Source organism: Poeciliopsis prolifica, unplaced genomic scaffold, assembly GCF_027474105.1.
Source record: "Poeciliopsis prolifica strain line A6 unplaced genomic scaffold, Auburn_PproV2 SCAFFOLD022, whole genome shotgun sequence".
NCBI classification, from domain to species: domain Eukaryota; kingdom Metazoa; phylum Chordata; class Actinopteri; order Cyprinodontiformes; family Poeciliidae; genus Poeciliopsis; species Poeciliopsis prolifica.
Window position 1 is genome coordinate 2,183,420 of NW_026562397.1, and position 511,581 is coordinate 2,695,000.

General features: G+C 40.2%; 3 protein-coding genes across 11 annotated transcripts in view; 2 read left to right on the forward strand and 1 right to left on the reverse strand.

Annotated features, from left to right (window-relative positions):
* The first annotated feature begins 2,142 nt into the window (after positions 1-2,142).
* Positions 2,143-13,901, forward strand: LOC129369781 (protein sel-1 homolog 3). Its single transcript, XM_055045401.1, is given in 22 exon segments — positions 2,143-2,279; positions 2,367-2,841; positions 3,391-3,517; positions 3,617-3,738; positions 4,524-4,746; positions 4,828-4,957; positions 5,296-5,431; positions 5,527-5,658; positions 5,766-5,971; positions 6,070-6,249; positions 9,063-9,182; positions 9,489-9,629; positions 9,720-9,782; positions 9,911-10,084; positions 10,174-10,301; positions 11,114-11,197; positions 11,276-11,366; positions 11,440-11,527; positions 11,604-11,713; positions 11,811-11,938; positions 12,013-12,118; positions 12,280-13,901. Coding segments are annotated over 22 exon segments (3,111 nt in total). The 5' UTR covers positions 2,143-2,225; the 3' UTR covers positions 12,373-13,901.
* A 39,538-nt stretch (positions 13,902-53,439) lies between these two features.
* Positions 53,440-402,706, forward strand: robo2 (roundabout, axon guidance receptor, homolog 2 (Drosophila)). Of its 6 annotated transcripts, XM_055045286.1 has the most exons (31): positions 184,045-184,770; positions 200,213-200,539; positions 317,083-317,240; positions 318,177-318,297; positions 318,798-318,936; positions 328,583-328,719; positions 331,360-331,371; positions 337,039-337,163; positions 339,177-339,348; positions 342,473-342,678; positions 344,317-344,398; positions 345,102-345,267; positions 346,021-346,187; positions 347,234-347,355; positions 350,112-350,343; positions 354,767-354,891; positions 354,977-355,148; positions 356,072-356,260; positions 357,076-357,102; positions 361,172-361,214; positions 367,502-367,629; positions 369,186-369,458; positions 371,338-371,463; positions 381,578-381,737; positions 383,168-383,431; positions 384,838-385,052; positions 392,830-393,012; positions 393,473-393,631; positions 394,354-394,620; positions 397,278-397,460; positions 398,718-402,706. In XM_055045286.1, coding segments are annotated over exons 1-31 (4,737 nt in total). In that variant the 5' UTR covers positions 184,045-184,715; the 3' UTR covers positions 398,720-402,706. The 6 variants fall into 6 exon arrangements, with proteins under 6 accessions (XP_054901262.1, XP_054901263.1, XP_054901266.1 ...); XM_055045287.1 differs by lacking the exons at positions 184,045-184,770; positions 392,830-393,012 and adding an exon at positions 53,440-53,911; XM_055045288.1 differs by lacking the exons at positions 184,045-184,770; positions 357,076-357,102; positions 392,830-393,012 and adding an exon at positions 53,440-53,911.
* Positions 402,707-434,886: 32,180 nt separating this feature from the next.
* robo1 (roundabout, axon guidance receptor, homolog 1 (Drosophila)) overlaps positions 434,887-511,581 on the reverse strand; it is a 300,678-nt gene continuing 223,983 nt past the window's right edge. For 3 of the 4 annotated variants that reach the window (XM_055045468.1, XM_055045467.1, XM_055045469.1), the window contains 27 exons: positions 495,244-495,401; positions 488,544-488,664; positions 487,211-487,349; positions 486,978-487,105; positions 480,134-480,258; positions 479,311-479,482; positions 475,196-475,401; positions 471,812-471,893; positions 471,550-471,718; positions 471,299-471,465; positions 470,557-470,678; positions 467,806-468,031; positions 466,964-467,085; positions 464,851-465,022; positions 460,596-460,796; positions 458,016-458,042; positions 454,749-454,791; positions 451,990-452,144; positions 447,426-447,809; positions 446,785-446,901; positions 444,278-444,422; positions 442,913-443,140; positions 441,144-441,640; positions 440,894-441,055; positions 437,057-437,326; positions 436,790-436,977; positions 434,887-436,165 (listed from right to left, as the gene is read on the reverse strand). In XM_055045468.1, the coding sequence (XP_054901443.1) occupies positions 436,151-436,165; positions 436,790-436,977; positions 437,057-437,326; positions 440,894-441,055; positions 441,144-441,640; positions 442,913-443,140; positions 444,278-444,422; positions 446,785-446,901; positions 447,426-447,809; positions 451,990-452,144; positions 454,749-454,791; positions 458,016-458,042; positions 460,596-460,796; positions 464,851-465,022; positions 466,964-467,085; positions 467,806-468,031; positions 470,557-470,678; positions 471,299-471,465; positions 471,550-471,718; positions 471,812-471,893; positions 475,196-475,401; positions 479,311-479,482; positions 480,134-480,258; positions 486,978-487,105; positions 487,211-487,349; positions 488,544-488,664; positions 495,244-495,401 (4,541 nt within the window). In that variant the 3' untranslated portion in view covers positions 434,887-436,150. The remainder of the gene's footprint in view (positions 436,166-436,789; positions 436,978-437,056; positions 437,327-440,893; positions 441,056-441,143; positions 441,641-442,912; positions 443,141-444,277; positions 444,423-446,784; positions 446,902-447,425; positions 447,810-451,989; positions 452,145-454,748; positions 454,792-458,015; positions 458,043-460,595; positions 460,797-464,850; positions 465,023-466,963; positions 467,086-467,805; positions 468,032-470,556; positions 470,679-471,298; positions 471,466-471,549; positions 471,719-471,811; positions 471,894-475,195; positions 475,402-479,310; positions 479,483-480,133; positions 480,259-486,977; positions 487,106-487,210; positions 487,350-488,543; positions 488,665-495,243; positions 495,402-511,581) is intronic. The other variant, XM_055045470.1, reaches the window with a different exon arrangement.

Sequence of the window (511,581 nt, forward strand, 5' to 3'; positions counted from 1 at the left end):
GAGATGGATTTTGGGTTTTCATCAGCTATGATACATAGTCATTAAATACCCCCCAAAAAACAATTGAAGATCCAGTTGAAATACAGCAGTGCGTGGATGAATTTTCTGGACTGATTTGCCTCTGCTGTGTAACAGACGAATGAAGGTGATTAGATCAGATCTCACATTTTTGATAAGTTCTGTTACAAAGGCAAAACTTTTAACTAATTCTGCTCTTTTCTGTCTTACTGGTCCCCCTTTTTTCCACTTTAGTTCAATGTAACAAGAAAGTAAGTAGTAATAGTTGTTGGTAAGGGCTACCGTTACAAGGATATATATTTGCTTAGCTGAAGAAAAAAAAAAGTTACATTTAAGATGACTTTTTATTAAAAAAAAACTACAAGGCAAATTGTGTAAAAGTGCCAAATCTCTGATTTCGTCAGAGGCCTTCGTATTTGTGTTGTGTTCGATCCCTTCAGCCCCTTTTACCCAGAATCCAGAGCTCGTCGATGTGCGGCGTGCCCGCACGTCGCGAGTTTAGATGCTGAATGTCCCAGGGTATCGTTACTGTAACAGTACCACAGGTACAACATGTTTACATTTGTTACAGATGAGTTCAATTCTCAGATTATTTACAAGACAGAATGTTGTGCCAGTTTTTAATGCAAGTCGCTTGGTTTTAAGCACAGAGCTATGCATCAGTAGTTGTAGTTGATTTCTGACTTAGTGAGGGCGCCGGGCATTTTTAGGGCGCTCCTCTTAAATGATCAACCAAAAAGTGCTGCAGAAGACAGTTGGTCTCTCCCCGCCTCGGCATCATAATGTAACCAGTGGTTTGGATGCAGAAGACATGTTTCAATTACTTATTTAAGAGACCAGATTAAAAACATTCTAACTGGTACTTCTTAGTGTCTTTTCTACCTTTCTCCTTTTTGTTCTGTTTATTTTTATTTTGGGTTTTTTTTTCTCTGCACGATGGCTGTAAATTGAAAATGCCCTCTGAGTGCGCGCAGGTGCGTGTCCAGGTGTCTGTCTCCTCCCAGTATATTGCACTGTAATGTTGATGCATGTCAACTACCATAACAAAACCTATATTGGGTTAAAAGAATGGATCAGCTTCAACTCTAACTTTGCTACCCACTTTTCTTCTCATTTTTGAGCTTATATTTATGAATACATCCAGTATATTTGTACAGAGAAAAATAATAATTTTGCATCTGTGGTGGTCTAGACTTTGATGGCACTCTTGCATGATAGCAATAAACTATTTTGAATGAAAATAAACTGGGTTTTACTCGTTTGTAATCTGAACTCAGATTTTTTTTTTTCCATTTTTCTTTAGAAATAAACAACTTAAAAACCATTGTAAACAGCCTAATGTGTTGAAGGCAGACTGTCTTTTTAAAGAGACAGAGGCCACTTTCAAGGTGTCAAATTGTGAAGTCAACTTTCTTTTAGGTTATATTTGATAATTTCAAGGTGTATATATCAGACAAACATATACATACACCTTCAGTATTTTTTAGACCTTATGCCTAAAAAATACCATCACTCCTTTAATTAGGAATTACCGTTTCAACTTGTAGAAAACTTGAGCAAATTACATTTCAAACATGCAGTCACTTATAAAAATCATATATTATGTTTGTCATGTTTACAGGCAAATTATTTTTTTTCACACAATGCACAACAACAAACGGAAAGGGATTGTAATAATAAACAAAACCAACACATGACAAGAAAAAGCAGATGCCATAGTGAAGTATGTTGACAACCAAAATAGAAATGAACAAATAAACGGATTGTGGCGCAGAGGTTGAAACAACTGGATTCATTTGATCAGATATTAAAAGCAAGAAACCAATCCAAGTCTTTCCAGGAGATATGAATGAAACATCTGTCTGGATCCAGATCAGTTATCAGGTCTTGACTTGTAAAATATTTCAAATGTAATTTGCTTCCAGTTCACAAGCGCTGGTCCGTCATGTAAAAGGCTTGTAGCTGTAAACTAAATGTGGAAACATGTAAGGGGTGTGAATACTTTTGTAGGCTCTGTGGAGAAGCTTTAGCTGCATCTTGTTCAGAAACAAATCCTCCCCACTCACCCACACTGTTCAGGTAGTAATTGGGTGGAACTGTGTGCTGTTAAATATTTACCTGTGTTTCAGAGCAGCCAATGTGGAACAGGATTAGATCCGGCTCTGTAGTTTCTCTGCAGCAGAAGGTTACTGCCGGCGCTGTCAAACATGGCCATTCATTCACTGCACAAATGCATCTGCCAGTTTTTCCTCGGCCTGCAGGTAGGAGCATGTTTATCTCAAGCATCTCTCTCTTCTCCCCTTTTGTCAGGTGTATAACTGTGTGTGTGTGTGTGTGTCTTTCTTCAGATTGTTTGCGGTCTGGACCAGGTGAAGCTCCTGAATCCTCCAGAGGAAGCTCTCCCTGACCATCTCCTGAGCGTTTTCTACTCTTGTGATGGGGCAGCTACCGTACAGCTGGACTGTGTCGTGTCATTTGAAACTGGCTCAGTCTCCACAGTCCGTATCAGACGGTGGAGTTGTGACCCCGGTGACCCTGTAATAAAGACCGTGAAGCTGAATCTGCCAGACTGGTTGGTTTACCAAGCAGACGGAATCGTTCCGGAGTCCCACAGGGTGCTGAGTTGTTTTCTCCGAGCCTGTGTCAGATACAGTGGTTCTGATGATACTAAACGGTCCAAGGGTTCTCAGGATGTGGCGTTCTTGCTGCCCAAGCCCTTCTTCAGTCGCCCTATCAAGCAGCATCGTCTCTGCACTGCGTGGAGTAAACAGATGTTACAATTAACTCAACAGTTTTTACAGAAAAAGTGTCCTTTAGAGCAAGGTAAGGGTGGACCAGTGAAACTATATTGGATGTTAGCGTTTTTATTCAAAGGGGAGTATTTATGTGGCATTTTATAGCACTATCATAGTCATATATAACAAACATGACCATGTTTGTAATAAGCAGCAAAAGAAATTGACTTCACAATGTAACACTTTTGAAATTGGGCCTCTGTCTCTTTAAGAAACTCCTGCTCTTTCTGACTGGAAGTCATCACAACATGGCTCCTCATGTTGTTTACAACCGCTATTAGGACTGTTGGACTTAGAAGTAGTTTGCATGATGAACCCAGCAGACATGCAGCGCCACCAAGTGTTAGCTAATTGCTACTGCTGCTAGTCTAGAGGAGCTGAGTGAGAAAGGGTTTCTCCGTGAGGTGGGAGGTTGGCGTCACATTCTCAAACATGCATAAAAGAATCAAAGCAGTACTCCATCCATGCTTCTGATGAGGAGATAACATAATGTAAAGCTGAATTAATAATAATCAAATTAATATTGTTGCATATAAAAACAAATTTTTGTCCAACTCGAACTCCTTGTTACCCTTAGAAACCGTCCATCTTCTGTCTGCGATCTATGCTTCAACTGGAGAAAGTTTTGGGATAACAAAGACCCTGGACCCGTACAGGAACCAGCTGCTGGAGCACTTCCGCATCAAAGCCGTCCCTTTTCCTTGGTATGACACTTTCATTTGCCACCCAGTTAAGTACGGAAATGTTACTATGGTTACCTTTGCACTGATCACTGTATTGTTTTTTTATTGTTTTTTTCCTAGGTGTGAACTCTCTCTGTGGGTATTTGTTAGCAAGTATTGCAAGCACAGATTTTGCGGATTGTTTCATCACATTGATTCCCATAACAATTATGCCACACCGGCACTTCTCCTAACAAAATCAGGTATCAAGAACTTTTCTACATTCTCATATTTTCTCAAAAAGCTACAATTTGATGTTGAAAGAGAGGCATCGTTACTGATACCACACCCTTCCTCATGAACATGTTTCAAATCACCATTTAAAGCTTTTCAGGAGAATTTGTGTTGAAAAGCTTAAAACAGGTTTTATGCTAAAATATCTACATGTCTCCAATTAAAGGACATTCCCTTCATGACAATATCTTCAAAAATTCAGTTTTTATGCCAAATCATTCATTCCAATTTTATTGATTGGAATGAATTCACCATGCTCCCTTGAACTCTGAAATCTAATCTTACTATCATAATTCTTATATTTTGATTAAATCTGGAATTTTTGTTGCTATTTCCCAGGGATTGTTGATTCTGATTGATTTTTGGTTGATGGGAACAAAATTATTTTTTTCCACCTTGTCTCATATAGTTTTCTTTTTTAAGTCTTGCCGCTTCCCTCAAAGTATTTTGAATTATTCACTTTAATCAGAATTTTAAACAAATAATGGTTATGGTTCTAGTTTGGAACCATTTACACCCAATAAATGTACTGATAAAACCTTCCAATAATTCATATTTATCATCTGTAAACACTTTTCATTTTTCTTAGTTTTTAGTCCAGCTCTTTTGATTGAAAATTTGAAATGTGTTTGGAATATTTTGCTCGAAATTCAACACATAAAGATCTTTTATTACTAGTCTCTGTGAAAGGAAGCTCCAGGTAGATGAATAAAGACAGTTTTAATTGAAGTAATTTGAAGCAGCATTCTGACAGGCCGGCTGCACATCCAGATAAGTGGAGCGTCTGAGGAATCCTCTGCGTTTCTCTCCTCGTTCACCGTGCCTTTAAACAAGTGGTGCCAACTCACTGTGACCTGATTCTTCAATATTTGCATAAGGATAACAATGGCACTAAGGCTGCCATTGTCTCTATAGGTCACCGTTTCCTTGGTGTTTATGGACAACGAGGAAAGAATGGTTAAATCTTCAGAGTACTTGTAGGTCTACTTTATAATTTAATGACAAATTTATTATGTGATTTTGCTCATATTTAACATTTTATTTTTTTTAATACACAGGTTGAGTCATTCTGCCATGTTGGATGACACAGAGGGGTATTTTGTGATTGGTGGAGGGAAATTCATCCGAGGCCTGGAGGGTTATTTTGGACCAGTGGTGTTCTACCGCAACAAAGTTCCTCACAGCCTGGTAGTTACGCTCTTACAAATTCATCTCATAAACAAAATGTTTCTTACATGTTTGTTAAAAGTGTTGTGATAGTATAATATGAGTCAGAGGATCTGTGAAAAAAATCAAGCTCTTCCTCTTCGGTCAGAAACAACCAATCAGATTCAAGAGGAGGAGGGTCTTAGTGCTGTCAATCAAGCTCATGACTGAAAGCGCTACACAGAATTACATAATTACACTTGCTGACATGATTCAATGATACAAGTTAACTTTTCAGTTATATTGTCATACAGTAGCTTTAACTTAACAGTGAATATTTTAAATCTAAGCTCTTTCCCCTCATTTTTCTACATCCAAAGTCTGCAGTAGCTGCTCCAGATGTTCTAAAAAACATAAACCTGACTGGATGGCTGCAGAGCTGCCAGGAATTTCTTTTTGACATCACCGTCAAGATCAGTGGTTTCACCATCCAAGCCAAACACCAGAGAAAAAGTGGTAATGTGTCTTTCTGGCCACCAGATGGAGGTAAAATCTCAGTGGAAGAAAACCTGTGAAGTCACCAAACCATTAACTGATTTTGGCCCTTTCAGGGACTTGTTTGGCAGTTTTCCATGACCGGATGGGAAGGGATCCTTCAAACCCCCAATGTGAGCTTTGGGAGGAGGCAGCAGCTCACAGAAAACTGGCCACAAAACTAGCCAAGTTACTGGTTTTTAAACAAGGTAGTAAATGAACTACATAATGCAAATTTCTCTGACTAGACAGCTTGAGAGCTGTGATGATCTCTTGATTCAGTGATTGATAGTGATGGGCTGTCTAACACCTGCAGGTGGAACGGCAGTCAGCCCATCTGCTGTGGGAAGAGCTCTGTACTCCTTCTCTGTTCAGAAGATGAGTCAAATGGGCAGCAGTGCAGCGGTCAGCAAAGTCTTACCTCTGCTGCTCCAAGCTGGCTGCCTTGCTGATAACCACGCTCTGCACATGTCATCTGTGCTCTACAGCTCTGGTCTGGGAGTCCCCAAAAACCCCACTAAGGTGTTTTATTCATTTTTTTTCTATTCTAGCAGAGGTTGTTGCTCTCTACCTGGGGTCAACATGTTCAGTTTAGTCCCATGTTTTTGTGTTGGTCACAGGCCTGGCTGCTTGCCCTGCTGGCTGCACAGAGGGACCATCGGCTGGCGCTTCTCCATCTCGGTCATGTCCATCAGCGGGGGCTGCATGGTCTGCCCAAAGACCCAGATCTGGCTTATGCCTATTATGCAAATATTGCAAAACAGACGACTTTAGACCGTCATAATCCCACACCACAGCAGGTAACGGATGTGTTGGATGTTGGAAAGTAGAAACTGTTCATCTCTGTTCTTCTAGACTGTGCAGTGGTGTCTGAAGTCGGCTCTCAAGGGCCGATATCCTGCATGTTTTAGTTCTAACGCAACTGGATCAAATAATGGCTCATTAGGAGGCCTAGGAAGAACATCAACATGTTGAAAAGCTTGCTACTACCACCAGGGAGGGAACTAAAACATGCAGGATCCCAGCCCTCGAGGACCAACTTTGGGCACCACTTATATATTACAAAAGTTTTTAGATTAAACTAGAAAATTCCTGAAGAAATTTAACCGTGGCCTGCCAAAGTGTGCCCTTCGGTTTGGACCCAGGGTTCTGATACTAAAAATTAGCATCAAAGCTCAGCTTGGCAAAAAAATTACAAAGTATCATGTGGAGAATCACAAGAATGTTCACTAACATGGACTTGCACCATTCAGGATGCTAAAAGTAGTGTATAAGCCAAAATTAGTCAAAATGCTAATGTTCGCGTGAATATTGTCAGTAGCATATGGCGCATCACTAGCATATTGTCTGTAATTAACTTACTCCATTCAGTATACTAAACATGGCTAATAAGTAAAAGAAATAGCTTAATACCTTATTTAAAGTAAAAGGTTGGGCACGCAGCGGTACGAGCCACATCCGGCAGACGGAATAATAATAAATAATCTATAACTAGGTGTTTAAGTCTAATTTTATCCAATTTTATTATTTGTCCCTCTTATCTTGGCAGATGTATGCCCATAAAAAATATAAAGATCTGTAAATGTAAATGTTTTAAATTCTCTTAGCAGTTAGCACTGCAGTTAGCATTTTCCAGTCTGTGTGCAAGTAGATTTCCATTCCAATATTTGCTCCTTTACCATTTGAATGATCTCTGTTTACTGTGCTGTCAGCAGTTCTGGCTTCTGGCTCACCTGTGAGCCGTCAATCTTCAACATGTTGCCAATTCAAAGCCCAGGATTGGTCACCTCCTCCAGGTCTTATTCATTGTTTTTAGCTGCACAGTCCGGATCATTCTCCTCTATCTACATCATTAGTTCTACTGTGTGGCATTTTTCAAACAGCAGGTTGAATTGACATGATCAATTCCAATGGTCTCAATGACATCAGTAGTTATGACATCACTGTGATACCACAAAGGAATCTCTCTCTTGATTGTAGCACACAGTCAGTGTTTTCTCAGACCTGTTCCACAGTTCTATCACGAAAGATCACTCTTCAGAGCACGCTTGAATTTAATCGAAACTAGCAGGATATCGATTCCAGATATTACACGCCTTTCAGAGAAGCAAGAACTTACCAGAATATAGACATGAAGCAACAAATGATTACTTATGAACACGAAGCTTTTCTGGCTGTGCTTTTATGGATTGGGATGATGGAGCTCAACATCCAAGTCGACTACGACGCTGTCCTTTGTTTTGAAGATGACGATGACAGCCCCATTGAGCCAGAAGATGAAGCAACAGAGATCAAGGGGGAACCAAGTCCTTCCGGCGACTTGGAAAGTCCAAAATTATTGGAAGTCAAGCAGGAAACAACTGATGAGTATTCTCATCCCTTGTCCTACAAGAAAGGTTGTAGTGAAGAGACTAGCCAACACATCAATGATCTCGCTAGCCAGGTAGACAATCTGAAAAAAAGAACTGCAGAGTAAAACTTTTGATTTCAATGAGAAAAGAGAGCAAAGGACTGCATGTCAGACTGAAGTCATATCCCAGCTGGAAGAGATTCAAAAACTGCAAAAAAAATAAGATATGATATTCTGTATCATATCTTATTTATCAGGGGGAAACTGACAGATAAGATACTGAATTTCATATTTGTTGGGCAACCCGCCCCTTTCTAATGCCACTCTGGGCAACTGCCCCTATACAAGATCACCAGTGAAATGAAGACTGAGTTAAATGTTCCTTGCTGAATTGTTTGAGCTCTGACTGGACAGTGCTAAGCCCCTCCTCCTGGCTCTCGTTGATTGTTTCTGACCAGTGGTGTATCCCTGCAGAGCAGCATAGGGACCACCAGGGGGAGCTCAATATTTTTGTCTGTTTTTTTTTTTTTTCCTCACCTTCACATTATCTGTCTTATTATATTGTCAAGCCATTGTGGAAGGGGTGGCAACTCCAGGCCTCGAGGGCCGGTCTCCTGAACTTTTAGACATATCTCTACTTCAACACATCTGAGTCAAATAATGAGGTCATTAGCAGGACTCTGGAGAACTTGACTGCATTGAGGAGGTGATTCAGCTATTGGATTCAAGTGTGTTGGACCAGGGAGACATCCAAGAGTTGCAGGACACCGGCCCTCGAGGACCAGGAGCGCCCACCCCTGCCATAGTGGCATTGAATTATATTCAAGGGGTATCAGGGCAAAAGGAATTGAATGTCACACTTTTTAGTTTTGTACTTGTAAAGTATTTTTAAAAGAGCAGATAATTTTTTTCTAGAATGAAGTTTGCCATTCTATTGTGGCTGAAAGCATGGAGAAGTCCAAGTGGCGTCAACACTTTGCAGAGTTCTGGTCTCATTTTTCTGAAATGTGAGCTGAAGCAGAAGGTGCTTCTAAAAATGTCATTTCACTGAGGGATCAGCATCCAGTTTAAAGTCATCAATATGATTTCTGCACTCCATGCTCTGTAATATAGGAGAGATTACTGTTTGATAAAGAGGGTGTTTGGAACAGTTCTTCATGTTTAATTCATAACCCCAGCGCAGCGTTTTGTGGAAGAAACTGTTGAAAAGAAAATCAAAGTGTTTCACCTTAACATGTCTTCTGCTTTTCATTTCCTTTTGAGACGTTTGTGGAGGCTGTATATCTGAACGACGACGAGGCTTTGAACCGTCAGACCAATGAGGACCATCACATCTTTCAGTGGCTGAAGCTTCAGGCCCGCAGAGGGGCAGCTGACGCAGAGGTACACGGCTTCATCTGGCCCTGTTCTTTTAGGCATCAGAGGGAGTTAATTTGGATTTTTGTGAGGATTTAAGTGATCTGTGAGGCTTTGATCTTGAGATCAGGGGTGGACTGTGCCCACCACCATCTGTTGCACCAGATTCCTCACTTTCTTCTTTCTGCTGCTGAATCTTTTATTCATCGAGCTGCATGTGTGAGATTTCTGTCATGCTTCAGAAATAACCTAAAGTTACACCAGGGCTGTTGTAGGTAGAAAGAAATGCAGCCGGTGGAGTTGAACATTTAAAAAGTAACTGTTGTCCTGCAGCAAGCTCTTGCCCGGATGCTCTTCTGGGGTCAGCAAGGATTGTCTCCAAACATTCAAGAAGCTGTGAAGCATTACAGAAGAGGAGCTGTTCAGCTGGAGGACCCAGTGTCTATGTATGACTATGCAATAGTACTACTGCTGGTAAGATTTAAATCCATTTTCATTAAAATGCTGGCTTTTTTCGTTTTAAAGTATAGTGATCTTCTTATAGCAGATGGTTTTTCTTTGTAGGGTCAAGGAGTTGAGAAGGATGTTCCAAAAGGTGTCACATTCCTCAAGAAAGCAATGGAGCAGGTTTTACATAATTATGTTTTAATCACCCATTTCTAATGCCAATGTAGTGATTAACATGTTAACTTCGTTGCTAGAAATCTATTCAGTGTTCACACTCACCATGTTTTATTTTACAATGCTTCCTTCAGGGTTTTGTTCCTGCAGTCAACGCCCTGGCCTGGTACTATGAGCAGTTTGAGAAGGATTACCAGCAGGCTGTGGCTCTGTGGGAAAAGGCTGATCTCCTCGGTTCTCCAGACGCCCCATTGAACCTCGGCATCTTGTACTCACAGGGCCTGTATCCAGGAAAACCTGCAGACCAGGTTCGCAAACGTGCAAAGGCATACATTCCTTGTACTCTAGTATAAAAGCTTCAGATTGTTCAGCGGGGAATAATTTGTGTGTCCATCAGCATGTGGCGTACAAGTACTACCTGAAGTCTGCAGAACGAGGACACTTGCGCGCAGCAGTTTTCCTAGCTGATGTCTGGGCCACGGGGATTCCTGGATACGTCGAGAGACGTCCATCAGATGCCGTTTCGTGAGCTACTTCCGCTTTTTTTAATCACACTTTCATGCACACCTCGACTGAAACCTTCATATACAAAGCACCATGAACATAACAACTAATAGATTTGGACATTTAAGCATCATAAAAATTCTCAAAACTTCCCGGGTGGGAGAGATTCTTCTACATCCAAAAACAACCAATCAGATCCAGGAGGAGGGTCTTAGCACTGTCAATCACTCCTGTGTAAGTGCTGCTCAAAGTTCCAATGGTAGAAAACAACCTACCAAAAACTGTTTATCCACCATCACGTATGCTAACTAGCTTCAGCAGTCATGACAGGAACAGATAGCTTCCTGTTACGCTGACTGTAGCATAACATGGAGCGATGCAAAGGGTGTGAGAAGCACATACATGAGGTGATTGACAGCACTAAGACCTTCTTCCTGGCTGTGACTTGTAGTTTGTAACCGGGAGCAGTGTATTACTGCGGGTGGCAGTAGAGCCACAGGGAGAAAGCTCTGTTTTTGTTACGACAGCCTGTAAAAAACATGTTGTTTACTGCTGCTTGAATATTGATTTTGATACATAAACTACTAATTTATGTTAACATTTCTAACAAATGAACAGTTGAAATGCAGTATTAAAAATTGACCTGCAATCTATCGGAACGATTAGATTGGATTTTTTTTTTTTTTTTGAGACACATTGTTATAAATCGGGGCTTTATGAATAAACTCAATTAAATTGAATCATTGAAAGCCCAAATGTCTTGCCAGCGATAACAGTATGTAAACCTCTGACCTCACTGTTCATGTTTGGACATGTTCTCCGTCAACCTGCAGCTGGGTGAAGTGGACAGCTGAGCAGAACGGCTACTTGGGCAGCGTCCTACGCAAAGCGCTGGACTCCTACCTGAAGAGCAACATGTACGTTCTCCTCTTGTCAAACTCCATACGACAGCAAACGTGTAGTCAAACCAAAGTGACACTTTGTTTATCAAACAGGTTCATATCGTTGGTGTTTTATATCATGGCAGCTGAATCGGGGTATTCTCCTGCACAGTTCAATGTGGCCTACCTTTGTGACCAAAATGCGGTGAGTTGTGTCTCTTATGTGTGTAATGTAGATTTTAAAATCGAGTGACGATCGAAGGCGTTTTCTGTTCTAGGCTAGTTTCCTGGATCCCGCTTATGCTACACGCTGCATGTGGCGATATTACAATCTCACAATCCAGAGTCAGAAACCAGAGTCTTATGGTGCGTCACCACCTTTATGTTCAATGGTTTCTAGGCCATTTTCTGTCACTGACCTGCATTCCTGTTCCTCCTCCAGCCTTCATAAGGATGGGTGACCTGTTGTATGAAGGGTCAGACAGCAGGGAGAAGGACTTCTCCTCTGCTGCACACATGTATTCACTGGCGGCTTTAAGGAACAACCCACAGGTTTTGTTTTTGATTGTTGATTTTTTTTCTTTTTCTCTTTGTTACAATTAAAGTTGTGAATATTTCTGTTTAAGTTGTACGTTTAATCTCTTTTAAGGGTTGGTACAACCTTGGCTTGCTTGCTGAGGACGGCTACAGGCTGCCGCTTCCCGTACTGATTGAGCTGGGCCTGTCTGAGCTGTACCTGGCAGACAAGAATTTGCTTCTCAGTACATTGTACAAAAGGTTAGCAAAGGCTAATAAACATCTATTTGTCGTGTTTAAGTTATTATGAAAGTGCATTATTTTTCTCCTTTCAGATGCAGAGACTCAGACAACGCAGATTCCTACTTACCCTGCAGCCTTGCTCTGCTCAAAGTGTTTCTGCCATCTTTTGGAAAGCGCCACATTGCTGCAGTCGTTGAGGTTTGTTTAATCTTCTAACGTCATGAAACTCAATCCGTTTACAGCAAGCTACCGAGCTGCGTTTTAAAATGAAAATATCAAACGCAGAAGTACATTTGAAGACTGATTTGGTTAATTGTAACTGTACGTATTGATTATGTAGATGCTATTTATTTTTCCAGGTCTCCATTGCTGTGGCTGTGGTTGCGACTCCAACGTTGTTTGTGATCGTCCTCGGCGTGTTGAGGAGACGAACAAATAATCAAGAGTCTTGACCCAAACCTGACAGAATGCACAAAAAGCAAATGATTTATTTAGTGTTCAAATGCAGATTATCCCAGGGTCATCAGGAATTTGATGTCTTTTAGATTATTTTATTTTATGCAGTTCACATCAAACAGCAGCTCTGGGAAGTTTTCTGACATCCTGCAAAGAAATTCAAGCAGAAACTTTCCAGAAACTCACAAGTTCAATGGATGCAAGAATCGTGCAGGTGACATCAAAGAAGGGCTCCTATGTTAACATGTAACTCTGTCTGTTAAAAGCTGTTTCAATCATAAACATTTTGATCTTAGTATATGTGACCATTTAATGCTGCACATTTAAAAAATGACCATTTGCAGTTCTTTATAATTCATGACATGTTAAGAAAATCTGCTGTGCATATCATTTGGAACAGAGCATTTTGAGTTTTTTAGCTTTTTAGTTTCATGGGGCGCTTTGTTCAGTAAAATTTGATGTATACTGTAATAGTTCATGAATTGAAAATGATACTGACCATCATTTGCATTGACCTTTTAAGAAAACTTGAGAAAATATAATAATTTGGAACATGGTGTACATAGATTAGTACGGCGAAAGCATATTTTGTGAAACTACAAGTCCTGTATTGAATATAAATTATATTTGTCATTGCCAGACCATCTGGGGGTCAAAGGTCATCCTCTAAACATAGTGTACGAGGGCTTACAAAATCACTATGAGACTAAATAATCTGCAGACAAATCCAGCTGCCTGTTATTTCAGACACTCCAAGCATTAAGACATGGTAAGTGAATTTTCATGAGTGCAGACAGAGAGTCTGCATAGCACAGCATTTCATGCAAATAAAAAGCATTTTGTAGCACTTCTGTACATTCAGCTCCTCATACAGAACCCATACATGTAGGCCTTATAAATATTTCAATTTCTTTTTATTTTAAATGTTCCTAAAACAAACTAAAATAGCTTTCTGGCTTCATAGCTAATTTCTAAATGTGCTGTTGACATGATGGATTCTAACATTTACGGGACATCAGAGAGATTGTCATGCCATCAAACATTAAAAAATGCAATGTTGCTCTGTAGCAGCAAGACAATATACCTGAACTGATATGCTGCAGTAGCGGCTCATCAGGCGCTATGCAAGGACGTTTCCATGGCGTTTCTAATTGCAGGAAGTCGGTTTTATTTCTTTGCTCGATAATGAAGCGGTGCCAAGCAGATAATCTCTCTTGTGTTGAGATGTGAATTTAAATAAGAGCATAAACATGTTGGATTATTGATTTTCCTCTCTATCTTGGGTGCTGATGGGGTTGAAGGATAGCACTTAGTAAACTGTCACAATGACGAATTAAAGTGGCAGAATGAAGCTTTGCCCATATTGAACATCAGCTGCTGTAAAAAGACACGACTGCATGAGGGCGCATTTTTCAATCCAAGGACGGATAATTAGCTTCCAGCTTTGTTTCAGTATTTAGTGAATGTGTAGGGCTAAATACTAGCAAAATGAAGAACGGCGACCCCAAACATGCAGCCAATGGACTGGCCCGGTCCTCAAAGTCCAGACCTAATCGCTGATCTGCAGAAAGCTTACAGTTTTGTAAAATATTGAAGCACTCAAACAGAAAAATAAATAAATAAATACAATAAGGTCTGACTTTATAAAACTTTCCACACAGAAAATGAATCAGCTGCCTTGTGATCCAGTACACAAGATATGCATCAAAGTGTCAGAATGAGCAGATTTAATTCCTGCATCCTGGTGAGGCAAGGCCACCATGCCCTCTGCTGTCTGCGCTCTCTGCTGACTCCCATCCCTCCCTGTGACGGCCGTTATTTATAGCATGGCAGGAGCTGCAACACTAACAAGTGACAAGAGCTAAAATATCCACAACACAGTTTCAGGAGCCAAGTTTCAGGAGCGGTGAGGGGCAACAGCAAGGTCAACGCGTGGGAACGGTCATCAGTGTTTCCACATCTTCTGAGATAAGCGTGTTCTGGTTCATGGGCTTCAGGTTTAAATGTGCGCAAAACCTGCAAACACTTAAACAATCAGATTGAAATTCTGTTAACAGTTCTTATATTTATCCAAGAGAGAGAATATTAAATCAACCGACATGTAAGAAATGTGACTTCTAACTCCGATTCTTCCATGAGTGTCTCAGCTGAGTCTCTGGATAACGCTCCTCTGTCAGTGGAGGTGGACGCTCACATCCCCACTGTTTCCATTTTCAGATGATGAACTGAATGGTGCGTCAGAAAATATTCAGATTTGGGGGAGAATGTTTTAAAAGGGCTGCTTCAAGCCGCTCCAGGAATTGGTTTTGTTCTTTGAGTTCTGAGCAACGACGTTGCTGTTACACTGGCTGCCATTTCCACTCACCATATTAATGCGAAGCTTGACGTCACCAAAATGTATTTACTAAATGGAAACACAGCAATTAAAAAAAAAAAATGTTTTTCTGACAAAAATTGAAACTTTTTTTTTTTTTTTTTTTTACTTCACACCATATGTGGGATCAACAGCTGGCTGTTGTCACTGGTGGAAACTACGAAGAAGGAGGCAGGAAGTGGCAGGAGGAGGATTTATTGTGTGAACTAACTCACTGTCATTTTAATTGAACCTCTTATTTAGTGGAAACGCCACAATTGTGATGTTGCGTTTTTTCAACATTAGTGGAAAAATAGTGTTATCTATAGACCGTTAGCAACGATCTGGCTCAAATCTGTTTGAATGACAAACATCAGAAGGTAAATTGTTGCCTTCAATGGACTTAATTTCAGGGTGTCGGAGTGGAGGGGAGTAAGAGAATTTGGGGATTTCCACTTGTAACGAAGACTCCTTTGTACTTGGCATTTTCATTCCCTCTCCATGGTCAAATAAATTCCCATTAAAAGCTGCAGTTTTACTTTGATTAAATGTGAAAAAAAACAAAAACAAAACTAATCTATTAATTGACAACAACTTGATGCCAATGAAACATTTCCATGCAGAACTGTATTCCAGGGGACGCGGCGCCTGCAGCCACGATGTCTTCAGGGAATGAAGAACAAGATCAGACTTTTGTAGGGACTCGCACCGTGACGACTATTTAAACATGTCTCACCGAGAGCATTTACTGGCTCAATGTAGCTCCTCTTTACGCTGATTCTGATCCCAGTCGATTAAAGAATCCATGCAGAAAATTGTACAGGTGTTGCAATTAGAAGCTGTCGTCCTCTGCCATCTTGAAATAAATTGATCTACAGTTTTAATGACATATTAGAGTTAGTGAGAGCACGCTGGTGAAAATGGAGGAGCTATTACCCAGCAGACGTGAGTGAGGCTGTGCCACGTGTTTGACCGGAGCTTAATCAGGTCAAAAATACTCAGGCAACATTAATCATAAGAGTAATTCACCTGAAGAAAACACAAGACGGGGTCTTTTTTAGAGTATGAGCTATTTATTTCATTTGATATTTCTCTGTTTAATCTTAGGGCTTTTGAGCTCATCGTCTTATTTTAAGAATTATGTCATTTTTAAAGGAAAATGTCTCTGCTAAGCAAACTGTCCTGCTTGCTTTCCACTTTAGCCGAGTGCTTGCTTTCCACTTTAGCCGAGTGGTTTGTGGAAACCTTTGCAAATGTTTCCCATGTGGGGAAAATGAGCTCATCTTCCTGCTGCATTCATTCCTAATTGCTCTGGTTTAGAGCGCCGTCAAACTGTCCAAACCGGGGGAAATCTGCTGTTTGTTGCTCTTGTGCAATTGCATAAAACTGCCATGTAACCCTTAATTCTTTTGTTTATGGGTAAATCTGCCAAGTGACAATCTCTGATTGAACGATCAGTGTGAATGATAAGCGAGTCATTTCTTCATCCCGAGTCTCGGTCCAGCTCATTGCAATGAGCCAAAGAACAACTCTGCCTTATCAGCAGCCGTGGAGGCGGCCAGGCCTCTCACAGATAGATTTTTTTATTATTATTATTTTATTACCAAGAATAAATGGACATTGAATCTGTAAGTAACGCTGCAACCTCACAGCAACCACAGCAATAAGTTGAGTGTGGAAACGTAGGCTTTGAAAGCCAAGTTGATTCTTTAAGGTTTAATGTTTTACATTAAAACTATTAAAAAAATAAAATAAAAAAAAAGCTGGGAGAAGCAGAATATCAGGGCATTGACAGAGACGCGTCAGATTTATCTTCTGCAGTTTTTGTCATATGTTTTAGATGCAGTGTCTTGCAAAAATGTTTCTTCATATCTCCTGAATTTTTTACACCCATTTTCTGCTTACAAGCATTTTATCAAGATCTTAAGCCAAAACAAGCCAGCGCCGATTGTCGAGCGGACGGTGCATGATGTATGGTTTTTAAATTGGTTTGCAAGGAAACATCTGCGAAGTGTCGTGTGCATTTGGCCCCTCACATAAAAACCTTCAGCTCATGTAGCGTAAATAAGCGAAAGGTGGAGTAGAAGATAAGCAATGATTTTATCCACTGTGCTAATATGTTGTAGAAAAACTTGGGACTGAAAACCTCTTTGAGGTGAATATTTAATTTTGTTGTTGTATTTTTCACTTTTTGCATTTCATGACCTTGATTGAAAAGCTTACTAGAAGACAAAAACCTGCTTGAAGTGGCGTTTAATAAATCTTCCCAATATGACAACATGCTATTTATTTTATAAATACACTCATGCTGACTCATAAGAACCTGTCCTACTGTCCTGTTACACTAGATGGCAGTATTGCATTGTTTGGGATGAATAGTTGACATTTTCTAATCAAGGTGGATCCCTTTATTCTCGAATTTACTTTTAGGATTCATTGAAAATACAATAATATAGCTTAGCAATTACAATTCTTTATTTTTTGAGAACCACTTTCATTAATATGCTTTTCAAGTATATTTGTTTTGTCACATTTTAGATAAAGATATAAAACACAAGTGCAAGTACAATAAATATCCTTCATTTACTGTCAATAATTCTATTTCTTACTTTTCTGCATGTATGTAATTCTGCATGTGGGTCAAGAGGTCAGAGTCTCACTCAATACAGCCTCAGTTGCAGGTGTTGGGCTGCCACACCTGTTGGTGATCAGCTGATTACTTGCTGGAACTATAAGGAGCTGATAATAATCGATCAGATGTTGCTGTCGCTGTACAACAACCCATGAAGCAAAGCAGGTCGTCACGCTTTTACTTTGAAAACTGACGGGCAAAACGAAGCTGTGTCCAATCTGTTGGGATACGACCAAAAAATAATAATATTGCGTCGAAGTGCAATATTTCTTGCCACTCATCTCAGAGAGTGAACTTGTCATTTCATAGAGATTAACTACAGAGCAAAAATATTTTATGATTTCATTTTGTGGCAGTTTTATGATGATGGTTCACTCTGTCTCAGAGTAAACTTCTCAGCAGGAAACAGAAATCACACCAAACTGCTTTGCGTACACTGATAAGTTTAGTACTAAGAACACACTAACGTGTATCGTGACTGCTCCGCCGGATGAAAAACACCCAACTAAACCTCCTGGCATCCATTCGGGTTTGTGGGAAACGAAGGAATTTGTCACAATAAATGTACGATCGGAACGCTTCATTATGAAACCTCAACTGTCCAGGAATGGTTTGTGGACGCGTTCTGTGCTGCTCACACAATACCCACAGTTTGCCGAGGATAAGGGAGCCTTCAGCCGCCTCAGTTTTCTACTGTCCAAAATTCACCTTGTACTAAACATCTCTCTTCTCCAGACACCACAGAACCGTGAGACCAGAACCCACTGGCACTGTACATATTTTGTATTTATTCTCAATAGATCCATTAGTTACTTTTCATTCTGCGTCCTGCATGTAATTCTGCATGTGGGTCAAGATGATACCTGACAACATGGCAGTTCAGGATTGTGCCAAATGTCAAGTAGTATATACCATTCCAGTCTTGTTTTTAGAGCAGTATGATTTCAATGTACAAGCACAACACATGTTCAATTTATTATTATTATTTTTTTATGTGTAAATGATTTTAAAGCAGCAATATCTGCAGTATAACAACAAAACTCTTTTTTTACAACATTTTCTTTGTTTTTCCAGACCAATACACTTGCAGTGGCTTCCTTTTTTAATGAAAGTGGGGAGCACCAAGTCATCTAAGATTCATTAGCTCAAACAAGGCTGATGTAGTCAACTGAAAAAAGCCCACAACACAGCAGGCCGCAGCTCCATTACAGCACAAATGACATCAGAAAACTATCTCATGAAGAAAAAAAAAACATTTAGGGAGTTCATTTAGGATGCCTGGTTGCACTTGCTTTTCCTTTTTTGATAACCTTAATGTTCACAAACCGGGAGACACGGCGCAGCAAAGGGGGTTATTGTGACAGAGCCAGTTTGTATTGGAAGACTGCGACTTTTCTGCATTTGGTTGCCAACGTGTAAGGTCATGAAGTATTTCAGTCGGCCATAAAATCCACCGCCCTGTTCGGAGCAGTCTCAGCGGACTCCATCGCAGTCACACCCGCTGACTCCTCACACGTAGCGAGGCCCATTAAGTCCAGCTACCCGGTTTTATGTTTTCCGCTAGCTGTCCTCATTTTATGACAAAAAATGCTTTGATGGTGTTATGTATTTTGGAAGGAAAAAGGAGGACATGTTTTGTATCTGGATGCTGTTAGCGGAGAGGGACGAGAGAGCTACAAACAAAAATGAAACGGAGCAAATCTCGTTAAATTAGCTCCAAAACTCCACAGGAAGACTGAAGAGAGAGGGACAAGTAAATACATCTTTGCTCTGAAATCAAATCAACCAGTTTAAAACTGGAGGATTTTCTGTGTGATTAAATCTCCACGGTGTCGTTTTTCTTTCAACAAATCTTGTAAAGGGAGATCCACACAGTTCCTTTTTTGATTCTCGGACAAAAACAAAGAAAACCGTCACTTATTAGTGAGCTATCAACTTTAGTACATTTAAGAAGATTATAAAAGAGAAGAGTCTGGTTTATCGCATAAGGTTTCTGTATTTTGTTTGTGTTTACATGGCTGCTCTGTAGTGATTGGTGGTTTGGGGACTGATTTCTGGGTTTGGACAAAATGGGACTGGTGCCGATTAGAACCAGTTAAAAACAAAAAACGTCTTTCACTAAAGTTTTGTGTAGCCTGTTTGATTCTTGTATCTCTTGTGATGTTATAAACACAAGGCACAGATAGTGATGATTTTTCCTCTGTATATTTGAACATGTTTGTATTTTGTAAAGATCTATACATCATGACCCAAATGTCCTTATCGTCTGTGTCCATTTGTTAGTACAAGAAAATGTTACAGCGTTCAATAGGCCTGTCACAGGAACACATTTTGCTGAACAATAAATTGTTCCAAAAACAACCATTTTTAAGTAATGTAATGGTAATGGCAAAATAATAATACAAGAACATATTCTAAAAGATCAGTAAACTAAATTGTAATGAACATTAGTACTGGAACTGAAAGACATTTTAAATATCCAAAATAAAAAAACAAAATTATTTTTGAAGTTTTGAAACAAAATTCTCCTTGAAAAAAAGGACTAGTTGAGACCAAGGCAGCAAACTGAAGACTTTTATCATTCAAGTTTTGGTAGAAAGAGAAAAAAAGAGATAAACAATAAATCATGTCAATGGTTTACTGAGTTTGTTTCAATGTACCATTTACCATTTAAATTATAATTGATTTATTGATTAATGTGAAAAGTCTATTGATAGTGTGTGTGATAGTATATTTGGGGCCTGCCCATAGCAATGCATACATGCATTACCATAGCAACGGAACACAGCAGGGCAGAGCAGCTGATTAGGACTACAAAAACACATCACTGTAGTTCTGACTATAGCAGAACTCTGAGGAATGAGCTGGACTGATTTTGACCAACCATTGTTACACACAGGATTAGTGTGTCAATTTTAAATTAAACTTAGTGAAAATTACAAAATAAAAACCTTAACATGCCTCTCTGGCCATTGGCGGTGCAATAATATTAACTTGCATTATATTTTCTCTCAGGTTATACATTAGCACAACATTAGCACAAACGTTAGCATGGTTCAAGTCCATGTTTGTTATTTTATTGTTAAGCTTAGCATTCATACTAATGTTTAGCATCAGAACGCTGGGTCCAAACCGAAGGCCACACTTTGACCGGCCCCAGTTAAATTTCGTCAGGAATTTTCTGTGCTTTCCCGTTTAGAAAAGTCATACAACAGTCACTATTTAGCTACTGTAGAGAGTATGATAGTGTCAGACACACTGTCAATTTTTGTCACTTTTTCTAGCACAAAAAGAACAAATTCCAGAAATTTAATTGTAATATTTCACGAGGGAAGTTTATGCTTTTAAACTTAGGTGATCAGGCACCAATGTTACAATCTGAGACAAGTCCAAAATATAGTTATTGCCCAGTTGAGCATTTTTTCACTAGTTTCATATTTCATGAGTGGTTTTATGGAGCCAATTTAAACTGCATTCTAATAAATGCAGTCCCTCAATTTTGTTTGACCCATTTCAGGACGTGAAACATGATTACCAATCTCACGCTCTTCTTAAAGCAGCTTGTCTAGTTATTGTACTGTGTAGTAATTTGCAGTATAACTTTTAAAACACTGTGCTGTTTGTGTTTCCATCGACTTTCAGTGATTTCATCAATGTTTTCAACAGTTTCACAATGACAATGGCATCTGTTTACCTTGAAATCCTACGTTGGTATTATTTCTATGAAAATATGATAGAAATTTGTAGTGCACGTCAGCACAAAGGCACATTTCTGTAAAATACCAACGTAATGGATTGTTAAGCCAAAGTCATAGTTTCTAATAAGAGGTCATTCTCACAGTCAACAAGAAGAAAACAGAAACAAACACCAACACCTGTGACCGTGACTTCACTCTACCTGCCTTCAGGGTGGAAGTGAACTCTGCACAAAGCAGGTCTAGTGCACTTTGTCATCCTATGCAGTGACCCCTGTAATCTTGGTGTTGTTTACTGGACCTTTACTTAATGCTCTAACTCTGATCATGGAGCCGCAATAGTTCAAGAATAAAATATATCGATGCATTCCAGGGCAAAGACATCGAAGAAAAAGATTCATTCAATATCTGCTGTCCCCTTTGAGGAATGAACTCCATGCTTTTTCATTTATTCTATACTGGTGAAGACAGACACATCACTGATTCAGCATCAATAAGAAGGCATATATGTCTAATGTTGATATTGATTTTACCAAATGCAGCATTTGATACAGTTGATAAAACATACTGATTGAAAATTGGTTGCATTTTCTGGTGTTTTGCAGGAGTGACTCAGGTCTTCAAGGTCCCAATCTCAATCCACTCTGAGTTTTCTCAAATTTAACACAGGAAAATTGGAAGTCACTGTCGTGGCCCCAAAAATACAAAGCTAAGCAGCACTCAGCAAAACTCAATGAGGTTAAAAACTACAGAGGATGAGAGAAACTCCTGGCCTTCATGGACTGAGAACTCATTCTCACTTCCATATTTTTCATCTGATTTACTTACAACCACCAACCCTGACAAGATCAAATATCTTGTGAAAAAAAGCAAAACCCAGACAGAATAGAAAATATGTACATTTAGTTGGTTACATTAAATGCTCTAATGTGTTTAATGATCTCTGTAAAAAGTCAGTAATGCAGCTGCAGCTCATGGACCAAAACCAGAAACATGAACCAGGCCTCAAACCTATTATCAGAACCTCACCATCATTCCTCTATGTTTGCAAATGGATAGATTTAAAAAATATATATATATTGGAAATGATCTCTATGTCTTTTGGGAAGTAAAACATTTGAGACCTTCTTGTCACAGAGGAAGGTCAAAGTATCCAACTTTTTGTAAAGTTGTGGGGAGAGGCGTGGCAGTGGCACTCGGCTTCTGCTTTGGTGGCGACTCCTGCGCTGTTTCTCAAAGTGACATCTCTGGGAGGGACCTTTCGCCATATGCATCACGGTCTCATCAAGTGTTGCAGTCTGCTCAGATTAATGGGGCTGAGAGCTGATTATGCAGAGCTGTACATCATGTCTGTCTGCTGCCTGCTGCTCCCTCAGCCTGTCAATGATCCACTCTGCTGTGTTCTCTCCTCCAACAGAATAAAGACGGGGGCACCACTGCTTTATTCACACTATTTATTTCAGTAGCTGAACAGTTTTTTTTTTCATTTACCTTTTGCTGAAACAGAGGTTAAGTCAAACAGTGCTCTGTTCATCTTGAAAGTCGTCTGTATCGCCTTTTTTAGAATAGTTAGATCATAAACCAACCTTTAAAATGTTTCACCTGTTTCACAACTCTTGAAGCAAATGTCCCCACAGACAGCAATATGTACAACCGACCATTTAGTAGAACAAAATAGAAGATATGCTCATTTTGGAATCCAATGTAAGTAAATAACAGATAATTTGGTTCGAGAATTTAACAAGTTCATTTTGATTAAATAATTAATAGCAACTAATATAAAAAAAATCTGACGCACAACCAACATCTGCAAACAACAGAGATAAGTTTTTAAAAAAAACAAAAACAAACTCTGCACGGTGTGTCTATTGATTCAATAATTTAGCAGAAAAAAGGAGTTTTGATTTGAGAATGAAGGTTATTTTATATATGGTTCTGATTGAAATATGATTGATTGTGATTAATTGCTGACTCTGCAATTAATTCAATATTTTTTTAATGGAGTCCTACTATTACATAAAATGAAACAAACATAATGAAAAACTAAACATTTATTAAATAAAAAGGGAGAAATTTGAATGACACAGCCTTGTTTGTTATATTTTTCTTTGATTTGATGCTGCCTTTATCTCAAGAATTTAGTACTATGTAATAAAAACATTTATAACTAATATTTAAATTCCAGAGGCATTAACAGTGGAGAAATTAGTTGTAGGTTCAGCAACTGTGAGAGATGAACTCATCTTCCCCAAAACATCATTTAACATTTTCCTTTGCTCAAGAGCAGCTAATAGATTATATCTGTCACCATGGTTATATTCAGCCTAGGAATGACCAAAGAAAGCATGACATGTCTGAACATGACATGTCTGGATGTAAAGAAAAAAAAACTCAATCTGGTTGGAAAGTGCTTCAGGAGAGACTGATGGAGGTGTTTGGAGCAGGACATGTAGAGATAAGCTCCCTGTGAACATCACGGAAAATTTCTGCTACTTCTATAAGCACAAGCTGCACTTCAACCAAAAGGTTCAGGACTCCAACCAGATAGATGCCTGATGACATTCTGCTCTGCTCTGCTCTGGTTCACAGCTGCAACAACTTTAGCGAAATATAACCTTTAGATGTGCCAGAATCCCAATTTGTTTCCTTTTATTTAATCTCTTCTTCATAGATGCAACATGGTGGAACTGTTTGCTTTTACCATGGGATTGACTGTGCAAGTGTTCAAATTTCAAACAAAATCTGTATTTTCCCCAGTGCTCTTGATTTTGTTACGTTTCTTGCTCAGAGCTTTCCAAGATATTAAACAAAAAAGGGAGATATGTACAGTTGTCAGTATTAACCAATAAACTGACACCTGTTAGTCTGCAGAGCCTTGGTTGATGTTTGTTGTGTCATTATAGAAGATTAACTCTGGCTAAGTGTTGATAGACATGTGTAAGATATGTTGCTATGTCAACATATTGATATAAAAATGAAACGTTAAAGTGCTGGAACCAAGTACTTAGAGCTAAAACTCTAAATGTGAACTTTGACTGACAATTATTTCATATCTAAAATATGGACAAGAAAAATGCATTTTGTATAGTTGCACCGATCTGAAACTTTGAGCCGATATTGATATCTGATCTTACATATTTCAGATTATACATACTTCAATTCCCTTTTGACACCTTGGAAGAAAAAGCAAAAAGAGCACACTGCTGACTTCAGGATTGCTTCTCTGCTTTTGTTAAACTTTTACTGCGTCATTATCACTGTCGCATGACCAAACAAATCCCACATGACCACAAACACATGGCAACAAGATGGAAGCAAATATATTAACTATAACAAACACTGACATATTTAAATGGGATTTCTTATGTTAGGCTAATATAAAGAACAGTATTGTTGCAAAACATATGTAAGAAACAAATTTACATATTAGACCATTTTAAACTTTTTTTCCTTTTTCATAGAAAGCTGTCTGAAAAGTGTGGTGTGTTTATGTCATCCACTCCTTTTACTCTTTTACTTTAAAAAAAGAAATCCATCAGAACCAGTTACTTTCACAAGATGCTTAATAAGCTGCAGGGCTCAGATGAGAATCTGTTGCCAGGGCAACTGTTACTCATGCACTCCATGTGACTTCTATGAAATTGTTGAGAGGAAGGAAAAGCAGATTTATGTGTAGAACCATTCATACACAGAGCAATGCAGTGTGCTTTACAGAAAGAACAAAGGGGGAAAAAAAACATCATCTGATGCATCAAAATGAGAAAATTCACATCACATAAAAAGCATAACTATAGACATAATCACATCAAAGAAACTTCAAGATACATAGAAATGTCACAATTTGAGCAAGTAAAAAGCTAAAATAATAATAAAGTGATCTTTGACCTTTGAGTAAACTGCTGTAAAGCATGAAGAATCTCGCAGAACACAATACAGCTCACACAACAAAATGTAAGGATGACACAAATTTGACCCTGCAGCAAATGGCATGGATGCAGATGAACATATTTTAAGAGGAGATCTTCCTAAGTAGAAAGTACGATGCAATAAAGTTCAGTACAATATCATGTTTCCTTTCATCTTCTTTCTTAGCCATGTTTTTTTTTTTTTTTTTTTTTACTTTGATTTTCATATTATTGAAGTTGGGCCACAAACTTCCAGCAACTTTTCACTCAGCAGTCTTTGGCTAAAGACAGCAGGGATTTTAGAGGAAAGCTCTTGTCTTTGTGGCTGATATTATACTAAAAAAAAAAAAAAAAACATTTTGTAAACCAGCAAAATAGAAAACATTCAACCAGAAAAGTTGTTCACCTGCGTTATGTTAAATCAAGGAAAACAGGGAATGTTTTCAGGATCTAAAATAGTAGGGTTTGTTTTGGAAATATGTATAAAAAATTCTACGAAAATTATTTAGCATTTTTCATTTGAAAAATATGTGGCCTGAGTGATCTTTCCACTTGGTGATTCTGGTTCATGTTTCAGAAAGTTTAGACACCAAGACAAGGGACATAACAAACATTTTCCATTCAGTCTAACAGAGCTGGAGCTTTCTGAAAAGAAGTATTATCAGTTATTAAATATGCAAAGCTTAGAAAGACCTCCATCACCATTCTTCATTGTGTCAGGATGACACATGGAGTTTCATTGAGTTGCAGGAATTTGTATGACCTCTATGACATACAGAAATAACTTCTCGTTTGGCCAGTAGGGGGAGCCCTGCACACTCGATTTCTGCCCCAGCCCAGCATCACTTCATGCATCTTTTCACCCAGATACCCAGATATCCCTTCTACAGCCTTTGCTTTACCCTCCACCTTAAAAGGTCACCCTGTGTTTTTTCATTGCTTTCGTTTGTGAGTTGTGGTTGTTTGTCAGAACACGAACAACAAGGATTAGTTGCTTCTTTCAGGAGTCAGAGAAAATACCATATACATCCATGTATGTTTTCCTGCTGAACACCAGTTGTCAGTGGAATTGCCCCCCCGTCTCCCTCTTCACCGTCACTCACGTCGTCCTCGTCTCCTGGTTTTCACTCAGTCACGTCTCCCTCCCTCGTGGCTCACTTTGTGCGCCACCCCCGCCTTACACCCCGGCTTTGCTCGTGCAGCTTCATCCCCGGGGTGAAGAGCTGAGTCCTATAATTACCCAAGTGTCTGTGAAATGAATCATTGGGTGGCTGATTGAACTGCATGATGGAAAACATTCATTGTGAGCAGTTCAACAGCGAGTTCTTCGCCCTCTGCCGATGACCGGCTTTTTCTTTTTCCTGCCGTCTCACCGCGAGGAGAGACTGGGTGTGGTCTGTGACCTCTGACTCCCACAGTGTAGAACTACTTTCTGTTCTCATGAATAAAAGCCAAACGACATTTTGATTGCTACTTTATAACACTGTGAAATTGTGAATGAAATATGAATTTAGCTAAGTAGGTGGATGACCCACATAATGAGCTGAATGTGCTTCGTAACGCGAATTTCATTTGGAACTGGGAAGCCACGTCTTACAGATCTGTTCGGATGCTGAGTTATAATCCAGAGATGCTGTATGCTCTGAGAACAGCGTAGTGAGTATTTCAGAATTTTGCATTTCCACATTTTTATTCAGGGAATTCTAGGAAACTGGAGAAAATCCTACAATATGTAGAATTTATACAAATAGCAAAATTCTTTATTTAGGCTTTATTTGGGAGCACGTGACAAATAAAACGTGTGTGATGTTTTGTTTTCTCTTTGGTGATTTTGTTTGTCTTCATTTTCTGTTTTTATGCAAATGTATTGATTCACATTAAACCTCTGATTAGATTCGCAGTTTGGCCTTCCCTCCACTTTATGCTGTTCTGTTCTCTCTCTTTGTGGGATTTATTTGTGAATCAATACACAGTGATGAAAAGCTTCAAACCAGGTAGGAAATAGCAGGTATTCACATATTGTGCCACTGAGTCAGAACAAACTTGCAGAGCTTCCAACGTCACAAGCATGACCAGGAAATCTGACTGTTGATGTGGAGGATGTTGCATCATAATCTCGTATTTTTTTCCTCTGATGGAGGTGAAGGGTTTTTTCACACCTTGGTTACATTTGTTACATTTTCAGCCGCTACGGTTGGTTTTCTCACTGCACTGTGAGACAAACCAAACCATTTGAAAAACATATTTCCCTCTTTCGCCTGTGGCGGCGCTACAACAACAGCCACTGAAGGCAACGAGGGGAAAACCTCTGAAGAGACACCAAGCAACTCAATGTCCTTCTTTGCAAAATGTAAACAAAAATGAATGTCAGACGTTAGCAGCTGTAGGATTTCTCCAGCTAGCACGAGAGTCGCAGTTTTGTTTTGTTTGTATTTACCCACAATGCCCTGTGCTGTAGTTCATTTCCTGTTTTTGGAGCATTCTCCAGTCCATTCGGCATTTACATATGCATTCGAACAGCACCAGAGTTCACTTTGACCTCAGTGTAACCAGGCTAGAACAGAATAGAAACAGCCTTTATTGTCCCTCAATGGGGAAATTAGCAGAGCAAACTATGGAAAATACAAACTGGCCCAGTATAATTCTGCCTAAAATTTCAGAAATTTTGAGAATAATGTCTGAAATTTTCCAGGAAAAACATTTGAGTTCCAAATGTTGAACATTTTTGACTTTTGAAACTCAGGAATGCTTTGAGATTATTGCGATTAATCTCAAAATGTCTGAGTTTTTTCCTAACAAATGTTTAACTTTTCAAACTCAAATTTCCAAGCTTGAGATATTTTTGGTGGAAATGTATTCCTTTCTTAAAATTTTATCTACATTGGCACTGTTGTAGAAACAGCGACTACACGCAAAACTACCCTGATACCACCATCATATTCAGCTGCTCGTGTTGCAGCAGCATCAAAATGGATCCCTCCATGTTTTAAATGCCCTTCCATCACCTTTCTCCACATCTTCACATATGCCTGCACTGTTGCAAATGGGACCAAGACACACAATTGAAAGATGTGAGCGAGACACCAATATTCTTAATTATTACCATCATTAATAGGTGCAAGTTTTGTCTTTGAGATGTTCCTCCTTCAAACAAGGAAATGATATGAAGAATAACTGAAAAGACCACTGAGACAAAAGAGTGTTCACTTATGCCAAGTGACTTGCTATCAGCAAATGTTTCCTCAATGTGATCATTTGCTCCAACTCTTCAGGGGCCGCTCGCTCTGCACTTTCAGAGCTGATCAGTCTGAAGTTCCACAGTGATTTCTCCTGAGAGACGAGTGACATGGCTGTTTACACGATTGACTGCTTAAGTTTCTGGGAACCTTGTCACCTTCAGATGTAATAACACCTCCATCATTCTAGTCACCCGAGACGCCCGCAAGGTAACGCACAGATGGGAAGTCTTTCAAAGTGACCCTTAAGTTGCAGCCTGATAGTTTCTCTTAATTCCTTTGCTTCAAGTCTGTCTGTCTGTCTGTCAGTCTGTCTGTCTGTCTGTCTGTCTGTCTGTCTGTCTGTCTGTCTGTCTGTCTGTCTGTCTGTCTGTCTGTCTGTCTGTCTGTCTCTACACATCGCTGTCTTTGACATAATATGCAATCCATTAAACCTCTGCAAGCACTTTGAAATGGACTGTGGATAATGTCATAAAAACTGCAACCAACAAAGCATTATCTTCAAAATGTAACTACATTTTTGGTACGTGTTTTGGGGAAGGTCTGCTATTTCTGCTAGTGCAGATTATTGTCCTCTTTTGAGCTCAAACACAAGTTAAAGTTACAAAATCAGTTATAACTTGAACTCATAAAGGCTTTTCCTAGTTAAACGTATCACTTTTGATGACACTACGAGTCACATTCACCTCTTGACGACACAAATATTCTCACGTCCATATGCTCATGCACAGATTGTCATTTCGGTGTCGGTGTGTTGCCCAGTGATGTGTCAGTGAAAGAGCAAAAACATTTGCTGACTGAAGGACCTCGGACCAGAACCAGATGGAGGTACTCTTCCAAACCTGAAAGAGGATCTATGACGCAAACTCTTTGTACTTCCGTTTGGGTCTTTACTGCTTCCATTAACATTACAACCACTAAAAAAAAAAATGTATACCCAAATGTTTTTACTAAATATCGTTTGGTATCTGGTATCAAGCGGAGCTCTGCTCACTTCACTATTTGAAGACAAGCATGTTTGATCCGCTGGTTTTATCGCTGCATGCCCTTTACAATGGCTTCTGGAACTGAGAAGTGTTTCGTTGTGGACTGCAGTGAAGATGGATCCAATCAAATTCTCCTGGTCATGGGGGTCTGTGGGGGGTAGTGTTGCATAGCAACAGAACTCTGGCTCATTCTGAAACGAGCTCAAAATAGGTAGAGCTGAGCAGGTGAAAGATCAAAAATAATTTTAAAATCATGTAATAGGCATGCTTTGGATTCTTCTAAAGGAAGCATAACGGTTCACCTTTAAGTACATCAGATTGGACAAGGGAGGAATTTCACTCCATATTGTTGAGAATTCATTCATTAAACAGATTTTCTTAAGACATGGACCGACATTGTAAAACGTCTGATTGTTTTTCAACGCATCTATTATTTGAGTCCTTCAAAACAGCTGGCATTGAATATAAGAAGTGCTTTCACTTTTTTTTTTTATTATGACTACAGCATGTTATCTCTTGATAAAAGAAAACAGTTTAGTTTTGGTTCAGCTCCTGGTCACCACATCCTTAACTGCATCCATGAAACGTTCCTGCCCTGCTTTTCTAAGGTCAGCAGCACAGCAGGTCACACTTTTGTTGTTTCTGCAAGTGGAATTTCTGTCACATAATGTGTCTCTGCCCCCATTTAACCAAGGCAGATTATATATATTCATATTTATGAACGTCTATGTATAATTTCTCCCGTAAACCAGGTCACATTAGTATAAAGCCTTGATACTTTTTATGATATAAAGCTAAATAAATGTACTCTTGAGCTTTATGCCATGTCATAACGTTGATTCTTTCATGCTTGTTTGAGAAGTCCTTTAATCTCCTATGGCAACCATTCAAAAAGTAAAAGCGAGCAATTAGCAAAAATGTTGTGTCTTAAAGACGGACGCCCAATTTCAAGGTGTCACATAATAAAATGAATTCTCTGTTCACGTATGTTTGACACATAGAGCATTTTAATAGCTGATGGTAACATAGATTGTGCTATAAAATGGAACTATATCCCTGGAAAAGGCATCAGAACCACCCATTACAGGAGCCAATCTTCATTTGCGTCTATTCAGACCAACACAGAGTTGCTAACTGATTTATAAAAAAACTTTGCAGAAGTGGCTTAACGTGTGTATGTACCCCACCATGTCATTTCTCTATTTTTTTTCATTGAATACATATTTTTGTGCTCCGTTTTGTCATCTACTGTTGTAGACAGCGACTTGTCCAGTGCGAATCACCCTCCTCTCATGGAGTCCATCCCTGCAGCAACACTGAACCCAATTAGGCTCGTGTATGAAATGGATGAATGTTTTATTTATTTATACAGAGCTTATTCGCGTTTTTGGATGATTCCAGCTGGATAGATTCATCCTGTGGATGAATTCATTTTTTGAGTATGGCATCATGTACTTCAAATACAGGAATTCTTTGACTGAGTGAGATTTTTTTATGCCTATTGCATCAAGAGAAACTTACTTAAAGGCACTTTGAAGATGCAAGTCTGCAATATGACTGTTTACTTGAGTCATATTTGTGCTCTGCAGTTGAGCCAAAACTCAGCACTTCAAGCCTTGGTTTTCTCTCTCAGGCCTCTTTGTGCCCAGTGTTTTGATGCAGACTCTGTGCTCACAGAGACGAAGGGAGATGGAGGGACAAACAGTGTGTGACAACAGCTCTTCTCCCCGACTGGCATTAGACATGGGACTTTATACTGAGGAGAGGATGAGTACTGTTGCAAAGTCAATAGGACAGAGGGGGAAAGAGGCTGCATGGCCATGATTGTTTAATTAGAGTTTACTTCATGCAGTGCCAAACCAAGTGCAAACAAACAGAATAAAACTAAAAAAAAGAAAAAAGAAGAAGAAAAAAAGGGATTGACAAAACAGATTTTTCTTGGCTGGGAGTCATTGCCACAGACTGTGATGGCCTCATGAGATTCTGGTAAGTTGCAGATAGTGTTAGTGGAGAGGCTTAGCTTTAGTTCAGAGCCAAGGTTTCCTTTACAAAACAATTAAAATCGGAATACACAGTTTTACTGTTTGTTCATTCATGCTGTGTGACACTCAACATTTCCACCACTGTGCTTTTCCAAACTTCAGAAATGTGACTCTCAACTGTCACTTTAAAAATGCAGAAATTAGGTCACGCAAGTCCAGCTTATTTCACTTTGTTCTTATACTGACTTAGAAATGTCATGGTTGGCTGTTTGTTTTTGTTTTTTTTTTAACCCACATGCAGAAATGTTCAGACACAAAAGCAAAGGTTTATTGCAATTTCTTTTTTCTTTCTTTTTTTAGATCAAGTTTTTGAGCAAGATGAATCTTACAGTTGGCTAGAATGTTAGTCGGCTTTACTTTGCAGTTGTTGCTGGGCTGTCTGGATGTGATCTGGGGGTCCGGGGTGGACATGGTTGCATTGGTTTGAGAATCCAGTGGTGCAGAGAATGCTGGCACTGAGGACGGACAGGGGAATGCAATCGGTGAGAACCACAGAGGAGGCTTGGAGGTGCTCATTTGTGGAAGGGATTATTTCAGATAAGCTCATTTATTCTTGTTCTCTTGTTGTTGTGATTTTTGAGATGAATGTTTCTGAGACGATGTGAGGTAGCGCAGTCAAATGGTCAAACAGATGAGTGGTGCTGCCCCACCACATGTTAGGGTGGTGAACAGATTGCTCGTAGGGTTTGGTTTGTCTCAAGCAGAGCAGTGTGAAAGCATACTGCACCAGGTGAAAACGCTACAAATGTTGCAACTTTAGTCTCCAATCCAACCGAATCTATGGAACTATCTGTGGCTGTGAAAACACCCAGAATCTCCTCTTCCAGTGACGGCTGCTCTGTTTTCTTTATTTCCTCAAGCTGAAATAATGGGCTCCAGAACAGTCTACTACAAGACTGGGATGAGTGTATTAATCCCAATCTGACAAGTTCTAGGTTTAAACTGCAGCATGTTTTACTTTTCATTTGCAACAAAAATAAAAGCATGACTCTAAAAACTTATCAACAGTTTAGTGGCAAAGAAAGCGGTGAGTAATTCCTCACATTGTCTTGCAGTGTACCTTAAGACGACTAAATGGAAATAAATTCCTAATGGTATTGAAGGATTGACAGCACTTGTCTTTGACATCTGTTTGCTGTTACTTTGGGCAAACCAGTGCATTTATATACAGCCACTTGCTGACAGCTGTAGTGGCTCACTAGCAGCCTGAGAGAGATTATGACTGTGCAGTTGATATACCCGACTACTGTCACAGCTGCCACCTCCACCCACACGCATCTCAACACAATTTCATTCAGCCAAGCGGAAGCAGAAGATGAATGATTGGTCTTTCAAAATATTGAAGTCCTTCTGGTTTCCTTTACATTCCTGGGCTTTCTACTTTTTCCCCATGTGCAGAAAAATTACTTTGTTTTTCATCAGACAAGACGTTGAGTGGAAACACGTTTAACATCTGCTCTCATTTTAATTACGCCTTTTGTCTCTGTTGACTGTCTCTGTGTACAAGGACCATATATTACATTTTTCATATGGATTCCACTCTGAAACAAACAAAAGATATTGTTCTCTCCCCTCCCACGACCCCCAACGTCTAATATATTGTTTCTTGAATATAAGTGCTTATGAGGTCCGATAAAATCTGAGATGTCACGCGGAGGGTAATATCTCTGCTGTAGCCATCGCTTGACTAGCCAGGTTCTGAGATTGGGCCGGAATGCCTGTAAGGATAAGCCTCAGCAGGCAGTTTCAGCGTGACAGCGTGAGAGAATTGGTGCAGATTTATTGAATTTTCAATGGGAAAACAGAGAGAAAAAAATGAAACTAATAAACACTATGGGGTATTTTCTTATGAGTCCGTGTTTATGACTTTTTGCCTTTTCAATAAGAACAGAGTGCTTTGGCTTTGTATTTTTCTTGAGGCTACGTTGTAATTATGAACCCCCATCACTTTGCTAAGAAGGGCCTGAGAGAGGGAGCCAGTTACGCTGCATCCCAAAATGACATGGAGAGCGCTTTCATTCTTCTGTCATGCTGACAAAGGTATATTTAGTCCATGTTTTCATTTCCTTTTCTTCGGCGCTGTGATTTACATATAAACTCAAACTCCTTTGTACTTGGAATCATCAAAAGAAAGTGAATTTTGGAGTCATTTAAACAGAAGATAAATATAGTTATAGATTATACTAGAATGTTTGTTTTATTTTCTCAGATTTTTTTTAAAAATTTCTTTCTTTCTTCTTTTATGTTTTTAAAAGGGTAGTTATTATGTAAAATGTACTTTCTGGAGCTTTACATCATGTTGCAATGTTATTTACTCTTCAAAAACATACCTGAGGCTCATATTTTTGAGGCATTGCCTTCGTTCTTTCATGCATGATTGAGAAATCCCTGAATCTGCATGGCAACCATTTAGCTGTGCAAAATGCCTGGGTGGACCTAGCACCGCCTTTCAGGTGCAGCTCCTCCTCTGAGCTGAACGTTCCAGGCCTCCAAGCTTCTGCCTCTCAGAGCAGCGTCCCTGCGACTCCCCCAGGCAGCTCCTTCAGACTAGCCAGGAGCTAGTGTCCACTTGGCTGCTACTTGAAACAAAAGATCCCCAAATCATTGAGCTGGAATTTAAAACGAATGGATTCATTTTGCTTTCTGCTGCATGTAGAATGCATCTGTTTCACAAAAGCAATAGACCTCTTTTAGTGAATGTGTGAGATGTTGAGTGAAGGCTTCACTGAAGACAACTGTTGTACATTGCTTTCATGCTTTTGATTGTTTATACTTTTAGAAAACCGGCAATGTAAAAAAAAAAAAAAATGTTTCCACCAGAAACATAAATGCTAAGAACAGTTTTTGTCCTTTCATGATGATTCACATTTCTTGTCCCCTATAATGTGAATTAGCAAAACTTTGAAGAGAATACCAGTCTTTTCAACACTGTGCCTTTTCATTAAGACGACCATAATAATTCAAAATATGATGAGGAGCACCAGACTTTTAGGTGGTCGCAATGGCAATAAATCTCATATAGAAAGAAGAGTCTTAAATAATGATGTTAATCTGATACATTCTGCTCTCTTCTCTTGAGGAAATGATTAAACTTCTGTGATTGACACAAACCTTTTTGTCTGGAGGCTGAAATGAGCAATGGCTCATATTTTTGTTAGCCTGATATGAAGGCATTAATTCTCTCCTGCAAAGCTGACAGAACAAGGCTCCTAGAGGCGAGTTAATACAAAATTATCACATTTTCACATACAATCAATATCGGTCAGTGACAGTGGTCCCCCATTTTTCATCACGCCAGTTGTCTGGAGAGAATGATATGTGGCTCTTTCCTGGTAAAGGACCCTCTCAACGACTTGGAGATGGAAATGGCATTTTTAACAAGCAGCCTGGGAAGCTATTGATTACAGAGCTATTTCCTCAGCTGCAGTTTCCAGGCCCTGAAAGCCGTTCCTTCCCCACACGCCTGTTGATTTGCAACACAGAAAGCAGGAATATAAAATTTGTGTTTGCTTTAACTATTTGAGATTTTTTTTTTTTTGATAAAGTTTTGCGCTTTGTGAATTTAGATCTTTGTAATTTGGACACTTTTGAAATGTACAAGTACATCTTTTTATTATTACTTCAGCTACATGTTTGAAACCCAGCAGTCCACTTTACTTGCATCCACATAAAAAAATGATGCACCCCTCTTTTTGTTTTATTCTGGTGATAAAACATTGATATATTTAAAACAAAACAATTGTAGATTGTAATATCCGTGAAACATTTTTGAATTGTTCTCAAAATTTCACATTATCATCAACATAGCTATCATCAATTAACTTTGATAATTAAACGGGTGAAATAATTTGAGATGTCGGAATATTAGTGTCAACTTTTCCGAAACTGCAATGAATCCCATCATTTTATAGAACTGTAGCTAATAATATAGGCTTGTCACATGAAAAATATAGTATTCATTAAGTCATTCTCTAGAATTAAATACAATTGTCATTTTACAGTATAGACCTTTAGCTCATCTAGGTTAAATTGTAGTTTAATTAAATTGAGAAACTGTGTTTTGAAACAACAAAACAGTACATGACATCAAAAAGAGGCAGAGAGAGGAAACTATGTATTTACATTCAGGGAAGGAAGCTAAGATGGCAGCTGAATTAGTCTCTGATAGCGCCTTGCAAGCGTTTTGCAGCCAAGTCGCCGGTGGCTTCTCTAGAGGAATTGCATACAGCCATAGTTTTACAATCTATTGACTTGTTAACTTGTATATTATGCTATAACTTCATGTTTTTTTTATTTGCACTGTAAAAAGTGTCTCATGGATATCTGGGATCTGATCCGGCAACTTGAAACAATTAAGTGGGTAAATTTTCTGAAATTTACCCACTTATATAAAAGCAGAAGTTTATAAACTCTATAAAATAGACGCATGCAGTTTTTCATGCTGTTTGACATGAAATCAGAATAAACCGTCTGTTTTACGTCAAGTAGGATTACCAACATTGTTTCTGTTTGGTAAACACAGAAATGAGAGCGATTTATTTCAAAGCCAGCTTTTATTACGTTCTTCACTAACTGCACTGTGCCTTTAAGCAATCTGGGACATTTTATGTCATGTCTTTGGAGGCTTTTGATAGGTTTATTGATTACATAAAATACACAGTGATACAAATCTTGATTTTTCAGGTATGTCTAAAAATAAACTTGTATGTGAGGTCAAATGGGTTCTAACACTGATAATGAACAATGGTTCAAATATAAAGGAAATCTAGTAAGTTTAGTTTTTTTCAAACTAAGGTAGTTCTTTAGAGTAAAGGTTCATATACTTTTAAATTGCTCCCTTCAGACCTAAAGGTTTAGTCCATTTTGTGCCAGCTGTAGGTTTTGGTCTCTTTAGACGTGTCAGACACATCGCTGTGTGTCGGGTAGTTTCTTGAGGATGGACTCGTGAACATTGATTGCCAGGTTGCAAGAGGCTTTCGTTAGCTTAGCGGTCACTTCATGAGCCTTTGTAACCTTGGCCAATAATCTCCAACTTGTTCACCAACTGCTAATTGATCCACTTTTGATGTTTGACCTCTCATAAGATTTCATTTTTTCTTCCATCAGGATCATGTTTTGGTTTTTGTCTTTATTCTTCAAACGAAAAGTTTGTTTGGGAAATAAATAAATAGGGTGCCCTCACCCTTAATGGGAACAGTTTGTTATCATTTTAGTTTAAATTTAGCTTTGAATTTCGTCTATGAACTCAAATAATTAATTAATATTCAGTTTGTGATCATTTTATATGTGATTGTTTTTTATCTAAAATAACAATTCTAAATATTTGAAGAGTTTTGGGACTGAAAAAGATGCTTCTTCAAGTGTAAGCTGGAAGGAAGTGGCTTTTCTCATAAATCTGTTCGGAAATTTCTCCCTTTAGCAGCATATCTGCGATATGACACCCTTCTCTTATTGCTCCCACGGCATGTTTATAATCTTAGTTTGTGATCAACTTCAGTCTACATCTCCACCACAGTGCGGATGCAGGACTAGAAAGGCTGGATGTCCTGAGGCGGTCCAGTGAACAGGATCAGGTGCCAGTCAAGGCTGGCAGCACATCAAATTGAACTCAAAGAAAAAGGGCAGGCTTTGTTTGTTCAACCTAACTTAGCTATCCTAAAATTGAATATGTATATTATTTAAAGGGGCGGTATTATGTATTTGGTGACATTTTACAGCACAATCAACTGTTACTTTCAGTTGTTATAAAACACACAAAAACAAACATGAACATAAAAAAACTTTATTTGATGCCTCTATCTCTTCAAGAAGCTCTTTCTCTTTCAGACATTCAGTCAGTCATCACAATGTTTGTCACTATGCCATCACCAATCACCCTCAGGAACATTGGACTTAGTATGATGAGCTGAGCAGATCAGCACTTCCGCCAGGTGTGTAATTGGAGCAGAGTAATACCCAGCTTTAAATACTAATATCAATGTCCAAAGTCTGTCATAAAGGAAGTAGTGTTGATTAGTAAAATGACAATGTTAAGACTAGATTTTGGATGTGGTGGTAGTTACAGAGAGTTATTTTTAGGTGAAGCTTATGGGTTAACACACCTGGTCTCACCAGAGATGCCTGAGCTCTATGAATCGACAGATGGTAGTTCAGGTATTGTGTATGTCGTGCAGAAAGGCTCAACATGGTGTAAATTACAAAAGATGTATTTGTATGTTTTAATTGTGCAGCATTATCTAAGGAAAATGACAAATCTTTCTATAAATTTTTCAATATTTTCATTATTTTCCTTCAACAGTGGATGTTGACAGAATATCAAATGGACAAGTATGACAGTTATTCTCTGTAGCCACCAGAATTAGGTATTATGATGTTTGCCTTTTAAAAAAGAAAATCTTGAATCACTCATCTGAATTATTTGCTGCCTTTAAAAACCCTACATTCTGATGCTGTTTAACTTTAGTGTGTGTCTGAATTCATTGTTTTTCCCAAACAGGTTTGATATCAAATGTTAGATCTGCATTTATAGCACATAGATATTTGAGTAAACAAGTAACCAAAGAAAATAGAAAGAATGATCTTGCCTAATATTGCTCATGAGTTGCCTAATCACTTCCCTACTGTCTCTTTTTCCCCAAACTGTGACTTCCTGACCAAGAGGGCAGAGCTCCCAGCTGGTGCCTTAAAACAACCAATTAATATTATTTTACAGCATTGTTCTGAGTGAGATAGCCTTCATTAGCAGCCCAGTTAGCTTTCATAACTTGAGCTTTTACTTTAGCAATCATAGTCTTGAGTAATTAGTGCTTTTTATTAGTCAGGGAGAAATAATATATGCCCTCTTGTGATGTCTTTTTATTTTTGTTTATAAATTTCCCCCTTTTAAATTTTTTACATTACAAAAAAACAAAGATAAGGAAACACAAAATGCAGTGTTTGAATGAAGGTGTGTAATGTGAAAGGGAAAATAAAAATCTAACCTTCAAAGTGATTGTCCCCAAATTACCTTAATCTTCTTTATTTATCTGTATTGAGTGGAGGATAGAAAAAGCCCTTCTGTCCTCCACTCAGTGCTTGTATTAATTGAACCCGTTTGAGCTTCCTGTATGAAAGACACCTGGCTACACACTCAATCAGATTCCAACTTTTCTACCAAGGAAAATACTAAGCACCTGCCTGTGGACAAAATTGTAGACCTGCACAAGACTTGGATGGACCACAGGCAAACAGTTTGGGGATAAGACAACTGTAAAACTGGGGCTGTATGGAACATCTCATGAGAAAGATAAGGCATACACCCAGAACTATATCAGAGGACTGATCTGAAGAGAGCTGAGGCCTCTCAAAGGTCTCAAAGGTTACCATTAATAACGCGATGCACCGTCATGAACAAGCTCCTGCAGTGTACGAGGTCCCCTGCTCCCAACAGCGCATGGACAGGCCCCTCTCAACTTGGCCAGTGGCCATCTGGATGATCCAGAGAAGCATAGCAGAAGGTCATCAGGTCAGATGAGATGAAAATATAACTTTTTGGATTAAATGCCACTCTTTGGAAGAATGTGAACAATCCCAAGAACATCATCCCAGCCATGAAGCATTGGAGTTGCTTCCACAAAGGGAATAGTACAAGTCCACCATGTTGGGGAAAGTATGGATGGCAGCATGACAACCTATCCTCAGTACAGCATTAACAATAGATTGTGGCTGAGTTTTTCATCTTGACAATGACCCAAAGCAGCCAGGCCAACTAAAGGGTGACTCCGAAAGAAGCACTTCAAGGTGCTGGAGCAGCCGAGACCGTATCCAAACCTGAACCCAACAAAGTCTTTGACAGGAGCTGAAACTCTGTGCTGCATTAACGTACAAAGGCACTCTTGGCTTCAACTTCACAAAGTTTTCTGCGTATGCTTCAAAAAACCACACAGTATCAGCCATGTGATCGGTCGAGTTTATTTATGTTGACAAGCAATTAAACATGTGAACCTAATAAAGTGACTGAGTGTAATTAGCAGAAGAAAAATGTTTTATACAGCACTCACCCCATATTGAGATGTCCTTTCAAGATAAAAGACATGACAGGAAATTAATCTGCGCTAATTAACACTCTGTCAAAACCGGCTAAAGATTTTATCCAGGCTTTGGAAATCAGAATGAGATGTTTACATGTACATAAATACTATTATGATCACTCCTAACCTTGAATGGAAACATCTCAGAAAGGAGGTGGAACTTCTGGATTTTCTCATTGATTATACATGTGCATGCAGTTTATTGTGATGGCTGCTGAATGAAGGATTGTTCGCTGGAGAGTGTTTTCTGTGTGGGTGCCTTGTTATGGAGGTGATTGTTAATAATGCTGTCAGGTATTCTTCCCCTATTTATGTGTTTTTATAAAAGTTCATCCAGTTTCAGGTTTTTAAAGTCACTCATTTGGAGTGGCATAGCTCACCCAGTGCTCTTGCCTAGAAATAGATCCTGTGCAGACTCACCTCGCCATGTGAGACGATAATCACCTTGTCCTTGTGTCATCTGTTGTCATTACACGTTGATCATTAAAGCTGCTTAGCATGGGGCCGAGCCGCAGCTGTAGACATGTGGCTGTGTGTCGGGATCTTCCAGCCTTTTCTCCTGTTTGACATAAAAGCTCTGTTGGTGCCAGATGAGCTCTCTCTGAAAGCTTGATGTAGGCCGGTCAATCCTCACGGGTTCACCTGTCAACCAGTGTTTCTTGTTGCCTTCCAAAGCAACACTGACACTTCCTCTGTCCCTTTCCTCCACTACTCTGCTGTCAGTTTTTTCTGTCCTTCACATCCTTTACTGACTCACTGACTCCTATCACCAGGATGGGGTTAATGATGTGGCTTCCCGGCTGGGTCACGTCTTTCCACCAGGTTCCTGAACGCTACTTATGGGCCTTTCTGTGATGCATACTTCTATAAAAATGCATTTTAAAAATGTTTTTTTTTACTGTTAGCATTAGCAACTACTGCTTGTTTTGAATTTTGCAGCAAACGTTTAATGGAGAGCCTGATTCTTTTTTTCAATAGACTGCAAGGATTATTCCATTAGCCTGGATTTAGTTTGGTTTTTCTGGACCATTGGAGAATTTTATCGCAGCCAAGACTTAAAGGTTTCTAAATGACTTCACACAATGCCACCATGATTAATCAGCCTCCTATTTTTCCAGCTTGCTTTGATTAATTGCTACTCTGCAGAGTTTATATGTGACTAAACAACACACGGACATACCATTTATCATCAAAATCTAATGTAGGTGTGAAAGTTCAAACAGAAACAGCAAAAGGGTAATTAATGAGACCACTCCTATATATATATATATATATATATATATATATATATATATATATATATATATATATATATATATATATATATATATATATATATATATATGACACTGTTCTGACAAATCCATCTGTGTTGCATTGCGGTTCTTTAAATGCCAAATTGAGGTTTGAACTGAATGACGGTATTAGTCAGCAAATACTGTAGGCCTGCTTAAAAACATACACACACGCACACAAACTCTTTAGTTATTTCCAATTATTCTAGACAACTTCATTAATCTTGTTAAGCAGAGCATTATGCATTTTTTTTTTTATGTTTTTCACATCCTTGAATTAAAGCATATTTTTGTGAAGGTAGGCTATAGTTGTGAATTAGAAGTGAGATGACTGGTCATCAAATAATTCTACCCAGAGTTCTAAACCTGCTTTATTACCCTGTTCTAGGCTCATATTCGATTTCCCAGCTAAGGCTCAGTGTTAATGCTAATGGATAGCTGCTGCATCAGTTTAGACACTAAAGGTGATTGCGAGTCCAAAGCGGACTTGTCTGGTGTGAAAACCCATCTCCAGATGGACCAATGAAAGATTTAAAGTGGAAGTGCTGTAAATGTGAAGATGGACGTCCACACCCAGCCATTTGGCTGGGAATTGTAGAGAGGTAAGCACTGAGGTCCTGTCCATTTGGAAGACTGACAGCGTGATCATGGCCCTCTTAATCACATCCTGCTGTCTCATTAATCAAAGCAAGCACTATTGTTAAATGTTATGCCCCTGTCCATCAATGCATTAGCACATTTACGTTAATAATTTGGCTAACCTTCAAGAGAAGCTAATTCAATTAAGAGTTTTTAGTTTATCCACTGTGTGTGTGTTTTTTTTTTCTTAATCTATTTGATTTTTCTTTTTTTTTTGCAACAAATGGAAGAGTCTTTATCAGGGAGGAGATTCCAGAGAATGGGATGTGATAATGCATTTTTTTATGTGTCCATTTTAGACATTTAGAAAATGAGTAATTAATTCCTCCAGATAACTTTGGAGTTTAAGGTAAGAAAATATGTCGCATTTCACTAGATTTGTGTTTTTTTTTAACTAGATAAAAAAATATATATATTTTCAAAAAGATTGTTGAAAAGTGTTGTTATAGTTCACTTAAGAAACCATTTTGCTGAAATTCTAATCTGACTTTCACTTATAAAAACGGAGATTTGTTCTATTTGTCCATTCCCTGTTAAAAGTATTAGTGGAAATTACCAAAGATTGATTTTGAAAATCAATCTTCACTAATTACAAAGCAGTTTGACAGGAGACTTTGAGTAAATATTGACTGTAACTCTTCACCTGGGCACTTTGGTTGCTGCTTCTTTGCTCTCATGTACTTTGACATAATGCACTGACATTATGCTGCTAGGGAAAGACATACAATAGGTTTCCTTCAGCCAGAGCTGACAGCTTCCTACAGCGAAGCGAGGTGAAGCCGGGGACAAACAAACCTCACAGATTCTGTGGCGTCAATCGAGTCCCACCCAGATATGGCCAGACGACATGTTGTTTATCGATTTAGCCTCGGATCGTCACAGCAAACCATGCTGATAAACTGGTTAGTTTCACGTTTGATGTTCCAAATAAAATGTAATCATTCAGATTTTTGTTTTGTGATATTATAAAGGACCCAATCCGTATGTTACTTGCAGTACACAGCTTGTCTTGTCACTATGTTGGAAGTAATGTTTATGAAATTACACACTGCCTTAATAATCACTCTGTTTAATGGTTGACTTGCCATTAAACAAAGGAATTTCAGTTTCCACTTCAGATAGGAGATTGAGTTTAATGCACTGTGGTGAACTTTCTTTAGGAACAGTGTTTTCAATTTAAATTCATCTAAATATGTGCAAAACTTTAATATTCCTCTAATGTAGAAAAAAACACAGTTCTGAAATTCCGTTATTCCCATCAAATAAGAATCAATTAAAATCAGATCAATAAGTCATGAAGAGACATGCTACGCCGTCATCTTCCAACTACTTCCTGTCTTCATCATCACCTTTGTGGTTTCCATCAGTGGCAACATCTGGTTGCTGATCATGTGGCTCGTGTTGTGCAATGACTGGAGTTATTGTGATACCAGGAAACCCGTTTTATCCAAGCGCCAAAACCTTTCATCAAAAAAGATTTACTGAAATCAGCAGGCTTCCATTAAGCAAGTTTTTCAAAATGACAAATTGCACAATTATATGGTCAGTGGAACAGCAGCTATTCACAGAAACTTGTTTAAATATAGAATTCAAAAGAGTAAGTGAAAGAACAATGGGCCTCCAATGCATAGAGTTTAAGTTGAACTGACTTTCTGCAACCTTCAAGTTGGATGCATAAATGCTGCCCAAGTGTCAGTCTTGTCAGGACAGCCTGAGCGGTGGACGAGACGTGTCATAAAATGTGTTTTGAGGTCCCCTGGTTGAGTGGCTGCCATTCTTCCCCATCCACACGCAGATTTATGCTCAACATCTCTCCCAAGAGCAAAAGCCCAGCCGACTGATCCAGTGGTTTATTTGTCTGTATCTCTCTCTCTCTCTCTCTCTCTCTCTCTCTCTCTCTGTAGCGGGAAAGACCCAGGTGGGGTCAATGTGGTGCTGAACCTTGAATTCCCCTCTGAACATCACCATAGGTCAGTAGTTTGACCTTTCTGTCTTATCGAAGGTGTCAGAATAGAAATTAGGAGCCTCCCACTGTCACACAAGAACTAAGCCAAGATCATAAATTTGCTCGTCTGCTACAACACCAAGACTGCATTTTAATGTTTTTTAAGTAATTTTATCAGTCATTTTTTCTCTTTGGAAGTACCACAATCCCAGAATTAAAATTGTACACACACCCAACATTAAATTAGAGATTTTTGTTTATTTATTCATTGGGGAAAAAAGTCTTCCCCATGGAAATAACAGTTTTTAGCAAAAATTACTGATACTGCAATTAAAACAAATGTGAATGAACCTCAGCATTACCATAGTGGTCCACCCAAACCTCTGTGCAGTAATTAGAAATCTGTCCATGTGTGTTGACCATTTGAGGAATATTTGGAAGAACAAATTTAAGTTTTATTATTATTATTATTATTATTATTATTATTATTATTATTATTATTATTATTATTATGTTTTTTTATCTTAATTGCAAAATGTGTTTTGTACACGTTTGGATCAGGTACTGCTTTGAGGATGGTGGTGCTTTGGCAAATTGACTTCTTTTGTAGTCTTTATGCTTTAGTAAATGACTAAATTTACACGTATATCAATAATCGATTAATCACAATTAATCCGATTACTTGTCTCAGCCCTAAAACAAACTAAAAATCTCACTGTTCAGCTATGCAGATGAGTCAGTCTGAACTGGTGTCTCTGTAGTAAAAGCTGATGATGTTTGATCCTTTAACCAGGGGTTGCTACCTTTCTGGTGTGTGCTGTTCGTTCTCCCCTGCTGAGTTAATGGGTCAACAATAGGTGCATTCTCTACACGTCCCTCTATATGACACCATTTTGTTGCCGCTGACACAAAACAATCCTGTTTTTAGATCAGAACAAATGAGTTGGAGGATTAAAAAAAAAAAAAAACTCATTATGGAAACTCATCATGAAAACACCTGATTCTGTAAGAATACATTTCTCTCCTGCCGCTTCTAAATAGTCAAAATTTAAAGTGGATAAATGGGGCATCATTTGGCTGATTGCACTCAGCGAACTGATGAAATCGTGGGCCGGGCTGCAAGCGGCCGTGTGAAGACTCAGCGGGCACCGCCAATAAGGCCTGATGGGGCTCAAGTCAACCTGGAAGTGTCTGGGAGATGATGTGATTGTTGCTGATGATGTGGGGTAATGGATGAGTAGAGCTTTCAGTCTAGCAGCAGTCTGCCCTGGTTGCCTGCCTGTAGTGGAGAGAGATTTCATTTTGTAAACACCTCCAGAAAGTTATTCTGAAAGCACCGGGGCTCTTTTCATTCATCTGACTAAATAACACCCCTCCGAAGAAGGTGTGTGAGTGTGTATGTTTATAATGAGAGCTTCCTTTGCTGATCCCAGACCACCTTTTGGCATTTGTGCCGCAGTTATTTTGTGTTTGATAATAAATAACTGCGTCGGAGTTAGTTTATATTCTTAGTGCAAACGAGCTCCTGGACTGCGTGCAGCTGATGATCGATTGTGCGCTCCCCTGATAGTTTGCAAATATACAGTATTTAAATGAATGAGACTGTGCAACAGCCTGAAGCAAAACTCTAAGGTAATGATTTATGTCTAGTGGCACTTCAGCTTCAGTACAGCCCATTTCTCACCTTTCTGTAACATTACCTAATGGTGTTTGTTTTTACTTGCTGCACCTGTATAGATCAGGTAGCATGAGTAGGACTGCAGCGTGATCACATACAGCACAATTTCAGGATCTGCTCAGTTGTTGTCGAATGTTTAACGTCAACTAAGTCGAGAAATATTTAGACAAATTTCTTACCTGTGATGCGTGTGATTTAAAATGCCAGATAAAAAATAAAATGGCACAGGGATTGCTTGTATACAATTTAAGCTTTCTGTGTAGGTGTGTATTTGTTGTCACAATTATTTTGTGTCACTCTGCCTTCAGCTGAAAAGTCTTTTAACTTTATAAACTGTTACGTTTCAATAAAAATGACGCCATACTTGCATCTGTCCGTTTTATTATGTTATGTTTCAAAAACTTTCCTCTGCTCTCTGCTTTATTATTTGCTGAAGAATCGGTAAAACGTCACCTCAGCTGTCTCCAGCCTCCGCAACGGCATCCCGCTTCTAGCAGTGTGCAAAATTTCTGTGGTGAACAAATAAATGATTACAAACTAATTCTGCTGCACTGTCAGAAAGCAGAAATGCTGTGCCGACTGCAACAGAGGGCAGAATGGGAATTTAATAAGTGTTCAGAGTGAAACAGGCCTGGGGGAGGAGAGAAGATTTGCCTTCAGGATGGAACCTGTGTATTTATGGGAGAATGAGATGAAGAGTGAGTCATGCTGGTGCTCTGAAGAGTTGGTGACCTTTAGTAGTAAATGGTGATAATAAGTGAACAAGGTCAACACGAACAGAAGGACTATTGCTTCTGTTCGCTAAATAAATTGTATTAAGAAAATCATAAAATTGTTGAAGATAATTGTCTTTACTCTTTTAAAGGGGCAGTATTATATGTTTCCAGACACAAAGTGCCATTTTATATCATAATAAACTGTTACCTTCTGTGTATATCAAATATGACTTAAAAGAAATTTGACTTTGATATTCAACACCTTGAAATCGGCCCTCTGTCTCTTTAAGAAGCACCCGCTCGTTCTGAAACTCCGCCTTCAGAAAGTCGTCACACCTTTGCTCCACTATTAACTCTTTCAAGTTTTTACCAATGTGGCACTGAGAAAAGGCTTGTATCACAATCTCAGAAGATTCACAGTTCCACCAGGTGTTTGCTAATTGCAACAGGCTAGTTTGAAGGAGTTGAATGGGGGGAGTCGGGGAGGGTGCTGCGTCCGAAGGTGGCGCGATTTCCACATAGGCGTTTTGCACAACTGAATGGAGATTAAAGGATTTCCCAAACACTACAGGTCTGTTTTCGATTAGAGAATAACATTATAACATGATGTAACGGAAAAAAAATATTGATTTTACATAATGCTTACCCCTTCGAAGAGATAACAAACTTATTGAAAATGAAATCAATAACCATTAAAACCTTTTGTGCATCTCTCAAGGACATTTCCTAATTATTCTAATTAATCTGTCATACAAAGCATCAGAAATGCCTTTTTGCATTGCAGTTTATTGACTGCCTGAGCACTCTGGTTTCAAATCCAGCAGCAGCAAGAGATCAATGGTATTCTTCAGCTTGGAGGCCTGCGTGTGGTGATTGCATCTTGGTGGTAGCTCTTTGTCTGCCTCGCTAACAGAGGAAAGAGGCGTCAGTGTTTTAACGTTTGATTTATGTTATTGATCCAGGAAGTTTAAATGTGTGAAACAAATACACTGCACTTAAAGTCGTCAGACACAGAGACCCCCAGTGATCTGGGGGTCTCTGTGTCTTACCCACAGAGACACACTTACCCACCGTCCACCTTGCCCAAAACTGGAACACGACCCCCGACCGGTTCTAATTTTGGACACAAACACTGTTAAGTGTCTGTATGTCTTCCTGCTAAAAGTGAGTTTTGCTTTCCAGTTTTGTCACATACATTTCATTATGACACATTTCTGCAAAGTAAATTTGATTAATTGTCCAGTATGTCCACATATTTGTTAGGGAAGATTTTATGACTCCATACAGTCATCTGAGTTTCCTCAGAAAAATCTTTTGCACATTAAACTGATTCATTGTTTATTACAGAATTTCTCCTGTTTTTGCATTAAGATGACAATCTCTGTGTTGAAGCTGGATCTTGAAGTGCTCTGAGATTTTTTGTGAATTACATTTGTTTTTATAAAGAATTTTGTTTCTAACATTTTCACTAAGCAGTGTTTAAAACTGCATTTCATATTTCATGTTATTTTCTTGTGATTTCAGTGGTAAACAGACACTGAAATCAGTTGAGGAATATGAACATTTCACTATGCCAGTTTAAGTCCTAAAGATCCTAATTATTTTTCAACACTTGTTTGAGCCACAGTTCCACATCAGCACCAGTCAAACCCTGTGGATGGTCAGTGTTGGACACCCTGCATTTAGATCCTGTCCCTCAGTTTTAGATTTAATTTATTTTCTCCCTAATTGTGTTTAGGTTGAAGGTTTTTCCAGACATTTCTGCAAAATCCACATTGAGAAAGTACCTTATCTTGTATACTATTTGGTGTTTAAAAAAAAATCCAGTGGAAATGCTGGTCTTTGTGTCGTTCACATTTATTTTATGACTATTTTCGGCCTTCGAGTGTCCACAGTCAGAGTTTGCCCTGAAATCAGGTGACTGAGATGTTTAGAACCTGGGAAAAAGTTTTTTCTAAAAGCCTGCATTTTAATTCCATGTCTTATATCTTTCTCTTTCTTTTTTTTTATATTAAGGATGGCTACGATATTTATGTAGATGGTGAGCAACACATCACCTTGTAAAACACGTGAAAGCATAACGTTATCAGCTCTCTGCTTTCACTCACAAATTACCCCATAAATAAAGGCAACCTTATGCAGTAGAGTACTTTAAGAGTTAGAGACTGTTTATCTGTGTCAGCAGAGTATTTCACTGATTTACCACCATATATTTAAAGATCTACTGAATGATGCTGAAAAGTCCAATTAAAACACATTTGGCCTCTCTGGTTGTTTCTTCAGAGACAACAATATGAAAAAATAAATCAAATAAAATTATTAGCAAATAAATAACCTTTTGAATGTTTACCTTGTTGATAATTTGACATGAGGTGATAAAAGTTCAACAAATTTTCATCAAGGGGAGAGTTAGAGGTCCAGGGATAGTTCATCTACAGTTTTATAATTGTTATCCTTGTCTTGTTGCTTCTTTGCACTATTCTTCTTCTTCTTCTTATTATTATTATTATTATTTTTATTGTTCAGTGTTTATTGTAGGATTTATGTCCATTATATGGAGTAGAATCCCAAAACTGGTTTGAGTTGTGCATTTGGAAGTATTTTGGTTCTTTCTTTGAGAAAGGGAGGAATAAACAGTCCTAACACATGGTAGCAGTGTTGTTTTGTCAAAGTGGTGCAGATTGGCTGCAGGCTTTATCCATGCCGCCACCTGAATACTGTATAAGCTCCACGCTTTTTTTTTTTTTCTTTTTTAGTGCCAGCTTTTTAGTTTGCAATGCTCTATTAGACAAAATGTCCATCTGCCAATATATTTAAAAATGAATCTGTGCAGGTTATTAACATGCCCTTGGCAAAAAGGGTCTGGTTCTGTAGGGGCAAGCATCTCCATAAATCGCAGCAGAGGCAGTTTTATTACAGGTTGTAAATAGAAGCTGCTGCCATATTTTAAGACAGCCATCACTAACTCATTCTGATTCTTATTACTTCTCTGTTCTTTGACTCGTGGGGCCATTCACAGACACATTCTGTGCACAAGTTTATGTGTTATAAAGGATTGATTGTAAAGGAGTGTATTCTTGGTGTAATTGCGCCTTCAGCTTCCGCCACACTTCTGACTTCAATCCCAGTTTTTATGTAAATTGCAACAAGCCCAGCCTATTGCTGAATGGTGACATGTAGAATTCAAATATAGATTTCTGCTGCAGGAATTGATTGAATTGCTGTACTGCTCACCATTTTATTATCTGCAGCCTTCACTATATATTCTATTCGATTACAAAACGGTTTGTCAATATGTACTTTGAATGGACCAGAAATTAGTGTTTTTTTCCCCCATTGAATTTGACGTGCTTCTAAATTAAATAGGGGGTGATGGAAGTTATCATCCATCTATATTCAAAGTTAAAGAGGCAGTATTATGTTAAACCAACTTTTCTGAGCTTTACGTCATGTTTTGATGTCATCCCCTCATCAAACCTGGAGTATTTTTTTTGATTCTTTTATGCATGTGAGAAATTCTTTGAGAATCCAACCAGTCAACTGTTTTATAAAGCCTGGTAACATCTAGTGCCACCTTTCATTTCAGACTGCTTTGGACCTCTGAAGCCTTCTGGCTTCTGCATTACTGAGCATCTTTCCTCCACTCAGCTCCTCCAGACTAGCCAACACCAATTAGCAAACACCTGGTTAATCTGCACACCTGCTGAGCCCATTATAGGAGCTACTTCTCGGTACAATGCTGGTAAAAATGGAGTTAAAGGGTTAACATAGGAATCACCATGTTGTGATGACTTCAGAAAGGAGTTTTTAAAGAGACAGAAGCCCAATTTTAAGGCATTAAATAACAGTATTTTTTTTTTAAATATGCAGCATTTTTAGAATACATAATACTTCCCCTTCAACACAAACTCAATAGTAGTTGGTTTGCCCTTGCATTTCTGTCTTACTGTTCAGTCATCTGCTCTGCTAGTGCTGCTCATTCGTACATTAAAAACATCTTTACTGATCGTTTCCACAAGTTTCCTCGTCCCCCCTGCTCCAGCTTGTTTACTTATTTGAATTGGCTGACAAAGCCCATAATCAGCTTATGATCTTAAACATTCGCTTGCCAGCAGCCATACTGCGAGAACTGCTCCATTCATCTGTGATGCTTTTCTGACTATAATCCCTTTGTGAAAAATTAAACCAAAACGGAATGTCTGGAATGAATCTTTATATATAGGAGCAGAACTGTTGTCACTTCATGTTTTCATTACATTCAGAGGTCTAGCTCTGCCGACTTTTTAACGTTCAAGAAAAATGACATTATCCGGGGTGCAGATGGGTTCTGCGGCTGATTATTTGATTATTTTTCCTTTGAATCTGATGAATTATAATTAGACGGTTGATCATTCCCCAGAGGGTTCGCCGTGAGAAATAATCATTTCACGACTGCACAACAGTCAAGAGAAGAAGAAGAAAAAAAACAACTGTAATATTCATCCAAACTGCACCCTTGTTCTGTGGCGGGACACACATGGGCGGAGTGAAAAGGGGATGGATGGTTGGATTAGGAATGCCGGCAGCGAGTAGATTATCCAGTATCTGGGCAGGCAGATGCGCAGAGGAGAAAATGACTACACAAAGAGCCAGATCTCCATCAGGGGATCAATTCATGGTGCTCGGTCTGTCACTTCCTGTGAAAAAGCAAATTTCATGGTCTGTTTTCAAGCGGCTGTCAGCCCCGTCAAGAATACGTTTTTTTCTTCTTCTTCTTCTTCTTCTTCCTCCGTCTGCCTCGTTCCCGGTGCCGCTTCCTGTCGAGCCGTCGGGTGCCGCGGTCTCTGCTGCGGCGCGCGCGCTTCGTGCGCCTTCAGATGCTCTGCGGCGAGGCGTGCAATCGAACGTGCGCACACGCAGTCACGCTCCAGACGAGCCGACCACATGCATGCACTAACCTATATTTGCTGAGTGTGTTGAATGCTGGTGTGTAAATTTTTTAAGAGGTTTAGGCAGCCAGAGCTGTTGGCTGAGTTTCTCCGCCCGGGGCCTCTCGCCTGGCTTCCACATTTCGCCCAGTGGAGATTCATCCTTATCGCCGTCCTGCACCCCCTCTCTGCTGAAGCTGGGCTCCTGTCCTGCTTGACCACATTTATCCAGGGGGCTCTTGTCTGGGGGTGATAAGCTGACAGACTTACCAGTATGGATGCAGGGGTTCCCTCTCGCACCCTCATGTTTCTCAGCTCTGTCATTCTTCCCTCCTGCAAAAGTAGCAGGCAGCTTTAGTCCAATCCATCTATTTGTACATTTTTCCTCCCTCTTCCAGCTGTGCTACAGTATTAACCTACTGTATATAACTTTTATTGAAAGGAGAAAAAAAGTTTTTTACATATTAAAAATGTTGCATGGAGGATGATTGACAGCGCTAAGACCCACCCACCGCCTCTGATTGGTTGTTTCCAGTTAGCACTGGGAGAAGGGAGAGGAGCTAGATTTTTTATTTTTCACATTAAATTATTTTATATAAATGCTACTGCAACCTTAAATCAGAAAGTGAAAAGAATAAATAACTTTAGCTTAAGAAGCCCGTTTGGATTTGGGCAAATCCAGGTGTTGTCACATTTTACAGGAGCTAATTTTACACACGAGGCAGGAGGAGCTGTAGTCTGTACCTTTTGTTTGCTGCCGGTGCTATTTTTGAGTTTCTAAAGTTTTCCGGACTTTTTTTGTTTTTTTACTTCTAAATTTACCTCTTTGTGAATTATGAGCTGTCAGATAAAAGCGATCACTATTAGCAGTTGGATTATTTTGTATACAACCTTACTCTTTAGTAAAGCATTAAACTCATGGATTGTTAAAGTTTCTATCACAAATAATTGCAAACAGAAAACAAACAAACAAAAAACGGTTTACTCTCTACCTCTTTGCCTGTTTGTCATTGGGAATGTACATGTCTTGCAGAAAACCCAGATCTCTTTCCTCTGATGGAGGAAGCTTAATTATAGCATCCTGGTGTTGCAGGTTCCCATAAAGTGAAGGCAAGATGGTGTGAAGGAATAGAAACGGGTAGGTGGTAAATGAGCAAACGCTGTGTGGCTTCAGAATATTAATTTGAATTGTGCATAAAACATTATGAACTTTGTTGTAGGTTGCCACAGAAGCTGTAATTAGGATATAAAAGCCACAGCTTGTGTATAACACTGAATACATTCACTGCTTATGAAAGAAATGGCCTGTGAATGTGGGAGGACAAACACCTTGGAGCTTTAAGAAATCTGAATAAAATCTTGATAAACATTGTTCTTAGAAAATTCTGTACTCCAAAACACACACACACACATGCACACACACAAACCTCCACACCCCACACATGGTTAGTTGTTAACAATGACAATGCCAACGTCTATTTTTTTGTTACATCACATTAGTATTTAAATAAATATTTGTCTCCTGTAGTGTTTGTGACAAATGCACTGAGTGTGCGAAGACATTTGCTTATCCTAAAGATCTTTGATGCACGTTTTTTTCTGTTCTTACTGAACAAAGATGCAGTCATAGTTGGACAGTTATTGTGCAGAGGAACATTGATCAGACATTTGTGACTCTTGTTCATGTTCAAAATGTTCCAAATTTTCTATAAAATCAATCAGAAGGGAAATTAACATATTTTAAGGACAGCAGCTATAAAGCAAAAATAAAATTATAAATTGAATTTTTTAAAATATCTCGTCTGTAGTAGATAGCTCCTTTATCGACTTCAGGCGTAAACCCACATCTTTTAGTCCGAACCAGCCCACTAGTTTGAGAAGGAGGAAGTCCAAACTCATACCTGAACACTGCCATGCTGGACGTAGAAAGCAGCGTGCCACTATTTATTTTGGATGTGATTGGCAAAGTAGTGTGTAAACATTGGCTCTCAATACGTATCCAGAGGAAACGTGTGTCATGTTTCTCTGGATACGTATGACGGGTAATAAAATTGTTTGTGTTTTGAAGTTTTCGTTTAGAATTGTTCAAGTCTGTTATGGACTCGTCAGAAGAGCAGTGAGGTTCAAACTTTTGGCACCGACGATGATTTGGATCTGGATTTATGCTAAATGAAGACAGGAAGAGCTGTGGATTAAGCAGAGCACACATATGGAGGCCTCAGTACTCTACGCGGCGGTCGCAGGTCCGAATCCCGGCCTGGCGACCTTTGCTGCATGTCCTTCCTCCCTGTCAATTAACTATCAAATAAAGACCACTAGAGCCCAAAAAACTCTTTAAAACAACAAAGACAGGAAGAAAGTCATTCACTGCATAGAAGTGATTCATAACTTCATGACTTTTTAAGGGAAACTCATTTCAAATATCTGGAACTACTTCTTTAAAGATGATTATCTCATTGACCTTGTCCTCACAAATTGAAAGGTTCATATTTTCTCTGAGTTGTTGCTAAGAGCTCAGTTGAGGAAGAAGCAGCGATTCAGTTTGCTGTTCAGTTCTCCAGATCTTTTCTCTTCTGCTCCTGTTGTGATCCTGAGTACCAAACAGTCACACTGCATATTTCCTCATAATGAGGATTATCTCTACAAACATCCGGCTTCTCCTTTAGTTTCCAGGTACTCATTGTATTTTCTTGCCTGTGCGCTAATCTGCGCTCTGACAGCCACACACACTTATAGAAATCTCTTCCTGACGTGCAGCATGTGGATTCACTCCCACATCATGTCTATTCCACATTGTGCAGTTGTAAGCAAAAAAAAAAAAAAAAACCCTAAAGCGCAGAGGAATACTTTCCCAGTGAAATCCAGAGTGAGGAGGACAGGATGTAATTCAGCATCAGCCTCAGCAGCATCAGCATCAGTCGTGGTGGCAGCAGTGAGCGTGAGAGAGACGGAGGAAGGGGAGTGTGAGAGTGTGTGAGCGAGCCTGTGTGGGAGCGAGTTCCTATGCACTGTACCGAGCAAAGCGGAGGCTCTGCTGTCGTGCGGCAAGCTGTGTGTTCCCGTCTGATTCCCGCGCGCTCCGGTCAGAAAGGAGCCAGGGTGGAGATGCGGCTTCGCTCAGACCTCCAGCATCACTGAGAGACCCAGCCGGGACATCGCAAGGCTTCAGCATGCTCGGGATGGAAACCCACTGCTGACACCAGTGTGACTGATGATGACAGCCCACGCGTGGACTACCATGCGCCACAGCCGCACTGCTCTGGGAGGAAACATAGCCATGTGAAAGTGACTTGGCCGCCAGGAACTCTTGGACATGCATTCCAGGGCGAAGTCTGGATTTCTTTTTGTGTTTAAACTTGTGCTTTTTCTCTTGGTGCTGTCTGGATGCCCTGAACTGTCCTGCCAAGCGAGGACTAAAGGCAGATGGAATAAGGGAGGTAAGTGATGATAGACAACTCAGATCTTTTTTCTTTTTTTTTCAGTTTTTATTAGGTGGATTGATTCTGTCTGGAAGCTATTGAAAATATTCCTGTCTGTGGCCAGTTCTGTTTGGTAACTGCTCTGGCGCTGAGCTGCACTCATCAAAGACGAACCTCTGCTTTGAAACACTCAGGTTAATGCAACCAGGAGACGCATCAAAATGTCTGGACTTTTTGCATTCGGAGCTGCGCTTTTATGATTTACTTTGATGGTTGGTGGTGTTCAAAGTAAGTTTGCAGGAAGAAGTGATTAGTGGTCAGATCACTGACAGGTCAACTTTCAGATTCAGTCGTTGAATCTGCCAAGTTTTCATCTTGTTTTAGTGTGGGTGCTACATTCTTTATGCTTCAAGGAATCTGTAGCGATCTGCTGAAACATCTATTTCCTGCGTGGGAGTCTTTATTTTTCTATTAAGATCTCATTTATCTGTTCTCCTTGGACTGGTTGGTCTGCTGAAAATGCCACCAGTGTCTGAGAACTGTGATTTTTTATTTATTTATTTTTTCTTTAGGGGGGGTTTAAAGACTCAAAGGTGTAAATAATTCATCTCAACCCCTCCGTGGGAGCGGTCCTCACGCCTTTCTTGTAGCATTTAATCCCCTTTGTCGGATTAAAAGAACCTCTAATCTTCGTGCTCGCGTTCATCGAGAAGGCTGAGAAGGCTGAGAGATGCTCTCTGCACCCTATTGGCATTGTTAGTCCTCAAGGCTAAGACTCAGTGGGACGTGAGGGTCTTCAAAGAGCCAGTGCCACTATCGTGATCCATTTAATGATTACTTGCCACTTGTGCTTTCATTCTGCCTCACCCTACTTCTGATTTGCATTTCTTCAAATGCAACTCCTGCAGGGTTTGTCACAAGCGTGCATCATCTGCACATGAAAGTTTTGATGAGGGTCAGCGTTGCATCTTAACCTCGGTGGAAACAACAAAATGAAGGAAAGAATCCCGAAGTTTTACTTGTGTGTCTTTTGCAAAAATGATCTGCATTCTTGGTGCAAATTTTGAGTTTACGATTTGCTAAGAGCCGTTTCAATGCTGATGCTTTTGGTAGAAATATGACTTTGCAATCCGAACCAAGGGTAAAACCAGATTCATTATAAAGTCAGTGGCCTCTGGTGAAATGGAGTGCAGTGACCTTGCTCCAAGTAATTAAGCCATGAACCCTTTCCGTATTGGACCAAATATTCTAACATGTTGAGAATGATCTTTACTCAGACTTCTGTGACACAAACGGATCATATTTTCTGTACTTTTCCTACATTAATCAAATTATCCATTGAGACTAGGTTGCACAAGAAATAAGTGCATATCTGTGCCTTTAAATCCCCTGGATGTAGAACTACTAGATAAAAATATGAACTGTGCTCTTTAACAAGAGGTTTCCCTGTATAAAAGAAATATCTGATGTCAGAAATGTGGCCAAGCGTTACTGTAATCACCAATTCAATGTCTTCTAAACGTCAAACATTCCCACTGGGGATGTGTAATGTTGAGGAACAAATTTGGATTAGCTTCTCCACAAAAACTCAAGCAAACATTCAAACAGCTTTCAGATGCTTAATGATTTAATCCTAGGGTTGTCCCAAACAGATACTGATCCAAGTCATTCAAAAATAACCATGAGCTGAAGACACTGCTTAGACAGTGAATGAAATCAGAGATCTACATGTTCTTGAATACTTTGAAAACTTATAGTGATATGAATTTCCTTAGAAACTTTTAAAGCTGCTTTTAATAACTGAGCATACTATGCTGTTAAATTAACTTGACTTAGGAAGCCAGGCAGATTTATCACTTGTTTGCAAACTTACATCTGCCTTGAAAAGTAAAAACTCTTTATAAGAAGAAAAAAATGATTGATAAAATCACTTTAAAACACAGTACATCAGGCATGTTATCATGTTTTCTCTCTATTTTAATATGACTTATTGATGATCACATTTGAAAACTGTTACAATAAGGTTTCAGTTAATCATGTGTGGATGAAACGTACCAGAAAAGGTTTTCATCCTGCTGCTGAAATGTTTTGCTTCTATTGCATGTAAAACAACTTACTGAAAAGTGTTCATTTCTCCGACACCAGAGACCTCAGAGCAGGTTGCACGACTGCAGCTGAAACAGTGTTTCTCTCTGTCAATATCACTGTAAAGTAGCAAACATGGTAAGGACAGCTCTTCCTGTGACCCACCTTTTGTCCTATCTTGCTGTGGTGTCCTTGACGAAATCCAACTCCTGCAGATGTTTAGTGTAAGGATTCAAAATTCAGCATGGACAGTTTGTTTCATATTGCCATTGGGTTACACATTTCTCTTTTCCTTTAACGACTGAACACGTTCTAAATGCGTCACATTTAGAAGGCAAGTCCCTCAACTACTTTGGCGTGTTGTCCAGGAACGTCCACTATCAAGCAAATTCCTGTTTGTTCGCGTTCACTTTCCAGCAGAGACTTGGAATTCACAGGCAGCCAGATAACACACACAGCAGAGATGGAAGTGAGCCTAGCAGTGGGGGGCGAAATTCAATTGGATGCATTTCGATCGCACCTAACTACAATAAATGGTAATGTGAAGACAGTACCAGGTGGAGAGAAGCCTGGCTGTGTTAACACAAAGCCATGAAGACAAATGATTCGCAGAACGACCCAGAATTCCAGAAGAGAGGACCGCTTTTGTAGTGTTCTCAAAAACTGATTTACTAAACAGGGTCCTGCTGAGGCAGTCAGCGAAAGAGTAATTGTAAAAAGAAGGCAGCAATACCTATTACACATAAAACACTTCCACTCCTCTGTCGCCGAACGCTTAGGGAAGCGCACTGTTCAGGATGGAAATCGGTGGGTAGGTATCAAATTTTTAGACTGGGAGAGAATTAATATCATCACTTCCCACTCACACGGGATTATTATGGAGGCTACTGCAGCTCAAATTGCTTCCTCTACCACTCTGTATGCTTGTATTCCATAAAAGTATAATTACTGGTCAGAGCTGCCCAGAGCATTAGAAACAGAAAACAAGCATCTGGAAATGTTCCTCAACAGCAGCAGCTTCACAGCACTGCACTGAGGTACAGGATCCTTTCAGAGGGAATTTAGAAGCATTAATCATTTGTCAGCGTTTTCAAAGTCCAAGCTATCTCTTTTTAAACTCGGCTTGTCATAAATAATTTCACGGAACGTATTCTGCCTCGTCAACTTCGTCTCCTTGTAAACTCGACTTCAAATGATGCTGCATTCGCTGTACTACGCAATAGCAAATTATCATTTAAAAAAAAAATCTTTTTACATGAAAATTTTGTATTTTTCAATTATTTTTATCACATTTATAATATGCAGTTCTTTGCTTGAGTTTGTATCGCTAAAGAAAACCAGCAGACTCACAGAGAGGTCCAGGGGTTGGAATGTCTAGAATGAAGACATCGTGACACCAGTGATCCTGGTGTCAGAACCATCTGGCTGTCAGTTCCACTGCTTAGTGTTTGCATGTGAGGTATGATGCTAAAGAACCTGAGCCAGATGGATCATTACCATCTTTCCATGGGTGAACTGCATGTGAGCGAAATGTGAGTATCTGAGAATAAATCTTATTTTTATAACACTTTACTTTGGGGTACTTTGCTCTTGGTGTGTTTGAGATGCTCTGATCAAAACAGAGAATTATCTCTTCACTGGTGGAGGTTCAGTGTGGTAGCACGACCAACCAACTGCATAGACTGAAGGAAATGACGTTTTGCATCTTACTATGCTCTTGAAATTAGTGACCTCTCTAATTTGCAGCAAATTTGGAGTATTCAGTGTGGAGGCTGAACCTGGAGCTCCAGTTGCGTTTCTGAACGTTTGCAGCCAGCCCAGCAGGCGGCGTGGCGCATCTTGACGCAGCGTTCTGCAAAAACGAGTTTGAGTGAGAGCTGGCACACAAAATCCACGCTGAGTTACAAAAATTCAGAGATGCAAGTGGAAATCTCCCCAACTGCTGTCAGTGTTTTTATTGAACTGATCACTGATGTTGTCACAGAGTTTGAGGACTTGAGCCTTTGCTGGTTTTCTCTCGTTCTCCTCGGCGTCCTCGGTAACACAAAACATCTCGCTGCTTCTTTTAAATAGCATTATAAATATATTTTGCATTTGAACTGCAGCCTGAAGAACTAACAACATCCCACTGCCACATCGCAGGCGGCCTACATCAGCCTGTTTGGAGGTGGATCACCAAGTGGGAATCCTCTCTGCTGGGAGTTCAACCTGATCTTTATTTTTATCTTTTTTCTACAGCATGTTTTATTCATTTGTCTCAGAAACAAGATTCGATGCATGTAGCAATTGTCCTCCCACAAATTTGAATAAATTAGACTTGTTTGATTGGTGCCACTCAGGTTTTGAGTGTCATTTTGTCGTTTCGTTGGGTAGCATGGTCGTTTTTTTTTTTTTTTTATGAAGTCACACAAATTCTTGCATGTCACACATTGTGGGTTAACTAAAGTTACTTCTAAACAAGATTTGAATGCTCAATTCTTTGCAAAAGTACTAAAAAGTTTACAACTGTTGATGTTAAGGAGCAGACAGGAGGAGTTTTAGAACAGGGTGAGGATGATGCCAGGAGGAGAGAGGAGGCGTGGCAGAGTGCAGGACAGATTGGCATCATGTCTTTCATTAGTGCTACATCAGCCTCTAGACATCAGAGGATTGTGGTCTGAGCCTCGGCTTTTTGACGTCTGAAAACCGTCTATAAATGATCCATTTCCCTTCAAACATATTCTTTCTCCTGACAGATCTGCAAATGAATTTTATCCAAAGTGAGTCTTCTGCAAGCTCACTCTCCTGATGGTAGATTTTTATTCATGCCCACAAATGAGTACATGACAAAAAATCAGTAAAATCTACCTATTTGATCACAGATATTGAACACTGGATGACACTGATTTGCCAGGTTTATCACAAAAAATCTGACAAATTTCAATTTCTCCAAAAGTATTTGAGAAAATGAATCATTTTTCAATGTTTTCAGGAGTTAAAAAGCCTGGGCTTTGAGTACTTTGCTCTGCTCTCAAGAGCAGGATAATCTGTAATTTATTATATTATTATTTGAAATTTCATCTTTAAATAGTAGTTTCACTTGTTAAAAAGAAATTATTACTATAATTTTCTGTTTTAAAATTATGGGCTGGTTGGAAATATATATATATGGCCTAATATTATATTAGCATGAAGAATGTCAGTAAATAACACGTGCAATATATTTGCCAACAATTAGTGCGCTCCAAACATAATTCATTATGAATATTGCACACACTGATGCACACTGAATATTGCACACATGATGATATATTCGCCATATAGAGTCAATCCCTAATAAATAAATGGTAACTGTAAACTAAATGTGGAAACTATGTTTAGGTGTCCCATTACAAGGTTATTAGTTGCCCTATTTTATCAGCCCTTATAAATTTTGTTGCAGACTTGCTGCAGGATTTCTCAAACATGCACGAAAGAATCGAGGCAACTCTCCAGGTATGTTGTTGATGAGGAAACAACATAACATGAAGTAAAGCTCAAAAAAGTCAATTTTGCATAATACTGCTCCTTTACGTCTCTGGGTTCCTCTGTTCAGTCAGTGACCCTTGGCGGAAGTGGAGAACAGCTGAGGGGATAGAAAAACACAAACTGGGGGAAATTCCAGCGAGAGCCAGAGAGAACAATTAAACTCGTGTCATTACTTTCGCAATTAATGTGAGTTGACTTGCGTCTTGGGGCAGAAAACACAGTTGGGGCTGTCGCAGAGCACGAGGAACATCAGTCACCATTTGTTCCTGTGACACTTTGCAGAGTCGTTGACATTTAGTGACTCGGTTTGATTTCGCTGTTGAGAACATTGTTTTCAGAACCCCATGTTGTATAAATGTAGGCCAAGAATTCTTTATTCATATTTTTTTTTTGTTACATTTTATGATCAACACAGAGGAAGAACATTTGTAATGACTGAGGTCTCCTTCTTATAATTACTCAATCAGTACAACAGGGGACAGAAAGGCAGAAACGGCCATATTCCCATGTTCCATTAATTAGATCATTAGACCACTGCGAGTTGAGAAGAGTCATTTCCTCAGATGTGTTTGACATATTAGCGTCTACACTAAATAAATAAATACAGTTGGCATGAGCTGAAATATGTGGGCGAGATTAGACATACAGATATTATAGGACTGAGTCAACTGTAGGTAATCGTTCCAATAAAAATGGAATAATTTCAGATCCTATTTGAGCAAAAATGATGGATGATTCAGGACAAACAGTAAATGTACTGATGCACTCAGTAATGGCAACTTTGTATAATTTCAAGCTTTTGCTGTAAAAGTTTTGTCCACTTTTTTAAATTAATTGTCATTAATACTAATGGTTGACTGCGAATACGCCTCTCACTTTTCAGATTTTTATTTAAGAAATATAAAAACATTTTCATTTTACTTAAGTTAAGCAGAGTTTAATTTGGCATATATTAATTACGCCAGATTTTTGAATTTTTACAAAATTTGTAAAAACTCAAATGGAATATAGTTTAAGTCTACACTGCACAGAGAAAGGCCACCTGGTCAGCTATTTGATCATGCTGTGCCTTTTTTCTTTCTACCCGGGAGGGAAGGTTATATCTATGTAGCGTTTGACACAATCATACTGATTTTTATTAAAATAATCAGTGTTAACCAAGTTTCTTTAGATTGATGTAGTTAAATATGTAAATTACTTCCTAATTTATCATTATTTTAAAAGAAAAGGAAGTAAAAATCCATGATTAGTCTGGGCAAAGATTCGATATTTTGGAAAATTACACACCATGACAATGATTAGGTTGTTGGGTTGAGAGCCACTGCTGGTTGCTGCACTCTTCCCCCCCCCCAAATCAAATCAACTCACTTTTCATTCCCATCACAGTTTAATTGCCCCATCACCATCACATGGCTTTTAATGGAGCCGATTTCTAATTGCAGAAGAAATGACACTTTATAATAACAGTTTTTTAAATCGGGCAATTCCCAAACAGCAAATGTGACAACCTCAGCTAGATGGATAGAGATCTGATTATTTTACAACTGCAATCTCATTCGCTATTTTATTTATTTATTTTTTGGCCTCTGCTGATGCACAGGACCTGCTGGCTCACATATGAAGATGGTCTGTGTGTAATAATGCATGCATGGCTGCTTGCCTTGCGTGGAGTATCTTTCCTTCTCGCTCGTCTCTCTCATTTGCTCAGACAAGATGGTTGCTGTTGTAACGGCCGTGATGGCGTTAACGTTTTTTTTTTCTATCTGGCAATTTAAAGTGAAACATTAGCAATGTCGTCTGTGAGAGATTATCTATGGAACTTCCTTGACTCCGATTCGCTCGAAAGTCGTTTCCTTGGACGTCGCAGTTTATAACAGACTCACAGCAGAGTCTCTGCCTGAAGGAACTGCTCTCGTTGCCAGGAAGATGTTGCTGTCATGGTCAAACACAGGAAGCTTTCACAAAGTGTGGCAGTAGATGAAGCTACACCTCGCCGAGCTCTTTCAACTTCTCTGTGACTCTCTACCTCGCTCGAGCTCACTCTCTCTCCATATACCTTCTTACCTCTCTTTGCTCTCTCCAATGAAACTTTAAAGAGATAAGAAGCTTTTTTCTATTTCAGGGTCACCATTAGCCTGAATAATGCATTTACAAGGCAAGAGAAGTTTGGGTTCTGTGGAGGATAGAAGCACAGCCTTCAATTAAATTATACATCATTATCACAGCTGGCAAGTCTGGTGCGACGGTACCCTCTCCATACTCCTCTAAATGTTCCATGTTTCTGTCTTGTCCAATATTGTGTGTCAAGCAACAGTCTCTTCCTGTGCCAGAGAGGAGCTGGAGAGGACATTCCACCGCCTGAGCTGGATCGAGGTGTGTGTTAAAATTTGGAACATTTCAATCCTGGGACATGCATATTAATGGACTATGTTGTGAATGTTACATTCTCCAAATCTAAGAACGTAACATGGCATTCACATTTGAACGCCATTCTTCAAAAAGCCTTAAAATAAGTGGACCTTTTATTGCAGTAACAAAATATTACACTGTATTTCTTTTTGAAATCATGCAATTTTAAGAACATTTATTAAAGCTGCTGTAGGTGACATTTATAAATAATGTAATTGTACAATAACACGATGCAGATACTCCACCTGCTCCCTGAGGTTGTGTTGTCATCTGCAGAAATACACCAATCAGAGTGAGGAGGTGTGTCTTAGTGCTGTCGTTCACCTCGTGCGTTCTTCTCACAGCGCTCCCCTTCCTCTTCCCCACTAGAGCTGGTTCTGCACGATGACGGAGCCTCCTGTGAATGCTAAGGCTAGTTCGCTTCGTCACAGCGATGTGACTGCAGATAAACAGTTTCCCTGTAAATCTAAGTTGTTTTCCTTTTGTTAGCACATTAGCACAAATGAGCATGATTGACAGTGCAAGTCTCTCCTCTTGCCTTTGATTGGTTGATTTTGACTGGGAGCTGTATATTTCTACATTGTGTCCTCACACTTTAAGGAGATGAATTTATGTTTTCTTTTTCTCCAGTGACAAAAACCACTGACTATAACACCAATAAACACATATAAACTGTAAAATTAAAAGATTGGACTTAAAATATGAACATTTCACCTGCTGTGGCTTAAACAGTCTCATTACTTCCTTCTGGTCTGTGGGATTTGATTTGCACACCTGCTTTTGTGTTTTCAAAAGCAGGTTTTAGAAGAAATATTCAGTTAGCTTGACTACTGCTTTTAACACAACGGTACTGAAGACACGTAAACTCACTTATATGACATTATATCAAATGTTTAACCTCTAGCATATCTGCACAAATAACTGCTTGGTTTAAAGGACAGCAGTATAAAAGATAAATTATAGAATCTTTGTTAAAAGTATTGCACACAACATAAATACAGAAGTTTATTTGAGCAATTTCCCAGTTTATAATTACAACAAGGCTTCCTCCAGGCAGAATTTAGAGGTTGCAGGTGTAGCTTCATTTTTTGAGTTTTTCCTACCAGATGCTGCATGTAGAGGCTGCAAGAAGCTTTCGCTTTGTGTGAAGAATGTCAGGGCAGCATTTCTGTGGAGGAGCAGCTTTTTACTGTCGGATTAAATTGTCCAACAAAGCTGTCCCCTCTTCTTAAACCAGGATGTGTGTGACGCAGACCCCCTCTGCTGCCTTCGCATGTCACAATAGGTTCAAGTTGCCACTTACTACATATTCTCTTTTTACTTAGTTTATTTTAAATACAGACAGAAATACCAGCTGGTGACAGGAAGTAGGGGATTTTTAACTCGATCGGCTCTTCAGTTGAGCAGAAAATGTCCTTGCTTTTTATCCAATCCTTTTTTGTTGTTCTAGTTGCTTTTTTCTTCTTTGTTGAAGTTGTGACTGCAGGAGGAAGATATAAGGTTGGTTTTTTTCAACATGCTGAGTTGTGTAAAAATTCAATTTAGGAGACGCTCAGAGATATGAGAATCTATTTAAAAGGAAAGGAAAGAGTATGCAGTATCTCAAGACATGACTGCTGTTCATTCATGCAGCGAGGAAAAAGGTAAGACTTAGTAGGGAGGCTGACCTTGTTGTGTTAATCATGCTAATTGTTCATGCAAGATGCTGAAGAAAGTTGAAAACATGAACTATGTCATTTATGTCTTTGCTTTAAAATGTTAAAATCCTGCTTTACAGTGCCTGATGTGATGTCATTATGTTTATCATATAAAATTGACTAGAAAGGGGGGGAACAAAGTCAGCTTAAATGATATGCAGTCCTACATTGTTGTTCTTCAGGAGGAATTGCAGTCATTGAAAATTGTCTGCAAAACTCTGGTCAATGCAGCACAGTGATGTTCCTCCATTATGCCGTTTGAACTCCTTCTTTGGAGCACTGGGCTTAGAAGTAGCTCTTATGATGAGCTCAGCAGACTCTCAATTCCACCAGGTGTTTGCTAATTGCTGCTGCTAGTCTGGAGGAACTGAGTGGGAAAGGTGTGCTCTGTGAGGCCCAAGCTTGGCTGGTTCCTGTAGCTCTGTGGCTGAACTCAGTTGGAACAAGTGCTGAGGCTCCCCTGAATGGTTTCCATAGGCGATTCAAGGCTTCCTCAGACATGCGTGAAGCAATCAAAGCAATGCTCCAGGTATGTTTTTGATGAGGAAATAATATAAAATGATATAAAGCTTAAAAAATAAATTTTATGAAATATCCCCACTTTAAGGAAATTGACTTTCTAAATTGGTATTTTTTTCAGTTGGCCTAAAAAACTGTAGTTGTGTTGAGAGTAAATGCGAGTTCAGTCCAGTGCTTTAGTTTGTCCACCAACTCCACCAGAGGTCATTCTGGTAAAGATATTATGTTGTCCTGTAATATATCAAACAACTTGAGGAATCTGTTACAGGACTAAACTCTGTCTACACTTTAGAAAATCATTTTAGAAACGGTCATGTGTATTATATCCTTTTCTTATTGATTTAAATTTTACATTAAGAGTAACTGGCATTATGCTTAAACTGATGGGGAATGAAAGACTGGTTACATTAATAATCACCATTGCATATATATTCCTACATTAGGATAAATCTTTTATTTATATTGTAAACAGCAAATTGCCATTACAGTTACTAGCTTTACTTTATATTCGGCTGCTTCTGGCTCTTTAAAGTGTAAGAAGATGTTAAAAATTATAATTGTCAGACTAAATCTGCTGTCCTTCTTGAACAAGAGCTCAGAGCTGCAGTTAAGATGGGGCGTTCCCCAGTGTGTTATTACTTGCCCTATATTAGTGCTGCATTATTAACGTTATCCTGAGCCCACTAGTTAATTAACCCCAAAGACCTTAATTTACCGTTGAATAATGCATAACAATGGATTAACTTCCTGTTCCTCGTTATTAAGATCGATTGATTAAAATCACAGCTGCCTTATCGGTCAAGTTTGAATATGAAAGTATTATCAGTGACTTACCATTATTGAGGTACCCCTCAAAGTGAACTTCAGGTTACGGCGACCCATTTCCAGTCGTGCTGACAGAGCAGACGCATGAAGTCATTTTTGAAACTTACCAAAGTCAGTGAGGTGTGTAATGGACAGTTCCAGAATTGTTCAAATAATTTGATGCTCTGATAAACTTTCTCACGGCAAGTTCTTGTTAAGATATAAATTAGAGTGAAAGAACTTTTCCAAATCAAACCAAGCTAAGTGAGAATCATTCAAACCCATTCTACTGTAATCTCTGTCCTGGTGCCAAGTGTGATTTATACTACTGCACAGAAGCAAACTCTAAATACTATCCTCTTTTACCTTGATGTCATTAAATACCACAGTGACCCCAACTGACTTCAGAGGAGATTGTAGCAAAAATCTTGTCACAAAGGATTCATTCACACCATTATTGTGTAGTTCACTTTTGTTGAATTCCAGTTCATTTGACTAGAAAGTCTGATTCAAAAATAGTGAACACTGGTTCACCCAAAACCTGGGTCTCGGTTCCGATGCACATGTGAACGCCAAGTGGACTGGAGACTACTCCAAACACAGAAAGCGGACGTTTGCGTAGGGCATTCTGGGTAAATGCAAACAAATGCGCGAGTCTTGTGCTGGCACAAGACAAAAAAATAAATCCTCCAACTGCTGAAATCTGACTCCACTGCGGTTTTGTTTACATTTTGTGCAGAAGGAAGCTGTGCTCTGTGGGTTTGTCATTTTCTTCAGAGGTTCTCAGTTTAGCGCCAGGCGGTAGAGGAAAAGGTTTTCCAACAGCGCAGTGTGGAAGAGAAGTGAAAATGTAACAGACGTTGCAATTTGTCCCCAATTGAAGACACCCTTAGGCAGATTTTTACAAATTCAGCAGAACATTAGAAACATAAAAGACCTGCTTTTTAAATTGCAGACAAAGGTGGTTCTACAAAGTGTATACAAGTGGACCTGATACAAATACAAGCCACACTTTCCAGATCTCTATTTGACAGGCAGTGTGGTATTTTGCACATGTGCCCTTTTCTGTTGCATTAGTGTTTGCTGTCCAATTTATCATTTTCCATTTACCAGGCATAAAAAAAAATCTAAATATGTAATGCACCTGCCGTTTAAATGTAGTTCTACAATTATGAAAAAGCAGCCCCTGATCTCTCCCCCCAGATCCTCTGCCGAGGTTTCCGAGCACGATTTGCTGCCAAGACCAAAACAAGTCATCTAATGCTGACCCAAAGACAACGGGCGTAAGGCGCCGTAACCGGCAGGAAATTGTTTTACCCGTCACTTTCATTTTTGCTGGAGCTGATAATATGTATGAAATAAGAAAAATCTGTCTCTGCGCCAGCTCCAATCTGTGTTTTCATTTGTGTCATAAATGCTCCCGGAGAGGGGCTGCCACCTTTAAGTTCTCGCCGAAATGGACAGTCATGATGAGGCGGTGGAGAGGTGTGAATAAAAGGTCATGTGTGCTTTGAAAGATGAGACGAAGGGTGTGCACACAGAGACTGGATTAAGAGTTTAATGACTGGTAAATTGTGGTGTTACGTCCAAGGTGACCCCTGTGGAGAGGTGATCATGCCAAAGCTAGATGAAGAGGGGAAGGTAATCCTTTTTTTCCTCATTTTCAGATAGCTGTCACCAGTGCAAGGCTTTGTCATCAAAGCCCGAGGCATGTAATTACACTTTTATTGGCTTTAGAGAGACTGCATCACTCATTTAAAGAATAATCTTACTCAGAGTAGGTAGATCACACCTGCATGAGAGCCTCATGTTCTGACTTTCTGCAGTTTATAGGCTTTGTGCTATTGATTCGATCCATTGTCAATAGTGCGCATGAATGCTGTCAAAAGGTAACTTTTCCTCTCCTCCTCAGTAAGATGTTTTGGGAGCCAGAGAAGCGGCGCTGAAAAGAGCGTGACAGCGGCAGCAACATGCGAGTGTCTGGGTCTACTGCCAACCAGCCTTGACACCATTAGCTGTGGTGACACATTAAGGTTCAGTTTGCCTTGTAATTTGTTTTGTCTGTCAATTTGATGGATGTCTTGTTTGCCAGCACTTCCTCACACATTGGAAAATGGTGGCTCGAGGACATTGTTAAACGAACTTCAGAAAGAGAGGCAGGAGGCATTTGTTTTCTTCAAACAGGGTTTTTTTTTTTTTTGCGTTACTGGCCGTGTGTAACATCGTCCTCGCTCCTAACCAAGCCGGACTTTAGATAATTAAAGGTGAAAAGCTCATTTGAGGACAAAGGAAGTGGAGTTTCGGAGGCGTGCGTGTGCTAGAAATGAAGTACATTATTTTCTTCCTTTGACCAATAAGAAACTAAAACGTCGTCCTGTGTTTTGTTGTAACTTATGTTAGTTCAGTTGATGTGTCTTTAATTTGACAGTAATGCTGCTTCCTTTGTTTACACTACTGACTGAAAATCATGCAGTAACCAATACTGGTCACCATTTTCACATATTTGTCACATTGAAACCTGAACTTTAAGATATTTAATTTTATTGGTTGGATTCAATTAAAACATTGAATTAATTGCAGAATCTGTACTTAATAAAAACCTATATCAACAAAATGGGCAACATGTTGCCCATTTAAATATAAATTAAATATGATTAAATATAAATATAATTTTTAAATATAAATATAATTAAATATAATTTTTTCTACAATAGTGAATACACAAATTTACCTGGCATTTAGGTTATTCAACAATCAGATTAATGCAAAGTGATTTTATACTCTGTCTGTGCTGCTGCTGCTGTTGCTGCTACATGTTTAGCATCAAGATGCTAGTTTAGGCTTAAATAGCTTCATTGATTTAGCTTCACTCCTTTTAGCACAGTTTAAACACAACAATTGTCTTTTTCAGATTATTTTGAGTAAAGATTAAGCCTTTGTGGGTGAAGAGAAGTAGTCGTCATCCATCGCTGTTTGATTGCAGTCCCCAGGAATGTAGCTTCCGTTTTTCAGATTGTTGTAAAGTTGCTATCATCTTTCCTTTTCCTTCTACTTCAAAACTACTTTGTGTTCACCAAATGCACAACCCCCCCAAAACTGTACCTTGAAGTTGTAGCATGAAAATACTTAAAAGTTAAATGGTCTTAATGCTTTCTGCAGAGCGGAGTTTGTTCAGAAAGGACCTACAACAGTGTGACAAAAGACTGGCTGCAGCAGCTTTTGACCAGCTGACGGGTCAGGGACGTGGCTGTACACAACTACTGGACGTCTAAGTGCACCAGCACTCATCCCCAGCTGTAGAGTGGCAAAGCCATCAGAGCTTCTACTGGGCCCACTCAGATGTGGAAACATTTCTGTTACACCTCCAGCTCAGCCTAATGAGGCAACTCACCATTACCTACAATGTCTGTAATGTCACCACAGAGGCTGTGAATGAACAGAAGTACCATCTGCACTTTATTTGGTGCTCAAGCTTGAGCTTTTCTTCGCAGAGATGTAACAATAGGAGGAAAATCTGTTGCCCCTGGCAAACCTGAGTCCCAACAGGTTAAACAGTACCAATGTCTAAATGTTCAGCTTCCTGGGTGTTTTATTCACACGTTACCTTCTGAATTTGAACATTCTGATGACATTGTTTCAAGTTTTAGGTTAAAAAAATTCAGTCACAACACTAGATAACTATGAACAAACACCATCTCCTACAGATGTGATCCAAAAGGATTTTCACTACAAATTTGGAATAATGTCTCACTTTTGTAACTGTACAATTTAAAATTAAATGCATCTTTTTGAGGTTTTAAATACGCATATCTTTGTAACAACCTTCAATTTGGGTCATTCCATTCGGTCCATTTCTATAGCGCCAATTCACAACAGATGTCATTTCAAAGCACTTTAGAAAAAATCATTTCAAGTCAGTCATAAACGCGTTCCCACTAACCCAACTTATCAAACACAGCAAACAAAATGGGCAACATGTTCACACTTATTTATTTCATCCCATAACATCAATTTCATACCTATAAAACTATTTTTCAACCACATACTCAACTGTAGTACATCTATGATTAAGTGTTACAGCCAATTTAGATTACATTTTCATCAAAAATCTCTGAAAGTTTTAGATTAATTTAAAATATTTTCAAGTGAAAATCTTGGAAATTTCTGAGTTCCAAAAAAAGCTCAAATTCTCAAATTTCCAAGCTTTTTTTTTGACCCTCCTTTTTTCTATCTACAATTCCCCTAATATCATTTTATACATGTCAGCTTATTTTTCCAGGCAGTTAAGTATTTTTGATCAATTATGGGGATAAATACTTATTAAAAAGTACAAAATTTCCATAAAATTTAATAAACTGAAATTTCCTTCCTGGTGGTAGACCTTACATTATACTCCATTTTTGTTGTTCTGGCTCCCTTTTTATATCCACTGGCTTATAAAATATGATGATGATATATATCTCCTAAAAGGCCTCCAGTTCATAGCTGATATTTATTTGAGTCACATAACCTAATTTCCTCACATTAGATGGAATAGATTACAGAAAATTACATTAAATTATTGGTCGTCAAGGCAGGTGTGCGACCTGCAAAGGACCCAAAAAAGACTGGTGTGAAACAATCAAAAACAAATAGCTAAATTACCTACAATTCTTCCCTGTTTTTAGAATGATTTTGTACTTTTCTTTTTTTCTAAAAACAGTGCAGTCGGCATTAAAGGCTCTTCTAGGTTCATTTTCAGCTTCTTTGTCAAATTCTTGAGTCTGCAGATAAACCTTGGACTTGATTAGGAAGAACAAATTTGAACTTAATAATCTTGCGCTGAGAAACAAGCAGGTAAATTGAAATTCGACAATGTCTAGCCTAAAATTCATGAATTAAAAATCTGCACATTGTTAGTATAGATCTGTTAGGCTCTACAGTCTATTGATAGTTAAAGTATTATGTAATGAAGCCAAGGCATCAATTCAAACTGGAAGACTCTTCAGCCACACCTGCATCATCCAATCACGTCCGTCCGCCGCCTCCCTGTTGGCATCGGACCAGTCCCGTCACAGCCAATCACCAATCAAGCTTCCATTAAGAAGGACCTTCGTTCATGGCATCATCCACTTTCCAGCTGGTCTCAACCTTCTCCACCTCCATTCTCCTGACTCATTCACGCTTCCATCTTTTCTCCAACCCGGGCCCCGAGGAGGAAAACATCTCAAATCGCCATCAAAAATGCTCATCCAAGCTTATTGCAATTCACAATGTCTTCTGCTGGAGTCCGAGCGCCAAAGAACTTTAATTCATTTGTGTCAATGAAACATTTTATTTGCTGTTTTTCTCCTTGTGAGGCTGTGCAGGCTGAATTGTTAGCATACTTTCCTCATTTTGATCTCCACGCCATCACTCGTCTGTGCTTTGTGCTGCACTTGCCTACCAAGATGGCGGTTCAGTGGCATGGATCACATCCGGTTCAGACATGTGGAAACTATGTATACTCACACGTTGCCTCACAGGATTTTATGTCTAACACCATTATGAAAAAACAATCTGAAATTTGGTGTGGATTTGGGTCTAAATTGGAAGAACTGGGCATTTATCCCAGCGTATTCTTCTACATTTAGAACATGAAACAAGTCACGTAAAATCAAAAACACGTTTACAGAACGGAAAGTGAAAGGAAATATCAGTCTATTTTCATCTCCTCTCTTAGCGACAGCAAGCATGTTGACGGCATCAGTAAACGGGCTACAAAGGAATGAGATCATTTGAGATTCTCACCCATTCGGCTCACAGATGTAGTAAATGCAAATGACTCGGTGGAACACAGTCAGGTGGCCACCTCGAGTGCATGCTATTATTAGACGGAGGAAGGGAACAGTGTGTGGTGGGAATCGGGGGTTCTGTTTTTGATCTGACAGCTCCGGTTGGTTTGTGTGAGAACAGAGACAACAGAAGTGAGTTTACTCAGCCTGAGGACTTTATTGAAGTCATTAACCTCTTCGTGTCGCTGCTGTTCACTCATTTCCTGGAGGTTTTGTTTGCTACAGAACACCCTGCAGTCTGAGGGAATGTGTGAAGAGCAGAATGAGACAGAAACAAACATATCGGTCTCAAAACCTTGGATTCTCTACCATTTTTTTCCCCCCAAAGATTGAAAGCAGCTGAATCTTTTCGCCGCTATAATCCATGGAGCAGGGGGATGAAATCTTATTTAGAGATCAGCACCAGCGCATCACAGCCATGATACTAACAACATGCAACTCGGCAAGCTCTTTTTAAGAGCCTTACAGCCTTCAGATGAGGCAGTCAGCAGACAGACTTCTCGACTCGCTTTCTTTTTTTTAATTTTTTATTCTCCAATAAAACCAGAACAGCTGGTGCTGGTTTCCTGTCTGAAAAGCATCAACGGCTATTACAAATTTGAAAATGCGACGTATGTTTTCTTGATTGTAGCCAAAATATGTGAAGTGCAGAGTGTTGGGGGTAAATTGAAAGACAAAAGCTTGGTGAATGAGCTTCGCCTCTGTTTGTTTCCTTTTTGGTCCTTTTCATTCCAAAGCCGAGCTTGTCTCTAAACGATATGCAAATTCAAAAGAAGAATGACTGTCTGGCTCCCTGAGAAGCTCAGATCTGCCGGTTCAGCTCTAAACAGGGCTATTTTTTATTTATTTTTTCTTAAATTAAACTCTCACATTCTTCTGATCATGTTTGTTAGCTTCCAAGCCATTATATTTAACTGAATCAAAGCATTTATATTTCTCTGCTCTGTCAGTGATGGTCTGAATAGCTTTTTATCCATTCACCCAAAAACATTATTTTAAAGATTTAGTTTCATTATCTGACAGAACTGACATTTTGGGCAAAGAAAGAATTTTTACATGAAGGTTTGTGCAGCAATGCAGATGGTACAATATTAAAAAAGTGTATATTTATGTTTAAAAAAAAAAGCATTTCAGCAAACATATCATAACTGGACATTTATTTTAAAAATGCATTGATGTTCAAAGCCATTTCTGTTTCGGTTTATTTATCAGTTAATATTCATCATGTGAACAAATCAGGACACTAATTCAGGTATTTGAAAAGAAATGCCCATATATTGATATATTGGTGTGGTTAAAGACATTTTCATTTAAAGGTGAAATCTAAACATTAGCATTGTTTAACTCAAATCAAGTTGTATTTGAAGCTATTATGTAGTTATATTCTGTGATTTGGCCACCAAACAAGTAGTTTGAGGTGATATTTTAAACATGATCTCACTGATGGTGATTTGACATTAATCCTACATTCTGTGACATTTATGTTACTAGCTGTATAAGACAACTCAAATATGATTGTAGGTTTCAATAATAGAACAAATACTTGCTGTTTGCATTTCAACTTGTCGTTCTATTTGTGTGAGTACTTTTTGTTCATTTCATGGCATGAAAGGATCCTGATTATGCAGCTGTGAGTGGAGCAGCAGTAATGATCCAGTTGAAACTGGAAGCTCTTTTCTGGCTGCCAGGACGGCACCTTTATTAACTTCAGCATCATTTTGTTTAAGGATTGTGAGTTCATGTGCTCAAATGTATTGATAGCCCTTGATCATTTTGTCACGGTACGACTTCACGTTTAGGTGCATGCAGCGTCTGTGATGGACCAATATCAGGCTATAATCATTGAATGATTTGAGGACATTGATTTTTAAAATTCCTCATGACAAGCTACCTGCCTTGAGGCTTTGCTAAAATGTCCCTGGCATGATTTAAAAAGATGAACTACTGTTCTGTCATTCTGTGTACACACACGCTTTTAATAATAAATATTTATTTGCTATAAATTCAACGGCGTTGCATAGTGGGGCAGTTTTTGTCTGTGGTAATTGTTTGTGATGTAATGAGGGTAAGTCCAAATGTAAACAACTACGACTGAGACAGATGAGTGATTTCAGTGAAGATTTGAAAGATGCCTCTACAGTTTTGGAGGAAGAAGTTAGATGAGGTGACGAAGAAGAGGGAGCTGGTCCTATCCATCCATTCGTTCATCCATTTTCATACACTCTTATCTCTAGTTAGGCTGTGAGGGTTGCTGGTGTTGCCAGTGGTCAATGGGCCAGAGGTGGGGTCACCCTGAACAGATTGCCAGTCCAACACAGAGACAAAGAGGACAAACAGCCATGCACACACACACACACACACACCAGTCATGTATTTTTTATTTTTTTTGGAAGCTGGAGAACCCAGAGAGGGCTCACGCAGAATCAAATCAAACAGATTTTCTTCCTGCAAGGCAATAAATAAAGCTACAATCTGCTCCACTGTGCAGATCGAGCTGGTTCTAATGAAACTTTATTTCTTTAGCCACATAGTTCAGGTAGCAATGAAGACTCCAGTTTTTCTGGGGAGGAAGGGCATGATTGTGAAATAAAAATGGTAAATAGACTGAACTTACATAGCACTTTTCCAGTCATTTTGACCACTCAAAGCGCTTTACGCTAGAGTCACATTCACCCATATTCATAAACCAATACGCAGACCGGTAGGCAATTTGGGGTTAAGTGCCTTGCCCATACGCACATTGACACATGGCAGGAGGAAGCTGGAATCAAACCTACAACCTTCTGATTGCAAGACAACTCTGCCACACAGCCAGTCACCCAGCGTTGGAGCTGTCACTTCCAAATCACTGAATGGTAATAAGCAGATCTATGAATTTAACAGTTATTCATCTTTAATTTTGCTTTAATACTGATAATCCAGATTTAAGGTAACATAAATGTTCTACAGGTGGCGTTCAGTAACCAGCCTCCTATGTTCAGGTCTTGAGTATTTTCTAATACTAATAACTGTATGGTATTTTATAACATCAAGTCGACTTAATACAAAATTGTACATCTTTATAACTTTTTAACTCTTTTCTAAGTTACCAATTTATTTTTCCGGTTTAAAAATGTATTTTTTTTTTTTTTGTAATGTATGAAATTCATAGGTGGGGCCTGCCATAGAAATGTCTGGCAGGTAACTATGTAGAATCCTGTGAGAGGAGATATTACTTTTGTTGGCATTTCGAGTAACTGTGGGGACATAATTAACAACAAATGAGCCAAATTCAAGTCAAAACAAAAGACTAACTGACAAAACAGACAGAATTTTGTCTCTAACTCTGAGCTGCTCTTTAGAACTACAATGATGGCAAAATGTCAAAATACAAACATGGTGGAACAACTGATATAAACTCATTGCATCTCTGAATAGCGCTGCTTGTTATATCTTACATGCATATCATATAGTGGTGGCAAAAGGAACAAAAATCTAGTGTGCTCTGGACTTAAGATGGCGTAAATGCACACATATTCATGACATACTTTGATTAAATTCATAAATTTCAGTACCAAAAAGTTTGCTTACCAGGCGAGTCTCTCTAACCTGAGAATGTGAATCTGAACTGGGCTGATTCTGTGTCTTCAAATCATTTTAACAATTCATAACTTATAACTTCTAAGTCTGAAACAGGAAGAGGTTTGAAAAAACAGTCTGTGTGCTACATTTGATGCATCAAAGAGTGATGTCATCACTGCTGATGTCATTGTTACCATTGAAGCCGAACATTCTAATGATGCATTCACATCAAACACATTTTGAGCGTCAGGCGATTCTGGTTTATATTCAAAGTCTATGTGGAGTGTTGGATGCGCTCGATGTGTCAAACATTCCAACAGCCCAGGGATTCCCCGCAGAGCTTCATTTTTTGGCTCAGCTCTCTCTTCACCACGACGGACCGGTACAGCGTCCACTTCACGGCAGACGCTGCGCTAATAGCTCTGCTTCGTTTCGTTCAATCCTCAAGATCCCAGACACTCTCCTCCACTTGGGGCAGGACCTGGACTTGGAGAAGGCAAGACACGCAGCTGGACCTAGTCCTGGAGAAGGCAAGACACGCCGCTGGACCTAGTCCTGGAGAAGGCACGACACGCCCCTGGACCTGGAGAAGGCACGACACGCCCCTGGACCTGGAGAAGGCACGACACGCCCCTGGACCTGGAGAAGGCACGACACGCCCCTGGACCTGGAGAAGGCACGACACGCCCCTGGACCTGGAGAAGGCACGAAACGCCCCTGGACCTGGACCTGGAGAAGGCACGAAACGCCCCTGGACCTGGAGAAGGCACGACACGCCCCTGGACCTGGACCTGGAGAAGGCACGAAACGCCCCTGGACCTGGAGAAGGCACGACACGCCCCTGGACCTGGACCTGGAGAAGGCACGACACGCCCCTGGACCTGGACCTGGAGAAGGCACAAAACGCCCCTGGACCTGGAGAAGGCAGGACACAGCCCTTGACCTGGACCTGGAGAAGGCACGACACGCCCCTGGACCTGGAGAAGGCAGGACACGGCCCTTGACCTGGAGAAGGCACAACACGCCCCTGGACCTGGAGAAGGCACGAAACACCCCTGGACCTGGAGAAGGCACGACACGCCCCTGGACCTGGACCTGGAGAAGGCACGAAACGCCCCTGGACCTGGAGAAGGCACGACACGCCCCTGGACCTGGACCTGGAGAAGGCACGAAACGCCCCTGGACCTGGAGAAGGCACGACACGCCCCTGGACCTGGACCTGGAGAAGGCAGGACACAGCCCTTGACCTGGACCTGGAGAAGGCACGACACGCCCTGGACCTGGAGAAGGCACGACACGCCCCTGGACCTGGACCTGGAGAAGGCAGGACACGGCCCTTGACCTGGAAAAGGCACAACACGCCCCTGGACCTGGAGAAGGCACGAAACACCCCTGGACCTGGAGAAGGCACGACACGCCCCTGGACCTGGACCTGGAGAAGGCACGACACGCCCCTGGACCTGGAGAAGGCACGACACGCCCCTGGACCTGGACCTGGAAAAGGCACGAAACGCCCTGGACCTGGAGAAGGCACGACACGCCCCTGGACCTGGACCTGGAGAAGGCAGGACACAGCCCTTGACCTGGACCTGGAGAAGGCACGACACGCCCCTGGACCTGGAGAAGGCAGGACACGGCCCTTGACCTGGACCTGGAGAAGGCACGACACGCCCCTGGACCTGGACCTGGAGAAGGCAAGACACAGCCCTTGACCTGGACCTGGAGAAGGCACGACACGCCCCTGGACCTGGAGAAGGCAGGACACGGCCCTGGACCTGGACCTGGAGAAGGCACGAAACGCCCCTGGACCTGGACCTGGAGAAGGCACAACACGCCCCTGGACCTGGAGAAGGCAAGACACACCCCTGGACCTGGACCTGGAGAAGGCACGAAACGCCCCTGGACCTGGACCTGGAGAAGGCAGGACACAGCCCTTGACCTGGACCTGGAGAAGGCACAACACACCCCTGGACCTGGACCTGGAGAAGGCACGACACGCCCCTGGACCTGGAGAAGGCACGACACGCCCCTGGACCTGGAGAAGGCACGACACGCCCCTGGACCTGGAGAAGGCACAACACGCCCCTGGACCTGGAGAAGGCACAACACACCCCTGGACCTGGACCTGGAGAAGGCACGACACGCCCTGGACCTGGAGAAGGCACGACACGCCCCTGGACCTGGAGAAGGCAGGACACGGCCCTTGACCTGGACCTGGAGAAGGCACGACACGCCCCTGGACCTGGAGAAGGCACGACACGCCCTGGACCTGGACCTGGAGAAGGCACGACACGCCCCTGGACCTGGAGAAGGCACGACACGCCCCTGGACCTTGACCTGGAGAAGGCACGAAACGCCCCTGGACCTGGACCTGGAGAAGGCACAACACGCCCCTGGACCTGGAGAAGGCAAGACACACCCCTGGACCTGGACCTGGAGAAGGCACGAAACGCCCCTGGACCTGGACCTGGAGAAGGCAGGACACAGCCCTTGACCTGGACCTGGAGAAGGCACAACACACCCCTGGACCTGGACCTGGAGAAGGCACAACACGCCCCTGGACCTGGAGAAGGCACGACACGCCCTGGACCTGGAGAAGGCACGACACGCCCCTGGACCTGGAGAAGGCACAACACACCCCTGGACCTGGACCTGGAGAAGGCACAACACGCCCCTGGACCTGGAGAAGGCACGACACGCCCCTGGACCTGGAGAAGGCACAACACGCCCCTGGACCTGGAGAAGGCACGACACGCCCCTGGACCTGGACCTGGAGGAGACACTCTTCATGATTTTTCTGGCTCATCACTAAGGCCTCGGACTTGGAGGCACTGATCCTCACCCTGGCCGCTTCACACTTGACTGCAAACTGCTCCAGGGAGAGCAGCAGATCACGTCCATCAGGACTGATTGATTTGAGAAATCAATCAGTTTCTCAAGTTGTTTGAGTTCTACTTTAACATCTAGACTCTGCAACATCGGAACAGTTAAGACAGACTTACAGTTAATCAGTTAAAACTGATATAAACTTTTATATCAGTTTTAGTGTTAGTACAACTGTTGAACTAACCCAACAAATCTGTCCCAACAGTTGAACTACTGAGTTATCAGGTAGTTGAACCAATGCTGTAAACAGTTTAGTTTGAGAACTCAAACTGTGACTCATATGACCCCACAATCTGTTTTGGATCCAAGGGGAGCAAACAACTCCAAACAACTCCAAAACCCAGTCAATGTAGTTTATTACAAGGGAGTCACTTTAAAACCGTCCTCTTGTCTCCATAAAATCCAGGGTTCAATAATTGCCCTTCAATAAAAGTCATCAGTTAGAAGCCACAGGTTGGTCTCTGCTTACGATGCCGTTTCTGATCGACAGTCCAGAGGAAAAACAACAAACCCAAAACAATCTAAACATGCAAATCACGACAAGAAGTGGAAGTAACAAAGAAAAACACAATCACATTTTCCTCTGTACATCTTGGCTCTGAGACATCCATCCTTTGTTTTCAACTGATTGTCCAGTTCTGAGTAACTGTGTGAGCTTTTCTCTGTCACATCGGAGCAGTTAAAGACGGACTTGCAGTTAATCAGCAGCCACCAGTTTTAGAGCCTCTTCAGCAAATCTGTTCCCAACAGCTGAACCACTGAGTTATCAGTTGGTTTGAACTAATGCTGTAACAGTTCAGCTCTCAAACCGAACTGCTACAGCATTATTATCAAGCCTGTAACAACCACCACAAGAAACGACGTGATATATCCGTAACTGCCGTACACAGCTTTTTCCTGCAGACTGTTCTCAAGCCTTTAAAGGCCTTCTCATTTGTTCCTGCAGCAGCTCGATCATCTTGGTGCTGACGTGTTCATCCTTTGTTTTCAGCAGGTTCTTTAGCTGCGAGCTGCTGTGTGTCTTCTTCTGCTTGACGAGAACTTTGCTGCACATGCTGCTCCGCTTCTTTGACGTTGTTGCAAATTCTTTGGCATTGTGAGACCTTCTGCCATCCTGTCGACCATCTTGTGGATGAGGGCAGTTTCCTCTTAGCCGAGCTGCTCCAAGCTTTCAAAGCCCCTCAGTCGATCAGCAGCCTGAGCTCCAGGTTTGCTGCCAACAGCTTCAGCTTTTTCCCTTCCAGTACCTTCTCCATCGGGTCAGGAACATCGGAACAATTAAAAAATATTCATTTTATGTTCATCTTCTCGCTACAAGTCTGCACGACACGATTCCAGTGTGAGAACTCTTTGAACTTGTGTTTGCTTGTGAGGAGTCACTGAAGGAGACAGCGACTCAAAACCTATCAAAGCCTTTGTGACGCTGTCATTCAGTGACATCATGTCAGTGACATCATGTCAGTGACATCATAGGGCATAAAACGCCTTGTCAAGTCTTCCGTTTTTGGCTGGGAGATTATTAGTAGTAATTCTTTTGAACATGAGTTATGTGTTTGTTTGTTGTTGCTTTTGACCAATAAGATACACAGAATTTCTGATTGTGAGATGATAAATAGTATTATCTCAGGTTTGGGCCCTTTTATCATAAATAAGGTATTATCTATTTCTCTTACTTGTTAGCCATGTTTAGTATATTGAATGGAGTAAGTCAATTACACACAGCATGCTAGTGGTGGTCCACATGCTGCTGACAGTATTCACGCTAAAATGAACATATTTGTCAAATTAGCATAAAATTACTAACATGGTTCAAGTCCATGTTACTCACATTTTTTTTGCTAAGCTTAGCATTGATGCTAATTTTTAGAATGCTGGGTCCAAACCGACAATCACACTTTGGCAGGACCCGGTTAAATTTCTTCAGGAATTTTCTAGTTTTAACATATATAATCATATATAATCCAGCACTTACATGTTCACCTTAACATAAGGTTTACATGGGAATGTGGCAAGAAAGCAAAATTGAAAACTGACATTCTTGTAGTTTTTTCCGCTTAGTGACAGAAGATTGACTCAGGAGAGGATGGTTTTCCAAGCCTTGTCACATCCGAATGATGTGCTGCCTTTTCTATCTTGCACCCAACATCAAACTCCTGATCCCAATCAGGGCTTCTTCTTCTTCTTTTTTTATCTCTCTGTGCTCTGAAAGCACTCTACTCTCCAGCGTCATCCCAGCTGCTCCAGCGCTGCTCCTCAGATTAGAAAACTCGCCAGATCTCGCCTTTATCTACCATTGTTCCATACCAAACAAAATTGGCTCCGGAGGAGAGTGGGAAGGAAAATCGCTAGCCGACGAGACAGCCCGGCTTTATCTTAATCAGCTGCAGATATTAAAAAGTTACACAGAACGGTTCTTTTCCCCTCCTGCTTTCCTCTGACTCAGGCCATTAGGGTTAACTCTGCAAAGGAGTGGGATGCAGCAGAGATTTGTCTCAAAGTGTTCCGACTTGAAAAACAAGGCTACAAGGACAATTTGGAATTTAATACAACTGGTAGAACATGGTGGGATAAGCATGAAAAGAATCAATATGATGCTTAACAACAGTTGCTGCTACGGTTCTGGTGTCAAGGGTTCCTGGGGGATGCCTACTGCGTTATGAGTTTCGTTTTGTTATTATATCATGTCAATTTCAAAACTTGGAAAGTTATCTTTGTGCTTCCTTTCTCTGCAGCATGTGTGGGTGGACAAGACTTTGTGCTTAGATGTGTCTGAAAGAAGCACATCGCATAACAGACTCACACTGTGAAGCAGACAGGGCAAACAATGGGTTTTACATGACACATGTTTGGCAGTGAAGAAAACGTGTGTCTTTGCTGTTTTACATGACGTTTAATACTCTCTTTTGGACTCTGGTGGATCTGAACGCAAACGTTTCCTCTTGTGTTATTGAACGGCTGTGTGTGAGCGCATGCACATGCACATGCGCATGCACATGCAAACGTTCTGCTGAACAAATGACAGAAGCTAAATGGGAACAACCTTGACGGTGTGCGTCTCACAATGGAGATGAACAAATCCACCCACGAATGGAGAAATCTCAAACATGCTTCTTGAGGTGACTGTACAACAAACGTCAGTGAGTTTGTTTTTAAAGCAAAAAAATATATTTGTGTATCTTCACAAGATACACAAATCTGATGCCCTTTGGTTTAGTTGTTGAAAAGAAGCTGCATCCTGTCAGACAAGGTTTTGGTTTATCTGACTGGATATTTACCTATAAACTGGTTTATGTCCTGGCTAGGTCTGAAACGATTAATCGGTTTAATCATAATTAATCGAATATTGAAATAATCGCCAACTTGTTTAGTAATCATGAGTTGTCAACGAGGGCGTACGGATTCAGAAAAGGCCATTTGCTGAAAAAAAACGTCACACTCAGCAATAGTTGAGGCAAAATTGTACCAAAAGTATCAACATTTCACATTAAATATTAAAATGCTCTTTATAAGTTGTAAATTCTCTAAAAATAAACTGTAGTCGACTCCTACTTAGCAGCTTTTGCTCTCAAATTATTAATTGGTGAATCCAGAAAACTATGCTTTTTGTTTTTGTTTGTTTTATCTGCAGATGGATATTTTGCTACAAATCTAGAAAGATTTTCCATTTTAGACAGTAAAATATGATTTAGAAAAGGAATTGAATAATTTTATCATTATTTTATTTAATGTATTTCTAAAAATATAAATAAGGCAGAAGTGGTTGAATAAAATACATTTTAAAAAATCTGCAGATGGTGCCTTTTTTAAAATGGGATTAATCATAACCAGTTACTAAAATAGTCATTCGGTGTTGCCCTACTCCCCGCGCAGACACTGTGGAAGTTTGGACCGTTCCAGAACCCCGACGTTCGTTCACTTTATTCATTATAAAACCAGCTTATGTGTGTATTTAGAAGAGCTGTAGTGGTAGACTACGTATTGTCAACAAATACAGCTTTGTTTCATTTCTGAACACACATTTGTTTCTAAGTGCACAATGGAATTTTCTGCAGTGAAACTTTAATAAAATAAACAAACTCCCAACTATTATTAAGCTCAGCAATGTGGAAATATTAAGGTTTCTCATTTAGAAAGAAACATGGACTGAACTGAAGCTTGCTGTTGGCATAAGCACTGTTCTACCAGGAGTAGCTCTTATTTTTGAAAGTGAACCTTGAAAACAACATACTTTTTCTATCATAAAATTTCTTGTATAACCGGGTCATGTCTATGCTTTGCCATAGATTCTTTGTTTGTTTTACACCCGGGGTTTCAGAGGGCCATTCAACCACATATTATGTTCTGATCTCAACCACTTTATTGTAGATATATTTACATGCTTAGAGCTGATTCCTAAATCAGCTCTAAACATGTAAGCATGTTGAAAGAATATCTTTGTATTTTACTTCATAGTATGCAGTACGACACACACCTCTCTACTAAGAACAGTTGAAAACGGCATCAATGGACAGCATGGAGAAGCATTGTTGTGATGACCGTGTTGAAGGGGGGAGTGTCGGAAAAGTTGGAGCTTCTTAAAGAAACAGAGGCCAATTTCAAGGCGTCCCATGTGGCTTAGTTTAAAGACAGATTATATTTTTTTTATGACATCTGAAGGTAACAATTACTTGATTGCACGAAGTGCCTGGAAAAGACACAGCGCTACCTCTTTAATCCTTAAATTTGTACGTACAAGTGATATTTCTTTCCTACATTTTGACACAAACACGTTGACATTTGAGAAGGAACTGCTTGCATTAAAAAGCAGCTTCTGTCTTCTGGAGCTGAAATAACCACTGTCTCTTTGGCCGATAAATAGAAAAATGGACTTCAGACATGACAGTGAAGGCCAGAGGTCATGAACAGAACCAAGTCCCTCATCAGACATTTGATGGAAACCATAAGACAGTGACAGATTCTGTTTGACCTTGACCCAGGTTGACATGGCGGCAGCGAACCAGTCAGAAGCCTCGGCCGACCTCACTCTTCTCTTCAGTTCTTTGTCAATAACAAACAGCCTTCGCCGCGTCCCATCGACTCATCCCTCATATCTCTGTTCTCTGCAGCCCCTTCACTTCAAACCTCCCGTTTGGCCTAATTTTCCCAAGAGCTGCATGTATTAATCAAGCCTAAGGCCTGATTGACAGGAGTTATCGCTGGTGGATCAGTTCAGCTCTGCCTATCTGGCCCTTCCCGTCAGACATGGAGACTATCTGAGCTTCCGCTATCTCTTGCGCCTGCAGCCAGTGTCTGCCACGAGGAAGGGCTGCTGCCGCGTTTGTGGCTCCCTTTCTTATCTCTTTCATTTTTAAACATCCCTCAAAGAGCCCATAGCAGTTCTTGGCTAATTGCTGGAGGATAATAAATTGTACGCCCCTGCTGCCCCCCAGCAACACTTCTGCTCTGTTAATGTCCACTGCTTGTACTTAACTCACAGTCATGTTGTTTGTTGCCACCTTTCTAGATCACCTGCTTTTGTGTTTTTGAGCTACCCACCAAAACAAATCAGAGAAATGGAATTTTTTTTTACCACGCCTCCTTAGACTACGTGGGGGCGCTAGAAATTTGGGGCACTGTGTCAGACTGTGTAGTTCCTCATTTGAAGATACTGGTCTCTCTCATTGCCCTAATTTAAAGGATTACCATCTTTTTTTATTATGAGCCGGTTATGTTAAACCAGATTTACAGTATTTAAACAGATGGCATACGAGGGTGTCAGTTTAGCATGAAAGGATTAGGCTCATTTCGCCATTTGGGTCTCTTTTAAAAAGCATCCGAATATTAAAACATGAGCGCATTAGGCAAGAGGCTTTCATGCAGCCTTGCTGAGTGCAAAACTGAGGGGTGGTAATTGCTTGGGATACACCCTTGGTCCTAATAATGTAAGAGTTAATTACTCTTTGAAAAAAAAGAAATGTTGCCTTTGGGCAACTTCTGCTCTTGACTTCAGCGTTTCCTCTAAGCCTTATCTAGATTCCAATAGTTTTTAATGGCTTTGCTTTAGCAGTTGTAAGCTTTACTGATATTAAGCAACATTGCCCTGTCGAGGCTTATCTACAGCAAGATGTTCTCTTTGATTGCTGTTTTAAAAGAAGCAATCATCATTTTGAAGCAAGTGTGACAGTTTTGACTATTAACTTGCATTTTAACCAGATACTTCAAACAGAAACTGTGGAATGTGCCGGGATGAACCCAAGCATAATTACTCCAGCTGCTCAATGTCTTATTTTAGCAATGTTTGGGGACAGCATAAGTTTCTGATAGAATTTTTTTAGTTCAGTTCAAAAAGTATATTTCTATCAAAAAGCCATCACACAAAAATATATTTTTGTCCTGGATTGTAGCTGTTGAATTCATTGTGATAAACTTTACTAGTGTCTTTACTGGACCGAAAAGGAAAAAGCAGACAGAAGATCCAAAGTCATCTTTTAAATATGTATATTTATATAAACATTTTAATGCATGTATCACATAATGCAGATTAACCAAATCTATTTTGACCTAAAAGTCTCTCTCAGGTGGAGGGTTACCTAGTTGACAGAACCCAGGCTCAACACAGAGGGAGCCAAGAACGACAGCCAAAGGTGAAAGTTTTCCACAACAGCAGATGGCAACAAAATTTAAATTTAAATATGTGCCTAATCTGATTACATTTTTTAATCGATTGACAGCCCCACTTTTCATATAGAAGCACATTTAGTAATTCAGCTCAAAACCAAGTTCAGGAAATCGGATGGCAGAGTGGAGCGGCACACAATCCCAGCTGCTGGAAGTCCACTGTAAAGTTTCTAAATGCCATTAAATCTGAAGTCAGTGCAACCAATTCCAGAGCGCCACATTCTTCAGACAAGCCGAAGGCCACGATTAGAGCGACAGGCTAATTGCCTCCATGCTGCACTGAACCAATGCGATGACTCATGAAAACAAAGCCCCGACCAAGTATTACGTGTTCATGCTATTCAATATGTGGACATAACTTTAATTAGGCTGGCGTTTTCTGTGTTAAAGATTCTTTCTCACTAGTGTATCATACATTTGAAATTTCTATGAAACTGGGTTTGTGTTTGATCAGGTGAAAATCATAATGAAGAAAAATTGATAGCTGCAACTAGAAATATTTCATCCAGTGGGGAATAAATATTAGTAGGACTTTTACTTTTTTAAGTAATTTATTGATATAAAATGATTTCATGAAGATGGCTGGATATTGTTTTGCAGATTCGTTTGATTATTTAATCAAATTTCTCTATTGTCAGCTGGGAACCTTGTCTTGTTCAAATCTTATGTCATTGGTCCAAAAATCAACAATATCTAGATTTATTTGAGTTTGAAACAATGTTTAGAGATCACTGAAAAGAAAACCCTGCTCTGGAGAGTAACTCTGCTAGAAACATTGATTATCACAATAATTATACGCTTGAAGCGTAAATTGTCAAAGCTCTAAATACTTCATCGAATCTGCTATTTGGGCAACAGAGTTCAGATCCAAATATTTGGGTCGCTTACCAAATAAGGACTCTTGTATGGATGTGATTTTTCTGATGCCGCTCCACAAACATGGATGTCATTATTCCCTGAATGAATCTTTGTTTTTATACTCCTTCCAGCACATTTTGTTGCTAACAAAGCAGGTCTTTAACAAGCTGAAAACTATTTGACCGATATTTAGCTGGCTAGATACACACATACAGACACACACAAAATAATTTAACAAAGAGGGTGAGGCATGCATTAACCCACTGATTATTAAAGCAAACAACAGTAATGGCCATGCATTAAGAGCCTTGTTTATTCAACCCCTGTTTTATTGACTCACCCATGTTGTGACCTCCAGCAACCACATTATGTGCATTTTGATTGCAGCTGTAACCTCCATTTTAATATTGGTAAACATGCAAAGACCATTTTAATATGGAGGCATGTTTTGTTGATTGTATTTTTCTTTTGCGTCTGATCATTAATATCTATTTCGATCATCATCAACCTTTTGTCAAAGTAATTGCATCTTGCGTACGTTTGTCACTTACTGAACTAAAGGCTCATACATGCGCAATATTGCCTTGCAAAAGTATTCATTAAACTCTTCACATCTTGTAACAATTTTCATTTTAAACCCATTGAAGTTAAAGTGGAATTTTGTGTGTTAGACCAACAAGGTCTATCACACCAATTTTGCTAATAAATTGTCCACAGAAACTATAAAAAATTTTGGTTTTGAGAACAATTTCAAGTATGACGATAATAGCATAATGACACAAGAACACATTGCACTACAATTCTAATGAAAATTTAGTACTGGAACTGGAAGACATTTTAAAAATCAAATATTTAAAATTTCTTCCAGATCCAATGTTTGCAAACAGAAACAAAAACAAATCTTTTTTAGGGAAAAAGCTAATGCTAATGGGGGACAGTGAATTGCTAATGTTTAACCTGAGAGAAAAAGATAGCAAAGGCTAATATTAACTACCCTGAGATAAATATATAGGCTTTTATTTTGAAATTTCCAGTAAGCTTTATTTTAAATGGCTACACTCATCCTATGAGTAACAGTGGTTGGGTTGAATCAGTTATATAATGGAAGAAACGTGCCAGAGATTAAAGATGTGTCAAAGGTTTCTTGCTCTTCCAAAGTTACAGCCGACAAGAACATTCTTCAACAGCTGGAGTACTTCAAGAGGGAGGCTGAAAAATACGCCTCCCGCAACAAAGGTCTGGTAGAAGTGATGGTTGAAGAATACAGAGTGAGACTTAAATATGAGGAGCAGCTCAAAAGTCACTCTGAGCAAGCTTCCAAATTCAAAGCACAGGAGGAAACATTGAAATCTCTGCAGGGTCAGATTTCAGACCTGAAGGTGAAGCTGAAACTTGCTCTGGAAAACAACCATCCTAGAGTCTCCACCCAACCAGAGGCCCCCCTGCAAACAGTGACTCTACTCTGAGTCCTTCCCGGATGACCGAGCTTCTCACCCTATTTCTAAGGGAGAGCCCAGCCACCCTACGGAGAAAACCCATTTCGGCGGCTTGTATCCGAGATCTCGTTCTTTTGGTCACGACCCAAAGCTCATGACCATAGATGAGGGTAGGAATGTAGATCGACCGGTAAATCGAGAGCTTCGCTTTTTGAGCTCTCTGTTCACCACGACGGACCGTTACAGCACCCGCTTCATGGCAGATGCTGCTCCAATTCATCTGTCAATCTCCTGCTCCCTTCTTCCCTCATTTGTGAATAAGATACGAGATACTTGAACTCCTCCACTTGAGGCAGGACACCCTCCCTGACCCGGAGAAGGCACTCTACCCTTTTCCAGCTCAAGACCACGGTCTCGGATTTGGAGGCACTAATCCTCATCCCAGCCACTTCACACTCGGCTGCGAACCGTTCCAGCGAGAGCTGCAGATCATGTCCTGATGAAGCCAATAGGACCACATCATCCGCAAAAAGCAGAGATGGAATCCTGACGCCACCAAAACGGATCCCCTCAACACCTTGACTGCGCCTAGAAATTGTGTCCATAAAAGTAATGAACAGCATCTGTGACAAAGGGCAGCCCTGGCAGAGTGCAACCCTCACTGGTAACGAGCCCGACTCATTGCCGGCAATGCGGACCAGACTCTGACAGCGGTCATACAGGGACCTGACAGCCCGTATCAAAGGGCTTGGTACCCCATACTCCCGGAGAACCCCCCACAGGGGACCCAGAGGGACACGGTCGAACGCCTTCTCCAAGTCCACAAAACACATGTGGACCGGTTGGGCAAACTTCCATGCACCCTCCAGGACCCTGCTGAGGGTGTAGAGCTGGTCCAGTGTTCCATGGCCAGGACAAAAACCACACTGCTCTTCCTTAATTTGAGATTCAACTATCTGATGGTCTCTTCTCTCCAGGACCCCCAAATAGACCTTTGCCAGGGAGACTTAAGAGTGTGACACCCCCTATTATCAAAGCACACCCTCTGGTCCCCCTTTTTGAAGAGGGGGACCACCACCCCAGTCTGCCAATCCAGGGGAACTGCCCCGGATGTCCATGCAACATTGCAAAGTTTTGTCAACCAACACAACCCTACAACATCCAGAGCCTTAAGAAACTCCAGGCAAATCTCATCTACCCCCCGGGGCCCTGCCACCGAGGAGCTCACATGTCTTACTTTATTTATCATGTGATTATTTTATTTATTGCGACAGGCCTGTAACCAAGTCAAACTAATACATAACCTTGAATTGAAAGGAAAATTATACACGCTGTTCACCATTTTAAAAAATGGAGACCATGATTTGCGTAGGCTGATAAACTTGTGATGCTGTTCTATGACCTTGCTCTCCTCTAAGCACATCCACAACCTTATCCCTGGTGTGATGCTTCATTTCTATGCTACTTTTTCTTCACTTTTACTGTGAAGAAAGAGTCAACAAGAAATTTACTGAGGTTAATTTATCTTTGAATGGACTCTAGTCGCTAACTAGCTGTGAAGGTAATTGATTTTATAATACTATATTTACAGTCATACAGACATCCAGGCCCCTGTTGAATTATTATTTTTCTACTATAACAAAGTAAAATGGGATTTAAGTAATCTAATGCTACTAACCAGGAAGTCGTAGTTTAATCAATCAATCAAATTTTATTTGTATAGCACATTTCAGCAAGGCATTTCAAAGTGCTTTACATCATAAACACAAGAACACAAAATCATGCAACATATAATAGACAATACATTGTTACATATTACATTTCAAAAACAGTTCTAAACAGGTGTGTTTTTAGTTGAGATTTAAAAGAAGTCAGGGTTTCCACTGTTTTACAGTTGTCTGGAAGTTTGTTCCAAAGTTTTGGTGCATAGATGCTGAAAGCTGCTTCTCCTCTCTTGGTTCTGGTTCTGGGGATGCAAAGCAGTCCAGAACCAGAAGACCTGAGAGGTCTGGAAGGTTGATACAACAACAGCAGATCTTTGATGTATTGTGGTGCTAAACCGTTCAGTGATTTATAAACTAACAACAGTATTTTAAAATCTATTCTTTGAGCTACAGGGAGCCAGTGGAGAGACTTTAAAGCTGGTGTTATGTCTCTATCTTCCTGGTTTTAGTGAGAACGCGAGCAGCAGCATTCTGGAACAGTTGCAGCTGTTTGATTGATTTGTTGGACAGGCCTGTGAAGACGCTGTTACAATAATCAATGCGACTAAAAATAAACGCATGAATGAGTTTCTCTAGATCTGGCTGAGACATTAGTCCTCTAATCCTGGAGATGTTCTTCAGGTGATAGAAGGCTGACTTTGTAATTGTCTTTATGTGGCTCTGGAGGTTCAAGTCCGAGTCCATCACTACTCCCAGGTTTCGGGCCTGATTGCTAGTTTTTAGTTGTAATAACTGAAGCTGTGCGTTGACTTTAGATCGTTCCTCTTTAGGTCCAAAAATAATGACTTCAGTTTTGTTTTTGTTCAGCTGGAGAAAGTTTTGGTACATCCACAAATTTATCTGTTCTAAACATTTATTCAGTGATTGGATGGGTTCAGAGTCACCTGGTGACATCGTAATGTAGAGCTGTGTGTCATCCGCATAGTTGTGGTAGCTAATATTATTTCCTGTTATAACCTGAGCTAGTGGGAGAATATAAATATTAAATAAGAGGGGTCCTAAGATTGAACCTTGGCGTACCCCACATGTGACCTTTGACCTCTTTGATAAGAAGTTTTCAATTGAAACAAAGAAATCCCTGTTCTTTATGTAAGATTCAAACCAGTCGAGCACCGAACCGGAGAGTCCGACCCAACTTTCAAGTCGATTCAATAATATGTCATGGTCGACAGTGTCAAAAGCTGCACTGAGGTCCAACAGAACCAGCACTGTGGTTCTGCCACAGTCCGTATTTATATGGATATCATTGAATACTTTTACGAGGGCAGTCTCCGTGCTGTGGTGAGCACGAAAACCAGACTGGAAAGTGTCAAAGCAGTTGGTCATCATGAGGAAACTATTTAATTGTTTACACACAGTTTTTTCAATAACTTTGCTGATGAATGGGAGGTTTGAGATTGGCCTGTAATTCTGCAGTAATGATTTGTCCAGACTGTTCTTTTTAGCAGAGGTTTGATGACTGCTGTTTTCAAGGCCTGGGGAAAAACACCTGATGTAAGCGATGAGTTTACGATTTGGATCAGATCAGTAGCAATAACAGGCAGGACTTTCTTAAAGAAATGTGTGGGAAGGACATCCAGACAGCAGGAGCTTGAACTTAATTGACTTATAATTTCTTCTAGGGTTTTATAATTAAGTAGTTGAAAGTGGGTCATTTTTTCTGTATTTGTTTTGTTTTGGTACAGCAATGGTTCTGGCTTTGGAGTTGATGTGCAGATTAATCCTCTGATTTTTTGGATTTTCTCTGAAAAGAAATCAGAAAACTTGTTGCAGGCAGCATTAGATTGGAGTTCAGGTGGTAACGTCACAGGAGGGTTTGTGAGCCTGTCAACTGTTGCAAATAAAGTTCGAGCATTGTTGATGTTTTTGTTTATGACATCTGCAAAGAAAGCCTCCCTTGCATGTTTTAGTGTTGAGTGATAGTTACGTAGTCTTTCTTTATAGATGTCATTATGAACGTGAAGTTGAGTTTTACGCCACATTTGTTCTGCTCTGCGACAGAGTTGTCTTGCAGAACAAACTGTTTGTGCTTTTCTCCATGGAGATTTCTTCCTACCAGACACAACCTTTACTTTAATTGGAGCAATGGAATCAATGATATATGAAACTTTAGACTGAAAATCATCTAACAACTGATCTACATCATTACAGCTTAAGGGTGAGGAGGAAGAGTAGATTTGATTAAATGTTTCTGCTGTGTTTTCTGTGAAAGAACGTTTTGTGACAGTAGCTGTTTGTCCAAGTGGGTCAAAGAATAAAGAACCTTCAAAGATAACAGCGAAGTGATCCGACAGGGCGACATCAGTTACAGAGACATTGGAAATATCCACACCCTTACTGATAACCAGGTCCAGTGTGTTTAACACGGCTTTATGCAGTTTCTGCACCCAGAGTGTCCTGCCCAAAATCAACTGAGCTAAAAGCTGATGCAGGAGAAGCAAATTTAAAAAGAAAAAAGTTTTAAAAGTGGAGGAATAACATCCATTTTTCAGTCAGATATACTTACTTATCCCAGGCCATCTAATGGCACCAATTTGTTTATGAATATTGAATTTGTTGTTTTGTGTTGTACACCAGGCCCATATCTGACTGGGGATAAGATCATTCCAGAGTAGGAGTGTAACATTCATATTGACACTGACAGTGATAGCTGAGATGTAGCCTTTAATGCTAACTTAAGTTCATTTGGATTTGCCAACAACATCTGCAGACATAGAAACTATTGTTGTCATAATCTGAACCTTTGGTCCTGAGTGTAGACAAATAGCAGAACTTATTTATTAATTTATTAATATTACTAATAAAATATTACTAATTTATTTTACATTCTGTGTAGTAAAACAGACAGTCTTATATTATTCTTTGCATACTAGTATGCTGATGACTGAAACCATACATAAAAACCTAAAACTAAACATTTGTAAGCTTGCGTAAACCTCTTTGATGTATTTTTTTCCCACATATTAAATCTGTATTTCTATTTATAGATATCTAACATGTGACACAATGGGATGTGTTTGTAAGATCCTCAAACTTAGTGTTCTCAAAAGAACAAAACAAAAAAAACTACATTTTTAATCATTACATTGTGCAGATTTGTCTCCTCCCATTACTTTCCAGCCGTCCCCCAAAATGGTAATCAAACGAGAAATACGTCAGAAGGCGCAGAAATAAAAGGGCTTAATTATGCATTCTTCATGCATTAATGTTTCATGATTTGGGAATCAACATTCTTAATTATTCAAAACTCCAAAATGTATGAAAAGTCAAATGTGAAAAAGGCAGAATAGAACACAATGTGCCTACACTGGATGGTGTGTAGTGAGGTCTCCTTCTACACGTTTGACATGGTCAAAATCTTAAATGTTTAACAAAGAGGGTGAGGATTGGATTAACCCACTGATAACGAATCAAACATCCTCCTGGTAGGTAGGAGGATGTTTGATTTAATTATTTAAAAAAAAAAAAAAACACTATATTGGCCTACATGTGTATTAGGAGATCGTTGACCTGTGACTGGTCCATGATGGAAAACCTTTGGCTAGCATTCGATGCCAGGACTTTCTTGTTGCAACGCAGCAGCACTAACCACCGTTCCACAGCGCGGTAGAAACCTTGTATAGAGAAGTTGTTTCAAACTATTTCATCTTTTAGTTTTTATTATGTCACCGGGAAGCGTACTTTCAGATTCACTGAATATTTTTCTCGCCAGGTGAAATCAGACCTTTTTTCTACACTATTTACATCTCGAGGGCCTCAGCTGTTGAGAAATGATTGCTTCCTGGTGGCGTGGACAGTGTTGAAGTTTTAAACTTTAGCAAGTCCCTAAAATTCACCTCTTTTTTTGGAGCTAAATTTTTCTTTTTGTAGCCTTTCAAAGACAATATATTTTAATCACATTTTAAATAGTAGCTAAACATAAAAACAAACAATCCCAAATAGTTAGGAATGCTGATTTCTTTTGTTCCATTATTAGCAGCTCCTGTCTAAAAATTACTCAATTTGCCTCAGTATGTAAAGATATTAATGTAAAGGTGCTATGTTTGATGATCCTTTGTAGTTGCACAGAATGTGGAAAAAAATATACATATATAAATATATGTATGACCTGCACCAGTGAAATCTGCAGCCTGACAGTGCCTCTGTGAACCATTACCCTGGAGAAAGTTGTTACTGTGGTTGGAGGTCACCCAAGCAGGTCTGCTGGGAGGGCCCAGCATGTTTTCTGGTGACTGCTGCTTCCGCTCACGGTCACCAAAACAAAGACCGAGGCTGGAGCCAGCACTTGGCCTTTCTCGCTCTCTCTTTCCTCCTGTCCCTTGAAGTCTCTTGCAAACACATGCCCTGCATTGCGTGTGCATGCACTCCTGACTGCGGATGGGAAGCAGCCGAGGTTCCAACCACCAGGGTCCTGGCTTGTCATCTGACGAAGCTTAACAATAGCAGAGAGCAGATGCCGAGGTTCCTGGGCCAAACAGATGGATGGTCCAACTTGCTTTGGATAAAGATCACCTCCCTAACCCATAAAGGCATCTTGGGGTTTTGGCTGTCAGGGTGTTATGTTTTTAGATAAATTAGCACAGCGAGGGGTAAAACAATGGGCTTTGGAAAACTACAGGAGCAGCTTGCAGGAAAGCAGGCATAAAAGAGAAACTCACTCATGGGCCAGAGTCATAGCAGGTCTGATCTCCCAGCCAAGCATGGGCGGCCAGAAGGAAGGACTGGCATCTCTGTAAGAGCAACTGAAATATTAAAGCACTTATGATCCTACAGGTTAACCTGATAGGACCTCTAGATATAGAAGTCCAGATCTGTCTTTCTTTGACTCCTGTGTCTTCTTAAATGTTGGCTTCTGACTCATTTTGTTCTTCGTCTGTTCTCCTTTGCAAGACTTAAACTTCGGCTCTAAAGACTGGAGAATAGACTAGACGGAAGGTCCTGGACATGAATGTAATTAACAATCTATCTCAGGTAATCAGTACTGGAAGAGAGCCAGTAAATGTAAAACATTTAAATAAATGATTAATAGTGTGCATCATTCATTAACTAAGGACATTAGCGCACCACAGGTTTTTAATGGTGCATGTCAGTTTGTTTGTATTAGCTGAAGCTTCCTAATATTAAAAATACTAATTAATCTCCGGCTCTTTCTCTGTAGCTCCAGCGTTAAATCTCTCCATTAAATGTGTTCCTACAAAGACACTTGCAGGTATTCAAAACAAAAACTTGTTGTGTTAACAAAGTATTGACTCTACTAATTTTGAAAACACAAGTTCAAAATTGCGCCGTTTCCTTTAAGCAAGAAATGCAATTAAAATCCCTCATGAAAAAGTCTGTACATGAAATAAGTCATCAAAAAAAAAAAAAAAAATGGCAGCGACTGACGTAAACACTTAAGATATATTTGTATTTCAGCGCTCATCAGACATCAGAGGAACGTGCTTGACGCATTGGCACAACAAGCACCTTACATTTGAGAGCCATATACAAATTTTGTTTTTTATTGAGAAAGTCTGTTTTTGTCATTTTATTCTATGGTCAAAGGAGAGGCAGCTTATGATGGCTCCCTCTTCAAAAAAAAAATTGTTTGATTCAATCAGAAGTTTAATAATAATAATGTTAATTGACTTGACCCGATTTTCCTTGAACAGAAATGTCTATTTACTTCATCCATTTTCATGATAATTCATGGTAGTCACCTCTGTGTGTTGAATTAAAGGGTGAAAAACTTCAAATCTATTAAGTTTAAAAAAAAAAATTAGTCATTTTTTTTACTTAAAAAATGACTAATATCTGAGAAAAAAACTTTATATCACAAGATCAATCAAAGACAGCCCTAATAATGCCAATATGGCTACTTGCCTATATTGTCAAGTAGCTGTAACTTGAGGAGGGGGGTGCTGGCTGTCTGACCTCTGGCTTTGCTGAGCTTCTCTGAGAGCCTTGCAGTCGGAGCGTAGGGTGGGGTAGGTGGCATAATGGCCCTTAGTAGGGTGGGAGTAGGTGCTTAGCCAGGGTAATTTAAGAGCCGGACATACGGATGGAATTGGGGCCGGAAAAAAAAGACTCTGCAGGGCAGCAGCGATTAGACAGAAGGGCTCTCATAAATGCAGCCATGAAATCTGCTACCATGACAGGAGAGGCGGGTGAAGAGGGGGAGCCCACCTCATGACTTCAACAAAGCAGCTACATTTGCAAAGGGCTGACTGTGGAGGTGAGGGACTCCATAATCCAACAGTTCATCTGAAGACAGCTGATTTTGCTAGTTGCTAAAAAGCAACTAGAACATCAGGTTGACATGCTTAGTGAAAACATCCTTGTGTTAGCAATATAATATATACTTAGAGAAAGGAGTACAATAAAGAAAACAACCATCACCCAAATACTGTACAGTATTAGCACAGCATCAGGTTCTGTACACACAATATTATGACATTTAAACAAAAAAAGTCACCAAGCTGTTAATCTGCAGTGCAATTAAATATTACGGTAGGAATGTACTATTTCATGTTTTGATTCTGATTTTCAGGGTCACCATTCGATTCAAAATGACGATAATAATTTTTGTTTTAATATATGGGTGCGCAAAGGATCCCCATGATCTGCTCCAATCTGCTTATCAAGGCACAATGACAAATGGAGACACTCACGCGTTATTCACATTTTTCACAATTTTACATATTAATCCTTGGGTGAATGGAATGACTTGTATCTGCTGTTTAGTTTCTATGGAGACAGTCTCCTCTGTCGACAGATGCTTTTAGCAGTTTCACAATTTTTGTAGTTATTCAGTGAATAATCATAAAAACTTGTACATAATTCCTTACCACGTTGGATGAATTTATAATGTAGATACAAAAACCCGGTAATGAAAGCGGACTGGTTGAAGAGAAATGCCAGCTTTGCTGTTCGGAATGTTTTTGGCATAAAAAAGGCCACAAACTTCTGACCAATGACCCAACAGAGCTCTGTAAAATGTACGGACGTGTGGCACATGTTGGTTGGTACAGCTGTACGTTGCGTATTTGTCGACTTCCTGAAGTTCTTCATCTTCATCTTGCGAAGCTCATGTCAAGCTCAGTCTTTCCAGCCATGAATGAGTCCAAATGTTTGTCTTCACTGAAGACAAAGCTGGTTGAATCTCTCCATTTCATTCATGTAGTGTCCTTCTTGTGTTGTTTTCTTCACATGCATACGTTCCAGTATTGTTTCTGTGGCAACGTCAGATCATCCCACCTGGTTATAAAATGGAGGTCGACAGACAGCTGGCTTGTCTTATTTTTTAAAATCAACTTTGGGGCATTTTAAATCAATTTTGAATCGTCGTAAATGAGAATTAGGATTTCTGGCAGAATTAGGATTTTTTATTAGGTGAAATTGAATCTCTTTTTTTTGTTTGTTTGGTTTGAATAAACCTTCATCAGTCTGTGTATTGATAAGGCAGAGAAACAGGGAATGCTTCCAAATGTAAGGCAGGCGATTGGAAGCGATACTGACCCATTAACCTCAGCGATGAACACATGCACCTCTCATGCCCCTGTGACTCTTATTCATTTGAAGGTGAAACACAAATGGAAGGCTACAAATAGCACTCGGCACCAGCATGCCGCTCTTCTATGTTTGGACATTAAGCGTAATGAAAGCCACACGTCTCCTGTCTGGACGGTTTGGAAATGATGCAGCTCAAATGAACCTGTCTCGCAGTTAAATGTTTTCACATGTCACACTCCATTATGGAGGTGCTGATGTGAGCTGCTCCAGGTGAGCGGCAGGGGATGAGGCCTGGCAGTGTGGGAGGGGGTCTGTGCCCCTCGACGTGGAGGGGGTGGACGGGTTGAGAGGGAATGGGAATGGGGCACAGCTCATTGGGAACATCAGCCTGTTACTGGGAAGACGGGGAGGATGACTCATTAGGTATGGATCTCTGCATGTCTTACACTGAGCAGCATGTGAAGGTAGCGGAAACATGGCTGAACTGGGGCTGCATTTATTAAACACTATAACAGTGGAAGGCGGTGGGCTTTCTGTGGAGCAAGGACCACACCTTCACAAGCCTATGATATTCAGGAAAAATATAGCCTTGCAAAAATGTTTTAATATAAAAATATTTTGCGCGTTTTTTATACCTCCAGTTGGCTCTATGCTGCTTCTGAAGCTGCTCAAATGTTTCAAAATAAAAACACGCAGAGAGTTTTTCTGGGAATAACTTAATGTTTGTTGGTGTCCGGAAAATGACCCATTTCAAAAACCTTTGGAATGTAACGTCACAAATCAGCAGCGCGCCACCCGTAACCCAGCAACCCAGCTCCAGCACATTTGGTCAGCTGGTTTTATCGACGTGAGCCCTGCTAGAAAACACAAGTGCTTTGTTGTTGACTTACCATCCAGAAAGCAGCTGTTGCATTTGCACAGTCAGCCCTTTGCAAATGTAGGAAATACTGATTATTTTTTCAGAATCAGTATTTCCATGAGTGAATGTTCATATTAATTATCATAGATGATTATAATTATCTGGCCCGAACACAGCATGCTAAAGTTGTAAACATAATTTATCGAAGGCTCTAGGAATTTAGAGAATTGAGGTCCTGGACTCATCCAGTGAATCACCACAACTTTACAGAACCTGTGTTTTAGCAGCACTTCATTATGCCCAAAGGGTGTTCAACCTCTTCCTCCTGCTATGCTGCCCCCTTGTGGCCCAGGCGACTTTCTGGCAGCTTCCATTTTCTTGCTACATAGTTGTTCTTGTTTAGCTCGTGTTAAAATATTTAAGGTGAAAAATGCATACAAAACTTTAAGAGCTGAATTTTGGTGAGTTAATGCCTTTACTCCGAGTATCTTCTACCTTCCATGTCACATTTAGAAACTATTTTATGGCATCAGAGTCCAAGAAAATACAGTAAAATGTTAGTGTATCAATATTTTTGGAAGGCACTGTCTGCTGGTCATCACAGGACGCCAGAATGTGATCTTGATTTTCTGAGAACATCCATATTACAAACCATGTGATGAATTTGAATAATAAATGGAGGAAAAGTCTTAGACCATCCACATTGTGACTATTGAAGCAAGTGAGCCTTGATGGAGATTGAAGGAGACTGAAAACCTTTATCATACTAATGATGGATATTAGCCATACTCTCCTGGCTTCAACGACATTGACAATTTTACACTTGACATTAATTGCCAATCTCGAGCGCTAGAAATCTTTTTTAACCTCAAGAGTGTCGCCGTGTGAGGCTGACTTAAGAGTGGAGGAGGCTTGTAATGAATGTGTACAGGAGTCAGCCAAAACTTTCCTATTTGCAAGGTTGAAATGTCAATAAAAGCCTTGTGTGATGGCATTTATTCGTACAACACACACACACACACACACACACATCTCCACTGCGCATAGAATATGAAGGCAGACAAGACATTAGCAATGAAGTCACATTTAGTTGGTCGAACCACTGTCTAAATGATTACTCAACATCAGATACATGCTGAACTATGTTTAAAAACCACAAAGCGAATGGGGGGGTTGTTTGCTCTTGAGTGTTCCTTCTTTTCTTTGCCTCAACTAATTAGATGCTTGAGGATACATCTGATTAAACAACATGCCACTCTGACAATTAAATGTCAAGAGCAATTACTGTGAGTGGAGTGACCCATCCTTATGCTACAGTATGTAACCCATTCTCTTGTATCTCCCCATCGCCCTTCTCGCTCCCCTTGTCATCTTTCGGTCTCCATATTCGCCTTCATAAATGCAATATATAATAAAACGATGTCAGGCAAAGGATCTTATTAAAGATGTACACTGTTAGTTTTGCTCAAAAATGTTTTGTGGTCCAAACAGAATCAGTCTTTTTGACCTCTTTGACTCATCACGTGTACAAACCTCACGTTTGATTTTAATTGCGTCTCTTATTTAATGGAAACACCAGAATTGCAAAATTACTTTTTTAACATTATTCGTACACAGACAGTTTTGTGCACATTTGTATTGGAAACAGCTAAAAGCAAAAAGTTTACATTAACTGTAGGTTAGTCTTGTTGCTATTTATTTAAGTTGGCCTAAAAATAAAATTTCAACATTTCAGCAAGAAGGCTAAAAACTTTTAGTTGGAATAATACTTTATTCCAACCACTCCTGTGTGCACAGGTGTGGTTTGTTTGAGATCTATTTCTATTTCCAAAATAGAAAACTAGGATCTCACTATATGTATACCACCTGCATTAATAGGCTGCACCTTGGATAAGTTATTTTGTGTTTTGCTGATGGTTCCATGTTCCAAACAGAGGTGTCCCAGTTTTAAACAGACTTCTCAGCTTAGGTAAAAACAAAATTCCCTGCGGGGCAAAACTCCCACTCTCTCACACCAAAGTGAACAACTAAACATGAAGTCCCTCTGCAAGTTGCCTTGAGACTTGGAAGCTTGCTGCAACAACGTGGTGCTGCTCTTGTCTCTCAGCTTCAAGTGATTTATGTGTGTGTTTGTCTGTTGTTTTCTTCTCCAACTTTGTTTTTAGGGCATTTCTGTCCTGTCTCTCCTCGCAGCAGTTTGCTGCTTTAGCAGCACAAGCACCCGGAACGCGTTCGAGTTTTCTGCCGGAAGGGATTTTTATTTTATTTGACTTTTTTTGATTGAGTGATTCATTTGATCCCATGTTGAGTGTTTTTAAGGAAACTGTTCCTGCTGGCTCCTGTGGGGTGACCGTTCCTTTCATCCATTCCACACATAATCTCTTTGGGCTCTTTTATATCGTCCCCCACGCCACGGCGCCGCTGTGATTTGTCAACCGTTTTGAGTTTTACCCAAAACCCGCGTGGGCCGTGCTGAGTGTTCATCCCCATATCTCTGGGAGAGGGCGTTTTCCCCAAACTAATCCTGATTTACTCCTCCATAGAGTCCGTCTGGATCCCCCCCAGTCCCCTCTCCCTCACACAGTTTTCACACGTTCGTCAGTTTCCACTGGTAAAGATTCTGAATCAGGTGGGAGTGTGTCCAATAGCATTAACCCACAGCGGAGCTCGAATCATAGATTGGAGTCATGGAGGGACTGTGAGTTGCGGCGGGTGGGAAGCGGGAGGCGGTTGCCTTGGAAAGGTGGACGGCCGAGTGGGGCGGAGGAATAATGCAGCCAACGGGGGTTTGAAATCCGAGAATCTCGAATCGTCTGTTGTTCAGCTGGCGCTTTGGGTCTTTTTTCTTCTCACGTGAGAAGAAAAAAGAAAGGAGAGCATGTGAGACTTCAGAGCTTGCAGATCTGCTAATTTGTCATCCCGGTTCCCTGTGAAACCAGGCACAGATATGGAGGAATAACCTCAATTGTGGTCACAGTTGCACGAACCTTTCTCAGTAATATGCCTCGTGTATAAACATTTTTACAACTTTTCATCCCTTTTCAGCTCTGTATTAGACAGTGATGTGTGGTGAGGTTCATGACTGGTGAGGCAGTGATCCAAAAGCCCCACATCCCCCTTGGATCAGGTGTTCAAATCCAAATCTCAATATAGAAACTTATGTTTCATTTTTTTTCCTCAATTGATTGAAGCTTTTAATTATTTTATTTCTATATGTAATTAATATTTTTTGAGATTTTTATTTCTCGTCTGTTGTCTATGGGGTTTAACACTGCCCCCTAACGGTGAGTTATGGTACTTTTTGCCTGTTTTAATGTATAAATTCAGCAATTTTGACCATAAAAATGTCGAAATAACCAATACACAAGAACAAATCTACAGATGAGTCAAGTGGAATATTAATTTTCTCTCATTAGCATTAATTGAAACAGAGAAACAGACAAAATACATAGTCAGCAAACAAAATATTGCGAATGATCAAGTGCAGAGGAAATACTCATTAGCAATATTGTCTGAATGCAGTTACTTGGGGACCTAACAGACAGGCACCTTACCAAGGTCTCTAAGAGCTCAGTGATAAGCCCAGTGGTAAATGATTGCTTGTGACAGGAAAGTGCCATCAAAAATCCTGGAAGGCATATAGATTATTATATTTTCTGCGTAACCAGAATTACTTATATTAGTGAGGCACACAAACATAGTTTTTAATCCAGAATCAGCATGTCCTAATGAGTAAATACTGTCTGTTGTGCTGCTCAAGGTTTGACCCAAAAGTTATTTTATGAATATGGACAGAAGAAGCCACTTAAATCTGAAGTAAACTTAAAAAAACTGCAAGGATACAGAAACACAGATTTCTTTTGAATTGAGCCTCATAACCTCCATGATAAGGGTTGTCTTTAATAACTGCAACATTGATTAATTCTAGTCTTCATTCCAATATCTTATGGTTTTTGATGGTGGCATTGGAGAACACGTACTGTTTGTTGTGTGCGTCATCATGAGCTGAAATGTGCGACTGAAAAAGTTCCTGTCTACCCTTTGCTGCAGCAGTTCCAGTCTGTGTGCTTGGATGGATTTGTTGTGACCACAGTTCTGTGAAAGCGTTCACTGAAGGCAAACTCAGTGCTGGCTATAAAAATCCTGGATGATTTTGCTTTTCAGATTATCTGGAAAGAGTTTGTCCACATGCTAATTTTTACAACAGGAATTAGCATGTGGAACCCAATTTAGTGGGAGTAACAAGTCTATGCAGTGCAATGCATACAACATATTGCGTACCCGTGATTCGGTTATCATTGAATTAAGAATAAATCAGGAGCTCTTCCGTTCAAAAAAAAACTTCACTGTTGAGGTTTTTGTTAGCAGGCACGCTAACTAGAAAGCCTTCTCTCAGGAGCTGTGCGTGGGCAAGAATGTTGTTTGAAGTCTCATTTGAATATTTACCTGAAGGTGTTGAGCTGAATATGGATGAATAATGAGGTTTCCTTCTGCAAAGCAGCATGGAACCGAATCAAATGCCACTTACTGTCCTCTCCCGACAGCTTGAGTTACTCCAGGGATTGCTGCTAAATTTATTTGTCAAATTATATTTTCTCTACTCTTTAGTTGTTTTACTTTATTATTCGATCACTTTCTATTAAAGCAGAACACGGTAAATTGAATGTATTCGAGATCAAATGTCAAATGTGATCATGATCACAGCTTTATACATTTAGTTTTGGTTTATTATTCTCAGAGTGATGTCTGGAGGTGTAAAAAAAAAAAAATCACAAAAAACTAACAACAAAAAAGATGCCGCATCCAATAAATCTAATTTGCCAAAGAGACTTTATACTAAATGCAACAAAGAGTTGAGAATAAACTGTTATTTTAGGAAGGTGTTATAAACTTGTTATAAACCTTATTTGTGGTGAATTAGGTGAATGATAAATGTCTAAAATGTCACTTGAAGTCTTGTAGGTAGTCATGTTGCATTTGAAACTAATGGTGGCTTATCAAGTAAATCCATCATAATAATTAATGGGTTTAAATGAACTGAACTTGATCATTTCCACTCAGGATCCATTCTGATTATGGTTTCGGTTGTGTGTGGCTTTTATTTCTGTTTTTAATCTTCCAGTTCCAGTATTGGCTGTTCTTCACAAAATGTGCTGGTATTTGGCAGGTAGAACTTCCACTGTTATGAAATTATCAATATATTACTTGAAAATGGACTCAAAACAAAAAATATTATCGCAATTATCACTGGGACAACTTATCGTCCAGCAAAATAACTTCACAGACTTATTTATCAAGTCAAATGATATATTGTCATTTTCTGATCTAAGCCACGCTAATGGATAAATTAGTGAGTAAAATAATTCCAAGAGGCAGCAGAGTTGGTTTCCTCACATCGCCGGTCCTGAGGAGGACTTCCTGAACCTGTCTCCTTCACTGCCACTGGAATTAGGACGGCCATCTAGCAGCCAGTTATTTACCCTACACACAGCTGATTATTATGCAAATTCATTCAATTACAAAAGTGGAGGAAGAGTGGTCTTCTGAAGATGAGGAATTGCAGATAATTAGCACAGAGGCATTTTGTTTGAACCGAGCCACTTCGACTTGGGACGCTCTGCAGAGGTCGGGTGATAAACAAGCAAAGAAACGCGCAGGGAGGCCGTGGGGGGGGGGACTCCAAAATTTATTCGTCCAAACCCACACAGAGATAAGCAGGATCAATAACCAGCTGATTTCGTTGCTAAATGCTAACGCCTGGAGAATGAGCCACCTTCTGGTCTGCCGTCTCCTGGTTCAGCCTCCGTCTGACCCGCCCCGGCTGTGGCAGCAGGGCTCATCTCTGTCTTTGGGTGTCTGCCTGCTCTTTGTTTGCTATAGGTATCATTGTTTCCATTCCATTTCACAGCAATCGGCCTTGGTGAGGCAAAAGTGCTTTTCTATCCTAGAGCTGCGTCTTTGTCATGTCAAGGCCTCCAGCTTGAGCTTCAGATATTTTATAAGACTAAAAAAGTGTGTTTGTGTGTGTGTGTCTCAGAGAACCTTTCATGTTTTTTCTTATATATATATATATATTTATATATACTTTATCTGCAGCATGTACCAATGTTATTGCAGTTTAACTCCACAGTGCATGACTCTTTAATGTGTGCATAGAGTGTGAGTGAACGTGTCTATGAAGCCCATCAGCATGCTGAGGATGCTGATGGATCTATTTTCGGCTAAAGGATTCTCTGTCAAAAGAAATTGCATTAGTGTGACAACAGACATAAAAGGCTGGTTGAAAGCTCTGTCGCTAGAATAAAGAATCTTTTATCTAATCCAGGCCGGCAATTTTTTTTTTTTGGTTTTACAAACTGAATGCAAAGACCTCTGTCATGCTCTGTTATTTTTTCAAACCTGACAAAACAAAATTCTTTGGAGGGCTAGTTTAATTCCTTCTTTCCTTGGTTTGTCCTCCCTTTTTGAATTTTCCAACACCTTGGCTGACTTCTCATTTCTGGAATTGGCCATAGTTCCAGTTTTAGATTTAATTGTTTACTGACATCAAGACTAGAACAACGATAATCACACAACTTTTAAGTACGTTTAAAGCACGCAGGTAGACTCAAACAGATGCTGTGGCAAGGTGATCCATCAAACTGCACCATCATTCTCTCCATGGATACTTTTATCACCAGGCTAATTTGTCTTCCTCTGCAACTCAAACAATATGAATTCTCACACATTCCGCTTCACGCCGCTCCCCTTTATCTCCCTCAGCACAACTTAGTGCAGCAATTAGAGTGCTGCGGAGGTTGTAGCTTCCCATTAGCTCTCGCCAGCTCGGGGTAGTCGCCACAATCACATTCTCTAACCTGTGCTCTGTTGTGACAGATACAGAGTCAGCAGACAGGCAACAGTCCCCCTCCCCTCCACGCTGCCGCTCTGTTGCTACCTTTCATAACACATTCTGCAGGTGCTCTTGTTACATTCTTTCTGGTGTACTACTCTCATCGATCTTCCGGATCTCACGGGCTCTCGGGGTTGATAAAGTAATCAGCACTACTGTAGCGTTAAGTAGGTAAACATTTCCATTCCCTGCTGCGCTTCCTTTGTGCTGTTGCCTACACCTTATATTGTTTTTTTTTTAGCTCCATATCTCTCTGTTCACTTCTTTTTTCTTGCTTATGTCCCCTTCCTCCCCCTCATCCACTCAGTCTTTGCATGTGGGTTTCAGAACGGGCAGAACCACCAGATGAAAAAGTGGAATGGAGTCGAGAGAAGAGAGCCAATTTCCTCATCTCTCTGGTGGAGATCAGCAGAGGCTCATTGAAACGTATGCTTTGTGTTAAGCAGTCTGCCAAACGACAGAAAACGGTTGGGGAATTCCTAATTACCTTTTTATTACCCCGTGTGTAAAATGGCTGCCCCCATTATAAAGCTCGAGACAACGTTCATTATTACGTTACCCCAGACGACACTGAGACAGGTGCATCCAACATGAATTACACTCACTGTCTTTGTGAAAACGCCTTTTTTTTTTCTTGGTCGTGAGTGATTAGTTATTGTGTAAGGTCATTCTCAGAGATCGTAGATGAAATAAATTCCTTTTGTTTATTGTTGTAAACACATCACTTTTTTTGCCAATTAAGTATATGCAAAACAACAACAAAAAAAAAACAGATTTGCATTCAAGTCTAGGTTGTCCACAGGATGACAAGTTGGAGTAAAATACTGCAGTTTTTTCAGTGCAGGTTTTTGTTTATTACATCCTCACTGCCTTTTGTTATAGTGTGAAACATAAATTTGGACTCCAGCTGGTGATTAGCCTTTTTAATTAACCTGAACACATTGTCACACCGTGGCCGCAAGTGACAACAGCCCCATTTATCTCGTCTTACTAGCTCAAAAGCTTTATCAAAACATAAGCAAAAGTATTTTTGTAGAGTAGTATAACAAGCTGATATTAATCAGTTAATTAGCTGAAATAGTTAACGGGAAAACCAAATGCCTAAACAGCCGTGATGGGTGGACACTCCTTTAACTGCCATGTCATAATTTTCTGCATTTTTTGTAACTAGAAATATTTTCAAACAGCTGAATTTGTCTGTGCTGCAAAGTAAGGAGGGATTCTAGCCGCCATCTTTCAGCCAGCTGGGCAGCAGCATGCAGCAGCAGACAAGAAAATGACCGTGTTCCATTACTTCATGCTAAAAGCTTGAACTTTTTTCCGGAATCTCATTTGGTCTTTAGACCAGAGAACGGGTAAGTCAAAATAACTTCATGCTGGTAACCACCCATGCCTACACGAATCTCCTTTCAGTGGAACCAGAGGTTCTGTTACGCCCGGGTTCTGTGGTAAACACAGACCCATTAACCGCCAGTAGGGACCATCCTGTCCTCTTTTTTCCAAGATTATGTGCTGTTTGAGCTTTCAACTCGCATTGCTCTGATCGCAGATTCAAAAGGTAATAGCGTATAATCATTGGTGGATTTAACCCAGGGCCAAACTCTGTTCCCAACCAGACACATTCAGTGATTTAAGGACAATAAAAACAAAGTTTTTGCTCTCTAGTCTCACCTCATTACTGTTCACTGTAGGCAGCTCAGTGACTATTGATATATTAAAAAAACAACATGACAAACTGGGCAATGTTTTCTCGTGTAATTTGAGACGTTGACTTTTAACATTCATATTCCTTTTTTCTACTTCCTGTGTCACACATCATCTACTATGCCAACTAGATGACATCATCTATGACTTTTAAGGCAGCTAATGGCTAATTTCCATCCTGAGAAGTTGGCAACAGTGTTACACCCATCACATTCTGTTGATCAGTACATTACTCAGCTTAGCAGGATGCTGAATGATGATGCACCTCTGTTATATGAGAACCCACAGACTGAACAACTACAGTTACACAGTGAATCACTCATTCCACAATCCCATAGCAGACCTTACAGCTCATAGTAGTTTCAGGTTTTGATTGCTTCAGGGTTGTTAGACGGATCAATTTCAATCCCCTCATTCTGTGTCAGAACCTCAGTTGATTGAGACTTAATAAACACAATAAGATCACAGAACAGAAAGATCTGGAAGAGGTTAAGCGGAGTAAATTGATTCGTACTTGATGTCTGGGATTTGAGTCTCTAACATTTTTTATTTGGTGTAAAAAATAAAGTGTCCCAGGAAGCCACAAATGGCAGCTCTGGCAGTTAAGCTAATATCTATGACAGTGTTTTTGTGATTTATCAGCTAGTGAGATTGACGGACCTTTTGCTGAAAATCTGTTCATGTTGGCCTTGGCTTCACAATAATGACCCATGGATGTCTCTGAGAGTGAGCGCTGTAACAAATGACTTCTGCTCATTTTAGAACAAAGTAAAAACTTTCTTCTGAGAACATATTCTCTCATGTCACAAACACACTTGACACTCCCTAAAATATAAACAAATCAAGTTGATTTACTAGCATGATTGCCACACAAATAAAACACACTGAAAGTTCAGCACATACTCCATAACAAGCACGATGTGTTTCTTATGACCTTTGACTGGTTGTCATGATAAAAACTGTAGCACACACAGTGCTTTACCACAGCTAAAAATGTATAGAATACAGAGAAAATCAGAGTTATCAACTTATATCACTACTAGTGGTTGGTACGAAAATATTTAGCCAAATCCCAGTGGTTGTATAATACGTTGTTGAACCAGATTATGTGACGTCATTACCAGAACAAACCAGTTGCAACATCATAACTAATCATTACAAAACCTAGTATGTTTGTTTAGAAAAAACAAATAATAGCAGTGAGATTTCTTCAGAAATTCAACATTCTACTGCTGTAGTCTTTGGAAAATAGAATATGGAACAACTACAAACATACCAAGACATGATAAACTGACAGGTCAGGCAAGCAGAGCATCAATCAGAGCTATATCCATATGTCCATCAGAACTCTGAGGAACCTGCAGAGATGCATATCTAATATGGGATCATTTTTAACACTATTATTAGTCATGCACTAATAGGCTAATGTGGCGTTAATGAAATAGTGGCAAGAAGAAAGATAATTAAAAGATGGCTGCACACTATCAATGCTGCAGAAGATTCTGTGGTCAGATGAGACTGAAATAGAACTGACTGGGTTAACATCAGGTGTTATCTATGACAAAAGTTTGACTTCAAACTTCAGCAGGGTGACAAAATAATAACAATAGCTATCGCAATAGACATGTGATCAGTATCAATAGAAAGTATGTCTGATAGAAAGTTGATAATTTCACTGAACTCCGATCCATGAGCAGCATCATGGGGGATGTAGGCAGAGGAAAGGTCAGTCTAACCAGACGCATGAAAACGACTGGTGGAGAAGAAACAGGACAAGACCATCAAACCTGGTCATATCCATTTGGATTATGGGAAATGAAGGACTTTGTCACAAGAAACGACGGCGACTGGTAAGCTTCACTATGACATCTCAACTGTTTGGGGACAATCTTCACATTTCACAGAACACATGCAGCACACCTGAGTATGATGATGAAGTTTCATATTTTGACACCAAAAAATAACGTTTGGGGGGGAGTGAAAAGGAGAACATGAAGCTCAAGAGGGAATTGTGAACAGGAGAGGAAAGGTCACATCACCAGTTTGGCAGAGTTTAACACTAAAACCTAATCAATTATCAATATCAGCTGATATGAAATGCTTACATCTTGACATTTTTCTCAGCCTAACTTTAAACCATACTGAACAAACTATCCCACTGTAAAGCATGGCGGTGGCACTATCATGCTGAAAAAAGGCTGTTCTTCAGTAGGAACAGGGAAGTTGATCTTAAAAGCTTTTACAAAACCAAAAAGAAAAACTGCCAGTGTTACGAAATCGTCAGCATCCCATCGTCTGCTTTTGAAGTCCTTGGAAGTATCAGTTCTCCCTTGTCACATTGCAACACGTTGGAATGATGCAATTTTGTCCTGATGTTTGCATTGATGAAGAAGAAACGTACAAACAGTCAACATTTGATCTAATATGTTCACTAACGTGAACAAGCTCTCGTTGACGGCGCCATGCAGTGCAGATGCCAGCGAGGAGCCGGGTTTATTCGGGTTCTAAATGAGGATGGGACAGAACAAATGGGTGGTTTGGCCATAGTATTTCTGTCATCTCAACACAACGGAAAAACAACAACACTGCAGGCTCGTGAATAGACTCCGTTATTAACCCCATAAATCACCCACCCGCTGATGGATGCCATATACGAGACGATTCATCAGATTTTCTCCCTATCTTTTTCTCATTTGCAGTCACGCTCACATGTGTGCATCGGCATGCACATACACCAAAACATAAGCATGAAAAATGTGAATAGTTGGAACTCTTCTGCTCTGTAGCATGGCATGCTATATTTCATCAATGTTTGATTTTTTTCCTTTCCATTATTCTGCTTAAAGCAGAAGATTTCTTTTCTACCAGTTCAGTCACATCCGTACTAGTCCTACCTGGTGTTAGACAAGGCATTTGCCACGTGGCAACAGAGGGCTACTAGGAGTAAAGATAATCTCTCTGTGAATAATCTTGGTGGTTCTCATGCCTCCTGTTGGTGGGGGGAGTAAAAAAAATATAAAAATCGAGGGTTGATGAGATTACCGGTAATGAAGAGAAATGGACTGAGGCAGAGCAGATGAAAGTAGGAGGGAGTTTTAACTCCATGACCAGAAACTTTGTGATAGTGATTTAAGAGGTCAGAGAAGGAAGATAAAGGCTTGTGCATTATTAATGCTGAATGGATCTAAGTGGATGTGACTTGAAGTTTCTGCTGGTTCTAGCTGAAAACCGAGAATATTTATCAAAGTGTGTTATCACAACACTGCAAAGTAATACGTTTTTTTTGTCCAGGGCCTGCCTTTACTGTGAAAAATAGCAGAAAATGCTGTCTGTTTTTGCTGAGGTTCTCTATTGTCTATGATAAAAGTTGAGATTAAAGCATCCCAATGAATTAGTATTCTAGGGTTTTAATGTAGCCGGGAGGAGAGTGGTTTTCATTTCTCGCTGGCTTCAGAAACAGCATTTCCTCTGCTGTTTCTGAAAGCGCAGAACGTTTAAACGCAGGTGAGCAAAGTTTGCCGAGCAGACGGGTGAGATGGATAACAGTGTCATCGGAGCGCAGTCGGGTCCATGTGCATGTAGATTGGTCCAGTGACTGTGTGTGCGTCTCTGTGTACTGTACATATTTGTACACGCGGGTTTGCGTGAGAGATTGTGTGTAAGCTGGAGGTTCGCTGTCGCCCCCAGTGCAGATTGATGGCTTTTAGACAGGTAATTTATGACCTCTCAGTGGCAGGCAGTGAGAAGGGTGATGTGTGACTTTCCCTGCAGATAAACAAGCATTGCTCTGTGGTCCACATCCCCTCACCTCTACATGGATTTAGCCCTAGATTTTTATTACATACAGTATTTTGTCTCATCAAACAGCTCTGAGCTTTTATCGTCCTCTTTTCGTTCCCATGTATTGTTCTTCTCAAATAATCTGTTTCAATCATGACTGAGACTCTTTTGGATAATTGCAGAAAAATAACAATTTCTCTATATAGTGGCGCAGTGGAAATACTGATGGCCACAAAGGCGACACACAGAAGTGACTACAGTGATCACAACTGAGTGCTAGTTGTGTGAAACTTTTTTTTTTCTTGAGTTAAATTACAAGTTTCTTATGGACAATGGCAGATTGAGGAGAACGATCAATATAGTTTCTATGTCCTCCATTGTTGTTTGTGTCATGTACGGAGGACGTTGCTCTACTTTTCAGACGTCACTGCATGATGAACCCCCCCCACTAGAACTGATACTCAATTGTAAGAGAAAACCACCTGAATTTTGTGAACCAACTTGGGCTCTACTTGACTTCCATGTTGAAAAGGGATGTTGGATAACAATGAATCTGCCGTCAAGTCTAAACAGAAAAAAATGTTCAAAACAGCGTAACCATCCCACAGTAGACCAGACGGCAGGATTCAGGGCTGCGGACTTTGATAAATTGATACCTTACATCTGTGGCGACGTCTAATTTCTGATTCACTTGTCAATTGGTGTTTGATAAAAATTGTGATTAATCAAGATTAAAAAGAAAGTATTTAATTATTATTTTTTTCTGTAGGCTGTTGGGACCTTATGATTTGAAGTATTAACATTGTTTAAAACCAGAGGGTTTGTTCACAGTTGTAAGGATTCTAGATCAGTTGTTCACCTCTTGCTCAAAATACGCAACACCAAATAAGGTTCACAAAATGTTTGTGCAAATACGTAGGTAGACATTTCATTGCTTCTTTGACATTGTAACACTCTTAAAAATAGATAGGAAATGGTCCAATCAAATCAACACCGACGCTTTTGAAAACATAGTTCTGATTAAAATCTTAACTGCACTCGTGAAAAGAATTTATTTTGTTTCCCCCAAAATATTTTTCTTTTATTAGTGACCTTGGTATCATGTGGTTTATAATCCAGATGTATCACCATCCTGTTATTTTCTTACAGCTACATTGCTTGTACATTACAGCACTTGTGCTTCACATTATCTAAGGTATTTAAATCAATAAGCACTTCAGTGCCAAAAAGTTAACCACACTTTAACATTTTTTTTCCTATAACTCCCTATGAGCGTACACAGTGTCACGTTTTTAATACAGCATAGACCCTCCTAACCTTTTCCTTTTGCTTTACCCCTCCCTTGGTGGGAAGCTTGGAGCTTTGACATGCCAGTCATCATTTACAGTAATATAGTGTAAAATCGATCTCACAGAGAACCCCGCTGGAACAGTAAATTTGGGAGGGGGCTACAGATTAATTTCAAGGTCCTTTTGGCGAAACATATGGTCTATCTGAAACGGGCTGAACACATGAAGGAGTAATATTGCATTGTGATTCATCATGTGGCTGTTGTCTCCACTCCCCTTATGTCTGCGACACACATTTATTGAGGGGACAAGACAGAAATAAACATCAAATGGTGGCCTGGCTCAATCAATCCCTTTGTTCGTTCAAATAATTCTGCCCTGGAGAGCAGCGCCGAGGCAAACTACGCAAAAGCGGGGAGTCGCCAAGCAGAGAGGCAAGAAAGATTTGTGAGCAGACCCTGACTGATGGATATGGAAGTTATTACGCTACAGGGAATATGTGTCATTTGTTGCCAGGTGCTTGTCTCTTGTTTCTTTTATGGCAGTGACTCCTTTGCAGATGCATGAGCAGACAGCATTCAGAGATTGTGGATATATACAAAGAATCACTAGATTTAACCCTGGGTTAAAGAAAAAAAAAAAGAAAAGTCAAGCTGCCTTCAGTGCAGAAAGGACACAGCACAGGTCCAGGCTAATTTTGAAGGTTTCCTAGAGGACATTTTATGTACTTGACATGACAGAAGTCCAAAGCTGCCTGAAGTCTATCAGGCCTTAAACAAGTTCTGGAGTTTCACTCTGCTGGGAGACCTGACAAGAAAGGGTTTCATTCTCCTAATCTGAATAATATAGATTTACTACCAGCACTTAAAGGGGTAGTATTATGCATTTTCCAGGCACATAGTGCCATTTTATAGCACAATCAAGTAACTGTTACCTTCAGTTGTCGTAAAAATGCTACATAAATCAAACATGAATTTGCCACAAGAGATTACACAATTCCTCAAACATGCATGAAAGAATAGAAGCAACACTTTAATGTCTATATATAACATTATGTAGAGATAAAAAAGTGGATTTAAAACTTTTTTTGCTCATTTCAGAAACCAGCACTTCCTTCCCCTTCACACAACTGATTGACTTTGTGTCGATCTATCGCACGGAATGCAAATAAAACGCATTAAGGTTTGCTACAATTTGAGAAACCGTGAAAAAGTTTGACTATAAAACTCTTTCATGTTCCAGGCGCCGTACAGTCCCACTAACTTCAAACTTTTTTTTCTCCCCTTGCCGTGCCGAGCTGAGCCGAGCTGAGCTATTCTGTCCTCCTCTTTTTCATAACACCACTTTCTTCCGGGGCTAAACAATAACAGAAGGGAGGAACTTTAATAAGCCTCCATCTTAGCCCTGTGCAGCTCTGGGGCTTGTGGCTACAGTAACTGTGTATATTTATTATTGATGGCTAGCACCTTGGCCCTGTGTTTGCAGCGAAGGAATGGAACAAGAGAGAAACCAGGTCATCTTCTGCACTGTGGAGAAAGTGCCAGAGGCCCTGCTGACTCACCCAACCAGCATTATTGCATTATTATTGCATTTCTTTCATTACTGCTATCACCCGGCTTTTCAATACCTCTGCCAGGGAGTCACAGTTCCCTCTGTGTTCACTGTGAGGCCTAATGGAGAGCCACTCCTCACTACTACGCATACCATTAAATACACACTAATAGTCACACTTCTTTTCCACTTTCTCCTACCCTACTGATGTTCTCTCCCCTCTTAAGTTATTTTTCCTCAAATTTGATGATGAGCAGTAACTATTTGACTTGGAAACACACCAATTCTTTGTACTGCTGTTGCTTCAAAGCATAATTTGCTGATTAAAAAGGATCGTCATTCTACAAATGTTTATACTACATGTTGCTCTGGGGTACTACCTCAGCCTGGGGAAAGATTATTCTCCTTTTACTGCCTGTTTCTAAATATTCGCTTGTGCCAGGAGGTGCAATTTCAAAGGATGGGAGTTTGTTTCTTTGCAAAGTTTTATAAGGTCAATAACATTGTAAACAACTGTAATATTTCATTTTATGTTTCAATGACCCCATGTGTGCCGTTCTGTGTTTTAGGGATGAGCATAACCCTGAGCTGCCACAGTGTCTCTTTGTCTCTCTTCATACATGAGAACCAAACATGTCTGCACTCTTTGAATGTTAGTTTTCTTGTCTGTATGTTCATATATAGACATGTCAGCATGTATGTCCTAAGTTTTATTAATATCTCTCATATTCCATTGATTTTAACACCAACATGATTTTCAGATGTTCATTGTATCAAATTTGTTGCGCTAATGTGTCTCCAGACATCACTAAATTCAGACAGTGATGTCGGCAGCAGTAAGAAATTGTGTCAGTCTTCAGCAGATTTCATGAGAACATCAGTGGCGTGTTAGGCGCCGTTTCTCGTCAAGGTTAACTTTTAGTGATCAGGGTACACTGTGCTGCTGCTGCCATGGAAATGAAACCAAAAAACTGCAGTGACAACTTGTGATGAGCAACAGGAGACGCTGGCCTGATTCATGTTGCTGCGTTGGGAAAGAAAAAGGTCATCTTGGATTTTCATTGAATTTCATAAAAAGATTTTATGGCATCACCATTAAAATTATCTTAAGTGATTAAGATTTTATTTTATTATTTCTTTCATGCTATTTGCATCAATATAAAATTTTTTGTCGCTGTCTATGTCCAATATAAACATTGCTGGTAGGGACAATAACTAAGTTGAATATATTATAAAAATGTCACTATCCTTTTGACTCCTGGAAAAGCCTAGCACACCGGTGACTTCACCAATGCTTCTCTGATTCAGTTAAAATCCCCACAATCCTTTGCTGCATCAAGGTGGAACATCACCGAAGACCAAACGACAAACTTCCTCCAGTTCCCCTCCAAAAGCAAGAAGCTATAAATTGATATTGGTTGTTAATATCAGCCTAGTCTTATTTATCAGACCAATATGTTTAAAAAAATAGCACTATTGGCTGATACATATGCTAGTACCGATATATTGTGCATCCCTAGTGGTATTACATGTTGGTGAAACAGGAAGTGTAAAATGAATGAATTATTTCAGTGGTTATATCATCTGGATTATTGCAGCAACACTTCCAATGATTGAGGTGATTAACTGATTGCTTTCACTTTAACCAAATCATTTTGGTTAAAGTATTCCACGTCCCGTTCAACTCAGCCATCAGACTGAACTGCTTTGATTATCCACCATACAGAAAAACATCTCAAGATTCAGTTGATCTCGTTTCTGAATGTTTTGCGTCGAGCTGCGGGTGGAGAACACTTTGTGGTTGAAGCTATTCCCCAGTTGATGCACTATCTTCCTCAGCATGTCATTCCCCTGACAGGGCCTTGAATGCAGCATGGATAATCCTTGGAGGAGAGGGCTAATGCCCCGAGATCACCCCCAGGAGAACCCCCCTCCATCTCCCCTGTATCCCAAACGCCGATCTCCGTTTTGTCCCTAGCGCCATCCGTAGCAACACAATAATTAATGAGCTCAACCGTCCTATCGCAGAGGAAGCTTCCCTCCCAAAACCTCAATTGTCCCTAGCATGGGATGATAATTTGACTTACGTGGTGCTAATTTCATATAAGTTAAAAGGCAATTAGGAAAATGTGTCTTTTTGACGGGCGGAGGGATTAAGGCTAAGCTGCAACGCCGTGACTCTTCACTGGCTCCAGGCTTATACCGGGTACGCTCGCCGGCGCTCGGCAACATCATTATCGGTCATCACATTAATAACCCCATATTTCACATCTTCATTCGATGTGCTACATTTAATTAAAGTGCGAGGTTGTGTGACAAATTAGTGCCTAATTGCAAAGCACCTTTTGAGCAGTCTCTTTGCCCTCCACCAGCTGTGGTCGGTTACGAAGTTAGAGAAGCTGCTTCTTGTGCTTCTGAACACACTGCTCATGTTGTTAACTTTACACCATTACAATGTACCTTGTTCTTCTAAACCTGGGTCAAAACGCAGAAACAAAGGGAAAATATAGTCTGTCGTGTTCATAAGCTTGCAACTTGAAATTCACTTTGAAGACTGAATAATTCTTTTCAGACACCTTGTAGTATGTACAGAACACAAGACAATTACAAGGATATTTTGTTGTTTTGCCAAGTTTTTCTTTAAAATCAACCTGGAGATCTGGATCATAATTAAAATGTATAAATTGACGAGAGCCGAAAACCAAACTAAAGGATTTCAAAGGGAAAATAAAACAGTGAAACAAAAAGTAACTAAAAGACTAAACAGTAAAACAGTGAATGCATTCTTTTAAAAATGTGTTTAAAATGTATTAAAAATCCAGCCGTCTTCAGAAGCAGAGCGGCTTCTGAGGAACCAAAGGATTTTATGGTCAATTCTGATATTTTATATCCAACTTTGTTAAAGGGAGAAACCCAGGAAGGTTAAATCAAATTGTTCTCTCCCTTCATGAACAGCTAACTTTGCCAGTGTCTGAGTGCAACTCTACACTGTCTGGGAGGAAAATACAGCCTCATCTTACAACAATGTCAGTTTTTAGGGCCAGTCATAACTTATTTCAAAACTTTCTGGATTTTAAAACAGGATCGTGGACTGTCATAAAACTCTCTGCTTAATCCCACCTGAGATAAACTTTTACACTTGCCGTCAGGTCTTTTACAAAACAAACTAGACAAGCAAGGTTGTTGAGTCTGTTTTGAAATACAGAGTTTTCTTTTGGGGATGTGGAAATCAGGATGGTGGAGTGGCTCTCTGAGCCCAGTTCTGGATGGGATTGATAATCCGTGACAGATGCTGGAAGAACACGCAGTCTAGATCAGTTGGAATGATTGCCATGGAAAACGGGATCACATATCAGCTGCTGTGCTTCCATTGACCTTAAAATCACCTTAAAATTGGAATTACTAAACTTACTTGGAAATGAGCCTATTTAGAAAAAAAAAGTTTTTTCCTAAAGCTTTTGTGCGTGGAGCAAGAGGTTTGTCGGCTGTATTGGAAGTAATGTATTTCAATGGGAATTTTTTTTTGCATCATAACATCGTAATGTGACAGACAATCGGATGTTACTGCTGTCAGAAATGCTGAAGACAACAGAAGGAGTGTCACGTTCTTTTAATGACATAGTGTGGACAAACTCATTCACATGATTTTAACTGCATTTCTTGTTTAACGGAAACACTCATTGTAAAATTGTGTTTGTTCGACATTGGTAGAATATCAATAAAGTTTTGCAGACATTATGTAATGGAAATGCAGCCACTATAGCCCATACTTTTCACCAATGAATTTCAGTTTTTGCATTATAATTCTATTTTCTCCTTACAATTCAGCACACCAATAAAATATACTGATTGTTGTTGTTTCTGTTTTTTGCCTTTGTTTTCTTGCCTGTAACGGTACCATTTAAAATGTAAAGAGCTGAGGGAGTTATTATGTAAAATCAACTTTTCTGAGCTTTATATCAGACCATAATGTTATTCCCATCAAAAACAAACCTGGAAGCTGATTCCTTAATCCATGTTTGAGGGATTTTTGAATCTCGTGTGGCAGCCATTCAGAGTGCTGAACTCATCATAGGAACTACTTTCAAGTCCAACGCTGCTAAGAATGGTTGTAAATGACATCATGGAAGAGATTTGTTGTGACGATTGAATTCACAATGTCAGAAGGAGTAGAATCTTTTTAGAGACAGAGGACCAATTTTGAGGCGTCAAATTACTTTTAAGCTTTGTCAGACATATACAGCAGGTTTATATGTTTCAGGCTATGGGCCTGGAATATACATATTGCTGCCCCTTTACATAGATAAGTGGATTTAAACATCTTCAACTCCAGATTATACCCCTATTTACTCAACATAAAAATGCTAATAATCTACACAGGTAATGAGAGCGTGGATAAGATTTATGAATACCCCAGAAAGGCATTATTATTTACTTTCTTTTTTTTTTTTTTTTTTTTTTGGTAGTTTGGAATTGCAGCTAATCTTGTATTTACTTCACCTCAGTCTATTTTAGGAGACATTCAAACGTAGAGGGTTCCTCTTCATCAGCATTCCCTGTATAGGTGATTATTGTACATTTTACGGGGAGGTGGTGTTAATGACTTTACACACACTGTTTGAAAAGCCAATTTTAACTCAGACAATAACCTTGCAGGATATTGAAATCTGATGTACGCTCATGGGAGTTCTATTAGTTCTACGTCTTCCAGTTCACCTGCTGCTTTGTTTATATCCAGTGTTATGTATGTATGCTCTGCTCTAATGAAGAACTAAAATTAATTTTGTTCAGGAGCCGCAGATAAACTAAGGCCCCGTTACCAACAGCTCTATTTGATGTCTTACTTTGTAACAAATTAAGACGTTGTGTTTGCATTGAACTTGTCTATGTTATGGTTTATTGGTTTCAAGTACAAGCTGTACATCATATGTACTTCAGTTTCTGCTCCCTTTCCTACATCAGTGTCTGAGCTGTTGGCTCTGCCGTGTCTCATATTTCTCTTTAAATACTTCATGGATTTTTGTGTCCAGTGAAAGCAGGGTAATTGTCATCAAACGATTTGTAAATCTCTTTGTTAGCCTCTGTCTGAGCTAAATGCGAAATGCTAAATTGTGAGAAAATAAAATATTTATTTAATCCACATAGTATTATTATCCATCTACAATAAGCTGCTGCTCTGCTAGCTGTTGCACACTAGCAGTATGTGGCTCAAATAAACTACTTTTTGTACAGTGAATATTGTGAACTCTATCAAAAATTTTGAATTGGATAACATGAAATAATAATCTTTTTGGAAACATCCATTTTCTAACCTGTAATTAACGTCGCTGTTGACAACCCGTACCAACATCTCTTAACCCCACTGCCTCACACTCACACAAACTTGTACACCATTTCTGGGAACTGGGATTACAAACTGTGTCCCAGTGCATCCATATTTCAAAGTTATATCTCTGGTGTCACTCTCCATCTCGTCTGCGGAAGCAGCACAGAAAACCCGGCTCTTGTTTGACTATGTTTACGTTGCTGACCCAGTTACCGGGTTCTCTCTGCGCTGTCGACGGGGTGGGGCAGGAAGTCTCAGTCATTTGTTTCAATTTAGTTTTTCATAATGAAAAAAACAACAACACACACGCCAAAGGTGCACGTAAACATACTTCCACTTGTATGCAAATCGATCCAAACCCCTCGGCTCTGCATCCACTTGACCCCTGAACCCGTCCTCCGGCTTCACGTGGGATCCTCGTAACAGATGACTAAATGTGTGCATCGCGTTTTGCCTTACAATAGAAATATGCACGGCTCCGCAGTTTCCCGAGACGTGACGGAGTGGCTGTTTTGTTCCGACACAAATGAGCTCATGATGGATGGATAATTGAAGATCCGAGCCAGGCCACAAAAGGAAGGTTAGATAACCAGGAGAACACAGAGGCATGTTGAATGAGTTTAGTGTTTCATTTAAAATCCAAGCTATTCAATAATGCAGAGGGACCTCTGAAAGCTCAGCTGAGTGTTCATAGAGGATGTGAAGCGTGTTGGCGGAGCCGGAGCTGCAGCTTGTTCGCAGCGGTGTTTGCGGTGGGCTCCGGAGCCGCTACGCGAGAAGATGGGTGTGTGTGTTAATGCATGTTGTAATGATGCAAAACACTAATCTTATATCTGTCTGTGTTTATCCTTTCTGGCAGTTTTTGTTGCGCTTCAAGTGTATTTGGAGAGATTAACTTTTAGCTCTTCCAAAACTGCTCCTCAATTAGCATATGAAGTTATTTAAGCAGAAAGGATGGATTTAAGAGCCGTCAGGTTTTAGGCTCTTATTTTCTTGGAGTGTAAGTATGCTTTAACGATATCACCTCTATGTAAAACAATATGCATAGATTCTTTTAGAGGTGTTTACTATTCTTCTAGAATTATGTGATTACTGTAGTCAGAATTACATTAAATTACAGATTTAACACTTTCCATATCTGTAGATATGTTCATGACAACATGTTACATAAAAATGTTCTGTTCTGCTGTTTCGTCCTTCTTGTTGTTTGCTCCATAATTATTTTTCTGTCTGAATGTTTATAACAGTCAGGTTTTCCCTTCTGGAAATGTAGAACCTCAAAGTCTACAATAGACTCTTTGACCACTTTTCTATAACACAAGGCGTTCATAACACTTATTGTGTTTTGAAGTTTCATCAACAGTAACAGGGTGGAGGGGCGTTTGTTTCACTTTTCCAATGCATATAGATTAAAAGTTAAAATAATGTTTCACGATCAGATCATTGTAGTCTGGTTAAAAAAAAAGACAAAACAGCCCCTTGTTCTATGCTTTGCTTCACACAATGTGTCTGGAACTCGTGGCAATTGAGAGACAATTGCTCAATAGAGGCGTGGAGGATTTAAATTTGACCCAATTGTTAATGTTTATTCTGGTGGATGCAACAGTTCAACACTATGAAGCTTACCAGAAATTATCTGTACTGTAGACGACTGTTCCCCCTGCGAACAGAGAAGTGCCGAGTCGAATGAGGCGACTGCTGATGTTAATTCAGTATTTGGAAGTGTGGCCAACTGAACGGCTTCATTCACTTCCTCTGCTGCTGTTCTTCAGACTACTGGCTGCCTGAGGTTCTGAAACGGTGCAGAGAAAAAAAACATTTTCTCAGCTGAATGCATTACATAAAATGTAATAACATTATCTTTCTTTATAAATGAATGCTACAGGTTTAGATCTATGGTCTGTGGTACAATTCAACCATTTATAGGGGCCCCTGAATGGCCCCTACTAGCAGCTACTGAGTTTTCTTTGCCTTGATATCTCAGTCTTACAATTATAGATCTCAGAGGTGCTAACATCAAAACGTTATGTAGAGTTAACCCCTTTGATCTTTTTTTTTTTTATCTATAAATCAATCTGCAGCCAAGATGTTCTAGAGGCTAAACATATATCATTAGGGCTTAATTTGTAAAATATCATCAAATTTGCTTATTTCATAAATTCATAACCAGAGACCTTCTCTCCTCTGGTCTGTTTAACAGCTACAGTCTCAGATCAACTCAGCCCTCCAGGACTGTCAGCAGAAACAGCAACTTTATACCTGTTGGGGAAAATATACTACATTTGCTTTGCATTGTCCTGGCATGATGTATGATATCATGCCATGAAATAGTATGAGCCAATTAGATTCTTCATTAATATGGGTTGTTGCTATGTTGTGTGGTGTTTTAAGGTCTTGTCCAATGTGCCGTTTTTTAACTTTGAGCCCCTGCCCCTCAAAGGTCTCTGTACGGCCCTGGTTTTATTCTCAATTTGTATCATGAGACAAAGGCGTCTGGAGGGTCCATACATTAGTATTTAGTTTATTCTAATTTTTTTTTTCTGTTTTAATCTGATGATTTATAGACTTAAGTACATCATTAGAATGAATGATGATAAAGTAACATGGTAGATGGAACAAAGCCACTTCTACAAATGCTGGGTAGGAGATTTTATCAACATGTTAATCGAAAGTCGACTGGCTTGATGTTAGATTCCCTGAGCAGTTTTTAGCTAAAAGCCTGTGATAAGAAAACAATCACTTACTCTTCTGCTCTGACTCATATTGGAGTCAGCATTGTCTGGATATCTAGATGTGTGTGTCTCTTTAAGTTGAGGTGGATGTTCAGGGGTGTTCACAACCTCTTTAATGTAGCTGTGGCAGCTTTCTCCTGTGAAGCCTCTCACTGAGTGTTTGGACATGCTGTAGATGGTTGGGCCCACCGAGTAATGAGCCATGGCACCACTTGTGAATAAGTGCTGCCTGTACTCAGTCTAGGCATTCTGCTTCATGCAGCCACAGCCCCCTACACACGCACACACACCCCACACACACACACACACACACGCACACACACACGCACGCACACGCCCACACGCACACACCCCCCCCCCCCCACACACGCACACACACGCCCCACACACACACACACCCCACCCACACACACACACGCATTTGTGCATCTATTTGTTTTCTTGTATAGACTTTTTTTGCTTCTGTTCCCAGCAGGTGACTGCTTGTGTGAAGGAACTGTACATTTATAAGTAGCTGTGCATTAGCATTTATATTTGTCAAACAGTACAGCATAGATCTTGACCTTGGTTTCTTCATAATCTAGCTGTTTGTGACTTCGCCTTTGTTGGTAAACTGATGTTTTCACAAACCACAGCCGATGTCTTCTCAGTCTGTAGAACATATAACACACACGACTCATTCTCTACAGACACATATGCAATGGAGGATAATGACTCCAGTGATATGTGAGACATTTTTCTGGCTCCTGTTGATTTCTGGTTATTTTTCATGATGTTCTCTGACTGAAACTAACCTAGATGTTGTTATATCTGTTCACTTTTAGCTTTGTTGGATGCCAAAATGACAAACTGCCACTCTGGAGCAGATGTTGACCTTGGTGAAATATTTTTCGTAGACATGTATCAATGCCATATTAATACCTGTATCCGTCTCCATTTTGAAAACATTTCTAGATTTGAGCCACATTATAATTACATATAATTTATTTACAGTATGTTTTATGTACAATTCCTAATTACGCTTTCTGAATCATTTGAGAGAAGGTTTGTTGAGGTTTATTTATTACTCAACCTATTGTTGTCAGTTTCTTTATTTATTTTTAAATTGGTTATTATACTCATAATTGCGCTGATTGAACAAATAAAAGCTGTCCTGTATGTATTTACATGTTTGTCCAAGCTTGTGAAGGCGTACCGGTGCAGAATTTTCAAATAAATTTGTAACTCAGCACATTTATGTTTGTGCTTTTAAGAAACAAATCGTATCCAGTCGATTGTTTCTCTGTATCAGATCCATGTCAGCCGATACTAAACCTTAGATATCGGCTGATCAGTGCTTCCCTAGTTTTTCTCATCCTCAGTAATCTACTTCTGCGTTCCTCCTGTGTGAGCAAAGCGGTGACAGAAATGCTGCAGTAATTGTTGTTGGCTTTTTAAGCTGTGTTAATGTGTGTATGCTATGAGGGGAAAGAGCAAGCTGCCAGGCCAGGACATCCCCACTGTGAGTCTGCCTGACCTCTCCCTGCCTGGGGTCAGTTATTTTTAGATTAATTACTGCGCTACCTCCCTCTACTATCCGTCGCTCTCAGTGGCCTTCCCCAGAGTCATTGATCATGCATTGGGTCATTCCATGTAAACAGTTGTTTCTTCAGTAAAAGTGTAAGATGATTTGCTATAGGGTTGAGCAAAATACATTTTTGCACTGCAATAATACTACAGAGTTACTGCCTGCCAAGAAAGACTTATGATGTCAGACGATTACTGGATGTAATTTAGGCTATAAGACTGTTTATCAGCACTGGTTTCTATGGAGAGTGAAGAGTGCCTAATTACAATAAATAAGTAACATTAATTATTAAAATGTCATCAATTTGTTAAAACTGGAAATCAACACAAATGCATTAAATATAGTATTTATGTGTCAGTTAAATGCATCAATTTCCTTTTCAAAACTGCATTCATTTATTTCATGATTTAAGAAATGTCATGTTTCTGTGCTGAAGCACATCAATGTCATGTTTCTGTGCTGAAGCACATCAAAGCCAGTGGGCGGGGTTTGGGCTCCTGTTGTAGAGACCCTGCCGTCTGATTGGCTGCTTCCAACATCAAGTCAAGTTTGCCATGACACTTAAGTATTAAACCAATATTTAAGTGTTCAACACATTACTGTTCACTCAGAGAATACACTCAAGCCACCAGTAGGTGTGTAACCTGTTTTTCCATTTGCAGTGTTCGGCAGATACACTTCAGTAAGTCTACATTCCTGCTCCACATTGCTGACGCTACTGCAGACCACTGCACTCGGCTGTTTGCCGGTCCATCCACCTTAACAGTCTCATCAGGCGTTGTGCTGTTTCAACGGAGTCGCAGGTGGAAGAGAGGAAGAGGAGAGAAGCTCCACCTGTTTTCTCTCTTCACTTCATGCATTGCTAGCCACGGCTTTGTTGACCAGCGACTGCTTGTATGTGTAGTTTGGCCGTGACATTAGGACTGTGTTGGAACAATGGGCGAATCAGTGGAACAGAACCTGACAAGAGAACATGAAGGTTCCCTCTGGAGGATGTTGGGGGGATGTGTGTGTCAGGAGGAGTCTGCATTCTGAGGCATTTCTGTATCCCTCACATGAGTCGTCACTGATAGAAACAGACACACTCTAGGACACAGCAGGTTGCCATGTTCTGCATGTCATTTAACAGAATTCAACACTTTTAATTTGTCAGAGTTGCTGTGCATTTTATCTGCGATGCATTCTATGTAGATGAGCATAGAACACTTTCAAGCATAATCACAGAGAGCACCTTGTTTTGTGGGAAAAGTCCTTGGTCAGAGTCTACTACTGCTTTTTATAACGGACGCTTCTCAGTTGTGAAACATTACAGCTAAATTAAACTGTCATGAAGGAGATTGTTGTGTTCTTGGTTTTGACTGTTTTGAATAGCATCACCAAGGTGCTTTTCACACCAAATAGCTCAGCAGATTTATTTTCACCATACATACAGTTTATATGATGACAAACTGGATTTTTTGAATTGCACATTCCTCTTTTCAACTGAGGTGGCGCTGTCAATGCCAAGGATGGTATCTAGCTTGTTATAACAAAGAAAAGTAACTTTTTCATCCCCTCAGGTGCGAGTTCTTCCACGTTGATGTTGTATGTTGATATTTTTGTAACAAATTATTTTTCGCATTTATGTTGCTTTTTTTTTTTTTTTTACTAAGTGGCGGCTTCTGACATGAGCGACATGGGCAACTACACAGGGCGACATCTTGTAGATTCTGCCATCGCTCCACTAAACTAGAGGATCTGAATTTCAAAGGTGTCTAATGTAAAAAACTCAGAGTCAATAAGAGGGTTTTGTGCAGTCAGTAAAACCTTTATCTGCCATCGTTAGTGGCTATGCTAACTAGCATTAGCATTCTTGGCAGTCTATGTTGTGATGAACCAGCTGTGGCTTAGCCAAGAGCAAGTAGAAAGGAGTGAGCACATTAGTGATTGACAGCGCTTAGACCCTCCTCCTGGCTCTGATTGGTTGTTTCTGACTGACTACTGTATTGCTCTTTTTTTTCACAAATTATCTGTCATATATTACATTGTTAAGACACACTGATTATTTTAACAAATATTTGAAGATCATCCGTTTTTTGCAGCTTCAAAGTCATATTGAACAGTGTGATGACTGCTCTCATATACCGTTGATGTTTACTGTTTGAAAGTTTGCAAACGTGTTCTGCCTACAGAAACACTGTGAACATCGAGTGTGTAAATATAATCTGGTTTGCAAATGTACATTTGACACTTGGCTGCAGGAGCCCCCGCATGGCTGGCAGTGTCACTGTGTGAGATGGCTGCTGTTGTGATGGGAAGTTGATTACAGTTCGTCTGACTGCCAGCACCCTCAATCAACATCCACAGCTAAACGGATAAGGAAGAGGGATGTTTATTCTGGCCCGGATTCTGTACGCAGCAGCGAGGGGACGTAAGCCCCGTGCCTTATTTCTAAGCTTGACTTTTTATTTTTTTTCCAGATTTCTAGCTCTTCGACTCCCTCTTTTTTTTATCCACGTCTTCTCTTTCTGCCTCTGTCACAGTCAGAGAGAAATGTTTATGAGCCAGGGTTGAAATCATGACCCAGGCCGTCCTGTCCCCTGTCTCCATCACCCGATGTGTTTTTCTCCAATCTCCTGTCTCTATGCCAGAGTCAAATTGGCCAACCCTTAACATCTCCTGCAGACCCTCCAGACAACCTGCTCCCTCTCTCCCCGGCCCGGCTCAACCCAGTCTGCCAGTCTGCCGCGCTGCTCTGTGCTCTACACGCTCCAGTGCGCTGTCGGCTGGTGACAGGCTATTTGGGATTTACCCACTGCTGCTCTGCTTGTCTCTTCATCTGCAGCCTTTCATGGCAGTAAAATGCAGTCTCTCCTCCCCCTTATCCCTTTCCTCCCATGTCCTCCCCTCAGTTCAACTCATTCCACCATCCTCCTGCTTCTCCACCTCCCATCCACGCTGCCGTCCTTGCTGCTAATCCCGTCCTCCTAAAGACTGTAATTGAGCAATACTGCATGTTGGGATTAAGGCTGTTATTGGAGGTATTATCATTACAAGAAAAAAAAAAATTGGGTCAAATTATGGGTAAGTGGAATCCGCTGCTGTGGCAGATGGTTGGTAATTGAGGGGCGCGGACCGGGAGGGAAGGCTGGGGGATATTCACGGGGATTGTCGGTGGAGGACCGCCGCCGCTGCCACCGGACCCCGGTTCTGACAAGGGTTGATCTCCTGGTCACAGCCGATATCCAACAAACTGACAGAAAATCCATAAAACCATCTCGCTTAAACAATAAAACATGAGCTTCTACAGGCCAAAATGACACTGGATCACCGAACGATGATGGACATATAGTGCTCTCTATGCAGCGTCCAACATTTGGAATTGCATTTCACGAGAGCTGTGAGGGCCATTTTGGTGATGGATTGTTTTAATAGCAGTCAGTAAGAATCCCTGACATGCCACCTGATCTGATATGGGCCGAGGGAAACTTATGACTTGGCACAAGTTGCTTGCTGACGGATATTTACTGGTTGGTTAGAAGCTTGTTCATGAAAATTTGCTGAGCAGTTTGTACTGATTACAAACTGCATAGTAATAATAAAATACTCATCGTTTCCATCTGTATACCAGCTGTTAAAGTAATTTACAATAAAGTGTACGTTTCTGTTATTATTCTTTAAAAATCAGAAGCGTTTTGTACTGTAGCTTGGCATTTTGATTGGCTTGACATAGACTGATTTGGTCTTAGTCAAATAGAATATGTCTAACGGTTGGTTTTATGTGTTTTATGTCCCAGTTAAATAACTATTGCAAGTTCAGTTAGGAAAATGATGTATATATCGAACCAAACTTTAAGAAAATTGTTTGAAATTGGTCTCCGTCTTTAAGAACCTCCTTCCATTTCCGACACGCCCCCTTTAGCACATCATCACTACAATGGTTCTCCATGATGCCTTTAGCAATTTGTAGTGAGAGTCTATTTATATTTTCTCATCTAGAGTTAAAATATCACAAAACATTGTAGGAGATTGAGTGATATTCGAATAAAACCAAGTTTAAGTAGTTAGCTTCCAATTCCAGAACGAGAGCAAAACAAAAGAAGTGAGGTACAAGCATTCCTCCATATGCAGCAAAACATAGATTCACCTGAACAATATTCCTGTATTTTCAAAGGTAAAGCCAATATTTGTGGAGTGACCTGAAGGAAGCTGCAGACAACAGACAGACTGGAACCTATAGGGCAGAAAGCTGCGTTTCCATTACAATCGTCTACAAAACATCTTTAAGTTTTACTTTGCCTTGTTTTCATAAAATTAAGACATGCAATTAAATTTACATACGAATGAGCTTGTTCTCGCAATAAGCTGCTAAAAATCATGGCAGCGACACTTGATGTGTTTATTTTTGCATCATGGCGATGCCGCTCATCTATCAGCCATCAGAGGAAACATCAGTGTGTTTTTCAGCCATTGCAGCAACAAGCTTCTTGTATTTCGAAGCAGCTACATATGCAACATTTTTGGCAAATTGTACTCAGTTATTTTACACTAGAGCTATGTATTAAACACTTTGATGAACTGTACGATGCCGTGAGACCTCTGGTGGAGCATGCTGACAGACACCTGCCAAAGAAAAGAGTGCTGTAATTAAACCAGAAGCACATATCCCCAATCTGATTATGGCAACAAAAAGAAAATGTTAGCAATTTACCAAAAACATATTTGCTCTATTTCCATGCTTAGACCCTTCATTTTGACAGAAAACAGGAGTAATGCACACTTCATAGATCTCTTGATGCACATCTTGACAGAAAACCCTTTGATATTTGCAATAGAAAGCAACACATTATGTCTGGGAGCACACAGAACAACCCAACTTTTTTTTTTTTTTACTTTGATATCCAGCATTATAAAACTGTGTATTTACATTAAAGTGCATAATTTATTTATTTTTCATCAGTCAAGTTCTCCCATGGCCAGCATGAGGTGGGATGTGCATTTAAACTCTTTAGGATTTAGAAAGTCTTGCAAACTGCTGTGGAATCATCAAGTTTATTTCCCTGTACTTTGTAAGCTGCTTAAGTCCTGTGCCAGCTTAGCATTGCCATATTAACATCACCCAGTGAGACAGCTCTGACAAGCTCCCTTCCTCCACAGTTTGCCTCTCGCTTCCACAGAGCTGAGTGGCAAAAGACACATCTAAAAAAAAAAAAAAAAAAAACGCAAATCATCTTATAAACTGACACGCACGACCACACAATTACACACGAGTGCAAGACTCTTGCTTCACAAACTTAAACATGTACACATTTACAAACACCTCCAGTTCAGGTTTTTATTTTTTTGTTGTTTTTTTTCTTCTACCAACATGATGTAAAAGTATTTATAGCTGTGGTGTGTGTGATGGTTGACGAAGCGCGGTGTTGTTTCACCAGATGATCAGCAGCATTTGCCCCACGCTTGTGTCCCTGGCTGGTGTCCCGCGTTTCGCCTCCTCTTAGTTTCACTGAATAAGTGGAGGAATTATTAAGACTCTGAAATCACTTTATGTTATTTGCATGATGGCCATTTCACAACAGATGTCACCGCAAAGCAATTTGTAAGACAAACTGATTCAATTTATGCCCAATTACACATGATCCAATTAGGTTCATGAAGTAAGATTTAGATCTGAAGTCGAGTTTATCTGTACAGCACAGTTCAGCAACAAGTGCTCTATTTTGAAAAATAGTCATGTTTACGCTGCAATGAGATGGTTTTGTGGCCTTACTGAAATTAATGTACGTAAGAAAAACATCAATGGAAACAATTTTTAGGCATCATGTGATCAACAAACAGATGTTGCTGCTGACAACAGGAAGCGGTAGGAGGATCATGTTGCTGTGTTTTTTATGACTTACTGTATGAACAAGCTTATTAATGTGTGATTTTAGTTCTATTGCATATTGAATGGAATCACTGCAATTGTGAATTTTTATTTATTTTACATTGGCGGACTGTCGATCGATAATGGAAACATTGCTTAAAACAAAATATTTTCATTCCATGTTATTTTCTGAGTCTTTGACTGCTGACCCAGTCAGAAAAAAGCAAATACCGAAGCCGTTTAATTGAAAGGTAGAGTTCCAAAAACAAGTCACTCTTGATGGTTTGACACACAACAGTAAAGTACGATTTTCATTTGATTTGTTTCTGTGGCTGAAAAAGGCTGAGAAAATATGGTTGGTTTCTTTCTCTGTCTCTTTCTTTGGAAGGTGTTAGAGTCAATTACTGATCATTCAAGCTAAATAAAACTTTATTTCAGTGCACAATTACAGCATATGTCAAATGTGTCAGAGAAAGGAGGTTGTGGTTGAACTGTAAACATTATTGATTGGGTTGCTGTCTGGTTCTGTCAGATTTAGTTTCCCATGCGCTGAACATTCACATTTTTACCGGCTTTTTAGTTTTAGTTTCGCATGATGACACATTGTGTGTGTGTGTGTGTGTGTGTGTGTGTGTGTGTGTGTGTGTGTGTGTGTGTGTGTGTGTGTGTGTGTGTGTTTTATTATTATATATTTATATTTTGTTTATTTATTTTCTGCATCTAAATTTGAGTAATTCCTCTCTCGGGTTGTGAACACAGCAGTTTAGCGTCTGACAGGTCCGGCGCCTCGTTTCCCCTGTTCTGTCAGCGACTACATTTAACACACATAAGCCTCTTACCTTTTTCACAGAGATGGACTTTTATTGGTCCGTAGAAAAAAAAAAAAACAAACCATTAAAAAAAAAAAGTAAACATTGTTATTTCTTGAAGGAAGAAATTGTGTTAGCCTGTCAAACTGACTTCTTGAGCCAAAGTAAAGCAGTGAATTTGGTGGAAAGCAGAAATGTAATTCTATTCACGATGCTTCTGTAACCTGTCAGTATTGTTGCGTTCATATTATATATCAGGCTGGTTTTCCTCCAGGGTCTCACTCACTTCAAAGCCTTCAGTTTTTATAATAAAGACATTATAATGGAAACGGGAAAACTCTGCATTTCCATACTTGCTCCTCTAAGTTATTACTGTTGCTCACATTTCAGCATAAAACCGAAATATTTATTACACAGCATATCTTCGCTGAGGGATCGGTGGTTGGCAGAGAGGAGACTGTGTAATTTATAATATAGGATGTAAGATTTATCTGTGTAATGAGAACAGAGCAGCCAGTGTATGCGCTGATTGATTGGGCCCTGGCTAAATAAACTCATCGGATTCATGCTCCCTTAATGCCCCAGATCCCAAGCAGCCGTATTAAGCCAGATGCATTAATACAAAATATTCACCTCTCTGGGCTCCTGAATATATCACAAAGTCGTCAGAGGTTACAATAACGTGGCGCCGATGCGATCGGTCCGTTTTCTCCATTTCTTCGTTTGCCTTCCTCTCTCTGGTAAAGCAGGGTGAGCATGTCAGAGACAGACCACAGGGTGGGGTAGCAGGACACATTTAGCCACATGTCTTCACTCCACCACACTAAAGCTGTGGAGGAAGCTGGGAGCAGAGCCTGTTTCATCACACAGTTTGTGTACAAGCTCTGATTTGTTGCATGTTCGGGCTTTCTATGCGTGTTTATTATTTTGTGCCAGCCAAACAAGACTAATGGCATATGTTGTTAAAACACACACAAACACACATTCATTTGTTCTTGATAGGCCTTGATATGCATTCCTTTTGTTAAGTAGCATATCCCATCATGCGGGTGTTGCGATTTGCCCAGAGGATGCATTGTTGGCGAAATAATAGCTGCAAATGCGTTCGCCTGCATCCGGAAAGGCAGTTCAATCACACTCTGTGATGCTCACACCCTTTCGTATCCAGCTGAAAATTTTCGCCGTGGCATAAACTTTCATGAAATTGACAGCAGAGACGTATTGAGGCAGCATTTCTCGGCACACGGGGCTGAGCGATGCGACCCTCGGACACGCTGGCAGCGTTGGACGCGTGGGGAAGACAAACGGTTTCCCTGATGAACGCCGAGACGTTAATGCAATTTAGAGATGAGTAACAGGGAGAGACATACAGCGTATTATCAACTAATGGCTTTGGTTTTGCCATCCGTCTGACCGCAAATGTGTGTGCTGATATAAATAACATTACAAACGGCGCTCGGATAATAACAATAAAAGCAAAAAACATGAGGACAGACCATGAAATGCAGGAAAAACTGGTTAATAATGTAAAATACTAGTTCAGGCTCAGTTTTAGAGAGAGAGCATCAATGTTTTTCAGGATGTAGATATCATCAACCAAAAATCTTCAAATAAGGTCTGTTCATAAATATATCTTTGAAACCACCAGTGTTTCACTGAGTCATTCTGGGTCTGTTAGAACAACCTGATTCTCATCTGCCTTCAGTGCTTCGTCTGGGATGTTTCCCTTTGAGCTCGATTTCTCAGCTTGAATTTCCTCCGGGCCAATCAGCGAACAGAAGGACAAGTTGTGCACAGTGACGTCGATTTTCTGAGCTGTTATAGATTTGTAGTCTGCCTGTAGTTTGGCAGCAGAGGAAGTGAATGAAGCCCAAATGTTAACATTTGGCCACGCCTCCAAATGTTAACGGCCACCTTTGGCTCTGCTCTTCTCTCCTCGCAGTGGAGGATGGTTGTTTGCAGCCCAGGCAATTTCCAGTAAGCTTGGTAGCATCAAACTGGTTTGTTACATATGTCACAGGAAACGTTAGCGATTGGGTAAAATATCAAGCTTCAGCAGAGGCCACGCCTCCAGGAAGCAATCGGATCTCAGTAGTCAAAAGCTCAGACCTTTTGCACGAAGCAAAGCGTCGAACAAGGAGATGATATTCACCAGGCTGGATCTGATGGCTTTCTTCTTTCTCTTGGCAATACCCCAGGGATGCTGTAGAGGGAGCAATAGTTTGCTAACTAACAGCAGATGGAGACACAAAGAAGGTGATGGTATTTTTGTCAGTTTGGGAAGGTGCCAAGTCCTTTTAGAAGATGAAATGAGCATCTTCATAAAGTTGGTCAGCATAAAAATTGTATGAAGTTCTTTAAAATTTCCCAGTAGTTCACACCCCAACTCATCACTGACTGACTGTGGAAACTTCCCACCGACTCTGAGGCAACTTGGATTTTCTTCTTCTCCACTTGATTTCTCAATAAAATGAAGAATTTAATTCGAGCCGATACCAAGTAAATGCAGGGCTAGTATTGTCAATACCAAAATGTAAACTTTATTTAAGTCTGATATATGATCAAATTTCTGACCTTTGTGTTTGTTTGTATATATTTTGTCCCAAGTCTGGAAAAAAAAAATTCAAAGAAAGAAAAACACAAACTTTTATAGACGTCTACAAAATACTTTAATAGCATGTTAATATGATTTGTGTGGATTTTTAAAATAAAAGACAAATCATCATTTGAGGGCAAATCAAAACAAAATATTTTGAGGTAAAGTTCAAAAATGACAATCAAAAAAACTTAATAAATTTTCAAGATGAATCTGAAACTAAAGTATGGATTGTATCACGCTGGTATGATCCAATACAGATATCGACAGCATATTGTTATCAATATGCTGGCTCCATCCGCCTATCTCAGTTTTATAGTTCAAAATACATAAAACAATATAGTTATAATCATTTTATTTTCCTGTCAGAAATCTTCCTAGTTTCATCATTGCTGCTGCAGTTCGTGTTTTTTTTTTCCTGCTTTTGTTTTTATACTCAATGTCTCATTAAAATGCATCTTGTTTAACTTTGAACTAGGGAAAAAGCTGAACAGCATTTAGTATCCTGAAGGAGTCTCTTTCCCAAAGTAATTTTCCCTCCCAGCAGCAGTATTAAATTCCACAGAACTGCATGTATTTTGGCTTCTCCCTGAGTCAGGATCTCGGCATTCAGCATTATCTGTTGTACTGCAGCAGGCTACCATTTAAAAGGAGTGGTAAAAAATTTCCGAGTTGCATATTACAAGGAGAAATGAGCTGTAAGTTTCAGTCCCCCCCCTCCCCTCTCTTGCCTGCAGCGGTGAGCGTTCCTGAGTGTCTGTGGATTATTATTGTCCCCGTCCTCCCTGGATGGGAGCTGGTGGCAGCAGAGCCTCAGATGTATGGAGACGCTAACAGGATTAACAGCTGCACCCCACCACGAGCCCCTACTCCAATCTTCACATGTGCATATTAGTGGTCATTTCTATGGTAATGCAGGATAAAAAAAACACACACCAGTTGAGATTTTAGCAATAGAAACAGTGATTAATTATGTGTTTCTTCACTTTAAGCCAATACCTATCAGATTTACTGCTGGTTGAGTTTTCACTGGTAAACAAATTTTTGTCTAGAGCCCTGATGAAGCAGGCCCTGAGGACAGGAACTAAGTGGGGAGCAGTGTCGCTCTCACTCCATTAAAGCAGCTTTCTATTTATTCATGTTTCAGGTCTTCATTTTTTTCCCCCTGTTGCTCTTTGTCTATACATTAATAAGTGTTTATTATTTTGATCGTCTTAATGAATGTTCACACAATCAGCAGCCATGGGGGCATGTGATGCACCCTGCTGATTGAAGCTGGTATATGCTGATGAGATGTGACACCACAGAGAAAACATGCCAGCAGGGGGCATGATCCTTGTCATGCAGTTGGCGCCCAAACACCATAAATAGTGCCATGTGAAGGTAGTCAGACCCCTGGAACTGTAAAAACATGAACCGCCACCACCCATGCTCATACCTTTAAATAAAATCCACTGCAACGCCAAGTGCCTCCAGAAGTCAAATAGATTTCCCCTGTTTGTAGTTGAATCCCAGTTTCATTCAGGTCCAGCAACAGAGTTTGGTTAGAGGGCAGCATTATTTACGTTTCCCATGAAGCAGTTTGGCTTTGTTTAATTTTCTAGCATAACTGAGTAACAACGTTACCTTCAGTGGTCAAGGAACAGCGTATATATCAAACATAACTTAAAAAAAATTTGACTTTGCAATCTTGGTACCTTGATGTTGGGCCTCTGTCTCTTTAAGAAGCTCCTACTCACAACAGCACTTCTCGTTATGCTGTTTACAATGGCATAACTACTTCTCAGCGTTGGACTGAGAAGCAGTTCCTATGGTGAGCTCAGCAGTACCATCTGCTGTTCACTAATTGCAGCTGCCACTAGTCTGGAGGAACTGAGTAGTGGAGGGAGTGCTCTGTCAGGCAGAAGCTCAGCTTGACTCAACTTAAGTTTTTGATGAGGAAATAACTTTGTAATGTGACATAAAGCTCAAAACTGTACATTTTAGTTAAAGCTTTAAAGGAGTTATCTGCCTTTAAAGGAGTTTTTTGAACAGGAAATGATTTGTGCAGGGGTTTAAAACTGGCAACCCACTAAGATTTATAACCAGAGGGTGCATGGTAACCCTGGAGGAGTTGCAGTGGCCCACAGCTCAGGTGGGAGAATCTGTTGATAGAATAATCATTTTTAAGGAAGAGTAACAAAAAGAAAGTCATTTTAGCTAAATATGGGGCGATCAAAACCTGTTTGCGCCTCTTTGTGAAACATTCAATGTCAGCTTTTGAAATGTCCAGATGTAAGTCCAACTCAAAACTTGCAGCTGGAGCTGAAAACTGATTTCTACAAGACCCGTTTTCATTGTACTTTTCAGGTTTTATTTGTTAAAGTGTCTGTTTATCTTTGAGCAAACTAGTTATTGCTGTTTTCACACAGTCCTTTTAGCTCAGTAATTTCCCTCAGTTATTGTCACGGGTGCATGCGTGCGAGCGTGTGCGTGCGTGTGTGTGCGTGTACGTGTGTGTGTGTGTGTGCGTGCAAACGCACGCGAGTCTCAGTCAAACAGCCCTGAGGTTTTAACCAGGTTGGCTTTGCTCCACATGGAGGAGACACTGAGTTGGCTGCAGATATGCCTGTTAATAAAGACATCACATCCAACAAGCACGTGCTCACGTCCTTGGCATGACAAATAATGCCATTAACCCTACCACCCAAACCAGCCATTTTGATTGATGTGCAAGCAGATGTGAATGATGCACTCGTGTGTATTTAAATCAGCTCTGTGCTTTGATTGCTGTGACCGTTACAGCTGGTCAGCATTCCAATTAAAACCGGAAATGTTGCATGGGACGTTTATGGGTGTGAAGCTCAAATCGGATTGCTGTATGACTGGGATGCACAGCAGCTTCTCCGGATGTGCATGGGATGCCTTTAATATATCACCAGGTGGCAGCATTTATGTAGAGAATGAAGGGGAGCGGCTCTGGATCTAAATTCCTGCACCTTTTACTCCACAGACCTCCTTTTGTTTCAAAGATGTGGCGAAAGGCTTTGCATATCTTCTATGTGAAATGAAGGTAGACATTTCAGAGGATTTGATACCTCAGGTTCTCATAATTATAAAATGGAAGTCGTTCAGTGCAGATAAAATTTTAATGGCTCATTTATAATTTACAACAACAGATGGGCATTCTGGCACATGGGATAGGATGCATGTGAAATGCCATTTTTCAGGGGTGGTTGTGTGCTTTGTATGATTACACAGTGATTGGGTCGTTTTTATTTTGTTTACCCAAATGATCTCCTGGGAGAGTAAATCTGAGACCTTTCTGATTGTAGATCTTTATGGCTGTTGAAGGTCAGTGCTAACTTTTCAAATAATCACACATTAACACAATTAGTCAAAAACCTAAATGATAGTCTTCTTGCTGGATGATCACATGTAAACTGGCTAGTTGTTTTGGAAGGTTTCACATTGTTGTTGTTTTAGGACTATCTGACTCTAAGGTGGTTTTGATTCCAAACGCCTTGAAGAAACAATTTTCACTCAGCGAAGGCTTCATAAATCTCAAACATTCCCAGTTCAGTCTCGTTTTGATCCGTCTGTCATACATGAGATGGACGCGACTTTTCCAGACATTTTAGAAATGGACAGGCCACAAAGAAGATGCCAGCTTTGGCAATAGCTGCAGATGTTCAGGTATCTATTCCTCTGGTGCTTATGAATCGTTTATGTCCGCAGCATCTCTTCTTATTGTAGAAAATGATAAATGCTGCTGTAAAGACTGTCTAAATACGGCGGACATTTTGGATGTTGTTAGCTAGCCCAGTGAGCATCACAACTTATGACTAGTTTTTTTTTTTTTTTAAATAAAAGAAAATTATTCAGCTCAAATGAAAAAGAACAAAAAAGTCTATTAATCACTCATTAAAACTGAATAAACTAGTATGTAATGTGTACATAGATATCACATAGATATCACTGTGAGAGTTGTTATGACACATTTCGCTCACAAGACAAAACGATACCAGATGAGATTCTGTGACATCAACAGATCAATTTTTTGATTTTGCTTTCACAAGTGGATTATAAGCTGAGTTTTTATTAAATGTTCAAACATATCATAAAAACATTAAATCAGAGTTTAAATATTACATTTATTATGGTTTTTGTTCACTCTTGAAGCACATGCCTTCATATAAAGGTCTCATAATAATTGGCTTAAGGTAAACTTGCAAAGCAACAGGATTTAAATGGGGCTAATAAAACCCTGTCCTTTTTGTCCCTGGTCCAACATACCTGAATCAAATGGTCATTTCCTCCCCAGCATGTAATCTCGTTTTACTGTGTTCTGCTAATGACCTCATTATTTGATTTACGGGTATTAAAGCAGAAATGCTTCTCAAAGTTGCAGGAGGCTTTCCCAATAAGTGGTCTATGCAGACCCCACACATTCTGGACACAAACTGTTTTAACTGTTACCTTTGAGTAACAGAGTGCTTGTTTTTAAGAGACAGTTTCTTCCCCAAGACGTCTCGACATAAAGAACACTTTACAGTCAATAGTGAAATACAAATGCAAATATTTCCACTATTCTCACCTATTTTTATGTGATGGGTGTGTTTGGGATTGTGCTGTAATTGATTCCAACTCAATTGGTTGTTTTTTTTATGTTTACACAGCCGGGCCGATAAACCTGATTCTGAATTTGAGAGCTTTAATCCAGATGGTTCTCAAGAAAATCTGAGGATAAATTTGAAGGTGTTTTTACTATTGTCCCAACTTTAACCTCTCATAAAACTGATTGCATTTTAACATAATCTCCATCATCCATCTCCATCTCCCCCTGGACTGTCCTTCAGTCAGTGAACAGCGTCTGACCCAGAAGCTCTGAAAGGGGCTGAATGACTGTTTTAATAAACCAAATTGCAGCCAGAACAGCCTGGACCCAAATCAGATTGGCGAGATGATGATTTGACTTATGACGATGTGTGCCGAGCAGTCCTTGTGTATTGTGTTGCTCAAATGTCTGCGTATGGGTTTGCTGGCACGTATACACACCACACAAACACACACACGCACATGATTTGTTGGGTTGATTGCATTAGGTGCTCAAAGTTGGTCCCCATGGAGGAGCCACACGCTTGTTGTACCCCAGCTGTAGCTGAGATGTAATATTTCACCAGCAGCACCATTACACTCTTGATGGGCCAAACCCAATCTTCTGCTTCTTTGTGTCTCTCTGGCAATGTGGAAAACAGAGTGCAACACGGTGAAAGGAAGCGCGGCGTTCATTTGAGATGAAACAGGCATGCAAAAGGGAGTGTGAGGCAACATCTGCTCAAGATTTGCTTCTTAGACAGGCATTTTCTTTGGATATGAGGAGCAAGAAAAGTTAAACGCCAGTTTGAAGAGTTTAAGACTACCGAACCAGAAAGTCTACGAGTTACAACATTTAAGTCCATTTGTAGATTCAGATTTAGTTTTAGATTCCAGAGGACGATTGTGTGTTTCATGTCATTTGCGATTGAGGTCTGGTTGTTTTTTCTTTGGTTGTTTCTGCTACCTTGACAAAACAAAAAACCCGCTGTCAGCACACATGCATCAGCTTTATTTGGCCAATTCAGCCTCCATTTTAACTTGTTCCACCAACAGCAGATGGTCCAAGTACAACACGTTTCTCATTTCAAATTAATTCTACATCTGTTGCGTCTGTTTAGCATATAATGAAAATCCTGTCTGCTTTAAAGGACACAGCCCTCTGTCATTCTACTCTACGCTTGTGTTTTGGAGAAGAAATCGACCTTTTCACTGAATAATCTCTCTCCATTGTCTCTGCTGATTACCCCTATTGTCATCAATTTACAGGCATTTAGGGCGGTAGGGTGTTGGACTAACAGAAGCAAGAGGAGAAGCGATTAACATCAGCAGCTGCTTACAGAAAGACATTGACGTACATGAAGGAGCTGAGCAAACGGTGGAAACGGTTTGTCATTTTGAGGCTGCTGATGCCATGGTCAAGTCTGCAGTATCCTTCCGAAAACTATCACCTCTTGAACATATTTACAGCATAGAGCTTTTATGTGATTGGCCAACACATAGTATTAGATAATTCTGTGGAGGATGGGAAAGAATACCTGAATTTTAAAGTAACAAATACAAGGTAATCTGGTGACCTAAATTACAAACAAAAGTCCTTGGGAGTAATTCTCTACTGAATTGGTATGTAGAGGCTCTTCTGCTCAAGCTTGGTCTTTGACGGAGTCACGCACATCTTATTTCCTGTGTTTTGTCTAGACTTTGACTTGGCCATTCAGCTTGTACTCTCTCCATCTGTATGTTTAGGTTTTGTGATACCTTACATATTTAGATGCATCTTCCTGTCAGCTTTCTTGTGACTTCTGTAAAAAGGGAATTTCAACAGCACTCTGCAGAAGCAGCCATCATTTTCTGTTTGTTTTATACCAAACAGTCATCTACATGCCCCGGAAAGTTCAGTTTTGTCCAGTTTGCACAGGTGACACATCTTTACATTTTGCCATTACCAGTTAAAGATGTGGACTTAAGTGAAATCAACAGTTGTGCTCTATGTCATGTTATTTTATTCCCTCAATGAAAGGCATACCTAGAGTTGATTCTTTCATGCATGTTTGTGAAATCCCTCAATCTCCTATAGCAACCAATTCGAGCTTCGCCTTTGTATGAGCAAAGATGAAGCTTTGCTCATACAAAGCTCCGCCTATTTCCACAAATCTCCTCCTCAGCTCTGCGTTGTCCAGTCGAGTTTCCGCCTCATAGTTTTCCTGACCCCGCCTTCCTCAGTCAGCTCCTCCAGACTAGCAGCAGCAGCAGTTATCAACAGCTGGTAGAGCTGAGCTCATCATGAACGGCAACACTTAGTTCATACTAACAACGGTTGTAAACCACATAATGAGAAGCATTACTGTAATGATGCATTAGCTTCTTAAAGAGACAGAGGCCCAATTGCAAGGCATCAGATTGGGAAATCAATTTTTATTGAAGTTATTTTTCATATATACAGCATTTTTATAACAACTGAAAGTGATATAGTTACTTGATGGTGCTATAAAATGGCACTAAGTGCTTGGAAAAAACATAACATCCCCTCTTTAAGCCATGAATTACTCTGAGTTCAGAGCTAGATGAACTGTTTACAACCCAACCCTCCTTTAAACCTCTCCACAGCTCCAACTCTGACCCTGGTGTGTTCTCTGCTTTCATTATGCTATTTGTTCACTGACAATCCTCACAGGACAGCTGGACTCATACACAAACATGAACTTTCTTGTTTCTTTGGGTAATTTTTTTGAAGACAATGATGTGCACTGAATGTCATTTAGACTGAAGTGTGTGGAATCCATGTGGATTCACTCTTTATAGGTTCATCCTCCTCACTTTGTAATTCTGTACTATTTTATGTTGGTTTATCATATCAAAGTCTGAGTTTAGAGGATGACAAATTGAAAATGTTCAAGGTGTGTCGTTACTTGCAATCATTACTTGCAGTGTTCATAGTGCTGCATCATGAAAAGTAGACAGTAGGTTTCAATATGATTTTGCCTTGTATTGATTTGGATTATGAAACAAACGACATGCAGTTTCAACTGCAGGCATTGTAATGCCGTTAATGACTTGATTGTTATTGAAGGGATCATTTATGATGTCGCAAAAGAAAATAATGGAATACAATGAGGAAAACTAACTAAACTGAACCCGTACCATTCATTTGAGAAAATCATTTGCAACTCAGTTCATTATGGGGACACAGAAGGAAGCAAAGTACGCCGCACATTCTTAAATCAGGATTTTGTTACATCCCATCCAATGTTGCCGTCCAGCACATTAACATGTGCACAGCATTTAGGGAGTTTAATTATATTTGCAAGAGTTACTTTATGTCCAGCTGCAGATTTTCAATTTTTATTCTCGCTCCTCAATCGGTCCCAGTTCACCTCAATGACTCAGGCCATTATACTTTATTGGCTGAGCCACAGAATAAAACACTGATTCATTTGAATGATTTGGGAGTTGAAATACTTTCCCTAATTGCAACTTTGTTGCCATGGTAACGCTTCATTTTGGCAGTACAGCACAGGCCATTGAAGATAGATTAAGCCACCCATTTGCCACATGTTGGCTGTTTGGCCATATGCACTCATTTCTGACACCAGATTTATGCTCTCATATGAGCCGCGCTTGAAATATATATATTTTTTCTCTATAGAGGAGCAGCACCATATCTTATCCCTGACCCTCATGTTTACTAACGTCTGGTTCATTAACCTCTTATGGTGCCTGCAAAAGAGTGTCTCCCCCCACCTTCCAACAAACTAGCGTCCAGGAGCGCTGCCAACCGGACAGCAGGTGGCTGCATAAGCCAGTGGACTCAAGAAAAAAAGATTGATCACCGCTCTAATACCTTTGGATTCAAATGTGTGAAATGGCTGCCGATGTGATTGGATGTTTTGTATAAACTTCAAGCCATATTCTGGAACTGTCGCACTGAGTTATTTAGAGTCCACTTTGGGTCCAAATATGGCAGCTCTGTGTCAAGATCTTGGTTAATCTCCCCAGCTGGGATGCTTTCTAGCCCCGTGTAAAATAATTTTTTTTATTGGGCGTCCATACAAAAAATGCACAAAAGAATGAGTCACCAAGTGTCCAGAATCATTATTTGCTGATAGGTGAGCAGAACAGCTACGAAGCGCACCAGAAAAAATGGCAAAGCATAGAACTTAGAAAAAAAAACTAATTAAAAATTTGATTTATTTAATATTTGAGGAAGTATTAACTTTAGTTAAACCAACATTTCAATCATATGGAACTTTTTCAGAAATTTTAAAATATTTTTTTAAAAAACACCTGACTTACTACAGATGTCAACACTGCTGTTCATGCCAAAGAATTCCCATTATGAGAGTAATTTTACATTAAACATGTTCCTGTGGTTCACCTGCTACTCACCCCCCCCCTCCCCTACCTCGCTGTTGCAAGATCAATATCGTTCTGTCTTCCAGAGAGCAGACACACATCCATGCAATAAGGCATTAGATTACATGACAAATCTCTAATGGCTCCTAATCATGAAATATTAAAAAAGCCAACGCAATTATTGAGAAATTATGTCATTCTCAATTTTCAGCCCACATGCTAAAATTATGTGGAAACGTTTTATTAACGTGATTCACGTCCTGGAGAGTGTTTTGATCGTGACCTTAGGAATCACGCAAACTTGTGCTTATTATTTTGGAGAAGGCAATAAGAAGAGAAGAGAAGGAGAGCGACCTTTGATGCTGATCTTTTTTGTCACCTCTCTTTGCTACCGGCCACGTCTCTAGTGAGGCAAAAGCTAATTTCATTAAGAAATGGGGGGATGGTTTATGCTCGCCTCTCAGTTGTGCTCGCGTTGTATACTTGCTGTCCTCATTTTGCGTTTCAGAAACCAGAGAGGACATGATTGATGCACGATTCTGCAGCTAAAACATTGTTCCTGGCTAATGAAAATCAAATGGTGCATGGATGATTCAGAGCATAATCACGCGAGGGTGTGCTCCTCACCGAGTCATCAGTCCTGGACTGGACTGTGGAAGTTGTGAGAATCTGTTTTCTGTAATCCACTTTCTGCCTCTCGCACTTCTATCGCTGTTCCTTCAGCACACGGGTGAGCAGTGCAAGGTAGATTGTGGAGGGAAAGCACTCAGAACGGAGCTTTATCTCTTTTTACCAGCTGCTCTCTGCTCCTATCTATAGAGGGAGCAGGAGAGGAAACCCGGTGCTGTGGTTCTGTTGCCGGACTCCACAATGAAACCAGGGGGTCTTAATGCAAACCAATAATTATGGCTTACCTCTGGCGGCAGTCAACATGACCAAACAGGCCAGAGAATATTCTAAAATCATCCTTAACCTTTCTCTGAAACAGTTTTCCATCTCTGTTTTTGCTTGCGATCATTTGACATGTTTCTCACATCCTTCTGACGGCGATTGAACAAAAGTTGTGCTAAATTCAGGGAATCGTTGAAGTGAATAAAGGCATCATTTGAGAATGATGGGATTTTGCTTTCGTTCAGATGTGCAGAGGATATATTACCTGCCTCAGAAGCTGTAAGCGACATAGTGTGAAAGTAAAATCTCCACAAAGGTGTTTGCTGCTGTTATTGTTTTGCCTATTTGAGACGTTACAGGCTATCTCCTAAAATTGATATTGTAATGTTCCATTTTCTTCAATTTGTCATTAGATCGAAGAAGAAAATACAGGATTACTGAGGCAGAGAGGGGAGGCTCCTTTGTTAGTATTTGTTTTTCTCTAATATTATTATTCTCCTTAATTAACTGAATGAATATTGTCATTATTGATTTTGCTGTAGGTAATAGTTGCATTTATTTATACTTTTGTGTCTCTGTTAAAAATGTGGTTACATTTATCACTTGCTATAAATCTGTCTGACCTTTATGTCCTTCTGGAAAACATTTTTTTAAATTAGGTCCTAAAGAAAAAAAAAATAACAAAGCATCTACTAGTGGTAGTTATCAGGCCTTCGAGAATGTTGTGATGGTTTTTCTGTGATTGCTGTGGTTGAAAGTTGATGATCTTGTGGGAGCTTTTTAAAATACTTGCATTCAAAATTGTATTTTTTTATTTTTGTTTTACTTTATTTTTACCATAACATAACCTTTCCAAAAATAAATGAATAAATAATCAAACAACATTTTAACACAGTTAACTTGTAACATTTTGGTCAAGGTTGTGGAAAAGTTTCAGTGACTGATTAAAATTTCAAGTTTGCTCAGCCAGCATTTAAAGCACACAGTTAAAAGATATGAGGGAAATTGTCTCTCTATTTGTCTACTGTTATAAAAAAGATACTAATATTATATTCCCCACTCTTTCAGAGAACACATTGGTTTGCATTTTGGACGTCCATATATTTTAATCAGTCTCTTCTTGGCTAAATTAAACCTTCTTCCCTGTTCATTAAACTGGTTACTACTATTATTATTGATGCTAAAATTGTGCCTGTGTGTGTGAGAGTGGAAGGGAGCCTTGGCCTCTGCTACCCCCATTCAGCATGCTAATTACAGAAATATTAGTGCCGTTCCTCATGCAGTCAGACACTGGTGATTAAAATCAAAAACTGTGTTCAGCATTTTTTTTGGTTCTAATCTGTGAAGCTGAGCCTCTGATTTGTAATTAAAGCTGCAGTATCATTTAGATTAGCGCTTCTGCTGACTGGAACACATACTGTCCCGCTCCCTAATCCAAATTTAGTTTAATGAAAACTTCAACAGAGCCGACTCAAAAGCTCACACCAATTTCTATGTTGGCGTCAGGGCTCCATATTCGCTTATCTTTTGTATTTTGAAAATTCTGGTTGCGAATGTTTGAGATTTTTTACTTGGCCAGTTGATAAACTGGGATTTTTTTATATTCTTCTTCCATTCAAGGTTTAGGTGGATGGGCTCAGCAGAAATAGGATTGAGTGTTATTAGGGCTTTAGTATCATCAGATTTGCTGCTTACAGTAAATACTGGATTAGTGCAGAGAAACGGCAATAGCTTGCAGAAATCTGCAGCAACGCTCCCAACCAGATGCTTGTGGGGCCTCAGCTTGTGTTTGTGTGACTTCGGAAAGGGGGCGTGTACATTGTTGTGTGTGTGTCTGTATGTTTGGTGACTATTAGTTCCTATAGTACTTGTGTGGAGCCGCGTTGCTTCCTTTGTCCTGTGTGTGGCAGAGCAGCCGTCACTGATTGGCTGAGACACCGGCTGCTGTCATGTTTCAGGACATCTGGATGCGTCAGTCACTGGTGACCAAAAACACATCGCTCAGCATAAAAATAACTCAACTCGCAGCAGAGCTGTGTTGCTTTTTTTTGTTCAGGATTTAATGATGTATCCAGATTGGAGACGGGATGCAACATGAGGTTCACGAGAAACAGACAAGCTTAAATTTCAGCAGTGTCACAAGAAAAAACAAAAATCTCCTCTTTTATTTTGTTTTCTCAGAAAAAATGTTGCACCAATCAAAATAAGAATTTTTTTTTTTGTTTATAAGATCTCAGCGTAGATGCAGGCTGCCAATCTTAAAGCAGAAACATAGATAGCCAGGGATCTTCATGACAGTTTACTCTCCTCTAGGGAAAGCTACAATATACAACAACAGAATACGACTGTATGAGACAGGCTTGCTTTAGAGAGAAATATTATGTAGTTTTAGTACGGCGAAATCTTCAGCCCACAAATACACACATAACTACAAAAATGCATTCAAACCGAATTACTTCTAGTTAGATCCAATTTTTTAAACCATAAAGTCATATTTATTATTTGTATTTGGTTTGAGCCTCCAACTTTGAAGAAATAAATCCATGAATGTATTTATGGCAGTTTGGCAATTGAAGAACTAACTGTAGTGTAACAGAACAAAGGGGAGGGTGTGAACAGCACATACTGGGGGATGATTGACAGCGCTAAGACCCTCCTCCTGGCGTTCATTGTTTGTTTCTGGTGGAGCAGTGCATTACTGCGTGTCAGCAGGACCACAGAGAGTGACTTTTTTTTCACAAATTATATTATATTATATTATATTATATTATATTATATTATATTATATTATATTATATTATATTATATTATATTATATTATACCTGCCTCATGGTACAGTCAGTTTATGGAAAAAAAAAAAAAAAAGAAGTTAATCCTGCAGATTTGAAGATAATATTCTTTGGTCATTTTCATCATAACAAAACACAGATTTTTGTTTCAGCTGAATAACACTCATTCTTTAAAAGCACATTTTTAAAGCAAATAATATGATCATGAAGATTCTATACATATATATATCTGGTATAAGACCCGAGCTCAGAGGATAAGAACCACCCGCGGTGGGTAAGAAGGAATTTTTAATTTTATATATATATATATATATATATATATATATATATATATATATATATATATATATATATATATATATATATATATATATATATATATATATATATATATATATATATGTATATAATTGAGTAAATCAAATAAACCCTGAGAATCATTTTCCACAAGAACAGGAGCCAAAACAGAAATCCAGTCTGGACTTTTAATGACTTAATATTGCAATAGCAGAAAGGATTTGGTGACAATAAGCCGACTTTATTGGCATTTCAGGTTTCAAGCTGATGGTAGAGGTTGTTTCGGCAAACCCCCCCTGAACAAACAGAGTGTAAAGCTGTGTTTAGGTTTACCGCCTTAATGCGGCATTATTTAGTGACATGGGCCCATGGGGAGCAGGGTTCATCTTCAGGGTGAATATTCATTTGGACCCGACACCTGAGACACACGAGCACCTTGCTGAACTCGTTCCTCACCACGGGCATGATGGCTGCACAACGCACGCTGCTTTATTTCAGATGGATATTCACTACAAGCTAGTTATTTATTTTGCCAATAATTGCATATTTATATCTGTGGTTTGAATCGTTGTGGTTTATAATTTGGAAAAGCTGCATATATTTGACCGGGGCACAGCAACATAAATAAATAAATAAAATGTCCCAAAATGCGACTGTGTGCAACTAAACATTTAGATTTAACGTCATAATTACCCGGGCTGATAGCAATGCCGGGCAGCTCAGAATTGCAGCGGCCAGCACCTTTTGAGCTACGCCAGGCGTCCCATTGTGTGCACTATAATGAAGGCATTGAGTTCTTTATGAAATCCATTTCCCTCTAGATCAATCTGCCCTAATGTCATCTGTCTCATTCACATCCAACTGCCCGGGACTGTATTAATAATTGCATCGGCCGTATTGATTTCTATTGACTGTCAGAGCGCCGTGTCTGAAACACTGTAGTCTTGGAGCTCCCTGACCCTAAATCAAGCGACATCTCATTAGAGCGGACAGCGGCTTTTAAACAGATCTTTTTGCGGCTATAAAAATGGAAATGGGGGAATGGTGGCTAACATGAAAGGGGATTGTTTCTTCATTCTTTGCTGATTTATTATATCCTGAATGAATCAATATGCCCCCAACTGAATTTAACAAAGAAGTCTTGTTCATTCAATTTTTTTTTTCTTTCTACTGTACAAACTGGTAATTAATACAAACATGTAACCTCTTTGATGTTGGAATACAATGCATACTAATTTGTAGCTGGACTTTGGGTTTGGAGTCTTTGTGTAAAGTTGCTTTCCTTCATCTGTAGGTTTTAACTGAAAAGGTTCAATCCTAACACAATTGTATTGTTTGATTTCGGAGATTTTTATTAAATACTTCTAGCAATGTTTTAAATAATACTTTGGTGTTGCATTCAACGTGTTACTATCCTGTTTACCACTCACATCCTTGTCATATTCTAATTTCTTGCAGTTCAACTGTATGCGTTGTGGTATAAAAACTGACGCACACATTTTTTTAAAAATGATTTAAATCACTAATGTTGACAAAATTTTCACATACATTTCTTTTTTATTTGTAGTAAAATTACATTTTACTCAATGAAATCTCTTATTATTTTATTTTTTTTAGAAAAATTGACTCCATTTGGACATTTGAATGGAGTCAGCGCTTTTTAAATGTCACACTCCAATCCTCCACTTTAGTAAATTGGACGAGTGTAGGACTCACAGAATAAACTCGCTTTTATTATATTGGCATCACTGAATGAAAAAAGTAATGAACATCACATCTTAATTAGAAATTTGGCTGAATAAACAGGGAATCATCTCCTGAATGGCTTTTGAAGCTCTTTGTGTGGCAGGACTCAACATGACTCACTGTTGACTATATTGGGCTGATCACAAAACATACCTCGAGTGTTGCTTTCACAGCTTTCAAACTGTAAAACAACCTTTTGTAAAAAATGTTTGATATTAAAATATGAACAAAAATTGATATCATACTCGCTCTGTATTTACTTGTTATGTACTCTATATTTGCATGTTATTCTAAAGTGATTTTTTTTATAGCTATTTTATTCTATGAGTTTCCCTCTTCAGAAACAGACCTGGAGAATATATAATGCTGCTCCTTAAAAACAAAACACTAACACTGAAACCTAACTAAAGATTGTTTTTGCTGCAGAATCTGTAATTACATTTAGATTTTTCATACTTATATACATTTGCTGAAACAACACAGGAAATTCAGTTTTTAATTGTCTTGTTTTGTTGTTGTTGTTTTGTCATGATGACCTTTCAGCAGGGGGCAGTATCGTGCATTTTCCAGCCAGGTGGTGTAATTTCGTGGAACAATCAAGTAACTCTTTAAGATGCAATGAAAATGCTAAAATTGATCAAACACGACTTTAGAGAAATTTGACTCAGCAGTTTGGGCCTCCGTCGCTTTAAGAAGCTCCTGCTCCATCCGACGCTCCGCCTTCAGGAAGTCATCACAACAATGCTTCTCATTATGCCATTTCCAGACATTCTTAGGAGAGTTAAACTGAGAAGTAATTCCTATGATGATGCTCATGAAAGAGTGAAAGCATCACTCAAGGTATGTTTTGTGATAAGCCCAATATAGTCAATTTTATATAATACCTCAAACCCTTTGAAGAGTTACACAAGTACAGCAGGCTGATATTAAGTGGTTAATTAGGTGATTTATCTGCTGGGTATCACCCTGCAGACAGCTGGTTAAAAGACCAGCTCCTTGTAGTTAATGCATTTACTCCTGCAGTTCATCCAGCTGTTCTGCATCTTTTTAAAATGTCTTTTATCCGTAGAAACAGTGCAACAACAAGCTCTAGCCCGTCTCTAACATGACCCAACTAAACATCTACACAGGTGTATTTTAATACCGCTATTGGGAAAAGTTTTGTGTAAGTCATATGTAGCCAGACCTCTAACATTAACGTTCTCATTTCCTTTTTTTGTCTCCTCTTTGCTTCCCAATGACTCCTTCGGGGATCTTTTTCCCAACTAGGTAAGTTCACAAATGCACTACATAAATCACATCCTACTTTGTTGCTTAGTTGAATATTGATACATGTGATAGAGCAGAGGAAGCGTGTCAATTGATCAAATATGGCTGTGGAAAGAGGTCATGACCTGCGGTTCTGAAGGCTGCTCTCTTTATCAGTCTAATGAGTTGCTGCTGACGGATTAGAATCAGAGATTGCAGGTCTTTCTACCCAAACACTGTAAAAAAAAAAAAAAAAAAAAAAAAAAAAAAAAACAGTAAACGGATGAAAACTCAGTCTGTGTTGGACACAATTTGGTAAAAACCGTTTTTCTATCTGAAATTTTCTCATAGATTTCCTGGAGCAATTACATTCCTAAATAGGGACACATTCATTTCTTTGGGTGTGATTCAAATTCCACTTTTGAGAGCTGCCCTTTTTTGTTGTTTGTTTGTTTCCAGAGGGTTGAAACTCAGAAAAGAACAAAATGTTTGCCAGTTTCTCTGATAGAGCTGGTGGATTCGAATCAAATAGAAAATGAAGAAATTCCAAAATTTTCGTCATTTAGGCGAAAAAGCTCCGGTTTATAACTAAATGCAAAAAAAGTGTATAAAGGTACATTCAATTGTTTGATGTGTTTATAGACACAAAATGATGTGAATCCTTAATAATACTACGATTTAAAAAACTAGACGCTTTTTATGTCTTGTTGGATTAAATTTCAGTGATCAGAAAATATTAACAACTCAGCGGTGACATACCATAAATATGTTTTCTGGCTAAATCTACCATTACATGTTCTGAAGATTTTTTAAACCAGTCAAATCTTTTTTATATGTTGGTAACATCTGGAGGACGTTTGCAACTGTAATGTTTTATAGCTCACTCCAGGCCAAAGTGAAGGGAAGTCTGCTGGCAAAATCTGGTGTTAAATTGGCGCGTTGTGATTCAGTACTGTTCTCCTGTGGCTCAGCTCCGTTCTGTAATGAGTTTCTAATGAAATTTGGGTCGGTGGGTAGCAGGGTAATGTGGCTAAGCAATGCGCCGGGGTTCGGTGCGCGGTTTATGCTCACTTGCTTGTTGGGCCCTGGGCTCTGATGAAACCCCCACAGGTTTTAATATTGGAGCAGGGGCCGGCGCTGGGGAGTTGGGCTAACGCGGCTTTATTGCCTTCTGATAAAAGAATATTGACAAGGTACAGCCATATTCCACATATTAGAAAATTTCACAGATGCTGTGATTAATAAATAATGGGACAAATAGCCAATATGTCTACATAATGATACTCCTGGAATTAAAATGATACCCGTTCAGTCCCCTGAACAATTTCTCTCTTACTTTTGTTTTACTTTCTAGTTTTCACTTCCACAGCGAGAATCTTTTCATTGCTTTTGTGAGGCTTTCTATGTTTATTGTGTTTTCACTGTAATACATAGCAAGACCAATTATATGCACACACCATTTATATACAGGTAAGTTCTCCATGAGAAAACAAAAGTAAAGGAAATTCTGTTAGAAACCATAAAATTCAAATTCAAGCACTGCATGAATACTTTTGATGTTGACTTAACAGTGTAACAGTGTCCGCACATTGCAAGTTTTGCTAATAACTGAGGACAATAAAACTGAAATCCATCCATCCATCCATTTTCCGGTCACCCTTCTCCCTGACGGGGTCAGGAGGTGCTGGTGTCTATCTCCAGCTGCGTTCCAGGCAAGAGGCGGGTTCACCTGGACAGGCCGCCAGTCTGTCGCAGTAAAACTGAAATTCTGACTCTAAACTGTTTTGTTCTGGTAAAGTTGGTGGAACAAAGCGTTGGGCTGCAGTTTCAGAAAAATGTGAAGCTGCTTGCAATAAGCAAACTATGTATGGTAAGAGATGTAACACTCCATCATCTGAGCTGAGTGGAGCCATGGAGGGACTGAAAAAACTGACCTGAGAATAGAGCCTTGAGGAACTCTGTTGGTAATGGGTTTTTTTAAAATATGTAAACACTAAAAACTTGATTGTGAACCTTGTTAGTGTCCCTTTGGTTAGATCTGAACCAAACACTGCCCTCAAAATCGACTCATACTTATCTTTATGCTATCTTTAGTTTACCATTTATAAAAGCTTTATGTTTTATGCTGATGCACAGTTTTATGGAGAATTTTGAGTAATGGAGGAAGTTTTATCTTGTTTATCTGGAGAATATTTGTGGGATATTCTCTCTTTAAATCTACTTTGCCAAAGATGATCCTGCTTTCCTCCTTCTCAGTCCATGAAGCCCACAGAGGCGACCCATCAGGGAGCTTCTTTCACTGGGCTCAGAAAAGCCAGCTTGGCACAATCGCCTTGCTGCTCATCATCACCATCTGCCATTTACCTGCACAATCCTGCTCTCTGGCTGGGCAGTTGCTCTGTTTGCTTGTACGTTGCAGTGCATGCAGTATTCTGATAGTCTCGTCCAACGCCGACAGCTGCTACTGGTTCTCCAGAAGGGCAGGACAGAAATGTGTCTCATGTGTACCTGTGTCACTTCTTAACCTGAAGAAACAGATAAACATGCAGAACACAGATTTGTTTTCTGTCTTCCTCATGTAAATATGAAGAAGACAAATGCATCTACACTCATGACTGGTTGTTTGTGCAGATGGAGCAATTAGTTTGCTTCCCTACATGTCTGTTTCCCAGCATGAGTTCAGCTGCAAGAAGTTCACATCAGGCCTTTTGATAAATACTAGATTAGCTGTGTGAGGAGGGGAGGACGTGTGAACCGGGATGGGAGTAGAATGTGGTTTTGTTAGGTGGAGAAGCAGCTGTTTGGAGGTCTTTTGTCCCTGATAATGACGACCCTGGATCCTATTACGCCAGAATCAGGGAGTCAACAGCCATGCCCTGCAATTTAGTTGCAGGATTCCAGCCTGTAATGACAGACCCCTGGTCTCAACCGCATGGGACGGCCACATGATACAGGAAGTCATTCTGGGTCACACTACAATCACTCTGACCTCAGCGCCAACACCTGATTGTGAAGGCCAGTCTCACCAGATAATAGGCTTACTTTTCCACATCTAAAGTTTGGAAAGATCTCAATGTGTGTGTAACAGTTTTGTGATGTTTGGCTGAGCTTGGCCAGCTTCCCAATGACATCATGAGAAGCAAAACTCAAATTTATTTAAATAGAAAGTAAAAACCAGAAAAAGGTGAGAGGGATTGAAACAAATACACCTAAAAGTTATGTTGCTGCAATTTTAAATGTCCAAAGATTATTGAAATATGATATGATAAAAATGAAGTGTATAAAAACATAAAATAAGAGCTTTAATAGAGTCATGGTAAAGATGAACACCATATGTGTGGAGAAGAGGTGTTTGTGAAGGGCTGTTCACACCTTCACAGTGACCCCTGTTGCTCCAAGACATCTTTATTTTGGGCTCAGTGTGCTGAGAGGCAGGGTGTGTGTTGTTGGTTTGATTCTGTTTTTGATGAGAATAACCTTTGACAATGCGTTGAAAATAGTAGACCCTGTGTAATGACAAGGAGAAGGGGTTGCCTGGCCAACAGACCTGTCTGAGTAGCAGGAAATACATGATCTTGGAGATGGAGAGGTTTTTTATTTTTCTGAATCTGAAGCCCTTCTCCAGGAGTGTGCCCAGGTCTGTCTCTATTTGCAGATCCTGTTCAGTTCCTTCCTCTTTTCTGAGCCATCTTAGCTGGAAAGACTAAAAAGTTGCACGAGTTTCTTTGGCAAGAGGTGTCTGCTTACCTCCCATGTACTGTTTGACCTCCAGCTGACTGATGCCTATTTCAATTCATGTCAAATGACAATAACATTACTTGTGTCACAATACTTCTTAAGATCTAGCTGTCGTCACTTATAAAAAAAATATATATATGAATAGAAAAAAAACCTGGTTAGAAACTGTTTAAAATGTTCAAAGTTTTTTTTTTTTTTTTTTTTTTTGTTGCTGGTAATTTTATTCTTATGCTATTTCAAACCAGACCAGGTTTAGTTTGTGATTCCAAAGTTGTTTGATTATGACCTGGTGTCACTGACATGGCAATAAATTACACTTCATATCCTCTGGCGGAACAAGCCAGCGTCGGGCCGGGGGGCGGGGCTAATGACCCGGACATTCATACCTAAATAATAAAGCTCATGATAATTTAACTTTACAACACAGAACATGCCTGTAACAGCGGAACTTGCAAGTTTCACCACCACAGAGAGCAACTGTGTCATTCTGAAATCCATCTGACAAGAAGTTCAACAAACCAAGAGAACAGAAACATCAGACTCCCGGTCACCAATGATGAAACAACACAAATTCAAATCAGTTCAGAACTGCGGATGGGATCAGATCATTTTGACATTTTATCAATTTCAACTCAGAGCCTGGAGCAGCTAGCAGCTGCTGCAGCTGGGTTTATTGTTGACGCGTTGGAGCGGGCACGCAACGGTGCGCGTTGGAGCGGGCACGCAACGGTGCGCGTTGGAGCGGGCACGCAGCAGTGCGCGTTGGAGCGGGTACGCAGAGGCTCGCGCCGCATGCGCAGCGTGTCACAGCACCTCGTGTTCCTCTGGATAATTGTAACTTGGCACGGATTGCGCGCGCCAACAACAGGAGAGGGTCTGCCTTTTCCAGCTCTCATCAGACGTGATAAAGGCTTGAATCTCTGAAGTCATATTCTGCCTCCCGTCCGGGCCCTCAGCCCCCCAGTCCCTCCTGACGCTCTGCCCCTGTTCATATCTGAAAGGGGAAGAAGGCTTTGAGCCTCTCAACCAACAGTTTGATTTTATTTCATATTTTGCCATCTTATACTGTATTAAAAGTGATTATATGACTACAATAAATTCTACCCACCAAAGGTCAAATAACTATTTTGGTTTAATCAGCTGCTAACGTTAGTCAAATAAAACACAAATGGCCGAAACAGAGATCAGAACAAGAGTACCATCCAAAAGTCTGTTGACAATTTATTTGAGAGTTGAACATTTTTATTAGAATAACTACAGGGAAAAATAAACTGAAACATTATGTGTTTATTGCAGCGGTGTCCAAACTGTGTTCCTCAGGAGCCCAAACTGGCAATGGACCGAAAATGGACCGACTAATGGACCGAAAAATTCACTAAATAAAAATAAAAAAATGCAAAAATGAGTCTGTTGTGATTTAGTTCTAACTGTTCAACAATAATAAAAAAGTCTTATGAAATCAGTATATCAATAAAGATGCAAAACACATAAAGGCTTCAGACTGTTGGCTTATTAAAAGACAATTTCCAAATTTTGTGGGTCAGTTTTTTTCTATTTTGTTTAATAATTTTTTTCATCATTCTTGACTTGTAGTCAAGGGTCGAACAAAATCTTTTGAAAGGCCACACTCTGGACACCCCTGGTTTATTGGCATATAAAGAAAATGATCATAAATTAAATTCAGTGCATATGTATTGTAAGAAACAGGTGTACAAATTGGCAAAGGAGTTTATTAACCAACAGACTTTGTAGCTTTTCTTTTGTTGACAACATTTCCTGCTACTTGGCTAGTTTTTTTTTTTCATTCTTAAATAATATTCTTAAAGCGTAATCAGACTCAGAGAGGGAGTTTTATTTTTTAAGTAACCGTTTTTCTGAAGCAAAAAAAAAAAAAAAAATCACAAAGGACAGTGTGTTTTCCAGAGGACAGTCTTTATTTTCCACCTCTGGGGAGTGCTGATGAAACAATTTGAACAAAGGACAATTGGTCTCCGATGAATTTCAGAACTCATTTACTGTCTGTTGCCAATTTTGACAGATGGGGAGAGCTAATGCTACGCTCCCCAAAGACTAAACAAATGAAATGCAGTTGGGTCACTGATGAGTCCCTGTGACTAAATTCGCGCTACCTTCTGCATAATTGCCCGAGTTTACCAGTTGCATGTACGCTCCGGCATGATGTATGCACACCATTCTGCCTATATGCTGCTCCCCTGCAGCTGAGATTAGATTTTCCCTCCTGTCTCGCCCATATTTTTGTTATATATTTAAAAACTCCATCTGGGTGGAGGCAGCATCCACACTCGGTTGATAATACAGTTTATTAAACTCCACCTTGGTGGGTTTGGTGAAGTGGAGGTCACATAGGAGACTCCAACCTGTGTCATTTATAATTCATTATCAGAATATGCTCTTCTTGGTGGGATTAAAGTTTAATAAATAGACGGGCTCTGTAAATACATCTTTGTGCAGAGCTTGTGTCTCGCCTCGCGGACGGCCCGGCACTGGGACGACATGTCGGTGGTGAGTTTGGAGGGCTGGAGGGAGATCTGTTGTGGTAGAGGAGTCACAGTAAGCCTGGGTTAAGCCCTGAAAGCCTCGTCCCAAGTCCCCCACCCCACGCCTCCGTCAGCAGGCTGGTCTCCTGCGTGAGGACAGGCCCAGCTGAAATGTGTTTCCCAGAAGATAAGGTCCCGTCCAGAATGAGGGCATGGATGAGATGTGGCCTCTATAAGTTCTGGCTCTTATTGTGTGGGCAAGGGATTATGTTGGGAGAAATGTTACACCTCTGTGACGGAATTTTTCCTTCACAGGGAGCTTCCTGTGAGGTGGGACAGACGGGAGGAAATCATATTTGTTTAGCCTCTGAGGCTGAATTCATCAGCTCTCAGTGATTTCTTTGTGAAACACTGCCCTGATTAAAGTGTTTGGAAACACTTTATTTGAAGAGGTGCGCATAAGACTAATATGTCACTTCCACAAATGTGACATAACACCTGTCACGAACATGAATTATTCTTTATGAATTTTTACGATTGTCCTGAAGTGTCATTCGGTGAATAGTGACACTTTTCCTGCAACGTTACTTTAAACGTTGCATGAAAAGTCCATTAAAAGTGCCAACTTTGAATTGTTTGGTAAATAATGACACTTTAATGCAAAGTTGGCACTTTTAATGGACTTTTCATGCAACGTTTAAAGTAACGTTGCAGGAAAAGTGTCACTATTCACCGAATGACACTTCAGGACAACAGTCATACAGACTCCTTCATGTTCATAACAGATGTTATGTCATGTTTATTGACAGAGTCGTGTCACTCTCATGCACACCTCTTCAGATAAAGTGTGACCAAATGTTTCAGTTTGAAGCTTTTTTGTATGCATCTTTCATTCATAAAAATAAACACTCATTGTGTCATGACTATGCTACCTGGGTTTAGTACACAGATTTTAAACTTAGAAACGAAGTGTAAAATACTTTATATTAACTAGCTGCTTTTCTTTTATCTTCCCCAACTAAAACGGCAGCAGCTGCTTACCTTCTGTTAGATATACCTGGTGGACTCTGTCCTGTGACAACAGATGAGTGTGATAGTTAGAATATCTGCTCTTGTCCATGTGTAAGAGAGCTGAAGGCATAAAGCCAAGCTATGGCCTTGTAATTTCATTTTCCCTTTAGAATGTGTCCTATAAATCTTTGAACATGTGAATGTAATTCTTTCATTTTCCCCCTCGGTGATCCCGCTCTTCCAGGTTTATGAAGCACATTATGATCTAATTGCTTTGATTTGGATCAGGCCTGTAAAATCAAACCTGCTGTGTTGCCATTCAGACCTTCTGCAGTTCTGAATGGCAACAAACCAGAACCTTTCCCCACCTTGTTCAGCTTCGCCGTGAGGCGAACGGCCGGGCCGACTCGACTCACTGCGGTTATTTACAGTGGACGGGTTAGAAAGTCTTTCTTTCTTTAAAAAACTCGACTCATCTCTGTTCTGCATTTGTTGTTTGTCCATCCAAGCAACATGGATCTAGTGGATGTGTTCTCCTGAGTGTTGTGGTCTTGTGATTTAAGCAACTTGTACTCTGGCTCTCTAGGGGAGTGATCCCTTGACACTGAATAAATTAAGCAATGGGGGATTTTTTTGCTCCACTGGGTAAACGGCAAGTGGTGCAGAAGTCAGGTAATGCTGGTCTAATGGATTCCAATAACGCCTCGGTTTCAGCTCTGAATTTATGGCTAGCAGCTGCAATGCTAGTGTATCTTTTGCCACTCGTCTGTTTGATGTTCAATTTTGTGTCAAGTGTGGAGAATGTAAGAAAGAGAAGATGGTGACCTATAAAGTTGGGCTTCTTACTGTACCCTGTTTATAGTACAGAAAAAATACTCAGACAATGGTTTGCATTGAATAACTAATTTAATGTGGAACATATTAATTCATTTAAGGAGGCAGTGTTGCATTTGTTTTAAGCTCCATTTGAACCCATGACCTTCTTAGTTCCCTTTAAAAAAGTGTCTTAGAGCTGTGCTCTAGCTTTGTTGAAGCTGAAATCAATCAATCAATCAATCAATCAATCAAGTCTATTTGCATTTCAGCAACAAGGCCTTTCACAGTTTCATTTCACATCACAAAAACCCAAAGATAGGTTGTTGATTATTGTTTAATTTATTATGTTTCAAAATCAACTCTAAACAGGTGAGTTTTTAGTGTAGACTGAAACACTAAGAGCCAGTGTTTTTAGTGTTTAAAACTAAAGACTGGAGCGATGTGGTTAACTTTAAATGAATAATATGGGCCAATACTGATGTTGATGCCAATATGACATTTGAATAGTTAATGGGTAGGAGCCATTGGGACACGTAGCCACTGCAAGTGTTTTTATCTTTAATGCTACATTATATTCTATCATAAAACGTTGTGATGAGTTATTTCTAAAAGCTAAACTTCCCTCACGTTTCCCTGAATCGTCAGACTAGGCTTGTTGCAAACCAGGTTGTCGGTCTGCATATATCCACTCACCAACTTTCTAACCAACTTAACACACGCAAGGAGTGAAGTTCTGGCAAAACAGAACCTGGAAAATATTCAGTGCCGTTTTGAATCTAGACGACACTTTTGATTGCTAAAGTTTAAAATCCACAGCGTATGTACACTTTCTTGAAAAAGCCGTGTGTCTTGTTTCTCTCCTTTAGCTTTGCAGTGTTGCTTCTCGGAGCAGAGAAGCGACCTCGGGTTCACGCCACTCAGAGTTCACGACCTCCATTAGAGGCGATTCACCGGCTTTTTAAAGCAGTGTTTGTGTGGGCCGGAGCTCTCCTTAGAATCACTGTGGCTCACAAGGACAGATGTATTATATACCCCTCTGCAGACGAGGCTTACTTTGCTACAGAATGTATGAATTGATTTATGACTCCTTTAACAGCATTTACAGAAAGAAAACAAGATCATTTTACCCTGAACAGAATCTTGTGATCAGAAATGACCCGTTCTTTATTTTTTAATGACAGTATAGTTTTACTTTGTAGGTGCGGTAACAACAACAACAAAAAAATCACAAGGTGAACAACATTTTAAAATATCCTAAGCACTATGTGGCCTTTACACACCTTACAATGTGTGTGTCCTGGACAAAGCAAGCCACTCTGAATTTTCTGTTTATGCTCATAAATATATACATGTATACAAAAGGCTGTGAGAGAATGGATTGCAAAGGCTCTGCAAAATAATAGCAATTTTAAAACGCACGGGCCGGAATCTGCTGGTCATTGAGCGCTGCTGGGCGGTGAGGAGGTTTTGAAGCAGGATGTGTCGAGGCACTTGTGTAGCAGCAAGTCTGTAACAAAACATAAAGCGGATGCCGAAAAGGGCTGCGTGAAATGGGGAGCTGAAGTGAACGCGGATCTCATCGATCAAACGTGCATACGGCAGAGAAACGCACTTACAGTAATGTTCATAATGTTCATGCAAATTTCAGGATTGATGCGAGTGTAGGATACGCTCAAACCCCTACGGCTCGTATGGCGCGCGCCACTTTGTGGGTTTTCAGTTTGCTGCTGTTTCCTGTTTACCCAGAATGGCCCGTTCACATCATGTCTTCTGCTGTAACAGTTGGGGAGGCGCGTGAGGAAAACCTGGTGCTCCAGGAGTTCAGTGGTTTGTTTTTTGGGCAGTGCAACTTCCTGTTAGGAGATGTGAGAGGTGCACATTCAGATTAAGGAGAAGGCTTTTAAACAGCCACTGACATGTGGGCCCCATGAAGCCCTGATCTCAGTACTGTGGAGAAGTTGTGAGCAGGTGTGTGGAAGTCAGGCAGCCTTCAAAACTGAGTGAGCTCCAGCAGTTTGCCAGGAAAACGGACCAGAACTCCACCAAACTGAGAGGACTGTGAAAGGAAAGCCAAAAGGTTTCATCCAAGTACCAACACTACAAAATACTGGTATGTTGTAAATATCTGATTTGAAAGGCGATGATGAACAAATCTCTATAATTTATTTAATTACTGTTCTAATAAATGAAATTATATTTTGTTTTAATTTTGGACAAAGGGAAAAAGAATTTTTATTGTTTTTTTTTTTTTTTTTTTTTTTTTTTTTTTTTGCTTGGTGTATTAAAACTTCAACTGTACAGGAAAATCAAACAAATTTGTAATAAAATATAAAAATAAAAAGTTGCAGTAACTTAAAAAAAATCGGTATTTATCTCTAGAATTTGTACTGGACATGTTTTACTATTTATTCTTAACGAATGGATCAAAACGTTTCCAAACCCTTCATTACTTCTGTTGAAATTTAGAATTTAGTTTCAACATGAGTTTTGGTTTTTCTTTTATTTTTTGAGCAATGCAAGAATCATTTAGTATTGAAGCATGAGCTTAAATATTGATTATTTGAGGGAATAAGACATTCAGCTCTGCTGCTTTAAGTTTTTAACTCAAACAAAAATCAAAACCAGCCATTTCCTGTTAACATTTCAATGTTAACATTTGAATGTTAACATTTTGTCACGTTTATCGTCACGACGATGTGGTGAAGATATTTACCATGACAACGACCTTCGCTTGCGTTCCGACTGTAAACAGAAGTAAACAAAGTGTTTACTTCTGGGTTTGTTTGTGTGTTTTTAGTTCTTGATTACATCCAGAGGACAGATCAGACAGTGTCCACCTTCCCACTGCAAACTAATCAGCTCCAAAAAAATAAAAAAAAAAAAAATTGGTTATTGATCCCAGGGCCGAAGCAGGGAGGAAAATTTAGTAGTGGGGTCAACGGCGCCGAGCGGATCGTGGACCAGCTTTTCTAAATCATGAAAAATGCGCGCCGAGGTTAACGCCCGCGCGCGTGGACGGGTCTCCACTCGGCTCCCGTCTTGTACGTCCTCATTTCGTTTCTGCGGCGACATGAATCAGCTGCTTCCTTTTAATGAGCTTTTTCTTTTTTTGCTTTGCAAAACGTTCCGACAGAAACGACTGGTTTTATGCTCTCCGGGCCCAACGCGCCCAACACGCCTGGCCCTTGAAATACAAAAATTGGAAATGGATTTTTGTATCTGTGTGTGTGTGTGTGTGTGGGTGGGTGTGTGTGTGTGTGTGTGTGTGTGTGTGTGTATACTGTGCATGACATTTAGCTGGGGAAAGTAATATGATGAGACTGGAATTGAAAAGTCCTCTCCAGTAGGAATGCTCAGTATGATCCCGTTGGGCTTTGGAACAGCTCGCTGTCGGAGCTCAGACATGGATTGAAGTGCTGCCGGGGCTTTGATGGAGTTTTTCCCATGTTCTACATTATTGATGCGGCATTGTAAATATGTTGTTATATGCAGTTGCACTTCACCAATTTTTAAGCAGTGTTTTTATCAATAATCTCTCGCTGGCTCGGTCTGGCTGCGTGTTTTGACCGCGGCCTGGTCTACAAATGTCTCCCGGTACCAGAACCCCCTCCCTTCCTAGACAGCATTGATCGGATCTTTTTTAGAGATGAATGGATTAATTACAGGCAGTGAGAGGAGACGAAATACGGTTTGGTGTGGGGACGAATGGAATTGAGGGCTGGGATTGAAAAAGCTATTAAGGGAAATTGAGGGCATTAATGACTGTGGCGCTGCCAGGGGCCCCAGCGGCTCGCTCTTTTCCGTGACTCTGTGGCTCCGTAATGGCTTTCCCGGCGTCACGTTTCCAGCCATCAGGCGAACGGTGGCGGAGCGGCTTCCGGTCCTCAGAGGACCAGCGACTGTTGGAAACCAGAACCAGAACCACAGAACCCCTTCAGAAAGTGTCAGGGCCCCTTTGATGTTTCTGCCACAAACTTAAATTTGGGTTTAGTGTAAATTTATGAGAAAGAAAAATGAATTTATAAGAATGCATGTTTTAATCAATTGTTTTACAACCACAATATGACCAAGGTTGGTGTGCATGTTTTTTTTTTTTTTTTCTCGTATTCAGTCTGGAGTATGTGGCTACTATAAAAAAAAACCACAGCTCTGGAACAAATTCAGAGACCACTGCAAAATTATCAGTTTCTCTGATTCTATTTTGTTATTGGTTTATGTTTGAGAACATTGTTCTTTCAATCTGTGAACTACTGACAACATGTCTCTGATATTGCAAGCAAAAATTTTGTATTTATTTGCAAAAAATGGGAAATGGCCAAAATAATGTAAGATGCCGACCTCAAATGATGCAAAGAAAACAAGTTAATATTCACTTAGAAACAGCAATACTAATGTTTGGACTCAGGAAAACTTCAGAAATAAATATCTGGTGGAATAACCAGGAGGTCTTCAATGGGTTCAGAGCAGAGGAAAGCCGTTGTGGTAGATGTAGCAATACCAAGTGATTGCAACATCAGGAAAAAGGAGCACGAGAAACTGGAGAAATACCAGGGCCTCGGGGAAGAACTGGAGAGGGCCTGGAAGGTGAAGACCACAGTGGTGCCTGTGGTCATCGGGGCCCTCGGGGCAGTAACCCCCAAACTGGAGCAGTGGCTACAACAGATCCCAGGAACAACATCAGACATCTCAGTCCAGAAATGTACAGTCCTTGGCACAGCCAAGATACTGCGCAGGACCCTCAAGCTCCCAGGCGTCTGGTAGAGGACCCGAGCTCAGAGGATAAGAACCACCCGCGGTGGGTGAGAAGGGAATTTTATATATATATATATACATTCAAATATTTGTTGAAACTATCAACAAATGGCAAAGACAATCTGAAAGCTCATCTGCTTTCTCCCAATACTATACTGTAGAAACAACCAATCAGAGACAGGGGGAGCAATAATGGAATAAATTTTCAAGGTTCTGTATCAGCATGAAGCTCCAGCATTTGTTGCCTTGTCTGACCATTGAGGCTCGTTAGAGCTGGACGGTGACGGTGAGGATCAATGTGACCGATGTGACTGCACCTTTAAAAGAGCGAAGCTCAAAATAATATATACATTTAAATAAAGACGAAGGTTGTTTAGCTCAATTAACTGACGCTATTAAGACAAAATGGCTGTCCACGTGTTTATCACTTTATAAAATATTAAACACAAGAGACACGGTCAAAGTTTTGAAATAGTCCCTAAGCACCCAGATGCATGTGCTCAGGTTCATTTAAAGGCTTCGTAAATTAGCCAAACTGGTTACGAAATGTGTTTTGAGTAGCAGTTGCAAGTCACTGTGCATTATGGCCTCATTAAAGGTTGCGCGCGGCGGCTCCAGCTCGGTATTGATGTAGCGATCGATAATGATGATAACAATAATTACAGTAATATAGCCTTTGTGCTCCTCTTTGTTCCTCTCTTGTAAATTTGTCACACCCCGTCTGAATGTCTGGGCTGTTTAAATCTAATCTAGCTGAGCACATTACTCCATTCACAGGGCCTGCAGCCAAATGTAGCAACTCATAAAAGCCTAATATTTCAGCCATATTGATTCCTCTGGTAAAATTGGTTTGAGCTATGATTGTGCAGCAGCACTGTACACAGAAATGTTTCGCAGCCCAGAGGGAACGGAGGAAGGGTGACCTTGAATGTTTCCCTCCCCTCTTATTTTCCTATCACTTTTTTTCCTCCTTTCTGTTTTCCTCCTACGTTGTGAGAGTTTCTGTGATTTTCTTGCATGCTCTGTAACCAGAGTGACCCGTTGTACAATGCACATGTTTCCTCACACCAAAGCGTCGCCGTCTGGCTCGGCCTTCGGAGCTAAAAGGGAAAATATTTTAATCTGTTTCTTTTTAATTGAGGTGCAGACGTGAAGGAGCTCGTGTTCGACCTCGGGTTCAGATCATTTATATATGTTTTTTCCCTCTGTTCATCGTTTAACTCTCTCACCACAAGCTCAGGTGGAAGCTTTTATGTGATCTCTATAGGATTCCAGTGCATGCTGCTGTCGTTCTCTTGAGCCCTTAAGTTCTCACTCTAGACGGTTAATGTCTGGTCCATTTCTGGTCAGTTTAGGCGTGTCTCCATTGGTGACACTTTTCAGCGTGAATGTGGATCTGTGGTCGACATTTGTGTGCGTTTATCCTTTGGCGTCTGGTTTCTCCGAAATCTCTCCCTACTTCTGGTCGTTGCAAATTTCCACGCCCTGTTGACGCTCTGTGTGCTCTTCTGCAACTACCAACTGCTCTCCTCTAGTGATGTAAATTCACAGCATAAACAACAAATGCAGTCTGCTGCCAATCAAGTCGCTGGCTCGCAAAAGCCAGCTTGGCTCAGCCAGTGGTTCCAAAAACTGAGGAGGAGCAGCGGTGGATCTGGGACTGACTAGAACCAGGCTGCAGAGAAGAGAAGGGGCTTAACAACAAACATGAAAAACAACAAAACAGACGTGAAAAACACAGCAGTTCTTCCATCTTTTTATTGAAAAACTGCTGGTTCTGCTGCTGGCTGGGAGATGAGACGCTGATGCTGTCTAATGCAGCGAGAAAAGAAAAACTCTTCAAGTTGTTAACCTTCTCTGATTGGATGAGTGAGTGCTAATTTATAAAAAAAAAAGGGAGATGTGAAAACATTTAAATAAAACTTGTTTGGAATTGAATGTTAAAATGAACACAGAGTGAAGGTTTGATTTGGATGGTTCTTGTTTTGTTGTTTGCTACTATTTTCTATGCAGTTTCACCAGTAAAGGAACTCTGATATGCTGAAAGTGTCTCCCATTGTTTCAGTTCATGATTTACATATAAACATATCCATAAAGAAATTTGGTCCTTAAATGGCCTTAAAATTCTGTTCAACCTAAAGCAGTGATAAACCTTCCACATTCGACTCTCTAGCGACACTAAAACCTCGACTCCAGCTTGTAGAGCCTTTAGCTGTAATAAGTTGAAGTAACGACCCAGTCGTGACCTCATCCATCTCACCGTTGTGCAGGAATATTGCCTCACTTTTCTTTACAACGTTGCTTCCTTTCACTGACGTTTCCCGGCGTTTATTTTTGCTCAGCCGAGCTCTGTTAAGGTTCAGCTCCTGCATTTCGTTCTGATTGAGGTCTGAACTTGGACTGGGCCACTGCTGCACCTTTAATCTTTCTTCATCTCAGTCATTCTGCTGTAGATTTGCTGTTGTGCATGGGATCAATGCACCGCTTCATGAACTGCTTTTGGCCAAGCTTCTCTTATCAGACGGATGACCTCACATTACTCTTTTTTTTTTCCTTCTGATTGCACTGTCTGACCTTAGTTTGAACCTCCCGGGATGTTTCCTCTTGGGAAAACTTGCAACAGCGTTGTCCACTTGTAAATAATCTCAGTTTTAGCCACCCAGTTATTCTTTGCATTACACCTCCCAGAGTTAAAGGATGTTGTAGTATCTGTGTTATTATTTACTTACAATGTGTTTACTTATAGAAGTAAATGTATACTATATTGCACACACAAACTATCAGCATTTTGTTTTCCCCTTTAATATTAGCAGATCATCAGGTCACCATGTCTGTGACAGAAAGCTAACCTCTTTGCTTAAAAACAGCAAAATGGTTTGAGTGTGTCCCCAGATGTTAGCATCACAGTGAATTAGCATTAGTATCTTCTATTTTGAACCAATTGAATGTTGTGTTCATTTAAAAAAAGGTCATAATTCTTTAAACTGCAATTTGTAAATATGAAGCAGATAATCTGTGAAAAACAAAACTCCAGCTCTTCTCCCTTCTCCCAGTTCTCCCAGTGCTATTTAGAAACAACCAATCAGAACCAGGGGGTGGGTCAATCACCCCTCTGTGGCGTTGCTGTTGGCTCCCCTGCAGCTAGCGTTAATGTTCAAGCTAATTAGCATGAGCACTGTTCATGGTGGACAAAAAGGTTCCCTGTAATAGGAAGTTGTTTCTCCACCATTAGCGGATGTAGCAGCGAGTACATGAGGATTATTAACAGTGCTAAGACACTCCTCTGGACTCTGATTGGTTATTATTTGCCTGGATCGCCAAACATAAACAATTGCATGCAGGGCTGTAGTAAGTTTTCCTTACTTGCTGTCCACTAGTGGGAGGCTATGTTACCTGCTTTCTGCTACAAATAATAATAATTAAAAAAAACAGCTAATTACTTGAATGTTAATTGGCTTGACCATAAGAACCATAACTGTGTGAATATTTATATTCCACATCACCTTACAGTCAGGTGATAGTGATTAGTCATGATTAATCACAGTGTTAGAGGTTGATTGATTACACTTTTTTACTGATTGAGAACACTAGCAAATAAAAACTAATGTTTGAGACCTCAGTCCATGCAGGAAGATGACAGGAAGTCACAGACAACCTGTGAGACTCTTCAGCAGAGTGTCTGTGGTGAAACTGTGCTGCTCCTGGGGGAAACAAATTTAAAAGTTCTACCTGATGGAAACAAATTGGCTGGGGGTGTCAGGGCTGACCAGGAGTGTCTGTACACATACCCGGTTTCTAAATGGCTCAATTTAGCTTTTGTGAGAGCCGGGAACTGGAGCAGGTTGCCGCCCCACAACCCGCCGCACTGAAAATCAATAGGTAGTTTCAGAACGAGGAGCCTTATTAAAACGGGCCCCTTTTTTTCTGCGAGGGGTTTGGATGACACTTTTGCACAGAAATCATTGAGCTCGACTGGAGCTCCTCGCCACGTTTAAATTGTTGCGGTCGTTTTTGACCTGCACATCCTTTCTTGTTTTCTCCCGCATCCGCTTTTTGGTCTCCAAGATGGTGAGAGCTTAATAGCAATCCACTGGAATCTCATCATGGGACCATGTGGACACATTTGACTTTATCTGGACTGGCAGTTTGAGAAGCCGATCGATTTCACACAATCTCATTTAGCAGTTATTGAAAACAAATTGACACACTTACAAATAATACTCCACCTATTTACATCTTGCAAGTACTGAGTGTCTCCAGATTGGATTTCTTTTGAAACAAGCAGACCTGCTCAGGTGAGGGAATCATTGAAAATGTGATCATTCTTTTTAACCTGAAGCACAGCATCGTAACGTCTTGTAGTTATGACGCAAGATGCTGCACAATTTACTATTGCTAATGCTATCCACAGTTTTAGGCTTATGACTTCACTTCGAAAACAGAAAATCTTCCTATGTATTTTTTGTCGAGTTTCTACTGCGAACATCTTAATGCACTTTAAATAAGACACAACTAACCTACAAGTAACTTCTCATCAAGCTATAGGGGCTTGATTTTAGACAATAATTCTTTAAAATTGATAAGGGGGTATTTGTTCCATTGGCAGATTGTTTCACTTCTAACAAGAAAAAATGTCTTGGCTGCACATTTAGCATCGTCTTCACAAGGTTGATTGACAGCACTAAAACCCTCTTCCTGACTCTGCTTGGTGATTTTTGTTTGGTAGCGGTGCATTCCTTGAGACAGCGATAGCAGTGCGGGGAGGAGATTGATCTGATTCATGTTACACTGCCACAAGACGGCGACAGTTTCAGCAAACATAGAAAAAAACAAGCCTTTGTAAAAGTTACTTACTGCAGCTTTAAATTAACTGTACTGACTTTTTAACATTCTCTTAATACGTTTTTAGAGTCTGTGCTTTCTGTTCCGTTTTCTGACTTGGCAAACACATTTCTTTATGTCAGTGCAAGGCAGCTCCTGTATCTGCAAAAAGCCAACAGGGCGATGACCTTGAAATTACCCAAACCAGCTTTTAAAAAGAGAACCCAGTGTGGCTGTTTACAACCGTCTGTTTGTCTTGTGCTGGATAAGAATCTGATGCTCTCCCCAGAACAGATGACCCCATTTGATTTTATGTCTTAGACCTCAATAGCAGACGATAAAGTGTGAAGGCCAGCAGCATAGCACACCAGGGCCAGTGTAGTAAAATCCAAATAATGATGTTTACCCAAGGCCACGTGCCCACACACTCGTTCTGTTTGTTTTCTGGAGGCATTCAGCTGCTAGCAGAGCAGTCAGGCAGTGTGCTGAACATGAGAGGGAGTCCGCCTCAAAGCAGCTTAGTTCCTGCTGGACAGATTGAAGATTTACTTTTGTTTCCAGTCTGAATGCAGGACTCATTCACACAGTTTGTGTATGTAAAGGTGCACCGCCATAAATGCTGATGTGGATTAGTTCATTTAAAAGAATGTCTAAAAAGGGAGGCTTAAACACCATTTTGCATTTGCAGTGTTTTCTTCCAGTGGTCGTCTTCTTTGTGGTTTGCGCCAGTGCAAACGTCCAGTTGTTGACTGTGTGACTTTGTGATGCAGGAAAAGTGTTTCCATTGCAGTTTTGCAAGAATAAACCTATTTTGATAACGTTGGAAAAAACAAAACAAAAGCCAAAACATTTTATAAAAAATCTAGATTTTTTGAAATTGCTGAGTTTCCGTTGAACAAATTTATTTTAAAAATGTCAAACTGACTTATATGGTCAATGGAAACACAGTTATATTTCCACCTGAGTGTAGAAATTAGTGTGGAGATGTTTAGGTTGCTTCTGTGTTCCTGAACTGTAAAAAAAAAAAGGCCTCTGACCAAACACCCCCAAACAAAACAATTGGATTCAATGTAAATGGTCTGACAGACAGTTTTTCTTTGATGGCAGAAAATTATTACGTTTCTTTTTTTTTTAATTACCAGCTTCATCCTACCGGGTAGGTGAAGAAACAGAATAAGAGGATGGTCAAGGAGGGGTCATCGACGTGCATGATAATCAGTGTGCAGGAACAAGGCCTGGACTAATATTTAATCATTCTCCTTGCAAACAGTCAGCAGGCAGCTCAGAAGTGCTTGGACCGCGGGTCAGCGCTGTGAAGGGAGGGCAACGACAGATACACTGAGACGCAGCCAGAAACCAAATGGTGCCAAGTCGAATTTATGGTGAAACAACAGAGTTTTCAGCAGAATCAGAATCTCCTTTTATTAGTCCAGATGTGACCGCCTTGTCGTTCTGTGGTGTAACCAGACACCTTCGTTTTAACTTAATCTATTATTCTTCTGTTTTCTTGCTCAGACAGCTCCTAAAGTGTGTCAGCAATTTACTCGTATTCCCCGACACAATAAAAGCATTGATTCTCAAATTATCACTCAGACAAAATATATAGCCTTCATCTTTTCTTTTTTCTTTTTTTTTTTTACGTTGTTGTGAAATGATTTTAAACGAATGGATGGATATTCTATGAGTATAAATGTTCTCCCTGTAAATGTGTGAGTTCTCTCTGGGTACTTTAGTTCCCTGCCACCTTCCAAATACATGATGTTTAGCAGGTCGGATAAACAGTTCAGTGTTGGTCTGATCTGGCCAGAACGCCGTCCTCCATTGTTACTTTGTCCTCTACGTGGCTCCAAAGCAGACTTCCTTTGGCTGTGTTGGAACAATTGTGTTATTCTTGTCTCTACACCAGACTTCTGCTGTGTAATGGTGCATCCAGCTCTGTTTTGTCTGCTTTAATCAAACTCTAGTTAACCTGCAGAGAAAGCCCTGATTGTTTGGGGAGGTGTGGTACGGACTGGAAAAGTGAACTCTAGTCAGTCTACAAACCTCGGTCTGTTCAGTTGAAGTGAACTCTGACACGTTTTCAATGTATATGTGCAGGGCATTCTGGGTAAAGACAACCAAAACAAGAATGTGTCCAAAACTAGTGGGAGAAAGTGCCAAAGACAAACCACTAGAATTTGACCCCACTCCATTTTTGGTTACATTCTGAGTCTTCTTCAGAGGATTTTGTGTCATTTCCTTCTGTGGTTCTTGGTGCAGCGCCACCACTGGCGAGGGAGTAAACAGGTTTTTCAAAGGTTTGGTTGGTTTGATACAGTGCAGTATGAAAGTGAACCACATCAGCTGAAAATGTAAGAGATGTTGTAATTTTGGTTCCCAATCAACTTCTGGTGGTTCTCGTCTTCAGGGCGTGCTGTTAGTTTTTTGAGGGAGTCAAAAGTTTATTAGAGAACACTCTGCACTACTTTGTGTTGGACTAGAACACAAGATCCTAATAAAAAGCATTTATTTTTCTGAGATAAACATGGAAAAATTGAGTGGGTATTTCTACTTTTGTACAACTCACCTGTGACCTCTCCCTGTCTTTGGGAACTGTTGCCCACTGATATTTTTCACACCCCACAGCTGCAGGAGACACATGCCAGAAAGTCTGGGTCACAGTTTCTCCAACCTTTAATGAAAGTGGACTCGTGCCCCTGACAATCCCGCTCCCCTCCAGAGGGACAGGCCTCCGTGGCCCTGGCCTGCTGTACTCTGGCCTTGCCACTTCGCACTCTAATTGCTGGCTCATAAGAAAGCACCACAGCAACAAATCCAGTTAACGATAGTGGCATATTGATCGTGGGCAGGCAGCGCCCCTGTCCCTAGGTGAGAGAGGAGGGGGCGCTGCGGCGTTTACAACTCGAGGGAAGGCCTGCACCCAATAAAGAGCAGCTCCCTGTGACAAAATAAAAACCAAAAGGCGGTCGGAGTGATGCGATTACCGGCCAGCCGCTCTGACCCTAACTGTATGTGAACAATAGACTATGGGATGCACGTGTAGTTGACGGTGGGAGTGGTGGAGAGAGTGGGGAAGAAGGGGAGACCCTCATTATAGAGCAGGACTGGGAAACCTGTTCAATTTTCTCCATTAAAGAGAGCTGAAGAAGCACTTTCTCCCCCATCCCAGCAGAGCTATTAAATACCTATAGTCTGAGCACTGAAGAAGTCCGATCTCACACTGGGCCACAAACACCCACCGGCAGCACAGGGACATTAAGCCAAACAGACCTGAAAGCTATGAATACACAAAAGCCATATAAGAGCCCATAAATCTGTGATGTCATCAATACGAAAATGCTCTCCTGCTACTCAGACTTCTTTATGGTTACATGGCATGTTAGGCATAATTTTCTTTTATTTATGGCGCTTTATTGTGCCGCCGATGTTGTAAACATCCCGTACACATTAGGTCCATTGCGCGTACCGAGACACATTTTAGGGGAACTGGGTCTCGTGTGCCGGATGCCTATTAGAGTAGGAAACAAAGCATATTAGTCAAACTACTTATTTCCATATTAAAACAACAAGCAAAGCTGCATTTTCCTCTCATTTATTTGCATGGCGGCGCGCAGCAAAAGGTGATAGAATGAGGCCAAGCCATGGGGAGCTCTGCAAGATTGTATTTCTGCTCAACATCCGTCAAAGATGGGGTTTTTTTCCCATTTTTTTTTGTACAGATACAATGCACCACAAATTAACACAATTTACGGAACATCAAAGTGAAAATTGATCTTCAAAGCTCTGATTTTTTTACGTTCTATAATCTGTTGCAGAGCGGTGATAAATGACTGCTTCCTTTTCTTCTGTTGGGGAATCTGGCTTCCTTTCAACTCGCACTGTATCACAATGTCTCCACCCACTAGAATAAATCTTTGTTCAGTTCATCAGTACAGCAAACATCCTCCTTTTCATCCGATCGCATTATAAATGACGCTTTTAAATAAAATCCTCTACTTGATGCCCCATCACATAATTTTTTATTGTTTTCAGCCTTCCCAAAGTCTTTCCTGTGGGAAAACGTCCTTACTTTGTCATTACAAACTTTAACATATTTTAATGGGATTTTATGTCCGACACAAAATAACGCACATGAGACAATCAGTGGTTTTCGATTTACTTTACAAAAACCAGTGTCTAAGCAGGGCGTACGTTTGCGTAATGTCACCTTTACTCGACAAACCCGAACATGAAAGAACACACCAAACACAAACAGACCTGTTTCAAAAACTTTACCTCCTCAACTGTGGTGGCGCTGCTCCAAGAACCACTGAAGGAAATGACAGAAAATCCACAAAATCGGAGCAGTGTCAGATTTTAGCTGCTGTAGGATTTGTCTTTTGTCTTTCTCCTGTCTTTAGTTTGAGATGTTCATAAGTTGTTTAGCTCCTAAAATGTCTAATTTAGATTTTCTTTTACTGAATTTATCTTGAGATGTTTACATTTCAGATCACAGAAGCTCTTTCAATGCTTTTTTTTTGTTATTGAAAAAGCAAAATTTTACTAGATTGTTGATTAATCATTTACAAGTCAATATTACCTTAGCTTGACAGTGACAGTTTACCTGTAAAACTGCAAGTGGTTAAAATTTTGGGTGTCTCTAATGTTTGAGCTGCTGCATCTGAGTAAAAGATTGAGACACATGAGTGCCACCAGTTCAAAAGGTTAGTCTAGTGCCCTGCTGATAGGAGAGGTAGACGCTCTGGTCAGCGGCATGTAGACCAAAATGAAACAGTTTGTCCCACAAACAAAACACAGAGTGGTCAAAAACTAAAACCTTGAACTCACTATGAAATGTGGTGGTGGTAGCATCATGCTGTGGGCCTTCTGACACAACACTTAATCTGGAGAAATACTGAAAGAAGACCTGTTAGAATCTGCAAGTGGCTCAAATCTGGGACAGCAGCTGCAAATGGGCAATAAGAGGAGTAATGCAATGGCTTAGACGAAGGAATTTTCACATTAGGATTGTCTGAATACTTAAAAAATAATGTTTGCAGAAACTTTTTATCCAATCCAACTGATTTTGTACAAAGATTTAAAATACTGATAAACATCCCCAAAAGATTTGGAGCTTTGTGTTGGTTATCTTGTAAAATCCAAATAAAAGGCGTATAAATTTAGTGTCTGTGACATATCGAGAAAACAATGAAAGCATATGAACAGCTTTGGAAGGCACTGCACTCCATTCATTGAAATATGGCTGAGCAACAAAATTCACATCTTTCTTCATCCTTAATGTTCCACTTATTTCAATATGAACTAAAGTGTTTGCACAACTTTGAGCTCTTTTCTATCACTTTGTGTTTGAACCACAGATTTCTGGCTCATATTTGCAGCTTCATCTTGTGTCAGACAGTCACTCGGCTCTGATTGGTGACATTGAAGCATTTACGGCTGCCGAGGCGGCCGGGGGCGCTTATGTCTGGAAATTTTTCCGCCCCCTGAAAGGGTCACGCATGGAGACGGGGCAGCGTAATGTGCCATTGGGGATCGACACTGACCTTAGTCTCTAAATCACTTTCCATTTTGGGGGGACAATTAAGTTTGAACCTCTGATGTGTCCAGCCCTCGATTGATTCTCTTGATAGCACTCAGCATCCAAGGGTGGGGCAGTCTGCATGAGCGGAATGCCCCTTTTAAATCAATGTTTTTTCGCTCCCTTTATTTACCCCGGCAGTCCACAATTATTGATGAGCGACTTAAATGCAAACAGTGGCTTTACACTTTAGTTTTACGATTATGCAGTCGACAGGTTTCAGTGAATTTATGTTCTAAAAAGTGTGTATGCACAAAATTTCAAGCTAAATCACAAAAGGTATGACCCTACGATAGCGTGTCAGAGGCAGTGTAGTTTTACCTTCTTAAAAACAGGTCAGACACGTGACTGCAGAAGTTGATAGGCAGACTTATGATGTTTCATGACATGAACTTTGAGGACGTTTTAAGGTGGCAGGACTTTTGCAAGATCTGTAATTAGTCACAATAAAACCAAAAGTGCAAAGTAATCTTTCCAGTGTTTCAGAAATTCATGTGTGGAACTTCTGTAGAAATGCTGACTGTGGACTTTGACGTCCACCGCTGAGGACGTCTGTCCTGCTGCCACATGTTTAGCATTCAGATGCTAACAAGTTACAGAGTTTTGATCCAGTGATGATTATGCAAACAACTTGCAAGAATTAACTGCTTTCAATTCTTGTATGAAACACAATACAAACATCCATAATAAAAATAGACAATCTATTAAAAGAAAAAGAAAAGAAAAGAAAAACAATGCTAAGCAGTTGAGTGCTTTAGGTGCAGCTCAGAGTTGCACATAAAGAACAATGAACAAAGTAGAAATTTGACAAATCTTTGAAAAAAATGCATGTGATAAAGTATTTGAACTATTTGCTTGTTTAGCATATAAGATTATTTCAACGTTTTTGCAAATAACCTTAAACTTGAAGCAAGAGCCATCAAAGTTTGTCCTGCTGACATGCAAACTAACTTATTTACAAATTGCCTTCGAATTAGCAGCAGTTTTTCAAAGCAGTGCTGCTGTGTCGTTAGCACATCCACAGCATACCTTCACTCATCATTACCACCCAATGTCAAATCATAATTCTTTTCTTGTAAAGGGAAGGAAAATGGAAATATTTGATTTGGCATAAGTGCAGCCACTCTACAGAAAAGGAAGGACAAAAAGGTTCAAGAAAGGTTTGTGCTTTGGAAGAGTGGAATAGGTTATGTCTTCTAAACATACTTTTAACTAGATATTTGTTTTATTTGTTTATTGCTTCCTTGCAACGCGCTTCTCATGCATTACACTGTTGAGTGTTAACATTTGCACCCTAAGCACATAATGGCGAGAGCCGAAACATTCTCAACACAACACTTTTATTGCGGTTAATAAAACACATATGCAGATGTACACACAAATCCTTGTTAGTTTATGGTGGGCAGTGTGTAAATGAAGCGCCACGAAAGCAGGGAGCTGGGAGTGATTTAAGGAGGCTTTGATAAATGGAGCAGAGGTAAAACTTTACGTTTCAGTTTTTGCTGATGAATGCAGCCTAAATCTTTTATCAGTCTCATCCTCCATCACAGAGCGCTGAGCTGTTATATGTCTGATAAAGTGAGCACAGAGGAATTCAGTTATCAGGTCTGTGTTGAAATGACTGGTTTGGGTTTTCCTAAAAAAAAAAAAAAGAAAAATCCTCAGATTCTTACTTTTGTAAAGTTCAAGAAAAGAGAACGAGCATCTGTCAAAAACCCTGCGCAGTTTGCACAATTCTACACGGCAACTTAAAGTTAATGTGCTAAATTGCCTGTGCAACACTTTCCATTGCCTACATGTTCAAACCGAAAAATAAATTGTATGACTTACAGCAATTGGAAAGCCTAGCCATCCTTAAACGCTATTTATTGATCAGATGCCACTGCTACAAAAGGTTTAATTAAACCCCTCGCTCCATGCTCACACCCACCTTTCTTTCTGTGAAACATTCACAATACGTTTCTGTGTCGTAAACGACAATTTCTCTTGAGTTGGTATTACTGGAAAATGTCTATTTATTTATTTTTTCTAAAGCTGCTGGAATTCAGACCTTGAGAAGCAGTGACACATACAGACATAACAACTTTACTGACAGTAAGTTCAGTTGTCAGTAATATGCGAGGTCTTCCTTTGCATTTTTCCTGCTTTTCCTGCACATTTCACAGAAATGACACGTTCTGTTGTGTGCACACCTGCACATATGTAGCTAAACCATTAGTTCTTTAAAGGGTCCATATTGCCAGGAGTAATTAAAAGTATTATTTCAGTAGTGTTGAAAAACATTCCAACACGAGGCCTCTAATAATATCAGCAATACAACAAAGGGATTGTAATCCTTTAACAAAACATTCAATTCCCCCTCTTCTTAAAGATGTGTTTAGGCTTTATGATCCCTGAATTAAGAAGTTTCTTTTTAAAACCTAAAACCCAGAATACGTCTGAATAACAGAGTGTTTGCGCATCCCTAAAAAGGTTTAAATTCATGTATCAATCACACCCATCGTGGCTGCTGAGGCAACTGGTAGCCAGGTGGTAATATTCCTTTGCTAATATAGCTTTATGTCCATTATGAAAATTTATTGCCAGTAGCTCGCCGACACAGTGCTTGCATTCAGAAATGATCCCCTGGTTTTACAACTGATAATTTGAGCGAGGAAAAAAATATACAGCATGGAATCAACAACGATCTATTTATAACGACAAATAAGAAAAAGATTCAAATGAATGGGAATTAATGCCTTCAACTAGTCAGAATGTGTTATGATCCATAGTTAATCTCTCAATGCGTACCAGTTCAATAGTACGTGAATGGAAACTATTCCATTTAAATATTCTTTTATCATTTACGTTTCTGTCTTGATACATGTCTTAAATGTCATCTACAGCTATCTTAAAAAGGTTTTAAAAACATTAAATTTGAAAAAGTGAAACATGCAGAAACTACATAATAAAAACAAAGTGCAATACAGAACCAAACAAGAGTTATAAAATACATAAAAACAGCATAAAGGATTATCAGAGCCAGTACAGGTATCTTATTTATGCAAGATTTGGAATCGGAAAGAGATGTATGAAATCGAGGTAAAAGGGGAACTCCAGAGACGGAGGTTTGGACCCTTGCAGGCGATGGACAGGAACTGTTGAGATGAATTTAGACTGGAGACCCAAGAGTTCATGTGGGTGTGGACTCGTTCAACAGGTTAGAGAGATATCGAGCGTTTGATTAATAGACTCAAAAGTGAGTAGAATTTTGTACTCCATACTAAATGTATTTATCTGCCAATGAGACTGCTGAAGAACAGGAGTGATATGATTAATAGGGGGGAGTTGTACAGATGATACATGCTGCAGTGTTTTGAACCAACAGCTTATGGATGCTTTTATTTCGAGAGCAGAGAAATGGGACAAGCAGTAGAGCTGTACAATACATCAAATTACAATCTTGCAATATCAGCATTTGTGATATTAAAATAGCATAAGACTACTTGGATGCAATATTTAGTAGAATATTATATTTCATATGTAAGGCCTTTACATTCTAAATATTGGACCCTAATGCCTGACGTTCTCTTTAGTAGCACAGAGGCTAACACTTATGGAGATGACTGCAGTTAGGGTGCAATGATAAAGAAAGAACATTTTTCTGGAAACATGGGTTCAGTGGAATAAATGTTAACAACGCAAGTTTCTTCAATGCTTTCGAAATGTCATGTTCTATGGATAATGTGCTGCATAACATTTCAGCAGTCGGGACTCGGTGTGATGAGGGCAAGAATCAGAAAATAAGTTCTACTTGGTAGGATGCATGAGTCAGATCAACTGTTGTTTTTTTTTTAATATACTGAACATCAGAACAGATGTGATTTTAAACCACCTGGATTAGGAAAACTTGATTCAGATGAGAGACTCAGAATAGGTCAAGAGTGTGTTTACAACACAAATAGTGGTTTGTCTTCCAGTGAGGGAGTTGTGTGAATGGAGAATGAGACCAGGCCAAAATGGATCAATATCAGAAGTTGGAACAGGCTACCTTTAGTCAGTTCAGCTGTTTATGCTGGTTTATACTCAAGGATATAATGGCTACTGTCAACAATACATGCCAGGACAATATTGCTTATTTTTATTCAAACACTATAGGATACACTGACCGATCAAGGCTGTGCAGTTCTGTTGTATTCCATTTAAAGAAACACAAAACATCAAAACCACAAATTAAGCTATTGGTGCATTTCACATGCATGGCAGTCATTTTGGATATTGAGGTTGGCTTGGTAATGCCCAGTTCACACTACACGATTTTTTGCCCCGATTTTGCCCTTACGACAATCTTAGAACGTTCTGAGTTTCAAGATTGTCGCTTCCGACAATCGTAACCGACCATCCTGTCGTGTGTGGTGTGTTACGACTGATCGGGTCCAGTCGGTGGAACGTCGGGACCGCTTACAATGCTACGGTGAATGAAATGTGCTTAATTAGATCTCATAAGTATTACTTATGGTTGTAAGTAATACTTTATCCTCATTTAGAGCAGCATGCTATTGGATCGCAGTTTTTTTTTTTTTTAATGAAAGATAATTATAAAATTATTGCACAGAGTACATCTGGTTGAGAAGCGCATTCCAATCTTTTGGTTGAAATGGCACATTTGATTTTATTCTGCAGTCATAATACAATTTTAAACAATACAATTAGTTTCAATTAAAGGAGCTGGAATACGTTAAGCTTATGCGGTCAGTTGGGGGACAAAAAGATATCTGCCATCTGATTTTCTAAAAACGAATATGCAGGAAATGCTTCCTTCTACTTTAAGCTGCTCTGATGTTTCAGTCATTCTGTTTTCTGAAAACGGCGATGTCACAGGTTGCCAGTCCGTCGCAGATCATTTCACTCTATAAAACACAATAAATTAAAAAAACGTTATCCTATTGTATTAGTCTTTAATGTTTTTATATTGGTGCTTCCTGTTGAAACCCAGGTGTTTCTTAATGTGGTGATGATTACAAAATGTCTGAAAACTATTTGTAACTATTTGACTTGAGCACAGTGCAAATAAAAAAAAACTTGGCCCCTCTACAGAACCAAGAAACTTAGCTGTTTTTGTTTTGTTTTTTTAAGTTATTTTTGGCGAACAAGTGATGTGCAGAGCCTGAATAAATCCATTTATTTTAGTTACTCGTGTGTTTATGAGACCAGCTGTGCCTATTCCAGAATCCCCTGCAGGGTGATGAAAACAAACAAACAACTTCTCATTTTAACAGAGACAGATGTTTGGAAGATCGACTCGGCGGGATTTTCCTCACGGCGTCTTATCAGTTTCGTGTTCCGGTCAGCAGTGCAAAGCAAAAGCGATTTCCAATCAGTCGAAACTTTTCAAGCTTTGCTAATGACGCCCGTAGTTTCGTGGTCCTGCGGAGGAGGCTCGGGGAGGAAGGAGGGCAACGTCCTAACACCAGCAAGCTTGGAGAGATACTTAAGAGAAGCTCTTGTTCTTCCATCCTCCCTTCCCCCTACTCATTCCCTCCCTTCGCTTCTAACTTGTCAAGTATTCACCTTTTACTCATTAGCAGCCATTGCCCATCGCTCAACAGACCAAGCTGTTTACCCCGTGCTGTCACGGCCGCGTCCAGCGCCTGGTTATCAGGTCCCGTCCTCGACGGGGACCGACGCTCTTGATGAGTTTCCAAAGACGCAGATTAAAGCGGCTGTGCTCAGGAAGGATGGAAGTAGGGCAGCTAATTAGCCGCGCCTCTCAGGGCCAGGCGAGTTGGCTGTTTTTCACCTTGACAGGGAAATTCCACAAATGATGGGAATGTGGTTGAGGAGCCGGAGCTGGGATATTTAATGAGAGTGGGAGGAAAAGACGAGTCGACATAAAGTAGGGAAAGTGGAAGGAGGAGGCGGACGGCCTAGGAAAGGTTCTTCTTGAACTCTTGTGCCTGAGCATTGAGTGGAGTTTGCAGTTTCAGACGGTGTTGGATTCTTTAATAGTCATATAGGCAGCTATAAACCAGAGGGGTTTTAATCTTGACTTAAAGGAAGTCAGTGTTTCAGCTGTTTGGCAGTTTTCTGGAAGTCTGTTCCAGATTTGTGTCACATAGAAGCTGAATGCTGCTTCTCCATGTTTGCTTCTGGTTCTGGGGATGCAAAGCAGAACCAGAACACCTGAGAGGTCTGGAAGGTTGATATAACAATAGCAGGTCCTTGTAATATTAAATAATTAATTATAGTAATTAATAAATAAAACATTAACCAACATTTACCAACCTGAAATTTATTTATTTATTATTCCTTTGGGACAGATACTCTTGCCATTGTTGAACATAATATCCAACAGTTTTTGGTTAACTGTCAAGGTTCCTTTATAGGCATTGGATACTTTAATATATTCTTCTTACATCACAAATATAAAAAAAAAAATCCCCAGATAAAAACAAAGTGCTATTTTTAAAAAATGGTTGCAATTATAAAATGTAATTTATTCTGCTGAATCAACAAAACTCCATCAACAGCACCATTTAGGGGACTTAGAATTCAGTCTGTTGGTCTACAAATGTGCATCTGGCAAGAAACTGAGGATACTCAGTTTCTTCCAAACTGACTATCCTGGAGAGTGTGAAGAGAAAGCTAGGTCCTAAGAGATTCCTCAGCCTTCATCTGATCCATCTGCTGTTTGTCAAAGCCTCGTCAGAAATGGCCTCAGCAGAACAAGAATTGTCGGGAAGCCATTCTTAGGGAAACAAAACAAGAAGACAATATTTGGAAATGTCAGATTACACACAAAACAACAACGGTGAAAATGTCTTTTGGAACGATAAATCCATATTTTATATTTTTGGTTCAAATTGTCATCAAAACACTTGAAGGTAAAGCCACACAAGGGAGGATCTATTATGGTTGAGTGTGATACTTCAACATCTAGTATTTTGAAGAAATAGATATAAAATATGCACCAGATTTTGATGAACTGTGCAACAACATCTGGAAAGTGCACAGTTGGCATCAAATCCATTTTCAAGCATCCAATGATGTCCCAAACTCAATCACATTCAATAAATTCAATCAAAGGTGGCAGCCATCTTGGCGAACTTCCTGCTCTTCCTCCCAGTTCCAAAATGAAATGTACAGAAATGAGGGTTGCCTACCGAGACAGTGTTGTACTTCATTCAGCTCGATTCTCATGTGACACGAGGCAAAACATGAAACAACAGGCACACACTTGCTTCAGAAAGTTGAAGTCCACACACAGCAAGGTTCAGTTTTGCAACATTTGATAGTGAGCCTCCAGCTCCCCTTCCTGTGCCTTTCCAGTGGATACAGAGACAGAACAGATAATGCATTACCGGCGTGGTTTATGTCCTGCTGATGGAAGCCTCTCTCCTCGCCCAGCTCAGGTGTCAGATCCTCCGAGTTCTCTCCCCTCTGTCTGGTCTCATCTTGACTCATTTCATTGGGAGTATCAGACTGCAGAGTTGGACATGTCCATTCAATGTTATATGGCCCTGACTAAATGCAGTTCTGTTGTTTTATGTTAAAATTTTAGATTACAATCAAGTAGCGATGCTGCCTTCAGTTGTTATAAAAATGCTGTCTATATCAAATTTGACTTGAAACAACTTGAAATTGGGTCTCTGTCTCTTTAAAAACTGCTCCACCTTCAGGAAGTCATCAAAGTATGACTCCTTTATTAATATTTTAACAATGTTTTTATTAATGTTGAGCTAAGTAGCTCCTATAATGAGCTCGGCAGTTACACCAGATGTTTGCCGATTGCTGCTGGCTAGTCTGAAGGAGCTGAGTGAGGGAGAGGCAGGGGAGGGGTGCACTGTGTGCTGGAATATTAAAGCATTTTTCAAACACGCATGAAAGAATCAAGGCAAAATTCCGTCTATATTTTTGATGACGGAATAACATTATAGTATGCTGTAAAACTCAAAAAAGTCATTTTTACATAATACTGTCCCCTTACAAAAATGGGGGGCAGAGAGTTCCCGTAAACATCTTGCTGTTTTTATTGAATCATGGGAAACCCCCTGAACAGACTCTAGTAAAGCAACAGAACCTTCAGTGAGGGTAAATATACGCTTGCAGAGGTTTTACCGAGTCTTTCCTCTATTACATTTTATAACCGAATGGGTCTCGTTCACTGCTGAGACGAGTGCTTTGCATTGCTGGAGCTATACATCACGGTGAAAGCTTTGTCAGTTTTTTCAGCATAATGTGATGCCGGGTTATGTGTATTAAAGAGCTGAAGGGAAGGAAGGAGAGAGAGAGAGATATATCCTATAGATCTCTGCACTGTTTGTCATGCTGGAATTTATCTGTAAAAGTTGCTAAAGAAGAAAGCAATATTTCAGGGAATGTCAGCGCGCATGCAGTAATGTTTTTAAGAGTTATGAGGGCACCAAGAGGCGTGCGCACGCACGCGCACGCTCCTGGTTTTGTCACTGTATTGTTTGGAAATGTGTCATCGCGCGTGGCTGTTATTGCGGAGGCTGGGCGCAGAGCAGAGCACAGCTTAATATCTGTGTTTGACATAGAGGCCCATTAATAAGGGTCTGATCCGGGCCCGGTGACAGGACTGCTGACAGAGGAGGATCATGGGGAAGAATCATGCCCTGCTCAGGGAGCCTGGGCTGCAGGTAGACCCATTCCGCCTTCCCCAGGTGTCATTACTGATGCCGGGCAGGAAGCAGAAGAGGGGAGGGGCGAGACGCTGACATCTACATTAATCACCCCCGCTGCACATCACACACTGCCTCCTCCCACCTCCAGCTTCTAATCATCCCCACGCCGGGACCCAAACTCAGGAAAGGGGATACTCAGCCTTGAAAGATATCCAGCTAAGAGCTCCCTAAATACCACTCTGATCTGATCATGAGTGATGTTGGTACCGGAACCTCTGACCCACCACACAATTAAAAACACTTTTCTCCTTCTCCCTCAAGACGCATGCGAGAGAGGCCGTTCTGCTGAGAATACGTGTTTTGGAGCTGCCTGTCTTGTGATTCATAGTTTGCATCTGAGTTGCGCCGTGGTTACGTGCAATTAAGATGCTACAAATGTCTCCGCGCCAATGTGTCATGTGCAGAAACCCCCACAGTGCACTGCTGCCGTTGTACACACTCCTGATTGTCTCAAAGATATCAGGCTCTCCACTCTGGGACGCCGTATTGATCCTCAGCTGGGCTTTTATCTACGGGAGGAGCAACGTGTTCAGAGTCGCTGCTTGAAGCTGAGCCAACATGTGTGTGAGTTCCCTGTAACAGAAGCAAACATGTTACTGGAGTGAATTCACAGGACTTTGCAGAATCATTCATATGCGTTGAACTTGTGCATTTTTTGTCACAAACTTTGATGCTTTTTATAGGAATTTCCTAGATTATGCGGCATGGTAGACATGCAGATATTTCGAACAAATGTTGTCTCTATCAATGCCATTCCATTGGTTGTGAGAGGAAGCCTGTCATAAGCTGGATTTCCATCAAGATGGAGTTCAGTTTTTTGAACATGATGCTGTATCTGTCACATCGACATGTTTTACGGGTAAAAATGAGCTGTGTTGGAGAACTGTATTCTGCATCCTTTACTCTGACGTAAAAAAATCATTGCAACCAATAGGATGAATCTTTGTACTTCACAAAAGAAGATAATCCGTGCATATTTTAATCTCAGTATAAATACATTTGTTCTGTGAAGTCCTCCAGTGTTTTATTGGAGAACATTAGTGATTAAAAACATCAAAAAGACAGAGAAACACAGCAGATGAGTCAGCAATAAAGTAATGGAGTGAAGTTTAATAGTTCTGGTCAGATCAAACAGGAACTTTCTAGCCCACTTATGTGGCAGAAAACTATCATGCTGTGTTTAATTAGCAGGAAGATAAACTAGTGCGAGTTCATGGGGGAAATGGATGGAGTTGTGTATTAGGCAACTGTCGTCATTGAAGTTTGGGGTGGTGTGTCAAAAAATGAAGAAAAGGTGAGATGGTATCTATAACCTTACACGGCTCCGGGGGTCAGAGCGGACCCCAGAACAAAGAGACGACTCGACCCCTGATCCATCAGTGAGCAGATGTTTGGAGAAAACCCGAGACCAAATAATTGAGTAATACTTTTTATCCTGTTAAAAAGACATACTTGGATAAAAATGAGACAGTAATTGTGGCAAAATGTAATTAGGAGACAAGAAACGCTCCGTTCTAACAAAAGAAGTAGTAAAAACACTTTCCCCAAATGTGTTTAACCGCTGGCCTCAGTGCTTCATCCTCTCCAAACCCACACACTCTCTTTACGTCCCCCTCAGTGACATCACCCTCATTTGTTTTTGAATACTCTGGTTTTCAAAAATGAAAAAACAAATCAAAACCCTGTGTGGCAGTGATATTATAAAAATACAGCCCCAATAAAAGATTTGTGATGTTTTTGCTCCCAGCAGTGGAGTGAAGCATAAACTCATATGATGGTGTCTGTGAGTTATCATCTCTGTTGCTTAGCCCCTTCCATCTCGTTTTTTATGTAACGTGTCGCGTCCTGAACAAACACAGCCCCCAGTTTAATTAAAATAAATCCACTTTGAGCTGATATTTAGAAACCCGGGAATATCGCAGCCTCTGCAACAGATAAAGTGATTGAGAGCGGGGAATAAAAGGCTGGGCTTCGGGGAGAATTACACTCTACTTCCTTTTCCATCAATGAGGCTTCTATTGTTTATGTTTGAAGTGGGCTTTCTTTCTTTGTAAATGACCTGTCTCCAATTCCCCAATCCCCCCCACACACACACACCTAACCCCCCCTGTTTTATTTGCCTTGAACCTTCAGCACCACTGACACAATAAATTTCTGCTCGGCTCTCTGTTTGCGTTCATGGCCGTGTGCATACGGTAGAATCTGGGACGCCGCGAAGACATCGAGAAGAAACGTTTGCATGCGGCTCGAAAACATATTAAAATATGAAGACAAATCACTATGTCTGGCCAGCTGACAGCAACAGCCTGAAGTGAGAGCCAGCGAGAGTCCTTGCAGCAACGCTGCCGCTCCCAGAAAGGGCCTTTTTCAGGGCAAGCGTCGACATGTAGCTCAACAAACAAACAGATGAAAAAAAGCCATGAGCAGTCAAAGCTATTATTAAAGGTGATAGAAGTGTTTCCGTTTGCCAAAGCCATTTTGTCATGGTCTCAGCCTGCGTACTTTGTAATGGGGAGAGCTGGGTTTTCAAAGATATCTTCAGAGGACATACTCTGGACTTTGTTGTGTGGATGTCTTTGATGTAAATCATAAAAGTAGAAATCCAAGTCTTTAGTTCACATTCCTGCAGGTTTTGAGGCTGTCTATGTATAAAGCAAAGCCATAGCAAGTCAGTACATAGAAAATATTCTTTGGCTATTACCCATAAAAAAATGAAGGGGAGGAAAATAGGACATTTGGGAAACATTTTGGTCCAAATGATAATTTCTCTTCATAGATTATTAATGTAAATTAGACTTAATTTCCAGGAACAGCTCTACAACCTCTGCAGGGTCCCGAAGAATGCATGGAAGTTTACCCAACCAGCCTATATGTGTTTTTCTGGACATGGAGAACCTGGTAGAAGGAGTTCTATGAGTCCGGGGTACCTGACCCTTTGATGTGGGCTACTAGATCCCTGTACAACTGGTGTCAGCGCTTCCCTACAAAAGCACTGACTCTTACCAAGTTGGGCTAGTTTCTAGTGCAATAGTCTTGAGTCCTCCGATTGAGGACCAGGAAGGCGCTCATGTCATCCCCCACAAGATGGTGCTTTTGGCAATTGCCGATGTCACCAATATCATAAACCACCACTGACCAAAACAACAAAATTGCAGATACAAGCTGCAATGAATTTCTCCCGCAGGGTTTCTGGCCTCTCAGAGACAGGGTGATAATCTCGGTCTGCCAGGATGGGCTCAGAGTAGAGTCACTGTTCCTCCACATTGAGAGGAGCCAGTTGAGGTGGTTCAGACATCTGGTTAGAATGTCCACTGGGATGATTCACTAGTGAGGTGATATGGGCACGTCTCACTGAGAGGAGACCCAGAGGAAGACAGAGGACACTTTGGAAGGACTGTGTTTGTCAGCCTGGGAACACCTCATTGTTCCCCCAGAGGAGCTGGCCCAAGTGGCTGGGGAGAGGGGAGTCTGCACCTTCCTGCTAAGACTGTTACCCCCTCGACCCCTTCCGGATAAGTGGATGATGATGGATGGAGATTTAATCCATTCACCTGCCGATTTCAAGTGCTTTCTAAAATGTTTTACTCTCTTAAACTTTGTCACATTGTTTTTCCAGTTTCAATAACAAACTTTAGTGCATCCATTGGGGTTTGTATAAGACAGATTGATACAAAGTAGTGCATTCTTCTCAGAAAAATAGCTCAACCCTAGTTGGAATCCATCTTCCCATCAACTCTTCCTGACCTTGTTTGAAAAGCTCCCCCACGGCATATTACTGCCAACACCAGTGGCTGAACCAAAGACACTACTGGTTGCAGGACACTGACCGTAAAGGACTGAGTCAGTGTCACCTATGGTTTAGCATCATTGTTCTCCTGGAACACTAACCTCCACCAGAGTCTCAAATTTTTTGAAGCCTTAAAGTTTTCTTCTGCGATTTCTGTGTTGAGCTCCTTCCATCCTCCCAATATGTCTGATCAGCTTTTCTGTTCCTTTTCAAATAAAACCTCTTCACAGCATGATGCTGGTGTCATCATAATTCTCAGCAGGGATGGTCTATTCAAAGTATCGTTATCAAAAATACTCAACCTTTAATAGAAACAATAAAAGAAAAATACAAATCCCATTACGCTAGCTGTCCTCTTATAAGATGCTCAGACACTGATGTTTGAGAGCATCTTATAAAGCTCAGCAGAACTTCTGCATCTACAGCAGCAAAGTAATAAACCTCCTGGATGACGTAAGCTATCTCTACACTGCAAAAGTATAAAATCTTACCAAGTTTTTGGGGTCTATTTTCTAGTGCTAATATCTTAATATACAAGAAATAAGTAATAAGTCTAAGCACATTTTCTACAATATATGAGTTTGATTGAAATCAGTAAGTCCTTAATATTGAGTGCTTAAGTACTAGTTCCAGTGGTATATTATTTCACCTGTAACAACATTTTTCCCCATGTTGTCAAAAATATCATTATTTGTCAATTAGACTGATTCCCCCATCTGAGCTTTTGATCTGTGCAGTTCCTCCTGAGTTAGGATGCATCTCTGATTCATATTCTTCTTCTGTAATGTTCTCACCACAATATAAACGTCTATAAAGAAATCCCACTCTCCTAAAGTCAATTTATACTGTGGCCTATACACTTTATCCTGCAAAATCATTTATAAAGCCCTTGAATTAATAAAAGAAAACCAGGTCTTTCAAATGAAGTTCACCCTGAAGCAGACTCCAAGCTTTGTGTTGGTCTGCTACATAAAATCTTAATCCAGCACACTAAAGTTTGTGGTATGTGTCACAATGTAAATAGGCCGGCATGAACACATTTGCAAAACAGCGTATTTCACTCTGTTATTCATCAGATCTGTATTTAGCGACTGAACATACAGCCTCCTCTTACATAAATAGCATAGCTGTTTATTTTATCACTGTTGACTGTGCATATGTCCTCTCGTTTTATGCCTCTTCCAGGGGATGAACAAGAAAACACAGACACTGGGAATTGTTCTGACACATACCAGTAGGGGGAGCTCACAACTCATAGCTCACACTTCAGTAAAGGCTTGCAAGGGATCATCATGTGAAGGGTTGCTGGGCAGTAGTTCACACCACACAACACAACCCCACCCTCCATCTCTAAACATCAACATATTGAGTCCAGATTTTTTTATTTTATTTTTTACATGTTTAGTCTCAATGTTGGAATTCATCCCTGATCCAATGTTGGATTGCAGTGGTTTGAGTTTGAACTCACCGTGTTCAGCTGCATACTACTTAGGAAAGACAAGGAGGGGGGAAAAGAAAGAGACTTTTGAGTTTATTGTTGGTATGCAGAGCTGCATCAGCTCTCCTCCTCTTGCAGGGGGGTTCGGTCAATCAAGCCATTGATTTCTGACAAAGATCATATTTACAATTCTGCATCAGCGTCTGAACACATTAACCCCTCACATGTTGAGCAGCCTCCGATTCCTCAATAAATTTAGTTCTGAGTCCACTGATTGAGAATTGAACACATTCTCACAGAAGAGAGTAGATTTCAATATTCTGAATGATTCCTCCCCCCTCTTGAATTATTTTACCTGTTGACAATAGTGTGATTGTTGAACCTCCAGCACTGTAATGGCACGCTGCTCAGAGCTTGCTTTAGAAGGTAAATCATTCCTCATATGAGTGACCTACTATAAATGCTTTGCAAATATATTTAAAGGTTTGTCCTGCCACTTAGCTCCTTTGAACGGGCGTCTTTTACTCGTGCCACAGCAGGGAAGTTCCCTGCAGACCGCAGTAAAGTGATTGTCCTGTAGAACCACAGGTAAAAAATAGTAATGATGATAGCAATTCATAATAATATTTTGTACTCCACGCCGCTTGTGCTGTTCTTGTGCTGTGCCCCCGCCCTCTCGTACCGGTCCATGTTCGCCCAGCCTCAGTGTGTTGGGATGTGGGAGACCAAGCGCTCCTAGCGGCCGCGCTGCTCACACCGAAACGCTGAGAGACACACAGAGAGAGAGAGAGGATGTTGAACTGTAGTGTGACTGTAAATTTATTGGGACTATATTACCGGCTACGCACATGGGGCTTTTGAAAGCCGGTGTCCTTAAGAATAAAACAACTTTTTGGGGGGCGCGCGTGAAAGTTGAAGGCGGGTTTCCTGGTTGTCCTCGAGCGCAGACATCCTCGCTGAAGATTTGAAAGGCGCTCGAGACGCCTCGGAAGGAAAGCGTAGATGTGCGTGTCAATTTTTTTGCTCTTGTTTTCATTTCTTCGGTCCGGACTTTAATTTCCGAAAAGGCTCCGAAAAGACTCCGGCTCGTCACACGGCAGACACCGCGGATGAAGTCACCGGACAAGCGGGGATAATATTTTCCTCAAAGCGCCGAGAGTTTGGAGGCTGGATGAGCAGCTCCGCGTGAACTCCTGTTAAATGGATCCTCTGTGTGTTTGGACACTGAAACTGGCTTTTGTCAGTGAGTAGGACGGTGTTGGGAGCTGTCCATCACTGCCAGAGCCGGTGGAGCGGACTTGAGCGCAGTCTTCACCTATTTTTTTTTTTATTTATTTATTTTTGCCCCCGCAGTGAATTTAGAGGATTTGCGCGACCGCTGTGGATGTTTTAATATGCAAGGATGGGTCCGCTAGCGTTCATCCTTGTTAGTGGATTACTGTACTTTCAAGCTGATGGTAAGTTCTTAACGTGTTATGTAAAACTTCATCTTCAGTAGATTTGGAAATGCATTCGGCGCTGAGGTGAACAAACCCACTTCACCTGGATGAGTGGTTGTCATAATTTGTTGGGATTAAGCATCTTAATGTGTAAAAGTAACTCGAGCAGGCAGCTCAGTTCAACAAATAGCCTCCCACTGCAGGAGATGATTGCTGTTCTGTTGCTTGCAGTGATTTTGACCCGCTATTCCAGACATAAATGACCCTCCATGTCATGCATTTCCAAGATGAATACGCACCCATAGGTAAAATATAAAAGTAGACTTTTTTTCTTTTTCTTGATTGGCTCCATTCAGTGAAATAATTCATTTTTGTCTTTTTGATGAAATGTAACAAAACTGACAAGCTCCATCATTTAGGTCTATAAACACATCATGTGCAACAGTAAGTGCTTTGATTGACTGCTTTGCGTTCGCTGATATTCAGATAAAGGTTAGGAATATGCTGTGATAGGTATAAATAGGGATAGTCTTATAATTAATTTGAAATTATTATCGCTACATACAGCAAACAACCCATTTTGATTTCTCTTTTCTTTTGTTACAATCTTTAGAGAAAAAAAGCAAACAAAAAACAACAACTCATAAACAATCAAAATTTAAATATTTATGTCAGATTTCTAATAACATCAGGAAATCATTTTAAGGCCACAGTCAGGGATGCATCCATAGAAATACTTTTTGTTTTGTCCCCAAGACTATATGATGCAGTCAGTTTTAGAGCAGACATGTCTCAGTTTGAATAATTTGCAATGGTCTCATGAGAGTGTCTACATGTCTGATAAACATGTTGAGACCACTATGAAATAGTAAAAGACATGCTTAGATTTAGAGTTTAGATATCCTAAATTGATAGTTAGCAATTCTAAACAGATTTAATCTAATCTTTTTGGGTTGCATATTGATTTTTGTTGCACGTCCAGTTTTTAGATGCATTTCTTTGGTCCTTCTGCTGCTGTGAGTTCGAACTCAAGTGTTGAATTACAGCAGAAACTGGCTTGAGCCAAAGATAAACATATGCTGCCAAGAGTCATGTTCATATTTTAAAATTGTTTAATAACGATATGAAAAGCAAATGAGCTGTACGCTGATTAATTATAGTAATTTCAATTCCCTGTTCTGAGCAGCCAGACGGTCACCAAATGCAAAGTAAGCACCCTTACAGTAAGATTTTATGTGCTTTCTTGGGATTCAGTGGCCTACAAAAGAACTAATTTAATGTGGGGGGGAGTTAATGTGGCGACTCACCACAGTCATCAAAGATAGGCCAGTGCAAATAATAAAAATTGAGATATATATACATATACAGACAAGTTTTATCATAGCATGGCATATTGAGACTTATCACATAGTCTGAGCCTTGATTCCAACATGTTGGGTTTGCATTGTTCATACTGCTTAGCTTAGAGGAAAGATTTAGAGTAAATGCAAGAGTCTGCAAGATCCCATTTTGTTCCTTTCTTTCACCTGCCAGCCCCTGCTCTTGTTCTTCACAGCTGCAAGTTTTATCCCTGATCCTTTTTACTTCAGTGTTCGTGCCTTCTGCGTTTTCCAGTCTCCTTTTCTTCTGTTTTTATTTTGCGTTGCATCTTTTCAACCCTCGGCCAAACCCAACTGGTTGCTAGGCAAGGGCTGATGGCATTACATGCTCACCCAAAAGGGAGAAGGGTGCAACATTTCTCCAAAGCAGTGGATCTCCCCAATCATTCGCCTGTTGCCCTCCTTTCTACTCTGCTTTGCTCTCCACCCACATCTAAGTAAAACTCACCCATCACCCAGCTTTTTAAGAGGTAATCTGATGGTCCTTGGAGAGGGGAGGAGCTTCTTCGAAGAGCCCACTTGGGCATACAAAAAGGGGCTGGAGCTGAATTGACTGGAAGCCAAAGCCCAACAAAGCCAGGCCTACTAAATGGCGTCAGTAGCTGTTTAGTGTTCTGTGATTAATACTCCCTGTGAGGAGAAGAGAAAAGTTGATGGTGAGAGAGACTGAAAGGAGAAAAATAGCATTAGTCTTGAATGCTGTAGCTGGGGTGGCTATCTGGTAGAAAGTTATTGTGACTGTAAGCAGCTGCATGGTTATCTGTGCTGGATTCTAACATGCTTTTCAATGTGGACTCCCACTGCTGAGCCTCTGCTATTCATAGATCTCCCACATGCTTGCGCCTGATGTAGGAGGTGGTGACATCACATTCATCTTGGGTGTTGAAAGATGGTACAACTTAAATCTGTCATGGAGAGAAGACCACTTGGGGACGGGCACATCGTGAACGGCACCTGATCTGCAAGCACGGTCCTGGTCTGTCTGTCTGATGCTGAGTCAAGAAAAACTCAAACTGGAGTGTGAGTAGGAGAAAGGAGAAAGGGAAGGCAGGAGGAGGGAGGATGAGAATAATCAAATCTAAAAATTGAGAGAGGAGTTGTTTAACAGTACAATCTTAGGCTGGGAAATGGCAGCAATGATGCTTTATTGCGATAGGACATGGGAGACTAACAGCTCTGTTGATGGTCATGATTAAATGGGAGGCTTAAAGCACTGCTCTATAATGGAAAGTAAACCTAGATTAAAGTAGTCTAGGTGAGTGATGAGGAAGGCTGAGGTCACTGTTAGAGCTGCTGTGATGCTTTGCCCCAAATGTGATTGTTCTGCCTGAGCTGGCAGCATTTAAGCATTGCTATTGTAAATGTGGTTCATTTGTTGAAATGGGACTGCTATAATGACGAACCTTCATCTGAGATCTATGGGACGGTCCTATCTACTGTCTCCCCCTGTCTCATCACTGTCAGTCGAGACGTTTTCCTCAGCCCCCCTACATGCCACCACTGTTTGTTCTCTGATTATCATCAAAAATGAGCTATGAGATTGAGACTCTGTGGCAGTGATTATAACAGGAAGGGAGTTGAGGGGAGAAGTGAGTGCGAACAAGTCCTTGTGTATTCAAATGATCAATGTTGTTTGACTGGTGACGAGGGCTTGTCAACTCCTAAACAGCAAAGGCAGGCTGCTGTTGGGATCATGTTTCAAAAGCCGTCGCTCCACCCATTTAGGCCACAAACAAAACAACTTTTGAGTTTAGCAGACTTCTGTTTGCTCAGATTTGTCTTTGGAAAGTTCTGGCACAACACAAAGACTTCACCTGGAATTAAAATATTTATTGTTGAAGGGAAGGATGACTCAAAACATGCAAGCTAATGGCTGTCAGTCCTAGATATGAATATGTCTAGGACTCCTAAACAACAGTTAAACACCAGTCAATACATTTCGTACAAAGTCCTATTGGGCTATTTTACTGTTTTCTGTATAGACTGCTTTTTATAATTCCAGCTCACACACTCCACAATATTCAGTTAAATGAAGTCCATGTACTTGCTGTTAGCTTGAGAGTTTGATACTATAAGTGGTGTAAGCTATTAGCATAAGATCCAATCACAAAGGCTCTCAATTTGGCGCCTGTTTCTATGTTTGATAATCTTATTTTGTAGCGTAAAAGGAAGCAGATATTTTCATATGCCCTGCGGTGCTCACACTATGCTAATAAAGGTGTGTTGCTAGCTTACAACTCTCTGCTACATTAACACTAAACAAACCACACATTTTTAATCATTTATCTACAGAGCTGTGGTTATTTGATTCAAAAAATGGCTATTGACAAGAAATATATTTTTTGTTAGCACCCTGATAAACCTGTGACTAACCAACCATTGATTGTTAAAGATACTTACGTTAGCATCTAATTACGAATGTTACGAATATTAAAATATTTACAATTAGAAATTGTAGTAATTTCCATTCCATGATTTCAGTCATTTGCCATTAACAATCTAAAATTCTTACACTGATCAGATACATTAAGGCATATTTTAAGATTTATGAAGCCCTTATTCTGTTATTAATTAGATGAAATGATAAAATAAACATTGTCAATGCTTTGTTGGATTTTAAGCCCAACAAAATGTTGTTTTCTCAGAAATAGTTTTGAAATCTTATTCTCACAAACCCAAAATTGTGCATTGTCTTGTCTCCTGAGATTGGTATATAGTTGCTCCCCGAGGCCTCACAGATCATTCACTTTATCCCTCCACAGACCCCATGCGCATAAGAAAATGTCAGCCACAGACAATGCACTTGGTTGGTTTTTCTGTATGCCAGCAGAATGTTTCGAAGGTAATACCGCTAATTTATTGAGCCTCACTCATGCATAGCAGTGACATTTACAGAGCAGAAAGTTACATAATAACTAAACGCATTTGCCTAAAGAAAAGCCAACGATTACTACTGAACCGAATACTGAAAATTGTGTTTACTGGAAATTGGTAGATGGCATGTTTTCTTGTGTGACTTGTACAATCTCAATCTAAAACTTTTTTTAAAGCATTATCTTCTTTATGTGTTCGTATGTTGTCTTTGTGCGAGCGTCTATCAATGAGGGTGGAATTCAAACACTGAGGGATTTGTTGTACACCTGCGCTGCCTGTGCATAACACAAGTGAATGCAAAGGCAAGGGTTGGGGGGAGGAGTAACATGATGAATTGAACGTGCTGACTGTGAAGTAAAGGCAGATTGTAAATGCCTTCACCTGCCTCACACACCTGAACTTCAAGAATACACACCTGTGCTTTTCCCCTTTGGGGCCCAGGGGGCATAGATATAATCCCCTTTCTGTTTCGTCAATGTCTTTGTTTCCAAAACAGCTGATTAAGGGCCAGGCCAACAGAAAATAGTCTTCTAATTACTGTTTTATAATCCTTTATGAGATGATGATAAAAGAAGCTTGTGAGTACTCTACTTATTCAGACTCTTAGTTGGTTGGATAACTCCATCATATGGATGTGAAGAGCAATCTTATCTATGCAAACTGAAGAATAGCAACAGCAGGAAGTCAGATAAAAAAAAGGGTTAACATGTTTGACCTATCTGTGTTTTTATGTTGCATGCTCCTCTGAAATGTTGTCTTAGGAAGCATCTGTTTACTGTGTGTCCAGTTTCCCTCAGTTTGCTCTGTGTTTGACTGCCTCAAAGCTGCCCTTAGATAAGGTGGAAGAGATGTCAAGGTTGAATGACTCACAGAAATACACAGCAGATAATGCATGCTCATGGGTACCAACCCACACTCATGTCCCCGTCCCTGCAGGCAGACATAAAGAGGTTTATTTAGCTGTCCTACTCAAATAAGTGAAAATGCTCTATTTGCTTTTTCGCTTTGTCTTTCCTGTCAATAACTTCTGACAGTGTTTTTTTCTGTCAAGAGTTTTTGTGACAGTTTTACTTGAGCTCCCGTTCTCTCCAGTTTCTTGAATGAGCTGAAGGCCGGTGATAAAAATGCATTAGCTGTCTCTCGGAGCGAGATGTCTGAAGACGGACAGCTGGAGTGCGACAATTGAGAACACATCCATCAGACGCAGCAATGACCCAAATGCAGCTGCAAAAAAAACAGTTTTGGAGTAGTGGGACCACTGAATAAGTATATTGTTCTGCTATCTCAGACCCATGTGTAGTGCTGCAGCTTGAGTACTTAAGATAGAGCAGCATCGTTTATCTGTGCTTGTAGGTTGTTGTTGGTAGACTGCTTCAGCGATGTTGTTGGTTTTTGTTCACATTATAACAACAATTTTTTATAATTTTATTAGATTTTTAATTGAATACATATAGGTTTAGAGGTTACCTAGGGATCCAAACTGTCCAACTAAACTGATACACCAAGCATTAAAAACTTTAGGATGTCTTCACACCTGATAGTCTTGTAGACTTGGTTCAAACGGGGACCAAAGTTTCAACATCTGTTACATTTTCAAGTGGTACGATTCGCTTTCACACTGCACTGTGTCAAACAGACTAAAAAGCCTGTTCACCCAGACTTTCTAAGCAAACTAGAGTCTGATTAATGTGAACTAAACAGGGCTGGCACCCTTTGTCACATAAGCCGGAAACAGACCCAAGCAAAACGGAACTGTTTGGCTTAGAAGTAAAATATTGTGGGTTGGAAAATGCATTACATCACCCTGAGCACATAAGTAAGATATAAGGCTGCCATGGCGATGCTTTCTTTTAGTAGAGGCAGGTAATCTGGTCAAATGCAATCTGACTTAGCATAGGTTATTATTGAAAGATGTCTCTATTTTGACTATATTTTTGTTCTAATTACTGTAAACCTAGCACCATTTTCTTTCCACTTCACAAATGCAAATTACTTTTTGTCAAGCTGTCATATAAAATCCCAATAATATACAGTGGATTTTGTGAATTCATTTAGAAAATTGTGAAACAGTTGAATAAATTGTGATACTTTTCTAAGGCACTAAAAAGAACAGCTCAAGTGCTTAAGTGTCCTGACCCACTTTACCTTTTTATATTCACCACAATTTAAATCACACAAGAGTCCGTCCGTCCATCCATTTTCTAACACTCTTGTCCCTAGTGGGGTCAGGAGGGGTGCTGGTCTATCTCCAGCTAACGTTCCAGGTGAGAGGCAGGGTACACCCTGGACAGGTTATCAGTCTGTCGCGGTCACACAAGAGTTTCAGCGCCAAATGATCTTTTATCATGTGGTCCCCAATGTCAAAACATGGGCTCCACAAGCAGGACAATTTTTCTTTTAACTAATGACTCCCTATGAGAGCGGCACTGCAGTGAAAGTCTGTGTAGAAAAGGACATCAGCCAAGAGTCACAACTGTTGTAGCAGCTTTGAAAACTAAAAGGAATCACACCCTTGATGATTTTACTTTCCTGGTTCACTTCCAGGCTGGTGGTGACTTTCTTTTTTTTTGCCATGGAAAGCCGCTCGTTAACATTTGTTACTTAGCGTCCTGGTAACAGACCCATTTTTAGGATTATTAAACCAAAAAGGATGTGTATCTGTGAATGCTTCTGAACTCTATATACTGTTTTTGTGTCAGCACGATTTTATGGTCCCAAGTAAAGTGAATAAGCCCTTTAAGCACTCACTGCTGTCACCCTTGACCCGGTAGTATGAAGGAAAGCCACACATAGTGTTCCACAGTATAGAAATTTAATAAATCTCATCTCAACGCCTTGTGGTGCTCCGTTAAAAGCAAAAAAAAAAAAAAAAAAAAAAAAAAACACTGAGGGGTATAAGAGACATTTGATTACCCTCGCTCCGCTCTGTGAGTCCATCACCTGGATGGATTGTGGTTACAGCTCCTATTCCTCACGTTGGTATTGTTGGGCTCGGGGATCGCTGGAGCGACAGGAAGGTGTTGACTGCAGGGACACAGTAATGTGCTCACTGCAGGTCAGCATGCGCGCAGCACCTCCAATTATCACCTCTCAACGCAGAGTATCAAGGACACCTGGAGCCTTCCCCTGTCCCCTTCAGCCCCAGCAATAACACACTTATTTATTTCTCTTCATTCAATTTGCAGTGGCAGCTCAGCAATGCAGGTAAAGAGATTAAAATGCTTGAGGGGAGAATTGGATGATACCTTACATTTTATCGCGCCTCACTGGGTTATATGTTGGAATGTGGCCACATTTGAAAATAATCCGTTTTTGTTGTTGTTTTCGGAGCAGCTTTGTTCACATCACACATGGTCACAAATCTGAAAAGATCACAAAATCTGATGGGTGCTTATCTGGTTTGGCTACGCAAATGTTGGTTGATATGCCTTCATATATCATTCATCCAATTTCATGTACTGGTAAGTTTAAAGTGCACAAGAACGCATTTTCAAAGAGCAAATAAGTACAACTTTCCAATTCAAGACTTGTAGTTTACTGTAATTACATCACTTTTAATGGTGGGAATTAACATTTTTAATTAAGTTAATTACAGAGCCTAATTGGAATTTGTTGCACTTATATTTAGCTTCTGCTGTGGCTGAATTCTGGTGCCTGTCTTGTGTCAAAAGTCGGATTCAATTGCAGATGATTTGAAAACTGACGCGGAAATTGGATATCAGCTACATGTCTGATTTAGTGCCACATAATTGCACAATTGTTGGGCAGGTGACAGTTTGTTATTGGGTCATTCAAAGTACCGTGAAGCAGTTGGACATGGGTTGCATGTGGATAGAAAAAAATTGGGCTTGGACCACATTTGCCTGCTCTAGGTTCGTAGTCAATATTAGAATTTGTGTGACTTATGTCATACCTCTAAAACGCCATAAATCTGTCTGCAGTCAGCTTACCCACAGCATAGTGTTTGGCTGTAATAAGTCACATGCTCTCATTCATTTGGCTCTGACACACACACACAAAAAACATAAGGCTCATTTCTTATAGTTTAGAGAGAACCATCATTGATTTAGCCAGACATATCTGCATGTTGTAGGTAGGGAGGACATAGAAAGTAAAGATGGCTGTGAAATAAGCATTTTCTTATCTGATTAATTCTCATAAACAACACCTGTTGCCATGGAGATCTGGCTGTTGATTTCTTATGCAAGAACTTGTTTCTCTCATTTTGCTTTCCTTAAAGACTCCAGTTGTCCTTGTTACAATTATCCAGGGACTTCTCACTTTTTTCTGGATACATGAATGTTGTAGTAAAAGTCCCTTCCAAACACGTTTTCTGTGTTTTTAAAGAATGGTCTACAAATGTCTTTTTATGTGAAAGCATTCTTTTGAAAATGATTGATCTCCTTTAGAAAACAACAGAAACTCCCACTATAATTTATTCAGGTTTCAATATTTATACTTTAAATATTTATCAATTTTATGGCTCTAAAATTTCATGTCAAGCTTCCAGGCGAAGATAAGACCGCGCTGATCAAAAGGATCTGCAGGGAAAAGAGAGCGGGAGGCATGAAGAAGGTGAAGTGGCGCAGTGAGCTACATGCTCGAGTGGCCCCGGCATCGGAAATCATTTAATCTGCATCAAACAGTTTAGAGTCCCTACCAGCATCCTGACAGGCCAACAGAGCTGTTGCTAATCTCCATACACTAATCAGACCATACAGAGGGGGGAGCAGCACACTTTTCACATTCGCCATGAGTGGATCTAAATTGTTTCCATGCCCTCGCTTTGCACTTCAGCTTCTTGTCGACAATCTCATCTTTTTTTTCCTCCAAGACGTCTGCTGTAAGAGATTGCTTCTCTTTTCCTGCCCATAGGAAGCGGCATCAGGGTGAGGACTGACAACAGCCTGTTTGAAAACAACAATGGCGCTTTGCGAAATGGAAGCTATGCAGATTGGGTCCTTTGCAGCAAAATCAGATATTCTGTTTCCCACAGTTATCTATTTATATATCCCATCTGTATGGGGAAGATGGGGGGAGAGAGAGGGCAAATACACAGATGCAAAGTCAATATGACCCCCAACCTTGTCACTGCCTGAAATACACTCAACGTGGAATTCTATCTGATATTTGTTGGGAGTCGAGCATGGATGCATTGAGAGGTTGCGGGGAGCTTGTAGAATTACCTCCCGTGTTTGCTTTCAGAGTATAAATCTAAGCGGGAGAAGGGAGGGACACTCTTCAGAGCACTGAGGTGGAACAGAGCCCATCATGGGAGCTTGAAAGCTAACTAGCTCAAAGAGACCACTTGCTATATTTCAGCAGCAGATGAAATGGAAGACTCTGCTCTGCACCTGTGAACACATTTCATTCGCTTTCCGTGTCGTCACTGTGAGGCTCGCCGGGTCCTCTGGGGCTGGACTGCTCCGGTGATGCCTCCGTGAGATGAGCTGTGTGTCTGTCTGGTGTGGGGGGGTGAGTGGGTTCCACTGGAGCTGCCACTGACAGCCTGGTGTAAGGAAGATGAATCCCGGGCGGCGCAGAGCGTGCCGCTTGGAGGTGTCGCAGCGCTCTGGTGCCGAGGCGCGGACGACTGGTAACATCATTCTTTCACCACCCTCAGCACCCCCCCGCTTTGCCCTCCCCCACTGTTCTCTCGCATTTCCTCTCTGATGACATGACGAATATGACTCCATCGCCCGAAAACACTGAGGGCAGGCTGTAATAGGACAGAGAGCAAGTGAAACGGATAGACACCAGGGGGCAAAGGTGGAGTCTCAGCAGTGAGAGGAAACCAAATGGGAAAGTGGTGAACGCAACCAGGAGAAATGTTTAGTTTGAAATAAAGCACATGGATCTGACACGAAGGTGATGTGTCAAGGAAAGATATGACCCAGAAAGCATGATGCCCACGATAAGCCACCATGCTGTGGGAATGCTTTTCTTTAGCAAGCACCAGAAAATCGTTCAGGATCTTTCTGAATAAAAATTAAGGATGTATAATATATCGGCACTGACATCAGTATTGGATAGTCATGTTTTTTAATGAAAAATAAAAGTGTTCCGGTAATAACTATTTCCATCTTGTTTCTGTTCGTTTCTGGAGGAGAAGAAGGTCAGTCATGTGGTTCTTGTTTGCTCATGCAGCAGTGATGGTGATGCAGCAGAGGATTGTGAGGATTTTAGCTGCCTCAGAAAAGCAGTGGTGAAGTTGATGGTGTGGTTGTTTTTTCAAGGTATTGAAAAGCTATTGATATATTTAGAATATATATCAAGTATCTGTTACGTACCTATTTTTTTTTCCATAGCAGCATATTAATGTCAATATTAGCACCAATTTTCATATTGGTGCACCTGTAATAAATATTGAATATGAGACAATTTCTGAAAAGTGATGTTCTCAGACCCTGAGACTCGGGATGTCAGAAATATTCCAAAAACAGTTCTAGATGTGCAAATATGGTAGTGACTTATCATTTAAAGATGTATAAATTGTAATCTGAGTTCCAGACAGGCAATGGACACCACGTTATAAATATGCATCACTTTCTTCCCACTTAGCAATTACATGCCACGTTGTGTTGGTGTGTCGCATTTAAAAAAAAACAAAAAATGAAAAACTCCTCAAAATGCAGAGGAGCTTTGAGGATGTGAATACTTACCGTCCAGTATTCACATCTGAAGGATGTGAATACTTTGGTCAGACAGCTCGCAATATCACAATATTCTAGACTTCCATTCCAAGTTTCCTTCTCCCTGAGCCACGCCGCTACAGCCACTTGTCCCGGTTCTCCATTTTAGCGTTTGATGTTTTGTACGGCGCCTCAGAGGCCGGAACTTCTCGCCTTGGTCCAAGGTTGCCGTTGGTTACCTGTGATCAGCGAATGTCTGCTGGCAGAATAAGTAATATCTCTTCGGGGAGCCCTTCTCTTTATGCTCTGCTTGAGACTGGTGTGGGTATTAATTTGGTTTGTAGGCTAGAATTTCTCCTGGGAGCTAATAAAAATAATTACAAAAAGATCATCAAAGGCCTGACCTTCTGTTGCACACATGAATAAATATGTGACCAAGATAATAGAAAACACAGCCTAACTCTGTGTGTGGTCAGTGTGACCGGAGATATAATTGGAGGTGTTTTATCTTGGAATTAATTGAGAAATAAAGAGGTGTTTTTTTCTTTGAAAAATCAGAAACTTAAGTGGAGTTTTGGCCTACTTTCATGCTTCTCTCTCTGAGTCATAAAAAGAATGCAAACATGTTAGCTTGGGCATATTTAATGGAAAGTTGCATCCCTTTCAGTGATGTGGACATAAGAAGACGTAAAAATAAATAAATAATAATAGGCTGAAAAAAACCCATCATCTTCTGGTTCACCAACTGCTTACTGATTTCACTCCCTGTCTGCATTCTTTGTTTGTTCTGTATTTGCTGCTTTCCTGCAGGAGTGGATGACTGCACAGCCGTGGTAAAAAGTAATGGTGGTGTTATTGCAGACGGGGCAGGGGGAAACAGAGCCATTTTTGATTGGAGCGTGTGCCCTGAGTCCCAGTGAAGTGCACTTGCCTCAGCTCAGAGAGCACTTGATTGCACAGCACCAATGATCGCATTAAAAGGGCAACAGAAAGCCCATTTACTGCAAAGAGAGTGGGTCTAGGGGGGAAAGGGAGCCGGTAGGAAACAGAAAATTTACTTCGACTTATGTGAAGAGCTAAGATCTGATGTCTGGATGAAGAATGTTTTGCTTTTTGCTCTCCTGGAGAGCACATAGCCTATAGGTATAGATTAACATGTTGATGTTGAGATTTTTTCAATGAAACAACTAGTAAGAAAGAGGGGAAAATTAGGATGATTGACAGCACTAAGACACTCCTTAGAGCTGTCAATCCGGGCTGTGATTGGTTGTTTTGAGTTAGCACTGGGAGAAGAAGATTTTTTTTTTTCACAGATTATCTGTCCCCTACCAAGCTGTCACAATATAGGGACAGTTTCAACAAATATGTAAAAATTTATATTTTATAAAATGTTAAGCCTTTGCAGAACAGCTGTATTAATACTCTATGTACTTGCAAGTTGACTTCTGATGGCAATTGCTTTCTTCATTCAGAGTGTATTTCCTAGCACTGGGAGGTTTTTGACCTTTGTTGTCTCTACACCTGACTGTCCCCACTCACCAAGGATACTGACCATCCACGTAGGGCCCTGTGTTCACCCACCTCTGCTTTTCCCTGGCAGTGGAAGGACAATAGTAGAGGCATCTGCTGCGTTCATGTCCACATGAAAGACTGGAGCAGATGGAGCCTCTAGGTTTACGTGATTAGAAGGCAGTAGATTGGAATACAAATTGGATTTAAAGAAATTAGACTGATATAAATCGAATGTAGTCGGCGTGGTTTGCTCCTGTGCGTCCGCATTGGCCTTAGTTGAAAGCCCCTGCATGGTTTTGTGGATTGCAGCGGGGGGGAAACACATGCTTCAATGAGATAAAAATAAATGTGCAGTCGACACTTCATCAAGGGAAAAGGGGGGAGGTCCATCACTTTACTTTATCTCGCTCTCCATTAATCAGCGCCGTGGCCCTAACTGCTGCCTTGTAGGTTGAGTCTCTTATTGCCACAACTCAAACTCACTCTGCACAAAATGTTACTGTTACTAATTTTTGATTGTGTAAATAATTTTGTGAAGCCTACTGAAATTGTCTTTGTCTGCTTCACTACCCACAACATCCAGTATTTCACCTAATGCCAGTAAGATTAGATCATGAGCTGTGGGAACATGCTGTCACCAGCCACTCATGCACAAACCTCCGTCTGTAGCCCCATTTGGCAAAAGACACGAGGCCTGATCAGTAATCAATGGCGGGGAAATGGAGGGAATTAGCCGAAATTAGGAGGAAGAGAGAACAGGCTACCTCCTGTTCAGGGGTCAATATGCTACTGTCTGATGGCTGATTCCTGTCGAGTGGTGGGCTTCTGGACTTTTGTGCTGAGATGTGTGTCATTTGAATGTGTGTGTGTTTTGCTCAGGAGCTTTGACAGACATTTTGTGCAGATATTTGTGCTTGTAAAATTTTAGTTCATAGATTTACAGTTGATTGCCAGAGTGTGAAAATGTGCGCAAACATAGCTGATCAAAGACCCGAACTTCCACAACTGCTTCAATCCTTTGTTGAGTTTAGCTCAAGAAGAAAGATCTTTGTGGTACATTAGGCTTAAGTATAAGATCCATCGTCCTATTAGCCCACTGCATTACCAGGGTAGGTCATCAACTCGGCTCAATCAAACATTCAACCACTAGCTTGTTGACAAAAAAGCTCAGCTCTCAACTTGATCCAAGTCCTGATTGGTTAGCATGCAGCTGCCAACAGAATCATAGTAAGTAATGGGACAATTTTATGTTATTAAAAAGAAAGACCTCTTTCCGTTAAATATTGGAAGAGTTAGCTTGATTTGCTCTGCTTTGAAGTAGTTTTTTGATTGTTTGGTGCTGGATTAAACTGTTTGATTCTTGTGTGGCTTCCATGGCTTGTGTGATGTAAATGTGTGTGGCCGACGGCTCCTTATCTCTGGGGGTAAGACCTGGTCACAGACGCATACAGCGCCCAGACTTGGGGAGCATTATCTTAGCCACCAGACTCTGAGAGCTCAGTCACTGCAACCCTAATGAAAAGGAGCGGCCATGGCTTTGAGCCACAGGGGATTAGCATTTGACATCAGTCTGAACTCTAACATCCATCCAAATAAAGAGGAAAAAAAGAACTTTGACATTCATATTCACATCAGTTTTGCTGACTTTTCAACTGTAAGAAAAGCATTATGTTGTCCACATAGAGGTCTAATTACTTTTAAGATTTCCCATTTTGGTTTCAAAACGGGTTTGGTTTGATTGGAGCAGATCTCTCTTGTGAAATGCTAAATCTTCCATGCTTCAAGTTGTAGCTACAAACTAGTTTGCAGTCACACATTACCAAAAACCAGGATGGATTTGCTAAAAAATTGGTCCAGTGTTCAACAAAACATTTGTCAAATGTTAATGTTTTATTTGTTTCAAAATAGGGCTGTTGTAAACAATTATTTTAGTAATCAAGTAATCCCTTGATTATTATGACCATTAATAAAATAACAGAATAAACGTTGTCCCGTTTATGTAGTTTTACTTAAGCTAGTAGAAGAATCAAAGAAAAAGTGCTAGTTAAGCACATTTATTTTCTGCTTTTAACAAGAAAACATGCTATAGCCTAAAATGCTATATGATTCAAGCATCAATTTTAGTCTCAAACTTAAAGCATGAGAATTTAGTATAATAGATATTTCTAGTCGTTATTTTTTCAAATCATTACTCTTCTTAATCAGCAATTATCTTTAATGTAAGCAAAAATGTATTTCGATGCACATGTATAACCTCCTGGATTTGGTGCTAACAATCAGATAAAAGTCAACCTTTTGGAAAAGTATAAAAACATCACCTGTTAGCAGCCACAAGCGAGCTCGGTGCATGTAGTAGATGTTTCCAGAAGAGGTGTTGGAATATTGAGGATGTGAAATTTCTTCCTACTTCTATTTCTTTTCGATTTAGCTTCAAGAGATTCCACACTTTTGACACATTTTGTCGCTTTATTGGTAGCCCCTCACCATCTCCCTCCATAGTTGCTAATAGCACTTAGCATTTGTTATCAGCTCATTGATGGATGTGAGATAATAATAATAATCTGGTCAGAACACAGTTCACTAAATAGTAAAGCATAATTTAACAAAGCCTTGAATCATTTGTTGAATTGTTACAGGCCTATTTTAAACAAGTCTGTTAATCAAGAAAATTAACTTTGAAGCCTCTAAGCTAACTTTAATTTCATTAGCAGCAAACTGTCCAAGTTTGTGATAGATGTTTTGGAAGATACACGTTGCTTATATTGGCTTTCTTTTGAAATGTAAAACATTTTATCAATCAACTGTGCATATTGACGTAACAATAGATGTGCTTTAAGACTACTTCAGTTCTCACTCGTTTAGCAAATAGAAATATCTGTACTAAACTTGAGAGTTGATTTTTTTATTTTCTCAGTTCTGTTTTATCACTAACAATTTCTTTTTACATTGTTGACAGTTTATGTTTGAAAATGGATTTAATAAGCCATATGTATTTAATTTTTTTGACATAAAAATTGTCTCTTTTCTGTTATTAATTGTGCTTCTCTGTGTCTTTACCCTCAGGATCCCGTCTGCGCCAGGAGGACTCCCCACCCCGGATTGTGGAGCACCCCTCTGACCTGATCGTATCCAAAGGGGAGCCCGCCACTCTCAACTGTAAAGCGGAGGGGCGGCCCACCCCGACGGTGGAGTGGTACAAAGACGGGGAGCGGGTGGAAACGGACAAAGACGACCCACGTTCGCATCGCATGCTGCTTCCGACCGGCTCGCTTTTCTTCCTGCGCATCGTTCACGGAAGACGGAGCAAACCCGACGAGGGAGCCTACGTCTGTGTGGCCCGGAACTACCTGGGAGAAGCCGTCAGCCGCAATGCATCCCTGGAAGTAGCATGTGAGTTGTAACGTTGTTGTATCTTTTTTAAAAAATTTTTTATTCTATTTGTGCCATGTCTTTGGCTGGCCAAAATAGGTCCAGATCCTGCGACAGTCAAAAAACTTGGATTTCCACTCAGCGTTATGAACTTCTATAATTTGTTTGTAAACATCATTTGTATTAGGAAATTGCACTCCACTTACCAGTGGGAATAAGAGGAAACAAATCAACATTTAATTTGAGGCAACTGTAATTACATTATTCTTAGAGTTGATTTCATTGTACTCTTTGCCAACTCCGTAATGATTTCCTGAGGTCTAAAAGGTTCTTGTTAGCTGGGGTAATGACTTGTGGCGAATGAGTTTTTCAGCCGTGACTCTGATGAATTTGATACATTCTTGGCTCAGAGGGGCTGTTTTGAAGTTGTCCACAGATCTTTGAGTATGGACATAAAGCTGCTGTCACTCTATGAAAGAGACAAGATGGCAGGGCAGACATTGGGTCTCTCACTGGTGATCAGGGTTAACATGACAGGGATGGCTCCTGATGGACATTTAGCCCAAGCTGTCTGGTCTGTGTTGATGACAGGCAGAACCTGAACTGTGACTCAGATTACCTTTGAAGATGAGCCTACACTCACCCCCCTAACAGACTTAGGCCGGGTTTTCAAACCAAAAGTCCCAGAGACCTCAAACAGTCCAGGAGGTGGCGTGGGAAGTGTCCATCTGCTTTTGTTGTTTTGACTTATCATTTAATAATATGGCTTATTATAGCTAACTAGGAAACAGGCAACAGGACAGACTACATTCAGCTCTCTTTGAAGAGATTTAAAAGATGCTTTAGTTTGAAAGGTACAAATATTTGACCGGTTTGGAGTAATTCTCTGCTAACACTTTCTGTAGACTCTATGTCTACCACAAGCTATATATATATATATATATATATATATATATATATATATAATATATATATATATATATATATATATATAATCTTTCTTTTTTTGAAGAGGAGGAAAGAAATAACCTGCTTTTTGAAGGAACAGAACTTGAACCTGTACATTTCAATTACTTAAATCCATTTTCATGACTTAAAAATTTTAATTCTGATGCACCAGGAAATCTGATGCATAACCATCAAACATGGCAAACAGTAGCAATGGGTGACAAAACCGCTTCTCTTGGCCGACAGGGGCTTAATTTTTCAATTTGACTGGATGCCGGGAAAGACTATTGTTGTGTGCCAATTGTTCTCAAAGAAGTTAGCCTTTCACTGAAGCTATTCTAGTCTAAAATAGCATTTAAATGCTTTGCATGTTGCAGCAGAAGAAATGCCCCCAACACTAATGTCAGCGTCCATAGTCCACATTTCTAAAAAAGTTTTTTTTCAAAAAGTTACTTGAATTCTAACTTCTTGAAAGACCTAAAAACAGAATGGCTATGATTAGTGCTACTATAGCACTTTGCACTAATCAGATGGTCTTGTAACCTAAGTAGCAGGTTAAACACTGTAAATATCTTTGTTGTTGAGCTCATATGTGTATTCAATAATTTAGAAGTAAAAAGAGTTTTGCTATATTTGTTGGTTTATGTTTGGTTTCCTTAGCAGATTGAGTATCCGGGGACTATGGATCTATTTATTCTATACTTTATTAAAAGATGATAATAATTTAGCCCTTTATTGATTTTTATTTTTAAAGTTCTGACTGTATCTTGTCAGCCACATGTGAAGTCATTTCATACTTGCATTTTTCACCAACAGTTTCCGATGCTCTTTGCCTAATTTAATGTAAGGATAAGGTAGTTATGCTACTTGAATATATTTGAGCTACCAGAAATGTAGAAAGTTGAATGTTTCTGGGTTTGAAATGGAAGGAGATAAAAAGTTCACTCATGGAGTTGAACTGAGGTTCAAAACAACAGATCTGAAGCAAGGCAATGCTTCTGCTTGGTGTTTTTCTCTAGTCCAGTAGACTGTAATCAACTAAATTACATTTGTGGCTAAAAAGATACAAAGAGGAAGTGTGAAGAAACTTTATCATGATTAAGATTGACTGCAGAAAATAGTTTTCCTCTGCATATCTGGAACTTGAGTCAACAACTACATCATTGCAGAGTCAAAGTGGTTGCTTTTTCCAATAGTTATTAACTGAAAATCTTCATTTAGTCTGAAAGTGGCCCTTGCCTATTAATCACAATCTGACAGAGTAATAAAGTTTTATTAAAGTAGAACAATTTTCATATAAATTATTGGTGTGCGAACAGATAAAATCCCCCAAAGGCACGTTTTAGAAATTTAAGAAGATGAGACGGGAGAAAGACAATGGAAATATGAAGGTAGTGTTTTATATCCAGGCATTAATGACTTACTGCAATTTTAATAGCAGGTAATTTAAGAGATATGGAATAAAAAATGTTCTGAAGTTGATTTGTAGGATTGGTGCATGGCCCAGACTAGTGTCCTGCCAAGGGCAATAACATAGTTGGTTCTTCTGAAACACGATTCTGCTGCTGTTTTGGTATTATGCCATTTGATTGTTCACACTCTTGAATATCCTGTAGTTTCAGTCTTTGATTTTTCTAAAGCCTGTCTCCTCAATTAAGTTCCTGTAGGCCCAGAAGGGAATACTTAGTCATCTCTGTGTCTGGTTGACTTATTGGGTGAAAATGAACATTTCCATTTCCTGCCTGGGTATGTGGGCGTAATGAAGCTGAGCAAGCAGCTCTATCCTGGGCTAGTAGTTCTTGTGGGCTTAATCCGGATCAGTGGTCATACAGGGGTTGAACCAACCATCTCCACCCTGAGCTGGAGACCTATATAGGCCTAAACTAAAAAGCTCCCGTCAGCCTTAAGGCTCTCTCATGCAACTTGTTGTGTCATGAAAATTGTTCATAAGGAAGCATTCTACTCCTTTTCTCATCACAAGGCTTGGGTTGAACTATTTTGTACAGAGCTCTGTGCAAAATGTTGTGTGATTGTTCAGAAGGTTGTTGACATGTTTTATGAAGAAATGTGCTCAAATAGGAATGTTGATATGTTGCTTGATTTAGTCCACTTTCACCATGTGGTTACTGTTTCTGCAGGCGCCGTGGAATACATTTAAGAAACATTGTCCAACATGGTCAGACATTATGTACATTGTTCATTACTGAATAAGTACAAATGAGAGATTCTGAATGAAACGTGCAGAAATGTTGTTCATAGAGGAGGCGGTCTGCAGAGAGGTGTGGCACTCTCTCTGTAACCATTTTGTGAAAGCTAAATGGAGGGTGCGTGTCGGAAAGATATGTGTGAATATGAACGCCCACAACCAAGCAACAACTTTTTGGCTTAGGATGAAAAATGGGAGCGCCTGAAATGAATATAATTTATGAAGTAGAAGCAGGTGAAGAGAACTGTTACATCCCTATACACTGGATTTTTTGGCAGTGATGAGTTTTATCAGGGCTGGAAATCCGTCTAGCAGTCAAGTGAAGGTAGCATCTAAATCTATTTCCATCAGCCAAAAGTTTGACATGTCCTGCCGCCTCCTTTTTTCCTCTGCTTTCCTCTTGCTTCAAAGTATTGAACACACCTTTGCTCCCACTCTATTCTCGAGTGGTTAAACAAGACCCTTGTGAGGTAGTTTAATTGCACCTACTGAAACAGACTCGACTGTCTCAAGACCATTGCAGTGTGACAAAGCTCAAGCTCAGCAGCACTCGCCACTCAAGGTAAGGTGGAGAGAAAGGAAAGAGGAGGGAGAGGTCTCAGAGAACTTGTGCTGCATTATTAATGGATTTACCATGTCTTTAATAGACTGAATCCTTCCTCGGGTGGTAGATGTTGAACACAGATTGCTTGTGAATTCTGCCTGAACAGGGGTAGAGTCGATGCTGTGTAGTCTCAGTTTCAATGAGTAGAACAAGGAGTTGGTTTTTACCAGGCTAAAGCATTAGTTGTGCGTTTCAAAAAGCTGACCCTTATGAAATTGTGGCAGAAAGAAACTTGTTGAATGAAAGCCGTGAGATGTTCAGTTGTTGTTTGTCTCAAGCCATGTAGGGAACTTCATAAACATGTGGAACATGGTTCTCCAGTCAAATAAGAGAATAATTAAACTTTTTGGCCTTGTTGTCCTTAGTGGTTGGTGGGTAATTATCTGTAGATTACGCTGATCACACCATCTCCACAGTTATTGGAGGAAAATTCAGGTTAATCTTCAGCCAAACAATTTCCTAAAGGTTGAAAAAGACGTTAGACTGTGAGAAACGTTCACCAACTAACAAAATGTTCAAAGCTCAGCCCGAAATCTAAATGAATCTGTGGCAAGACCCAAGTGTTGATGTTTACAGACCTCATACACCCAGTCTGACTGAACTTTTAAGCATTTCACAAATTTCAGTTTCTAGAGTGGGAAAGAGATGGAACTTCATGCAACTGTAACTGAGCTGAAAAGTGTCACCATAGATGTTTTTCTTTGGAAGGTTTTCTTCCATTTCACCATTATTTATATTTAATATTTTGTGTTTTCTTCTACAACATGAAATCCTAACAAATACTTTGCAGTTTGTGAGTATAACATTGAAAAAGGCAGGAACGTTCAGTGCATGTTCACACCTTTGTAAGACACTGTAGAGAACTGATTTCCTTACAGCCATTAACTTCTTCACAAGGACAGAGAACATCGAAACATATTGGGGGGAGGAAATCTGAATAGCTGCTTTATAATCTGGTCGTAATCAAGACTGTCCACAGGCCAGCTATGTAGAATGAATATACAATAGTATTGGGTATAAATGAGTATGCCCTCTTTTCTTTCTTCTGACTAAAGTAGGTCAATGAGCAGGTTCATAAATCATTTTGAAGATTCTGTCAGAAACTCTTGCAGCAGCTGTGGCCGTTGAATAATTTGCCAGCACTGCAAATATCTGTGTATATTTAAGTGTGACAAGCTACACCTGGGGCGACAGGATCCCAAGGAAAATGTTAATTTTGGCCCATCTTTTCAGGTGGACGACAGTCGCACATTCCTGGATCTCCAGGAGGTAAAAAAAAAAAAAAAGTCTTGAACTCTTGAGCGACCCAGTACAGCTTTAATTGGATTCCAAGTGGTATTTAGATCTTCTGACATGCACTGTGTATCCTGCCTGTGCATTGAACATTTAGAATCATTGGTGGGGTGGGGTATTACAAATGGATGAAGACACATGTAGCTTCATTCCCCTCGTGGCTATGTTCGGTTTCTAACCTTTTAAAAATGCAAATGATACAGAAATAAAACAGATGTCTTTGGTTGGTTCTAAATGCCGCTTGAAATGGGAATGGATGACTTTTAGAAAGGTCCTTTGATATCATCTAATGTCCCACTTTTGTAATTAAGAGAACCGTTAGGTAGCATTTGGTTCTCATACAACAAGGTAATTAGCGGGAAAATAGAGTTGGGAGAGGTGTGAGTGTTGAGGAGAGGAGGAGGGAGGGTACCAAGCTGTTCCTGTTGTGTCCAGCATGAGGAAAAGCTAATAAAAGGGCAGGCCAAGAGGAGCCGGCCAGGTGGGGAGAGAGGATGAGCCACACTGCGGATCCTTTCACAAGCTCATATGGACTCATTATTCCTGTTCAGGAATGAGACTGGTGCACACAAACAACAGACACGTGAGTGTAGACACCTGCCCTCGCGCTTGTGAAAACCCTGGTGGGCTGAGGTTTAATCAGCGCCGAAGTCCTTGAGAAATAATGAAGGGTAATGAAGGAAGCAGCAACAATACAACCATTACAACGCATTCAGGTTTACATGCTACAGTCAGGAAACTACACTAGGGTCTCAAAAATTGATATTATAGCAGAATGTCTTAAAATGTGGCAGAAAGTTAGAGAAGAATAAAAGTACAACTTCAGCTCTGTACTCTGAGGCTATCTGTGCTAACATCATGACATGATGTTTGAGAGCAACTTAAAAAGCCCAACATAGTGAAACACATTTTAAGTCATTTTGATCTACTTTGTAGTGCAGGTATCTTAGTTCACTTCAAATCAGACAGCAGTAACTTGCAAGCAACTTTTCAGCAATGTATATGAGTTTATTTTAAGTAAACAATTTCTTAATATTGATGAAAAAGTACTTGTTCCATTGGTAGATCTTTTCACTTATAGCAAGACAGTTTCCCATGTTTTTGTCAACATTAAGACATTATTAACTTTAAACACTCCTGAGAAGTTACTTTTGGGTCAGTTTTGTATTACTTTAAGTGTACTAAGATATTTTCTCTGGAAACTAGACTAAAAATACTTGGGAAGATTTCGTGTTGCGTCGAAAAGAGTATTGGTCAAATCCTGGTGGTGACAAAATTGAAAGAAATTTGAAGTGGGTTTGAAGTGTTGTCCATTGATCAGACAGATCTGCCTGATCGTATTTATCAAAATGTGTCTAGTCATTTTTAAAATATTTTTAAATTGTATTAATAGCTGTTTTCTAACTATTTTATTTGTTTTCCCCTACTTATTTTAATTACAAAAATTTCTCAGAACATGTTCATTATTAATTCCACGAGCCATCATCATTCTTATGTCACTCCAGAGATTTTCTGACGACTGGGAGCTTAGTGTTAGCTTCCCCCTCACACACACCTGCCTTCCTGCTTGCATAAAACTTTTTCTTTATGAACGTTTTCGCTCCTTCTTACCGGGCAGCAGCAGCTAATCTGAACTCTTCCTCAATCTGTCCCTGGTCACGTCGCTCTCATTATCCTCCTCTGACAATGAAGCCCCTGAATCGCTAATTTCTTCTCCTTGTCCGCTACTGAATCTCCTCCAACAGTCAAAGTTAGTGTGGTAATTAACATATCGGTTAGTTTGACACATTTTTCTGAATGGGCTTATGTGCTTTTTAGCTTTTGTCGTAGTTTTTCTGACCCACCCCGTCTCGTTAGATAAGTCCAGTGTGCGTCAATAAAATCAACCAATGGGCTGGACAATAGTTCAAACTGAATGGAGCTTTTTTTTTTTCTGTTCAAATTGTCAACCCGCCACAGTGGAGGGTTCATTGCATCAATTTACATGCCACTTCATACTTTGTCCCGCATTTGGCCAGTGGCGGGTGCTAATTTCCACCCCTGGGAGAATCTCTGATTAAATGTTGTCAAAGAATGGTGTAGTGGAGGTGGTGAGGCAGACTCTGGAGGCCCAGGTAAGGTGAGTAGTGGTAATTTAATAACAAAAATGTCTAGCAAACACAGTCAATAAAAGTAGTCCGCGGCCAGGCAGCACGGCTGAGCGGAAGCCAGGGCTTCACACTGGTAGCAACTGGTCAAACAGGCGAACAGTACAACCAACGACAATATGCGACAAAACGACAAGGACCCGACCAGGAACAAAGGACACAGGAGGGATTAAATACACTGAAGGTAATCAAGGGAACAAGACACACCTAGGAATAGTTAAGGGGAAGATAGGACGAGGACAACTCAGGACACAAAAAACTCAAAATCAAACACAGAAAAACACGGAACATGACAAATGTATCATCTGTGTTTGCAGCAGGGCTTAGCTACTCCCATCAAGTGGAATTAGTTCTTACAATATCCACCTAAATGCACTCAACCAGTAGTATGCAGATGATATTTTCTTTTTGACCGCTTTATAATCCATGTGCCGTGCACTCAAAAAGTACATTGTGCATAGGAAGAGAAGACATTTTGAGGGGGAAAAAAGTCTTTATGGAGGATGAATTATGTGGATATGCTGAGGTCACTACCAGCAGACTGACCTTTTACTGACTCTCACACATGCATGATGTCCTGAGTCTGCATTTTTACTTTTCTTGTCTCAGCTTGGACTTCCCTTGAACTACCTAGGGACATACATTGTCTTTGTTGCAACTGAGGAAACAAACAGCGTGCTGTGGGAAGGGAAATGCGGGCCAATTCTGCTGCACTCCGGGGCTGAATGATGACAACAGTAATCGAGCAACGTAGCAAAAGCCGGCGACAAAGATGGAAAGCGCAGCGGGAAGGTTCGGGAAGGTCAAAGAGACACGGACCACTTAATAAACTCAGGCTTGCCATGATCTTTGGCTTTATTTCTTAGCTCTGTGTTGGTCTGCTTTTGTTCTTTTCCACTCTACTTAGACAATCGTGTCAGTCTTAAGTGCCTAAGCTGCATTTAAACATGTGTGTTGCTCTGTTATGGATGCCACAGCCTGTCAGCAGACGAGTGAGCCATCAAGCTAAGAATGCTGAACCAGCCGCTTCTCACGTCTATTAGCGCCCAGTAAGATGAAGCACCCGTCTCACCGGGTTTTGTTGTGTTTCTTTTATACGGCATACTCTCTCTCCTTCACACTCTCCCCGCTTCTCTCCTTATAGTGACACTTTTATTGATGGCCTCTCCTGTCTGACAATGCAGGTCTATAGTTTTGTCTCTACAGTCTGCCTCTAGTTTTGCCTCTTCTCGCCTCGACTCCCTCCACATCTCCTCAGCCTTCCCACACAGTGTACATGTTTGTTAGGCAGTGACGGAGAATAAAAAAAATAAATCTGCAAATTCTGTAAACTTGGCACTGCACAAAAATATATCTACTTTCTCTCGTTGCTGCAGTTCGAGACGTGTGGGGAGCTGTGTGAATTATTGAAACCTGTTTGCGTGCTTATTATTGATTGGCTTTAATACGCATACGGGGAGTGAAGGTTTTGCTTTCATGAGCTGATTGCACTTTGATTTCTGTTTTAATATTGACCTATACATGCATTTGAAATGTATTAAAGAATTACAGTTATTCAATAGGCAGATTTTTTTTTTATGTAGTCATTAAACAGCTTCTAGTGCACATATGCCTGTTAATGTGTTCTTCAACCTCTGCAGAGTTTCACTGGATTTAAACAAATATCTTAAATATCTGTGAAATTATTTTTTGTATGGTAAAGCACCAATTATTCTCACTTCTACTAAATATATTAGCTATAATAATGTTACTTTAACAATATCAATAATTCTTTGCAATGTCTCTTTAAGATTAAATGTCCAAAACACATTTTTCAAAGCAACCGTCATGTGTTTGTATTAAAAGCAGAGGCATTGTCACACTGTTTGCATGAGCGATAAGGTGATGTAAAGAGTATGTGTGTGAACTGTAGTTCCTTACCTCAACCCTTAGATTTCCAAAAGATTGCACACATTTCCAAATCTAGAATGAAAGACAAAACATAAGTTGGTTGCAATACATTTAGCCTTTCTGTTATCTGCTTAAATTCTTGCTCTTCTTCAGTCTGAAATAAGCCAAAATTTCCTTATCGTGGTTTAACATCTCCTGTTAAACAGTTTCATCAATGCCTATGTCTGTTCTCATTGACAATAGAAACATCTAAGTTTGAGCCATCCTCAATCTTTAACAATTTCCACGCCGAGGCTTGCTGTTGTCTGGACAACACCGTACTGTTTTAGGTACATTCAATATAGGGTATTTTAGGTTCTGGCAAAACCAGTTGCCATAAAGCCTTTAGTTTCTACAGCAAATATATTGATTCTTTTGGCCACCAGAAATATTTCTGAATGTGCATTTCTGCTTCAAGCAGGCAGGCAGTGAAAACTTCTGTAAACATGCAGATGCCAACACACTCCACTATTTTATTTTCTGGCTTTAAGCAGCTGGAATTATATGACTTCTATGCAATACTTTCCAATTCTCATCTCCTTTTCCTGATCCGTCTTGAATTTCTCCCATTGAGGATGATTTTTACATTTGAGTTTCAAATATTAGTTGATTGTTGACCAATCAGCCAACAAAAGGAGGAGTTGTGAATAATTGATGAAGATTTTTTTGTGGTATTTTAGAATGTCGAATTGGTCCACAGAGCGGTACTGGTCTGCGGTCCGGGGGTTGGGGACTGCTGCTTTAGACACTATATTGCTAGCCAAAACTTTGTGACCCTACTTCCAACTTGGTTGTTTCCACTGCACATAATTTCCGGTGCACGTCATCGATCTGGCACACTATGTACATCACTGTTAAACATTAGCGATTTGGTGAAATCAGACCCAATTGTTTAAAACGTCAACAGAGTCCACACCTCCAGCAAACAATCATGTCTCTTTCGCTCAGTGTCCAGACAAAGTGCAGGACAAGGGGCTAGTTTTTACCAGGTTAACATTCTTCTAACTGTTGACAAGTGGCCAAAGGGACAAGAGGACTGAAATAATGTGGATAAAAATTTGACGCTGAGTTAAATCCCTCTAGATGGCTCTGAACTGAGGGTGGCTTGCATGGGGTCCTGCAGGAATTGGCTCCTCTGACCCCAGAAGGACCCTTTGCTCTCCTCAGTTCACCCCATATCTCTGTCACACCATAATTCCTTAACCCAGCGTTCCCTCGCCAATGAATGTGTTCCTGTTGTGACTGACCTCCAACACCCAGCCTCCCTCCCTCCCACAGACCCTCTGAGACTGCCAGAGATGGTAATCCATCATACGAAGCCAGGGAGGAGGTGACAGGGCGGAGGGCTGAAGTTCAGCCAGGAGCTGATACGGGTTTGAATCCAACGTCGCTAAAATTGATTCACACTCCGTCTCGGTATTTCTGTGCAGTTGTCCTTCACTCAAAGGGCCATTATTTCTGTGGTTTCTTTCTCACATACTTTCTTAAACACACATTTATCCGTCTACATACATGGCTTCACTCTGCACGATAAGATGCACAATGCAGCTTGGCATGGGATCGATCTCGGTAAAGGGTCGCAACTTGGTTGGACTTCCGTGATGCCGCCTGTTTATTTTGGGGTGCAACTGTCACACCACACACTTCAGCGGTCTGATGGATTTGTCCCGGTAAAAGCTGCTGCACACAGATAACTGCACACGCACATTTACGCAAGTGCACTAACACACTCAAAAAATGCTTAAGCTGAAGTTCTTTTCTGGTTGTTTTTCTAGTTGTGCAAACATTAAGGACAATCCTTCCTCAAAGTGGCTCTCAGGGGAACGTAGAAGATGCTGCATCTCGGCTTCATTAGATTCAGAACTCGATTGCGAGGGCGGAAAAAGGAAACCAGGAGTTAGGAATATGAGAGAACACAAGAGACAAACAGAAAACCAACCTAAGGAAGTTAGGCGTTCTGTATGTTCTTAGTCATTTATAACACAACCGTTTTCAGGTTTGGACTTTTTCAAATTGCTTTTCTTTTTTGCATAATAATTTGTTTTTATATATTTTAGTTAGATTTATTGTGCACATGTATGTTTTGCTTGGATTCCATTCACTGTGAGGGACACCTATCATTGCCCAGAGCTCTGAACAGCTGCAGGCCAGAGCTGAAACCTAATCATACACTCTCCACTGTCTCCGTCTCCTCTTTTTCTCTTCCCCTCTCTCTTCCGATGTGCTTTCTCCTTCTCCTCTTCCATTCCCTCCTTTCCCCATTTCCTTTCCTGCTGTTTGAAAGTGATACTCAAAGTATTTTGGGCTCTTTCGAAAGTGAGCAGAGGCGAGATGAAATGAGAGCAGTTTCTGAGACAGCTGTGAATCCGTGCCACTTTACAGCTTGACCTTTCTGTGGCTGCGCCGCTGCATCCAGCAGGAATGAAAGCAGAGGAGGTTGTGGGTGTAGATATGTGTCTAGTTGAGGGTGAGACTATTTGTTTCCCAGCCAGTGGCTTCTCAGTTTGGGCTTCTTGTGTCTCCTCTAAGTGCTGCCTCTGCCTGTTAGACTTCTCTGGGGCTTCCCCTGAGGCTTGGCATGGTGTTCATTACTTTTGCAGTTTAGCAAGTGCAACACCCATTCAGATTACATTTTTTTTAAGAATTCAAAAATGATCATCATTCCAGCACAGGCAAGATGCAGGATTGTATGTCTTGCAGAACTATGCATATCCTTGAATATTTTTACATTTTGTTGTTTGGTTTTATGTTCCTATACACTTACAATTTGAAAAGTTTTGCCTATATATAGGGCTGCAAAATAAAAACTAGTCACAATATAAGCATTTTATATTAGATCATGATGCCGATAATTGGCAATATTGATAATTGATCAGTTTTTTGTCTTAAATTTCTAAAAATCCTGTTTTATCCACAGTTTTTACTCAATGTTGTTTTTGTATTATTATTATTATTATTATTATTATTATTATTATTATTTATTTTATTTAGCATTTATGAGGGACAGTGGCAAAACCTGAAACTGCACAAGTTATTCAAGAGGTGGTTGCCAGGTAACCAAAGAGTTACCCATCACCCTTGCTGAATTGGCCATGAGAGTTTGAGCAGCTAAATCATGCCTACATTTCCCAGAATGCTTTACGGTTGTGGCTCTAAGCTATAGTACAAGAAATTAGAAGCAGAGCTGAGCAATAAAAAGAGAGCAATATTTACTGAAATATATGTAGAAGGTATTGCAAACCTTCAATACATTGAAGGCCTACAACGTTGTGATGGAATATTTTTCTCACATCACCCAATGATAAAAGTTGGGTCATGGTCCAGCACATAAATGCTGGACCATTCATGAGGGTAGGACAGCGTCATGCAGAGTTAATGTTGACGCAGACAGCACAGTAGCAGCAGCCATACATGCTAACAACTAATATTTACTTCAGGTGACATTAGTGGCATTTGTTACCTGAAGTAAATGTTAGTTAATCTGTCGATTTTATATATGTTATTTTGAAAGCCGTTTAAATTTTCACACTAATATAAAGAGTTTATTTTTATTATTTATGAACATAGACAATACCTACTTTATTATTCTGGGTTTTTTTTTCACCTTGGAAATTGATTGATTTACCTAGCAATATAAAAAAAAAAGAAATTATTTTTTTTGCCTTTTTATAAGTTTTTTCATTACTTATTTAAAAAAAATTAAATGGTTAATACAAAGGGGAAATTTTGAGAATCCATATTTCAGTGCCTATTTATGACATCATATACATCAACAAAAGAATATGTCCATTTCCATTCTGCAATGTTTGATAACTTTAGTTTAAAATGTATCTCTCATTTATCCAAAACAGTTGTTAGATGTTCAATGACATGTTCAGTGTTTAAAAATAAATCTTTAAAATCTAAATTTCAAACATCAGAAGATATTTAAAAATATCTTTTGATATCTACGTATCTCACTTAGTCCTACCAGGGGGCATGAAATACTGACAAAAATATCAGATTTGAGATGTATATATATTGATATCGACTCCTATGACAAATGTTATTGTGATGGAATTTTTTTCCGCCTATCACCCAGCCCTGGTAAACAGCATAACCAGGTGTAGTGAGATGACCTCCCATTCTGAACGAAACTGGGAGCTGTGGTATGTGTTGCCACCTGCCTCTACAGCTGGCAGCATGATTAGCAGCCAGCTACGCTGATTATTAACCAACTAGCCAGACAGACAGATCGGCACAATGACAGACACTGCACATTGCCAGATATGAGCTTTCACATTGGTTGGCAAAGAGGAAATCAGGCCGACTTGCCCAGACCACTTCAGCACTAGCATGGCTAAAGGCCAGCTAAAGAGAACTCAGCCCCCCCTCCCAGCCGCCCGCCTTGCCATTCAAATGCTAAGCAGAATCTTATCTCACTGCCTCTTGCTGCTGCCCCTCATGCTTTACACTGTACAGGGCAAAGCTATTAACCAAAATGCAGGTGCTGCCTGTGTTTATCTCCGTTTCACTGTGAGGGTGGGTTTGGGTCTGTTTGGGGTGTATAGAGAATTGAGTGCTTGTCTCTACATTTCTCTTCACTTGCCGTGTTGATTCAGTGGGGATATTATTTCACAACTGTTTTTTTTTTTCTTTCCTCGAGTGAAGTCGTGAGGAATTTATTGTATAGCTGTTTGTTTTCAATAAATCCTCTTGATACATTAGTCTTACCACCATAATTCCAAACACAAGAGTACACACCACCCAGCAAGGCAGAAATGAAGGCAGTGAATCATCTTAAGTGCTGATGTAATTGCAGGGATTTGTCTTGGATCCTCCAAGATCTCCTCATTCCACAGGAAATGAAATCCAATGACACTAAGTGATCACCAAAGGGTGTGTGTCTAACTGATGAGTGTGCTCATTTGACTCCACCGATCTTTAAAAGTCATTAATGTTCTCCTGTTTCATGCACAAATTAAGCCCCCCGACCCCACCACACTCACAGACGACAATGCCGCAAAGAATATATGTTTAGGAAGCATACAGGGTTCGTATCTTGAACACACATGTCTGCACCCAAACACTACAGCAGACTCCTCTCTATCATCCAACTGGCACAGTCGACGTTTGCCCATCGGAGGCCTATATGGCACAGTAAGTGGGAAAACATAGATTCCAAGACACTGTCTAGTAATGGAGCCGAAAGAACGGCTTACTTTGTAAATCATGGCCATACTCTGAGTCTGAAACATACATGTTCGCTTTGCTACATCCTCTGTTTGAAGCTCTATGGTGTATATGTGGAACAGCAACTTTGACACTGCAGCTCCTTTTGTTATGCAAAACCATTTCATCCAAAACAATCAGTGTAAAGTACTTCTGCAATTAGTTGGTTATGCTAATGTGTTATTAGTTTAATTGCTTGTTTTGGCAGTCATTCAGACCTCACATTAAAAAGTCTGCTACAATTCAAATTGTATTTGCCTGCATATAAGCTGTTTTTTTTTTCATTCTTGGATAACAAAAAATGTCTTTAACAAGAAGGATGTAAATAGTTTTTCCTATGAAAACCAAAAGGTAGTCGTTCTTAAAATTTAGCTCCCCTCTCATTGGAGCAGGGGCGGTTAGGCATTTTGTAGTTCTGGATTGGGAAAGCTGACCTTTGGTCAGTTCTTGCTGTGACCTTCCATTGATTGACCATCATCTGACCCCCTTGAAAACAGAGCTGCATACAGGCCCATTTGCCAGACTGGATAGTATCACTAGCATACACTGCTAATGGAGTTATGCCAGTGTTATTGGAAGATGAATGAAGAGAGAAATGGCAAGAGAAGGCTGGGTTATTCCTGTGTCAGAGGAAGAAAGGAACACATAATTTCATTACAGCCGAAAAGATATGACCATCTGTCAGTTTATTCATTCTTATAGTGCTCAAACTCTTTTGTTACTGCTATCATCTCAAAAGTAGCTTCAGATTCAGTTTGGACATCTCGACTCAGTTCTTGAATGTATCTTATTCACAGACTACAGGACATTTACTAATTGGTAGATTGACAATTTTAACCTCAACCCTTTTTGCATCAAGTTTCTTCACTCAAACTGGCCAAATATTTGGCCAATTTGAAGCAAAATCCCTTGTCAAAAGCCCTGTGATTAGATTTTTGGGAGTTCCTTTGAAGAACATATGTTTTTCTGGGAATACACATGGGTACTGCTGTCTTAGTTTTACAAGTTGCACTAAATGCTAATAGAAGATGCTGAAGAAAGTTGAAAATGTCTGCTCTGCCGATACAGTATGTACAATGTTGGCAACATCTACCCTTATACCCTCTCACACCTAATCCAATATAAGTAATATTTTCCTCCAAGCCATTGAAAGAAGGCTTGGGGATTTTGTAATCCCCAAGCATTTGTAATTAGCTAAAACTGATATTGTGAGTTTGTCCAGAGATTGAAAATCACCCACAAGATTCTAATAATCTTCATTTAAAACATGATTTAAGGACAATTTGTTACTTAAATTGTGCAGAAACATATTTGGAAATGACAAACATAAAAAGACTTTGGATCTTTACTTTCTCTGTTCACCAACACCACTCTATTCTTTCTCAATAGCTCTCTGTTTCCTCTCACAGAGCAGGGAGGGGGCAGAGGGTTGGCCCAAGAACGTGGGATCATTAACTTTTTTGAGTGGCAGACGTTGGATGTGCTAAGCGCCGCTTTGTCCCACTCCCCTGCTGGGTGTCTCTCAACCCCCATCACTCCTTACTGTCATCCCTCATCTTCCTTTTTCTCCCCAAAAAAGTCAAGCGCAGACTATACACTTGATGCTCATGCAAGCATGAATAAGAGAATACCTCCAGGGGGAATGCATATCCAGTGTCATCATCGTGGGGTTTCCCATGGAATCATTTATTTTTGTTTACCTAATTTCAGTTCATTGTGACTGTGGACTTGCCTGTTAAAGGCCTACATTGTAGTTGCGACTGTTTCAGGTGTTGTGACTTGCACTCTTTGAATGTCCACCGCCAAGCCGTGTCAAGAGTTCTAGTTGTTATCGCCACTCTGGCACGTGTTGCTGCATTCCTTCCAATGCAACGCCCTTTCCCATTAATCAAGATCTCTGCCTGGAGCCTCGACAACCCACAACCTGGTGGCCCACTACCTCCCCCCCGACTGAACTATGGGAGGGTTTCACCGTTATCAGCTCACAGGAAGAAAGCAATGCAGCAATGACAGCTGCTGTTGGTCATTCCAACCTACCCTCTCTTTCAGTTGGAATCCCTCACTTCTCATATTCAGGGTTTTGGCTTTTGCTTGTCTCGGGTTCACAGGTTTTAAAGCACCAGGGCAAAGGTCAGAGGGATTTGCCAGGTCGTCGCAATGACTCCTCAACATCAGCTGTCAAGGGAGTTGGCCAAGCATTGCGGCAGCAGGCAAAGAACTGTGCTTAGCCAACCACTTCCTTCTGGAAAGCACAGGAAGCAGGGCACTGGAGGGCGTGTGTGTGTGTGTGTGTGTGTGTGTGTGTGTGTGTGTGTGTGTGTGTGTGTGTGTGTGTGTGTGTGTGTGTGTGGGTGTGTGGGTGTGTGTGTGTGGGTGTGTGTGTGTGTGTGTGTGTGGGTGTGTGTGTGTGTGTCGAGGGGTCTTTGTTAAAAATTCTCTCTCACCCTTTTGAGTTTGGTCTGTGTCTGGGCTGATGGGGGGATGTAGTAAGGGGGTGTTTCCGCTTTCATGCGTCAATTGTTAAGAGCTTGTTGGGGTCCAAGTCAGACTAGTATTGCGGGGTGCAGGGGCACAGAGCAGACCCGTGGTCTAGTTGTGTCACGACTGTGTAGCTCAGCTGTCACTTGTCTCTAATTGGCTTAGCTCAGACCACGAGTAGCATGAAGCTCAGTGACCCACCCACTCTCCTTCTATTTCCATCTCTCCCTCTACCATCTTCTCTTATATTCCTCCCTTATTTTAAACTAAGACATTGGTGCCTACACTATAGATTAATCCACTGGATAGCGTTTTCTTACTTAACACACTCATTTTCAAGATGAATCTAGCTTTAATTGTCCATGTACATGTTTCAAGTTGAAGCATGGACCTTGTTAAGAGGAGGCTGTGAGAATGATGAGGAAGGGCACCAAGGGCAGCCTGATCTAAACCTGATCGTAGACCTGATTGATCTCAGCCCTCAGGTCGCCACAGGGTCAATACATGGACTGATAACATGATAATATGGTCTATCTTTGGGGAATAACCCCTTGCAGCACGTTCACAAGCCATTAGGCTGCACATCAGCCACAACTGCAATTTACATCTGCAATCTAAGCCAAGATGCATACATGTATTTTACTTACCAAAACTGTAATCAGTAAGCCATTCAGAATCCTGTCAAAGTGGGTGTTCTTTTTTTGAACAGAGCAGGATTTACGATGTGTCACTGGGGGTTAAAGGAGTGACCCTTTCGTCTACATCTCTGATGATGTTCTAATTGGATGGGGTGACCTTTCCTCACTGTAATTTTGAAACGTCCTGTGTCCTTGGGGGTGGAAACAGATTGAAAAAACCCAGCAGGGGTGAGCTGATGGATGTGTGCAGTGGTTAATGTGTGGCTGTAGATGGACAGCAGTAGGTAGAAGCAGACAGATACATATGACTCCACAGCTGTTAGTGGAGCTTGTACAGATTGATACATGGTAGGTGGCTGCAGCCATCCTGCCCAACTGCTGCCTTCTAACCTAGCCATAGCTGCAAATTCAATGGATGTCTTGACTCTTGCAGAGGAGGGCTCATAATTCAAATTTCTGTATTATGCTGAAACACAGCAAACTGTCCACTGCATTACCTATTTTACACCCAAAGTGCACACTTTATTGAGTATATCCATGACCAACCCTGACCACTGAGCTCTGCCAGTCAGAATGTCAAAAATACTCTCTTTTTTCTGATCAGTAAACACAGCCTGTTTTAGCATTGCTGGGTTGCTCAAACTCTGCTGTGGTTTGCTCTAGGCAAAGGATTAAAGATAGTGGAGAATTTTGAAAAGGAAGCCCTTGGTGACACAAAGGTGCAATTTAAAAGATAATGGTATTTTCTATAACTTGTCGAGACAGGTTTGCAGTTCATTAAGGCTACGGAAGAGCAACACTTTTAGGAGATTAGTTAGTTATTTTCAGTTAAATTTGGTCCTGTGGAAGAGTAATAAGGGTTAAGTTGATGTATAAGTGGAAACTGTATATTCAGCAAAATTATGTCCACAAATGGATAAGTGCTTATCAGTTCATTCCTTACCACTTTTCTTACTTTTCTGGTTCCTGTTACTGTAGACATTCCTGTGTTTTCTGTTTGTTTCGAGGCTTTTTCTTGCTAAGGTGAAGTGACACTAGTCTTAAAAAACGCCTGACCTAACACCTTGGGAAAAGTTTGTGAACTTTGTAATAGAGCAAATTGGACCTTGGCAGACAATGCAAAAGTTTGGCTTATTAGAGCAAAGTCTGCAATAAGTAAAAATGCGGTAATTATTTCCATATTATAGTTCTTTGTGGATTTGGGGTGTTTAACTGAAGCAGAGAGAAAATGTCAGTGGTATGGTTGTTTTGGTTTTTTTTTATATAGTGCAATTCTTTTTTAAACATGCTAATTACTAACAGACTATGTTTAAAGATACCTTGTAATGTCAACTCCCAGTCATTTGTTTGCTTGTTTTTAAATGAGTTAAATCAATTTTACCGCAACTTCTTTCACACACAGTAATTATTTGTTAAAAAACAGAAATTGGCCACAAATCTCATTGCTGCTCTACTTAAATAATTGTTAAGAGTATGTTTATGCCACTGTTGACAGATGGCTACTTGTTTTCTTCTATGCATGTGGATATGGATGCATGTTTACGCCTGCATGTATAAGAATGTGTGTTTCTGACTGTGTGACATTTTCTTTCTCTCTTTGTGTTACCAGAATGAAGTGGAGTGTGGCGAATGGGGCTGTTTTGGTGAACTGACTTGTGGAACATATTCTAACAGTGTATAAAGCTGGAACTAATTTCTGCATATTTATTGGGCTTGGTGTAAGAAAGCACAGCACTAAACCCACTTAAAATTCGATGGGATACAAACAGAAATATGCCATGTGATGTGAAACAATTCATAGAGTTTTGGTAGATCACAGGAAGTTGAGTTCTGGACCAAAACAATATTCTTTGGGACATTAATCATTGATATTAGTATGGATGGTGCTATTTATGGGTCCCACATACAATGGTTTGCAAAAGTAAAGATGTTGTATTTTCTGTTCTTTTTTCAAACCTTTTTTTGTGCCCTTTTTTTTTTAAAACTATTTTCTCACAAAATTTTTATTTTGCCATTAAATAACCAGTAAGGTGGTCCAGTTGTATGGAAAGGTAACCTGCTTGAAACCGGTTCCTTGTTCTATGCTTTGCTTTTCCAGAGGGTTTGGACTCTCAACCATTGAGAAACCATCACTTCCTAGAGGCAACAACCAAATGTTAGGAAGAGTACAATTCTAAAACAGCACAGAAATCCAACATCATCGTTCACACGTTCTCCTTCTGTTTGCTGATTGGTCCTGTTGAAATTCTACATGAGAGATACACTTCAATAGTCGAAGGACCAGAAAGAGTGGTGTTCACATCAAACTTTTTTGAATGTGACACTGAGCTGCTAAGGTTGAGGGTCGGCACAACCAGTCACAAGGATGCTCCTGTTCGTGTAGCACACATGTTCTGTGCCACATGAACAATGCAGTGGCTTCCCAAGTGGAGAAGCAAACCTGCAAGCTCATGAAACTAGTTACTGTCCATTTGGATTGTGGGAAAGGGAAGAATTTGTCACAAGAAATGTTTCTGAATTGATACACTTGACTATAAAATTTTAACCATCCATGGACAGAATACACACAGTACGACTGAGTATGGAGCAGCCTTTCATTCCTTTGGTCATTTTTATCATGGCTTGAAAATAAAAGTTCAGTTTGAGGTTTTAACATGACAAAGTGCACGGTGTGCATAGTTTTTCCAGCTCTGTCTGTTTAAGTTGCTGCTCACTATCAAGGTTGACCAAACATGTAGCTTCAGTTCAACCCTATCTCATCTCTCATCCAGCATGGACAGGAAAAGGTTAAAATGATAACGGCCTGAGCAGAAGAAGATTGAATTCAATCTACCTCCCTTAGTCCCTCTCCTGCATGTGTGAAATCCTTTTGATGTGGTCTGCATTTGAAAAGATCAGCTTGAACAACTTGAGTCAATATCCATCAGAAACCATGTAGCGAAAGGACTCTGCAGAACAGGTGTGTTTTATAGCAGTTTCCCCTCTGGTCCTCAGTGCTCTACAGTACCACATTGTGTGTGCGTGGGTGTGTGTGTGCATGTGTGTGTGTGCACGCTCCACTGTTGCGATGAGCTGGTCTCAGCAGGAAGGCTCCAGTCGTCTCTGTACCGTGCGAGAGCTGCGGGGAGCGGGCTAACGAGGTGTCCAGCCAGCTGACGGCTTTGTCCCGCCGCCCGTGAGCGGCGACGGCACAAATAGGGTCCTGCAGAGACGGTCCTGTCTGTTCTTTGTGCCTGCTCCTCTCCTCTGCCCATGACTCTGGGCCACAAAAGGAAGCGATGTGAGAAAAGCATCGTGGCATCAGGTGGGTTGAGGCGCACCGTCTGCCTCCACCCCAGCGCTCTTCTCCTCTCAAAAACAGTAAAATGAATTTTGGATGGTTAGTCTGAATGAAATTTGGAGGATTTTTTGTCAGTTTCGGAAAATACGTGTGTTTACAGTCATAGTTTGGATTTATCGTCTCGCTTTTGCTTTTTTTTTTTTTCCTGCCACATTATTCTATAATCCAGAGGGCAACCAGGTTTCTGTCGTCTGTTTGCTGCTTGTATTTGCTCAGCCTTCCTTCTTCCTTTCTTTGCTCTTGTCTTTAATTTATGAACTGCACACTTGAGTGGGCCGAGTGCCTATTAAAACCGGCCCACTGTCTGTGTTTGTCCTGGCCTTTCTTGCTCCACAGGAAGCTCATCTAGAGCATCCAGTACTTAATGCCGCTGCAGGAGACGAGAAGGGAACATGGACACAGCTTCAGAGCTTCTGCCCACAGAAGAGGCTTGATGCTTCTTTTAAAAAGGCCAAAGCCATTTGTCTTTGTGTTTTTTTTTTGTTTTTGTTTTTGTTTTTTTGTCTTCCAGGGATTGGTTGGAGCGAAGAAGAAGGCGATAAATATAAAGAATAAGGGAGTTTTACAGGAGCCATGAAAACATGCTGTTACAGGACTGATTTTGTAGATAATGTAAATGTTGTGTGGGAATATTTTATCTTGTCCTGTTTCTATATTGAATGATCTTTTTCAGGACACTGTCTGAGCCCCCTAATTTAAAAGATTAGATTTTAGAATCTATAAAAATAAAAAAAGCTGTCCAACATCAGCAATGCGTTTCCTAGTAAAACGATATCACTGATAGTGATGAACTCTGGCCTGAACTTTCAGAGCCACATAAAGACAGTTGAAGAGTCAGCCTTTGATAACCTGAAGAACATTTCCAGCATTAGAGGACTAATATCTCAGCAAGATCTAGAGAAACTCATACATGCGTTTATCTTTAGTCACATTTAGTCAGATTACTGTAACAGTAACTTCTCAGGTCTGTCTAAAGAAAATCAGACAGCTGTGTGAAAACACCCTAAAACACATACGTGTGCCCACAAGCCTCTTCCTCGAACAGGTTCAGCATTCTTGTTTTGTCTTTTAAAATATATTCTGACATCTTAGTTCTTCTTATGGCTTTATTATAAAACACCTCACTGATGCTCTTTGTCTGTCGAGTCTTCTCCACTCAAAAATAACATTCACAACAGATATTGTTTTTGTGAGTTTGACCAGGAATCTTGTATGTATGTTTAAGTTTTGAGATTCCTACTAACTAGTCACTGGTCAGGCCTGATCAAACTGAATACTGTCCAGCTCCGGCCAGAAGCTGATTTCTCAGTGCAAAGACTCTGACTATGATCCTTTCAGCTGCAGTACATCATTACTTGTGTTTGCTCTTGTGAGGATAACCAACAGCTTGGTGACCCTCCCAGAAGTGAGATGCTCCATATCTGCTGAAGCTGTCCCCGGTTCTGATGAACAATCCGCTCCTTTTTGCATCAGCGAGCAACAGAACGTCGTCGCTCCGATGTTTTATATGTACTAGCCACTTGCTGAGCTCCACTGTTCAACCGAGTGTGTCCGCATTGTTGAAGTAATCGGCTTTACAACATAGGAACACAGTGCCAGATAACCAATAGAGGAGGACAAAAATCACAGAAAGGTTAGAGTTGAATCCCGACGGACTACAAATCCCTTCTCTGAAACCTCATTGTTTGGAAACCATGAAACCGGATTCCTGTAACTGGTCTCTGATCAGTGGAGGCCCAGCCCAAAGGACTCAATTAAACCAGAACAGACCCTTCCCAAACCGGGCCTTTATTTTGCCTCCTTACTGCTCACAGCATGCTGCTGCCTCTGCAGAAGAGCTTTCTGATGCCCCAGACTGGAGGCACACACTGAGCAATTGCATCACTAAACCTATTCCCCTCTCATTACACCCCAGCATTATAAATCCACACCAGAATGTGTGCATGTAAGTGTGTGTGTGCACGCCTGTGGCACTCCCTTTAACTTAGTGTTTTAATTGCCGGCACGAGCACAGTAAACATATATTAAAATCCACTGGAAGAAACTAACAGTTACCGAAACGTCCCTGAACTCAGAGGCAGTAATCCAGAATTTAATTTCAGTCTTTTTGCCCTCCTTCTCTTGTGATTAGAGTGAATTATGATCATTGCTTGATTATAGTTTGGCCCCTGCCTGTTAGGACATCACTTGTTTGAGCTCAATGGCAATGGGAAGCTAGTTCAACCCACTGGATCTGGAAAGTTAAACTCTTCCCTCAGAGAGTCCCTTAATGGATCCTAGCGCCATGTTTGTCTTTCATTTCCCCTGCTGGTACTAAAATGTAATACCGGAAGTGCATTATGTTGTTTAGTGTTTGCAAAAACTGTTCATGTGAAGATGTTAATAAGTCGCATCTAGCGTCAGAGGGAGATGAAAGCGATAAACAAAAGGCAAGAAGGCGGCTCGGTGTGAATTAATGGGCGTGCAAATTAATGTACGTATGATAATGAGTCTGGGCCAAGAGTGACACAAAGAAACATCAACAGTCGGGTCAGCGGTCTCCTTCCTTCAGCTTTCCTGGCCTCAGAACACAATGCGGCATCGCAAATCCAGTCAATCAATGATTCAGATTATACAAGCCGGATGGGCCGCGATGCTTTCATCACACGAAAGTCAATTAGAGATTAATTTAAAAAGCAAAATTAGTTGTTATAGATTTAATAAGTGACCCAGGCACCGGCAGACCGGCCAGAGCCTCGGAGACGGCGGCTGAGGGTCTGTAGGGAAATGACGACCACGTCGCTAAAGCCCTCTCGTAATGACTTCTGTTGAGTCTTGATAATGTCTGCTAATTAGTTAATCAAAGACAGTGGTCCTCTGCACACCCCTCCCACCTTAGCAGCTTTTGTGCGCTTCAATGAGCAACAGCTCGGAGAGCGAGGCCATAAAAATCCCCATTCACCCCTTCGTAACCGAGGGACACACCTGGTTTGGCTTGGTGAACGCCTTGCAGCAAGATGTACAACACGCTCATTTTGAAAATTAATGCAAATGGATGCACGTACAGAGAGGGAAGCGCATTAGTTGATTTAAAAAAAAAAAAAACGTGAGGGGATAATGAAATATTACACAAGTAATACACTTCATCCCATGTGTGGTGTCAGTGCTGGTCAGTAGGTCGATGTAAAGACCCTGTGGGCTGGGCAGATGGGGAAAACAGAGCATTGACAAAGTGTCTCGGCACCCTTTGGAGCCGCACTCGCATTGTGAGTAATACTCTGTTTTCACCATAATCAATTAGTAAGCCTTCATTAGCTAGGCCATTCATTATGCCGGTGTGTCACGGGATGGGACACGGTGCAGTGGTCGCCCCCAGGATGGGCGCGTCCGTGGGCGCTGATACATGACAGGGGCTGCTGCAGTTCCTCTTGCATTTTAAAAGGACACGGCTGCAAACCCAAAGAGGCACGGCTATATTGTTCCTACACACAGCCAGCCAAGTTAACATTATTCATTCCAGTTGCAAGGGTAAATAAACATAATTTAGCAATCTTACACAGCTAAATATTCATTACGCCATATTGTCGAGCCATTTGTGCTCATTTATTTTTCAACAAAAGATGCTGCTACTTTCCAGCTCGGCTGTTTATTATGCCTACAGTATATATTTGGGCATTGTTAAGACCGCGAAGCGCAAGCTGTTTTTGTGTGGGCTTTAAGCTCGGTAACACACAGCTTCATGTCCGGAACACATCCCCATTACTTTGTTTCTCACAGCTCTTGTGAATATTACAGTAGCTTGTAAGCTCTGTGTGGAATCATTAATAGAGAGCAGATGTTAGCTGTGTTCTCTGGTAAAAAGGCCGCATTCTGGGTCTCTGTAGTATCAGCTGCTGTTTTATGCAGAATATTTAAAGCATCACAATTTTCTGCTAGTTTAGACCCTTTATGACAATGCGCTAAGTAATTTGTACCAACAATTGATACTACAAAGAGCAGTGTTCAGTCCATTGTCGGAAAACAAAAAGAGCGCAGATCACTTTTGTTAACTAAAATTCACAGACCTTTATTGAACTCCAAAATCTCACAGCTGTAGTTGTTGCAAAAGATTGGGCTGAATCCATATGCCACATATCAGATTTTTAGATTTTTAAATACCACTAAACTGCATTTGCATTTCAAATGAGACAAAATGTGACAAAGGTGAAAGGGTGTGAAGACTTTTAGGAAACACGGTATGAATGTGAGTGATTGTGGGTCATAGATGCTTGTCGCACAGTTTGAGCCCACTCCCCCATGTCTAATGGAGGAGTGCTACAGAAATATGATGAGGGGTCAGAGAAAGATTAAAAGAGTAAGATATTGAATAGCAGTATGATGGATGAGAGCTGTTTGGAAATCAATTAAACAATAAGAAATTAATTCTCCCTGTGACATGCTCATTAGAGACCTGGTGGAAGTGAGGCAGGGGGGTGAAGAGATGCATCATCACTTATTTTAATAATCTCCTCTTTGAATTTAATCTGAATTTAAAGCATGCATTATGTTGTGACACGGGGTTAAAAAGAGTCAGGCACAAACAAAAGACTGGAGGACCTGAACCTGCGTGGTTAAGTAGGGAATCTTGTCCCGTTCTTGGTCTCCACAGTGCAGCTGAGTCTTTGTGTCGCCTCCTGCACAGAGATTTGGACGAGTAAGAAGGCGGAAAACAGTGTAATTACCCGAGCGGCTCGTATTAAGGAGTGCAGATACGAAGGGCCAGCAGATGTGAGTAACAGCTGCCATGCAGAGTGGCAACCTTTTTGATGCTGTCAGTCTCTATTTGCCCCACGCATGGGTAAATAATATGTTGTCTTTATTCATTTGCCCGCGCTTGGAACAGCCAAAGCGTAATGGACTCTAATATTAAACATGATCCCGTTCCAGTGTGCAATTAGTTTGTAGCTTCACCTATTAACACTTACATATTAATAATGTCTCCCGGGATCCGCTGATTGGTGGTTGCGAGTCTTGTCGTTGTGAGAGCTTGCGATCGCCAGCAGCTAACCATTCCTGTGGCAGCCAGCGGAGGCATTATGGAACTTCTGGGGTCCGGATGCCGAGCCAACTCCAGCTCCCCCCGTCCCTGGTGAAGGCAATCCTGATGTGCTGGCTCAGGGAGGAAATGCACAGACGGTCAGGCCGAGACTGCTGCCAAGCAAGGGCCTAGCCCTGCGCTGTCCATACGGGCTCTGTGTCTGCAAATGTCCACTTGGGGGAAGGGGGGTTTGGATGTGGATGGACTTCTAAGTGGAGTGAAGGTTGTGGCAAAGGCTGCAGGGTGTGGTGGCTATGTGGTTAAAGATGCACATTGTGCAGATGGAGGATGTAAGGTTTTTCTGCTGAACAGATGTTATAGGGATGCATGTTTGTCTTGGGGGTGTGACATGGTCAGTGAAGGGCAGTAGAGGGACCACAGAGAGGGTGTTTGTTGTCGCGCCTGCTGTTCATCCAAGAATGTTTAATGGGAGACAGGAGACTTTGTCCCTGGAAATGAGCTCTGGCCTCCATGCGATATCAGGGTAACATCAGCAGCTCTGAGTCAGTCACAGTTGTTGCCTTGGATTTTTTACTGCACAGGGGTTTTAAAAATGTAAGGTTTAAAGACCTTGAAATTTCCCGTCACACCACATCTGTGTTTAAACAACACAAAGAAGTTCATATGATGCAGCTTTTAAATTGAGGGCATATGATCTGGTAGAACGGGAGGGAAATCATCAGTGCAAATATTTTATGCTCTGGAAAACAGTGAACAAGTAACACTTTGACAATGTTTTTAAAACTAAGGTTTAGTAGCTAAAGGTGCATTCACGCCAGCCCTGTTTAACCTGCTTCAGTCAAACTGCAATTTGTTTGCCTAGAAAGTCTGGTTCTTTTGTGTTAATGTGCTATTGGTGTCTGAGGCAGACCAAAGAAGCAAACTCTGGTCCACCTACAAACCCAGGTCGTGTCTCAGTTAAGGTGAAAATGTGTGAATGATGAGCAGACTGGAGACAACTCGGAAACCAGGAAGAGAACTTCAGTGCAGGGCAAATAAAACAAATGCCAATGTCTAGCCCTAGAAGGAGAAATGGCTCTGTCTTAGCCTATTGTCGAAGAACGTTTGGTGGATTTGCCAAAGACAGAAGAAAAATTTGACAACCTCTAAAACTGATATCACTCCATTTCTATTTGTGGCATTACTCTAAATCAGCTGGAGCTAGCTAGACTTATTAGCTAGCTAAAATAAGTTTGCTGTACTTGTGTAGACATGAATGTATTTTCAGTAAGATGGTATTTTGAGGTTATCAACAGTTTTGAAACTATAAAAAATTTTCAGGATATTATTACTTTCAACTGGTGCTAGACCTAACAGAGTTTTCTCTTGCAGAGTCCTTCACTTTGCACCTGTTGTTGCACACTTCCAGTCAACAGGCTTGAAGACGGCAAGAAGTCACTGAAAGGACTAATTCTCTATTCTCAAACATCACTGTTTATAAGGCAATACTATTTTGAATGTACAGTTGACAAGCCATGTTTTGGTTTATAAACTATTTCATATAAAAGCAAATAGATCATGTCCTAGATTTTTGTTTTTATCTTTTTCTTAGTCCTGTGAAGCCAGAAAATATGTTTAGTCTGTGGAAATACCATTAGAATATTATATCAGTCCATGCTGTAGTTGTCCTGAGATGTTTGTGGTTGATGTAGTGTCATGAATATACTAACAAGGCCACTGACTTAATAAGGCAACTTGTAGTTTTTCTGCGATTTGGCAGAGAGAGGCATCAACCCGGCCTGTCTAGCTGTCTCGTAGGTGTACTTTTCTTTGTTGCAAGGCAGCAAAGAACAGATTGGAGTTTTCATTAAGGCAGAAAACCTGTCAAATCCTTGACAGCTTCTGGACATATGCTCTGTTACAGTGAAAGAAAACACCAGCACCAGACTAGAAAATCCCTCTCATCTCCATCAATCTTTCTCCATAATTTCTTTACTTTTTGTCTAGGTTTCTTCAAGAACAGTGCATCAGTACTTGCTTGAAGCTCATTTTGTTATATTCTGACAGCTTTTTTCTTCTTTTAAATTGTTGATAGAATTGGGTCTTTGACTATGAATCAAGGCTCCGTAATGACCCGTGTTCTCTCTGCATGGGTGTGACTGTTTGGGTCGAGACCAGCGCTGAATGGGAATGAGACGAATCCTGGGCGAAAATGAATTTCTAAAGGCCATGGTGCTTCATCACCAGCCTCGCACTGCCTGTCCCACTCCTGCCTGAATAACACCAGAATTATCACTCGGAAGGAGGAGAGTGCGATGAATACCCCTGGCTACTGCACCCTGGGGACTCTGGCACCCCCACAACACCACCCCACCCATCCCTTTCACTTTCTAGTCTACACACACACACCGATCTGATGCACACTCACACAGGTAGTGATAGAAAAGGGGCCTAACATTATGCTCTAATGGGGTGGTCCATTAATCATACAATGATGAAGGCCATTTCCTTTATTTAATTGGCTGCCAGTATCTCTGAGTCTTTGTTGCATGTCATTTCAGACTCTCAGTGCCAATATGGTTGTGTGCGCTCTACTCTTGAAGCTAGCAGAGTGCAGTATCAGGGCATGGCTGAGAGCTCTACAGAGACACAACAAACAAATAGCTTTTGTGTCTGTTCATCCACTAATGAAACCAATCCTCTTTTTATGCGACACAACATTTCAGCAACATGTTTTAGTCCTTTGTTAAAATATATATATATATATATATATATATATATATATATATATATATATATATATATATATATATATATATATATATATATATATATATATATTTATATATATATATATATATATATATATATATATATATATATATATATATATATATATATATATATAGTTTAAAATACAATATACAATACAATACAGTACAATATATTTAAAAAATAAATATACCAGTCCTATATGGTCATTAGAAGAGCCTCTGATCAGTCCAAAGCAAATTCAAAATATTAATCTAGAGTCATGAAGAGATATTTTAAGAGTCCTGCAATGACTGGTTGGTTTGGCACTTGAAGAACAACATTACCTTGTTGGTCTATGGTTACAAAAAGAAGCAGAAGCAAATTAACATCTTTGTAAAAAGACTGCTTTTGAATTGACTCAGAAAAATTTGATTCATGGCAGACAGTAAAGGCAAAGCAAATGCTGCCTTTACTGTAACGGTTTGGTTTCTTCGAGATCTGCCCTCCAATTTTGATGTTATGTTTATGCTCAGACTATACATCCAGCTGACAAGATGAGATGGTACACAATGTTATGTACACTAGAATAAGATTAGAGTTTGGTAATATTTTGTGATTTAGTTTTCGCATAGAGTAAAGACTTCAGAGATCACAAACTTGTGTGTTTAAAAAATGTGCGATCAGTGTAATATGGTTCAGACTTGAGTATTTTGTGGATACAAAATACTTCCAAAATGCTCTTTCTATTTTTGAGACTTGCTTGATAAAAATGAATCCACAATTTTCCCACTACTTTCTTTTCCACAGTCATGGCGTGAGCCTGAGCTGGGTTTGACGTCAGAGCCGAGGTAACAGCGATTAAGTTAAGAAGTCAGAATTTCAATATGGCAACGCCCATAGACATTGTTCGCAGTCCTTCTTTCAGACATCACACTGAGCTAGATTTTTCAGAATCAAGCACCACTTTTTACTTCTTCAATTTAAACCTGGAGGTCCTACATGTAACACTGATTTTGAATGAACTCACACGTGTGTTTGGTAAAATAAAAATGTTTCTACATCTTTTTACTGTTGTTGTGAGAAGCGGGCCTATTGACATGCAAAGTTGGCCTTACAAGTCGTAACTGGTTTGGAAGCTGGAATTTCCCAGTTCTGAGTACAACTGGAACGCTGCATAAAATCTACGCTGTGGGTGGACATAAAATTCACTGAACACACTTTGATGCTATCATTAGAATTGTTAGCAAAAAAAGACTAGCCAGTTGCCACATTGTCAAATCATTTGTTTCTTGTTTGTAACTCTTGAAAAAAAAATTTTTCTACCATGTAACTGACAGAAAAATATTTCATAATAACTGAAGGCTTTGTCAATTCTTTTGTTGTGTGCTGACAGCCGTCTAAAAGGACAGTCTTTGTGGTATTGACAGAGTTGTCTCAGTTTTTTTTTTTAAAACTGAGACAACTCTGTCTCATAATAAATTTTCCCCTTTATTTAGTTTTTTACTTATTTGAGGTGATTTTTTTTTTCTGGTTTTGAAAGTGAGTCCCTTTCATCAAGATGTTTCACACCATGCTTGAAGTAATTTGTACCTGCCTTGTGGTTCTTCCTTATGATACATCTCATTTTATGTGACCTAGTTATAGTCTGCTGCGAGGCAGAGCTACCATCCTGCCATGTTTGGCTGCATCCATGCTCAAACACACCTGATTCTCTTTTCAGCATGTCACTCGATTCTGCAGAGGCCTGTTAGCAAGCCATTTATCGAACTGAGTTGTGTTGAAAATGCATCAAAAAGTTTGTCTACTGTAAGACAATGTACTGCAGTTTTGCGAATCAAATATATCACATCTTAGCAGGTTGTCACGTTGATTTCTTTTGATTTAGTCAGGGTTCATAGTTTATTATAGCGTTTAAGAGTCAGTTGGATCAAACAGTGATCAGTGTCAATGGTTGGTTTACGAACATACTTCAATTACATTACTTTATTTATGAGATTTGAGCATATTCATGATTTATCTCCATAATTTATCAGCAATATAGAGTACCTGAGATGAACAAACAGATCAGCAGTGGTCAAGCACATGGGTATGAACTAGTTGGTAAGTTATGGGTGAAATAAATAACCTGAAGGATTCAAATGAGGCAAAAATTGGCAATGGTTCCTTTTAAAACATTGAGCTAATAATGTTGTAAAAATATGACTGATTATTGATTGGTAAGAAGTTGGGTCAGTCGAAAAGGACCATTTTTGTTGTCATTTGTTAAATACCCCTCCACCCCCCAAACCACTTCTGCACACAGTCCTTGGTGCTGCAACTAATTAGGCAAGTCAGCTCCCTTCACTGCAAAAAGGGAAACAAAAAAGTCTGCAGTTATGTGTGCTGCTTGCGAAGGTCTTTTTAGATTCACAAAACACAGCAGCTTTTACAGCAGCTTGTCTATTACCATAACACACTCTGCTTGTTCACAGTGCAGAGAGCAGAGCCAGAGCGGCAGAATGCTGCGGTTGGCTTGTTTTTCTCTTTGAAGGCTGAAGGAGGGCATGGCAATATTTACTGAGAGAGCCTATCCAGAAACCCCAATCTCCAAACACACACACACACACTCCCATGGTCCCACCCTGCGAGGTTGCCGTTTGAGCTTCACAGCCAGGGGATGTGTTTTGCACCACTATGTGCCTTCTTTTTTTCCCTCCCCCACCTCAGCATCCCCCCTTTTTGCGAGCCCTCGATGGACATGGCGCACAGGGACACCCGCTTTCTCATTAAAAAACCAACAGCCATTAATGTTGGATGAGGGCAAGAGGAGCTGGAGGAGGAAGAAAGAGGGAGGTGTTTTCCCCTTGATCGACTCCTAAGGATGCATGATGAATCCTCACAGACACACAGGGCGACATGCTGAGAAAAGAGAGGAGATGAGAGGCTGCAGATATATATCTATTTTTTTTTCCGAAGACAGAATGACAGAAATAATTGTGACCGTGTAAATCGTCCGCAGTGTCTCTAAGACACAGTTTAACATACTAAAAAGTGCATCACAGATTCAGAGGAACTGTGAAGCTTAGCTGATGGTCAGCTCTCCGTCCTCCATATTTCTCTTATTCATTGCCTTTACCCTAGTCCCTAGGAGTTACCAGGACATGTCTGTCTCTAAATCTCAACTAAAATTAATTCATACCTTAATTGTAAACCTTACCCAAAAACAACAAAATGCCTAATAGTTCTTGTTTTAAAAAATTATCTTACAATGTTTAAAATACAAGGCCTTGAAGACACACATAGATTTATGTGAATACTCAAATCAAAGCTGCCTTATGTAAAATAAAATAAACCAATATGTATTTTACATATTTGTTAAAACTGTAGTATATACCAGACAGATAATCTGATCTTTTGATGCCTAATAAGTTCCTACTGTGAAGTTTTGCATTGGAAGTCAAGGTCGACTGGAAATAAAGGACAGGCAAATGAGAGGCAACGCCAGACACTAGACTGGGTGACGACAAAAGGCTTTGAGCTGACAAGCGGCACCTCTGCAAAGAAAAAAAAAATTACCTTTAGAGATTGCGAATGTTCAAATATATAACATCTTGATAAGCACACAGGTGACATTTAGGTCTGGTCTTTGATTTTCTAAGAAATTATTCCAATTCTTACTGTTGATTGCAAAAGTATCCATTTAGATCTAATGACAGCAAGAAGTTTGGTCTGGATCGATGTGATGCATTGTACCAAACAAGGACAATCAGAGAAAAACCCACTTCCATTGTCCAGCCAGGCAACAAATCTAAACACTGAGAGCTAGAATAGAATCCTTATGATCATGTTAGAGTGGCCCAGTCAAAGTCCAAACCTGAATCAAACCAAGAATCTGTAGGAAGACTTAAAAATATATTTTCCCAGATGCTGTCATTCCCATCTGATCTAATTTGTGTAATTCTGTCTTGCTGTGGCAAGCTGGTGGTGACCTTCCCCAAAACACTTAATGGTTATTGACTACAAATGCTTGCCACACTTATCAGAATTTTCTTTTTTATAAAGCCAAATCAAAAAACCATCTAACCTCCTCCTTTCATTCATTATTATGTGTTGTAGTTTACTGTGAGAGTGAGTTCCATGAATATGATTATCCCCCGTATCACAGTCTGTAAAAGATAAGAACAACACAGTCAGGGCACAAAGGGCAAATGCAGATATTCACTGGCCAAAAGTTTATGTACATCATATAGCTGTTTCTTTGCTGCGGTCATGAGGATCACCACCGGATGCCTCATATGTGCCGATGTGCCTGGGAGGAAATTTGGGGTTGTATCGTTATTCTGCTATTTTCAAAAATAAAAAAAGAACCTCCAGGAAGATGCAACGATTACGGTCCAAAGCAACGTGGGCGGATCGTAGGAAGGGAACGCATCTCGTTCTGTTAGCATTTGTGTTGGTGTGTGCTGTTATTTTATTTTATTTATTTATTTATATATTTCTTCCTCATATTTATTCAGCATTTCTGAGGGAGTTGCATGGGGAGTTGCAGAGCTCCTTCAAGAAAGGCCAGCCATGGCTGCAGAGTTGCAGGTCTGTGGGGAGCTCATGCTGCTTGTGTGTCTGCGGGCCCTGTCCATGTGTGTGTAGAGCTACGGGATAGAGGCAAAGAGAGTTTGTGCAAACCAGAGTTAGCATGTCGAGTAACAAATTTGCTCCTGCGGCACTCTTTAAAGCATAATTACACTCATCAAAGCTACGAAGGTCTTTTTGCGCCCACTGAATCTTAGCTGAAACAAAGGCAGAGCAAAAAAGAAAAACACCACAGCTCAATCCTCCACCTACATTAACACACCATAATCAGTATTAGTTGTATGGCCTCTGCTGTCTTTAGAGCAAAGAGTGCGACGTTTCGGTTAAGGAATCGACCATCACAGTCAGCTGGAAGGTATGCATTTTTAAACAAATTTTATACAAGGTCATAAATGTAAGTAGAAATGTATTCTTAGATCAAAGTAAATAAATAGATCCTTAGATCAAAGGTTTCATCTTAACCGTGAATCTGACACACATTTATTTATTTATTTTTCTCCCCGTTTGGTTCATCTCAAATTCAGCCTCACGCTCCTTGTTGCTATCTGCTCCCCATTCCCTCTCTTTGATCTTCCGCCGTCACCTGCTATTTCCATGGGAAAAGGTCAAGGTTGTGTGTGAGCATTGGGTTTTATGTCAAGGCATACTAGAATGTGTGTGGCTGGAATACAGAGGAGGACCGAAGTTGGAAGCTACATCTTACGTGGTCCAGGTGGCCAAATGACATGGAGATGGAGAGGAAGAGGCTTAGGCTATGTTCACACAGCAGGTCTTGATGTTCAATTTCTACGGAGCCAAAAAAGCATATTGAAGGCAAAAAGAAAAGATTTTTTTTTTTTTTGTCCTCTGCACAATTCTATTTTTTTTAGCTGAAATCTGATGGTTTTTGAATGCTAAACTAAAAGCAACAGCCTTTTGTGCCCTATTGACTGCATCTTCTGAAGAGAAATCTGTTTGGATGCGCAATCTGAACCAGGAGTGATAAGACTGTAATATGGTGAGCTCTGCTGACCCCAACCTCTTTCATAATTTAATATTTTTTGCCCATTTGTATGTCCGGATTTGGAGCACCTGACTTCTTTTAGGGCAGAAAACTGACGCGTGTCTCACCTCATTGAAATAAAGGTTTGATTAGATGCAACATGACCTTTGAGAATCCAGGAGGTTTCAGTGTTGTTTCCTTCAGCGGTTCTTGGTGTAGCACCACCATTGTGTCAAACGCACTTCAACAAGGTGCGTTTGACACAGTGCAGTGTGAAAGTGAGCCACAACAGCTGAAAATGTAACAAATATTTCAACTTTGGTCTCCGATCGAACCAAATCTACCAAACTATCAGGTGTGAAAACGTCCTTAAACTAAATGGTATAAATTAAAGGCCCAACTAATAAAGTCGTTGATAATTTTAATAAAGATATTTCTTAACTACTGATTAGAAATGAAGTACTTGTATAAAAGGTAAGGATTTTTAGTAACACTTTATTTGACGTCATAAACATGAGTAAGTTTTCATGAATATTTATGACTGCTGTCATGAAGTGTCATTCGGTAAATCATGACACTTTTAATACAAAGTTGACATTATTCAAAATGTCTTTGTTATGACAACTGGACATTAACCAAGAAATTATGATTTGACATAAATTTGTTATAAACATATTACTGATTAAACTTTAGCTTTAATAACACACAACCACATCCTTGAATTGTTGGCCTCTCTGTGTTTAGTAGTGTTGATTCACACATTTGCTGTTTAGCATGGTAACAAATAACAGGACCTCTGCAAATTAGCTCAGATAGTTCAACCTGGACATCTGTTGCAAGTGTACAACCACTGCTGCTTGCCAGTGAAGTTCAACAAAAAGATGTTGAGCTGTTGTACAAAATGGAGAAAACAGCCAACATTTGCTTTATCATTGTTTTGCATCATGTCATGTGAAAGGAGCTGAGTGTGAAATAAATCATCCATTATACTTTTGTGTATGTTGCCAAATGTGTGTCATGTTGCATATAACATTTAATATTTTCTCCTTATCAAACTGACAACAATGAGAGTCAAAATTGTATGCGCTTTTGTTTTATGTGTGGACTTTTTTTGTTCAGTTTAATTACTGCCACCATTTTCTTCCCTCAACATTATTTTGTAAATTTGAGATAATTTCCTCCTCCTCCTCCTTGTGCCCTCCATCCCAAACAGTCTTTCCCCCAATTCAACATAATAAACAGTGGCAGTGTTTTGTTTTCCTCTGCAAAGCCTTTGTGTCCCCCGAGGATTTATTTTCTGCCTACAGTATTTTTAGGGTCTTAATCTCCCTCTGTTTGATTACTACCAGCTAATTAAAGGGAGGCAATGCCAAGCAGGTGACAGAGAGAGATGGAGCTGTGTGGCAACGCTAGAAGTCTGGTCTTCTCTCCTGCCCTTTGTTCAACTTGCATATTATTTTGGAGTTTTGAGATGAAAAGTCTCTTCAGATTAGTTTAATTTGCATCTTGCAACATTTTTAGCAGAGATGAACGAATTAGAATTTTGTTTATCACACACACACACACACACACACACACACACACACACACACACACACACACACACACACACACACACACACACACACACACACACACACACACACACACACACACCCACACACACACACACACACACAGTCATAGGCTTTCTTGTAATCAATCCAAGCCATGCACAGGTTGGTGTGTCGGGTTTTGCAGTCTCGGGCAACTGTGCGGTCTACGAGGAGTTGGTGTTTGGCTCCTCTGCTATTTACACCAATACCTTTCTGTGCCGTGCTCATGTGTTTATCCATGTGTTTGCTTATCTTGGCCGCTATGATGCCTGACATGATCTTCCAGGTTGTGGAGAGGCAGGTTATTGGTCGGTAGTTGGGTGGGACTGGACCCTTTGATGGATCCTTCTGGATATACAGCTAATGTATAACAATTTGCTGTATAACAAATTGTTATAAATTTGTTATAAATTTCTGTTAAATATATAACAAATTTTTCTCTCTCTCTCTCTCTACATATATATATATATATATATATATATATATATATATATATATATATATATATATATATATATATATATATATATATATATATATATATATATATATATATATATACTATACACTATACATCTCTGTACGTTCTCTGAGTTTTCTTGTCAAAGCTTAGACATGAAAAATGATTAGTTTTTCGATCATTCAGCTACAAACTAGCCAATCACCATTTAGGGCTGATTATGCTGAAAATCAGTCGCTACTGGTGAATAGTATTAAAAATTCTGATATTTCAAACGTGAAACAGTGACATGTGTCTCTGAGAGGAGACGGTGATAAATGTCACAGAAGATTTGCCCTTTTACGCTGTCCCTTAGCGCTCTTGAAAGGTCTCAATTGCCGGTTATGTGGTTGAACCTGGACATCCATATGCATGTTGCTACATAATTTGTTACTTGTAGCGTGCTCCTACTATGATACATTGTCAGACAGAAGGCAGAACAGGGTAGACTGGTGAACCGCTGGGGTTTTGGGTCAACCACTGTGTACAGCGTTGATAAAATAAACTTCCATCAGCAGAATTGTACTGAAAAAGCTCCAGTTTGTCCATTTCCTAATTTAGAAGTTATAAATAAGGAAAATAAAAAAAATATTTGAAAAAGGTATGACATATAAAGTGCTTTAGTTCATTTTCTTTGGAGGAATGTTGGACATTTGTAGCTATTGATAAGTAGCTAACCAATGTATTGTTTAATTCTATTCTCTAAATAGAAAAGAAAATTGTAATTTTCAAAATATTTTAGATTCAGAAAAATTTTTACATATTGGTACTGAAAAATATTTTAGCAAAAAATGTCTAATCTTCCTTACCAGGTGTAAAAATGAAGAAGAAAAATACAAAACATATTGTACTTGAGGGGTGAAGTGTGTAAAGTTTGTTCAGAGAAATGTTTCAAAGAAATACATTTTCTTTCCCATGACATTAAAGACATGTTTTTTCTGCTGATGTGCTTTGCTCTGAGGTTGTGGAAAGCTCTTAAACCTCCTTAATCACAACCAAAATCAACCATCATACCTTGGATTGGTGTCCATTAATCATTAGGGGAAAAAGGGATATCTCCCTCTAAGCTATTATCTTGAAAAGTTGATTTATTGGGCAATGCAGTAATAGTGTCCTTTTGTCACGCTATTCTCAGCAAATTCCTTTCAAGTGATGTTTTTGTACGGTTCTTTAACACTGCATGCTGGCGATAATGAAAAAGCCTGCATTGGAAATATGAAGTGCATCAGAAACACTTAATTAATCTTAATTGCGCTGAAGAAAGAAAAGGAAAAAGAAAAAGACAAGAAGAAGCCAGCCGGCATGATCACCTCATTTTTTGGGTTTTCTTTTTTTCTAAACGATTCTTGCCTCAACAATACTGCATACAGCCCATTTTTCCCCGTCTTCCCTGGCATGATGAAATGCACTTTTCCTCACTATCTATTCCTTATCCACTCTGTTCCGCCACACACTCTCCTCTACAGTTGAGGAAAAGCTTTCGAAGGCTGCCAGCGCAAACCAGTCATCTGCTGGCAGTCTATTTGCTGTTGTTGGAGGGAGGGGATGAGTAATGACGGTACCACTGTCCTTATCACCAGTCCGCACACCTGCACTCCTGCCTGCACCACACACTTAATTGCCCCTCACCCTCACGTCACACCCCCGCCACTCCTTCATGACCGGATATTTGCCTACAGTTTGTTCCACATTCCTGGATGGAGGCCTTCTGTCCATTATTGAAATGACTTTAAGGGATTTATTGCTGTGGTGAAGCCAAAAAAAGTGAAAACCAACATTTTTGTCAGGAATGGGAGGGAGTACTGTCAACTTGATGAGGAAAGCTTTGTGTGTTTGGGGAGAGGAACAGCATCAGGACTAACTGGTTGAATTTAGAGGGGGAAAACTTGGGAGATTTGCCTGAGGCTTTCTGGGCTTACAGATTACCACAGCTCTTGGTCTAAGCTGGCATACTGCTGAGGAAAAGAATGCACAAAACATTCTTTTTGTGCAATCTGTTTAAAGCATTGATCTGTTTAGCATTAAACTGATTAATGCATCTGTTTAATGCTAAACAGATGCACTAATGTTCAGATTGACTGAGACAGACAATGCCAGAGTGAACATCATCATAAAGTGTAATAAAAGTAAAAGAACAAGTCCCTGAATATGAGGTGCAAACAGTGTTTACACCTCATTGCAACGTTTCCAAGACTGAAACATTTTTTCTTTACCCTTATTAGATGTGCTGATCAGATGTGGTTTCTCATCTGATTTCCAAACTCTGATTCTCTTGTAAACCTCTGAACAGCTCTGCATGAAAAATGTTACTGCTTTGACAACTTTGTATTGTGAAATAAAACATTTTTCTCAAGAAGAGTCTTATGTAAAAAGAGCAAAGAATAATTTGATTTGTTTTATTACACTGCTTAGTTTTGTCTTTTTCATCACAACACAAAAACATCCTAAACATTCATTATAAATAATAAATGGTAAGTTATTATTTATATTAAGAACTGGGAGCAGCATCACACTGTGTGTTTGAGACAGAAGTTTTCATAATATTGTTTCTTGTCATTGAAAGGGTCTGGAACCTCCGCTACTGAGAAACGACTTCTTTTTGGAGGCATTGACCTTGTTGAAGTTTTAAAATTTACACAACTGCTAATGTTTAACCAGTTTGCACTTGAACGACCATCCTCCACTGTGAAGAGTGACGTGCTGAACCAAACAAGATGGCTGTTAATGTAATTGAATGTTTAGAAGCGTGGCTAATACAGACTCAGTTGCTTCGTTCACTTTCTCCGTTGCCTTTGCTAAAACTACGAGCAGACTTCAAATCCAAAGTGCAGAAAATCAACAGTCACTCCTCCTTCTGTTTTCTAATCGACCCTGTTGAAATTCTCCTGGAGAAATCCAGCTCAAAGAGAGAAATCCCAGACAAAGCACTGAAGAGACATGAGAATCTAGTGGAAAGGCATAGGCTGACAATGACGGCAACCATAACCATAACTTCCACTCCACACTCAAAGTGGTGTTAGTAATACTTGATAGATGTCCCCGATACATTCATGGTACAGTCATTGATTGAGAAAAATAGCATGTTTTTTTAGACCTGACTGGCTTATTACAAATCAGTGAATTGTAATGAAAAATCCACCTTTTCCACCCACAAAACCAATTTGTCATTGAATTCCTACAAACAAAATGTAGTGACAAATTGTGTTTCTTTCAATAAGCCAAAATAAGTTGTTTTTTTAGAATACTGATTAAATAGTTATTTAACCCATAATAATATCACTATCTCCTGTAAGCTTGAATAACCATAAAATGATAGAGTCATCAGACTGGAAAGGTAAGATCAGCAAGTCTGAACCGCCTGCAGGCTTTGCTTCAGATCCTTCCACAACTACTTTACTTTTGGGTTGTTGAAAGGTAATTTTGGAGCCAATTGAAATCCTGTGGTGGTAGATTCCTCAAGGCCACTCCTCCTCTGACAGAGCTGTAATAGCCTTGTCTCTCAGTCTCTGGAGGACAAGTAAATTGTCTCCTATCCAAGCTGAAGGTCTCGCAAAATAACTCTCTGAGAAGATCATGATTGCACCCAAAGAGATTGTCTGTGCATTATCTGTATTTCTAATAAAACACTGTGATTTCTTTTTAGATGAAACTCTGCAGTGTATTGACTATCATTTGCCTCATCTTCTCAGGCTTAAAGTGCTTTTTTGGGAAGAAAGGACCATACTTTGAAAACAAACCAATAAATCTGTGTAATATTTTACATGGCTTATTTTTTGAGAAGTCTTATGTTAGCTAATAAGCTTAAAAGGCAATTAAAATATCTAGTTTAATAGCTTACCAACATAACTGAATGAGTTAAGTTTCTTCATAAAATGAAGATTATGATTTTTCTGGCTTGTAGTTGATGTTTTAAAAATTGTTACCATAGGCTAATACTAATGACATTTTTAAATAGGAGGATGTACCATTCAGTCACAATGCCAGTATCGGGGACAACATGTTCACTTGCTAGAAACTTTAGCATTAGTGCTGTAGTTAATTAACAAACTCTGCACTCGAAACCTTCTGTTTATACTCATAAGGTGTCATATATAATCTTTCCCACAACAACAACTGAAACGAAGAATTCATTATCAACCTCAAGATTAAGGAGCTCAGTTTGTCACCGAGTTTAGCTCAAGTGTTAGCACCAACGCTAAATCAGTTAAAGCTGCGTATGGGCGTTAATGTTAGCACGCTGTTGTGAAAGTTTTGACACATTCTTTTGGCTGAGACTTTAACAGCAGTAAAACTTTTCTCATACCTTTTATATGGTGATGTGTTAATGAATAACACAACCTGTTTAAACATATCAGTCTTAAAGCTACCTACTGGACACCACAAACATAAAAAAACCGGAGGCCTCTGTTACCAAAACAATAACAGTCAGAAATTAACAATGTTTTGCAACAAACTGTTTTATTAATATACTTGAATAATTTAACTAACTAACTAATTTAGGTGGAGCCTGCTGCATAAACCTGTTTGTCTGTTAGGTTGATTGCAGACATTTCCTTTAAACTGAAGCGGTGGCAGCTCTATTATCTATTGAAATCAATTGACGAGTGTCCACCCCACTCTTTGAGAATCCCCTCGAGAGTTCCTCCATAAGGGCTCCAGCTGGACGTGGCGGCCACATTCTTGTCCGCCAACCAGCCTCATGATCCAGGGTGGTGCCGAGATGTTACTATTGGCAACTCTCCTACTCCCCCTCCACCTCCCTGGTGATAAATTTCCACCAGCCTACCGGATGACACTAAATTTTTCATCATTAATCTAGGCCATTATGAGGCTGTTTCCCCAGCATTGATCCCCAGACCAGTCCAGCTGACGCAGCCCCTTCAGGTTGAGTGTGGATAGTGAGGACTGGGGGGAGTGTGAATGGCGGAGTCAGTCACTGGAGGAACTGGGAGACTGCCCAGTCAAGTGCAGAGTTAAGACAGCCAATAGGAAGCGTGTGTGTGAGGTGTTGCTTGTGCATGATAAGCAGTTTGATGCACCGCTTGGGAATATTTTCATATCTGCTCATTAATGTGAGCTTATGTTGAAAAACAGCTTTGTTTTCAGTGCCTGATCACAGGTTATGTAGATGGTGTTACGTCCTGTTATGGTTTTTAGATACACACTTTACATTAATGCACCACTAGACTCCTTGAGGAAAAGTAGACTGCTTTTGTCTTAATTTCATTGCTTCCCTTTCTCAATTTGCTCTCCTGTTATTCTTTCTCCCTGTCTGGCCTAGTTGAGATTGGCCTGCTGTTGCACACTCCCAACATTCCAGAAAATGAGATGAACAGAACGCATTATATCCCACTGGGGAGAGATGTAGAGCAGGAAGATTTACCTTTTTTTTTCTTTTTTTTTTACAAATGATATCAAATCAGGGACTGGAAAGTCTTTCAGCTGTGAAATTACTCGTCATCCGGGTCCTTCTTGTATCCGCTCGGTGAAAGGAAGCTACAGAGACGTTTACAGGGAAGTAATAGTGGGGGAGGCTAGGGCAGGGGGAGGGGGGCGGATGATTTTTGGCTCAGCATGTGTACCCTGTCTCCGTTTTTTTTACTCGTCATCAGTTGCTGAAGACGTTCTTGTCGTGGCTGATGCTGTGCACAAAGACGGTTGTCTTCCGATTTTTTTTTTTTTGGTTGTTTCGAAGATAATTGCTCAGTGAGAGTCATGTTAGCTGTAATGAGTATCGTTGTATCCTGATTAAAAAAAAAAAAAAAACAGAGATGATTTGAAAGTTCAGTCTATTATAAAGCTGTACGGAACAGCAGAGTTCTCCCAGACTGGTTGTTGTTGTGACAGCCAGCCGCCTTGGCCTGAGCGACGGAGTAGCGACATCGTGTCTGAGGGGGCAGGAGGTGGGGACATGTGGGGGTCAGATGGACGAGGTAATTACTCGGATCAGTGAGCATGAAGGTGGGGCCATGGACCACTGTCATCACCGAGCTAACAGCTGGAGGCAAAAGCGCCTTCAACAGCTGGCTGATTACAAGCATGCTCACGCACAAGTAGATGCGCTCAGTCCTGAGAATTACTCTCACCTGTGCTGGGGGAAGAAAAAAAAAACCCTGTGGTCACTGCCACAGCTAGACAGCTATTTTACTTCTTCTGTTTGCCATGATCAGAACGATGGATTTTTTCCTAAGCTTGGATCAGAATGTTGACACCCACCCATCACCCAATATGGTGTTTTTGAGCTGTTGACATTGCCGTCTCGTTCCTTTATCCTCCTACATAAAGAAAATGGAGACATTAATGGAGTGCGGAGTCCTACTGTGTGAGTTATTACTCTGCTCTTTCCCTAATGGAGAAAAATTTAATTATCAGCTAATTTGCTGGGTTGTCTCTGGTGACATCAAGTTCCCCATAGTGTCGGCTCCCATTAAATGGTCTGCTTTGACTCCTTTTTGCAGACAGAAGAAGTAAAAAAAAAAAAACGAACTGAGGTAGATGCCATGCACTCTTCAGCCCCTTTTGTTTTTCTGACACACTGCAGTACATGGAAGACACACTGGCTGCGTTTAGATTGACCATATAATTGTATAATTTGACATTTTGAACATAAATTAGCTTAATGGAAATACGGCAATTTGAAAAAAATCCTGTCATTCCATAGAAAGTTTTGGCACGAGAAGTAGATGTTTTTTTTTTGGCCCTATCAAAATTAGTATATTTCACAAGACTGCATTGGAAACACTTTTTTCACATCACCCTGAGCCTCATGAACAACCACGAAGAAGACGATGTCAGGAAGGACATACAGCATGTTTTTTCTTTATGAACAGACTTATTCATGTCTGATTATTTGTTTCGCTTCTTATTTAATATTTATGGAAACACAACAATTGCAAAACTGTGTTTTTACGACATTAGCACAGTATCGACATCTTTGCGCACATTTGTATGCACACATAAGTTGCAACTTATATTTTGGAGGAAACGCATTACCATGCATTAGTCTTTACCTATGATGTTTATATTTCTGAATTTTGAATCTGATTACTGGTCTTATTTCTTTTCATTTTTTATATCAACTTTGGCCAGCTTGTACCAATTTTAGCCAAATTTGATTTTATTTTAATAGGAACTGGAAAATACAAGAAGAGCATTAAAACTTTGTTGTTGTTTTTTCCAGCTTCTTGCTGTGAGCACTTATTAATTATTTATGCCAGTAGCAGGAGCGTCTGTGTGTGAGACAGTTCCCCTAACATAAACGAAATAATTAAAGATTTGACATTTAAAACCACCTTAGCATCCTAGCACTGCTAGCATTACAGAGTGCAGTCTTTATAGTAGTAGTCAGATAATACAGATGTTTGTGCTTTCATGTCGTGCACTCGATTTGATTCTCTGCTCATCAACATCTTCCAAACTACAGTTTGTTTTCAGTTGCAGTACTAATGTATGGTGTACACATTCAGACTGCATTTTTAATTTTACCATTCGATTTTGGAAACCATCTTTAACCGTACTAATATTCCAAATCCTGGCCACCTTAGATTTTCATTGCACTCAAATTGAAAAAGAGATGGAACTGTTTGTGTTTTTGATCTTTTTCATCCTACTGTAAACTGACAAAACCTCATGCTTGTAAGTAGAGCTGCATCGGATCTGTAAATAAAAAGTGAGTATATATTGTATCCCTCTTCATAATGGACCTGCATTAAACCCTCACAGTGGTACTCTTATTATGATCAGCTAATGTTTCACATTCATCTGGCTGTCTCTACTTGTATCCACTGGCTATAATAATAGTCTGCAGTGGAGCCATCTCACCTCTGCATATTACGTGGATGCCATCCAGTGGGACCATTAAAACAATGTGTTACGATTGGTTGTCTTAAGCAGTGAAAGGGATTGATTTCCATTTATCCCCCATTAAATCCACTGACATCTGGCATGCCTTTGCCAGCATGCTTCCAGAGCCCCCTTTTTTGATTTTCCATTGAAATATCGAGGAGTACGATTTGCTTCCATACGCCTACTACCTCTCTGTCAAAATAAGCTTGATGTGATTTCTTTTAGTTCCATGGCTGGTTGTTTTTGGACAGCTAAATTGGAATCAACTGATAATTAGACCTCGTGATTGGTTTTCACTCTTGTTGCGGAAGTGTTTCTTTTTTCTTTTTTTTTAAAATCTGTATGCATCTACTTTCTTTGAACAGGTGTGTTTATGCTGTGATAGTGTAGTTATATATTAGACCTGTGTGGCAAGTTTGGGTGCAGACTGAGGAGGCAGATGAAACGCCTGTTCAAAGAGAGAGACTCCACCTGTCTTTGTGCAGGCACTCATCATTGTTATTTTAATAGGGTGTGAGTTGGCCTTTTACTGTACAACAAAGCTGAGTAAAGAAAGAAAATATTTTAACACAAGAATTTTTTAAAATGGTGAAAGATTTGTTTCACAGCATGTGTATTTACATATGGTGTAAATAGGTTTGAAAAGTGTTTAACCACCTTCACAATTTCTTCTTTTTTTTGCATGTTTGTCTCAAGACTAAGATGAAGTGTTTTTAAGCTCCTTACAGTGACGTTCACATTGAAAGGAAGATCATCTTGGCTCCTGCACCTCATGATGCTTTGCTAAGTTTTCTTTATCATGGGAAGTACTTAGTTTCTTGTAGTTTTGTCCACATGTGATTAGCTGGGGCTACTGAAATGTTCAGCCAAAGTCAAGTAAATTAATTACCATTAAACTAGTACTGTTACTACTACTACGACGACGACTACTACTACTATTACTCAACATACATTGAAAACATAGAGGAATTTTAAAATACAGTGAAAACTTGGGTTTGTGTATAATAAAACATCAGTAACATTTGGCAGACAAATATCTTGAACTTAAAATATTTGATTATAGTATACATACACAACCTACCAAAAGACTAGTTTTAGTTAAAACTCCTGTTTTTTCTTTGTTTTTAATGTTTTTTTTGTTTTTGTTTTTTGTTAACTTTGAATATTTTCTAATAGAAGTGCACAGCTGAGCTACTGGTGGACTGCTCCAGCACAACTATCACCTTAGGTGGATTTCTGGGGGATATTAAAGTATATGTTCTAATTTAACTTAATTTTAAAATTTAGTTTTGTGTATTTTTAGAAGCGATCTCAAGCATTCACAGATTTTAGCTATATTTAGCTGTTGTTTTCCAATAACAGTTATTATGCCAAAACTGACGATCTACTGCCATCAGCTTCAATTGGAATATTTGAGTGGCTCTTATTGAATTTGACTTCAGGCTCTATAAAAAGAGGTGTAAATATATGGGTCAAATGTGAAAAGTGTTTGGCCAATCCCAGACCTCCTGTCACCCCGCCCTGCACTTGCTCCCTCAACCATTAGAACAAACATCACACAGCTGTTTATCCATGCGTGCCTCACCCGCACCACAATATCTTATCGGCTGAAATATCCACACCAGCCAAATCAATTAGAGCCCATGAATATCTGTGGATCAGCAGTGTGAAAGTATCAACATCCCCCCTGCTCCTCCGGAGAACAGCCAAATTAATAACTCTAAGTGGATAATGCCCTCGCTCCTATCGACATCGAAATTGAATTTTTGCAAACAGCTGAAATATAGCGGGGGCCACGATGCACCACCGCTGTCAGCAATACAGCCGTTTGCTTTGATAGCTGGGTGTCCTAGGGTCCTGCTCTGCACATTACAAATTCAAAATGCTAATTCTCAACAGTGTCTAATTGGCAGGAGGATGGGATGGGGCGGGGGGTTGTATGAGTTCCTGTTTCATTCGAGACACTTTATATTTTGGCAGCGATTCTCCAATAAGTGGCTGTTTTGTGAACCAAAAGACTATCAGCAGGACAGAAGTACAGACACGTCACACAGACACTGATCAAACAGAAAGTGAGGTCCACTGGCTCACTGTGTAACAGGGGACTGTCAGGGAGTGGAGTGGACCCCGCAGTGGTTTTGATATGAGTGAATAGGACAGTGTAAGTGCTTTTACATAATACATAGTAATATGAGTCCTGGAGGACTTCCTCCCCACTTTCACAACGCTCACTGAAATCTCACTGCAGACTCTTTGTCCCTCACGTTGTCCACTGTGGGTCATCTTCAGTGCTAACAGAGCCAGAGCACTCTGATTCAGTCCTGTGCTGACACCTCTTTACATCACTTACTGCTTTTTCTGAGACGGAAAGGATATATTGAAATCATTTTAACAAATTAAACTTAAACGTTAAAGTTTCAAACAACAATACTTGTCAGCTGATTCTTTCATACAGTTTGCTCTGACAAGCTTTTTTATTTAGATAAAATGTCTCCTATCCAGATTGATTTATTTCCAAGAGATACTTCATAAGGTTGTCTGTTTTTTTCTTACCAATGTATTTATATCACTGCTTTCTAGCACAAGAAATGTTTAAACAGTCATGACAACCTGAGTTACAATGTTTTCATTTTGATTTTTTTTTTCTGGTTTCTGCCATTTTGATCTTTCCTAGGTCAGATATTCCTTGATTACATCCACTTTTTTTTTCGTCCTTTTGTCCCACAGTTCTCATTGTTCTACATGATCCTTTTGTCCTTCTTCTTTCAATTCATCAATTGACTCCTCTCCATCTTGAGTGGATAGTCAGACTGAGTAGTTCTTGTCTTTGTCTCCAGCATGTTGTCCACAATGGCCCTTAAAGCTGCCAAGAAACATGAACAGAGAGGGCAAAACCCTCACGTTCAATGTCAGCACTAAAGGGTTGAGTGAGCGCTGGTAAAGACAGGGTGTGACAGTACACAATATTAGATTCATGAGAACAAGGTGAGATCAAATGTTAGCCAATTTTTTTTTTTTTTTGGAGAACAAAAATATGCCCCGTTCCAAATGGAAGCAAAGATCCTGTAGACTGTGGGGAATAATTCAGTCCAGGTTAGAATAGTCTATGTTGGTTTTTAGGGTTATTTCTGTAAATGATCCTGCTAATTCAAGACTACAGATGGCTTACAATTACATGACCAGGCGAAGTCACCTGCTGTTAGCTGCTGGATATCTCTTTGAGAGACAGACTTTTCTTTAACAACAAACATTTTGGCAAGTAAATATAACTGACCTGAGATAATTTGTAGATGTTTATTCAAGATCTCCAGTTTCAATTTCCCCTTTTAAATACGAACTTCCATTACATACAAGTAAAGAAACCAAGTTATACCAGTGTTGTATGAATCATGCAGATAAATTATTGTAAAAAAAATAAGTAATAATCAAGTATCATGTATGTTAACTGCTGATGATTCCACATTTGACCCTGTTCTATCCGGTTTGGTGCTCCTGGCTTTTATTAAATACCTCAGGTCATGACCCCTGACGAAACAAATATTGTAAGACAACTTATATTCTTATTTATGCCTATTTTAATTGTTCGAACAACAAATTAAACAAATACACCATAATATGCATTAAAATGCAGAGTGGAAACAATCTTAACATGATGTTTTGTACAGTTGCTATTGAGCCGATTGGTTGCTGTTGCAAATGCCGTCAAATGTCGAGTAGCATTTTGTCCACATATTTCAACTTCCCAACCTGCATTGTCTTTTGAAACTTTTAGAAATATTCTTGAGACAAAATCTACAAATAGGTGAATTATGTTCCACATAAAATCCACGACTAGGTAAATATACAAATATTGAACCATTAATACGAGGAGGTCTACTGTATTTCATTTTCTACTTTGGTATGGCTGAAATACCAAAAAAGGACCAGAGGAACAAAATACACTAACACTTTTAGAAATAGTTTTATATTTAACCTAAAACCAAACTGAAATAAGCTGATTACCTACTGATTTTCTACCTCGGATACCCTTTATGTTTTAAGTCCGTGTCACTCAGCTGTGGAACATGAGGTTATCGGGGTCTGCCACGATCTAATACAAGGGGAGATGGGGTCAGGTAATCCACTGGCCTGCTTGCAAACACTCTTTCATGCTAGACTGATTTTCAATAAATAAGAAATGGTGTCTTGCTCTCCAATATAATATTAACTTGATCTCTGCAGAGACAAGCGGTGGCTACCTGCAGGTCAGCGGCAGCACAGAGGCCTCCGGGTCGTTCTGCTAAAGGGTATACACATACATAGTGTTTGAGGCTTAGACTACAAACACATCTAGAGGGACTATAATTCAGGAAAGCACAAGGGAGGTGCAAAAGCATTTGATTTTTGTTCATTTCAACAATTGTCTATTGTATTACAACATGTTAAAGCTCACAACGCTAAATTCAGAACAAAAGGGATACACAAAATGGAAAATGTGCTTTCAGAGGTTTTTCTATGAAGAAAAGGGAAGAGCTGGTGAATGACCTTTATATTCCAAGATGGAATAAGAAGTGTTTTCTTTTGAGCCCATTTTATTTTCTTAATTTAGCTGCCCAAAATTTACTTTTCTCTTTGCTGTGGCTCAATAACATTTTATTAAGAAATATGTTATTGTTTTTTTTTTCAATATTGCAGTGTTTTCATGAAGCAAATACATTTTCAAAATGTCAAAACATGCAGTTATGTGGTAAATGGAAACACATCCGCAGTCTGGAGGTAAAGCAGCGCTGCCCAGGCCTTAGATACTGAACTGCACTCCAAAAGACCAGCACCAACCTCAGTTTTTATTCAGAGTCAACCTTAAATATTAACACTCCAGCTCAGATGATTCAAATCATACCGGGGATTACGCAAGATAAAAGATTGTGTTGGAGACACAAAGAGTAATTGCTAATGGTGGTTTTTAAAATGGCCTCATTCTGGAAATGAGAATGAGGGTGACAGAAAATATTTCAATTCTTTATCTCCAGCTTTCATTAATGCGATTTTAATGGAAAGGATGCTCTGAGAGGAATGTTAATTATCCTCGTCCATTTTTCACCCCACTGAAAGCTGAGGAGATTTCTGCCAGAATAAAACGGAGTCGAGCTTATTCTTCTCATAACCTGTGCTTTCCGACAGGCGGATTCAATCTGCTTGTTGTGTGATAATGCTGGCCCCAATTGAGTCCCAGCTGACCAATTTAGCTCTTTCTTTGCGTGAATCTTACATATTTGAAGCTTTCTTAGGCCTGTAGTGTGTCAATATGTAGAGTGTTACAATTGTTTGTGAGCAATGAAGCTCCAAAAGCCTAACCGTACATCTTTTATTTATGTCTCCACTGGATTCCGATATGGAAAAAAAAATGTCTGAGAACGTAGAAATCTGTCTGTAGAGGAATGCAGAGTGGATACACTGTTGTTCACAGTGTGGAACTTGTTTATAATTTACAGCATCTGCCCTCCATCTCTTTCACTAATGGATGGGGGGGTACTTGGAGATCAGGTAGTGGGTGCAGAGATATCCTCGATGAGTCCAGCCAATGAACCCAGTTGAATTTGGTGAGTGGGATGGGAGGTTTGGGGGGATGTTGGCTTGTCTGGACCAGGCAACCCGTTACTGGATTTGAAGGGGGAACAGACCTCATGGGACTGGATTTGTGGGAGGGTATGGTGGGAGAACTGAGTGCGTAGGGGTGTACAACGCAGAAGCATGCACAGATCATTACCATCCCCTGTAGCTCCGGGGCTTGTCATTCTGAAGGGAGGCAGATTGAAAGGACTAATGGAAGCCGGGGTGATGCTGTGTGGAGTAATTTAGTGCAGGAGGAGGCGTGGTGGTTGAGAGAGAAACAGAAGAAAGAGACTATAATCCTCACCCTGAAAGAGAGAGAGATATACGCCGTTTCACCTCGGTGTGCAGGAGCACCTTTGATTCATTTAGGAGAGGTGCTCCGCTTAGAGAACGATTGGGGTCAGTGTGGCCCTGAGGCGACACTGCATATGCCTGTCTTTCTCTATGTGGTGCAGCTCAAAAGAGGACAGCCTTTGTTGTTGGCCCGTTCAGAACCTTGACACCAGATGTGTTTGCGTCGGCCACAGGATGGAGAACAGCTGCTTGCGATGTCGGAATGCTGCGGCCCGGGTAGTAAAGTCCCCAAAGCTGTGGTTACGGCTTGTAGAGAGGCCAGATTCCTTTAAAATTTGGGTTGAGTTAGGCCGAGCTAAAGTATCACTATGACAACGTCAACATTTTAACTGATGGCACCTCCAGTGCTACATCTCATGTCTGTTCATCATTTATCCTACTTTCGAATGAACTGACCTCTCTATAAACGTATTCACACAAAGCACCAGAGTACATTTTGTCTCCTGCTGGCAGAGGAAGGATCAGAAATCAAGTGTTCCATCCAGATAGCTTTGGGCAGAGCAATGTGATGAGAGTCTGATGAAATCATTGTTTAAAACTGAAGGACAAAGCGAAAGCTGTCAGGAAGAGTTAGATTCAATCTAATTTAAGGACTTGGATGAAAGCGACTACTTCGCTTATTAATGCTGCCGTCACTTGAAATAATGAATAACTTCAGCAAACTTTAGACCATTTCAGAGTGTTAATTACCATTAGTTAATTTAAGTATAAATTAAAGCTGACACATAGGCACATATGAATTTGCTTTTATTTTATTTATTTATTTATTTTTATGCTGTATGAAGTGACATCTAAAAATTGCCTGAGCAGAGTTTGTCAGGCCTTCATGGGCCTGATTGAACCTCAAAAATCTGATCTTTTATTCACTCAGTAAATCCATCATGTGATGACGTTGACATTATTGTGGGGGAAAAAAGACTTAAACCTGTCAATTTTCAGTGTTAGTGAGGTGTTTAAAATTAAGTTACCAAGGAAACTGAGGATAGCCAGACTTGGGTGGGTGCTGGTTGTTTTGTTCTTTTGCCATTTTAGTCTTAAAATGGTGGTGGTTTTATGCTTAAATTTTGCAGGAGTGATGATAAAGCCATCTGCCACAGAACATGCCTTTAGGACAATTTGTTGAATTGATGAAGGAAAGAAATCAGCAGGAGCTTCAGCAGATATGGGGAACGCTAAATGTATTGGAGCAAAGTTACTCTGTTCTATCAGTTTGAATTTTTAACCTCTCTTTGTTACGGCTCAATTTGGATTTGGATATGATGCCAGCATTTTTTTTTTTCATCTCAGAGTTAAGTTAAGGGTCTACAATATTGCCAGAGACCGATTTTCAGCCAGCATTAAAAATTTAACTATTTATGCCAACAGAAATGAAAAAACTTCTAAATTCATTGTAAGTACCTCTACATAAAGTGTTGTTACTGGTGTGTAAAATTCTTTACTATAGCTTCCCAATGTTTAGAAGAAATTGTCATGCCCTTCAAAAGCTCAGCAAAAGCTGTTTTGCTTCATATGTAACAGTTACGTTTTGAATGGATTGTTTTAGAAGGTCAGACGTTATAGGAGACCCATTAAGAGGTGGCTTGAGGGCCTGATATTCCAGCTTGAGTGCGACTACATGTCTCTGGGCAAAGCTGATGATATTATCTACGGCTCCTGAGGTGTGATTGAACGTGTACCTGAACCCAAAAGAAGCTGAAGTGTATTACTGTTGAGAAGAGAGGGTGAAACACACTTCAATGCACCGGGATTAGCTTGTAGGGCCTTGTGGGCAACCTACTGTTTTCTGCATCATTTCCAACCGGGTGTTTTCAGAGGAGATTAGGACAAGGCCAGATTGTTTAGTAATTGGTGGAGAGAGGCCACGGCTCTCCATGATCCCATCACACTCTTCACACCTCACTGGAGTTCCCCTGAGAGCAACGCCATAGAGACAGGGTATGGGACTTATGTATATGTTTTCAAAAACAAATGGGACTAGATTTAGCAGAAGGTGATGTAGAGAGAGAGAGACATACAGGAGTATTTTTCTTTTCTTTTTTTTTCATAAAAAAAAAAAGATGATGAAAACAGTATTGCTGATTGCATTTGTATCAAATATTAATATGGAAAGTCTCTTGACCCATGTGCCTTTCTGAGGAGTCATGCCTGGATATGCAATCATTCCTCAGATCGCCCCTGTCGGCTTTTTTTTTCCTCTCTTTCCTCCTTTTGATCTCAGACGGATAAATTCTGCCTGGCTGCGTTTCCGTCAAAGAAAAACCCAGAGGTGGGTCAGGCAAGGTCGTGTGGAGTGGGGAACATGGTGAGAGTAAGAGAGAAATGGAATGGCGAAGACTGAAATAGACAAAAAACAATAAATAAATAAATTTGAATCTGAGTTTTTTTAAGTGACAGGACAGATTCTCTGTCAAGCAGATTACACCGGGATTAGTGGGGATAACGCCAATAACGCGGCAGGTTAATATAAACACCGATACCATCTACTTCAGTTTCCTTATCTGGACTTTTTACCCGTTAGCTCTGTTCCCTCCCCTCACTCATGTGTATTTGCTCAGTAGTGAAAAGATACTGAGGGTGATGTCACATTAGCAGGTCGGAGGAATTTCCCAGAGGAACATTTCTAAGGGATTAACAAAGTTTTATCTTTCTGTCTGTCTTTACATTTATTTACTCACCTATCCATTCTAGTTCTGCTCATTCCCTGACCCTCTCTTTTGAAGTAAGTTATTTGAAGAAAGGCCATTCTGATCTCCAGTTCCCTACAACCATCCATTTATCCATCCATCCATTCACCCATCACAGGTCGAAGTGAAGAGTTTTGTTCTAGTTAAGGTGGCGAGTTGCCGGCAAGGCTCGTCTACTTGACAGCTCTTTAGTTAAATGGCTGCTTGGTGAAATTAAATGATTGATTGGCTCAGTTTTTAGTTAGGCTAGACAGATGTTTAGAGTGCTACCCAGAATTCAGCTATGAAATCTAAACACATTATTGGTGATGTGGTTAGCAGTAGTCTACTGTGGTGTTAAAAAGTGTTTTGCCCTCTTCTCCATTTCCAAGTTTTGTGAATGTTTGTCACGTTTCAGTGTTTCAGAACATCAACCTGAGCTAAATATTAGCCAAAGACAACACAAGTAAACACAAAATGCAGCCTTTAAACAGAAATATGTTTTTAATGAGGGGGAAAAAAAATACAAACTTACATGGCCCTGTAGGTCATGGTGTGAAAAAGTGATTTCCCCCTTAAAACTGAACAGTTGGTTGAGTCACCCTTAGCAGTAACATTTGCAATGAAGATTTTTTTTTTTTTGATAACGTGCAGTGAGTCTTTTCCATCTGTGAAGAAATTTTGGCCCTCTCATCTTTTCACAATTGTTTTTCAGCCAGATTGGAGGTTTTTTGTGCTTATAAACTGCATTTTGTGTTTACTTGTGTTTCCTTTGACTAATGCTTAAATTGGTTTGCTATTCTGAAACACTGAAGGGGAACAAATATTCAAAGAGAGGAAATTACCTTTTCACATCACTGTAAATGACTAAATTGGATGACTAGTTAGCTACCTGCCTTATGACATATGTATGTCATAAGGTATGTCAGTAGTGTCCATTGCTACAGGGATGGAGTGGCTAAATATCATCTTGATAGTATGAATCTAAACCTACAGTCATGAAAGGCTAGTAATTCCTAGTTAGCTATGTGGCAAATTATCTTGTTCCCTAAATAGCTGGACAGCTAGTCAGCTAGTTCCTTACCTATCTAAAAATGCATTTTTTATGACACAGAAGAGGACTTTGGTGTTATATTCCTGGAGAGTAATGCTTACATGCAAACTGAGCTGTTATTCAGTAGTCGCAGTAGTGAATGAGTGACTGTCAGGGCTCCTCTGCTCTGACAGGCCTGTTGACAGTGTCTACACATGTGTGTGTGTAGTGTGTAGTGTGTGTGTGTGTGTGTGTGTGTGTGTGTGTGTGTGTGTGTGTGTGTGTGTGTGTGTGCGTGTGTGTGTGTATGTGTGTGTGAAAAAAGGATGGAGGAAAGGAAGAGGGGGTGCAGCAGGAGCTTAGCTTTGTCAATCTCTCAGCACCCAGCCTTTTAGGTTTGACACATGGCTGCATGCCTGCAATTTGCACCACATTCATACACATGTATTTTCCCCTTTTGCACATGTGTGCCAAAATGCTTGCTTCCTCACGAGGGGTTTATATGAACGCACAGAAACATTTCTACAAGTTTTCATCAGGAATGCTACTATGAATAAGTCAAGCCATGTTGCTGTACTCATCTTTTGTTTGCTGTTTACATTCCTGGGGTTTCAGGAGAGTCAAAGGCGTACAATTAATAGGACATAGCAGGGGGCAGTATAAAGCTTGGACCTACACCACCCCCTCCAAGAATTCTTCCAATCTGACTGACAGACCTCTGTGGACCTGTACCCCCAGCAGCAACGGTCAATAAATCCCTACCTGATCCAGGACTTCAAAAAGAGCCAGCCTCAGTTGCTGCTCAGGCTAGGAGCACCATGAATAACAATTAACACCCTCCAAAAACATCAGTAACCTTTAACAACAGCAGTCTGTCAACAGACTGGGCTGCATTTGCATTAAAGATTTTTTGGAACTCCATAGTCTTTCTCTCTGATGCCCCTTTAGCTTGTCTGTCTTCATTTTGACTTCTAATCCGTTTAAGGCAGTTGCTATTGTTGTATGATTAAATGTTTTATTACTATTCTAGATAAACATAAGAATGTGTTAAATTACATTACATTTTTTTAGTTTGTTTCTGGTTTTGTGAAGAAATCCTGTGTTGTTTTTTATCTGCAGCAGTTAAAATTACATAATATTTCAAAATTGTACGTAAATGTAAGTCTGAAAACATAATCTAATTCTTCATTTTTATCTCTCTCTTCTGCTTTTTCCCCATTGTGGCCCAATGAATCCTTCCCAAAAATCTCCTCAGGTGAGTAACTGTCTCAAGTCAAATGTATTTATTTTTTATATGTATATAAAACTGAAAAGCTTTCAGAGATGATTAGGCTTTGCCACGCCACAAATAGTCTGAAATGATTTTTGAAAGTTTCCGCTGAGAATCATGCACAAAAAAACAACAACAGTATGCGAGAATGCAGACATGTGCTGCTCAGTCTAACCTAACCTACAGTCATTAAAGCTTTCTGTCTGTGTAAGCAGCCAAAATTCTCCCTGGAGATCTGTCTGCAGAAACTGTGATTTTTCCTTGAAGGCACCCTTAGAAAAGAATGCCTTCAGCATGTAGCCTGCATTCTGCATTGTGAAACTGTCATAAAGTGAAGTAAACAACATGGGTTTTCGAAGTTTTTTTTTTTTTTTTTTTTTAGGAAACCCCTTCTTGCTTCACTTTCTAGTCCTTCCAACTTTCCTCATCTGCTTCTTCCATTGTTCTCGCCTCCTCTGTTTCTTCTTTGTCTCTTATCTTGCCCACAGCCTTTCATTTCTCACCCATCTTCTCCATATTCTTTTTACTTACACATCCCCATTCCTCCGATCCCCCTCCCTCCAAACCCTGTTCCCATATGCTGTGTCTGGGCTCATTTACATGGCTGGAGGAAAAGGAAAAGAGAGTAGAGGGCTACTTTGAATTATACATGCAGCAACTGTAGAGCACCAATCCAGTTGGGACCCACCAGATGCTTGCCCTCCAGATCCACCACTTTTGTCTTGGTTGCTTCTCTTTGCATGCACTCTGCTTTCTGTGTTTATTCATTTTAGTCTCTAAGCAATAAACATGATATTACAATATTACAGCTTTTCTTCATTTTCAATAAGGATGGGAAACATGGCTTTATCACAATATTTTGTGGCACTGTTGTGACAACAATAAAAGTGGTGATAAGAACTATTTATCACTCCTTTTTTAGGTAACTATATGGTAGTAACCCGCTTCTTTAGGACACTAGTCACATAAAAAGTGTGATTATTAACACTAAACTGCACCTATTAACTGCACTTAATCATATTTTCAAACTTATTGATATTTTTCAGTAATCTTTTTGAGTAAACAGTGGACCAAATAGTAAGAAGACAGTTTTTGGGGGATTTCAAACTTTATTAATTGGAATTCATCATGACAACGATAAATAGAAACGTATCATGATAATCCATTCATCACAATAACTGATAAACAATACGGCAAACGCCCAGCCCGTAATGTTAAATAAACACATCTGCACAGGATGCAGCTCAAATTTGCTCTTGCTCAAAATTGCATGTCCTGTGACAAAACTGACCTTCATTCATGTTGATCATATGCAGGAACCCAACCTTTCGAGTCCTAAGGTTTAGCGGCTTGTATTCCTCAGGTGAATGCAATTGGGGGAACCTCCCCACTCCCCACTTACACCTCCCCACAGAGGTGTACGTCTGGAGTGAAAGCGTGTGTGTGTGCATCTGTAGCTGACGGGGAGATTTACATGCTCTAATGATGAGGGATCAGGGCGAGGACAGGGGCTGTCAGCAACCCTAATGAGACAGACCCTACCTGTAGCCTGGGGCCGCGGTAAGGAACTGGAGAAAAATATAGATGGGGGGGAGAGGTGTGAGGATTGCACTATCCAGATACTTGGGGGTCGGGGGAGACTAGGTGACAGAGCTTAGCATCTGTCTCCGGTGACTCTGGCCTCATCGTTAATTCACAGCATCTGTTGTGAATTCCTCTGTCTGTGGAGAGAAGAAAGGTGTCTCTGGTCTGGTGAAGGGGGCTAATGATTAGGGTTGGATTACACCTCCTGGATTGAAGGCTTTTCTTAGTGTCATCCTGCCTGAACTCAGCTTATTGTTTCAGAATCCAACTATGATAGTATCATATTGGATAGCTAGAAAAGAAATTGTAAATTGTACATCTGCAGTGACTGGAAGAGTTGGAAAGGTTAAGGGGGTTCATTAACTGTATCAAGGTCTGCCAAGGTAGTAAGACAAGATCTGGTTTTAAATCTGCCAAAATGTTTCATCATACTGCTCCTATGACTTAAGACCAGTTACATGGAGTACCTGAGAAAATCCTGGACTGTCCAGAATTCTCAGCAGCTTTATGGACCTAAGAGTCATGCACATGGTGCAGCACGCAACAGGCCAGCTGGCTGACAAAAGCCTTTTACTTTGTTCTCTCGCTTAACACAATGACACATGTGGTTGTGGGAAAAGCGCACTTCAATCACATTCTGTTCTAGTTTTTGTGTCCAATACATGGATATCTTAAAAAGGTGGTGATTTTACACCAAGCTGTCATATAGATTCTCATACTAGCCCATGCAAATGACGGTTGACTGTAAGTGTATCTGGGCCTTGTAGAACTACTCCAAGAAAATTCAAGCTCTGACAGATATGTCCATTATCAAAGTGGATGTTTGTGGAGATCATGATGAGGATCTGCAGGTGTAGTCATAAGGACGAAGTTCTCATCTTTACTCTTTGCAGTAGAAGTGGTTCTGTTGACATCGTCAAGCAAGTCTGAGGCTTTAGTTCCGAAATTGGCTAAAGTCTACTGCATCATCCAAGTTTATAGCAGTGTTTGCCTTCAGAGGAAGGATTTAAATTAGGTGGTGTCTTTTCATTGGTGGGAATGTAGGATGCAACAGGAAACAGGTAGACAGATTGGGACCTGATCTGCTGTGATAAGGGCACTGATCAAGTCTGCTACAGGGAAGGAAAAGAACAGTTAAAAACCAATGCTCTTAAAAGGTAAAAGTAAAGGACATTTTAATAGGCACTTTACCTATTAAAAGGTAAAGGACATTTACCTCTTATCAAATTAAGAGGACCCCAAAGCACTTCACACTACATTTAGCCATTCACCTAATCACACATTCACATGCTGCTATAAAACTCTGACTTTATCAGTTGTAGATTTTCCACCCTTGCTCTTTCATTGAGGAGACACAGAACTTGCAATAGGTGTTATACATCCTGTCTGGCCTGGACATATCCTGAAATTTAACAGAATATTCTAGAAAGTGTCAATGTTTGCAGGGACTTCTGGGATTCTCTTCAGGACTTGTTACCCCTACAATCCAATCCTAAACACCCCAAAACAAGGGATGAATGTTGGGATGCATTGACTTTAAAAGTTTAAAATGTATTGACACAGTGGAACCTATCCTCTATCTTTGGTGAAGGTATTTTTCAGATTGGGAAAAGGCATCATGCAAAGGATTAGCTTTATCCTAAGCCTCTAAAGATGCCCTGCAGACCTGAGCCGTTTCTCTCCACTTCACTACCACCTGGGGGACTTTATCACATTCTCAGCTTTGCATTAGTGTGAGGGGCTGGTGTAACTTCACACCTATTTCTCTACTTCAGACACTCAAGCCTAATGTGTTCAAACAAGAAATGGCAGTTGTGACCTCCTGAGTGGCCCCTGCTCAGAATAAAGGAGTGAAATAATAATAAAAAAAACAGTAATTTCATTTAATTCATTTAATATTCTGTGGTTTCTTGATATTATCTTGGATAATGTCAGCTTAGTCATCAAAACTCTTTCTAGTACCAATAATGATGTGGTTGACAATAAATAGTGCATTAATGGAAGCTATTGATGTGACCTCTGACCTGAGAAACATCCTCAGGGCATGACCTGGCTTTTTGGAGAACTCCCATTGAAACAATGAGGCTGATCTGTGTCTGTGCGTTTTCCACCACGGCATGCTAAACCTATTGATAATCCAGCTAATGAGGGAGAGTGGATGAGCAGGATTAACCCTCTTTAGCGTCCCACTGTATACCTGTCGGTCCCGCTCTGCATCAGCTGCTGGAAAGAGCAAATCAATAGTTTGCAATATGTCTTACACAGATTTTTTTCCTACTCTAAAACATACAGAGCCTGGCAACAATATCTATATCCTTTGAACTTTTCATACTACGTAAGGAAGCAGAATCGATCATGAACGTAATTTAATGTGATGGATCAATTTTAAGTAATACATGGCTGTGAAGTGGAGGGAAAGTTTACCAAAAAAATGTTTTCTGCAGACGAAGTACTCACATTCCCCTAAATTAAATCCAACCCATAGCATTTGAATGTTTTTTAATTTAGTAAATGGATCCAGTTTGTGTAATTTAATTGAACACAGGTGAGTATGAATACCATCCTCTCTGTGAAATGTTGTGATGGTGACATAATTTTGTGGTTTCTTCCTCAAAGATAGGTAGCAAATAAAAGTTCAGTGGACACAGCTTAATACAGTGGTACTCCATGAGAAAAGCTGCCTATAACAGATCATTTTAAAAAACTGTTTTTGAGGTTTACTGATTGCCATTTTCTGCCTGATTACCAATCTTTAAAAAGCCCGACCTGCTGATTTCAACTTTAGCTGATACTGTTTTTTGTTTTTTTTTTACTTGACAAGTTGCTAAATTTCAATTCAATTTATTTATATTGCACTGATTCATAACAAATGTCATCTCCAGGCAAGTTACCATTTCAGTTTAACCACAAACAGTACATTGAGCCCAATTAAATATTTTAATTAGCGTATAAAATTTCTATCTAAGAAAACCCAGACCTTCAGACTAGCCGAAAGCAATAATCAGTTGATCACATGATAAATCAAAACAAGCTTGATAATTTCCATTTATGTGACTGTTTTTCACTCTCGACAATTTTGGTTGACATGTACTTCATTTTCCATTTTATTTGTTTTTTTTTCTTTTATTTATTTTGGATATTTTAATTAGACATATTTAAAATATCAGCCGTATAAGACTCTACGTCTAAGATGGATGAGTAGGATCAATTTCTCAAGTATTGTCTGATTGCTGATCTAACAAAATATATAAATTAATTATTATAAATTAATTACTGGTCTAATTTCTGAAGTCCTCATTAAATACGCTGACACTGGATCACACTGAAATAAGGGAAAGTTCCATTGGTAATTCAAAAACACATACCAAATTCAAAAGCATTGTTAAGCAGAATATTGTATTTTCATCCCATGGTGGTCTTAGTTTGGTTGTTCGGATTAGAGAGCATTTTGCAGTAAGCAGCCTGCATGCAGCCTGCAAAGTCCTGTTCAGGGATATGTTCTCTACCCGGCTTTACCACATCAGTAGAGGTGGCCTTATCCAGCAGCCCTGCCTCCCAGCTCCTCTCCACCCCCTATAACCAAGAGACCAAACCCAGGCCCGGCCTTCATGGCTCTAATTATAACGGGAGCTCCACAATCTGTAATTTATAAGTCTAAAACACTGTAATTAACTACAGCTTTTATAGAGAGTCATAAATAATGCCAAGCTATTTTTTTTCTTACTCCTTTTTTTTTTTTTTTTTTTTTTTTTTTTTTTTTATAAAGCTGACTTCTTTGCCTTTGCTCTTTCTTGGCCATCTCTGCGTTTCCTTCAGGGTAAAATAGGGAGACCTGGGATAATTATTCAAACCACCCACCTCATCCAGGCTTGTAACATCCCACTCGTGCAGACAACCTCAAAGGCTTTTGTGACTGGTGCAAGGGGAAAGGAATGGGGGGGGATTTTGAAGGGGTTACCCACCAACATTACGTCAAAACATCTTGTCAAGTGGTGCCAGCTTCAGGGTGTTTCGCTCAGGAGTCGGGGGGGAAAGGAGGGAGGTGAAAGGAAGTCTTAATGTGCCCGTGGTGTTCCTGGAAATGTTTCTGTGTGGTGAGGGATACTTCTGACTTATCATGGTATACTTGTCTTTAGAATAGTGATGTAATTAATGACTAACAGCAGGACAGAAAACCACAGAAGGTTGGGAAAATGTTACCATATGGCTGACGCAAAGGCCAATTTTTATATAACGTTCTAAGAAAAGTATAGGATGCAGGGACAGAGCACGGTTTTCACGTTTACAGTGAAAAATAAGCTGTTTTAGACGAGTTTCTATGTTTACAACACAGCAAAGTCCTTTGCATTCCCAGGCACTTTATAAATGTGTTTTCATTCCCGTTCATATACAGTCACAGATTTTCCAAGATAGCGGCGCATGATGAGGAGATTATGGTGTACGTGTGGACGGTTCTCGCTATAATCAGCTGTATTGTTTGACAGCTGTTTTCATCGACGCTTGTTTGGGTGGCGGATGATTTATCCGCTGGGCTTTACATTCAGTTCTCAGTGAGGGAACCACTGCCTAGTCTGAGAGAGCCAGACTGCATTCCCTCCTCTGCCACAACTAGGCTTCTGAGCTGGCTTACAAAAGTTTTAATTCCCATTAACATTTTGCCACATAAAAAAACAAATAAACTTCAATTTGTTTTATTTGGATTAGATGTAATGGCTATGCACAAAGTAGTGCACAACTGTGAAGTGAAAAAAATTGGGGTTTCTCAAAATAAAGATCTTTTAGGGTGGATGCATTCCCACCAGCCCTGTTTAATCCTCTTAAATCCAACTCCAGTTTGTTTGCCTATAAAGTTCAGTTGGTTTGGTGTGAGGTGAAATCGAACTCTGATGTGAACAAAATGTCTGCAAATTTAGGTCTTGGCTCAATTGAAGAGAACTCTCGGGCAATCCGAATGCACATGCAAATTTCAAGCAGACAAATTCCAAAAGAAGGAAGTGCAGGGGATTCTGGGTAAATATCACCAAACAATACTTGAATATCAGGCACAAGCTGGAAAAATAACTTGCAGTCTTTCACAAAAGACAAAAGAGGAATCTTGCAATCACTAAACTCTTAAGCTGCTCCATTTTTGTTCATGCCTTGTGAAGAAGGAAGTTAGATCTAATGTCAGGCGTCTTTGTGTTCCTTTAGTGATTGTTGGTGCAGTGCCTCCACTGTTGGGGGGGGGGGAGGTTGTTTTTTGGGGGTTTTTTGAAGGGAAAGCAAACCACACCTGTTGAAAGTGTAAAAAAAATAATAATAATTGTCCCCAATAAGATCACGTCCATTGGATTAACAGGTATTAGAAGACACCTTTAAAATATCTCTACATTCGGTTTCAAGGCAATTGCAATTGCAAGTCTTACTGGGTGTGTTTCTACCAGCCTTCTGCAAATAGAGACTGGAATTTTTTCTCCATTCTTGTTTGCAAAGCAGCTTAAGCTGAGTTGACTGAATGAAGAACGTCTGCATGTAGAGGATAAATAATCAACCAATGACTTTATTTAATAGTTTTTGCATAATGAATGAAATAAAGTAACAATTATTATTAGCAAACTCTAGAAAATTGTCATAAATTGTCATAAAATGTAGAATGTGAAAACCCTGGAAATAAGGACAATGAAAGATATGCCCAATTCATGCTTTTCAGATATATAGTAAAAAAATAAAATAAAGAAAACAACTTTTTCTTTCCTCTTAACTGTTGAATTTTTTTTCCTGGTCTGTCTTCCAAAATGACTAAAAATACATTGAATTTTGAGGTTCTAATGCGACAAAACCTAAAGTTCTTCAAGGCAAAAAAAAGACAATACAACAAAAATCCTCAACATAAGCACGACTCATTGCGAGTCGCAAACAGCTGCTAAGAAAACACGGGGAAACAAAGCCAGACGCTTCGGTAAAGAGTGGAATAAAATGCAGGCCACCCTGAGCAGCAGCGCTCAGCTCCCACTCCCTGCGATTCCGCGGACAATGGTCCATCTGCTGGAGACGCAAGCGCTTTTACCCCGCAGGAAAAGCCCCCTCGTTTGGATTCAGCCTCCCAGTACCCTTCGCTCTCCTCCCTCTCGACCACCCAGACGCTGCTGCCGCCCCATCTACCCGCTCCCCGCACATCACACAAATGCTGGAGATGATTATAGTCCTCCCCGTCTTACGGCCCAGCCTCCAGTTTTTTCAGGATCCGCCAGAGACAGATCCTACTGATGGTTGAAGGCGCACAGAGGCTCTGTTCTGTTGCTGCCTAAACCCTTCTCTTTAGCAGACTTCGCTCAGAATCAATTAATCTCAATCCTGACTGGTAAAAAGCCTGAGGATAGATTTTAGTTGAAACCACCTTTTCTTTTTTTTTCCCCTCCCCGTTTCCAAGAAAATCTCGAGGAGAGAGCTCAGGTTCAGGTGTAGGTAAACAAAATTTTGTGTCTCAAGAGATGAAAAAGAAACTTGAAAAGCTGTTGTATTTTTTTCCTAACTTTGCACACACGTGTTTGTCTGCTTGGTCGTCTCTGTTTGTTTGTTTTGGGGCAAGATGCTATGGCTGGAACCGAGAGCGCTCCTCAGTGGAGCAGTCGGGCCTCTTGAGATGTGGCTCTGGAGTTTTCACTCGTCCCTCGCCGTGCCATGGTCTTTAATGACAATATGGTGGCCCAGGCAGTGGCAGCTCCTCTGAGACAGGAGGAGGAGGAGGCAGAGCGCAGCGGGGGCTGATTAGTAGCATGGGCCAAAGATGTTTACCAGGCTTTACCACTCTGTGTTTTAACCCCTATCTGCCTCTCCTCAGAGAATAACTTTTCATTTTATCTCCGACGGCGTGCATGCAGCTGATCTGAGTTCATATTTTATATTGTTGTCGTGGCTTATTTCAAATATTTCTTAGGCAGTTAATTTGTGCTAATTTTTTTTTTTTTTTCTATTTCAGCAGTATCCGATCAGATTTAATTTAATACGAGGAGGCATAAAGATGGTGTTAAAATATTTTTTTAGCACACCTGCCATGAGCAGTCATTAATTATTTATACCAGGAGCAGAGGCCCTCCCCAAACCTCACCGTTGGCAAATCATTAAGAACAGCCTAATTTTATTCATTTAGAATTTTTTGGTTTTTTTGCCAGTGGAGAAATGATTAATATGCAGGAATTGCTCCTGTGATGCACAACGAGCAATCAGGCCCTGTCAACACAGAGATGATTTTAGTTTTATGCACAAAAGATTTCATAAAGACAGTTTTTTTCCACCTATTTTTTTATTGAACTTTTATTGAACAGTTACAGTGGAGATGTATCATCATGTCAACATCCTTGTAAAACTGTTCATTTTTAATGTCCATATTGTCTGGTTGTGAAAGTATAATCCCCCTGTGCCCCTAAATTGCTCTGGAATTTGGTTTTGTGTGATGTAAAACTGTCTTGCTTTAAGCATCTTATACTTTATAACTAACATTTGCCATATCAGATGTCCATGTTGTCCTGTTGTGAAAGTGTACACAACCAGACACTTGTGTCAACACGTTTTCAACACTGTGAGGGGTGGCGTTGTCGCTACGACTTGTTGTTACATTCAGGAACTGGAAAAATAATATATTTTTAAGCTTCCAACCAGGTGGTCAGTGGTCAGTTCTGATCAACACAAAATCGTCTGATTCTAGCTCTTCAGTTGTGGCCCAGCCTTCGTAGATTTAAAGGTCTTATTTTTAAAAGGATTGGCAAGAAGCCACTGGGTCCAGACTGATTTTTGTTGAGGATGACTGAAGTAATTGCAGGAGCATGTGTGTGTCGGTCTGTTCCTGTGGATGTCACAACCCCAAAGCTCTTGATGTGAAGTAGATTTTAATCCTCCCTCTAACTAAGCTGCAAGCTCTCGGGTATAATTTGAACCCATCCAATCTAAATCTCAGCGTGCCTCTTTGCTAAGTGGTATGTTGTGGGCTGCAGTTTCTGTCTGTGCATGGCAGTGCTTCCCTGTTGACATAATGCGTCGACCCCTCCTACTCGCTTTTCCACGCAACGGGCCAGTGGTGGTGGAATCGCATAATCCGGAAATGAGTAAGTGGCAGGGAGTGAGGAATATTCTCTTTAAAACTAAGCTGTCTGCCCAGCAGTGATGAGAGGGTTTGGCGTGAGGAGGGGCGGAGCTCGCTGCATCCCTGTGGTCTCATTCCTGCCACTTTTAAAGGACTGGCAGAATGATTAGACGCAGGACTCCTTCTGTCCCGGAGCTTCTCGCTGCTGCTGTTGTGTTTAGCTGAAAGCGCAACAAGTTCTGTGTCACCACAGCTCATGTTTTTTAATAGAAATGCAATTTAGAGTTGCGGCAAGTAATTGATTAATTGGATGGAACAAAATTGGCACGTTCGGCTAATTTTTCTTATAATAACCACTTAAGCCTTTCAATGTAATAATAGAAATAGCTCAAGATGCAAATAAATAATTCAGTTCCTCTTTTTAAGTTAAATAATTAAAGATTTTATTGATTATAAAGCAATAACAGCATTTCTTTAGCGAGCGCTCAGTCCTTTGTATCAAAGGTTGCATCTGGAGCTAAATAAAAACTTCTAACATCAATCATTTCTGCTCGACTCAGCATCTGTACTTCGTAGGGTCGCTCTGTTGATTAGTTTTCAGATTGATCCATTAATAACTGGATGCAAAAAGTGCTTAATTGGAGGTTTTGTTTTATCTTCAATTATGTTATATATTTGGCAGATGAATATGCCAAATATAAAACTCCCACCCAGTGGTGGGTGGGAGTTTTTTTTAATAATCATGATTAATCACAGTTATTGATTAATTGTTTCAGCCCAAGTGTAAATAAGCTATTTAAACAATCTGATTGATATACTGTTTTAATAAACACCAACTGCTTGGGATATGAGAATATCCTCCTGGGGAAATTTCTTCAAAACATCATTCATGTTGCAATGCAATTGTATGTATAAAATTCATAATCAAATAAACTCTAAATTCTCCTGGTTGGGTCGTTGATATTATATATATAAAGATGGTTACGGCGCAGGAGCAAGCTGAAGAGGGAGACCAGCTGATTTATTTACAGAGGAAATTGCTGTCACAGCCGCCCTGTTCTCAGCTCTTTTCTGGGTGCCCAGTGGGCCAATTAGGCTGGTTTCTAATCCGAAGTACACCACCTTTCTACGCCACCAGAGAGTAGGAGCACACGCAACATGGAACGGCTGCTGTCACACGCATAGCAGTCACACAAACTCACCTATTTCATCTGGTTAGTGTTCTCATTCGCCTTCCTCTGCCTCCCGATTTCTTTCCTCTGCCATCTCTCCCCTGTGGAACCTGCTGCACCGTGGGCCAGTTAAGCAGCATGGTTGCACGGCCACAGCCGTATGGTCGGTGCCATGCTCAGATGATTAGGCCTAATTATGAAGACATTTGTGGTGCACTAATTAATGGGCTTGTTGTGTTCCCTTTCAGTCTCTTCTCTCAGTCGGGCCCTCTTACGGTTCAGACTCGGATGTCTCACCTGCTCTGCAGCTTGCCGTCTGCCCTTGCACTGTAGCAGCAACCAGACTGTGCTCTTCACACTGCGGTTGCACTCTTCCAGCCAGGTGTTGACAGTTAATTTGACATGACCTTTATCAACGGCGACAGTAAATGAGACAGTCATAGCATATCAAACAAATATTTGAGCATGTCAGGACCGACAGATCAGGACGGACAAAATCAGGACCGATTTTATTTCCAGTGACCCAAATGACTATTATAAAGTATGACTGCGATCAAATTCTTGATTTTTTTTGTGTTTTTTTTTTTTTTTTGCTGCCACCAAATATTTTCCTGCTGCTCACCGATACTGTGTTTCAGAGGGGACAGTTTTTAAAGTTACACAGCATTTGTCTATTTGCACTCCGTTTGAAAATAGTAGATAAACCAAACCAATACATAAGTTCTTGAAATGGCCAGAATTCCCTTTTTTTGGTCCACATCATAGTTCGATTATGAATTCATGCCTCCTCAAATGAACCGAACCTTCTGAGAAAACTAAACTGAGTGTGATTCAATCGGACTAAACAGGGCTGCTGTGAATACACCTTTATTAAGGAATCATAAGCTGATGGACATCTAACATTATTACTGAATGTTTTCCTGCTTTCATTTGGTTGAGCTTAAAGAGAAAGTTCCTAAAATAACAGAATTTTTAGAATATTGAATAAACTGTGTGATAATTGATTTCAGGAAGTCATCCCCCATCCTGCACTAATAGTAGTAAATGGAAATACTGTGAAAGTGGTGGATAATTACAATATTTGAGAATTATTTTTAATAATGCTTTGAATCATGTGGACCTCAAGTTGTTACCAAGACTAAAATCAGGCTGGGGAATCTGGTTAAAGTGGATTTCCAGAAGGACTCAGGTCCAGTTTGTAGATTTTTATAACAGGCAGGTGTTGAGAAAGGCAAACTCTGTCATGTTATATTGAGACCGTTCTCTCTTTGGAGACGTTCAGCTGCTTCCTTCAGGTTGTCCGTATAAAGTAGCTACATTGAAGACCAAGAGTACTTTACAAATTCAGCTATGAAACCTGTGCTGTTCTGTTTTGTGTGTAAAATATATATGATTTGTTTGCCATGTGGGCAAATTCATTCCCCAATGGGGAGCATAAAATTACTATTGAATATTGTCCAGCACCTTGTCAGACATCCTGACTGCACATATTTTTAAAACCAAGGTGAATCTTTTTGCATGAAAATAAAGTGTCCTAATGTTGGAAATCTCAAACTAGGCTGTTTATTACTGGTATAGCACTTGATTAATTGCATTATTACACAATGAAGTACTTTAATATTAAGGTTAGTAAATAACAGACCTGACAGTTCCAACAAGAGATTCTGTTCTCCTAGCACTTTAGCAATGTAAAGGCATTTTATTGTTGAATTATATTATATTCATCTCATCACTCAGACATTGATGTCAAAAAGACAAACAACATAAGGGTCTCGGCACTTTATTGTTGCCACTGGCCTTTCTTGATAGTTGTGCCATTAGCAACTGGTGTCAAGGCGAGGGCAAATCCGGGCAGGAACGAGAGGTCTCCCGGGAGAAGGCAAGGAGCTGAGGTGGCTGAAGCTGAAGGGAGGAGGGGTGGTGTCATATTACAAGTCATCAAACAAAGCAATAAGATTACCGCCATTCATTGGTTTTAATATCAGAGTTCTGATATTGTCAGAATCTCTGGTGCAGCAACTTAAAAATGTCACCCTTGATTTAAAAGGTTATTACGCTGCCTGCTAAGGGGAGTCGTTTTGTTCTTTCTCTTCAATATTTTTCGAGTGTCTTTCAATTTTATAACACTTTCTATTTAGTTTCTGACAAGTTTACCTTCCAGCTCGGCGTCTAGCAAGAATTATGTCAGGGGGGAAATACCGAAAGGAAATAATGTGAGCCAACAAGTATCATGACCACAGAAGCCATACATTAAAGCCATTGATCTCAATGAGGGGTCTTTGTACTCTCATTTTGGTGTTGTCATGATAGCAGCCTATTGTGTTGCCTCTGTGTCTGGGCTGTGATCTAAATTTGCGGGGTGCCCCCCGATCCCCTTGTCTCCCCATGTTGTTGCCGAAGGGGGGCCCTGTAGGAGCCGTCCTTTTCCAGTGGCAGGCCTTTGATGCTCACAGGAGCCATTAGATGTCTTCTTCAAGCACATTAGTTCCAGTGTGGACTGGGGACTGCTCCAGAGAGAACCGGTAAACAACTTGATGCTGGTTGCTGAAAACCTAAAATGAGAAGGGGGGAAGGGGTTTTAAAGCATGGACTGAAATCAAAAGGCTAAAATCTGTCTGAGCTTCAAATCTGAGCTCCACTTCTTACCTGTCCCAACTGGGGAACAATTTTTTCCTCAAGCCTTTCCTTGCCATGTTAGTATCATGCATATGCAATGATTCTGCATTCCGATCCACCTGCTCTCCTTTGCGGCTGCTTCCACATCTCCAAAGCCCTTAGGGGAAGAACAGAACATAGTCTTGACACCCAACTCCACACTTGCTCTCCCACCCTTGACTATCATCCACCAGTCTGTTTCTCCCCCTACTCATTACTCTTCTGGTGAAGAACCAGCATGCTTTCCCATATTGATCAAAATTTTAAGAATTTCTGATATTTTAGGAACAGTTTCAAGAGCATATTTAGAAATATCAAAAGTGTTTGGAATAAGTTGTGACTTTTGAGATCTGGGAATATTAAAATCATATGTCATTTCTAGTCAAAGTGAAGATTATCTTTCTAAATGCTGCAAGTGGGTGTTAAAGCCGTTGTAAAGGCAGTAATAGACAATGTCTGAATGATTAAGAAGTGTGAGAAGTTATTTTGCCCTCTAGCTCTACACTTATGTCTTTACTTTGGTTGAATTTACCCAGAATCCCCTGCACTATAGTCCACTTCCAGACTCTGGAGCGGTCTTTGGTCCGCTTGAGATTCACATATGAACTCAACAGAGTTCACTTCAACCGACCAAGAGCTTGGCTTGTAGGCAGAACACAGCTTGCATTTTATGTTCTGCATCAGAGTTTGATTGCGCAATCGCTCGTCCCAAAACAAACAGGAGTTTCATAAAAGCGGACTAAAGAGGGCTGGGGTGAAGGCACCCCAAGTCCTTTTTTTCCCTAATATGGTGTATTCTGTTGTTAGCTTGATATGTTGCTAAAATATGTGCATGAAACACATGACAGTATTTAAAAGTTTGAACCGCTTCATTCGTTCTTCTTGTTCAACCCTAACTCAGCCAGCAGTCTGCTTCAGCAGCTGTCCCTGCCTGATTTTCATCTAAAACGTAAAAAAACATCGTAATGGAGAATGGCTTTATTCATGGCTGCTTCTTTATCCTCAAGGCACTGAAGTATATGTTGTTTCATGGGAAGCCAGGTGGCTATGGACTGCACGTCCAGCTCCTTTTGTTGTCTCTCTCATCAGCAGGTTTGTAGTGTTGCATGTTGAAGTGCTGTATGCTCATTTAGAAATCTGTTTGCTTCATAAATCATTTGCTTTCTTTCTGTGCAGTAGATGTAGAGAAGAAAGTGGCTGGGAGAGAAAAAAAAAAGTGCTTTTCAAGCACTCCCAGCTGCTCAGCGCCGCCACTTATATGCAATCCTCCTTACATACAAGTGAGAACTGAGGCAGAGCAAATTGAACCAATCCATCAAACATGGTACAATTTGTTTAACCTCCCTCTGTCAGATATTTAATGACTCTGTTATTACACGAAGGGAAATATGCCTCACACATAGTTGTGACTCCTTAAATAGTTTTAGATACAGGAACAGGTATGGGGATGCAAGCTGTATGGAGACACTGGGTGAATAATGTGATAGTGCCATTACAGGGAATAGAAGAGTACTCCAGAGAACACAATAGCAAAGAGAATGCAGGAGTAAGAGCATGGACTTAGAAAAAAGGAAGAATAATAAAAGTCTACCTGGCAGGCAGCCAAACAGAGTGTGAGGCCAGGGTTCACATAAAAAGGAATAGGATACTTGGATGTTAGCCAAGGAAGACTTCACAGTTTTTTTGTTTTTTTTTACTCCTCCTTCCCACCTCCCCTTTTTTCATTGTCAGTGCCAAGATCTTTTGCCGGAAAGTAATGGAAACTCCCTTGTAGCTGGGTTTAGGCTTTTGAGAAGAGAGGCAGGTCTTTTCAACTGCCGCTTGTCATTCCTGTCCACGAACAACAATATCCAGTTTTAACAATAGAAACAGAATCTTTTGTTTCTGACATTTGTGACGTATCCATCTTTCCATTCAAGAACTTTTTCTCTCTTTTTTCTCAGCTGTTTATTTCCTCTGGCTGTAGACGCAGTCAGTCCCGACGGGCCTCGAACCGACTTCATTTCCAGTAACAGTTGTGATGCTTTTAAGCAGGAATGATCTTCTGAAGTTTTTACACCAAAACCCAGAGGGAGGTCCCCCGGGGACGCCGGAGTGGAAACGCAACATCCCCAGTCGGACTCTGAAATGATTCTAGAAATCTGGGTGGAGAGCTTCCTGAGAACTGTTCAGCAACCACTAATGCTGTTAGCTCCCAGCTGGAGAGTCTATCTGCGACAGACATTACTGCACTGCAAAACCTGCAGTATAGATAGACTTTAGTTAGAATTGACGTGACTTCTGAGGTCAGAAGTTTGCATTGAATTTCATTATATTATATTAAAAAACACTTATTAGGTGGGTCCCAATCCGATATAGATGTGGTAAATTGATTGGAGATCAGCCAAAAAATTTGTATGTGATTATATTGATCTGCATCTAAATATTTTATTTACCTTTTAATTTATTATCATTTCCATAATAACAGCAGTTTTGGAAAGCAACGTCATTTTGAACAAAATTATCACACTGGTGCAAAAAATCTGCAATTTTAGCATAACTGATAGAAGTAGTCCACGTCACCTTTCTATCCAGCAGTGCTTGTGTCCAGTACACAGATTAATAATAATGTTCTCTGTTTGCAAATCACTTGATTAAACCTTTACTAAAATGCCAAACTACAAAATAAGTAAGTAAAGCATGTACGATTTGTGCTGGTATCATATCAGGTGAATATTGTTATCAGTCAATACTTAAAGCTGCAATGTCGGTATTGTATCAAAAGTGGATTGATTTATCAACAAAAAAAAAAAAACATAGTACTACACCGAGGTCCTGAAGAACAGCTAACCTAACAGACCTAATTGAGATTAATTAAGCTTGATAGAAAATGCAGAAATTGTGACTTGCTTGTTGCTGTCAGAATATCTACTAAAATACTGCAATTAGCTCACCAAAAGCACTCCCATGATGCCCGGGCTTTGCCCCCACAGCTCCCTCCTGTAGCCTGGAGGCTTGTCTGACTGCCGAGAGGAAAATGCTGACATTGTGAGCTGCTGCTTTTCCTCATTATTGTCATCCACATCTCGGAGCTGTCAGGAGCTACCTGGTGGTGACATGAGGAAATTGGACTGACTGCTTCCAGGAGGCAATTCCCCCCCTCCCTCTGCGCTTCGAGTTGGAAATATTGCCAGCGGACCATCAACGTCTTCAGTGCTTCCAGAAACAATACAATTAGCATAGCATGTGGATTTTGGTTTTGTTTGACTAAGACGGCACACTGATTATATTTTTCTTCTCTCTGAGTTGGGAGGATTCCTGAATGGGAGGCCCTCTGAGCAGGCCTCACCAGTTGAAAGAACTTATCAGCGATTAGTAGACGATTGGACAAACTAATCCTCTGGAGCTACTTCAGGGATTCCCCCTGTCTCGTTTTTTTTTTGTTTGTGTTTTTTTTTGGTGAAGGAACAGAAGTCTGTGTTTATCTGGGACATATAAAAAAAATCCCACATAAACACATCCATTCTGACACTGATTTATAAGTAAATACACACACACACACTCAAAGATGGAAAGGTTCAGTCGTTAAATAATTCGCCGCGCCGACTATAACGTATTCAGATAAACTCGCACACTCATGCAGCACAAACCAAATCCCTTCTCCACCACCTGCTAACCCACATCCATAATGTTTTCCTCTCCCCTGCAGCTCATCAGGGATTAGGGAAATTGCCTGGAATGAAAGAAATATGGTCTTTGATGGGCCTTTTTCATGCATATGGTGGCAAAAGACGCAGCTGGAACTTTTTCTTTTTCGGCAGCCAAGAAAAGGTTAAGCCGAACGAAGCATTGCCGGGTTGGTCTTTCTTTTTTTCTCTTTGAATAAGGATGGATTTGGGAGTTTTTTTGTTTGTTTGTTTGAGGGGGTTTTCTATTTGTTGGTTTTTGAATCAAACTGGAAGTCTTATGAATTTAGGAATCTTTTGATTGTCAAGTTCTCCATTGAAAGTAGAGCTTTATATATATCTTTTGGCAGATGCTAAGTGTATTAGGATATCCCAAAGCTACCTAATTGGCCCTCCAGGCTGGACAGCTGCAGAATCGTTTTGCTGTGGTCTTACATGATGCCACTTTAGCTTTGAAAAGGGGCACATGGCCTCTGCCTCAAATCCGCCGTTCTCCAGCACTTGTGCCCAACTGGATCCCGGCAGCCTGATGGTGAGGCTAAGAGGTAATGACCCCTTTTCTGCGTGTGTGGGTGTGGCTGAGAAGGCAGATGAACGTGTAGTTGTCTGTAATTGTACCCAGTGTGACTACATGTTGAGGTTTGGTCTCTTCTTGATGTGAAAGCTGCACATCCTGTTGGGGGCACTGGAGTCTGGAGAGTTAATTGAATGGTTTTAGAGAGGGCTTCCATTTCACCTCAGAGGTTTGGGTTTATCGCCACAGGAGAACAATAAGTGCAATCTTTTTGGTGAATGGCTATGAGGAACATCCTAGCAACCAAAAAGCACAGAGATCTTTCTTTTTTTGCGCAACTGAAAACAACTCTTTCATGTTGGATTCATTACTTGGACAGTTAAGAGCTCATTTCTTTTTAATTTCTAAGGACTTCCCAAACTTAGCAATTATCCATATAAATAAAATAAATAAGGACGTTTTGGTCAGATGAGCTACAAAATTGAGTGCAATGTGTGGTAGCATGATTGAACTGAAATATGTTTTTGCAAAGTGCTGCAGGACAATGTTTGTTGTAAATTGGTGCTATATAAATAAACTGAATTCAATATAAAACAAATATTATACATCACCATGAACACACCACTCCTACAGTAAAACATGACGGTGTGGCATCATGGTGGAGGGGAGGTGGCTAGTAAAACCCAGACCCTGGACCGACACTTTGCTTCATCCAGAGGGTCCAGATGTCTGAATGAATGAAGCAATTGTTTTTAAGTAGAGAGAGCACTAAAGGGAAATGAAGAATCCATCGGATGGCCAGGTTGTCGAGGGACTGGACATGGATTTACAATCCAACACATTCAATTACAAATGAAGAGTTTTGCAATGTGTCATTAACAGATACTCTTGATCCAGTCTGACTCGGCACAAGGTACTCTACTTCCTTCCGATTCATAGCTATGTGCTACTCTTTGTTTTTTTTTTTTTTTTTTGAAGAGTTATGTCAATGAAATAAATTGAAATAACATTAACATGACTAAAAGTGTAAAGGTTTTTTTATAAATCTTTTTGAAAGACATTCTGCAGCATACCATTGATATCTACTTGACATATTATGGAAGAGTTTACTAGCGAGTCATGACATATCCTGCTTTTTAATTTTTTTTTTTACAGCTATCAAGTCATGTTTTCTTTTTATTTAATGGAGGGCTTTCATCTGTTTATTTTAGATACTTTTCTTTAAGTATAAAAATGTTCTCTACTTCCTCCTGTGATGTTCTTTTCAGGCTCAGTTTATTTTAGGACATGCCTGCAAAGATCATCTCAGACATCTGTGGAGAAATCATACAGTGATCATTTTCTTTCGTTCGGGAGACTTTTATTGTCAGTGTGGAGTATGGACTTGCTGCACCAGCCTCCATAATCTAGAGTCCTGAAAAGAAATATCTTTTCAGTCCATAGTGGGGCTTTTTCACTGCCCTGGTGAAATGAAGGGTGGAAAGAAGGAAAAACAAAACAGTATTTTAAATGGATTCCACGTCTGGGTCCCAGAACTTTGTCCAAGACCCACAAGAAGACCAGAGTTACTCCTTTGTGGTCACCGCAGCCTTGTGGCCTTCTGGTACAGGCCAGTGGCACAGAAATAACAGCAAAGAAAATGGAAGTCATTATAGTGCTACAATATGGTGGTTTCAAAAATAGACCTACTTACCGCAGGTTGTTTGAGGGGAAATAATAATATGGAAAAATAAATTTGATTATGATTAAATTGAATTTGCAATGTTACAGATAATGCTGAAATTCATATTTGCAATGGCTCCGAAATGAGAACCCCTCCCCTCCGGTCCAACAACACATGGTTCAATTGTACTGAATAGTTTTTTTCTATAGTCAGCCTAACACACACATGAAGTGTGGAACAAAGAACTCACAACTTCACCTCCTGTTATGATAGAGGTATTATTTCTTCTGTGTCCCTCAGGAAAGTTGTGCTGAATACCTTCCCACTGATTGGTCAATCTCTTAATATAAGACAGAGAATGCTGCTGCTCCTGAAAAACCCCTCCACAAAGCATTCAGGGTCATATCTCATGCAATTAACCGAGCAAAGCCGAACACTTGAGCTGCCTATTCCTTTGGCTCCAGGAGGTAAAAAGAAGACGCTAGTTGCATTGGGGATCCAGGGTTGGTGACCGCCATGGGGGCTGTTGGAATTGATTGGCTACCCTTACTTAGGAATAACGAAGCTTTACTAAGCGCTTAGCATTTTGACCTAAGAAAGATGAGGTTAGTGTCCTCTTGGCAATTTCCACACAAATCCACTCCGCTTTCCTCCACCACAGCACTTGGCTTCATTCTGTGGGTTTTTTTATTCACGACGGGTCTGTGCGCTCAGAGAGGGAAGATCCATGAAATGAGATTGAAGGGCTGCCTCCACTTTGGTCCTCCATCAGAGCAACATTTTGTTGTAGAGTGATGCCCCAAACCGGGCGTAGTTCAGCAGTATTTAATGGTAAGGTTAGAGAATCATAAAGTAGATGAGTAAAAATATCAGTAAGTTTGCAATGTGTTTTTCAAGCTCCTTAGTCAGGCATTGCCAGTTATTTGAATTTACAAAGGTTGCTAAGGTCACAAAAACTTCAAAATGTGGTCTTCCTTTTGAAATGGTTTTGAGGAGGGATAGAGATGCACAGATTGGAGCTGATTTGGTCAATTTCTGATCTGTGGTTTTTTTCAAAGGCTTGACCTCCTGATACAGGTTTTAGCCTATTCTGATTTCCCATGAGACTGACAACACAACCGAACAATTTTATGACTGAAAACAGTACATTTTGGGTCTTCCTCTCAGAGAAGTTACTTCCACGCAGAAGAAAGTTCTGGTTATTGCATGTTGGGTTGTTAGCTTATACTATTCATTGAGTGGCAAAAGATGAGAATTTTGTCATTTCCTGACCAGTTTTCCTGACCGACATTCAGATGTCAGGCTTGAAATTTCACAAAATTTCTCAAGATCAAATGTGAGTTCAGAGTAAGCAACCATGACTGACTGTGAAGAATCAATGGTGATAGATTTTGGGCTAGACTTATCAATCAATCTATACAATTTTTTCACTTTTCAGCAGCAAAGCATTTCAAAGTGCCTTACACCATATGACCGTGTGTCATGACTTTGTTGCATGGCACAAAGTCATGCAATATAAAACCAACAATCAAAACATTACATTAAGTCAAGTTCCATCATTAAACTTGTAATTAGTAATCAATGTGACTAAAGATAAACGTTTCTAGAGAACACCTTTGTCATCCAAGTGTGCCCAACATCCACCACACTGTCTGAGCCATCATGGCAGTTGTTTCATCTTCTTTGTGCTCTTTGCACACCACATGCACACGGGAGAAAAATCTCTTAAGATTATCTTTAGAACCATTAGAGCATCCTTAAGATTGTCAGAAGTGAAAAATTATACAATTATACATTAAAAGTCTTGCCACGTGAACTGGCCATTACATTTTGCCATTTGGCTCATCCAACATGGAATGAAGGAGTTTTCTAATAGTTCTTTCTATATTGCAATATTAGGTCCATTGTACTCATCACATATTTATGCAGTAATTTGGTCAGATGTCTTTGACAGCTATACCAACTATACAGCTAAACTAATGAGTTAATTTCTAAAATACCAAAGGCATCCTATTGTATGCAGCAAGTGCAACACCTACAATCCACCCATCCCAGAATAGTAACTCAATGCCTTTAGCCTGCAAGTGGGTGCCGGTTGAGGGGAAATTAAATAGTTTTTCTAGCAGCCAATGAAAAGATAATGGATAATGGTGATCCACCAAGCATAAAGATTGAAAAAAGAAAGATAATGGTTAAGGTTGACAGAGTAAATTTCCTGGGGTCAGAGGTGTGGGGATTAGCAGTTGTTGGAGAGGAAAAGCTGGAAGGGTTGTTGGTGTAGAGATGAAGAGTGTGTGGAGATGAAGAGTGTGTGTAGATATGGGGCAGGCACTGCAATACTGGTCTGTTTTTTTCAGACTTTGATGAAATGTAAGTTTTTCTCTTTTGTACTAAAGGGACAGTATCATGTAAAATTCACTTTTTGAGCTTTGTGTCTTTTCATAACGTCATTCCCTCATCAGAAACATGTTGTTTTGTTACTTTAAAAAAAAAAGTCCTTTCATCTCTCGTGGCAACCATTCAACTGTACAAAACCCAGCTGCGTAGACTTAGAGCCACCTTTGAGACCCTCGGTCCTCCCCAGGTTTCTGAGTTTCCACCCCAGAAAGCAGCTCTCGCCCACAATACCCCACTCAGCTCCTTCAGACTAGCGAGCAGCAGTTAGCAAACATTTGGGCATCTGCTGAGCTCATTAAGAGCTACTTCTCAGTGCAACACCGGTAAAAGCTTTGTTAAAGAGTCATTAGAGGAGCCATGTTGTGACGACTTCCTGATGTTGAGATGACGTCTCTTTCAGAAAGAGAAGGAGTTTCTGAAGGAGACAGAGGCCCAGTTTCAAGGCATTAAAGTCAAATTTCTTTGAAGTCATATTTGCTGTATAGCATTTTTATAACAACTCAAAATAATGTAGTTACTTGATTGTGCTATAAAATGCCATTACCCACCTTGAAAAAACATAATTTTTTGAATAACTCTGTTGTTTCTAATCAGTTCCTTTTTCTTTTTTTTTGCATGTTTATGTCTTCTGCCATCTTCTCCTCAACTGTGATCACTACCTGTCCAGGTAAGTGAAAACTAGTTTAAGAGATTAGAACTGAGTTAATAAATGGAGATAAATTCATGTCTTGTTTGCTTGCGACAAGGCAAGCCGAACCTAAATGACTTTTAACACTGATACAAGGATGAGAGCACTGACTTAAATAAGAGCTAACACTGTTAAAAGGATTTTTAACATATGTTTTAATTCCCCTAAATTACACACTTAAAGATCACACCCGATCCTCCAGAGCCGAGCAGTTAATATTTGCTCAGAGGACCTGTCTGTGTATGTTTAAGCCCAGCTGGGATCCTGGTAAGTGCCGAGGGAGAGAGTGACGGAGGGACACTGAAGAGAGAGAAAGAAAAAACAAACTACGAAATCAGCTTAATTGGATGAAATTAGAGCAGCACCGTGGAAGTTGAAGTGTGGATGGAGTGTGAGATAATCTTAGAGTGTTTCTCTAGGACAAATATGTGTGTGAGAGGGTATCGTGGTGAGCGGCTAGCACCGCCTCGGCTCTTTCCAGTGGGTTTCTCAGCACCAGATGGCCTCCCTGAGCACAGCTGAGGAGTTTGGCTAGTCCTCATGAGAATTGGTGCAGGGATGTGAAAGAGGTTTCACCTTCCTTACACAGTGCTCTATCAGGGGGCTGGAGATGTACAAGCCTTGGGAAGGTTGTTAAACTTTCTCCTCCCCCCCCCAACTCTACAGCTGGTTCAGCTCGTATTCACAGTCTCGAGGCGGCCAGGCCTGTGAACACAGCTCCTCCGCAGCCATAATACATTCATCACTTTCACAGAGGAAGTTCCTCTACTCCATTTTCACATGTCCCACTCCTGATGACACAGTTTCATCTGGAGCTGTTTATCTTTCCTCTTAATGTGCTGCCTTGGCTTGATTTCACCTTCCGTTCACCAGCAGTAAAGCCTACAAGGTTCTCTTTGTCTTTGCTAATCATCACAGCCATTGTTACATCTTGGGTACAAGAAGCAGTCCTCCTGAGTAGGTTTTATCTCCGCAAGGTCACTGCTGGGGAAGCAGGAAGGATGTTGTAGACAGAATAATTTGTTGGGTTTCTTTCAGATAGGAAGTCAGGTCCTTCGTTCTCAATGTTCAGTCTTAAAGAACAGTTGAGGAGAAATGATACTGTAGAAGCCCAGTGAAACCGCGAGGTTATGCTGTGGCCTGTGGCTTCACACAATAGAAACATGAAGTTCATTCCCTCTGCTTGTTGAGGTCTTTACTTGTTACTTTCTTGATTGCTACATATGTCGGATTCTGTGTTTTTGTCATGTCTGTGGTCGAGAACCTTAGTTTGGCAAATTGTTGTTCAGACCACAATGAGACAAAGCTGAAGGGAACTTTAGATGTAATCTAATTCACTGTCAATTTCACAAATGTTGCATAGTTACTTTTCGTTTTAAAGCGCTGGAAAACATGGACCAGAATACAAAAAATATAAAACTACAAAACCAGTCTTGTAATACCGTTCATTTCCATACCAGCATTATAAAAATGCCCTCTTTGAAAATCTCTCAAAGACGAAGATTGAATGGAGAAAAAACAGCTTTATCTGCTATTTTGAATATGTAATTTGTCATGACATTGGTAAATTTTGGCAATGATTTGTGTTTAATAATTCCACATCTTTCTTACTCTTTATTCTCTTTTTTACCAACATGATGTTCACATCACTGGGAGACCTGTAGCACCTTGGTGAACAATATTTAAACGTGGATGGGAATCAAGGGTAGTGAAAGTCCATCTGACCGCCCAAATATGTAACCATCATGGAAGACTTAAAAGCTTTCATTAAGTTGGTGTCACGGCCAAACATCAGTGATTGGGCAAAGTCAGGTCCAATTGTTTTACACTTCTTTGATTGCCTGGACCCAGCACTCTCGGCTGATATCCTTTCCCTTCACTACTTTCAAAGCAACTGGCCTTGTGTGTAGAGCCGCGCTGCAATATGCAATCAAAGGAGTAAAATTCCTAGCATTGTCCCCTGAGCAAAGAAATGTAAATTTTCTTATTCAAAAAGTTTCTCTGCGACAGTCATATAGAAAATAAACTACAATGAGGAAGTGTGTGAGAAATTGGGTAACGATTGGACTTGCAGAACCTGGCAGAATATCTAGCTTTTTTGTAATGTACAGACTTTACATTACAAGAGCTACAATACCAGAGATACAGACTGACAGCTGTAAAAGATTATTTTAGTGGTAGCAAACTAAGCTAGTAAATGAAATGTATGAACGAGAAAGTACTCGTGAAAAACTATTAATTTCTTTTTTGTTTTTATCATTAAGTATCTTAAATGTTTGATGAATATATTTCATTTTACACATAGAACATGCTATATTATGTACTCCATCCATCCATTTTGTGACTAGTGGGGTCGGGATGGGTGCTGGTGCCTATCTCCAGCTAACGTTCCAGGTGAGAGGCGGGATCACCTTGACAGGTCGCCAGTCTGTCGCAGGGCAATATAGAGACAGACAGAACAAACAACCACACACACTTATACCTAGGGTCAGACCAGACATGAGACCAGTCATGTTTTTGGACTGTGGGACGAAGCCAGAGTCCCCAGAGAGAACCCATGCATGCACAAGGAGAACATGCAAACTCCATGCAGAAAGGGCCGGGAATCAATCCTCGGACCTTGCTGCAAGGCAACAGTGCTCTACTGTGCAGCCCATATTCTGTACCAATAATGACAAATAAAAGTAATTTACCTCAAATAATTTATAAAAATTGATTTCCTCATGTCATTTGAGTTGTTATGACACAACAAATTAAAAAGCAGCTGCCCATAAGACTATGCCTGATTGGTGTTTGTATTCAGAGGTGAACCCGCTGGGAAAGGAGAACACACAAAGTAATCAACAAAGTTTCCAGAAGAAGAAGCACTGGAGACACCAAATGGACTTGAACTCCACTAAAAGCTAGCTCTTTTCCTTACCCTGACATTTACATTCACATACAATGTCAGCGTGTGGCAACAAAGGCATCAAACACTGTTTACCCATCAAACCAACTATGCAGAGTGGGAGATGTTTATTTGGCCCAGGGCTCTCATTCAGCTAATAGGCAGGGCTTTGCTGTTGATGAATTGTCAAAAAGAAAGTGCTGCATTCCTCCTCTGATGGCACTTTGAGAGTGTTATTGCTTTTTTATTGCTCTCCCCCGTTAATGACTGGATGGTTACCCAATTACCAGCAGAGGCCATCAGGTTTCATCTCGGCGACGCGTTCCAACAGGAGTATTATTATTGTTCATTAGGTCGAGGCTGGAATCTGTGTTTCTAATGAGAAAGCTCAGTACCCAAGAACTCTCACGCTCACGTGTACTAGCAAGATCGTCGTTCCATTAATCATGAGACGCTCCTTATTAACGTCGTGAAAGAGCACAATCATCAGTTCCTGTTTTCTTTTCCTGTTCTTTTGAGGATGCAACATGGCAAGCTGTGATGTGAGAGGGGTTTTTTAAGCAGGCTCTCTCAGAAGGAGTCGAGTCTGTTAGATGGTTGTTGAAAGAGAGCTTTGCGTGTTCGTTGAAAATGAGAAGAGTTTGGGCCTGGAGGAGGCCTGCCAGCAGTGCTGTTTAAGTACACACAGTGTTATGGTGTGATTCCAGAAGAGGAGGGAGTAGACCCCTCACAGCTGAATTAGGCATAGGGAGTATGATGACATTAGACCTGGATGTACTTGAACATGCAGACTTTGCCAAAGTAGAGAGATTATCTGGTACACAGAGAGATGGACAAAGAGATTTCCTCCATCCCTACAAGATTTCATATCTTGTAGGAATGAAAACATACCTATTTTTTAAATTTTTCTGCACAACTTGTGGACAGTCTTGTCTGGAATCCTTAGATCAGTTTTTTTTCCCTATCCACATGCTCAGGAATGTACACAAGTAGACACCAAGTCGTGCTAAAGCACCTGATTTTTTTCCTCTGGACAGAAAACGTGCCCTTCGAAGATCTTTCGTAGCTATTGGTTGTGGTGATTTGAAAGAAAATTCCCCTTAAAACTATAATTGTTATTATTTTTTTTCCTTAAAGGTAAATGTAAATGGTAGCCATTTACTTTGTATTTCTTTTTCTTTTTTTACGTGAAGCAAAGCAGTTTGAGACATTTTATAATTTGTCTTAATGTAGTCAAATTAGTTATTAAATGTTAATTATGCTTAAAGCTCTAGTATTTGATGTTTGTATTAAAAATTTAGTTTTTTCATATTTGTTAAAACTATTGTGAGAGTATAATATGAGACATAAAACATCAATGTCCCCCACCTCCTACTATTGCTGCCTTAAGAAATGCATCACTCCCAAACAAAAAACAACCAATCAGAGCCAGGGGAGGGACTCAGTGCTATCAGTCAAACTCGCTGCTCAAACTGCTAATAGTAGAGAAACGGCTTACCATTACAGAAAAACCATTCAGAGGGTGATTTGCACTGCTAAGTCCCTCCTCTTGGCTCTGAATTGGTTGTTAGCCATACAAGGCAGATTAGATTGTTTTTTTGTTGTTTTTTTTTGCCCCCCTGCACCCACAGGTTATCTGTCTCATACCAAACTGTCACGACACAGTGATGGTTTCAACAAACATGCAAATAAATATTGTTATAAAAGTAATACACTGCAGCTTCCATAAAATGTTGGCAAAATTGCACAAAATGATAAAAGTCTTTCTCATATAATTTTTCTAGGAGCTTTGTCACTAAGTAGGAAAATATTTGTAAAACCAATGTCATGTTTTTTCTTTTTTTTTTGTTCTATTACCCTCTTCCGGCTTGAATGTACCCAAGACAAAAATTGTGTGGATCTAGAGACCTAAATTCGTATTCCTCTGCGAAGCGACATAAAGAGCGCTACGTGGGCAAACAGCCACTTTCACTCCCTCTGCGTTTGGGCTCATTTCTCCTTTTCAGTCTTGGTTGTAAACAAGGCATCGCATCCCTTGGTGTGGGAGGTCTTCAGGTGAAAAACAGGAGCCATTGGCTCCATCTTCATCCCCAGTGACTCACCTCCTGTTCTAGACAGCGAGTACCCGGGCATTGCCGATGTCTAATTAGCTCACCGGCACAGACCGCAGTCAGAGTAATTGCAGAAACTTAGCCTGTAGCAGCCAGGCTCGTACACACACAGGGCTCCTGGAATAACGTGATGCTGTGGCAGGCGGCCACCACAATCTTCTCTCCTTTATTTATTCACTTACTCATCCATTGAGTCACTTAGCCTTGCCTGCCATCTTCGCTCCGATGCTTAATCAGATTTACCACGCATTTAGTACCGTTTCAGGCTTTATGTTGTTCTTTGTGGCTTGACTGCTTTTTTTATTTGGAGCTGTCAGTCACTCCTGGCTCGCTGTTTTTTTCCTCCCTTTGTTGTAGCCGGGTTTAGTTAAAGGGTTTTTACTTCAGGACTTTCTGACAATATGCTGTAATTTGGGTCATGTATTCTGTTCCTTTTTGATCTATTACATTGACGGATCATTCTCAGTTAATCTTTTCGCTCAGTTTTGAACAATGAGATGGTAATTTACTAGAAAGAGAGAGACACGGGCCTGTCAGCGCTTTCTGTAACACAGTACAGCAACAAAAAAAATGATCGTATTTATCACAGGTTTGGATATATTTATTCAATCACAATTCCTTGCAAAAGCATTCATATTAACATTTTTGTCACCCTGCAATCACTAACTTCAGTTTGTCAAAGAATGCAGCTAAGTAAAAAAATTTTATGCGTAACTAAAATGCATAGGATCACCAACATGATGCTATTATGTCGGTGATATTAGATTAGGAATATGGCTAAATATGGAGCTAATCATGAGAAGATTCTTTATGAATCCTGAAAGAAAACATATTGTGGAGGGTAGAGGGTTAGCTACTAGCAAGCTAAAAATATATAGTCAGAGCTCTAAGGTGAAGGTGAATATTGAGTCCGGGCTGCTGAATATAACTGCCACTTTATGCATAGTATAAAATGTATTCACCCTCTTGGCTACTTTACCACTTCTTTCACTTATATAAGTCAGTCACAGTCAACCAAATTTGTCTTTGTTGACAAAATAATTTACAAAAAAGCCTTTATAAATATATTTGTGAAAGTTCACTTCTACAAAATAGTGACAAAAATATTTACCATAGAATAAGTGACTGAATAAATATTAACCCCTTCATGTCACTATTTAGAAAATGCACCTTCGGCTGCAGTCCCAGCATGCAGTCTGAGTGGATCAGTCCCAGTCAGGCTCCAGTTTTCCTTCCTTCTTCCCTGCTCTGTCAGATTGGTAGGAATGAACAGACACAAATTCTCTAATAGATTCCAGTCTGGGCTTTGACTGGGCCACTCCAGAACATCCACCCTGTTGTCTTCCAACCATTTCTAAGTCTCCCTCGTTGGATGTTTCAGGTTGTCTTGCTTGTAAATAAATGTCCTCTGAAGCCGCAGTCCTCTGCCCAGAAGCAGGGCCTGCTGCTTCTGGGCAGCAGGCCCTGCTTTACAGGCGCCATGCTTCACAGTGTCAATGCTGGGTTTGTGGTGATGTGAAGTGTTGGTGTCAACCAAAAATAGTGTCTTGTTTTATGACCAAAAAGCCCCATGTTGGTCTTATTGAACCCAAGAACTTTCTTCCACTTGACCATAGAGTCTCTCATAAAACGGCTGTCAGACAGCCTGATCTAGGCAGATTTACACATGAGCCATGTTCCTTTCACATCCTGATGATGGATTGAACTGAAATCCAGGTGACGTTCAGGGCCTTAGACATATTTTACAACAATATTTTCTCTGATTTGCTTTGAATGGTTTTAGTCTTTACGCTATAATGCCATCAGAAATACCAAGGGACCAGTGAATGAACCTTCAAGACATGGCAGTGTTTATACTAGACTCAGATTATCTCCATTCCACTAACACCATTTATCTGGACCCCTGTTGAATTAGATCAGTATAAAGGGGTGTATAATTACACAATTACTTATTCTTTGTAAAACATTTTTTCCACTAATTTCTCAAAATCCATTTTCACTTTGACATTAAAGAGTTTTCTGTAATATTTCTTTGCCCAAACAGATACATTCTGTTGATCATTGATTGATTGTAAAGGTACAACATCCAAGATGGTGAGTCATTTTTATAGGAACTGTAGATATCACAAATATTCAAAAATCACATGTCCATTTCTTTCCAGCTCAATAAAACATTTTGTTTCTTGTTGCAACGCATCAACATGTGTAAGTAAATCCAAATTGGATGAACACTACTACAATGCAAAGTGCTCATGTGACTTCAGACAACTTTTAAGGGATTTCAGTGAAAGAAAATACACTGTTCTTCAAACATGTGTGGCTTTGTGGGTATTTTAAAGGCTTTCGGATTCTGATGTGGAACAACACAGCAAAGGAGTTTGAGAAAAACAAAGAAAGTGTTTTCTGCCAAAAGAGGCATAAAACACAAAAACATGCAGAGTTTTAGTCTAAATCTAAAATGAATGAGAAGTCTATATACTCCCTTTGAAGACAGCAGTATTTAGTACTGTCACCAGGGGCAGGAAGGGCATCGGGAGTCACCGCGGGTCAGAATAGACCCATCTAACCTTCTCCATCGTTCATCTTGATGGCTAGTTTAAGGCAGGCTGGAGAGGGGGAGAAAGGAGGAGTCCAAACTCAAAAAGAACAATTTACACACGAGATGCTCAGCCCAGCCTCCCTGCAATGATGGATGGAGGATGTTTAAAGAGAATATTCCAGCTGACGGTGGTCTGGCTGCGGAAAAAAAGGTGAATAAAGCAAAGAAAGCTGAATGAAATGATTTATCACCAGGGAAATTATGTTAGTCTGACTAAAGGACCGGTAGAGAGAATCACACAGAGGGAGGGGTGAGCTGCAGAGTGACATAATCTCAGAAGTGTCGAGGGGTGAGAATTTGGTAAAAGACAGAATTAACACCGGCTAACAGATGGAGAGACTTCCAGGGACTGTTAAATAATCATGCTGAGTCGAAGGCGAACTGGGGGAAATTAGGTATTGTTTGGTTTTATCCGTCCCTTTCAAAGTACATTTTTTTCCCCTGCTGTCTGTCTAGTGGCGGGTCGTGGGTGTTACAGGGATTATGAGTTTTGCCAGGCAGACAAGGGTTAAGATGAATGGTTGCCCTTTTGGATCCAAGATGGTCATTATCATTCCCACATGGTGCTGCCAGATAAAGCCCCCAAAGCCTTTTGTATTCAGATGGCTCTGTTGTTCATCTCATTTTTCTTTGTTTCATAAGTAAATGCAGATGTGGTTCGTACCTCCAGAGTGAAATCCAGCCTAGTCTGCTTTCACATAGATATTACTTCTTTATGTATACATATAATTAACAAATAGATTATTTTCTTCACTATTAGTGATCGCTGTCACACAAAAGCAAATATATTCCTGTTTATTTCTCAAGATTAAGATGTATTTATTGCAAGGAAGGCCATTTATTCCTCATATGTTGGATTCCCGGACACAACCTGCAGGAAGAAGACTAAACTTAAAATGTGTTTTTACTGGAACTAAAATATTAGTGAGAAAATGTTCAAGTAACTTTAAGGAAAGCAGCTCAAAGGGGTTAGTAGAGTATGAAGAACACAATGGTAAAATCTCAGCATCATTTTTTAGTACAGAAATTATATTTTTAAAGGATTTCAGATAAAAAAGAATAAAGCTGGCAGTGTACTTTAGTTGCATTGGTACCTAATTAATTTTGCTCCAACTGTCCTGTTGAATGTATTCATTTACGCTGTCATTTTATTGGTTTGTCAATCTTGTCTTAGATTGTTCTTGTTCAATCGTCTTTTTCCCCATAGTTAGACCCAACTCTAAATGTGTTTCCATCTGTTCCCTTGGTAGCAAATAACAGGGTTTAAAGCCATTTCTCACATGGATTCTCCTAATAGCTATGTCTTTCTCATTCCTCTCAGTCACAGGGCGGTGTGATTAGCCATGTCAGTCACTGGTAAAAGCCCCTCATGCACAGTGTTGCTGGCGTTTTCCCTCTGAATAGACCAAATGGTGGGTACTCCCCTGTTGCAGCCTGAACTCTGGGGCCATTCACATTCACATCAGTCTTTTGTTGTGTCACTTCAACATTGTAGCATAGGGAAACATGTTGACATTCCTCTCTACAGGATTATTGTCAGTCTGTTTGGGCCTAGTCCATTAAGGCCAAGCTGCACACTATTCTCAGCGAAATAATAACACGTCCGGCCACGCTTCATGATTCTCTGGGACGGAAATGGGTTTTAACTGAAAAAGGAGATGAAATGTCAGACTGTCTGTTCAGCTCAGTTGTAAATGTAGCGTGTTTGGCTGGATTCAGTTAAGCCTGTGTTTGATTGTATTGGTGTTTGCATGCGCAGCTGTCGGGCAGTGGTGAGGACGTGAAGGTCTGATGATGTTCTACATCACAAAGCATAGAGTTTTTTATTCTGTAACACACAAAGCACTTGTTAATCGAGCGTTGTGGTTATTCTGAAACCGCGTGACCTTAGTGAGAGATGGATGGCTCTCTGTTTGTTTGGAAGCCATCATTGGCTTGAGTATTTGTGCTACAGCTGAAGTCCTTTTGATCAAACTGTCAGATTGTGTGGTATCGCCTTTAAATGATTTTGACTAATGATGTTGAGGAAAACTTTAGCAGATTTGAAGCTGTTGCTTTTTAAATGCTTGATATACCTTAATAGCTGGGACTGGTCAATTCCTATTCGAATGTATTTATATCCACTGCAGAAAGTCAGATTTGTAACATTTTCCTTGTACTTAATTGGCTAAACCTCTCCCTTTCCCTTTATCTCACTAAACATGTGTTCATTTGGGCACAGATTTTTTGTAAGAGCTTCTAGGGTGGCCCTTGATTAATGTTTTAGATCTGTCATAGGATCAGAGTACCTCCTGAAGGTATGCGCTTCTGTTCTCCTGGCCGTTATTTCAAGTAAAGTGGTATAAAAAGCTAAAACTTTGCAGTAGCTAAAAGAATTGTGGTTTGACAGATTTTTACTATTGTTATTTTCTATGTCAGTTTTAGAGTGCCTCACTTTTCAATCAGACAGTTACTGACCTTTCTCGTACGTCGCAGCATCATTGGTGGAGCACTGCCTCTTTCCTCACTTTCCTCTGTGAGTAATGGCTGCCTGTTGTGAAAAAATAAAGATGACAAAAGCTTTAGAGATTTATGAAAAAGGTTTTGCATAAACTGCTGTAATGTTTTGGAGATTGGAGTTGTTTTAAGATGATAGCAGTTGGTTTAGTCATTAGCTTATGGATGGATTTATACTACTGTATTTCCCAGACTATAAGTCACAGTTTTTTTTCATAGTTTGGCTGGGTGTGCAACTTATACTCAGGAACGACTTATGTGTGAAATTATTGACACATTATATCATATCACATGTTGTTTTCACACTAAACCGCAAGAGGCGCTCTGGACCTGTGTTGATAATGTGTGGTAGAACACCGCATCTTCTACCTTCGGAGTTAGCGGAGTTGTTTACAAGCGGCACAAAGGATGCAGATTTCATTCGATTTAGTGATTTGTAGAGACACATTTGGTTTGATAAACTTGTTAGCATGTTATTTATGCTGTAGTTATCTGAATAACTCTTAATATTTTAAGTTAACATACCAGGCACATTCTCAGTTGTTCATGTGTCATGTAACATTAGCATACCGAACGAATATTCAGTCTGTTGTTGCCTCTATTCTAATTTTATTTTAAATTTCTTTTCAAGATGACGTGTCTGTTCTTGGTGTTGGATTTTATCAAATAAATTTCACTCAAAAATGTGACTCATAGTCCGGACAATACGGTGAATGAAAAGACCAATTGAGCTATCTATTGTAGATATTACCCCATACTCAATTTATACATAAATCTATAAAATACTATAGGACATTTAAACTGAAAGCAATATTTTCTTTGTAATTGGATGAAATCTGATTTTCATAAATACGATCCAGTCTGACAGATGGAATCAGATTTCAAAGGGTACGCCACTCAACTTGACATATAACAACACTGTATAATTCAGATTGATAGCACCACTGAGTAGAATCAATGCTATTAACAAAGATCTATCAAGGACAATATGGAGAATAACAATCTGTGGACAGATGTTGAAATAATTAGTCTGCAGAGATGTTGGTGGGAGGCCTCTCTACAGGCAGGACATGTAGAATCCTGCCTCAGAAAAACACCTCCACCATCTTGAATCCATATTTATTGACACCTGTCTATGAAAACCTACAAAATCATCAGCTGATGTTTGGAAGCACGTTCGAAAAGAAAAGTCTATACCAAATGTGTGATTTGATGAATAAATCAGACTCTTAACGCCATTCAGAGGTACCACTCTCATCCCTCTTCCTCCTCCTCTGCCGCAGATCACTTGATCTTTGACCCCAGCTCAGGATGGATTGACATTCACGCCACTCAGTTGGTGGAGACCCTATTCCAGTCTATCCCCTACCCTGCTGGTCACCAATTAGGCTATATGTCCCTCATTCAGCGAGCTATACCAAACCCCCTTTTCCCGTAGATGATAGGCTGCCACAGGGAGGCCATATTGCTCCCGTCCATTTATCTTCATCAGCTGCTATTGCAAAGGAGGCCTCCTTGGCCCCACAGGGGCCGCCGTCTCTGTTCATGTCTCACCCTTCGCCTCTAACTTTCTCTGAAAGGCTCATGTATATTCCCCATCAACTTTTACCTTGAGAGGCTCTTGATGGCTGACAGTAAAGAGAGCTATTAAGATGAAGCAGTTTTGTTTACAGCATGACAGTAAGGAATGGTACCGGGGTAAAAGCTAAAGACACTAGACTGGATAACGATGGAGGGGGCCACGATGCATTGAAGCGTTCAGCAGTTTGCAACCCAGTAAATTCGACCTGGTCAGTGTGAAACCGAAGACCGAAGTCATTTAATGTTCCATCAAACGATCCCACGTTGGTTTGAAGTTACTGCTCTTAGATTGTTTTCCTGCTTGTGTGTTTTTATTTCTTACCATGTAAGCATTCACATGTTCGCATGTGCACATGGTGGCCTTGCCACATCATCACTCAAGTTAAATGGATGTCAGCCTGCAGAGAAATTAGACTGTCTCTCCTCAGTGCTGGACTGTCACCACAGAAACGGAAGAAACTAAGTGGTCTGGTCCCAAAGCTTTTTTTTTTTTTTTGGAGGAGGATGTGGAGGAGGCCAATTTTGGAGCGTTTGCTGTAATGTTTGACACACACTGACAATCTATCAAAAGCACAGTGACCTACAAACAGTTGTACACACTACTGAAATGGCAATGTCAGTAGTGTGTTTCGGACTAGATGCTCAAAGTCACATATTCATTAAATCTGGCAAGCGAAGACTCACCATTTTATCAAAAGGTCTCCTGTTTGGCAGCAGTATTGAAAGTAGCTGATTGAATTCCAGTAAACCAATCCTCCTGATTGCTTCACATATTCAGGAGAACTTGTGCTTAGATTCATCTGTGATAAGCCTGCAGATATAAAGCATAAGTTCAGGGAGGACAACACTGTCCCTAAGAATTGAAATTCAGGAGCAACTAGTTTTGGTTTTACAAAACTAAATTTTACAAGTTTGTGCATTTGTTTGTGCACACAATGTATGTTGTTGCATTTTAAAATGATAATCAGATCATATTTTAGTTGCAATAAAAATGAGGTTCAAATAGATGAAAAAAACTGCTGTCTTTACAGCTGCTTTTTTTTTTTTTTTTGCCTAACAGCTTTATTTATTGAGAAATTGATATTTTATGTCTGTTCTGTCCTCCCAGGATGTGAAGCTGACTGCATGTGTCTCTTGCTAGACAGACGGTGAACAGTTTATGGATTTACTTCCATTGTATTAAACCACATAAATCTTCTGAAACAAATAAAACAATTTAATATGTCGCCTTTGTAACTCAACTGTAACTCAATCATTCTGTTGGTTAACAGAAGCAATGTATGCAGAAAGGCCCCAAAAAGTTACTACACATGTGAAAGTTAGCATAATGCAAACCGCTATTGCTAAGTAAAATGTAAACCGATGAGAAACTTCTATGCAGTATTCCAGTTACACTGGAAGTCGGAACTCAGAGCTGGGTTTGTCGTCACTCCCAGAGTAACATCTTTCCAACTAAGAAATCGGGATTTCAACATGACGACACCCATAGTTGTTATTCATTCTACCTCTTTCAAATATCATTTTAAGCTTGACTTAATTTGCTTAATTTTATTTGTAAAATAAGCACAAATTATTACCACTGATGTGAGAAGTGGCCATACTGAAACATGAAACTGCCCTCACAGCTCCTAACTGGTGATAATATGTTATGTAATCTGTTATCTGAGACTTTCCCAGTGGGAAGTTTGGCTTTAAAGGTTGATATTTCCAATTGGAAAGTCAGAATTTCACAATTCTGATTCCATCTGGAATGCTACCCCGGTCCACTAACCTCCTAAAGCTAATTCCAATAAAAGTCAATGCAAACTCAGATGCATAGGTCTGTTTAAATCTTATATACTTAGTGAGACAATGTTTTCTGATACACACTAAAATCATAGGCTGATGTTTTTGTCATGAAATAAGCTGCATGTGTGCCGTTCATGTTACAGATATCCCAAAAGGTTTCATTCTGGTCTTAACTGATCAGATTAAATTGTTCCCCATTTGTGTTTTTTCTTATTTAAAAATTTATGTGACAAAATGTGAAAAACATTTTAGACATTTGAGTCACTGTGTTGTCATTTCTGCAGTAGTTGCTTTTCTAAAAGTAGATTCAAATCCCAAGAAGATTTTGAGATGCTTCTAATTTACCGTTTATTTATAAAGTTATTCTGGCCTGTTTGTGTTTTGGCACATTAATTTTTATGGTTTAGCTCCAGACCACCCTCTCACTTTTCAATCTTGTGATTAAAAAGTTTGCTATTATTCCTCGTGTTCAATAACTTTTGAATGTTGTCAACATCTGCTATCCATCCTTTTCGCTCCCCTTTATTCTTTCAATTCAGTTACAAATTATTTTATTCCTCATAAAAGCATTTTGTTTTGCAAGCTGAGGCCGCTCACACACACATACAAACACACATTGTCGTGCCTTTATGGTGATGCAGCTCCTGCACTCCCTAAACCTTCTCTTGGTCTGATGACAAACAAGTGGAGTGATGTTACAGTCTTTTATTTTATCAGGCTTTTACCAATCCTCTCCTTCCCCCGCAGGTCATCCTTGCTCTGACTCCCGTTGAAGGCTTTCGTCTTTTAAAAGCCTTTTTCCCTTCAGCTTTACTATTTGTTTACGCATTTTGTCATTTTACCATCCACTTTATATGGTATGTGAGAATAATGCTATGTCTCTTATTTTCTCTTTTTTACCTTGTTTGTGTGCTTCCACTAGAATGAAGTGAGTGAGCGCTGTCAAGCTGCACTTGAATGTTGTTGGGTTTTTTTATTATTGGGGTCAGCTGTAATAAACCAACACAAAGTAGTCCATATTTCTGAAGTAAAAGAAAAATGATTTATCAAGGAAACCATAAGAAGGACTGTTTAAGAAGGTAATTTAGACAAAGCAAACCTTAGGAAGTGTTCACATCATATCAGGTCAAAATTGGCTTTCTGGCCTACATGTACATTGTTGGCACAAAACCAATACTGTGTACAGTATCCTTGAGGTGAAGCATAGAGGTAGCAACATAATGCAAAATACAGAAAAATCTTTGAAGAAAATTTGTAAAGGGAAAAATCTTGAGGTTCACCTTCCCGTAGGACAACAATCCTAAAAATGCCACAAGAGATACAAAAGAATGGTATTCATCGAGCCATATCTATGTTTTACAACAGTCCAGACCTAAATCTACTTGAAAAATACTTTCAAAGAAAAATCATAGTAGCATGCTTTTTTACCCTCTTCATAATTATGTGATGATAAAAACCCCAATTAAAAATCAGTTTGTGCTTTCCAGCACAAAGAAACATGTAAAACTTTCAAGGTTTTTGAAAAACATGAATTTGTTTATAATTGTCAATCTTGCTGTCACAACAAAAAATTACACGAAATGTATTTGTCTCCCACATTTCACACTGTAGTTGATTTGGGGTTTTTTTTGTTTGTTTTTATCTTTGGTCCCTACTTTTAGCATTGCATCTGATCTTTTAGTTTAGATGTAAAAGATGTGTTTGTCCTTGCAGATTTAGTCACTTTGGTTTATGGTGGCATATAAACGCTGTGCTGATTCACAGCTTATAATTTGGCTTTTGCCTACAAGGGGAGGGGACCTGCCCTGGTTCCTGGTCATTAACAGCAGAGATCCAGCAAAGAGAGAGAGTGGAAAGTCCTCCAGACTCCATTGATTCACTGTCTCCGTGCTGCATACTAATGTGCTGTGCCCAGCCTAGTTCTGTTGCTCAACAACCTTAGAGAGTAGAGGCTCAGTGAGGAAGAGAGAGAAAAAAAATGACTTGCTCTGATAAAGATTACCATCTCTGCTGAGTAGCCTTCCCACTTGCAGCGACACTGCTGCTCTCAAGAGACCTGATTGCGCTACGGAAAATCCATGTCTTGGCCTTTAAAGTTTTCCCCAGCTGTCAATGACTCTGTCATGTCAGAGTTGTGGGCTCAGACAAACGACATCAGAACAAAGAGCTGTTTACAGCTAGCTGCCTTTAATATGTAGTATTTCTAATGCGCTCGTCCTACATTTTGTTGAGTAAGTCGTGACAAAGCCTAACATCTCATTAACTTCCACTAAATCACTGCTGATGTTCAATGAAAACAGTCATGACCCCAATAGACGTCTCAAACATTGGGGGCCTGGTCAGCTCAACCCAGAAAGGTTAGAGGTTAACTGAAATGGTTAACAGATCAGCGAGTCAGACCCACTCTCACCTCTTTGTGACCTGAGAGTTGAAGATTGGTCACCACTCACTCCTAATCTGTCAGTTCCCACATGGAACCGGCATGTTGGTGGTCAAGGACGTTTAGGACACAATTGTGACTCAATGCTCTGTGGGTAAGGACGAATAAAGTTGTACAAGTAAAGTACCAACAGAGTATTTATTCCCTCTTCTTTCAAATTTTATGTTAAAGACATGATCTAATGATTTGGTGTTAACTTGTCTTTTAAAAATATCTAAGCAAAGTGAGTTTGGGTAATCACTCTTGAGAACCTTCTGTAACTTGATTTACTGTAAGTCCAGCTTTGGTAAATTAAATTAATTGAACCGAATTTGGAATTACAAATTATAAAGGGGCTGTACTTGTATGTTGATTTATCAAGACCAGAGGATCCCAAAGCACTTCACACGATATTCAGTCATTCGCTCTGTTATGCACACATTTATGGTGGCAAGCTACTGGTTGGTAGCCACAACTGCCTGAGGGCAGTCTGAAAGAAAATAGGCTGTCATGCACAGGGGTCACCACCAGGCAGATGAAGTGTCTTGTCCAAAGACATAACGACTGAGATTGACAGAGTTGGGGTTGCTCTGTAGAGCTTGACTGCAGTTTGCAGTTTGAGATCACTGATATAAAGTCTCAAATCTGACATTATACATACAAGCCGAATCCAAACACTGGAGTCAAAGGAATTGTCTGTAGCCCTCTGGGAATATGTTAAGCCACTAATTTAAGACAAGATACAAAAAAAAATGAGGATCCCAAAAAGCATTTTGGGATTAAACAAAATGAAAGAAGCCACACAGACCCTCCCTAGATAAGGCTTGCTGACTAAACCGAATAAAGGGAAAAAAAGGGTATTGGTAAGGGAGATGGCCAAGGACAGTACAGTTACAAAGATCGAGCTCCAGTATCCCCTTGTGGTGATAAAACAGCCAAGAAAGGTCAACACACTGGGACAATCAAGCTTTCAGGGTAGAGTGGCCAGACGAAAGCTACTCCTCACACAAGGCAATCTGCTCAAATTTGGCTAAAAAGCACTTCTCCAATGAGACCAGGAGAAACCAAACACGTCATCTGGCTAACACCTATCCCCAATGTGAAGCATGGTGGTGTTGGCGTCATGCTAGCTGGATATTTTTCCACAGCAACCAAAACATTGGGAGATGATGTGAGTCGACTGACTACAGAATGCTCTGGACCCCAGACAAGGGTGACAATTTATCTTTCAGCACGACAATGACCTGAAATACACAACCAAGATAACAAAAGAGTGGCTTCACAGGCAGCCTATGAATCACCCTGGGTGGGCCAGTCGGAGCCTAGACTTGAGACTCTTAGTCCAGCCAAATATGGGGGGAGGTAGTGAGAGAAGGGATGTGAACAGTTTCTGGAGAAAACGATAACTTCAAAGGATTAATTAGTGGTGAGAAGCATGCATATGTTTGTTTTAGAGCTTCTTTCTTCCCCAACAAAGACTCTGTCCCTGCCAGCTTTATTGCACTCTGTGCCGCAGTATGGCGGCCATTCGTCTGCTCGGCTTACGCATTGGAGCTGCTGAGCCTCCTGCCTCCTCTCTGGGGAGTCTCCCTCGACTTGTTCACTTCATCCTCCTGCTGTTGCCTCCTTGTGGGACTACGGGGGCGCGTGGAGCCCAGATTGAGCCACTCTTATTTGGCCCCGCTCCATTCCTCCTACAACGCTAATTACATCTCAAATGGTAATAGATGAGGCCTCGTTAGCAGCTCTCACTCCCTTGAAAGATTCACAAACATACATCAGAGGAGCCACTGATCGGCCTGAGCTCCCTCCTTCAAAGGGCCGGACTTCAGAGGGAGCTCGGGGCCTCGCTCGCTAATTACTCCAGCAGTTCCACGCTGCTGCCCTGCGCCGAGCAGACAGCTTCTCGCATTAGCAGCGCTACTCTCAAACACGTGTGCCCTTAAATCCAGGCCAAGCTACATAGGCGTGGTAAATCCATAATTCAGTCATTGAATTATCTAGTTGTCCATTTTTGATCTCAAAATGAACCATCTGCGAACACGATGACGATGCAGAAGTCACACTCACCAGCAGTTTTAACCTTAACTATAAGGATCTCTGGGTTGTAATAAGATATCTTGATATTTAGCTTTTTAAATCTTATTTCCAGAAGAAACATTAAACTGTTTTCTTGTGTTTACCTGCATAAATATTACACTTCTGTAGTTAAATTGAACCCAGTTTCTTTGATTTTACTTCAGTAACATACAAGTGCATCTTAAAATATCACAGTATTACCAAAAAGGTCACTTCACACATACTTTTTTAATTTTAAGCTTGTAATTTGTGTTCATTTTTATGGTGCAGGCTTACAGTGAACAAGCCAGCACCCATATTCCCACACAGTGAATATGGGACTTTTTAAAATAAAGCATCAGATGTTCACAGAGTCCTGTCCCTAGGCAAAAAGATGCAAAGTTAGGTGGACGGACAAAGTGCAGCAGAAAATTGAAGTAGAGAGGCACACAATCCAATTAGCTTGATGTCCAATTCAAAGTTTCCACAGTCAGTAATGATAGAAATTCTGTGCAACCTTTTACCAGGGAATCCTAGAGAACTTGAAGTTTTTCTAAGAAGACACTTTTTCCTCCCACTCAGTTTTCCACTGATATGCTTGGATAAAGCACTGAGCTACTTTCAGGCTCATCCTGCTTGTGAAGCTTGTCAGTGTCTATCTGATAAGGCAACTATGAAGATAGCAGAAGGTAGCATGACTGTTGACCATAACTTAGTCATGAATTAACACAACTGTAAGCCATAGTAACCATAATAAACAAAAGATAATGTTTGAGCATCCTGTGTATGATGATTCCATGCAGGTATTTGAATTTTATCAAATTGAATCACTGAATTAAATGGACTTTTGTGATTTACTGTGTTAGCTCACACCTTCAATCCTTCTCTGTAATGAGAAATTCACTAGAGTCGCATGCAGAATGATGGCATTTGTGTTTGTTCATATTTTTCACTTTTATCTGCCGAAAGCCGCCAGTTTAAATGATGATCACCATGACGAAAAGCCTGTTAAGCCTGGGTGCCTATGAGGTATTGATTGGTATATACCTCAGTGTGCCTGCCTTCTCTTCATTGTTTAAAGTGATTTAATTCCACGGAATTCCATTAGGTTTCATTATCATTTGCGTTCCATTCGCCGGGGTAGTGGTTTGAAAGGAGACGGAGTCAACAAGAAGATTAGGCGCTGCTCTAATTGTGGTGTGGTTTACAGTGGGCCTGTTTATCCCGCATCGATCTGCTGTGAGAAATAATAATAAAATGAAAGTAAAGCGTCGCAGGGAAGGAAGAGGCAGCAGAGGCGCGGGGCCTTGTTACTGAAGGAATGACGTATTGATCGTGTCTGACAGGGAGCTGTGGACTGATCAATCCTGATGGGCAAGAGGAGCCTGTTAGGGGATTCTCCTGGGCCGACAGGGTCACTCAGACAACGGGGCAATGGGAGAGAAATTAACTCATCAAGGGAAACGGGATGGAAAGGAAAGATTGATGCTTGCATGAGTAATCAGGATACAATGTTGTGGGGGTTTGTAGAAAATAATCTATGGAGGTACATAAGGTGTGTATTTTTATGTGAAGCTACGGATATGGAATCTGGTCAACTTATAAACTGATGCATAAATTAAGTTAGAAAAAAAACAGCATTTAATACTGGTTGAGATGGCATCTGGATCCACTGTCCAACATCTGGTCAGGAAGACTCTACTCCCCCTGTAGTGTGCTGTACCTTGTTTTGCTGTGGCTAATTGATGGCCTGTACATTCAGTGAGGCAGACCTGAGTGGCAGCTATTAATGAAGGTGGAATGTGTTGGTCTGACAGTCAAATAAAAGCTCACTGGAGAGTGATCTATAGCTTGAGGCGTAGTCTAGAGGCAGCACAGTGTAGAGGAGAGTTTGCATTACAAGAATGCATTAAGGCAAGTTTTCACACTGAAGTTTCTGCCATGAATTTGGCTATTTGGAATTTCGAACACAACTGAGCTGCAGAGTTTAATACATGGCTGTTTCAATAAAGCTCAGGCACTGGTGTTACATCCCAGTGACTTCTGGATTGAGGAATTCAGTAAATTTATGTTTGTGTTTAGGTAAGTAATTTTATTTATAGTGCACATTTTCAGCAACAGGCAAATCAATGTGTTTGAGGAAATACGTACAATATTTAAAACAACAAAAAAAGCAAAAGAGAAACAAAACAATAATAGAATTAGATGTTGGTTGTCCATGTTTGGTAGGATGAGTGAGGCGTAAAACTAAATATTGGTTCTTTATGTTTGAAGAAGATGGTGCTAAATGTTGTTCTAAGGTAATGAGTAGTTTCACTGGATTCTAAGTTTGTTCTAATTTCTGCTCTGGATTAAGTGAAATATATAAACTAAATGTTCCTTTTCTGGGTTGCTAAGCAGAACAAAATTAGGTACACCAGGATTTCCTCTGGATCTGTCTCTTCTTGATTCCTGTTTAAAAGAAGAAACGTTTTGAATCAATTCGGCGCAAACGTCAAATAGCCGTATCGGAATCGGAAGTGGATCGGTGCATCCCTGGTTGAAATCTAAAGTAGTGACTGGCGAATTTTGAAATAGTACTTTAACATTTTTCTATTTTGTTAAACGCGCTGATGACGTCTGTGGAGGAGTGCTAAAACGAGGAGGTTTGATCCACACAATGGTGATACATGTTGTCCAATTCAGCATCTTTGCTAGAAGCCCTTTGCAGCAGGGTCATGTTGATGTAAAACAGAAGAAACAATTACCTGGTGGGATTTGACTCCTGTGGACAGAGCTAAGTGCCGGGTGTCACTGTGGCATGGTGAGGCCAGGGGTCCCTTTCCTTTACAGCAGACTGCTCACATATCACCTCCCTGCTATTCAAACTGAGGCACTTTGCCCCATTCCTGCTCCCACCCCCATGTGCCCTCATATTTAATTCAGCAGCAGCCAAAGAAGCAGGAGCATCGTGTACGGATGACTTCTCCAGGGCTCCACTGGAGCAGGAACAAGCACATTTCAGTCCCTCTTAATAGCACCTCCAATCACAATATTTCTCCTATTGACCAAAGCATCATTAACAAAGGACAATCTTTCAGATTTGGGCATTATTATTTGCTTTTTTTAGGAGGGGCAGTCAGGCATGAGTGAGGCTCCCAGCTCTTTATTTTAAGACCACCTTTCAGAGGCGGATGAGGGAGGAGGTTTTCTTCCTATGCCCATATTTAGACACGCTCCGTGAAAATAATGCAGCTTCCGCTCCTGCTATCGTGGATTCATTTATTCAGATATTCATGGCTTTAGGTTCAGAAATGAAAGATGGTGGGGAATAAAAAAACACTTCTCTCTTCTCTCTCTTCCTGTCTCTTGACTGGATGGCTGCTGAGTTGTTAACTCCTATTGAGCTTCTAAAGGGCCGGAGACAACAGAGGTGCTGGTTGAAAAGTCGCTGAGTGGCATTAGATGTTCTATGATATTACAAAAGTTAAAGATTAGAAGGTGCAAAGTAATCTCATCACCTAAAAGGTCATTCATTTCTTCATTCAGTGGAAAAAAGGAAAATGTTACTACATAGAAATAGTGATACATTTTATGTCTTCTTAATTGTGACAATTGAGACCTATGGATAGCAAAAATTTAAAATTGTGTTTCTCGTATGATGGATAGTACAACATAAGACTAACGTAGAAATGCCTTTTGAAAATCATTTTATGGACTTTTGTGAAGACTGTTGGCAGCTGTACATTCTCTGTTAAAAAGTCGTTCTCATTGACATAGAAGCTAGCTATTCAGAGTGCTGCACATAAATGTTAATGGAAAGTTGAGCAAAGTTGGATAGTGTAGTGAAGAGGCACACAATCCAACTTGCTTGAAGGTTCCATACTCATTGGTGATGTAGTGAGTTCTGCCATCTCTGCTGTTTATTGGGTTATTCCAATTCTGAAGTCAGATAAAGACCCTATGTCCTTGGCTAAGACATAGGGTCAGAGCGGGAGCCTCATTTCTGTCAGTCTGCCCCAGGGGAATCGTGGCAACAATGTAGCTAACTACCATCTGTGTGTGAATGTGTGCGTAAATTGATGAGTGATTGATTGTAGTGTAAAATATCTTGGAATACTTTGACTTGATAAAGTGTTGTACAAATGCTTTTTATCCTTTTCCTGTTATTTATGCACCTTTTTTGGGTGCTAAATGTTTTCCTTCCACTCAACTTTCCAATTATAATCTAGCCCTTGGCAAAAAGACAGTTTTTCTATTATTGGCCTTTTATAGGCATTCTTAACTTGTAGAAAACAGATTAAGAATGCAAGCGTTGATGCCTGTCAACTTAGCAGTTGTGCTCATTATTTTGGAGCTCATATTTGTTGTTTAATTTCAATTTTTATTTTTTATTATCAATTATTTGTCATCTGTAAAATGTATAGAAATAAGTATAACTTCATCTACATTCTATGCGTTTTCAGTAGAGTTAATTCCCAAAGAGACTCCAACTCACAGAGCTGCACCTGCCTCCTAATTGGAACAATCAGGTCATAAACATTTCTGAATGCAACAAATGTGCAACACCCTACTCCATATCTGCACCATCATGCATTTAGTGGAATATTTTCCCGGCCTGCAGTGCGTTTTGGTGGCAGTGCTGTGCATCCAGACACTGATCCGTGCCATCAAAGGGCCCAGAGTGATGCAGCACATGAATACAGAAGTAGCTCCGTTTGACGGCTGCGGCGGAGCAGAGGCTTGCACGCAGCACGCCGGCTGCGATTGCCGCCGCTCTAGTCTGCTCTTTTATGTGGCTGAAAGAGATGGAGGTGTTTGAAGAGAGGGATAAGGCTGGTGCTGTGGCGCTGACAGCCAGCGCCTTCGTTCTTTGACTGCAGTCGAGTGAAGGGAAGAAATTCAGCGCCCAGACATGTCGAGAAGACGGGGGAGAAAAAAAAAACCTGCTGTAATCTTTAATTACATGTAGCACAGAGGGAGACAATTTGACTTGGATGGTGTAGGACGGCTGTATGCATGCATGTGGTTGTTGTTGTTGTGTAAGAATTAGTTTCAACTAAAATAAGCACATATTCTTATCTATGTTGATTAACCTTTGTGGGGATAAGACTTTAATGCATTTACAGTAATACAGACATCCTTCTTTCTCCACATGGCTTGTCCGCATGACAGTTAGTGTCCAGCAGGGGGCAAATCATCAAAAAGAGGCATTCACTGGAAAGTAGTTACCTAAATGTGTTGCTGTGAGAGAGAAGACCCAGAAGACACAATGTCTGCTCAGGTCATACACACACTCTTATCCAAGTGTGTGTGGGCGTGTGTGTGTGTGTGTGTGCAATTTTGAGCTGAGAGACGGCTCTTACCAAAGGGAGGCCAGAAAAACTTGCTTTCCTTGCTGTAGCCCAACTTCCTGCTTTCCTGAGTTAAACATGATGATTTCAGAAAGCCATTTTTATCACTGTGACCTTTCAAAGACACAGTATTAATCAAAGCAAAGAAAAAATGTGCACTCTGTCATGACTGGCAGGAACATTCACCTTTTCACCAGCTTTTGGTTGAAAGGTTTTCAGAAAAGAATGGATTTTTAGGATGATTCCTGGGTGTTGTTGTTTCCCCCCTTAGGATAGAATGTTATATAATCGTCACAGAGGTTTGGAAAAGCATTCCTGCAGATTGGACTTCAAAGGTTTAAAAATGAGCCACAGACCCGCTGACTGACAGACCCGCCCACCAGGTCACATCTGTTTTGCTTCACAGGTATTGTTCAGTAAAGTAAGACTGGAGCATTGAAGGTGTATCGTGACTTTATTACATCTGTCTGCGTCAATAAAAAAAGATCAACGTCTGGATCGGCAGGTCAGGCGTTTTAAGGGTCGGTGATTGGCCAGAAAACAGCAATCGGTGCATTCCTAATACAAAGTGCAACCGAAACATTAGGTGACATCTAAAGAGAATTGGTTTACTGGATTTTCTGTACGTGTCACACTAAAAGGGTCTGACTGCAAATTCACATGACAGAAAAAGTGAAAACTCAGGAATTTGAATAATTTTGAAACTTTTCCATGCCATGGCCCCCCAATCAGTGATAGCTTCTGGGCAGGGATTCACTTTACAAACCAACAGAAAATTCTACAAAATATGTTAAGAAATTCAACCTCAGGCCCTCTGCTAGTTGTCCAGGAGTTGTTGGGGTTTTTGTGTCTGTTTCTTAACAGAAACTTCTCCATTTTGCTTCTCAAGTTAGCTATGCTTGAGAAGCAAATCAGTTTGATAAATCACCCAATCAGAAAGATGGCAAGTAACATTGCAATTATTTATTTATATCTTATTGTATTGATTTAAAATCATATTAGACTTCATATTCTCATTAAACAAATGTAAAAACCTTATTACATTCAGTTTTTTTAATTTTTGCTTGATTTTTTTCTCTTCTTCCCTTCAACGTTTTCCGAGGCCTCCCCAGTGCCGCCTGGCAGCCCTTGCCTTGAAGAACACTGGGATATAATATACTCAAAGATGAGCGTTGATGATGTGTTTCTAGGTTACAGACCCAGTAACTCAGTGAATTGATCCCTAATTGTCGTTTGATCGTCCCTTTGATTATATGTTGCCCAGCAGCAACTAGTGAGGGGTGTGACCGGCTGCAAACCAGATCTTCCTACTGTATCACATAAGAACCGGGCACTGTGTTGATAAGGGGCACTCTATACAAGCTCATCCACACACACACACATCCAGCTTGCACACTAACACACAGGCGGTATTTCTTTTCCCCTCTTCTGTCTCGGCTGCAGAATCTTTGCCCTGGAGAGCTGCGAGATCGCCGCGTCGTTGAGCCATCGTCTTGTCCTTGCTATGTAGGTCATCGGTGCCCTGCAACGATATCTTATCCCATCTGCAGTGCAGTCAATACTGTTGACCAAACTCCACGCGGCCCCCCGGATTAGAAGCTGCTTCGTTAGCCACGTCTCTTCAGCTAAATAATTAACCGCCTGTCTCCGGGCCCTGAAGAGAACACATTTGCACCCACGCTGAGGAAAACAGCAAAAAAATAAAAATAAATAAATTAATTTATTCATCGGGCAGAGGAAAATTTCGGAAGCAGAAAGCAGCAGGGGAAGAGAAATGGAGAGGTTTAGACACAGCGCCCTGCGCTCATCCCGAGCATGGCAGCCACTGGGCGTGTTTCAGATTGTTTTTCCATTTGCATGATAATATGAGCATGGATCGACTCACACAGGCACACACAAGCTTTATGACATATAGACTAATGGTTCCAACAAGGCAGATTACCTGAATCGGGATCCTGGATTTTCCTCCATGCCCCCCGAAATGAATTAAATTCCCCTCATTAGCATGGAGGTTACATAAGCCTGGTGCACAGGTACATCATCCAGCTGCTGCAAGGCGCTAAGCTGATTACAGATGGAACTAAGACAATTACTCCTCTGAGCAGCAATTACGTTTAATTGGATTGTGGAATAAACAACTGGACTCTGATATGGATACTCCTCTAACGTGGCAGGTGTCATCTCAGGATTTCAGCAAATCTTACTTCACACACACGCACGCCTTGTAATCATTCCTCTTTGTGTACATGGGTGTGTTTTTCTTTTTTTATGAGCCAACACGATGGACTCCCGAGTCCAAATCTCTCCTCATTTCAGCAGAGCGTAGGGTGATCAAGTTGTTAGTGCTGTTGGTGAATTGCCCCGCCATGTGCCGGGCAAGTGTTTTCCACACAGACAGACAGACAGACAGCACGGGCACTTCAAAAAGTAATTTGTGTGTGTATTAGTGTGTGGTACTTAGGTGGGCCTAATGTAGCAGTGATTTGCTGAGCAGGCAGCAGCGGTGCAGCAATTTATTCCTTGTATTTAGATGTTATGTGCAGCATTCAATCACACTTCACTAGGCACGCAGGCGGAATAAGGCGCATCTTCAAGCTGATGGCTGTGCCAGTTGTATGGGAGGATTTTTCACATGCTCTTGCTAACTAAACGCTGAATTGGTTTTTTGCTTCAGTTGTTAATGGCTTACAAATATACTGTATGATGCACTGCAAAAATATCTTCTGCCTTGAACATTTTTTTTCCTTGCATTACAAGGAATACAAGATTGTATCTGTTCTTGGTTTCTAGACCTATGCAAAGTAGTATATCTAAATAGGAAAAGTCTGCATCTCAAATCACGTATTAGTCGAATTATTTTGGAGTATGTCTCTATTATATTTGAAATCTTGCCCATTCTGATTTGTCAACATGCTCAAGCTCAGTCAGGTTTGACAGCGAACATCATGTGAGCATAGATGTTCAATTTGCCACAAATTCTTAGGGTGTTTTCACACCTTATAGTCCAGTGAAATTAGTGTGATTGGAGACCAAAGCTGCAACATTTTGTCCTAAAGTAGTGGCCCTAGTCATTTTTTGGCAAGTGATTTCGAAGTGTAAGAAAAAATATCATTTATTTCTTTCCAAAAGATGTTTTAGGCCAAAAATGACTTGGGTTGTTATTTTAGGAAGGTGATGATTTGTCAGATTTTCATCTGCTGCGGTTCGCTTTCACACTGCTCTGTGTCAAATTAATCAAACGCGTTAAAAAAACCTTTTCCCCTCCTCGCCTATGACAGAAAAACCTTTCAAAAAGGCGCTCAGCACAACTTCCTTTTTCATAAAATGTAAACAAAAATGGAGTGGCGTCAGATTTTAGCAGTTTTAGGATTTCTCTTTGTGTTTGTTAGTTGTTTGTCCAGTTGGTGACAGACACGCGGGTTTGCTTTGGTTATTTTAATGTAATTAGCTAACCGCTCTGCTTACCGTTCCTTCTGCCGTTTCCATCGACAGCAGGAAGTGACCTCTCAATGTGCGCCAGATCCTTCTTGATACTGGTGCAGGTTGCTGAAGTAGCGATCCTTGAAGTACTTTTCTCAACATTCAACAGTGATGCTGGTATTTTCAAAGAAAAATACATTTTAACCAGACACTCGGAAGAGATACTGATGAGGGAGGATGGTTTTATGTATTTGAAGAAGACGTGGGTCAACCGAACATTTTGACTTACATTGTTGTAGAGACAGCAACTGCCACAAGAAATACAAATGGCAGATTGTTCAGCAGTTCCACAGTAAATACTCTACAGTAGGAAATGGAGAAAACTGAATGGATTGACAAATCCGACCCAACAGTATATTGTGCAGCCAAAATGACAACTTCACAGCACCAGAAAAGAATTAGCCAAATGTTTTTTGCACTTCTAGAGACTCCCAAGATCAAGAAAGGATAAAAATTTGAATTTTTCATAAAATGTCCTTTGTAATGTGATTCTGATGTTGTCCACAACCTGAGCTGTGGAATTCTGCAGCTCCTCCAGAGTAACCACAATTCTGTTTGTTTGATAACCATTCCTTCACAGAGAAGAGAAGCATTTAGATTGAGATTAAAACAGTTTGTTTCTCTGGAATATGTTCAAAAGTATTATTGTCACAGTTAGGCACTACTTTATTTAGTACATTTTTTTCATAAAACGTATTAAATTTAAAGTTCGTGATGCAACAAATGTGAAAAAGCAAGTGCAGTATACATTAAAAGGCTCCTGCTGAAATGAAAACAAGTACAAACCATGAGTGAGGTTCTTGTAAAGACCATTCCTTTATTCAGTTTCATTTTTTGCTCCTTTCCAACATCTCAGCTGGTTGAAATGATCAATAAAATATTGAAACTTCTCTCCGTCTGAGCCGCATTTGATCCGACGCCCACCTCTCTCTCCGCCTGCTGCTTTATGTTCGGCGCTCTCGGCGGGCCTCAGCCTTTCCGTCGCCAAGAAAACGGCCCGACTCGCAGCGCTTGATGGATGTCGGGAAAAGTTTCACATCAACTGCGAGATCCAGAACCACTGGGCGGTTCCCCGGCACGGAAAATGTGTCGCTTGTGATCTGCAGCGGGGAACAAAGTGTCCTTAGGTGTGGGATTTTTCCTTTCAGGCAGTATTGATTGAAGGACAAATGATCTGAAGAGCCCATTAGGAGGATTGGGGGGGTGAAGACTGTGATGATCAGCTCTCTAATCATTATGCCTCATGCAGCGCTGCCTACAGCATCAGCCTCGCATGCAGATTTGAGAGTAAAGCAGAATGTAAAGCAGCGGGGTGTTGGGAGATCCATGTTCTTTTAAATCTTTGCTCAAACCTGTTTTCTGCTGTTTTATCGAGCGTCCACGTTGCATCCGGACTGACGTACACACTACTGTAGGCTGCCTCTTTCATTTAGGTATTTATTTATTTCCGTGATGCTCCACACGGCATCTATGTGCACCAAATAAAATGACACAAACACTTTTTTTTCCTCACTGTTTTAAGCTAAACCAGACTAATTGTTTCTTGTTTTAGCTTAGGTAGAATTACCAAAATTGTTTCTGTTTGCTAAATGCCAGAAAATATATACATTTTTTGTTTTTTGTAACTTTCCTCGAATTCAAAAGTTTACATTGAGGATATCTGGCTTCAACAATCCTTGATTTCAGTCAAAAGCCTTTTTGAGGAACTGGATTTCCTTCCACAGTTACTCAGTGTCTCTAAATATCTGGTTTTAACTTTATTTAAAAATATTTGGAGCTTTTTGTCACATGTAGTGGACAGAGAAGGAGAAAAGAGAGGGAAAAATGTGGAGGAAAAAGTTCAAAAGGAAAGGGGATAGAAAAAGAGGAGAGTGAAAAAGAGAGAGAAAGAAAGACAGAACACAAGTCAACATCCGGGCAGTCTGCCTCTGAACCCGTGGAAAGAGAGAAAAACAAAACCAAGAAACCACGACAACAAACAACATGTGTATATATAATAATAACAGCTATAACATCAATGGAAAGTACATGGTACCTGGTAATACAAGACATATTTAGTGGCAGCCGCAGCCCAGCTGAGAGAGTATCTAACAAACACCTGAAATTAAACATAAGAGTGCCTGCGCCACTACGAGCACAGGGAGACGCCATAACGCGTGGCACAGAGTTTTTATGATGCGTCTCGACGTGGCGTTGGTACGTGCGTCTTGATTAGCATGCAGGGAGGAGAAACGGGAGTACAGTAAACCGCAGCTGTTAAAAACTCTTCCTCTCCTCCTCCTGCTCGTCCTGCGGCACATTCACACTCAGGGCTCATCGGGCCGCACCAGATAAAAGCCGCTCGACTCCAGCCGAGAGCTTAATTAAAACCGGGGCCGCCATCGCAGAGTGACACCTTTTACAAGCTCCTAACCGCTCGGTATTCTCCGTTACTGCCAATCCAATTACAGAGCAAAACAATAAAACAGACACAGAGGAAGCTGCAGCAGGCACAGGGAAGGACAGAGAAGCTATTAGCGATTATATGGAGATTTGCACTGTGTGTGACCAAACAGGATGCCTTAAGAGGTTTCAGCTCCAAAAACAAAACAAAAAAAAAACGATGTCTGAGTTGCTGAGCTGCTGGGGATAAAAATCTCATGTAAAAGTGTTTGTTTGAGAAGTTTATTAAAGTCTTCATTGGTTGAGTTCAGTTGCATCCTAGGACGTTTTTTTTTTCCCCTGTAGAAGGACACGACCTCGGTGTCATTACCTCAGAAGACGCACAAAGTTTATGCAGACATATGGACAGCATCGTCACCACCGCATACAGCTCATAAAGGCACAGGAAGCTGTTTTTTCCCCCCTTCCTTCAGATCAGGCTATGGAGCTTCACCTTCAGGTTGACAGATTGAGTCACAGCTGGACCTACAACATCTGTTCCAGTTTAATGGCCACATGTGAACGCTGCATGGGGTTCAACTTGGTAACTATAGCACAGAGGGTGACAGGGTGTGATGGCAGGATTGTGGACAGTTTTAATACCCGTGGATGTGAGGGGGAGAAGCTGAGAATATTCAGGAGCTGGTTGTCAGAATCAAGAGGTGAGAAGGTATCGCTTCAAAACTACCAGAAAATCACCAACATTATAAGGTTTAAGCCACTTTTGACATGTTTTCTACTAGGGACTTGAAATCTGTTGCTGAGTATTGCTGGTCAGATGGCTGTAATAAGCCACTTTTACCTCAGTTATGAGAAAGAGAGATAGAGCAAAAAACTAAAAGTCTTTAGTTTTAGTCTGATTCAGATCCTCATCTGCTCTAGTCTTGTGTGGAGTCCCTCAGGGTTCAATACTTGAGTCTTGAGTGTTATAAAATGCTCACACCGCCATTTTATAGCACAATCAAGTACCAATCACGTGTTTGTTATATCGAGCATGACTTAGAAGAAATTTGACTTCACAATTTGAGACCTTGAACTTGGTCATCTGTCCCTTTAAGAAGCTTCTGCTCTGTGACACCGCCTTAAGCACGTTGTCACAATGCTTTTCCACTTGATGCTGATGGAAACTTTTGTTTGTAGCAAATCAACCCGGCCATTTTTCCCTAATGATGCAGCAGAAAAGAACCTGCTTCCTCCTCTTCCTCTCTGTATCCTTCCTCTCTGAGGCAGGAAGTAGACCCACCTGCTCCGTGGCGACGCCCTGGTCGCCCTGTCCGTGCTATCTCTGTACTTGAATTGGCAGGAAATCAATGCCTCTCTCTCATCTTCAGTCACCTCATCAGCTCCAACCCCACCTCTGCTCCCTTCCATTCGGTTCCCTCCTTTATGTCTTACTCCCCCTTCCGGATGCAGAGTGTCCGCTCTGGACCCGGCGCGAGCATGGCCACGGCACCGAGCCTTATCGGAGCAGACACAAAGGCCCGCGGGCACATTGTTCATCAGTATCAGCCAGCTCCAGTTTCAGCACACCGTCTGCATCTGCCAAGCCTGTCCCAAGCCCCCCTAAATAAGACGGCGGAAAGAAAACCGCAGCGGCCGGCAAAATCATTCTGGGGCAAAAATACATCTTTAATTGTAGCGGTTGTTAATTACAGAAGCTGGAGAAGGAGAAAAAAAAGATACAAAGGAGGATACAGCACTGTTATTTAATATGCAAATGTATTCCATTTTAGACACAATTAAGTGATTAGAAAGCTGTCTCTCTGCGCTCTTTCTTCTCATTGTCCTTACTTGTCTTTTTCTTTGCTTTTCACCTTATTACCGTAATGAAGCCATTACTTCTTCAAGTGAATTTTAATGAGTTTTTAAATAACATTTTAATGAGATATACATTACCATAAAACATGGATTAGGCCAAATTGAATTTAGTCTGTGTGTGCATGTGTGTTTCCGTACTGTAACTCGCGTGTTGGAGCAGTTAAAGGGCGTAAAGGAAAAGAGGTTCATTAAGAGTTAATTGTATTGTTTCACAGGAGCAACAGTGCACATTTGTCCTGGCCAGCAGAGTGGTCCGCTGTGGTCCTACTGTCATTACTGTGCTGCTCTGGGGCTTGTTAGGCCAAATTAAGGGTGCCGCTTGATAAATGGGCTTTGAACGACACTGCTCTTTAAATACAGATGTTTGTTTAGCCCTGTCTACTCAATCAGAGATGGAAGCATGCTATGACCTATGAGTGTGATGGAATGTGTTCCATTTGTCTGAGCTCAGCCCCATCACCTCTTTGCTGCTCACCACCTCCGTAGTTTGACCTTGATGAGCCGACAAAATGGCTTCTCCAGTTGCAAGTCAAATTGTGCCTTGCAAATGTATTTTTAAAGCCAACACCAACTGTAAGTGTTATTAATTACGTATCTATCAACTTTGCACATTCAGCTCAGTCAGGTAGAAAGCAACTTTGACAAGCGAGTCCCAAGCCTGCCACAGATTCAGAATTTAGGTTTGTACTTTGACTGGGCCCTTCTGAAGCTGCTGTCACAGTTTCCTGTGACAAATGCTGCCATTTTGAAAATCCCAAATTACTTGACTCCAAATGTGAGGAAATGAAAGAGATATCTCTGAAACATCATCAGCTTTCTCATCTAAAAAGTAAGTGCCCCCCTCTTTTGATGGATTCCGGAATATTGCATGAAAATTGGGATCAATTTTGTGAAATTATTTATTAAAAGGGATCAGCAAATAATATTAAATCTGTTGGTTTGAGATAAATATTATTATTCACTTTCTGTTTCAACCAGTCAGCATCCTGAGGTGAGTGAATCTGCTCATGTTGTTAGAGAAGTGTCAGCTATAGTTGCTAATGCACGTCATTAGCAATAACAGACCATGTTTACTCCACTTTTATCAAAGTGCAGTTTGTTTGGGAAGGTGTGAATGCACAATCAAAGTCTAATCCAGACCAAAAAGTGAACTCTGGTCCGCCTACAAACTTAGGTCTCGGTTCGGTTGAAGGGAACTCTGGCACAATTTAAATACACATATGAACGCCAAGTGGACCCGGTCTTGCATCTTTTCCAGCCTCTAAAAGTTTTTTTTCTCAAGAATATCATTCCCACCACCATGTTTCTCTGCTCTGGGTGTTTTCACAGCAATCTAACCCCATTAGTTTTGTACAAAAAAAAAAAAAGCTCAAATTTGATTTCATCTGAAAATAACGCCATTTCTAATTTATATGTGGTTTCCACATACTTCAGAGACTAACTATAGTATTTTTTTCAGCAAAAAGTTTTTTCTTGCCCCTCTTCCATTGGACCACTTCAGAAAACCGCACCACAAAAAGTTGTTCAATGAACAGATTCTCCCACCTGAAGGGGTATAAATACTTTACAAGACACAACGTTGTGCTTCTCTTTTTCCCTCACCAAACACAGAAGCTGTGTGTTTTTCACTCCAAGGTGCTATTAAAGATGCACATTTCATATGGTATCACCACCTGCGTTTTTCCTCCCTTCTTTCCCCAAGCACCCCCTGCCCCCACTATAAAATCAATTCCAGTCATATGATTTTCTTTACTTTTACTATTTCCCATTTTGCCTCTATCTTATCTGTGAAAGTGACAGTGTTATTTACAATCCCTTAGAGCAGGATTTGCAGATACTGAGAATGGCGCTGGTGATGCTATCGGATCTGCCAATGGTCTCTGGAGAATGACTGCGTGTGCACGTGCATGGCTTCATCTGCGGCTGCTGCAGAAACAGAGAGAGAGGGAACCCTGACAAGCGAGGGGAAGACTGGAAGGAGGTGGTTTGGGGTGTATGAAACGCGTGGAAAACGATTAAGAGAAAATGGAGAAAAAGGAAAGTCAGGGAATGACCTCCAATGATGGTGAGAATAAGCCAGACATTGAGAGATGGTTATGAGTCCTGCTAATGATGAGGGGATGGAAGCCTCTGCTCGGCCTTGGGCACTGCCAGACGGACATATTTTTGCAGCTGAGTCCCCACTCTGACCTGCAACCCCCCCTGTGGAGGAATATAGAAGATATGTGTGAAACTGGTGCTCGCCTGCCAGCTGAGGGGGTAATTTCTGCATCTGTACAGAGGGGCAAAGGTCATCTCCGGTCGGTGGGAGGCCAAACGAGCCGGTCGCAGGAAGCAGAAAGGGGTTTGCATCCAGACAAATTAGGCCTGTCGGCCATCAGAACGGTTTATGTGCTATGGTATTATCCTTCTCCAGCCTTCAGCGTCAAGACTGATACAAACCATCAATGGCAGCACACAGAGTAGATTTGGTGCATTTTGTCAACTGACATATATATTGTGTCTCTTCTCTAGGGGCAGAATTGAAAACAGCAGCGTCGTAATAGCACTCTGCCGGATGAAGCGCAAAGAACACTTGAATGAAAAGATATTGTAGCTTGGAGCAACTGCTCGGCAGCGCTTTCCTTTTGTGTGTGCATGGTTTATTTTCTAATCAGAGTGTGCAGGGGAGGTGGTGGGTTCGGGTGCTGGTGGTTTGGCCTGAGGGCTAGCCTTTGACCTGGGAGGATAGCTATAACAGAGCAGGGGGTTATTTCATGTTGTAAATAGCAAACATAAAAACAAGTCATAGACATTTTCTTGTGAAGGTATGCACACCCGCTACCTTTGTGTTTTTTAGAAATATTTATCTTGCGACTGTCTATCAGAATGATGTGACAGTCAAAAATAAGATTTTTTGAGATTGTGGTGTAAAGAGCAACCTTCCAAAGCCCGATGCTCTCCTGTAGGTGGATGTGTTTTTCAGCACTTATCTTTTTATGCAGGCTTGCTGCTTCATTCAAGGTTTCCCACTAATCTTTCCGACAAGCAGTCTCACCCTACAGAAAGAAATGTCTCGTGTTATAGGAAAGGGTGGCGAATTCTCCCAAATCTTACTCCTCATCCTGTCCTTGCTGGCCACCTCTGTGCAGAAACGCATCTTGTTTGCATTGTAAAATAAAAAGCATCACAGTGTCCATTTGAATTTTTGTGCACCAAGTCTGTCTTGGGTAAGATCTCACCTGCACTGCTCTGTAAATGTTTTTGAATTTCACAAGTTTGGTGCTTGCTTATATTCAACCCGCTTGACTCCAACACTCAGCATAACAAATTGTCTTCAGAAGTAGTCAAGGGACACTGTTACACAGTGGTGGACACCGCTAAGCAAAACGTTAGCTCCGCTAACCCTAAATTACTAATCATGAACCTTAGTTCCGCTAACATTAAAGGACTTTTGCAACATGGTATTTAGCAGAAGCTAATGTTACAGAGATCATTTCAACATTTGTTATATGTCACAGATGAAACATAACTTGAAGGACCGGATCACAAGTGGATGAGTACTAACTACAAAGATCTAAAAACAATTCATATGTTTGTATAAGTTTCTTTCATTCCCCTGGTTGTCTGTTCATGTAAGTGGTTTCGCTATGTGTCATTCGTTGATACTTGCTACTGGCTCAATGAAAATTCTTTAGAAAAAGGAGAGAGGAGAGAAAACGGAACCGTCTTCTTTCACCTTAAACATAAGAGCATATAAATGTCTGATTACCTGGACAATTCTTCACAATGTCAAACCTTATTCAACTGAGTTTACTGAGAAGTATTACTTTAAGAAGCTAATTGTGCTAAACGTTTTCAAAGTTAGCCAAAACGCTAACATACTAAATGTAAAATTAGCTCTGCTGTTAGTGTGTTAGCAAAGGTCTGCCCACCGCTGCTCTTAGGCATCTCTTTTCTTTCACTATTTAAACACTATTAAGTCACAATAAGATACACTGCAGTATATTGATGGCCTATGCTGTTAATCAGGCACTAGACATTTCCCTGTTGGATTCTGGCAGAAGGCTGCTATGTTAGAGTAATGCAATGTGATTTGAAAAATAATTGTATGGTTGTCTCTTTTGTGATACGGTTTTGGCATAAAGTCAGAGCCAACTGAAGAGAGTTGAAACTTCACTGCGGTGTTGATGCTCCTCCATTCCTAACTGAACTCCCCTGATATGATGGAAATAAATAGATTAGCTTCAAGAGTGCATGTTTCTCAAACAGAGGTTCGTTTTTAGCCCACAGCTGGATCGACAGATGTACACCTAACCAACTGGGAGGTTTAAATTAAAAAAATAAAAATATATATATAAATATATGAGCATAAATATTAATAAGCAAGATGGCAGAGTTTGTGGCCTACTGTAGCTCTGCAGGAGGTGGGATGTTTTTAGCTGAAGAAGAAGAGCTGAATGTTTCAGGGGATAGAAAGTCAATTACTCTACGTCTGTTGGATGATGTGGGTCTAAACGCCTGCAGGGCCTTAGTGTTGGGAGCCACAGTTCATCTTCTGACAGCGTATTCACAGACCCACTTAATAATGCAACCATATCTAATGCAGCTCACATAGAGTAACAAGACAAAAAAATAAATAAATATATAAATGAAATGCCTGTGTTATTGTGGAAATCTGAAAACATTTGCTTGCCTTATGATTCCTGACAGAGAGCCTCACAGGGAGGTGCCTTCAGGCAGTCATGGTGCTGTGAAAGAGATACCTGCTGATTCTGTTATGAACAACTCCAGATGGGCAGGAGTTTTTCAGCATTTGTTCCTTCTGTAGAATAATGATGACCTTACTGTTTTTAATACTTTCAATAATTCATTGAAATCAGTTTCACATCAACATCGTGCAGGGTTCATCTGATTGGAAATTTGTGTTTTTCGTAAAACTGCAATGGAGACACTTTTGTGGCATTACACGAGTCACACCAGTTTGTACACAGGAACACATTTATTTGTAGAAACTGGTCTCCAGGGACAATGTTCTCACACCATCTCACAGTTCAGAAAAAGTTGTCATTCAAAACTGTTGAATCCATAGCTCTAAAATCACTGACTGACTATATTTCACATAAGTATTTACATTCGTTGCCGCCATGATTTTTAATGACTTACTTCAATTTCCTGAGGGAGTCTTCCCAAGGGATCAATAAAGTACGAGTCTTGGACAGACTTATTCTCGTGTGGTTTTTATTGCACTTCTTATTTATTGAAAACACAACATTCCTGCTATTCAGTTTTTTTGACATTAGCAGAATATCCATAGAGTTTTGCACACTTTTGTTAGTTAGCTAGTGGACGTTTTGAGATAAAAAATGTATTGTGGTACGGCGCTACAATAACCAGTGCCATCATGTTCAGAGTCTGCTTTGCTGCTTGTGATGCACTGGTTCATTTAAAACAGGGCGTAGTAGCGTGTTGCATCAGGACAATGATCCCAGTTTGGTCCATCATCAACTTCTTTTAAAATGCATAATCTTTATGATTTCCAAGTGATTATGTCCTCAGACCAAAAAAAGACAATGTGCTTAGATTTAGGCTGGGAGCAAGTGTTTGAAAACTTTAGCCCAGAACAGCATCACTGGAATGACTCCGCCTCTCATTTGACTTGTAAATATACCTGCCAGGTGTTGTCATGGTTGCCCATACTCACACTTATTGCAAACATCATCTCTCGTCAACAGGTGCATGTTTGTACTGTAAGTGTTGGATCTTATTTAAGCGTGTCCCGTCTCCTCTTTTGTGTTTTGTTTGTGTTTGTTGTGTTGTCGTGTTTATGTAGATTGTGGGGTAAGAGATGCATTTACCATGACACAATGTGCCACAACAGATTAGATTAGACAGCGTGGCGCGGGCGCCGTAATGATGCACCTAACGCGTGTTTCTTTTGTCGCCGCTCTGTTTCAAAGGAAATTGATTTTGACAAAAATCCCACGGGTGCTATCAGCGGTGAATGGGAGAGAGCAATTAAAGCCGACGTGATATTGAAAACTCTGGTCCGCACCAGGCTACGATTTTTAAACTGCGGGACGCCTGTTTGTAATGCAAATACAGAGAGCTGGGAGACGGTGGCCCGGCTGGGGGGGGCCCGGCACGCTGGAGTTGGCTAATTACCTTAGCTCTTTAGATTAGAGGGCAGCCCTGCGTAAGAGGAGTGAAAATCTCCATCGCTGCCTCCTCTGTATTCTCTTGCAATTCCCCCAGTGTAAAGGTTTCATTTGAATTCATGTCACACAAAAGTCCTATTCTCTGCGCCCCCTGTGCATCCCTAGGATAATGGGGTTGAAAGCATCCTCCCTTCCTCCAATCCGCCGGCCCTTTGGTCTAAATAAATAAATAAGGAGACAATGGCTGCAGCGTTTTCTGCAGAGAGGGTAAGGAGAGGAAATGAAGAGATGAGAGAAGCTGGGAGCGCAGGGACCAGTTATCCCCTCTTATAACCCCGACCGTCCCCGTCGCCGCCGCCTGCCGCCCCCGCATGGAATTTGCATAAGGACCTGTGGTGCTGCCCTTAATTTAGCCCTCCTTAAGCACCTTCAAATACCCACCCAACAAGCCTCTGTCCTTTTATCCATCAGAGAAATGGTGTGCCCTTCTCTGCTTCCATAATGGAATAAAGACTGACACTGAAATTCCTAAAGAGCTCCGTCAAGGATTAGTTTCATTATAGATTTTAAAAAATCTGTTTCAATGCAGGCAGGTGAGGAGGAGCAGGTTTACATCTTTAAACTACTTTTCATGGAGTGTTTTTTTGTTTGTTTGTTTTTCATGTTTTCTCATTACAAAGGTTGCCTCCTGTTCTGGGGTTATATCGCTCATTGGTTCTGTGCCTGATTGTCTTTTAGCATTTGCATTTGTGTGCGCGTCGGTGTGTGTCTGTGCGATGCCAGCACTCCCCGTCTGATAATGAGCTGCTGTTGTGTGTTTCTCTGAACACTCTGCAGGGCGAGAGGTTATCTCTCTAATGAAAGGCCTACCTGGGGGGTGATTAGACACAAGGCCACAGTTGTTCATCCGACCACCCACTGGCTTTTTGTGTGTTAGCGAACGTTTGGGTGTGTGTAAAAGTGTATGTGTACATCACTACCAAAGTGAAGCAGCCCTGTTAGCCTTCACAAGTGAATGACACCAGGCTTCAGGGCATTCTGCTTCTGTTTGTTCTACTGCTTCCACTGGGACCTCCATTAGCTCCAATTAGCTTTCGCTTTGCTGTGCCCAGTCAGATGAAGCTGCATATTCCATTTTAATGGCTCAGATAGGCCCTGCAACATTTCAAAGTGCACGGTGCTCACAAAAAAATACATAAGAATAAATTTTGAAAAGACTTTTCCACTCCTGCTTTGAAATAAACATTTTTCTCATGTAAAGCACTAGCAGGACTGCAGTGGGTTTGTTTTATCAATATTTTACAGTAGTGCACAATGAAATAAGAGACAAAACACATGATTTTCAGTAGTTTTTTTGTCACAGATTCTACTATCCATTTGCAATTTTTTTTTTTTTTGCAATTTTCCTGGAATTTAAAGGAATTATGGACAATTTGCCATTTTTTGGGAATTTTTTTCTAAAATATTTGAAAGACAACGTGAAATGCTGAAACTTATACACAATGGTACTTGGCTGATATTTGCAAACAGCAGTCCAAGACTGCCATTCGTTTTCCTTGACACTGATTGGCTGTACACAGAGATAAGGAAGGCTGTCGACATTATTTCTGTGCTCTAAAGATGGTTTCCACTGCATATTAAAGTTTATAAATATATATTTAGTGTTTTAAGTAAGAAAATTAAGGTCGATTCATTTTGACAAAACTGGGTCGACTTCAGTGTCTCATATAAATATCATAGTTTTTCCTCATATCTAATTTTTAGCAATGTTTTATATATTTCACCACCTTTCAAAAAATTGACCGGGCCCTGGACTTGACCGCTGCTTGTTGTCTTCAATTGGACATCCTACGATCCTGCCCTGCATCACTACCGCTGCCACATGACCAAACAAAAACCACACGGCCAACCGGCTCCGCTCTCCATCCAGAAATACTTATCGGCCCAGTATTATCTATCGGACCGATACCTATATTTAAAACATGGCTAGTATTATACCAGGGGTCCATCCTATTTTGAAGTTTGTGATTTTAACGTAATAAAGTGTGTTATAATTCACTTTTCCCTAACCGAGTGGCTCTTTGTTCACATAGTGCTGCGAGATGACTTCAGGCAGAATCCGACCGATGTGGTGGTGGCGGCAGGAGAGCCAGCAATACTTGAATGTGTCCCTCCCAGAGGTCATCCTGAACCCACCATCTACTGGAAGAAAGACAAAGTGCGAATTGATGACAAGGAAGACAGGGTCACTGTGAGTATTGTTGTAGACAATCTAAACCAACAGAAAAATCAGTATCAGCTGTTAAACTGTAAAAATTCCAGCTACTTAGACTGTTTTCACAACCCCGAACTTTAGTTTATTTTACTGGGATTTTATGGTCTGACCAAAAGCAATTAAAATGAAATCTGGTTGTTCTGTGAAAGTACCGACCTTGTTAGAGAACTGTAGTGAAGACATAGTCCAATGAAGACCCCAGCAACATGCCATACATGTTGGTGATATCGTCATGGAGATGTTCCCACTCCGATGTTCAGTCCATCATCTGCAATTGGAACAAAAGCAAACTGAAAGATAGAAAACAGAACGGCCCAGTCAAAGTCCAGATCTAAATTCAATTTAGAGACAATGCAACAACTAAGAAATAGTTATTCATTGAGGTATATTGTGCAAATGGAAAGAATTTTATTTGTTTTTCAAAGAAGAATGATTAAAATAAATTGCTCTCTAGATGTGAAAAGTTGATCGAGGCATTTTATAGAAGACTTGCAGCAAAGCACAGAGGAAACCTGGGTATTCACAAGGGTTAGGAACAACAAATAGCTGAAAATTAAGTCTCTCTCAAAAAACTTGTGCATATTTTACACAAATGTCATCCTCCCCTTTTCAGAAAGCAGTGGTAAAAAACTAAAATAATCTCCAGTAATGGTGGCTGAACATGTGTTATTTTCCTTCCACTTTACAACATGCATTACTTTATGTTGCTCTGTCAGTAAAATCCCAGTAAAATTCTCTGAGGTTTGAACTTGTAACTTGCTGAGCTGTAATGTTAAATGTTATTTTGCTGGTGTGTACTAAACATATTTTGTTCCAAATGAACTTACAGGGAAAGACTTTACTGAATGAAAGAAAAAAAGTCAGTGTAAATAAGTAAACATCTGAAAAATGTTACTTGTTTTTCTCCTTTAGATTCGAGGAGGAAAGCTCATGATCTCAAACACAAGAAAGACTGACGCTGGCATGTATGTGTGTGTGGGCACCAACATGGTTGGAGAACGGGACAGTGAGACGGCACAAGTAACAGTGTTTGGTGCGCATTATTTCCTAATTTTCCCTGAAACATGAATCTGTTTTGGCCTGTGTTAAATGCTACAGTGCTACTACATACCTTCATGAAAAATAATGGCTTTGGCCAGGTACTCTCAGAATTTGATTTTAAAGCTCTGTTGCTTAGACTTTGTTGCCAGATTTGTCCTGCTGAGCTGCATTGAGTTTTATGACTTTTTATTTTCAGAGTTGCTATTATGTTGTCATGACATAAAGCAGAGCTGGAGTGAAACGAACCATAGAAGCTGGATGGTAGTTGTTTTGTTTGAGTGTTGGCTTCAGGGTACCATTTCAAAATTTCTCTCTTGTTTGTTTAAGAACAAAAGTAAGAGACTGGCAGGACAATGAAGGATAAAAAAGTAAAAATAAAGAATTAGAAGAGATTCCCTTGAGAGAGAAAGGCCATGATGATAGTGTTGAAGTTGCATACAGCAGCCAAAAAAAAAAAATAGATGCTTATCTGTTTTTCTGCACATCTTGCAGAGCGACCAACCTTCCTTCGGAGGCCAATCAACCAGGTGGTCCTAGAAGAGGAGACGGTTGAGTTTCGGTGCCAGGTACAAGGAGACCCCCAACCAAATGTTCGCTGGAGGAAAGATGACATTGATGTTCCCCGTGGGAGGTACGCTCTTTTAAGGGAATATTCTCGAAAAAAAATCTGTTTCCTGTACCGACGTGACAGACTACATTTGATTTGGCAGTGACTGTACCGACGGCTGGTACAAGGTAGTATCTTAACACTTCAGGTTTTCCTCCTGATGCAGCTACCAGAGGTCACTTTGTACATCTGTTGGCAGCACACACATCTCGAGTGTTTGGGTGAAGCATTCCTTCTTTTCAGGAAATGTTCTTTATAACCATTACAATGATATGTAGACTGCAAGACAGAGTCCAAGATAGGTAAGTAGCTAAGAGTTTCATCCATAAAACAGTATAGGTTAGGAATATGAAGCTAATTTAAGCATAGCTTTTTTCAGTTGTTTTGGTTTTTATAGATTAAAAACAGGATTTCATCAGCTCAAGACCTGAGTTCCTGACAAGGAGTCATGACAAGGTACTGATCAGCCAATGAGAAGAAGGCCTTGGGAAGCGTTACTAGACAGCCAATAAGAAAACAAATGCTTTTTCAACTTTCTGAACAAGATGCATTCTGTCCTGGCAGATAAGTAGTCTGCTGACAGAATCTGTTTTCAGACATGTTGTCATTCTATATTGAATAACTGATAAATTCATTGCAGAATTTAAAAGTGAGTCTCTATGTAAAGTTACTTAATTTTGTTATTTTAAAAGCTTATACAGTTTTTAATGAATTAAAAGATTGTCATTCATGTATCATTCTTTTGAGCACAATACTTTCATGTTGTGAGACCCTGAATGTCTATATTCTTCTTAATTTAGTCAAATTTAGAGTATCACTCACAATATTAAGTTATTGTGGCTAAATGTTAAGTGGCAGTATTGTTTAAAATTAACGTTTTGAGCTTTGCGTCATGTCAAAATGTTATTCCCTCACCAAAACCATACCTGGAGTGTTGCCTTAGCTCTTTTATACATGTTTGAGGAATCCTTCATTCTCCCAATACAATTTCGCTGTAAAATCTACCTCAGCTGACCTAGCTCCGCCTTTGAGGACAAAGCTCCTCCTCTTAACTGCTTTTTCCAAACTTTGGAGCTAGCAAGCAGCAATTAGCAAACACCTAGTGACATTATCCAATATCAAGGTGTTAAATTGCAAGAAAACATGCATTTTAAGTCAGATTTGATATTTACTTTTTAGAATAACTGAAGGTAACATAGTTATTGATCCTGCCTGGAATATATGTAATATTGCCTTAGTATAGTCTATCATGGATATTTTCTTGTTATGCAGAGAAATCTAGTTGTTATTTTCAACAAACAGAAACAAAGATAGAAAAAAACATGACAAGACCTTCCAGAGGCGCAGAGATGTTAGAAACCTGGAAGATGACCACTACCTTCTCCAAACGTTTAACCCTGTGCACTCGGTCGGCGTGTTATCACGGACATGACACCTGCGTTTGGCCCTGACTGTAATAACAAAAACAGTCGTTAAGAGAGAAGCAGCGACAGTGTGTAATTTACAGAGAGACGTCTCCAGCTGCAGCACATCTCTCCGGCCACCGATCATAAAGCAATACTGCTGTTGGCAGCTGTACGTGTGTGTGAATCAACCTATTCCCTCGCTTGCAAGTCACTCAAGTCACGGTCAGCATCGGTGTCATTGTCAGAAGTGGACTTCAAAGAGACCAGCATTCCGTCTTTAGCCAACAGGCCGGTCGCTTTCTGCTTGGATCACCTCATAAAGCACACACTCAACGGGCCTGACATCTCCCAAGGCTAGCTGCTGAGCGGAGCGTAGGCGGCTTGTTTGCGTCTGATAAGGATTCGGTTCACTGGGCAGTGGGACGGGAGCCCTGTGCCAAGGCAAACACATAAAAGTGTTTCACTCCAGTCTGTGATAGGGAGTTGGCTCTGGAACGGAGTTCACTTTGTACACTAATTAACAGATTTATTATGGAGTTGGATACGTGTCATGCGCCGGCGTCCATCGCCGACTGTAACATCTCTTTGAAGTGCGGCCATACTTTCGGATGATAAACATGGCGAAATATAGAGCAAAAAATTAAAAAGAGATAAATATTCTATTGCCTCTAATTGCAATCTACAAATTTTTTTTCCCTCCCCGAAGCGTAATTAGTGGTGCCAGCGAAGACGAGCGTTCAGATGCAGATATTTTAATTCTGACATTTTCTTCCTGTTTTCTTTGCTCCTTATCATCACTCGGCGAACATCAAGGACGGATGGATTTTCCCACACAAGAGAAGTTTCCATTTTGATAAGTGACAGGCGCATTTGAAGAAGAAGAACTGGAAACAGAAACGCAGTCCCTTCTGGTATTTTACTTTGTGTGAAAGAGAATAAAAGCCCACAGCAGATCAAGCAGTTGTCTACACAGCGGGGAGTGGTCTCTATTTGCCTTTTCTTTTTTCTTTTTTTTTCATCCCGAAAGGTTACACTGTCCTTATTATTATGATAAGCTGTGGAAAGAGGCAAGGACTTAGCAGGACCGCTCCTCTTTACTGTCGTATTGTTTCAACTTGTCTTTGCTGGCCTTTTTGCATGCTTCCAGTCTCTCGGTGGGTTTTCTGTAATGCACTGCTTTCATTCTAGGAGGAGGTGGAGGGGAGGGGAACCTCAGCTGAGTAAACAGGTTGTTAATATGCTCAGTGGCTCCAGCTGCTTCTCAGGCAAACACATGCACACGCTGGCACTTAGAGCGCCGATCTGAAGCGCCAAGATGGCAGTGCCTTCCATCTCTATGGAACGGAGGAGGAGACAGAGCTGAAAAACAACCAGAGCTCTCCATAAGAGCTTATATCTCTGTTCTTTAAAGGTGTTTCTTAAAAAAGGCATCATCTACTGGATGCCTATCTGCCTTATTAGTCTGGATCATTTGTAAAGCTAAACTTTCTCTAATCTTGTTGGAGTTCCAGCATCATCGTCTGATGGTTGTTATGAAACTAACATGCAAAAATTAAACAGGTAAAAGTGAAGCATAAAATGACAATGATCATGCTCTGTGGCTCCATTAGTTTACCTTATTAGTTATCCTTTAACCTCGTAAATGGGGGGTAATGTTGCCATCAATACTGTAAGAGAACCTGCTTGTGTGCTGACAAACATCTGGCAATTTGGGCTTGAACTTTGAGCACCGCGAGAAAAAAGAATTGCTTTTTTGTACTTCGGGCAGGTATAAAATCACTGACCAGCACATGAAGTATTAAATGTATCCATCCCTTCCACCTGTTTATTTAGTTGGAACTGGGGTTTCTAGTTTTTTTCTTAAAGGGGCAGTATTATGTTAAAACATCTCTTTTGAGCTCACCATCACGCTATAATGTTATCCCCTCATCAAATACACACCTGGAGTGTTGATATGATTATTTCATGCATGATTGAGAAATTTTTTAATCTCCCATGGCAACCATTCAGTTGTGCAAAGTGGCTGGGTGGAGCGAGCACCACCTGCACTCCTCTTTGCTTTTAAGTTATATTTCTTATATGTAGCATTTGCATAACAACTGACAGTAACACTGTTACTTGATTGTGCTATGAAATAACATTATGTGACTGGAAAACATATAATACCACTCCATCAATGTTCACTGAATAAGATTTTGATGCTATCAGATTGTGCTTCCCCAAGAAAAATCTTTTATCTTTAAACAAAAAAACTGGTATGTGGCTCAAATTTTCATTGTTCCTATTTGTAATTTTGTGCACAAAATGATGTATTGCACATCTTTCCAAATGTGTAATATTGCTAGTATCAGACAGGCGGTGTTGACAGCAGCTGCCAGGAGAGGAAAACTGTGTCTTGTTAGGCTAAAGATTCCATCCCTCACCCTGAGAAGCCCCCTGTGAAAAGACCTTAGCAGTGTGCATTGCCAGCTTTATTTGCCTGCAAGGTTAGTGTGCTTCTCATGTCTCTCCCTCCATAGGTCTCCTCATTTGTTTTGGACCCTTGTGGCCTCTTCCTGTGCCTTATCAGAGCCTCTAATGTCTTGCAGTCCATATGCATTCAGACCCCCCACTCCCATCCCCTCTGTTCCTGTTGACCTCCACAGCAGAGCCACTGCAACATTCAGCAGAAAAGGCTGTTTCTTTTTTACTCAATTCCTCAGGGGCATGTGAGTGCATGTGTGTGTTTGCAATTGTGTGTTGTGAGAGAGCTGTATGATAGAGGTGTATGGATGGGTCATTCTATTTGAGTAAGCTGTTAAAGCTAAAGTGACAGAAGTGCCCGTGTTATGCTGACCATCTGGTTTCAGCGGGTTACTTTTTTTCCCCGCTTCTGCAACTTTGCAAAAGGAAAAGATAACAGGATCTGTTTCCTGTTTTCATTACTTCCTTCAATATGTAAGGTGCTTAGGGTGCAAGCTTGAGCTGAGGTTGATGTAGATGCAGAGATCAGAATTTATATGGCTGATTTTGAATCTCCACATTTTTATTTTTCTCTGAAAACTGTTAAAAGATTTAGCGGCTGTGAATGGCCGTTGCTTATGGCACAGATGTTTGAGAAAGCAATTGATGTAAAACAGAGTTTTACCAATACTTTTAGAGTAAACACAAAATTGTCATTGAATCTGTATTTTAAACTAACATTAGCATCTTTGCATTAGCACAGTTCATGCAGTTTGCATACCTCGTAGTCACCTAATAGTCTGGTGGACTCAGTTTGATTGGGGACTAACATTACAACATTTTCACCTGGTGTGGTTCACTTTACCACTGAACTGTGGCGAATGATCCAAACCCTTTTAGAGACCTGTTTACCTCCTGGCCTGTGGTGGCGCTGCACCAAGATCACTGAAACTAACAACACAAAAAGCCCTGAAGAAGACACTGAGCTTAACATCCTGCTGCATGAATTTTTTTTTGATCTACATTAAAGTTTTGTTGCATATTCACACCTCCCCAAACAAACCAGACTTTCTAGACAAATAATATAGAGCCTAGTTAAAGCAGATTAAACAGGACCGGTGTGGTTCAGCTTAGACAATGCATGTGGAACCTTTACTCTTGAGTTTGTAAAAGGCAAAGCAACATGTTCTATGACAGACCGAGATTGGCAGCTGAACACGGCAACTTTGCCGTATTCAATCAAGAAATCCTCAAAGTCTTGCTCTTTCTCACTCTTTTCCAGCCTTAAAGACTTTCAGACATGTCAGAACAGAGCTTTTAAAAAGTTTCTTTATGTCTCTCTGCTTCATCTGCAATTAAAATAGATAAATGTAAGTTATCTTCACTCTGTATCTGACTGTAAAAGGTTTCAATTGGCTGAGAACTGGTCAATAACAGTCACCAGATAATTTCTCTGTGAATTTTTTAAAATACCAAGTAATAATTTAGGTAATGCTTTTTAAATACCAGGAATATGCACGTAATCATTACTTGTAGTGCTTTGAAAACCCTCTCTCTCTCACACACCAATTTCTCAGTGTAATATTGATTCCTTTGATGTTTGTGTTCTTTAATTTCTGCTCCACTCAGACAAATTTTACTTAAAAAATAAATGATCAGTGATCTCTGTTCTGTGGCTCCACATTTTTCATTCTTGCCACGTTTTTTTTTTTTCCAGTCGTGCCATAATGTCCACCGAAAAGCAATTTCAATTCAGTTAAAAAAACACTTTAATTATGGAACAAATAACTAAATTGGAAAGAAAAAAATTGTTCCCACAAAACAGCCAGGTATTTGAAGGTGGAAATTTTGACAAACTATTTTGCGATTAATGCCTGACTGCTGATGAATCCCAGTGGGGGGTTTTGGCTGGGAGACGTTGCCAGGGACCAGAGGTAGGGCAGCTCTGGCCAAAGGCTGCATTGAAGCCAGATGAGAACTGATAGCGGGTAATTGATTCTCTCTTACGGGCAACAAGTTCTGGACAGGTAGACTTCTCTTCCTTTGATCAGCTTGAGGGAAATCAGTGGTCCGATGGTGTGAAACTGGATCAAGCTGGCAGAATGAAATGAAGCAGGAAAGGGTCTTTGGCAGAGCAGCCTGGCTAAGGTTCTTTGCTGGAATTAAACTCCAACTCTATCTTGATTCTGACTCATGCTGAGAGTCGGCACACAGCCTTCTCTCCTCCCCCCTACTACCGGATCTATCAATCTGAACTTAAAGAGGTACTGCAGATAAAATTCTGCCATAAAATCCCTTTGTAGACACGATTATTCAGCTGTTTGTATAGTGAAAGATGGAAATCTCTTAATGTGGGTGAATTGGCATAAGAGCGAAGGTCGAACAAGGGTGGCTGTGTTCCTGACAGACACTTGAAAGTTAAATTCTTAAAAATGATCTGGAGGATCTTTGAGATGGATTGCTTTTAAAGCATGCCCATTAAATGTTCATCTCAGCACAGCCTTCTCATGCTGAAAACACATCAAGCTGACAAGCAAGGGAAAAAAAAAAAACGCTGCTTTGTTTTGGCATTTGCTTACATTCCCATCACTCCTCATCAGCCCGCAGGAGTGAAAGACTCTGGATTCAGAATGTTTGTGTGTGAGTGCGTGCGCGTGAACGGTGGTCTTCTTTGTGCCGTGTGTGAACAGTATGTCCTCCCCTGGTTGAAATGCAGGCAGAGTCCAGTGGAACAAACTTGGTGCTCCAGTCTTTTCCACAGCCCTCATACATGTGCAATTACATTCCTCTTCTAATGGAGAACAGAGCTCTAGCAATAAAGAGCTACTGTTCCCCTCCGCTGTGGGCACTTACATGTGTGGCCGCAACCGCCTCTTATCCCTGAGAGTATTTCCACTCATCTTGTCATCTAAGCTGATTCCATATGGGAAGTTGATTACAGATTGATTGCGCTCATGTCCCTTTTATAAGTCATGAATCAGCCTGAGGTTGTGTTCTGAGAGGTTGCTTGAGGCTGGACCAATAAAAATAAGATTTTTGTCTAATATGTGCATACCTGCCCTCTCCAAAACAACAAGGGCTCAGTCAGGACTGTGGGAACCTCAATGAACACTTCAACTGCTGTTTGTTTTCTCTTTTCATTTTTTGATGATGGGTTATGTAACTATGACGAAAATTACTGTAAAGGTAAAGAGTCTTCTTAACAAAATGTTCTTCCATGTAAGGTTATCGGGTACAACAGTTCAATTGCCAGTTAACAGAAATAACAAATTCTCCTGTCACAAGTCAACAACTTATTACAAGTTGTATGTTGAAGTTCATCAGAACTGGGGGAGAAAGGTGGGTTTAAGTCAATTAGAAAGGGATCTGTTAATTTATTTCTACTGAGTGGTCAGAATAGGAGAAAATATGCTTTAGAATGAAGTTCTGTGTCTGAAAATATGTAAATTATTTCAGTTTTAACTTACATCAACAGGTAAGAATAAAAACAGAAACACTGTAAACATACTGGAGTCTACCTGCAATGTGAAATAATGTCAATACGCAATCGAAATCTGGTGCAGACCAAAATTCTTCTCCACCTAAAAACCTAGGTCGGTTCGGTTGAGACGAACTGTGGTTCAGTTCAAATGCACATGTGATTACATTTGATACCGCTCCAAAAGCAGGAAGCCAACTGCATAGCAGGGCATTCTGGGTAAACACAACCAAAACAAATCAAAATTTTGATGCTAGCGGCAGAAACAGCTTGTGATCTTTTTGCCAAAGACAAATGAGAAGTCAAGGACCAATGACTTATCAGTTTACAAATTAGCCGTGGGCCTAGAAAACCTTCATACAAAACTGCGGTTTCCAGTTTTTATCATGTAACATCGTTCACTGTGCTGACCTTGATTAAATAAATGTGAATTAAAATCCTAAACCCACTAAAATCTGATGCCTCTCCAATTAATGTTTACATTTTGTGAAAATGGATGTTGCGCTCATGTCATCTTCAGAGGTTTTTGAGTCGTTTCCTCCAGCCGGTGGTAGGAGCTCAGTTGCATTATTCTGACTTACAAATTTCAGGACTTTCTCTGGTATGTCATTAAAAGGCCTTTGAAGCACAGGAACAGTCTAACAGAAAATATTTATGACTCTGTGACTCTGCCTTAAAAAAATGTAGTAGCATATTGCTTATTAGCACATCTCGGGATCCACTGCATTGCCCTAACTTGTTCTTGTGACTTTGTTGCCCTTCGTCACCTGCCCCCCCCTGGTAACTCAAGAGTTCATGTTGCTCTATCTACTGTATCCGGAAGGCAGGATATGAAATGATACTCTGCCTGTTGGCGCTGTTTGTTTTGCCTTTGACAGCAGGCTTGTCTGAAAAGGTGCCATCTCATTCCTTACCATCCCACTCATCTTTTTTTTTTGTTTGTTTTTGGGGTTTTTTGTAACAATAAATCCTTTATCTACACCAACCACCAGTACCTGGAACTGTACATCCCCTCTCTCCCCCCAGAACAAAGCATTCAGTCATGACTCAGTCAAATAATCATTATGGTTCTTTAAGTGCCAGTGTGGAAAGGTGGAACCCAGCAGTCATAGCTGAGGAATGTGCTTCAATAAAACTGCCTTTGATTGCTTTTTCAGGAAATGTCATAACAGTAGGTTAAAAAAAAAAAAACAAGACGTAGATAGACGGGGTAAATTAGTTCCTCAGCTGCCAGTGGCAAGCTGCCATCAGTACACCTGATAGTTGGAGCAGAGGGGTCTTTCTCCCTCTGAAGGAAATGGACCGTGGAAAACTGTTCCCTTACAGTCACATCAAGAAGTATTGCCATGGACTGTCATCTATTATGTTGTATAAAGTAGAAAAAAGCCTTTTTTTTTTTTTACTTTCCTGTGTCTATAAACAATCAAGTTGTCAATATATATTGCCATTTTAACTAAAACATCTGTTTAAAAATGACAAATTTACAAAACTTCAAGTCACACTACTAGGGTACTGTACCATACTGCTACAACAGTACTGTATGTTTATGTTGTAGTTCAGGTACATCTCTCTGCTCAGGTGTAGTTTGTTAAAAAATATTCATTTCCGGAGATCTTTTTCTGTGTCCAAAGGGTTAACTTGAGCAGACCTCAGCGCACTGGGCTTGGGTGTGTTTTTATTGGTCTTTGGATTGCAGATTAAACGTTTTCTGGCACATAGATATATTCTGAGTTAAAAGCTCCTGTATAATTTCAGTGCTGCTGGTTTTTTTGCAGTTCTTTTTTTTATTTTGTTAAAAGTCCACATAATGGTCTCAAGGCAGCAGCGAACTACAGTACATTCAACAAAATGAAGATCCTAAGAGAGAGTGTAATCTCTTCTAAGATTAGTGGGTTTTTTGTTTTGTTTATTTGTTGACCAATTATGCAATGATGTCATTAATACAACCTGCAGTATGTCTGCTAGCTTAAAACATCTGCACTGCTCATGCTGTATACAACAAACAGATTCATTATAATGTATGAAATGATTATTATTTTTTAATTCATATCAGAAAAACTACAAATGAAACAAACTGTGTGTAGTTTTATAAGCAATTTATTTAATAAAAATGATTGTGATGCTTGTCTTGTAGACACACACTGTAACACACTTAATAACATATTATTTGTGAACATATAAAGAGAAACCTCAAGTGAGGACTTTCTTGAAAAACTACTTTTGAAAAAAGTTTTTTTTTTAAAGTAGTTTTTCCTTCAATCTGTCCTCAGTGAAACTCCACCAAAGCTGAAGGTATATGTATTGGGCTCTAACTGAACTTCATGCTTCGTGCGGTTGCTTCCAGGTACGACATCCGTTACGACAAGGACGACTATATGCTGAGAGTGAAGAAAGCTTCCATCAGCGACGAGGGCACGTTCACCTGTGTGGCCGAAAACCGCGTGGGCAAGCTGGAGGCTTCGGCCACTCTCACAGTCAGAGGTAAAGAACTTCTCCTCTGTCTTCCTGCCTGCAAACCGAGCACACAGCAGCAGCGCATCTAGGCGCCACGGAGCGCTGTGGTCCTCGCTCTCACGCCAGCATGAGGTTTAAATTGACAGTTTTCTCTGCGGGGATTTCTTTATGCTAATGAAGACGCAGCGCACAGACTTTCATTGCCAACAGAGATGCTTACAGTCTATGAATCTGTTTAATTATTTACATTTCCAAGTCCATCAGCGACACACTTTGTCAGCCTACTTTCTCTTCTTATTCTTGCCGACTGTTGCCTCCCCCCCTCCGCCTCCTCCCTACTGCTAACGCCCCGCTGCGACCACCCAGTCAGCAAGGCCATTTCACAGATTACTGGTGCACACCGTCTCTAACCACACCAGGGGTTTGGAAGGTTAATAAAAACGTTCTGAGTATAATTTTTCTTATTTGCACCAGTCTTTTTTTTTCCATTACACCCAGTATGCACAGCCTCTGTGGAGCACTTTAGGCCAGGAAATGACTGAAAACAGGTTGGTGACAGTAGCATAAAGCCACAGATAGATATGTTACAACCTGATGGCGCACAAGATCACGCAAAAAGTTTCTCGCTGACACTGACTACAAATAGTTTTGGCTGTCAAGTTGTCAATATGCTAAATCTTAAATTTACGTGTTACATTAAAAGAAAACCAGAGAAGTGCTTTGCTTCTTACTGTCAACACTGTCGGAAGTCTAAATTAAAAATAACAGTGAGAGAGTGGGACGCAGGACAGTTATGCTAGTTTGACTTTGACAACTTTAACATGTAGATCTGCTGTGGAATTCTATGTTTTAGTTCAGTAAAAAAAATAAATGAAGAAACAAATGACCCACACACAAGCCCTGGCAGATCATTAGTAGAGTGTTGTTCAGACTTATTAATAATTATGAAATAAATATTAAGCATGAAAGCATAAAATTGTAACGGACTGAATGTTCTGATCTTTGTGTGGGGAAATGTTTATTTGATGTTGAATCCTGATACTATAGCAATTAACTGTAGTCAGTTAATTGCTATAGATCAACAGATCAACAGCAACAGATCTGTGTACCGTGTCGCCAAAATAGAAAACGGGAAAAAATAAGAACACAAGTGGCTTTGAGTTGTTCTTCTACAGTTTTTCTGTGTTATTTGACCTTTGTTGTGACGCTTTGCAATAAATTAATGATACTGACGTTTCCGGGTTTCAAAAGTATTCAAACTCTAAGTTTGCGCGATTACTACAGAGCCAATCTATGAATTAGAATATTGCAGAACATTTTATTGTATAAATTAATTACACGTAGATGGATGATGTTTGAAAACTTGTTTCTGTTAAGCATGATGATGTTCCACTTACAGGTAATAAAAACAAGACATTTAAGATAATAGTATTACATAAGACCATTAAAAAAAAATACAGAATTTGGGTTCAGTGAAAAATATGTTTTATATCTCCTTAAAGGTTATTTTCAAAAATATGAATGCATATTTTAACTTTTTGAATATGACCTTGCAAACTTCAGTGTTTTTATTCAAATTTTATATGATAAATCAACACTAAGCACCAAGAAAATGATTTATAGGTGTCAACACTTTTACAAATAAAGAGATTTACATAATATAAAAACCCCACAGATTGTCAGCTAAACTTATACCTGTGTTGTGTTTGGACCTGCAACTTTTAGCGAATTTTACAACCCAATGACAAGAAGCTAAAAAAGCTAAGAAAAAACATTGTTGTCAATTTTTAGCATCATTCTGGGACCAATGAGCATTGAGCATGACAAAACTGAGAAACTGGTAAAACATGCATTTATTGTTATGTCTATATTTAAAAACGTCTTGGTTCTTTATATAATTGTTAGTTTTTGAGCCATTTTGGAAGGCTGAGATTACCGTATTTTCTAGACTATAAGTCACAATTTTCTCATAGTTTTTCAATTGAAATCCATTGTTTTCTTCAACTTTTTGTCCACAATTTTGAATGAGCTTTTTGTTGGTCCATGACATAAAACTCCTATAAAATACATTGAAGTGTATGGTTGTTACAGGTAGAAAAGTTCAAAACGTAAGAGTACTTTCAAAAATAGTGCTTGACTCTCTGCCAAGCACCACTTCATGCGTGGATCGGTTTTTCTAGGTTTTCTTTCCGCAGATGGAGATTTGATATGATGCAGTGTAACGATGTTGCCAGTACACTGAGTTCTGGGTGTTTGTTGCATCTGTTTATGCTTTATTTTCTGCTTTATCCATCAGCAGCTGTGAAACATGTTTGCATTGCTCTGACCAACATCACCTATGGAAAAGTAGATTTTATTTGTGAAGACAGAGAAGGTCCAGTTGCAGATTTGTCCCTGAAGAGCAAAAACAGCCACATTATAATCCGCTTCGTCCCACTTGGACGTTTTCATCAGTTTTCTAGACCCGAGAAGATTCTGTTTTCACTTGAACACACTGAACAGTGGACGGCCCCCTACTGGATCTTCTCTGTCATGTCCCTGGCTCAACATGCCATTCATTCTGATTTATTTTACTTTATCATGTTTGTTTTGTTCCTTTTCTGTTTGTGCGTCTGTGTCTTACTTTGTTTCTTTTGTGTATCCACTCCACCTTTGTTGTGTCTCCAGCTCGCCCTGTCGGTAAGTACTCATCTTGCATGCTTTTTCACTTAACCATTACAGCCGTTGAATGCTTTAAGATCATTACCATTGGACTGACGTTTGTGTATTTGACTAACACAACCATTTCCTTAAAGTGCCGGCTCCATGTCCCTGTACCATGTTATCTAAAGATTCTGCAACTATGCAGAATATGAAACACTTGACTTAATAGAGCTTATCAATATGCATAATAATAATTTTGGGAAGTTCAGGTCGGATAAAATCCAAATGATTAAAATTTGATTAAATAAAAAAACAAAACAAAATGATGCATCATTGATCTGTATTCAGTTTTGGTTTCATTTTAGCAAATGAAACCATTTTATGCCAGTAGCAAAGGGCTGCAAGCAGCGCTTACTATAGCAAAAGATCATTCATTCCGACGATTAATCAATTAATCGGATGACTAAGTTGCAACATTCTTCAGATTGTTTTGTTTAACCACTTTTTTATACATCAGAAACACATTAAAAGATGCAGCTGAAAGGATCAACCCCTTTAATCTCAAAAAGCAAAATAAATCTATTTTCTAAAATGCAACAACAACATTTCTTTGGTGAATTATTGATCATTTGTAGAAAAATGTGCAGTTTCAAATGAAATCCTTCCAAAGTAAAAATGCCAAAATCTCAGCTTTTCTTTCTTGACTTGCATTTTAGAACATATTTTCTTAATATTACTGAGTGTGCGTATTCTCGCTGATTATTAATTGGTTGCCAGAAAAATTGATAATAATTTCAATTATCAATTTATCATGATTAATCTGATTAACCTGAATCTGACTGACTGTAAAGAATCGTTTACAGTCAGTCTAAACATGAACGCAACATTAGTGTTTATAGTGAAGTTTTTACTACATGAAGACCCACACTAACACTCAGCTACTAATAAATGACTGTGAGTGGTAAAATTTAAACAATAACTTGAAGGATATTATGCAGGGAGATATTTCTAAGCAGGAATGTTTCATGTAAAACAGCTCAGCTTTGGCAAATGATACCCATATTTCTCCACTCTGGTAGTTCTTCAGATTGTAGACTGTCCTTTGACAACGGCTGAGTGGGCTGGCTGCATCGGCGTCTCAGACATTGTCATCTCATATGTTCCAGTTCGTGTTTCAACTGCGAGTCCTAATGCCATCTGTGGGTTGCTGGAACGCCGAACTGCGATCCATTTGTATTGGACGAGACTTTTTTCGTCTTTTTTTTTTTCCACCGGTGCCCACGTCTCCCAGTTAGGAAGCTTATTTTATTTTCCACAGATAGAGATCAAGAAAATACCAAAATTTGCAGCACTTGAAGTTTCAGATGATTAGAGTTGGCACGTTGATGAGATGTGCGCCCTCAGGAGCAGAAGCAAACGATGAAGGGGCATCGGGAGGGAAAGAACGGCAGAAGTGCTTTTCGAACTCCAGGCTAAGCTGGTGTAAGAAAAATCAGAATAAAACGCTTCCTCAGTGGCAGGACTCGGGTTGCCAAAACAGCAGTAGCTGCTCGATGATTGTCAAACTGTCAGCTTCCTTGAAAATGGAGGAAATTACACATTCAACCAGCCTGTGGGAAGAGACAGTAATTGCTGTCAACGTTTGAATAAAATATGACTCAACACGGGATTTTAAAGGAGGAGGAAATGTTTGTGACTGCGAGCACCAAAAGGATCTCTGTCTCTTTGTCCATTTGTTCTTTTCACCCTGACTGCTGTTGCATGCAGAGCCCTCTCTGAACCGGGCAGATGTGGCTGGTCATGAATTAAATATGTCCCACTCCCACCACCATCCCCTCCAATCACGTGTTTCTTTAAGTGAGGGCAGGAAGCGGCTGCTCATATGTCATTAAGAGTCCCTGAATCCAAACATAGAAAGCAGGAGTATAAAACTATCACCCTCTGACCTTCTATTCATCTCAATATGCGATCCAGACATTACAAGTAGTCAGAATCACACAAGTTTCCCAGAAGCCATGTAGGAGACATAATAGATGTGGAAGAAGGTAATTTGAACAGTCAAGTCAAAAATGTCAAATTTTTGGCTTCTATGCAGAACCGAGCAAACATACCTTTCAGAAATAATGGTCTACATCATTGTTTTGCAAAAAGTGTTTTCTTTGTTTTGTTTTGGGGATTTTTGGCTTATATTATCTTTTGGCAAGAAATTTTATTAAGCTACTATTTTAGTAATCTGATGATATGGTCATTGTCTGGGAATACTTTACTTCAAAAAAGTTTCTCAAAGTATTGAATCAGTGGGGCTGAATATATATATATTTTTTGAGTCTAGTGGTTTTTAGTAAACAGCTTAAGAATAGAAAACAGAGAAGACAGAGGAGAGGAAGTGATGTAACAAATGGTCAGACACCGAGACTCGAACCCAGGACTTCCTTAGGAATATATCCTCTACACATGGAGCCCACGTTCTGCCAACTCACCCATTTCCTTTTTACATTTTTAAACTATCATTTTCTATATTTCCATTCCGTTTTCATGGCAATTATGAGCAAATTTTGAAATGTCGTAAAAAAAAAATTAATAAAACTTTAAGGGAAGAAAATGTAAAATAAGTGTATTTCCGTCTGCTGGTTTACGGGGAATCAACCAGCGTAATTTCATCATATTCTGGGATTAACAGGAAGAAGAGGTTCTAAGATAGCATGGAGCACACATCTCAGAAAAATGGAGAGTTCCCACCTTCCAGCTGGAGGTTTGGATTTAGATTTATTTTATTTATTTTTTTAGTTTCGTGCCTCTGCTAAAGCACAGTGGAAGGTTTGCTACGTTGGAACTTTTTTGACAAATGCGCCTCTGTCTCTTCGTTAGCGAATTAACTCTTTTCCCGAAGAAGCCAGAAACCACCACAAGTGAGATTATAAACGCTTTTTGCAAAACTGAGGAAGTCATTTTGAATTTTCTTTCCATCATTGCTTCAAAGCAGTTGATGGAAACGATTTTGAGGCCCATGACAGAAAAAAACAAAATATGTAAAAGTTCAACAAGGTATTAAAATATCTTTTTTTATTTGGCTTCTTTTTGTATTTGGCGCACAGCATCGGCCTTGTTTGAAAGCGAAAGGGCAAAGCTAGAAAAAGGAAGGGCAAAGCTTTACAGCGCTGTATAAAGGAAGGCTGTATAACGTTTGAAACCATATTTTTAGTGAGTACTTAGTAATGCAGGCTATAGGATGGAGCAGAGCAGAGGATGAAGAGGGAGGGAACAATGTCCTTGCCAGAGCATGATTTAGGAGCTGTGTATCAGGCCCGGCATTATGAGAGCCGCGAGATATCCAAGCTCCAGAAGGCCAAACGGGAAGGCAGTAAATCTGTTACCATCTGTACTATTCCCAACTGTGTGTATCTTTGACAAATACACACCACCACCCCACACCCTGAAAGGGATTACATGCAGAAAGCAGCCAAATGGGCAGAGACTGGCCCTACAGAAACCAGCTGGCTTATTAGAAGAAAGACTTACATGGAAAGCAAAAGCAACAGAGAGGGTGCAAGATGCTGCTCTGCGACAATTCAGTTTTTGTGTCATTGAATTTCTAACTGTCTGCACCAATCATAACCTTTTTAATCTGTTGCCTGCACTTGTGAGGAGTTGGTCTCTGCAGACTTTATTATGCTCCTCCAGTTTCGTTTCCCACAGAGAGAAATGAGTTGTTTATGACGTATCTTATGTCATTAATGTGCTTTTGAACAGAGGAGTCTCCAGCCCTGATAATATGATAAACGTCTGTTAATTACTTTTTATTTGGGGAGCCAAATCTTCTTTCTCAGGATGCGTATTACCATGGAAACAGTTTTTATATCCTCAGTGGGTCTATCTCAGTTTGAGTCGGTCTGTAAATTATGACGGAGCATTAGAGCGATTTTAGATTTTTTTAAAAATAAGCTCAGGGAAAGACAGATATTCATGAGTTTGAAAAAGTGGAAAATTAGCTAGAAATTTCTAGGGGAAAAAAAAACAAAGAAATTTCTGAGTTTGAAAAAAAAATGGTTAGAAAAAAACTTAAAAATGTCAAGATTGTCAGAAAATACCTTGAAAAACATGAACATTTCTGAGTTTGAGAAAGGTGAAATATTGTTAGGAAAAAATAGGAATTTTTTAGATTTCCAACATTTTTTTGAATAACATGAACATTTGACACTGATTCAAAAGTCAAAAATGTTTGAAATTTCAAACTCACAAGTACTCCTCTTTTTTCTAACTAAAACAGCCCTGATACGTTGTCAGAGTGAATGCTATCAATTACTGTCCTGACAGAAGTTCATTTTGGAGTAAGTATATTAAGCACCAACATCTGAATATTATGTGCCAGTAAGAAGATTTGAAATAAGTAATTTACTGTAAAGCTTTTGTGCAATTGTTCTCTGCGGTAATAAATCAAAGGAGAGCTGGGCTTATTGTCCTACTGACTTCAATACAAGCAGCTTTTTTTTGTTGTTGTTTTTGCAAACAAAGGGTTTTTTTTTTCCTGCTGTCAAAAGGAAAACAAGTTCACTTTGCAAAATTAAATGCAACAATCAGCTTTATGTACAGTCTATTGTTTAGAGGGAGAAGGTGCAAATGCATTTAAAATGGCAACGGCTTTTGTCATATGCACAGCAGAGTCGATTCAAAATGGAGAGACATAGTAAGTCAAATTTATTGTATTTTTTGTAGAAGAGACACAAAAAGGAAAGAAAGGGAGGTAAAAATGACAGAATCAGCATTATTTTCTTTATAAAGTATAATACTTACAGCAAAAACTGAAAAATACTTGAAGATTTAGCAGATTTCACATGGAAGACAATAAAGGCCACAGGAGAAACAGTAGAATTCAGACTTTAAACTGTCATGTAATAAAAAAACAACAAAAAAAACATTGAAATTTGACATTTTTCCTCGTGCCGCAGCTCATCTTTGTCATTGTGCCCACAATTCTGGAAAAAAAAGGTCAGAAGTCTCAGATTAGAGTCAGATTTCTTGTTCTTTAGTTTTGTTTCATATTTAATCCTCCTCTGTGTTCCTGGGAATAACTAAACTAACATTCAGATTAAGCCCTGCTTCTGGAATCTTTTTCCACATCTGTGTTTCAAATGATCGACCACGACTGATGAAGGTGGAACTACATTCCAGCGCTCCTTCGCCGTTCTCTTCTGCTCTTCTTCTGTTAGTCTGTCAAATGTTTTGCCGATGCTCTCTCGGCCTGCCGCTATGTTTTGGGCGAATCTTAACCGGTTTCGCTCATGTCCTTTTTCTGTAAGAACGTTGCTTTGAATACAAAAGCTCAGATCTTAGTTTGATCCAGCTGTCATCCTTCCTCTATATAAATCTGAAGCGTGTTTTGAAGGCATGGCTGTGCCTTTGTGTTGTCCCAGATTTAAATGCCATTGTGACTGAGGCACCTGGTTGTGTGAATGCCACTGTGACTGTCATTCATTCAGATTCAGCCTTTACCTGAATGAATGGCCAACCCGGTTACCATGGCAGTGTTAGTGTTCTTCTCTGTTCGGAGTGAAAACAAAGTTGAAGTTGCATGGAAGCTCTGGACGGCAGCGTCTTTTTCCTTTCTGCTCGTTTCTGCTCGAACTTCTCCAGCTCTGATAGCTTTGCAGCTCCCAGTCTACCCAGTCACCCTCTAACGCTGTTGCTTTGGTGCTTTGACTCCAGCTCCACCCCAGTTTGTCGTCCGCCCTCGAGATCAGATCGTGTCTCAAGGCCGCACTGCCACCTTCCCGTGTGAAGCCAAAGGAAATCCCCAGCCGGCCGTTTTCTGGCAGAAGGAGGGGAGTCAGGTAAGAACCCAACACACCCTGAACTCACCATTTGATTCCTCTGACATTAGTAATCACCACATACACCAGAGCAGTAACTGACAATTATTTTAGTAATTGCTTATTTAATCGATTATTCAGTCGATTATGCAATCACGCTCTACCTCTGGTTGAGTGAAATGCACTGAAGTCACGCTGTGACAAAATGGGGAACATTTCCAAGCGGTGTCTGGATTCTGTAAAGCGGCGTGTCATTAACACTGATTTGTTTGGATCCCCTCCACTGTTTGTACAAGCGCTCCCTCTGTTCACCACGCCGTGGCACCAGGCAAATCAGAATTGGATCGCAATCTGCCCATCTCTCATCGGCATCTCCGCTAAAGACACAAAGCCGCGCCTTTGTTTCCAGCCAAACGACAGCAGACGCGGCGGAGCTCTAATCGCTTTTCCGTGAACCTGAACTGATAAGAGCGACGCGATCCCTCTCTCCAGCAAGATAAGCTGATTCAAATACCCGGGTGTCCTCTCTACGGTCAACAGCGGCGCCAATTAGGAAGCGCGTCGATGAGCCGCAGATACGACGCGGCTCGCGCGACGCACTCAAAGTCAACGCCGACAATTACAAGACAGTTATTTTACAGCCTGAGTCAAATTGCAAGTTTGTCCAGAGTTCCAGAGTGACGCTTGCGCACCTGCGGGTGACCGCAGGCGGCGTCACACGTCACCGGAAACCCGGAAGTTAAGGTTGATGACGCGTCACTCTGAAATCAAACCGAACGCGACAAGCAGCCGCACGTCTTCTCCATGTGTTTGTCAACACGTCCGCTTCCTCACCGCCGAGATACAAAGGTATCTGCTCACAGAGCAAATGAAGGATAATTAAAAGCCATCGTTTTCAACACTCCAGCATAATGGAGTTCACGAGTGCTTAAGGTGGAGACGGCGAAGTTAAACAAACATCATTTGTTACGATGATGTGATTAGGTATAATTAAATCTAGTTTAAACAGGCACAAATAAGGCCTAATTTTTTTTTATCTTCCTGCTTACCATTTGGAGAATGACACTATAGTCATACTTCAATGCTGACTGAGCGAAACAATGGAGAAGCAATAATGCTCATTATGGTGGGATTTTTTTCCCAAAGAAAAAATGTGAACATGATTCAACTTCCCAGATATTTAAAAAAAAATAAAATTCTATAAACTTATCTTGACTTTATTGGAAAAAGTCATTTGGACTTTTTTTTTTTAACCCTCCATTATGTACGTCTGATCAATCAGTCTCTCTATGAGGCTTAGTTCAAAACACTTTTATATACATAAAAGTGTTTTGGCTTTGCGCTGCTCTGCCCCCTATGGGTTTGGCATGTACACAGCATCGCTCAGGGGTGGATTTTTGTGGGCTTATATAGACTAAAACTTTTCCGAAACCAAAAATGTGCAGCACTGTTTTTTAAACAATACGTTGTACATATTCATTTGCACAAGGCCTGAGAAAACTACAACCTGACTGGTGAACAATATTGTATTTTCTCAGAGAGGTCCATGCTTCAGAGAATTCAAACTCTTGTAAAACCGAAAAGAGGTGCAGAAACTTTTTTTTTTTTTTTTTTTTTTTGTGTAACACAACACAGTAATAGCAGCAATTCTTGTTTTCTTTGCCAGGAGTTATAAAATGAATTGATTTTCCCTTACCTTAGTGGGGGGTGTGGTGGGAACTATTCTACAATCTAGTTAAAGCAGAGAGAAGAGAAGTCATAAAGCCATCAAGCACAAAAATCTTTTACTAGCATACCTCAGAAAAACACGTTGCAAAGTGTCGAAACGTTTTGCGGTTTGAGGTTGGTTAGCCAAGTGGGAGATGAAATTGCTCATAGCCTAGCTGTAACACTTTAATCTCTTTGTTTGGAAGTGGGCACCGTCTCCTCTGTGTTTGTTCGTGCCTCTTGGATGGCTGACTTTTGTAATTTGTCCGAGGCGCACCGCCTTCGTGTTCTCTCTAATTGGCTGTTTGTTTCCCCTCTTTCCTTCAGATTTTGCTGTTCCCCAACCAGCCCCAGCAGCCCAACAGTCGCTTTTCCGTGTCGCCCGGCGGAGAGCTCACCGTCTCATCTGTGCAGCGAGCAGATGCCGGCTACTACATTTGCCAGGCTCTGACCGTCGCGGGCAGCATCCTCGCTAAGGCTCAACTGGAGGTCACAGATGGTGAGAGGCGGGAGGGGAGGGGAGAGAAACACTGACGGTTGACGTTTTACCCCCCACTCCAGCACCGACACTCAGCATAGAAACGCTGCAAACATGTCCATCAAACCAGATGTTTGCTTGATTCCAAGAAAGGAGGGGAAAACGAATCAGCTGCTTTCTTCGGTTTTCTACAGAATTTGACCTCAAATGACTTCAGAAGTATGCAGCACAAACACAAACAGAGTTATCATTGTCGCCAGCGCAGAAATAAATAAGAAAAACCACAAAATTTAATTAAAATTCTCTCTTTTTTTTATAGAAATAAAGCATTGCCCTTGAGTTCCTTCGAGCTCCCTGTTCAGTATTTGTGCGAGGCAGAAAAATGTGTACGTGGGAGTTAGCGAAGGACAGGCAGACAGAGAGATTAAGTGAGTGAATGACAATAGCTTTCCATGGAATGAATCATGTGGGCCTTGCTTAGCGTGGGAGCCTCTAAGCTGCTCAGCTGCTGTGATGGCAAGACAGACGAGTATCCGCGTGCCTGCTGAAGTACCTGCTTGCCGAAAGATGAATGCAGAGCAACAGCTCCCTTTTAAGCATTTTTTGGCGTTACAGGTTGCAGGTTTGTCGTTGAATTTTTTCTAATTGTAAAATCGTGGATTTAGAATCACTTTTCCAAGAGTATTTAAGATAAAATTCAGCAAAAAATAAATAAATTGTGGCACCATTAAAAGTTCTTGTAGGCATTATTCTATTTTTATTTTTCTTTAAAACTTTGCTTATTTTTATTAATGATAGACAGTGTTATTTTGTTTTAGCGTTTTAGCATGGCGGTAAAAGTTATTGAATTTTATTTTGCTATTGATTATAAATATCTTATTTGCTTAATGAAATTTTATATTAAATTGTTTTATAAGTTAAGATTTCCAGCAAACTTTACTTTTAGTTACAAGGTGTTTATACTGTAAATTATCTTAAGTATAAAGTCTTAAGAAACTATTTATTCACCTACAATAACTATTTGAAGATATATAATTAATCTGAGTTACAACAATATTTAATTTTCTTTTGGGATCAATAAAATATTTTTGAATTTGAAATCATTTTTCTTTTGAATTTAAACACTTGGTTTGTTTATTTTGCTTGGAGGAGCAGGGTGTTTGTTTTTTTGTTGCAAATATTCGTAAAATTATACCATTGGAGGTAAATATTTGTTGATATTTTGTTGGGGTTGTTTTATTTTTTTTTTTCTTTTCTCCCAAAACATGGTGGGGAAATATTAGTTTTTTATTATATTTTTCTTCATTGTTTTCTTTTATTAAAAAGAACAATTTTTTTTTCTTTCGACACATATTGGAGGAATGTTAACAGAAATGATGGCGAGGCAGGTCTGAGATAAAACAAGAGAAAGGAGGACGCGGTGGAGAAGGGCCAGGCTAAGGTCACGGCCACACCTGCCGCACTCTTTGTGTGATTTACTGCCCTGAGTCCCGCCAGCAGTCTGTGGAGTTCAAGGATATCTGTAATGAGAAATTCCTGATCCAGAGACCCAAGGCCAAGTTGAGCTTTGCCTCCTCCTTTTGTCACCCCTGCCATCAGCACCAGAGTCTGAGGGATCGCATTTCATGACAGAGCTTGGCTGTCTGTTTTCTGAGATGCTTCTGTTAAAACAATTTAACTCTCCTACAACCTTCGCTCATTTAACACTCACAACAGAGTCGTGAAAGCAACATTCTGCCAGAAAGTGTGAAATGTTTAGCAAAGAAAGGGGAAAAAAAGGGTTTACTTATGCGTCTTTGTTTCATTAGGGAGTTCCCTTGTCTTTGTAGAAATAATTTAAAGTACAAGACAGTCGCCGAGTATTATAATGTGCTTACATTTGCACTGCTGCTTCTGATTCATTTAATTAGATTTGCCCTTAAAACAAATATCGGAAATTAATGTGGTGCATTTGGCTCGTGGTGGATAATCTATCTAGCTCCTGCACATTTTTTTCCCCCCACAATGTCTTGGGTGACCCCAAGCGAAGGGCCCCGACTACAACCGCTCAAAACTGAATTACCTTGAATCACTTTCTTTTGTCAGGTGGAAGTGTGAAAGAGAAAATAGGGTTTGGAAGTGCGGGTGTGATAATGTGTTGAAAGGTGACTGAGGTAGACTTGGTAATTAGCCCCTGCAGGTCTGACATCATTAATCCATACTTTCTAATTAATGTAGGTTCTGAGATGCCACGGGGACTCCACATTATTCAAGTCTAAATTATCAACTGTCTCTGTGCTTTGGTGCAAATTCTGTTGGAGATCGCCACTATTTCATTGAATGGACCCACAGGCTTTTTTTCTTCTTCTTCTTTCTAGCACATCTTAGCAAATTTAGCTGCCTGTGCAAATGGAGTTCAAAGTATTAGCTTTCACCTAAAGTGGAAATGCAACAAAAGATTTGAACAAAGGATGCTACTCGTTTTATTTGGTACAGATTCATACAAGGACTTGAAAAGATATTTTATTTTACTTTTGTATACTAGATAGACAAAATATATGTGAAGTGAAAGGAAAACTACTTCTTTATACTTAGATATCTTATAAATAAAAATCTGAATTGCACAGTATCTGAATTTAGTCCCATATACATACACACGAAATAAGATCCATTGCAATGCACCAACCCATAGTTCAGATAAGAAAGTTAATTTTTAGAACGTTTAGTGTTTAAAACTCACCTTTTTTTGTGTCCAACTTTGCACATGCTGAAGAATTTATCTGAGCCATATTGAGACAATAAGGCAAGGCTAGCCTTACCGCCTAAGTGTACCACAGAGTCTAGGGTAGTGTGTTAAAATAAGACTATCCCAGCAGTAAGTGGAAATGGATGCCATTGTTCTGCCACATCAATGAACTTAAAAATCCTTACTCAGCTTTTTTCTCCATAATGGTTGGAAATACTGCAATACTCAATGTTTTGTGGCACAATTGCTAGACTTGAAGAAAAAAACGGACCGCTTTGTGACAGATAACCCACATCCTTCCCAGTGTGTGTGTCACGCAAAATGCTGTGAATCAGGTCATTTTTATAGATTACATAAAAACCATTCAACCATTATCAGTGAAGTCATGCCTTGTTCTTGTTTTCTTTGTTTGTCTCTAAGTTCTCACAGACAGACCCCCGCCTATCATCCGCCAAGGCCCGTCCAACCAGACCCTGGGGATGGACAGTGTTGCGCTGCTGAAGTGTCAGGCATCTGGAGACCCCATCCCCTCCGTCAGCTGGCTGAAGGACGGGGTCAGTCTACTGGGAAAGGACTCCCGCATGTCGCTACAGGAGCTGGGCAGCCTGCAAATCAAAAACATCAAGGTAACAGGTTCAGACCTCTCTGAATTTACTGGAACATTATGGGTGCATTCGCACAAGCCCTGTGTGGTCTGTTTAGCTGAACTCTTGACCATTTGCCTCAGAAGTCCGGTTCATTTGAGGAGATGTGACTGCGCAGTCGAACTTTAATGCGGCCCAAAAAAGTGAAATCCGGTCCGCCTAAAAATCTTGGTCTGGGTTCGATTAAAGTGAATACTGGTGCTGTTCAGCTGTCCAAAACTGAGACAAAGCAAACAAAAAGAAAAAGCTCAGGTCTAATGAGACCAATGTTAAATGTTGATGCCTACGTGCAAAATGTATGGTGATAAACCAACACTGGGCATTACCCTGTAGTGAAACAAGGTGGTGCCAGTGTCATACTGAGGGGATCCAGAAAACACAACTCTATTAGTTTCCTTATTCTTGTTATATTGTGACAATAGTGTCAGCTCCAATCACAAAATAAACTTTAAAATTTATGCACAAACAGCTCCACCCATTACTACGTCCATAAGCAGTGCGCGGCTGTGTTATGCCAACATTCTTCTACCCATGCAGGTCGTTTTGGGATAGTAAACCGTTCACATATTATTCCAGTCTCAGTTAATTGTTAGTATCAACAAGCACACAAAAAAAACATTCTGCAAAAAATCTGAATTGTGCATCGAGATCTGCTGTGTGAACTAATCCAAAGAGATTTAGATCTTTATCTGTGATTTTCCTTCCTCTTTGCCAGTGTGCCAGCTGGCTTTAGCTTGTCACATGAAATCCCAATAAAAGGTTGCGCTTGTAGCAGAAATACAATAGGATATGAATATTTTAGGGTGCATATGTCCTCTGACATTCAAATGATATTCTCTAGTCTTAAATCTTAAAAGTTGTCATGACATATTGATATGTTGTGTATGTTCAAGCTTGCAAATTAGATCAGAAAGATCCGACATGATGTCCAGATGAATAGCCAGCATTGATATTGATAGTCTCACTTAGAGGTGTGGAGACCTCAGCCGGGCTCAGATGTGGATGGATGAATGGACTCCAGCTGTTTGAGTGAATATATATTCACTTACTGAAACATACACACACGTGTACGCACGAAGCATATTTCCACTAGATTGAATTTAAGAGGCTCACATCTTCCTTCACCCACTCAGAGGCCTCGGCGGAATACCCATTACGCTTGACAAAGCTGCAGACCACTGACATGTTATTTAATAAATGGAGGGAAGGCGCGGGGACAAAAAAACAAAAAAAAACAAAAAAAAAAAAACAACAAACAAGCAAAGTTCCTGAGAGAGATGGAGAGGCATGCCAGCTGTCATCGGTCCAGGGGTTCCAGCAGCCCACCCTAAATTAATTAGCCCAGCTTTGTTGTGGTCAGAGGGGGGAAATGAGTAGGAGGTGGTGGGAAAGTGATGGAAGGGTGGCGAGTGGAAAATGGAATTCATTAGGAAATTAGCGTCAGCACTTTGAAATGACGGTCAGTTTGTCCAGCAGAGGGCTAGCTTGCGCAGCCTTCTCCATGGTGTCCCATTGTTCCAGTGGAAGTGTTACAGCAGGAGACTTTTCACTCTAAGTGTGTGTTTGATCTGTGTGTCGGTGCTGCCAGTGGTGTTGTTCTGAATCCTGCTTTCATGCCAGCTCTCAGACTCGGGGATCTACACGTGTGTGGCCACCAGCTCCAGCGGGGAAACGTCGTGGAGCGCTTTCTTGGAAGTCAAAGGTAAATCCCATCCTCTATCGTTGTTGTAACTTCTGGTTGGTTCCGGAGTCTGGTAATATGTAGAATGTCTTAAAATAAAATATTTCACATTTCCGTCATCCTGTCACATAATCTCACAGTGACAAATGTTTGGGTGTTCTCTAAAACTGAGATTTCTTCTTTTTTTTTTTTTTTTGAGACCTTACAATCGTTCTCACAGTGCATAATGAGAACTTACACTCATTCTGCCATTTTTATCACAGTTTCTGTTGTTTTTAATTTTTTTAACTCTTTGCCAATTCCTAACTTACAATCCTGATCCTTACAAACCTGATCAATTCATTCTCTTGTCTCTTCATATTCATATCGAATACAGAAGCAGGATGACATTGATTCTAGTTTAAAAACTTAAAATTAAAGGTAAAAAATAAACTTTGTATTTAAAAAGTATGTCCTTGTTGATTTTACAGAAATATTGTGGGGTTTCAAACACTCAGAGGTGGGTGATACGGACTTAGAATTTTATTGCAATGTTGTGTGGTATAAATGTAAAAACGATAAAGAGTATGATTAAACAAAACTATTTATTTAAGAAGCGTGATTTTTATCACTAAACTAAATGTGTATTTTAAAGGTTGCAATCCATCTTTACCAGGTTGCCAATATCTGGAATCTGGAGTGTGGTAAAGATAAACTTCTCCTTCATCTTGTCTCCTCTGAACAGACTCATCGGCAGTGATTGTCACAAAGAGCTATGATGAGAACGAGCTTCCAGGTCCTCCGTCTAAGCCTCAGGTCACCGACGTTACCAAGAACAGCGTGTCATTGTCGTGGCAGCCCGGGATGACCGGCGCCTCTCCTGTCTCTTCTTTTGTCATCGAAGCTTTCAGGTTCGTTTACTGTTCATTGCTGAGGTTGATTCTGGATCTTTCATTTTTCCTAAAGTTTTGACCTAACGCTGATTTCTCTTTCATAACAGTAACATAAAAACAGTTTTCAATTCATTAAAATTTTGAAAACATTTCCAAAAACCTGCCAACATTTCAAAATCTAGCTCAAAAGTATGAAATGGAGAGACGACTTTCTGTAATATGTTCAGCCTTCCTATTAATCTGTTAAAAGCTCTCTCTCTCTCTCTCTGTGTTTTTCTCTTTCTCTGTCTGAATGAACATGACAGTTACAGGCATGTCGTGACATGAAAACACACTTTCCAAGTCAAGGTTTATTTGTTTGTCACATTTCGTCAACAAGGCATCATTTTTATGATGCTTTACATCATAAAAATGCAATACAGTCATCACTTATGAAACAAGCAACACACATTGCATTTTGTCAAATGTCTTCATTAAAATCATCAATACTCCAGTTTTTATGGGTCGAAAGCAACTTTAAACAAGTGAGGTTCTAGCCATGATGTAAGGAACTGATTTGTGTTCCAGCTGTTCTGCAGTTTTCTGGATTTGTGGTGCATAGAAGCTGAAAGCTGATTCTCTGTGTTTGGTTCTGGTTCTGAGTCCACTTGGAGCATGTGGGGAGTTTCAGTCTTTCTTAGGTTTACTGTTGCATTTACAGATGTAGAGTATCACAAGGAAACTGGAGTGAAAAACCATGTGTGTGACCTCATCTTTTCTCTTCTCTTGCAGTCAGTCTGTGAGCAACAGCTGGCAAACCGTGGCGGACCACGTCAAGACCACCCAGTTCACCGTCAAAGGTCTCCGTCCCAACACCATCTACCTCTTCATGGTCAGAGCCGTCAACGGCCAAGGCTTAAGTGATCCGAGCCCAATGTCTGAACCTGTTAGAACACAAGGTATTCCACTTTAGCATAAAATAATCAATGTTTATTGATTGAATACTAGTCACTTTTTATGTTTTTCTGTTATTTTTATGAGCATAACTTCTATTTTATTACTCGCTGCGGCTCCTTTCTCTTTTAAAGAGCAATCCTCGCCATCCTCTCTCAGCAACTTTAGATAGCAGCGCCGAAGCATTGCAGAATGTTCCAGAGGTCAAATTCTTCAGCTGAGCTCAGCTCATTAAGGCTACACTTAAGCAATTATGTAAAATAAGCATGTCTACTTTTGGAAGGGCTAACAGCATTATCTCCCTCCACGCTTTGATAATCTTTATAACGGTGGAAAATGACCATCTCCAAAGCCAGAGAGGATTTGATTACGTCCTGAGCAGACTGCAGTCTTCGGTGTGTAGAAAAAAAGTTTCCATTTAGAAGAAAAAAATAAAAACTGGAAAAGATAATAAAAACAGTCTTTATCCACACTCTGTCAAATAAAGGCAAAAAAAAAAAAGGAAATCTGATTTTCAGCAAATCGCTTGATATTTTTGAGGTGATACATGACGCCTTGTCTTCGCCTTGTCTTCTCTGAACTCTTCTTTTTGCTGGGTGGCTGGAGGTTCAGGACTGTGTAGCACTGTTGTTGTTTTTTTTTTTCATTTTAAAATACTATTTCCTCCTGTGAGAGTTTTCCTCTGTGTGTCGGTAAATAACTCAAACAGTGGGGCGCTTTTTTTTTTTTTCAACCATTCTCATGATCGCATATAATAAAGTTTTTATTTCTTTTAACATAAAACACATGTGGGGAAGGAAACGAGCTGGAAAAGTGTGTCATAGTGTCCATTAATCTTCCATCTAATGCGTTCGAGGATCACAAATTCTGAGTTCATTCACCACTGTGGTCGCTCAGTCAGACCAGAGAACGTGCAGAAAAGTCCCAGATAAACATTTCAAACACGTATTTTTTTTCTCCGTAGTGATAGAAAGCAGCTTCATTTTTCTCCCTTTTCTTCTCTTATTTTTTACGTTTTTTTTTATTTTTCACATTTCTTCTTTTTTTCTAGATATAAGCCCTCCCGCCCAGGGAGTGGACCACAGGCATGTGCAGAAAGAGCTCGGAGAGGTCATAGTTCGCCTGCATAATCCCGTTGTCTTGAGTCCCACCACCGTTCAGGTCACATGGACAGTAAGTGACTGATGACTAAATGTGATTTCTGTTTTGCTTTTCTGACCTGCAGCATCTTTAAATGTTAAAATATTAGGGATGCCATATGTGAAAAAATAATGAGATTACTTTGAAAGGCCTCAAAAAAATCCACCTGTTATTTACGTCAATATTTTCTGACTTTGAACAATTGTAAAACTCAAAATTTTTAAGTATATTTGAAACATTGAAACTAGTTTTTTTGTTTGTTTTCAGTTAACTTTTGCTGTGTCAGATTTTAATTGGTCAGTATCCGTTTCCAGCAACCTCTTTTGGGAATTGAATTATTACATTCTTACATTTTCAGGTTTTAAGCTATTCATACTGCGCGGCACAAATAAAAACACAAACCCAGTGGAGCCTCATCAGGCTTATAGAATGGGTTGGTTTATTTATCAAGGTTTATTTATTAATATTTAAGAACACTCAGAGTTCTTTTGAGTATGAAGTTATGATAGAGTTAAACAGTGTTGACCCAAGTTATTTTTATATATTTTTTTATTTTTTTATTTCTGTATTTCCATTTAGAAAATGTATTTTAATAATTCTGCTGCTGCAGTGGTAGGAGTTAGCTCAACCTCTGCTAAAGTAAGTGAAAGTCAAGACAAGGAAACACTTTTGCTATTGGAGGTGAAAGATTCCCAAGCCATTTGGAAGAGAAAGAGGCCCACAACATCACAGAACCTCCACCGTACTTAACAATAGATTTTCATATAAGTTTGTTTCAAGTCGAAACTGCAGAAATTGTTACAGAAACCTGGCTGGCTGGAGTTTATCAAGCGATATACCATATATAAAATGATAATGATGGTCTTGTTAAAAATTATATTTATATTGAAAGAAATCAGGCATCAGTTAAGAAGTAGAAATGATAAAAAAAGTACAAGCAAACAAAAGTATAAATGAAAAGAAATCTCATTCACATGTATTTTATCCATTTTACATGTGCTCTTGTCTTCCCTCTTTTGGAGTGTCACTGAGAGAAACTGGTCTGTGTGACATTGTATTGATACTTGATCAGATTGAGCAACTCAAAAGTCTAAATTTCAGGAATTGGTTCAGTTTTTCTTTAAAGGGACAACCTTTCTCTGCTGTTTACTTAATGTGCTGAGATGAAATGTTGGTTTTCTCATTTTTTCAGTCAGATATTGTGGTTCTGGAGTTAAAGTCGGATTCATTCTGAAGCTTTCCTCGCTACGTTAAAATGTGTGCCGACGGCTTCCTTATCTGCCTTTTATTGTTTCTCCTTCTTTGGTTCTGCAGACGCCCGTCATAAAGCCGAGATTGTTGACATTAAAGATCCATCTTTGAAGCTTCTCCTGCAGGCGACCGTTTGTTTTATGTCGAGGGGATTTTTTTTTCTTTGTCAGCCCGTTCACTCCGAATACAGCTTTTGAAATATTGTAATTGGTGACTTTAAAGTATCAGAACATCAAATGACTGCAGAAATGGTTTCTTTAACCACACAGAGCATCAAAGGAAATGTCAGAGACACCTGGATGTTCATCAGTCCTCCATCTTCCCTCCCTAAGACAAAGTCTGCACTGATAGATTAAAATATCGCTAATGGTTGCTAAATCTGGTTTTGCTGCAGAGGTAATGCATTTATCTTCCTATATGGAAGGTCTGTCTGTGTTATGTGGGTTTGAGGGGAATGAAAAAGAAAAAAGAAGCATCTCCTTCCTGGATGCGAGCGGTTTTTCTGTTTTAATTGAAATGCTGCTTGGATTCTTAGAGTCTGAGGTGTTCATTTGTTTATGTTGAGCATGTAAATCACTCAGTTGCAGTTATTTACCTCACATCACTTAGCAGATGGGGTGGCAGTTAGCATTTTTAAACGAACAACATGAGCAGTTTTCCCGCTGACATGTTTATTGACCCCTGCAGTAAGTCTCACGTCTCCCCCCCTTCCCACTTCCCTCCTCCAGAACTAGCTGCTAATTTAATGCTAAACCATTTCACTTTATGATTGTAACGTGAGGCTAACACCAAAACGGGGCGGCCTAAATAAATCAGGAGTCTTTTTTTTTTTTTCAGTAAGCAGAGGAAGCCGCTTTTTGTATTTCCAAATCATCCCATTAATAAGAGTCCAACAACAACACCATTGTAGGTGGGGGTGGAGGGGTGGAGATCCATTGTGCTGATTTACTCAGTCTGTGCTGGTGAAAAACAGCTGCTTAATATCCCACTTGAAAGCTGCGCTCACTTCCTCTACTGTTAACAAGCCATTACAGTGAGTTATGCTCTGGCTCCTCCTCTGCATAAATTCAGCTTTTTTTTCTTCAGTTTAACTAAGTGGCCCAAGTTTTAAAGGGAAGCCCTCTTTATTTATTTATTTTTTTCACCACAGAGACCTCCTCTTAGGTTTTTTTAGTTTTCTTAAGGGGAAAATGTCTGCTGAAGACACCTCTGTTGTGCGTTCCCATGGGGACATGCATTTGTAGCTGCATGGCGTTCTTATAGTTGCGAGACGTTTAAGGTGTCACCGGGTTTTATTTATTGTACGTACGGGAGACACGTCGTGTCCTTTAAGGTGGTGCTGTTAGCGTGAGCTAATGTCAGGGTGGGTATAATTGAGCAGAGTGTTGCATGGCTGGTGATAAAAGCCCCATTAAATAAGTAACAGCTCCTAAAGTGGCATGCATGCAGCCTTGTAAAGCAGGCTGCAGGAAAACACCACTTAGTCGCCTCCACATGCTTTCTTCCCAACCATAACCTTGGCTTTATTGCTTTCCCAGGTGGACCGCCAGTCCCAGTTCATCCAGGGTTACCGGGTTTTGTACAGGCAGACGTCCGGGCTTCCTTCGCCGGGGGCGTGGCAGACCCAGGACGTGAAGGTGCCCTCGGAGCGCAGCGTCGTCCTTTCGTCACTGAAGAAGGGCATCGTTTACGAGATCAAGGTCCGGCCGTACTTCAACGAGTTTCAAGGCATGGACAGCGAATCGAAGACGGCACGGACCACCGAGGAGGGTGAGACTCCAATGAATTGAGTTTGTGAAGTTTAGCCTCTTGGCTAGTTGTGTGTGTTCTCCTGTTTTTGTTTTTTTAAAATAATCATTTCAATTATCTTTAAAGATTTTCATAAAAATATACAGGACCTAGCAAGCTTTTTTTTATTTCCATTCTGGAAATATAACTATTAACCTCTAATTTGGGCCTCATATTCGTCCCTCCACCTTTATTGCGACGTAAAAGGGCTTTGTACAGCTTGTGTTGTCTTGTCAACATTGAACTGTTCATCTTCACCCCGACCACACACGGCCTTTAGTTGCTTTATCTTTTTTATATCGTTGACTCACGATTGGCAGTGCTGCTGCCAAACTTCCCATAATCCATCGCCAAGTATCCACGCACCTACACTGTGATCGGAAACTTCACACACCTCCTTCTACAAAGATGAGCTGTCACCCAGAACTTAATTTATAGAGACTCTGACAAGGCCGTAGCGCGGTGTGGTAAAAATCACTCACGAAGACGCAGCGAGGGCCTTTGTTTGGATGAATTTACTATTTTGACCTTTGCAGGGAGGAAAACTATGTGCAATAATACCACAGCAGCCTTTGGGTTTAATGACTTGACTTAGCTTGTATAGCGAAGGCTTATATAACACATCCTCTCAAAACCACAAAAAGAAAGATACAAGCATTTCAATGTGGAGGTGAAGCCTATCTTAACCCAGCATATACAGGCCTGCATGTGTTGGGCGACAGTTCACATCCTGTTGTGTTGACAGGCTCATTTATTTCCCTTTTCTCAAGGGGACTGTATCTCCTGTGGCCAGCGTGTGTATGCTCTGCTCACACTGACTGGCCACAGGAGTGGAACTGCCACCACAGCCCAGCTGTCCCCAACACACACACGCACACACACACACACACACACGCACACACACGCCCACACGCCAGCACAACTATCTCCCATAGACCTCAGAGGTCACATGTCCCAGCTATTACCTGTGTTGATGGTATCCTCCACCCGTGTCCTCTGTTCATATTCTGGTCTTCCAGAATTCCAGCCGTTTTCCATTTCTGTCACGATGCTGCTTCTGTTTCTTTTCATAACTAACACACTGTCAGACACTTTGCTCTGGGCTATTCAGGCCGCCTTGGATGACTAATGGGGGCCAGAAAAAAAATGAGTTCAAGAGGTGATTAAAACGTAGGGTGTCCATTAACTAACACAATTAGAAAATTCCTTGAGAAGGTTAGAGCAACTGAAACTATTCACCTTTACCATTGTAGCTCATTCTCCATAGAAATATTTACATTGTCTAAAAAAACTATTGAGAGCATTTAAAGTTCTTATACATTTGTACCACAGACCTCTGTGTTTTATGCAGATTTTGTGTCAGTGGTTGCTTCAGATACGTGCGTAAAACGCCTTTTCTTTGAAGGCCTTAGTGGTTTGGAGAACATTAGTTAACCAGAACACGTCAAAGAAGTTATAAAATGTCATCTTAACCAGCTTTATTTAAAGGGCCAGTATGATGTATTTCCCAATCATATTTCATAGCTCAATCAAGTTACTAAGTTAACTTCAGCACCTTCATGACTCAGAAGAAATTTGGCTTTGCATTTTCATGCCTTAAAATTGGGCCTCTGTTTCTTTAAGAAGCTCTGCTTTCAGAATATCATTACAACTTTTCCTGATGCTGTTTATAACCATCCTCAGGCACATTGGACGGAGAAGGAGTTCGTGAGATGAGCTCAGCAGAGTCACAGTTCACCAGGTGTTTAAAAGCTGCTGACGCTAGTCTAGAGGAGCTGATGGAAATAGGTGTAGGAGAGAGGTAGGCTACAGGGAGGAGCTTTGTGGAAATAGCTAGAATTTTGTGAGAGAAAGTGATAAGCCCCCCTCTGAATGGAAGATTCAAAGATTCCTCAAAAATGCAAGAAAGAATCAAAGTATCCAGCAATGACGGAATAACATTATGACATGTTATAAAGATCAAAACTGCACTGAGTGAGTTAAAGATGTAATGGAAAGAAGAATGGGCAACAAACTTGAGACATTGCTTAAAAGACTTAAAGATGTAAAGGCAGTAAAAGTGGAATTCCAAAGAAATGGGCTCTACTTGACCTTTGAATTTATTAACGTTTATTAAGGTAAAAGAAACTAAATAAAAATGCACATCACACTTTTTCCATAAAAAATACCTGAAGACCATAGAAGTTGAGGCAACATAATCCCAGTTAAATCATTTTAGATTTGCAGTTGTAGTGTGAAAAAATGTGAAATGTTCAACAAATGTCTTTGTGACTGAGGCTGATAAATTGATTCTGGCTCCCGTCTTTTTACATCTGAAAGTCTACCTGAGGTGGAGTATACTTTAGACAACAACAGCGCTTATTCAGGAAGAAAGGAAAATGATTTGTCGTCACCTAAATGTTCATTTGTTGGCTAATTTTCCACATTGCTCTCTAGGGAGATCCCACGCCTTGTCATTAACCACTGGCTACTTTTTAGTAATGATCGGCTCTGTTTGTCTTCCTCCTATCATTCAACACAGCATGGTGAGCACATGCGAGACAGGGGGGTCACATTCCTGCCTGCCATACATCACTCCGCTAATGGCCCTATTAGCACAGCCTCCAAGGCCTCTAATGAAAAATGTGTATTGTTTAGCACAAATATGCATGATAATCAGCTGCTAAATCATTCATAACATTAACTTTGAATGACATTGCCTCTGATGGCTTCCGCGGACAAGCCGGGCACTTCATCACCTGAACGCAACGCAGTGCCGCGCACGGCGCCGGGCGCATTCGCTCGATCAGATGCTCGCTCGGTAGATTGTTTCTAATCTGGCCAAGGTGTTGAGTTCATCATTGGAACCATTCATCTTCCACCGTGCCAGGGCCTCCTGGCTCTCCCGGGGCCCGTGTGGCCAATTGCGCTGAGGGATGAGCACAGATTTACGGGGTGACACGTGCCATTTTGGATGGAGGTGAGGTGAGGGAGAGGCAGCACCAGGAGTAATTGACCTGTCAGTATTCTGCCGTGCCGACCCCCCCACACCTCCAACCTGCCAGCCACTGCGGAAATGAGAAAACATTATTTTTAAAGCGTTATTTCCAGTTGGGCCAACTGTTATTTATTTTTTTCCGTCTCATGCCTTGTGGGGTCAGAAGATTGTTGCCGTCAGAATAACAATGGAGGTTCATGAAAGCCCGGGCTGTTCTTGTTTCCATCCTCTCCACCTGTCTGCCTGCGGACGGAGCCGATGCATTCCCGGGTACCTCCCTCCATCCCTACCTACTGGCTTTAGTTTCATCCGCCCGATCAATGAGAGTCTGTCGATGTGTTTACTGAGACATTGTTTCCCACCTATTAAATGCCTTTTTTTTTTTTGCTTTTTCATATTTCTTTGGTGTCTGTTCTTCATCCCAATAAGCCCATTGACCCTTGTGATCAAACCGGTCAACGACAGAGTCTTAGCGTGACTGAGAAGTCTTGCCTGACTCTGCCAGGCCATCATCGCACGAATCAATACCAGTATCCTCTGTGCAAATCCACCAGAGCAGAGCACAGGCTGATATATGAAATCACAGTGAAATGTTAAAGACAGCCGACAGACATGTCAGATCTGACCTGATCTTATCCTTACAAACCTGCAGTCAACTGTGCCTTCCCTACAAAATGCTATTCTTTTTCAAAGGCATGTACGCTGGTGGTGTCATTGTTTTTTTCCCTTTTCTCTTATGGCTCAATTTCAGACACTCTTATGGAAGAATAGAATACCTATCAAAAGTACTAAAAACACAAAATATAATGTATTTAATGTTTTTGTAAATTGGCCCAACTGGCTGGGGAAATCTGGGTCGGCTGCTGCTCTGCAAACCGGTCCCAGATGAAACGGGAGATGAATGGATGGCAAATATTTGACTTTGGGAGTCACTTAATTAGAGGATATTTATGTAGATTGGTTAGAGAACATGAGTGAGCGAACCAAAAAAGAAAACTACGTAGACCAAAGAACACAGAAGACAGGTCTTTTGATGTAATACGCCTTAGGGTTTATTGCATAAGATGGCAATAGTTAACTTTTATATAATATGAGACAAACAGTCTGAAAAAAATGAGGTCCTCTGCCTGTGGTTCTACTGCTATCTGCAGAAATTAATCGCTCTGTTAGAAACAACCAATCAGAGCCAGGAGGAGGGGCTTAGCCCTGGTTCTCCTCTCCACTGCAGCTCTTTTCTGATGTGAATGCTCAGGATAGTTAACATGACGGCCAATGAATGAAGACCGTAGAAGTTGCAAAAGTTACAGTTAGTAGATGAAAGCTTGTGTGTTTGATCTCTGCAAACAGTAGCGAGTCTCTGTATTCCCCATTTCTATTGAGAAACCATTTATGTGCTGCGTCTGACCGTCGCTCCTCCTTCTCTTTCAGCTCCCAGTGCCCCCCCTCAGCAGGTAACCGTCCTGACGGTGGGAAACCAGAACAGCACCTCCATCAGCATCTCCTGGGACCCCCCTCCACCCGACCACCAGAACGGCATCATCCAGGAGTACAAGGTCCGTTTCAGGAAGCGACCGTCATCCATTCCCACCGCACCCCTACATGACTAAATTAAAATCAACTTTTTTTTTGCCCTCTCAGATCTGGTGTCTGGGGAACGAGACGCGTTTCCACGTGAACAAGACTGTGGACGCAGCCATCCGCTCCGTGGTGGTGGGCGGGCTGCAGGTGGGCGTGGTGTATCACGTGGAGGTCGCCGCCAGCACCAGTGCAGGAGTGGGAGTGAAGAGCGAACCTCAGTCTATAATCATCGGTGAGATAAATTGATAGAAATCCATGGCGGCCTTTCGGCGTCCAGTTTTTGAGAGAAAGTGATGCTGGAGGGAGCGGGGGGGGAAAGCAACCAAACAGATGATATTGTTGAAACGGTGCTGTTTGGAAATGCGCTCTGACTGTGATTTATGTGGAGCTCTGGCAGATTTTCTCTGATTTGACCCATAACTGATGACTTGGCCTGCGGCGTGTTCTTATTTCCCCAGTGTCACTCACATAATCCATCTCTGAGAACAGAACACTGAGCTTGCACTCATAATATATATATATATATTTTTGGTTTGCTTGTCTTCAGAGATGCCTGCGCTTAGACGGCTTTGACGGAATACTGCGGTTCAGCGTCTTTTGGGCGCAATGCAGCGTTTGTGAATAATCCGCGTGTTTGTGACCATAAGAAGTTAGCGGTGTTACAGTGAGGTGCTTTGTGATTCCGGTTGTACCTCGCTGCTAGAAATATTTGTCAAGCCGGCTAGTGGGAGCTGACGTGGAATTGGGGATCAATAGAGACCATGGCGCTCTGCTCTCATTTCATGCGGTGTGTTGCAGTGGCGGTGGAGTGAATTAGAGGCTGAACAAAGCAAACAGCCTGATCACCTGGGGCTTTGCTGTGAGCTGCTAGACTTTATCTTTTCCAGTCTGATCATTGTGTTTCACCTCACATCCTGTTTTGCTCTTTATCCAGCTTTGACGGTCAGTATCCTCCTCTAAAACTTCACAAAACCTTAGATGAAGCACATGAACTATAATTCGATATGAAACGTGTTGCAAAAGTAGTTGTTGCTTTTGAGCTTGAGTCGTCGATACAGTACATTTGCTAAGGTTGACGGGAAATGCTTCCTGCTTCCCTTCACATCTTGGCACTGCTGTGTATTAATCTTCTCTGCTTTGTCTGCGTGCCCTCAGGGAAAGAGTTCCGGGACGTGATCATACACGGAAACCGGAACAACAGCATCACGGAGCAGATAACGGATGTGGTGAAGCAGCCGGCCTTCATCGCCGGCATCGGAGGCGCCTGCTGGGTCATCCTCATGGGCTTCAGCATCTGGCTCTACTGGAGGAGAAAGAAGAGAAAGGGCCTGAGCAACTATGCAGGTTAGCAACGGCTGGCTGCTAAGGTGCCTGAGCAAAAACGATGAAAAAAAGTCCTCCACTTCCCTCTCTCTGTCTCCCTGTACTCATTTTTTTATTGTTTCTTTTTTCTTCCTCTGCCTTCAGAGCGAGAATGTTTTATCATTAGATCATTATCCGTCAATACCATAGCTGCTGCTAGTGATATCATCAAGATGGATGCTCTGTTCCGGCTCCGCGGGGAGACAGATGTTAGCTCGGATCGTTTCCGGCAGGCTGCTGTTTTTTTTGACAATTCCACCCACAGAGTTATTAGCCCAGGGTGGTGTAGTCTAGGTGCCAGAACGGAGCGGTTGGAGGGTTGGAGCTGCAGTTATAGTCCGGCTCTACGCCCACACACTGACCCTTACATGTTCATGGTCAATATCCCCAAGTCAGTCCACTTCCTCTGCCAAGTGCAGCGGCTTTCATTGCAGAGGTAGAAATGGAAATGAACTCTCTTTGGGGATTTTTTTCTCCTTATTAGTAGTCAGATATTCAAGAAAAGCACATTTACGGGAATATATTTGCTCATTTTTCCAGGACAAAATGTGAACCACAGCAGTGATGTTTGCTGTTTCATCTTCATGTGCTACATTTTGTGTTTTGTTTTCTGTTTGATTTGTGGGACCTGCTCAGTGGCCCCTGAGCCGGCTGCTTCTCTGGCTGCAGCGGTGCATCTCAGCTCCACTCCCCCCGACACACACATACACACACATCAACACACCCCCCCTCTCAAAGCACTGCTTTGCTCTGCAGGCTTTTTAACACACAACTTTTTCTGTCTTCTTGTTTTGCAGTTCAGTCCTTCACCTTCACCCCTGCAGGTACTGTTCATTTGTCCCATCACCTCGCCCTCCCCCTCACTCTAACCCCATCCCGAGCGCAGTCATCCTCCCATCCGCTTTTACTTCCCATGCTCGGACTACAACACTCTTGATCATGGCTAATAATAAAAAATTTTTTAAAAAAATGTCAAATGTGGAAACATTTTAACCTGCCAAACAACATTTACAAGTCAGTTCTTGCTATTAGCCATGATTTTTAACCCTATATATTGAAACTGTTTTCCCTGCCAAGCCTAATGCCGTTTTTTTGTTTTTGTTTTTGTTTTTGTTTTTTTTTTTGTCTGTCTTAGTGATCTGGTTCTGGTTTCCGAGCTCGGTTTCATTCTATCCATCTTCCTCCTTCTGCTGAAGTGTTCCTTTTAGTTTTATTTCCAGTGATCAAATCATGCTGTGCTTTACCTACCCACATTCCTCTAGTTTCATTCAGACAATTTTTCTGTTTGCTGTAACATCTTTTACACACAGCTTTTAGCTGGACCTTCTCAGATTCCTTGGCTAAAATCTAATCTTAAAGGAACGGTGTTGTGTATTTTACAGACACATAGTGCCATTTTATAGCGCAATCAAGTAACTATGTTAAGTTTATTTATTTTTCTATCTCTTTTTTTTACTTTTTTATAAACAAGTCAGAAATGAAGAAAAAAAACAATACTGGCGACGAAACAAACACAGGAATATATAAACAACTTCACTTTGTTATAGATAAGAATCATCCAAATGTTGAACTGACATCTTGAACAACTTTGATGTTTAAAAACACAAAACCCCAGCCAATAGAAGTAATAAAGAAAATGGAAAAAGAAAATAAAAGTAAAAATGTTCCTAATACCATTAAAACTTGTTTTTGAAGTTATGGAAATGTGTATATCAATACTTTGTCATTTGAAGCTTTGCAGACCACTCCTGTGCCACGCTTTCCCCCCTCAGCTCCTCCAGTCTAGTGGCAGCAGTAATTAGCAAACACCTGGTGGAACTGGAACTTTGCTGATTTCATCATATGAATTATTTCTCAATCCAACAGTCCCAAGAAAAGTTAACATCATAATGAGAAACATTGCTGTCAGAACTTGCTGAAAAGGCAAAGTGTCAGAAAGAGCAGGAGCTTCTTAAAGAGACAAAGGACCAATTGTCAAATTGAGAAGTCAAATTATATTTAAGTTATTTTTGATATATATAGCATTTTTATAGTGACATTTTTATAGTGAATCATAGTTACTATGATTGTGCTATAAAATGTCACTATGTGCCTGGAACATACATATTATCGCCCCTCCTAAGTAATTTTTGAATGTTTTAGGGACATCAGATAGAAGTGATGAATGCCACACTTTAGATTTATAAAACAGTTAGAGAACTGTTGCTTCCACTTTGCAGGGGTTAGGGTTACACAATGTTGTGCAGGTCATTACATAAAATCCTGTTGACATTTGTGGCTGCAAATGACAGAAATGGGGATTACTTTAGGACGCCTCTCTTTCACGCCTCAACCATAAATAGAAACAATTTTGTCTAAGCCTGCATGAATATGAATGTGACCTCTACTTAATCTAAAGCATTACATCAGCACATTATGAAAGATGAATAATCTTTCAGTCTTTCTTATACGCCAAAGAGGAGGCAGGTTATTTAAAAAAAAAAAAGAAAAAAAAAAGCTTTTACTGGCAAGCACAATTTACCGTTCAGTTCAGCAGAGATCAAAAGCTGAGACTGCAGGGTGATATTTGGAGCGTGCATCAGAATGTGATCGAGGGGTTTCACACTGCTGCTCTCTTTCTATTGACAATTAGCTGATGTATCGAGTGTCCTGTCTCAGCGCAGTAAAGCTGTCGGTACACGAGAGGTAAATCACAACACTGGTATGGCACACAGCCAGCAGGAATTAGATTTGATGGAAATGTTATATGCTGATTACACTTCGTCAGCCCCCTCCCCAACGCTGATGCTTATTAAAGGGGATTAATCTGCATTCATATTGGAGAAAGTGCTTATCTAGCGCAGCCTGGACTCACCGTGTCAGTCTGGCTAACATTAAAATGCTCCTCAGCAGCCCAAATGTGCCAGCCCTCAGATAGAGACTTCAGAAGCTTCCTCCGCCAGCTCCTGTCAATCCTCACCCAGACAACGAAGTTTCCTTAAACACAACCTCTGCCGGTGGGGGAACAAAAGCTCCAGGCTTTGGCTCTGGTTGAATCAAGATGTCTGCCTGTTTCTATCCACACAGAGCTGCTGGAGGTAAACAATAAAATGCAGAAAGCAGTACCTTGTTGAAAGTATTCACACCATTTGGTCACATCCCATCCACAAGCTTCAAAGGATGAAGCAAAATCTTTGATACCATTAATGTTCAGAGCGCCCAAACCAAAGCTGCAAAATGTAGCTTTCGTGTATATATATATATATATATATATATATATATATATATATATATATATATATATATATATATATATATATATTATATATAATATATATATATATATATACACAAAAAGTTACATATTTGTTAAAACAGTTACTATGTTGTGACAGTAAAATATGAGACAGGTTGTCTGAAAATATCAAGCTCCTCTGTTGCCACTTTGTGGTCCTATTGCCATCTGCAGAAATACACAGCTCAGTTAGAAACAACCAATCAGAGGAAGGAGGAGGGTCTCAGTACTGTCAATCACCTTGAAACAAGAAACAACATGTCATCACAAAAAAAACCTCTTTGTCTACCATCATCTGTGGCCATGCTAACATAACAATAGAGCTGCATTTGTATTTTTAGAATCATTGTCTCAATTCTTTTACATCTCAAAATACCCCACATCCCTCACACTTTCAAATTTTAATTTGTAAAACAATGTAGCTCTAATTTGTTTCAATTGTTCACATGAAATCTCCAAAAGCCCATTGACTACTTCTGCAAGGTACTGAGAAGGATGGAGGAGTTCTGATAGGAATTCACTGTTTTAGCGACTCTCGTCTGCAGAGTTCTCATCTGTTTTGGGAGTTCCTCCTGGCTCTTGTCTGAAAAAACACATTGTTTGCCCGAGCTTGTTCTGGAGTCAACTTGAATGAAACTGGAAAAATTTAAAAAAGAAAAAAAAAGAGGAAGAATGTCAAGCGTTCCTCTCTTTAATCTCCATCTGTGGAGCAAATGAGCCAAATTACTAACATCCTTCCTTCCTCTCTCTTTCTCTCTCTCTCTTTAGTGAAGCAGTTCTCTGATATCTTTCCTTTTTACTCATGGAATGTGGTGAATTCCATAAACCCGACGGTTTTCGCTTCAATCCATTGAAGTTCTTAAAAGCTTAGAACTTTCCCTGCTGCTTTGTCATCATGAGGATGCCTCAATTTAAGAGTTTACAAGCCAGAGGGGGAGTTCTTCCTTTCATCTTTGCATTTTGTTCCTGGATCAGACCCCATACATGGCTTCTGGGGATTCCTGCTAGCCACATGACCGGTGTCTCAGATAAAAAAAAAATAATAATAAAAAAAAAACCTCAAAGTGATTAATGAGCCCTCTACCTTTTCTAATCATTTTTTTTTGTTGGAGTTTAATCACAAATCTGATAGTGACTCGGCAGCAAAATCAAAGCGATGAAATGAGTTTTGCTTCTCATCTGGCACCTTGTCCTTGAAGAGCACATGACATCTTGATTTATGTAAATCGAAGCGATATGCAGGCTGAAAAGAAAAAAGAAGCAAAGACATCACCCACAGAGGGACAACCGAAACCCCTGGTGAATCCATTAACAATACAAAACAGAAAGGATGAGCACTTTGCTGCTGAAGCACAAGGACAAACTGGACCAGAGTAGTGAGATAAAGGGCATCGTCTTATTTGTAGTTGTGCAAAATTCCTCTGAACTTTTTCATACGTCTTAGTGTTATGAATATAAACTGGAATGTCTTCTTAGGTTCTTTGTGACAAACCAAAATGACGCATTTCCTTCAATATTTTTGATAGATTACTTGCAAAGTTTAAAGCCATCTTTGTATCGTCCATAAACATAATGCTTTTTTCTCTTTGTCCTCTTTCTTTCCTTTCTCCTGCCTTCAGTGACGTTCCAGAGAGTCGACGGCGGTCTGATGAGCAATGGAAGGTGAGTACTGCCACCAAAATAAAAGCCTCTGTTCTGGAATCCTCTGGCTCACACAACCTTTCCTCCGGAGTCACGCATGAACTCCACGGCAACCGCTCCCGATTCTATTCTAACGCTGATAAATGACTGATGGCTTCCAAAGATTACCAATACCCATTCTAATGCCTACCGCACAGGCCTGCCTCTCTCCCCCCCCCCTCCCCCCCCCACACACACACCCAAATATACATCCCTACCACATCTCCATTTATGCATCGATAGATATACTCATAAATCTCCTCAGCAGAATTAACAGAAACAATTTAAGCAGAGAGAGGCTTTTATTTTGTCATTTATCTTCCGCCTGCTGGCTACGGGTAACCCCAAAGCCCTCTTGAGTGATAAATTTCCCTGTCACCTTGCGTGGGCGACTGGGATCTGAGCACATGTAATAATGTAAAAATAATTACCCAGGGGAGAGGTGTGTGTGTGGATGTGGGTGTGTGTGGACATCTCCATGCTGCCCTGCTCCGTCTCAGTGCGTGTTAGTGGAATGGGACGAACTGCAGTGAGCAGGGCGCGTCTCGGTGGCACCGGTCGTCCTCTGTGGGGATTCATGGGACTCCCTGGAGGATCCCAGGTTTCTGCTTATCACATCTGGCCCCAGACAAACCAGCACATCTCCAATGCTCACTGAAAGATCGTGACTAAACGTGACCCCGCTTGTCTTTCTTCTTCTCAGAGGGTGCTCATCCCATAATCTGGCATCAGCGATTTTTTTTTTCGTTTAATTTTTTTTTATATCTGCTGCATCAATGCAGTAAAAGGGCGATTTTCACCCAATCATTCTGCAAGCTGCCAGCAATCCCTTAATGAATTAGCCACACCACTTGCTTGTCATGCCGCTTCTCATCTACTTTCTGCTGTTATGTTTTTCTTTCAATTTTCCACATAAGCGGTTCCAATTCTCACTCCGCGTCTGTAATACTTTTTTGGGGGGTGGAAGGGATGCTTTAGAAATCTTTTGTCAGCAGCTCTGAGCGCCACAATTTTCTCGAGATGCACCAATCAATCGGCCAGGAATACCGAGTTGCACAATTTTCCGTTGATTGGCTGTGATCAGTGATCAGCGGGCCAAACGCCGCAAAATCAACTTCTCCCCCTTTTTATTAAATCCTAAAACATCTCGCCATGTTCCATCTGTAAATGACAATTTCAGTTATAAGACCTATGATAGTGTTTTTTTTTTTTTTTAAATATGAAAACGATGAAGACATGTTGTCATGGCTGCTTTGCCTTGAATAGTGGCACTGCTAAGGTTTTAAGGTAGCCCAGGTTGGGTATGATGTTGCAAACAGTGCCATACTATTACTGCTTTATTAATAAATCACCATACAACAACATCATCTGTCACAAGGAGCTGTAAAATAAAATGAAAGAACATTTACAAGTTGGAAAGGACAAGGGAGAAAACAAAGATAATGATGAAAACAAAACACCTGTACAAGCAAAAGTCTCAGTGTGTTGAAAACCCAGGGTTTTAAGAAAAGTTTGCAGTAAAGGGCCGTTCTGATATAAAACAGAATTAATGATTTGCCGTTTCCATCATTTTGGGGCATCAGCACTAACAGTTCTGGCTCCTCTGAGCTTCAGTGATAATTAAAGCAGGCGGTGGTATTTTTGGCATTGTAAGCAGGTTCCACCTCCTCCTGGAAAAGTACATCAGCATCCCCATAGCATTCCAAGCAGAGAAAAAAGAATACAGTGCTGTAAAATTTTCTGTTTGACATCTTTGGACTCGATGAGATGCAGAGCTCCAACACCAGCAGGTGACACGGCCCCTCAGATCACCACAGGCTGTAGAAACCACACCCTGAACCTCAAACCGCCTCTCCCACCTTGATTTTCAGATAAAAGCCAAAATATACTTTTATCTTTAAGGAGGACTTTGAACCTTCTGTCTTGTTGTGAAGTACATTAACACACGTAACGCAGCAGTTGGAGCCCAGGGACTGGACACGTCTGTGTGTCTTGGCTCTCGAAGCGTCGGCTCCAGCTGCACTGCACATCTTCTTAACTAAACGCTGCTTCACAATTGTCTCAAGACTACAGTTTCTGTAATTTCCAGACTATAAGCTGCTAATTTTTTCAACACATGTTGAACACTGCGATGCGGGTAATATGTGGCTTTTCGTCAGCTGGACTGCTGTATAATGAGGAGGACAGTGAGAAGAAAGTTTCACTAAAAGAACAACAAAGGAGAGACTGAGGAAAAGTGCGTGAGGTCAGGCACACACACAAAAACCATCACCGGGTCATAAATGAACACAACCACATGCCTAAAAAACATCTTTCTCACAACGTCCCCCTTTGTTCTCCACTTAGCTGAAAAGAACCAGCCAGCAAATAAACAAAAGTGAACGACCACATTACATTTTTATTTATTTATTTCGGATGTGCATGAGCCCACCCCCAACAACACGCTGATGTACACACAGGACGTTATGACACAAAAGACCATTTTTATTAATGTTTTTCCCAAGATTTTGTTAATAATATAAGCTAAAAAAAAAACTGTCAAATAATTGTGATAAAACATAAAAAAATAAAGTGCACAACATGAATACCTTTGCCTTTTAACAAGTGTGGAATATATATTATTTTCTCTTCAAAGTTAGTGTTGTGCCTTATATGCCCTCAATAGTCTAGAAATTATAGTATCTGCTGCTGGTACACATTTTTTGGACACACTTTTGTGAACAGCTTCTTTAGCGATGACCTTTTGTTAAATATGTTTTCTTGTTTGTTTGTTTGTTTTACTGCTGTTATGTAACATTATGTAATAGTCCTACTTTTATTTTATTTTATTTTTTTTTTTCCTGAGATGCGTCTGTTCTTTATTGCATTAAAGAGGATCATTTTGTAATCTAAAACTTTTGATTTGGTTTCAAAACTTCTACTGTAATCCTCTGCACTGAACCTGCTGCCATCTTTTCTCTTTTAAGCATTATATTTTGCCGAAGAAAAATACTTTGATCAATCTTCATATGAACTGATAGTAACCATCGGCAGCCTGGGTGATGCGTCTTGATGCTGTGGAGCCTTTGGTCGCCTCTGTTAGCCGCTCTGATGCCGTCACATCCCAGATGTCAACTCTGCCATCTGTCCTGAAAGTGAATCTGTGAAGCTGGTGGTATTGGGCAATAATAATAATAATAAGAATAAGAATAATAATTTGTTGCATGTAATGTTTATCGCATTAATTAGACAACGGCAAATGAAGCCACATCTGTTTCCATTTTCTCACTGGCTCGAGCCAAATTGCCCTGACTGAACAATTATACTTAATCGATCACAAAATAAATGATTCATGGAAGATGAATAGGCTGCAGATTGTAGAGACCTGAACAGTTTGACTTTGGCTGCTCAGTTAAAATGGATAAAACCCTGATAAGGGTTCCTTAACCCCCACCCCTGCCAATAGGGAGATAGTAATTAGGAGCTAGTAATAACTTCCTATCTCCACACTGATCAATGTTTTAGCAGAGCAGATTCACTCCTTTTGGCAGAACGAAGCGTGCTGAGGGAACAGGTTTTAATAAATCTGTTGCCATAGAGATTCCTATTCATCCCAGGATCCGAAACCTAAATGAGATCATCTTCTCGGAGGGTTAATCCACAAAGTAATCTGTGTTTCCCATTGTGTTTAGATAACATCTGTACTTTAAATTCAAGTTTAATCAACTGGTCTGCCGAACCATAAACAACAGATTTATACAGTCGGTTCAGAATGAATACGCCTTGCTCGGCGTATTTATCGGGAGCTCGGCATCAGCCGGGTTCATTGTTACTTATGAATTCGTCGCAAGTTACTGAAATGCTTGGGAAGGAGGAAGGATTGTTGCTCCAAGTCGAATTTCATCTCCCAAGGTTGCCATCCGTCCTCAGGTTGGACGGGGATTCAAAGTTAAACGTCAACATTTCATCAGCCGGATGTCCCCGAAACCTTTCCAATCCCCCCTACACACACACACACACACACACACACACACACACACACACACACACACACACACACGCACACACCTTTAACAAATACCCTCGGTAGAGATCAGTCTTATTGTAATTATGCTTTGCCGAAAACCGCTGCATGACAAATGCAAGGACAATACGACAGTTTCCACCGTCTGCTCCTTCCTTTCCAAGTGCTACTTAGAAGAACGAAGAACGCCTTTATATTCAGCTTTTTTTTTAAATATACAAAAGACAGAATGGGGATGTGTAGACGTGTAGTGGAACAATAAAAAGAAAATGGGGTTAGGAAAATATGGTATGGTAAGAAAGAATGATGGCAGCGGTGGAACATGGCAGCCAGAAACAGAGGTGGAAGTACAGGGAGAGATGTATTACCCTATAAAAGTGCATGTGTCTGATGCACAACCATCAATTTGAATGACTTGTCTCCCCCGAGGGCCTGCTTTGGCATTCAGGAGCCACGGCGAGGGCTCTTAGCCCGTCGCCAGGACTGTAGTTCATTTGAACTCCTCCCTTTTGCTGAACAGCTTTTCTCATTAGAACCGGTAGCTGAGATGGAGATCGACTGCAGCACACCCATTACCTGGCCTTGTCCTCGGGGTTTGACTCTCTCCCAGTCTCTGGGAACCAACCCATCACCCTGCTGGAGCTCAGACAATGAGCCCCACCATCAGGCTGCCAGTTCTGACGCTAACTGTGTCGCAAAGCATCGCTGGTCGCCCATTCCATAATGGGCTTCAGATAAAGATACAAATACAGAAGGAAGATGTTTATATTTCAAATATTTTTTGGACCTTTTTTTTTTTTTACTATTTTAGCCCATTAATATGTTTTGATCCATGACGTTCCACTGTAGCTTTGTCCTGCTGGAAGGTGAACTTCTCTACAAGTCTCAGATCTCCTGCATCCTCTAAAAGAGACATTAGTAGTTCACCGACTTACTCAGCATGTCCAAATGAACATAATCGACAAAGACATTTAGGAGCCTCCTCTCGTACACCTTGACCTGTGTTGTCGACGGTAACAATCCTCAGAAGTTATTGTCCAGAACAGCATCCCTAATGGCCTCCCAGCAGTCACCCGTGACGAGGTTTAAGTCTTGATGGACTGCTTTACAGTCCGACACGGCGCCTGTTAAAGGGAACGGTCCACTCCTACGTTCTGGTTCCCACCACAACGCCGTGATGCCACCAGGCCATCAGTCCCCTTCAACCTCTGTGGACATGTCCACTCTGGAGTAATGAGAAGACACAGCAGGGTGGGATAGGTTTATGATATACATCACTGCCATTATCTGCTCCTGCACATGTGTGTAAAAGGCAAAAGTGGGTATTAATGTATGTATCCACTGTGTGTTTTTGCATAAATAGCTGAATGAATGTGACAAAGGCACAGCGGGAGAGAAAGGGAAGCAAACGGCTCGGCTCGCCTGAAGGGATGCAACTTTCTGAAACCAGAAATGTAGCATAGTGCTGTTTCCCTAGAAGGGTTTCCTTTGGTTCATCGGCTTATCTCACAGAAACATGTATTATTTGGCAAAAAGTAACGATTAAACGAGTGATGTCGATTTATGGATAAATTTAGTCAGATTAATCACACTCTAGTGTTGCGGTTATTCACTATGATAAACTTTGCAAGCTCAATCGCAAATATGCACATTTTCTAGAAAAAACATGGCGACAAGATTAAAAACAAGTTTGAAAAGTCAAACATTTACAAAAAAATTTGAGTTTAATCTCATCTTAAGTCTCTTCTCAAAGGTTTCTGAGCTTAATCTCAAAATGTCATTTTTTTTCTAGAAAATTTATGACTTGTCAAACTCTGAAAATTTGACAAGTCATAACTTTTTTCCAAAAGACAATTCTGTGATTAAACTGAAGATTTTTCAGTTTTTTTTTTTTTTTTAAATTTCAAACTCAAAAATGTCCTTTTTGTCTAGAAAATTTCAGAGTTTTGGTGGAAATTTACTCCCAGTCTTTCATCTACCACGGCCCTGACACGTCGTCATATATTCTGGATGTTTTATTTCAGCCAGTTTAGGAACATCATTTATAAACTGCTTCGCTGGCAGGTTAACTCATTGTTGTAAAATACATATTTCCTGTTTTTTTTAACAGTGAAATTTGCCTCTGACGTTGCTCGCTTTAAACTTTGTCGATTCAACTTATGCTTCAACTTTTGTGTAATGTCCTATATTTGATTTTTTTCCAAATCCAGAAATTTTATGAAAACATACTATGAACGTTGTGTTTCAACCTTTTGTTTTCCTCCAGCCGTCCAGGCCTGCTGAACGCCAGTGACCCGGGCTACCCCTGGTTAGCCGACTCCTGGCCGGCGACCAGCCTGCCCGTCAACAGCAGCTCCGGAGGACCAAACGACTTGACTAAATTTGGTCGAGGAGGTGAGTGCACTGCAAATAAAACTAAATGAAACAAAACTAAAACCGCAAGAGATGAACGTCGGCTTCCCTTCCTTCCTGTGTGTTCAGAAGGAGAACCTGTTGTTTACCTTGAACATGTACGCATATGAAATGCGCACGATGGCGCATACTTCATACGTATCCGGACACATTTATATTTCACAGTAGGCGGCGACTCAAGCATTAACAGCAGGGGGACTCTGCTGTCACCAGGCTGAGTGATGGCAGCTAGTCCAGCTTGGTGTCATTGGCCATACTTCAGAGTAGGGGAATGTGATGGGGAGAGGCAGGCGGGGGGATGGATGTTTGAAAGGATGGTCTTGAGCAGCGAGTCGTGAAGGACAGACGCAGCTTGACTGGCGCAGATGTGGACACTTCCGCCGTGGCTTTACATCATCTCCCCTTCACTGGGCATGCAAACCGCGTGGTTTCTGTTTCCCTTACTCTCTCTTCATCTGGTGCAGCAGGCACAGGCATGCTAAACACGGCCGTTACTCCTCATGTGTGGGAACGGAAAAGGGAGGGTTTGGAGATATCCAGAGGATACCAGGGGGGAAAACACAGCTCTTCATCCTGAGAGTGAAGAGGTGGGGGACGTTACAGCCAGCTTCATTTTATTCATCTGAGCCTTCAAGTGCATTTCTTCTGTCTGTCTGTAATTTTGGACGTGTTTTTGTTATTTGGTCTTGAATTTGACTGATTCGGGTGTTTCACACCAAATGATTAAAGCATTTTGAAATAACTTGCAGTTTAGCTTGCTATCTGATAGCATGTGCCTTCCAAACCATCTTCCTTCAGTGCTCTGTCTGAGCACTGAAGGAAGGATTTCTCCAACTGACCTTGATTCCTCTGAATTTCAACCGGGCCAATCAGCAGGCAGAAGAACAAGTTGTGATTGATGACGTCTTTTTTTTTTTTTTTTTTTTTTTTTTGCGCTAGAGACTACAGTCTCCCTGTAGTTTTAGCAACGGCAGCATAGGAAGTGAACGAAGCTGTTCCGTCTGTGTTGGCCACGCCTCCAAATACTGAAAAACCATCAACAGCCATCTTGTTCAGCCCGCCACTTCTGTCTTTGCAGTGGAGGATGGTTGTTTACAGTGCAGGCAATTTCCAGTAAGCTTCATAGTATCAAATTGTGTTATATGTGTGTCATAGCCAAACATTAGTGATTGGGTAAAATTTAAAACTTGAACAGAGTCCTCTCCAAAATCTAAATATTTCAAAGCAGGTAATGCTTTAGTTTAACTTTTGTGACTTATTACTATTAAGCATTGTTTTCAGCCAATGTTCTCCCTCCATAGTGTCCTTTAATAACAAAATTAGGCATAAAATTTGACACAGTTTCAGCTGTAGCTTTTTTTTTGTTAGCTATTGCTATGAAGTTGTTGAAATAAGAGACATCCCACCTGATAAAATGAGAACAAGAAAAAAATCATTTCTCTGTTCTTCATCTTACTTTAAAAAAAATGCTCAAGGCAGCATCTCCAGTCAGCATACGGGTTAACCCTGAATTAGCTCCCTCTTCTTCTCTTTACCAGATCTCCCCACTGGACAGGGAGATAAAACGGGCACCATGCTGTCCGACGGAGCCATCTACAGCAGCATAGACTTCACCACCAAGGCTAACTATAACAGTCCTGGTCAAACATCCCAAGCCAATCCTTACGCCACCACTCAGATCCTCCACTCCAGCAGCATCCATGAGCTGGCCGTGGATCTGCCCGACGCCCAGTGGAAGGCTTCACTTCAAGCTAAGCAGGAAATGGCCAACCTGGGCTACTCCCTGCCTGACAAGAACTCCTGCAACAACAGTGAGTCAAAGATCCCTCTCACACCTGGTTATATCAAGTTTGTACTTGTGTTTAGCATTTCAGATTTTATTTCTTCTAAGACTTGAATATAGACACATTGTAATGTGACATCATGTGCGCAAGATGCCACCAACCAGCCCCCTGCTAGAGGGCAAAAAAACTCTTCACGGATGATGACCACTTTAGCTTTAGCTGTCAGGTTATCAACGTTATGCGCAACATCTTAAATGTTCGCATGATATATGAAAGAAAAAGGGATGCAGTGCTTTGCTACTAATTGACAGCACAATGAAAACTAGGTAACAAAAACATTTTCCCCAGGAAAAAGTTTTTAATTAAGACAAAAACTATCAAGGGAGAGGAAAGATGGCGGTGGGAAGTGGGTCAGTTTTGCTAGCTTGACTTTGACAAACTTAATATGTGGATGTTGAGTTTGGTGTGTTTCAGTTCAGTAAAAAAAACAACAACAACTCTGACAGATCATCAGTAGAATGGGTGTTTAAATTGGCTAATCAATCACCTCTATGTTCAGCTATCACTTATTAATAACCGCAAAATGAACATTGAGCCTGAAAACGTGATATTGTAACGGGCTGAATGATTTCTTCTTTGTGTGGGGTGTTTCTAGTGTCCAATCCTGACACGTTAGTTGAACTGTGGTCAGTCAGTTGCTATGGCCACGAGTCTGCGTGTGTGTGCGTGTGTGTGTGTGTGTGGGCGTGTGTGTGTGTGTGTGTGTGTGTGTGTGTGTGTGTGTGTGTGTGTGTGTGTGTGTGTGTGTGTGTGTGTGTGTGTGTGTGTGTGGCAAAGTGGACACAGAGTGAGAAAGGGGAAGAATGCTCGTGGTTTTGAGTTGTTTTTCTGTGTGATTTGTTCTTTTGCTGTGACGCACTGCACTGGATTAAAATCATCAGCATCTCCAGGTTTCATTTCATTAACAGAATTTTTCTACTGCAGTAGTGCAGCAGTAGATGGCAAGTAAAAGGATTGTCTTTTTGCCCTCCAGCGTTTGCGCCGCATGTAAACAATAACATGCAACGTGTCTATATCTGGCCATCAAAGTTCTTTCTTTTGTGAGGGAAGTTGAACTCTAGTTTGTTCCGTTGTAAAAGCACAGCCTATTTGATGCTTCAGCTTAAACTCCACCAAAAGTCTGAAAATTCCTTCTAACCTCACTGTGGTGGAAAGTGGATGTCTTTAAAAGTTTATTTGTAGTTATTTTCTAGCAGTCATCATATTGGTTTCTGTGGTTGAGGTTAGATAAACCCCCATAAAAGAGCTACACAGCTGAGCTATCCATTAATTTCCTACAGAGTTTTCATAGCGAGCCTACTCCTCCCTTAGCTTTAGCATAATTGCCAATCTGTTTTATATTTCCTAATATTGAAAAAAATCATCTGAGATCATTACCATGAACTTGGGATATTTTTAAAATTATACTTTAAAAATGGCTCTATTTTAATACATATTTATAATCTAATCTTCTAGCACTCTAAAATCAATTCATTTTATTTAATTTTTTTCCTACTTTGTCCCCTCTTTTTATGAATCTTGTGATAAAATGTGATTATATCTTTCTGAACTGGGAGTAAAAGCATAATCTCCACTGCTGAGTCTCTGATCCCATTCCAAGAAAGGAGAATAGTCAGGGCAGAAGATTAGAACCACAGTTTTCAAATTATTTATATATCTATATATATATTTATCAAAAAAGAAAGTCCAACGTTCCCACTGAACTGTGAATTCCACACGTTGATGCTGTTTCCTGAGTTGACCCTGCTTGCTTTTGTTGCTCTAACTGCATGTTATTGCATGTGCTTGTGCTAACTGCCAGTCACCTGATGCCACTGTGATTTTTGCCCTCTAACCTCCACTGTAGCCCTCCTTTTCATTCCCGACTACCGATTGGCCGACGGATTGTCTAATAGAATCCCACACAACCAATCACAAGATTTCAGCACCACCAGCTCTCACAACAGCTCAGAGCGAAGCGGCAGTCTCTCAGGTTGGTTCACGCAGCAGAGAGTGAAAGCAGTCTGGGACGCTTTGTTCCCCAGCCCATTTTTATGATTGACCCATGTCTTAATTGCTTTATTGATCTGTTATTTGCATGTGCAGATGGCATTTTCATAAACACGTTCCCTCCTCCCCTCACTGAAGGTGCTTTGCTCAGTCAGCTGCCTCCCATGTTTCCACTTCGTTGCACCTTTTTGGAATAATTCCTTTTTTATTTCTACAGGAAAAAGGCTGTTGTGTGTATACAAGTGCATTTTAATGCATGGAATCACTTTTTGAGTGATTCCACTCAAAAAGTAAAACATCATTTTGAAAATACAAAGCTGTTTTGATGAGTAAAATATCCAGTTAATTAAAACTCAGACTCCACCAGTTTGTTTTCTGATTTACAGTAAATTCTCTAATTTACTGAGTTGGTGTCACTGTGCCTGACTGGCCAGTAAACTGGCCTGACCTCGACCCCATAGAGGTTTGGCTTTGAGGCTGGGTTTATGTTTAGGTCAGGGGTTGAGGCTTGGAGGAAAAATGAGAAACTCCACACCAACTGAAACACATGAGCTGGACGCCAACATTAAAGCAACCTGGGTGTTTTTACTGGGTCTTTGCAGGTTTCACCATCTGAAATTTACGATTCTTTAGGAACTTTTTTAAGACCATCATGACCAAATTGATGCATAAAAATATTTATATGTGTGTGTTTGAAATTCACTAAACCTCCAACTTCATAGTTTTGTCGCACCAAATGCAGCACCGCTGACTGGTTTCTGGGGAACTTTAGTCACCCAAAGGGAGCAAAACTGAGCATTTCTGAGGTCTTTGTTTGGCTCTTAGCAGATCTGTGCTATTCACTCTGCATATGGCTCTTTACAACCTTACTCCTCGTAGTGCCAAGCTTTTTTTTCACAGAAAGAACGTAGCATCGTATGAGTTAGCAACAGATGTGAGCCAGAGGCGAAGATGTCGTCCAGCCAACTGGCAATAAATTTACACTTACTCAGGATGGACATAAACAAGCTAGCTAAGGTGTGTTAGTAGCTTGTTCCTGGTAGCCTGAACTTCAACTGCCTCAAGTCACAGAGCGCAATAAAGACGTCTGTGTGTGACTCAAACTTTTTATCCCAGTGAGAAACAGAAACTACAAAATTAAATAGTCACAACAACAGTTAACACCTGCAGGATTTCCCCCAGAAAACTCGCTAAGCCCGGTGGTTGGGTGCTAGGGCAGTCATTCATCCAGCGCCCCGTTGTGCTTTTGAGTTAATTTCTTTTTTTAAGCTGACAGAAAATGTGAAAATATCACTTCATAATTATGTGTTATTGAAAGATTGGGAGATTAATATCTGAACACCAATTATAAAGCCTTAAATACTCTGGGGGAAACCCTGGACCTGTGATTCACTTATTTCAGTCTATCTTACATTTTTTAAAATTATTTTAAGTCATTTTGAGACCTTAATTTTAGATACATGAATATAGACATTTCAAAGAAAAGCGTGTTTTACCACTGGTTGAATGGCTCTATGCCACACCTGATTGATACAAGAATTCATCCTAAAGAAGTCTCAGGCTGACTTTAAAATAACTTTCTATAATTCTCATGTAACTCAAATTTGATGAGAAACCACATTTGGGCTTTTCATTAGCTCTTAGCCAAAAAATACATATTTTTAAATATATTACTCTGTTTTGTTTTTTTATATAAAATATTGAAGTAAACAAGCTTTTTGATGATTGTCTAATTTACCGAGTTGTACATTAAGCGCAGTGATAAGGAACGTCTGTTAAGACTATCAGAGCACAAAGAAGTGGAAGCAGAACATGGCTGACAGGAGTCGAGGCAGAGGGAGTTTTCAGACAGAGTGGACTTTATCCACACGTGCACACGCAGACGCCATTAGAGATGCTTGGCTGGATAAAGTGGCAAAAATACCTCCCTTTTCCCTCATCCCCTAATGGTGGCCGACTACACTAAAACCCATGTTCAGAGAATTACAATGTCATTTATAGGACACCCAGGCAGCCCTCATGCCTGCCTCCCTTCCTCTCTCCTCTTTTATCTAGTTACAAGCCACTGCCTTAACTGCTCTCTAATTCAATGCTGTGCGCACAGTGAGGCAGAGTGAAGGATCTGAAGTGGTCGTGCCTTACAGGCAGATTCTTCCTATGGACGTCCAGCCTGTTTGGTGGGGGACTCCAGTCTGATTCTGGTCTGTATTATAATTGAGTCTGAATGAACAAAAGTGGCAAAAATATTTTAGGTTTAAAGACATTTTGGTAAAATGGAAAGTATCACTGGAAAAATAGCAAAAAATGATGAGTTGCATTCATATTAATAGCTTTTTTTCATTCATTAGAAAATAGTTCTGAAGCCCCAGCTACAACATTAGTAATATCTTTTAAAATCGTTTTTCTTCATTTGTGAAATAAACCTGCACCTACATGAGCTGCGCGATTCTAAACAAAAAAGCCGTGATACCTATGCCCCGCCAGAAGGTGGCAATAATAGTACCATCAACATTCAAACAAAGAAGATGCTCCAGGAGCATGGCAAAACTTGTCTTGTTTCCAGTGTTGGTCTGGTCATTTTTAACTTTAGGTTACATTTGAAACAGTGGGGACCAAATAAACATACAGTATGAAGAAAATTAAAAAGGCTTCAGTATCCTTGTGGTTTTCAGATACTGTTGGCTAATTCCCTTTCCGTTATTTGTTTGAAGTTTTTGTTGCTTTGTTTAAGACTTGCCCACTGTTTTCAAATGCAAAATGACCAAAACTACAAAGTGCATGGTTGGTGGACGAACATACACTTTGAAGTAAGATTGCAGCTATCTTCAAAGAAACATTTTAAAATGTAGCAATGTGTTGCTTCAAAATGCTGGGATGAGTTAGCAGAGGGACAAACTCACTTCAGAACCTTTTTTGTGGTATTGTGATATTGGGCATGCACAGTCTGGGTCTCTTTACCGTTGTTTATAATCATTTCTAAATATCTTCTCCGCAGATATTACTAAGTAATTCAAGTTTGTGGTTTAAAAAATATTTTCTCCAATATAAACTTGGAGATTAACTACAAACGCAACATCAAATCCAGATTTTGTAGGATGTCTGTGCGTGTGAATACAGCCTGGTGCAAAGTATAAAAACCAGTAAAATGAATAACTTATTTTATTTTACTGACTTGATTTTATTGTTTCCAAAATAAAAAAAGGGAATAAAACGTCTTAGTCAGCGGGCTGCAGAGATGCTGGCGCAATTTAATACCCAGAAAGAACATCTTTTATAATGTTTTTACTTTTATTGAATTGAATCCTGAAGGTTGTTGCAAACAAAAACAGACTCCTGTATTTTTCTGACAAATGGCTTTGAAATGCCTCCAGAGTTATGAAAGGATTAGAATATAAACAAGGACTAACAAGTTGCTTAGTGTTGCAGTGATTATTTTGGCTTGTACATTTAATTGAAAGCTTATGCTACCAACACAAGTTACTTAATTCAATCTAAATTGTATAGTAAAGTTTTAACTTTAGATACATTTCCACCAACGTTAAGTCAGCATTTGAAGGAGGAAGGTGTGTGTGTGTGTGTTGGGGGGGGGGAGAGGGGTTGGAGAAGGAGGAGTGTAAGTTATAGTGCTTCGCTCCCCCTCCAAGGAGATGGAAGGAATAATGAATGTCAGGGCTGAAGGAGGGAAGAAGGATGAAAAGGAACAGAAATAGAGCGGCTTTCATGACAGCGTGGATCTCCGCTGGGGACAGGAATCTGCTCATTAAAACCTTTCTTAGTGTAGAGGAGAAGAGGTAACCGGTGTTTTCTGGAGCTGTTAGAGACCCTGAAGACTCTGCTGACCCAAACACTCACCCAGCCTGCCTCTGAACATTCAGCCCAGGCTCACCTGAGGACCACGGTTGTGTTTGAGACGCTGAGTTCAGGCACTTCTTTTATATAAGGCACGTCTCCTCATTAGTTACTATGTATTTTATCAAAGCTAGTACACACACACACGGTGATATATATGTATATATATATATATATATATATATATATATAATATATATATATATATATATATATATATATATATATATATATATATATATATATATATATATATATATATATATATATATATATATATATATATATATATATATATATATATATATAAATTTCTTTTGTGATTGAAATTGAAAATTGTTGGAAGATCCAATCTTCAATTAATCAATGGAAGATTTCTTAAGACTGGAGCAAATACATGGAGATTTGACTGTTCCTCACTTTTCTTCATCTCACCTCATCGACTTTCTATAGGAGTTAGGTCAATGAACTGAGATAACTCGAAGGAAAACGAAACTGTCTTTTTAATCATGTCTCTTGAGTTTACCAAAGGCTTTGGACTATAAACTTGTTAAAAGACAGAAGATGTATTTTCAGTTTTCTGACAAAGTCCACCAGATTTGTTTATAGTTCTTGACAGCAGGAAGTTTACACATATTTACATTTGTAACATAACAAAAGATGTTTGTACTGTGCTGGCATCACTCCTAGATGAAATGTTAGGCTCTAGATGGCATCTAATCAAAGTAATAAAACTCAGGTGACCCTAATATGAGAGCCTAAAGATTTGCATAGATTCTGAGTCTCCCAGGACTTGACAACCAGCTTAAACAGAAGGCCACTGGACCTCTTCTCTTTGCTTCACTTTGAAAAACCTGTTGCCCTCCATGCTTGTGATGACGCTGAAGAGAAAGATGCAAAAACATCCAAAGAAGACACGGGGGGGAAAACTTCCTTCTTCTCAAAATGTAAACAAATTTTGCAGGATTTCTTTTCTGTCTTTGGAAAATGTGCCAAACGTTTTCCAACAAATCTCTTAGCATGAGCAGAAGATGAAGCAGAAGATCATGGAGGATGTAGTTTTCACAGAGGCACTGTAGTCCACTTCTTCCGATCCACTTCGCATTCAAACCACACCAGGGTTCGCTTCAACTGAGCAGAGACGTAGGTTTGTCGGCAGATCGAAGTTCACTTGTACATCCACACTCTTTCCCAAATGAAACTGACTTTCTAGGCAACCATACTAGAGTTTGATGAAAGCCAACTTAACCTGGCTGATGTGAACACTCTCTAAGTTGCAGTCAGAACAATCTCAGTAATAGGACTGTTAAGTCACTGATAGGGCCATCAAGGTTAAATGAGTCACTAGTGTGTAGAGCCAGTGACTCCCACTTCTGTAATCATAAGCTCTTTGTCTTTTTTCACCTCCCTTACCATCTGGACATGTTGGCAGAATAAACATAGGCTGAAAGTAATGGGGCACTCTGTCATATCATATTTATACCCTGAGGAGCCTGAAGTCATAGACGACCAAGTACCTAAAAGTGCTGATCAAGTTGAAAAAGTAAATTATAAAGATTGGTTTAAAAAAAAGTTTTTTTTTGGTTTTTTTTAATTGTTTCAGGGTTACATTATGTCGATGCTGCCAGATGTACCAATACGTTTCTGTTCATCTGGGATCTTTGCGACTGTGAAGTCTTTTGAGAATCTCCGTTCTGTGGCTTTTTCCTAAGCACTGAGGCACGCTGTGAAAACAAAGCTCAAGGCTGAGCAGCCCTGCAGTTAAAGCCCGGCAGTGCCCAGACCTTGGGTAAAAATACCCAAAGCTGGGTCTATGTTTAGCATCAGCTCCCCCTTTGAAGAGAGACCCAATTTTATCAAGACGTGAGTCTGCTGTGTAATTCCTGCACAGCTCCCGGCCGCACTGCGTATATTTCATATTCGGGTGAGCTGTTGCAATTTCAGTGCCAGACCATCTTTCCCTGGAAGAGGCTCATTTACAATATTGATGGCCGATCTTGTGTGGAGGGACTGAGGATGATTGAACAATCACGTCAGCTTACTATTTACTGGTAAAAGTCAAGTATCGCCCAGAGGCGCGATTAGAAAACCCAATTACTTTCAGACTATACTTACGCTGTGTTGCCACCTGCCTTGGGCTTACAGTTGTTTTTCTTTTATTACTTCCTTTCTGTATTAATCTCATTGTGACACAACTTCTGTCTTTCATGCCAGCATTCCCTCTTTTGCACCAAGCTTTTTATTGCCTACATTAACAAGTTTCATTTTGTAGTTGGCTAAGGAAAATAGAACAATTTTTAACGGCGACTTGTGTTCTTTTTGGATTTGACTAGCACTGTACACTGCTTTCTATTTGTTTGCCATCTGGCTTTTATGAAACCAGTTGAGAAATAGCGCCATGTTTCTGTTAGTTTCACAACAGTGCAGTTTTTTCTCTTTTAGTTGGCACTGCAAAACACAAAGCAAAGGCTGTGTCACGAAACACCCAACAGAGATTCCAAACAAGCAGCTTTGTGACTGGCTTCTGTAGGTACATTATTAGTGTTTCTTTACACAGTCTGTCTTGCTATTTCCACTTGGCATTTATATTGTACTATTTTCTAAAGACAAGTTAAAAATAAGTTTAAATTGTGTCTTAAGAAAATGTTTTGTTAACTCTCTGTACACATGATAATAATCACAACTACATCACATAATAATCACAATGTTATTGAGTGTGTAATTAATTGAACAAACATGCTCTTTGAGTGGTGACTGTCCTTAGAGATCAGTGAAATTTGGATCCTGGATAAATGATTTTAACTTTTAGATTTAAGAATTTTTGGATTCCTCAAATCAGTTGCTACCATCTATTGGCATTTTTTCCTTAATGCTTAAATAATCAATACAATGCTGAACATATGAAGCAAACAAGTTTTCAACTCACAAAAAGAACAAAAAGACTAGCTGTGATTAGGCTAATTAAAAAATGTTATTGAGTGTGTAATTAATTAATCACATTTTTATTTAAATCCAGATATCAACAAAATAAGTAACATTTCCAATTCATTTATGCCAAATTATTGAACAACTAGATATATGAACTCAACAGTAATATATAGTTTTTGGTTTCTAATTTGCCATTAGATTACTGATATATCACATTGGTGCAGAGTGATATTATACCAGTTCAGTTTCCAATATTTCAGGAACTCCTAATTATTTGTGGAACTTCTTTAGACATGTGGACTTACGTTGCGCTGGGGATGTCTGCTCTGCTGCAACATGTTTAGCGTTGAATAGTAGCTTAGACCTGAGTAGCTTTGTTAATAAGCTAACTTCTGTGATGAACCATCTTATCTTATTGCAGGCAGCATGAGCCACACTTTTTATTCTGTTGGTTTCATCTACTGCTTGCATCACATAATAAAACTTGGACAACATTTTTTTTTTTTTTTTTGATGTTATAAAATCTCTAATTATTCCAGTCAGCAGGCCAGAGCGGTGCTGCTGCTGGCGGACCTCCTAACTTTGGGCCTGGCAGCCTCACTGTTCGTCTTTACAGACTTTTTCCCCTCTTGCACTTAAAATGTCCTCTGATGAAACAAGTGAACCAAAGAGTTCAGGTTCTTTTTTTTGTTTTTCAGGTCATCCCTCGCAATCTTTCTCTAGAATTTCCCCAGCATTAAAGAAATAAAATATAATTTTCTATCGATTTGACTTGGAGAACCAAGTTACAGAAGTTGAATGTTGTGTTCAACTTGAGATAGGCCTAAATGATATTGCGATGGAAAATCCAGTACATACAAATAAAGTATTTTACATTTACAGATTTTGTTTTAAATTTTTCACATCTAATTTTTAGTATCATTTGAACTAAATACAATAGCAGACCAGAGGTTGAGGGGGGATTAATCCTCTTTGTTAAATCATGAGCAAAGGTTAGTTCAAGTTCACTGGCCACACCCGGTCCTGATTACAGCTTGACCTGTAGAATCAGAACAGAAACTTAAGAACAGACCACAATGTCAGGGTCAATGTCATTTTTACTGCTTTAAGGTTCCAGTCAACCACAGTGAGAGAAATTACCAAAAACAAAAAAAATGGAGTAAACATGCAACCTTCACAAATCTACTCCAAAATGAGTCCATAGTGACGTGAGCAGGTAAATTTGCTGGTAGTGTAAAGGTGTGAGTCTGCTTTGCTGCTTCAGAGCATCTCAGAACCTTGATGACCTTGAGAAGTTAAATTCTTCTTTCCACCAGAAAGAGAAGGATATCCAAACATCGCCACATATGGGTTCTGCAGCCAAAAGATGATCCAAATCAAACAGCAAGTCCATTACAGAATTTCACTGAATGTGCCCTAGTCAAAGTTCTTCAGATTAAGACCCCATCTTCAGAGAGATAACTTAGTTCTAAAAAATTTTCTTCGTCACTGATTCAGCAAATTGGGAGACCGGAAACAATTTTTTGAAAGATTTTTTAAACTTTCAGAATTCTGGTTTCATGTTTCCGTGTGGTCATGCGAGCCGCGTCTATTTCTAAACAACGACCTCAATCATTGAATCATTCGAAACATGGCGTTCTGTGGCACCATGATTGGCTTTGTGATGTGGTTTTTGTATCTTTCTGTGGCTGTGCGGCAGCGCCACCTGTTGGCCCGGTGTGTGGTGCCTGACATTTGTTTAACCGTTTACAAAACCACACGGCATTTATACAGGACCTGAGTTAAAATTAAATCTGCACAGAAGTTTCTCATAAGGAATTTTTACCTTTTAAAACATGAAATCGATATTTGAAAACTGCTTTTTGTATTTGCTGTGGTTAGCTTTGGTCTTTTGTTTGTTTATTTAACACTTGTTTTGTGTAACAAAAAGACAAAAACAGAGGTAACCTGTAGAAGAGTCTTGTTAAATTTCCCAGTTGATGCTTGTGGAAAATATTTACTGTAATCAGCCTCTATGACAAACAAACACTCTTTTTACCTAGTTAGCGCAACCAGTTTACATGTGCATAACTTTCACTAGGTTAAAGAAATATTAAAATTAAGTTTTTTCACTCTGAAAAATGTGATATCAACATTTTCACATTTTAAATATTTGAATATTTCAAATGTTCTTATGCATTTTTTCACATGCAAATGAAGGCCCTCAAGATTGTTATGAGATTCTGTTTATTAAAGGTGAGAGGGAGATAAATAGGTAGAATCAAAAGCAACATAAATTCTTCAACGGGGCTTCAAGTTAAAAACAAAATGACCATAACAGAAAACAAAGACATAAAAAGTAGTCATACAACTTAGAAAAGAACCAAGTTTTAAAAAGAAATAATGTAACTATGATTGATTGAATCTGTTAGATGGAATATAGAAAATCCCAGCACATAAAAATGCTCATAAACTGTAACATGCTATCATGGTAAACGACCCGCGGTACAGTTTAGCCTTTCGGAATCGTTTTATGCTGTGTACATATATTAACCTAAAACCAGATGCAAGATTAAAGTTGAATATCTTCCAAAGAAAATAAAAGCGTTGCTTGCGATGTGACCAAATCGTATAAAACTTGGTATTGACCTGGCTGGCAGATTTATAAAGATGGATGTGACAGTGGAGAATTTGGTGTTGGAGGGTTATGAGTGGAAATAGATGGGGTTAGCAGCTCTCCGGTGTAATAAAAGAAATGAAAGTAGTAATAGACTCTCAGTGAATTCCATTAGGGACACACTGACACTACACAAGCCATTCATTATAATGATGCTGTGAAGTGAGATATTTCATTGTGGGGACCCAAAGCCTGGTGTTAAAGGGGACACTGAGGGATGGGTGGAGCACAAAGGTCTGCCTCTGCTGCATTAACTGCCGTTCTCTTCTGTTTCTATGGAGATTTGAGGCTTTTCAGCCAATCAATCAATAGGAGCATGCTTTTCATCCTTCATCAGGCGGCCTTGAGCTTTTCTGTGTAAGCGGAGACGGGCAGAGAGCCCATTGAAATCTTGTGTTTGAAACTGTGTATGACTTTCCAGCGGTATGCTGAAAGTGAGTGCAAATGGATTTGTAATCTTAGCAGCATGTTTGCACCAAATTGAGTTGTTTTTTTTTTTATTTTTTTTTATTTTTTGTTTTTTTTTAGAATGCACACTTGCCACACAGCAAAAGCATCTACTGTTATTTACACTGCCACCTATTTGTCACGTTTCAATAGATTTTCTAATAAAATGTAATTTTCAGTGACCGTGTCGGTTAAATGAATGGTCTCCTTCATGCAGGTGGAAAAGGAGGAAAGAAGAAGAAAACCAAGGCTGGATCTAAACCTCCTAAAGCTAATGGCTCCAACTGGGCCAATGTTCCCCTGCCCCCTCCCCCGATTCACCCGCTACCCGGCACAGAGATGGACCTGTATCCCAACGAGCACCATGACGGAGGAGGGTAAGAGTGCGAACAGCGCCGGTAGATACAGAAAATATGTTTTCAGTTGACCGGAAAAAAAAGACAAAATAACACAAAAGCGTCTTTTTTAGGGTGAGTTTCATATCACAACCAAGCGTATGCATCGTGAATAATGACCAATTATTGCCGTTTATCTTAATGTATCCTAATTAGCGGCCATTTTAATTTCATTGCTCCATTTAGTTCGTATCAAAGCTACCAAGAGAGAATTTTCATTCATGCTTAATTTTGTCAGTGCCTTCTTTCTTTTCATAAGCAGAGCCAAAACGTTTCTGTGTTCAATAAAATGGCTCAATTCAGTTTATTTTTATAATGCCAATTCATAACAAATGCCATCGCGAGGCACTTTGCAGAAACACATTTTAATGTAAGATACTAAAATAGAGAAAAATAAATAGTAAACAATTGAGCATAGAGTCAGTAAATCAGAGCTTTTAACTACAAAGCATATGGCTTATTACTAATTTAAACCCTCATGTTTTAGCAACACGTTGCTCTTTGACCTTTTTCTAACATTTTCTTTCTGTAAAGCATCATTGCATACGCATACACTTCTGCAATTGTATCTTGAGCTGCAGTTGCACTACTTCTTATCTTCCCATCAATGTTGCAGAATTGAAACAGGACTAAACATAACATGAACGGTGTTTTGTTAAACAGACCTACTATCTCTAGGACGTTCTGTGCCTCTGTTGATGTGCTTGCGTTCTTGATAGCACGTTTATCGGGATCAAGGGTGAAAGAATTTACAGCAATGGTTAGCATAATGTCTCCTGACAATTCCTTGCTGAAATTGAAACAGATCTCTGTAACATGCCTGCATGATGACAGCACTGCACCATACATATTGAGGGTATACGAGTAAGACAGACAGCTGAAGGAAGCTGTTGCTTTTAGACGTTTAAATTAGTTCAAGTGTATCCAAGCACCTCAAACAGATTTCACTTTAAACTAACAGAAGCTAATTTAGCTGGTTCAGAGTGTCCCTCTTTTTGGTGCATGAGGTGCTGCGTCCTCTCACCTCCATTTCCAATCTGGGAGTCATCTGATTTAATAGGCTATCTGGCAAATGAAGAGTCTCCTCCACTGTAAATCTGAGGCTGCTTTTAATGGCAGCAGATTAAACCCGTTATGTCCTATGGCGTGTGCGCCGACAAATTTCTTTAATGAACATTTTTCTTTATGGCTTGTATTATTTCATCACGTATAAGCACAGCTATGAGGAAATGAAGCCTGGCAAGCACTATAATTTCACTCTAGTCAGTCGTATAACAAACTCCTTCTTAACTTGGACAAGGTCACAGAGGTTCATGTTTGTGCAGAGATTGTTCTCTTGTAATTAGAAAATGCTCTTCGTGTATTTTTAAAATACAAATCTCTTGGCTGGGTGATTTCCATTCTCACCACAGGTATGAGAATGACACGTGGGGCCCACCCATGCCTGTGCAGACGTACCTTCATCAAGGCATGGAAGATGAGCTGGAAGAAGAGGAGGAAAGGGTTCCCACGCCACCCATCCGAGGAGTGGCCTCCTCTCCGGCTGCCGTCTCTTTTGGACAGCAGTCCACAGCCACCCTCACCCCGTCTCCCCGGGATGAGATGCAGCCCATGCTCCAGGCCCACCTGGATGAGCTGACCAGAGCATACCAGCTGGACATGGCTAAACAGACATGGTACATTTGTATGCACTGACCTACTGTACTGTGCTGAATTGATGTCATCAAATGTTTTCCAGATTCACTCTGTGGACTTTGTTTTTTCTAATTTTCCTAAAAAGACCATCTTGTAAAAAGGTTACAAAGGTCACAAGATGGCCTTGTAACAAGGTTACCTGGTAACCTTGTAAAAAGGTTACAAGATGGTCTTAGTCATTTGAAGTAAAAAACAAAATATAATAAATGTTGCGACATACTTTTTATATTAGCCTACAAATCTCTTTGTCTAGCTAGCTAGTTGGCTAGCTGCCTAAGTTATCACAATATGACCCTCATGTAGATCATTTATTTAGCATTTGAGGATAATTTATCTAAAAACAAAATTTAAAAATGTTAGTAAGATTTTGTTTTAGGAAGGATAAAGTCCTTGATGCAACTACCTAACATTATAGCCACTTTGCCAGCTTTCTAGATAACTCATTCAGATGTAACATCTGAAAATAAGTTTGAGTATTATGATTTAGCTCTATTTTGGAGAAAATAAAGTCTTGGACTTTATTTGTATGAACTAACAGGATCCCAGTGAGTTAGCTAACTGGCTAGTGAATGTATTTAGATAACCATGTGGTATTTTTTGGCAATTGCAACAGGTCATTTACTTTCAAAATGTGTCGTGCAGATTGTGATTGCTTGTTTTTGTAAGTTTTATTCTTGCTCTGCTGTTTTTCCACACATGAACTCCGTGTGCCATGGATACAAACCCATTAATCATTCAACTTTAATAGGCCCTTGCTACTACTCCAAGCAACAACTACATTTTGCTTACTCCAACAGACACAATTTCATGCCCATGGTAGTTTACTTCCCCTACACACATACATTCTGCATTCCATTGTTGTTGTGCTCATGCAAGTCAGATGAAGGCCATGCTTCATTCTGTCATCGACGCCGAGAGAACCAGAGGCTGGCATTCATTCATTATCGTGAAGCGGGCTGTGATGTGGGGGTTGGGAGAATCAGGGATGCCTTGTCAGGAAGAAGATGTCATGTTACCCAGTAATGACTATGTTGGTTAGAGAGCATCTCTGACAACACCAGAGGGCCAGTAATTACAACCAATTCCCACTGCAAACCGCGTCAAACACTTTGCACTCCCTCTAACAAACGCGGCTGTCAGCCACTAAGGTGACAGCCATGTGTCGACAGGCCCCCGAGAAGGATGCCTTCGTCTCATCCACGCATGCAACCACCAGGTCATTGTACTAGCATGCAAGCTGAACTTTGGAGTTAGCGGATTTGTCTAAAGTCGATGTTGATGTGAGGCAAGCCTTGAACAATCCCTCTACGTCTCACTTTTTGCACCAGAATTGCAGAATTTTTGGACTCCGCTATATTCACCTAATATATGAAGTTTCCGTTCTCAGGCACATGCAGGGAGGCTCTCTTCCTCCCCTGGCACCAGCTCCGCCAGTGGGCTATGTGTCGAGCACAATGGTTTCCGACCTGGAGACTGACCTGCAAGACGAGGAGGAGGAAGAGGAAGACGAGGACGAGGATGAGGGCTACGGAGCCAGGCATCCCCGTGGTATTGAGCACACACCAGGGTCCAGCATGGACAACCTGGACAGCTCTTTAACAGGTAGGTTGGTTACCATCAGAAAATATTGTTTTTGATTGGGCCCACATTATTAATTAGGAAGAATATTTTTGCATTTTAATGTCATTATAACTTGTTCTACAGTCCTGCCGTTGGTCTTTCTTGAGTCATTTTTTATTTTTTTTTACATAAATTTGCTTACTGGTGTAGCCCTGTCCAATTTTTAAGGACTTCTGGCGGCCTGTTGGGAATTACAATTATTATTTCTAAAATAGAGATAAGAAAGTCCATGAATTTTAAAGAGGATAGTGAGAAGGGATGTGACCGGAAGGGGAAGACTGGGGTGGGTGGGTGGGTGGGGGGTGGACATGATTTAACTGGCACCCGAGTCCAGAGCCAGCGCCACCCGTATCTCCCCAATGAAATTTCAAATAAATTTCATGTGCAGCATATTTGATTCCAGACCAGCATCACCATTTTTTACAATTCAGTGAAAACTTTCACAGCTCTCTGCCGGGGATGGATTGAGGGGGAGAGGTGGATGAAGGGTACATCACTGCAGATCCAGGTTCTGGTCTGCTGGCTGGGTTCAGACAGAAGGTCACCATCCTCCACTGATGGATAGCCCTGTTCCACTAGAAGGGGGCGCTAAAGAGCTCAATGGAGCTAATAAAGAAACTGGAAGGAAACAAAATGAAATGATCAGTTCAGACGCATCTTTATGTGCTGCTTTTACACATATGGTGCGACTTTCATTGTAATGGAACTAGAATGATGAGAAACAAAGAGCACCATTTCAGTTAAATTTATTATTTAAAGGGCTATTCTTCTGAATTTAAATTACATTTTTACAGCATCGCCTGTCAAACTTCATGGATGGACTGGGGCAAAATGATTGAAAGCATCATATGGTTCACAGCAAGGTGGATTATGAAGCAGAGCATGCTTCCAGTCAATTGTGTCATTATTTGATAAATGTATTATAATGTAGATAGATAGATAGGTAGGTAGGTAGGTAGGTAGGTAGGTAGGTAGGTAGGTAGGTAGGTAGGTAGGTAGGTAGGTAGGTAGGTAGGTAGGTAGGTAGGTAGGTAGGTAGGTAGGTAGGTAGGTAGGTAGGTAGGTAGGTAGGTAGGTAGGTAGGTAGGTAGGTAGGTAGGTAGGTAGGTAGGTAGGTAGGTAGGTAGGTAGGTAGGTAGGTAGGTAGGTAGGTAGGTAGGTAGGTAGGTAGGTAGGTAGGTAGGTAGGTAGGTAGGTAGGTAGGTAGGTAGGTAGTAGGTAGGTAGGTAGGTAGGTAGGTAGGTAGGTAGGTAGGTAGGTAGGTAGGTAGGTAGGTAGGTAGGTAGGTAGGTAGGTAGGTAGGTAGGTAGGTAGGTAGGTAGGTAGGTAGGTAGGTAGGTAGGTAGGTAGTAGGTAGGTAGGTAGGTAGGTAGGTAGGTAGGTAGGTAGGTAGGTAGGTAGGTAGGTAGGTAGGTAGGTAGGTAGGTAGGTAGGTAGGTAGGTAGGTAGGGAGGTAGGTAGGTAGGTAGGTAGGTAGGTAGGTAGGTAGGTAGGTAGGTAGGTAGGTAGGTAGGTAGGTAGGTAGGTAGGTAGGTAGGTAGGTAGGTAGGTAGGTCTATCTGCCTTATATTTTGTCTAAATCAGCATTGCTCAAACAGCAGCCTCCATGTATTAGCCTTTGAAATGTTCAAAGGCTAATACATGGCTATCCCAGTATTTTTAAATGTGATGGAGATTAAAAACTGAAATGGAAATGTTGACCCAACCAATCAGAGCCAGGAGGAGGGTCTTAGCACTGTCCATGTGCAAATTGTGGAGAAACAACTTAATGCTACAGAAAAACTCTTTATCTGTCATCATCAGTGGTCATCCTAACTAACCTTAACATTCACTGCAGACTGCTTAGCTGTAGCGCAGCAGAGAGCAAAGGGGAGGTGGTGAACAGAGTGTGCACAAGGGTGATTTAAAGTGCTAATACCCTTTTGTGCACTGCTCACACCTTCCCCCATGCTCTCTGCTATGCCACAACTGCAGTGAATGCTAATGCTAGTTAGCAATGCCATGGATGATGGACGATAAACAGATTTCCTGGATTGAGTTGTTTCTCCAAATTTAGCACATGAAAGAGCATGTACACAAACTGACTGACAACACTAAGACCCTCCTCATGGTTCTGATTGGTTGTTTCTGACCAATTCTATCTGCAGATAGCAGTAGGACCACAGGAAGGAGGCTCATTGTTTCACACTGTCTGTCTAACGGTTTCCTATCACAGATTTAACAAATATGTAAAAAATAAACATGTTGTTTATAAAAGTCACATATTACAGTTTTAAAGGTTATTGTCGCGCATGTTCCTCTCACATAAATAAACTCAAACTTAATTCCACCCTGATCAATTGAAATGGGCAGAGCAGAAATAGCAGGCCTGAATGCTAAAACGTGACTTTCCAGCAGATGATGGAACAGCGTGTTTGTTTTGACATATGCTGCTGCAGTGACTGCGCTCAAATGTGCAGCATTTCTTCTATCCTGTATTGCTATGAAGACAGCGATATTTCTCCTTATCTCCCCACTCATGTGCTTCTGAGCCCATCGGTCCCGGCTCCAGGGTGAGCAGAAAGGAGAGAGGACATATAGGAGAAGACCGCCGAGATTTATCGCGGCCGCCGTTTTGATGCTCGACGAGCGAGGGAGGCTCCTGTCTGGTGTTGCTTGATAGATTTGACATTGTTTCAGAAATATGAAAATAGTTCTGTTTTCATAATGTTACACCGAAGGCTAGTAAATCAAGTGTCCTCACTGAAGCTTTGGAAAATATCCTCCATCTCCTCAGGGGTTTTTTGTCTTTCTTTCTTTTTTTTTTTTTCCTCAAGCAGCGTTTCTGCTCAGAGCACATGTTTTTACTGCGCTCTGAGCTCACAGAGCCTGTCTTTAGCTGATCAATGTAAGTCCTCAAGTTGTTTTGGGTATTGGAGAAGCATTTCTTTCTTAAGCCAGTGAGATAAAAGGTATTACTTGGTTTTTGTACAGGTCGTGTAACGTACTAGTTATAAAACTGGGGAGACTGTTGTGGGCGATTATGTTTCCACAAAGCCCCGCCAGAAGCAGCGTCCCTTCACTGGACTGCAGGTAGAGACGGCTGTTCGTCAGAGGGAATCATTTTCCCTCTTAACGACATGCAGATTACGGTTTCCATCGTCATAAATCAGTTTTAGAGGCAGGAGGGACATGGCCAGAGTTTTACTGCCCCTAAACCATCCAGTGTTTACTGGCCTTTCTCTGTCGGTGCATGGAGCGCGTAAGGAGTCGGCTGACCTTTTTTTTTTATATATATATTTTTTTAAGAGAGAGAGAGAGAGGACATTTCAGCCCATTGCTCTCATTTGAGATATAATAAAATGACAGATAATAAAAACTGGGGTTTGAGACATTAACGGCGACTAAATGCACGTCCGTTACAATCCCTGTGACCTTTTCCATCTAAGGTGATATGTGTATTTAAAACTGTAACAACCTGGTAGTTTAGGCACCATCAAATGGTTGCCACGGGAGATTCAAGGAAACATGTATAGACATTCTCAAACGTGCATGAAAGGAGTCAAACCAACACCATTGGAGCAGTATGTGTTTGAAGGACACAAGAGGGATTAGCATTATGTTATAAAACATGATGTAAACTCCAAACACTCAAAGATTTTCTGTCAATTTTCATTGTGAACTGAGCAGAGCCAAAATCTCACGTTTCTTCTGGCGAAGCCAGTATTATATTGACTTTAATGTATGCATGAATGAGATGCAGAGAAATTTTATCCTTTTGCTTTTTTAGGTACCCTTCTCTTGACTGATACCTTTGGCATAGGAGGTTTTGACACTTCAAATTGCCTCTCTGCAAATTAATATTTTGTCTCCTTTAGACAAAGAATGCAAAGTCAGGAAAAGCCTACTAGCACAGCTGAGCCAAAAATATGTTGTTGTTTTTTTTTTCTATCTCAAGGTATAACCCTCTAAAATCACCTTGGCCTCAAATCTTTCCACAGTGGCAATTTGACAGAGCCGAGTAGATTTCCTACCTCGAAGAGTAAAGAGTAAGCGTAATGGAAGTCAGATGTAATTAAACTGGAATGATCACAGTTTGATTGGCCTGATGTTTCAGAGATTAGAAGAGGTTTTCTTCTGTAGAGTGGATGTAAGTGTGGCTGAAAAGTTGCTCTGTGATGTGATTTGCTGAGGCAGTGCTCCCTTAGTAGAGCTGGAGGACTTGGAAGCCTCAGTGCTTTGGCTGGCACTGCCAATACTTCATTATCCTCTCTATTCTTTGTGGGAGGATTGGGCCCAGTGGAATTTCTGTCTTTCTTTCTTAGAGAAAAAACACTCTTAAGAAAGAAATTCAAAGAAAATAGAGAGAGGATAGACGGAGTGCTCGAAGCGGTTACTCCCTCCGATTTCAGTCGCGGCTGCACAAAAAAAGAGAAATGGGTCATGTCAGTAGATGCACAACCTTTTGCGAGCCTCTGCAGAAGTCTCCCAATAATTCTGAGTGAATTTTTCTGCAATCAAAGTGGAAAGCTGTTGCAACTTTTGCTGCCGAAAGTGCAATTCCCCAAAGTCACATCCAGCGAAGTAGCAGCCGTCTCTTTTTAAAGGAAGGGGGCCTGCAGATGAGGGGGGGAGTTGGAAAACTTTGAGGGGGGATTTCCCCAGCGTGTCTGGATACATAAACCACAGTCATAATTTTCTGCCCAATTTCAGAAGTGTTACATGTTATTTCAAAGGCCAGTACAATCCAGGGGAGCAAGAGGCTTTGGATTGTTGTGTGAGTCGCGTTCGCTTCAGCGTCCGTCTGCTGCCACTTTTGTGAGATTTCTGTCATACTGACCTTTTAATTGGTCCAACAATCGTCCCAGTTGCTGCCTCGGCCACCTTTACCCTGGAACCATCCCGGTTCTGTTAAAGCAGCCTGTTCCGTGGCGTTGCGGTGTGTGAGGAAAGAGATGGGAGTGTGTGAGCTGAGCTCTTTGGGTCTGTGCCACTCAAGCAAAGTCTGCCAAACCATTTCCACTGAAAGCTGTCACATTAGCCGACTGTTCTCCGTGTTTCTGCCCGCCAAAGTGCCATATTTTTATTGGCAGACAGATACTTTTATATTTAAAGTTGCTGGCCCAGCTTTTTATGTGTATGGGAGGAGAAAATCAAGGCACAAAGAAATACAGTAGGATGCGTGTAATCCAGCGGTCATGAGTTGGACCCTGTATATACATCTTCCCTGTGTGCCTTTTTGACCCGGTTTGACTAGATGTAAAACTTTTTGCCAAGTACTGATTAAATCCATGTTTGTTTAGTTTTTGTGGGGTTAATTGTGATGGCTGAACACCCAGGGGGATTACTTGGACAGAGCGGTTATTGATGTCATGAGTTCTGCTTTAAACCATCAAAAGTTTTGTCCTGGATTAATGCCAATCAGGTTGCGTTGCCCAAAGCCTCCATAATGGTCTGACTGTGGACTCCCTGCTCCCACTGTTGACTGTAGCTGTGGTGTGAACTGAGATGTGTCTTCATCCCTTAACTTTGGGTTGGTTTTGTTTTATATTATTTTATTTCAACCTTCATTTTGCCAGGATGGAAGCCAATCTTCTGAGGTTATAGTTTTACGAATAAGGAAATGCTTCTAACACATCAGCATCAAATGATTGTCAGCCGCAGGACTTAGAAACGAATATTTAAACTGCTGAATCCACAGACTGGTCATATCAAAACTTTTTTTTCTTATTAATATTACTACTTCTGCCAATGGTATAGCTTTTTTTATATTATAACTTTATTTTTGTACATTTAAAAAACTATTTCTCTTGGTCTGGCTCTAATACTCCATCATATTTGCATTACTAACCAATGCTTCCATTTTTTTCCCACACTTGCCTCCTCCTCCATCAGCTCTGTACACCAGTGTTCCTGTACAGACTATTTCTTCTAGTGGTTTGAACAGTAAGCCTGTTGATTCATTTGAACACCGCTGCCACCTAGTGACCGGAGGCTTGTTTATAAAGACAAAGACAAGAAAGACAATAATAAAGTCTCCCTGCATCACACTAGAGCTCAAAACATTTTCTGTAAAGACAGTCTTTGTAGTAAAAATATTCTTTGTTTATCCATGTGACATATTCCTTTTACATAAAGTCTTTTTGTCAGCAAAACAAAAGCCAGTCTGTATCCATATATGAAAATGCTTCCTGTTTTAAGGTGGCTAACTCCAAATACTCATTTGCTTCTTTGTTTTTTTTTAAGTGCCTTTTAAAATTCATTGTCTTATCTGGAAACTAAATTGATGCAAAACAACATTTTATAGTTTTAATATTTTTAGTTTTTGTAGCTGCAAAATATATCAACCATTTAAAGTACATTTCAGAAATCGAAATAATAAATTTTTATATATATGCCGCTTCTCAAAATATTCCCGCTGCTCAACCACGGGTGGCTCTGCATTTTTAAGCAGCAGGATGAAACTCTCCTCTTACCACCAGGTGTTTCTTTCTATCCAGCGTTCAGTGAGACGTCACCTGAGGCGCTTGTGAAGCTCCACACAGGTGCTCACATTGTTCTTTATTAAAAGAAGTTCACAATCAGTTGATGACAGTCCCGCTGCTTCACTGTGTGCATTCCTTTGTGAGCGTGTGTGTTTTGTTGGTTTGTGACTGTAATAGTTGAAAGAGGGCAGGCCAGAACAAAATGACTTCACAACATTTTTTCTTTTACAAGAACAGAAACGACCTGCGGCAGAAACAAAGTGATTAAATGCAGTGATTTAAATATTATTTTTCTAAGATCACTCAGTAGCATTATGCATCTGTATGTTCGTAGATCTAATATTAACATACACCAATTTTGGGTATATATACATATATATTATTATTACTATTTAACTTTTAAAAATATTGGAATAGTATGTAACCAAAAACCACCCAGTGTCTGTCAGTAGAGGTGTCAGCGTCACACCTCTACTGATTGTATCATCAAAATATGTGATACTGCATATTTTGGTATTGATTCAGTAACAAGTAAATACAGATACCGCAGTGTTGTAGAACTCCAGGTCGGTCTTAGTCTTGAGACCATTTTTTGATGGTCTCGGTAACGTCTCGGTCTTGGGTGCTGAGAACTTGGATTTATGGTTTTCTGAAGTAAACGAAACACAAATAATGTCAATTTGAGAGCAAACTGAAATAAAATGGGTTTTTTTTTAAGGTACAGTTGAGACACTAAACCACAAAAATAAGCTACAATTTCAAGAGGGAATCTGAAACTAAAGAATCAATCTTACGATGCCAGCATTGTTCTGATACTGATACTGACATGATATTGATGTTATGAATGTTTTGAATCCATCTTCTCACTTTTACCTGTCGGTTTCTGGAACAATGAACCAGATGAAGAAGAGCAGAAGGCAGACTTTATGTACAATCAAAGGCTTAAATGAGGAAAACTGAAATTCACTTAGCAAAGTCTAGAATTTAGAGCAGAAGGAACTGACAACGAATGAATGAAGCTGCTCCATTAATCAGGGGTGCTTAATGGAACAATCAGATTGATTGATTTAGATGGAGAGGGAATAAAAAAATCACAATTACTAAATGGAACATAATTCAAGAATGACTCAAGAAAACAGAAAATCTCAAGATAAAATGAGTGATAGGAACCAGAATACCAAAAGTATGATCCATAAGAACCAAGAACTCAAACAGTCTTAAGATCCAGGACAAGACTGCCTTATGCTATGATGAACTCCCCAAACAGTCTTACTGAAAGCTGTGGTGTCCCACAGGGTCCATGGTGAATGGGTGGGGCTCGGCCTCGGAGGATGAGCGTAATTTTTCCAGCCATAGATCCAGTCTGGGCAGTTCTTCCGATGGCTCCATCTTTACCCACTGCAGCTTTGCCCAGGCCCTTGTGGCTGCTGCAGACAAGGCAGGCTACCGCCTTGAGGGAACCAGCCTCAGCAAGAGAGGTTGGTTTGTGGAAACCGGATACCCACTGCTGCAGTAGAGCCGCTCTCCTCTAATAATTCCCTCTGTCATCAGCTGGCTGATGGTTTCTGCCTTCATGTTTTCTTGGCCTTTCTGCTTTTTTTGGAATCTGCACAAAGACTGTGCATGGCCCTCCTCTTGATTCTCCTTTTTGGGTTGTATAAGTAAAACATGGGAGACCAGTTAAATTTGCAAGCTTTTACTCTTTTTGTTCTCTCTCTCTCAGTCCTTCACTTGTGAATGAATGAAAACCGTTTTCTTCAAACCGTTTTGCCAAAGTCAGTTGATGTCATGTGTCTTTAATGGTATCACTTCCATCTCTGCTCTCTGGGTGGCGGCTCCTCAGGGCTTTATTAACCAGGAAGCTTTTTGGTTTATGGAATCTGTTTTTTTAATGCGCTATGAGTATAAATTTGAATTGACTGATTTGTTGGTTTGCAGGTAAAGGCTTGTCCCACAGGCCCCGTCCCAGCAGTCCATTTTCAACAGATGGCAGCACAGTTGGCACACACAGCCTGGGCCACCAGAGGGCCACCAGGCCCACCCGCAAACCACGAAGTCAAGGCACAACACCTCACCGGAGAGACACTGGTGCAGACGGTGAGGCCAACACGGCGGAAACATAATGCAGTTGGTTCAGTAAAAATTTTTTTTAAAACATCTGTAACATTTTAAAACATTTAAGATCTAACTCATCATATAAATTAGTGTTCAGCTCTTGCATTGTTTACAACATTCCATTCAAAGATATCCATATCCCTTGAATAACATCAATATTTTATATTCAGTTGCAGACTAACGTGTTACTTTTTATTTTTTTTACTTTAATTTTTTATATTTTATAGAAAATATATCTGAAAAGTATGGCATCCAGTCAGCCTCCTGGGTTAAACAAATTTGAAAACTATTTTTCACTCCAGTTGTTTGGGCGTATGTCTACACCAGCTCTGCTCACCTAAATGCTGAAGTGTTTGCTCATTTTTCTGAGTGAAGTTCTTCAGTTTCAGCCATTATGGACAGAGAGCATTAATGCCAATCTTTTAGTCTTTTCACAGATTCCCATCTAGATCTGTACTTTGATGATTTTACTTACCATGACCTCTGAAAATATTTTCCACAGTGTAGCGCTGACAGGATGGTGTCCAATCTTAGTTTTCTGTCACTTATAGGGTTTAATATTTGTACATCCTTCTTTCAATGAAGAATTCTGAACTGCTTGTCTTGATTTATCTCATAAAATCCCAATTTGATACACGTGCTAAAAAGGCAAAAGGTTTGCATGTCAGTTAATCTGATTCACCATGTGGTTTTTCTTTACAAAGACCTACCTCCCCCCCCTGAGCCTCCTCCCTGTCAGGGCCAGAGCCGCATCCAAGGGACCCGCAGTGTAAACAACATGGCACCACCCACAGACAGGAAGGCTTCGTCTCTGGAGCGCACGCCCATGTCAGGACCGCTCTGTGGGCCAGACGACATGAAGAGCTCTATTGACAGACAGATGCGAGCCTCTCTGGAACATCACCGCCAGGCCCAGGATCGACTGGGCTCCATGGACCGGACGGACGATGCCCGCAGGTGCCACAAATCAGGTACAGACGAAACCAAGACCGTCTCCAAACTCCACTCCAACTTTTAACAGTAACATAAAGTGAACTTGTGAAGTTATGATGTTTAAAGCTGCAGCGCTTCAGTGTCAAACAGACATCATATTAGATAATTCAGGTATTAGATAAGGCTGGCCTATAAATTGATTTTATCAATCAAATTTTTGGTTTTGAAGATTTCCTGTTTGGATGCCCACCCCCACGGTCGCCATCTTGTTCTGCTATTTTTTTTTAACTGGACATTGAATTTGGGTCAACTCTCTGACGGAATACTGGGGCCAGGATAGAATATGTTTGTTTTGTTTTGTTTTTTTATTATGAAAATAAACTCATATTATTAGAAGAATACACATATACGACTGCTAATGTAATAATAGTGGAATTTTTTCTTTAAATAGTACAAATGACATTAGCAGAATAAAGTTGGAATCTATTAACAAAAAATTCATAACAAAAAATGTAAATTATAAATATTGAGGGTCTTATGAAGTTATACTTTGGTGTGTTTTACAGATGATTAATACTGAATGAAATACTCACCTGTTAGCATCGACTTGATATCAATAGCAGAGCTTTAAAACAAACTGAGTTAGTTATGTCAAATCTTTTTTCTCATTAAAAACTTGTTTTCTTGCAATTTCTTCCATGTGACATTGTGTCTTTTTTTACTAATATTATGACCAGGTTTTCGTAATTAGACAAAAATTATCTTCGCATCGCCCTTATTTCCCTTCTTACAGCCCAGGATGGGGATGATTGAAATAAAAGCTGCCTTTTGAAAATGTTTTCTGTCATTTCTTTTTTCAAAAGAGAAAGAGAGCAGAAAAAAAACATTTACATCGGCTCTGGTCGGAAAAAGTATGAGATTTTAGTTTTTAGCCATATTGATCAGCAATATTTTTAGCTGAAGATAAAATTGATAATTTCATTTTTAATAGTTGAAGCCCTGTCATGGACTGAAATTATAACAATTGGATGTCCACATATTAGGAAAAATAGAAAATACATTGTCTATTCACCTCAGATAAATCTGGAATGTAGAAAGAGGAACCAGGATATGTTCCAGTGAAACCAAGAAAAGAACAAAGACAGTGCGGTGTGGGCGCAGCTGTGCGGCGATTGCAGGGTGTTTGTTCTAGTAGTTCTTGTGTTAAATGGAGCTTCCATGCCGCTTCGAGACTGAGCGAGCAGATTGCGCCGTCTGCCACTTTATCTGCTTTCCAGGATTCTCCCCCGTCTCCCTCCGCCCCACCCGCCCTGTTGCCCCTGAAACTGTTGCCAGTGACGGCCCGCTCCGCTCCAAGTGACGTAGCAGGGCGTAGCAGCCGATAGACGGACCGTAATGGCCGCCGCTCTGGGCCCCATCTGTGTGTGTGAGTGTGTGTGTGTGATCGTTAGCGCTGCCCGGTTCTGCTGGTGCCAGAGATTTTTTTGTTAAACTGTTAGGTGTAAGACAACAACACGGGCCACAGTCAGCGAGGGTCCTGACTGATGTTCAGGAGAATCATCGGAGGTCAGGGCGGGCTCCATTACAGTCATTAGCAGAACAGTGGGAAGCAGTTTGATGAGATTTCACGTGATGATAGAGACTGCTGAGGAGGGTTAATGTTCAGCTGCCCTGCAGTGGGAGGGGGGAGGAGTGGTTCCAACCAGTGGACCCTCTATTGTTGTTCCCCACGATAAGTCTGGTGACTGGGAGGGGAGGTCGAGGGTCATCCCTGTAGCACGCCCTGGCATTGCTTGCTGGCACTGCCACTCTGCAGATGTCAGCTTCTGATGGGGGGCTTTTTTGTTTTTTCTTTTGAAATGCGTCATGTAGCTGTGAAACATTTCCAGTTTGAGGGAAAGTATCGACCACATCAGTGTTTTCCTGCGTTGACATTTTGCAAATTCATTTGTCCACACATACAAAAATGTTACTTTTGTCTATTAATTAAATCTGTTCAGTTTGAAAAAATATTTCATTTATGCCAAAGGGAAATGTCTTCACTTACATCATCCAACTATCTTCAGATGGTTGTTGTGGATGGTGATGCTCTTCTGCAGCAGTCAGTTTTGCAACGACTCTATAAAAGCCTCTGACTGAAGGCTGTTGACAGTAATGATAGATCAACATCTGAATTTCGGGTCTAAGATGATATTTCACTGTAATATTACTAGAATGCTCTGATAATCCACTTCATTTGCTCCACTTTAAATATAAACCTAAGATTAAGAAGGATGAAAGATGGTTTCAACTTCCTCCTTCTCCCATAAATCTCCTCTGGGGTTTTATTTGAGCTTTCGGCATGCCAATCATCTGCTCCCAGTTGTAAAAATAGCAATATGTTGCCACGGTTGCACATGACAACTTTTATGTGCAAATATTTTAAAAAAAGAAAAGTAAGACCAGCATCCACAGCCAGAGGGAATAATTGTCCAAACATGCAACGCCTCGACTAAAAAACGAACTGAAATGTAAAATAAGAACAAGTCAGAACTAACTGAGTGACTTCAGCACAATTCTATAGATACACAGACATAGATACGTTCTAGGTCACTCTAATGTGTCTGTGATAAATTAATTACTGACAAGTTTGATGCAAAGTGAAAAAACATAAGAGAACTTGAAAACCCTGAAATGTCTGCATTTTGTTTTTCAGAGGATGGGTGTGTCCCATACAGCAAGCCGTCCTTCCCCTCTCCCGGTGGTCACAGTTCCTCTGGGACGGCCTCCTCCAAGGGGTCAACGGGGCCACGCAAGACCGACGGGCCGCGGCAACCACAACAGTGGACGGCTACGGAGCATGCCGAATTTCTGGGGGCCAACGGACATGGAGAGTTATGTAAGGACTCGTCTTTTCTGACTTTACAAAAAACTGAAAAACGAAAAATCTAAATGTTTTTTTTTTTATGAGGATAAAGTCACTGGCTTGGATACTACGTGTTAAACATATATGGCAGTAGTTCTAAAACTCCTGCACAGCCATTCACTTTTGGAATATAATCGGAATATCTTTTATTGTCCCACAAAGGGCAACTTTCTGTGGCAACAGTCAATATAAGAATCACAAAAACACAATAAAAAATAAACTTCTGTACAGTAAGGACAACATTTCAACATAAATACCATGCGGTCATACCTATAAGTTAAATGTATAATAAAGATTTGGCTCATTTAAACATGTACAAAATGTTAATAATGCAGTGATCCCCACAGCATGCTGCTGCCACTACCAGATGTTTTCTCTGACACCCTTTGTTTAAAAACCTTTTTGACTTTCGCTGAACTGCTGTTTTCATAGATTAAGGCCTAGTCAATGCATAGGCCTGTCTGGGAAGACAGATTCATTTTTATGTGTTTTAACGTTTCATCCACATGAAAACTGAGTTTAATGTAACTACAAACTGTTATTTACGTAAAACATAACTATTATTTGAGAAAACTCTGTATATATGTTTATATGCATGTGAACATGGGAGAACTGAGATTTAGAGTCCCGCGCATTGCAGACTATCCACAAACTTGCTTTGACACAATTTCCAATCGACGTTGTCTTCTGCATTTAACAACTTTATATTCCAATATGCTATTTAAAAGTAGTTCAACCTATATATCCATCCACAAAAATCAACCCCCAGCCGCCATCTTTAATTCCTCACAGGAAGTTATGATTGTTTTGAAGCAATCTGATTGGCTGACATGGGTTTTAGCTTTGTGCTACACTGCCCCCTGTAGGTGTGCCATGTTTACATTAACGCTCAGAGGCGGTTTGTGTTTCTCCATGTGGATGAAAACTTTTCTGAAAACGATCCAGAGTGTAGGATGTATGTTTTATTAGTCGATGTGGAGGAGGGAATCATTTTTGCAAAGTCCTGGTGACGTCTGTACGATGTTTTTATAACACACAAGTGAAACGTATTAATCTTTGTAGCAATAAATTGTTTCAGAACTTGCCAAAATGGGGAAACATTCAACAAATATGAAAACCTTTGCTCTGCAAATATGTGCATCAAAGCTTTTGAGGCATTTGTTTCCACTTTTTCTTGGCTGTTTTCCTGAACCATCTTCATGTTTTCCTCCATGCTCATCTCCTCCACAGAGTGACCCTTCTGGGCTCCCGTCCGGGCCAATAAACTTTCTCCTCGTACCTGTGTGTTCTCAGAGGGGGAGGCGCCCGGCGGTGGAGGGCGCCACGGCGGTGGAGGGCGCCACGGCGACGAAGCGGTTTCACAGAACTGTACATGTGATGTAAAGTCACAAACATACTGTACATCTCACAATGGTTTAGTCCTCAAGAAAATATTTTCCACCACCTACCTTACTGTAATTTTCTTTTTGTTAGAAAAAGGCAAGTTTAAAAAAAGGAAAAAAAAAAAAAAAGAAAGGAAGCATCTAGGTGGGGAAAAAATAATAATAAAACTTTGTTGTATCTACCCTTCGGGAAAAGGAAATATTGTTTCCTGTAAATATTTTCTTTGCCATGTTGTTGCATTGCTATGCAAACCCAATAGAGTTTAATTTTTTTTTTATTTCCATATACAATAACAGTTGGGTTTTACCTGGTTATTTGTACTATATGTGAACTAATTGGCTTTTGTGCCATAAGATTTTTTTTTATCCATTGTTTGTTAATAGCTACCATTAATTATTATTAATATTATCATTATTATTAATATTATTAATTATTGTTTTTTTGCACTGCAATTTTTGGTGATAAGCACAAAAACATAGCTCCTGCTGACATGAAGAACCGGAAGAATATGTGAAGAGGAGTTTCTGTACTGTAAAGTAAAGAGAAGAAGATATATTCTAGTGTACAGAGAGATATTAAAGAGTCATGCTTTTCTCACAGACAGCATCCATTTCTACAGTAGAGACGAACCGAGTGGCAGACGCCAGTCCTGAAGGCGCGAGGCAGAGCTACAAGGCCTGGGAACGGATCCGAAACCGAGCCAACTCGTGGATTCGGTTAGCTATTAATTTATTCTTCTCCTTTTTGTTGAATTTATGGTTTAGTGCCTAAATCATTTTACAAAGCGGATCTCATGCTCCTGCACAGCACAGCCTCAAACTTCAAAAAGAAAAAAAAAACGGTTAACTTTGTCTGGATGCTGACATCACATATAGCACAAATAGGGTTTTATTTTTATCATATTTTATTTTACAAATAGGGTTTTATTAAGTTACAAGACCATCTAAACTTCCTTCTAAATTAGATCGTTTACATTTTATTCGAGCTGATTTTGTTTTATATTTGCTGTTTTAGCACTTATTTGAATCGCTTAATCTGTTATCACCGATCGTATCAATGAAGAAAACATTTCGTCTCCTGGGAAAAACCGAGTTATTAATGTGGGAAAGTCGGTGACTCACATGTGAACCAAATGGTCAGTTTGCCTCTTTGTCGATTTCTAGACAGTTTAACCCCACAGATCTGTAACATGTCAGTTCATTCTCCTGTTACTTAACCATTTTGAGAAATTAAGAGTGAAAAAAAAGCATAAAATCTCATTTTCCACGTTTGATTTATTTGAAAGTGATTTCCAACAGCGTCGTTCTTACTTCCAGGTTCAAACCAGTTCACTTTAGGCATGGGCCAGAATCAATTTACAATAACCCAAAGTAAAAACAGCACAGTGTTATGAAAATAAAATCTATGACATCATGTAGTTGATTCTGTTTGAAAGCTAAAAGCAACAAGTCTTTCTACTGCTGCTAAAATAGTACATTCTGCTGATTATTACAGCTTAATGTCATGTTTAGCTTTTTATTATTTAGCATTTTATTAATTGATTTTCAGGGTTTAAAGATGAATGTTATTATAGTACAGAATTCATAACATTTTTGCTCTAAAATCAACAAGTTATCAGTTTCAGCCCACATTCACTCGCTTAAATCCAACTCCTAGCTTATCAACAGTTGTTTTACAACAGTGTTGCCTTATTAAGATAAGAGGCACTCATTTAGGATGGTTTCCAATGGGGGTAAAAAACACTATGTGGAAAATGTTGCAGGTCTCTGTAGGCAGGTGTTGCAGATTTGCAACAACTTAGACAGTCTTTTCAAGTAATTTGAGCCTGAGAGGGTTAAGCCAGCTTACAGGCAGTGTGTAGGGAAAAAAAATAGAGAAAACTCAGGTCACTCTGGAAACTCTTCAAACTTACTTTAAATCACAGAAACTTTTCATTTTTTGCAGACCTTGGTTTACCTTGATCCATATCATTGGCCCATGCCTAGCAACACTTATTAAAACTGAGAGTGAGGCCAATGCACCAATGGAAGAGCAGTCACTGGTGTTTAAAAAAACATATTTAAAATAAATGACACTTAACCTGGTGGGGAGGCAAGAAAAGCCTGGTGGCCCGCCAGGCTTATAATGCACAGAGGGAAACTCAGTGAACTATCAATGGATTAGATAAAATTGATTTGTCTTTAAAATCCCCTATTAAAGTCAGAAATGACAAAAGGGCAAAGTGGCCAGCATCCACAACAAGTACGATCAGCATAGTCTTGTCGGAAACTTTTTTTATTGTTTAAATGGTGATTCCTACACACTGCGCATCTTTAGGTTAGAGAGCTGACGAAGCAAAGGCCTTGTATGTTAGTCAGTGGCTCCACTGCCTTCATGTCTACAGCCACAGTGGGAAGCAAAAAACCCTTTCTTATCCACCTGACTGCCACAAAAACACGCTGGTATCATTTACCGCTTTTGACTTCACAACATCGGATTTTTTTAGATATGAATCTTTTCCAACAAATGTCCTTTTTGGAAGCTAAGCTTGTTTCTTTGTATGCCTTTTATGGACTCCCAAAACGCTGCTTACAACAATGTTTTTCAATTGTAATGTTCAGGATTTTTGTGGTTCAATGACTGTTTGTTTTGTCTTTTTTTGTACTGCTAATGTTGATTGAAATAAAAAATAGAAAAAAAAATGGGGATGGGGGAGTAGGGGAAACTAAAGGCCATCAAAATGCTGTTGTACTGTTGTCGTAACACCATTGTCGTACTTTATTTTATTTTTTTAAGGATACACCCAGTGGCCAGTGTTCTGGGAATGAGGTGCAGAGAGTATCTCAGGTTATTTTGCATTCTGGTGGTGTTTATGTATGTGTATATATGTGTATATATCCATACACATCTCCACTTGATTATTCCATTCCTTTTTGATTAATAAACACTTTCCATCCCATGTTGGAATCCGTTATACCCCCTTTTTTTTTCTTCATTATTTTCATTGCGTTTTAATTTTCTGCTGGGGACTTTGATCCCGATGCGCTGGTTCATCCAACTTAAAGACAAGATGTCAGTAAAAGAACATACCAAATTTGAAATTGATATTTCTAACGTCTAAATGCGTTTTTGTGTCTTTAATACTCAATTTTCTTTCAAATCACAGTGTCGTTTTGTATTTATTAAAATGCTAATAAAGGTATATTGTGAAATATGCATAAAATTTGTAAGATATAAAATGTGTTTTCTTTTTTCTTTTGAACTGTTACCTTTGTTCCTTGTGAACGTTGGTGTCGGCGCTGAGCAGCGAGGCCGTTAAGAGGTGATGTGGAGGCCGTGCTCTCCGCACAGCGATGCGCCGGTCGGTCGTCATCCAAGTCGCTCTTCGTCTTGCATGTTCACTGCACTGCTCTTCTCGAGTCGCAACTTTTCGACACGGGGAGTAAAAACACAATTTGCTTGTCGAGGCAAAAGAGAAAATGTCTTTTTCAAAGTGCTTTACCTCTTTTCGTTCATTTTCTCAATATTGTTGGTTCTTTGTAGCCTATCTGTGTCTTTCCTTTTTGCTATAAAAGCGGATTAAAAATGACAAAAAGTGAAAGTTGTTGGGTGAAGTCTTTCCTGTACAGCATGGGGTGAGGTAACACTCCAGATCCAATGCCATTTCTACGGTACGCTCCTCCTTTCTCTCTGTACACCTCCTCCTGTATTCACTTGCATGTTCTTTTCCAAAAAAGAGAGAGTGAATCAAGAAAACAAACTCCTGCAGTTTAGTTCTCATGACCTGTAAAATAAGTCCATCTTTTATTTCCTTGTTCCTGGATCAATATCAAATAAAAATATTTTTGAAAAATGAATTTAAATGACTTAAATCCTTTGTCCTTGAAGGAGAGAGATTTAATATATCCACTAATCAGTTGGCGTGATATCCTTAGCACGCTAACTACCTAATGCTAAAAGTTGTGTTGACTTATGTAGAGCTTGAAATGACAGCTGTAATATGTCCTGCACAGAGTCTATGGGCGACGCCATGTTGGAATTACAATCTCTTAACTGGAACTGGAGTCTGACGTCAAACTTATGCAACTGGAACTCAGCATCTTAACATTAGCATTAGCATGCTAACATTTACTGTGCATGATTCTGTTTTTTTTTCAATCTAAAAGGCAAAGTTGCATGTGAATTCAAAGCTAATAAGAAAGTTTGCTTTTTATGCAGATATTTGACAGAAACTTGCAGACCTACTTCTTAAGCTAACCTGAGCTACTAGTCTACTACCCTGTCTACTAGTAGCAAAATGTGATAATCAGTCTTGCATACTTACACTAATGCAGGACTATATATAATATCAACTAAAGGTAACTAATTAATATATATGCTCATCACAGTGACAACAGTACGTTCAGAGGGGGAAGCATATTTTTAATGTGTATTTTTTATTTGTTGATAACTTGGAGATGTTACAGCAGCTGGGATGTCAAACAGGACTTTTTAGCACTAGTCCAACACACCTGAATCAAACAGCTAAATTAGCTTCTCTGAATGTGGACAAGTTCTCCAGAGTCCTGCTAATGACCTAATTATTTGATCTGAGTGTGTTGAAGCAGAGACAGATCTGAAAGTTGCAGGACGCCGGCCCTCCAGGGCCGGAGCTTGACACCTGTGAACTCCAGGAACCGGTGTGTTGCTGTTAATTGTCCCTCCGCTCTCATTTCCAGCCTTAAACTCACTGTGTGTGATCCAGATTTTCTTTGTCAGGTGCAGCAACTCTTCTTTTTCGGGTAATGTATACTTCACTGCTAATTATATACATATTTTTTTAAGTTCTGACAAACATGTCGCAAGGCCGACACAAATGTAAACCAACTTGATCCTGGAGACAATCACTGAATTTAGAATGGACCCGATTTATGTCCCCACCAGGCTTCAGGTTCGGGAAATGTATCACTTCTCATATTTTCCATAAATGATTTAGGTTTACTACAGTTGTTGGCAGGTTTTAAATCAGTTTTTTTTTTTTTTTTTTTTTTTTTGGGGGGGTGGGGGGGTTTGCATTTTTTGTAAAATATCAAATATCAGCACACTCTAGACAATTCAATCTGGTGCATGAAGGATTGAATCTGTACACAGGGCCAGTGCTAGGTTTTTAAGTGGCCTAAGCACAAATGCATTGTGGTGCCCCCACTACCCAACACACACACACACACACCACACACACACACACACACCTGCCTCTGAACTTAATTATTCTGAATTTATGAGTGCATTTCTCTTCATTTTCCTGTAGAAAAATAAAGACTCACCTAGGTAAAAGTTTTTCGGAGAAAATAAAATCAGAAAATAAAGTACAATGAGTGAAATGTATCAAATGTAACTATGACTCATTCTAGAAAGTGCTGCTAGAAAAATACTTATTTCTGTGCAGTTGTCACATTGTTTGATGCCTCAGCAAAAAAAAAAAAAAAAAAATTGACTTTACAGAGAAACCTGTGATATGATCATGAAAGGTTTTGTTTTCCTGGGGAAGGTTCTGCAGAAGGAGTTCATTGCGTTGGTGTATTTCTCTGATCAAATTCAAATTCTCATCACTGTTGGTTCAACCTTCACAACATTTATAGTCTGTAGTGCTCATCTGGGAGGCAGCTTCTCATTCCTTCCAACAAATTGCGAATTCCTTTGGATGTGCCTCATTTGCTTCAATATGAATTTTTTTCAGTTTTATTTTATTTTCTTACATTATGTTAGTTCATGGACTCTTATGAATGTCAAATAGTCATTCTTTCTGTTTCAACATCGAGCTTCGAAGGACTGAATGCAAGCTGGTATGACGACAACTATTAATTCGGTGATAGAAATCTGGCTCCAGCAGCAGGAAGAGAAGGATTTTCAGGAAGGAAACTGTGATGTCATGGGACCTTTGACCTCCCAGGAGAAAGTTCAGTCCTGAAACCGACAGGAGAGAAGAGGTAGTAGTCTACCTGTTTAGTTATGTGTAGCTCTTGCTAACCACAGCAGTTACTGTAGGAATAGGAGACTTCACGCTCTGAGCCTTGCTAACCAGGCAGCTGAAGCTAAAGCTGCTGTAGCTAAAGCTGCTGTAGCTAAAGCTGCTGAAGCTAAAGCTGCTGTAGCTAAGGCTGCTGTAGCTAAAGCTGCTGTAGCTAAAGCTGCTGTAGCTAAAGCTGCTGTAGCTAAGGCTGCTGTAGCTAAAGCTGCTGTAGCTAAAGCTGCTGTAGCTAAAGCTGCTGTAGCTAAAGCTGCTGTAGCTAAGGCTGCTGTAGCTAAAGCTGCTGTAGCTAAAGCTGCTGTAGCTAAAGCTGCTGTAGCTAAAGCTGCTGTAGCTAAGGCTGCTGTAGCTAAAGCTGCTGTAGCTAAATGAGGTAAATAGTAAATAAATTCCTTTTTTTGATAAAACGTTTTTGCCTAAGTGCAATAAAATGTATACTTCTTGTATAGTTTTGCCTTTGTTATTTCCTTGAGTTTGCCTTTCTTTGAGTGACGATTAATCAATTACTAAATCAGTTGACAAATGTTTTTTTTAAATTAATTGATACATCATGATTAATCCATTAATCCAGCCCTAATCTACAGGTCTATGTTGCCTTATCTTACTCCATGCATACAAACAAGAAACCATTGATTCCCGATCACACATTCACGTCACTAGACACATCCAAATATATGGTTTTCTGCAGCTACATACATGTTGACCTACATTTTATTCAGTCAGTGCTTGCTTTGGTTTAAAGGTTTTGTGTTTTTTTCCCTGAGGTATTTCTTTTTTTTTTTTTTTGATTGTGCACACCTCTGAGTTTTTTATTTATTTATTTTTTCACCTAGAAATATTCCTCTATTAAAATAAAAAACAAGCCCTCACACAATGAGAAGAAGCTGTGTGTGAAGATCTAATTCTCCTATTTCTGTTGCGGCGTATTTTTGCATTTGTGTGCATAAAACAGGTTCCCAGATCCATCCGACCCTTTTAAACAAACCCATCAGACAGACAGAGACAGAGAGAGAGAGCGAGAGAGAACTGCATCTGCTTCACAGCTCTTCCTCTGTTTGTGCCTGGCAAGCACGTACAAGTAATGACTGCTCCACTTCTTGCCAACGAAGCAACTTTCCTCCTCATGTTTTATTTCCAACTGTTTACCGGTGTGTGAGTGTCTGTGTGAGTGTCTGTGTGGGTGTGTGTGTGTGTGTACTCCACCTGTTCCCTATTTTTCTTCTTCATCTGAATGAGCCACAAACAGAGATTTTAGTAGAGTGCTTGTTTCTTTGCATTGTCCCAGAAAGCTTTCTCTTTCTCTCTCTCGCCTGGATGTAGTCGTTGCATCACATTTGGGCCGGTTAGCCGGGCAGAGAGAGAAAACAAGCTTCGCTCAGCAAACACAGATTGCAGCAGGATGCAAGTTATTGGGTCGTAATGAGCGAGAGTGAAAGCGCATGTTAACGTGTGTGTGTGTGTGTGTGTGTGTGTGTGTGTGTGTGTGTGTGTGTGGGTGTGTGTGTGTGTGCTTTGAAGTTGCCCCTCCTGCTCCCCATCTTCTTCAAATCTAACAAATTTGGCGTCAAACGTTTGTGCTGCTCTGTGGATCAAAACCTTTCATTTGTGCCACTGTCACTTTAGAGACACTAATAAAGACGTTTCCAGGGGTCATCGGAGGTCATTGTCATTATCTGAAAAGCGAAAACAGTACAAACATAAGTTTTGCTTGCACAAATGTTTCACACCAATTTTGTTCAATTTGAAGACGGTGGCAAGGGCCCGACTGCGCTCCGGTCGGGCTTCGATCTCTGAAACAGAGCGTTTGCTCCGGGCCCAACGCCGCGGCGTGCGCTCGCATACGTTGCGCTCGCATACGTTGATGAAAGGAAGCGTCTACTGCCTGTGCTGCAGGATGTTTTTTACCCCCCGCAGCCCCTCACTTCTGCTTTTGTCGGCCGACTGGTGACAATGAGTGGAGGTGAGAGGGCAGCAGAAGCAAGGCAACACCATTCATCACACATGTCAAACAGTTAGAGCAGCTGCGTGGGACACGGTGAAAATTAGCATTTCATCCCTCGCTCCCTCCCTCTTGTCTGTCTCCAGCCCACATCTCTCTCTATTTTTCCATCATAGCTCTACATGTGATAAATGAGTCCTGAAGACGTGTAATTTTCCCAGCTGTTTGGATGAAAACATGCCGTTATCGACCAGCACTTCCCCTGTATTGCAGTTTGTGTGGCTGATTAAATGCAGCTGTTCTATCCCCCCCATTCCCTCCTCACCTCCTCATCCAATCATCATTCCCTTTGGACGGTGACGCTGTGAGGTAACGGGAGTGAGAACCTCAGGTTTGTCATGGCAACATGGACGATCTCTGTCTGTATTAGTGATGCACTGGACCGATAATCGATCTGAGGTCATCGATGTGACTCTCTGAGGAGTCTGTGATCAAATAGACCTGAATAATAGAGGAAATTATGAAACTTTCTTTTAGTTCACGGTAAAAGCACGATACCCAAAACTACCCGACTGTTTTGATTACTGCTGATATCGCAGTAAGACGACAACAGACTGGAAAAGATTAATGTACCGTTTCAGTAAGGAGATCACATGATATTCATTTGTGTGCAAAGCTGCACATTGGTTTCCAAAATCAAATGTCAGTTCCAACATAGTATGTCTAAAAATATTTTACAACTGTGCAAAAGTGAAATATTCATTCCTAATAATGAATTAATATTGATGAAAAAGTACTGCGTAGTTCCACTGGGAGAGTATTTCACTTATACAAGACATTTTTGTATAAAATGGAATAATATTGCAGTGGAACAGGTGTTTTTTTTAATCAATAATATTATTAGTGAGTTAAAACAAGCTCCTGTGTGTTTCTGAAAAGTTATTTGTCTTATTTTAAGTGTAATAAGATGTTTGTACATGAAACTGAAAAAAATATGTGGTGAGACTTTGTGTTTTTGTAGTGCTGTCAACTTCTTGGTCACCTGAGGATAATACAAACAATGGGAACCATTGAGGAACTTCAATGGATATAGATATTGATATTTCTTTTCTGGTTCTGTGTTTTATGTTCTATGTACATGTATTCTTGTTTTTCCAACCTGTACTCTGTCATGTTTTCTCTGTAGAAATCATGGTGAGCTTCACTTATTGGGTCTTGTTATTGTTTGTTGTTGGTTTCATTCAGTTCAGGCCTTTCTATATTAGGTCTTTATATCCAAATACCCCAAAATGCCCCAGGAGAACCCTCAGTTCAAATTAAATTGATTTTAAAAGCACATATAAATATATATTAGTTTTTTTTTTTTTTTCCTAATTGACTTTTAGCTGTTCATATTTTGAAGCTTCCCTGTGTTAACCAGTCACAGTCTGATATTTCAACTCCATTGTATTTGAATAGATTATTTATTTTTTACGCTCAAAAAGAGAGGAACTCAAATTCCATTTTAATGCAGCTGCTAAAGCAGCACTCTGGATTTAAAAGCTTTTCCCTTATGGGTACTTACATTTATTAAGCAAATGGCATACTTTTATTCTCATCACATTGGTCATTTGCTGCATCAATCATTAATGAGCTCATTTAAGAAAATAGAGAGGCGGGCACTTTCAGACATCTTTTCATAAGGCTTCTCCAAACAAAGTTCCTGTTGGTACAAGCAACATGGTGATCAATTCTAATAAGATTGCTGTATGACATTTTAAAATATGCACACAGGATGTATGTTTGCAGTTTGGATTTAAATAAAGTTGCATAAATTTGTGGATCAAAAATAGATTTTATGAACTAACTGCATGGATCTTTCAGCATATTTTTTTTTCCAGTTTCAATAACTTATTTATTTATGTTTAAGCAAAGTTTACCATTTTAGCTCCATACTGCTGCTTTAGCTAATTGGTGCAGCTGGTAACTTCTCTCTCTTGCGGACCAATCAGTGGATTCTCAGGTGGAAATCTCCACTGATGAGAGTTTTGTGTTTTAGTGTCTTTTTGTTGGGGGGTTGGGGGGAGATGGGTTTGGGTTTGTTTAAAAAAACAAGGGATAAACGAACGATGCCATAAAGTTGGTGTTGGCCTCTCTTCTAAATATTACGACATCTCATTCTGCTCGGCATTCATCTCCTCCAAGTGGAGGACAGGAAGGTGATTTAAAGGGTTTTTCGGTGGCGTCCAAACTGGCATGTTGTTGTCTGTCGTGGTTAAATGTTGGCCACTGGGTAAAACCTCAAACTTGGACAGACCACGACTCCAGCGAGGAGTTGTTTCACAGTACCGTCTGTATGGACACAAAGCACAGCTGGTTTTAACTGGAGTTGTGACGCAGTGGTCATCTGGAAGGTCTCTGAGGCCAGAAGGAACGAATCATTTTTTTTAAAACAAGTTCACCCTCTTCCTTTTAGTATGTATTAAAAAAGAAAAAAAAACATTGCACGTGCACTCTTGTATGACGTGTACTTTCATAGTTCTCATATGACGTAACACTTCCGGGAACTGACTGGCAGCCATTTTGATAGGCAGTTGCAGTTACCAGCTGCACCAAGCCTCAAGCTTAGACCTAGCTCCCCTCCATCATAGCTTCTAAACAATATAAGTACACTATAATTATTTCTTTATTTTTCAGCACTCTGCTCGCCTCTGTGTAATTCTATGATAAATATCAGTGATGGTTAATGTAGGGTGAGGGAAGGTGCTGAACTAGCAACATTAGACTCGCCTTAGAATTTATGGCTTGTCACTACATAAATGGTAAATAGACTGAACTTATATGGCGCTTTTCCAGTCATTTTGACCACTCAAAGCGCTTTACACTAGAGTCACATTCACCCATCAATACGCAGACCGGTAGGCAATTTGGGGTTAAGTGCCTTGCCCAGAGGCACATTGACATATGGCAGGAGGAAGCTGGAATCAAACCTACAACCTTCCGATTGCAAGACGACAACTCTGCCACACAGCCACATACATGAACAATGCCATTAAAATCAGCTCCAACAGTGTAAACAATGTAGGAAATGTATGCAGTGTGAACATCTATATGGTGATATTTACATTATTTACAATATCAAATACTAGCTTCGTTAATGTAGTTTTTATCAGCAAGCTAAGGTGGACATGTAGCCTACATGTGTGTTACTACATGTTCTTATTCTGTTAGTCACCAGAACTTTATTAACATGAAGCGTTTATGTCCTGTGCAAATCTGTTGAAACACTCATTGCATGTGGCCCTGGGTTTCAGGAGGCACTCCTCATGTTCACTAACTGGTGAACTTTGCTGTAGTATGAGATCAGAGACAGCTTGTCCACATCGTCTGACATGTCCATTAAGATGTGTAATCACTTTCGTTTCTGATTCCTGGGAACTATATTGTGCAAATAGCCTTGGTGGGACATCGAGCCAAAAATTCAGGATTGTTCTTTGATTCCAGTCCCGCCAGTAGTAACACACTGGAGCCTGGTGCTTGTTTTATGCTGCCTCTACTGTTGATTATGAGACGTCCAAGTGCTTTTAATTAGTAATCAAATTAAATTTATTGGAAGGGCTATTTGCAATCATAGGGTTTCTTTTCTACCAGGTGATTGTAAGGACCATGCAGTTTCTCCAGGATTGTTTCTCCAGGACCAGGTGTGGCTCAGTAACAGGTCAATGCACAGACAGTGTTTGTTCCTGTTTTAACTCTACCTCATATTCTGCTAATTTCTTCCTGCATTCACCATTATCCTCGCTTGCCCACACACTTTATTTTTTCCATTCATTTCTCTACTCTCCTTGAGATTTGTGGTTCAGTTAGGCATGGAGTGGAGAGAGTGGTGTGTGTGTGTGTGTGTGTGGGGGGGTACATTTCACCTTGCCGTCTTTTCAAAAAAAGGGTCTTATTCATTCAGCACAAGCACAAGGATGTTCATGAAAGCTGAGTGATGATTTTATTCAAAAGAAGAGAAAAGAGAGAGAAAACTCTGTTGGCAGATGTGCTCAGAAATCAGCCGTCATTATTGTAATGGCATCCAGGGGAAGGTAAAAGCTGTTGAAAAGAAATATGTGTTATTTTACTTTGCTAACTTGAATAGTTTGTGTGTGTGTGTGTGTGTGTGTGTGTGTGTGTGTGTGTGTGTGTGTGTGTGTGTGTGTGTGTGGGTGTGTGTGTGTGTGTGTGTGTGGGTGTGTGTGTGTGTGTGTGTGTAGGTTTGACTCTAAGTACACTGGGCGTGTACAGCCAGTGTGCTTTGAGTGCCATAATTCAGGGCTTTGTAGGTGCGGGCCATTGTGCTCTGCGGGCTTTAAACATGCCACCGGCTGCAAGTGGCGACGGCTTGATGAACAATCTCTTAATCAGAGCCTAATTGTTTAGCATGATCCTGAGTGACCTGCTTAATGGAAACCCCTTTTGATTAATGGTGTATGTTAACAAACACAGTGGGGGGACACCCCAAAACCTCGTCTGACTCCGCTTAATTAAAGACATGCTCCTACAGTATCCAGGCCAGGACTAGTCACCATCATTTTACAGAAATTAGGACAGCTGTGTTGAAGTCCATACATCTGTCTTTATAAACTACAAAGAAATGTTTCTTTTTTTTGATAATAGGTGACATGTCTGTGTCTAAGGCCTCTCAGAAGTGTAGAGTAATATGAAAATAGCAGGAGTTGGAAAGAAAGCTGATCTTTTTCTGGATCTATGGCTGCATTATTGACAGAAAGCCTGACAGATTTATCCAGATAAACAGTGTAGATTTAAAGTAACCATTGACTTATGTGTTGATCATTTAAGGCCTTGAGCAAATGTAGCCTGGTCTTGGAGCAACAAATATCTCTATGACATTGTTTTAAAAACTAATATTGTACACACAGGATCATCTTCAGAAAAATTGTCATCCACATAAACCAGAACAAATGGTTTTGATGAAAAGTCTAGTTTTTGCGATGCCATTTTTGTCCTACATTTTTCTGTTATTGTTATATATTCTTGAAAGTTGTTTTCATAAACTTCTCTGGACTCATATCCTCATATCTTTTATGGGGCCAAAAAATTTTTTAGAGACCAGAATAAAGTAATACCGTAATTTGTTGTGAGTTCATGCACTGTGTTGGTTTAGTTCTTTGAGCAAGGTGATGTTCATGCATGGCTCATTTTGTGCACCAGTAAAAAAGCATATATCTTTGTCTTAAATTCAGAAAAATAATAATGTTTTATCTCTAAAGAAGGGTTCAGTGAATGCGCATGAAACTGGTGGGTTTGGTACCTCAAAAAGGTCAAGAACCACTGGTTTAGAACAAGGGGCTGGTTTTTACTGTTAGGTTCTTGCTCACCTTGTATTTTTGTTAGGAGGTTAACATGCAGTTGAGTTGTGCAAAATAAATATTTCCTACATGTTAAAGGTTTTGTAACATTTTATCAATCAATTCTCCTATTCAATTCTCTATCTATCTCTGTCTCTCTCTTTCTTTCTTTTTTACATCATAAAAACCTTATTTTACATCTTCATTTTAACAATATGCATTTGGAGATAATTTCTGAGGATTTCATAGAACTGTGACCTTTCTTACTTCCACCAAAACAAAGCATTTCTAAACTCCCATTCTGCATTTAATATTAAAATGTTAGAAAAACAGAAGCAGTTCTGCCAAGGCCAGGTTTTGTGTCTAGTTGTAGGAAGCTGAACAGAAATAAGAAAAATATCTTCTACAGCCCACACATGGAGAGAAAAATACCTGTTTTTTTTTTCTTTCACTATGTCTTGTGTAGGCTTTTTTCATTTTTTACACCATCACAAGTGACTGAGAGACTGGATGGACTCTGCAAATAGAGAAGTTTGCAGAGAACTTGCAGTAGGAATCTTCTTTGCCTTTAAAGTTTCCTGTGGATGTTCTCAGAGAAACTGGAGGATAACAAACCTGGATGTAATGAACCTTAGACTGACTATATGTCACATAAATTAACTAAATCTTTTAATCACCTTTTGAGAAAAATATTGGAAAGTTGTAACCTTTAATAAAACCTTGTCTTTCTTAGAGAGAGACTCTACCACGACCGTTCGCTCCAAAACGCCATGACTCAATTCTGACAGCACAAAAGCTTATCTGTCCCTTCAAAACCTGGTAAAACGCCAAACAATTCAACATCATGCTGCTAGCATGTACCAACAGCTCATAGGTGGAAGTGACAGCGCTGCCCACCACAAATTATGTTTAAACATAATTAAACATACAACGAAGCTTTGAGGCAGGTAAATTTTCCTCGAGGAATTTTAATAATCGAGGTACTCCAATCGTTGGAGCTCTTATTTCCACAAATCTCCTCCTCGCAGAACACGCCTTTCTACTCGTCTCCTCCAGACCAGCGGCAGCAGCAGTCTAACTGAATCTGCTGAGCTCTTCACAGGAACTACTTCTCAGTCCCACCCTCCTAAGAACACTTGCAAACGGCATAATAAGAAGCATTGTTGTGACAGAGCAGGAGCTTCTTAAAGAGGCAGAGGCCAATTTCAAATATAAGACAGTCTGATTTGAATATTTTTCCGCTGAGCACTGCATGAAGTGCTCAGGTACACTTCATGCTTCAGGTACAAACTGACCTCCACCTAGTAAAGCTGTTTCTTGAGACCTTCATTCAATACATTGACTGATTTATCAAAATAGATTAATTTTCATACCAAATTTAAATGAATATGTGAGTTATCCACTAATCAAAAATGATAATCTTTGTTTTATACTACCAGAATAAGAAATCTAGCACATATTCTGACAAACATTCACATAACCATCTTGTCTTGTCAGGTAAGAGAGTGTCTGCATCCTTAAAAGTCTTAAATCCATTTTAAAAAAAGCAGACATTGATCATCAATACATCAACTATAAAGTTGTTTCTTAGCAATTCAAGTGTTGCTGGAGTCTTAAGATCCAGACCTGGGGAGTCTGTAAAGTTGTGCAGATTTCAGCTGAATCTAAAGCCTTGATGAAGAATCTTTCCAAAACTTTAGGAGGAACTTAAAGAATAATAAAAGTTGAGCTCTTGGATGTTTGTATGCACTTCACATCGTTACAGTAGATGCATTTACCATGAGCTGAGGTCGCTCTCTGTGCTCTAAGCGTTTTTGCACTGTCATTTTAAAATAGGCTATATTGAGATCTTTTTAATGATGCATAATCCATAATCCATTGAGAGGGTGGCCTCTGAGCATGAATGTCACCACTCTCTTAGGAATAATAAGTTAATAACCCCCAGATGGGCAAGGTCACACTTACTGCCCCTCCACTCAGCTGGTGCAGGCCAGGCCACCCAGAAGGCAGCAGCAGCTGCAAGAGTAGGAAAAGGAGCTGAGAGGATTTGAAATGAGGAAATTGGATAATAATCTGCATCGATGATCTGTTATGAACTAGTTTGATCAAAAGCTTTTTTTTCTTCATACCCATGCATATTTGTTCTACTTGCTTTAATAAATCTTGTTCTTAATTCTTCCTTTATGTATAGGAATGTTTGTATATGCAGCAGTTTGCAGATGCATTTCTAGATCTTTTACATTTTTGATATTTTGTCACAATAAGCAATAATTCCCATTTGCATCCTTTTAGTGCGATTAATCTTTAAAGAGATGCTGCCTTTTGATATTATTGAAAAGCTGCCATTAAAAAAATGCAAAGACAGAAGTTAGTGTGCACTTGTTTTCTTCAAATATTACTGTTAAATTCAACATATTTTATGTAACACACCAACATTATGTGTTGCCTAACAGATGGAAGGAAATTGCTGTTTAGATTCATAAATCTGAAATGTCCCAAACGTTTGTATTCAGCCTCACTGCTTTGCAGAAACGCTTTTCTCAACATGTTTCCAATTCTTCTTGGGCCATAGCTTTAGCTCTTTCAGATTGTAGTGTCTGTAAACAGCAGTTTTAACGTCTAAGTTGGGTAGAAGTCTGGTGCTTTGACTGGACCGTTTTTAACATGAATATATGTTGAGCTAAATTCCTCTACCCATCTTTTCATAACCTCTGAGAAATTTCAGTCTCTGTTGAAGACAGGCAGCTGCACATCGTGACACTTGTCACAAAGACGTAGCCAGATCTGCATGGTAGCTCAGGGTGACATACTGATGGTTTTCTATTAAAAGTAGCATTCTCAGTATAATCCAAAAAGTTCTGCCACTGTATGCTTTGGCCTTCTCTGTAGATTGTAGCTCTAATTGTAACAAAGAACAACAATACAGCATCTGATCTGAAATAACTCAGCTGAATGAAATGCTGCCTTAAGAGTTTGAAAAAAGGAGAAACAAAAATCACTTTTTTAGCTGGTGAATAGACTGTTAACACAATCAGGAGGAGGCTGGAAGGGGTTGAAACAAATGACACAATCCAGGCTCAGGTTCGCTTTCCAACTCAAATCTAATCACATCATTGGTAATAAATAATGTGTAAGATGAAATTTAAAGGAAATGTTTAAAGGAACATCTCCTTTAAATGTTCATAAAAGACAGATTTGAAGTTCACAAGTCTTAGTTGCAGTGTCAACAGCTAGTTATATCGCAACCTTTTCAGGTGGCTGATATGTAATCAGTAGAATGTTTGTTCAGTGTTCGTCTCTGTCCTTCACAGAACAGCTGCATTAATATCACTGAGGGTGGAGTTAACTTAAAGAAATAACTTTGTTACTTTGCTGATAATTTGATTTCAAAAACAACTAAATATTTTGTCTGGTAAAAAAACTAGGAACCATTTTCCTGGACTTGCTTTTTTTTAATTTTTTTTTTTAGTTTGTTTGTTTTACTCTGACCCAGAATGCCTTGCTCTATGGTCCACCTCCTGCTTTGGAACAGTCTCCAGTCCGTTTGCATCCACATATGCATTTGAACAGCACCGGAGTTCACTGCAACTGACTCCAAGGATTTTAGGCAGATCAGAGGTCACTTTTACGGTCAAAATCAGAGTTGAATTGCACATTCGCACATCCTTAAACCAACAACACTTTCTTTACAATTGGATTCAAGTGGACTGACCAGGGCTGGTGTGAATGCACCTCTAAAGGCTGTTGGCTGCAGGGGGCTATAGCTAGAAGTCTTGGCGGTAGCAATGTAATATATAAAATCCGAATAACCAAACAGGACAAAATTCAAAATAGTTCAAGTAGCATGAAAACTTGTGCAAGGCGGCACTTAGCTTCTCAGTATTCCTTTAAGTCTCTGTTTGGTGCTCATTACCTCGGTCACGGACAGCAGCAGATGGTGCAGCTGCGACTTTAATTGTCTTTATTACGGAGGCATCTGCTTTTTTAGCTTTCTTAAATCCAAAACACGTGGCATCGCCCAGGCGGTCAGGGCCGTGTGATTGTGAAAATACCAAATAAAAAGTCTGCAGAAGAGCAACATCTCTGTTCTGTGATGCTACGATTCAATCTCAGACTGCCGCAGCATTGTCAGAGCAGCAAAGGTTTAGACTAAAATGAAAGAATATGATGGGCTGTCTGCCTTATGGAGGTCGCTCATACCTGGAAGTTTGCAAATGAGAGCGGGATCAGAAATCCCCGTGGCTCTGGCGGCACGGCGCTGAGGATAACCGGCAGATGTTAAGCTCTGACAAATTGTACACCTCTGATCTTCCATGCATCCTGGACGGCTCCACATGAGCCAGACGTTTCTCCTCTGCTACCCAGGTTGAGAGAAGAAAACCTGTAACCCAGGGTTGCAATAGGTTTTCATTCTAGTTCACTTTTATCTTATTGGCTTTTGTATAAATCAGTCAGTTTCTAGAATGAGCTTCTAGAATTAATTCAATTTAGTTTTATTTATACTTTGGTTAATTTTTAGGTGCAAAAGGTCAAAGTATTGTGATTATGTTTATGTAAATCGGGTAATGAATCATCAACAGGAAATATACTGTAATTAAAAAAATGTATTCAATTATTAATGAACAACCAACTGATTGGTGTTTGTGGAAAAAAGATAATTTCACATTAGTTTAGAAGTCAATAAATAGATGAATAAAGTGAAACAAAGGATATTATCTCTAATTTCAGTATGTTTTAGTGTAATAAACACATTACATAGTCCCAGTTAGTTCTAGATTTCCCCATTAATTCAGTTAAGTTCAGTTCTCTCCACACAGGCTTTTCTTTAGTAGTGATTTGTGAGAAGAGGGACAAAACAGGTCCTGTGGATGAAGCACAAAATTTGAATAAAATATAATTTTTTCAAATATTTAACTGAACTAACCTGGGCCGTGTGAGAACAACAGATGTTTTCCTGTTGTTTGCTGAATATATGTTTTTATTTTAAACTTTATAGTTGGTGGATGGAGTCTGTAAAATCCCTTGTCCTGGAGCAGAACTTAGGACATAATAATAGTTTAAAACAAATAAAGGAATACTAAGATAATAATTTTCAAATAAATGATTATAAAATTATCAATAAATGTAATACAAAATCATTTTTATATAATTTCCAACTCCATTGAAATTTGTCCAAAGTTTTTGTCAACAGAAAAATAATGTAAAAAAAAATCAGGCATTATTGGGGGGCATCAGAACTTCTGAGGACCCCATGACCTCTTCCCTTCTCTTTCTTAATTTTTCTTAATGCTTAAGTTTAGTGAACTGTAAAGATTTGATGGAGCTGATGAGCTACAATATGGCTTCTTTCAGAATAACATAAATTGATGTAGTTTGGCATTTTGTCAGCTCCATCAGCGTTTTTAACAGAGTGAGACTCTTTCAGCACTTAAATGTGCAGTTAATTCATTTTACTGTGTTTTACATAAATGGCATCACTTCACATGTATCAAGTATTTCTTCTGACTCCATCATGCACTGTCAACCCCTTCAGATGGACTTTGTTTTTTATTTAAAAATTCTAATTTAAAAAAATGTTGCAACTGAAAGCCTGCACCTTAGCATCTTTAAATTTCCAAAGAATCATTTGTCCTATTTGTATACATCAGCTGGAGGAATAATTAAGAACAATTTTGGAAACATTTAAACACATTTTGTTCTCAAGAATCACTGTTAGTTCCTTTTATTTAACTATAATAACCTTGAAATCTCGTCGAGATGCGAAGCATCACGAGATGTGATGAGACTCAGGAGGTTAACATGCAGAGATCCCTCTGAAAGAAAGATATCTCTCTCTCTCTCTTTTTTTCATTTCTCGTGGAAAAACATTGGGTGGAAATGAAAGGATTCACCCCAGCAGCTTGGTACGTGTTCCACCCCAAGAAGAGGGATGGTGAGGAGGGGGGAGATGTTGGAAGATTGGCTGGCTGTGTTGAGCTTTCCACAGTCGTGTCAGGGAACGGAAGCGGAGCTTTAGAAATGCATCACTGTCACCATTATGCTTAATAATTTGAATGACATGTCAGCGCGTGACTCAAAGGCACTTGTACGGGGGCTGGCAGGGTTATTAGAAATGACTCCCCCCAATGATGCGTGTCACTGAAGCAGCAAATTAACACGAGGAGATGGAGGCATGTTAAAAGCTGCAGCCGAGGAAAGGGACGGGGAGGAGGGAATAGATCCAAAGGAAGATGTTGCTGTTTTTTTCTCTCTCTCTTTGTTAGAGGAGATGCTCTGGATGTTGGGGTTCCAGCTCCTGCTCTGTTTGAGCCTTTCCTGAACACCAGGTGCTCTTATTGTGATAAATGCTTCTCAGCTGGGCCCCACAATGGCAGAAGCAGCCAGACATGTCCTTCATCAAGTAAACTCCACAGCAGCTCCTCTTCCAGCAAGGACACAGAGAGCGGAGGATTGTGCTGGAGGTTGTGGGTCTCAGCGCCACAGAGCGCCGCAGACAGTAGAGCAGACGCCACGTTGGCTTCGATGCCCTGAGGAAACACAACGTTGGTGTGTCTGCTGTATTGTGAGTGGGGAGCTCACTTTTTGATCAGCTGAGTGTAGAAAGTAATACTTTTGTGTCTATTTATATGCTGCTATATTTTCTGTTATACTAGCAGTACTAATAAAAAAAACCTAGCATCCTAAAACTATCAAAATAGATCACCAATGTTAAAGATGAAATATTAAAGAATATTAAAAGATCTATTGTTAATGTGACCAGAATCAAACATGCAGCAGTTCAGCTTTTATGCTCCTAATCTTTTCATTTAAGTCAAAGCTAAAAACCTTTTGACTAATAACTGAAAGATTGATTATATTTGGCTTTTGCTTGAGGATTTGACAACGTTTGTCTATTGCTTGTTTCATAATATCAATAGTATTGTTTGTCTCATAAAACATTTTAAACTGGCTTGTGCTATACAAATAAACTTAAGAAATTGTAATAATACTTTAGATGAACTGGTTAAGTGTTACTGAAATGGATTTCATAGTTATTGTTCATTTATTTTATGTACATTTATATTAGAGGGACAGTATTATGTATATTCCAGTTACATAATGCCATTTTATAGCACTAATACAGGCAAGTAACTGTTTCCTTTAATTGTTATAAAATGCTTCCCTAAAACCCAGCTTATATAGTCACTCCAAATATATTTGTGATGAATTATCCTGTAAATTAGCTTGTTTACATGTCATTTTAAATTATCTTTCCTATTTGCTGGAAACGCAGTAACTGTGAAATTTCGGTTTTCTGACATTAGCAGAATATAGGCAAAGATTTGCACACGTGCAATGGAAATGCAGCCAATGAATGCTTTCCTTTCATATTTTCTCCAAAAAAAAAAGAAAACCACCCACAATATGGCCGTATCACTGTACAATCTGAGCGCCTTCTGTAAATATCCAGCACCGTGGGCTGTTTTTGCCTCCTGTTTACCATCCTGCTCTCATGGGGTCTGACAGTCCCCTGAAAGACACCACTGGAGGATGTTTCTCCTCGTCGTTCTGACCATTTCTCAACCACTATTTTTCCCCTCTTTCTCTTTCCATCGCATTTGTTGCTCCTCTCAGTCTCTCATGCATCCTTCAGCTTCTCCAGGCTCCTTTGTTTCCTCATCACCTGTCTCTGACAGCAGACAAGGCTTGATACATGTACACCACCTTCACCTTTTTCCACCCAGTAATTTATGCTGTCAGGGGTTCCGCTTTGTTTGGACTCTCAGGCTTTCACGTGTGTGCAGGGGACGTGTCTCAAGGTGTTGACACGTTCCCTTGTTTGTGTTCTGTGTGAGATTGCAGCGGGTAATTGATGGGGGAAGAACCCACCGATTAGATGAGTAAAAAAAAAAATTGCATTTTCAAGATGCAACTTTTCAGACAAGAGAACGGTTAAAAAGACAGGCTTGTTGGGAATCGCTGAGCTACAACTAATTGCGATTTCAGACGCATTACAACAATAATTCTCCTTTTCTCTGAAGAGACGGTTTTCAAATCCTGATTTGTTAAGAAGCTGGTAAAACTGCAGAATGTGGGAGATTTCAAGCATCAAAGTTGAGATTGAGAGTCTAAATTGATTACATTAATTACTATAGTTTTACATTTTTAATAAGAGGAGAAAAAGCAAAGTTGAAATTTGACATAAACACACAAAATGTAAACGTTGTTGAAGATAAAATTCTTGGAAAAACAACAGCTAAGCAAAAGGTGCACATATTTAAAATGTTCTTACTAAATGGACTAATGGAAATTGGTTGCAAAAATGTTCATACCGATTTTATACATTTTTAGGCACTTTGATGTGACGGCTCTAAATTTTGACAAAGATTAAAAAATGATTAAAAGTTTTCATAACTTTTTTACAAATGAAGTCTGGTATGTGTGCTTTCAGCCTCCTGTAATCTCAGTGCCCTCAGCAAAATTGATAAACTTTGTGTGCACCGTCTGCAGACCATTGACATCTTAGTCAAACATTCTGATTGGCTACATTTCTCATGATAAACTCCTTCATTTCCCACAATCCAAATGGATGCAGGCAAGTTTGATGAGCTAGTTGGGAGCTCATCCTGATCTCTGTTCTTATACGGGATCCAGCGCACAACTGTTAGTGTGGCACAGTGAGCGGCAGTCATGCCACATGTCCATTTGACTGGTTGCAAAACGTATCAGCTCGATGTGAATGCCTTCTGTCATCTTAGGGAAGATTTTAAAAGATACAACTTGATCTTAAGCTATGCAATATTCACACACAAAAAATATATATTACTTAAAAAGATACCAGGGATTTTATAAATATGATTGCTGTATTTTTCTTGCCATGATGTCTGGAGTTTAAATTTTTGCAGATATTGGTTCCTGTTGAGCTTGTCGTCCTCAGAGGAAACGCTCTTCCCATCCACACAATAGACCTGTTCAGGATCCAGCCAGGCATATTGATAAGACTCCCTTTATCAGCAGGAGGCACTCGCAGCCTGCAGATATGTCCAATCTCTGCTTTTGGGTCATTCATGTATGAATCTGAATGGCTTCCTGAACTCCCAGTGAGTCGCTGCTCAAGCTGAAGATCTCATCAGTTTTTCTTCTTCTCCAAATGAATCGCTTTCTAGAGTTTATCTTTTGTAAATATAGATTAATGGAAATGAAACATCTCTGGATTTATGTAAAGATTGTGCATTTTTGTCCCTTTGCAAGATTTGAACGTTTGAGATCATCAAACGTCGTGTTTATGGAGTCATTCTGGATGACTGCAGCAGTTTCTAGTCTGATACTTTAACATATGGATGTTAATTATTTTTTTAGATGAAGGCCTGATGTGGTCGTTTTATTGGTCTTTTAACCGACTTCATGTTATCATAGCGCTTCTGTTCAGGATATTGTGATCCTACAGATGTGTCAGTAATTGGGCCTGAGTGTGACTCAGGAAATTGAATCGAGCTTTCAGACAATTAGGTTAGTTTTTCATTTATATAGAACTATATTGGTTTCTGTGGTCTTTCTCACTTCATCATCATCATCAAACTGCATTTTTGTATTTACTAAGACTTTTGTATATTAAAATTAGTTCGATCTGAAATATTAAAGTTGGACAAAAAAAAATAAATACTTGATTTTATTCTGAAAGCATCAAATAGGAATTCTTATTCAAATTTGTGAAACTGCTGATGAACGTCTCATGTTTAGAAACAACTCTTTCCACCTTCTTGGTTGACTAGAGGACCTCGTTAACTCTTGGTCCCACATGTGTGCATGTACGTAATGACGCTTTTCGAAAATGCCAACAGTAGCATTGTTCTAATCGCCTTGCAAATATTGCCTCAAAGGAAATTGGGGGTGAGGGGAGAGAAAATAATCACATTTGGATCCAATTTGTGCTACACTCACCAATTACTTTCATGGTCCACTTCCCATCTAATACACAAAGACCAGATTATCCGCTGGATGTCTGGGTGCTGCACACCCTAATTACAAGCACAAATTGGAAAAACGCAACTTATAACAAAAATCTGCGAAGCGTCTTAGCCTCTTTCCAAGAAAAATGTTTGCCTTAATCTCCTTCAACTCTGTGTCCTCCAGGAGACATGTTTAAGGACACGTGTTAAATGTGAGTTTTTTGATCTTCATTGGTTTGATAATCAGATAAAGCTGCTGCTGTTGGGATGTACAGTGTCTAATTGGGTTGAAGTAATATTAATCCTTAACAGTAATACCAGTGTAGCTCATTATGTTAATAGGTAAAAGAATCTGAAGACAGAACCTGAGGTTCGAAGGTGTGAAAACTACACATATCTAAAGTGGTTTTAGAATGATAAATTATTGCATTGTTTACTGACTAGCTAACGTCGCATGGAGGTTGTTTTTCTCTTTGTTGCTTTACGAGTTCACTGCTATTTCAGCTGGCTGCACATATCTCATGCATGGAGTCACAGAAGACACGAGGAGAATGGAAGTCTGAGCCAATCGCAGCGCAAGCAAAGAGCGAAGCATCAATCGCAGCGTGATGGTGTTGAAACTTAGTGACGTCTGCACTGGGTGCTTGGAGCTTAACACTGAGTGCATCTGAAAGACGGGCTCGACCCAAAGAAGCTCAAATACTTGTGGACGATAAACTGTGTCAAGTTAAGTATAATGAACAACCAGCAAGAAATCAATGAGCTTTTTTTAAAAAGTTGGAAATGATTTCCAGAGGCAAGCTTCTGTTAGAACAAGGACAAATTAATCTTATAGTTTATCGTTGTGTCAGCATTTTAAGTATAGTTGCATTCACACCAGCCCTGCTTCGTCTGTTTTAATTCAATTCCAGTTCGTTTGTCTCGAAAGTCGAGGCCGTATTGAGGCGTGAATGTGTGATCAAGAGTGAACTCTGGTTCACCAAAAAGCAGGTCTTGGTAGAGTTCAAATGAACTCTGGTTGGATTTGAATACATATGTGACCAGACACCACACAAAAAAAGAAAGTGACCAACGGTACAGGGCATTCTGGGTAAATACAACCTAATCAAACGCGTTAGCAGGAGAAACAGCTTGTAGTGTTTTGCCAAATCCTACAATTGGTCAAATTTGACAGCCCTGAGTTTTTGTTGCGCTCAGTGAGTTCAGAAGTTTTTGGCAAGAAAAGGTTTTGACCCAGTGCTCTGGAGAATCTTAACTCTTGAAAAAGAATATATATAGCAAATGTTGGAATGTTGGTATCCAATCAGACAGAGGTAAAGGAAAATGATAAATAAAATTCAAACTTTTGGATGTAACCAAAAAGATATAAATTTCAAGGGTTCACATTTTCCAGAGCACCCAGATCAGTTTGATTGCATCCATTTAAAAAGATGATTTTAAAATGAATCCTACTGTTAAATCAAATTTCTATCCATTTGCAACTGAGGAGTAAAATAATAGTTGGGCTTGATCTAGAATGTTAATTCTGTCAGATTTTTTCCCCTGATATTTCATCTGCCAAACTCGAAGCAAACCATCGTTGGACAAAAGCTCTGCGACTGAGAAGAGCAGAGCAAAAACCTGGAGGACTGACCGCAAGTGAAATTAGGGAAGGAAAATAGAGAGAGCGGCACTTCTCAGCCTTCAGGGAGATAGATGCGTTCTGCCACTGTATAAATTGGCTGTCGGAAACATTTTACAAGGAAAAACGACAATTGCTGGGAAGTTAGAAGTGCAGTGACAATGATGGAGAGACAGAAAGGTGAGGTGGGTCAGGAGGAAAAAGGTAGCAAGGGGAAAATTGGGTGAGGGCTAAGGTTACTGTTAAATGGTTCAAATTGTTGGAGAATCGAAGACGGATGCTTCAGAAAGACACGGGACATACAATGTGTTTAAAAAAATAGTTTTTTTTTTGTTTCAATTCTTCAAATTTTTATTACCAAAGAGCCCAGCTAAATACAAAATGAAGTTTAAAATTTTAAATTTAGGGGTGTAAAGATTTATTCTTCATAAAGGCCTACAGTATGTATTTTCATGGATTTCCCCACAAGTTTAAATTGATCTTTGTTTTTCTGATTTCTTTGAATCTTTTTGGACTTGGACAGTGCTGGAGCAGAGGATGTTGATGGCGTGTAGCTGCGTTTCCATTGACCATATAAGTGTGCTTATTGGAATTACAAAAATATGTTTAATGGCAAGATGGCGATTTCAAAATGGCTCACATTTTCTGATCATGTTTGCGCTAGCATGAGGAGGTTTTTCAGCTGAACTGAAATGATTGTATTTCGCAAAATTGCGATGCGAACACTTCATAATCATGAATCATGTGATCAACAACTGGATGTCAGTAGTGGCAAAAACCACAAAGATGATGACAGGGTGTGATAGGACCGTAATTACCCAGCATGTTTTATTTTTTTTTATGACATATTAGATTGACAAATATGTGTGATTCATGCGATTTTAATTGCGTTTCATATTTAAAGGAAACACACCAAAACATCAGCTGAATATCAAAAGATTTTTGATCACTTGTCGGCAGTTAGTATTGTGAACAAGTGGCTCTCATAGTTATTGAGTCACTGAAAGAGGCAGAAAGCATCACAGTAATGACCTTCACCACATAATTAGTTATTATTGAGATGTTTCCTTAAATGGAATCTTGGACAAAAGTGGATACAATATACTGAATAGCCATTTACAGTACCCTCTAAAATGCTTAGCAATTCTTATTTTATTTTTTTGATAACTAGTCAGATTAAGAAGTTAACATGTTCTGCTTGAAACTGCTAAAATTGAACTTGGTTAATCACATTTAAAATGTCCTTTGCTTTTTCACACAGAACAAGATTGGTTGAGCCAGCTTCTTGCACAATAAATTCAATCCTAATTTAAACATTTTAGAACCCAGGCTATGGCTTACTAGCATTAACATTTGCTACATCTAAAACATTTGCGACAAAAAGAAAATGCAGATTTAGTTTGCTTCATTTACGCAGAGTCGGGCAAATAAGGTCTCCTGGGCCTGTAACTAAAGGAAAAAGGACTGATTTAATTATGGACAAAGAGCATCAGGTTTGTTTTATGGTAGAAATCTCCTGCACAGGCAATGCAGCAACTGTCATCATTATCACCTTCGTAATGGCCATGTTATTGTTCTCAATGCCTACAGCATATCACCTGTGCATTAACCATAAACACTGATGCAACCTCAGAGCCGAACCACTGCTGGATAGAGTTTAGAGTAATAAAGAAGAGAGGCACGGTGCGGAATAGCAATTACTCAAGCAATCTGGCAGCTCTGATAAAACGAATGAAACCTTATGACTTGGCAAACCAGCTTCATGGTTAATGCAGGACTTCCTGGATGGCGGTGGAAGTTATTGGACGATTGTTTCCCCCCCGGGATAGTAAAGTGATTTGGTCGTACTCTCCAGATGTCTGCCACATACAGGTAGGGGAAGAGATAGTGGCTGTCGGCTGCAAGATGGATGAGATGAGGAAATTAGAGGGAACGAGACAACGAGTCGGCCTATAACCAGGAAGCCACTGACAGGATCACAGCAGCGCGCCAGGAATGTAAAGAGAAGAGATGGAGAGATTGGCATTTCTGTGCTTGGTATTGGAACGCCAAGATCTTGTTGACGCTTTGAATTGCTTCATTTTTTTTTCGCCAGGAGATAAAGAACAGCCTGAACCATGGACAGTAAGGATGACCCTAGGAGGTCTGATGTTTGAATGGCATCAGATATTGACACGCCGCAGTAATGACCTTCCTTAGGGATTGCTGTTTCACACAGAGTAATGATGACCCATGTTTGCCTGCAAGCAGCTGCCTTTCGTCTCATCGATGTAATTACCACATAGTGACACGACTGACCAAAAAAAAAAAAAAACCCACTCAGTCCTTCAGTGCAAAAGCCAGAGGTTTTGGTTGGACCGGAGCAGTGGAAGAACACCAGATAACTCGCCAATCTGTGAAAATGAACCAAAGGTAGTGTGTTAACTCCACTAAAGTCGTTGGCGGCATTAATTATTGTCGGGACTCATGTGCATGTTTAACCCCCACCAGTGAAAAATGAGATGACAAAGGAGGTAATTTCTCCTTTTTCTCAAGATGGCGTGTAATTGTGTGAGCTACAGCGCTCTGGTAGAGGGGGGAGGACTGGTAGCAATGGCTCTGTGTGAGTCTTCTTCCTTCCCACTCCTTTTGACAAAGGCTTTAATTCACTGTAATTATACAGATGGATTGAAATATACAGCAAGACAGGGAATCACTCCAATTATGCAGAGTTGATTAAAACTTGGACCCCTTGCCAGGGTGCTGTTGGAGCAAGGGAGGAGTCAAGATGCGCAGCAAAGAAACACCAAGCACAAGAGATAGGGGACATGTCTGCGAAAGACAAAAAACGAGGCAGTCAGCATTTAGGTGGCTGAAAATAAGAGTTTTTCAAATTTATATTATTTTTCAGACCAATAAGTCTCAACAAGCGTGGCATGTCTACCAGCTTGTTCTTTGCAAAATAGCTTCAGTTCAGTCTCAAGGGAAAGAAGAGGAGCTGTGAACAGCAATTTTCACATCTTGCTACAGATTACAGATGTTGAATTTCAGTCCAGACTTTGACTGGGTCATTCTAGCACAAGAATATGTTTAAATCTAAACTATAGAGATTAAAATCTGAGTCTTTTAGTGGAAATGTACCTTTTTAATTTTTTTCTATCTACAAAGAACCTGAGTCATTGTCATATCAACACGTGGTTTCTTGCTATTTTTCTTTTAATAAATTTGCCAGGCACTAAACATTTCTTTCCTGCATTTTCTTAAAGGGATACTTGAGGAAAGAGGGTGAAAACATGAAAAAGTGAATACTTTCTTGACATGCAGAATAATTCAGACAGGGCAATGACAACCATCGTGTTTCTAAACTGTGGAGGGCAACAGTTCTACTAATTGCACCATTTTTTTAATCCTGCTCTGCCTAAACAATCATTTCATGGTAGCTCTGGTTGCATGTGCTTGAGTTTTTCCCTGAAGACATCCAAGGATGTCTTTTCCTCTGCATTTTTCCTGCCACTCTGTACCGCCAAGCCGAAAGTTTGATGGTCTGGTGCATAAGCACAAGTGTCTCCACTCTTGATGGAAAGGAAACTCGTGGTGTTGAAATCTTGTTTGCCTCCTAATGAAGACGGATCAATGCTATTCATTTACTGACAGGCGCACACAGCCAGTCACCTACATTGTGCTACAGCATTTATGAAGTCTGGGAGATGAGTCCCGGTATCTGGAGACGTTGGTCTGAGAAGAAGAACGAGGAGAAGACAAAGAAATGGAGGAAAAATCAGGGATGGAAAGAAACGTAGTGAAAGAGAATGAGAAGCAGATCACAAATGGGAGGGAAAGGAGTGAAAAGGGCAAGACATTTGTCACCCGCTTCTACAGGACCATAGGAAAAAAAAGAACAATATCATTAATCTCCTGACATTTCAATATTGTATTAACCTTTCTAGTGGAATTCTGTGGGCTCATTAGTCTTTTTGAAGTGGAAAGAAAAATAATAATCGATGGAACAAGCTCCGGACACTGTCTAGAAACGCATTGCTGTCAAATAACATACGCCGTGGAGCCACTCACACAATGTCATCTGCCTCTCGCGATCATCAACATTATCTACTTTTAAATTATTTGGTTAAAATGCAGAACCGTCACATAAAAAAATGGATGGAGGTAAGAAAAGGGGTAAGCTTTGGAATAGGTCATAGTCATAAGAGAAAAATGACCAGGCTGTAAAACAACAGCTTAAGATGGCAACAGGAGCACATCAGCTATCATGTGGAGAGGAGGAGGGGGAAGGAAAAAAAAAAAAAAAACTCCCAAGGCCACACAAAGCGTGATGAACCGATGTCTCAGCCTGTCAGCAGCAGAGAGAATGGAGTAGAAAGGAGTAAAAATGAAGGCTGAACCCAGAGGTGCCCCAACTCAAACGACGTCTTCCTCCCCTACCTGTTCCGCCCACGCCGCTCGCTCACCCGTGTCCTCACCTTCCATCTATCAATGCCTGAAGAACAGCCGCCATTCAGATCAGCAACATGCCCTCCGGTCACCTGACTGAAAAAACATCCCAATTTATTCCTATTCTGCTTTCTCGCCAAAAATCAAGCACCGCCACACCTTCTCTGTCATTTATGTCGAAGTGCCACAATGGTTCATGTCAGTGGGTTTTTTCTCTGTTCAATGTAAAGATGACAATGTTGCTTTTGATTGCTTTGGTTGCCTGAGTTTTGGCGGCTAGCTATCTGAGTTTAAGCTAGCTTAAGCAGCACCCCTTTGTGAGTCTCTTCAGAATTTGACACATATATATATTTTTTTTTACAACAGTAATAACGTGAGACGGAAACCTAGAAGTCTCCTAAAAGGAAATAAGCAAAACAAAAAACCTTGAAAGAAAAACATTCCTTGCACAAAAATTGAATATTTATCTGGTGTCCCGAGGAGACATGGAGGAATATTTTTCTTTTGCATTGTCTCGCAAAATTATTGCATTCCCTTAGATTACTTTTGCACATATTCACTCTCGACCTCATGCAGCATTAATATTCAACATGTCTGATATTGGGAAAAACAAATACATTTTTGTGTGTTTTTGACCTTTCACCCACACACAAAAAACCCGGCATTTAATATTCCTAAAAGGACTACTTATAAAAACTCAGACCATAGTGGAGATTTGACAATGGTCTAATGTGCTTGTGTGTGTTGCAGACTCCGATAATGCAGTATCCACATACCGATTCCTGATCAATATCATCTTGTTTATTTATCCTGATACCTACATCTATACACTACAGTCATGTTTAATTCATGGTTGTTTCGAAGCAGTCTGATTAGCTGACATGGGTTTTAGTTTTGTGCTGCAGTGCCCCCTATGGGTTTGGCATGGTTAAAGGAGGGATGGATTTTTGCGACTGAAACCAATTTTTTATGTAGGATGTTATGTTTCATTCAACAGTGTTTCTTTCAACACACTCGGCTACGTGTGTTCAAGGTCTTCTTAATACAATATAAAATTTTTGCATATGTATGTTAATATCTCCTCTCTAAGATATAAGCCTTAGAGAAGGTTTTGTAGTTTCTTTCAACTAACTACAAAAGAAGCAAAGAAAAAAGGAGGACATTCTTGTTTTATTTGGACAATTTTGACTTAAATCGCCGTCTGACAGTTTTGGTTTTATCTTTTCCGTGTTGCTGGTCTGAATTGTTCGTAAATGTCAGTTTTCCTGTGAAATCCCTTCTTCGCACAAACACACAGTTGTTAGTTCTTTTTTTCAACCACTTTCTTCACCAAAGAGTTAGGATTATATCAAGGTGTACATATTTATGTACATTGTGTAGCCGTATTTCAGAGCTGCTTTTCACAGGATTTGGTTATTTAAAGAGCATGTTGTTGTTTTTGCAGAAACAGGGCTGCAGCCATTAGTCTATTGTTCACAGCAGTTTTATTGAAGTGTTTAAATTGAACAGTTCTGCTGCTTATGTGACTAATCCAGCTAATCTCTGGTTTACAACGCCGCACGATTATCAGAAGCGCTCTGCATGAAAGGCTGTGATTTATGGGCCTTAATAAACCTTAGATGTGATCATCTTACAGATGCAAAGCAGACATGGCAGGTGAAAAAAAAAAAAAGGCTGCATTGGAGGAATGAGGAAACTGTATTCCGCTGGGTTAATTGTACAACCCCACTGGCACTAAATAAGGGTGGTTACAATGGCTGGCTAAGTGACAAATCATCCAAATTACTTCTTGTGTTAATAAAAAAAATTTGGCTGCCTTCCACGCGTCCTCATCAGGTAGCCCGATGCTTCTCCTTTTACACAAGCGCTCCGTTTTCACAAGACGAAACGAGCTTAGAGCGTTTGAAACTGATTAGAAGCAACTTTTTGCGACGACGTGAAACTGGCTGCCAATCCTGGGAGAGTTTTGACTGATTATCTGAAGAGGTGGCGTTTGACCTGCAGCTGTAGAGTAAATGGCGGTGGAGAGGCGCCGGTGAGCTGTCTAAACACCGCGCACCTGCGAAGACGGCTTCCTCGCCGGCGTTCCCGCAGAGGGTTGCAACACTAAGATGAGTTGTCAGACAGTGCACAGCTGTTCACTTAATTACCTCCGAGCATGGGAAGGAGGTTAATGAAGCAGTTTGGCGATCAGAAACGAGAGACAGCCTGAATGTGCACAAAAGAAATTAGTTTTCAGCTGCTGGGACCGAGTTGAAAGCAACAGTAGTTTCAATCATTGATAGGAAAGAGAGAGAGAAAAAAAAGAAAAGAAAAGTGAAACACTGCAGGAATAAAGAGGGAGGAAGCTGAAAGAGGAGGAGAGGTTAATGTGACTTACAAGTTAGTACATGATTTGCATGTTGCTGTGCAGAATAATTGGGGCTTATCCTCAATTTGGGAAATTTGTCAATCTTTTGTTTAAGAATACATCATTCTTTGGTGGAAAATTTCACACGAGCAAAATCCGTAGAATTGCTCTTAAAGAATTGTTTCAGCCTGCATTTGATGGTCACTGAAGGTCATTTCTATAAATATTACTATGTTACTACTGACTATCATCTCTGTTGTCAATATATAATATGTAACCTGTGGTTTTTGTTCTAAAGTGGAGCCATGTTGTAAGTCCTGGCCTGGTTGTAGCTCCACCTCTGTTCTGAGTTGTGTCTTCCCTCCTCGTGGTAAAACGGGTCAGCCATTTTGGTAGTTTCATAGCAGAGCAGAAATGTCACCGACACTTATCATAAGTTCCCCAAGACAAAAACAACTAAAAACGGCAGCAAACTGAACATGTCACAGGGTGCTAACATCAACAAGAGTTACGGTGTGATTTCCATCCAAACAACGGCGAGGACGATACAAACACACAGTAAATTCTTGTGTAAAAATAGTTTTTCTTTTTAGCGTTATTAGCTTATCGCTTGGCTGACTGTCGTGTCCATAGGAAAGACGAACTGAATGAATTGTGGAGGTTAATATTTTGACTGGAGTTGCACTTGTAGCTTCATCATCCTTGAACTTGGACTACAAAATTGCAATGAATAATAAAACTGGTGAATTTGGGGAAGTCTAAAATTGGCTAACTAATACTGTGGCAAAAAATAAACAACAGAAAAAATAGAAAAGAGAAAACTGAACAGATTGGAAAAATATGACTCAAACTGAATATAAAGATATCTATGCAGCAGCAAGAGAGATGATCTACTGCCTTTTAATACACAATAAAATGTATTTAAATGCTGACAAAAGAGGATTTATGCTGCTGTTGATACTGTAAAACCATAGTATGTTTATCATATCATAAAAACCTTATGCAGGCTCGTGCCAACCAGGGCAATAAAACATGGGCAGGAGATTGTTAATGTATTCACTTTAAAACAGAAAAAATTTAGTTTATATTTCCATGGAATAATTGATTATAGTTATGAAAATACAGTGTACAGTTTGTGTTTTGTTGCAAAAGTAAATTTCTGCTAAACCTGCTTTTTGTGAAAGATATCCCCCTTTTCATGTTCTTCTCTTTAGAGTGACTCTGGAACAATATAATAAAAAATGTCATAATATAAGCGTTGCATATTAGTCAATATTAATTGTGGTTTAAAACAGCTTTACTTATAAAAAATTTTTTAACAGCTCCGTTGGCTACATTATGGTTCATTGTAGCTGTACTCAGACGGCTCAAACACAGGCTGCATCCGCAGGCATTGTTCTTGAACTCACAGGTAGAGTAACTGTGACGACCAGAACAGACAGTCTGACCTCATTGTGAATATACATACCATTATGCAGCCGGGCTGACTGTGTATCCGCTTAATATCTTTAATCACCTGCATCTCATTGAGGGCCCAGGACACACCTCCACTCATTAAAATGATGGATTGAGGCAAAAGGGAACGATTCCCCGTTCCAAATTTGTTCCTGGTTGGAAAGGTGCTTATTAGAGACGACCTGAGGGAACGAAGGCAGGGGAGGGATGTCTGAGAGCGGCTCAGATGGGAATATGGAGAAAGGAAGAGCTGGCTGCATTAGGAGGAATCAGTAAATATACGTCTTCTCTGAATTTGTACCAAATTAGGATGAAACGATATGTCCATCTAAAGTTGGAGTTACCATATTTTAAAATGCCATTTCATCTGATGTGGCGTTTTTAAGTACTGGCTGATGTAATGGTTTCATTTATTTACCACCACCTCTTGAGATAACATGATACTTTCTTCATGACTATAGAAAGTCCAGATCTGAAAGATGCTCAATAAAAGTTGAGAGGTGTATCTCTACAGTCTTGGCTGCTTCTCTGGATAAATAGTCTGTACTGTTAGTTTGTGGGAGGTCATGTCATGGCACATTTTCAGGTTTGCAGATGTTTGAAGTTTGGTGTATTGGTTTATAATGAGAAGTGGAAGAAATCACAAGCTACATTTAGCTGCCTGTTAGAGTAATGTTCCCTATGGATAGTTTACATTTACATAGTTTAAATATTGATTTATTTATAAGGAAGAAATTTGAATTTGCTGTCCTAAATTTAGTAAATTTATGTGGTCTCACATTTTATTTTTAATTTCAAATGGGAATACAAGAATTTTTACAATCTAAAATTTTGTCTACAACACATTAGTCTTTTCATTGAATATTTTACTTAGGAATATTTTAAGTATAAGCCTGGCTCTGCTTTAACTTAACATAGCTGCTGTGTTCTTTGGTCTTTATGATGCTGTTTGGTCATTAATGTTGTGTAGGAAATCACTGAGCCCTAAACAAACGGCTATGAGATGACATCACACACAGGTGGACTCGATTCGTAACGAGGCAACTTTGAAGTCCCCTAAATATTGTTTCAGATTAAAGGACTTGCATGTATTTGGCACATTTTAGATTTTTCCTTCATAAAACTTTCAAAATTCCTCTCTACCTTGTGATGTTTAGTCATTTAAAACCTCAACAAAAAACACTATTGTTTGTGGTTTTAATGTCTCAAAATGTGGAGCGTCCCTGGGAACCTGCCAGCTGTTTGTTGGATCTCCTCAGAAAATCCTTCCAAGAAATGATTTTGATGTCGTCATGACAACCCCTGCACCGTTAGACGCTGAATCCCACAGCTTTTCATGAACGTCTCCTGACACCACAGAGCGCTGAAGGGGGTTAGCAATATTCATTAGCTTGTAAAAACAGGACTTCCTCTCCAATTGTGAGACTCAGGAGGGAGAGGGAAGGGAAGGTATTCGTTCTTTTTTCATCACTGATGTTTGAATAAGTCAGATCGTGCTCTACCTTAAAGGCTCCCATAAGCCAGTTCATTGCCTCTGAGAGAACAAGCAGTATGCAGGTTACATGTAATAAACTGGAACAAATATGGTTTAGCAACCAATCAGGCTGCAGTGACTCTGAATTTTGTGGCTATTTTTTGTCATCGACAAATGCAACCATTTCTTCATTGGTTTGCTTATGTAACATCATCAAAGCCTCCTCACACTTAATTGGCAGCAAACTAGACCTGTCAAATTACACATAATCCCTTTTAGTGGTGGTTTTTAGCCTGCCTCTTGTTCTCCAAATGCCTTTACGAAGTGACATGGCATGCTGACATTGTGAGTAATGAGGAGCACTAATGGAACTGGCATTAGGTGAAGCATTTGAATAACTACAATGAGAAAAAGAAATGGCTGTTTAGCCAGTGTGGCAGGGATATTGATGACTGTCACCTTGACAATGTTCCTGAAGTGCGTTGTGTTCATTTTGTCATCAGATCCCTTCAGTGTGCATCATCCTTCATGAGTTTATCTTACAAGTCAAAACTAAGCTTTGTTGCATTGTTAGAGCATCACGCACAGAACCTTTATGTTTGAAAGTCTTTGTATTGTCAAAGCCAGTTACTCCTCAATATCTGAACAGAATGATAGTAGGGGTGTGTTTAGACCGGACCCGTTTAGTCTGCAGTAACTCTTCCTTTGCCTAGAAAGTCCAGTTCATTTGCCAAGGTGTGAATGCACGAGGAAACAAGACGAGAAACTGCATCAGTAAGTTTAATGTGCACAGAGGAAACCCTTTTGAAGGGATGTAATTCAGTGTCGATGAAAACCCTTAACACCAGGAAGAAGTGAATACGGCCCTAATGATCGTTATTGACAGGAGACTTAAAACTAAAGTTGTGTAGTATTCTGTTACTACAAGCAGCAATGGACTTGTAAGAAGAGGTCTGAATGTGCAAACATACTCTGGTTTGCCTAAAAACGTAGGCCTGGTCCGGTTGAAGTGAACTCTGGTTACTGTTCCAGTGCATATATGAATGCCAAGCAGAGTGGTGACCATTTCAGCAGCTACTTTACCAAAATGCATAGTTTTGGTAAATACAACCGAAACAAATCTGTGCATCTATCGTGAGCCACAAATGACTCCTGGTCTTTTATCAAAGGCAGGAGACGTCCTACAACTGCTACGTATTTGTGAAGGAAGTTGCACTCAGTATCTTCTTCAGAGGGTTTTGTGTCATTTCATTCAGTGGTTCTTGGTGCAGCGTCCCCACAGGCAAGCGGTTTAACATTTTGCTCAAAGGGTCCAGTTTGTTTGACACAAGGCCAAAGTGAACCAAACCAGATCAAAATGTGAAAAAAAAAAGCTAATTTGGTCCCTGATTGTGTATGTTGTTCTTTGCCATTCAAATAAACTTGATGCCTCATTTCTCTGTGGCAAAACAGCAAATTAGATATGAAGCTTTTTCTGTAAATGAACAAATGACAAATATCATTTTAGTTTGAAGTTTTTATTCAGTTTTGTTTTTTACTTTACGAAACAAATGTTTGCAGATGTCCTATGAATAAACAGCACCCCGTCTTCTTGAAACAGGGTTTGAATCGGCCCCTTCGTATGAAGAAAAGACTCTTTTTGCCCAATCAAAGCCTCTCCAGGTTCCCAAAGTGACATGTTTTCCTGTATTTGACATTCATTTAAGTGCATTTGTAGGCAACACAACCGTTTTTTGATTCATGTGCAACTTATGGTCATTGTGAAAAGAAGATATTTACATTGCAGCTATGACTCACATTAACTGTCTTTATCACTTGAGCTAGCATCAGAACTGGAGAGGGAGACAATCTTGGCGCGGGGGCAAAGGGGGCGGAGTCTCGTTTCAAGCACAGCCTTCGTAAACAGCAAACTTTACCAACATCATCATCATCAGGATTAACTAGACTCTTTCTGTCACTTCTTTTCCTCAAAGTAAGACGAAAAAGGTTAATAGACAGAATGGTTTAAAATAAAGTTTAGTGATTGTGCTTTTAAAACCAAAGTAAAACAAAACAAAACAAAAAAAAAAACATTGATGAGAACACAGAACGTAACAGTGCATTACAAAAAGACGAACAAACATAACAACCCAAAGTGGCACTTTCTATTTTTTTATGGGGGGGCAGGAGAGGCAGGTAAACAATATAGCAATTTACAAACATGGATGGAAATGATAAAATAATTTTATTTACCAAAGTAATGACATTAGATCTCCTAAACAAAACGAGGAAGACCATTTCGAGGTACCACGATGGGCAAAACAAGACATCACACTGACACATATATTTACAGACAGTTTATCCCCCCTTCCTGTTTGCGGCCGCTTTTCTTCCAGCAACATCTCATTGGGTGGGCACTCCCAAGCTCTTGTCAAGGCAGGTTGAGTCATGTCAATGTCTGAAGCAGAATTTCACTGCATATTGCATTGGAATTCAACATAAATATACCGTTGTTTTGTTACTGTTATTTTTTTTTTAAAATGAATCAGCCTTCACACTTTATTTAAAAAAAAAAAAAAAACGGGCAAAGAAATGATAAGTTAGAGGGGGGGGGAAATAGTATTGGTCTGTTTTTCCCGATGTAAAGAAACACATATGATATACATTATAATGGCAGCCAACATGATGGTGAAATACTGAGATATTTAAAATTGTAAGAGAAAAAAATGGTGCTCCACTCCTCTGGGAAAAATCTGAACAGTTCCTCCTTTTTCATCTGGACGTCTTCAGCTTTCTAGCATCTGGGAGAGAAGAAACGATACATGTCAGTTTTCTAGAAAGTGCATAAACTGGTACAGTTAAAAACGTGAGCAGTCAGTGGTGCTATAGAAAAGATAATAGTAAGTCAACTTCTTCTGATGATATGTGCCAGCATTGTAACTAGCTGATTGTGTAATATTTGCGCTGTTCATGAATATAGACAAAAGTCCGATTTGAGCTGCCTTTCCCTGCAGTGTGAACGAAGCCAAGGAGCTTTTGTGCTATCAGAACAAATGAGCAAAAACCAATAACATACCCGGGAGGAAGTGGGATTTTTTTCCCCCTTTGCCAAACTACTGGGTTGACATTTCTGGCAAACACTCCTACTCTAATATCTGAACCAGCACCTGGCTCGGTTTGTCAACACTGTCACATTTGTGGTCTTGTGATGGAGCAGCGGAAAGCAGACACAAGTACCAAACGGGCCAAGTCAGCAGTGTTTAGTATAATGTCATGCCTCACTAAAGCTGAAGCTGAAGTCAAGCTGTTGAAACTGATTTTTATGGTCTGGTTTATCAGCTTTGAGCCTGAAGCAATACTGTTTGTGACATAAGTATGACTGGAGTCCTACTGGACTCGATTTGACGACAGTTGTTAGCTTGTACCTCTAGCTCCTCCTCTGCTTGGTGAAAGGCGACAGAGTTGTTGACCACCAGGTCTCCAGGGTTCCTGCGTGCTCCTTCCCCTCTCCGCCGGCCCCCTGAACCCCTGGAGGACATGGAGCTGGAGGAGCTTGGGTCTCTGGGGCTGTTGACCGTTGGGAACTGTGGTCGGCTGTACGGCAGAACGTCCTCTTTAGACAGAGAGCAGAGTTGTGTGACTTGCCATTCAGAACAGAAATGTAACCGGCAGCGGCGTAAGCGTGGCGGTACCTGTGTTCTGCCGGGCCTTGTTGGCAGTGCTGCTCTCGGGTTTGTTCCCCTTCCCTCCGTGAGCAGTCTTCTGTCTGTCCTGAGCATCTTTCCGTTCAGATGAGCTGGTTCTGGGGTCCGAGCCCTCCTGAGGCCGGTAGCCCCCTCCCCGCTTGTCCCGGCTCTCGCCTGCTTTGGGGGAAATCACTCCTCGGCCCTCCAGAGCCGCCTTAGAGGGATGTGTGGGAGACTTGAGCACCGCTGGAGGAGGAATGGGTGGAGGAGGGAGGTCTGGTGGATAAACACAGGAAGTGATCAACCGCACAATAAAAAACCCGGTTTTTGTTTAGTTTTTTTTAACTGTGAACCCTTGAACGTTCTCTGAGTATTTATCCGTCACTCACACCTGTGGGGTGACGCGTAAACACAGCTGCGGCGTGTGTACACACGCTGACCGAAAAGTCTTCAGAGCGGACCATAAACACACCAGATGACATTCAAGGAGCAGAGTTATGAGATTTGAGGGAGAGGCAGCAGAGGAGGTTGATGGTCAGTGGCTTGCTCGACTTTCCGTGTCAATGAATCAATGTGAGCTGTCCTTGAGCCATTATTCATACAAGAGCTGCTGGGCAGGAGAGCCAGGCCTCTCACACATTACACAGCCATCTGAGAAACACACCAGAGAAACACACCAGAGAAACGCCTCACCAGCCTTAAATCAATGGCATTTCATCTTCTCATCACCATCGGGGGGTTTTACACAGGATTAATGTGTTGTTAAGCATTTCTCTTGGTCCCTCAGATTGAGGAAACAACTTTATGCCCCAAAAGAAAGAGGAAAAAAAAAACAAGCTTTGATTTGATCCCATGTGTCAAATCTGTAACTTCAGTGGAAAACCCCACATTTTCCTAACAATTAGAATTGTTGCCAAAGTGATAGACCAGTCATCAATAACATATTTGAGTACTTGCATCGATTTATGTTTGCTATTTTTTTTGTTTGAAACTTCAACCCAATAAGCAGGTTACTACTGCTAACTTTTCACAGCTCCCACCTGTGCAGTGTTTGAATCCATAACCCACACAGCAGTGGGGCGAGTCCAACATGGGAAATAATATCACAGCATGACAGAAAGCACATAGTTGAAAAGTTTTGACATATTGGTGTTGGGCAGGTCTCTGCTTAGCCTGCAAGACCAAAACGGTCATGTTACTGGATTTGATCCGTTTTATTTGTAGCCGGCTCTGTGCAGGCAGCTGTGAAGATAGAAGCTGAAACAGCAGTCATCAATCTGTACAGCGTTCAAAGCAAAGTGCTGGGATTGTAAAGTCGGAAAATAACTTTTATTTAAACTGCTCTAAGATGTGTTACGAGTCAAACTACCACACAATTTAACATGCTAGCACGCTACTTTATGTCTGCCAGAGACATTTGTTTCGAGTGCATTATTGGAGACGTCAATAGAAAATATAGAGTACCACTAACTGTTCTCTCAAAAAGGGGCCAGTTGATTATTTTTTATTTTATCTCGTTTGCAGACACTGGCAGATTCAGTACTTTTGCAGTTATTGTGTGCTCCAACATATTCCCTCTGAATACAAACAGGTGAGCAGGAGGAGGAAGGGTGTATATCATACAGCAGAGAGGAATCTGCAGTTATTTTTTTTTAATATCTACCATGCCTTCAGAGTTTGGCCTCAGAGTCCGATCAATGCCACTGTCCGTGAGCTATAGCTCACTACCAGGGTGCAGAGGTGTGCCTGGTAGATTTATGATCGCGGAGGACACTGCTCAGGTCTGAGAAGTGTCTCTGTGAGCTCGCCATGGAGGATGAATCTATGAGGCTGCTGGTTAATTAAGCAGGCGAGGCTGAGAAGGATCAGAAGAGACAGGAGAGCGGCCAGAGAAAGGCACTGGAGTCAAACATACAATAAATCTTGGAGGGAAGAGGGAAAGATGTGGGTATTAATATCTACTGTGCAAACATGAGGGGAGTGTCCTGGTCTGAGACGTAGAGAAGGGCAAGGGTTTGTCTTCCTTCTCCAAATTTATTGGTATTCCTTGAAAAATCCAAATCTATATTATTTTTACAAGTGTGTAACTTTCATTTCATTATGTAGATTAAAAAGGTTAAAAATTAATCACTTCTTTTTTTCTTTTTACCAAGCCGGAACCTTTGTATTCACATGTTGCTGGTACGTCTGTAAATCTAACGCACAAGTGATGGACAACAAAGCCTCTTAGCCCACTGGAAGTTTATGTTTGCTTCGAGAAGCTCAAGCGCAACATGTTTTCCTTCCATAGTCACTTGGAAATAATCAAATTTGACAGGAAAATTTCACTATATTTTATCGGTTTCAGTTTTTGATGAAATTTCAATTTACTGAGACTCGTGACACATGAGGATGTACTTTAGATCAGATATATGGGAACACTGACTCTTTTTTTCCCCTCTAAATGCTTATAACCACCTTTCCTCACCCATCACCTCAGCAGCAGGATTCCAGACCAGAGACAGCCTATGAGGGTGGAGGGAGGGGGATGGCAATAACCTCCAAATGAAAAACAATCCATTCAGATCAAATGCAATCAGCAAAAGGACTGATACACAGAACTGCAGAGCTGTCAGTCTGCTCCCCTCCCCTGCTCAAACAAAGACAGGGGAGAGGATGGAGAGATCAGAGTGTGGGAGGGGCAGAGGATGTGTTGGGATATAAGGATGATGGTGGAGGTGGTGGTGGTGGTGGGTGTGGGAGGGAAGGAGGAATTCTGCAGTGATATAGCTGGTCTGGCTCCCAGTGAGTTGGATATTAAATCTCCCTGTCAAGTGCTTCCAACACTCAAGGACACCTGACACTAAGAGGAGAGCCAGCTCTGGGGCTGCACACACTGTGCACACCAGAGGAAGTGTGTGTGTGTGTGAACACCAGCATACAGATACATCTTTAAAAAAGACCCTTCCACAAGATCAAAGCAGGAAGAAATAATGTCAAAGTATTTTTTCGGTGGGAAGGTCCGAGCGTTTAGAACGGATGGTGGAAACAGCCGGTGGCTCTTTTAGCTAACAAGGTTATTGTTGATGTGAGTCTCTGTTCTGGTATTTAACCTGCTCAAAGCTAAAGGTGGCGCTGCAGAGCCATTTCTACAAAGGCCAGGAGAGAGAAGCATCCCAGTGCTAACGCTGTTGAACGGGACACAACTCCCAGAGGACAGGATGGACGCGTGTGCATGAACACACAGGAGAGGATGATTTACACTCTGGCTCCACACACACGTGCACACACACACACACACACTCCCACACACACGCACACACAAACCCACGCACGCCCACTCACACCCACACACACACACACGCACACACACGCACACACACACCCACGCACACACACTCAGTCATTTACACACAGTAAACAGTTTTTTTTCCTCTTTGTTGTTGTTCAGAAAATCAAAAGAAAGCCGCTGACCCAAACTGAGCTCAGCTACTGAAAAACATATCACAGTATACGCGTTTCATATTTGTCCATATAAATATTATAGATTTTTTTTTTCCACATTCCTCTCCACACCATTGCTGTTTACAATTAAGCAGTTATGAGACATGAGGGCAAAACCTGAAACTGCTGCAAGTTATTCAACAGATTGTTCCTAGGTAACAATTTGTTGATACTATTGGAAATATTATCTGATATTAATTGTGATATATATTGTAAATAATTTCTTGTCCAGCTCTATATCAGTTGTCTTTTTTTAACTAAAAGCCAGACTTGATGCAAGACTATTGCATCAGATTTGTGGACTTTAATCAGGTCTGAAACAACTGATCCTGATTAATCAAATGATTAAAGTTCAAATACCTTCGTTAAAGGCCTCACGTCGCTGGCTGCCTGGATGTCCTGCAGGATGCTGTTTTTGCTTTTTCGGAGGCCTTCTGTGAATAGCTGCCATACTCATATTACTATCTGTGGACACCGGGCTGCCAGGGCGGTGGCCTGGCTGGTTTATTTGGTATTTTCGTGCTGAGAAGACAAAACAGACCAACACGTCTTAGGCATACGTCAAGTTTCTCAGAATAACTCCAGCTCCAGCAGAAGTAGCTGAGTTTACCTGAAGCTCCTCCCACTTCCTGGCCTTGGGGATTGGGGTACTTTGCCACCCTGAGTCCTGAATACTCGGCTGCGGCGGCAACCGCCTGAGCAAAGTCCGCGTCTGTGAAGAAGGAGCCGTCCGATGAACTGACCGCGCTTGACCTCCCCGAGGAGACATTATCCTCCTCGGAGGCGGACCCCCATCCGTTGATCATGGAGCCCGTCACCGAGCTCTCCAGGTCGCCCATGCTGGACGCGGGCGTTTGTTCGAGGCCTCGCAGTAGCAACCTCCGTGCGTGCATCTGGGGGTGATGAGAGTGCATGTGGGGGTGGGTGTGGTGGTAATGCATCTTGGCCACTTCCGCGTCTGTTTCATCCCCGTCCTCCTCCTCTTCCTCCAGTATGTCCTCGTCGTCCAGACCGTCAGTGTCCAATGCCAGGGGACTGCTGATGTAGCCGTATGTGTGCGAGGGGGAGAGGGGCCTCGGAGGTGGTGGAGGGCTTACACCATGGCGTCTTCGGTAAGTGGAAAGATACATTTTGAGTTTTTAGACATTAATTTTCTCCATGTTGCCTAACTTACTTTATTGTAAAGTACAGAAGTACACAGAAATCAGCTGCTACACTGGACAGTTTTTTTATTTTTTTAGTTCAGTTGTCATGAACACTAAAAGGCTGGTTAGAAACTCTAACACTCATTTGTGTTGGTATAGTTTGCGGCTATGTCACAACAGAATTTGATATCTGTGATTTGAGGACAAATTACATTTTGTTTAATGTACTTAAGACATTTTAAGGCTTGAATTTGAGATGCATGGCTTGTTAAGGATGCACTGACATCCTGAGCACATCCTTGACACAATAACTGCTACTGGTGCTAACAGACACTGTTCAGCTAATCAAAGGGATAAAACATTTAAAATGTGAGCTTTGCTATCATTTTGACTTGGTTTGAAAATACTTACTCAATTGTTATTGCTCAAATAAAATGTGAAAGATTATTTAAAATTTTAATTCAGTTGTAAGCAAGCACGGTTACTAAAACTAATTGTTGTTCATCTTTGTTTAAAGATGCAGTTAACAATGCTAACTCTGCTAATTGTGATGCTAGTGTTTGTTATAAAATATTAGCCTACTAATTTTCAATGTTGCTAATTCTCGTCTTTCATAAAAATAGTTTGGTGCTAATCACTCTAATTGTGCTAATCACCAGACCACTAAAAATGAGAATTATGTTTTGAAGTAATAAAATCACAGCATGACATCACCTGTAGCAAATGCTTTAAATTATGATTATAGTCACTGAAGATACATCTTAGTTGCCAAAATGATCCTGAACTGTACAAAAACTCGAGACTCGATGGCGTGTTTGTAAGATAATCTAGCATCTGTACTGTAAAGGTTTCTACATTTGTAATGTTCCTCATCAATAATAAAAATGTTGCTGCTTACAACTTCATAGTTGCTCATCAATAATCTGTATCTGACATATAATAAACTGAATTTATTTAAGGCAATGCTTTTTTCCTCCTAGTTTGGAAATGAATTGAAACAAACGACTTTCCTGAAGGTAAGAAATCATACCAAAGGCCAAAATGTGCTTATGAAAAATGGCTGACATTGCAATGCAATATACAAAATCTGCAGTTAATGGAGTAAATCATGACAAATGGCTATGAATTTTAAATATACAGGATGGATCTTTAAAATAATGTTTTCTAAACAGCTGCACACAGTCTCTGTTTTTCGTTTTTAGATACTTATGTCATGCTTGTGTTGCGGGCATGCCTTCGTTCGTGGCTGTCCGGCGCATCCTGGAGCATGGGCTGCATCTCCTCCTGGGGGGAGGGGGTCAGCGTGGCCGTGGACTGGTGGCTGTAGGACACGGCAGCAGGGGAGGAGGCCGCCCCACGTACGGGAGGAGTGGGACCCCGCTCCATCTCCTCCTCCTCCAGCTCATCAGGCTGCAGGTACATGTGAGATGGAGGCATGGGGCACTGCATGTCAGGATCACAGCTGCAACAAGACATAAACAAGGCTTGTTATCTGCACATGGAAACATGCTTTATTTATACACAGCATCTAAAAAAAAGGACTAATTATTCATGCCATCTTGATATAAGTCAGAAAAAAAAACTCCTAGGGCAAATACTTGTGATGAATGAAAGAACCATGCTAAACAAAGAGTTGAAAAGCAAGGAATTGTAATCTAGTTACTAGATTCAGAAACTTGAAAATCCAATCTTTTCCATTTAGTAGATGCATCAAAGTGGAGTTCTGTCAGGTTGCGTTGAAAATATTTTTACAAAAATATTTTTAGTAACTAAAAAATATTTTTAGTTACTTCACTAAAATATTTTTAGTGAAGTAACAACTTTAGTAACAGAAGTTGTTATTGAGAAAAATCCCCTCAAATTTGGCTTATTTCAGTTTTTAGATGTAAAAATCACGGCATACAAATAGTGCAAATTTCAGTCAAATGTTTACAGACCGCAAGCTGAGCAAAGATTACGTTAAAAACATTCAGTCTGTTACAATATCAGGTTTCCAGGCTGGATATTTAGTTATTATTAATGAGGCTCTTATGAATACAGCAGTGGTTGATTAACTAATTTAAACACCTGTTGGTCTTTGAGTCCCCTTTTATTTGTTAATGGATCTGGAACACAACTTAATAATTACTGAGAATATTAATTTTAACATGTTTTGTTGATTTTTTAAAAATCATTCTTTAATGAAGCTACAAACATTTTGGATCTTATGAATATTTTGATAAGCCTGTCAGAAGAGGAAGTGCTGCTCTCAGCGTTCTGGAGGCCTTCAGTTTGTCACCTGCTGCTGAGATCGACTCAAAACCTTCCTGCGATTGACCTTTAGATCACGATCAAGGTGTTGAGCACCCTGCTTTAAGGCGTTTTACTTAGTTTTTAAAGGGTAGCCATTTTGCTCTTCCTCCATTTCATTTTACACTTGTTCCCGGTTTTATGCAGGACTTTTTAGGGTGTGTACGAGAGCCATCCGTCACACAACATTGTAAACTTTCCTAAACATAACAAATCAGAATAAATTTTTCCTGAAACAGATGTCACAAACCTGCCACAAATCTCTAAATTCTGTTTCTCTTAAAAATCCCCCAAAACAACAGCGTTTTACCTTTCCTCCATAGAGAGTGAATACTCCTCTGTGTTTCGCATCGGGGCTGGGTTTGCCGGGGGAGGCGGGAGGAGGTCGGCCCAATTCATTGTGCTTTGTTTGGGTAGTTTGGGGGTCCGTACTCCCTTCTTGTGACCCTGACTCCCTGCTCAGGAAAGAAAAGGATGCCCAGTCAGTCACAACAAACATTTCCCACGCACAGCTTCATAACTCTGAAATAGGAAAACATAAATTCTGAACAAAAACGTAAATTTACAGTATTCAAAATGTAAATTAACATGGCTGACAGAGAGAAATTGTTTTAATTTTAAAAATGTTGAGTAAAATGCTGGCTATAGAGGAAAAGCCAGCTGTTTTCGCCAGCGTTCAGAGAAAAGGTGGGAGCAAAACTGCAGAAACGGCTCCAATTAAAGGCAAGCTATTAAAATGGTGAACCAATGAGCTGTGATGTGCAAGGAGCAGTAAGGGCCTCTTCTTAATGGTTTGAACTTCAAACGTAATATCAGAATGGATACATGGCATTAAGGTGGCAGTGTTGCATGCCGTCTGCACTGTGTAATCATTTGTCCTTGTCCACAGACAGACATTGAGAACTTGATGCAATTAGGCTGCCCCACAATGGAGAGTAAAGCCATTTAACAGAATTAGGACAAAATAAGCAGATGCTAAATATGAATACAAAACCAGATTCAGGAAAACAAAGTTAAAATGTCCCTTTATACTTTCCTTCAAATATCCTTGGGTAACAGTTGCGCCTACAAAATGGAAAAAGCCTGCATGCCAAGGAGCTGCTGACTTAGTTCAATGTTTTATAAGAAACTGGTACAAAAAACAAAAACTATGAAATATTGCCTTCTAAAAGTAGAGGTATCTCAATCAAGGCACTTTTATATAATTATATAATTTACATAATATTACATAATAGCCCTTACTAGGGCTATTATATCAATTAAACCAGGACCTATTAGTGCACTGTAACTTTATGTTTTTAAATCAGAAACTTGCATGTACATGTCTTGGTAGGCTGTGCTGATGTCTGGATGTTCCTCTCAGTCTGAGTGTTTTCACATCAGATAGTCCATTAGACTCTGTTGTATTGGGGACCAAAGTTGCAACATTTCTGACATTTTCAGCTGCTGCGGTTCACTTTCACACTGCACTGTGTCAAATAGGGCAGGAACGATTCCTCGAGTGATTCAAGTACCTTGATTATTAAAATTCCTCAAGGAAAATTTATCTGTCTCAAAGCTTCTTTAAATTATATTTTATTATTCAGCGCACTGCGTTCCGGCTGGGTTATTACTGGTGTTGCCCAGCGCTCTCCCCTTCGCCTGAGTTGTTGATGAAAGCTAAGTGTTAGCAGCATAACATCCAGTTTTCAAGTTCAGCCTTTTGAGGATTTTATTGATTGATGATAATGTCTGGGTCTTTGGTGTTTTTCGGGGGACCAGTATAAAATGACTGGCACAATGCCTGAAGCTGCTGCCTGGTGGCGGTTCAGAGCCAACAGTGGGGAAGAGCACTGCAGGTGTATTTATACAGGTGACTGAACACTGCAGGCAGCTGCGCATTAGATGATTAACGTAAGTGTAGCTTTATGGACGAACTGGAAAATTTATTTCATATCATCTGGGTCTCAACAAATGGGATGCGGAGAACGTTGTGGCAGCACATAGCTGGTAGATGTTTCTGACTGACGAATGAGGGTATCAAATCCCGTCACTAACATAAACACAAAGCTATAAATATCTGGGCAAGGTGAGAGTTCATCTATTAAACTGGATGAAGATGAATACATAAACCAAAACCTGAAGAATACACATTTTTATAAGCGTATTTGTGAGGATGCCTCTTTATTATTGAATTGAATATAATTTCAGATTTTTGTAGAACTTTTCTTCAGGTTAACTTGGAAAGTGAACCATTATTGTTACAATAACAGCAAAAGTTGTTAGGGATGCTCAACTTGCATGTACATGTCTTGGTAGGCTGTGCTGATGTCTGGATGGACTGGTGTTGATATGCGACAATAATGCTGCTATTTTATCTTTTTTTTTTTACCAGATTACTTGATTAATTGTAAGAATAATTGATAGATTACTCAATTACTAAAATACTTGTTTACAACAGCCCTAGTGTCAAACCAACCAAAGCTTTGAGCAACCTGTTCACCACCTCTCCTGTGGTGGCGCTGCAAGGAGACAACATGAAAACCTCTAAAGAAGACACTGAACGCAACTTCCTTCTTTATAAAATGCAAACAAAAATAGAGTGAAGTGGAAATCTCACCGGCATTTGGAGTGGTGAGATTTTAGCAATTTCTTTTGTCTTTGGCCACAAGCCATTTCTCCCACTAGTGCTAGACTCGTATGTTTGTTTTGGGTGCAGACTCCGCCCTGCGCTATAGACTCCATGGGATTATGCGAATGGCATTCACATGCCCACGTTAATGTGTATAAGACTGTCTTTCGACATGAATACAGTCTTGTAAGCTCCAAGCTTCTTACCAGAGGTGCTACTGCTGCCTCGGTCCGAGCTGTTGTAGGAACCTCCGGTGTGAGTGTCATGGGTCTGGTTGTAGGGGATGGTGGCGGGCATTGGACTGTCGCCTCCTCTGTACCGGTCTGCGGGCCAGAAAGCAGTTTGTAGTTTGTTCAGAACTCTTTTACTACTTTGTACAACGCTTCTTCAGCGCTTAAATTTTCTTTTCTAACAGCTACACATGGCAAGAGACATGCAGCAAATTATTAAAATGTGAACACATGCAATAAAACACTACGAGTTTCACTGCATTAGAGAGGCACAAAAACTTGATAATAGCTTGAGTCAAAGATCTACCCTCTTCACAACACCAAATCCAGGACAGTGCTTGACAACGCCCCAATTTAGAAAATAAAAGAAATGCAGGAAGGAAGATGGAGCGGCACATGAATGGTATACAGAAAAAGCAGATGTAAGGAGTAATGATGCCCATGTTCACTGAGAAGGACTGAGAGAAAGCCAGAGGGTTGATGAGCATGAAGACTTCCACAGCAGGGCTGAAACAGCCAGGAGCCGAAACAATAGTAGGGAAAGTCAAGTGGAGAAAGATCATGTCTCGGAGATGACTTCTGCAGCCATGGCTGCCCCCCTGCAGCCACACACTCACCCTTATTCAGCTTGTTTTGCTCCAAGATGTTGTACTGAAGCTGGGAGCCCATTTCCTGCTTCTGCTGGATGGACGGAGGCTTCCAGCAGTGTTTCTCATTTACTTCCCCTCCACCCCCGAGTCCGCCTCCGCTCCCTCCGGTTCCTCTGTCTGAGTTCATGTTGTTGCCCATGATGGCAGACTGGATGAGCTGTGTGGTGGCGTAAGGCGTCGGCTGACCCCCCGGACCGACAAAGCGGCCATCTTTGAGGTTCGGGCTGTTGAAGGTCTTCATTTCGTTGATCTTGTTGGACAGGTCTACATCTCCGTAGACGCCGGACTCTGGCACCATGAGGTTGGTCTGCTTGTTATCCATCTGGCTGTTATAATTGGCGATACAGTCGGCTGGGGAACATGAGCAGGGCATTTGGTCAGTCTTTGCTTTACCACTGATCAGCTTCTGATCAAATGTAAAGCTGAAAGACTAAAAGTATTTGGGTCAAGTCCAGTTCATTAGTACAGAACATTTCAGCAACAAGGCAATTCAAAGTGCTTTACATGATAAAAACAATATAGCAACCAATCATGAAACAAGCAACAGACATGGCATTTTGTCAAATGCCATCATCAAAATCACCTCGAATAATCATCAAATATACATCGACTATATTAGTCAATATTCCAAAGATTTTTAGCCTTGATTCAAAGGAACTAATTGTTTCTGGTTCTGGACATTCAGAGTAAACTAAAAACATCTGTGTGATTGACTTTTTAAGGATGCCTGTAAAGACAATGGAACTAAAGATAAACACATGGATGAGTTTCTCTAGCTATGTCTTGGATGTTAGTCTTTCAATCCTAGAAATGTCCTTCAGGTAATAGAAGTACGACTTTGTATTTCTTTATGTGTCTCTGCAGGTTAAGGTTCACTATACTCTACGCAGTGAACCTTAACCTTCGTCGGGTTAAAGTTTGGGACCTGATCTCATGTAGCTTCAATGTAATAGCTGAAGCGACATGCCAACTCTAGATCATTCCTCTTTAGATCCAAAGATAATAGCTTCCGTTTTGTTTTTCTTCAGCTGGAGAAAGTTCTGACCCTTCTAAGCTTCTGTTCAGTGCATGGATGGTTTCAGACTCACCTGGTGACATTTTAGGAGAAGGAGGCAAGTCCTTAGAACTTTACAGCCAATATTAAAGTTTAAATAAAGGATGGTAACAGCTTAGAGAAAGAAACAGACTGTACATCTAGCATGATCACATATCTAGGAGAGCATTGCTATTTTATAATAACTCTTTTTGGAACTGTAATTATGCATCAAAACTGTGATATTGCTACCTAAGATTATCATACCATCATAATTTAATTCTGGCCTTTGCCTACGTAATGTGCTAAAAATACATTTTTATTTTTCCTTGTTTTTGATGGCTGCAAGTCAGAATCATTAAATAGTCATAATACATCATTATGTGCAATGATGAATGTAAAACTTCACTTTTTAAATTCAATTTATTAGTATAAATAAATATTTGATCAAGCTGTGATTTTTACTCATATCTACCTGTAGTTAGGTATACAGATATCAGCTTTTTTTTTCTTCTTAGTCTCACTAATGACTCAGTGTGGGCGTCATCTCTGTTCTCCCCCATCTGACAGTGGCGGCAGCATCTTCACTCATGGAGAAGGACAGACAGACATGTCTGTATCAAAGACACGGAACGAAGCGCGCCGTAAAAGCACAGCTTCACTGACAGATCCAATTTTCTCCGGCTCATAAAATATTCAAATCCTCCAGCAGATCTGAGAGCCAGCCCCTGCGGTAAAAAACCAGAGACGACCGTATAGGTACATGTGGCTCGCGCCGCACATTTCAGCTGCACATCAACACTTCAAAGGGCTGACATGTGAAAGCGCCCCTATGGCTCAGATAAAGGGACATTAACTCTGATTTCTTTGCTCTGTCACCCAGTCAGTGATCCTCTTAATGTGCGGAGTTTAGTTTTGGCACACACACAAAGCTTTGCGTCTGGCGAGCTCCTTAGCGTCGTACAGCCGGGCGTCATGTGAGCGAGTGAGGCCTGCCTGTTTTTGCCTGTTATTCCCTGTTAAACATCGCGTGCTGCGTTCAACCTCGGAAGGGTGATTAGCACCAAGAAAAACTGAAGTTGACTATGAAGTCTGCAGAATGAATTATTAATCCTCACAGAGAGAGGTTGGAAGTCGGGAGAAGCTATTGAGCGGCTGGATGTATATTGGGTCAAACAGCTGGACAGGAATTATGTGGCACTTTTAGAGCCGGAGCCCCATGGAGCATAATTTAGAACATAAAACATTTTATTACAATCCAAGTTTCCACTGACAGGGTTGCTGGTTGTGGCTGAAAACTATTAACATGAAGCCCTGTCATCCAGGCTTAAGTTCTTGGCTGCATTATTCTGTAGGTCACTGCAGTCAAGACAACCAAACCCGAGACCAAGACAGAAGGAAGTCTAGACCGAGTCAGGACCGAGACCAGTGCCCACAATAAAAATATGATCAAAATTGTTAATAGATTGACCTGAAAGATTCACATTCCCATAAAAACACCTAGATATTAAATACTTACTAAATAAATTTATTAAAATCAGAACAAACTCTTGTTCTGCTTATCTAAAAAGATGACGCCCTGGGCATTTGCCCATATCATTTGTGTCAGAAATCACCAGTGTCTGCACCATCAAACATAGCAACTGAGGCCCTGGTGGTAAACAACGCTCAACTATGAGCACTGACCAAAGAGCAAGAAGTAACCAAGCACAAGACGCTCACCATGACTGTTCTCACCCTCTCTCTCCACTGCATGAAGCCAGGCAGCACAATGCTGAAATGTCTACCATCATGGCGGTTTTCTATGAAACATTAAGCCTTTGTCACATTTCTACTGGTTATTTATAGAAAAATCAATCGATATCTTCACAAAAAATATAAGCTTGAGATGAGCCCCACAAAATCTTCTCAAGTGAAAAGGATTGATAATAGAAAATGTAACGTTTTTATGGAGTGAAGCCATAGAAATGTTTCAGTAACTATCACCAAGTGAAACATATTAAATAGATTGAGACAAAAACTGCTTTAACACATTTAGTTCTCTTTATCATGAAGCTAATGAAAACATGACATTTAAAATATTACATCAGACCAATAAAAAAACTATTCATGTTCAATATCTTTAATCTAGCAAGACACATTAATGCCTACATTCAAATTTCTTGAGTTTGACTGTAAATAAAAGTTAAACATTACAAAAAGCTAACAAAAAAGCATAGTTTTAAAGTGCCATTGATTGTTCCACTTCTAACATTTTCTGTTCTGAGTTTCACATAGGAGGGTAGTTGGTGGTGCACCACCTCCAACCGTTTCCTGAAGAACAATGGATTCTGTGGAAATAAACCCTCCGATGTTAACATGAAGGCATTTTAAAGGTTCATAGAAAATGAATTTGTCTTAAAACAAGCTTCTAAATCTGGTTAAAAGGTTACTTATAATTTGGTTTTGTCTTATTTCAAGAGTGATAAGATATTTGCACTAGAACTGTAGACCAAACACACTTATCTACTAAGGTGGTACTCCTTACATAATGTTCTAGATGGAACCATTTCTAGGGTCTGTTTAGGAACACATTTTTGTTTTTCCTTTGGAGCACAGGTATCAAACTCCAGTCTGCAGTGGCCACTGCCCTGCAACGTTTAGATGGGCCTCTGTTGCACCACACCTGAGTAGAATAATTAGGTCATTAACAAGGTGCTGGAGAAATGATCTACACGAGGAGGAGGGAATTCAACCATTTCATCCCAGTGTTTTGTACCTGTGGCACATCTAAAACCTGCAGGACAGTGGCTCTGAAGGACTGGAGTTTACGCCCTGCTTTAAAGGCTTTACAAACAGATTGATAACAGTCTCATTTCTCAAAGGAATATTCCAAATGACAGCCTAAATGACGATGCCGGATACCTCACAGTATGGTAAGGGATAACTCTAGGAATTGAGACTCAGTCTAATCCTATCCCTCTCTTTCTGCTGAGCCAGATGTCCTCTCCCTCTTTCACTTTCTCCCTCCATCCATCCTTCCCTCTACCCCTTTGCTTCTGGACGCCGTCTGCAGGCCGGCCCTGGCCTCCTTCTTCTGCTGCACATTTCTTAAACAACTGAGCACTTAGAGGAAATTACATTACTGGCTATAACAACTGTATGGAAATCAGCAGAGCAATTTGATTAGCAATAGAGTAGAGCTATAAGCCCTGCTCAGTGTACTCCTTTTATTTCCTGCCTAAAACAGCTCTACCCTAACCTCAGATAAATCAAACACACAAAGCACACGCTCTCCTGTTTTTATTTCTTGCGGAGACCTGCAGAAGGCAGAGATGCACACCGACTCTCTAGAGAGCTAACCCAGATATCAGATTGTACTCCCCCCTTCCTTTTTTATTTTTTTTTTTTACACTGCAGGTTCCCCCGGCTCCCGCATATCTTATCACCGTAACTATTTCGTCAAGAGGCTTCGCCGCCGCCTCCAAGAGTCAACTGTTTCCTTTTGGTCTGTGTTACCTGGTCTGCTGTATGTGGCCAGGTTGCTGTCGCTGTTGCCGTTGCCTGCCGTGCAGCAGTTGATGCTGCAGTCGTTGTGGTTGGAGCAGGAATTGGGCCACGTGTCGGCCAGCCAGGGCTGAGTGGCTGGGTCGCCCATGTTTAGCAAACCGGGCCTATAAAAGAAAACCCAAATGTTTAACAATAGAGACAGGCTTGGCCAACACCGCAGCGACATTCATCCGAGTGAACAGGAAGCACCCGCAGAAACAGAAGATTATGGAGGAGATTATTTATCCAGCTGAGAAGAGGAAAAGTTCAAAAAAAAAAAAAAAAAAAAAGGTTTTGGTAGTTTTTGCCTTTTGGGCAATCGTGTGCAAAGGCAACACATTTCAGGGTGGGGGGCAACAACAACAACAACAACAACAACAAAAACACGAACCCAGCTAAATAGATTGTGTGTGCTCAACTTGCCTACAGCTGACAACACTTTCTCTGAGCCTCCATGAGCATCAGCGATCTGCTTGGATTAGACAGCCAGATAAAATTCACTCCCCATGTTGCGAAATGAGCAGTCAGTGAACCACAAGTACACTCTCTATAGATTCCCTGGTGTCACAATATCTCTTTCATTTGAGTTTTTTTTCTTAGCTGAACACCAACTCTTTCTTCTGTTCCCGTTTATTTACCTTCTATTAAACGTTTTATATAATATCCATCTCAGACAATTAGGAAGTTGGTAGAAAGTAGTTTTTGCTCATTAATGTGATATTCCTCCTTAAAACTAATAAACACCTAAATTGAAGTCAATATTATTAGAATATTATATAAGATGAATTCACAGGAGGATATTTTATCTCAGAAATGTTATATGGCCAAAACTGTCATGGAAAAAGACTGCTGACTTGACAAGTTTTCAGCAGTCACTGACTGCAGCAGGATATTCTGCACCACCACAAACTAAACATTTAGTTTTTCTAACACTAAAGCACTAATTATTTCCACTAACATTAAAGTAGTTAAGTGTCCATTATAAGCTCATGCTAAGATAGTTGGATCTGCCCTTAAAACATTACAAGTCTCAAGCATCAGTTTAATTTTGAGATGATCTATATACTCTATGCTTATAGACATTGTATCTATGGCTATATATAGCATTAGTTTTATTTTGTTTTTGTGTGTTTCTTGTTTGAAATAAAAGAAGTGGAGGAGAGGACATGGTCACTGACAGAGTGTGAAGTAGAAAGTAGGTTTATAAAAGTGGCAGTGTTAATATCACTCTGCAGTAAAGTGTAGGGATTCAGGACAGGCTATTACTATTACTATGTTAGTACTTTTTTTTTTTTTTACATTTTTAACTAAACTGAGTTTAAAGTGAATTGTTTTAATATCTAGATATTTTATTTTGACCTTGACACAAAGACATAGAAGCCCTGACACTATGCCTGGTGGATCTCCTCTAAAGTCTTTTGCATCCATGTTTCCCCTAAACTAAACATTAATATGCTTTGATACAGCTAGCATCTTTTTTGTTGTTGTTGTTTCTGCAACAATCATTTGGAATGACTATATGTCTAACAATTAAAATGTCTTAGGCCTTTACATATGATTTATGGCAAGGTGAGTAATACATTTTTTCCGAGTAAACAGAATTAGGATTTTTTCAAACAACCTTGTACCAAATTTTATAACATGCGTTTCACTATTTCAATAAAATTTTATAAATAAAATCATTTTTCAAAATTTACAAGGACACTTAACAGGACTCCACTGTAGATCCTGACCTTTGGCCAAATGTTGAGTGTAGAAGGAGAACAAGCCATATTCTATCACCGATTAAATGACTCAATCTAGCGTCTAGAACAAGACGGTCTACTTTAGCTGGGTCATGAATTGCTTTGGTATTCAAATCTGTGCAGGAAGATTCCCAGTCTGAATACTCCAGCACTGAATTAGCATCGAATTGCATTTCCTCATTCTGTCCTAAATGACTCATTTCTTGGATTCATTTTGGGTAATGAACACATTTGTCTTGTACAACCAAATACAATCTCACAATGGCTCCTCCATCACCCCAGTGGTTCTGTGTTGATATCGAACGACCATTGTTTTCATGCAGAGCTGACACAGCCTCACTGCGTCCGGGATTCAATCATACAACTGGGTAATGTAATGAATATGGATTTACTGTTGATGGCTTCAAGCTAACTATTCATTAACACATGAAGAACACATACACACACACATTTATGGCATGGCATTAAGTACATTCTGTACTCTGAGCAGAAAGCGGGTAATAATTGAATGCATTTTATTTTGTTGCGTGTGTGTGCGCGTGTGTGTGTGTGTCTGTTTTCCATTTGGCAGCTATATGGGCGTCATGCCAGAGGCCATCTAGTGAACATACAAATGAGTTTTGGTGGTTCTAGTTCTGAAAGGTCTCGCTTGTTTATGCACAATGCACCACTTCACTGTATGGGAAGGTGAGCTTTGCATCTCCATTAAGGTTCTACCGTGATGCTGTGGCACAGCCTTGTGGTTGGATGTGGCTCTTCAGTGTGTGTGTGATGGGGATAGGCTCCTGGCAGGCTGCACAGCTCTTTGTTCCTGTAGTAACACAACACACTTTGTGCACCTACTTCCACCTCCTGCCATGTGCTACTTTAGAAAAGGCTCAGCTCTCCCCCTAGTGTTTGTGTAGGAAAAGTACGGCTGTCCTTCTACTCAGTCACACCCCCATTTTATTTATTAAAATTAGACTTTAAGCAAACTCTTCTTACCTTCCAGCACTGCTGACGCCTTCCCCACCCCTCTGATATGCCACTGAAAAGAGAGACAATCATTTTCAGTAGACTTTCAGAGAAATGTAAAGTAAAATACCAATATTTTACTATTTCTTTACACAACCAAAGGACATTATTGAGGTTTAAAGAAATGCCCCGGCATTATAACTATAAAGTGGAAGGACAATAAGTCATAATTTTCTTAATTTATTTTTTAAAAGAAACAAAATGTGGGATGCATTTTAATATTAACAGAAGAAACCCTTCCACTGCAGTTACAGCTGCAAGAATCCATCAACTGAGCAAAACCAGAGACTCATCCATCCATCCGTCCGTCCGTCCTCTAACACTGTTGTACTCTCACCTGCAGTGTATTTAACTCCATCTGCCTTTCCATCAACTCTGAGCAAACTCTGAATTCCTGCTAGCAAAATCAGAGGATTCTGCCAATAACTTCAACTATCATCTCTACTGACCGAGGCTTTATGTTATTATGTTTCCTGTGCTGCTTGCTTCTCCTCCTAGGTCCACGCTTGTACATTTGATTTTTGATAGAACTGTGAGTTCTGACTTTCTTGTGGCAACCACATTATTCTTAATATTATTTCATAAAGCCAAAGCAATGTTTTAAGTGCAATTAGTTGATGATTGAGATTCCTGCATCTGAGCTTTGGATATCTGCAGCTCCTCCAGAGTTACCATGGTACTCTTCGCTACCTCTGTTATCAACATTCTGTTGATGAAACACTCTGTGCTTTTTAAGTGAAAATTGATCAACAGCTGGCAAGACAATGTTTGGTTTCACCACCGATCCACTTCTGTTGCCGACGCATATGAGGCGAGGTGGATTCTGAAAGTCTAGACTGAAGAACCAGAACCAAACAGCAACACATTTATGTTTCTTGGGAGAGGGGCAAGCACAGTTCAGACACGGGACATGCAACAGGCAATGACTGAATACAGCATGTTTAAGAAGGTAAATGTTGCATTCTAGCAGCATGCTTACTGCTATTTATATGTTCATGATGATGTAGGTATTGCATTTCATCATTCATCATATTTAAAAAGGTATGTAAAAGTCTTTCATTTGAGTTGGTGAACTCTAATAGCTCCCCCCAGTCTCACCTGTTAGCGTCAGGTGAACAGACATGTCCTTTAGGTTTATAGTTGTGCTTAATCCTCTTTTGTTTCCTGGACTCAGTGATGGTCTGTATAGGCTAATTCTGCTTTAATTTCCTGACTTTATCCTTGTTCATCGTTTGCTCACTAATGTTCCCTAACAAACTTCTATTACCGTCACACAGCAAATTAAGAGAACATTAATTATACAGAGATGCTGAAGGTGACATCAAAATTAATTTAGTGGTGCCAGTGGGCTAAATAAAGGCCAAACTTTTCAGTTCTTACAAACCCCAGAATTGTGTGCAAAGTTTGTGGCTGTACCATAACAAAATGAAAAAAAAAAAAAAAAAAAAAAAAAACATCAAATATTATTGCATCCAATTATTTTTTGACATTTTAAATGCTGGCATATTTGCATGGTGTCAGCTGAGTCACGTGTGATGCAGGAGGATTCACCATAGGAGGCTTATGAGGAACACAAACGCAGAGCTCTTTGGATTTCCAGCCCAGGTTCAACTCGTTTGAAGCTCCTCACGTTGCAAGTCGAACACTTTCAAGAAACTCTGAGCTGCCAGTGTGTGAAAGGGAGATAAACCTCAAACTTTAATTACAATCTGTACCCTGAGAGGAGAGGAGGGTAGAAAGAGAATGAGCCCAGGTCTCGGCTCTGTTCTTTTTTCCCCCCTTTCTCTAAAACAGAAAATAGCTGGAGTCCCTCATATCCAGAGGAAGCATAATTGTCTGGTTGTAGATTGAAATCAGAATAATACCCCGCACAGTCTCCCTTCTCTAAAACTAACAAAACCTTATTACACAGGTGAGGAATGAGTCTGACCTGAAAGATTTCCAACAGATCGCGGAACGAGCGTGTAGCTGCAATAAGAGTCTGCATGACTGCAACCCTCGAGGCAGAAAAAAAAAAGTAGCAAATAAAACGGTAGCTACAGATAGGAGCTCAGACAAGATCAACCTGCGTATCAACAAACACATTGTCTCTTTCCCCTCCATGTGGCTCACTGCCGTGTCCTTTCATCTACTCTCAGCCGTGCCACGCCTCAGACAGACAAAGAATTGTTTTTTTCTGATGGGTTTTAGTCCACAAACACAAACTCGTCCAAGGAAAGCTTCTCTGTCTTTCTATCTGCTTCATGTCACATCACTTTGATTCATAAATAACCTCCCTGAGTTATCTAAACGGTGCATCAGTGCTGTGTCATTCTCTAAAATCCCATCTAATGTTGCAAGCAGCTGCTTGATCAAGTTGCTACTGGCTTTAATAGCCTCTTAGCAGAGAGGCGTCTTGATCTCAGACACAGACTTCTGACTCAACCCAAAACACCGAGCAGAACCTTTGTTTTTAAGTAACTGTGCAAATGATCGGTTTATTTTACTGGCTTTCACTTTGTGCTGACTTTATTAGGTCAGTAATTTTTATTTTAATAGTCTAATCAAAGACGGCAGATGTGGCAGGTTACAAGCAAGTCAAATTTAAGACTCTTTAATGACACCTTCAAACCCAAAAAAATGCACTACAATCAAGCATTGCAAAAAATAGTGAAATTGTGCCCAGCCTCTCAGAACTGAGGCCTTCCAGCCAATTGGCAATAAATTTTAACTTTAAAGAGGCTCAACACAAGAAAAGCAGCATTGCTCCTTTTTCATTTGTTTCCTATGGATCTGGCACAATGAGATGGCGAAAGCTTGCCCTCCTCCTGCCAAGTGACCAGTGACATCCATGCATGAGGAATCTTTCATTCCATTTGCACACAAAGGCCAGCAACTCCACAAGAAAGTTGGAAAATATTCAACTTTTGCTCCTGTGGCACCCAGTGACTTTTCCTGAGTTCAAAGCCTGTCCCCATGATAGGCACAAAAAAAGCTAGCTAGCTAGCAAGATGGTATGTTAGCAGCTAGTTAGCAGAAACCTCAACCTCTTCAAGTCAGAACACAATGAAGATGTCAGAACACCATGCAAACCTTTGATTGACAGAAAAGTTCAGAGGGGAAAAAAAAACATATGTGAGATTTAATAGTCCTGAAATGACAAAATTTAAGAGCTCTAATTAATGTACTTAATGCCAACTTACGTTTAGTTTTGTGAATTTAAGATGTTTTAAGAATGCTCAGACACCCTGTGCTTACCTGTTGGTGTGAATGTGAAGGACGGCACTGTTGGCAAAAGAAGAGAAAGGTTAGCATTTTCAAGCTTTAAAACTGTTAATAATCTTTAAGATGTTTTCAAACCTGTCTTTCAATCTGAAGTCTGATCCATTGTGGATAAATGCTTGTTTAACCAGCAGCTGGTTCTGGTTAAGGGTCACATTAGGAATCTGTGCTACTGTAAAGCAGCAGAGTGCAGGCTAGCTTCTCATTAAGCATCTTATTTATGTCAATTAGAAGCAGGGGTAATGCTCTGTATGCTTAGCATTTTTACTTAATACCTCATGCTGTTTTTCAGTATTAATACCAAAATGTAAATCTTTTTTTTTTTTCCTTTGTTAGAGTTGGGTGAAAGTATAAAGGTATAAAAGTATAAATATTTTTTTTGTTACCCAAGTAAAAACATTGGATTCAAAACAGCTGCCTCTTAAAAAAAAAAAAAAAACTGCATAATATTTTTCTGTCATGATTTTATAGTCCTTTGAAAAACATTATCTAAGTGCTGAAGTAAGAATCTCACACCAAATCTCATACTAAAAATCTGGAGGACAACTGTTGTCCTCCAGATTTAAGCAAAAAGCAAAGAGTAAAGCTGTGAGGGTTGAAGTTGATGCAATCCATACAGCAAATTGTAGCAACATTAACTACTCTAGTTTTGTCCAAAATAATTCAAGAGGTGCAGTGGCTCTCTGAGGTTGTTTTTATTCTTAAATAATGACTTCATCGATTACTTGTGCCAACAAACTTCCTCTAAATGCAATAATCTTGTGTTGGAATCTGTCCTGAAGATATCGGCTGTCATGTGGCTTTTATCTCTCTGATGAATGCCTTTGAAGAGGAGACACCGGCTACCCAAAACAGTCTGCGACAAATGCAAACATGACTGAAATACATAAATCAAGTGTCCATTGTCAACCTGGACTGGCCCATCACAAGATGTTTATCTCAAGGTTCGATGAACCTTCATGTGAGGTATGACTAGATTTGTTAGTTTTGGGGTCTTTCATAGGCTCCTGTCTCTCATTGTGAGAGAGATATTGTTTTTTTTTCTCCTAATATAAATAATTTATGTTTATTCAAGGACAGAGAGCGAAAAAAAAAGGAAATGCTGTTCTGATCCTTTCATATTTGTGTAGCTGTAGGTCAAAGCTTAACAAAAAAACAGATCAGAAATCAGCCACAAATTTGTAATTGGTGCATTCAAGAAAAAAAAAAAAATCAAAATAATCATTTTTTTTTCCATGACTAGTTTAATCGACGCTTAATGTGTCACAAGTACCACCACTCCCACATGCGTGCACTTCCCAGTTCAACTTTTTGCACCCTAACTGCACGTTGTTGATTCATGTGGTTGCAATTATACTCTTTGAGAGCATTCTTGGTTACCCGTTCTAACAAAGACTGTGGCCTTTTGTGGTCTGGGTGCACGAGGAGACACGGAGGGCGGGGGATGACAAGAAGGACGGCGTGCCTACCTACCGTTCCCTGAAGAGCTATTTCTTTCTTTATTCGAGTAAACATCAACATATAGAATCGCAGACAGACAAAGGGGAACCTCATTCCGCACGCCATTCGCCTTTCATGCCTGACCGCAGGTCATTACTGCACGCTGTAATCACAGACATGAGTAAAAACACGGCGGTTCTAACTGCTACAGCCCACACAAGTGTCTGTACGTGTGAATGAAAGTTTTTGAAATCTTCACCGAAACGGATCTCAATTGACATTTTCAGTCAACCGTGGAAGCAGCAGGTTGAAGACGTGGTTTTCTGCGTGGCAGTCTGGGATCAGTCTATTGCTTGTGCGTCAAGGTTGAAAGGTGGATCTCCTCTCGCCTTGGCATTCGGCACTAAACCTGAGGTTGAACAAGGCAGCGCTAACAGTAGCAAGCAGCTGCACAGCCCGAGGCAACACATTAAGCTAGCTCACACATAATTGAGACTAAGATAGAACGGCTAATGACTGTCTTTCTGCTTGAGCTGCCGTGAGTCGAGGCCAGGCGCGTCATGAACTCTGTCACTTTGACTTAAATCAGGTAACAACTAGATGGAGAAAAGACAGAGCCGCTTGTGTATCTTCCAGAGAGATAAGTAGCATAAATCTCTTGCAACATGTCCACCTCCTTATCCGAAAGCCCGTCTCTTAGAGGACGGGGAAGCTGAAAGCATGTGAAAATGTCAGGATGTCCTTGATAAACAGAGATTAGAGCACAAACATTCACTATTTTCCCAACACAGTCAGATGGGAGTTGCAGACAGGAAAAAAAGAAAAGGGAGTTTTTGGGTCTGAAAATGTGCTTGACTGAAAACACACTTCACACTCTCACAGACTGACTCATGAAAACACGTCTTCATGCTGTACTCTCAGTGGGTGCTGACGCTGCCTCCTAAAGAGAGCCTACTGCTCTGCGCCGACTACAAATACATCTTTTTGTGACAGAAGACAGGCGAAGTTGGCAACGTTGAGGATGAAAACAATATACTGGTAAACGATTAAATGGAAACAATGATTTATCACCAACATTTTCTAGTCCCCAGCCTTAAAGTTTAAGCGTGTGCCTACCTTTGCGTATGCCTGCATAGCTGCTGGAGAGGCCGTTCCTCTTCTTTCGGTGCCGGTATAACCAGATGCTGAAGACCATGAGGATGATCCAACATGCTGCTCCAATTCCTGCGATAAAGGCAGGCTGCTTGACCACATCAGAGATCTGCTGGGAGAGCGGGTTCTCCTGGTTCACAGTCTCGGTCATCCGCCCAGAGGAATCTGGAAACGGGGCAGACGTGAGCAGGATGTTTCAGAGGGTCCGTTTGATCAGCATATGAATGGTTTTTATGGTAAACATGAAAAGAGATTTATGCTAAAGGAAAAATCTAGAACTCTTAAATTTGAAGATTTGGTGGAATTTAAAGTTGTTTAAATTATGTTTAAGGCATCGACTAAACTTCTACCTGAGCTCATACAGAGCATGTTGTTTTGAAAGAGAAGAGTGATATCACTTAAACGTCCTCAAACTTAAAGATTAGTAGTTTATGCACAACAAGAAAAAGCTTTTGTATTTCAATTTATGATGTAAAATTATGGAACAAGTTAACTGAGGAGTTAAAACTGTCAAATTGTAAGACAAATAAAAAGAAAATATAAGAAGGTCATTTTCACAAGATATAGAAATATGGGTGAGAGGTAGTTCTGATCTGGATATGTAATCTGTAATTTTATACTTCTATCATGTTCAAAATAAATAAGTAAATAAACAATAGCGTACAATTATACTACCTTAGTGAATGATGTAAATTTGTTGTTGTTTACCAACTTCTAGTGCAGTAATTTTATTCTGACATGGAAAGTTGGACTCCCTGACCAGTCCCAAGTGTCGTATTCAATATGGCTGTACATATGCAGGTTTATATCTTATGACTATTTTGTTAATGTCTGGGGTTGCGGAATATAAATCAGAGAAATAATATTTGGCAGGGTTTCCCCCAGAAATCTTGCTAAGCCTGGTGGTCGGGATGCCAAGAGTTGCTGCTAATGCTTCCATTTCATGTCTGTTGAGCTTCTAACAACGGACACAGAAACTGTTTTGATTGGTCCAGTTTAAGACACGGCTGCGCTCATTAACTGACTGAACAAGTGGGCAAAGCATTCGATATGGTTTGATGCTTCATAACCGTAAAAATAATAATAAAATAATATAAAATCAGCGTGATGTGTGACTGCAAGGCGAGTGCGAAAGCTCCTCACCGGGCCGAACCTGCATGATGAGGTTAGCTCTGGTTCGTTAACCACTAACACTCCGACCAACCAGGACCACAGACATAAACTTTATCAGCGCAGTCAGAGCTGGGCGCCGCGCAGCGTGTTCAGATGGAAAAGACGCACAAAAAGCTTTGTCCACAAATATAAATCATTCTCACCTCTATCTTGATCAAAAACTTTCGAAAGAATCAGAATTTCTCACAGGCTGTATACAGGTCAGTTTGAGTGAAAAGAGGCGCAAAGGAGCCGGGCTGGAAACCTAAGACATCCAGGCTTTTTTGATTGGTCCGGCTTTAAATACATAAACTATAAACATATCTTCTATTAACATATCTTTTAGAAATCAATCTGCTCTGCCAGTGAAACGCTCAGAGCAACAGAGATGCTTGTAATTCGGCTTTAAAATAAAAAACAGCGTTTTTTTTATTCATTATTATCTTCCTAAATACATAAACAAGAAAGGCTTAGCCTGGCGGGGGGCTCGTAAAGCATGGCGGGCCGCCAGGCCTATAATATACTGGAGGGAACATTGTTTGGTGCTATAATAGGTAGCAGCAAAACAAATAAAGCCACTGTTTTACATTCTAAACTCAGGAAAAATGTTATTGGCTTCAAACTCCTAACCCAGCATTAGCAACACAGACTGTAGCTCTCTACTCTGAAATACACATGGAATTTGAATTTGTATTCATGGTTATCGTTATTAAAAGATGCTACTTTGTAAGATAAGACATTGTTTAATTTATAGTTCTACATTTTTCAAAAGGAATCTGAAGGATCCCCTCTCACTCGCAAGATTTGACTTTGTGTAAATCTGGCTTGTGCTGCAAATCCCAGTCAACAGTGGCAGGTGAGCAGAGCCTGATGATGGAACCAGTCAGAAAAACACCACGAGGCATCATTTACACCAAGCACCGGTGATTTGCTAAACAGATAAACAAATCCAGAAAGATCACCCTCAAATACAGACACCACAATAATTAGCAAACAGAGGCACAACTGTGAAAAACTGAGGCGTCGAATGCCTGGAAGCTGTGAAACGTGCTGCAGTGAAGCCGTCTGCACAGCTGCTCGCTGCAACCTGCTTCTTCTGGATCTGTTTTTCTCATCTGTCTCTGCTTCTCCCCCATGTCTGTTACATGAAAGACTTCTCTGACTGGCCCCACCCTCTGGCATTTTGATTTTCCTTTTTTTTTATGCTCGTTACTTAATTCTTTTGTTTTTCAGAGTGAAGTCTTTTACTCAGTATCCGTTCTTTTGAAAGTTTGATAAAAGCCCAACAAAAAACCAGCGCATTGCCTTTACCGTACTGTCTCTTCATTTGTCTCAGCTGCTGAGTCTATGTCTCTTTTTGGCTGCCTGGCTTCTCTATTTGTGTCTGTGTTTGACGGAGCCGAGCGTGCCGATGTGACTAAGCAGCCCACGAGGGATTGTACAGGTATCTGGGCTTAGGATGACGCGTGCAAGCCTGAGAGTGTGACAAATGCGTTTGGGTGAAGCGCTGGTCCCCGAGGCGCATTGTTCCACTTCGGTGTTGGTACATGGCAACAATAACCACAGGAAGTCTTCAAGTGAGATAAATTGTATCCGTCACAGGGAATGCTTCTTCATTCCCATCCTGGCCCACTCAATCACACATTTAAAACCAGATGGAGCCATTTTTCCTCTCCAGGTTCTTCCATCTTTCGCTTGCTGCTTTATGGTGCTGTTTTTCCCCCAGTCTTACTCATTAGCAAGTTAACTAAGTGGCTCAAAAATAAACAGTGGCCAAACTACCCAAAAATGTTTGGGCAATTTGGATTTGGACAAAAATGTTGATCCATTGTTGTCTTTGCTGTTTGAGGCTGAGAAGAAGTAAATTGTAATGTCAGTGCTTTCATTTTTCCTCATCTTACTTATTAGCATGCTAGCTATGCAACTCAAACATAACAAAATTTCCTGAAAATGTTTGGTCTATCTGGCCAAAAGGGACACTTAAAGAAGTTTATATTGGTGATGTTTGCTGTTTGAAGCCAAGCAGAGGCGAAAACATCGTTAAAAGCAGGATGGAGAAGGGCGCGGCTGCCAGCTTCTTTGCTGAGGGTGCTGAGCGTACCAATGTGACCCTCAGCTAATTAGCTAAAAACACTTAAAAAAAACTGCGGAGCCACCTTGTTGTCACTCAAATGTCTCCATGGCACGTTTGATGGCGTTTGTGTGAGAGAACTCACCCAAATTACCGTCTTCAAGCATCTGCACTAAGCTTGAAAAGGAAAGAGGGCAGAGGCCTGAGCATGTCTCACAACAATCTCCTACACGAAAGGGAGTTACAGAGATCTCTGTTTAGCTGGCATAAGGTCATGATACTGAAAGCTCTTCATTTAAAATGGATGGGCTAATGCTATAATTACGTGTCAAGTGATTGGGCTTGTTTCACGTCTAAGGAATCTCAGGTAACTGTAGATACACAAATAAAACACTTGAGGTCAAATTTTGACTTCCTTTTGGATAACTGTGAGAAAATCCACCAGTGTCAGTCAGCTAAGTGTAAGATTTTAAAGATTTTTAAGGACCATTATATGTCCAACAACATTTTTTAAGCTTCATATTTCATGTTTGACTTACTTAACCTCTAAAAAAAATCAAAATTTTATTTTGCCAACTTCAATTAATTCTTTTTTTTACAGATTTCAACCATTACTAAAGAAGCTGATTGTTTAGAGTTCTGTTTTCAAGCACAGGAAATTTAGTGGAAGGAAGAAAACTGGTTAGAGAAAGGTGCAAAAGGGAAAACAACAGCCTTGAGAGGATTGTCACAAGTAATTCATTCCAGATCCAGACAAATATTAGACATGTGCTAGAAATGTAGCCTGACCTTTGAGCAAAAAACATCCTTCTTTATCGGTCTGACGTGATATGAACATTTTTTGAGACGGTGAATTTTAAAACGGCACAGTTGGAAAGTTGGAGATAACTCCCACCTGTTTCCACAAATATCTGACTTTTATGCAGTTTTCTAGTTTTCACAATGTAATTTATGAGAAAGCAGACAGAAAAAGGTGTGTCTACGTCCACTACTCACCAAACTGAAAGAAAGTGCTTTCACTCTTGACCCCGGGACCGGCGCTGGTGCTGGCTGCGACCTCGACGCTGTAGCGGATCCCAGGGGTCAGACTGGGGATGACCACGGAAAGCGTTGACCCGTCAACCGTCCGGTTGATGTGATACTTGCTCTCATTCCCCAAACACCAGATCTGCCGTCACAGAGGCGAGGATTAATTCAAACGAACGCACCGTTATGAGCTTTTGATTGAAATGTTGCCACCATGTTGGCACACAGTCGGTATGGGATTAGACCAGTAAGGCAAGAAATGGGGCCCAGTAATCATAACCCAGCTTCAGCAGAGTTAAGAGCTGCTGCTCATAAGTAGAAGACATTTACCTCAATATTAGACCTGAAACTCACATTCTGCTTTATTTACTGTGCTAATATTCTCACGACTTTCAGTGTGCTTTTTATAAATATAAATATATATTCATGTGCATGTGTGTGTAATGGAAGTACAGAGGCTCGGCACTTTCTGTCTGAGAGTGGCAATGGGCAGTGGGGAGCAGAAGGTGGGTGTGTGTGCGTGTATGCGTATGTGTGAGAGGGGGATGGAGCTGGATTTAAAAAGCATGAAATTACTCCAAAGTTGTTAAGAAAAAAAAATTACCTGGAAAATTAAACTGAACTGTTTGTTCCCGTGTGTGCCTGGGGACCCAAAAGGGTTTTCCAATAAAAAAAGGAGTTCCACTGCATAATGTACGAGTTCCCCGAGTTGTTAAACTGATGTCATATGTTATAACTTTGAATTAAAATATCAAAAATGTTAAATGTCCTGTATGTTCATATCATAGTGGTAGAGTTTAGTGGCCATTTTCTTAAATATTTACTAACTGCATGTTTTTTGTTTTGTATTCACTTATGTTATTGCTTTGTTTTTCTTCTTTTACACTTTTATGCTATTTATGTTCAATTCTCTGAAAAAAGCGGTGCAATATCACAATACTGATATTATTATTATAAATTGCATCAATCTTCTTGACCTCTCAGGTCTACTGGTTTTGGTTCTGCTCTGCATCAACAGAACCAGAACCAAACATGGAGAAGCAGCATTCAGCTTCTACGCACCACAAATCTGGAACAAACTTCCAGAAAACTGCAAAACAGCTGAAACACTGAGTTCTATGAAATCAAGGCTGAAAACCCACCGGTTTACAGTAGGATAACTGATGTACATTTGACAAAATGTAATGTTTGTTGCTGCTTCATAACTGGTTTGTTGTATTATGTTTTTATCGAGTAAAAAAAACTTTGAATTTCCTTGTTTCTCTAAATAGAAATGTGTCTGGCCTAAATAAAGCAATCAGAAACAGATGAAGAGAAAAGCGCAGACATTGATGGATTTAAATTTTAGTAAGTGGCCACAAAAAAAAAAAAAAAAAAAAAAAGAGTTACCCTTCACTTCTGTGTCTGGAATCAAACCGAAACAAAGCCAGAAGAATAACTAGTATATAGCGTTGCTTATTTTAGACAAATGTGCATTTTTTAAATTTATTTTTGTGCGCATTTTAATTTTAGGTATTGATTTTGTTGCATTTTTGAACATTTAAATGTCGATCAGAGTTACTGAGTTTATTTTTACCATTTTGCTCCTAAAGGATTTGCTTTTAATTTTGAAAAATAATAATAGCTACTCCACATCCCTGCACTCCTTGTACTCCCACAAAAACAAATAAAAACCGGATCAAACGTGTCTCCTGAAGGGGAGCTCAGTGTGAACAGATAAAACATCGTCACTGTGATGGAAATGACAGATTTTTCCTAAATTCCACCATTTGAATCTCAACAAACTGTAAAATTCTCCAACCTCCAGCAGATGGCACTGTTTCCAAAGCATTCCCATCCACTCCCCAGAGTTTAATTTCGTACCTTTTTTCAACTCTTTCAGCACACAGAGGGGAAGAGGCCCTGATGGGAGCACAAAGGTACACCTCCAGCAGGAATTACATTACCTTTCTCTTTTGTCTGCTCTGTCTGCAGCCATGTCTGCATCTCTATTATGTTTCAGCAGAACAAGTCCCATTTGCTCAGACCTGAGAGATGCTTGCTGTATTTGAGAGTGAATGTGTGTGTTGTGTGTGTGTGTTACCTTGTACTCCTGCACCACCCCGTTCTGCTCCTCTTCCGGAGGGGGTTGCCAGGATACGACAACAGCAGTCCCGTTGCTCCCGCTCTCCGTCACAGTTACCTTGCGAGGGGGCGCGCTGGGGGCTTTTGGGGAAACACAAAAGAAGAAAAAAAATAACATTTGTAAATAATTCTTTTGAATGCACCGACTCGCACGTGCTATTCAGTTTTTGGGATTTACTTCCGAGTGAGACCAAGGCAGATGTGAGAACAAATGACTAATCAGAAAAATTACAATGCTTTACCTAAAAACGTGTGCCCAGAAATATTCACTCCAAACAAACAGGGGGTGATGACGATGGTGATGAACTAAATTGTGGTGTATGAATCAAATTTATGGTTAAACAAAATATTAAACTGAAAATACAGAGCTAGCTTTTTTTTTTTCCTGCTTATGAGGAGAAAAATAAATGAGGCTTAGAGGTCCAAACACAATTATCAACAAAAGCCAGAACAAAGACTGAAACAGCAGAAAAAGATCAAAACATGCCCACTCATGCAACAAACACACACGTTCTAGTAAACACTTCCGCACTCTCTTGAAATGTTAGCGACATATGAAAATTTGCAGTTGGGTTTTAACCAAAACCTCAAGAGACTGCTACAACCACACCCAATGAAAAATTAGTACAACACATGCATGCATGAAGGGGTGTCGGTGGGGGTTATCGGGGGGAGCTGCCACCACTCACTGCCTGCCTGAACAGATGCGATATGCTTTCAAACATGCAATCTGTTCGTATGAAACGGTGTAGACAGAGGGAAAAAAACACTAAAACATTGGCATGAAGACATTCCCCCCACCTTCGTCCAGGGTCTTGCCAACTTTAACGTCGCTGTCTGTTCCCTGGAACTCGTTGAAGAAGGGGCGGACTTTGAATTCGTACGTGACGCCCTTCCGCAGCTGTGTCACGACAGCGCTGTCCTCTCCGGGGGTCCGGACCTCAAACACGGCCCATTCGCTCCTCTGCTGGCCCTCTGGCCTGTACATCACCTTGTAGCCCTGGACGTACTGAGACTGCTGCTCCACCTGAATGAAGAAAACCAAGATGGAGTTGTTTGCACAAGTTGATTTTTGCCAAATTGTGAACCTTATATAGTGGACCAGCACAAAGCAGTGCATTATTGTGAGGCAGAAGGAAAAGTGATACATGGTTTCTATATTTCTCGTGAATAAAAACCTGAAATGTTTTGACCTGCATTCATTTGAAACTTTGCACAATGAAATCAGGCGTTTTGGGATTTAGGCGTTTATTATGTCAACCAGGTGTCCATCTCTTTTTTTAACATATTGGTCCAACGATATTTATTTCCACCTAGTTTGTTTCTGGTTGGTCATGTGACAGACAGTATATCCCTAAGGGTCTCTTTGGAAGGGAAGCTTGTAAAGCTGCAAAATATTCATAAATATCTGATTAACATCAGATATTTTTATCGACCCAAATTTAATATTAGCATCATGTTAAATCCTGCACTGAATAAGATCAATTCATCACATGGCCTGCATATTGACTGAGCTTGTTATTAGGTTTTGGAAAATAAGTCATACAAAAATCTTAGAGTAAATTTGTTTATTTTTCATCTGTTATTTGTTACTGTGGATGGTTTAGAGCAGTTACTGTTTAGAGCTTGAATCATCTTCCTGTATGTGTTGAAGTTACAATATCTCAGTCAATACACACTGTGGTAAAGGAAAAAATGTTTTTGTGGCTCATTTCTAAAATTATTAAAATTTTCCACCTGCAGCTTTGATTCCAGCATGAAATTCTCCAACCCATATGAGTCAATGACTTTTGACTCCTGCTGAATCCATATGAACACCCAAGCGTTACAGGCTAACCATAACCCTATCCCTCCATTTGCAATATAAAAAATAAATAAAAACGAAAACCTTCTGTTCCACTTAACATGAACGCATAACTTTTGCTCGTCTGTCACATAAAAGCTCCACAAAATACTTTGTTGTTCTAGTGCTGCAAATTGTGGGAAAGTTTAGCAATAGAATTAAAAAATGGTGTCGCGGAATAAATAGGAATCTGTGCAACGATAGACCAGGCAGAGGATGAACTGGGATACTAATTCATCACATCACCCATCTGTTTATCCAGATTCCTCTTTTTGACTGTGTCTATGCACCATTTGGAGCAGCAGTGATTTGTGCAAACCGCACAATGAGGTCATTGGCCAAAGGTTCCTTCAAGTCTGGAGCTGGTTAAATCGAGCCCAGACTCTCGGAGCTGCGTGTCTCATCCTGTCCTGCTCTCTAATGCCTGCCGAAGTCAAACATTGGGGGAAAATCCGTCCAGGAAACACGAGGTGTCGACGCTGCAAAATATTCAGCCGCATCCGGCGTAGCATAAAAAAGCATAAAAGCAAAATTAGGCCAAAATTTGTTACTGTAATCAATGTGTAATAAATCTTCGCAGCAGAATTTATGAAAACAAACCACTAACTGGAGCGATGATATCCCTAGGGGTCTCTTTGGAAAGGAAGCTTGTAAAGATTTTACTGATTTCTTTATCTCTCCTGTAAGAAATATATATATATATATATATATATATATATATATATATATATATATATATATATAATATATATATATATATATATGCAGCCAGCTAAGGTGGTTTTTATTAGGCGGAAAACTGTGGCAAAGGAAAATGTAAAAACCAAGAAATTGCCCAATGGGAGTAAATGTATCACCGCAAAGCAAAGGGAAATGGTGTCACTTAACGACAACGTCAGGCCTCCTCGTGACATGTGTTTCTCTGGAACATTCCAGAGAGACAAAGTAACCAGAGGTAGTGATGTTTTAAATCAGTCTCGACATGTCAGAGTCATTTTCACGTTTTCCTCAGCGGCGTTCATCACTCACGGTGGCACTTCATAACACCTGCGACCGGAGGGAAGCGGGGGTGAACTTTTTTTGTCAACAGAGAAGAACGTTTTGACCATTAAGCAACTCATCCAGCAGGTTAATGTCTACTCTGGGGAGGTTTTGTGATATTGTGCGTGTGATCGGGAACAGAAGCCCATTAGTACCTCATATTCAGTTTTGTAGCACAGCAGAAACGCCACCATAAGCTCCCAGCTGTAGTTCACTGCCTATCCGGTTCCACATCTGGGAGCCATTTCCACCTAAAGGCATGGGCCTGCCATCTCTTCCCTCTTAGTCGTATTGTTTTAACAGTCGAATGTTTCCAATCTGACCGGGCACGGACTGGCACGCTACACCACTGCTGCTCTCAGCTATAAGGCGACTGACTGAACTCGGAGGTTTGGTGTAGCTGGAGTGAGAGAAAAGAAAATGCTGCAGATTCTTCTTCAGGCGGATGCTAGATGAACACTGGGATCTTTTGCAAAATGCTTTCTGCAGTTTGTCTTCTGCAAGGGGGGACTTGTATGATTAGCTCAGCTAAGCTGCTTGACAAAGTGAGTATATCAGGATCACCTGGGAGCCTTTGGAGACCAGATGTCAAATCCATTCTGGTTGCAAATGTTCAAGGAAAAAAACAGATGCTGGTGAAAGTTTTACTGCGGAAAGCCGCCACTCACCGTCCACTGCACCCTGACGGAGGACGACGAGAGGATGGTGGGGTTGTGAAGGTGGATGACCACATCTGCAAGTTCTCTTTGGATCTGTCGATGGTCCACGCCCTGGCTGGTGGGAGGGATGTCTGTGTGGGAAAAGCACAGAAGTCGAATTAGCTGAAAGTTATGATCAGATTTACAGACAGAGTACAGCACAATCTTGTACACAGTTGGGCCCGGTATAATTTTGTAGACGATTTTGAAAAATTGTACATCCACGAGACAGGATGCGGCACTACAAAAAGTGATGCAGTGGATTTGCTGGGCCAATCGGTGGCACTGCAAAACTGCCAGAGAATAAGACAAAAAAAAAAATAAAATGTTTAAGAGAAATGGAGCTTCGACGTCATCGTTTAAAAATAGCCGCTGCAATGGCCATATGGAAACGTGAGACTGGCATTCTGAAATCTATTGAACCCAGTTTCAAGAATGATTGTTTCTTGGTCTCCCAAGACACCGAATCCATGCTGATACAGAACCTAAACATTTTTTAAACTCAAGAACATGGTGGGCCACTGGATGACTGCTGGTTAAATAGCGACCCTACTGCCGGGCTTAGCAAGTGTTCTGGTGGAAATCCGGATTTTATATTATTATTCTCCATATCTACACGGCGTACAATCAAAGTCAAATTCCTTGTTTGTGCACACAAATTTTGACAAACAGACCCAATTGTGATTCTGCGTAGGAAGAAGGAAGTTCTCGCCTTGCGTTTTCACTGCGTCCGAGATGGAACTGGGATCACTGAGTCCGTAGGCATTGGCCGCTCGCACTAGGAAGAGGTAGACTGCGCTGGGCTTCAGGCCCTTTAGCACAAACGACTCAGTTTTCACATGCTCTGCCAAGGTCTGCCAGCTGCTGCCAGATGCATGGCTGTCAACACACAAGGGAAGTCATTCAATCGAACAAGAATCTCACAGACATCGGTTTGTGCGTAAAGTGGCCGATGATCTTCACCTGAAGGCCTCTATGATGTAGGAAGTGGGTGTGGCTCCAGAATTGAGGTTGGGTTTCCAGGATAAGGTGATGGAGGTCCGGGAAACGTCTGTGACTTCGGGTTTTGACGGAGCGCTGGGGATCAGGTTTGGGTCAGTCGGTCTGTTTGGCTGGACGGGGGATCCAAATTCTGAGGGCAGAGCAGAAATGAAAGGAAGCGTTTACGTAACTTCAAATGATTTTATAACACAACAGATTTTCTCACTGTCATGATTTTATTTACCTTGAACTTCCAAATAGGCTTTCCATGAAGCCTCTCCACTGGGAGTGGAGGCGATGCAGGTGTAGGTACCGGTGTCACCAAGCTGGAAGAGAAGAGGAGGAGGGATATTTGGTTAAATGCAAATTTTTTAAACGAGTCCAACCGTCGCTACCCTCTTCACACCAACTTTCACCGTTTTGCTTATAAATATAAAACCTGCCACAGGCAGCTGCCTGCCTGATGATCTCAGTGTCGTCTCTTTTAAGACAAAACTGTTTGAAAGCAGCTGGACTGGTCAAACAATGAAACACTTAGTCAAATGGAAAAGAATTACATACTAATGAGAGGCTTTTTCTCCGTCACACCACTTTGTTCTAAGAACTAAAACCAACTGCTGCTCTGAACAACTGATGTGGCGACAATTAGTGCTGTGGTTTTACTCTGATCACACGGATGGTTAGAAGTTAAGCCTAAAAGCCGAACCTGTCTGAACTAATGTGCACCATGAAAGTATTAGGAAGAAAGTTTATTTACATTGTAATTGAAAACTACAGATTCAGTTTGAATTTTCCTAATATCTGTTGATTTATAATTTGGCATGTGTTTTCATAATATAGTTTGAAAATAGGAATCTGCAGAACAAGTTTAAATTCAATGTGTTTTTTTTTGGGCTCCACAGTAAATCAGATAATATATATTATTGGTCTGATGTAACAGTCTAATTGTAAATATCTTCATTACCTGTTAGCAGAAAATCATTATTTAACAGAAAAGGAAGAGAAGCAGCTGGACAGGTCAAAAGCTTTCGATCTTTCATCCGAGTGTAAATCAATGTGTTTCACTTGGTGATAAAGTTCTTGATATAAATTTTCAATGATAATTTAATTCCCTCAGAGCCAAAAGCTCGTGGCCAAGTTCTGGATTGATATGCGACCAATCAAATTGGTTGTGTTCATTTAAATTGCAGATTTCTTTCGTCAAACCCACATTTTAAGCGTACTCCACGCATTTTCAATACTTGATCTGGGAAGGTGACTCCAGAAGCTTTGTGGTCGGCTGTTTTCCAGTGCCAAAGCAGGTGAACACGACCCAGATCCGATTTTGTTTTTTGCCCATATTCAACTTTTTCATTTCTGTCTCAATATCGACAGAATTTCAATCTTTTAACCCCCTAAAAAAGTATGATTTGTGCTAACCTGGAAACTGTAGGTTTCCAGGTTTTTGCCTGGAAACCCACAAACATGCTTATGGCTCGATCTTTTTCTCATCTGACCATAAGCTTTTCTTTCAAAGGGATTTGGCTCGTCTCCATTAGATTGATGGCTGATTGATTGGAGTTGTCTTGGAGTTCCAGTGATTTCCGGTTCATGTTTGATTTGGTGGTTGTGGTCTTTCCCTGAATCGGTTTCTAAATGTGCTATTGCTAATGTACTAGTATATCTATTCTGCTAGAAATCTAATAAGGCAAACAAAAGCAGACATTATTAACCAAAATGAAAACACTGTTTTCACACTGATGCATTTTCAAGAACTCTGTTAACTGTAGGGAAATCCTCTAAGACAAATAAGTCTGCTCTGCTTTGTCTGTGATTTATAATCTGCTAAAGGCTACTGTGCTGAGCAAAACTAAACTGTGGAGAACAGAGATAAATTGTTTGAATAATATAAAATCATGTCTCCTGGCTGTGTATTTTTTGGTTTGCCAGGAAGAATTGCAATTTGATCACAATAACACTTACAAAACCACATTAAGAAAATAAATTACCCCAACGTGTCAGAAACATCTTCGTTAAAACGTTGTCTTGGAGATATGACAAGTTCATTAATGTGAAGTGTTTCCTCTGCCTCAGCTCAGACACTTCGCCTCCTGCCTGCCTCGCGACGGCGTCCCAATCACGGCGCAATCTTGTCACAGCGAGACACGCCAGCATTCATCAGAACACGGCAAACTGACGTGAACCCTGACCTGCCGACGCCTCAATCTCGAGGAAACGTCGGCAACCCTCCCCCCATATGTCTGTCTCTCTGCCCGGGAGCGCTCGGCGTCACGGGTTCTGCCGTGGAGCCTGAGCATACGGACACACACAAGATGACACACACCGAACCCGCTGCTGCTGCTACTGACTGACTGACAGGAGCTGCACGGTGTTCAACTTCACAGGCTCCGTTTCAAACCCTCGACAACTGACTGACAGTCCACTGAGAGCCGGGTGCTGGCAGAAACACATGCTTTATTTACCAACCAGCAGGGGTTTGCCAAGCTCATTATGGGGAGAGCATGGACAACTCCGAAACCTCCTGGAATGGAACTTGGAATCTAATAGAAAAACAAAGTGAGGGTAAAGTTATGTCTTATACTCCAAGAGGAAAAAGTCTCATTTTGGAACTTGGACTCGGGATGTGTTCATTTTAATTAATAGTCTTTTAACACGATACATTTTTTAGCGCAATTAGTTGCATTTGTTTCTCTCAAGCTGGAACCTTTGTTGCGTGTTTCTGGTACGCTCATAAACCTGAAGGACAAGCAAAGTCTTCAAATAAACAAAGCTGCTTCTGGGCCCGGTGGAGGTCCATTTTTGCTTCAAAAATGATCTGCTGGAACGCTGGAAAAGAATATTGTTGTGTTCAAGTTGTGCTGAAAGGAGTTTGCAAAACTCTTCAAACCTAAACTAGCATCTCGACGCTGCAGATGTCTTTCCAGATGCTAATGTAAGCTTCCACATGACACATTTGGTTTCCATAACACCTCCATTCAGAGGCCCAAGAACCCAACATGTTCTAGAACATTCTAGCTCTTTTTGTGAAACACTATAAAACTGTTGCAAGGCTTGATAGCTCGTGTTGACAAATCATCTCCTTTCATTTTAACTCATGTAAAGGTATTGAGCAACAGACAATCGGCAAATCTATCACTGCACAGCAGATAATGACATACACCAAAAGATTAACAGGGTTCCACAAAAACTGGTTCAATTTATTTCTTTTTATTTTTAAGTTTATTTGATAGGGACAGACACACATGGACATAGGCAAACTGAACTATGTTGTGTCCTGGTGTTTGTGTCATAGTGCAATATCAACAGCTAATTCGCAGCATTTGTCCCTAGATGAGCTTTTAAAAAGTACCTCTAAAAAATTGAGGCGATAATCAGTTAATATAGCACAACATAACGTTGGCAACATCTACAAACATAAAAACATAAAAAATGGAAACAGTTCTGTTTTGACATAACCAGAGTTTTCTTTGTTTTTTGAACGTATTAAAACTGGTTTCGGACTTTAAAGTGATGGCTCAGGGAATGGGAATGGGAACGCTGCATAGAATTTTGGAAAACAAGGTATCATTTTTCTTCCACTTCAGACGCACATAAAATCCCAATTGTCATCTTGAACCAGCTGCCTTACCTTTGCGTATCGTATTTGTAGTGCCCCCGTGTCCAGCTGTTTGACTCTGGAGTCATGTGTGGACACTAAAACGCCGTCCTTCCTCCACAGGATGGTGGGTGTAGGGTTACCAGATGTCACACAGCTCAGGACCACGGTTCCGTCCACAGCCACCGTTTGATTGGTGGGCCCCTGTCGTATAACTGGTGGCGGGCGGTCTGACACAACTGGGGGAAGAGAGGAAGGAAAACGGGCAATTACGAGAAGCCGTGGAAGCTGCTAATGTGGTGTGGCCAGGTGAAAGGAAACTGGGATTCAGTCAATTATATCCAGCTGGGGGGAAAAGCAAACACAAAAAGTAGAGGAGAGTGGGATCTGAACAAACAGAGAGGAGCGACACGAAAATAGGAAAACAGTGGGGATCGTAGGAAAGGAATTAAGTTCAATTTTTAAGAACTGGATGCAATTTTTGTGTTTAGTTGTTGTTGTTTTTTTATCATTCAGCAGCAGGCGTTGATGTTGGGCAAATAATTGCTGAGAATTCAAATGAAAAGCTTAGTTTCTTTTTCGATCAGGAGCCTAGCGGAATGCATCAGAGCGTAAGCCCCCTCCCCTGGGTCACAACAAAGAATAATAAAAAATAAAAGCTTAAAAACTCATCAGAACACATAAATGAATTAAAGCAACGATGCTGAAACTCTTCCCAGCTTGCTTACATGATTTATGGGCACAGAAATTATGTGAATTAAAGGAAGTAGGTAGGTTGATGTAAAAAAAATAAATAAAATGTCTATGTCTACTGATCTTTTGGCCTGCTTGTTACGATTCAATCCTCAACCAAATTTTAATCAGATCACCTCAGTACATAGTAAGAAGCAATAAAAGATGTTGCTTCTTACTGATGACTTTAACCAGGGGGAAAAAAATATATATATATTCAAACCATTCAGGCCTTATGTGAAAACGTAATCGCCCCTTAAACATAATAGCTGGTTATGCCACCCTTGGCAGCAACAACTGCCATCAAGTGCTTACAGTAACAGGCAATGAGTCTTTTACATCACCATGGAGGAATTTAGGTCCATTCTTCCCAACAGAATTATTCATAATTCACTGGTGTCATCCAGGACGTTACCAAATGCTTCAGAAGGAGTCATTTAGACTTTGCTTGTGTCTTGAAGTGGTTCTGTCTCTCTTTTTGCTCAGGTTCCCATCTGCTTGAGCACTTAGAAACATTGAATTCATTAGAATTGGTTATTTCTGCCACATTTTAATGTTTTTAAACAGTTCTAAACTGATGAATTAACTTTCAAGGTTTGTCTTATTTTTAAAGGGACATTCATAGTTCGTCTTAATTTTCCGCGTTAGTGACTGATGTAACCAGACATTCCTTCTGTTTATCTGGTTGAAAGGAAGGTAATTGCCTTCTTATGCAATCCCACTTGATTCTCATCACCCTGCAGTGCTCCATCTGGAATTTCTCCCATTTAGCCGAATTCTTCCAATGAAATTCCAGCCGGTCCAATCAGCAAACAGAAGGGCAAGTAGTCAATGAGGACTTTGGCTTTCTGAGCTGTTTTAGAATTGCAGTCTGCATGTAGTTTGGCAACGACAGAAGAGGAAATGAACAAAACCGTTCAGTCCACGTTGGAGACGCTTGCAAATATTGGACAGCTGTCCAATATTTCAACAGCCATTCAGCTCAGCACTTGTCATATCACCGTGGAGGATGGTTATTTACAGTGCACACAATTTCTGGCAAGCTTGAACCGGTGCATTAAATCTGAGAAACAATGATTAGCTAAAATTGAACGCTTCCAGCAATCAACCATTTTTCAATAACCAAGGACCCAGACCCTGCAAACGAAGCAAAGTGTAGAAGAAAATGGGTTTTTAAGTCTTTCCAGATTAATGTTCACACCTTCTCATCTGTTTTTGATGTCTTTTTAAAGTTTTTAAATCAGAAATGTTGTGTTTGCCTTTAAATCTACTTCAAAATGTCAGGTCCTATTTAAGTGATTTCTTGACAATATCAGTTCGGCACTAATCTTCCCAGGGTTAGGGAAGTGACACTGATGCAAAAACATATACTTATATTTTAATCTGTACATTGTTCAATTTTAGTTAAATGTGTGAAATAAGAGAGATGTTTGAATAAAAAGTAAAAAGCTTGCAGATGCAGCTACAGGATAAAATCTGTCACATCTTGGTAGTTGGAATGCCTCAGTCCATGAAAGACGAGACGCAAAGGAGGAACTTCAGTAAATTTCATTCACTGTATTTGCTCTGTGCCGTGTGCAATTCATCAGGTTTCCACGTAGCGTTGCCTCCGTCTCTCTTGTCATTATTAATATTCATAGCCCTACTGATGACCAATGCTGTCTACTCCTCTGATTTACTTGCAAATTACATTCACAGAGGGAAGCTCAAATTAATAGCAAACACAGTAAAGCAACATATAATGATGTATTTATGTGTGCATAGATCTTTGGAAATGTGTTGCGGTGTAATTTGCGGCTGCTTTGTCTCCACTTTTGTGTAAAGGGGATGGTACAATTACTAAAACATTGTCAGCATGACCTGTTATTACCAGATCTGCCTGCGGAGAAGTGTTGGCCTCAGAGTGGCCCGCTCACTTTAATAACTGTTATTATTATCCAGAGAGCAGGGCAGAATGAGAAACAGGAGAGCAGCCAGGGAGATAGAGCGTTCCATTGTAGGCCTTTAATGAGGAGGGACATTCTGGTAAATGAGGGGATGAATCTAGGTGTGTCGTAGATGGAGTGGTGGCTGCCCAGATATCTGTGGGACCGGTGGAACCGAGGCCCGGCTCGTCCACGCGGCCGCCGGCGATTGGCTAAGCTGCGTAATTAGAGGGGCCGGCCCAAACCTCACCGCACGGCCGCAGTCTCCCGACGTTAGACAGCAGCAAGCCAAGCATGGAATACTGAAGGAGACATTAGCCAGCATGAAGCCAGAGCAGCAAGAAAGTGAGTCTTGAGTCTGGATGCAAAGGCACCAGAGAGTCTCAACCTCCTGACAGGAACAGTGGGAACAGGCCAGACCAAACCTCACAAACCTCAACACGGACTGTAATACACTTTAGAGCACAACCACAACATTACAGATGAACAGTGTTATGCTCACAAACAATAGATCCAATATATTAACTTATCTTTCTGCGTTATTAACTCTCTCCCACGGTTTGCTGTGTGTAGACAAGGTCTGTATATAAACTGTCCAGTGGTGTGTCTCTTGTTTTCTTCAATAACGGCCCAAAAAAAAAAGAAAGAAAAAAAAACCGCTGGGTAATAAAAGTATGGATTTCCACTTCAGGATTTAATAAAATACAAAGTTTATTTGCAGAGAAAAATAAACTAAATCTGCTTTGTTTGTTCAAGCTGATCCAGCAGCATTGGAACTCCTTGTAACGAGTGTGTCTGTGTGTGTGTGTGTGTGTGTTCAAAATGTGTGTGTGTGTTCAACTCAGATTATCCCAAGTTATAGTACAACTTGGGAAAGTTCTGTCAAACAAATGGTGGTGTTGAAGCTAAAGGGGTAGAAATCTATGTGTTCATGTTGGGATTTGTCCATCTGAATAGTTTCTGTGCATATTTACAGTGGTGCACAAAGTGGATATCCTCTATAAGCATATGGGCGCCACTCTGAAGAGGCGCTAAAATGATGGGAAAAAATTATTTCTAGTTGGAATTTTCTGTACTCAACAGATGTTTGTTCATGTCTAAATGAAATTGTAAGTGAATAGTAGTAAATAATATAATATAATACTATATGCTATGTGTCTGCATTAGAGGTGTGCCGATTGATCGGCCACCAATTACAATTCCATGAAAAAGTGTATGATGGGTGATCACCTATCACCGTCTCTTGTTGCCGATCACCAAAACCGATCACATTTCACTTTGCAGCCTGTGTGTGCAGCTGATCTCTTCTTTCCTTCACACTGCAAGCGCGCAGCAACAAATCCTGTCGTGTGGAACTATAACGCTCAGAGTACATCGTTGTGCTACTGCATATTTGCAACTGATAAAAGGAATAATGGATGTAAAACTAATAATTTTGGTTGAATTTACAGTAAAGTTTAGAAAGTAGCTAAAAGAGAAATGGTTTCCTACCATCAGTAACCTCAAGCAGGGCCTTGGTGATGACACTGCCAGCGATGTTCAGAGCCTGGCAGCTGTAGTATCCCATGTCAGAGCGCTCTGCGTCTGTGATGGTCAGATCCCCGGTCTGAGATACAGAGAACCGGCTGGAGGGTTGAGGTGGTTGGTAGGAGAACAAGAGGTTCTGTAAGGAAACCAGGACAGAGGCTTTGGATAAAAGCAGCACTGATGTGGCATGATATTGATCCTACCAGCCTGCATATGGTGCTTTAAAAAGGATAATCTTCACTTTAACTTTTTCACACAGGGATCCGGATCTAACTGATGGGCCACATCATTTGAAATGTATTGTCCACACAGAATTGGTTTCAGAAAGTTTTTTATCTGCATGAACCTGCAGATAAAAACAAATCAGCTGTGCAAAAGGTCTGCTGGTCAGATTGCTTCACAACAACCACATCTTCCTGTGAGGAATTAGACATGGCACCAGCAGGTTCAGTTGGTTGGACAGATATGTTGGTGTAACTGCTTTTAATTAGCAGTTGCAGGTTGGCTTTTAAAAAGGCCAACCTGCATAAAAATGGATTTGTTTCCCCACATATTTGGCTACCTGTGGACTAAGCCTGACACGTTAAAGTATTTGGTGTGACTTTGCATGAATTTGACAAACTAAAATTGTGAAATAGTTGCTTTTGTTTATAATTAAAATCCCCTAAACAGTGAAAAACAAATGGAAGTCCAACACAATCAGTAACGTTTTTGGCTATAAAGTAAAAAATAGCTGACAACATTGCAAATGAAACTGAAATATTTAACTCTTTGCTCCTCTTTTTACCTGACTGCCTTCCCTCTGCCAGAAAATGGCCGGCTGTGGGTTCCCAGTGGCCTCGCACTGGAATGTCACCGTCCTGCCAACTCCAACCACCTGATTCCTCGGTCTCACCACAAACGCTGGGGGCACTGCAGGACAGTCGTGCCATTGGTTAACTCCGGTTTAGGCAAACATACTACAACATCACTACAGCACAAAAGATACCATCACACACATTCAATATTATTTGAATGGAAGACAATAGAAATTTGCTTGTATTCAAATTTGCCACAGCTTGGTTTCCAATGTCTGCATTTCAAAGCAAATTAAAGAGTGTGGCATTTAAAGCTAAAATATACACACGATACATGTACTAAATATATATATATATATATATATATATATATATATATATATATATATATAAACAATAGTTACTTCCCTACTGCTCATTTACATGTGCAAAGCTATGGAGCAATCAAATTTACATGGAAATGGGGAATAAATTTGAGCCATCTGTCCATGCTGACAACTTCCAGTGGTGTAGGCCTCACCAGAATGCTGTGTTCATGCATCTTAATGACAAATTCTAGCTCAAATAAAGAGTGCTGTTACAGCCAAATACCAACCATGCAGTTCTGTGGTGACTGGTTTAATAGGCTAAACGTACTCTGACTGTGTCCTCTAACACTAAAACCTATAAACAACCTGTCATTGTTAAACAGAAACTGAATATATACAAGAATTTAATCTCAAAACTGTCACCGAAGATATGAACACAATTTTTTAGGTGATGATTTTTTATTTATTTATTTATTTTTTTTTTTTGTGATGGGGTGTTTAAAAATGGGGGAAAAATTAAAAGAATGAAATGATGCAGCATTACCTTGGAGGCACAAGATGAGCATTTTTTTATTTTTTTTACCCTCTAATGTCCTTTTGTCCCCGTTGCCCGTGACAACAGAGACATAATTCCTGATTGAAGGGTGGAGAGGTGATGGGTGAAGGATGGAGGGGGGGTTGTGACACCTTCCTGTCTCTGTCAGGGTGGTGAAAAGGTGACGGGTGACATTTCAACTTACCAGACACGACTAAAAAGGAAACAAAACAAAAAACAAAATGCCACAATGAATAACCAAATAATAACAGCATGACAACAAATGAAAGATCAGGAAAAAAAAAACAGCATGATGTCCAAAGATATAAATAATCATATTGTTTTCATCCTGTGGGAACAAAATAGACATGTTTCATCCTTCATGCAAACCCGAGAGACAGACGCATTAGGTTGGGTTTTCAGGATACAAACAAGAAAGCATTTACGTTTCTTTTTTTACTACAGTTAGGATCATCTAAAGCAAAAATACATAATTTATTTAGATGAATCTCATCAATATAAATAGGACAAAATGATTTTTAATGTTATTTTTGTAACCACACTTTTTTAAAGTTTTGCCACAAATTCACCACTGAATTTTGGTTTGAACTTTGACTGGACCGTTCAATCCCACATACAGCTCTGGAAAAAATGAAGAGACCACTGCAAAATTATCAGTTTCTCTGATTTATTTTTTTATAGGGACAAGTTTGAGTAAAACTTACATTATTCTTCTATTCTATGAACTACTGACTACATGTATCTAAAATTCTAAAGTTACTAATTGTAACAAGTTACAATTAGTAAATTGTTACTAAAGCAACAATTTAGTATTTATTTGTAAAAAATAAAAGTTTTTTTATTTTTAAGACCTCACTGGGTTGCTGTATCTTAGTTCCTGAAACACAGCTTTGCATATTTAAACCGGGTCTATAAAAACACAAGGTGAATGTTAACTGTCACTCACTGGCCCTAAATCCCCCTCTGGCCAATCGGTCACCTTATCTAATCTGTCTGCTTCAGCGGCTTCCTCAGAAACAAACGCTGGCGGTCAGAATAATGGCCAAACCCTTCCTCCTCCCGCTGCCTATAGCTGGCCTTTAAAATGCAGATAAGACTCACATCAAACACTCCCGACGCAGGACGCTCAGGTCTATCTGTGTGCTAGTGGGCCTAGATACGGACCATCCTGAGACACCCCTCACACCCACATGCAAACACACCCTCCCTTTATATAACCATTCATATGTGTCTAAGCCTTTAATGAGGTAACCTAACCTCTCCCATGTTGCTTCTGATCACAGTTGCAGACCAGGAGTGAGAAGAAAGCCTGAAATCTGAACCGGCTGAATAGTTTCTGCTTCCTGTTGGTTTTTAGCACAGAGGGAGATGTTCTGTTAAAGATTCTGACATGTTTCCATGAACAAAGTCCAGTTGATTCCAAATTCATAACAGCATTGTTTGTCACAATGGATAGATAGAAGAGAAAGAGATGAAGAAATAGATAGAATGTAGGGGAAAATGGATGGATGGATGGATGGATGGATGGATGGATGGATGGATGGATGGATGGATGGATGGATGGATGGATGGATGGATGATGGATGGATGGATGGATGGATGGATGGATGGATGGATGGATGGATGGATGGATGGATGGATGGATGGATGGATGGATGGATGGATGGATGGATGACAATAAAACAGGCCTAAATTCTGGAAGAAAATATTTATATGTTATTTCCATTCTTTTTTCATACTTCACAAAACCTAAAAAATGTTTGGATTAAACTCTGTGCTGATCAGACAGAGGAGGAACCTTGTTATCAATAAAACAATCAATTAGAAAGTAGAAATCCCCAACACCATGGCCTCCATCAGGAGCTGGGCTGTAAATGAAATGTTTCATATAATCCATTGATCGCTGTAACAGCACGCTTTAGATGCTCCATCTCTCATCGGAAATAACAGTTTAGTGATCAGGTCAGATGAACACAAAAGCAAATCTGTAGTTGAGGTCATGATGGTAGCCTTGGGGGTCCAGTCAAAGGCCATCCCGCTACATGTGCTTATTCTTGAAAATAGTCTCCCGTCTTTATAAGCTTTGTTTAGCTTGTATTCTATTAAAAACCTTTTCACCCAAACAGGTTTCACCATTTATCACCACTAGAACAACACAACGTGTGCTGACAAAAAAAAAAAAGTTCCTCTCATTCACACTCAGCTGGCAGCAGCTCCAAGCCACCATCCAGTCCCTTTACATGGGCTATTAGCAGCACTGCTCTGGGGACCGTAACTCTTTTCAAGACTTTCTCTGCACATAAATCAGCGCAAATAGCAAAGTGAGCCAGCTGAGAAAGAAAATAACACATTGATTTTCAGACTGCAACTGTCAATGCAGTCTGAACAATTCATTTATAGAAACATGGTATTTACTGATAAAGCTTAATTTAAAAAAAAAACCACACACACACACACACACACACGCGGAGCAAACATTATCTGACCGCGCCAGACGCAGAAAAACTTCCATCTAATTTTGAAACGGTTCGTATACGATTACCGAAAAAAAGAGATCTTTGCCGTATTCTCATGTGGCTTCGATTAACGGCTTCACAATGAAGCCATAAATACGGAAAGTGACTTGGTTGATAATGTGTTGGTTCAATCAATCACATGAATATTTTTCTTGACATATTTATAAGTCCAGAGGAGTAGTAGCTGGCTGATAAACAAGCATGAGAAACAATAATTCACTGATTTGAGTTTGTTACGGGAGCAGAGCCATTTGAAAGAAAAATGGCCCCGAGAGCCACTTCCATAGTGTTGTCTTTGTTCACTGAGAATCTGACCACAGAAGGTGAGAGGAATCCCCTCTGAAGCGTGCAGCTCTGGAGGCTCGCGGTGTTACCACACGCCTCCTCAGTCTTCTCAGACAGCTAAAAATAATAAAACATTTTGGTCCTAAGATGAGATGAGGCAAGATGTTAGATTTGCAAGAATGAAGCAAAGTGATATTCAGCAGTATTTTTTCAGAAAACTAAGAGTGTCTGTAAAAGATTTACAAATCACTGTTAAGATAAACACGGCTCTGGGAAGAATGAAGAGTCCACTGAACTGAGTCCCGTTGAAAACCTGGTTATTCCACCAAATATTGATTTCTGAACTCTTCTTGACTTCAAACATTAGTATTGTTGTTTCTTTGCATTGCTTGAGGAGATTTGTTGTCAGTAGTTCATAGAATAAAAGAACAATGTTCATTTTACTCAAATACAATACATCTGAGAAGTAAAATTGGGTAAACTGATCATTTTGCAGTGGCCTCTGAACTTTTTCCAGAGCTGTAGATGCTGAATCAACATGTGCATTTGAAGAATCCCACATATGATTTTTTTTTCTTTGCTCTGATCTTTAATTACTCTTCCAAATGCACCAGTATGAAAATTTGTACCATTATCTATATCCATTATTAATATTGCTTTTATAGCCGACAGCTGATATTTACTCATTTTATAAATATTTCACAACCTTTTCAAGAGCTTAAAATAAAAAGCTGCTAAAGCTGCTAAAATACTGCTGATGCATCTGACTTCATCACTGCTTGAGTTAAACTCCTCACAATCGTTTGCTACATCCCTATCACTGTCACATGACCAAACAAAAACCACATGACCGACCTCGGCCCCTCCCCCATTCTGCAACAAGATGGAAATAAGTGTTGGTTGTTAATATCATCTCAGTTTTATTTACTGGACTGATACAGATATTAATGGCAATATATCATATATCCCTAAGTACTCTAAGAATGTTAAAGTGAAGTTGATTCCAAATAATACGTTTATTATAAGAGAGTCTGATGTGTCATGATTAAGACTGGTTGACGGTTACCCAGAGTCATGGCGTTCGTACACTTTGTGCAAATAATTACTATGTCGTTTGTCATTCTCACAGTGGAAGCATTTTCAACACTTTGGTAGGATTAGGACCACTTTTGCGATGGGCTTATGACGAAATAAATAAAACTCTTCTGAATTTTTCTACACTATTTTAAAATTCTTTAAACACAACTTGCAAAAACAACAAAGGAGATTCTTCGTTTTCCAAACAATAGTGGTAAAATCTTGAATTGTTTTTATCCAAAGCGTCTGTATGTTTTACCTCTGAATTATTGTCATTCTGCAGGTCCTCTGTCACAGAAGCTAAGCAACAGAGCCCGACTCTGGAGATTTGATGCAGGCTGACGGCGGCGGTCGCTAAACCGACAAACTAAACTGTTGCTCCCCACATCACAGGTTTCTTCACTACTACAGCGACATCCCTCTACCTATACATCGTCCCTTCTGCTTTGGCCCATTTAGACCTACAATTACCCAGATTTTCTTTCCATCCCTGTGCCCGCGTCTGTAATTAGAAGCATGTCATTTCCGAGCGTGGGACTGTGGCCCGCTTGCCTTTAATTAGCTGGACTACTCTCTACCCACAGCCTCGCTGGCCTCTGTGTATCTCGGCCTGCTTGAACTTCACTCTGAGGAGAGAGTGGAAATTGTTCTGGGCATCAGTCAGCATCTGATTTAAACAATATGATTTCTGCCATGCCATCATTTTTTTTTAAACATTCCTCTTCATAACTGTGGCAAGAGTTGTCTTGGCTGAAGTAAAGACAACTGAGGATTTGCACGATTTAACTCTCACCAGATTGCAAGTTGAAAGGCATGATGTATGAAGAAAGAAAGGAAGGAAAAAAAAGAAAGTCCGTGCTTTAGTACGATCATGCAGACAGCAGGGAATTGCCCTGAGGTTAGGACATTTAATTTCCACTGAGGACAGGGGAGGTTTTAGCATTTCAAATATGATTCTAAGTCAGGAGAACAGCTTATTGAGCCATGCATCAATTCAGTTCCCTTTCATTAACTAACCTTCTGTCAAGGGAGGAGAAAGAATGGGGGAGAAAAAAAGCAATAAGAGGAGATATATTGACGTACGTATTGGCAGGTGGACCTAATCTTATGCCTCAAACCAATCTAAGGTTTGGTGTCTTACTGAGCGAAGTGGGAAGTAATTGTAAAGGGTAGCCATGTGAAAATGAGCTATTCGGGTTTCCTTCTAGGGGGTTGGCAGATGAAAAGAGATGCCTTGTCTCTTTAAATTTCTGCTGGTGGTGACATTAATATGACTGACCTCACTGCAGAAATTTCTCTTCACCACCACCAGCCCTTCTCCCCAACTATCGCCCCCAGCCCCAAATCCCAACCCGTTCCGCATCAATTGTGAGCCAACCCTCAAACGCCGGCATTCGCCCTCACCGTATCCCCTCTGTCCAATCCTCGTTCTTTGTGCTCAAAGCTTACTCCCTTCTTCCCTCCCCTCTTGTCTCACCAGACTCCAAACATTCCCATTAGTTTTGCCGTTAAATGGCCCCAGTGTTCCCCTGAGTCTCAGGAGACTTTTGGGGGGGTGATCCCACCCACCTCCTATTTTCCCTGAATGGTTTCTTTCTGAATGTTCACACTCTGTGACCAGCTGCTTTATAGTCCGACCGTGTTAATAAGAGGTCCAATTGAGAGGGCCACAGGAGACACACACATATATTCCATTGGTTCTCGAACGGTACTGTAAGTCTGAAAACATGAGGGACGAAGTGCCTCTAGAGAAATACTACTTGTATAAGGCACATTAAATCGATTGGTGCTGAGCTCCCATGTGCAATAGCTCTACAACCATTATAGATTTTAGGATTCTTTTTTATTAGAAATCAATCAGCTAATTGAGAGAGAGGAGAGTTTAAAGTGATGATCATATAGTAGCTATGCTGGTGGCTATTATTGCTTTGTAGCTGGGCTAAATTACTTTTCAATCAAGCCGCACTAAAACTTAAAATGGAAATGAATTTAGAGCGGCTGTCCAAGGGGCTATTAATAACACATGTTGCAAAGCCAAATCAGGGTAAAACTTTAGACTTATACAGTGTTATTGAACCGTAGTGTGGCCTACCGTGGACGGTGAGCGTGGCTGAGGCCTCCGCCTTCCCCACCATGTTCTCTGCCACACACGTGTAGGAACCTACGTCAGCGGAGATCACGCGGCGGATCTTCAGGGTGTGGTCCTCACGGATCTCGTATCTGGATATGTAAAGGCCCAGATGAATAAAATGTTCGGAAAGCAGAAATAACCCCAGGCGCAGGCAAAGGGATCAAAAAAGGAGTCTTTGCTTGGATGAGTCATACCGTCCTTTAGGGAGGTCGCCGTCGTCTTTCCTCCAGCGTACAGTGGGAACTGGATCACCACGAGCCTCACACTTAAATTCCACACTTTGGTCCACTAAGACCACAGTGCTGCTCGGGCGACGCACAAAGCTGGGACGCTCTGCAGAAAGAAGACAGGAAATCAATAAAGCAGACATCCATCTAGCTATCTAGCCATTAAGCTAGCTGTTTACCACTGTGAGTATTATTATCATTCTGTGCACTTAAACCCCTCAAATAATATAAACAAAAATATTAACAAATTTCATTATTTTTCCATCCGACTATTTTACTAGGAACTACTTTTGAACTTTGTTCACTCGTACCTTTGCAATATACTTTCCCTCTCTTTAGTTGCCTCTTTATTCTACCGTCTTAAAATTTATCTAGTAATTTGTATAAAAGCGCATAATAAAATAATTTGAAATTCCTTTAGTCTGAAACAACATGTATATTTTTACGGAAAATGGCCAAGATTAGTATCAAATTAATTAGAAAAATAAAAATTATTTCTGCTCTCATATACACATTATTAGAACTACTATTAATAGAAATTTAATAAAACAAAGCAGTCTTCACTAATTGCTTTCTGGCACCTTTTACCAACAAAATTCCTCAAATTAATTTAAAAAAAGAGCATTTTGTCCACAAAATAAGGTTGAGAATCTTTTCACGTAAAAAAAGACATGTTCAGAAGTAGAAGAAGACACAGTAGTGAATGTATTGCAAATAGATAAAACCAAGGCAGAGAAAGGAAACACCTGGATGTGTTACATTGTTTATAATCACAGAATCCTCTATAAATCAAAACCCAGGATCAAATATCTTCCAGATGACACCTGACCTAAACTAATACTCACACTTTGTCTTATCCACGCATCCCAACAGTTTGCAACTATTACAAAACTTGATGCAATGTTCATGTAAATTTAAGATAAAAATACCTAGAGTCTTATAGGTGCTCTGATGACAGCATGTGATGTATTACGAGCCAGTTAGTGATGTAATTAGGAACCTTTGCTTTGTTCGGGGCCCAGATGAGTATCTGGGTCAAAGGTGACTCATGTGAAATCTAGTCCAGCTGCTCACAGACAAGAAGCTGCAATAAGCAACCCAGGAACCCGGTTTATAGAGAGACTGTGAGTCTTGTCACACTGTGGGCTAAAGGTCAGCGACATCATTTTGTACCCTGCATGTCAGAGACTAAACATCTGGACTTTGTTTTTACAGCAGATAAACAAAAAGAAGAGAATTAACCAATGGGTTGGCATGCGGCAAAGAAGAGAGAAACAAAAAAAAATAGAAGTTTAATTACCCAGAACCGTCAGTTCAGCTATTTCACTTTCACGCTCTCCGACCATATTTGTGCCGACGCATACATACTTCCCAGCATCACTCTTGCGGGCATTCGTGATCATCAGCTTGCCTCCACGTATCTGAGTAGATACAAAAAGGTAATTAGAACCTAAATGTGGAGAACAAGAAAGTTACACTGTTTACCATTGACATACTATTGACACAAGGAAAAAAAAAATCCATCCAATCTGACTGATGTTGATCTGATTTGGAAAGAAGACTGGACAACAACTGAGTCTCTGGACGTGGAAAGCTGGTAGTGACATATGATAAAAGACATCAACTAGTAGCGAAGGTCTTTTTTTTTTGCTTTCTGCTTTTGCCAACTTTGAAAACATTTAGCACATTTTGTTTCATCTAAATTCATTTTTCCAGATAAATTCTGAAGCACTCATTTTCTTTTCTGTTTTAGTTTAATAAAGTCAAGACATTTTAAACATGTAATATATAATGTCAAGATAAAATTTTAGGGTAGTAATTTTTCAAAAGCAGATATAATTTGACTTGAGCGCTAATTGATATTAGCGTTTTAGCATTAGCTTCAGCTAAATACCATGTTGCTATTGTGCTTTTGCAACAGCAGAACTGATGTTTTTGTTTAGTTTATTAGGGTTAGCACAGGAAACCCTTTAGCTTGGTCCTGTCTGCTAATAAACACAACAATGTTCAAGTTGTTTGTGTAAAACAATTTGAAAACCATTTATCTTTTTTACTTCCTGTTCAGTCACAAACTTCAGCTTAAAGGACATGTGACAAAATGTGGAAAACTTCAAAAAGTAAGACAAGACAGTGTACACAATAGCATGCTAACAAAAATATATTAAGGATGTGATTACAGCAGTTTTATATTTGTCCTTGTACAAACAAAAACAGGAATTTCTTCAGCTTCTTCCTATTGTTGGCAGTCAGTTGGCCTGTTCCTCCTCAGGGTTAGCCATTTAAAAGACTCAGTCCCTGAGGTAACACCTGAGGCACTGCTGGGACCACAAGCACTCCTCCAGTCATCTCAAACAACTCAGACCATCATTGAACTGGGAACACTTTTGAGAGCATTCTTCTTGGCATCAAGTGAATGGCACAGACACACACACACCCGCTGGTAAATGTGTGTTTATCCAGGTGAACATCATGTCTGTTATTTCCCAGGGCTTTGATTACAGGCCAGAGGAGATGCTTTGTTCTCAGGCAGTCAGAAAGGCATCGCGGGGCCCCGGCACAGGCCCATCAGCAGCCCTGTGAGCTGACAACCGTGGCAGTCGGTACAGACCCAGACAATAGCATGGTGTGCCAGTGATCTCTCTGCTCAGATACAGCTTAAGGTTTTAAATGCACACATCAGCCTTCAGGAGCAGCTTTACCTCCTGCAAGCATGTAATCGATATCCCCATTAGAAAAGCACTGACAGAGAACCTGACACACTATATCACAAAAGTCTGATCTGCCCATGACTACCTTGTTAAAACTCCATTGCCGGGATGATCCCACACATTCTGTGATGTCTCAGTTGATGTGCATCACATCACATTATGTATCCATGAGGTTCTTTTGGCTGTCCTTTAACAATGGGACATTCTGATAAAGCCACAAACCATGTGAAGAACACGGCAGCAACTGAGGAAGGTGGTCTGTTCAAAACAGACAGAAATCAACATGTTGGATGCAGTATCATGTCGCATAGCTAGTTTTCTTCAACATTTGAAGCAAAGATGATGGAGTTAAATCTAGGGAAGTCCTGGCAGAAAACCTCAGGGTACAATAGCCCTTTCATAGGGACACAGCTTCAAAAATAACCAGATCTATGATGGAAGGGATTATAGAGGGACTTTTCAAATCCAGACCTTGAGGCCTGGAGTCCTGCAACTTTTAGATGTGCTTGCTTTAAACACACCAGAGTCAAATACTGAGATCATGAGCGGGACTCTGGAAAACGTGACTGTTTATCGAAGAGATGATTCAGCAATTTGATTCAGGTGTGTAGGATGTAAAAGTGGCAGGACAACAGCCTTGGAGTTCAGGATTTGAAAACTCCTGGCTTTAAGTGAGGAATGTTATGTTAGAACGGCCCACATTTTATGACCTCCTGATGAATCTACAACACAGCACTTAATATGCCCATGAGGTCACCATGATTACGCCGATGACACACTGTTTCCTAACTTGCCACAGATGCTGCCATTTAAAAAAACACCTGCTCTAAGGTCTTTCTTGTTTGTTGGTAGACTGCAAACAGGGTTAGGAAGGGGGCACAGCAAGCATGTGGAACAAGGTGCTTTGTACAGATGGAACCAAAGATGAACCTAATTGCTCTTTTGGCTAAAAAAAAACCAACAGAAAAACAACAACAACAAAAAAACATGACACATCAGTCTAAACACAACACCAACACAGGCAAAGATACTATTGGTTTAAATCTTGAACAGCCAACATTCTTCTGACATCTCCATTAGTCTACATGAGACCACTTCACATGTTAGAATCAGGAAACTTAAGACTGATTAAAGACAAATCTTATGGTCCGGCGGTATTCCTCTGCCCTTCACCCTCTGTTTAAAATGAATAATAAAGCAGGAGACAGACAGGTTTTAGAAGACTGGCTTATTTAGGGCACCCTGTGGAGCTGGAAAGGTTTGAAGTATCATTATGTTACTGTTTGTTTGAGGAAAGGCTTAACAGCTAAAATACTGTGACAATCACAAAGGACCAGGGTCAGGGCGGCTCAAAGAGCTCAGAAAGGGGGTGTACCATGGTTTCCACAGGGCTTTGGCATTAGGATCACCTTAAGGCCAGCCCATTCTGATTCTTGCAACTGCATATCTGTAGTTTCGGCATTTCCCCCAGAATACGTGGAGAGCCAGAGCAGCAGGAACCCTGAGGCTGGGCTAAAGACGATGAATGTGGTGAATCTCTTCTTTTTCCCCTATGCACACATTCTCTTCTCGCAGCGCACAAGCCTGTCGAAAGTCCCAACAATCTGACTATTATCCCTGCATTACGGGGAGACAGCTCTATCCTGCCGCCTTTTGTCTCATGTCATTTGGCATTGTTGATAATGTGAAACCCCCCACATGCAAAATCGTGTTTGTTCAAATCCACACAGCAGTTCATTTTCCAAGCATGTTATTAGCCACAACAATAACACAAAAGGAAGGGGACAATGTGCTGCTTTTCTGCCGTTTACTATGCTCCTGAAAAGCTCTAGAGCAAAGCAGACATTTGACAAGGTTTAAGTGCTTGGATTTTTTCTTTTCTTTGTTTATTTTTTCCCCCCTCTGCCTTGTTCCTGATAGACTAGTTCTGCAGCCGTGACTAGCAGAAGCAATATGTGGCTAAAAGACATTACTTCTCACGTCGCTGTGGGAATCCTTTCAAATCTGTCTGTGCGGGTAGCACAGCATCCATAGCCGGTGTGTGCTATGCTACCTGGTTTGTCTGTGCTGAGATGTACAGTTTAAGCTGTATGATGACCCAATGAAGTTTAGTGTGAACGTAATTAAGAGATTTATGTTTGAACCAAATTATTAACAAGTCACATTAAAACAGACGGTAAACATTTCAACAAGGTATGGTTAGCAGGAGAAATAGAACTTTTTAAAACACAATGAACAAATGCACACACAGATTGACAGAACATTTAGTATGTCACTTATAAAAAATGTTTTTTTGCGTATTTTGTTAAAATTTTAATGTCACATAATGAGACACAATATCTTTGCAGAGCAAAGGAGAAGATCTGAGCAGCATGTACACAAGGTAGATTGACAGTGCTTAGACCCTCCTCCTGGCTCTGATTGGTAGTTTCCTATGTTACGATGCATTTGTTCAGATGACAGCAGGACCACAGGGAGAAAGCTGAGGAGCTTGATTTTTTTTCAGATTGTCTGTAAAAAAAATCACAGACAATTTGTGATTTAACTGGGTAAACCCATTTTAGAGCAGCATATTGAAACTGACCAGCAGAAACTCTGATTGGGACAAAATATCTCTCCCAGTCAGGCAAAATGGGCAGGAGAGATTACAGCATCTAGTGAGTGAGTTAAGTTTTCAACTGCTTTTGCACACAATTATCTTAACGAAACGAAATACCAATACTTAACTGGTTTAGATGTGTGTTGAGGGCTAAAAATAATGACCAGAATGTCCTATATGACATACCATCCATGTTCAAAAAAGAAAATCCCGTCTGCAGGTGGTTTAAGACCTTGGTAGGATCACCAAGGAGACCGCACGTTTCAGCATGTTGCAAAGGAGAAAGAGTGAACTGAACAAAGCGTTAGCATGCAGGCTGGCTGAGAAGAACCCCCTATAACAATCTCAGCTGTTCGTCCCATTAAAACAAATTCCAACCTCCTCCCTCCCACGTCCAGTCACCAAATTTACAGTAACATAAACAAACTCTGGACGATGTCCCATGATTCTCCCAATTCTGCTGACGTGGCATCCAGGCAGCCACCCATCAGCACAGCTGATTACACATTTTCAGACGGTCAAACACGACATCTAGCAGGCCGATTGAAGAGGTCGTCAGGGAGCACAGCATGTTTGATGGGAAGTTTATGGTGAGCAACAGCAGCTGCTCAGAGCCTGCAACCCGCCGCAGGCTACAGAAGAACAATTCAGTGTCATTTGGCCAGCAAGCAGCGGTGGCAGCAGTATTCACAATCTTCATTCAAAATATGTCAAGTGTGACGAAAAAAAAGAGATAAAAACAGAGGATGTCAACAAATTATTGGGTTTAAATGGAATAATAATAGTTGAACAAAGCATAAAGAAAACAAAGAAGAAATACTTCAGAAATGTAAAGTTACTGTTTTCCACTTGGGATCGGGCAATGGCCACCGCTGAGAGACTGGCAAACCAGGTTCATGATGTTCTTTTTTATATTCTACCAGATTAAATAAGACACAAGAGATGAATAAAGCCATCTCACAAAATGCTTTCATGTGTCTTTCCACCACGTCTGCAGTGACAGATCAAGCATGATATATACTTCCCTTTAACTAGATTTCTTGCTCATTTCTTTCAGTTTTGCTCTTTAGCAGCAAAGCATGGTCTGCTAATCTTTCACGGTGGCTCTTAGTGAAAATAAACAATAGCTGCCTTGTTTAGGAGCCTTTTTAAACTCAACTGTTCTCATTTGAGAAACTGTTTACAGTTCTTTGCTAAAGACAGTTTGTGAAACAGCAATCATTCATCAATTTGCAGCACAAATTTGTGCTTGGTTGAATTCTTGGAAAAGAAGATTTTAAGAAAACATCCTCTTTAAATTAATGAATACAGAAATTCTGCTCAGATCGTTTGTAAGTGCACACATGGAGCTGATTGATGAAAAGGTTGCTGGCTTTGCTGGTCTTTTAATGAACGCTGTTTGCAGAAAGCTGTATGGATTCTACAACTGAAGAGCTGCTGAGTAAAACTTTCTCTCCTTTGATTCCTCATCAATACAGCCTAATCAATACAAGAGTCCTGACTAATGAAACAGGACCAACTGTGACCTACATTAACAAATCCAAAAATAATCAAACTTTTCAGCTGAGGATTTCTTTTCCCTCCATCACAGGGTCATCAAAACGAAGATGCAACAAGAAATTGGCCAGAACAGTGTGATGGCGTAATTGTTACTAATTGTGACTTTAAGGGTGTTTTCACATCTGATAGTGACCAGAAACAGATGAAGGAAACAACACATAAGCTCCGAAGAAGACACTGAGCTCAGCTTTCTTCAAAAAAGGTAAAGAAAAATGAAGTGGAGCTAAGATTTTGGCGGTTGTAGAATTTCTTTTTTGTCTTGGTCAAAACACAATCTCTTTCTCCTGCTAGTAGGTTGTATTTACCCAGAATCCCCTGCTCTACCGTCCACTTCCTGCTTTTGGAGCGGTTCCTACTCCTCTTGGCATTCACATGTACATTTTGAACCACAGCAGAGTTCACTTGTACCGGCCCAAGACCTAGATTATAAGGTGGATCAGAGTTCATTTTCAAACGAACCAGACTTTCTAGGGAAACAAACTAGAGTTTGATTTAAGCAGACTAAACAAGGCCAGTGAGAACGCACCCTAAAAGAGAGCGAGAGCAAGACTTTCTTTAAAGGGCAGGAAATGTCCAGAAACCTTTATAGAGTGGAAGCGGCACATTACATATCTCACAGCCAAACGTTGGCATGAATACATACATATTGTAATTTTGGTTACAAATGAAAACGTCAGCAGAGGAAGCAATTGTTTCCCAATAGTCCAGATCCTCTGTACAAAGCAAAGCAAAGAACAAGATGCTGGTCTTCACCAGAATTTTGGGTAAAGCTAAATCAAATAGAGTGTTGCTAATGTATGCTTATAGTTCTCTTGAGTATGGAAGTTGTGACCCTGGAAATGAGAGACAAGTTTGGTATTTTTATGTGGCAACACATTGCCTTATTTAATAACATACAAAGTTGCCTTCCTCTCCTTACTATTAAGGCCATCAAGACAGGGTAAAATGTTTTTAACTCTTTTTTTTTTGTAATTGTAAATACAAACCAGAGTTGGGGAAAAAATTTAATATCACTGGGACAGAACTTTACAAGAACTGTAAATTGATGATGAGTCTCACAATAATCCATACATGTCAAATGAAGAAACAAAAGAAGCAGTGCAACAATACAAACGGTGATGTGAAGTACTTACAGTGATCCTCTCATCTCTGTCATCAATATTGACTCCGTCTTTTTTCCATGATATGGTGGGTTCAGGGTGACCGCGTGGAGGCTGGCACTCCAGGACGGCCGGCTCTCCAGCTGCAACAATCACATCTGCAGGGTTTTGCCTGAAGTCGTCTCGTAGAACTGCAAGAAACAAAAAGGAAAAGATCACTTCAGTGAAATACTGTGGAAGAAAAAACAACTGACTGTTAGTCCTGTTTAGTATGCTGTACACAGTGGAGTACGTAGGGTTTTTTTAACATGCATTTTGAAACGTATCTCTGCTGATGTGTTGCCTGCAATGCAGACCAAATTGAAAGAAAGTTAACCTTCCTGTCATTCAGGTACATAACTGCATGTCCATCAGCATTTCTCATGGACCGGACCTTCGTTTTGGCTCATATAGACTGGCAAATAGAATAATCATGCACACATTCATACATTCAGCATATGTTCCTCTTCAGTTCTCAATCACCAATACTTCATCTTCCTATGGCCCTGTATGTTTCTCTCTCCTGCAATCACCCAACATAAATTCTCTACATCATATTCATCCCCCTCCGTTCTCATCTTGGTAGCAACACAACGGCAGTTTTACTCACATAGATTATACCAACTGGAAGGGATAAAACAAAGCGGTGATGTAACTTTGGATTTTCATTACAAACCTGAAAGACGGCGCCATGTTCTTAATCTCAGATCTGTTTTATTCATATCAGTCCCACACGGCGTGGATCCGACACGATGAACTGAGTGATTCTGGTGTTCGTTTGAGAGCTTCAATGAAAAATTGCAAAGATGACCACAAGTCATCAGAATCCACCAGAGGAGCCATCAATGTAAGGAAAACTGAAAGTCGAACAAAAGTCTCTCCATTAGGTTTGAATGTTGCTTTAGATGAACAACGACTAGAAATGTGGCAACAAGCCAGAAGTGGCCAGTGTGTCATGTTGTTTAGGGCTAACTGGTGAAAAGGCTGAAACATGCTGACATATGTTAACAAACTATACGCAAGTGCTACCTGGTGGTAACATTAATGTGACTCTCAGGTGTAGAAGTTCATTTTAATTCAGTTTATTAACATAGCACCAATTATTTTCTCCATTTTCAGATCACATTTACAGCAACTGCTCACTACAACATCTCTGAATATAGATCATTAATTACAGCTCAATACAGCACAGCTAAGAGAAAAATCTATTTTTAATGCCGTTCTCGCACTTTTGATTCGTAAAGAGAAATTTAAGTTGCCTAAAATCGATATTAGCTGGTCAATCAAAAAATACCATTAGACATAATTCATCTCTAATGAGAAAAGGGATTGTGAATAAAACTTATTAATTTGTTCATATATGCTAAGATATATGGACAAAATCAAAAAACCCATCTGTCTGTATGTTCCTGCACTTCAGTGTTTGAACACACATATCAGTTCTGTATGTTTTAATGTTTCTTAATCTTTTTTTTTCTTAACAAAAACCCTACATATTCGGATCTGTTGCTTTTAATTGCTCTAAAGTCATTTAAGTCTAAAGTGAACGTGAGGCCCATTGACAGACCCTTTGCCTCCTGACAGTCACCAAATTCTTTAAATCTTTACATTTTTTAGTAAGTCCGACTCTACTTGGTGCTTCCAGTAATGCTGACTTTTCAACTTCAGAAGATTTTTGTGTTTAAAAAACAAGAGCCGCCCTTCATTGCATAATCACATTGACGCAACCAAACTGGTGTTGATTTAGAAGAACACCACCATATTTCACCAGTGATATTTTACTAGAATGGTCTGACTCATCTGCTGCGGGGGAGGCACGCCGTACATCCACACATCTATTCACAAACCACATGAACTGCAGTTGCATGATGGACGTCCCAGATCTCAGGCCCTTACTCAGCGCCCCAGCTGTGTGCTGTGTTCGTGCCGTGTGGTTACCAAAGGATCGAGTCATTCGGGAACGCGAATGTAAACACTAAACATCCGATCCATTAAAGCATCAACTCCATCTGAAGAAACACTCCATATTTGTGTGAGCAAAGCCAATCTGGTCTAAAGAGGATTACTGAACGAATCCGCAGCCTTGAGGAGCTAAACGAGCCAAACGCTTGAAAATGCAGGCTGCCAGCTCTGACTCAGATCATCCCATGATTGAGATCCACTTAAACATTCAAAATAAAGACTGGGCTCCAGTGTGGAGTGTAATGAATGCATTTTGGAGTGGTTTTGGTAGGTGTAACAATAATTGCGCTCTGTCTCCATCACCCCAAACGGGCTTACTGTCGTTTTTTCCACATGCAAGGCTCTTTTGGGATAAGAAAAAAATTGTAACTTGTAAAAGTGAAACAAGGAAAGAAATAAATTACATGTCAAGAGCCTGAGGAATAGGGGTGGGGGGGAGGGGCGTTGGCATCTTTTAGTGTTTACACCATCAGCATGGTGACCTCCAACCCCTCCCCGTTGGCGCGCACTCCCCCCACCTCCTTGCCCTCTCCTCCTCCAAACCAACACCTCTTTGTTATAAACACAGCTGAGTACAGCGCAGCAGACAACCCTGAACATCTGTGAAGTGGAAAACAAATTCCTCTGGGATGGAGGCAGCCAGACAGTCTCCCAGACAGACAAACGGGTCTGGATCCGGATGCACTGAACTCCTCTACTTGTCTGAGGCCGACCTGTGATGGAATGGCTTGCCTCTGGTCCTCTTGGATCGATCCGACTCCGATACTTCCTGTATCATAAAGACCTACACACCCTTTATGTCCCCCTTTTTCGACTCTAAAAGGGACAGAAGGGGGGGAAATGCTGTCACACTCTATGCTGTCCTTGGGGTGTATGGTGTGGTCTGTATCTGTGTTTAGGATAATGAGCCAACCCCACTATTCTGTCTCTACTGTGAGTTTGCAGCTGTCCCCTAACAGATAATATTTCCCGGGCTATTAACAGGAAAGCTAGACTCAGTGTGTGTGTATGTGTGTGTGTGTGTGTGTGTGTGTTTGTGAATGTGTGCGCACACGGAGATTTTCATTTTGTAGACTAATATGTGGAAATAGGCCACAGCCACAGCTCTCAGCATGAAGACGGCTCTTTGTCCATCTTGGATCTGTTCAAATATGCTGATGATGGGATGGAGCAGGGCGGATATCCGGACCTGGACAGATATCAATTTGCTTGGTCAAGGTAAAGGGATCCTTTCTGCACCCCATTTTCTCTTTTCATTGGTCAGAACAAAACACTTCTTGTCTCGTATGACCGACAAGCCATGCTGTGAGACTGCTGACTCTGCACAAGACAAACGTATTTCTCAAAACACATTTCTAACATCTGCTGGCTTTCTAACTCAGGCTTTAATGTGCCATTCTCTACCAGTTTGTTCAGTAAAGACACCTTGAGCTTGCTCACATTCTGGTACAGTACCAATACTAACCCTCAGCACATTTTATGGTGGTTTTTATCAGCACAAAAAAAAAAAAAAAACTATTGTGAAGTGAAGAAAGAATGAGCCATGGTTTTCAGATTTTCTAGTTCTAGAAAAAAAAAAAGCCGTGTTTCAACAACTAAATAGTTTCTAAACAATAACCAACCGCTTTGACGTCTTTCAGTCCAGTTTCTGTGCTCACCGCAGTACTGAGACTGCCCTCGTCAAAGTGTTCAAGGACATCCACATAAATACAGACTGTGGAAGAACCACAGTGTTGGTTCTGTTGGACCTCAGCGCAGCATTTGACACGGTTGACCACGACATGTTATCAAGATGTTCTGCTATGGAGATGGTGTTTTTAGGGCAATATCCAAAAGGAGCGAAGAAGTGCACAAGTAAAATTTGCCTTGTCAACAAATTCTCCAGAGACCATGTGCCTCTTGGCTGCTTGTCTGGTTTATTCCCTCCACTCTATTCCTGTCAGTTTAGGTGAACAGCCCACATGTCTTGGTATGTTTGCAACTGAGTTGTAGTACTTTAGTTTTGCTTCAGTGTTGCATTTAATATTGCAGCTCTCCACTGCTTCAACAGGATCCCTGATCAATCTAGAGCAGACTGATCAAAGCCAAAAGGACCACATGAGAAATGTCCACATGTAACAGCATTTATGAACTAGCATAATAACCTTTTTCAATAGTTTTCAAAGACTAATGTCAGTCAAATGCAAAAAAAAAAAAAAAACAACAATAACTGTACCGTGTTTTTGTTGTTGTTGTTTGTTTTAGCTCATTTCTTGGTCCAGCATATCTACTACATCCTCTTGCTGCATCCTGATGTGAGGATGCACATTTTTTTCTTAATTGTCTACAAAAATACACAGAGCACGTTTTTTGTATCACATGAGTCACGTGATGAGCAACCAGATGTGAGTAATGGCGAAAAAGACAACAGAGTACGAGGATATTTTTTAATGACAAACCTATCCACGTATGATTTCAATTCCATTTCTGTTTAAATGGAAACACAGCTAGTGAGTAGTTCCCTTCTTACAAGTCAGTGGTGGCTTCTTAGCTAATGTTTCCAACCTATCATCAATCAGAGCAGTAGATGGCTTCAGAATGACTATAGTGTCCTGCGCCAAGGAAGTTGCCATCATTGGATGTGCTATGGTCTCAGTTTTGGCACTAAAAAGGCGACAACCAGATTTGATTCAAACCGTCTCCTAAAGGTCAGCTCTGATGGCTGCTTTCAGTTCTGGAAACTCACCGTTTTTCAGCGATCCTCTGTCCACAGAGACACAGCCAGCCTTTTCCACAGGAAATTGAAAGCAGATGTTTAAATGTCAAATTAAAATGAGATTCCTATGTTGCCCCTCCAACATTAATGAAAATGAAGACCTAATGCCACACGCAAGCCTGGGTGGGAAGATCAGATGAGCTTTATTCTGAGGAAATTAAACCAAGTAAAACAAGCTCCCCGCAAATCTGTGGACGGATACAAAAACACGCACCAGGGGAATTAAAGGTTTATCAGAAAGCACAGGAAGTCAACTCAGCAGAGATGCTGGCTTTATTCCCTGAATAAGGACAGAGAAGGCTAACTGTAAAGAGGGAAAAAAGTGAGTTATGAAACCACCGAAAATGAACTGGAGAGAAAAACAACAAGAAGACGAGGGAAAAAATAAATAAAATGTCTTTGTGTCTATCCTCTACGTTTCCTGGAAATATCTCAAGTCCAACTTTGAATTATTTTCAAGCTGTAACAGTTTGAGGATATCAGGAAAACGGCGTTAAATATTATGAAAGTTTATTACAGGATAATAACCTTATTACATGGTAAAAGAAAAACATCCAAAAAACATACGAAATCAAATAGCACAGCAGACCCAGATGTTCATGCTGATTACAAAAACTACAAAAAATCATTTCTGTGCAGATATATTATTACACTTGAAATAAGACAAAGCTTATTTGCAAGTACATTTTTAGCAAAATATAGGAACATGTTTTATACAAGAAGTATTGATTATTTCACTTATACAAAGATATTTTTCTCCAAGTTATAAGTGGAATCTTGCATTTTTCATCAATCCTAAGGACCATTGACTTAAAACAAGCTTGCTGAAAAGTTACGTATAAGTTAGTTTAGTCTTATTTCAAGTGTATTAAAATATTGGCAGTAGAAACTAGACCAAAAATACTTGGTAGAATTATGTGTTTTTGCGGTTAAAGTGGTGCTATCCAGTTCTTTTTTCCAAATCCCTTGATAAAAATACTTTCATGCAAGTCAATGTGTCCATGAGGACACTGGCGCCCTCATGACATGAGCTGCATTTTTCTTGGCCATTTAGTTGCAGAATTTGACATTTTGAAAATCGGTTGATGGAATTTAAGAAAAAAACAACTTTTCTTTCTTTTTTTAAACGTGTTGGCGATAGGAAAAGTTGGTTTTTCAGTCATATCAAAATTGGTTTCTTTATCAAAACTGCAATGGAAATATTTTTTTCACATCACGAGTCACATGATCAACAACCAGACGTTGCCAATGGTGCAAACCAGCAAGAAGAAGGCAACAGGAAGTAGCTGGAGGTCGATGGTGTGGTATGATTGTTAAGGTCTTGTTGCATCAACAAACATATTCACGTGTGAATTCTGTTGCGTTTCTCATTGAATAAAAAACCGGAATAGCAACATTGTGTCTTTTCAACATTAGGGGAATACTGTAAAAGGTTTGCACACATTTAGAACACAGCTAGTTAAAGGGTTAAGCCATGAAGAGAAATAAAACCACCGTGCAGGTAATTCCCCCATCCTGATCCTCCTCAGCTTCCAGCTCACACCTCTCCATCTAACCGCGTCACATCTCTCACTTTGTCTTGAAATTTCTCACCTTCTCCCTTGGACATGTGACCTCGTTAGCCTGTCCGTTTCTCAGCTCACATAGAGGTGCATGAACGACGGCCTCATGGCGTTGGCGTGTTAGCCCCCCAGGGCTGGCTGAAAGATCGTTGCAGGTGAATCATTTGCCAGCGGCGTGTGCGCAGAGAGCGTGTCTGTTTGCACCGCATATATGCGAAGTTTTCCCGGCGGGTGTGAGGATATTGTAAGACTCTAACAGTACGTTGAAAAAAAAATAAAATAAATAAAAAACTCTTCTTCCTCTCCTGCATCTTATACCTTTCTTCTCCCGACCTCTTCACCAGACAGATGAAGCTGCTGGAACTGAACACTCTACTCCCTCTCTCTCTCTGCCCTTGGCCACCTTGCAGACACTCTACACCAGTAACAGAGTCTCGTACAGAGGATTATACACATAAAGTTTACACGCACAAATGCAGAAATAAAACTGACAAGAAAGCTGAAATAAAAGCTGACATACCAATAAAACCCTCAAACGTGTTCCACTTGTGAATGTTTTGTTCTTTTATGATTCTCTTTATAGTTTTTAATATGTCCAGATTCTGCACGGATAATTGCTCTCCACGGTAGACGCGTCAATGACATTTCATAGGTCACATCTGCAGAGAAGCGCCGGTTTGAAGTACTTGAAAGTCTAAGTTGGCTCTTTGAACATGAGATATTTTGCGGAGACCTGTAAATATGTCAGCGAGAACAGACAACATCGGCCCCGGCAGCCTTTAGGGGTCTGCACCTGCATGCTCCAGATGCTGTGAGGTCATTGTTCACCTTCAGCGCATTATGTCACTGAGTGGAGTCGAGATGGCCAAGTTAATGCCTGTAGGAACCAGCATCTGTGACTTAAAAATGTGAAAATAGAACAGATTTAAGTGAATGGCCATGAATTCTTGTCTAGTTTTGTGTCATTTTCTTTTAAGAAATGAAAAAATGATAAGTCCCATATGAGATAACACAGTATGGTTTGTGATAAAGTAGCAACAGGCATTGAATTTTTGTATTTACACAGTAACGCATAAGATATTTATGACCATGTCCAAACTAGCAACACAGTTTTTATTGGTTGCAGTTTTTAGAATTTTCCATTTAATTCAACAAAAATGTGAATTTGTCGATTTTGGACCAACTCAAAGAATTGGATGTTCTTATGTTAAGCACTACCAGTTTGCTCCAGCACATACTCTTCTTTGTGGATGTTGCTACTTAGTAACTGATAGCATCAGTGAATTTGTTTAATGTGAAATCAGTAGGATCTATGGAGATGTTGCAAGTTGTTTCAAGTGAAACTTTTTTATACAATACATTAAAGCTGCAATGTGTAACTTCTACAAAAATGTTATTTTTATATATATTTCTTAAAGTTGTGACAGTACAACAAGAGACAAATAATATGTGGAAAACTTGAGCTCCTCTGTCTCATTTCTGTGTTCTGTGTATTTCTGTGTGCAGGACGTACAGCTTGGCTAAGAACCAATCAGAGCCTGGAGGCGGGTCTTAGCACTATCAATCACCTTTGTGTACACACTGCTTAATGTGCTGATGGTGGAGAAACAATTTACTGTTGCAAAAAATCTATTACTGTGTCGTCATTGGTGGCCACAATAAATAGCCTTAGCATTCAAGCAGGCTCTGCTGGAGGGAAGCTGTGGTGTCGAAGTAAGAAAAGAGCACATACACAGGCAGATTGGCAGCGCTTAAACTCCTGTTTTTTTCTTTGCATATTCCAGTTAATGGATTACTAAATTAGTTGATTACTTTAATAACAGATTCATCACAATGTCTCAGCTCTATATAACTCAATTTTTCAGCTCAATTTTTAAAATCTACAACACACAAAATAGATTTTTTTTTTTATGTGGAAATAGTTTTCTGCTTAACTGTGACAGCCAGGCTCATTTCATATAGTCTTTTGAGACAAATGTAAATGACAATGTTGAGAGAATACTATTAATTTAAGAGACAAATAAAAATAAATGTAATCGTGGAAACTTTCAAATCAGGCCGGATTTTAGCGTGATGAGTGAACATCAGGCAAATGTACACTTGTGGTGCCCCAGAACGGCTCCAAGGAATAGACCATAACCGTTTCCTCCTAGGATTTCAGGAGTGCTGGTATCCAAGAACAATTACACACTACACCGAGGCACGCTTTTCATCACGTACACACATGCACACACCACTGAAAGAAAATTTTGCCCCTAGCCGAACAGACAGAGAGACCATTGAGTGGCTGTGTTTGTTTAAATGGTCATAAGTCTTCACGTCCGGCCTGAAGAGAGCGAGATGGCGTTTTGGCGGACAAAGCCAAAGGCACCGAGGGCAGCGGGGAGGTAGGTTTACGCGAGCCACTGAGTGACTGACTGGCTTGGCACCTCGTAGTTCAATAAACAGTGATTGTCTGATTAGAGTGCTGCTGGCCGAGTGGGAGTTGGAGCGAGGCAGAGAGGGGTTGAGAGCTGCAACAGCTGAAACATACGAGGCAAAACACGGAGCAACACGCTCACTTTCTCCAAGAATGTTGCAACAAATAAGGGGGGAAAAAAAAAATCTCATAAAACCCTGATAGGAACACCCAACTAAATCTAGACTGTGCAACAACATCTGCATGAAATTATCACATTTATATTGAGCGATTAAAAAAATACTGACAAGCCCTGTAGGTTTGGGAGCTTTTAAATGATTAGCATGTTGATTGAGAATACACATGAAAGGGCTTAGTGCATGTACTGGGTAAGGAACAGTCTGATTAGGTAAAGGCCAAGTTCAATAAAAATTCCACATTTAATCACAAGCCTAAGTGCCAATGGAGTTACATTTTGTTTCCATTCTTAAACGGTGCTTTAGCATAGCAATAAAAACAATAATGAAGGAGATATAGCTGTGAGAGAGAGGTAAAAGATTTTACAAGCAGAGAAATTACCCCTATTTGCAGCACCTTCATAAGAGAAGGCGTGCACCTACAGCGGCTCAAATATCTGTTATAAAAGCAAGATGTTTACGATTATGTCCAAACTAGGCAACAAAAGGTTTTAGTGGTTGCAGTTTTTAGACACCGAAAGTCTCACGAACCAGAAGGAGCTTTCCTTTTTAAACGGTAAACCTCGGTTCAATTACAGCCTCGAGCCACCGGCTAGCTAAACACAGACACAAGGCGGCAGCACGGTCATCTCTAACCAGTAAGCAGCCAGTCCAAAAGTCAAAAATGAACTGTTTTTACCATTAATAGACACATCATAACTATTTCTACCATGTCAGGTCAACAGCACACTTGGGAGTGGCTTCTGTTCCTGAATGAAGCCGATCTATCTTGTTCAGTAACCAGCTAACAAACTGCTTTCTATGAGCCTCTGAGCTTCATTTGAGCTGCAGCTTAATGAGAGAGAGCATAAGTTTTAATAGATAACAGAAAGCGTGAACAGACTTCAGCAGTACAGCTGTCAATCATCCTCATGTACACCCGCCTTACATCCGCTGCCTTGCTTTCTGCTATGCTACAGCTAGTTCCCCACGGTGTAGCCTGCCGTGAAGGCTAGCTAGCATGGCAATGGATAACTGCAGATAGACAGTTTTCCTTCAATTAGAGGTTGTTTTGCCATCGTTGGAACAGCTACAGTATGTACGCGATCCTGATTGACAGCACTAAGACTCTCCCCCTAGCTCTGATTGGTTGTTTCTGATAATGATGTATTTCTGCAGTGGGACCACAGGGAGAAGGCAGAGGAGCTCTTTTTTCACAGATTATTTCTCTCACATTATACTGTCATGACATAGTGAAAGTTTTAAAAAATATATGTAAAAACCTATTTTTATAAAAGTTACGTACCGCAGCTTTAAATCCCTCTACCTCCAAAAAAGAACCCAGAGCGTCTATTTTGAAATATCTGTTTTGTTCCTGTGAGGTTTCAAACAGCCCAGCTGACATTGTGCCACTTGCTGTTTTCTGGTATCTCACTTCAGTCTGTGTGGCCCCACTAGCTAACCTTCTCCTCGCATCTGCAGGGATGAGGACCTTATTAAAACAATCTCGCCAATTAACATTCCTGGCTTTTGCAGCTCCATCAGCTCTCCCCCACTCGGACCTAATCCCCTTCGTCTTGTTTTTATTATGACAAAGAAGCCGCGTGGAACCCGGAGTAGCGATGACAGCGTTAAATGGGGGGGAAACTAAGATGTGAGGAGATTGCTTGATTTCCTTCCTGCAGAAGAGAGATCCATATAGCTGTCTGTTTTAACATGCATGCTTGTTTGCCTGCCCATCTGTGTAACCGTGTCTTGAAGAAGAAGAAGAAGAAAAAAAGGCACAGAAGGAGCAGATGCATAATGGATAAATGGATTAGCTGCAGTCAAGATGGCACAGTCATCACAAATGCTCCCAACAGAATGACACGCACTCATGCCACAGGGAGAATAACTCAGGAAGGTGTTCTGAGACAGGAACATCCACGCTAGCTAACGCTACCCGGCCACTAGAAATTCAATCCAAAAACACTGCACACTTTTCCTGCAGAGTGCCGTTTGACCCGCCGCTCGCCCTCCTCGGATCGTTTCGGAGTCCAAACATCTGCTGCGAGTCTTTTCCACTTCGCTATTATTCCGAGATCCCACGGCAAGATAACAGGACATTCCTCAGCCTCTTGCTCATCTTCTCAAAACAAAGCTATATTATCTACAAACAGTGGAGACCGATGCAGCAGGATTAAATGGCAGTGCTGAATAAACGGCAGCGGGGCAACGGGAATGGGATCCTGGTGTGGATGAGGTGAGACTCTTAAAGTCTGGCCCGCTCGCTGCGGGTCAAGTGGATCCTCGAAACGTTTATTTCTTTACGTCACAACCACCTTCACGTTTATTTTGATTTACATATTGCAAGATGAAGTACAGCTGAAACTAATGATTGTTTTCGCAACCAATTATTTTGATTGATTCATTATTAAACTAGTTTATTTCAGTGATCAATTTATTATAATTAATCACATTAATCGTTTCAGTCCTAATACAAAATAGTGCATCTCTGGAACGTTTACGCATCCTCAGCCTTTATTTCCTTTATGTGACAACAACCTTCTCATTTGTATTACAGTCATTTTGAATTATATATTGCAAGATAAACCAACACAAAGAACAGCAGAAACAATTTTTAGCAATTAATTAATCAATTATTCTGATGATTAATTGATTCCTAAATTAGTTTATTATTTCAATGATTGATTTATCACAAAATAGTTTTTAATAGCGTTTTTTGTTTGTTTGGTTGGTTGGTTTTTATGCAAGTCAAAAAATATAGCATGCATTTGTAATTATCACCTTTACTCTGATGCCTTGTAATAAAATCTAAAACATGCTGGTCACGCACGCCGCACATTTGGCAGCAAGAAGAACGTGATGAGAGAGAAGCTGTGGAACGAGGAGCTTGGTGATGGTTGGATGAGACAAAAATAGAACTTTACTTTGGCACGTTATTTATCATGCTGAACAAACCATCTCCCCGATATCTCACATTACCGCTGGCTCTTCTGCAGAATCACTATCAATGACATATATAATAACATTTTTAAGTTTCTGCACCATGTATGTCACCCAAATTACTTCATTAGCTGTTTTTTTTGGGCTGTGTCTGACTGATTTGTGCTCATAAAGAGCCAGTACAGATTAGGGGTTTGGATGTTTCTATACATGCTTAACAAACTCATTTGTTTCAGAAATTTTTGAAGTCTTCCCTTCATCTAAGTCATGCTAACACACTTCCTTTTACTAACTTGATAGAGGTTCAGCAAACAGTAGGAGTGAGTGATGGCTGTGGATAACAGTGTCCTGGTTGGGAAAGGACCATAAACTGGGATTACATCAGCTGCAGTTGTAGGGGGTTGGGTTTGGGTTGGGGGGGGTGTAATATGATAGTGTCTGTACTGAGGGAAATCGACTGGTGCAGAGGAAAATGGGAAAGAGGAAAAAAAAAAACACAAGGGGATCCAAATGTAATGTTACAGCCGATCCCTCAGCCTTTCGTCATGGCCACTTTCATTTCCACCATGCTGATCCCACTCCAATCACTTTACCAGGCGCAGGGGAGGCCAGAGAGCAGGCAAGGCCGGTGGAAGAGGCACACCCGGCACAAGACGTTGAAAAGGTTAAATAAAAGTAAAGACTTTGGGAGGTCTACCTCAGTCCTAAGGAATAGGAATGTTAAAGAAGGTGAGGCCAGGCAAAAAAAAAACGATACTGAACTCCAGGCATGCGCCGCTGCTACGGCCCTGAAACGAGGCACATCTTTCTCTGATCAGCTGCCATCCCCATTCCAATGCTTTCCACATGGACCTTAAACTCTCCCAGCTGGAGCATGAGAAGATGAAAAGATGCTCCATAACCCTATCCGGGGACGGGATCTGTTACAGTGGGAAGCGATAGCCAAATGAATGGGCCGAGGGAATGCCGTCGGATATAGTATACCAGAAAGAAACGGAGCTGAAATTTCATCTTCAACACTTGCCAAAGGAGTGGATGCATTCTCTGGGAAGATCAAGGCCAACACTTTGGCGCTATAGCTTTTCACTACCACTTGTCAACTTGTTCAACACGCAGAATTAAGCACAGCTTACGCTGAGTAGAAAAGTTCTGTGAATGTGCCAGAAATGGCTCTGATCCCTGTGAAACGGAGAGAGGAAGGTCAATAGGCAGCGTGGAGTCCCAGGTTCTCCAGCCGTGACGTTTGATGGTACACAGACAAAACAAAGTGTCATTTTAGAGTTTTTATTCCTTTGTTTTATATGATACTTTGCTACTGTTAACATGCCTTAAACATCCTAGCGAGCTGATTTATGTTGCTGCTCCCCAGGGTTCAAAGCCCAGACCAGCGGCATGGCATTTAACGGTATCGCAACCGACGTAACTCACAGAGACTCCAAAATATCAGCTAGATTTATTGAAGTAGAAAAAGAAATCCTTTTCCTTTTTTTTTCTTGCTCTTCTTCTGCTGTGCGCGTCTTGCATAGCCTCGCAGAATTCAATCCTGGCAACCTGAGAAGCCTGGAGCCTGGCGAACATGGAGTATCAAGGCACTTTTTGTGCAAACATATTTTGAGTAGGGATTTAGGCTTGTTAAATTTATTTCACCCTGAGTTCTAACTCAAAGTTTTTCCTCTTTCTGTTTCAACTTGGCAAAGTTTCCATGACGTTTGGATTTCAAAAGTTCATTCCAAAACGAAAATGAAGAAAGTTTTGCCTGATGCATCTAACCCAGCTGTCCTACAAACTGGCACCATGTCGACCTGTAATTATGGGATGTTGCTTTAATAAGAAACTGCCACAGACTTGCAGTGAACTTTTATGATGATGCAATAATTATTGATACCATTTTAGAATTTCCTTATGTACTGACAACACATTTATGAACAATTGTAGATTTTACGTCATAGGAAAAAACAAACATGTTTGTTTTTCGCACAGAATCCCCCAAACAGGCACTTAAGTTTATAGAAGCAGCGAAATAAATTGTAAAATTGTTATGAGAAAATTATCTCAAACACACTGAGCAAAGTCTGATCTTTGGTGATAGCATATGGCAAGATATTAGTAGAAAACAAAATAATATGAGATAGAGATGAAATTTCAGCTCTTATAGAAATTAAAACTTGACCAGACGTTACCTCGGAATATTAAATGCTGCTCTCATGTCTTTATCAGTCCTATCCCCAGCAGATTATCTCTGTAAAACAGGCTGATGGTTCACCAAAACATCCACATATAAAAAATTCATGTGGCTGTGTAATCACATGAAGTTAGGCAAGACCATGGAAAGTAGGATATGAAGCTGTCAGCTTCAAAACAGCAGCGGCTGTATCCATGGTGAAATTCAGAGCAATTGTCTTCTGTTTCCTTCTTCTTAAATCTTTTTGTGTAAAATCAGTTTTTTTTTTTACTTTATATCCAAAGTTATGAGCTTCTTAAAAAGCCAGATGGCCAGTTTTCTAATTCCAAGGTGTCAAATTACAGTCAGGTTTATTCTGAGTGCAGACTTGGTTTTGCTGTGAACTGTACCTTGAAAATACATAATATCATCCCTTTAAGCAACCAAGTTTTGTTCCTTTCTTTGTGTGTTGAAACCACTTCCTTCCCCCCCAAAAAAACAAGTTTTTGTCCTGTAAATAAAATAACTGCAGCAAGAAGGAACATATTTCTTCCTTCCATCCAAAGTAGCGAGGTTAAAACACCACAGATGCCATTTCATACTTTCTGTGCAGCTGTGTGTCATTTTGTCTTATTAAAGACAAGAGGAACCCATCTGGTACAGAGGAAAAGGAAATGTAGGAAATGGAGAAGCAATGCGAAAGGTTTGGGACTGGAGGCTGGAAAGCAGCAGAGTTCAGGTTGGTAGCAGATGTCTGAGATTGTCTTGAAGGGGAAATGCAGAGGTGTGTCATTTGGACCAGTAAAAAACATGTAACTGGCCCAGCAAAGACTGAACTTTAAGTGGAAACTGAAGCTAATATCACTCCTTCCCAGAATCCTCACAACAACCCATCCTGCTATGAAGAGCGTCTGTGTGGCACACCAGATGCAACATGGCCGACGAGAAGACCCGACAGAAAATATGAATGATTCCATCCACCCTGTCCATACCATAAGCCTTATGGTATGTGGGCTTTAAGTTCCCCACCAATCTACATTCCAGGTGAGGTTTAGCACAATAAAATGATTTGACTAGACCTCAATAGCCAAACAACTAGACAGCTAAAAAGGTTTTGCTTATTGCTGAACCACAGTTGTGCTTATGCACTCATCATTATTGTATAAATGCATTTGAAGACTTGTTTAGTTAAACAATTAAATATTTCAATTGATTTTATGTCAAATAAAAGATCAATGATGTTCAATGAATCCACCATGGTTTAGAATTGGACAATTTTGTCTAGATTGACTGTGACTGGTGCTCGGCAAAACTCTCACTATGATCAGGCCATGAACACATCACTCTTCACACAATATAATTTCAGTAGGAGTTCTTTAAAAATAAAATGAGAGATGTTATGGTTTTATGCAGAAATGGGGATGATGCCAAAATGACTTCATTTTCTATTTGGAGTCAGAACTGCTCAGTCCATCCTCAAAGGTTGTGATGTTGTGATTGTAACTGTTAATGCAGATTCACTCATCCTTCACAAATTTTGCATGGACTTGCAATTTTCATCCGTTGTTATGACTTCCTGTTCCATACTGTCTATTGAAAGGGGAACCTTCAAGATGTGTGACTCTGAAGGTTAACATTTCGCCTTTTGTGTGTCTGTGAAAACCATTTTGAGATGTTCTGTAGAATTTGCTTCTACTTTGTAGGCGGTTCATGTCAATTTGAATGATCAAATATGGAATTCTTCCTTTGCACTTTGACAAAGGAAGAATTATCAATGTCAATGTCTTTTTGTATTAAGGGTGCCATGCCAAGAAGGTACTTAAACATTTCTATTTGTTCTTAATTTAAGCAGCAGTTTCTATCTTTTTGTAAGAACATATTATAGAAAAATAAAAAATGTGGAAGTTTGACCTCAACTTTTTGAACAAGGAGCTGCAATATCAGTAATTTTAGGCCGCAACATCACAAAAAATTATTGCAGCATCCTCAAGGGACTGACTGCCGTCTCTACAAAGGAACCTGTACCACACATTTTAATTTTATTTATTATAGAGTTTTAAAAAGTCCCCAAAAATCAAACAACTAGTCAGAATCACCATGAAAAATATAACTAAATAACTAAATGTTGCCAAGAAAGCAATGAAACAGAATTTACAGAAGCATATACTTATGCTTGCTGAGCAGTGGATCAGAATATTAAACAACACAAAAGCCTTCTTTAAAACTGTTCACTGGTAAAAAAAAAAAAGACAAAACCGACATATTCCTCAGCAAAGCAAGCTGAGTCCTCGGCGTTCACCCACCGGGATTCGGTGAACAAACTTCTTCTCTGCTCATCACATATCTTCTGAGATAAGACGTCTCTCACATGG

Bases quoted from the DNA above. Each gene is read 5' to 3' on its own strand.
- robo2 (XM_055045286.1), top strand. From the start codon at position 184,716: ATGGGTCCGCTAGCGTTCATCCTTGTTAGTGGATTACTGTACTTTCAA. The intron at 342,679-344,316 runs GTAACAGGTTCA...CTTTCATGCCAG, and splicing joins TGCAAATCAAAAACATCAAG to CTCTCAGACTCGGGGATCTA. The intron at 355,149-356,071 runs GTGAGATAAATT...GCGTGCCCTCAG, and splicing joins ACCTCAGTCTATAATCATCG to GGAAAGAGTTCCGGGACGTG.